Source organism: Melanotaenia boesemani, chromosome 6, assembly GCF_017639745.1.
Source record: "Melanotaenia boesemani isolate fMelBoe1 chromosome 6, fMelBoe1.pri, whole genome shotgun sequence".
NCBI classification, from domain to species: Eukaryota; Metazoa; Chordata; class Actinopteri; order Atheriniformes; family Melanotaeniidae; genus Melanotaenia; species Melanotaenia boesemani.
This window is the reverse complement of record NC_055687.1, coordinates 15764741-16299677: the sequence shown is the minus strand read 5'-3', so window position 1 is coordinate 16299677 and position 534937 is coordinate 15764741. Positions and strand designations below refer to the sequence as shown.

The window sequence follows — 534937 nt, the reverse complement described above, 5'->3', positions numbered from 1 at the left end:
ATGTAGAGAGAAATGAGAAGGAGAAAGAAGGGAGGAGCTGTGAGAGTGTGATTTACAGACAATGCTGAAGGCTCAGGGCTGCGTGCGTTCTCATCGGGTCCAGCCAGAGGAATCTCCTTCAAATGGATGTGGATCAGTGACTACAGCCTTCACATTGCAAGACAGACTTGCTGCTGGCTTGCAGATTTGGCTGAACAAACTTCCCATTATTGTAGCTCTAAAATTTATTGATAACTTCTTGAGGCCTAAAATCTGCACCATTTTTTTAATGCAACAATAATTCTACATATGGCTGTATAGTGCATGTTTTATGAGTTGGAGGTTTTGTGTCATTAAAAGTCACCTTGAATAAGTGTGTCATAATAATGTAAAGAATCTTGTAGCAGGTCAGATCTCATTTTCCCCCCTCCGGTGACATCATATCTGGGGTTTATTCTTAGCTCATCATCAGTCATTATTTTTCCAGTGTGGAAGAAGATGTAGAGAGACGTGTGGATGAAAGACACACATTTGTTTAAAGGGAGGTTAAAATAAGCCTCTTTGCTCATATTTGGGTATTCTGAATAAAAGTAATCACTAGCAGATGCTTTAAAATCTAGGACTAATTTTTTTTAAAGTATGTACTTTTTGAGACAAATCTGAGTGTTTTGCTGTAATATTATTGCACAACATTTTAAAGTCGGTCCCATTTATAAAACAGCTGCCTTTTTAGTTCAATTTACTTATATAGCATCAATTCCCAACAAAAGTAATCTACAGTTCAGTTCAACCCACTGCATTGTAATCTACATTAATCCAAATTAATTTTTAATCCATCATCAATCAATTAGTTTTTGTATTATGACAATTCATAAAATGCCTCTTTAGGGAAACCATGTGATTGCATCTAATCTAGTTTTATTCTTTCACTTGACGTTTTTTAACAACACTTTATGTATTCTGTATTCATGCTTTACTTTGCTGTAGTTCAGTAGATATTTGTTTTTGGGCAGCCTTTGTCATATTTTTGTTTCATCATTTTCCAAGTGTTTTCTGCAGGTTATCATACATCCATGCTATTTTCATCAGGGCAGAATGTGGTTTTACATAATCTTGCTGAAATAAGCAAAACCTTTTCTAAAACAAGACATACTGTAATCTGCATGGCAGCATATACTACTTGTCAGTTTGGACACATTTACCCATTAAATTTAGTGGGTAAGTGTGTTTAAATGTTTAACAGGAAGTGCATGTTGATCAAAAATGTGTTAAATCACTTATTGTATCTACCTATGCACTACTATCAAATATATTTAATTTGATACTGATGAGAACTTTAACTTGCATGTGGTACATTACTTAGGCTGCATGAATAAATTCAAAATCTGAAACATTAAACCACCAAAAGGCAGCAGTGTTTCTTGGTTACAAGTGATTGTTTTGTTTGCTTGCTTTTAATATTGAGTTACAACCTGCATTTATGAATGCAATGGTGAACTTTGTTCAGTGATAGTTATTTTCAGGGGCATTATCAAGCCCACTGAGTTATTTGTTCAACAGAATTAAGTCTATATTGATTTGATGCAGTTGAGGGCCAGAAGATTACATCTACTCAGTACTGTTTTTAAGCTTTGCATACAGAGATTTCTTTGGAATTTGAATTCAAAATTTAAAATGAACTCTTTTATTTTGGCAGTAGGGTTTGTTATTATTTGCATGTCATTATTTTCTGTTTTTAATTGACATTTAAAGCAGACAGCTTTTAAATCTCAGTGATGTAGCACTTTTATTGCATTGCTATAAAAGTAATGCCTCACAAGCAGCATCAGGTTAAGAGAACATCACAGAGAAGAATAGTCTGGCAATACATCTGGTTCAAAATGTGACATTAATTTGTGCAAATTAAAGACGTCAAAATATGAACATCTGTGTTTGTTTATATGATATTTATATGATAAGTAAACTCACACTTTTTCAGCTTATTTGGCTTTTTTGTTGTGTGTGTGTTTCTTTTTTAACCTAACCCCTTGAAATGTGAAAACATGTCCTCTGTTCCCCACCCAAAGAAACGTAAACTACAGCTCTAACTCTCAATCCTGCTTAGTTGATTATTCTAATGTTAAAGGGTCTTCAGTCATCAACTCTAGTGGGATTCAAACCAACAACATTTGGATAATTTCTGTTTACCTAATTTACCTAATATTGCAATGCATGACAAGGTCCCTTGACAGCTTCTAGTGGATAGTGGATGTGCTCAAAGTAGGGCATTGTGTGTGCTCAGACATGTTGTTACACATTAATATAAGTGAAATTAAGATAAATAAACATGCATGTCTTCATTTTAAGTGAATATATGTTTGCAACAACTGCATCCTCTGCGCAAAATTCAAGAAATGCACTTATAAAGACAAGCACAATATCAAAAGCTCTCATCTCCAAAAGCTCCCACAGACTGTAACAGGCTGTGGTGTTATATATTTGTATTTGAATGTACTGTGATGAAAATGGTTTGGTTGCTGCCCCAATGTTTCTTGCAAAGCAAATAACTTCCTTTCAAAGCTTTTTTATTGTCAACCTTATTTTCCCTGGAGAGATTTTTAACACACTTTGCTGCTTCCTAACATTTTTGCACAACTGCCACCCTCCTCTTTAAACTGGAGAAGTCATGCATTATACAGTTTTCCTTTTGGCCACAACTAACATTTGACTACACTTGCCCATAGTCACTTTGTCCATTTGTGTTACGCTAACTGTTTCTCTTATAACCGCTATAGTCCTGTTTGGACTTAATTCTGTCATCTCCCCTTTTATTGTTTCAGCTTTTGCTTCCTTCAGCCAGGGGCAGCATGTTGTTCCCATACTACTTAGAGCCCTGAAGTAAAACACTGTCATGAAATCTAAATGGGGATGAATGTTTACCCTGGTCAGCTTGAGAACCCTCTCCCTCACCCACACACACACACACACACACACACACACACACATCACATTATCTCATTAATCTACTGCAATGCCATCGCAGCCTTCAGCAGTGGCAGACTAATGCAAGGGGTACAATTGCAGCCTGAGAACAAAATCTGAGTCAGTTGCCTTTTTCACCCAGTTGTTCAATCATCTTTGACCTTTTACCCACTCCTGCATGGAAACAATGATTCTAGTAGACCATCTTGAGCCTTGGGGTATCTTTAAAGACTTGTACAACAGGTGGGTGACCAGTCAGAGACCTGGACCATAGCTGTCTGTCAACTTTCACTGCACATCAGTCTGCAAGCCTTCTCACCATCTCAGCCACCAGCAGCGACATGCTGCATGGATTCAAAACACACATTTTAAAACTTCATTGTCAGTTTGATGAAAGATACAGCAGTGTTTTCAAGGAGTTAAAAGCAAAGCAGAAAATGTTTGTAGCTGAGGTCACATGGTTGACTTCATATCAGTTTTCTTCAATACATGTTTCATTCAACACATATGTTGCTTATCTATTTAAAAATGTAATGTTTCTGTTGATTGTTGAGATGTATCAGTGTCTGACCTGTTCAAGAAGTGTTTCTGATACATATAGTCCAGAGGCTACAGATTATCAGGGGGGTTGAATCGAACTCTGCTCACACAGCTTGACCCAGAGACACATAATGTTTATGCACAACTTTATTCTTCAAGTAACAGAAAAACGTTCATGTACAATTTGTTATCTCTTTTTCTTTTACGTGCTTTTTGGTAAATGTCATATGCTTGTGCACAACCTGAGTTGTCAGATACTATATAAAATATATAAAAAAATAAGGCATCATCTGTATAGAAACATGAGTGCCTTTAAAACCTATGCTGTACCTTTCAATGTCAGTGTTGCTTTTCCAGATGTACAAAATGTCAAATTGTACAGCAGTTGCTGTAAACAAGCACTGTAGGGAGACAGAATGACCAAGTCAAGATGGTTTGTAAGACGATCTCCCACCTACATACAGTTATACACTAATTTAATTTCCTAGAGAGATCATCCATGCATATATTAAAATGTAAAGTAAGTATGCCACCTTGACAAAAACCAATTAGATACTAGAAATCGTGCAGATATGCTCCTACCCCATGTAGCTTGCATAGACTGATGTGAATACCAATATTGTAAAATTCTCACCCGATACAAAGGAATGCTTTGCTCTTGTTTGGAAAACATTTTACAATGATTAGCATCCAAAAAGCACAATAATACTGTAATATTATTTATTTTATACTTAGTGGCAATTTCCTTCAGTGCATATATACAAAGACCTGTACTGTGCTTGAATTTTAAACCAAACTGATTAACCATGCTTTTTAGGTCCTATTGAAACTGAACCAAAAGTAGTTGTTCAAATACCAATAGGCCTACAATTTTCCGTGTGTTGTCTTTAACTACTGGTACCAACAGGGCTGTTAACATGGAGTCACGCAAGATGCCATGTTTCAGTAGACCCAAAAAACACATGCAGCACATGGAGTATACGGTTTGCGTACTTCAGATGTTCTGCTGATATTTGGTCAAGACAGCATGTTTTATTCAAAGCCAGTTACTCGGTGGCACAACTCACTTCATCAGCTCTAACAAACACACCATCATTAGCAGCTACATTACTGACGCTAAATACATCACTCTTAACACAATTAAAAAGACTACTATTATGTTTCAGCCACAATTCCGCTACTTTTTCCTCTCCAGCAACCCCATCAATAACAGATGGCCTTAGAATCTTACGTTTTTAATAATCTTAACCTATGCTCAGAATGTATATACTTTATATACATATACTGTGATATGCAATAGTTATTTCACTGAACACATATTTTAATACCCTTTAATAGCAGGGACTGGTGCCAAAGAGGACGGTAGCAAATATAAAGCAGTACAAAATAATGTAATATTCCAAAGGGTGCAAATAGACACATTTTCATTCTCATATCTTCAGGTGTACAGACATATTAAACATATGACATAAGTGTTGTGCCACATGTTCTGAAAGATTCAGACCAGACTGTAAAATGAGAAAAGGGCATGCACATTGTAATGCTTTTTGTAATGATCTAGTCCTTGAACTAGTCTATCTTAAAAAATCTAAGCATTCAATTTCACTGGAAAACAGTGTGATTATTTTAAATACTCGCTTTGCAGACTACATGGTTTTCTGCTTGTACCTGTACATGGGAGCTCCCAACAGATCTCTCTTCAGTAAATGAGTTCAACCTGATATATCCAGTTCAATTTTTACTATGTTAACTGAGGTGTAATAGCTGCATTCTTACCACAGTGAGGTTCAAGAGATTAAGTATGTTTTAGCTATGCTCTGATTAACACGTCAACTTAAAAATACTGCTTTGAGTATTTAGTATTGACTTGTTGATCCTGGCTATAGAATGATTTCCTTACTTTATAAATCAAATGTTGCTACTGGAATCCTTAACGGTTAAAGTTCATGGCAGTAAAAAAAACAAATAAGCTTGGTTTGTTTTGGAAGGATTTCCAGGAGAATGCATCTTTTCTCTAAAAAGAACATGGCAGGATGGTTTTGCTTTGCAAATGAGCATTTAAACCAGGTATCTTTCATCTTGGTCCACGAGGGCCAGTGTCCTGCAGGTTTTAGAAGTTTCTCTGCTGCAGCACATCTGATTCAAACTCAGACTTGTGCAGATCTGGATGTAAAGCTCTGCACAAGTCTGCTAATTACCCATTGATTAGAGGTAGGTGTGTTGTAGCAGGGAAACTTCTAAAACCTGCAGGCCACTGGCTCTTAAGGATCAGGATGAGGGATCCCTGATCTAAACAAACAACAAAACTTCTCTGGACACATTAAACCAATATGGACATGTTCAGTTATAATGTACAATGCAGCACAAAAGCTGAGGCTGAAACTGGGTCATATAACAGGACAATGATCTCAATCAGGGCAGCAAATCTACAACAAAATAGCTAAATAATTGATATTTTGTAATATGTCATGAACTGTTGATCTTCTGAGGTTTTATTTTGCTTAAATTAAGATTGGGGAAGAACCTGATTTTTATTCTTTTTTTTTCAATGTCCCAATGATTAAAACCTTAGATTTGAGAGAGTGTATTTTCTTTTTCAAATGAGGTCATGTGATATTTATCCCATTTATGAAACTGTGTAATCCTGAAAGGGCCTTTGTCTACCTCTGCGTCTCTCTGTTTCTGCTGTGCCCTAGAAGTCAAACTTACTTTGATTTACTATAGTAGAACAATCACAGACATTAACGTTACAGACTTTAAAAGACCAAGAGCTTTGGCTTAAACCAGACAAGAGTCACATCCCTTAATTTAGCTTATATCAAAAAGTTACAAGATCATTATGTCGCATGATCTCTGCTGTGTCCATCCAAGCAACCAGCTGTCATATATTACCAGTACAGATCTATCTGAAGTGTTAATAGTAGCACCGGTAGTTAAGAGAAGACTATTTTTCTATTAAATTTTTATTAAAATCTCCCTTTTGATATCAGATGACACTGACTGTCAAGGTGAATTTTGAGGAAATGCAGCATATTTGAAATTATGCACAATATTTAAAAAAAATGTAGTCATCTTATGAAACACATGGTGTTTTTTTTAAGGTTTCACAACACACGTGTTCAATAAAGAATCAAAACAAGATGATTAAAAAAAGATTCACTTAGGCCAAAAGGACTCACATCCAAGCCAAAGTTAGACTTTGATCATCATGAAATCAAGAAATTTTGTTTGGCCAATAGGTTTCTTCTGACTGAGGAAGCAAGATACAAAATACAGTCAAATAATATGTCCAGACACGTTAATGATATATTTAAACTATTTCTTAAAATTAAAAACTTGTCAAACATACTTTGGTTCTTATTATTCTCAAACAGTTTACATGTCTTCATAGCATTATGTGTTAGATATATGCCTTTGAGGTTAGAACACTTTTATATGACAAAATCATACATTTATTTGTTCATTTATTTCTATTTATTTTTGTCCATATATTTTTAAATATATCTTTAAAAAATTAAAAAACAATAAAATGCCCATTCCTCCTACTTAGGAGTAGTAGTAGGAGCAATGTAATATTTGCATTTGTGTTTGGATATATATATATATATATATATATATATATATGTAGTAATGCAAAAAAAAACTTTGATTGAGAGGACATAGGTGTGAGAGTGCCTCATTAATAAATATTTAATTCATCTCATAATGTTTTCAATTTTATTATGTAATCAATCACGGGGCCCTGAACAGTCGTAAATTTTTAAAGTGACCCCCTCAAGATATACTTTCCTGCTGGAACTTATCAGCAATTATAGAACCTATATGAATACCTGGTGTGATTCTGAATAAAGGCTTTGAAACTGAGAAAGGGTTTAAATAATTTTGGATAAGGAATAGAAACAGAAATTTTTAACACAATGCCATTTTAACAGCATTTCTCAACAAATTTAGATGAAACTTAGATGAAGTAAGGAAATTTGTGTTCGGTCCAATATTAGTCATACTTACAGTGTGCTACTTGTGAGGAATGTGCATTTGTGGAAAGAGTAACACAGCTAAACATATGCGTCGTTCCCCCAAAAACGTTCCAAAATCCCCTGAAACAATCTCCTATTGATATTTACTCTTGTTCTGAGATTCAAGTGCTGCCAGGTGTGTGTCAGTCACAGATGTATAATTAGCAGCTAACTGGCACCTAATATAATAGACAGAAATATTACAGTGGTGCCAGTGGTGATCCCATATCTCCAGAATCTGGGACCTAACTTCATCCTTCAGGATGACAACCCTGTCCCCACAAAGTCAGGATCATCACAGAGTACCTCCAGAATTTGGGAGAGAAAAGGATGAAATGGCATGCCGTGAGTCCAGACTTCAGACTCCAGTTAACACTTGTCGGATCAGTTTGGGTGTGTTGTATGTTCCACAGTGACCAACACAACCACACTGGCTTAGCTTCAACAACTCTCGGTTTAGGAATGGGATGCCATCCCAGAGCAAAAGCTAAAGACCAGCATGAGAAGAAGGTATAGATCTTCCACATGCTACTGAGGTCCCTGGCAGTGTAAAATTAATTGAGTGCAGAAATTGTTGCTTTTTCTTTATTATTGTGGGGGAGTGTGATCAAGTCAAAACAAAAGTGAATACCAACAGAAAAATATTGCAGGAGATATAGACAGATTTTACACCTTGTAAAGATGACCAATCAGGCATTATAACTATGCAGAATACGACACAATTTGGTATAATTAAATGGGAGGAACTGACCAAACATAAAATATGTGGATAATGAACCACCTTTAAGAAACTGAAGCCTAAGCATATTACCATTTGACAAAAAATAAGTCCACACTCTTGGACAGAGAGCATATTAACTCTGCCAAGTGAAATAGATTAATATGAAATTATAAAAGAAATGCTGCTACTGCCCCCTACTGGAATATAGTAGGATTTCTTTTTTTCTATCCTGCAACATAGGAAGAAAAGGATGAACCACAACTGTTTTGAGGATTAATACTTTATTCTGAGAAATTTAGTGCACAACAACTTGTATTTAAAAGCAAATCATTTGCTCGCCATCTTTCTCTGTTGGCCATTATATACTCAAGGCTTAATAAAATCCATGCACATCTAGACAAATATTATGACTACTCATATCTCACTTTACAACACTTACAGTTTTTGTGTGATTTAAAGTATAATCGTAAATGAATGTATAATGACGATATAACTAACTCACTGGACATTGGTGTGAATTTCATCCCCCCTGCACCCTCCTGAATCAGAAACATCCCCCTTCTTGTGCGCACTTCTTAAGTGTCTCCCAAGAGACTCCATCCATTTAAAGGATTTCCCACAATAATTACACACAAAGCGTTTTCCCTCAGTGTGAATGGTCTGATGTCTGTTCAAAGCACTCGTTGTGATAAAAGTCTTGCTACATATTTCACACTTGTATGGCCTCTCGCCTGTGTGAGTCCTGATATGAGCTGCAAGGTGGGAGCAGTTATTGAAGCGCTTCTCACAGACTGAGCAGCTGTAAGGTTTATCTCTGCTCTCATCACCACTACTGTTGCCGAGGGAAGGGTGGAAATGTAGGGCCTGGTCATACGGACTAGTTTTCAGACCAGTGGGGGATGAAATTAAGTCGTTCATGTCCGATTCCACACCCTCAAAATGCTGGCCATCATGATCCATCCAGAACTGTCTGTGGGCCCTCTGCGGCTCTTGCTTGACCTGTGAGCACTCTGGGGGCTCGCTGTCTTTGTCCTCCTCCTCCTCGGAGTGCTCAGGAGCAGACATTGGAGGGGATGACTGATGGTGCTGCTGCTGAACAGAGGGTGAAGGAGAAGGAGGGTGGTACAGATCAGTGGGCTGCAGCTGCTCGGCTTCAAGACATTCATCCGACTCCGACTCTGAAAAATAACAATAATAATAATAAACACGAAGAATATCATCACATTCATGGAATTTCCTTAAAAAAATAACACACATTTGCATTACGTTTGGTCACAAGGAGTGTTTCATTCATACCAACCTGATTTGAAGAGCTTCAGTTGCATTCTGAGACGACTGATTTCTAAATCTTTTGAACGGATAATCTCCTCTCTGTACTCAACTATTGTCCTTTCCACCGCATCAAAAATCTCCTCCGCCGCTGCAGTCAGTCTCTCGTTGAGAAATTCTCTCAGTGAATGCATTTTAGACGTTTACCCAGAAAACTAAGAGCTCAGAGTTTCGCTCGAAGACTAATTTTTGCGGGTCCGTGAACGTCACGCTTCGCTTGTAAATACGGACGTGACACTGCAATACGTTTAAATGTGCTATGTGTGACATTACCGCCCCCTAGTGGATGGGAGTGTAACAGCAAAACTTCACTGCAATAACTGAGGGCAGGTAGATGGATTAAGTTTGCGTTATTATTATTATTATTATTATTATTATTATTATTATTGTTATTGTTATTAAATGAAGAATTTGACATTAAAGATGTCACAAAAATTATTTGGTTTTTCATATCTAGCTACCAAAATTCTAAATCCTGAGATCTTTTGGAGTCACACTCCTAGTTTTGAGGTCACAACCTCAGGGTGCACCACTTACCACTTTTATCACTGTTGCCCTCACTCCTTACATCTTTTCAACTTACATCTTCAGCACTTGGTATTTTTCCAGATTTTCGGGTTCCTTCCTCTTGATATTGCTGTCATTTGGAATCGCTACATCTATCATTACTGCCTTCTCATGCAGATTGTCAACCACTACAATAGATGGTTGGTTAGCCACTGCCAGTTTATCACTTCTAAAGTGATCGTGGCTCTATCATTTATGACCACCTTTGATGGTGTCATACATCTTTACCCTGGAGCTTCCAGTCTGAACACCTTATATTTTTCAGTCACCTCAAAAGTAACTATTATTTCAATACTGCCCAACACATTATTATCTAACAACGTAATTGGGAAATTACTGCCTCATACACCTATTTCTATCAGTGAAGATACATTTTACATCCATATCTCTTTTTATGAGTTCTGGTGTTAAATAATGGTCAGAAATGTGTTTTTGTATAAAGTATTTTCACACTATGAAGCTTACCTATGACTTTTCACCACCAACATTAGAAAAATATTTCCTAAGCAGAAACATCTTGTCCCTTGTGCTGGGTTTCTTCAATGCAGAGACATGGCAATAGCTACTAATCTACTTGTACTGTTTTGACATTCCCCACTAACCTGAGGGGCCTGTTTTGGTGTGTATCTGGAGAATATTTTGGTATTGCAGTCAGTCCTTCTGACATTGTAAATATCACTTTGACCTTTGTCACAACTGAAACAATGTTTATGCAAAAATGAAAACTCTTTAAAACACCCGTTTGATTCATTTGAATTTTTTTGATTTAACAGCCTTTATGTAGCAGCAGTTATGTCATATAAGGAAAAGTCCAATTGTAGGATCCAAAAGAGAATTTATGCGTTTCTTCACCTGGAGAAAATATCAGAATGGGTCAAATCTTACCAATTGTGTGTTGAAAGACACATTAGACCTACATTCTGTTCTAAGTAAATGGTACCCAACCTACTTTCCTTGAAGACCTCCTTTATGCAGCTGCCAAAAAGCCATGAACCCCCTCAATGCTGATAGCTTTTTTTTCTTCTTTTCTTAACTAACAATGTATATTTGTTTTTTTTAGATTTTTGTTGTTCATCAGATTAATGAGCCCCATTTATTCACTTTAAAATCTGGTTTCAAATGTTCATGATTTCAGGCTCCAAAAACACCGGTTCCATCCAGACGAGACATCCAAATGATAAAGTGGATAAACCTCAACTTGTCTGTGTGGACATGACCTTAATTTCAACAATCTCACAGTTTTTGTAAAGTCAGAGCCTTGTGGCCCCCCTGTGCTTTTTTTGGACCCCAAGTTGGGAACCATTGCTCTAAATGTTGCCTCTTCTGCCTCTTTCAAGCTGTTTCAGTTCAGTTCTGTGGTTGGTTGTCAATATAAAACAGACCAAAATATGGGAAAGTCAAATATTTAAACAAAACTTAGTGTAGTGTATTACATATTGCGTCAAACTAAAGAAAGAAATTTTCTCAACCTTAACCAGTAAGCCGGAGACAGAATTTTCCTCGCTATACAGGGTCAACCTCAGGTTTTCCCTTTAATTTTACCTCCAGGTAATCACCTTTTCTGTGTAAACGTTCGATGTTCAAGAGAGAAAAAAAAAAAAAATCAAACAGTACTCACAACAAACTGCTTGAGGCCTGAGACAAACCTGTAGTGAGATTGAAGCCTAATTGGCAAACAAGTCAATCATTACACTCGTACACTCTAGTTTGTGTGAGTAAACCCGCATTTAGGAAAGTTATCATTTCTGTTTGGTTCATAAATCTTTCATTGCTGTCAGTTTTTGTTCACTGGGATAAAAATAGCAGTGAAGTGCTTCTCTCCTTTGCATCATCACTTCTTCCTTACAAGCTTGAGAATGCCACTTGGATTACTACAATCTGCACATGAAATCCCGACTGCTTGGAGGTCACGAACGTACTGGTATATAAACAGGATATTCTGTTAAATAATCTTGCAATTTGCAAAGCTTTAAAGGAAAAGTCAGGGTATACAAGCCATCTTGAAAAAAAAAAAAAAAAAAAAAAAAAAAAAAAAAAAAAAAAAAAAGAAGAGTACACTGAATTAGTCTCTAAACCGTTTATTATGTTTTCTTATAGCCTTTCTTCCCTTTTCCTCATCGGTCATGACATAATATTGTTCACATGTAATGAATATTTTTCTCTCAACAAAACAACCGATGAAAAATTGGATCATGCACATCTACAGGGAGGTAAAAGCCACAGATCATAATTACACAAAGAGACACAAATAAAAAGACAAATAAACAGGATTAACAAGAGCTGTGACACTGTTTACACAAAAAGTTTGTAAACTTTTCAAGTAAAGGCGTGGACTGTCCATCCACTCTAAGGTGTCAGCCTTTACTGCTTGAGCACTTAGTGTAGGTTAGTTTACACACAGCCTGCTCTCAGTAGACTTATCAGTACAGTACAGTGCATGTGCCAACCTGTCCCTTTTCTTCATGACAAAATGTACCAAAAGAAAGGAAAGAAAAACGGAGGGAATGACATCATTACACAAATACTTTGAATTTAAGAGGGAAGAGGACTAAGAGCTGAGACTAAGGCAGATGGAAGGAGACCGTCTGAATGGAGCAGGCCTCTAATCTGGTCATCTGGCAGTCGCCTGGGTTTTTATGCCTTGGCGTTGATGATTTCAATAAACTCTGGCTTGAGAGAGGCTCCGCCCACAAGAAAACCATCAACGTCCTTCTGGGAGGCAAGCTCTTTACAAGTACCACCAGTCACTGAACCTGAGAAGCAGCAGTGATGTATAAAAAGGGTGTCAATACAGGGGGTTAAACATCATCCCCCCCCCTAAACTATTCACCAACCAGCTCACCTCCATAGATGATCCTCACAGAGTTGGCTACAGCCTCAGACACGTTGGTCTTCAGCCATGCCCTCAGTTTCTCATGAACTTCCTGAGCCTGAAATGCCATGAAGTAAACATTGTGTTTGAGACTGCAACCACAGTAATGCTCAACAATGAAACATTTACTCATTTCTAATATTTACCTGCTGTGGTGAGGCAGTCTTGCCAGTGCCGATGGCCCACACAGGCTCATAAGCAAGCACAACCTTGCTCCAGTCCTTTACATTGTCTACGAAACAGAAATTAGATAAGATTTTGTATATTTGCACATTTTCAGATTCCACAGCTCGCTGGTTTGCACAAATTCAGTGTTGCACCATTCAGACCCTATCCTCTTGCTAGAAAACTCTTGTGAGCCACGTACCTGCGATGACTTTGGTCTGAGCAAACACCACCTTCTCTGTGATTCCTCCCTCCCTCTCATCAAGCTTCTCACCAATGCAGGCGATCACACCAAGACCACTCTCCAAAGCATGAGCTGTCTTCTGACCAATCAGCTAAGGACATAGGGGGAAATAAACATTTATTACAATATGAGGGGATTTAATTATTAAACGTGGCCGGCTGAAACTGAGAAAACAAGTTACCTCGTCGCTCTCTCCAAAGACGTGGCGCCTCTCAGAGTGTCCCAGGATCACCCAGTTTACACCACAGTCCTTGATCATCGCAGGGCTGGACGCAGAATAGTCAGAATGAACACAAGGAATCATAATTTGGTGTGTTTATAACCTGTATTAAATCAAAATAAACTGAATAGGTTTCCTCAATTGAAACATGACATACCTGATCTCCCCAGTGAAGGCACCCTTGGGAACTTTGTAGCAGTTCTGAGCTGCCACACCAAACTTGGCATCCAGTTTGGACCGGGCAAAATCCAGGTAGATGGATGGAGCGCCGCAGACCACCTCTAATAACAGGGTAGAAAACGTCAGAAACAGTTATTAGTAAAGTAGTGGAAATCAAGAAGTAGTGTATCTAGACTTTAACACTGTATCCTTAACGCTGACTAGTTAATGCATTTTCTCACTTTATTTTTGTTCAGTTTTCATGAACTTCCTTGAGTGCAAGATCTGCTGCCAAATTTGGGCCTGTCTGTTAAAGGACAGCCTCCATTTCCACTGGATGATACAAGCTGAACTGCTGCCAAATACACAACCACAGATGCACTTTCCCCCCACAGCACTACAACACTGTGGGGATTAAAGAGCTGTGTTGACCCAAATGCTTGCAGACTCGATTTTTTAGAATGATTATCCAACTGTGAACATAAGGGTCAGACATGACTGGGAGCTGCTATTGCTCTCAAACTGATCAAAGGCTCCTAACAATTCAAAAGCAGTAATAGAAAAAAAGAAAGGCAAAAAGAAAGAAAACTTGATTACTATAACAAATATAGTATAACTGTCCTCTAACTCAAAGATTCCCCATGTGTTAGGAGCAGGTCAGAAGAGTACAGTAAAGTCAAGACACTGACATTCACAATGTAACTATATCTTTGGGGTTGTGGAGTCTATATTAGACACCACATGTTATTATTGGTTTGTTAAAGGTCATTTCTCCTGGGCTGGAGTCAACTGAATCAAAGGTCTAAGTTCAGCGTCCAAAAGATCACCCACACAGCTGCATTCTACAGAGGTCATAGACAAGTCCTGCGCCTGAATTCAAAAGGTGAAACCGGTAAAATATCCTGCATGAAGAGAATTATTTGGGTATTTAAATACACAAACTTTTTTCTTTAAAGAACACATTGGGAAAAGCCTGCCAGAATTTTAGTGTGGAACTGTAAGGGGGTGGACCCATCAAAAGGGACAAGGTCCAAGGATAGTCTGAACAGAGCCTGGACAGATGAGGCTTGTTAACACAAAACGCAGGCTTGCAGGAGAGCAGGATGTGTTTAATGTCTCCCTAACTGTGTTAAGAGGATTGTGCACTAGGGGGACAAAAAAGGAGAAGTGCCTTGATGAAACGACAGCTGCTGCTTCTGACTGGGTTTGTCTCCAGTCTGCAGGAATCAGACAGCAACAGCGTAGATCCATGCTGTTGCATTCAAGTCACGTCGGAGAAAAAAAAAAAATCAAAGATACCATATCACGCACGAAAAATAACTAATAAGCGCAACGGTGTTTGTTTGGGGCTTCGATGTTGTTTAAACTTCCGGCGTTTTGTTGTTTATATGTTCGTTAGCTGTACACTGGAGGCTAAAAAGTGGAAAAACACTTAACCACCAGCTTGACGTGAATGCAGCGCGTGGCCAGCGGGACTACGTGCTGCTGCAAACGCACACCCACCCCCGACATTACGGAAAAAGCCATCTGAGCGTCCTTCATCTGTGTTCACATTCGTATCCCTGTCTGTCTGAGGTTACAAGTTAGCTCAATTAAAAGAGTAAACAAAAGTCTAAACTTTATAGTGGCATAAAATAAGGGAGATGGGTGCTTGTGATGCTAAAGATGTGACTGATTTACAGAATCACCGATCTATCTGGATGGACGGAAAACAGGCTGTAAATTAGAATGATAAAATTATATAAAAATATAAAGGCTCAAGTTGGTTAAATAATAATAAAAAAACCCAGAAACGATTATCAAATATGCTTAACGATAAAATATAAGTTGTGTAACACCTGTCAAAAACCCACATACCGACATTGGGGTCCACCTTGGCTCCGTTCATTGTCTGGATGAGCTCCCCGAGGCTTTTCTTGTCGCCGTTCATTTTCCAGTTTCCACCAACGAAGAATTTCCTGCTCATGTTTGCGGGGTTTTTTTTGTCAGGCTTTGCTTAAAATTAAAACGGTACTAAGCCCACCCGGGTCCTTCTAGTCTGGGGCAAGAGAGCGGACGTTACACGGCAGCTCGGAGTATTTATTAACACAGGATTTTTAACCCCTCCTCTCCATCGTCGAAAGCCTCGGCGCCATTGGTTTAAGAGAGCACGCCCGTAAACGCGTCTTCACAGCTGGGGAAGTAGAGGAGCAAAATGTCATGTTGCATTCAAGTGCTCTATGAAAACTTTCGCTTCAGGCTCTATACAGGAGATCCTGTAACAGGTCACGAGAGCTCTAACATATTGCCATTTCCACTGTCATGCCTCTACAAATTTATTGATAAACATCAATACCAGCTTTATTTATAAAGCACTTAAAAACAACAAAAGCAGGTTCTGACCAAGGAGCTGAATACTGAGAATACATTAAACATAAAAACAACAGTATGAACAATAGTAGTACAATTAGGGAATGAAAAACCAGAGCGTAAAAGTAAAAAAAATCTATAAAAACACAATAAAAAACATAAAACAGAATTAGAATAAATCTACTGATCAGTTAAAAATAAGCAGAATTTGGGTATGAACATTTCTGAGCATATTTTTTATACTCTCAGACAGTAAAATGAGAATATATTTCTGAACATGATACAGTTTAAATCTGCATGTACAGTTAAAAGCAAAATAAACAAAAATTCAAGTGGCATTTTTGCTTTAAAAAAAGCTTTTGAGATATTTTAATTCTAAATAATCTTTTTTTCATCTTCATGACACTATGATTACTGCAGGTGAATATGTTAAACTGTACCTATTTGTACTTATCTAAACATAAACATAAATAATGGACTATTAAAGTACGATTGAGGAAGTTATACATTATTTTTTTTAAAAAGCTATTATAATTAATTAAATTTAATTAGCAATAAAAAAATAATAATGATTCTTCTTCTTAAAATATCTTTATTTGTAACAAAGACTGGTGATACATAACAATAGCAAAGTTATAAGAGTTAGGTTTACAACCTGGGCTTGACAGAAATTTAAAACTCTGGGAACATACAAAAGTAAATAATGAGGTAGAATGATTCAGAACATGAAGAAAGACAATAATAACAAAAAAAAAATTCTTTTTCTTCTTTTTCTTTTTCCTCTTCTTCTTATTATTATGTGGAAATGTATTTGTGGTAAATAGACGATCTTCAAACAACTGTAAGCTAATTATATTGCGAGTTCACAAAGAATAAGTCCACAGTCTTGGACAGAGAGCGTATTAACTCTGCCAAGTGATGTAGGTTGATGTGAAATTATGAATGATATGCTGCTCCTGCCACCTACTGGAATACAGAGGTGCTTGTTTTTTCCTCACTATCCTGCAGCACAAAACACAAAAGAATGAAACATGAGTGTTACAGGATAAATGCTTCATTCTGAAATAATAAACATGACTTTTCTTGTACAAAAGTCGTACAGTGTGTACATAAGTCACAAGAAACTGCAGCTTTTGTCTCCCATAGGAATGAATGGGATTTGGTCAACATAAGCCAAAAACCACCTACTATGAACACTCACAGCTCAGGCCTACTTTCACCTACAAACATCAAAGTTTATATGTGTCACGAAAGATAAAACTTTGACTGACTAAAAGCACATTTTGTAATTGATGCCTTTTACAGTTTTAACACAGTTGCAGGTTATGTTTTAAGAAAAATCAGTGTACATACACAAATTATATATCAGACTTACAGATTTTGAACTACGTTGCATCAGTTGCATCACTCCAAGCATCAGAAACTCTACATTTTCCTCCCATTAACAGACTGAAATCTAAATGCAATTCTCATGTGTTTTTAACTTGCCACCATTTAAATTCTGTTCATATAAATGACATCCATGAGTTCCTCCAACACTTCGGACAGGTCGCCAGGGCCATCACAGAGAGACAAACAACCACTGACGATCACTCCTATGGAGGATGTGGAGCAACCAGTCGACCTAATATAGATTTCTTTGGATGGTGGGAGGAAGCTGGGGAGAACATGCAAACGCCACACTAAAAGGCCACTGTCCAAGCCTCCCCCCAGCCAAGGCGCAAACCAGCAACCGTCTTGTTGTGAGGCAGTAGCTGCATTGGCACCCATCAAAATTAATTCAGAAATGTTTAAGTTTGTAACATAGAATTTACCACTGCTTATGTTCCACCGCAAGTTCCAGCCAGCTGCAGTCTTCAAACTTCTGTAAGAGGTGAGTGTAAGGGTTGATGGAACCAAACTGTCTGTACTAAGCACCTGCAGCTAATTGGATTTTTATGCCTTGACATTGATGATTTCAATAAATTCTGGTTTGAGAAAGACTTTCCCCCACAATGAAACCATCAACGTCTTTCCTGGAGGCAAGTCCAGCATCGGCAACAGAACCTGAGAAGAAACAATGATGTGTTAGAAGATGCTGAAGCAGTAGAGTTACAGTCTTTCTATTACACGTTTCCTGTTCAACAGAAAACCCACCTCAATATGATCCTCACAGAGACGGCTACAGCCTTAGACATATTGGTCCTCAGCCATTCTATCAGTTTCTCATGAATGTCCTGAACCCGAGATACAACATAGAACACATTGTATTTGAGACCACAACCACATTAATACTCAACAACTGAAATATTTAGGGATATCTGATATTTACCTGCTGTAGTGTGGTAGGTTTGCCATTACCAGTGGCCCAACAAGTCTCAGCAAGCACAACTTTCCTCCAGTCCTTCACACTGTCTGTGAAAGCGATACCAACAGGAGAATTTGTCAGGCGTGTGAAATTTCCATTCACAGAATTGGACCACGCCCTGGATGAGGGCAATCAAGTGTTGAGCTTTTTCCTGGCATGAGTCACATGAGTGTCAGAAGCGATCCCATACTATTAATAGTAAGAACAATGCTACAGAGACAGGGCATTTTTAGATACAACTGAATGTGTAGCTGCCTTCATCTAGAGTAGGGATCGCTAACTCTGGACCTCTTGGGCCAGCATCCTGGAGGTTTTATAAGTCTCCCTGCTGTGACACCTGGTTCAAATTAAATGGTTCTCCAACAGCATGTTGTCAAGTTCTGCTCCAGCTTTTTGATGACCCATTGATTTGAGTTAGGTGTGTCACAGGAGGGAAACATTTAAAACACTGGACCAAGAGGTCCGGGGTTGGTGAGCCCTGATCTACAGCATGATAATATAATGTTAATTTCTGACAGTAAATTAGGATTTCAATTGTTGGAATACGGACATTTTCGCCTAGCATGTGTGATATAATACATTATGCTTTCAAAAAAAATGTACAGAAGTCAGAAAAAATAACATAGAAAGACAAAATGATAAAGACAAAAGGTTTCTATGTTTAAAAGTTTAGAGGGGTTGACAGTACGCTTATGCATTTCAGCACTAAGCCTTCATCAGAGCATCTTCAGTTCTGACAAGGTCGATCACAGAATAAATACAACACCTCTAAATACTATACAGGCATCAGCTTTAACTAATTAGTCATTGTCCAATCCTCTTTATCACATCATAACCACTCCCTTTTGTTAGAAATGCAACACTGAAATGCTTCTTGCCTGCTAATTGCTGGGAAAGTTCCAGCCACCCTGTGACCCTGTGGTATAGAAAATGAATTAATTTATCTATTACCTTTCCCATCATAAGACTCTTATCAATAAGGTCCTCTGGAGTTGTAAAATTTATATGAATTACTCTGCAGTGCTTTGAAATTCCCACATCATTTCACTTAATATTCCGATAATATAAACCTAGCAGAGCTCTGAGTTTCAAAGTCTCAGATCAACTAGTCCAGGCCAGAGTTCAGACTAAACATGGTGAAGCATTCTTTTATATATTTTTTATGTAAAGCACTTTGAATTGTCTTGAACAAAAATTTGCTATAGAAATAAACTTGCCTTGGCTTCAGTGTACGTTCTACAAGAAATCTTAATTCTCTGTATTTCTACGTCCCTGATACATTCACAAACATTATAAATGGAAATGTGCTTACCTCCACAGTTGTACCACTTTTATAAACTCATTCCTGACACTTTTCAAATACCTATGTTTTCTTTTACATATTAGTATCTATATGTCTGTACTAATGGTATTTAAAACATCTCAGGGGGATAGAAGAAAAGTTCTGATATCAAAGACTTAATTGGCAGCCTTTCTGCATCCAACTTAACCTTTTTTAAGAGAATTGTTTTTTTCCTATTGTTGTTGTCAAACATTTGCAAATCCCACATGCACTGCTCTAAAATACTTATTATTTTTATCATGGTTGTACAATAATAACAATAGTATTCCTAATTGATAAATTGCAATTTATTGAATAAATGTTTGATTGAACAATTGTTTTTTATATACTTAAGTGCAGAATGCTTATAATAATGTAAATACCAAATTTAAATATCAAACGTAGCAGTAAAAGTGGATCCACAGTAGTGTCTGAGGCAATATCACTGCCACTGGTTTGTGGTTTCAATCATAATTAAATAACCCCCCCCCAAAAAAACAGATATTTGTCACCACACATATAGAAATCATCAACAGTTCTTGCAAGACTAATCACAATTAAAGCTGAAAACAATTTTCAAAAATATACCAACAGCAGTGCATATCTGAATAAAAAGAGGCGTTTTTTTCTTTATATGCTAACCCCTTTAAAAGATTTATTAACCCAGCTTACTTTTAATTGGTGTTGAATCTAAAATATCTGGGTTCATTCCACTAAACTTTACTTCAAACAAAGTAGTGGTGAGAATTTCTGTATGAGAGTCAACGGCGCGAAGATACGCCGTTTGATTGGCTGATAGATGTAAATTACCCGCCTTTTTAAGAGCGTCATGACATACAAACGTTCCGTTTGGTCAATATGTAGACTATTTCTTTCTAATTAGCATACCAGCATGCATTGCGGCAACACGCACGTTTACTTTACTCTTAGACTTTGTGTTAAAAAGGGTTTGAGTAGTAATTACTATTAGCTTAAATTATTTTAGCTGATCCTTATGATTCTAATACTTTTGTGGGTAAAGACAAGAAGGCACCAAAACAATAGGGGATGTGCCTGGTTTACTAAAACATGTCGGTGACGTTTTGGAACTAGGAATCATTGCTCTTAAGATATTTCTCTAGCAGGTATTCCATAATGGGATGCCCACCAATTGTCTGACAAAAAAAAATAATGTGAGCTATGAACGTGTTCGTCTTCTTGAAGAAATTAGAATAGCATCTTGTGTTTGTGTTGCATCTTGCACAAAAGTGTATTCAAACTGATGAGATCTCCGAGCTGTCTAGTTTTGTCTGTGTGATTACTCAAGCTGACAGCCTGCACTGTGTAACATACAAAGCAGCCACCAATCAAAACCACTGAAAAAATAAGTTAAAGTCCACGATATGTAATGTAGTAGTATAAGAGAAAACAAAACAGTCAGTATGATATTATTGGGAAGTGGGTAACCTGAATTTCCTTGCTTGACTGTTTTGAATGCTTTTCATGGAGTATTTTGAAATGAAGTACTGTACAGGCCTCAGCTGTGGACCCACCTTCCTTCCTCATGCTATTCCAGCAGCCAATCGCCGTCCAGCTTTGGGTATTTAAATCCCGATGCCTTGAATTCTGGGTCATATTGTATTGATACCCTTTCAAGTTTTTGAGCATAATTAACTTCAGGCTCTTTTGTTTGGTTGTTACCAGCATTGCTTTTCAAGTTTAAAAAATGCGTTAAACCTGACCTCTATGTACAAAATTACGACAAAATGCCAACTAAGCATTTTTGCCAATCTGATTATTGATAATTAATAACGTCGTTCCTGAATGTAGCCGCATGGGGGCGTACTTACATAAATATATTATTTCGACTATTTTTTGTTGTATATATTGGCATACTTTCATTCACCACTGAGCAGGTACACCACATCCGAGTTCTCCACCACTGAGACACTGAGCTTTATAGTAAAAATTTATAAGAAAAAAAAAACTTGAATAAATAACTAGGCGAAACAGTTAGGAAAGGGCAGAGATAGACAAAAGAGGAGGCCATGTAGGAGGAGAATTTCACAGTTGAAGGTTGAGCCCTGCTGTTAATGGGGCAGTGTCTTTAAAGAAGCGGAGGAGCGCGTGTGGACGTCTGTGATCATTGTACCGCCGTGAATACAAGTTTCCGCCCACAAGAAAGATGGCGGCTCCCTTGCTGGAGAAACTATCGGAGTCCCTGGGATCCCCGGAGCCAGCGGTTCGATTGATTTTATCAATTTTAATCGGTGAGTTTCTTTTCATGAATTAGGTGCGCGTTTATGTTGAATCTGGTCGACATGACACCGACCCAGCTGAAAGGTTCAAGTGCTCCCTTTGCTTAGTGTAACTGCTTGTGTCAGCTAACTCAACGCTCAGTGAGGCAATAAACGGGTCCAAGCTGTAAACTAGTCACTACGACTGCATATCCAAGTCGATATCTCTATAAATCAAGCACAGGCTTTCACTAAACAGCAGGCACTTTTTCAGGAAGCACACACTCAAACATTCCAGTGGTTTCCTGCAAAACCTGACCACCAACGGTTAATGTCTGTTAACTGAGTCACATTCATTTGTTAATTGTGACACTATTTGACAGTTAGTAGTTACAAGATGCTACCTGCAAAAATACGCATTCATACTTGCATTTACAGTTTGTTAGCTCCAGGGTTAGGGATGACTTAATGGGACAGGGTTGGTGGTCTGGAAATGTTGAGTAGATGGCATAGGCTGTTAAAATATGTCCTCCACCTGTTCAGGTTCACATAACTGAGAACACATAGCTCTACTTTAGGACAGCAAGTAAGTGTACTTGTATGACTATTTTTGTGGGAACCAGTTTAAATATTACTTCTTGGGAAAATGAGGACATGTTACTCTGACACATGTCATGATTTGAAGGTCTAATTTAAGTTTAAGTTGGTGAATGCTGTTTGTCATTTCCAAGATGGGCAACACGTTTGTATCCTTGGGCTAGGGGAGGGCTTCCTTCACCCTGTACTCTCTGGACTTTGCTCCAACACATTGACATGTCTGTTTTTCACTCACACCACCAATATTATAAGCTGAATGTGGCCATTCATATTAGACTTTGGTTGGATTAACCCCTTGAGCCATTGCATGTGTACTTGTCACCATGTTGCTTAATGCGTGTTTCATCATATTGATGTCTATTGTAACTGCCTCACAATACTGAAATAGATTTGGAAGTTTCCCTTTTCTACATAGCTTGCTCTGAATTTGATGAGGCATACACTTTAGAGGAGCAGCTTTAAACTAAAACACTATCTGGGCATAGACTACCACCATTTTTTTTAAAGACATACAGATGTGTATCAGTTTTCCGTTTAGTGTTGTTTGTGGTTTCTTTTTTCTCAAGAAGGTGAGAAGACTCTGCCTTTAAGTTTTGCTAAATATTAGCTCTAATTCAGTTTTACACTTGAGTTGATTGCAAAAGTTTTGAAAGTCAATGCCCGTGTTATTCTGTTCTCTAAACATTAATAAACCAGATGCAAAAAACAACAACAATGTGCTAATCTGTTTCATGGTGTTCTGACTTCCCCAAACATTTCTGCAGCAATCCAAAGGCATTTGTTTGTACAGTAGACTTTGGATTAACAGGTAAGAAATATGTAGCTTGGTTTTTAAAACAGGCTTAGTTAACTCTTAAAGCAGCGGACCGGAGCAAATAATTAATTTTTAGCTGTGTGAATTTTATAGCACCCTTTCTATCAAGCTTTACCACATCATCTGATATACATACTGTATCAGAGCTACATGTGCAGTGTCTCGGGATTTTGTATCTTATATTGTTAAATATTTATATAATCAGAATATAATAAAAAAAAACTAACTTCAATATGTTTTACCAACATCACATATGAGTGTTTGCACAGAGTAGTTACCTTTCCCTTTGAAAAGCAGCAATCTACACCACGTATTAACACCAGTGATTGTAATGTGCCCCCCTTGTGTTTGCATGACATGTTTTTTACCACAAGGTCAGTGCTCTTAATACCAGGAGGTGTGAACTGTGACTCACTTGGCTGATTTTAAAGCATGTAGTGTAGCTCCATTAACATATTTTCTTTTATATCTGTCTCTCTGCTTCCTGCAGGGTATCCCTTTGCACTGGTGTATCGGCGGTTCTTGTTTTACCAGCCTGCCACAGTTATCCACTGGTTCCACACATTGTCTGGATTGGCTCTAGCAGCATTCAACTTTGGTGAGATGAAGAGGGAGATGTGTTGTGGGTGGGAAGACTCACATTATTCAGCTTAATATATAACTGTGTATTTAATTATGTTTCAATGCTATATTTACATTTTTTAAGCTCCTATACATTGAGTATGTGAAAATATGCCAGGCCTTATTCAGAGCTGCTTATTTCAAAACCTGATGACAGATATGTTTATTATACTTTTATATAAATGTGGATATTATAAACAACTAATAATTATAAAACAAATTACTCATTTAAAGTGTATTTTAAAGGGATATTACATGCATATTTGTAGGAGGACAGGCCCTTTGATAACTAGAAGCACTCAGAGTGCAGACCTCCACCAAGGCATACAGTCAACAGCCCACCCAGTACCCCTTATATTTTGAACCTTCTTGACCTGGGCATTATCTTATGCATTAGAAGCTGTAATGGCAAAATTATCCTCGTCTCCCAATCGGAAAGAGTCCTCAAAAAAAATTCCTTGATCTAGACGGTGATCCGGAGCACCTCCAAAATGCAATCACTTGTTCTTTTATTCTATTTCTGACCTTTCCTGAAAATTTAATTGAAATCAAAATCTGTCTATAACTTTTTAAAATTATGTTTCTAACAGACAGACAAACAGACAAAAAGCAACACAAAAGCTCGATATCAGCTAACATCCAGCGGTCTGTTTCGTTACTATAGCATATATGATCCTTTTTTCTGATTGTTCCTCCTCAAATAATAAGTATTTAACATTTTCTATTTGAAATAAAAGCCAAACATAACTCCCCGTAGTAATTATTTATTCATTGAAGCTTTGCCTACTTCAGAATGATAAAAAAATATTAAAAGAGACCTCTGTAAATGTTACCTCTATCATATTTATGCCGGGTGTTAAAATGACCCCCTCTGGTGGTTCTAGTGCTAAAAGAAATTCTTGGATTCAGGCAGTGATTCGGATCACGTCCAAAATCTAATCAGTTGTTTCTTATTCCATTTTGGGGATTTGCTGAAAATTTACTTAAAGGTCCCATATTATGCAAAATTCACTTTTTAATGGTTTTGGAACAGTCATACTGGTCCCCCCGCATGTGTAGGAGACCCGTAAGTGTGAAACTCTTTCAGGCGCTCTCTCTCCCCCCTGCTCCACCTCTAGGGAAGTAAGCGCTGAAATGAGCTTGTTTGAAAGCGTGTACGTTATGACGTCATAAGGGACAATAACCACTCCCCACAGAGCGATGGACCCGTCTACCGGCTCTCAAAGCCCGCCCTCTAAAAATCACCTAGCGCCCAGTGTTTTTCCCTCTTCGGCAACCCTCGTTAGCGGACATGGCTAAGCGACAGAAGCACTGTTCTGTTTGTGGCTGCATAAATGAACACGAAAACGTTTTTTTACTTCCATCCACTGAACCCACGAGGACTGAGTGGATTAATTTTATTTTTGGAGGAAATGTACCCGGAAAACTTCCAAAGGTTTTGCATGTCTGTGGCCAGCATTTCAAAGAGGACTGTTTCCACAACATGGGTGCATGGAAAGCAGGCTTCGCCAACCGTTTGAAGCTGAAGCCAGGTTCAATACCAACTGTCCTTGACACAGCTGGAGAGGTAAGAGCAGTACTGTTAGTCTTCTTGCTCGAACTTCTTCAGGAATGGGTTCCGGTGTTCCGGCGTTTGTTTATCCTTCACTACGCTGTAATCAGCGTCTAGTAACCGCTAAGGCCTAACCTGTCAATCACCTCATGACGGGCGATGCGATGGGCGGAGCCAACAGCTGAGCTGCTCCACCAGGGTTCCGCCCACCATAAACGGCACATTTCTGAAGCTGCTAAAAAGAGGGAGGTGAAGAGAAGCCGCTGCACTCAAACTGAGGGTCGATTTGTCCATACCATGGCGGAAATATTTCATTTAGATATTAATGAATGGTCTCAGATTGGGAATAAAGTGTATAATATGGGACCTTTAAAATTCGTCAACTCCTTTATGAGTTATGTTGGTAAAAAATGGACAGAAAGACGGACGCCACCTAAAACATAACCTTTGCCTTGGTGGAGGTAAAAAAAAAAAAAAACAACATATATGACCTGTAGGGAAAAAAACAGCATAACCAAGAATGGTGGAGCAAAACTAATAAAAGTTGTGATATGCCTCAAAGCAAGATTTTCTCATTATCTCTGAGGTGTAAGTGTTTGTGCAGCAATGAGCCATACAATATAGAATCATCCTCATCAAGGATTTGTTGGTTAAAAATAAATCTTATTGGCTTTGACATTAAAGGGGTAATGCACCCAAAAAATGTGTTTTTTTTTTAGCTTTAAACAACACAGTATTGCTGAATAGTGATGAAAACTACCAATACTGTTGATAAAATTTGTCATTTTTAAATTTCTTTAAAAAATGGGATACTGTGGGTAAAAAAGGCTCATAACGCCCCCTACAGGGTAAAACCAGGTTTTGTTTTTCGTGATGTAGAGTTGTACTGGTGCTTCTCTACGTCACATGGGAATTTAAACACCCCACAGCCTCCTCCCGCCAGATGCAGATAGGCAGGTCTTCGTCCTGAAGACATTCAAAACCACGCCCACCAATGCATATGAAGGGATGTCAACTTATGTAGATTTGATAGTTTTAGACTTCTATTCTTTCACAGAGTTTCTGATGAAATATTCCTGCAATGGGATGGATTTGTGCTTTTGAAGGGCGTAAAAGTAACAACAGACTTTATTCTTTACCTGCTGATCCTCATCTGGCGACAGCAACTCAAATCGTAGCAGCGGCAACTTACAGCAACCTGCTGCGTATCCGCAGCTTTCCAGAGCTGCTGGAGCTGCTGACAGGTCAGTGTAACAGAGCTAACGGCTTAGACTGATACGGTTCAGGACCACCTTGTTCTTGTGAAGCTGAGAAGATTCAGGAGGGGAAAAGTCTTCCACCTCAAAGACCGCTCTGTGGCGTAGGTGCTTTGTGAATTTCACTTTGCATCTTGCCAGTGAGCTGCTGTCTGTCAGTCATTTCTGCCTGTGCATCTCAACCCGCCCACTTTCCTCCTCCTGGTCATCCCACACCTCCCACCCATAGACTGTATATAAAAGATGGACGGAGCCTCCGTGACGTCACCCGTAGGTTTCTGAAAAGCAAAAGTGAAGCTCATTGGGTGTTCCCACCATCAGCATCTTGGTAGCGTAATGCATGTTGTTAGTCCCGGAAAATCCAAAAATGGGCAAAGAGGTCGAGCTGAGAGGGGGACTGCGAAGGTGGGGTTGGATGATTGACAACCGTCAAACTCCGAGCTGCCTGTAGCTAAGAGCTAACCAAGTTGACCCCGAGCAATGGTAGCTAACCAGCTAACGGAGGTGGGCGGGCTAAAGCTAAGGCACGCTGTTAGCCAGCTAAAAACTGCGTTTGTGCTACACTCTCCCTTCTTTCCGCAGATACTGGATACCTGTCAATCAAAAGGACACGCCCCTAATTATGCCGAATTTCAAGATTAAATAACATCCAAACGGATGAGTAAGGAAAAAAATTCACTCCCCTCACAGTTGTCATGAAGGTAAACTTGACCGATTAATCCTAAATTGGATTTTTGAACCAGGCTTTAAACATGTTTATTTCTGCTCTGAAGTTGGTCTTTTTAACATGGGAGTCTATGGGGATTTGCTCTGTTTTGGAGCCAGCCCCTAGCGGATGAGGGGGGAACTGCAACTTTTTTGCACTTCCACATAGGCTTCACATTTTACAGGCGGAGGTTCCCTCGTGCTCCCACCCCAACCTTTGCAATTTCAGGCATTTTTCAAAATTTGGCAGTGGGTGGAGATATGCAAAAAGTAGGGGGTGTAGTTACACTTTAAATGACCACTTTAGTTGTAATAATCGGTTCATCATTGTTTCCTAACATCTACATCATTAAACAAACAAATAAAAACAAAATCAAAAAAATCTAATTTGCATGTACCACCCTTTTCCTTGTTTGTGGTCCTGCCCAGCCCACTTATCAGAAATCTTCTGGATGCACCTCTGTCCTAATGTGGATGAATCATTGGTTTCTGTTGAAGTATTTCTGAGGAAGTACATGAGATGATCTTTGACTTCCCTAGCAGGTCCAACCACTAGAGATCTATATCTAAATTTTATGCATGTAACCCAGGCTGGTTTACTGTGTGCACAGTACAGTGCATTTCTAGCTGTAAATTCAAGTCATTTTCATCATTTAAACTTTCCTCCTTTTGATCTGTTGCTTCAGAAGAATAATAATAAAAAACATCAGAGCTTAAGGTGATGTTTTTGGACAGGTTTGGTTGATCTAGCCACCTAAAATTAAAATGTATTCAGTTTAGAGCTGCAGAGATCAATCAAGTAGTCGATAAAAACAAAAAAAATTTTTCATGCAAATTTTTTCATTAGATTATTTATCATATCAGCATCTTAAATTAGTATTTCTGATATTTTTTAGTTTTTTAATGGCCATAAATTATATATGATTGAACAACAGACTGTGAACCTAATTACACAAGCAACCTAAGTAGATAGTGTTGTGCTTTTTGTTTTTGTTTTTATTTTTGTTAAATTATTTTTTATATTGAAATAGTTTCTTATCAATTTTTACCAGCCAGCAAGCAATTTAAATCTCTCAATCTTCCAAATGATTCAAGCTAAACCAAAATGATGACAAGTGTAACAGTTTGAGTGGCATGCTACAATAAATACAAACTCCTTACATTTATTTATTTTTTCTCTTGTCTCTATTCTTTTCTGGCTGCACTTGGATTTTACAGCAGGTCTGTTGCTTTATTTTTCTATCTGAAACCTCATTTTAAGTCCTATTTGTTTATTTGTCTTTTTTATGTCTCATCTGATGCTGAGCTTTCACGGAGGATTGCTGTCAATATCCTCCTACAGGTCAAACTCGACTGCACTCACCATCATCCTCATCCTCCCTCTATCCGTTTCTTTCCCAGGCTCTCAGCTCTATCACTCCGCAGTATGCATCTTAGTCCAGTTCTTGATGCTGAGACTCATGGGAAGGACGGTAACAGCTGTCCTGAGCAGTTTTACCTTTCAAATGGTGAGGTTGTTCCCCATCTTTTTTTTTATTTTTTTTATTTTGTGTCTAATCGAAGCTCATTCTTTTAATAATGTTAATATTATTTTCCTGGTCTTGGAAGTTATGAGATTTGTTTTTTTCTGCCAGAAAAAAGAGAAGAGGGGTGTTGGAATGTTTATTTTTTCTTCTGAAATTACTCATTAATCTGGTTTGCTACTTATTACAAGTGTTGCATTGCTCATGAGTAACTTCTATTTATTTATTTATTGTATTTGTTGTGGTCATTTTTACCTGAAATAATGTAAGTACAAATTGGGACTGATCAATTCAATTGGAGGAGCAGCTTGTACACTTTTTTGGTTTCTATGGTGACATCCTTGTACATATGATTAGTTGCTTGAAAATAGAAACCAGCGCCTCTTTAAAAAGATAAGAAACTTTTATGAGATTTCTGGGTGCTCTGTCACTTGTTGAGAGCAACTGGAAGAAGACAGAGATGCTCAGGAAAAACTTTGTGTCTATGGCAGAAATGGACTTCCACATTGATCTTTTTAAATGCTGTGTTTGTCTATCTACTTTTAATTTAATGCCATGTATTAAAAGTGACTTCTTCTGATATGTCACCTGCTTCTTGTACAGATTTCTCTTTACACACGCTTGTTTTTAATGCCATATTCGTATATTTTTTTATTTAAACATCACATCCTGTAAAGTCTTCAGGGCAATTTCTTCCTTAAAGAAGTCAAAGTCTTCTGCTCCACTCAGTTGTTCAGATACTTATATTTGCTCCTTCTATTTTTAAAAGAAATGTACTGTCATCCTGTTGTTGTAGCTGTACCTGCTGGCAGGATATTACTACACAGCGACAGAGGAGTATGACATCAAGTGGACCATGCCTCATTGTGTCCTCACACTTAAACTTATTGGTGAGTCGACCACAGCTCACTTTGCCCTTCTTTGCTTGAGATTATTAGTTTTATAGAGAGGGTTTTCTGTTTTTTTTTTTTTGTTTTGTTTTGTTTTTTTGTTAAGTCATTGTGTTTGGCTTAATAGCTTCCCGTTGGTGTAACTTCGTCCTATTTTCCAAACAATTAACTCCCTCTGCATGCTTTCGTGTTTGTTAAGTGATCATGACCATCAGTAGTAGCTAACACTAGCTGCATTTTCTGATTACAGGTTTGTCATTTGATTACTATGACGGCGGGAAGGAACCAGTGAGTTGGCTGATCTCTTTGTTTTTTTTTTTTGTTTTTTTTTTGCATGCTTGTCTGTGTCACAGGTTTACTCACTGCTTGTCTTTATTAGCATTTTTTTGAATAGATGATTTAAATATTTGGCCTCAACACAACAGCATGAATGAGGAAGATGAAGAAGAAAAATAATATTTGCACAACTACAGGGCTGTGCCTCTGCATTATTATAAACATCATTAAGGAAAGACAGGGCAGTTTATTTGTATAGCACATTTCATGTACAGAACAATTCAAAGTGCTTTACATAAAACAAAAGCATTACAGATATTAAGAAAAGTAAAAGGCTGCAACACATAGCAGGAATCACAATAAAATAATAAATTACATTAAAATGAATAAAATCAAGATAAGTTAAAAAGTTTACGTGCAGATTTAATGCATAGGCGCATGAGAAAAGAAATGTTTTTAACCTGGATTTAAAAATGTCTACATTTGGTGAAAGTTTAATCTCCACTGGCAGTTTGTTCCACTTGTTTGCAGCATAACAGCTAAATGCTGCTTCTCCATGTTTAGTCTGGACTCTGGTCTGGACTAGTTGACCAGAGTCTTTGGATCTAAGAGCTCTGCTAGGTTTATATTCTCTGAACATATCACAGATGTATTCTGGGCCTAAACCATTCTGGGATTTGTAAACAATCAGAAGGGTTTTAAAATCTATTCTCTGACTGACTGGAAGTCAGTGTAAAGATTTCAAAACTGGTGTGATGTGTTCAGATCTCTTAGTCCTGGTTAAAACTCTAGCAGCAGCGTTCTGGATGAGCTGCAGATGTTTTTAGGAAGTCCTGTTGAAAGACCATTACAGTAATCCAGTCTACTTCGCTCTTATCTGTACACTCATGTTTGGGTTTGCCGTCCCAACAGCATGACACAAGTGTGCACCAAGTAATCTGCATCCAGTTAGATTTATTCCATGGGCGATACATGCGTTTGATAACCATGTGTTCAGGCCAAGAAGTCTACTGAAAAGTTCAATTCCTTTACCCCCTGTAGTGATGGGTCCTGAAATGTAAACATGGTGCTCCAAACTGACACAGTCTCTCCAAAAGCAGAGAAAAGTTTTTTCTTCAGGATCTCTGAGCCAGTTTTCCTGCTCAGAATATCAAAAGACCCTGTGTGGACAATAATCTTCATACCATCTGGATGTGAAGACCAAATGGTCGGCAAGATCTCCATCAGTACCCTGACTGATGTATCAAAAAGTGTTAGATTTTCCATCTTTGCCATCCTCACATGCTGTGTTATAGAGTCCCCAATCAGAATTGTCTATTTCTTTTTGTGTGGAGGCGCTGATAGCTTCTCTAGTCCTCCTGTTTGTGGAAATTTGCCCTCTCCTCCTGGTCTGGTTAGCCCTGAGCTGAGTTTTAAGGCTATTTCTGAAGTTTTTATTTATTACATTCATCATCCTTCATTTTAATGAGTCAACACATCATATTTATTATGCAGTGAGACTTTCCTGCTGGATTTACCTCTGCGACGAACAACATCAGACCAGGTTCTGGCCAGGGTTGATGACTTTGGTCTGGCACCAACACAGTTCCAGTAGGACCTTCGGGTTTGGGATTTTCCCCAGTTATTTCAGTGTTGTTTGAACACATCCAAGCAAGTGTATCAGCCAGGTCTGTAGCAGGAGGCTCCACATTCTACCTGCCTTCGCATCTGAAGATTTGACTTAATCCATTAGACAACTCAGTAGCTTGTACAGAAGCTGCAATAGAGTCAATAAATTCTTCATTCACACGAATGTCTTGCAGTGTTTCAATCCTCTTCTCCAGCTGTGTTATCCTCAAAGAAAGTTGCTCACACTAAGCTCAGCTCACTGCAGGGTTAGGAGGCATTATTCCACTAGTTCTTCAAATTTAAACCACCACGATAAAAAGGGCTTTATGTGGAGAGGAGCAGGGCTAACCCTCTACACAGCCCTTCTTTTTCATTCGAAGCAGTCTCTTGGTTACAACTAAATTATTTTCTTTATAATGTCCTGGGTTGTTCACTTGTCTGCTGCTGATTTTTGCGTCTCTGACTTCCCTTTTCTTCTCTAAAGGGTTTGATAACATTAGGCTGGTCTGATCAGTTTGAACTTTTTTTTTTTATACATTTAGTTTAGCAGCTGTTTTTGTCCACGACAGTGAGCTGTAACAGCTACTAATGTCCACTCTGTGTTTTCATATTTGAATCTTAATCCTGATTATTTTTTTTGTGCTTTTTTTCATTTAGTCTTTTTCATTATTGTGTAAATGTTTCTACATTTTCTCTTCTTGTGGTTGTTATTAGTCAGGTGAAAGCCAAGAGTCAGGGTTCAGTACACTGAAACAACCTTGTTTGCAGCTTTCAGTTGGATGTCAGGGACTATTTAGTGCAGCCATGTTTGTCTACATGCATATGCACAAATTTTACTGCTGTGTTTAATGTATTAATGTGTCCTTTTTTCATTTCTTATTATCCTCATTTGTCTTTTCTTTATTTGTGTCCTTTCCGTCTTCTTAAATTCTAGTCTCAGCTGAGTTCAGAGCAAAAGAGTGGTGCCCTGCCATCAGTGCCCTCACTGCTTGAAGTGCTAGGCTTTTCCTACTTTTATGGAGGCTTCCTGGTGGGTCCCCAGTTTACATTGCGAAGCTACCAGAAGCTGGTGGCAGGGGAGCTCACCGACTGCCCTGGAAAGCCTCCCAACAGGTAAAAAAGTGAGAAAATCGGGTGTGATTAATAGCAAAATGAGCTGAAAGGTAATCTTAATAAGATTTTTGTTTTAAAAAGACAAGACCCAGTGACATGGCTCCTTAGTTAACATCCCTTTTCTTTTAACCCTCATTCCTCTTTTAGTGTTATTCCAGCTATGGAGAGGTTTGCTGTGGGTTTTCTTTGCCTGGTGATTTATGCAATATTTAGTCCCTCATACCCTGACAGCTACTACTTAACAGATGAGTATGAGGTGAGAACAACAAAATGATTTACAAATGACCATTACTGATATAGAGACAAGAAAAAGCTTATTTTATTTTAATACTCTAAACTGAGAACTATTTTCTCTCTACAGGCTCAGCCATTCTGGTATCGCTGTGTGTTTATTCTGCTTTGGGGCAAAGTTATTTTGTATAAATATGTCAGCTGTTGGGTTATAGCGGTAAGTAGCCTGTCTTTGCTTTATTACAAACAGCTGCAGTGTTGTCAGAATTATCACTACCCCTGAATTGTAAGCTCTAACATGAATAGAGATTTGTTCTAAAAATGTTTTTTGCATTAAAAAGAATAAAAGCAAAAGCTTTCCATCTAATATAGAAACAAAAAATCTGCAATTATTGGCACTTTTTTAATTTAAATTGCAAAACCATACTTTTTTTTTTTTTTTTAAGCATGTGGGATTAAAGAAAATACATTATGAGATGTTTGTGCAGATTGTAGAGAAAAGAAACACACAAGACATTTATAGAGCTCCAGGATAAACTGGAGGAATCTGGAGAGGTGGTTTCAGCTGAATAAAGTCAGATTCTCTGGGCAAAGGCAAAAACAGACACTACTTTTGTACAAAAGAAGCAAAGGGATAAAATTAAAGTTTTAAAAACTATCGTAGACCACCCCAAAGAGCTTTTGACTTGTGTTTTGTGGACAGAAGAAGCCCTTTTGGAATGCAGTTTTATTGGGCTGCTGCTGCTGGGCTGCTTTGCTGCCTATAAATTTTAGGAAGTGAATTTATCAAAGAAATTAAGACATCAAAAGATGAATAAGAGACTGATGGATGACGTATGTTTCCTAGTTACTGAGAACTTGGTATAAGGTCAAGATCTTGGGTCTTAGACCAGGACAATGACCCAAAGCACAAAAATATATTTAAACAACAAAAGAAATGGACAGTTTGAAACTGACACCAGTGATTCCCGACTTGAAAAGGAACTGAAACTAACTAAAGAGCTTGAACCCAAAACAATAAAAGATTAAGGCAAAACACCAGCAGACAGGTGTGTGAGCTGGATGTGTAGCTTACGGCAAAGGTTCTGCCTTTATGGTGTATTTTCTTTTTTCTTTTTTTTATTCATTTATTTGTCATTATTTATCCTAATCATACGCAATTAGTTAATTTTGCAGCATATAAAAACTGGTCAACATCTTTTGATATTTCCTTGAAATTCGCCTCATTAATAGAAACATTTATTAACACACCGTGCTGGCTGAACTCCAAGAGAGCATTACCAGAAAAACACAACAATTTCCATCATCTATAGACCCAGTTTTAAGTTCTTATTCTTCATTTTGTGAACTTACATAAATAATATGTTTTATGTTACAGGAGGGTGTATGTATATTAACTGGACTCGGTTATAATGGAGTAGTGGATGGTAAGCCCCAATGGGACGCTTGTGCCAACATGAAGGTGTGGCTCTTTGAGACTACCCCACTTTTTGGAGGAACCATTTCTTCTTTCAACATTAACACGAATGCCTGGGCAGCCAGGTCAGTGCTTAAGTCTGAAGTCTCAGGTGTTCTCCTGCTTATATTTGAAGCCTGCTTGTAAAAGTTAAAAATTTACTGAGATAAAAGTGAAGAAGAGGGAGCAACAGTTCAAGAATCACAAAGAGGGAGTGGACATCCTGGGAGGGTTTAAAAGGTGACAACCGTTGACAGTTTTCCAGCATGAGCTTCATGCATGAAATTCTTTAAACGTGTGACATAATTTGATGACCACAGTGAGCAAAGCAATTTATTTATTGAACAGATGGTTTATTACATGGTCCAGTTCAGCTGAATGCAGTAAGAACTTGTGCTTAATTTCACTTTCTACTCTCCAAACTGCTGCAGGTGCAGAAAGTGGTGGTGGCTCGGCATGAAGTGGGGTGGGAGTTAGCTCTGAAATGGAAATGCAAGTTGCAAGAATGTTGAAATGTAACTGATAAAGTTGATAAGTGTTAAACTGATGGCTGAGATTAGTGTGTACCTGGTGGATGGAAAGCTTTCAGGCAACATGACATGGATGATCTAATTGTTTAGCCTACAAAAGAAGGTTTATTTATAGTCACATGTGCACCACTTCTGAGTTTAATCTCTCAGCACAAATCAAGGCTGTTTAATAGGAACTCTGTTTAGCTGCATTGGATTGGCACAATAGATGCCTTTTATTTTTCTAAAGTCTTATTCTTTAGCAAGAAATGTTTTAAATTCACATATGTACAAAATATAATCTAAAGCATTTTGAAATGACAACCAAAATGCCTCCGATCCCTTTGTTAAAATGCTCTGAGTCAGTTTCACTGACTCACCAGTAAATCAGAGAGAGAGGAAAAAAACAAACAGCTAATTTTCATCCACCAACAACCATGAATATTAACAACTGAATTGTCAAGGTAAGCAGGTGTTGGCTCTAATTTCCCAGATGAAAAAGATGTTGCAACAAGATGTCATGATAATGAAAGCTAGTCAAACCTGAAATTAGAAAAGACTTGTTATGCCTTTCATGTTTCCTTCTCGTATTATTTTGAGGAGAGCTACAGGTTTTATAGACCTGGGGCCTTATCTACAGTGATCAGCCTCAAAATTCCAACCTGACGGGTAAAGTGAGTAACGCTGCTTATGTGTTGCATTGCAATGTGTTGAGAAAACCTGAATCCTGGCTTCCACATGGATGTTACTTTGACACTTGCCACATACCTGGCAGCAGCATCCATCCTCCAAACTCCCTGAGGCTGATTAGTGTAGATGTGTCAAATGGCTTATCCATTCATCCTTTCATTATTTATTTATCATTATTTATTTATTCATACAGTCATTCATCTACACTCAAAGTATATATAAAAAACAAAGAATGATGCACAACTTTTACCTTTTCCACCTTTAATGTGAAAATTAGTTTAATTCCCAGTAGTGCACATTTTATATTAAGTATTTTAATAGCACAGTGGCATTCATTGTGTTTCATATGCATGTGTTCATCCAATATTTGGTTTTGACAATTAAAAAAATGACCGAAAGCATTCTCCCAAATCTGTTTTCAAAACTTTGAGAGTGTGTTTGCATTCTGAATCCCGTTGAGCCACAAGCAAGTATCACACAAAACAGAACTTGATGTTCATACGTCAGGTCCTCGTCTTTACAGCTAATACTCATGGTTGGGTGGTGTTGGTCTGGGGATCGAAAACATAACGTGCATTTGTCTACGATATTATAACGCTGTAGGTCAGCCAACAGACTGAATATCCTGGTAGAAGCAGAGAGTTGTTCTAATATAACTCTGTTGCTATGCAACAACAACCTGCAGGTACACGAGTGCATGCCACTGTGACAACTGATGCAATAAGCATTTCTGACTGCTTCATGGCTTCATTTAAGGCGTAAAAGAGCCAATCCATAACTTAAGCTATTTTTTCTTTTTTCTTTGAAGACATGTATTCAAGCGGTTGAAGTTCCTGGGCAATAAGACTTTATCTCATGTGACCACGCTGCTCTTTTTGACAATTTGGCACGGCCTTCATTCCGGATACGTCTTATGCTTCTCCATGGAGTTTTTGATCATCACTGTGGAGAGACAGGTATACTTCAACTGCAGCGCAAAACCAATTGATAACATAGTATCTATGTGCAGGAAGCTCAGACTGTTTATTTCAGTTGGTGGTTAAATATTTTTATTTTTTGTTTTTGTTTACTTTACTTTTTTTTTGTCAGTGCAACCTTTTTGTCAAAAGATATCCTTGTGCTCTGTCTGCATCATAAAGAAAATGTTGAATTATTAACAAGGCATTATCTTTTGTTATTAATTAATACAACCGATCGATTATGCCTCGCTGTGGAATTGGCTTGTAATTCAAGTAATGGTTACATTCATAATGTGCCATCAGTTTATGAAATAATTATTCCTCTGCTGTATTATCAAAGCTGTGTGTGTGTTTGCTTGACAGGCCCTGACAATAGTGCGGGATAGTCCCCTGCTGACAAACTTGGCCAACAGCTGGCTTTACCCCCTCATCTATGTAGTCCAGCAGTTTCTCCACTGGCTTTTCATGGGTTATCCTCTTGTGCCATTCTGCCTCTTCACCTACGACAAGTGGCTCAAGGTACACAAAGCTCCTTAATCATTTGAGAGATCTTTTTTTTTTTCTCACTTGTAGTAATTAATCATCTTTGGCAGCAGTTTAGATGTCAGATTTAAACTACAGAGTGGACTGAGTAATGAGGACACAAAAAGATTAGCTTGTGAGGAGTGTGTTGTTCAGACAGCAGTGATATTATAGTATAACCCAGGATCCAGTTTCACCTATTTATTAAAAATGTACATTAAAACACAATTTAATTATTAAACAATCCCATAAAACAATTTTTATTCACTATAAAAACCTAATAAACAGATGCTGAAAGTTAGATGTTTTTTACTATTTCATTAAATATATTGGCTCATCTTGAATTCAGTTGCAGCAACTAAAATAAAAGTTGGTACAGGGCCATGTTTCCCACAGTGTAGCAACAGTTTTCTTTTAACAACAAGCCGTAAATGTCTGTGAACTGAGGAGAGCAGCTGTTGGACCTTTGGGAAACAAATGTCATCCCATTCATGTCTAATTTAGGCTTGTAGCTACTTGGGTTTCCCGAATTGTCTTTGTCACTTTTTGTATTTCATCATGCATCAAAATGTTTCAGCTACTGCAGGCAAGGACAGCACCCGAGTTCTTTTATTAAAAAGGCAGTCTGTTGTAATATAAGCAAAACTGTTCTAAATTTTAAAGGTATTCATTACAGTTTTGCTCTTCATTCCATTGATCTGACAACATTTGAATATTGTTGAACATTTGATCATATGTAGGTTACTAATGTTTTTGAAGGGAAAATTATATGAATGAAGGACTTTTAATGGCGATAGATGCCCTGACGGAGCTAGGTCTTTTTTCCCTTCATTGCTGGACCATTTAATTCCAAATAGGTAAGCACATATAGCCATTACATCTGACCGTGAAGTAAGTTGTAAGCCAAAAGGTAACATTGCCAAAACACTACTCTGTGATTTCATATTTAAGTATTGCATGTAACCTGCTGCAGTTGTCTACTAACAACTATTTAATTAGCCAACACAGAGACCTTCCTTGATGCGTCACTTTATTTCAAGGTTGTGGTGATGAATGTTGCTCCATGAGAGAGCTCCAAGAAAAAATGCCACGTTGGTAAGAGCTGAAAAACGAGAATGTCGAACAGCTAAAAAGCAGGTGGCGAAAAAGAAAGCTGCAGGTTCACTATGAGATCTATAAAGAGAGACTGAGGATTTATTATCTGAAGCTGAGAAATGCAAGGCAATCTTTCTTTTCTGATATCATTACTAAGAATAGCAATAATGCTCATGTCTTGTTTGTTACTGTTGACAAGGTAACTTCTGTGTCAGTAACCCCAGAACTTCTATCCAACTGGGCCTGGAATGAGTTTGCTTTTTTCTTTACTGACAAAATTCAGAAAATCAGGCAGTTAGTCAGTGCTTCCATGCCAGGGGCAGGACATATGTCCCTATGTCCACTCAGAGACATGAACACCATGACACACTTTTCTCTAATCAGTTCTAAAAACATGGTTAAGATCATTGGCCTCATGAAAACCACCACTTGCTGTCTTGACACCTTGCCAACCAGGTTTTTCAGTAATGTTTCAGGATGCATGGCCTTAGATATCGTACAGATTGTAAATACGTCTCTGCTTTCAGGTGTCTTCCCTCAGAGCCTAAAATCAGCCGTCATCTGTAAAAGAAAAACCTAGACTCATTACTCATGAGCAGCGACAGGCTAATATGAAACCTCCCCTTCTTAGTAAGATTACAGAAAAAGCTGTATTCCAACATCTACACAACTTCCTGGCACTAAATAAGTGTTTTAATGTCTACCAGTCAGGTTTTCAGCCACACCACAGCACTGAGACTGCTCTAGTTAAGGTCCTTAGTGACATCCTCTTCAGCACAGAACAGAAACATTTCAGTCCTGGTACTACTAGATCTCATTGCTGCATTTAAGACGGTCAACCATAACATCATTTTCTAGACCAGCTGAAAAACTGAGTAGGACTTTCAGGCACAGAAATTAATTGGTTTGTGGCTATAGGTAACTATTAATCTGAGTGAACTAAAATAACCTGTGGAGTTCCCCAAGGCTCCATCCTGGAGCTACTGCTGTTAAACATCTTCATGCTGCCACTCACTCAAATTATGAAAAACAACAAAATATGTTACCACAGTTATGCTGATGACACACAAATCTACATAACCATCTCACCAGGAGACTACAGTCTGACCCAAACTCTGATCAAGTGAATCGATCAAAGATTGGATGTGCCAGAACGTCCTTCAGTTAAATGGAGACAACAAATAGTTTTTGGAGCCAAGGAAGAAAGATTTAATTGTCAGTACCCGGCTTCAAACAGGCAAGTTAAAAACTAACAACCAAGCCAGAAATCTGGGAGTAGTCATGGACTCAGACCTGAATTTTAGCAGTTATATTAAGACAGTTGTGAAGTCAGCCTTTTATTACTTAAAGAACATGTCGAGGATTAAAGGACTGATGACTCAGCATTATTTTCGAAAAACTTGTCTATGCTTTTATCTTTAGTAGACTGGACGTAATGCTGTCCTCACAGGTCTCCCTAAAAAGTCCATCAGACAGCTGCAGTTAGTCCAGAACCCTGCTGCTCCAGTCTTCACTAAGACCAAGAAAGTGGATCATATAACTCCAGTCCTCAGATCTTTACACTGGCTTCTTGACTTTAAAATCCTGCTGTTAGTTTACAAAGCACGAAATGGTTTAGGACCAAAATACATTCAGGATCTTCTGGCTAGTTATGAACCAACCAGATCCCTCAGGTCATCAGGGTCAGGTCTGTTTTCTGTTCCCAGGGTCAGAACTAAACATGGAGGCAGCGTTCAGTTTTTCCTCACATGTGGAACAAACTCCCAGAAAACTGCAGGTCTGCTGAAACTTTCAGCAGTTTTAAATCAGGGTTAAAAACTTTTCTATTTGCTGCCTTTTAACAAAACAAAAGTTAAATTCCCCCACTGGAACTTTATTTCTTGCATTTTATCAGTTTTATTTTTAGCTTTTTTTCTTTCTGTTTTTATTTAATTTCTATATATATAATATTTAAGTTTGTTTTTTTAATGCACTTGTTATTGCTTTTTGCACCCCGCTGTAATGCTTTTATTGTTTTATGTAAAGCACTTTGAATTGTCTTGTAGATGAAATGTGCTAAACAGATAAATATGCCTTGCCTTGCCTTCAACAAAAGTTTAAGTGCATCTATGGGGCAGAACACCTTGCCTGTCTTTTGTGTCTGGTGAAAAGAATGGTGGTACTGCACACAAAGCTCCTGTCAGTCTCTTCTGTATAGTCTTAAAAGAGATTTACAAGGAACATTTAGTGACATGGGGGAAATCTTAAAACATATTATAGAAAGCTGATAAGCAAGTTTTCAGGAATTGACAGATAGTAACTGGGTTACACAGAGGATGTGCTCACTGAGAGAAGGATAGAAGCTGGTGTTTATAAAGAACTGAGAGACATGTACAGAAGAATTTGGAATTTATAGATGAGTGTTCTACTTACTTTCTACTACGTTCTTTCTTCCAGGTGTATTACTCGGTCTATTTCTGTGGCCATGTGTTCTTCATCACAGCTTATTTAATTATGCCATACCTTCGTAAGGCACTGGTGCCCAAAAAAGAGCGGCGTGATAAAAAGCAGGAGTAAAAGCTTGTTTAAAGCAGGTGAGAATTCACTTCTTTTTTTTTTTGTTTCGTTGACATTTATCCAGAGTCCAATAAGGGATTTCTTTTTCTTCCAGGTCCATATGAGGCTGAATATCCTCTGAAGGGAACTGTGACTTTCAAGGAGCAGAATGGAAAATATTTTAAGGCCTTTAGTAATGTGATATATATATATATATATATATACATATATATATATAAATAATAGTCTATGTAAAAATAAATTTCCATATATATATATATATATATTTTTGTGTTTCTAAGTGGGAGGGGTGTTTTTATAAACATTTTGGAAAATGTTTACGGGAAATTACCATTGTGCCACATGCGGTAATTGTGAGCCAATCAGCGGCAATTTCCTGTTTCTTTTCTTTTTCTCTCTCTTTTCTTTCTTTCTCTCTCTCTGTCTCTCTTTCTCTCTCTCTCTGTCTCTCTGTATTTTTTTTTATTTAAAGACATTTGGGACTTGTGAAACTTGAGAGACTCTACAGGCTGTGGACATTGAATAGCACTCATGAGTCACAGGTTCAGAGTCTGTTTTTGGCTCCAGTGTGTTTTGTTTCATTGTTCTTGTCCCACGTCTAGCACTCATTTAGCTGCAGCACTAAGCCTGAACAGAAGGTTAAAACACAGCGTTGACATGTATAACTCTTCCTAATGTAAAAATGTAACATGCATACAGCTCTCTGCAGAAAGAGTTAGATCATGAGATATCGAGGCTGCTAGTGGTTATACAAGCACTGTCTATTGCACACTGTACACTAACATCCAACTCAAAATGGCCTTGTATCAGTGAATGTTTTTTTATACCATTCATTTGGTCTAGATTTGATTTGTGATAAAAGAAAAAAAAAAAAAAAAAGACTTGATTTTTTTATAGTTTTAACAACTTTTATGAATAAGAACATTTTGTAGGTTTGGATAAGATTTTGTGAAACGAGTTGCAGTGTTCTCCTGCCTTTTCTGAATTATGTTTTTTGGTTTAATTTACCACATCCTCATCTCTTTTTCCTCTTTTAAGTCTGTGCCACTCCTCTGTGCGTCTGCCTTGATTCAAGCCCAGCCCTCACACTGAAATATACAGATGTGAAAGTGAATCAGTCATTTTGGTACCTCTTATATCACTCTGATGTCCATGAGTAAGGGCAGATGGCTGTTTTGTTTTGTTTTTCTTTTGTTTGTTTGCTTTTTTTGGGGGGGGGGGGGGGTAAATTTGAGGAGTTGTCTCATTCTGAACATAAAGTAAGACAAAAACTGTTTTTTGCTTAAACTATGGCCTGCTCATGTTTCCAACAGCAGGTGATACTAATAGAGTGAAGTACACACATCCCATCCTACTGTAGGAAAGTCTTTTGTTTTGTTTGTTTTTTTTTTTTTGTTGTTTGTTTTTTTTTTTTTTTTATTTTCATCTTCAGTGGGTGGAGGTGGAATAAATAACCCTTACCTGCTGGAGGACTCCTCGGCTCTGCTGCTGCTGCTGCCACCGTCCTTTCACACAGACGGAGAGGACAAACCTCACTGTAGCAACGGCCCAGATTTCAGTAATATTTATACATGGCATGTTGATTATTAATTGATGAATTTCTATTTCAAGAGACTACTTTTTGCCTTACCCTTCGTAAGTAAATAAAGAAAATTGGGATGTGGGTGGTGGGGGATGATTTTTCCTATACAATTTTGTAATGTTCATTAAAAGTGATGCATTTGAAACAAAAACTCTGCAGCTGTGTTTGTGTCCAAATCTTCATGTGTTAAAGGGAACCAAAACGGGGTGATATGACGTCATTTTGCAGTGTAGGTATGTGAGGCTTGAGCAGTGTGAAATATGAAAAAATTAATTAAAAATAAAAAAAACAAGGAGGGTGTGGGTAAGTGTGCTAGTCATCAAGCAGGCTCAGAGCTGACGGCAAACGTGATGGGATGAATTGCTGTGTTGGGGTCTGAGTCACTCTCAATGTGCAGTAGAAAACAGCCAGAGCAGCAGTCTGGTTCTGAGCTGGTGGGGGCCTGGGAGAGAGGGAAGAAGGACGCAGTGTGGGCGGGTTAAGAAACGCCGAGAGGGAGGGGGCGCAGCGTAATATTCCCACCGTTTTTTCTCCTGTTCATCTCCTGAAAAAACAAGGACGTTCGTCGGTCTCTTCTTCCTCCTCCTCACATCTCACCCCCCGATTCTAACACTCGGGTGCGCATCCTCCATTTAAGATTATCAGCCTCTCTCCATCTCCACCTGGAGGTTTGGTTTGCTGTCAGCCTGCCTGCGGGGGATTGCCGAACCGAGCGGCAGGGGCGTGAGAGGCGGATGCTGCGAGTGTAGAGGCAGGGTACCAGCCAGGAGCATCACCGCACTCGCCACGGTAATGTCAAATCTGCTTCTGGAAACCTTCATTCCTGCGATATTTCCTCCCAGGACGCCGCCATAACGTTTGAATATGGCTATTGGCAGGCATGTAGCCCGAGCTGGTAATGTGTGTCAGTACCAGCCTGTGACGAAAATCGGTTGGTAATTGTCGCATAGCATGCTCCTGCTCCTGAATGTGTATGTGTAATCTAAACAACCTGTGCACGGATGGAGTCTCGTGTTGGGTAGCCTATGTCCTCTTTTTGATTTCATATCCAGTTTATTTTGTCGTGTAGCCTATCAAGGACTGTTGCAGCAGAAAAAAAATAAAGGTCTGTTATGTGAGTGGGAGATGAACCCCCCCCAAAAGACTCATTTATCAGCTGTAAGTGCTGCCTCAGGACATCAGCTGTTTTTATGACCTAACGCCACAAGGAAACGATGGTTTAACACGCACTCAGCCACATGCAAAAACGTTTTACAGTCATGACCAGGTGTGTGCATGCTCCACAGGCTCTTCCAGGCTTCCATGCTGCAAGCATGTCATTCTGATTTTGACGAAAGCCAGAAAGCGGCATTATGTTGATATGCTTCTGGATTTTTGGTTCAGACATGCAGCTCTGGATTCAGCTTTGCAGGTCTTCGGAGATTACACACATGACACTTTTCTGTAGATTTTCTTGCAGAAATGCAGCAATGTAAAACCCTCTGTACACCATCTATGCCTGATCTGCTTCTGTCTTTTCTGTCTTGTCAATGTGCTTGTCTCCTCCACTGCTGATTAGTTGTTGATGCATGTACTTTTACCCCCCCTGTCTTTCCTCACCCCACCCTGTTGCCCCCTCTCCCTTTTCTTTCCTTTCCTCCCTCAGATGGACAGAATGAATTTTCTCTCCTTCCTCCTTCTTTGCTTGACTTCGGTTGCCAGTGGCAACAAAGGTCAGTTCCTCATCCTTTTTGACTGGTAATTGTGAAGTATTGAGATGATGGTTTACATTGCCATAGGAACATGCAGACCTGTCTAGGTTTTCAAGCAGGGCCACAGTTGTTTTGTCCCCCTCAAATGATACTGATGACTATTGTTATTCCTGTATCATAGTTTCAATTCCTCACAAACATTTTGTGTTTCCTGCTCATGACCCAGTGTGCATTTATTTGTTTTTATTAGTGGTGTGACTCTGAGAATATGATGGATCCATTTCCCTGTCTATAACAGATTTATCATTGTGGATAATCACAACTCTGATTCAGCATTATTATTTCAATTGTTATCTTGCTGATGGAAGGCAAATGAAACAAACAGCATGGAGCGAGATTGTTTGAAGAAAAGGTAGAAGAGGGCAATGCAAAAAACGGCGAGGAGATTGAAGGAGATTGAGGGGGGAAAGAGATACAGGGAGAGAAAGAGGAGAAGGAGCTTTGACAGGAGAGGACGTGTTGGGGGGAGGCAGGCTGATAAGGAGGGAGAGGGAGGGGAAGGTGATAGAGAGGGACATGGTACGTGAGATCAGGAGCCACAAGGGAGAGAAGAAAAATGTGAGATATTGGGCCTTTTCTGTGCATATATATTTATATGTGCATTGGTGTGAGGGGACCACATGATGAATGGTGGATGGGTGAGTGTTATGGAGCAACAGAGTGACAGAAAGAGGAGGAGTGCCAGGTCGAGCAGAGAGATGGAACGAGATGCTTCTCAATCTGTAATCCCGAATGTAATCCACATGCCTGATGCTCAGATTAATGCTACATAGCAGTGAGGAGGGAGGGAGGGATGGAGGGAGGCGAGGAGTGGGGGTGGGGGGATCAGCAGCGGAGACAGAGGGCACGAGATAAATGACCAAACAGAGACACATGCGAAGAGTGTGAAAACATGGGAGATGGAGGAGGAGGGGGATGTTGTCAGCCAAAGAGGAAGGATATCTGTGATTAGGGCTGGATGTTGAACCTCAACAATTTTTTGTGCCCACTGTAAATCATGTCTGAACCAGAGAGTGTTAATACTGTCTGGCATGAACAGCTTAGTCAGATTAATACTTTCTTTACCTATTAAAATGTCAGATATTTACTAACTTAAATAATGATATTTATTTTAGTTTATGTGCATGTTGGAATCTTGCATTGTTATTTGTGTTCATACATTTATAAAACATTTCAACTCTTTTCATAGCATGGAAAGTAGAAAAATTTTTGCAACCATTTTTTTGCACAAAATAATAGTTTAATTATCAGTTAATCTGCCAAATATTTTCTTAATAATTAGAATCAGAAAGTTGTGTTGAACACCAGGTGCAGATTTTTGCTTGCCTTTTAATTTGGGCCTAGTTTTCCAACATTCAAAGTGAAATGGTTTTTGGTTTAATCTGAGACTAATATTTGGTATATTTGAATGAAAATGTGCTCAAATCAGTTATTAAAATATTGTTAAACCTTTTTAGCTCTTAAAGCAGCAATATTTTGTATGGAAACATTTATATGTTTTGATTTTTATTTTAACTCCGTTATCAAGTAAATGTGTCTCAGTATTAAAAGTTCTTCCTAAGCATTGCTGTACTAATGTAGCTGGTCATGACTGATCTTATTTTGAGATGGTTCATGATAAACGGACTGTGAAGTAGATAAACAAGTAATAAAACAAATGCATCCATTTCATGCATAAATTGAAGGTATAAAGTTGTATGGTATGAAAATGCTTCAGTAGCACCAACCAATGCACTTGTTCTCTGTAAATGGGGCAGGGAAAAATCATTTACATTCAGCAGGCAGGCGTGTGTAAGGCTCTGGTGATCTAAGAAAGAACAAAGAAAAGAAAATCATGCTCCCTGTTTTGAGGGAGAGGAATTTGATCAAATTCAGAACCAGCATAATTTTCATCTGGTGTCTCTCCTCTCAGAGGCATGACTGCAAAAATTTGTTCCAGTCAGATTTTCTAGAACATTCAATGAGGCCTCAACAAAGCAATTGTCAAACAAAAAAGTCTTGTGCTTTTGTCTGATTTCAAACTCTGCAGCTTCAGCGCTAAGAGATTGGCGACAACAGAGGAAGGGCACTCTGCTTTTTGTTTTCACTCATTGCTGGAGTGTAAAATTGTCATCCTTCTGCCTCATTAATTTGGCCTTTGATCACTCAGTGCAGAAAATTCAGTACAAGGATAAATAATTAATTCTCAATTAAAGGTTAAATTCACTCTAAACCTCAGGCATTTGATTCTGACTTTGCCGTTTTTAGAGCATCATTGTGAAGCGCCTGTGGCAGACTGGATTGGCTGCCTAATTTGAGTAATATATTTCTGTGTGTGTGTGCATATGTGTGTGTTTGTGTGATGCAGAGAAACCAGACTGGCTTTAATTATACTGCCAACCAGGAGGGTGGAAATGTAGTCTATATGGAGGAACACAGAAGACTGTGAATGTGATCAGATTGACTCTTTGTGGTCACACATTGTGCACCCCCCTCCCTCTTCATACACTCTCACCGTGTCCTCCCTGATAATTGAGTGTTAAAAATAGATGCATTGGTTTCTTGTAATTGCTCCGTTTAACCCAAAGCCTTTTCGGTGTCCTTTCTGTGCCATCCAGCCAATAAGCACAAGCCATGGATCGAGACAGAGTACCAGGGGATTGTCATGGAGAACGACAACACCGTGCTGCTCAATCCCCCTCTTTTTGCCCTGGACAAAGATGCCCCACTTCACTATGCTGGTAACATGAACTGCAATGAGTAGCATGGAGGACTATAAAGAATGCTCTGGAATATTTGTAATGAAATCTTTTTCAAATGGCTGCTGCAAATGAAATAGGTCAAATTATTAGCTTGCATTTTGTCAAAATCATCAACTGATTTTGCAGAGTTATGCTGCAGCAATGTACATGTTTACAGCTTGTTTGGTAAATACAACAACACTCATTTTTCAGTTTGAGATTTGACAAAGGTGCCAGGCAGATCAGACAGATCATCTTAATATTAAAATCAATGTATTCAGTCACAGAGTCCACTATTTTTAGACCAACATAGTGTAATTCAACCCTTCATTGCTGGAGCAGGCAGCAGTGCTCTGCCTCTGCTGCCCGATAAAATAAGGTGATTGTATCTGCACTCCAAGTCCTGGAAAAGACTATGATTTGTCAAATTATGAAAGATCAACTTAGACTACCAAGGGGCTTTCTCAAATATATTGAGCTCAAGTGAAGAAGGAAAAGGAAATTAGCTGTTTGAGCAGAAACCTTGGACTTGGGTCAGCCGATAAAGATCTGCTGGTTTTTACTTTTATTTCAAGACATGATTGCATTCTGTTTTGATTATGTCCTGATAACGACTACCTGCAGGAGATAAAGTAGCATCTAAAGCTATATCTAATTATCTATGTGCTCAGTACTACAGTAGATTTTTGCAGTTTGTTCAGTAATAGAAACATAAAGTATTTTTATTGATTCAGTGGAGAAAAATGTCCCTCTCGTAGTGCCTCACATCTCATTTGAATGTCATAATTTGTACTTTAGAGTGCACTGGCTTGATCCTCCGGTTATATCTCACTGGTTGTTGTCCAACCCCAATTCCAAAACAGTCTGGATATTGTGAATGTGATTGGCAAATTATGAAAAGTGTATGTTTAATTGAAAATAGTACAAAGACACATCCGGTGCTAAAAGTTTGTCATTTTCATGTTTTTTTGTTTTTTTTAAAACATACTTATTTTTGATATTAGTTTCATAAAAGTCAAAATAACCTAGACAGGTGCAACACAAAACTAGAGAAGTTCAAACTGGACCAGTATCATAATTGGGACTAAAACAAAGATCTCAGAGGAATTTTTTTGTGAATGGTTAGGGCCCTTAACATGCTCTAACTGGGCTGACACCCATTTTGAAATGGACTGAGGTGTAGTCCAAAGCTTTCCTGTGCTCTGGTGAATCACAATTTTAAATTCTTTTAGGAAAATAATGGACACATCATCCTCAGGGCCAAAGAGGAAAGGGACCACCCTGCTTGTTATCGCGGCACAGTTAAAAAGCCAGCGTCTATGATGGTGGTGCATCAGTGTTCATGCTGTGATATCTTGATATGTGATATCACATCTGTGAAAACATCATCAATGCTGAACAGTATATTAAAGGTCTTGGGAGCATCTTTTTTTGCCGTCATTTTCAGCTATTGCTTATTTCAGCAAGATGATGCCCAACATCTTTCTATATGAAATGCAACAGCATGACTCAGTAGGAAACAAATCTGGGTACCAAACTGGCCTGCCGGTAGTCCAGACCTGTTATGCAGTAAAAACATGGCCATAAAAACATGCAATGGCATGTTGCATTTTGATTTTTATCATAAAAACATGATTTTTTTTGATTTTTTTTTATTTAGAGGAGGTTTCTGCAGCAGGAGATTTCCAGGAGACATGTTGTTCAACAATGTACGAATGAATGATGATCCCAACCCATAGAGTTCTTTAAAAGCCTATAAAATTGCACTCATTCATTAGAAACCCTGTGAAAGCAGTTTACATTAATACTTTAGGCTGCAGCAGGTCAAATTCGATGAATAATTATTTTTAAAGTTGTTTTTTAAAACAACAAAAAAAATTAATCAGGATTTATATAAATTCATGTGTTTAAGTTTGTTATGTTCTCTTATGATTTTTCATTTCTCACACCTCTCCCCACCTCCACCCAGGTGAAATCTGTGGCTTCCGGGTACATAATGGGCCCTTGGGTTCAGGTTCAGTCCAGTTTGAAGCAGTGGTCTTGGACCGCTCCACCGGTGAGGGGCTGGTCCGGTCGAAGGAACCTCTGGACTGTGAGAGCCAGCGGGAGCACAGCTTCACCATCCAGGCCTACGACTGTGGAGAGGGACCTGACGGAGTCAACAGCAAAAAATCCCACAAGTTAGACTCCTTCCTCTCAGTTTGAAGAAAGATATTTGCTGTTTTTAAAATTGATTACAGCCACTGTGTGCAACTGCACCGTAAAGACTGTCGAGCCATTACAGCTTCCTGTTGTTGCGTTAATCCATGTCCCTCTGCTTTTGTTTGGCTTCCCACTCTTTCTTCCCTCAGGGCCACTGTGCATGTTCGTGTGAACGACGTCAACGAGTTCTCCCCCGTGTTTGTTGAGCGCCGCTATGAGGCTTCAGTCCCAGAGGGTCGTCTGTTTGACCGAATCGTGCGCGTGGAGGCTTTGGATGCTGACTGCTCCCCACAGTATAGCCAGATTTGCTTCTATGACATCATCACTCCCAATGTGCCCTTTGCTATTGACAACGATGGTGAGAGGATTTTTATATTGCATTTAGTTGTAAATTAGAGACTTTTGTACTCATGGGCACAAGTACATGTCAGCTATATATATATATATATATATATATGTATATATTTACACACACACACACATATATATATATATATATTTATATATATATATACCTCATTTACTATCCCTCTTTGTATGCTTGTTTGTTCTTTAATGCAAACAGAATCAGTAAATTCAGTTCAGTATGTAAATACTAAACTCTGGATGTCCTCAATACATGAAAAACACGCAGCAGACCCTGCTGAGAAGTTGGCATCTCAAAAATTGAAAAGAATTGCAGGGATTTAATACCCTGCTCAGGTAAAAACTAAAAGATGTTAAAATAGACTTTGGGTGGGTGGATCATTGTCCTGCCTCTGCAAAATCTCTACAACAGCTGTTTGTTTTAAAATAGCAGCCATTTGTTTCTGGCTCAACCCATTTAATTCTTGCTTGGAAAAGGATGAATGTAACAAACTGTTATTGTATCCACTGACTTCTTGGCGGAAGATCAATTGTGGCCTTTTTTTGTAATGTGACAGCAGCTGAGGAGGACCCTGTTTTAGTATGACTCTGCAAATTTTTTCCAGAGCTTGAATAGCTCTGCAGAGGATTTCTGTTTTTGGACAGACTGGTACAGCAGCACAAACACCTATTGTGGCAGTCTCGCTCGATTACTCTGTTTTGGTTGGCTATTTTATTGTTTTCACTTGTTTTCCACCACTCCCTCTGTTTCTCCTCTCACCATGTCAAAGCATCTTCTTTCCTACCTACCTTTGTCAGCTGGAATGCTGTCAGCCTTTCAGAAATACTCACTGTTTATTCACCTTTATCTCTAAAAACAGGAAACGCTACATTTTTAGCCTGTTCTGTTCAATTTATCTTCCTCTGTTTTTTGCTCTTTCTCATTCTGCCTCCGAATATAGTGTCCTGAACCTGCCAGTGGCTCTGTTAATGCATATAGAAGCTTTATCAGTGAGCTTTCAGTCAAGCTGGGCTTTCAATCACACAGGCTTGTTGTCGGTGACTAACCTGGTATTTCTATTTCCATTTGTTTCATTATGTCATGTCCGTTCTTTGTCGCTCTCTGTCTCCTAGGTAACATTAAGAACACAGAGCCTTTGGATTCAAAGCGGCAGCATGTTCACACCTTCTGGGTGACGGCCTTTGACTGTGGAAAGAATCGTGCTCAGGCTGACGCCCAGGTTGTTGTTACGGTTAAGCCATCCTGCAAACCCGGCTGGATCGGTAATCATCATTCCAGAAAGCTCTTTTTCTGTCCTGATTTTTAACCTACAATAACTCTCAGGCCTCAGATATGAGACTTAATTGTGTCATCTGTTAATTTTTGGATGAAACTTTGAGTATGAGTGGGCAGCTCTACCAATTACTCACGATTGTATGTTTAAACCAAAAGCTGCATTATATAATATAAAGGTGGTGTTAAAACTTGTGACAATAAATTTTTAGATCATACATACCACCTGCAACAGATTTTATAGCAGCATGAGCACAGTTTCTAAACACACTCATTGATTTGTGAAATATACATTTTTTAATTTCTATGGTGACTATAGTCCAGTTAGTATGTTATTGAAGTATGAATATTGCATTTTTCATTTTTTTGCAAGATTTTTTAAATGAAAAAGGGGAAAGTTAATAAAAAAAAAAAGAAAATAGAAAGTGCTGATTTTCAAACAACATTTTGATTTTGATTAATCATTTTTTAGTTATCCAGCTAACAGACAGTCAAACCAACATAACTGTGGGGAGGATCATTGTCAGTGAATGCAGAAAACTTTCTGATATATTATGCATGTTGCATCCTTAAAGCTTGAAAGGAGAGGGACCAGTCATCTTGTTATGATTTCAAATGCCAGTGTCTCTGATGGAATGAGGGTGCACTATCACACTCCTGGCATACTGGAGTAACTTGCACATCTCTGAAGAGACCATTATTGTTTAATAATATAAAAAGGTTTTAGAATGGCATGTAGCGCCACCCAGACAATGTATTTACTAGCAGTCATGCTTAATTTAGTAAGACCTTGCCAAACTACATCCTGCATATATAATAGAAACCTGACTTAGCAGAATTAGAGCCTTTTTGTAGAGTGAACTGCACACACTCCTGACATGTTACCTAATGACAACATTTGTTTTATATCAAACAATAAATACACCACAATTACAGAGTTTAGTTAATGTAGCACTGTGGTTAATTAGTCCCTGTCCCATTATTTTTTAGGTCTGTTGCTGGTATCAAATCAAATAATACTACTACTTTCAACTACTTTCAACTACATACTGGCTTATTTTTAAAACAAAAATAAAATAAAATAAAATAAAATTGCATTCTGTTTCTATTTATACTGCCTGTATGTTATTGTCTGCATGTCACAAAGCTCCCATCCGTTTTGATCAAAATATTGTATGATAAATGTTAAACCTGAAATGCATTATTTTCAGGATGGACCAAGCGTGTAGAGTACACACCTGGGTCTGGTAGCATCCCCCTGTTCCCCAGCCTGCATTTGGAAACCTGTGAGGAGACTGTATGGAACATCCAGGCCACCGTAGAGCTCCAGACCGGCCACATCGGGAAGGGCTGTGACAGAGACAGCTACTCCGACAGATCTGTTAGGCGACTCTGTGGTATGTTTTGTTTTACATCCAAAATCATGTACTCAATATGGCCTCAAAATCTGTTTTTACTGATTTCTTCTTTATTTTAATATTTTTATCAGGTGCTGTCAGGGGTGAAGTAGATCTCCTCCCACCTCCATCTCCTGCAGCCAACTGGACCGCAGCTTTACCCACTCTCCCTTCTTCTGATTCATCTCTTGTCTTCTCCTTCAACGGGTCCAGTCATGTTGCTGTGGTACCTGATTCGGTTGTGGCTGCCCTATCAGGCGACCATTTCACCCTCCAGCTTTGGATGCGCAGGGGTGGTGCAAACATTCAGCCTGCATCCACACAAACCAGAGGAAACCGCAAGGAAGAGGAATTTATTGTGTGCAGCACTGTCAAGAATGGTAGGCTTTATCTCCCAGTCATAGAAGACAATTTGAAGACATCCATTACAATAGTGGGATGTTTTTGCAGTGAAGTTTAAAAACAGTGATGCTTCTTCATTTGTTTTTCCAACATTTTTCCAACCTTTTATGACTTGTGGGGAAAATTGTGCTTGAATAAAAAGCAAAGCGGCTTTTAGGTTTAACATATACTATCAGGGTGTTCTTAAGAGGCACTTAACCTACTGTATATCTGTTCCACTTCTGCAGCCAATTAGACAGTGTGACTGTAATTGTGGAATCATTGTAATTGTGACTTTATATACTCTGTGCGCAGTTATCTTCAATAGGTTATTCTTAGAACAAAAGATGGGGGATTTTTAAATCCACTAGATACCTTATGTTCCTTTTCTCTTGGGCTTTACAGATGACTCCTACTCCCATTACTCCCTCTCTGTCCATGGGTGCCGCCTGTCTCTTTTCTACTGGCCTGACGTCTCAGCAGCACGACCCGTCAAGTTCTTGTGGAAACTGGAGCAGGTACTGGAGAACAGCAGTTCTCACAATTTTTTATACCGTTGTTTCTACAGTGTTGCTGCTTTTAAATAAGGTTGAAACTAAGTTAATTTAGCGGTTCTGCCCAATATTATCATTCATATTACTGTACTCAATGTGACACACAGCAGTTCAGTTCAATTCAATTTTAATACGTCATTGCAAGACTGCTTAATACAAGAAAATAATACAATTGAGGTAATAAAAAACTCCAAATTTAATTTATTATGATCCATTTTGAACCAAATCAGCCCAATTCATAGTTTTATTTATAATGAAACTAAATCTGAAACAGAATATAGTGCCTGTTCATGAAAAAATCCCACCAGTCAAATCAGATTTTCATTTTGGTTCAACCCCCCATCCTGAGCAGGGAGATTGGTGGGCAACTGTGTAGGGGATAACTCGTTTTTAACAAGAAAGACCACTAACATAACTACACTCAGGAAATCTTCCTGGAGTGGTTTTAGGTTGAGAGATAAGGAAAGTAACACAAACAAAGAAAAACATTCAGTCAAAGAGTTCTGTTATAAAATGCAAATTTTCAGAGAATTTATAGGACAGCTTGATAAAAAGGAAAAGCTGTAATACAAGCATGGTATAGTGTGTCTTTGTCTCTCAAAGTCAGGATGTTCCTAATTTACAAATACTATATAGAGGAAAGACTGAGGTCACAGAAGGTTGTTTTATATGTGAGTTAAATGAGACAAACTGAATCAGCATTATACAACCCAATATTTCCAAGGCTGCCTTGGTGGAATTTGTTAAGTCTCATATATATATATAAAGCAATATAAATGTAATCAGAAAAACATATGAAGCAGCACCTTTTTCAGACTAAAAAAATCTGTACAAAGTCTGTCCAAGTCATGCAGATATCTGATTTGTGTTCTCATGTACAGCCACTGTGGAAAATATCTAAAATTGTGGGGGCTGTTTTGACTGAAGCCACTGGTCTCAGACAGACTGAAGTCACTTGGATTAAAAGCTGCTGAGCTGATACAGAGAAGATTTGTTAAATCCCTCTGTCTGAACCACAATATCTTGTTACCTTTGCCTTTCCTCTTTGGCCCCTATCTTTATAATTCCCTTGTTGTTCCTATGCTGCATGCCTTCAGTTTTTACAGTATCTATAAAGTGAACTAAAATAAGATGGGACAAGAATTTATACTGTTAAAATATTCCTCATTTATGGGAAAGTGTATTTACTGAAATGTTTTATGTCTTATGTTAGATTTTTATTTTGGTTTGTGAGCTCTTGTTTCAGCCTTATTTGTCACATTTATACATTTTCAGCTATATGTTTCCTTATAAATAGATAAAGCAGTTTCCATTACTCGGAAAATTATTATAAAAATAATGGAAATAGAAATATTCACAAGAGGAAAGCAAATTAATTTAATAGGATTTTGTCTCCCTGTTTTGTACCCCATTAATCGCCTCCTAACTGACCAGATTTGTCTTATGACCCTCTGGAGGCAGCTGATCTTTACTGTTGGACTTAACTGCACATAAAGATTTTGCACAACCGGCCACAACAGCAGCACCGACAATCATATAATCTGGAATAATTTATCAGTCCCAGAAGACAATCCTCTGTAGTGCTTGTACTCAGATTATCCCACACATAATTCAGCTGTTTCTTTAGCTTGTGCCGACTCCATGTTTTCCATGTCCAACAGGTGTGTGACAGCGAGTGGCATCATCTCTCACTCAGTGTCCAGTTCCCATCTGTGACTCTGTATGTGGATGGAGTGACCTTCGATCCCGCCCTTATCCATGACAACGGAGCCATTCCCAATCCTTTACCACGCCAAAGGATGTTTATTGGTGCTTGCTGGGGTGAGAAAAAAAACTTGCTTAGTAGTAAACAATTCATTAGAGCTTAATGAAGGACTTTGTGTCAGGGGGGAATAAAAGCTAGATGCAGCCTTTGTGTAATTTGCTTCCTTCTTTCCGTTCCTCCATTACTACAATACAATCTAAATCAAATATAATCAAAAATTGCAAGCTGCAGTTTCTGTGTTATGAGTCTTTGTGAGGTATCACAAGATGAACCGCTGAGATGCTGAGAGTTTGCACCATGCCTTTTCCCTCCCCTCATTTCACTCAGTTAGGCGGCTGTGTTTTGTCTTTAAGGGCTAATAATATAACTTATCAATTATTCAGAGCGTCAGAACAACACAGGGGGCAGACAGCTATCAGCCACTTATATACAAACGGCTGGTTAAAATGGGAAACTGTGGCTGCCAATTACCAGTGAAATCACACACACACACACACACATATTCACAGTCTCTCATCTACAATGGCTGCCGCCTGTGTGACAGCAGCTGCTGCTAGATAATGAGGAGATGCAGCCGTTTTGAAGATCATCTACACTTTTCTTGCTTTTGCATGATTGTTATACACACACACACAAATATATATACACACAAATATATATATATATATATACTTTCTCTCCCTTATATCCCTTCTCTGATTTTCACTGCAGAGCCTGAGGAAAAGCAGAAGGAGATACTAAACAACACAATCCCAGAGAGTAAAGACTCAGGTAACCACCTTGTTTCACACAGGTGTCATCATGAGGGTTTAATGTTTGCTGTTTTGCTGTGTCATTGTCGGGACATAGTTAATGTCCAAATTAACATCGCTATGTGATTATTTCATGTTGTCATGCTTTAGTGAAGTATGTAGGTGGTTACCATGGTCTGTTATCGGGGGTTACGGTGCGCCCTGGCAGCGTGGAACCTCACAGTGTAGTGGAGTGTCTCTACGCCTGCAGGGAGGGACTAGACTTCGGAGACTTGGAGACTCTTGGCTCTGGGATGAAGGTAATACCTCAGGGAGATGCAGGTCACGTCAAGGTTGAAGTTAACTGTGATTATCAAGTAGTTTCCTAGATATTCATGACTTGAACATATTTCTGTAAGATTCCAACTGAAATACAGAAAATGATCATCAGCTCATACAGCACAGGCATGTAATGAACTAACAGAATACAGGTGTGAAGCTAAACTAGACTAAAACCCAGATCAACACAGGAGCACCAGAAAAAAATAAATGTTGTCATTTAGTCATTTTGGCAAACTTTTTGCATGCTGTAATGATTGTGTTAAACCTCGTCTTCCAGGTTCATGTGAACCCAAGTCAGTCTGTGTTGGTGCTAGAGGGAGATGACATTGAGAGCTTTAACCGTGCAGTGCAGCAGGTCACCTACAGAAACTCTCTACGCTTCGCCACCCCTGGAGTGCGTCCACTCAAGCTTACCACCTCACTCAGGTACAACAGCACACAGATGCATAAACGCTTTCTCACACTTTCCCATGTGAATGTTAGTGGAACAGCTAAAAATCAATGTACACAGAAGGAGACTGATTTCACCACCAACAGACCAGAATATGATGAATGTCTCTCTGCAAGACAAATAGCTAGCTGTGTGAATTCTTTGATAGAAGAGGAAACAAGTGTTCGCTGAGTGTTGTTCATCATTTGTGAAAAGCTTGAAACAAACTAAAGCGGTGAGGGGACACAGGCAGACAGAAAGTGATACATCAAATGTAAATGATCATACTAGAAAGCTCCCAACAGCACAAACATTACACTTGCTAACAGTTTAGCAAGTGTCTGAGAATTGGATTTTCTGTAGCAGTATAAAAAAGCATCACTCTGAGTTGTTATACCTTTGACACCGAACACATCGAACGTGGACTTTGCTTCAGCTGTGATAACGACTGGTGTGGCATGAAAGGGATGATTACATGGAGAATATGTCAAAGCAAATGATAACAAGGAATATCTTATCTTTTTGTTTAGCCACCGAGTAACTTTTGTCTTTGACAGGGCAAACTGCAAGGGGATTATTTTTTTATGGTAAACTGAAGCTGTTGCGGGATTTGATTTAAATAAATGATTTGCTGTTTTTTTTTAAATGAGGGAAGGTTATTCATTGGTTTCTAACTGTATACGTGTCATTAAATAATTTACTGTTATTTTAAATATTGCAGGGATTAAAAGCAAGGTGGTTTTTTTTGTTTGTTTGTTTTTTTATATATATATATATATATATATATATATATATATATATATATATATATATATATATATATATTAAGGTTGGTATGCCCAAAAAAGTGCTTTTGAACTTCTTCACAATACCTGCATTGATCCAGTTTTTGCTGCAGTGAATCACCTGGCTGTGAAAATAAAAAGCACACAAACTGTTTCTGGGTCAGTGCTCATCCATGCTTAACAACTGTGAGCTGGCTCTTTGGCTTTAGTAGTCACTTTTAACTGATTAAATTTTAATTCACCTGGGAAGTACAGTCCAGCACATATACTTTGAAGTATATTGTTCAAAACACTTAAAACTAGCAGCCTGCATAAATATTCTCATTACCCTCTTTGGGGACTGTTGTTTTGGTCACATGTTTATAAGATTAAGATGATTACCAATCCATGAGTCTTACTGGAGGGCTTTTTTTTTCCTCTCCACTGACTGTTTTAAGATCCTCAGGACTCAAGGTCATGAGCAGATTTTTCTTTCCCTTGGTTTCTGCTCAAGAGCAGAACTTCAGTATGTTTTATTGCGTGTGTGAAGATTAGACTGATTTGAGCCAGGAGTTACCCAGATGGCTGAACAGCAGGCCCTTCTGGAGAGGCTGATAGAAGCAGCTGCTCACTCTGATAGTAGAAATATAGCACATACACACATGCGCACACACAGCAGCTTAATCAGCTTAATCCCCCTTTCTCATATGATGGTGAATCTTAGTGCAAATGAGTGGATAAATGTTAACAGTTTGCTATCAATCTGATTTGCTCTCACTTTCTAGCTGGAGATTTACTTCTGCTGCAGCAGAGTTGCTGTGGTTCGTCATTTGGCATTTTCAATTTCATAACAGACCAGTGTTGTGGCAGTCATGGTAGAATCAGGCTAATACAGCAGCAGAACATGTTATTTTACACGCTGTAGCATGATTGTGCTTGAATGCCACTCATTCACAAAGCTGCTAATTTGAGAAAACAAGTTATTTAAGTCGTGCTGCTGTGCTGCTTGGAGTTAAATCCTAAAACAAAGATGATGATGTTTTGCTTGAATAGTGTTAAACAGTGCAGATATTACACATCCAAGATTCTTTAAATATGCTGGGGAGTGAGCTGTGCAAAGTTTGATAAACTGTCTCAAGCCTCTAGTCAGGCTTAATTTGATCTAAACCACAGAGACTTTTTTATTCATTTCAATTTTTAATTTTAATAAAAGTACCCCAAATTTTAGTAGCAGCAGCTTGTAAAGCCAAAATAATAATAAAAAAAACATTGTTTCTAATGCTTAAGCAATACTTACAATATCTAATGACAAACTGTTCTAGTTCTCATCAAGAGAATGAGCTTTAACAACCTCAAAATATTTTTCCTTCTGCTCAGTCAAGACAATAAACAAGACAACTGCAACTTCACCAAATCACATGAAAATGAAAGACAGACATCTCTTAATTTAAGAGGGCATAGTATATTTTTTATTTGTGCATTTTTTGCATGTCAAAGGTAGCAAGCTTCATGTAACCCATTTCTTGAACTAGTAAGTGTTACTCAACAAAAGAATATTCCCCTCTTGAAACTTATAAACTCTCCTTGTCTACTTATCTTCATAAAAAATACTTCTTTGAAAACTACACATGAACTTGACATTCATGCTAGCAATTTATTTACCAAATTTTATGGTTATCCATTCAGAACTCATGGAAGGATTCATTAAAGAATCTAGAAAAACAAACAACTTAGTCATCAGCCTGTCATGTGGAGGCTCCAGCCTGTAGAGGGCCATAAATATCATAAATATTTTTACTTCTAACCAGATGTTTCAATGAGGAGAGCTGTCTGTCCCTCAAGCAGCTGGAAGGCTACTTGGTAGTTCTTCAGCCTGATGCCCCTCAAATCTCTTTGTCTGGAGTTGGCCCTCATCTGGCCCGTCCGGCTCCTGAGTTCGAAGGTTCCCGTGGTGTTCCGCTTTTCCCAGAACTTCGCATTGTCTGTTCTCTATCACATGCTGTTAACACAGCTGCACAGGGGATGGAGGGTGGAGGTAAGTCATCCTTCACAGCGGCTAATTTAAGAAATTTGTTAAATCTTTATAAATATTCTGCACATTTATGCAACTTTCCTTTCTGAAAGGCCAGTCTTAAGTTGGGACTTATGTTGTGTGACAATCATTAATGTTTTTTATGCTTCGCTCTTTTGCATTGCCCTTAGCTCTGATGTCTGATGCAGTGGCTCACACCTTGGATGGCTGTGAGGTGCAGCCGCTGGGGGAGGAGCTAAACCCAGAGAGGGAGGAGCTTCTGGTGGACATGGATGTTGTGCGAGAGAGGGGACTAGAAATCATCAATACTACTGCTTACATTGCCATAACAGGTACTGCTGTACACAGAGGTTTTACAAAAACAAGGAAATAAAAATTTAAAGACAAAATTTTACATGGAATCATTCTGAAAATCCGAATTAATATTCCCTCATTATCTTGGTCAGTGAAAACTGACAAATTACACAATATTTTGTGATGGACATAAATATGAGAACACTTGCACTCATTTCTTTTAAAATGAAAACTAAAAAAACTAATAGATTCCCATTTTCTCTACACTTCTTGCCTTTTGTATTACATCCTCATTTTATTGTTTTACATCTCCTCCAGGAGCTGAATCCATCTCTGTGTATGAGGACGTCCTTCGCTCAGTCCGCTACCGTCTGGCTAAAGGCTCCGCTCGCTTCGAGAGGCGGTTCCGCCTGTCCTGTTCTGAGATGAATGGCAGATACACCAGCAATGAGTTGACTCTGGAGGTCAGGAGAAACATCTTTAATAATACTCCAAAAATCCTTCAGATAACCTCTTATTGACTAGAGCCCCCTGTACAGGGGGCAGCATGACATACGTCAAGTATCTTTGCACACTGTACTATCATACTCTGTGCTCTCCTTCATGTGGTAGCGTTGATCTGTCTGTCTGTCAGTCAGTTAGCAAAGTGACCTAAAAAGTTATGGATCGATTTTGATAACGTTTTCAGTAAATTTCACAAATAGAATAAGGAACAGCTGATAAGATTTTGAAAGTGATCCGGATCATTATTCATCCGGATCCAGGATTCTTTACTATGGGTAGATAGAGATAATTTTGCCATTACAGCTTCTAACTCACAAATAACGCCCACAATCATTGGAAAAAAAATAAAAAAATTAAAAACTTACAATGGCTTGGCGGAGGTCTGCTCACTCTAGGTCTGAATTGATTCTTGAAGGTCCTGGTAGCTTCCATGAAGATGAAGGGGGTTTTGTAGTGAAGTACTCACTCTTCCTATTGTATACTATCTTGAGGTTATCTCTGGATCCTCATGATGTTTTTAAGGTGGCTTTGGAGGCTATTCCTTTATTCTCCTGATTGATAGAGTTATCAACACTGCCAATGGGTTGCTGAGATATTTACCTCTATTAAAACGTCCATAAAACTGCTCAGGTTCAATTTTTTAACTTCTGTTTTTCCACAGTTCCTCATCAGCCATTGCTTTTCTCATTCCTAAGACTGCATTACCAATTCCTAGATAAATTGGGCTGCCATCCTCTGGTTTTCACTGAAAGTTAATGTGGCTTTCTCTTAGGGGGGGATTAACTATTAAAATTTCCGCTGCATTGCAGGTGATTCTACTCTGACACGGTAATACAAATCTCAGTTCTGACACTTCAGTAGTAATCTCATATGTCTTGACTTTCTTTTGGAACCAAGATTATACATAGTTAAAAACATATACCCATTTTTGGGGGGTATGTCTTTTCAGACAGGAGGCAATAAAAACAGACCTTGTCAATAAGAGATTAATGGCCTTGACCCTTGGGGACATATTTACATAAAAACCAGGATATTGAGCCTAGATTATCTAGTTATGCTGTGTATTCTCTTAAAACTATTTTGTTTGTTTGTTTGTTTGTTTTTAAGAGTTGTAAGATTTGCAATGGAGGGTATTTTTTTCCTGTTTCTGCAGGTGAACTTCCTCCACTCTTTGGACAGTTTGTACCATCCATCCCACCTTCTTGCTTCCCAGCAACAGTTTCTCCATCCGTCCCACCATACCGGGGAGTTGAGTGGGCACACGCTGCCCAATCCACATCGCAACTCAGGTGACACTTCCCCCTGACTGTTTTTCTACTTCTCTCTACTCCTTCAAAGTTTTCTTCAGGAAGAGAACTACGTATGTTTTATATGAGACAAAAACTCCAAATTTACAGAATGGGATAATCAACAAACTTGGATCCAAATAATTTACTCATGATTAAAAATAATTAGTTTTTCTTATAAAGTTTTAAAGTATAGAAAGTCTCAGAAAATAGATATACAAGAGGTTAGAAGTCTCCACTCTGTGATTTTGGTTCATGCTTCCACAAAACACTCTAAATGTGAAGGTGAGGAGATTAGAGAGGCTGGTCATGGACAGTCAGGTTGTATGGGTGGGAAACCAGACAATGAAACCTGAACTGATTCGTAGTTAAGTCTTGAAGGCTGAGTTTGTCAGAGAGAGTGAGCTAAGCAGGTAAGAAGGCAGGTTGGCAGGCAGGCGCACAGCTTGCTGCTGAAAGGCTGAGCATTAGTAAGTGAGACTATCAGCTGGTTCAGCACATAAACACTGGAGACCATATACATACAAACACAAATACATAAAGGAAAAAAAGAATCACTGAAAGCTGTAAAAAGACAGAAAATTACTGAAAAGATTTGCTGACTGTAGCTTAGCACCAAGAAGGTGAACATGACGAGGATGGGAGCAGTCAGGAATGCTGCAGGCTTCGTCTCTGATGTGCAGGTGGAGAGAAGATCCGTAGAGCCACACACATACATACAAACACACAGAATGCACAGAGTATACAAGAGGAAGGGAAGAAAAAATCAACTTGTCACACAACAAAAAATTACACACACATACCGAGTTTCATTATGTAAACTGTTTTCCACCAACTCAGAATTTTTTGTCTGAAATCAAAGTTTTTAGCAAAGGTTCAATTTTATGATATCCCTTTATTTTATTTCCCAAACTGCACACACTCTGTTCCTACTCTGACTTTGTACCTCCTACTGGAGATGTGAGCAGAAGAGTTGAGGGAACGGGCATTTAGTAAAATGAGACGTTGCTTTGCAGTCATCCTTACCTGTGACACTGCTGCATCATCAAACCGTTGTTTTGTTGGAGTCTGTCACCATATTTATTCTATTAGATGGTCATTAAAGGTCCCATATTATACACTTTATTCCCAATCTGAGACCATTCATTAATATCTAAATGAAATATTTCCGCCATGGTATGGACAAATCGACCCTCAGTTTGAGTGCAGCGGCTTCTCTTCACCTCCCTCTTTTTAGCAGCTTCAGAAATGTGCCGTTTATGGTGGGCGGAACCCTGGTGGAGCAGCTCAGCTGTTGGCTCCGCCCATCGCATCGCCCGTCATGAGGTGATTGACAGGTTAATATATTTTCAAGCTATCAGACTAATAAGGCCGAAACGATAAAATAACTGCCAGCTCTTACCTCTCCAGCTGTGTCACGGACAGTTTGTATTGAACCTGGCTTCAGCTTCAAACAGTTGGCGAAGCCTGCTTTCCATGGCCCCATGTTGTGGAAACAGTCCTCTTTGAAATGCTGGCCACAGACATGCAAAACCTTTGGAAGTTTTCCGGGTACATTTCCTCCAAAAATAAAATTAATCCACTCAGTCCTCGTGGGTTCAGTGGATGGAAGTAAAAAAACGTTTTCGTGTTCATTTATGCAGCCACAAACAGAACAGTGCTTCTGTCGCTTAGCCATGTCCGCTAACGAGGGTTGCCGAAGAGGGAAAAACACTGGGCGCTAGGTGATTTTTAGAGGGCGGGCTTTGAGAGCCGGTAGGCGGGTCCATCGCTCTGTGGGGAGTGGTTATTGTCCCTTATGACGTCATAACGTACACGCTTTCAAACAAGCTCATTTCAGCGCTTACTTCCCTAGAGGTGGAGCAGGGGGGAGAGAGAGCGCCTGAAAGAGTTTCACACTTACGGGTCTCCTACACATGCGGGGGGACCAGTATGACTGTTCCAAAACCATTAAAAAGTGAATTTTGCATAATATGGGACCTTTAAATCTAGTTTTGGCAATATTTATATTTACTTTTAGTTCAGTTTCAGTTCAATTCAAAGACTTTCACAAAGGATAAGCTGATAAATCCCTGTCTAGCTTCTCTGACACTCCTGCTCTTTCCTCTTGTGTCTCTCCTCCTTGTACATTTTAGGGATTGAAATATACTTCATAAAATTTGTCTGTGAATGATTTCTGAGTCATAGGCATTAAAATAGAGGCAAAAATTACACAAATAAGGTTAGTCCAATCAGTGTAAGCAACACAAAGGTTCCTGAAGTTTGATGTTCTTTTGAATGTGTAGCTTCAGCATTGTCATAAGTGTATGAAGCAGGACCACTTACATCTTGAAATACATCTGCAAATATTCAAGATAACTCTGCAACTCTTTTATCAGCTTGTCAAACTCAGTACTCACTCAAACATTTACCATGATATACAGAAAGAGACATGGAACACAAATAATCTCAGAGCTTAAACCTGCAGCTTTTTATCTTTTTATCCACGTCCTGATGTTCAGAAACTTATATGAAACAGCTGGGATGTGTTGAAAACAATGAAATCATATCAAACATGCAGATCTCACATCAGGCTTGAAAAGGATTAGGTCATTTTGTAGGTTCTTTCGAATGAGCAACACAGCTAAACGTGTGGCCAGTGCCACAAGGAATGTACCAAAAGTCTCTGCAATATTTTCCTCTTGGTGTTCAGTCTTGTTTTACATTGCTTGGTGAATTGGAGGATTGCACTCTCCCACAATAATATAGAAAAAAAAACAACACATGTTGGGCATTTTTACACTACTCATTTTACACTGTCAGGGACCTCTTTAGCATGTGAAATATCCATATGCAGCCACAACAGCCTGGCACCTCCTCCACATGCTGGTTATTAGCCTGGTTACATTGTTTTGTTTGTTTGAAAATGCATATAAATAAAGATGTAGAATGTAAATATGCAATAATGTGTGGAAGAGTTGTGTATTGGCATTCCATTTCTCAACCTGGAGTTGTTGAAGGTCAACAAGCATGGTTATGTTGGTCATCCTAACAGCATGGCTAAGCTGATCACACATGTCATTGTTTTCTTTTCATGTAGTTTTGTTGAAAATAAAAACGGAAGAATATCATTAGATTGATCTTTTTATTGAAGATTATCTACATAATTGTTGCTATTTTACTGCAGTGGTGCCAGGAGCAGCCACCGTCATCATCATGGTGTGCGTGGGTTTCCTGGTAGTTATGGTGATCCTCGGCGTCTTCCGAATTCGCTCCATTCATCGCCGAGGTGAAGGTTCTCGAGGAGGGGCCAAGGAGGGTAGCAGCCAATGGGATGACTCTGCCCTCACCATCATCGTCAACCCAATGGAGGTAACAGCAATGTTGTTTATGGTTGATGTGATTAGAATAAGAACTTATTTGGCATAGATTCTTTTTTTATTCATCTTGTACTTTAACAGTCATATGAGTCTCGTATGGGCATCTCTGCTGACACGGAGGGGGAGGGGGAGGAAGATGAGGAAGCAGTAGAGTCACCTGACGACGCAAGCGATGACCAGAGAATCATCATCAAGAAGGAGGGCAGAGACGGCAACGCTCGCCGCTACTGAGCCACATCTTTATCTGTACCAGTTCTCATGGAAACCACAAATCAGCTCACCAGTCTCTCACACACCAACACTTTTAATATCAACGACTGCTGACACCACTAGTATAAGGAATGTATGCTTACAAACACTACGCACAACACAGCCACTGTAATACTCTTAACACTCAACGCCATATGTGACCTATAGCCGACAATGGGCTGTTGTTCTCCACATAAATGTTCAATGGCACAATGTATACAGTTGATGTGATTTAACCACCTGACTAAAACTCACCAAAATTGTATGTGGTGCACCAGTTCTAAATCACAGAATGGTCATGTGTCTGTATAGTGTAATGCTGTCTGGAAAGGGACTGTTTTGTTTTCAAAAAAAATTATAGGATCGTAGTCTGTTTTTTGTTATTAATAACAGAAATCTTTAAGATGTAAGCTGGAACAATTTGCAACACAAAGGCCTTGAGTAGACCAGTAGGCAAAGACACAATCCATGATCCTGACAGATCTTTATTATACTGACTCAAGAAGTCTGTGCACAAGCTCTTTTCTCCCTCTTTGCATCCACCCCAGAACCACCACAGAGTGAAGACAGTGAGGTCAGACATTATATACCCTTGCAGGTGTTTTACTTTTGCCATTGTGAAACAACTTTACCACTTAAGGTCCTGGCTATATAATATCAGAGCATTTACCAACCATAGGCCTCAACCTTTACACAACCTCTACTTCTATAAAACTAAAGATTGTAAAGAATACTAAAGCATCTCAGTGTCAGGTCCATGTACTGTATGACACTGAGGTTTCAGCTTCAAACAGGAGTCTGCGCAAAGCTCCAGTTTGTGCTACAAAATGACAAAACAGCACCATCTAGAATTCATGTGGTGCAACCTGATCCCCCCCCCCCGATCTCACAGTGTCCTTTCTAAATGACTCTCACTGCACTGTTTCACTCGCTGCACACTGCTCTACGGGATGTTTCATGCAAACACACATAAAACACACAGGCACACTCCATAATGCTACCCTGCTGTTTCCAGAATGTCCGCTCAGCTTGGGCAGTTTTGATTGTATTGATTGTAATGAATTTTATGTACATATAATGATGACTATTATGATATTATTATTACTATTATTGCGTCCACTCTTTCTCATTTCTGCACATTTTTGAGAGGGAGCAAGTTATTATTTTATTATTTTATTTTTTTTCATTTGATGAATCACCTTTCCAGCACCAGAAAATAGTATAATAATAGCAGTAGTCATAAGGATGATAATCCCTGGCTTGATGAGTGTCTCTTAATTTGTGTGTAATATTGTTGTAATTTAAGAAATTGTCAATATCTGAATCACAGAAAAGGGAGGGCACATTGTTGTGATATTAGGATACGTCGCACGCATTCCATCTTTCACATTTCAGGGTAAATTTCACATTTGAAAATTAAATTCTTTTTATTATTATTTTTCTATTTCATTTTCACTTCATCTGACATTTATTGTTTTAATGAATGTACAACTGTGTGCTTCTCCTCACCTTTTCCTCCCTCCCGCTTCCCTGCCTTTTTCCTTAACCTCTCCCTCACTCTCCCTCCGTGTCTCTTGCTGTCTGTCTGTGTAGCCTATCAATGTGCAGTGCTAAGGCTGTCAGTAAATAAAGCCTCTTGTTTTTAAGTGTGATGTTAAGAAGGAATAAACATTGCATTGATTAATAACTTATATTACTACTATGTTACTATTCAAACATTACCTGTAATTATTGATACAATGCCAACATGGATTATGCTGACTAATTGTTATTGAGAACTGTCAGAAAACATTACAAAATTCATAATAAAAACCCTATATGACGTCTTCATTTGAGGGCTTTCTTGTTAGTTTTGGTGATTGGGGAACTGTAACACAATGACATTGCATAGGCCATACAATTAGACCTATGCAAACAATTATACTTGAAACAACAGAATTATGGCGCTAAATTAGGGCCAAAATGTTTGTTTATTTGAAAGAAAGTTTTGAAATTAAGAAAATTTAAATTGAAAATGAAAGTCAAGTTGTTATTGTGAACTTTGAAAAAGAAATAATTGTATTCAAAATAAAACAAAGTGTACCAAATGTTTATAATAAATTTAATTACAATTGGATTATGTTTAGCATTTTTTAAACAATTTTTTAAAAATTAATTTTTCATATTGATTTTGTTTTCCATGTTTAAATTTTCTTAATTTCAAAACTTTTTTTCAAATAAACAAACATTTTGGCCCTAATTTAGCTCCATACAGAATACCCATGATTTATTTTGTAATTACATTTAAATATTTTAGTTTTTGCAAATTTATACTTCAAAATTACATCTACCCCAGATTTATGTTGTGTTACTTTCAATTTGCATACAAATGTAACCCATGCTTATACGTTTCATAGAGTAATCCAGTATTTTTTACATTTAGTTCAGTAATACTTCATTGTTACTATATACTATATTGTTGCTGTGTACAAAATAGATAATAGATAATAACGAGGCAAATAGTTTATTTGTATGGCAATTGTTGTTGGCAGGAATTACTCCCTGTAGCAACTGTTGTTGTGATATGTACTGTATGTGAAGAAGCCTCTGGATGAACATACTCATTCAATGACACTTTATTTTAAATTTACACATTATTACTCCCTGAAGTGAAATGTACTTTCTCCTTTTAAACATTTAGTCAAAGGTATTGAAAAAGAAATTTGTTATTAACATCTGTAAGCGTTCTGTGCACTTTTTAATTTCTGATTTTAAGTTTGAGATGCAAAAATATTTAGGTAATATTTTATGTATTTCTTTGCAAGTAAATAACATTTTGATTAAAACTGAGTGAAAAAAATAAACTAAAATATAAATTAGTGTAGCATTTTATTATGCTATACTAAATATTATATACCATATATTACTTTTCTTTTTCCATTCTATGGAATTATACCTTGATTTTGACTCCACCAAAACAAACACACACGCACACAAACTTTAAATGGTGTATATTTTTTTATTATACTATTATTTTTAAAAATCTGTCACTAATTTATTTTGTATTCATTGCTGCCATTACATCATAAATTATATTTACAAGATAAAGTAATAAGTAATAAGATAAATTAGTCAGATTTTCAAAATAAAGTTGTATTCCATAAACAATGTGCGACCTGTTCCATTTACTGCAAATTACATATACTATTCATTGCAATGCAGCTTATATCTTCTTGTCGACACACCACTGCATTACTAAGTAAATTTAATTAATTTTGTAAATAAATACGCAACCACTAATTTAGTACCTGCCTGAGCTAATATGTAAATAGAATCGCCCACATAAACTATACATTTTACACTCCACTTTGTTTTTCGGCTATATCGTTTTTGTTAGACTTTGATCTCCTTCGATATTTTTCTACGTAAACGTACGTTCCATTATTTTTTCAACGGACTCTGACATCCTCGTACGTAAGCCCGTTTGAGAATACGTAACCAATGTAACGTTACGAGACTGCAAGCAGTCGGTGAAGGGTTTTGTGGGTCATGGAGGAGGAAGGTAAATAAAAGAGGGGCGCTAAGAAAAGCACACTGCGGTCCGACAGTTACTGGAAGATTTACTCCTATACGATTGTGGAAGCGGGAGCCGGAGAAGACAGCCTGACCGGAGAGGAAGGATTGTCGCTCGGCTACAGCAGCAGCAGCAGCTGTCGGCGGTGAGATGAACATCATGCTACCCGTCTACTCACGCTCCTTTTGAGTGAACACTACTGGAATGATCTGTGTACTGGCCCTGTGTGGCTAGCTCGTTAGCTAACATCAGCAGGGCTTGATTAAAAAAGCTAGGCTGTCGTTAATTATGAGATTTCATCTGCTTGACTCGTTTAATGAGCCGCACATTAGCTTCATGAAGAAAGAACACAGATTAACAAAGCTAATGTTTGGGTCTGAAACTACAGTTAGCATCGAGCAATTCTGCTGATCCAGTCTTTCCAATTAGGTACCTGAATGCAGCGGATCTTTCAGGTATTCACACCTGAACATACTTTGTTACTTGATTAATGATGGCTGTAAAACTCGTGTATTTGGGACAAATGCACAACCATTGTGCAAATCTACTGTGCCCAGTAGATTTGTTGGGTATAAACAGGTGTCACAGTGGCCTATCTGTGATCATGTGTGTATTAATATCTTTGTATAATCCTCTTACTTTGACCCTAATCATAATGCAGCAGCTGTGTAAATGAGTAGTACAATATCCTTAAATCTATGTTCTCAACAATATGAGCAATGAGCAGCCCACCTGCACAGTGGTGGGTAATATTTTTGTGGGGATTTTAAGTGAGCACAAAAATGCATTAGTGTAGAGAGAAAAGTGAAGTAGGAAGGGTATTATTTCCCCCCACACATTTCATTATGTAAATTATAGCAGTTGTGTGTTCCTCCAGGGAGGTTAGAGATGTTGAGTAGGCCATCACGTGTAACAATTTGTCAGATGTTCATTCCTGGACTTAAATAATATGACAGCGAAGAAGAACGGCAGGGTTTTATTTGGAATTATTTCTATATTTTACAGTTATGGACTGGAATAATGTTGTGACTTTTTTTAAAAAAAATATTTTAAATTAAGCATTAGTTAACAAAATACAATTTAATGATTTTGTGGTGCTTTTGCATGAGGCTTGAATGGATTCCATTTTAAATGTGTAAATATTCTCAGCTGTTTTTGCTATATATTCGTGCTGCATTTTTTCCCCCTCAATGCCATTAAATGCTAAGATTTGCTGAAACTACTAGCAGAGTGCAGTGTGCAGTTACTGTCTCCGTGCCTACTGGGCCGTTATGTCCTCATTATTAATAGTTCACTAAAAGCCAGAAAAAAATACATGAAAGCAGCAGATGGAGTTTGAGTTTGTTAAAGTGACATGGGTCCATTTATGCAGTGTTGAGGCTGTCTGGATTTCACCTTCCCTGACCTGTCAGCTGTTAAAAACTTTTTATTTTTTCCTGATTCTTTTAGGATTGGTGGAAACATTATTAAACAGTATTTGTGATTATTTTCACAAAAGATATGTATTTACCACTCATTGTGCTGTATTATGTCTCTCAAGGCTGAATATATAGAAAACATAGATGTTATTGGATGTCTTGCACCTTATCTTTTGTGGAAAATTTGTGGGGAATTTTCAGCAGGTGTGTCTAAACTGATTTGTTTAATTTTGTCTTTGGTCAGTTTTTGGAGATCACAACATCTCTCATCCTTATTTGACAGCTAAAGCTTACAAAGTGCAGTTTAACATTTTAACCCTTTTAGGTGAATTACAGTTGGTAATCCAAAGCAGCAAAGTCTGCTGCCTATGAAACATCATGCCATTGCATTTCTTGATAACGCTTGGAATTGACGAAATGCTGACATATTGGCTGGCTGCTAAATTTAGCTGAATATTTGCCTTTTTTCTTAAGTTAGTCAATTCATCCTTTGTATTGGCCATATTTATTTGTTCAAACAAATGTAAATCCAGGCACATGTAAATGCAGTCCAGACAGTCTTGTCAGTTTTGCTGATGTTTTTGAATGATAGTGTGTAATTGTTTAGTTGAGCTAATGCAAAATTAAATGATTCAGCATCAGTAGTGTTATTCATGAAAGTTTGGCAATTTGGTGTCTCATTTATCAGTGTTGTTAAATTGTTGTACTTTAGCAGACTGAAATAGAAACAGCCACTGGATATCAGCATTATACCTCTGCCATTAGCCCCCCCCCCCCCCCCCCCCCCCCCCCCCGGTTGAGCAATAGTCCGGTTATGGTGCAATAGCCCTAAACAAACCATCAACAAATAATTTTCATTCTCTTCCTAGTTTTTAGGTGGTCTAGTTTGGGTTTGCCTCATTCTTGTGTTACCATGGCGATGCGGGAGTTGGTGGAGGCAGAATGTGGGGGAGCCAATCCTCTCATGAAGCTCACCAGTCACATGACCAAGGAAGATGGTGCGTGGCGGCACCGCTCAACACCTACTGTGAGTAATTTGATGTGTTCTATAAAAGCGGTTTATTCAGTTTTATGGTGCTGCTGAATGAAAGACACTGTACTTACTGGATCTGTAATTATTACTTTTTTTTTCTCTCAGATACCCCCCACTCCCATTGAAATTGCATCTGAGGAAGAGGTCAGTGCTTAAATGTACCACTTTTTTTTTTTTTTTTTTTTTTTTTTTTTTTTTGTCTTGCTTTAATGCTGTTTGATATTTATTTTATAAATCGCTGTTTTGCACTTATATGCAGTTTCTAAACATTGGCACTTTTAGCTGTAATAGCTTGTTTGTGCCTTTGCTCTAGCTGGTGAATGAGTTTCTTCAAGCACCACCCCGACCCCCTCACACATTTGACATGGGTCAGCTGTTGGAGGAAATGCAGCAGATTGACCAGCAGAGCTACAGACAAGCTCCACAGAGAGGTGCCTCTTATTATTATTACCTCTTTCTGATCTGTTCTTCATGTCAGTCTCAGAGATTTTTATGTAGGGCTGCACAAATTGCTCTAAGAGGCATCACAGATTGTCTTGTTGCAGCTCCAGATGTGGCTGCACTGGCCCTCTCGGGTGACTGGGCGGCTGAGTTCCTCTCAGGTTCTGACTCTGCCACGACGTCGGGGCTCACTGCTCTTGGTGATGCAGCAGATGCTGACTGGACCAGAGAATTTATTGCTGAGGCTGCGGGTAACTTAAAATTGTCGTCGCACATCCTTTGTCTAATGTGCTGTTTAGCTTCCTGTAGTCATTAGTCTATCTTATGCTATTGTTTTTTACTGAAATCAGAGTGAGCATGTCAGAGACAAATTCATCTGTGTTTAACTGCATGCCATTTTTACTTGTGTTCTCTTCATTGTTTTTGGCTTTCTATTCCAGATCCAGGACGCTGGGCAGAGGAGTATCTGGAGCAGTCTGAGGAGAAGTTGTGGCTGGGGGACCTTGGAGACAAGGAGAATGAATGGTGAGAGCAAGGGATGCTTTAAAACAGTGCAGATAATAAATGGCTTACATAACTGACTACTAATTCAGATAAGCTGTGTGTTGCATAGCCAAGACTCTTAGAGAGGAGTTAAAGAGCTAAGGGGCATATCTGAATGCCCAAATTAACCTTGAAAATGTTCTTGATGCCTGGTTTGATTGAATGTGTATTGAATTCTCTCTTTTTTTAATCTTTTAACACTATTCACTTTTATCTGATAACATTGAGCCTGTCCAGAACTTCTTTAGCCAGGCAGTGAAGTATTTGAATGGAGGGGAGAAAACGGATGTATAGAATATTGGCCTTGGCCTGAACTGAAATATGACTACAATGTGCAAAACACAGCTTTCAGCGGAATTAATTTGTTCCAGCCTGCATGAGTAAAAAAAAAAATAGAGCTATTTCTTCAACCTCTGCACAGTAACGTGTTATGTTTTTTTTTTTTTTTTTTATTTGGCAGGACAAAAGAGTATCAGCCTGTAGACGAGCTGAGACAGACAGCCAATGAGCTTGTCTCAAAGGTTGATGACCCCAAGTTACAAAAGACACAGGTGAGCGTTGTATCTCCGTCAGTCATGAATCATTTTTCTGCCACGTGCCATCCCTTTTTACATATCTGTCACTACATTCTTTCTCTTTTTCTTTAATATTTATAAAGAGTATATGTGCACAGATTACTCAAATTTGAAAGTTTTATTGTTTGATTTTTTTTTTGTTCTCCCAAGGCTGTTGTGACAGTTTTGAAAGAAATTAGCTGTATAAAAGCCAAGCCTGACCAGTTGGCAATGGTAAATGTTTTTTTGTTGTCATTTTTTGTTGTGTAGTTTCTGGGATTCATTAGGCAGATTGGCGAGGGCAGTGTGACAGTGGAGAGCAGAACAGACAAACAGCTCACAGATAAAGCTCAGGCCGAGGAGGCTCAGAACTGGGCCTCTAACCTCAACCAGGTATGAATCACTGCTGCTGAGGAGTGGATGGTTAGAAATGGGAGCTCGGTTTATTGGGGAACAGAACTGGTTCACTTCTGCACAGCATAGGCTTTGCGTTGTGACTCATCTCCCCAATATCCAACGTGGTGTAACATTTTCCACAAATGTTACCAAAGGCAGCCACCAGTCTCCCTGTAATATGAATCTCAAGGCTGCACAGCATTGCAGATGGAATTTGTTCTGCAAAGAAAAAAAGACTCTTTTTGACTGTCAGCTTGACTTCTTTTGAATTTAGTTTTGTGTGTGCGCAACCAGAACCATCATAGAGAAGAGAGCTATGACCTCAATTAGACTTCCCCTGGTTAAATACTGGTTATTGTAATAAAAAAATAAAAAACTTTGGGTTTTTAATGATCAAATGGGTTTTGTTTACATACCCCTCCTGCCCACCTATTCCTAATTTTAATACTTGCAGTCGTAGATTCATTTAAAAGATTTTGGAAATCATAACATTGTGAAAGACCATATCTGCCAGGAAAAGAGGAAATTAAAACGGATCAAAAGTTGGATATAATAAGAATACCGTCAACAGTGAAATCAGATAAAAAAAAATCAACACTGCAAGGAAAGGAATTTAGACTGTTACTATAAATTAGTTTTAAATTTTGACATGGTTGTTAAGATAAAGTTGACTTGTTAATGCAGACCTAAAATAATTCATTAAAATTTTTTACTTATTTTTACTCATTTATGATTTTGAAATTTGAAAACTCAAACACAAAATAAAGCTTATTTTTTGGTGTTGTGCTTTCTCTTTGAGTGAAAAATTAATAAATCAAAGCATAGCCTATTAAAATGTCTATAGCCGCAGGTATGGCAGTCACTGTTTTATTAATTCAGTCATACAGAATCCTACTTGTCAACAAAGGAAGCAAAATTCAAAGACGTCTGAAAATAAATCAAACCAGCTGATTTTCAGTTAATGGTCTGCAGTCTTTTAGTGGTCTCAGCATGCCAAGTCATCTTTCATTTTGAACCATTTGAGCTTGTTTGTATATTTATTTTTTCTTTCCTGGTGAAAACGGGCTTCCACATTATGCTGTGTATGTGTAGCTCTCACTTCTTTAGTTGATATATGATTGTATAGAATTTTCCATGGCCCTCTAACTTTTACATATACTTTTCACACTTTTTGATCTACCCTTGAACTCTTGGCTTGCCATTCCCTCAATTAACAACCGCCTTTCATCTATTATCCCCCACACTACTTGAAATCACACCCGCTCTGCCCACCCCTTTAAAAAAAAAAAATAAAAATCCTCACCTACTGCCTCCTACCCCTCAAAACATTGTTCCATTTGCCACTTCCAACCCTGCTCGCCCGCCTCCATCTTAGTTCCTGACCGAGACAGGGGGAGGGAGTCTTCCCTTGGAACCCCCAGAGATGAATCAGAAGATTGAGAAAATTAAAGCTAAACAAGCAGAGCAGTGGGCCAAAGTCGTCAGGCAGGTAGGACCTTGGTGGTCGTGTCAGTAATGGGCATTTATTTCAGCTGCAGTTCTTTTTTTGTTCAGATTTTGCTACTAGTTTTGTACAAGAATTTTTGTCTTATGCTTAGACTCAGTATCTATTTGACATTCAGTCATTCGCTTGCTTTTAACTGTCTTTCTTTTGTTGTTAAAAGAAAAATAACAATAATGGTAATTAGAAAGAAATATAATGACGTGGTCTAAGGAAATTAGCCCTTTGTGCTCTTTCCAGTGTCATCTTTGCTTCCTTTACATTCATTTCCCTCTATGTTCACATCCTCCATTCTCATATCAGGTTTCTTAGTAGGCAGTTGCAGATTCCTGTCAACCGGTGTTCTTGCTCTTCATTGCTATTCAGGTGTCAGTCGACTCCGCTGAAGCCTGGGTAGATGAATTCACCACGACGGGGCCGGATTTTCAACAAGCCAAAGCTGCAATGGAGGTGAAAAAAAAACCAACTTAAACCCAGATCTACCTAATTAAGATGTTCTGTAGAGCTTAAATAACAGTGTAAACTACTGAGCTGACTTTTACAAATGGAAGCTGGATATATGAGGAAACTTGCCTGAACGATTAGCTTGAAGGTGCCCTCAAAGTAACTTAATCTGGTTGGAGGGACAGAAAAAAACTGGCCACTGTCTTTTCTTTTTGTCTCAGTCATGCTATAAAATCCTTTTAATACACTGGTCTTTTCAGCTCCGGAAAGGTCAATCATGTCAACATCTCAGACTGATATATGATGTGAGGGGGCTGGGAAGTAATGATGTGTGTCTGTCATTTTGACAGAGTGATGTTGATTTCTGGGAGAAGCTGCAGCAGGAGTGGGAGGAGATGGCCAAGAGAGATGCTGAGAGCCATCCCTGGCTGTCTGATTTCGATCAGCTACTCAGCTCTTCTTATGACAAGGTAGCTGTCAACCTGTTCAAAGCAGGCATTTGCTGAGGAATGCCATTCTGTGTTTGAAGATTTCAGCATTTTTGCTCACGCGGCTCGGTCATGTGTAACAGTACATTGTGTGTATTACAGCAGCAACATTGCATTATTCTCTGTTATAATTCTACACACTAAAATGTTCTCAGCAGTTTCCTTGTTTTCCTTGTGTTTTTCTCAGGGGTATCAGTTTGAAGAGGACAACCCTTACCTATCCCACCCGGACCCTTTGTCAGAGGGAGTGAAGAGGATGGAGGCGGGGGACATCCCTGGAGCCGTGCGGTTCTTTGAAAGTGCTGTACAAAAGGAACCAGACAACCAACTGGTTAGGCTCTTACACCCTGTGGTTTCAGTTTTGAAGTAATGAAAAACAGTCCAGAAAATCTCCTTGGTTTTTATTTTTAACATCAGAAATCCAGATTAAGTGATATTGGTCTGCGTTTCTTTCTCTTTGAAATTTTCTTTTTATTAGAAACACTGAGGGAGTGAAACATAAAGCAAAAACAACCTTTTTAATTTCAGGCTTGGCAATATCTGGGAACCTGTCAGGCAGAGAATGAGCAAGAATTTGCCGCCATCAGCGCCCTCCGCAGGTCAGAAGTGTGAACTACAAATTACAGACTTCATATTCAGAGCAGATAAACCAGGGACACATTTTAACAGTAGGACACACCATCATATTTTGCATCTGAGTTAAAATAAGGCAACTGTAGTTTCTCTAGAGGACTTTTATGCTGTCACTGGTTATCTTTGTTGGCATGCTACTTTTTTCAGCTTTGTCTCTTTCCATGTAATATTTATCTCTTGTGCTATTAAAAAGTAGCATTTTCTTTATATTTTCATTGTTTCTCCCTCAGGTGTATAGAGCTGAAAAAAGACAACCTGACCGCCCTGATGGCGTTAGCTGTCAGTTTCACTAACGAGTCACTGCACAGGCAGGCCTGTGAGACGCTTCACGATTGGCTGAAGCACAATCCAAAATATCGCTCTGTGTGGGAGCAGCATGAGCAGGAACGCCAAAAGGATGGCCCCAGAGACCGGGAGAAAGAGAAGGACAGGTTTGGCTCCCTGTTACCAGAGTGAGTTTGGAACACTTGGGGAAATTTTAAGCTTTAAAACAAATATGCAAATTCACTTCCAAGTGATATGGAAGTGACTCTTTCTCTTTCCATTTTTCTTTTTGTTTTATCCTGCACAGATCTTTGTTTACTGATGTCCAGTCCCTGTTCCTGCATGCAGCCAACTCTGACCCTGCCCAGGTGGACCCTCAGCTACAGTGTGGTCTGGGAGTCCTCTTCAACCTCAGTGGAGAATATGACAAGGCGGTGGACTGTTTCAGCGCCGCTCTCTCTGTCACTCCACAGGTAAATGGAGAGGGCAGCGTTTAGAGCCTGGACTACACATTGCATACTTTATCTGTTTCTGAGCGCTTTCTTCTTTTTTCCCCCGTCTTATCTGCTACAAAGGACTATCTGTTGTGGAATAAACTGGGAGCTACACTAGCCAATGGAAGCCGGTCAGAGGAGGCAGTGGCAGCCTACAGAAGAGCTCTGGAATTGCAGCCAGGTTTCGTCCGCAGTCGCTATAACTTGGGAATCAGCTGTGTTAACTTAGGCGCGCACAGGTGAGGCAGTACCCCTTTTCTTTTTGAAAAATTAATTTTTAGGGAAAATATCTTATCAAGTAAGTGTGACGATTTATTAAAGGCTGTTAAATACTCATGGATCCCAATCCCGTACATTTATGGTAATGCTTGTGTTAAGTGTTTGAAATTAACTTTATTGTTGTGAGCTCTTCAAATTACGCTAAAGTTAAGACCTTGTCATTTACAGGATTTTTTTTTCTGATTTTAATCCTGTGTTTTATTGCTCGGCTGTGTGTATGTGTCTTGCAAAATTCAGAAATTGAGAATGTTTAGGCGTTTTTATTTTTAGTCTGGACCTTTGTCTTCTTTTATTTAGACCCAGTTTGCACCTTGTTTAATGTGTCTCCAAGTTTTCAGATCACTACTGGAAACACTAAGTACAGGTGTGAATACTCTGAAAATGCACTACTGAGTCCAAACACACAGCACATGTCATTAACAGTAACATCCTCTATTTGTGTTCACATCTTTAATGACTGTGATCAAAATAGTTATAAGTGCCAAAGCTTTCTCCTCCAGGTTCAAGGGGCTGCCCCTCAGTCTTTGTCCTGAATGTCTAGAGATGAAACCCAGCGTATTTTTGTTCTTAAATAACATATAACATATATTTACATAACAGGCATTAAAGTTATTTTTCACACTGAACAGATCTGCTTCAGCATTTGTCTTCACTGTCTCAACATTTCTGTGTAGTGAGGCTGAAGCTAAATTAAAACTGCAGTTTAAAAAGCTGTGTGTTCTGTATCTTCAGAGATAGTCTTGTGGTACTCTCCAATTCTGAAAACCATTCATTTATAGTACAGAATTTTCTTCCCTATGCTTGTCTATCATATTGTAAATATTAGACAACAGCCTAGAAAATGTAACAGTTTGACATGTCTTCAGCAGATCTGAATGTTTTTATAATAGTTATTCAGGTCATTTTAGTTTTCCCAGAACACATGTAGAGCTACTCATCATGCCATCTTTGTTGCCCAAAGCTGGCTCACTGTGTATTTGCATAGTGAGTCAAGGATTTTCAGTAACAAATAGTCACTTAAGACATGTTTAAATATCAGGTCTTCACTGGTAACCGTCTGTGATCAAATCACCTCAGGTGCTTGTTCATGTCAGGTAGAGGCAGAGTCATCCACTAAAAGTCCGAATTGAAACTTAATAAATCCTCAGGGTATGTTTTTTGTGTGTGTGTGTACATTTATGCATTTATCTTTTTATGTTGCAGATGTTATTATGAAAATATTATTTTTGTCTGTAGGGAGGCAGTGGAGCATTTTCTCGAAGCTCTGTCTCTCCAGCGACAAGCTGCAGGAGATGGAGCAAGAGCTGCAAGAGGACCTGGAGGTGCAGCCGCCTCGGTTATGTCTGACAATATCTGGTCCACCCTGCGCATGGCTCTCAGCATGATGGGAGAAAGCTCTCTTTATGCAGCAGCCGACCGGCGAGACTTGGACACATTGCTGGCTCATTTTAGCCAGAGAGAGGTGGATGGTGGGACTGAATGAGGACCAGCCATACGGGGCATTATTGAGTGTGAATGTGTCATGTTGGGAAGAAAATGTTTTGGAGACTGAATAATGTATGGGAATTACCAGAACATGACACAAGTAATGGTTTGAGAGAAATGGCAGAGGAAGACACTGTGATATCAGCAATGCTAGACGTCATCTTCATCATGTGGTTATGTGTGTTTAAATGACTTCTACCAAGTGTTGCAGTATAGTCTCCATATGGAGAGAAGCAGTCAGCAGTAATTCAGTCATGCTACTGTATTTCACATGTTTTACGGTCCTTGCCCTCTTCCTTATTGCTGATCTTTGAACCGTGGTTGAATGAACGTCATTTTCATTTACATGAAGTTTGTTCAGGAAAGTTAAAAAGACAAAGTATGATTCAGTCCTTACTGTATTCAGCAGCCAGAAATGTTTTATCAGTGTTCAGACATGAAGTTCTCTTCCTGGCTTTATTAACTATCAGTACACTGTAGTTATGTAGATTAAAGGTACAATATTGCTCTGATATTAAAGAGTGTTGCTTTTCACCCAGAAGTGCTCTCAAGAGAGGAAGGCCGCACAGGTTTTGAGTAGAAAAACAAGTCAAAGTGCTGCAGTTCTGTTTTTTATACTTAATTTAATTTTTTGTGATTATTATTCTGCTAGGACAATGAACAACTTTTACTGTTATGATGAAAATCATAATTGTCATGCCATTGAAAATTATTTTCTGGCTCCTCTCTTTCTTTTCATATTGCTCTTATAAAAAAATTAGCTTAATTGTAAAATTATGCTGTATGCCATACTGTGTAATGTAACATAATTGATGCACTATAATTGTTTTCAGGCTACTTCTATCCTGACTGCAATGTTTAATATAATACTCAGCAATAAAGCTTTGATTACAAATGTCTGTTGGTGAAATTTGTTTTTATCAGTGAGCAAATTAGTGTGTTATTGGGTATGTATGTGTCTCTTGGTTTGCTGGGATTTGTGTACTTGTAGAAGAAGATCTGAGCTTCTCTACTACTCGTGACCTGAGCCCAGATAAGCAGGATGGGTGGTAATGTAAAAATTTCAAAAGATAAATTAACTAGAATTAGCATTACAGATAATATTTAAATCAAACCTCTATCAGCACGAAAAGGGATTATTTGTGCTCCAATCGCAAAAAAAAGGGGTGTTGTGTGGGTAGGAGCACTAATGTAGCCTACTTTTTCCTCTAACATCGCTAATTTGATCAGTAATGTCTCCGTTGATATGTCTAACTGTGGAAAAATCAGATAAATCGAAGTGTTTTGTTTTTTTTTTTTTTACAGTTAATCTCTTGACTTTTTGAAATGGAAAAACAACACATGCATTTCTTTTAACATTCAGGAGCGCGCCGCGCCCAGTTAAAAAAAATTATGGTCAAAAGCCAATCAGAGCCGAGGAGGCGTAACGGAAACGTGCTCTTATTGGTTCGTTTGAAAAAAGCATGCACGCAACCCCGCCATTTAAATGTTTTAAAACATCGAGTTCCTGTTTATCACTGAGTGAAAGGGACTTGAGGTGCTTGTCGCGTGGATTGTTTCTATTAAGGTAAGTGATGGATTATATATAAGCTTAATAAATGCAAGACATGTATATACTGAGCATAAAACTCGTAAGAGTCAACAGCACCACCAGTTCCCCTGTTTTAATGATGAAGGTTACCATTATAACCTTTGCTAAGCTGCTTTGTTGTTAGCTTACCAGCCAACCCTGTAGCCAATATGAAAACTGTTGTAATGGAAAGTTGAAAACGTGGAAAAAAGAAAAAGATAAAATATCTGATTTTAAAATTTTGAATGATGTTAGCTTCATGTATATGTATAAATAATTATATTATTATTGATGTTAGTAGGTTATTTTAAGTTTAGGGTTTACATTTTGATCAAATGGCTGTGCTGATATCTTGACTTAAGGCCATATCTGTGAAATTACCGTGGTGAAATTAGTAATTGTGTCAATGATAATTTTTATAGTTATTTTTATATCTTGTTACTTTACTGTGTTGCAGACCTAATTGTGTCATGTCACATGTTCTTACTGTTTTTTTTTTTTTGTTGTTTTTTTTTTGTTTTTTTCTATTTCTTTAATGTTCTGGTTATGTTAAAGCATTATTGTATTACATCAACATCATGGGAACAAGTGAGAGCAAGATGGCTGTAACTGCAGGGATGAAACCGGAATCGGCCATCAAAAAAAGTCATTTCAGTCAACTAATGGATCCACGTTCTCCCTCAGCTGTCATTAATCGAACACCCATTCAGGTATATGAGCCAACGTTTGCTGCCAGACGTATTGTAGACTCTGGGAGAGCATTCAGGTTGATCGTTTGGATAATTTGGCCTTTTTAGGTTGGTGGGATTGAGTCCAAAACATCTGCTGAAGTGAAAAGTGAGTGCCACCTGGCCTTCATTGATCCCCGCTCACCTACCATTGGCATTATTCGCACACCTGTCAGAGATGTCATGAGGGGTAAATATTTTGCAAATAACTTTTGGATGGTTTTTCCTCATTTAAAAATGTCTGACTTTCTGCTGTTTGTCCCCTCAGCAACAGTTGGGTCTTTTGCTCGACGTCTGGGCATGTTATTTCACAATGAGGCAGAAGGCAAAGCCCCAGAGGGCCCTCAGAAATGCTTCAGTGATGCTGTGGAGGAGGATCTTGGTGGTGAAGAGCTAGCTTCCACCAAGCCCCTTCTTTCTTCCCAACTGGCCCAAAACTTTGGCTCACTAGCTGAACATGCTAACCTCCTGGCCAGCCCTGTTCTTTCCCCGCTGCAGACTACGAATGACTCAAGCCCCTTTGTGTTTCTTGAGGCACCTCAGGTGGAGGTGGAGATAGAGACTGAGGCAGATATCAGCCTAGAAGAGGCAGAAGAAGCAAGAGAGTCTCCTCTTCACAAGAGGCTGAGCATGAGCCTGATAACATGCCACGAAGGAGTAACCTCATCTCAGATCTATTCTGAAGTGCACAATGAAAGTGTGGAAACACTCACACAAGGTGTAGATCACTCCTATGCCCTGCCTTCTGTCACAGTTGAACCAGAGTCTCCTGAGCCTTCCCTTACCACTGACACAGATAATTCCCCAGTTGAGGAATCCCCTGTGCAGCCTGAGGAAACAGAGAAAGTACCCATTTCTCAGGAAGCTAAAGCGCTCCAGAGAGGGTCATCTTTGCTTCCAGAATCTTGTCTGTCAAAGCCACCCACAGTCTCCAGCCCAGAGCAGCCGCAGGCCTGCACCGGTATCCGCTGTCCCGCCTTTGACATTAAGAGCCCCAGTCAGGTGGAGTTTAAGCCACAGTGGTTGGGAAAAGGCTTTGGTGCCCCTGGGTTAAGAGCCAGAGGAATGCAGGGACTCAGTGGAAAAGGAGGATCATCTCCCCTCGCTGTCCGTGTGGCAGTCAAGAATGTAACTAATGAAAACAAAGGACAGTCTGGAAAGCTTAAGCAGAAAGGTGTGTAATAATTTTCCTAATTACGTACTTTTTCATTTCATAAACTTTTTTGCTCACAATTTCAATTCTACTCTTTTTAGGTACTGAAGGCCGCTCCCCACTACAGATCCTTAAAGAGGCCAACTCACCCCGGGACCAACATTCTCAGGTATACATATAAATTTGCTGATTTGTAGCTGTTTTTACTATAACCCCATCTTTACTCATTGAAGCAGTATCTGGGTACATTTAAATCCACAGCAAGCTGGTAATGGTGTTTGCATGAGCTGCATATTGGATATTCCATTAATATATATTTCCATTTACATTTTGCATAGTAAAATGTCAAAGTGTCAGGGTTCTAGCTCTGAATTCATAGGTGCTGCTTTCTTTTGTTTCAGGCCAGGTGTAGGAGCAGAACCCATAAATGCACCAAGACATTTTTACATTCTGTCTTAATAAGCCAGTGTGCCCTCCATGTATTGCATGTTGCAAAAGGCTTAACAGTGCAATTAAGTCTAAATATCTGCATAATGCAAATGAGAATATAATGTAGCTTCATTTGATTATTTTCTTTATAGCTTAATTGGATAATTGCTCACTGCAATAATGACCTCATTCAGGTTAAGGTGATCATAAAATGCTGTTTCCCTATCGATGTCTTATTCAGAGTGAGGTTGTAATTGGGTTGGTTCTGGAATATCCCTCTGCATACACTGCAGTCTAACACAGCCAGTAAGTTAACTGAAGTGATATTTTTGTCTTTTATTCCCCAGATGAAGTTGAAGGTGTCCACCCAAGACAAACAGAGGTTTGGACAGATGGACCGCAGAGTGCAGGCAGTTTCTCTGGATAAGGAGAACAGATAAGGCGCTGCAGTAACCCATACAGACTCTTCCCATTTTAGATTTCTTAAAAATATATATTTTATGTGTACAATTTTCATAAATTGATTTTTTTGTCCTCTGTGTGAGTGTGTATATATGTTGCTTTCAATTGTTGCATACTGCAGTTTTCTTCTGCGTTTGGTTATTGTCTGAATATAACAGCAATTTGCATAAACATGCCGGTTTTTAAATTTAAGACTAGTTTGTATTTTTTCCTCAATCTTATTGGTTCTTTTGTTTTTCTTTGAGAAATTTTATAGCGTTGTCTCAAATGCATGAACTGTAAACCATACTTGTGTTTATTTTTTTCACCAACTTAATAAACGCTTCTTGTCACTGCAACAAAGGGATTCTTGCCCAACTCATTTTAATTAAGGGGCAGTGTAAGCAAAGAGCAACAGCCCTTGAAATTAGAGATTTCATGTTTGTATACTTTCTTCCAACCATTTAAACTTGTTAAACAACTCTAAATGCAGTTGAAGTATACTGGAGTTGTCACTTAAATTGTACCTAAAAGGTTTTGCTTCAGCAGAAATGTAGTTTTAATAGACATGTTAAACACATCTTGATGTCAACTTGCCAAAAATGAAAACTAAATGAAAATGAGGAGGCATGTGATGCAGAAACCCATCTTTATTAGACATTATTGCTTCATTTTGCACAGCATGTATCAAGTTTTGAAGAAGCAGCCCAATTTTTATGGTAAAAATTTGGATCTGTATATACACAAACTGTGCAAGTTCACTTGTTACCATTCAGAGGAAAATGTAAGCAGATATATACACATTCAGATGTTTGCACACAATTGTCATCATCCATATGACACTCATACAAAGAGTCTTGTCCTGAGACAAATTGGTCATCTTTTTAAGTGCTTAGTGAACCATGAGATACCGTTTTACTATCCCAGCTGTCAGTTCAGCAGTTTCCCAAAAGCACTTTGCAGGTCTAGCTATTGAGGGGTCCGGCCAAAAAACAAGGCCCAAAATCCTGGTCAGCATTGTCCATCAGTCACATACATAACAAACACTAATGCAGACATCTGCAGACTATGACTTGATTTTAAGTAAATTTAGAAAATAAAAAGAAAATAAGTGTAAATATCTAGGGAAGCTACTAAAACTAAGAACAAATAATTCTGAAACATGAATGCAAAACGCTCATCTTTTTCATATGGTGTAACCTATGGTTTGATATAAAACAGCATATTTTAGAGCTTGTGTGACCCTACACAGGCTGCAACTTGACACATTAAATTCAGTTCTGTTTGTCCAGTGTCCTACCATTTCCTTTTGGCATCTGTTCTCAATGGGTGAATGTTGAATTGCTGCGATAAATGTGCATCTTTCATCCACTTGAACCATAGTATAATTAACTATAAAGAGGAATGATATTCTCAGAGCCCCTTAGCTTTTTTGTCCCACCCCAAATTCCCCTGTTATGTGAGAAGAAAAGTGAGAGTGCAATGTGACGGGGAGGGGAGAAAATCTTTGCATTAAAACCCCTCTCCAACATTAGATAGGACTTGGCACAATTAAGTTACCCTCTTCTCACTCTTTGTGGCTCCTCGTCCCTCATCCCTCCCTCAAAATCTTCATTTTCTACCAGGCAGATATTAACTGCATTCTGTCTGCTTGCTGGCAAGGAACAGACTCAGTTCCATATCTTCAGGAAGCTGTCCCAGGATCCTGTGCAACATGCCATGCCATCTGCAGATACACCAATGCAGCTCACTCTGTTGTCATGACCGGCCAGCACACCTGCACAAAATACAAGAAAAAACATGATCTAAACTTTGCAAAGTGACCCTGAAAGACTTCTGCTATCAAAGGTAGCTTCATCGCTTTGGCCTCCACTTATACTCACCCACTCTCTCAGCTTTTAGTGTGTCCCAGATGTTGACATTGAAGTCATCATAGCCAGCCAATAACAGCCGTCCAGAAAGAGAAGGGGCCAAGGAGGTCACCCCGCACATGATGCCAGAGTCCTGGTAGGTGATGAGGTCCTGGTCAGCTCGTAGGTCATACAGCTTACAGGTGGCATCATCAGATCCTGTTATCACTGCATTACCGTTGGGGAAAAACTGGAAGGAAGACAAGTTGTTTTAAATTGGAATTAGTTAGACAAGAAACAGTCACAACTCTGCCTAAAACTGAGATGGAACTCCTCCTCATCCTCACCCCAATGGCATTGATGTCACTCTCATGACCTCCAAAGGTCTGTCTGCATGCTCCCTCCCTGATGTCCCACAGCTTAGCAGTGAAGTCACATGCTCCTGAGATGAAAAACTTAAAGTCTGGGGACACAGCCAGAGACATGCAGTCTCCCTGGTGTCCAGCAAAAACTGTCTTTTGGGTCCCAGTCTCAATGTCCCAGAGTACACTAGAAGGAGATGAACCAAGGACAATATTCATGCCAGTTTTAAATATGGAGAAGGGCAATATAACTTTACATTCCTACTTTCTTACCAAGTACAGTCGCCTGAGCTAGTGATGATCTCACTGTCACTGAGGAATCGACAGCAGGACAGGTAACCTGGGCGACCAAAGAAATGCCACATGAGGCACTTCACGGCACAAGTGAAAAATATGAACAGCAGATTGTGTTTTCTTACCAGTGTGTGCTGCCAGTTCACGCATCACTTTTACATTCCCATCCTTGCCTTTGAGGTTGTAGATGGAGCACATGTTGTCCAGACCTCCACATGCCACAAGGTTTCCTGAAGGTGCGTAGGCACATGTCATCACCCACGATGACTTCAGGGGGATGGCATTCACCTGGGTACACACAGAGGGGAGGTTTGTTTGTTATAAAACCTGAACAGTTCTGAAAATGTACTTTATTGCAGACTTCAACATGGATACTATCACAATAAAAAGTTACTCATTCCCTGCAATCTACATAAACCTGATCAACTCCACTTGCATACAAATACTTCCTAAATATTCTATTTGATATATCTATAATGAGCTCATACAAACATTGAGTCCTTTGTACCTAAAACAATCATCAGTGATCTTACAAAGTGTTGAGGACAGCAGCACAGCACCACCTTTCCTCTTGCTCTCTGTATATGAAGATAGATTTTTAACTTCTGGCCGATCATCTCTATCATGGGCTCAGTCTCAAAAGAGTGTAAGCTGTGAGCTTCCAAAAGTTAAGTTTTCAAAAAGTTTTCCAAATTACATTTATAAGTATTTGGGATAAGCTTTGGTTACATAGGTGGGATGTGCAATAAATAAGTCCAAATAATACATAAATATAATGTTTTTACTTACAGAAACACACATATACTGTTTAAGTCCAAAAATGTATAATCAATAAATTAATTGATGCGATCAAATGGTACATGCAAACTTGGAGAGGTTACTTCTACAAATTTTGCTTGCATGTGTGTTGACTCAGGAGTGTAAATATTGAATAGAACAAGTTGAGCTACAAGGAAATAAATATTTTAAATCTGTTAATGCCCAAGAGCTGTGATGTGTAATGTTAAGGCGTATTACCATTTGGTGCCTGTTGCCTATTACATGCAGATATTTCCTTGTTAACTTGTGAGGGAAAAATGTAAACTGGTACAAACTGGTGCCTAAAGAACACCTAGAATGAATAAAACAAAACACTTGGTGCTCAAAACAAAACCTAATCCCATGTTTACAGCTGTCTGTAACGTTGTTGCTTACTGAGGTGTTCATTTTTAATTAATATTATAGAGGAATGCTTTTTCTAGGAGCTTTAATGTTAATATGTGAATGTGAATGTTAAAAGCAAAATTAATAAGACTCCACTTTTATTAGTTTCCTACCTTGTTGGTTGTGATGCTGTCCCACACGATGAGTTTTCCATCTTGTGAGGCACTGACACACAGCCTGTTGGATTAACATGGAATGAAAATAAAAAGGAAAAGGGAAAGATAAGGATGAAACCTTAAAATCTAATAATTATGAGGCACAAGCTGTGTTTATCCTGATTTATCCTCACAAGACCGTCATGCATATATCAGATCTCCTCATTCTAATTTCACTCATTTAAATATTAAGCGTTTAAGAGTTTGGCTTTTATGTGATACATGTAGGTGTTCTCGCAGTGTTTTGTGCCTTTACTTAGAGTCAGTGGACCAGTGCATTGCATATATCTTGGCAAGGTGACCCCTTAGCGTTTTCCTGGTCTTCATCTGGACACGCCCCACCACAGTGATCCCAGCTGCTGCCTCCTGCAGTGTGGTGTCCTGCACGGCCTTACGAGCTGCCTGTGGAGCACAGACACAAACAGAGATGGTCAGGCACCCAACAGTAAATAATATGTAGTTTTTAAAGGGCACATGTGCCATAGAGAGAAGCAGTTTGCAGAAATCACATGGATGGTCATATTGGTCTTTTGACTCACCACGTATGATATAGAGAAGCCTACTCACAGTGATTTGGTCTTTGAGACTGTCTGCCTCCTTTCGCAATTGCTCCATTTCACCCATGGCGATGGTTGTTAGGCACTGTCACCAACAGAGACAAGGAGAGATGTCAGCAAAGCTGGTAATCCTGAGATGAAGGAAGAAGAGAGGAGGGTAAACAATATTAACAAACTTTAGTTGTGAAGAAATCATAAAAAAGCCATGAGTAATACCCTTTATTTCCCAGCTACAGGACTGCCTGTGCTACCTTATGACTTCATGCTCAAATTTTACTTGTGCCTACCTCAACTTGTTGTCCTTCCTAGTGCCAGACTCTTACTAAGTGCTATTTTGCAAGTCAAACGAACCTTCGTCTACTTTGCAAACTTTCGTGAATGCGCAGGAACTTACAGAGAAACCCGCAGGACACACCCACATGCACACACATACACACACACACAGGTAAATTGTATGATATCCAAGCATGAGTTTCACAGGGAAAATTTGTTGTACAGATAACGTGACACTTGAGAAAACACATCCTCACCCCGAATGTACACACAAACCAGTATGTCCTGTAATAACAGCATAAGTATATCAGTTCTTTGGCGATCGCCTCTTAGTTCACAACAAATTCATAACACTGATAGGGGAGTTTGCGCCACTTAACACTCTGCTGAGCTCTCACCTAATGTTGATGGCTATTAAATTTTGTAATGTTATGATTAAATGGGCAATGTTTAGCAGTAAACCAATCACCTAATGGTCAAACTCATACAGTGTGATAAATGTAATCAAGGCAGTCAGATTCTGAAAAAATAGAGCATAGAGTAATTCAAAGGGGGAAAGCATCATACAACACCACATCTATCCTTCTCAGAAACACACTCCTCTTTCTGTTGTACACATATAACAAATGACTTCTCTTTTATGAGCAGCAATGAATAATCAAAATATTATTTCTTTTTTCTTACCTTAAAAATCAGTAGCAGGGAATACTTGCGTTGATTTTATTGAATGCGTCCCTGCAGCAATCTCTCACTCTCTCTTTCACTATTTGAATGAGTGTCGCTGTCATAACACATGACCAAGAGGATTTGCCTTTAATTTGTTTAAAGTGAAATGGAGGGGAAGGGAGTGAAGGAGGGAATGACCCTAAGAGAAAGAGACCTGATTTAATTGCTTGCCAATGGATTCTATCTGTAATGCTAAAGTGAGTGGATGATAGCTTGAAACATGCTAAAATAAAATTAGATTTGATTCAGAGCATTTATGGTGCTGCAGTGCAACAAAACATCCCAGCTGCTTCCCTAAACGGCTGATGGCTACACTGTCTCTGAAATTGATAACGAGGGATTTTTATGCCTTTGTTCCAGATGGGGAAACCACACCAGTGATGGACACTTCAGTATTTTAGTTATAATGTTGTCCTTTTGTCATTCTGTGCCTGGGACATTGGCCATTGTTCAGTGATTAGATGAGTGCTAGGAGTTGCTGGATAGTGAAGTGCATTAGCACAACCAGAGAGAAGAGGAGACTGAGAGAGGGGAGGCAGGGAGTTAAGGGGGTGGAGGGTAAGAGGCGAGGTAGGAAAGTGAGTTTTAAATCCTACTGGCTGAGATTTTAAGGGAAGCCTTTTGAATCAAATCTGCTCTCATCCGATTATTGACTGCTCTTTACATCTGGATAAGAGATGGAGAAAGGGATGGGGGGGCAGATAGTGGGATGAGAATAAGGGAGAGAGCAGAGAAAGAGCGCTCTGGTGAAAGATGAGGGCTTTTTCATGGGACTGGGCCTCTCAAACTTGAGTCTGAGCAGTGAATTGAGCGCTTTGCTAACAGCTTCTGACCAGCTGAAAATCAAAGTCTTGTATTCTTGCACCAACTTGTAAAAATGATTATTGAAAGCTGTGAATATGGCTGTTAGTGAGTTGTTTAGAAAAGACTTAGTAATATAATATTTAATGATTAATGTTTCTGCATCTATAAGGCAGATGTGGGAAAAATGTGCATTTATAGCCTGGATGGATTTAAGCTAATATTACATTTTTATGTACTTTTCACATCACATGTAAATGTACTTTTCCCTAAGATATTTAATTCATATAAGCAGCCATTCATACTTGAATATTTTATCTATAAGTGTTCCTCAATATCACCACATACAGTGAAAACAGAATTTAACTTATATATTCTATAATAGAAGACTTTTAAAGAATTGTGCAAACAGAGCTTGTGCAATAAAGTCTAAATAGCTACAGTTTGAGACTCACTTTTACACCAAGATTAAGCATCTAAAAGAAAACAACATAATGCAGTTTTTTCATGCTATCTTTCAGTATTAAAAATCACACAACCAAGGGAATTTGCTTTTAACTCAGATTATCATTTCATGCGATAATACCAGCTTTGTATACTGCTCACTTGTAAATCCCTTTGTTGTATGTGCTATAAAAAAGTTAAAACACAAATAAGAGTAATAACTGAGAGTCACTGTAATTTTGGTATCTTCGTAACATAACATAAATATGTCCTAATGAGTGTGCTGCACTTAAAACATCAATAACTATTCGGTCTCAGGATGAATCCGTGTAGCAGTTAAAAACTTCTCATCACATTCAAGAATTTTTGCCATATTAAAAAAGATGCTGTTGAAATGTGATTTCAGGCTTGAGCTCAGTTTTTGACCTTTGAATCTGACTGAACAGCATGACACAAACTGCACACACTCAATACTACACATGACTGCCCACTCACCAATCGCAGATGCCTCTACAGGTGATTTGGCGAGTCTTTAATGACTTTTCCTCCAGCAATCTTCCTCAGGTTGTTGTCATAAGTTCAGCCCGTGTCTTACTACAATTTCCTCCGCTCATTCACTTTTGGTGTCACACACCGTGCAATGTTTCTCTGTCACTCAGTCCACCGCTCCTATGAGGAACAGATGAGGATTGGAGGGATGAAGGGAGATCAGTGATGAGGGGATAAAACCTGGGATGGACAGAAAAGAGGGGTGGGAGGGGGGAGTGGGAAGGGGGTTAGTGGTGGTGAAAGAGGCAGAAAAAGAGAGGAGACTTTGGGAGACAGGGTACATGGCTGAGGGGTCACAAAACCTGAATAGGGGTGAATCAAAAAGTAAGAAATGGAAATCAAGGAGGGGAGGGATTAGGAGGATTAATAGAGGACCTGGAAACATGGCTTTTTATGGTCCTAAAGCAGCCTTTTTAAGATCTGTCACAGGCAGGAGGGTTTGTTTTGTAAATCTGAGATGAAGTTAATGTTGGAAAGTTGGTGGGCTGAGATGGAGACTGGTAGAGCAGAGATCAGACCGGGGAGATAGCAATTTAACAAATGTCTGTAACATTTGGAGAAAAAAAAGTGTTTTTACACGTAATAATTACTGTGCAACAAAACAACCAAGCACAAACTCATATACACATATACACTAACAGTGCAATACATATGTATTACTTTAGGTGGCTACTGAACGATGACCTTTGTCCTTTTAAATTATCAAAGTATATTTTTGTTCTCTTTTCCTTTTAATTTCCAAGCTAATGTCTCGCCTGAGTGGGACCCAAAAGCCACCACAGGGTCCATCTGCTTAGTCAGAATACGCCTGTGTTTTGCTCAAATTCGGCCCTGCTTAGTCATTCAAACAAAACAAACTCCAAAGATTAGAGTTCTGCTTATAATTATCTGTTTGGAAGAGTGCACTCTGCAGGTGTTGCACATTATCTAACAGTCAGTCACCTGTACCCGTTATGAAACAGCACAGCTTGCATCCTGTCTGAGTCCAGGGACTACATGTAACCCAAAACGTCCTGGATAAAATCCTTGAATCAGCTGCTGAAGTGGCTTTGAGTGGGTTATTGAAACCATTTTTCACTGGTATGTTTAATCCAGCTGAAGTGGAATTCCTTCATAGAATCATGGCTGCCGACCTTTACTGATTGTTATTAACAGCTACACTTGTAGCAATAAGCTACAGGGCACATAAGCCATAAACTCCACGTTTACACACTATATGCAATAGATTACAGTAGATTAGACAGCAGATTAGTTGAAGATTATTTCACTTTATGTTTGTTTATTAAGTAAATAGTTGTGTATTGAATTCTGTTAACCCATATTCTTCTATTTACATAAATTTTTACTTGTTTATTAACATTATGAACTTAATATATTTGATAGTTTTCTCATCAACTTAATCTAATTGTATAAAATAAATCAGTTTTGCAATATGTGCCTGCAGCGTATACCAACAGAAGGTGGGACGAGGAAAATTTAGGATGAGGGATTAGGGAAAAAAATTGAAAGTGTTCCAAACAAATGATGTCAGCAGGTTATCATGATTCATCCATGAAAAAGCTCACTTACTGTGAGGATGGGCAGACAACCTCCAATTTCTCAACAAATGTCTAAGAGTGTCTAAGCTAACTCTGAAATACAAAACAAAAATTGAAATCAAACTGTTTGATTTCTTTACAGGAAAGGCATTGAGAATACTTTATTTCTAATGCTTGTTGCTATGCAGTTTAAACCAAATTAAATTAAGTTTGCATGCCCTCCCTTTGCCTGCATGGATTTTTGCTGGATACTTCATCTTCCTTCCACAATCCAAAAAACATACCGTTAGTGGTGATTGTAAATTAACTGTGGATGTGAGTGTGAACATGTGCTGCTGTTGGTTTCAATTTGTCTCTGATATGCCCCTGACTTACTCTGCCAGCTGGAACAAGCTCCTTGTGACTGAACAGGATCATTTGGGTAATGAAAATGGATGGATGGATGGATGGATGGATGGATGGATGGATGGATAGATGAATGGATGGATGGATTCAATGCACAGGTAGTGCTCAGAGAGTAAAAGTGAACACTTTTCTGTTTTTGTGTGTGTTTGTGTTCAAATAAATTTGACCAGAGAAAACTAAAAAACAAACAATAATATGCAAAGTGTCAGTGAGTCTGTCATCTACCATGTTTATTATGCTGTTGGACCTGCTCAAGGGTTTGTGTGTGTGTATCTGTCTTCTGTTTCTTTACAGATATATTAAAAATAGAAAATCAGTGAGGTATTGAGTACTCAATGTAATACACAGTGATCCTGACACCCTTGAGGTATCATTCTACTGGTTTCCATTTACTTTCTGCTTTTTCTACACAGCCCTGATACAGCTGCTTTAAACAGAGTGATACAAATAAACAAAATCACAATAAGATTAGATATTATACATTTTAAATCTTTACTAATTCCAGAAATGTTGCAGAAAAGTTGAGCTTCCAACAGGGATTAAGTTTCATTGTATTTTCTCAAGCAAATCTTTTAGATAAAACATTTAATCAAACACTCAATCACACAAATAATCAAACAGCATCACTGCACCACCAACAAAATATGGACTTTTGTTTGCACATTTGCCCACATATCCATTTCTGGAGCAGAAAGAGCTTGTAGTGTGCTAATGTGTGTGTTGCCTACTTTCTGGATTTATACTATGATGCAGCGAGGATAAATTCAGCTCTGGGGTTTAAAAGTGTTGACCTCTGCTAACTCAACCGCAGTAACGACAGCAGCACTGACCCTGGATTTGGAGAAATGGGAGTTTGGGTGGAGAGAGCTGTGAGATGGAGCGTAAAACAGAAAACCAAAAAGATAAAAAAGGACTTTATAGCAGACACATGTACAGACAAAAGCCAGGATAAAGACACACAGAGAGAGAGTGTTTGGAGAATACTATTAATGGACCAATAATGTTTTAATATATTATAACATTTGTTTTTCATTCTTTTGAAGCTATATTAAAACAAATATATCATTGGCCTTACATTTTCTTCCCTTTTACTATTTAACATCTAAAATAATAAACATACTGAACTGAAAAAAGATAAATAAAGGCACAGATGGTAAATAAAGGGAAAAAGATGAGTATCTCCCTGAGTACGGCAGGACTTGGACACCTATTGTTTTTTTGTATCAACGCAGTCTTTGTACAATTGAGGCCAAAAGAGGAGAGCTTATTTTGTTGGGGATCTCTGACCTCTTGGCCGCATTTTGAATAAATGGGGTACAGAGTGGCAGTGGGTGGGAGGGAATGGATTAAATGACAAATGCATTAGCCACAAGCAACTGTTGTAAAATGAAAACAGAATAAAGACAAGAATATTGAACCTTAATAATACCACTGAAACTCCCCATTTAGTTTCTACACCTCTAAATAATGTAAAGCATCATTCAGGGTGCCAGAAATCACCAGAAGATACCTGAAAAGTGTTGTGAGCTACAAACAGTAGAATGGTTATCATGTAAAAGTCAATCAAAGGATGAGTGATCCTGTCACACTACAAAGAAACCCATCTCCAATGGCAACCGGATGCTCTGATTTCAGTTTCATAACCACAGGCCTTACATAATTTCTGCTAACAATATGAATTACAAAAAGATGACTGTATTCTGTAGTGAATTTGATGCTTTTCAACCAAGAATGCAATTAGAGTACAAGACAGTTGGGGTGCTTTATGTGAGGATATCTAACATGCATCATGGAGACATAACACCTACTTAAGTGAAGATTAATGCAGTTTTTTGGTTACTGCATGGTTTGAATGTGCATGAGATAGGGAAGAGGTTAAAACCAAGGTTCCATTAAAGAGGGCTGTCGACCCAAATCTGCAAGGGGATTATAACACAGGGGGGAGTGAGAGTGTTAATATAGGCCATAAACAGCACTTGACTGAAATGTACAAGATGAGTGCAGAGGAAGGGCTGTAAAGTGGCACTGGTTGTAATGGGGAGGATGAGATGGAAGTGGGTGGGTCGAGTGTCACACCACTGGATGTGTATGATTAAATGTTCTACCCCTGGATTACTATTCCATATTCTAAATGGGAGATTTTTAAGCTTCATAAACAAATGCACTCATTTATGAGGGATTAACAGTAATCTCTCTTTTTCTATCCTTTTTTCCCCTGCGCACCTCTCTCTGTCTGTCTGTTCCCTCCTCTCTCTCTTACTACCTGAAACCATAATTCCTGATACTCACAGTCACAGCCTCTTCAGTAGTGTTGTGTTGCTGCCAAATATTATGTCTCAACATATTCCTCTACTCTAAACAGGACCAAATCAGCAGGCAGTTATGGACTGTGTGAGGTAATCGCTTAATAGACCATACAGCCTTGCTTTACTACCCCTTTTGACCTCACTCATGGTCTAATCCTCTCTCTGCTCGACCACTTTCATACATTTGAACACTGATAATGAATCATTAATACATATTTTATTCTCTGCATTTTTTAAAGTCTGTAATTGATCTGGAAGAAAAGTGATATCACAAAAATGGCAGAACATTACTTTTCTCATTTACCCTCAACATGTACAGTATAAATAAAGTATATACACATCAAGTACAACTTGACATAAGAAGGCAGCAACTTAACAAGTAAAAAATTAAAAATCATGTAAACATGGAGTGGGGCACTCAGATGGGATGGTGGGCTGTATCATTAGAATGAATGAAGGTATTTTTCAGTTTCAGTCTGCCATGTTTGCTCCGGCTCACAACTCATCTTTGCCCCCCGTCACCCTGCCTCTTTCTCTGCTCCTCTCCTTTGGTGCACGACTCCGAGCGTTACGGCCAGCTGTGGAGCTGCCGTCCGGCTCCTCCTCGTCCTTTTTCAGCACACTCTGTCCATCTACTGACCACATAGCCTCTGCCTCCTCTCGTTCCTGCAAGAGATGCCACATGGACCAAAGTATTAAATGTTTTTTGTAGTCATAATCATACAAAAAAAAGCCCCATTTGGAAGCTGGTTGCTTAATCTAATGATATTTAGTCTGTGTGAAGTTGCTTAAACTGATTAGCTAATATCAAAACTGTTTTTTGCTCTACTGATGAAAAGCAACTCTTCAGTGGAGCTCCTCTATTAGATCACAAAGAAAGACACTAAATTTCTTCCATAGTAATTCTTTAAACTGATCATCTAAATTTTGACCAACTACACTGCTTAATTACTATACGTTTTGACCTAGCTTCTATATAATGATTAATTGTTTACCAGGCAGATGCATCATATGAGTCTAAAGGACAATGGCTTGGCGGCAGAACAGGCACTGTAAACGAGCATGAACATGCAAACAACCAACAGATTTGCATTGTGCTCCAGCTGGTGTTATTATCCAACACCGGCGTCACGACATCAACAAACAAAACTGCAGGCCCGAACTGTGGGGGAGGAGGTCTATGCCGTCATAATGCTCACCATGTCCCTGTAGAGCTTCTCCTTTGTAAACCACAGGGCCAGCGCGCATCGCCGGCCACTGGTCACAGCAGTAACACCATGGGGATTTACTGGACCCGAGGAAAAGCCCACCAGTCGACCACATCTGGGCTTTACTCGAGCCTGTAGACATGAGCAAGCGTAGAAAAGGCCAATGTTGAACAGGCCTTGCAAAACTATCTCAAATGAGATTTAAATCTGGCACTTAGCAACAACGTGACTCACTGTGACTGTCTTGGCATCTCTTTTAGTGAAGAACAACTCTCCGCCATCAAATTTATCATTCAGGTAGAGAATGGCACTGTGAGACAGAGATTAGAGGTCTCTTACTGTCAGCCATAAACAGTCAGAACTTGGATATACTCATGATAAAACCACATGTGCAATTGGTCAGACTGCAGGCCTATTTAGTTAGACCTTCCCAAGCATCCTCTAGTTACCTGCCTGTTACCTGAAGAAGAGCGATGTATGAGAAATAAAGGTAAAATCACTAGATTAAATGCAGTTTTGTAATACAATAATATTGTATTAGCTTGAAAACATCTCAAAAGCATGTAAAAGCAACATCTTAAATGAATTACTAATTACTGTGATTATTTGTAACATACCTTAGGTCTCTGTGTATGAACGCTGGTGGTTCCCTCCAGCACTGATTGGTTTCTGGCTCAAGGAGACAGTTGTCAACGTGGACAGGGTGAGACAAGTCCATCCTTCCCTCCTGGTCACCTGAATGGGATGTAAATAAAACCAAATATCTGCTAAGTATAGCAACACATTTGAGGTCATTGTTAAAATGGGGACTTTGCAATATTCTATTTATTCTAGAAAATAATAATAATGAGTTCCCTCAACAAAGAGCAGTAATTGCAATACCTGCAATAGCACTGCGACACACCAGATGTGTAAATGCGATGAAAAGTCCTGAGGGGCTCCTGAAGTAGGAGTGTAGCAGAACTCTTGTTCTTTCACCCAGCTCATGTAAAAGCTTGGCGTCTGACTGGTTCACCAATCCGTCCTGAGCCAACTGTGAAAGGAGTGGAAGTGAAAGTTAAGAGATGTTGATGGGTCAAGAGGGTCAAGATCATTTTGCTTCTTACACGATCTCCTTTTCACTCACCTTTACAGCCCTGAGAACAGTCAGACCTTCGAACGTCTCATGAGGAGTGTGTGGAGACCGTCGTCCCCGGTAACCATCTCCAAGTGATGCTGCAACCTGTGATATAACGCAAAATATAAGGGAATATAAGGGAAGCTGAGTGTTTTAGAAAGAGCGGTTATTTTACCACAGGAACTTACAGTTGCTAACTGCAGTATGTTGTCACACTCTTTCTCAGTCATGACTCCATCAAGGACAACTCGATTGGTCCCGTTCAAAGCTTCATCGTCCTTGGTGATGGTCACACCCACCTGAGGAACTAGGCCCCCTGTCAAGAGAACAATTGGGACAGGATGAAACAGGGAAAACAAAATCTTCTGTAGAAACAAACAATGAAATTATTGTTTCACCTGAGAAGAAGCCACTGTCATCCACTTCTTCATGTTGCTCTCCTTTTTCTATCTTCTCATTTATTGTTTCCTTTTCAGCTCTAATAGGAAAAACAAAAGATATTGCCCTGATTTTCCATTCAATTACACTCACTTCCAAGTCAATTTTTCTCCATTCGCCTCACCTCCATTTCTCCCTCAGTGATTCAGGCACAACATCCTCTGGAGTCCAAAGATCCTGCAAAGAAGGTGATTGATAAAATTAATAAAAAGAAATGTTTTATAGCTATCATTCTTAGCATTTAGCCTCAGCACTTACTGGGTCAATAAAGTTGAAGTCAAGGCTCTCCATACCAAAATACAGCAACTTCTTCTCCTGCAAGGAGTGATTGATGTATCTGACAATCTCCTGCATGACAAGTACACACAAATGAAAAAAAGACTCATTTAAAAACTTTCCCAGAGATGTTTATGGATGTTTAGAGGTTGGTTCATTTTATAATAGACAGAGTGGCACCTGAGCAGGCTGTGTGTCCTGTGACTCTGCAACTCCCTCTAGTGTCTCATAGTAGAGCTGCAGATTTTCTAAGGAGCCCTTGTCAGAAGGGTAAAACAGGAGAAAAGAGCGCAGCGTCTGCAATGCTCCACTAACATCACCAGCTGTTGAAAAGCAAGAATATAACATAAGGAAAATAATTTTATCATACTGAGGGATTGTCTGTTTGCTTTAAAAGTTCTGACCTTTAAACTGTGCAATGTGAAGGTGCTCCAGCTGCGTGGGCAGGAAGTCCTCCTGAGCAGAAATCCTTCCAGGTCGTGTGGCGATCTGAGGCACACAGGACTGCCGGCATGAGAGCAGGGAGAGCGACAGAGCTGGACAGAGAAGAACAACGTTGTACATCCTGGAGTCAGATCATTCAAATCTAGTAGATTCATAAATAAAAATGTGCTACACAAAAACAGGAATTTACACTTTTTTTTCCACCGGATTTATGAAGCTGAACATGAGTTCCACTCCCCATACTGTATCTAGCCATAAACAGATAACATTTCCTTCTTTAACCTTTTGCATATTAAAACACTATTTGAACCACAAGTTATTAGACCATCACAGATTCACAACAGAAATCATTGTTAGAAATTATTTTTGTACAAACACATTAAGATTCTCCACTAGTCTTAAATCATGGCCATTAGCTGCAGCCATTTATAGTGCCCCTAAAAAACACAGAAGTCTATGTATATGTATACAATTAAAGCACACATGAGGTATGCACATCCTCATCATACAGCCTACCTCTCTAAATGCTACTGTAGTTTGTGCGAAGCGAAGGGCACATGCACTGTTTTTGTCTGTCAACATTGTTCACACATCTGGGCTAGGGCTGGGCGATATGAACCAAATCTTATATCTCGATCTTTTTTTACCTGAATCACGATATACGATATATATCTCGATATTTTTTTTTTTGTCAAGTAACCAAAAAGACAGTTCTAATTTACAGCCTTTAGTGCCAAATATACTTTTATTAAGGATCAGCAGCACATTAAAACAGCTGACCTTTATATTAAATTAAATGCTCCTAAAACAAAATAAATTAAAAATACTTTTCAATAACCATAACAAAAATACTGCTGTGCAAAATGGAAAACAGAAGATGCTTTTAACTCAAAACAAGCTATCTCGATATAAACGATTTTGCTTCCTTCTATACTGCGTCTGATACAGTCTCGATATATTTGAAAATCTCGAAAATATTGCCCAGCCCTAATCTGGGCCCTCTCTATTTGTTTTAAACCGACAAAAAAATGTCACATTTTTCTCTCACCTGCAGCCTTTTCAAATGCTCCGTCAACACTATCCTCTCCTCTGTCCTCCGGCAGCCGCTGTGGGGAAACTTCACACTGAACCCTGCACTCCTCTATCTGCCGCAGTGTTTCTTTCACACAAGCCCTCCATTTCTCTGCTGCCTGCACCCAGTCTGAGGAGGCCTCATGCTGGAGTGCAGCATCATACAGGACCTGAGTTTGATGACACATAGGGAAATTAATATGTTTACATTAACGTTAAAGATGCTACAAGAAAATAAAACTACAAATGTTAAAACATAAAAAAGAAAAACTGACTGATCACTTTTTTTATCCAAATATGATCTGAACAACAATATATTCAATACTGGTAATGAATAGGATAGAAGTTTCGGCCATAGTAGCGGATCCATTAAGTAATTTCCCCTCATTATTACTGACGCTGTAATTCTGGATATAAAGGCAGAAATATCACAATCACCTACTGTAGCAATTTAGAGTCGTCACTACACAAAATTGTCACTACAAAAAAAGTGCAGAGTCATCACTGTTCACTCCTCACCCAGTGTTTCTCATTCTCAATCTCCCGGTCCAGGAAATTGTCCTCAGTCACACCTTCCATCCGCCTGTACTTCTCAATGTTGTTCCTCATCTCCAGGTGACTTGGGTTGGCCACAAAGTAGGTATGAGCTGCTGATGCAGCCTTCTGCAACTTTTCCAACTGATGTGGAGGACAAGGAAAATCAGTGCAGTCAAAAATTTTTATTATTTTGATATAAAATACAGCAGATACCTGCATTGTAATTATGGTGAATAAAAGCACAAAGATTAACCAGTTTACATCTAAAATGAATTTGAAATTAAATAATGTAAGAACGTTACAATTAGAGGTGTGAATAGCTTATCAAGCTTCTTAGACCTCAGACCCTTAAGACTCCTTGTAGTGCAGTTTACCTTGTAATATGTGACTTGCAGAAAGTTATAGGGGTTGCGAATGCTGAATTCATACTCTATGTCAGTAGAAACAGGGAGCTGTCCTGTACGAGTGATGGAGCGTCCCATACAAAACCTCAAACACTCTGCTTTCTGCTGAATCCAATCCAAGGCCCACAGATCCCACAGACTGTTGTCCTCAGAGTCTAACAAAGCAGAAAACATGTTTGGGAAATAACATTTAATACACATTTGGCAACCTTTCCATTCTTTTATTGACCATTCCTCAACTTTTTACTTTTATATCTGTTGTTGGTATGACATTAAAATTTTTACCATTTTTGTCATAAGCAACACTAAAACTAATAAGAAATAAAATTAGAGTTTGTGAATTAATGATTACTCTTAATAAGTCTTTGTAATGAGGCTAACAGATTTAAAGGCACAGTAATAAAATAAATCAATCCCACTTTAAGGTGAAGGCCAGCCAGTGGTCCTACCAGATCAAAATTAAAATTCAAAGTATCTCTGTTACACCAATTTTGGATTGAGCAGACAAATTATTTTCACTAGATGTCTATCAAAGATGTCTTTAAATGAAGCATTTTGTTATGGAAAAATCGCTGATTAAAGTTAAACTGCTGTTATCTCAGATGATGCATGCTATGCATATAGAATTGAGCAACTAAATCATGGTGCTCCATAACCTAAAGGTAAATTTTGTCCACTACGTGCTCATTTGGATTAACGTTTTACTGTCTCACATTATAGTCGTAACCTTTTAACTTACCTAGTTTATTGAGAGCGTCTCTCCCAGCTGCCACACAGTCATCGTAACACTGCCTGCGGACTCTTAGCAGTGCCTCCTTAGTTACAATAGATTTCTCCAGCAGCTCTGCAGCCTTTCCCCACTCCTCTCCATAATATGCGCGCACCCCGCTGTAATACAGAAAATCATACGGCTGCAGGAGTGACAATACATTAGAGCTGCCGCTCACCAAAACTCCCACGGTAAAGTTAAAAAATACTAATATAACCACAGGAAATGCCACGTATACAGTAAAACGTTCATAGTGTAGCGCCATGGTCCAAAAAACGAGCCCCGTAGAGGAGACGGAGTAAGAAGAGGAGGGACTTTGGGTATTTAGGCAACGAAGGAGAGTCCAATCCGGAAAGATTCCTCCCACTGAAAGAAAATAATGTGTCCACTGCAGCCAGCTGTTGTCGTCAGCATCTCAAGTGATAAGGCTGTTTGTGCAAGTTTCGCTGGTTTGTTTAGAGTCGTTTAACTCAACAAGTCGACTTCGGAGTGTTCGAAACTGCAATGCCCCTTCTTCGCCGCCAGAGTGAGCCGTTTTGGGATTAACGGAAGTTACCGTAACTGTACAAGTAAAGGAGCTTACGTCGATGTGAATGTTTTGTTTTGTTATGGCGATAAACGAATCTTATCTAACAAATGTTCCAATTCCCCATGCATATGTGATTCAGTAAGTGAATTAACAATGTTATATGTGGTGGGAATGCAAATGTATTGCATTGCAAAAATAACAGCTAGTGTTAATATTTTATGGATTAAGGTAACGAACTAAGCACCATTGCGTTCGGCCTTCCCTCAACACGGGGCAGGGACAGCACTGTGGACGATTCATTCAGGCAAACACAGACGGCGACAGACGGGTTAGACAACGGACGCTCATCCGAGCCGGGGAATCGAGAACCTGGGTGTACAAACTAAGGAGATCAAGGGTCCTACTGACTTTTAGTGACTAGTACAAGTGAGCTCACCATGGCTGACGTTGGTGAGGTTTTGATGTCGGTTTTGTCCACAATTCGCGTTCCAAAGCCCGGGGACCGTGTCCACAAAGACGAATGCGCCCTGTCATTTTCCTCGCCGGTGAGCCTTCTCTTTGTAAATCACATCGTTAGACAATCACTAAAGCAGATTATTTTTATCTTATCTATTTTGTCTATGCGGATTTAGTGTAACATGACATTTTGCCTGCGTTGTCCCACTTTAACGGACTGCTTTATGTTATTTTCTGCTTTAGCTAAGTAGCAAGTTAGCACCAAGCTAAGCTAATAATGCACTGTAATGGAAACTTAGCTGCTCTAGCATTTTTGCTAGCACTGTTGGTCTGTCAAATTGGCAAACAAGCTAATTGAGCCGTTTTATGCTCACAGCTGTGAGTTTATTTGCAATTTTATTCATAGTGTGTCTTTTTTTATATGTTAAAGTTCCCATGGACAAGTGTAATATAAATTAATACGGGTTGCTGATTGGTAAAACTTACCAGATACTCAAAAAGCTACATCAGTCCAGGTTACAGTGAGTGCTGCTTTGTCATGTGCATTCATTGTATCCAGCTGTAGTTTCGTTTGTTTAAAACACGGTGGGGAGAGACAAGACCAAAGTTGTGACAATTGTCATTGCCTACGCTTTCTTTACAGGAGAGTGAAGGAGGCCTGTATGTGTGCATGAACAGTTTCTTGGGTTTTGGTAGTCAGTATGTGGACAGGCACCATGCTCGGGCTGGCCAGAGAGCTTATTTGCACATCATCCGGACTCGTAAGGCAAAGGTAGATTTCAGTACTTATCTTTGAATCTCAAACATTTTCCATCCATGCTCAGTTATTTCATATAAAGACTGACCTGATATTTTATGTTATTGTCTTAGAAGGAAGATGACAACAACTCAGGCTCTGGACACCCACCTAAGAAAAAGCCCACCAGATTGGCTATAGGTAGGTATATACCTATAGGTATTTACAGGGACCTGCCAAAGTTTGCAGACCTGGTCAAAATTCTGTTTAAACTAAAACAAGAAAAATGAATCCATTACTTAATAAGTTTAAAGTGTAAGAATTACTGGAATCATATATCCCATTCTAATGTATAGTGCATTCTAGCGTCTCACTTTCTCAAACACACATTGCAACAACATTAGCCATCATGTCTCAAAAAGCCTCGACAACACTGATGAAAGCATGTCATCCAATAGTTCGTGGAGTTTTCAATCAGGTGAATAGGTTTGTGATTTCATAAATATTGCAAACTGCATCACATCAATCTGTCAGATATTGTTCCCCTGTGTTTAGAAGGAAAATGGTTCTCACAGGAGAAACAGATCTTATAAAGGAAACTGGCCTTGGTGCAGCACCAGCTTTTTGACACAGTAAAAGCCAGCTTATAAAGACTTCCCACCGGCTTTTAGTCCAGCTTTACTGTGACTAAAAGCCGGTATTTACAGTGACTATAAAATTGACTGAAGCTACGTAAACATACACTTATGTAACAACGAGGCTGGTGTTTTTTAGCCGGATCTACTGTAATGCTGCCCATGGTAACGAGCAACACTGCCTAAGAAAACCAAATGGAAAAACATTAGCTTTACACTAATTTAGGCAATACTCTTGACTGACCTGTCAGGGAGAAAGCTGGTAACTTCTGCATTCCTTTTAAAATCTTTTTCCTTCTATCTGGGGAATGCTAGCCCGATGTTGATCCTCCTTTTTTGTATCACCTGGTCACACTGCCTTTTAAGTGTCTTTTTCACTTTCTTGGCAATGGTGAAAACGGCACCCATGCTGCTGTAGTATATACACGATCCTGCATTTTTGTCAATAATAATTTAACAGATTTTACAACTTGACAGGGTAATAAGCCACTCTCATTTATCTTTTTCTCCTGTGTCTCAATCACTGTGTGCTGGCTAGCAGAGATTCTGCATTGGTGTTATTTGTCCCTTACTGGTGGCTGTAGTTTCAACATAGCAGACCGTCATGGTGCTACCCTACCGGCTTATCCGTCATGTGTATAAACAAATCTAAAATTTTTCATTTACAATAGTGTGTCATATCATTAGCGTAGGTCATAATACACCAATGATAACACACATGCAAACATTGATTTTGGCCAGTAAACAACAGAAAATGTTACACAATGTCCCTTTAAGATTATACATTTCTTTTACATCTCAAACATTGTTTGTACTTAAATCTACCAAAGTTTTAAAACAGCAAATGGAAACAAATCTACTTTGAAACACCCCCGTTGGAAAATCTAATTGCTCATCTGTCCTTTAGTAATAAATAGCTTTTTGTTTTTTTTTTAGCAAAAAACTTCTAGTTTTGCAAAAGTACCAAGTATATTTATATGTTCTGTAGTGTTCAGTTTAGATGAACAAGCGGGCTATGGCAAAACCTTCACTTTGCACTTACTGCATAATGGATTTTCTGCGTAATGGATTTTGATTTGTGTTTGAACTCATTCATGCCTTTTCCTGTAAATTACTCCCTGTGCCACTGGCTGCAACACCAACACAAATCATGATCAAGCTCCCTCCAGTCTTAACAGTGGAAGTTGTTATTTTTGTGAGATTGTTCCCCATTTTGCATTTTCATTTGCAAAGCTGTGAAACAGAATATTGTGGTAATGTCTCTGGACAAGTTCTTTTCTTAAAACTTTTCCACAAAGGTGTTGCTGCACTGTGTTGTAGTGGTGTGTGCATCACTCCAGAGTCTGCAAAGACTTTGTGAAGGACTTTAGCTGTCAGATAAGATATGTCCATGGTTTTTATGACTGAAAAATCACATTACTTGTTCACAGTAACAAAGTTTGACCAAGGGTGCCCAAACTCTTGCATACCACCATATACAAACAACGATTATGCAGGTGTCGTCTTTTGTGAGGAACACATCTACCTTATTTGTTTACTTTTCTTCTTTCCAGGGATTGAAGGAGGTTTTGATGTTGACCAGGAGCAGTATGAGGAGGATGTGAAGGTGGTCATTTTACCAGACAGACAGGAGGTGACTTCAGAGGACCTTGCCACAATGCCTGATGTTGTGAGAGAACGGGTGAGGTGTTTTGACAATAAATAGTTGTACAAAATCAGAGCTGGCATCAGCACAACCTTATGGTACCAAACACTGCATCGTTATATTATAAAAGAAAAACTAAACATTTTGAGAGCTTACAAAGGCTGCAAACATAGGTAACATCCAACCATGTTTTACCAATTAGGATTAAAGATGCATTAAATGGGTAAATTCTCTGAGAACAATGCGATATTCAAACAGGGATCTTTGATTTTGAATTATAAACTTTAAGTTAAAATAAATTTAGTTAAGAAGTTTCATCATGAACTCTCTTACTCAAGTCTGATTTTTGCCTCCTGATTCATATGCTGCACTTCTAGGTGTCACTGTCAATGGCAGGTATCATGGCAGCCGACTCAGTGTCTCATACTTTACAAGTTCAGCAGTGGGATGGAGAGGTGAGACAGGAGTCAAGGCATGCTGCTGACCTCAAACAGCTTGACAACGGACTCAAAATCCCTCCCAGGTGAAGTCACATCTGTTTGTTAAATACTGTAAAACATTCCTTGGAGATTTTAAATACAGCCGATCTTATATTCAATTCAAAATTGAAAAAAGAGTAAAGAAACTGTCTGGACATACTGAAGATCCTCTAGCATTTAAAACATCTCATGACTGTATTTTTCTCTTTGAGGAACAGTTGATTCAGTATATTTTTACTACAGATCCTGGTGTCCTGTTTAATCATTAAAACACACACTGTGACTTCAAGGATAGTGTATGAGTGAAATATTTTAAGTGGGTAGGTGTATCTAGACTTTTGACAGGTGCTGGATGTTCTTCTGTTTTTCCTCCATTGTAGTGGCTGGCGGTGTGAAGTGTGTGACCTTGAGGAGAATCTTTGGATGAACCTCACAGATGGGAAGGTGCTGTGTGGTCGTAGGTATTTTGATGGCTCTGGGGGCAACAACCACGCCCTGCTCCACTTCCAGGAGACAGGCTACCCACTTGCCGTCAAACTTGGTACTATCACTCCTGATGGCGCTGGTACGTAGAAAACGTGTTTACAATTTTTCCATGGTAAAAATATTAAAAGAAAAATTAATTCTGTGTTTGATAGTAATTATTGTGTTGCCCTAAGTCACTGCCAGCTCAAAAACAAAAACAGCCCTGATGTTTTGGTTTGGGCTTCCTATATTTGTGACATTTTGTGAGCCACTCGTATTTGTGAGGTAAACTTACTCCACCCTATAGAGTCATCCAGTTTCCTCTCACTGCATCTCTTCCCAAGTGGTTCAACACTTGTGCTGCTTCTCAACAGCTGTGTTTATTTTATAAATTATTTTAACATTTCATTAAGAGATTGGTAAATTGTGTCAGCTTGTAAAAAATGGGTTTAATATGTTTTCTTTCAATGTGGAGAATCTCTGTATTCAGTTCATCTCTCCTAGAGTGGAAATGTATTTACTATGTACAACTGTCTGTATTGTCCTCAACTGCCACCACCATTTTTTCATGTCCAGATGTGTACTCCTATGATGAAGATGACATGGTGCTGGATTCCAAGTTACCAGAGCACCTAACTCACTTTGGCATCGACATGATGACCATGGAGAAAGTAAGTTTTGTGCTGATGTTGATTTGCAATGGAAATAGACTCATTTTGTGTTATTGTTCACTTATTGGCAGTTGCAAACTGCAGTTTTTTTTTTCTTTACTTTCTTATTTCAATTTTCAGTATAAGATCAATTTCTTGTAGACCACCTGGTACAAAAGCAGTGTTACAAATTTTGCCAGAGGTATTGGATTTTATTGATATGTGGTAATACCAAAGTAGTCTGAGATTTAGCTGCAGTGTTAGAAAGCCAATAAGTCTGGGGGAAAAAGCTATAAAACAAATTGAATCTTATTGTATAGATTAATAGCTTTCAGTCACTGGCTTTCTGTTTTACAGTCTATTTTTTAATGGTTTACATTGCATTTAATTCATATCAAATTATATTTTAACTGCTAAACAGTAAAGTGGCAATGCAGCTAATGTAGTACGGACGTATTGCAGAGTTAGTGCTCTAACAGCTCTCAGCACTGCAATTTATCTGTTTCTTGCTCATCTGCTTCCTCTCATTACTTCCACATTCAGGCTAGATTTGCTCATCAGTCTGTACGTCTCAGGACTCTCACAACAAATTTCATTTGCCTGCACTTTACATTCTTCCCTGAATTCTCTGCTCTCAGACTGAGCGGACGATGACAGAGTTGGAGATTGCTGTGAACCAGCGTGTAGGAGAGTGGGAAGTAATTCAGGAGTCTGGTGCCACCCTGCGGCCCCTCTTTGGTCCTGGCCTGACGGGTATGAAGAACCTGGGAAACAGCTGCTACCTCAATTCTGTCATGCAAGTGCTCTTCACCATTCCAGACGTTCAGAGCAAGTCAGTACTCTTATATTTTTAATATTCCCCATCCTGTTTTCCCTACCAGTTATTGCTTTTTGTAGCGTGAAAGGAAATGAAAGCAGAGACTTATTTCATTTCCTTTTTATCACTGCCTTACAGGTATGTGTCAGACATAGACAAGATAATTGATGAAGCACCCAGCGACCCAACCCAGGACTTCAAAACCCAAGTGTAAGTGTCCTCATTATGTATGACAAGCTCTTGTATAATTATGACATGCCTGAAAGCTAGATATAATAGATTACGGAGTGTAAAGTTTTTACTTTTTAAACCTGTAGCGGAGCCATTTTCACACACACACACAACCCATGTTCCAATATTTAATTAAAACTGCAAAACACAGCAAATGGAAAAAAAAGGGGAAAAATCCTTTTAAATACCAGTAAATACACTCATACTCTGCCAGCCACAAGGCTGATTTAAGGTGTCTTTTAAAACAATTGTTGTTTTAAATGTGATTTTTGGCTTTTTGTTGTGGGTTATTTCTATGAATCAAAACATTCTGTTTTATACTAGAGAGGTTTATAGAGACTCCTGGCTAAGCTCTGTACCAGTGTTGTAGAAAATGGTTTGCTTCTTCTGTGTCCTGTTTAAACTCTTTAGGGCTTGATAATATTCATTTTCTGAATTTATCTAATTGTGGTTTAAAAAAATCAGTTCAGTTAGATTTTTTTTTTTATATATTAATTCAGCTGCATATATTTTAGTTGTAATACAGATTTTGCTTGTATGCAAAAATGAGACCATTTGCAATAAAATGCTCCGTTTCCAAAAGAAAACAATTATATTAAGATATTGATTAGTGGTAGCATGTCTCCATATTTCAGCAGACTTTCAGCAGTCGACACAAGATGTGCTTTTACACTATATTGTCATGTTTTTACTTAAATTACTTTGTCAAATTGTACCTGAAGTGATTAGTATGTGGCTTTATTTTAAATAATTTAAGCTTTTGCTGTGTGGTTAAAAAGCTTTTGTATTCAAACCAGAGAAGCTCCTTCACGATTAGACATTCCACCGTACGATTTGAAAGCCAGAAATACATCAAGGCCTATACCCAAATCCTCCTCCTGTGAGATTCTCTGGTATTGTTTTGGATGTGCATTGATGTAAGCTTTGTTTTTCATCACAGAGCTAAGCTGGGTTATGGTCTGTTGTCAGGAGAGTATTCTAAACCAGCACCAGACCCTGGAGATGAAAATGGTGCATCTGAACCCAGGGTAAAAAGAAATGCTCACTCACAGTGAATTTACAAGTCTACGTTTACAGATATCTATCAGTTAATTTATTCTCAGAAACGAATGAGACCGAACCAAATTTTAGCTCTTTGTTTTATTTATTTTTTGCAGGGAGACCAAATTGGAATAGCACCCCAAATGTTTAAGGCACTTGTTGGACGAGGTCACCCAGAGTTCTCCACCAATCGACAACAGGATGCTCAGGAGTTTTTATTGCACTTCATAAACATGGTGGAGGTAAAGCTGTTTTTCTTTTTTTTCCATTACCTCTCAGTCTTCCTCCCTCCTAAATCAATCTGTTTTCTTTCTGTCTCAGAGAAACTGTCGCTCTGGGTCAAACCCATCTGAAGCCTTCAGGTTCCTTGTAGAGGAGCGGATTGTGTGTCAGCAATCTCAAAAAGCTAAGTACACACAGCGGGTGGATTACATTGTACAGCTGCCGGTACCCATGGACCAGGCTACAAACACAGGTGAGGAGCTGATGGACTCTTATGGACTCCAGCTTTATACATGATTAGCGATATAAAGCTGTTCTCACTGCTGAGAGCAAAACCTTAAGGTCTAAGTCATTAACATAATGCAAGTTTAAAAAAAAAAAAAAAAAACTAAATGAGGCTACTAAACCGATGGACTATTTTTTAAAATCACAGAGGAGCTTCAGGAGGCAGAGCGCCGCCGTGAGGAGGGAGACTCATCAGCACCTACAGTGCGTGCACAAATCCCCTTCACAGCTTGTATGGCAGCTCTCAGTGAACCAGAAATCCTCACAGACTTCTGGAGCTCAGCTGTTCAAGCCAAGACTACTGCTACCAAGTATGGGGAGAGACGATCAATCACACTGAAAGTGATAAATAAGACCCAGTTTAAAAATGTGTCTTTATTAATGCCAGATTTTGTTTCATCTGTCAGAACGACCCGCTTTGCCTCTTTCCCCGACCACCTGGTTATCCAGATTAAGAAGTTTACTTTTGGCCTTGACTGGGTGCCCAAGAAACTGGGTGAGGCTATTTAATGTTTGTGGAACAGATCTTTACAAACTGCACATTATCAGTCATTTTTTAATCAAAGCTGTTTTATGATGTACGATTTCTCTGTGCAGACGTGAGCATCGACGTTCCTGATACTCTGGATCTGAGCGCTCTGCGTGCAACCGGCCAGCAGCCAGGGGAGGAGCTTCTACCAGAGGTTGCCCCGCCCCCACTCATGACCCCAGATGTGGAGGTTAAAGGTATCCTGGGTTCCCATGGCAACGAGGAGGACGACTCACTCTACTCCCCACTGCTGTGTCAGTCTGTCATTTCTGCTCTTTTTCCTTCTGTGACACTGGTCCACTCGTTTCTTTTCTGTTCTTTTTTCTGTCTTTCTGTTTTCATGAGTCCCTCCGTTGCCTTACTTCTTCTTTTTGCATCATATGAGTTGATTTGATCGGCATTTCTAAGAAGTCTTCATATAATGTGACTTTTAAGTTTATATATAATTTATACCATCGTGTTAGTTTTTTTTCCTCCCAATGTGCTGTGTTTTTTTTTCTTCTTTTTGTAAACTGTGTAAAAAAAAAAAGTCAATCATATAACCTAAAATTCACATTTCCAGCGTACATCCAAGTAATACAGCCCTCTCACCTTACTCTCAGCTCCAGTCCTCGATGACTCCACTGTGTCCCAGTTATGTGAAATGGGATTCCCACTGGAGGCCTGCAGGAAGGCAGTGTACTACACAGGGAACACTGGAATTGATTCTTCCATGAACTGGATCATGGGCCACATGGATGATCCAGGTGTGTGTGAATCAGGAATTCCTTCGTCAGCTTTTTAACTGATCACCTGTCAGTCTTCATATGTTTGTTTTCTGATTGGCTGCAGATTTTTCAGCCCCCCTGGTATTGCCAGGCAGCAGCTCGGGACCTGGGACCACACCCACAGAAAGCCTGTCTGAGGAGCACCTGGCAACAATCGTTTCCATGGGCTTCAGTCGAGATCAGGCAACCAAAGCTCTCCGAGCAACGGTTAGAATCAAAGTTTCATCAGTTAGACATCTGAAACCGACCATATGTCCTCTTTTAAGTTGGATAATAGTTCAGCAAGTTTTCCTTGTTTTTGTAGATTTTCTCTGTTGTGTGTGGAAACACAATTTCTTGTCAAAGTTACACTCAGCTTATTGTCTCTAAAGCCCTAAAACAGCAATGTTGGACCTCAGTGACAGATTCATCAGCTAATACAATTTTACAGACATATCCAAACAGGTGCAAATAATATTTAGAGGCAGGGTGGAATTTGTCAAAGGAAACTCCCACAGACCAGATTAAATCTGCATTCAAACCCAAAACATTTAATTAACAAAGGATGCAGAGCTTTTGTTGGCTTCGGTAATAGTCTCATGTTGTTGCAGGAACCACTTCTGCACAGTGGTGCCATGTTTCTTCTGATGTGCAATTAGGACACATTTTAGTGTTGATTATGACATTTTTAATATTGTGAAAATAAAGTTTATTGAGTGACTGTTTCTTAAGGTTTTAATAATATGTCATAATCTACGTTCAGATGCTGTAAATGCAGCTAACACATGATTAAGAAATTAATTTTCACTTTCTCTATTTTCTGATGGACTGCTGCAGCCGTTTTTGGGCCTTCAGTGTAATATTTGCAATGAAAAGACACTGAATCAAAATTTTATATTTTACTCAGTCCTTCATTTGTTGCACCTAATCATATGCTTTCATTGTGGGATTTGTTACAGAGTAATGTCCTGGATCGTGCAGTAGACTGGATCTTCTCTCACCTGGATGACCTGGAGTCCATGGATGTGTCTGAGGGAGGTCGCTCTGCTGCAGAGAGCGAGGGTGGCAGGGATCCTCCACCTGGGCCTCGTGTCAGAGACGGGCCAGGAAGTAAGTAACAGGAGAGGACAGACAGAGGATGCAGTCAGAATCATAATTCTGTGATTTTGTGCTCACAGTGATGAGAAGAAAAATGGTCACAAACTTTTGATGTAATCTTTTTATACTGTTTGTGATTTATATGTACAGTGGTCCCTCGCCATATCGCGGTTCATCTTCTGCGGTCTCGCTGTGTCACGTTTTTTTTGTATACAGCACAGCATATTTAAGTTTATGTAAATACTATTTCAACCTTTCTATGTCCAAATTTTAGTATAGGAATCAGTCCACTGCTTTGTTTCTTGATTGGGTCGGTAAACATAAATGCACTGTTAAGATTGAGATTATTAAGAAATTCACGTTGTTAAATATATGTAGGTTTTTTTGAGAGTGTATAAAGTGTGTGAGAATGTTGAAAATGTTCTTTATAGTTTAGGAAAGGTCTATAAACACTCTGAGGAGAGATAATTAGGCCTTAACATGCATTTGAGTTGTGAAAAATTAATAATATTGTGGGGTGTTTTCAGGACATAACCCCCGCAATAAGCGAGGGACCACTGTATATGTATTTTTATAGTTACAAATGAACTGTTTTTGTCTTTCTCAAGAGTACGAGTTGTTTGCTTTCATCAGTCACATGGGGACGAGCACCATGTGTGGCCACTACGTCTGTCACATAAAGAAGGACCAGCAGTAAGTGTTTTGTGTTAATAATTTTTTGCCGTTTTCACGTTGAGACCTTTATTTTCTGCCTCCAGTCCAAAATGACACACCCAAATAAATGAAGTATGTCCTCACAAGGGCTGTATGTGTACTCTTAGTCTCAAAAGAAAGCGACATAACTATAGAAGTGTCAGAAACAAGATATACGTTACTGCTTCAGAGCAAATTCAACTGAAGCACAGGAGAAAATTTAAACGTCATTGCTTTCAGTGAAAGCTCGAGGATAGCAGCCCAGTTCATCTAGGAATGAGTAAAGTAATGTCCGATAAGTAACTGTGCAAAAGTAGAAGCTGAGAAAGTGAATCTGAGGAGTATTCCATGAAGCAGGATTAAGGGAAAGCCTCGCTTACTTCGAGAAGCCTGGCTCATCGAAGTGAAACTTCCATTCCATCAAAGTAGCCTAAATAAGTTCCTGCTGTGTTACCATAGTAACTGTTGCCAGTAAACAAGTCTGCACCACACCAGGACAGCTGTCCAACATATTCAAGTCTCATATGAAAGAATGTCCAGGTCTAAACAGGACTCCCAAAAAGTGTTCCACCAGATAATAACTTACTCCTAGTAAGTGAATATGAGTGAGAGGCTCATTCAAAATCAGCTACCTAAGACAGTATAAATGTGTTTTTCTTTTAGAAAACAAAATGTAGAACAAAGTTTCCAAATGCATTTGCTAAATAAAAACATACAATCTGTAACAGAATTTACATCTCTTGGGTTGGTTTCTTGACCCGCAACTGAAATTTCATAAACACATTAAGAAAATCTAGAAAAACAATACAAAGTAATCTAATTTGTTGTAAACTAATCAGGCACTACATCCCAGACCATCTGCCCTTCTAAACATGCATGCTGTGATATTTTCACATATACTGCATGAGGGCCAGGCTGCTCCCCCCAGCAGTAAAGTGCATTGGGTCATTGTACAATCAAGGAATAAACCTCTGCAGATGATCCAGAATGCAGCAGCACATCCCAAAAGAGCTCATGTCATTCCGCTGCTATTTGCTCTTCACTGGCTTCCAGTTCAGCATGCATCAAATTCAAAGCTCTGCTTCTGGCTTACAAAACAATAACCTAAACGGCTCCTGTCTACCTCCACTCCTTAATCCAGAGCTACACTCCCTCTCGACAGTTAAGCTCTGCCAGCAAAAAACACCTAGTGCTCCCACCACAACGTGGCGCAAAATCAGTAGCTAGACTCTTCTCCTCTGTTGTCCCCCGGTGGTGGAACGATCTACCAAACTCAGTCCAATCCGCAGAGTCCTTATCCACTTTTAAAAGCAAGCTAAAGACTCAGTTGTTTAAGGAGCATTTCCACACTTAGCTTAACTCTTCTACAGAATGAGTTAGAAAGATTTGTCCAGCTCTTTGGCTCAACCAAGTACTGAATAAGCTGTGTGCACTTATACCGAAGTTGATATTTATTGATGAAATTGTGATGTTTGTATTTAAACAAAATGACTTAGAAAAACTAAAAAAAAAACTTAAAAAAAAAGTTATTCACTGCCTCTAGCACTACATGACAGCACCTGGGTCCAACTGGACTCACAGCAGTCTGACTACAACGTAATGATGACGTCCCATCTTGTTTGAATTCTTGCTTGTGTTGTTCATACTCTCAAATGTAAGTCGCTTTAGAAAAAAGGGTCTGCTAAATGACTGTAGAATAGAATAGAATAAAACTTATGGAAAAAAGCAAATCTGCTACCACCACTGCAAAATTCTTGAAGTATAAATTGCTAAGCTTTGCAGGTTTTAGTGACTTGTACTCTCTCATATTAATAATCAAAGTTCATATTTTCTAAAATAAAGACCTTAATATTGTAAAAGTGGTGTGCAGAATTTTTGTCACAGTGATGAGAAAAACGTCTTTAATATCAGTAAAGTCTGTGCTTTCATACGACACCTTGTTTGTGTGGTGTGCTTGAAGTTGAAAAATTAGGAAAAGCTCTAAAGTGGTGTTGACAGTGCTGTTCTCATGTTTTTGCTACGTGATGTCCATTTAGTGGTGTTTGGTTTGAACTGTGTTTCTTTTTGATGCCAATGCTTGGTAGAGTTTTTCCCTGTGTTTCTGGTATGCTTCATGTTAGGATTGCGTGCTTCCTAATGTGTGCAAAGATCTTCTGTACTGAACGTAACTCATGCTGCCCCCTGTGCAGAGAGCTCTCATCAAAAAGATGTTATAATATTGAGAACAGTGTATTAAAGAAAATTAATTAAATTGATATCAGCTCTATGTTTTCTTCCAAAAGGAAACAAAGTACAAAAAGGTTGCCAACAGCAAATATATTAATAGATGAGGTGTCTCTTCTCTGATTGGTAGTAAATTTACTAGATTAATCAGATTTGGGAAAGTGCCTAAACACAGTTTATCCCGTATCTGTCTATGTTCAGTGTAAAATTATTTATTGTATGTGTTTTATGTGAGCATTTACATAAAAATACCCACAAAGATTTAGTTTATATAGTAAAATAAAATGGTCCTGTGTCCTCTGCATGTCTTCTACGTGTTTACAGACTGTGTGTTCTCTGTATTTTAACAGATGGGTCATCTTCAATGATCAAAAGGTGTGTGCTTCAGAGAAACCTCCCAAAGACCTGGGATACCTTTACTTCTATCGCCGAGTGGCTGAATGAAATGAAGGAGGGTTTCATTTCAAGAGAAAACATGTGGATGCTAACAAACACAACAGCAAGCTCTTACAAATGCCCTGGCTGCTTCACAACTGACAAAAGTGTAAATATCTCAGACTGCTTATACACACAGTTCAATATATTGCTGCAGATGTACAGATTAGGTGGTGGGGGGGGGGGGTGTTTCTTTCAAACCACAAATGGGCCTGTTGAAGGTACAATTCTAGTTGTTACCATGGCAACTTTGCTGAGTAAAACTGAAACCAGGGGAGACTTGTTAAAAGCAGGTGGTCCAGATTTTACTCAGATCATTCAGTAAACCTAATTTAGGGAACAAAACCCCCAAAATGATGGAGGCTTTGACGTCTAAGTCCATTTACTCCCCACTAAAAAGTTTACTCAACTGTCACCGTTAATCTGTCCTGACTATTGATCTCCACTGCCGTCAGTAGTCACTGCCCTTCTGCAGTCAAGTATGATGCTTTCAGGCTCCTTCTCCTTCACTGGCTGATTGCAGCTGGATGTTGTGACTCCATCTTGATGCAGCCTCCTCTGAGTGTGGAAGCATAAATGTCTCAACATCCACCATTAGAAAGAAAATGTCGGTAAATTAAAATATTACAGATGTGTCACAAAAAATAATCAAAAAAAAAAAAACGAAAAACACCAAATGACCGTGTTTTTCTTAAAGGTTTGGTAAGAGTGATTCCTGGGTGATTGTTTTGTTTTTATTTGGAAAACAAATGCTTTGTTACTTCTGCTGTGACAAATAAAGAACTGTCTTTCTGTTAAGGAATCGTCTTTTTCTTCAGTACCTCGGGCTTATTTTGCCTCTACTTTGTACTTCTAGTTTTCTTATGACTTCACATCGCTCAAATTAGTGATGACTAAAAAGAAACTCACTGAGAATCTGTCATCATTAATGTATTTGTTTTCTTTGTTTTTTTTCAGCCTTTATACAGAACTTGCTTCAGCTTTGTAAGAGACATTTTAAATGCCAGGTCTAGTTTGCAAGCTTATGCAGTAATATGCAGCAAACCCACACAAAGCTGAGGTTTGCCCTGGCCTACAACTTTCCAAAGTGCTACTTTCTCTTTGGGTTTCTTCCGCCTTCTACAGGTTTGCATCATTGAACACTTGTTTTTCGAAGTGAAGCAGAGAGGATGTGGAAAGATTCTTGTGTTCAATGACGTTGATAGACTTTCTGATTTAAAATTAAGGTAAGATCTCAAACTTATTCTAAGTATATTAAAAATCGAGATTGTGAAACTAAATTTTTATGCAGCACATCTGGTTCTGATTCTGTGCAGTCACAGTAATTAAGTTTAGTAAGAAATGCACAAATTTCATTATGAGTGTGTATACAATGTTCTTCTGTTATAAAATTTATAATCAAAGTCAGTTTGAATGAAGATGGAGAGATAATACATTTTGAACTTAGAATGATGGATGTTCTTTGAGGGCTCTATCACCCCACTAAAATTGTCCAAACTGGTTTAGTGTACACCAGCACAGTTTGGTTTAACCAAGTGTAGTGAGACAGCCAGAGGAGAAAGTCATGTATTTACCAAAGACGGGGAAGTCTGGATACCAGAAAGGGGAGAAAGAAAAAAGAAACCCTAAGAAAATGAAGCGAGGGCAGCTGCTTCTGAGGTGAGCAGCACCTGGACCAACAGTTTGAGCTGGTATCAGCTGCAGTTGTCTGTAGGGAACACGATGGGATTCATTTTGGGACAACACAAATAGATTACTATCAGAAATTCATCTGAGTTGTTACCAACAATCATTTGACTTTTACGGACCTCAGATTGAATAACGGTTCCAATTTGTATTGATTTTTTAGCCCTTTCCCAGTAATCTGTAATATTTGGTATCAATGGATTCCATGTATGTTGAGGATTCTAAAGATGTGGGTAATTTTTTTTTTTTTTTTTTTTTAAATGTTGCTCTTATTAGCAATTGGGGAAATGATGTAAATCTTTTTTTAATGTCAATTTAGTAAATTATAGCAAATTGGTAACATTGTTTTAGTAATGGGTAGGCATTTTATAAGCTACTAGCTTCAGCCTACACCCTTTCGGTCTTTGTTTTTTTTGTTTTTTCCTTTCTGTAATATGTTTTATTTACTTTCACTATGCCGAAATAAATAAATAAATAAATAATAAATAAGAACTGAATGCACCAGACCCAAAAGTCTGTAATGTTGATAAAAAAAATTATCTGCCATCATTTTTTTAAATTAATAACAAAAAACAAAGGCAATTTCCCAACTTTAAGGCCACAGTGAATGATGAATAGTCGGTCTGATACTGTTGGTGCTTTTGAGTCAGATTTTGTAGCCTACCTTATAAAATATCTAACCTGGAAAAAGGTCATATAATTGTTACTGAATTACTTCATTCATGTTTGTTAACTATAAAATAAGGCAGTGACATGAATCAGAAAGCTGCCCAGCCTGCTTGTTCTAACATATGGAGCAGAAGTTCACAGTCAGGAGGTTCAGTACCAAACATGACTCGTGTGTTTGTTGGTGTAGCCTAGCAAATGGCTTATTGATAACAATCACATATATTGAACCTTTTAATACCGCTTTAACATTGCAATTTATCATTATTAGCAAAGTTTAACATCATCAACCACAGGGTCCTTAGTTTCAAACACAGCAGCGGGTCCATCATCGTGTCCAGATGGTAGCACTGAGGATGTGAGACAAGGTAATCTCACGCAGGCAGTGGTTATTCAGTTTACACTCATCTGCAGCTGGTTCAGATTAAAGACTCTTAGTAACACCTACATCTGGTAGCAGGTTAAGATCATTTTGTATCTATCTAGCTTGTGTGGGTTCTGTCCTCCTTGTAGCAAAGAAAGAGATAGAAGATATAAGTGGAGAACAGAGAAGTGAAGGTTGCTGTGCAGATAGTGAGGAGGTTGAGGAGAGGAAACAAGAGGAACAGGAAGACACTTAGATCATATTTATTATCTGTGTCTTGTACTATGGGAAAAGTATGCATCAGAACTACTGATTAAGTCAGCACGGGCCCAACAAGATGGTTTGTACATAGGGCCCAGAACTTTGTCATACGCCCCTGCAAGGGATCGCATGCTTCTTGGTAAATCACTTGTGTCAAACAGAAGCTGTGTGCTGTGTCTATATAATAGATGAAGCGTTCGCTCTCCCACACTAAAATACTGCATTTAAACTCTCTCTTTAATGAATTTACCTTCCCAGAAATGTCCATTTAAGTGTTTTAATGTTTTCCTCTCAGATACAAGGATACAGAATGAAGATGATTGTGTGGTTCGGATTTGGTGAGTGAGTCTATTCCTAAAAAAAAAAAAAAAAAAAAAAAAGTAAATAGTAATGAGTTGGTTTTACTCAGGTGAACTTGATAAAATCTTAACCACTGTGTAAAATAATGTAACGTATCGAACATCAGAAATAACCATCTTTTTATCTCCTTAAGGAGTTTGTAACGTTCTCTTGCAAATATCTAAGGCTAAGCTTAATAGTGTTTAAATGGATGTTATTCTCTCTCTTCAGTGCTTTGTGCACTCTCTGCAGCTGGAAAAGATTTCATCACAGAAGTTGGAGGGAAAGTTAACTTGGAGTGTGGAGTTAACGACGTCAAAAACCAGCTGTTTTGGTATAAAGGAAGTGAAATGGTTAGAAATGTTAAATATATGAGTAATATTCCCACCAAAGGTACGTACAAAAATAAAAATACAAATATTTTGAAATATGTCTCTGTGTCATTCACAGTTTATTATATTGCATTTTTGTATTTAGGCTCAGGAGATGCAAACAGTGAAATTGCCAAGAGGTCAAGAATAAAGCTAGCAAATCTGGAAATCTATGATGTGAAACAAACAGATGCTGGAGAGTTCAGATGTGTAGCAGATGGAAAAACATTTCCACACACACTTGCTGTGGTTTCAGGTGAGTAGCAGACCCAGGCACAAAAGAAATAAAGAAAAAAATATTAATCATATGTAACTCTTGTTCAGTGAACAATTATGTTTGTTTTAAATCAAACAAATCAAACTGTTTATTATTTCTGTTGATTGTTGTTATTATTATTAATTATTTAACCAAAGATCAATGTGTCCTTTCCACATATCTTATCATACACACATGTTCTAGAAGTATCACTACTGCACAGACAAGAAGGTGAAGGATTCATTAAAAAATTTAAAATGATCAAAGTTCAACAACAGTTAAAACATTTGTTCCATTATACTCTATAACTTAAGATGTGGATCTTACCGTTTTTTTAAGTCTGTAATATTTATATGTCTTCACCTGTTGTCATGTTGAAGACTGATTGTCTGGACTGATCCTAAACAGCTGTTTCACGTGCTGAATCAGCATTTTCCTTATGCTCAATTTGTAGAACAGACAAAAATTGTGATTTAATTTCCAGAACACTCTGATGTAATACTGATCAGTAAAAGGTAGGGATGCTTCTATAATAATAATAGTAATAATGCATTTTATTTATAAAGCACTTTACATTTGTTAAACAGTGTAACTTGTTCAGTGAAGTTACATGACTTTTAATAACAGAAAATGCAAACATATACAAACTGTTAAATTTTGCTGATATATATATCTATTATTAACTTTATTTAATGCTGCGATAAATCTCCTGTTTTGCAGTCATGTAGAACTCAAGTACTGTAATAGTGTCACTACTGCACCATCAAGAAGTTGAAAGACATAGTAAACAATTACAAAATGAATCCCTTACACTGTATAACTGAAGATATGTAAAGGAAGTAGATTCTATATTCTTTAAGTCTTTAATATTTATGTCTTTACCTGTTATAGCACCAAAAGTTGAATTTTTAACACATCATCCCTGTTAAAGGTTTACTTTCTCTCTGGAGTGAAAGTTCCATAAACAGCTGTTTCTCAGGCTGAATCAGCATTTATTTATGGTAATGATGAACTGCATTTATAGAGCAGGGAAACCTGTGATTTGGATGTGGTATGGATTCTTCTATTAGTGTATGAGACTTGAAGCTTGTACTAGTTTCACTGCAAATTCTATTTGTATGTTATTTTTCTTTTTTAAGAGTCTGCTCCTTGGACAACTGCACCATCCAGTTCCACCTCTGGGGAAAATTATGAGTCAACTTGTGTACAGTGTGGGTAGAAGATTAATGAACCTTTTACACATTCTCACATGTTACATGAAGAGACTCATCCCTGATTGTGATTCTTTCTCTCTGCCGTGGCGGCTCCCATCTTTGCTTGACCAGATGAGACTGACTGTCACACCTGTGATGATGTGAAGCTGCTGGGCCTTCCCATGCATGTGTGGGCTGCACTGGTAGCTGGCGGCCTGGTTTTGGTCTTCTTCATCATCTTTGTCGTCATTATTTGCACAATGGTCAAAAGAAAGAAGGTAGATGATGACAGTCATTCAAGTGTTGTTGAGATTGCTGTTGAAATAGGAAGATCAAATAAATTATTTAGTTTCTTTTAAAGTCTGTATTTGATGCTTGTTATTGCTTCCTGCACCCCGCTGTAATGCTTTAAATGTTTTATGTGAAGCACTTTGAATTGTCTTGTACATAAAAAGTACTATACAAATAAGTTTTTCACCCTCTAACTTAATATTTGCATTTGAGATACTCAATAAAAAAAGCTAATATTTTACTCAGTCCTTCATTTTTCACACCTAAATTATTTACTTTCATTGATGCACCTATTCCAGAGTAATGTTCTGGACCATTCAGAAGACTGTGTCTTTTGTTACCTGGATGACCTGGAGTACATGGATGTGTTTGAGGGAGGTCGCTCTGCTGCAGAAAGCGAGGGTGGCAGGGATCATCCACCTGGACCTCGTGTCAGAGACGGCCCAGGAAGTAAGAACACAGGAGAGGACAGACAGAGGATGCAGTCAGAATCGTTGCTCTCTAACTTTGTACTAACAGTGATGTGAACAATAGTAGTTACAGACTTTTCATTATAATCTGTTACACTGTGATTTATATGTATGTATTTTTACAGTCACAACTCATGTTTTTGTATTTGTCCAGAGGACGAGTTACTTGCCTTCATCAGTCGTACGGGGATGAATCCCATGTGTGACCACTACATCTGCCACATTAAGTAGGACCAGCAGTAAGTGTTTTGTTGTCTATGTTCATAACTTTAAATGATGTTTTGCAGTTTTAAAGAGTCAACCTGGTGTTTTCAATTGTTAAAATATTGAGAAAAACAAACAAGAAAATTAACTGAATCTATATAAAATATGCATATATTTTTTTTAAAGGAAAAAGAACTGCAAAAAGGTTACCAACAGAAAATATATTAATAGATTTTTTTTTTCTGGTTGGTTGTTAATTCACTGGGTTTATCAGATGTGGGAAAATGCCTTAATGGGCACGTGTAGAAATGTGATAAAGTTGCACAATTTTAAGATGTTTCAGCAGGGGGCACCATGCTACTAGTAAAAAAAAAGTATACACTACTGTTCAAAAGTTTGGGGTCACTTCCCTATTGAATCCCATGGCAAAGTGACCCCAAACTTTTGAACAGTAGTGTATATGTATATATATATATATATATATATATATATATATATATATATATAAAAATCCTCCCACATCCGCTCATGTTCACGGTGTAACATTGGTAATGGTTGGTGTGTTATATGAATTTGTACTTACAAATACATAGACACAATTTAGTTTATACTGTTAAATGGTCTCATCTGTACTCGTGTCCTCTGCATGTCTTCTACGTGTTTACAGACTGTGTGTTTTCTGTGTGTATTTTAACAGATGGGCCATCTTCAATGATCAAAAGGTGTGTGCTTCAGATAAACCTCCCAAAGACCTGGGATACCTTTACTTCTATTACCGAGTGGATGAATGAGATAAAAGAGGGTTTCATTTCAAGAGAAAACATGTGGATGCTAACAAACACAACAGCAAGCTCTTACAAATGCCCTGGCTGCTTCACAACTGACAAAAGTGTAAATATCTCAGACTGCTTATACACACAGTTCAATATATTGGTGTAGATGTACAGATTAGGTGGTGGTGGGGAGATGTTTCTTTCAAACCACAGATGGGCCCGTTGAAGGTACAAATTCTAGTTGTTACCACGGCAACTTTGCTGAGTAAAACTGAAAACCAGGGGAGACCTGTTAAAAGCAGGTGGTCCAGGTTTTACTCAGATCATTCAGTAAACCTAATTTAGGGAACAAAACCCCCAAAATGATGGAGGCTTTGACGTCTAAGTCCATTTACTCCCAACTAAAAAGTTTACTCAACTGTCACCGTTAATCTGTCCTGACTATTGATCTCCACTGCCGTCAGTAGTCACTGCCCTTCTGCAGTCAAGTATGATGCTTTCAGGCTCCTTCTCCTTCACTGGCTGAAAGAAAATGTTGGTAAATTAAAATATTACAGATGTGACACAAAAGAAACAAAAAACAGCAAATAAACTTATTTTTCTCAGACGTTTTGGTAAGGGTGATTCGAGGGTGATTGATGTTTGATTTAGATTTTATTTGGAAAACAAATGCTTTGTTACTTTTGCTGTGACAAATAAAGAATTGCCTTTCTGTTAATGATTCATTTTGTTTTTCTTCTGCACCTCCTGTTCGCTTCTCTATTTCTTACTTCTCTAGTTGTTTTCAATTTTCAATTTTGTGATCCCACCTTATAAAAAAATGTTACAAGTGAGAACAAATTTAGCAAGGATCTGTCATGATCAGCAGTTTTGTCTGTTTATCAGTCAGAATAAAAACTTTATTGTCATTGCACAGAGAAAGTACACAGTTACACAGATCATACAAAACATGCTTAAATTTGATGAGAACTCTGTTCAAACTGCCAGGCCTAGATTGCAAGATTATACAGACATGAGTAGCAAACCCACATGAAGCTGGGGTTTACATTGGCCTACAACTTTCCAAAGTGCAGGTTTCTCTTCCGCCTTCTACAGGTTTTGCATCCTTGCACGCTTGTTTTTTGATGTAAGGTGAAGCAGAGAGAGGATGAGGAAAGATTTTTGCTTTTAATAGCAGATTAAAAGTTACTGCTTTGATTTAACATTGAGGTAAGATCTCAAACTTTTTACATGTTTAAGAATTTAAATTGCATAATTAAGTCAATAAATGTAACGTAACTCTTCCGGATCCGATTTTGTGCCGTTATGGAGATCAAACTCGATGAGAAATGCACAAATTTTCTTTTGAATGTGGATGAAATTTCCTGTTTTTATATAATTACTATCATCCCTTTTTTTTCTTCTATGCCTTTTATGAGGGAGCTAAATGAAATGTTTCTAACAAATGTAGAAAAAATAAATGTGATCTATTGTTTCTTTAAGGATTTGTTTATTCAGATTCTCGTTCAACGTTTCTTTTAACAGCTATTCTGAGTTCACTTAAACTGTAGAAAAAGTTTTATTTAGATTTTAAGTAACTGATATCAACTATCATAAGGGTTAAATATAAGACTTTGTCAACTGAAACTTCTGAACCATTTTTATCCAGTTCTTTAACATTAATCAACCGCTCGGATTATTTTATCCAGAGTAAAAATAAAAACGAAAAATGTTCTTCTGAAATGAACAAAGGTTTAAATAAGCTTTTCATCTTATTAAAATAATTATTTATTCAATTAATGACCTCAAAACATTTGACAAAAATATTTACGATGAGAATTCTCATCTTTTTACATTGTTCATCAGCAATAAAACGTCACGTAAACTTGCTAAAATCATGTTTTTGATGCACCTTCAGATGAAACTGTAACTTCTCCGGAAGTAGCTGAAAACTGCATCATTGATCAAGGAAATTAAACGAGCTGCCGCATATACTGAAATTTTTCTCACTTCCATTATTCTCTGTATTATATTATATGCAGCTAAATTTGTATTTTTTATTACGAGAAATACAGAAAGAAAGGAAGTGTGTGTGTGTGGTGTGGGGAAGTAAGAGCTTGTTAGAGTTAGAGTTCATGTTTCTTGGTAAATCACTCGTGTCAAACAGAAGCTGTGTGGTGTGTTTATAAAATGGATGAAGTTCACTTTCCCACTCTGAAGGATTGAGTTTAAACTCTCTGTTTCATGAACTGACCTTCCCGGAAATGTCCATTTATGTGTTTTAATGTTTTCCTCTCAGATCCAAAGATACAGAATGAAGATGATTGTGTGGTTTGGATTTGGTGAGTCTATTCCTGAAAAAGTAAATAATAATGAGTCGTGTGTTTCCAGGGTTAACAATATCTTTTAATATACTTGAGAAAATATGCATGAATAAAAGGTTGTTTAATAAAACTTTTGTTTTACTCATCCCAGCTTGATGAAATCTTAACCTCTTTGTGAACTAATGTAAAGAAGTGAACATCAGCCATTTTTTTGTCTTAAAAAGTTTGTAACATTCTCTTGCAAATATCTAAGGCTAAGCTTAATAGTGTTTAAATGGATGTTATTCTCTCTCTTCAGTGCTTTGTGCACTCTCTGCAGCTGGAAAAGATTTCATCACAGAAGTTGGGAAGAAAGTTAACTTGGAGTGTGGAGTTAACGTTGTCACAAACTGGCTGTTTTGGTATAAAGGAAGTGAAATGGTTAGACATGTTAAATATATGAGTAATATTCCAGCCAGAGGTACGTACAAAAATAAAAATACAAATATTTTGAAATATGTCTCTGTGTCGTTCACAGTTTATAATATTGCATTTTTGTATTTATGCTCAGGAGAAGGAAACATTGAAATTGCCAAGAGGTCAAGAATAAAGCTAGCAAATCTGGAAATCTCTGATGTGAAAGAAACAGATGCTGGAGAGTTCAGATGTGAAGCAGATGGAAAAACATCTAAACACACACTTGCTGTGGTTTCAGGTGAGTAGCAGACCCAGGCACAAAAGAAATAAAGAAAAAAATAATAATCATATGTAACTCTTGTTCAGTGGACAATTATGTTTGTTTTAAAACAGAAAATGTCAAACAAATCAAACTGTTTATTATTTCTGTGATTGTTGTTAAATAGTAATTATTTATTTAACCAACGATCAATGTGTCTTTTCCAAGTCTCTTATCATACACACATGTTGTACATCTTGCCAGTTTCAGTCGTTCCCTCTGGTGAGCTCGAGGTGGGCGGTGAGGCCACGCTCAAGTGTCTGGTAAAAGCTTTGGACCAGAGCTCTAAAGTGGAGTGGCGCAAGCCAGATGGTTCAGTCATCAGTAAAGAGACAGTTCAACTTAAACCTCTAGTCGTCTCAGATGGAGGTACCTGGCAGTGTCACGTGACCTATAAAGAAGTGGCCTACCAAAAAAGTCTGACCATCACAGTAAAAGGTAGGGATGTTTCTATAATAATAATAATAATGCATTTTATTTATAAAGCACTAAATCAAATCTCACAGTGCTACACAAGAAAAGAAAAATAAAACCTACAAATTATAAACAGTAAGAGCAATCACTGTAGAATTACTGATAAAAAGAATAAAAACACACATATGTCTTTGAAAATAAAAAAAAAGTTTTTAAAAGTTTCTTAAAAGACTCCACAGTCTGTGGGCAATGACAAGATGAGAGTCGGTGGAGCGGAGGTTTCTGGGAGTTTTTGGTGACTGGATGAACTCTTCTACTGGTGTATGAAACTTGTATTTGTTAGTTTGACCTCAAAATCTACTTATATGGACAAATCTAAAATAATAATGTTTTGTTTTTGTTGTTTTTTAGCGTCTGCTCCTGAAACAACTACACCCTCCAAATTCCCAGACCCAAAGAAAAACAATAATGCTCGACCAGATAAGAGTGACCATGCATCCAGTGATACTGGAAAGCTCTTTGGCTTTGAATGGTGGGTCTGGGCTGCACTGGGAGCTGGCTGCCTGGTTTTGATCCTCCTGGTCATATTTATCATTATTATGTGCAAGAGGGTCAAAAGAAAGAAGGTAGATGAAGAAAACCATTCAAAAAGCATTCATTTGCTTCAACGATAATTAAAACGGTGAAATGATGAAATGGTGACAACAGAAAAGTGTAATTAGATCATTTTCTATTCGTTTTATAGAGGAAATTCCTGACCATGAAGCGTGCCCAGCAGTTACAGATTCCCAAGAAGTACTGCGAGTGTGAGCGGTAAATGTTCTTAGCTTTCCTCTATCTAATAAAAAATCCCTCCTTCCAGTAATCTTCTCACTTTCTTTCAGATGCTTTCTAATAGACGCCACTCAATTTATATGACTGACTGTTTGACCTTCGCGTTCACTGTGGCTTTTACCGAGCATTTCATTATTGTGTTCTAATTAGTGTGAAAACTTCTCCTCTTTACTCTCTTTATCACAGCCAAACAGCTGCAGCAAAACCGCAGCAAGGACGCCGCAGAGAGAAGCCATCACCCCTCGCGCATCAACCCCTGCTAACGCAGTGACATGAAGAGAGGAGAAAAGAGAGATGAAATAAAGAATGAAAGAAAGGGAGAAGGAGAAAGATAGATAGAGATGGGGAGAAGGAGAGAGCAAGAGAAAGACAACTTCAGAGAGAATGTGGCATGAATGTAAATGAGCTTTTGAATGTTCTGGATGAAAATACAATCAAATGTAATGCTGCAGGCACTTTGAGTTTTTTCACCAGATATATAACCAATGAACCTGGCACAGCATGTTTGTTAGCTTTTGGTTTTATTCTCTAAACACACACACACACACACACACACACACACACACACACACACACACACACACACACACCTGAAACTCACCTCAACTTCTTGCTTGGTTGTTAGTCTTTTTCTTATATTGTTAATTTAAACTTTGATTCTATCGTTGAAGTCCTAGTGTATTCGCACCTACGTCCACCATCATGATTCCTCGTTTCTTCTTCCTTTTTTTTTCTTTTAAACATTTTTGTAGTATCTTAACATGTTATTTTACATATTTGTGATTTTAATCTTTGAAAAATATATTTTGCTGGTTACCAATAAAAGTATTAATGCTTTAAATCCAAAGTTTGTCTTTATTTTATCAAAGCAAAAAGAAACTTAAGTGCAAAATTCCCAGATGTGTTTAAATCCTCCTATAACACAGCAGGGCAGTCTCTATCAGTGAGATAAAATCACAATATCACACATCAGCACACACAGCACAGGTGGCTGAACGTTTATTGTTTCCTTGTGATTCTCCACTGTGTGATGATAAGGAATTGTGCAGTTTAATGTGCTGGTTTAAAACTATGGATAGGTTTAATGTATTTAAAGAGGAGTACACAGGAAGGTTATAAAACAAGTAGAATTAAAATGTTAGTATTAAAAAGTAACAAAAAAAAGTTAGGGATCAATACTTTTATGTGTTTGTACCACCCTTTATCTTTATTCTTGTGTTTTAAAACTGTGCCTGTGTTGATGCCAAAACTCTGGATTTCCCACAACTGGTGCAGTACAATGCAGGTGTTGACCCCAGTGCAGCAGTACATGCAATGAAACACACAGTTAACACCTGTTTGACTTAATCACACAACAATGACATACACACACTAAATGTTCATGTGAATATAACAGTGAAAAAGGTTAATCCTGAATAACCCTACTCTGTAAATCACCTACTTCAGCCTTTGCATACTATTCTTACTTATTTGAGTTTGTGAGGGTAATTCTAATCTAAACAATCCATTTAGTACATAACAGAGAGGATGGGATCATAGTGGTGTGTGACTTCCTGTCTGTGTTTAAGTGTGTATGAAAGCGCTTGTAGTGAACACGACCTACCAAATGTCACAGCAGAGCTCATCACACAACTGAGGACATCACATGTGAGTATACTCCTAAATGTTCTGTATTTATATGTTATATTCTACAGCATAAAGGCTGATTCTATCGGGTTTTCTTAGGAAGAGAAGACAAATAATTCAAGTTAGTTAGTCAAATAAGTAAATTAGTGTTACCTGCGCGAACGAATGTCCCGGACGAGTCAAGAGATCCACTCTCATTACAACGGAGACAATTAGGGACAAACTGGTGTCTGCTTACATACTTTACATATTTCACTGCACACAAGGGCTGACTTGTCTTGGTCTTGACTGGGCCTTGGGTCGTCACACAAATAACCTAAAATAATATGTAAATAATGATCTACTGTTTAAAGTCAGTGTTCAGTGTATCTGGATTAAATTCAGCAATACTGAATGAGTTACAACTGTTTTATACTTAGACTTTATTTAAATTTCAAATGTATAAGTATTGCTATGTAGTTTTGACCCTCTGTGGGGCTTAAATCAGACTTCATAAGTCATCGTAATCTGTTTACACTGACACTCCTGAGGATGTTCTCTAAATGTCGAATCACAAACGCGTGAAACTGAGTTTTTATTTAGTTTTTGTAATGCATAGAGTTGGAACTTATGGGGTACAGGCTTGTAGTTTGTACAGTACTAAATATAAACCCTGATTAACATAATGTCAAAAGGCATGTTAAATATTCCTTTATGACACTTAGTAAATGGTAAAAAAGGAGCAGAAAGTAGTTATAGCCAGGGTCAAAATTACTGTCAAAATTTTTCTATAATGACTTTTGTTGGTGGAACAATCTAAAAATGGCTTTTGTTTATGTATCTTGAGATATTAATGGTGTCATTTTGTTTAATTTGAGTGTGACATTTGACTGAGATCTGTAGTGTTGCATTATAAAAACTGACTGCAGCTTCAGCTTATTGCACAATATTAAGATAAGCCGTGTATGTCACATGCACAACTATACATAGTAAGATGTACAGCTAAATGTGTTTTTTGTACTTGCAACAGTGAAGAAATAACATGATGTACACATGAAAAGATGATGTGCACTGTGCGGCAAATAAATGTCTGTATGTTCAAATGTTTTATGTTGCAAATGCCACACATACGTTTTCATAAAAATGCTTGAGAACCCACCTTTAAACTGGCGAATTTCATTTCTACGCTTTTCCATTGGCCTTTAGTCGAAACTATAATCTACATAAAATCAGTGTCAGGTTTGTTTGCACGCCAAGAAATTACTCAGTGTTTCTTGTCATATATAAGAAAATCACAAGTCTTACTTTAAGAACATTTCCTTATAAATAAAATGCAATATTAAGTCATTATAATGTCACGATGACCCCACTGGTTTCAGGGTCCAGGAAGCTCGAGCGTGTAAAACAATTCTAGCCGGCAAAATTGTTCTGTTAATTAAAAAGGCCTAAGTGGTTTACTTCACATTTATCAATCACGGCCCGTCTCACTCATTTATCAGATAATCTGAAATGGATCAAATGAAAAATCTGTTACTGCCAATAACATGTAATACTACGAGGGTTAAAGGAAATGTCCAGATAAGTATTAATCCACTCTTCTAGACATTTGGGAACTTTAGTTTAGGTTGGGTTTGGTATCATTGCATATATGAAGTTAACAGCTTGTATTTTCACTGTATTTCACCAACTACTGCACAACCCTGTTTCCAAAGAACTTGGCATGTTGTTTAAAAAGCAAAGTAAAAGCAGAATGCAATCATATTCTGAATAATAAATAGTACAAAATCAATAAATGGAGTTGACAAATTTTTAGATTAGAAGCTTGTTTTTTAATTTGATGCGAGCAAACCTTTTTCTTTTTTTTTTTTTTTTAAGTTGGGACTATAATCACCACTGCGTTCCGCTCAGTCTTTTTTTAATAACGGTATTTGGGAACTGCAGTGACCAGTTTCTGTAGCTATGAAGGTGAATATATTGTTCTTATCCATGCTTACTATGTGGTCTCAGCTATTCAACAGTTATGGGGGTCTTCTGTCAAATTTGTGTTTATAATACGCCAAATCTTCTCAACGGGCCATTTTGACATCATAAGTGAAGGGATTGTTAAAACCTGTCAAGTTAAAAATGACCAGAACACCTGATCTAACACGGATGTGTATATATGATACCTATCATGAAGAAGAACTTGGCAAAACTTGCTAACAAGTGACCGTATCTGACTCTTCACCTCTTTTCTTTCTTAATGCTGCACTGGCCACCAGATCTTTTCTGATCACTGAACAGATTAATTCATGCAATGAGCGGTTCAGTAAGGGATATTTTTCTGTTCTTTGTTTTGTGTGTGCAAATATACACTTTTGAAGTTTGTTTGAAAAGTCTTGCTCAAGTGTTTTGTAGATAAAATTAGATTTGAGTGCACATGGGTTCCACACTGACATTAGACAGCGCTGCACTTCATGTTAGCGTGATATTTCAGCATGTTAAATAAAACAATGCCCATAGTTTATCCTGTGAAACAGGGATAGGACTCACTCTCTTTCACACATTATGAAGTCAACTATGTATTTTTCCAAATGCAGTGAAGGTTTAAAATAAAGAGGCTGTGCTCTGAGTTTTTCATGCCCTCCTGCGGCCTGCATCCCGCTGATATCAGCAGACGCTTCCAACTTGGTGATACTCTGCTAGTTCTGTACAGCAGTCTGTTTTGTTGCTAATTTTGAGGGCTGTTTCCCTTCTGTCTGTTTAGCAGATTAAGATTGGATGACTGGCCTGGCTAGTTGACGATGTTCCCATGTTTGGCCATAAAAGCTGGTGTTGGTCTCGCGTGTGTTTGGGATCATCATGCTGCTGCATCGTCCTGAAATCTGAAAGGGTCTTACAGGAATTATTCCCTCAGCATTCATTCGATAATGCAAATAAACTTGAAATGCAGAAATTTATGGTTTCATGCCAGAAACCAGATTCAAAATAAACTCCCATGATATAAGGTTAAATCCTTTTTTCATTTCTTCTGTTTTGGAGTTTAGTGGCAAACAACAACTCATAATTTCTGCCACATTCACATCTACTGTAGAGGCTTAATGTGTATTTTGTTCTTTTCTGTAGGTGATTACCAAGCTGTGTTTCCCTGTTATGAAAGCATAACTGTCTGCTCACTGGGGGTGTTTTCATATGAGACAATAGGATTCCCTTTTCATGGCTTCATAATAACCTGCATTAGTCAGTTCTCTTTTTCATTGTCTTACACAAATGAACACACTCACATACACACATATACAGCCATTCAAAGTGAAACTGAAATTCATGAAGCATTGTATGTCCCTCCCTCTTCTATTTCCATTTAGGTTGTCCTTCCATTAGGAGCTCTATCACATCAGCAAAAGCAATTTTCTGAGCTTATATTCGGTATTATATTTTTATTGTAAACACTGTCAGTAGTGAAACAAACAAAAATTTTGTAATGTGCGTAACACTTGTATACATTTGTCTCCTATTATGCTGAGTGTGAAACAGCAGTGCTGCAATCAAACTGTTGAAATGTGAGTTTTTAGAGCAGCAGGAGACACCTTACAGCGCTCCAGTCGGCTGAGCTGCACCTGCAGGTGCAAATTGAACCACGTTGTACGTTTTAGACATTTTAAACAACCGTGCCTCCATAATCTCTCAATGTAAAATGATAATCTATGGGGTGATTTCCCCTCTTGTAAACTCCCTTTGTGTGTTGCTTCAATTTCATGCAGGTTTCACTCATCACAGCAGCTTGCCACCACTCCGTGTTCAAGTAACTTGCTAGTGTAAGTGATAGCTGATCAGTGGTTGATAGGGTTGTCTTATTTGTAATAAAATTATATTTTTAGTGATGCTTCTATAGCCCTTCCACCTTAATAACTCTACAAGTAGATGTTTATATATATAAATCATGTAAAGCACTTTGTGTTGCCTTGGGCATGAAAAGCGCTTTATAAGTAAATAAAGTTTGAAGTTAGAGGCAAAGTGAAAAGAGCAGTAAAGCAGGAAATGAGACCTGGTAGTCAAATTGGTCTTGGTCTGTCGTACAAGATGAAACTTGGTGGATGTGTGCACCTGTGTATGTCAGGTGATCAACGTTGAGCAGCTAAGTTAAAGTAAATGAAGTATCTGTGTTTTGTTTTCTTACTGTCTTTATAGCACAAAATACGAATGCAAAAAAAGTTAAAAGGATAAATTCACCTTTTTGAAAACTGAAAAGCATTTTTGTGTACATAACATACTAACATTTACATTTCAGCAAACTGCAGGTCAAATGTTACAGTCTTTTTTTTTAGTACAGCCACTGTTTTATATAGCCAGAGAAAAGAAATTTTACATTGTCGAAGCCAAAATTAGCTTAAAGGTAACTTTTGAATGTGTCTATCTAAGCATGTGTTAAATTCGTCCTTCGTTTGGCTCCACAGTCTCTTAGCTTCAAGCCACGCTATGAAAAATCATGCTCTGTTAACATGGACGAGTTAAGAATTTTAGCAACAATAAAACTGTTCAGTTCTTTATGCATCTTGTTTTAAGACAGATTAATCCAACACAGACATAGAAATTGCAGTTATAGCAAGTTTAAGCAGTTAGGACAAAACCAACCAGAGAGCAGCATCAGAGCAGAGGTTTTCTGACCTATTTTGTCTTCTGTTGTTTCACAAAAGACTTCTTTTCTTTTTTTTTACCAAATGTAAGTGTGTAGTATTTGTAGCTTATGTTCTAATGCTAAGATCAAGTAAAAAAAAAAAAAAAAGAAAGAAAGAAAAAAGATCTCTTGGCTGTATAAAAAGTCTTACTGATGCTGAAAACCGAGTTTTGCTGCTGTAATCTTTTTTGTTTGTTTTGAAGCTGACGATGACTTTCTTTATGACCATGTTTGTTTCTAAAAAACAAGAATAATCTGGTTTTCTTGGCTATTTACAGGAAAATAGTGAAGCAACTTTTAATACATAACCAGTAAATGCTGCAGTCACGTATGTAGGCGCTGTGGAACTGTACAGCAATTTTTCCATGGTAAACTATCGTCATCATAACACTCAACAGTTTAAACCTAATAACCATGATGAGGCAGCAATATGCTCATTAATTTCCTACTGAACACTGCTTTTCTCTATCTCTCTTTTATATTTTTAAACCTTAGAAATACCAGGCTTCCTTATGTATCAGTGGTTACAGGTGTTTTCACTTCTTTTAAACATTGTCTTTAAAGTTTCCAAGGTTCTTGGTTATTCATAAGAGGAAATGAGCCTCTACTATTTACTGTTGTACAGAGGTGTTTCACTCAGATCACTTTAAGACGAGTATTAAGCTTTATGTTCGAACAGGATTTGTCTTGTACTATGACCTTGAATCTTCACCTATATTTCCATTGTGATGAAATGATCATTCAGGAGCCCACAAACTAAAAATAACTTACCCATCAATGTGTATGGCTGATGAAGGAGTGGTGCGTGGGAGACAGCAAACTTTTCTGCCTTTATATACTGTTTCACAGGCTGGTTTCAAAGAAGACTGATTGAAGTTCCACTCATGATGTAACTGACAACACGTTTTCTGTCATTGAGGAGAATGTCACTTCTCTTTCATTATCAGCCTCCTTTCCACTGACATTTTGATATTTGTGATAACATCAGGATAGTTGCAGACGTCATAGACCTTCAGACATTTAGCCGTATTATCTGCCTCAGTCCAAACACACAACATAACTTTATCCTGACGTGGTTATCAAATACGAGAAAAACAAGAAAACAGAGAGCAATGGCTGAGGGAAACCCTCTGTAGGAGAAGATGGAGGATGAGCAGACATGAGATATATGTGAAAAGAGTGAATCACCCTTGTTTCTTACTTGTGGCCCACACTTTGTCTTTCTCTCTTTCAGTAATGACACGGTGTGGTACACACGCCTTCATTAGGTGAGTGACTAATGAGGGAGTCCTCACTTTCAGGTGTTTTCCATCCAAATCACGACACAGAAACTATTTCATCCACTGAGCAAAGCAAAGACTCCTATAATAACCCTTTTCTTTTTAATAGATTTATACCTATATTCTCCACAGTGAAAATCCTTTTACAGAGAAGTAATGTTTCAGAGTATTAGCTTTTACCTGAGGCTTTTGTTTTAAAGAGGAAATAAAAAGGCTTGTTTCATTTCAAGAGCACAGGAAACAGAAACAGGTGTGAACCCTTCATGAAGACAGTACAGAGGCAGGCAGAGAAACCTCAGAGACACACATGAGACGTGTGTGAGATGTTTGTTTTGTCCTTGTTGTGGTTCATCTCTCTAAACCACCTATTCATTTTTACAGAAGTGATCATTAACTGATCCCTGTAGCTGTCATGAGCTATCATAGTATGAAGGGTCTACTGGCAGGTCGTGTGATTATTATGTGAAAAATAGTTTGTTTCTGCTTCAGCAAGGTGCAGAAACATGGCCGTGCAGTTCCGACAACTTTCTCCATACAAATCTGCAGAAATGTGAACTGTGAAGTGTTTTGCTAAATATTTTTCTGTATTTTGTGTAAATAAGCTGCAGTTTAATGTAGAACTTATACAAGTTATGTCTCCTTTTCCACTTTCACTTACATTTCTTTACCTTTTCAAGAGACTGTTAATTCTTGCGATAGATTTACAGTCTAAAGTGTAATAAGATTTGCTCTCTGTTTTTTTTTAGAATATCTAGCCTGTAATTGTACAACACCAGGGCTCTTATACAGCATGCCAGTCCTCTAACTAGTATACAGGTAGTCATGTGTGTTATTTATATGCAGATAACATGAAGCTGTTGGACACAAATATAGGCAGTATATAAAAGCTGTTTTTAGTGCAGACAGGACTCTATATCAGGCGAGATTACTGTGAGCAGATGTTAAGCTTCTCAACAGTGTGAAAATAGTTACTCTGTCCTTCAGATTGTTTTTACATTTGTACGCACACCCCTGATTTTCTTCATGACTTCCAAAACTAGTACTGAACAATTGAATGTTGTTCAGGTTGAACGGCACGGAAGATGTATAAACTTTGCTGGAATGTGTTTTGCTGAAAACTTAATTTTGGTCAAACACTTAGGTGAATCAACTCCTTATTACACCATCCAAAGGTGTTGTTGCAAAGCTCTTCATAAAGAATTTACAAAATGATCATTATCACAAACATAAAACCTAAAAAAAAATTTCTATTTACAGGTTTGTTCAATTTGTAGGCTGCTGAGATCTGTCTGCTTGAGTTTTATCTTTTTTGACTGTTACAGATGACACTAATTTGTCAAATGTATAATGCAAACAACAAATAGATAAAAACTTTAGTGAAACCTCTCCTGAGTAGTTTGACGGGTCAGTCGCTAACGCCAAGAATTAGTTCAAATGTCAAATCTTTGTTTATAATTTAGTACACCTCTTGTCACTATAACTTTAAAAACGTATTTGTTTAATCTTTAATTACAATAAATAAAAGACTAATAATTACTAAAGAGTTTTTTTTAAAATTAAACCAAAAAGATGTGTCTCAGATTTAAACGTTTTACCTGCGGCAACTTCATTGGAGCAGGATGTCAAACAGATAAAGACGACTGATGTCCAACATTAACACTCTGAAGGACTCAAGCAGAATTTTGTTGAGTATTTTTTAGAATTTTTACATGTTAAGTTGGAATATCATGTCTATATTTAGCCGACATATCTGTCCACCAATTACAAATTTCTCCTTTAAACTTTATGTAAGATGTTGTCAACTTCAAGAAAATAAAAACGCAATGTTTGACTGATTTATGTGAGAACGCAGAACCTTTTTGCCTTTTCTTGAGTCGATCTAAACACGTCAAAGATATAAAAATCAATGGAGATCATTTTCATGAACGAATGGTTAGCGGTAGAAGAACCAGAAAGAAAGTCATGATGAAATTCCAGTAAAAAAGTAAAATACAATACATTGTCGTAGGAAGATGAAAGTTTTAAAATCTATTAGAACGTTTACTTATATCTTACATGGTACTTATTAAATTATTAAATGATATATTTTCTTTTTAACAACTGTTCGAAAAAACTAACTAAGCTATTAAAGGATTTTGTGTGTATTTGCTGTGGTTGTTTTATTTCAGCATAAATTGAATATTTAATTGGCATTTTTCTTAATTAGTCCATCAGTTCAGGCGCAAACTGCCAAGCATCATACGTATCTAAACCAGTACATTTTTCACCCGAGGGTGAAATATGATGAACTGGGCCGAAAAGCTGTTTAGAATCTGCTAAGGATAGATAATAAATCCAGGGAGACCCATCACAAGTTTTGTGACTTACTTTATTAGGTGACAACTCAGACATTTTAGTCTCTCGCAGTAATTTATTTGTTATTCTACTTATATTAGAAATGTAGAAAATGAGACTTAAATTTAAATTTACGTGTTAGATGATTGCATCATTACAACTACCAAAAGTGATGGGTTTTCTTTTTTGTTATTTTCACTATTAAAATATGTTTTATACATTTTTATGACACTTTAGATGAAATCGTGTAAGATGGAACAGAAAGTGTTTGTGAACGGATGTTGTCCTCTTCGTCTGTCACAACCAATCCCAGGTCATTATTCTGATTCTGGGTTTGATCGACAACTCTGTTTTTTTCCCCAGACCAATCGCTGCATAGAGAGGAGCAACGCTGCTTAAAAAGAGGGTTCATTAGATAAACACAGAACATTTCCGCTCGACTCCAGATCACTAAGCACATAAGAGCAGTTGGCACTCCATAACGTTTGTAAGTATACTTTCTGTCTTCCTGTTTTTTTTTAAATAAATTTTAAAAAATATAATGAACTCAATTAACTTTCATGTTAAAATGCAGAAACTGTTATAACATTTCTTATAAATCAAGGATACTTTTTTGCAAAAATTTTGAGTGATTAACCTGTAAGACCTCAGCAAGCCCAGCAAGGCCTGAAGTATGTTTTATTCTCGATATTTGCACAAACTCCAAAACAAGATAAAATAGCAACACAATGATTCTCCTCTGTGTTTCATATATGTTTCATAACGGACAGAAAAAATAAACAGCTAAATACTAAAACTAACACTAGGCATAGAAAAGAGAAAAACAAGCACTTATAAATGTATAAAACTGTCTTTATCTGTCATTATTTTAACTGTCTTTATCTTATCTTTTTATTTATTGTTGCTTGACAAAATGTAAATTTATAATCAGGTAAGTACTTTACAGATGACCGGTACAAAAGGGACTGCCGCTATGTGCACAATTAGCAAATTATGAATTGAAAATAAAATAATCATGTATATTATAATTACATGAGAATATGTAAGAGCTACATAATAAAATTTTCCACAAAGTCTTAGATATTATATATATATATATATATATATATATATATATATATATATATATATATATATATATATATATATATATATATATATATAATCTAAGTTGAATATGCCATCAAAGCTGATTTCTGTGCAACAGAATTTCAGTGGTACGTGATCTCATGAGCTCAGTGCAAAACAAGTTATCCCTAATTCTGATTTAGATCAGAGTTTTACTCTGAATGTAACTGTATCCTTGTCTGGGCTGTTCTCTCCTTTTTCTCTCTCCCCTCCCCCTCCATCACAACTGTGTCTGCTGCTTCATCATGGTGCTTATATGAACATCTTAGTTTCTGGGTTGTAGGTCAACAGGTGCAAAGACTTTAAACATCTGTTTATCATCAATATAACTTTGTCTCCAGATTCTACTCCTATTCTGTTCGTACAAAGTGTCATATCACTTCTAAGAAATAATTGAATTTTTATTTGTCCTTGATATTTTATAAATATATCAAAAACCTGCAGAAATAATGTATACATATCAGCAGATTTTAAGGTGTGATGTTGCTTCAGATAACTGATCGGGCTATTAACAGCAACTTTCTTCTCATTATAAGTCAGACAGGCCATTAGCAGAAACTTTGCATTCTGGTAATTAAAGAGGACTTTGTGACTTTATTGAAATTGAATAATTATCCTATTAAGCTTAGCCCACTAACATTATATTGTATGCAATGTACAGAACTTAATTTTACTCTTACTGAAACAGAGATCTACTGACAACATATAATTTAAAGTATTTTTCATGTGTTTATTGGGTAAAACGGGACAACATGCAGCTTGAGGCTCGGCAGATTCAAACCCAAGACAATACGCTCTTGATGTGTGAGTCCATTAGTGCGTTCTGACTTAGACTGTATGGCTTAAAGAATAATTATCAAACATCTGCAAAAAATCTAGGCTATAATTTTTAAATTTGATCAAATGTATTGTTTACTTTGTCTTTATTATTTCTGTTCAAGCACAGGTCAATGCCTTAGAAGAACCAGACATCAGCACTGATTTTTTTTTTCTTTGTTGTTTTAGTTTTTATAAAGTGTAATGCACTTATTCAAGATAAACAGAGAAATAACATCAATTTGTGTCAGTTTTCATGGAAAATAACATAAGTTTTTTTTTTTTTTTTTCACTTCACTCGCTTAAGATTAAATACGTAAGAGTAAATATCTTTTTCTTTAGAAAATTTTGAGGAAATGGTTTATTAATCTTTTATTAAACTTTTATCGATTCCGCTCTTTAGAGTTTAGCTTAAATACAGATCTGGTATAAAATCTGTACAAATATTAAAGATAATGTCATCAAATGACAATAAAGCTCCGCTTGTGTGTGACAATAAAGCGCTTTAGCAAATATTGTCTGTTGAATTAGAAAACAAGAAGAAAGAAAAATGTTTTTCTCTTTAATGAAGTGCTACACTTCATCTTCTTCAATAAAAAAACTGTTTTTGAACACAACCCTTAGATAGTGACGAGGTACAGAAACAGAGATAAGGGAGTGAAACAGGGAGAAAAAGAGAAGCATCTACCTTAAACCACAGTCTAGGTGTGCTGCCGGTGCTGTGGTCTCACTTTTTTCTCCTTTTAAGCGTGGCGAGATCCGTCTTTCGTAGAACAAGAGAGGAAGAGAGGGGGTGTGAGAGGCACTGGGGTAGGAGAAGAGGGGGGGATTGGGATTTGAATCTGCACCTTAACTAAATCAAGTCCCACCACAACCCAGCACACGCTCTTTCTCTTCTCTCCAACATTTCTCTGTCTTGTTTCATTCAAAGCCCACCACAGCCCGCCTACTCTTAACTCTGTGAAAACTTGTCTTCTGTCTTCTCAAATCTCTCCAAATCTGAGACCACCACAAACCACTCATTGCTTCCTGCTAAATTATTTCACTGTGCAGCAAAATTTCATTGCATACAGCCCAAGGTGATAAAAAGTAAGTCGGAAAGTACAAAATGAACCTCAGAAAATGCTTTTTAAATAGCCTATAAACCTTAACTGTTTCATGGTTAATTCAGCTATTTCTGTGCATATACATGGATTTCATTTTCTTACCTTAAACTGCTTTAAAGGTGCTCTTCTGGTTTATTTATTCATATAAGTGATGCATTCAGGAGTTTACATACATGTCAACTATACAGAAGATTATAAAAGAACAGTGGAATTTGATATCTCTGCCGATTTTCTTATATTCCGTTGTGCTGTATTTCCGACTACATTTTTCCATCACAGAAATTTTCTTTCCGAAAAACCTTGAGTCAATTAAATTGAGTTATGCATTCATTCTTCAAGTAGATGATAAACAAGAATTAAAAGTGTTTTTTGAAAATTTGCTATAATTATTTTCCTGCTTTTCCTTTTTTTTTTCCAGTAGTGGGACCAGGATGCAGGGCTCAATCCAATCTATCCTCTTCTTCATCGCTGTGCTGAAGACAGTGATTGGTAATGCACTGACGGCAGATTCATACATTCAGTAATAATTTGGATTTTCACATAAACTGAGCATCTTATTTTTCCTTGTAGGGACTGAGGAGGTGATTTATGCACAGGTTGGCCATGACGTCACCCTTAAGGCACCAGTTGACACATCTCCAAAGGATTACATATATTGGTACTTTTACAAAGAGAAAGAACTCCAGCTTTCCTGGATGAACCACATGGGGGGAAGGGGGATCATTAAAGGTGAGTGGTGTATTCATATCATCTAAGGTGTGATTAGCTTTTATAGTAAACCATTGATAACCATTGGCATGCAGCAAATAAATCTATCTGTGATAAAAGCTAATTATTCCATAAATTTCTTACTTGAAGATGAACCTTGGAACCAACAGTTGTCCTTGAATGGTGATTCACTAGTCATCAAAGGCATCCATGAAAGAAACTTTGGAACATATTTCTATAAACTGGGGAAGGATTCCACCGTAATCACATATAAACTACGCAAACTTACTGGTAAGAATAAGCACAAGGTGGAAAAACTCAGTCATGTGAGACATATCTAGCTAGAATATGTAAATTTCCTGGATGTTTTTCAACAGTACTGTGTTAATCTGCTTTTTTTAAATCGCTAACCTAAAGACTGTAGTTTCACTTGATTAGTTCTTTAACATTTTGCTTCTTTAAACTTTTCGATCAAACTGGTAAATCAGTCCAGCTAAAATATTTTCTCCCTGTGTGGTTGACATGTTTCTCACGGCAGCACTCGTTATTATTGTCTAACTGTGTTTACCTGATGTGAATGTGCCATCCTTTTTCTTCATTCTCTTCTAGTGAATGTGAACCCAGCTTCAATTCTGCTGCCTGGGGATAAAATGTCTCTACAGTGCAATGTGGATCATCAGGGTGAAAAGCAACCCAATATATACTGGCAGCCTCCCCAGGAGAAGACTAAGACTGTTCTTGAAGCAGGTGGCATTATAGTTCAAAGCCAAGACAGTGGAGAGTGGACCTGTGTTGTGAAGAATGGTCAAAAAGAACACAGATTCAAAATCTCTGTTATAGTTGTGGGTGAGTTGCTGTATGTGCTCATGGTTGTTCGTTATATAAAGATCCCATTTCAGCTTGAACTGAACATTTTCATGATTTGTTTTTCTCTAACTTTTAGAGTTTCCCTCTGCTCCTAAAATTCAGTATACATCTACAACCTCCCAACTTAACATGCCCTTTTCCATCCATCCCATCAACTCCTGGGAAAAAATAAAACCACTGATTAAGGAGATTCAGTGGTCCTTCACCCCTAAAACTTCCTCAGATCAGAAACCTCAGACGCTCTGTTCTTTCTCACCGGAGAATTCCACAGAACCGACGATGAACCAAAAGGCACTCAAACACGCTAGCCTCTTAGGAAATTTTTCGTTGTCCAGAGATAAGGGGAGAGAAGATGACCAAGGTGTATACGAATGCACTATTATATTTAAGAAAGGCAAGAATCTGACCAGCACTGTACAAGTGGAAGTGTTGCAAAGTAAGTCCAAACTAATTCCTTTGTGTAACCCTGGTTCTTTATTACAGTAATATTTTCATTTGAATCCGTCTATCACTCATAAAGAGTTGGCTCCTGGTCATTTTTGTGTTTCTGCTCTCTTGTACCATACAGTACAGTAGATGTGTTCCTGGTGTGTCATGTTCTAATTTAACCACTAATACACTTGGCAGGTCAGCTTATTGTAAAATGATGAACTTTGCCAGATGAATAAAATGATGCCGTGAATCTTAATAATGAAACGTGCTGATTAATTACATAACATGTTAAATAATTTTCATATTAGTGTGAGTAGACTTGCAAGTTTTTACATTTTAACGTTTGAGATTAAATAATAACTGAGTTGGTTCTTGTTTAAAATCAGGATTTACTATGATATCCCATTCATGCTGTTCCTCTGTGTCACTGGGTGTTTTTGATGGTGAAGCATTGACATTTTCCTGCATTCATGTTATGAAATTTAAAACAGCTCATTTTATTAAGATTGTCAAGTTTTATCAGCCAAACGATCAGAAGGATTCAGGAGTCAAATGCAAACATTTCAGGTTCACAGATTCTTGTTTTCTGTCTTTGGTCTCCTTCTTGTTGTCTCTAGTCATCCCCTCCCCAGGACTAACGTTAATTTCTGGCCAAAGACTTAAACTGCACTGCACCATCGGTGGGCAGCTGCCCCCTGATGTGGAGCTCAAGTGGTCCCCTAAGAAAACTTCTACATATACAACTGAAAATAACTCCGCCCTTCTCGTAATCAAAGAAGTTCGCATGGAGGACGGGGGGATGTGGAAGTGTGAGCTGCGGAGGAACAATTCCTGCCTGACATCAGCTGTGATAAAGCTGAATATTGGTGAGTACAGGAAGAGAAAGGAGGGCAGGAAGTTTGAGACGTACATGACCTTTTAGCCACAAAGCTTTATGACAGAGTTGGTGTGGCATGAACTTATATTGTTTAATTTTTATATTGTTTCTGTTTCACAGAACCAGTACTAAGTGTGTGGATGCTGGTGACCATATGCAGCGCTGCAGCCATCATAATCCTCCTCGCTGTACTCACTGCCATCCTTTGCAGACGCAAACAAGTACAGTCAAACAATTTCTATTCTTTTCTGTTGGAGCACATAGAAGTATTAGCATGTTACTCATAGTTGTATTTCTGTTTCTTTCTGTCTCGTCTGTCTGGCTTATATTAGCGGAAGAGAAGACACCTAAGACATCAACTCTGCCGGTGCGAGAAGTACGTATGAACCACTTCCTGGACTGTTGAGCTGGCAACCAGTACACATTTACATATTCAGGCTCAGCAGCATTAAAATCTGAGCAAAACTTTCAGCCTTAAGTTTGTATATGTAAATATAAATATTCTGAATGTTGATAACTCATTGTTTCTTTGTGTAACTAAAAGATGTATTTTCTTTTTAAGCCCCAAGCCCAAAGGATTTTACCGGACCTAACATTTCCTAGAGCGACATTTACCACGGGACATGGCAACTAGATGAATTTCCATCCTGCCAAGATGATAAGGATATCATATTGCAAAAAGAAAATTCATCTTACAGCTGTATACATCAGACATTTGGATGAGTCTTACCATTTTTTTATAGCTGAAATACTGTAAAATCTGTGAAGATATTATTCAGGATTCAATGATCTGCAAATTATTTCAACCCTTTACTTAATCTAACATAATGCAAAGACGGCATATGATTTTATCATTACTTCTTGGGTTTTTTTTTATGTGAAATGTCTAATTTAATGCCAGCAGTATCTTTCTGGTTATTCTGTTAGTTACATTTGTGAACACAACAGTTATGGAGATTTTCAGAAATGCTCCTGGTTCCATGTATAATTGTGTTTGTGCTTTGCTGTTGTATATGCTCGGGGATATTTATCTTAAATCGTGTGACCATTTGCTCACACAGTCTGCCACTGAGTGGTGGTGAACCGTTTCTGTCTTCACTTCTGACAGATTCGGATGCTCTTACCCAGTCGTGTGACTGGACTGATCTTAATAAACTTAACTAGTTAAAAAGATTTTCTTCCATGTGCTTTTTCTAATTATGTATTTTTACTCAACACTTCTTTTGCTGCCCACATCCCAGCATTCATGAAACATATTGTTGGCACTAAATCCAGTCAGTTAAACATTTGTCATGCAGTCTTCATACTAATTGGAATAAATACGGGGTTGAATCCATTCACTTGATTGAACAAATGATTTAATTCTGTTGTTTATATTTCACTGACAACTTGTTTTAAACTTTTGGTTGGCTTGTATAATGTGTAACATAATCATATTGAATACAGTTTTATTATATTTGAGATGACTGTGTTTACTGAATTTATGTCATTTGTGTTATTTTTAAGGTTTCCTGTTGTTGAGTAAATATCTTGTAATCACATATATAATTTCCTGGGATGCTCTGTTATATTTGCTCATTTCTTCAAATAATTCCACATCTTTTATTTGTGCAAACATGATGATGCTTTATTTCTTAAAGATAAAAATATAATCTTTTTTTTTCAGACAGGAGGATGTTGATGTCTGGATATAAACAAATTCTGAAGTGTAAAAAAAAGATAAAACAAAGAAAAAACTTTTTAATAAAGCATGGATTCTTTCATTGCTTAATGTTGGTCTTGCAGTGTGATGGATTCTCATGGCAAGGGGTTGGCGGGCTTCTGACAGATTCGTGGGTACAGGAAGTCACAAGGGACGTCATACCAGGTCTGGGTGTAGCTGTCCACCACAGCACAGTCCTCTCCTTCTGGCCCACCGGACTTGTTGTCATCTGGCTCTGACTTGTGTTCGTTCCAAAATCTTTGCAGAAACAATTAAATTAAAAAAAAAAATTAAATTTGAGAAAGCTTATCTGAGGGTCTGCAAGCATCTGAATAAAGTTTTTATTCACTATCCAAAGTGTTTCTTAAATACCAGTAAAATAAATAAATCTAAACAGTTACATCTGCAGGGTTAAAAGCCAATGCAAACACAACCACCTTGTGTTTGTCATTAGAGAGAATCTTTGCACATGATCAGGGGCACATTTGAGGAGTATTGATTTAGTATCAACTGGTCCGCATTGTTATATCCCTAAAGGAACCCACATTTTCCAACAAGCTGACAAGTGATCTAACATCAATTGATCATTTTACTTTTGTTCAGACAGAAATACTCCAGCAACTACATGATGAAGGTTCTCGTCACCACAGGATGACTCCAAAGCACCACCATGAGGTTTGGAGAAGGAAATGCATCAAAATTTAATAATCAGATTGTTCTAAAGGTTTTAATGATCTCCTCATCTTTAGCAGATAAAAATAACTTGACGGTCATCTTATAACTGTCCCGTCATCATCAGCCCTTGTACTCAGTACCAATGTTAGCAATGATGCTTTAAACAAGCTCAACAACAATAACAGGGCACTGAACACATCTTCATATCTTTGTATTTGTTGATCACCATATCTGGCTGGATTGCAAATGTTTACAAAACCTTTATTGTATTTATACCCTTGCAAACAGGAACAACATTAATCTCATGTGGGTGTCATACTATATGCACTGTTCCAGTTATGAGTGATACCTGCACAAAAGATGAAAAACGATCTGTAACACTAAAGCCTCCATTGAAGTCTATCAATCCTCCAATGCTTTTGGCATCAGTAGGTGTTGCATCATTAAGACCCTGAATCAGATTCAAAGCCTTTCTCTAACCTACATATGTGCTTTTTTTGTTCATGTACATGATATATGTGATGTGTACTTTTTTAACACAGGCACTAAAGCTGTTCCTTTGGACTTGACTCCCCAAGATTATATTTATTCATTTGTACAATGTTGCCTAAATTTGTTTATATTTCTGGCAAATTAACAGCTTCATGATAATTCCATAAACCCTGCTGACCTGCTAGCAATGCTCAATATTGTACACAGATTTGACTCAGAATGCTTTAAAACGTTTTCTATTGTTTTGTATTCACGGCTGCCATCTTCTTAAAAGAATCACTGTACATAAAAAGGAAATGTCTTTAAACTATGTCTTTAAATCTCCTACTTTTTCTTTGTTGATTCAAACAAACAATTAAAATTCACACTTTTTGTCCTCTAACTGGATAAAATAAAAAGCTGAATGCACCTGTGAAGAACATTTTGGTTTGTATTACTTACGGTACTTTAAGTTTTGAGTTGTCCACCCACTTCCACTCTCCTTCATTCTCAGCGTCACTCAGTCCAATCCAGTAGTTTGTGAAAAGCCCTGCAATCCTCCTGCCTTCTTTTTCCACAGCGTCCTAAAAATGCATCAAAATGAATCCACATATCTAGATAATCGAATACATAAAACAAAGGCATCAGCAGCACATGGAAACACTTACGTGCTGTTCTTTGGTTGTCAAGATGGCAAGATGGGCGCCCATCTCCTTACATTTATTAGCACTGGTTGGCTGATTGTGCTTGTCGGTGCTGAGAAGGAAGCACTGATCATCCACCTGGAGCCATCCATCAGGACATTCTGTGCATCTGATTGCTATGAAGACAAATCAAATTAATGTAAACAAATTATTGTTTGCTAGTACATAATATATGAACAACCACTATATTATTGTCCAGTAGCTGGTGTTGCCTAGAAGAGGAGCATATGGTACCTGGGGCTGAGCAATTGACAGATAGGGTGTTGTACTGGTTACACAGAAGCTTGTAGTTATCCTTCATTAAGGCTAGCCTCACTTTCAGAAAGGCCACCTCTTCCTCTGGACTTAACAGAGACTGACATGAGCTTTGAGGAACCAACAGGCTGAGCAGAACACAGAGCACAGCGCTCAGGGTACCTGACGACAGAGAGCATTCAACATTAGCGAATGTGCAAGCAGACAACTCAGACATCACCCACTGAGCATCTTACCTTTCCTTTTCATCAGAGTCATTGTGCTTGTCAGTTAGCTGCAGATCACAAATGTCGGTATGCTCTCTCGGTGCTGTTTGGATGTTTTATAGAGTGGTTTGTGTACAAGAACGACAAGTACAGATTGCACAAATGTACCAGAGAGATAGTGTGTGCATGATCACCAAAGCACGTAAACTTAGATGGTGCAATATTGTGAAGCCAAGTCAGTGATGACCTCTCACGCTGAGTTAGATCAGTGGTTATTAAACTTTCTTCCAGAAAGGTCCATGCCCTCCTCAGCTCACCTTTCATTTAGTCATTCTTTAATGATAGCAGAGAAATTAATTAATTAAAAAGGGATCAAATCAGCAACCTTAATTTATTTTTTCTTCACAAATAATATTCATCCAACTCAGTTTACTCTATAGTTTACCCCAGTTATCAACCCCCCTCCCCACCGCAGTGGCTCTACTCCTGCCACCAATGAGCTAGATAAACAAATATTTGATGATAGAGTCATGGCACGTAGATTTGGTATCATTTACCACTCTAAGAGCAAAGTTCCCTCTCTGCCCCTATCCTCCTCTTAAAATTGGCAAAAGACATCTAAAAGTATGACTTATTTGTATTCTCTTCATAGGTAGAACAGCTGCAACAATATCACCTCTACACTACACACCCCAAATGTCTGCTTACAGACTGTCGTCTTTTTTTTTTTCTTCTTTTTTTATCTTGGCAGCTTTTTTGTTTGACATTGCCAGCTCTACTCCTTTATGAGGCTGTGTTATTTAAACTGCATTAATTAAAGCAAAAAAGGTTGCTTAGTGTTTATCTCTGTGTCAGTGGCAAACAACAATTCTTGCACGTCATCAGAAATTATCATTATCTTATCACTTGATCCAAATCCTCTCTCTCTCAAAACACACAGCCCCCAGCTGCTGTCACAATCACAACCTTGCCCCAGTTTGGTTTTTTTTTTGTTGTTGTTGTTTTTTGGGTTTTTTGTCAGTAATTTGAGGGTACTTGCTGTTTCTTTCAACTGTTCTTAAAAACAGTCTGACTCATCTGCCACAAATTTGCCACATCCAGTCAGTTCTTCAGTCCAAACACATGTTGAAAGTGAGGAAATTATTAAGATTAGGCAATACATGACAAATTGACACAGATACATCCCAACATCATGGAGAACTCCAACAAAATGAGTCAACAAAGTATAGAAAGAGCCTCTTATTTTTCAGGAAACACAGAAATCTGAAAGGATCTCATCAGAGGCACAATACACTTTAACTGCACAGCACCTCTTTAAGAACATTTGTTTAACACTGCTGTGTTGTTGCAGGCAGAGCGGCTTGAATCGATAAATGAACCAGCAGGGATAAATCTAATTTCAAGGAGAAAAATTGCTGCTTGGGAGCAGAGATACCAAAGCCTGTAGGGAGCAGCGGTGGTGTGGTATAAGAGAGGGAGAGTTAACAAGGACACAGCAGACATGGAGGACAGAGACAACTACAGCAGGAGTTCACCGAGGAGTTGACTCCCAGAGGGAACAGACTCATCCTCCACAGCAACAATAGTTTGTGCAAGAGACAGAAACACTCTTAATTCAGTGTGTGATGCGTTACCATCAGTCAGGAGATTTTGGAAGATTATCTGCAAATTAAACTAGTGCTAGAGCTTATTTATTCCATCAAGATATTTATTTTGTTTTAAACATCAGTGGGCTTTTGGGTGATTTTATCTTCATTATTTTTGAGAGTTTTTGCATGTTTTCATTATGTGATTACAGGAATGTTATTGCAGTGGCTCTTTGATTCAAGTTTCCCTGCAGAACAATAAAGTACATTTTATCTTCCTATCTTTTCAATTTATGTGCAAACCAAAAGTCAACTTAACACAGTTAGTGTTTTAAGTTATGTTGTCCATTTTATCAGACTTCATATGAAAGAAACTCATATTTCTATTCCGTACTTACAAAAACAGGTATAGAGGGAACAGTGTTTAATGTATTATGTTTAGTGTATATAAGACACTGAGCAGCCACTTTATTATATTGGTTGCTTGTTAATGTAGTGTCTAATTATTAGCATTATGCAGGTAGTATAATCACATGTAGATATAAGAATCATAATGGTATGCTTCTGTGAGTATCACATGGATCCAGCAAACACAACGACCTTCAGAGAAGTCATTATCACATGAACTCAGTGAAGACACTTATCAATTAACCATAAGAAACGCTCCATACATTTAGGTTAGCACAAGCAGCTAATCAACCAATCACAACTCAGCGTAATTAAGCACGTAGACGTGGTCAAGATGACTTGGTCAAGTTCAATCTGAGCATCAGAATGGGGAAGAAAGGGGATTTAAGTGACTTTGAATGTGGCATGGTTGTCAATGCTAGATGGGCTGAGACTTTCATAAACTGCTGATCTGCTGGGATTTTCATGCATGGCCATCTCTAGGGTTTACAGAGAACGATCCAAAGCAGGGAAAATGTCCAGTTAGCAGCAGTTATATGGATGAAAATTCTTTGCTGGTGTCAGAGGCCAGAGGAGAGGAGACAAAAAAACAACAGCAACTCAAATAGTTATGGAAATACCGTCTCTGAACACACAACACATTCAACCTTGAAGCAGATGGGGATACAGCAGCAGACCTTTCCCAGTGTGACTCCTCTTGGCTAAGAACAGGAAACTGAGGCTATAATTTGCACAAGCTTATCAAAATTGAACAATAGAAAATGGGAAAATGCCAGGTCTGATGAGTTATGATTACAGCTGCCACATTCAGATGGTAGGGTCAGAATTTAGCCCAAACAACACAAAAGCTGAAAAATTAACAGCAACTGTGTCACTTCAATATGGACCATAATCTCTGGGGAATGTTTCCAACACCTTGTTGAATCTATGTCACAAAGAATTAAGGCAGTTTCGAAGGCAAAAGAAGCCCAAACCCAGCCTTTGGAAGGTGTACCTAATGAAGTTGCTGATGAGTGTATTTGCATATATTATATATCCCTATGAAACTTATCTCACATTTTCTGAGATCTTATGTGTAAATAAATATACAAATGAGGTACTACCTATCAAATATGCATATATTTGCATTTATTTGTGTAAATTTGCATACATTTTCAGAGGAAAACTCATCTAAATATTGAAGGGATGTTATAATTAAATGCTTTTACAGAGAACATTTACATATCCTTTTTACCATTGCACAAATCTGAAAATGTATGTAACAACCTGAAAGAAAATAAACACATTTTAGCATTGTTTTGTAATAAAATGTTAAACAAATCTGGCCACAAATGAGATTTAGTCAATACAACATCTCAGACAGAAAAAAACATGTTCTGCTGTAAAAAAGAAAAAAAACAAAATGCTATGCCTAAAATTAACCATACAAATTCCTGCAAAATGTTTTTTCAAATAAATATGAAGTATAATTAAATGTTTTTAAATGTGTTTTTGATGTTACTAAATGGAGATTTACATAAATTACTTCTCAGATAACTGTTCTTCAAATTATTCAGTATCCAGGCAAAACAAACTTCCTAATAGACTAAATGTGGTAGGATAATTAGCAGCGGTGAAATAAGAAGCATATTAATAGTGAGACTGGTAGCTGCAACTGTTATAAGTGGTTTAGTTATTATTTTTTAATGATCATTTTATATTCTTGTTACCGTCAATTGAAAAATAGAAAAAAAAATCATAGCTGTTAAGCAGCTATAATAAATATTTCCCTCTGAACCGTGGTAGTAAAAGTACTAGCAGCAGAACTATGGTGTTATATATTACACCAGTACTGACAAAAAATAGAAATACAGCAGAGTTAAAGAACATGGTGGTTGCACAAAGTACATTATGCTGACAGTACTCGTGTACTTTTATAGAAAGCTGTTTTATAGGATGTGTAAAAAAAAGAGGGATGGTCTATATCTTGTGCCAAGTGTTGGAAAGACTCTATTTTTCATTTTTAGAGTTCTATTTCTTATCAAACTCATGAAACTCTTAAATATTTTAGTTGTCCAACATTGAGAATATTGTACTTTGAACTCCACAAAGTTTTTCTGACGGCAATGTAAAGAAAAAAAAAATGTTATCAGCACACAATTTGATCATCTTCAGTGCTACTGCATATCGTTAAAGATTTCATAACACGATAGAAAGAACAGTTAAAGTTGTATCCTTATACAGTCGGGATCTATACAGATTACTCAATTAGTGAGTTTTTAACTTTAGTTTTGAAATGTTACCACCGTTGATATGATGGCTTTGATTTAAAGAAAGTAACTAAGCTTTCATTTAAGTGTAAATGTTCAGCTTTAGGACTGCATGGGGGTGTGGTGGTTAGCACTGTTCCCTCACAGCAAGCTGGTTCAGACCTCGGCTGGGAGCTTGCTGTGTGTACGCTCCCCCTGAGCAAGCATAGCTTTTCTGGACTCTGGCATCCTTCCATATGCCAAATACATGCATGAGTGGTTGTTTTTAGTCTCTGTGATGGACTGATGACCTGTCCAGGGTGTACCTCTCGTGCCTGAAAGCAGCTGGGATAGGCCTTGTGACCTTGTATTAGACTAAGGGTGTATAGACAACGTTCAGCTTAAATTGAAATGGTGTCTTTTATTACATTTATATATTTCAGTAGCATTTTTACTTTCTCTCATTTTCATAGATCAAACAAGTATATTTTCAGGTATAAGTATTTGTTTTCAGGAGAGGTTCTGACATTTTTGACAATGTTGAGGGTTTTCTACTTTAAGAAACTTTTGAGTCACTTCTGTGGTCTGTATTGAGTCATTATCTACCCTGAAGTGCTGACCTGTCAATTTTGGCATTTTCAGCTGAATCAGAGCTGACAGTACAACTCCTTATACTTGCAGAATTTGTTCTGCTGCTACTGTCAGCAGTCACATCACCAAGGTCAGCGTCCTATACTGTGTAGTTTTACAGAGAATGGTCTGTATCCACAGCAGCTTTAATGGGATATTCTTTTGCCAATGCTCTGCCTCTCAGCTTGGTGTTTTTGTGTAATCCAACTAACTGAAGCTCTAGCAGACACCACCAAAAACCGTTTTTGACTAATTATGTGGTGCGCTTTGGATCATTTGTCCTTTATTTCCTCCTCCACTGGTTTTATCCAGTCATTCTGCTGAGGTTAGTCTTTGTTTCATCTGTCCAAAGAATCTTACAAACGAACTAAGCAGGTTTTTAGGCAAGGCAAGGCCATGATGATGTCCTGTGGTCATCCAGGAATCCACACATAAGAATTTTTATAATAAGGACACAAGTCAAATGTCCATTTACATTTAAGCATGTAAAATTAAAGGAATATTTGAGATTCACTGTACTGTAATCCTAAATGGCTCATGCAATATTATTGTTAAACAATATTAATTAAAACTTAAAGTCCACATTACAATTAAATCTCAATACTTTAATGTCAAATCAAATGTCATATGGAGCTGACTTCATGTAGTAGCAGTTCAAATAATTCTGTAATATTTCTATAAATCTGTAATAATTCTGTCATAAAATATCCAGCAGGCACACTGCCTAATCAGTGTTTTATTTTAGAAAAATTTAGATGAGCCACAATTTGAGTCAGGTGAAACATCTAAAACCCTCAGGATAAAAGGTCCAGAATTGATGATCCCTGTTCATTGTCATGGATCTTATTAGCATAAAAAGACAGCCACAAGACACCCCCTTCTCTTGCTGGTCACCAGCCTGGTCACATTTTGCAGTGGGATGGCATCCCACTCCTGAACCAGGAGTTGTTGAAGGTCCATAACACTAGCAGCATGCCCAGGCTGCTCCCATAGTTTTTAAATGGGTTGAGGTCTGGGCACTTGGCAGATCATTCGATCCTCTCCATTCCCAAATTCTGGAGGTACTCTGTGATCAAGAGCATTGTCGTCCTGGAGGATGGAGTTAGGTCCCAGATTCTGGAGTTATGGGATTGCCAATTAGGTGCCAGTCAGATGCCAGTCATACATCTGTAACTGGCCCACGCCTGACACTCATTGAGTCTCAGAACAAGAAGAGATTTTGAAGATAGTTCTTCTTTAGGAACTTCATAGACACTTTAATTCCCTCACTGGAGGGAACAACATTTAACTTTGTGTGTGTGTATGTGTGTGTATGTGTGTGTTTCAGTATTTTTGCATTTACAGTAATGTGGAATGGAATACAAATAAACAGAATATAATATTTACCTGACTTAACTTTCACTGCATGTTATCTTGTGGGAATAGTAAATGTTGTGAAGTTAAACTGTGGTCAAATGGTTCTAAAAGTCAGAGGATTAATAGACAGCAGCCATGATGTCTGCTTTGTTTCTAATCAGGCTCCCAGGGACTGAAGCAGCGCATTGAGTGTTTGAGGAGTCAGACTACCCCCCTGATACTTATTGGCTTTTTGGCCTCTGTCTGTGCCAACATCGTTCTCACTGTGCTCTGTAAGTATAAGCACTATCTCCTGCTGAGTTGTACCTTCAGCTCCGTGGAAAAGCTTCTGCTTCTGAGAGGATAACAAAGATGCTTTTAAGAAATGTTTTCTTTCTTTCTCTTTAGATTTCTAATTCATAAGTTAAATGCCTTAGAGAGAAACAATTTTAGTCATCCAAATATTAGGCATCAGCATGCTCTATCTGTAAACCAGTACTCCAATACCAGTAGACACATATTTCAGTGCAATTTCAATTTTTTTAATTAATCATTTAACCCCAGACTGACTCCCTGATGTGGAGAACGGGTCTCAGTAAGGGCCTAACCATCTGCTGCAGGACTACTTGTTTTTCTTGGTTAGCTATCATGCTATAGTCTGAATTTGGCACAGATCCGACGCTTCCCTGGCGGGTAAAAATCTAAACATCTGACATGCCTGCTTGCTGCTATAAATCTGCCTGCCTGTCTCTCTGCCTGCAAGACTCACACAATTCCAGGCTGATTATTCTCTCTTTATTTCAGCTCAGTGTGCTTTTGGACACCTATAATTGGCAATAAAAAAGATAAAGCGCTTTCTCCAGTCCAGTGAGGGTCATGTAGTAGAAAAAGCACAAAAGTCCATAACTGTGAAATATTTCTCCTGCAGGGCCAACAGACTCTGGCAGCTCAGCCTGATAATGTGCTTGTAAGGACAATTTCTCATTTAAAGCAAACACCACTGGGGCTCTACGTGCTTGATCTATCACCACAACCACCACGCACACACATTTCACACACACATTAAGCTGTGAAGTAAAATTTTCATATTTAATAATGATGTTTTACACCAATAGAAGTAAATAAAAAGACTTTCTATGGTAACTGGGTCTATAACATATTTTTAGACTCATGATGGAGAAAAGTGATCTAACTCTAACAATAAAGTCCTAAAATTTAAAGTTGCCATAGTGATTTCTAGACATTGGGCCAATGGGATGCATCTGCATTTCTGCAGCATGGATATGGAAAAGGATTAGCAGAGAAACTGTTAAAAAAAGAAAGTAAATAAAAAAAGATGGTGACTCATAAAGATGAAAATGGATAATGGAAGATTGGAAACTGATAAAAATCAGTGGAGGCGCAGCTGCAGCAGTGATGAGGATGTACAGAATGAAGGATGAGGATAGGGAGCTGTAAATTACAATCAACTGCAGTTCCTGAGGTGCAAACAGAAAACAGAAAGGAAACTGTCTTCAATGCTCTTAGAACTATGGAAAAGTTCTAGAGAACATCTAGTGCTTAATAACAATTAAACCCCTCAGATGATGCACCAGAAACAAAAGTAGATGGAGATTTTATTTGTTCTCTTTCACTTGGGTTAATGTTAATTAATTGTTTTTATAAATCTTAATATTCTAGTTTGCTTTGCTTCTTGTCACACCTGTACATTCTTTATTATTATTTCACTCAGTACAAATAAATTTTTCTTTTGTTCAGCATCAGGTCATTGTCGTTCCTTTGGTCTCTGCCCCTAGTCCTGCCTTAAACTGCATTTAGAGCATGAAAAGAAAAGTTGATGAATCCAGTTAAAAATGATTTAGCCTTGATCACTGAAAGCATTAAAAAAAAAACTTGAAAACAAAGACAACATACTATAAAATGACATGGTTCAAATGTCTGAGAAATGTAAATGACGCTACAATGGGACCTGTTTTTTTTACTTTTTAATCAATGAAGCAGATAGCTAGTGTCGCATCTTAGTTTTTAACCACAGCTACTTTAACCACAGCTACTTTAACAATCTCTCCTGCACCTGTGTTTGTGACATCATTGTGGTTTGACATCTTACAGAAAATTATAAGAAATCATTAGTTTTATGAAGAGGAACTCGTTCAGTCATTTCTAGTACCGGTACACATGAACTCCGGGGTAATTCACTAACCACAGAACATACCATTGTAAATATTGTTTTAAATTACATTAGAGAAGTGGCTGAACTTTCAGTTCCTCGAAACATAAAACAGTGACGTACACATCCACACCCAAGGAAATCTACCTTTAATGCACACAGGTTTGTTTTACAAATGTTAGAAGACAAGTACTATAAAAAAATGTTTATTTTGAAATTAAAAAACAAGTAAAAAAATAATGAAAGAAATAAAACCAGGCTCAAAAACAGCTAGGCTTGCTGGCTGTGTGGCAGGCCAAAAATTAAACAGGGTATCTCAAAGAAAAAGGGAACAAACAAAGATTACCCCACAGCAGGTTGGGCAGGTCGCATGCACACAGCAAACGGACAGAGACGCCACCACCAGGAGGGCCTGTCCACCACCAGGAGTATAAACTCAGCTGCAATATGAAAGAAAAATATAGTTGATAATAATTAGAAAAAAAAATGTAAAAACATATAAAGAAATAACAGAAAGGCAGCAGCTTCTAAAGACAAGACTGACTATTAAAAACTATATATGTTGTTGGACATCATTTGATACATCCACCAACTAACATTCTTTCCATTCTGATCCATTTTTCAGCTCCTATAAATAAGATTATCCCCATAAAGTGATGCTTCCACCATCATGCTTCACTGTGATGGAATGGTGGCGTGGTGAAGATGAGACGGTGTTGGGTTTGTGCCACACACATCATTTTCTTTGATGGACAAAAAGGTTATTTTAATCAGACCAAAGCACCTTCTTCCTCATGTGTTAAATAACTGTTTAGTTGCCTTTGAATTATAAGCATCCTTACTTATTCTTTTTCTCCAAGCAATGACTTTTTTCTGTTTGTCTATGAAGTACAGCATAGTTTAGTTTATGACTTAAAGCAATCCTTCTTGAACAAGTTTGTTGCGGTTTCCCATTCTTTCCATTTTATTAATAACTGATTACTCTTTGGGATATTGAGAGTTTATTTGCATTTTTCCAAACCCAACCCCTATTTATTCTCCATAAGTTTATCCCTGGCCTGCTTAGAGAGTTTCTTGATTTTCATTGTGCTGCTTTGCTTGGTGGTACACCTTGTTCAGTGACTAAGTTATGCTTTTTGCAGCAGCTGTATATATGTTGAGATTATGCAACTGTCATGAAGTGGTGGGTAGATGAGGAAAAACCAAATGCAAAGAAACAAGCATTACAATAGAACCAGAGTAACTAAAAAGCTATATATGTATAAAACTAAATCTAAAATAAAAAGGAGTTAGTAGAGAACATGACATGAATCTAAACCAAATCACAACAAAACACACAGAACATGAGACATAACAGTGACAATTAAATTGCAGACAGTTGGATTTATTCAGTTGGATGCTGAAGGACTTAATTTAACAATTAAGTTGTCTTGTAAAGGTAAGTGGCAGCAACAGAATGTGGAGTATTAGAGCATAAAAGGGAAGATACACATAAACAGAATCCACATGACTTTTCAGTTCACCTTTGAGAATGTTGCTTTTTTTTTATTTACTTCACCAGTGTTTTGGTCCATTGTATACAAACCTCCATTTTAATTCCAAATTTTCAGGCAATACAGAAAAGTCCAGGAGGGTAGCCATTATTTTTCCAATTCACTGTACTTCAACTTTAACACCCATTCTATCATTTTGTTTGTGTCAGCAACTAATGAAAGCCAAGTAGCTATATCTACTATCTACTATATCTACTATATCTACTATATCTACAAGCCATATCTCTGTGTGTATCACATCAATTAGTCATTTTAGATAGCTTCACAGAGATTTATTTTCTAATAGTTTTAGTAGGAAAATAGAAAGTCACAGCACAAACAGAGGAAACACAAATGTAGAAATGTATCTAGCAATAAAACTATCTTGTAAACGATCATTTCTTGCACCCACAAGGGAACTCATATAAACACAATTATTTCTGCCAGAGCAGCAATAAAACCTCACAGAGATTCACTGACTGCACAGGAGCATCGTGTGTCTGAGGAGAGGTTTAGTGGCAAATAAAAGAAGGGGATGAAACTCTTTATCTTTTCTATCTATCTATCTATCTATCTATCTATCTATCTATCTATCTATCTATCTATCTATCTATCTATCTATCTATCTATCTATCTATCTATCTATCTATCTATCTATCTATCTATCTATCTATCTATCTGTCTCTCTGTCTGTCTGTCTGTCTGTCCGTCCGTTCGTCCTTCCGTCCGTCTGTCCGCCCGTCCAGCCATCCATCCATCCATCCATCCATCCATCCATCCATCCATCCATCCATCCATCTAGTGATTGGCAGCCCAGTGCCAGGTGCCTCCATTCTCCATCTCTGGGTTTGAAATCAGTGCAGAAACGTTACATCTAGCTGTGCGAGGACTACGTTGCTCTGGGACACAGCTGTTCACAGACAGGTGGGCAAACATACAGTACATCAAACAAATGTGAGCTTCATTCCCCGTTTTCTTTCATTAACTCTCCTCTGTGTCTCTCCCATTAACAGTGAAGCAGTGCAGTGAGTGGCCTGAAAGTTGGCATCACATCAGGAATCAGTGTTACTATTTCAGATGTGACAAGCTGGATTAGTCAAAAAGCTGACACAGATGTGAGGAGATAGGCAGCCACCTTACCATACTGCACACCGTGGAACAGCATGTATGCAAGTTCATGTGTGTGACATGTTTTGTCTTTGTGTGCGTGTGTCTATCTTATGACAGCAATAAGAAAATCCCCTCAATAAAACATGACACGTGCAAGCAGTGCCTGCCTGACCACCACAGCGCCAATTGCTTATATCATACCACTGTGGCTTTTAATCTTACTGGGGTAGCAAATTCAGAAATGGTCTGGCATAGATTTGATCTTTTTCATTTATATAGTGAAGTTTGAGTGTAGCAGACCGACTTTATTTTAAAGTAACAGAAAACAGCAATCAAGATACATTCAGAGTAAACAAGTTAACCAGTTTAATTAGTGCAAAACATTTTTACAACTAAAAAGCTTAAAACCATAGCCAATTTGTCCTTGACATGTTACATCAGCGACCCTCAGAGGTTCTACAGCGCCCGGTGGTGCAAGAAACTATGTGCATGCACCATACGACAGAGGCAGTAGCCTACAACAAGAATGATTAAACATATAATTTGGCACATGACCAAGATGAAAATAGCATAAAATTGTGTTTTTGTGATTTTTACAAGTTTTACTTAAATTGTTCATTGATATATTTGCAATTATATTTTTTAAATCAAGAAATCTTGAAACTTTAAATGCACTTGGGTACCCTCTGGCAAATGTTATGTTCAATATTAGAGGAACTGTACATCAGTGTTGTGTGATTGAAGTTAGGGACACTCAACCAAGTGTTCGGATGTGTGTATATGGAGCTGAACTGAACACATTTATCAGAAATGGTTAACCCTGCTGACCAACACAGGTGCTACTTCCTCCCCTTAATTGGATGGTTACTGCTTGCTGTCCACAAGAGAAATAAAACCTGAGTTGTGCTTGTGTGTGTGTGTGCATGTGTGTAACAATATTCTCAACTGGCACACAGACAAGTGTACATCTTTGCAGGGAAAAGTGACTTTGATCTTCTTTTTTTTCTACTGCAAAAACACAACTAAGGTTAAGTGGTACTTTCTCTTTGACAGTGTGTATAATAATATGGCCATGCCATGGCCATGTTAGTGTGATAATCAGAGCAATAATTCAACATTATTTATATCTGGCAAACACACAAGCACACCTCATACCCGTATCTATACAAAAAGCTAGGTTTGTTCTTGTCATGTCTTTAGATGTTCCAGGTGTTTTAAGATCCTGTTCAACTGTAGCACACCCACACAGATGATTCACTTTAAGACAGCTGTCTGCTTTGGGATTTCTTTTTCTTTTTTCTTTTTTTTAACTCTTTTTGCCCAAGTGCTGCTTCTGAACCCTTATCTGTGAAAACTGCCTCACTGATTGTCTTCATGCTTTTGACTCCTGCTTTGCAATATACACTTTGATTTTACCTTGAGCCATTCCTCGTCCTTGAAGCTGAGTTTGTTTTTGGATATGCCATCACATGGGGTTTATATTGACTTAATCACCTCAATGCAAGGGTTTTTTTCTTCATGGATGACAGGTCACAGTAATTTCGTCATGGTATTGTACATGCTGGTTAACTGTCACACACTTGTGTTTTTCTGTAGAATAGAACAGATCTGTTAGATGCCTGTGCTTTTCCTTCTAAAACCACTGTTTCCTCATATTTACCTGCAGTGTACGTAGAGTCTTGCCACAGATTTTAATATTCACTGGAAATACTTTTTTTTTTTTAACAAAAGCTCTGGGTGGGGGGTTGTTAAGCCAATATGACTGACTGGGGTGTGAAATGTGTTTTGCAATGAGGGCAGACAGGAATAAAACACATAAAAATAAACATAAGCACACACCCACCAGGTGGGTAGACATGCCCACTTGATTTAGTGGCAAAACTCAGATGCTTTATGGTCAAATTTGTGAAACAGCTGTCAAACACATGAAGACTAGAAACCTGTGTCCTGTCTCTAAGGTCATTACAATGTTTCTAAACATAAAGAATTATGTTTTTTTGAATATCTTTAAGTAAAACATAAAGGCTGACAGAATCTGATTTTATGCTATCACAGCCATGAATATAAAATAGCAGATCTGCCATCTTCGCAACAAAAGCAAAACACCTCCCCTACTTAGCTTATGTTGACCTCTCCTCATAGCTCCTACCTCCTTCTCATTGTCACATTGCATACTCATTAGCTGTATAACCCAGCCCTGCAAATTGCCAGAACCTGCTCTCGGTGGAACATCCAGGCTGTCAGACCTTACATTTCTCAGAAAATAGGTGGTGCTCTACTGATTCAAAGCAGAACTTTTCATCCATATCATTGGTTGTTGATTTTTCTTGTGATATGTTTAGTAATAAACATAAAATGCATCATTGCAACAAGCTTTCACAAAATACAGCTAATTAAATCCAGACCAACTATAGAAGGGTGCACTGTGTAAAGAAGTGTGAGAAAACCTAGTTTTCCACATTACTGAAGGTTGAACCAATTAACATCACTAGAACATTTAAAAAAATGAATGGTGAACCTGAATTCTTTTAAATCGGCTCTCCACAGGTTCGAACCAGATGTGGACTTTGCTCTTAATACACCTGAAAATCCTTTTGCAGCTGAGATTTTTTTTTTTTTTTTTTTACTTCACTGCAATACCCTAATTCTTCTTATCACTGGGCCATAACTCATCCTCCAGCAACATCTACTGTGATCTCTTTTCAGTTTTGCCATGGAATATCTATAATTATAGATAGAAATATCTATAATAATATTATATTTATATCACTGAAACCAGTTTTACATGATGAAAACAGTTTATTACTTGTAACATGTTCTCTCAGTGTTTATCTGGGTGACTAGAACAAGACTTCAGAGATATAAATTTTGTAATGTCATCAAAATACCCTCGGTTACTGATTGCAATACTAACCCATCTCTCATTTAAATATTATGAAGTTGCAAAAAAGATTTTGTTCTCACCTGGCAACAGCTTGCAATATGTACTGTAAATGTGTATTTAAACTATTTAAAAAACACAAATTTGGAAAGTTAAATTGCTACAGATAAGGGGTTGATTTACTGTACCAGCTGTAACTATAGCAACAAAGACTCCTTCCCAGGACAATAAAAAATAACACGATGTGAGTGTGAGTGTGTGTGTGTGTGTGTGTTTGTGTGTGCATTTTATTTCTGGACTGCTCTGGAAAACAAAGCTCAGAAAATTGGTGGATTTGATTACCATTTCTGTGTCAGTCTGTCTGATATTGAAAATGAAGGGGACTGAAAATGGGTGGACAATACAACACTGCCACATAAGTAACAATCTCATTCATAAAGTCTTTTGTTCATTGTTGTGTTTTTCAAATTTATTTTTACATTTAGAAAATTAAAATGAGTGTATTTCATTGCCATTTCTTATATCATCAACTATTAATGATCAGATTTGATTTAATGATCAATAAGTCATGGAGTTGGGTGAACATGTTTTCTTACATTTGTTAGAGTTGTTCACAGTTATTATAACTTATCATACTGCCCTGTTCACCGCCCCTGTCACAGATACTGGGATCAGTGGAGCTCAGAGCCCGACAACCACCACTCAGGAGAGGAATACAGAGAAGATTGTGCCACCTTGGACAGTCACTCAAAGACATGGTTCGATGTTTCTTGTGATTACACTTATAAACGAATCTGCCAGATGGATGCCATTTAATTCAACTGGATCCTCACACCTGAAAACTTTGGAAGTTGCACTGAGTTCTGAGAAAAAAAAGATAATAGTAATGTTTTATCTCAGAGAGAAAATCCCCAATTGAATTGGAATGACTACAAATACTTTCAAAAACATTTAGGCCTGTTCATTTTTGGGGAAGATTTTGAGTAATTTGCTATTTTAAACTGAGCTTGAAATCACTATAGAAGTAACACAGGCTGTTTATTTTTTAATAAAACTTTTTTTCTGCATTATTTTAAATGTTTAAGACTACATATATGAATAAAATGTTTTTTTTCAAAGCTGTGAACCTCTTTTGTTTTTAAAAGTCTATTCTTTGCAGTTAACATCACCTATGTGACCATAATCTGCAAAACTCAAATGAGTCTTAAATTAAGCAAGAACATTGATCCCCTGTCCCACATGATTTTAAAAAATTGAAATACAGAGTGAGCAGCAGATAAACAATATTAAATGACATTATGAAAAAAATGTACCTTTTTGTTTGTTTGTTTGTTTTTTTCTAAATTAGGCATTTAACAGATGCCATTTAATTTTTGGTTCCTAAAGGGGTATTATGCAGATTTTGTTTCAGTGAGGATGTTAAAATGGAAATCTCGATCTATGACTTGATTTTCCTTAAATATTAACAAATAATCCTGAGCAAACACCCCTTTGGATCAAAAAGCAATTGATTTGTTTTTTTGTTTTTTGTGTTTTTTGTTGGTTTTTTTTTTTTTTTCTTCTTCTTCTTCTTCTTTTTCTTCTTTTGTAATCTGTCCAGGGGATACCGCGGGATGTGTTGAATCGAACGTTGAGAAAGAGTTGCAGTACCCCAGTTCACCGCTAGAAGATGCTGTTCTATCTTAACGCTAAATAACCAATAGCTTTCTTTTCCTGCTTATCTTGCCATACCGTCCAATCAGAGAGTACGTTGCTTTGTTGTCGTACGTGTGCTGACAGCGGAACTGAACAATCCAGAGGGAGGTTATCTGCTAGAATCCAAGTCAACAAGGTACATTTTAAGCACACATAGTGTTTTTTTTTCTACTTTTGTAATTAACTTTACGTTAGCAGCTTTTTTCCCGATCATTCGTGCAATGTTGCGGTATTATTTAATCAGTTAAAAAGGCTTAAAATTAAGTGAGGCCTAACGTCAACTGTTAAACGAAGCCTTGCGGTTATATAGCCGTTAGCAAAAGAGTTAGCACGACACATTGAGCTTGGCAAATAATTAGTGGATACATTAAGATGAAGTCTCCATTTAAAACAGTCAGATATCTTAATCATATAGCGTTATGTACAATTAGCTATTGCTTTGGCGTTTTCATTTGTCCGTAGCTGTTATGTAAGGGCATTAGCCTCACTATCGTTATACCGGTGATTTAGCACTGTAGCTAACGTAAGTGCAGGGGCAGGGAGTTTGCCTGTGTGAGCTTGTCTAAAGTATTTATTATTAGCATACAAGAAACGTAACGTCTTTTAAGCTGACATTTCATAATGTCGTTGATTTTTGTGTGTGGGTGGGGTGGTGGGTTATGTGCTGTTTATTTTTAACAAACGATGCATTCAAACCAACGTGCAAAAAAAAAAAAAAAACCACAATCGATTTTCAAGTCTGCCACAACTGTCTCTTAAAGGTGATTTCAGTCATATCTGAAAGCTATGAAAACGTAAGGGTTCAAGATTTTTTTTTTTTTTTTTTTTTAAAGTGAATATATTCGAGTCAGTGTTTGAAAATTGTTTTTAGTGGCACCAATTTTAGGTATTTTTTATTATTATTTTTTAAACCTTTGCTTTGTATCTAGTGATAGCAAATGAACTGAACATGAACTACATTTGCAATCACTACCGATACAAAGCAACCAAATTGCTTACTCCACCACTGCCATTGAATGGTAAATTAAACAAAAAATGGTTACCTAATTTTTGTACCTGATTGTAAAATTATTATTCTTGCAAAAGTTTAGAAATGATCAACTTTAAAGGTTAATGTCGTTATGCATTATCAGCACTAATTGGCATGATTTGAACTAACAGTTTTACACCATGACCTATGAATGTAAACACCATGTTTTCTTCTTACCCTAAGAAAAATGTTGTACACATGATTACAACTCTAACACTCAATTAACCTTGTTTTTGATTTATTACATTTGAATTTGATTTGAAAATTTTAATGCCAAAGCAAACTAATTTTGTTTTAGTGTAATGAATTACTTTTTATTGAACTAGTTCTTATTGCAACATTAAAACCACTGGCTGAATACCACATACCCACCCCACTATGTGTCACTAAGTGCTTATTACTTGTGGATTCCTTGTATGTGTACGCTTAAAAAAAACTCATCTGTTTGAGGCGTTTTATTGAATTTTAGAATTATTTGTTTACTAACCTACAATTGTGAATTTAAAGGATGCCTCAACATGTTTCACTTTCTGTCTTTTGGCTCAGATTTTTCTAATTTTCTTTTTTTGTTGTTTTTTTAATTTTCTGACCACATTATAAAAGTGATACCTACAGAAAGACACATTTTACTTAGTTTTATTACAGTTGTAATATCTCCCTCAGTGTTTGAACTATTTGTAGACAGGATACTTGATATTTACTGAAGAAGTTTCAGCAAAGAAATGCTAATATTAATTTTGACTTGTTAGTATATGTTTAGTGGGATTCAGATAAATAGATGAGGCAATTAACTTTGATGGCCTTTGCAACTTAATCAAGCTAGAAGAACATTCATCAGAAGTGCTCATGGGAATTGAAGCGAGGACAAGGAAAGAGGGGATAAACACATGTGTACTGTATATGCATATGTTGTACTTTGCCAGTGTTACTGGACCGCTTGCAGATAGAAATGTCAGTGTGGGACCACTTTAACCCTAAAACATATCTTGGTGGAAGGACTGCAGTAGGGACATCTCCTTACAGCTCTCTGCAGCTGGCTCTTAGATTCTTGCTTGTTCCACTTGTGGCCGGTCTTTCTGAAACAGAGCCAGAAACGTCCTTACTGTACCTCTTCTAACATCTCCGTGAGCACCCTTCTTTGTCTTGTAATGGTGACTGGCTGCTTTCAAAAATATTTCCACAGCCTTCCCATGGAAGCCTCTGCATCCAAACTCCACTTGACAAATGGATGCTTTCTGTCCTGCCACACATGCTGCAGAAAGCTCATAATACTTGTCTTAAGTCCTCTTACAAGCTGGTTCAGTGTTTTCCTTCCATAAATCTGTGAGCTCTGCTGTGATCACTGCTCTAGTAGAAGGGGACCATGAAGCTATATCAGACTGTAACAAGGATGAGGTGATCTGCCCCTGAAAACTGAGCTTCTGGTCCAGGTCTACTTGCATGCTTCATTTGCAACCAGCTGCCTCTCTTTCTGGCTGATTTTACGTTTACCCTCTCCTTGCACAATAAAGTGCTTTAAATATATACAGAACTGAAAAACGTTCCCGTGCACGTCTCAGTGTGGTATCAATTTGCCACCAGCTACATTGTAGTGAGGGCATTTCTCCACCTAGTGTAATGAATTCTGACATAATTCAGTCAATAAATTGATTCTTCTCCCATACTTGTACACAAGGATTGTTGTCCTTTTATTTATTTATAAAAAATGTGCAAGTATAGTCCTCACTTTAGTCGGATGTTGCAATAATCTCCACACTCCCCATACACAATTACTTTCTTAACGTTCATCTTCAATACTTTTGGTCTTATGCAGCTTTAAGATAACTGCAATCATTATACAGTAAGCTTTGATGCAGCTGACTAGTTAAAACTCTTTATTAAAGCTATCTGATGTTTGCACTGAATGAAATATTAAAATTTAAGACTTTGAGTTTTATGTCAGCAGAACTCTCATTTGACATACAATTCTGCCAAGAATCTGAACTTGTTAGGTGTTTAAAAAGGCTTTGAAGTGGTTTGCAGTATCTTCAGAGTACATTTTGGATTAAAAGAATCATGAAAAGGGAGATGCAAAACTATTGCTTATTAGGATTGAGCCTATTGAAGAGTTTACTGTTAAGTGACTTTTGTGGCTGACAAATCCAGTTTAGTTTTCCTTTTTGTTGGTTTGTAGTTTTTAGTTCTTAAGTTCTGTTTGAGTCTTTAAAGCTCAGTGTAGAAATAACAGGGAAAAGAGCAAGAAGAAAAAAATCAAACATTTTTAGTTATGGTCTGTTGTATTGCATAGAGGACAAGAGAGGATACTGTCATGGGTAGATGTAACAAATGACTTTTTATACTATTTAGAAGATAACATAATAAGCTAAATAACCGAGAGGACATTATAACAGTGATATAAAGCTGTTGACCACGTTCATCATTAAAAAGTCTATCTATTTGCCGTTTAGAAACCTTATCAGTTTTTATTTATTCATTCAATAAATTTGAACACAAACATCTTACATTATCGATTAAGTAGGTCCACAGATTTCTTGTCTTATCTGTCATTGATGTGGACCCAGTTCTTTTGTTCAATTTCAGGAAAAAATATACAGATGGATCCAATCAAGCTTCAGATTCAGAGCTTGATTTGACTTTGAAAAATACCTTAGATGATGTGAGGCCCCACGTCTGAAATGCACAGTAGGTTAATTTGTTTGGTTGGAACACATGTCTGCTCATCTGTTCAGCTTGTCTGCTAAGATGCTCTTTGGCCCTCTTTGATGGTGGTCCGGTGGGACAGCATGTGGAAGATGTGCATGTGTGAATCTGAATGCATCACATTTATAAAAATACAATATGTCTGTGCCATCAGCACGAGCAGGGAGAGAAGTATGAGCACAGCAATGGATTTCTAGACTCTGTGTCTCTAATTTTAGGAAGTGGCCTTAGATAATAAATCCATCCTGATGCATCCCAGGATGTGTCTACAAGGATTAGACATAGTCAGTCAGTTCAGGCACATCTGAACTGTTTGAAAGTAGGATCAAACTGGCATCCAGTGTTTAATGGTATTTGTTTTTATATAAATTTGAATACTCAGAATGTGTGTATAAAACATTGCAGTTAAATTATTGATTGATTGGTTGGTTGATTGACTGATTGGAGGAAATCGTCTGTTTTGTTGGTTTTCTTGAATGCTCTTTCTAAATTGTGAATGTGTGCTTGGAACAGAGGCAGATTCATTTCACTACTTAGATAATTACTCGGCTTTTGCCTTAAGCACAAATTGTATTTGCATCATGTTTCCTTGCAGGGAATTTGTTGATGAATATAAACATGCTCTGCTTCACATACACTCGACTTGTTGCCCACAGTGGTGCTACCCAGAGCTGTTACTCAGCTAGCACCTGCACAAGTGCTTTGGCAAAGAGTCCTTGGCTGTTGAATGAGAGGGAGTACTGTTGCATGTTTAAAGGATGTCCCTCTTCATCAGGCAAAAAGTGGCTGGACTTTTAACATGACATGACAAACAGTTGCTGTGGAGTCTTTGTTCTTATAAATAGAGCAATAGTACAACAAATATCCTAAAAATACCCTATTAGGGTTTTTTTTTTTAGGAGATTTGTTTTTTATTATGTCTATAAAGTAGTTTAGCTAAAGCAGTAAAAGACAGTATTTCCTTGATTTATGTCAAACTTGCCCTCCTTTTTAGCTGTAGGACTCTTGTCTGACCTGCTATCTGTGTCTTTTGCTACCGGTGTTCTCTTGCATCAGATGGAGGTGGAGCAGCTCCTGTCTCTGTCAGGTTCAGCCCTGGCCCAGGCTGTCAGCTCTCTGCTGGAGACCCCAGGCCTCTACGTTTTCTCTGGCATCCTGGAGCTGCCTAATGTCAGAGAGGTAAACACTTACATGCTTTATTTCCTTTAGACTCTTTGTCTTTTGATGTCTTCTTGGACCTGGATGAAAAATAAAACACCTTGTTTCAACAGTTAATCAGACGCATAAAAGCCTAATCCATCTAAGCATATTCTGACAGATAAGTGATGAAGATGACCACACCGATTGTGTAGCTTCATCACAAGTTTGTTTCTAAACTCCACAGAACTACATGTGTCATTTAGTCTATGTGGATAAAAGGCAGATTTGCTCATTTTTGCCTCAGTGATCAAAACCCTAACTCCCCTCCCTGTCACCATAATCCATTCAGTTCCTGAAACAGTCATTACACACAGATGAATACATTACATGTTGAACTCGCATGAGACAACATAATTAGTTGCAGTTTTTACTTTGTAAATTAATATACTTTGTAACAGGAGAATGAGATTTTTCTGCAGCTTTGTTCCATGACTTGAGGTTTAGTCCTTTAAATAATTGATTAAACACCAGAAACATGGAAATATTTGGCAAGGATTTGGTGCACCTATAGACGCTAAGCAGTCAAGTTGTATTTGATCTCCTTTATTAAACGACCTTAACAAGGGTCCATGCTGGTAAAATGAACAGGCATCATTGCAGAAAACTGCAGCTGATATTGTGTTTGAAAACACTGTTCCAACAGCATAGAGTTAATGAAGTCAAGTAAATAAATTTTCCTCATGTTTTTATTCATATATATTTCTGTATTTGAGTTGAAAATGAATACTTTGTTGGAGTAATAATAGAAACATTTTATTCACATACAGTATCCCTTTTGCAGGAAAAGATTTGTTTGCATTTCCAGGGTAGTCTCTTCTCGGGCCGTGCTTGTTGTTTAGTACATCAAAAATATTTTATTTTCCTTTTCTTGCTGTGCATGTTCAGCACTTGTCAAAATCAGCATGATAATTATTGAAGTCAGACAAACTGCAGCAAGGCCCATTTACACTCTGCGCTCTGGTAAACACTTAGCGCTACAAAAAAATTGCATTAACAAAACATTTGCCACACCTGGTGGGAATCTTACACACCCCAGGTGTGTTTTGTGGCAGGCAAAATAATTTGTAATTAAAATTCCTGTAATAGTGCAGTGTTGGTGTGATATGAGAAGGCATCAAAAATCTATTAATTATATTAAAAGAGACAGATATTGATTTAACATATGAGTTCAATCTTCTTGAGACTAATCAAAATATGTTTGAATATTGTAAAAAGTCAAGTCTTTGTGCGCTCTTCTAACCTTTACTGACTCAGAGTAAGACCTGTCCTCAGAGTTGCTCACAATGCATAGATACAACACAGTTGCCTAGTTTTCATTACTTATTGTATGCTACCAGATCACTTTCTCTTTCATCTTCCCTCCAAACCACAGCTGGAGAACGGCCCCCATGCACCAGTGTACCGGCTCCTGAACCTCTTTGCCTATGGAACCTACTGCGACTATAAAGGTATTGCAGTAGCAGCAATATGTAAATAAGTAATAGTGTTGCCCTGCATCTCTTTTTATTGAGGTGTATTTCTTTGCAGCAAGGCAGGCATTGTATAACTGTCAATGAGATGCTCTCACATGAGATGCTGCAGGCAGTTTATTAACAGATACAATTACTGAACTTTTTTTGTCTGGAGGCAAGTTTTCACCACGTGTAATAACACAACAGTTGCACAAACAGACAGAAAACTGATCATTTGTGACTTAATATTTCCTCTGTGTATTGTATCAGTGAGCTTAAACAAAAAGTAGAATGTTAATTATGTTTAATTTTATGCTGAATATTAACCAGTAGCCTGTAAAAATTGTGTTGTTCATTATATTCCCCTCCCATCTGAGCCATGCTGTCAGAAAGCACGTTTCCTTTGAAAGAGCTGTGTAGTGAAGCTTTTAGAGGAGCTGTCAGAACTGCTGTCTCAGGGGGATCGGAGAGCTGTCACCAGGGGAGCAGAAGACATGGTCACTGGGGGCAGACCTGCTCCTCGTTTCCTTCTAACTTTGTTCTTGGACTGCCTACACTGCACCACCCTGACCTGCAAATCACTAATAGTACACTTCAATATAAAATGTGGCCTCAGCTGTTCCTGATCCCTCACCAAAGTAAAACTTAAATGCTATTCTGGTATATTATTCACAGGGTGTCTCATTTTACATTCTTGTTTGCTGATTTAGAGAGAGCAGCTTCTCTTCCAGAGCTGACCCCAGCACAGAGAAACAAACTCCGTCATCTGTCGATCATCAGTTTGGCTTCCAACCTCAAGGTGTGTGTTCATTATTTCCTATTCCAGTTTTTTACATAAACCTAGACATGAACCACTGTTTTTAAAAATTTTTTTCCTCTCTCAAGAATAGGAGACATATTTTATGCAGCTTCCACATTGCTGCAGATTTCATAAACCAAGCCATGACATTAATGATACATGAATAGTTCTTTTTTTAAATATGACTTTGCTGTTTTTTTCTGGCTAATGATCTCAGTCTTTAAAGTTCATGTGAGATTTGCTGTTAGTGTAAGCTTATGGCTGAATTTATGTAAGCTAAATTAGAAGCAAAGCAGCATTATGAGCTTCCAGATTCACAAGGAATGGTTACTCATTTTATATTTCATGCACACTCTTTCATGTGTATGATTAGGACTATGTTATTAAGTCATTTTTCCTTTGCACTTTCCAACTACACTGCTCTTTTTCCTGTGTTCTTTTCTTTCACTGCATATGATAAATAATTGATTCATTATCCTAACCAGAACTGTCCTTGTCTTTTTTCTTCTTTTTTGCTTTATCTCCCTTTCCATTAACATTGCACCTTTCACTCCTGCCCCCTTCACGTGTCACTTCTGTCCCTGTATGTGGGCTTGAGCTCTCTAATTGCCCAGTGATGGATATAATTCACACTTCTTTCCTCTTACAGTGGCAGTGACATTAAGACAAATGAGCATTTTTATTTTAGCATTTTCAGCCATTTTCCATTGAATCATTTAAGTATAATCAGATTTACTGCTAGTTTTCCTAAACTTTTATAAAAAATAAAAACAAGTAGTATGGTATGTAGGTTTTAGTTGCTTTATTCCTTTATTTATCTACATTCTAGTGCCTGCCATACTCGCTGCTCCTTCAGCAGCTTGAGTTGAAGAACGTGCGAGAACTGGAGGACCTGTTGATCGAGGCTGTTTACTGTGACATCATCCAGGGCAAACTAGACCAGAGGAACCAGCAGGTGGAGGTAGACTGCAGCGTAGGTCGTGACCTCGGCCCCAACGAGCTCCCAAACATAATCAACACACTGCAGGAGTGGTCAGTATCCGCTCTTAAGTGTCTGTGCGCACACTTGAGGTTAATCTCTCAATTTTCCTTGTTCTAACTAGCCGTCTACCTCCATGGCTTTCACATTTACTCTTTTACAGGTGTACAGGCTGTGAGGCAGTGCTGTGTGGTATTGAGGAGCAGGTTTCAAGGGCAAACCAATACAGAGAAAGCCAACTAAAGGTCAAAGTCCAAGTGGAAACAGAAGTGAGTTCTTCATCCTTTCAGTGTACAGTTCTGTCTTTTTCTCCAGAAAATTCAGTAAATGTCTTTTCCTCCTTTGCATCTGTTTCTTGCTCCTGGCTGCTGGTGGTATTTTAGTTTCATCTTGACTACATATTTATTTCTCTTTTTTTTTCTTTCTATTTTTGCCATTTTACATGCTCTTAACTTTCCGTCTGATTACAGACTTTAAAATCCCTCGGTAATGCACTTTTTGCTTTTTCTTTTGTGATATGTAAGGTATCACGCAACTTATTCTATGTTTTATTTATTTTCACTTCTCTTTTTCTGTTGTTTCCTAAGATGTAACTCCAACCCTGCAAGTAGCTGCTGAAGCAGCTGCTACCAAAAATAAACATGTCACATAACTTTATGACTATTATTTCCAAATTTAACAGCAACATCACTGGTGCTGTTTGATTGATTCAGTTATCTTGACTTCGATAAATTTATCAGGGCATCTTCTCAGGTCATAGTCATCTATGAAAGAATTTTGATCAAAAGAGTTGCAGAAACTCAAAGGTGTTGTGTTAAATAAAGGATAACCTTGGGCCATATTAGAGGTCTGAATCTTAAGAGAGATCAAAAACTGATTAGACTGTGATTTATCTGTAAATTCTATGATGCTTGTCAGTGTCTTTCATCCTCAAATTACTTCTTAACGCATATAGCTACATTTTTCATTAGGAAATACGAGCCTTCACATCTGTCATTCTAAAATCTGAAAACTGTATTTAATATAAAAATCTGCATCCTCTTAGTATCATTGTCTGAACAACCTACAATCACTACATATTCTACTTATCAGTCAGCTCAAGGTCTTCAGCAGCATGGTGGATTAAACATACTGTAAACCAGAAAAATCACTAATTGACTATTTTTTGGTATAATCTGGCACTGCTACCTCTAAATTAATAACCAGGGTTAACAACAACAGTTACAGCATGAAAAATCTTTTGCAGCATTTATAAATGGATTAGCACTAACTGCCTAATGTGTAGGTTCTCATTATATGGCCACAACAGCTATGACCCACCTCTTAAGTTGCCCTGTTGTTTGGCATTGGAGCATTGGCTGTGGATCATTTAAATTCCATCACCTGTTTGTTTGTCATGTCTCAAGCTGAGCAGCTTTTATGCTGCAGCTGGGAAGATTAGACTGAAGCATGGTCGCTGTTGAAGTCAAATTAGCATGCACCTGAATGTTGGGACCTCTCATTACCCAGGAGAACACTGCATTGTAATATGATGTGGAATGTTGTTCATCTGTCAGTGGTTTTAATGTTGTCACTAGTTTTTAAGACAGGAAATATATATATATAAATTTAATCTTAAAACTTAAGGTTTTTTATCTCTTTGGTTTTTGCATCAGGTCTCAAATCTACAGAAAACGCTAAAGGCGAGCGCTGCTTCTCCATCATCAGGCCCCGCCCCCGCTGGTGCCGCCTCGAATCAGGATGCAGATCAGCCAGCCGAGCCGCGAGACCCTGCTTCCTCTCAGGAACCACGGCAACCTGGCAAAAAAAGTTCAAAGGTGAAAGGGTGAGTACTGTCACATCTATTATGTATTTTGTGGCTGTGCACTGTGGGCAGCAGAGTTGTTCACAAGTTCTTCTTTGCAAGTCAAGTCTCAAGTCTTTGACCTCAAGTCCAAGTCAAATCTCAAGTCACTTTAGTTGTAATGAGTAATCTGCCATGCTATGCTTGCTGTCTGGTCTACTTAGAAGACTGCATTATAATATCCAAAAAATTTAAAATCCCTTTATCTACCAGCATTTAGTGACAGTACTGATCTTGAGCTTAAACTGACAAATGCTCTGTCCCTCTCCTCTGGCTTTTTGGGAGTTTTTTTTGCATGGAAATTTATTTAGATTAGTAAATATGCTCTTTATATATCTTATCCAAGCATTTTTAACATGTACAAAAATCCATCGGGACCCACATAGAAATTTTCAAATTAATACTGCAGTTCATAGCATTTTTTCCCTGAATGTAGAGAGGAGGGCCAAAATGCTGCTTCTCCAGGTGTGTTTTAAGGTGGATGCGCTGGATTTATTTATCACAGACGTTGCCTTTTTCCTGCTCTTATATTGGTCCTCTTTTATTTAGTTTTTAATACCCAAAACAGCTGTGTTGGGGAAATGAGAGCACACAACACAGACAACAGACAAGAGATCAGACAGAGAGAAAGAAAAATAATTACAATTGTTTACGAGTCTCAAATCACGAATCAGAGTCTCACACTTGAGTCCCCATCTTTTGGAAAATTTTGATTTTACAGCTTTTTTAACAAAAGGATTCATCAGTCGTTTGCATAAAAATAGCATCTCTTGTTTTAACGCTAAATGTTTTACGAACTAAACATGTTCAGCCGTATAATTAGCTGAAATTATGCTTTATTCACTTTACTCAGCTGTGCACTTTCAAATAAAGTTTGCATTTTTTTCTTTAAAGATAAATGTTTTTTATTAGTTTGAACATGGAACAAAACGTTCCATGTATTTTTTTTGTTTGTTTTTTATTACATATCTTGTTGCAGCTTCTTTTTTTACCTTAAAGGACTTTTATCATTTTTGAAAGTTATATTGTAAATATGAATCTGAATGTATAACCACAGCATTATAAAGATAATTTCTAAATTAAAGTAATTAGTCCAATGTTCTTATTGAGAGCAAAAGTTTAATAAACAGTTATGAGCAAGCTGCTGGTTTAAGTGGTTTGCCTTTGAAAGAGTGTGAGTCTGCATTAAGTAGTGTTATAAGATACACATCGCTGTTTATCATTTTCCTGCTCAGTACATCTTTCTGTCCTTCATCTAACTTTCTTCATCTAACTATCCCTATTACCAGTTGGTAATTTCACATCTGTCCAGAACTGTAAAATGTCACTGAATAAATAACTACCCTGCATGCTTGCTTCCTGAAAGAACCATTTCCCTCTCCAGCAATCAGCTGAGATGTTTCACATATCTACTGCTTATGTTGTTCCTGCTGAATAGAAAGCAGTCATTATTTTCTGGCTGCCTGTCATTATTGGAAAAAGCACAGAGCCTTATAATTTTCATCATTCACCACTCTGCTTCATTCAAATGAAGATCCACTCAGTATTTGAAATTCCATATTAATGATAGCTTAACCTCAATCCTCAAATTAAAATGTTTTGACACCATTTCTTTAGAAAAGCTATTTAAAAGATGAGACTTAAACTGCAGCAGTTATAATTAGAAACTATTAATTTGCTGAAATAAAACAAATCCACCTAGATCTGTGCCATTGTATTATTAAATACTTATGATGAATATTTTAACTCACACGTTTGCATCCAAGTTGCATCAGTAATGTTTTTTTTTTTTTCAGTAAAAAAGGAAGAAAGTAAATGCATAATTGTAGTGTTTTAGCATCATCACACATTAATATTAACATTTATAAAGCTAATAACAATAAAGCCAGGGGCACTACCCACCAGATAAGGCAGAACAAATGTTAGATCATTAAATAAATCAATCAGTCTCAAGACGCTTCTTGTAGAGTTCTCATTTGAATTGACCTTAATCATCACACAAGGAAGAATCACAGACGACTAGTTAAAAATAATATGAATATTTATTAACTAGGCTGCAAACTACATAATGTAAGATATGAATGTTAAAAAGATAAGGAAAGGAAAAAACATGAACAGAAAATATGTAAATATGAAGAGGTGTAAAATGGTAAGCAAAATGAAAGAAATTAATTCAACTGTGGTGTTAATAATTAATGTTCAAGAAAATGAAGAAAGGATTTCTGAATCCTAAACAGTTCAGTTTGATAGTCTAAGACGCAGACCTAGTTTAATTCCTGAAAACAAAGATTAATTCATCATTACCAATCTTTTTGACACCATCATCGTTTCATAGCAATTGAGAGGGAATTGGTCATCCTTGTAAGGTTCTGTTTGGACCGAGTTGACCCACGTACGACCGCTTCTGGTGGACACCTCTGAGACACGGAGAGGAGCACTGGTTGGTGGATGAAGTCCTATCAAGCTCCCAGAAGTCAGGAAGGTTTGTCCGTCACTCATTGCAGTCTTTGTGGTTCCTCCTCTCACTTAATATCTCCCCAGAGATGCTGCGTAGGATTGGTGGTGTCATCGGGCAGTGGGGAGATTTAGGAGATTAACATGAACTTAAAAATATAAAACTTTTTTCAGAGTTTTAAAGCACATGTGGAATGTAGTAAAAAAAAAAATAAAAAAAAAGGTTGTAATATGCAGAACTCCAAAGAAGGTGATCTGGTATCCGTCACATCAGAGTTGGGTGATACCTGAGTAAAGGTGCAGTGTTAGTTTGCTTTCATTATCGTTAATTACTCCTATGAAAACTTTGTGTTGCAGGAAGTTTCTTTAGAGCCCTCCTAAGTTGCTTGGGACCCCAGGTTTGAAACCATGGATTAGCAGATAGACAAAGAATGTTTTTGTTTTTTTGTTTTTTTTTAGGAAGAGCTAATCCATTGGTGTCTGTTAAACATCCAAACTTAACATTAAAGTCAATAAAGTTTCCAGAGCATGGTTCCTTAGATGTGAGTCTTTCTATCTGGGCTCTTTTGTCCAGAACTCACTACATAATTATTTAAATAAGCCTCAAACAAAGTACCAAATCTATGATTTTATTGACTGTGTTCCATCCAGGCTTCGTGGCAGTGGGAAGATCTGGTCCAAATCCAACTGAGGACAAGAGCCTGAGATCTGGGGAAAGCGGCACTGATGGACATATGCTAATTAATGGACACATGGGCAAGTTGACGGACAGATGAATACATTAAATAATGTGACTACTTTTCATGGATACCCTTTTCTCACAATTTCGCAGTAAAACCACAAAGCTTCACTGGAGCTTTCCTCACAACCTTTATGGATTCAGAAACACACGCTTGGGTGGTGGATAAAACACGTGTGACATTCACTCTTGTTGTTGTCAAAAGCTTTACAGCCAGCCTGCAATGTAAATAAACAGAGCACTTGTAACACATGAGGACAGAGTAGTCTGCAGCAGGAGTCAGTTGCCTTTAACCAGAAGCAGGTTCTCTGTATTTGATTCAAATGTTTTTGTGTATCTCTGTTCTTTATCTTTAGACTGATTCTGTGTTGCTTTGTATTGTTTCTTTCTGCTGAGTTGAGATTTGTACAAAATCTGAATATAAATTGTTGGGAAATAAAGCAAAGCCCTGTACTTATCTGGACTGCCTTATTAATGTCACTGTCACTTCTTTTATTAAACGTACTTCAAAGTGCATCTCTGGAGGGTGCACTGCTAAATGTTAACTCGCAGAAGGGGGCTACCCGTTAGGAGGTCAAGTCATTAATTAGGGCATGTCCCAAAAGAGATTAATGTATTATAGAGCTGAGGGTTCCCCTGTGCGATACCAGCATGGCTAGACACACATACGTACAAACTCGCACAACAGCAGCATTCATATTTCCTATGCGTATGGCCCAAAGCTTCTAGGTCAGTGTCAGAACTGTCTGCCACTCTTCCTTATACCTCCATCATGGTGTCGAATATGCCCTAATCATGCCCGTCCTGTCTCTCTCTCTCTTTCATTCCTTCTCTAAATCATCTGCCTTCATCTTATGTGACATTAATGGTTACAATTAGATGACTGGCAGCAATGCTGACGAGCAAGTAGACAGGGAAATTATCCTGTTTCATTTAACCCTGCATCTTTCTCAATTTTCCCCTTCCTCCAACACCCTCCTCACCCCTATAAATAGCAGTGTTAATTTCAGTCAGTGTGACTGAGCTTCATTGGCTCACATTTTTTTTTTACAAGATTGAGGCTGTGAAATTTAACAGCTGTACACCTCTTGAGTTGTTTGTGAGTGAAAGGGGGGTAGTTAAAGCTTGGACCATGTGACCAGTGACTCTGCATTTATGAGTTAACACCTAACTTCTAAATGAGCTGTTTGTCCATCGTGGCTATGGACTAACGCAGCATCTCCTGGTATGTATCTTGTACAGCCATTAAAACTTCCAAGTGGAACCCAGCCAATCAATTACACTGATTGATCAGTAAAATGCCCAGAGGAGATGGAAACACTGGCTGCACAGCAGCCTGGTGGAGAATCTCAAAGCACTGGAGTGGCATTTCTCTTCTTGTGCCCGCCCTGATTTTATTGACATTTGTTTGAAAAACTATACTCAGAGGAAATTCTTGCTTAGCATCCTGTTAATCTTTCTAAAGCAAGAGGAATCCATATGAGGTGAGGAGATAAGGAAAAGCTTCAGACACAACCAACCCGCATTATTCTTCACTCCCTTTTCAGCTGCTCTTCAGTGGTAAAAACATGATTGGCACATGCGGGACTTTTTAATGCCAAGTCTGTGGTTCGAAATCAATGCAAGGCAGTGGACTCAATGTTCACTTCAGGGAGAGAAAGATTAGGAAACACGAGTAGCTATTAAAATGCACAGTGTAAGCTTTATCCTTCCCATAAAGCACTGCGGATTGCACCGCTCCCAGGGGAATTCATTCAACATGCACTGAAATAAACAGATAGACACAAAGCTAAAATGCCAGTGTTGAGTCTTTATTGAAGTTTCATGGTACAGAAAGACCACATTTCTACAGGAAAGCTACTAAAAATCACAAGACTGGATATCTGGATTGTACGAGCTACCATGATGCCACCAGCACAATGTTTGTAGAGGAAATGTGTTTAACTGGGAAGGTTCATGTCTCAAAGCTGCTTTGAAAAGCTGCCAAAAAACAAATCTGATATTTGGCTTTGAAAGGTTCTGTAAGACCACTTACTCATAGGTAAAATAAACATTTTATAAATATCTTAATTGAAGTAACTTTTACAGAATTCCTTACTTGAAACATGCAGATTCACTGGGATACAGATATGATGCTTCATGATGTACTGCTTTCATTTGATGCACCCAAGATGGCTAATAATGATAAGAAGGGAAATGATTATGGTGTTACTTTTCAGATTAAGATGCAAAGCTGCCAAAGAAAGAAAAAAAAATGCAGCCATAACACCAGTCCCTTGATCACGTGTGCAGTTCATTGATACTGATTTCTATGACAACACAAATCTGTCTTTTGTTATGTATCATCCAAACCTTTGGGAAAAATGGACTTTTGAATGATTGCTTTGGCCATTTGTGCTATGAATATTTGATCTCCACCAGTGGAAGTACTCAATGTTTAAAACATCTCTACACAGTCCGGAAGGAACAAAGCTTGCTCGCAAAGGTTCGACAAAGAGGTGAACGTCAGCCAGATAATTAAGAGAACAAATCATGAGGAAAAACTGAAACAAAGCAGACTCCTCTACATCTGCAGAGGAAAAGAGCCACACTATTTGCATTTCAGGCGCCCAAAGCGGGGAATAAACAGCAGTTTTTGGAGCGTGACATGTTAAACACATTGCCTGTTGGCTACAGCCGTGCCAAACAGCTTTGTGAAATACCCCGTTCAGTGGTGGGAGATGCTGAGAATGGCTTTTTAACCATTTACAAGCCAGACACAAATCCGCTAAACTGAGCTAAACTTTAGTGTTGTTTCATGAAAAAGAACAGTCTAGTGGATTGGCATCAATACTCTGCAACTGTATTCATTTTCATTGGTTATGGAAGCACAGGTTGGATATCTCAGGGGTAATGGGATGTTGCATGGTTGTTAAACTGCTTGTTTTTGAATTAGTCAGAGGGTTGAAAATCAAAGTTGTTGGGTAACTTGGCAGAGCTTGGGGCCATACAAAGGCTGGAAAACAAGGAACAAGTCACAGTGATGCACATAAAAGAAACACCAAACACAAGGAGGGAGGGAAGGAGGGAGCGAGCAGCCGAGAGATGAGCTTGGATTTTCTTTTTTTTCTTTTTTTTTTTAGACCTCAGGGAAGCCGAGGAGCTTTGTGATGGCTGGATACCTGGGTTCCCTGAACTTGTTTCACAGTTTGAGAGAAAATAAAACAGCGCTGCAGGCACACCCTCTGGTCCTGTTGATGTCTTTCCTCAGGCTCCGTAGAAACGTTAACCATATGGAAAAACAGCCACCTCAAAGGTTCACAACTGGGATCCTGACACAGCAAGAGAGACAGAGAAGATGAGTAAGAGCGGAAGAAAGAAGGAGGGCAGCAGGATTTTTGGAAGCTTGGGAGCCCTGTCGATGGGAGAGGAGGAGAGAAGTGGAGCCCAAAGGCCTGAAGCTGGCATAGTGGTGTACATGGAAACGGAAAGCTTCATCACAAGGGAGAGGGCGGAGGGGAGAAGAAACAGAGGAAAGGCTGATGGTGTGGAGGAAGTAAGAGGAAGCAAAAGAGTGAAGCTCTATAATTATCTTGATTGAGATTAACTTTAAATACCTTAGAATAAAAGCATCATTTTATAGATGCTTGCTAGGTGTCTTTTCATAGGCCCACAATGACTCATCTGGATAGGGAGTTTAAAACACTGATACTTCTTAAGCAGCACCAACTCTTAGAGTCTGAATATTCTACAGAGAATAGTGATACTGCCCAATTATACTCTATGCACATCCTTACAGTGCATGCTAAGAAGTAATAAGGCTGCTCACACATACCCAAAGAAGCTAACTTGAATCCAGCGGTGCAAAGAGACACACACATGCACATCAAACTCATGGACTCAAGACACACAAACACAGACTGTGCAGAGTTGTTGAGGCGACTCATTACCTCTCCCTGTCGGTGAAGGAGGAGGAGGTGCTGTGCAGCGTCTGCCTGCTGTCCTCCGAAGCGAGGGAACGAGGGAGTGCGAGAGAGAGGGGAGGGGCCACGCCACGGGAAAGCGGGGGCGGATGCTGGGAACAGCTGCGATCGTAACTGGGAGAGAAGGATGAGAAGGGAGGATGTGTGAAAAGGAGGAAATGATAAAGATGAAGAGTTGATGAGGAAAACAAGGGGTCGGCAGAGCAGAAGAAGAATGATATAAGGTTAAATGGAAAAAATAAATATTATTAGTAAGAAAGAAAATAAGATGACAAAAAAGTTTGAGTTTAAGTGGAAAAGGAGAGGTTCAAATGAAGGGAGGCATACAGAAAGTGGAATAAGCAGAGGAAGGGAACGTGGGGATGGAAAGACAAAGTCAAAGAGCATCAGGAACAGCCGAGCTATTTAGTATCAGCGAACACATTACCCTGCCACTGTGAAAGAGAATTAGTGCACACATTGAACTCATTAAAACACTGTCAGAGGGGTGAAGGAGGCAGGGTGAGAAATGGAGGAGACAGCACTGTGGGATGACAGGAGGGAGGGGTCAGAGGGGGTTAGGTGGAAAGGATGCAACAAGGGGAAGAAATGAGCAGAGGGCTGACGTACCACTAAGGTGTCATGCCATTACTTCAGCAAGGAGAGTGAGTTATTGTGAAGACACATTGGAGTGTCACATTTTCTGGCTCTTAAGGACACTTTGATGCTCAACAAAGCTGTTCTCACAGCCATAAAGCCACCCTGCACACTCATCTTTCCTCAGTAACACCTGTCCTCTACTGGATGACTCCTTCTCTCAACATATACACACACATAGTGATACACAAACAATGTCACACTTCATAACGCTATCCACACTGACAAATTTAGGGCTGGGAAAATCACTGAGCACATATGCTGCTCTTCTATAATCATAATGAACTGGACGCTGGCCAATTTCCACTATAGGCCATGATTTCAGTCCATCTGCACCCCCTTCCCATTCATTTCACGGCACTTTTCGCCATCTAACACATGGCGTTATTTACACATTTATGACACTGAAGCACATGCCAGTCTATAGAGAGGGCTCTGCCGCCATGTCTTCTGTCTGAATCCCTGCAATTATCTCTGTTGTAACACTACTTTTGATCCACCAGTAGTCTGTTTTTTTTTTCTCCATGGCACAGCAGGGGCTAGTGAAAGTAAGTTTTAGAAACAACAGAGAAGGCCAGACTCAGGAACAGAGAGAAAAGAGAGCTTATTGTGTATCAGCTCACAGCAAGCCTGAGGATTATCTGTGGATCTGCAGCCGGACTGGTGGTGCTGGGAGAGATAGGAGACCAGCGAGGGAGATAAGAGGAGTGCCGGCTGTGCAAAGACAGGCAGTGTTAAAGTAAGAGGAGGGAACACGTGTATCTCAGACAAAGACAAAAATCCATGGGAGGCGGAGGCAAAGGGGACCTGAGGGAAGAGAGGAGTGTGGGAGCAAAACTAAGATTAAGAGAGAGTGTTAAAAAAAAAAAAAAAAGCGATGTGAGGGGGAACAAATTATCAGGCAATGAAATGAAAAATTAGGATACAATAGACAGTGGGGCAAGACAGACAAGAGGACTATTGTGAGGAAGAAGACAGTGAAAGTGTAAATGTGAGAAGAGAGTGTGGGATGAGGGGGGAGAGGTCCCAGTGGTCAAATAAGCAGTCTGTTATTGGTCTGATCAGCAATGTGTGTGTGGTTCACTGCATCCCATAGAAAACACCCCTTTCCAAGCTAATAGCCATGTGTGTGCAAGGACTTCCTTCCCAGCATGAAAACGTAACATATGCAGAGCTCCTACCCTGTGTTTACTGTGGTGTTTTCATGCTCTGAGAGGTTTAATTGCAGGTGGGCTGTTAAAGCACACTCACTCTTGTGAAGCCATGCTAATGCTCAAATTCATAAAACAGTATATCAGAACAGTGTTTTTTGCTTGCATCCCCTATCTTAACGGTTATGGCACATGTTTAATCATTGCAACACTAATGGCTGTAAATGACACATCTGTGCCAACTGTGACTTTCAGGAGCACAAGTGTTGTTAATAAAGTCATTAGTAAGCAATTACTCAGCTTTCACTTGAGGGGGGGCTATGCAGAATCATTACATAAGTATCGATGACAGTTTTAAACATGACAAGAGCAAAATGCAACTACTATCCTCACCAAAAGCCACAATTCTGACTTCTTTATTGATTCCCATACACATAGACCAAACATTTTCATCTTTCAAGAGGTAAATAAAATAAGAAAAATCTTTAATTCCTCTAAAATCTTTTTACGTATACAGGCTGATCCAAGTAAAATCCAAATGTTCTTGAAAACTTAACTATTTTCAACCCCTTTTCACTGATTTAAGACAATTAGCAAATGAGCAAAGCCCGATTAGTCCATTTAAGATAGTTTTAATATTAATGAAGTGCAATTATCCCGTAATTAACCAGATAAAAGCTGGGAAAAAGTAGCCCCATTTTAAGTAGCACAGTTATGTTTTATTCATTGCATAACTCCTCAAGTTTATCTTATAACTCCTTAGTGGGATTCTAATCCTCAATTTGGGAACTAAGCAACTCTATAAGTGACCTCAACACATCCTCTAGACAAATACAAATTGCCATTACTATCAGTAGGTCTACAAAATAGTCCTGTATCACACATCTCGTTTAACCCTCCCAATTTTACAGAAGCTGAGAAATCCACAAGGCTGATATATTAATGGAGGCAGTTGTATGTAGCTCATACTCATCAGTGCTTTCTAACATAAAACTTTTTCCACAGACACCCCTGAGGTGTTTTAATCAGGAGCAGCAAGTTAACACCCTCCTGCTGTGGGACAGGTGTCCAGCTCAAACAGAGAGCTGGTCAATTATGCATTATTGCTCAGCAATGCCTACTTTATGTTAATGTATTCATATACAAAAGGTATTGAAGAAGAAAGTTCAGGTTCCTACCAGAGTTTTGCTGTAATGACGACAGCTGTCAAGATGAGCAGTGAGGAGATGGTCACGGTGACGTAGAACTGAGGGTCCACTGTAACACACACATACACACACACTCATGCAGTTATCTCAACTGTGACCATGTATAATTGTATCCAAAGGAGATTAAAAAAAAAACTGAGGTATATAATGTGCACGACTGAGGTCTCCATCTTTAACAACAGTCTAGTGATGGCTTCTCTGCATTTTGCAGCTTTGACAATGCAGTGTGATGAGTGATGAGAAGTTTATTAGGCATTCCCCACCACAGACACAGCCAGCTGCACACAGCAGGGTGTCAGCCTTCACCCTGGTGACAGCTAATTCCCTGGAGGACTCCTGGCGTGTGTGGGCTCACATGGACATCAACTTAAGGCAATCTTTATTTAGAAATCCTTCATGTGCATCTCCTGAAGCCCACCTTCCTCAGGCTCCGTCTCCTCCGCCTCCGTCCCGCCATCTTCCACTCCTTCCTGGTCCCTGGACTCCAGCGGTGTGTTGGGATGCATGCCTGAATCAGTAAAAAGCCAGTCCTCAGGAGTGGCAGTGCTGGCCTCCTGTTGTTCCTCGTACAGGTGCAAGTGGTCAGTTTCTTGGCTGGAGAGGAAGTGGTAGGTTTCATCCTCCAGTGGCTGCGTAGGACCCCACACCACCGCCCACAGGGGGGTGGGTGTGACCTGGGCCGTGACAGAGAGCTGGACTGACAGGGCGTCCACCTGCTCCTCGCCCTCACTGTCGTCACGGTTACAGGTGGAGGGTTGTGTCACCAGAGCAACCAGGAGGAGGGAGATGATGGCAGTGAGTCGTGCGACAGGAGAGATGGAGCTGGAAAAGGTGGAGGATAAAGAATGAGAGGTGATGGAGTAATAGAGGAGTTATCAGAGAAAACTCATAGCCCATAGGTGCCCTGCACAACCTTAGCAGCTCAGACATTGATTCCCATGCCAGCCATCAATCAGAATGACATTTTATGCATCTGCATTCCATACTCAGAAACTATCCATCTTACCATCTCTCCATCGCTTCGCTCTGTTCACTGAGACTCTTCTCCGATCATCTCTGTAAGATAAAATAGAAGGACAAGGGAGAGATAGAGAGACAAGAAGGGGGGAGGGTCTTGCTTCTTAATCTTTTTTGCCAGATAAAAAGCATGTAAACATAGAAACCAGCACAAGTACTGGCACAAAGCCAACTCTGTCACCCTTTTTCAAGAAAGAAAAAAAAAACATACACAGACTCCCCTGGGTATCTAAATTTAACACTTAATTATGCACCACATGTTTGCACAGAATCCACATCTGCACGCAAAACATCCAGAACTACACACTCATTGTTCTTTTCTCACACATATTTACCATGCACACACCTGAGCACAGCACATTAATCATCATTAGAAGCGTCATGCACAGAGCCAGGACTCAGTAAGGCACTTTGAGCAGAGACGGGTAACTTCTCATCAACAACTGCTGCCCAAATGCCACAGAAATGTCACACAGGGACACGCGAGAACACCGGCAGACGGACACAAACACTCCGACATATATCAGTTATCATGCTTACCTCTGGCAGTGGAGAGAGGGAATGAGAGAGGGAGACTGTGAGAAAGGGGGGAGATACAGAAAGCAAGTGAGAGGAAAAAAAGCATCGGTTGCCGTAGCGACTGAGACATGTAGAGTCTCCTAGAGTAAGAGAGGAGAGAGAGAACGATGTAGGGAAGGGCAAGAGACTGTAAGAAAGATTTAAATGCTAATTATGTTGTTTTAAAGAGTTCAATTAAATGGACATAGAGGAAAAGAAATGAATTTGACACGGCAATAGGAATGATACTGAGAAAGATGGTAATGAGATCATTTTGGAGGCAAGAGGTTAAAAAAAAGTAACAAAAAATAAAAACTCTCAATGATGTTTGCAAAAGCAACAAGGACACCCCAGAGCAAAAGAGACAGCAAAGAGGAGGAGCAGAAGAAAATAATGAGGGAGAAAAAGATTTGCATTCATTTAAACAGGTTGCACAGGGAGAGAGGAGCAATGAACTGGTGTGTCAAGAAGAGGCAGGGTCACGGGAAAGTAATAAAAATATATAAATATATACAGAAAACAAGAGATGCAAATTTGGAGGTGAGAGTCACAGTGTGACAGCTTTTATTGCATGTGGAAATAATTACAAGAAAACGATCTGCCTATCACAGACACACTCATACACACACACTCCATCCATATGCTCCCACTCTAACAGTCTGTCACTTCACTCCCCTGCACCCTGCTTCGCTGTCCCCACCCTCCCACCCTCCATTTCCTCTTCATGGCTGCAGGCCGTGGTGTCCTCTGCACGAGAGCCCGCCGCTCATTGGAGAACACAGCGCAGCCACGAGCTGGACCCTACATCCTCAGTGCCGCCAGGCCGGCTGTTTTCTTCTGCTTCATCCTCGTAATCTAAAATTGACAAGGGTTCCTTAAGGATTTATCAAGACATGCATCATCTAAAATTAACACAAGAGTGTTAATTTCTGCAGTTTTGTGTGCGTCAGTAGACGAACATGTGACAACGTGTGAAACTGTGCCCTGTGTGACTCTACCATCAGTCTCCTCGTCATCCTCGGTGTCCCCCTCTGACTCTAGCAAGCACGAGTCCATTCGACTGTCTCTCTTTACTGTGACGTCACCCCTGTTGTTAACATTTAGACCCACAGTTAATTAAATACAATATCAATAGAAGTGACTAAACCTGTTAAACCTATTTGAACATATAAATCCCAGCGTAGTCTCAGAATTAAATGCGTTTGACCTAAGAGGAATCATGAATATTCAAATAGGGAAGAAAACTTTTTAAAGTCAGAGGTATTGGCAAGTATTGCACCCACCTCTGCTTCCCAGAACTGGGGAGCTGCTCCCAAACAATAAGGTCGCGACCTCCGGTGACCCAGCGGTGGTCTCCGCTCCCGGTGGTCCATGCAGCAAAGCAAAGGATCCTAGGAGCGGTTGGCCAGGTCAGAGAGGCCAGATACCTACACTGAGGAAGAGAGAACACTGGAGAGAAGAGACAGCGATTAAAGGATTGGAAGTCAACAGAGGAAAACAGAGTGTTTTCAATTTAGTTTTAAGTTCTTAGTGTTTTCACGTTCTAAGAACTTCTGGCTGCACATGATTTATTCTGACTCACAATTAAGCATGCTCTCTCCATTTGCCAGGTCATAGCTGGAACCAATTAGCAGCCCTCCTGTCTGGTGAACACAATCTGTTACCCCAGTGATGCTGCAGTGATTGGTCAACCTGGACATCATTCCTGTGATAATTAGACAGATGTTAGGTGGAAGGATTATGGAGATTTATTTGTTATCTGTGTCCATCAAACTCCAGAGCTCACCTGTTCTCCAGTGCAGGATCTTAAGCCACGCTCGACCATAAGCCAGGAACACTCTGTCGCCCCGCGGGCTAAGGGTCAGGCGCCCACCCGGTTCCCCACCTAAGTCCGTCACCTGACTGCTCCAGTGTTGAAGGAGCCTCAAGGGGTCATGATTCGAACACCGGTTCTCCCACACAGACACCCCTCCTTCAGCTGAGCCGCTGAACACCAGCGGACCCTGTGACTGTGGAGGGCATGAGAGATACGGTTGTCATGGTGATTTGAGTCCTTATCCATCGTGTGTGTGTGTGTGTTTACATGTGTGTTAGGGAGAAAGGAAAAAAGCATGTATGTTTGTGCAAATGGAAAAGACGTGTATGAATAGTTTCAAGATGTTTCTGTGCCTCTGTTGGTTATAAATGGATTGTGCGCTTTGCATGATAAACAACAAAGAGGATGACAATGATGTGCTGTGCTTTAATGCTTTAGGCATATTATGATGATTGTAAATTGAAAAAAAATATGCATATGCAGCTCTGGGCTTCAATATTCATAAAACCTTTTTTTTTTTTTGCTTAAAATACATACAGTATGCTCTAAAATTGGATGAGCTCCACGGCTTACATCTCAATGAACATCTTTGATTTCCTTTTGAAAGCAATAAATAAGGAAAGCGTGTGTAAGGATAAAAGTGCAGAAATGTACTCATTTGATTTCTTAGGAAGAGCTTTTTTCACAAATTACCAATCAAGACTTCTAAAACATCTTTAGAAAGCTTCTAAAGCATGTCTTTGTGTCAGCCACCGGATGTCTAAAATAGGCTGAAAAAGACAACGGCTTGAGCAAACTGGAGAGCGTGTCGTGGTCAGCAGGTGAATGACCCACACACCTGGATGGAGGTGACTGCTTCCTGGTGAGCATTGACTGACTGGCAGTTCTGGAAAGTATGCCAGCTCCAGGTTTGAACTTTCCCTCCATCTGCAGAGTGGTAGAATGTGAAGTTAACATGTGACGACGGGGAACTAGCAGTCATTATTGTTGGTCTTGACTGACCCACCTGGGACTGAGTGCTGAACTGGATAGCTACTACACTAGCTTACTGGTGATGCCACAGTAACAAACTCACCATAGATATTGATAAAAACATAAACACAAAACATTGCACATACATGTAGAAAAACAGAAGGTACAAAACTGATGTGAAACAACAACTCCTGGGTCCAATTATTTTGTTCACCTTCTGTCCTCCCCAAAAAAAAACAAAAAAAAAAAAACACACCTGATCCGGTAATGATGTAGCCGTCCTCTTCTGGCACAAAGCAGAGCGCAGTCACAGCATTGAACGTGTAGATAGACTTAACACACTGCCCTGAAGGCAACAGCAAAATACTAATTTAACCAACGGGATGCAGGCCATCAGTCACACAGGCATACAGTCATTATGATGTGCACATATTTCCCAGAAAGAATCGTGAAGCTCAATAAACTTTAATATAGATTCATATACAGTATGTATATCTGTGTGCGGTAAGCATACCAATGCTCAGGGCCCAGATCTTCACATAGCAGTCTGCAGAGCCACTCAAAATAAACCTCTCTTTGTCAGACAAAGACAGCGACCAGGCTGGTGAGAGGACAGATAGACAAAAAGCAGAGACATGAAGGAAAATAGATCAAACCGCAGGTAGATATAAGTAAGTGAGGATGCACAAAAGGATAAAAAGAGAGAAGAGAAAGAGGCAAAGAGAGAATACACATCATAGTAAGGTAAAAAGAAGGTAAATAATTAGTTGATTAACACAAAGTGACTGTGGTGCGACTGAGCTGCATCACTAATGCGCCACACTTTCACACTTGGTGTTTTAAGTCGGGGAAGCAGGTGGGGAGGAAGTGTAGGAGGAGAACTGGAGCGTCAAATGATGGAAGGCTGCCTGCTTCAGACAGACAGCAAACTCTCAAAACTGTCTACTGAGGTTATCTCTCACTGGGTCTGATCTGATGAACTGCTCCTATAATTACCAGGCCGCAGGACACAGGCAATACTCAGCTGCAGTCAGCTCACATGTGTATCTATGTGCATCCTCACCCAGTCTCTTGCAGTACTCAGGGGGAGGCGCAGAAAGACAGGTAACTCCTCCAGTGTGACCACCCAGATTCTTGTGCTCCGTTGCCGTGGGAACGTGCCACACCTTCACTGTTGTATCTCGACTGTGATGGTCATAGCGAGAAAAGGAGGCAGCAGAGTGACAAGGACAGAAGGTGGTGAAAACAAGCCAAGTTAAAAGCCGTTTAACATAAACCACAAGAGATTTAAGTCGAGTGTGCAGGGCGGGGGAAGGAAAGCAAATACATGTCAGACAGCCAGGGAAAGAGCAAGAACCTATTAAGCAATAACTCAGGTGGAAGGTTCACTTTGCACATCCATTATGCAAATTATGTGCTGCTTTACCTTCCAGAAACCACCAGGTTGTCAACAGCAACCACGCTGGTGACTATGTCATTGTGACCCTCCAACAGCCTCAAGCGAAACCTCGCCTTCTCCCAAGACGCTTTGAGGGATGTAAACGCCGCTTCTGTAAAAGAAATGATTTGTGCAATTAGCAGTGTTGACTCATCAGCACTCTGGCTTGTTAATCTACATGATTTTTCAATATGGATTAAACTGCTGCTGCCAAGTGTGGGGCTAAATTAGCTCTAAGGATACAAAACGTGGGCTGTTTTTAGGCAAGCAAAGCAGCCTGGTGGTTTAAATCCTGGTAACCACATGATCTTGTTAGGGTTCCTTGGGGCCTACACGTATAATCTGATTTTAGATGTTCATCGCAAATTAGGGCACTACATTGCTCTTTTAACTGCCTGTGATAAAGCATAATGACCACCCTCTCAATAACTGTTCTTAATTAGCCCACCTTCCTCTTGCAGTTGCTGCTCTGTGTCAAAGTCTGGACGGTTTCCTGACACGTCTCCTCCATGATGCGGTACCTTGGCCGGCTCTGTTGCCTCCTGTAATCTGACTATCTCTGCTGCATTCCCTACTGACTCCCTCTGCCTGGCGGCCGGTGCTGGCGTTGCTTGAGCTTTGGATTCATTTTCTTCCTTAAGGATCTTGGAGGCTGGAGGTGTTTGTGATGGAAGGGCCTCAGGGGCATCCTCTCTGTGCCAGAGTAGAAGGCAGGAGCTGAATGAATAATCAAAATACATAGTGCACACAGCATCCTCTATGACATCGAAACCTGTGAAGGACTTCAAAGCCCCTGACTAGCAAAAACATTACTTCTTAATAAGTTCCTGTCTTTGTGTCAAAGAGTAAATCAGTCTCACAATACTGTTCCAAAGCTTTGAGCTGCCCTCAGTTTTTTATTTTTTCTTTTCAGACTCTTTTGTAATCTTTTAAAGCGCTCTTAAAAATTACTCTCAACTTTTCTGTAGGCCTTCAAATTTTTTCGCTTATTATAAATACAGACCTTACATTGAACGAATGTTGTTTTTCTTTTTTATTAAGAAATTTAAAACCGACTTAAGAATCTTTCAAGCATAGATAAGCACCTAACTCAAGGGATGAACCAGTGTAGTGTTTACCCATAACACACAACTTAGCAAAAAAAAAATGCTTAATTTGTATCTTTTGAATCTTTATTACAAGCAATTAGTGGAGACACACTGACTGGACTAAAATCAGAGGCAACAGTCTTATGGGGTGAGGTATCCCAGGAGCCTCAACCTCAACATCATCAAAGCACAAAGACAGAGAACAGAACAAAACACACCAACATGCAAAGAAGATTTTTTGAAAGTCCTTCATGAAGTCTGGAGAACTGTTCCTGAAGACTACCAAATGAATGTTTGTCTAAAAGGGTTCAGGCTGCACGGAAAAATAAGTTGGTCATACCGAATATTGACCGTGAAGCTCATTAGAATTACACAAACTCCTGGCTTTTCTAACAGCATTCAAAGAGATAAATAAAGGCTCAAAACTTTGGCATAGTATTGTATGTCCACAACTGCTGATTTCTGTTATCTGCACAAAGCCTGTAGGGCTCAACAGTGAAAGATGGTGTAACTGACTAATGTTTACACAACACATTATGAACATTAGAAAGTTCCCTTTTATAAAATCATTACAGTATTTGACCTCCAGTGTCTTTGGACAGACATACAAAAAAAATCAAAGGCTTCAAAGTGAATGCTGTTGCTATTGAAGAGTTATGTTTCTCTCTAAATGCACCCCCCCCTTCAACTGGTACCTCTCCCTCACTTCCTTACACTTGTCTTTTCATCTTCTCCTTTTTTCCGTCTCCTACAATCCCAAGAGTTTGCTGCAGGCCAGAAAGCTGCAGCTGAAGCTCAGCCAATCTGGAGCGCAGCTCCGCCTTCCTGGAGATCTGACAGAGAAAAAGGCATGAGATTGGTTGTAAACCAAGCTGCTAAATCTACAAGTTGTTTATATGCACTACCAACATACTCTGCCTGTCTTGATTTATTAGGCTGCAGCTCGAGACATACGCTGTACTCCTGTCTGATTGGGAGCGTTGAAATATGCATGACTGAGTAAATTGGATGTCAGGTGTATATCAACTGCCTGTTTCCTCTTTTAAAGGAGTGCTGAATCAACTTTGGATGGTTTATTGCACAGTTTGTATGTAAAGTGCTACTCTGCATCTGAAAACAATTGTGTGTCTTTAGAGGTTATGATGGAGTTTTGATGTTCCTGGTTTTTCATCTAAATTATTTTCCGCATGGATTTATTGATTACAGCTTTGTAAAGGTTGCAGTGTTTCACAAGACATGACACATTTACAAGACAAAGAGAAAACACCCAAAGGCATGCCGAGTTGCACTGTGGGAAATGTATTCTTTCGGCAGCAGAATAAGCTTTGATCTAGTTGGGATTTTATTTATTAATTAACCATTTGCCCAATAGACCTACATTTATTTATTTTTTCCAACCCTTATTAGTCTTTAATTTTTTACTGGAAGCATACACTTCAAGCAGTTGTAGCTAAATATTTCATAAGAAGCTAATTAAGAACAAAAAAAAGAGTTTTCTACCCAATAATCTTGTTGGTTCAGAAATTAGCTTCTCCACTAGTTGTCCTTGTTCTGCAGACAAATTATTGTTCTGTTTGGCTTTAATTGTGTGTAGTTTAGTTTTAATTAACTATGTTGTTTGTTTCACTGGATGAATACATGCAATCATTTTTGTATGTATGTGTACATTTGAACTGTTGCTGTTAGGAGCAGCCACCTGGTTTGGCCAGAGCACTCTTGTGAAAGAGATTTGAAATCTCAACTCCTGTTTCAGTAAAGTTTCAAATAAATAAAAGTATAAGTTTACTGGTCTTGCATGAAAAAAAAACTACAAAGTAACTTGCTAAATAGCTTTTTCCTTTAAAAAAGCTATTTCATATTTTTTGGGTGAGAATTGTTTCATTTTCATAACCGTTATATCAAAATTTAATTTATTATATTACTCCATTTAATATGTTGAAAATAGCACACATATATTACTTTTCACTGGCTGTTACATTTCTTTCATTGGTTTTATTTCAAATTTGACATCAGTCTCTCTGAGACACTCTCGTTCACCTTAAATTCAACCCAACATTTCAATAAATTCAGCTTAAAAAAGATATTTTTTTGGTAACAGTGTACCAGACCTAATAAAAGTCCTAATATTTTGCTATCCACATTTTTGTCAGCAACAACAGATGGCTTGAGATCATCCAAACTACTAATAGAGTCTTGTACAGCATCATATTTGATGCACATAGTCTACATATTAAATATCAAACTGAAAGGTTTTTCAGTTTTTCCCTGTAAAAAAAAAATGTGGAGATCTAAATGAACTGTAATTTAGTATAGAGAAACATATAATTCATTCATTACAAGTTTAAACACTTTAGACAATCATTAGGAAAATTTTATGTTTCTTAAAATCTGACTGGTGCCACCCCAAAATAGAAATTTAAATTCTAACAAACATTCATTGAAAACTGACCTTTATTCGGGTAAACCCCAGATTCCCAAGTGCAAGTGAATGCAGCATGTAATGTACTTTTATATGTTGTTCTACAGCAGCACTACCAGGGTCTTGATGCTAATGTTGCCTTCATGTGGCAACATCTCATCAAATCCTTGCATGGGTAACAATATTTTACTTTCCAAATGTGTTTATATTTTATGAAGAGGAATTTAAAACCACAAAATGACCAGATGTGATGACCGTGCAAAGTTAAAATGGCCATTAATGTTGAAGAAACACTGATAAAACTTGTGATTGGCCTCAAAGGACATTTTTCTCTGACTCTGAAATTAATGGGTCATTGTGTAGAACTTGATAGCAGGCTGTTGGATCTATTTTATTTTAATCAGGTGTGTTAGAGCAGGGAAAGGAGTTTAACATCCCTACATTCAATCAGCTAATTATTTCCTAAAATCTAAACCAGTTTTTTAAGGTGTCCTTCAGCCATCCTGTTTCTGCTAAAAAAAATGACTGCTGTGTTTACATTTGATGAGACATAATCCACTGTAAAGAAATACTAATGTTATTAGGGGCATACATGATTGATATATTATAGTTTTGTTTAGTTTGTTGTAATGAGTTGGTTCAAACAGAGTAAACTTGTGGCTCTGAACATCATCCAATGTGCCTTACCAGCTTGCACTACATCGATATTAATCATCTTCTACCCAATTAGAAGCTAGAGGAGCAGTTCAGCAAAGACAAATCACTGCATCACTATTTTTTAAAGCATCCAGGTTGTGCCCTTTAACAAGCAGATGTTTTCCTATTAATTATTTTTCGTAATATGCTCCTTTCAACGTATGATCCTCTGATCTAATAAGACCCGAGGGCAAAAACTGTCAAATTATTCATTGCACTGTTATCATTAATTCATGTTAATCGCTGCCTTTATGATTCAAATGCTTTCTCCAAATATAACAGGCATTCCTTTACACTTTGCAGTATATTTAAAACAAAATCTCGATGATCAACCAAATCTGTTACTGGATTATGTACTGATCAGGCAACTCTTCAGGTCTTGTTTTTTATTTGGGCACTATCAGTCTCTCACGCAGATCATCTGAAAGGGAAAGGAAAATTAAGTGTTTCTGTACCTTGTATCTCTCCTCTGGAGTGAGACTGATTTTTATTTCCAGATTTTCAATCTGTCTCAACTTCTTCTGCAGCTTCCTCACCTCCCCCATCTGAAGCTTTGACGTTTTCTAAACAGCCACCGGTTTTAGAGTTGACGCTCAAATGTTCACAGTGCGCCACATGCACAACATTATTACTCAAAACACAGTCGGGTGTGAATTAAATTGTTAAAACTGTATTTGCCTGGAGAGCGGTATGTGCTCAGGAGACGTGTCGCCGGATGTTGACAATACACTGAAACTGCATAGCTGTCCTTACAGCGACACCATGTGGCCTGTTCAGGATGTTAACGTGAAAACATTTAATAAGTTACGAGTCATGTACCGAGTTTGTGCCACTTCATGCGCAATAAATAATTGAACTGCGGCGGGTTTGATTTGTGATGGTGTTAATTTACAATCGATGACCTAATTAAAAGTCACTTCGATACCTGGAGGACAGACAAAGGGGTGCTATACAAATGCATCTAATATATTTCCGATACCACGCGAAGGCATCATTTGTACCTTTTCATCTTCATAACTTAAAGCTCTCACACGACAGTCAAATTATGTTAATTTCGATCACATGTGATCCAAAGTCAGATTATTGCTGTGGCTAAAACAATAGCCCACTGACCGAGGACAGACAGTTTAGATAGTTTCAAATCAACTGTCCGTAAGATACCGGAAGTGACATCAGCACATACACACTGCTTTTGTCTGACGACCTTATCCGGAGGAAGTGAAGCCCAGACGAGCCAGCTCGCTCACAGGAAAAAAAAAAAAAAAAAAAAAAGAGTAAGCGAGAGAGAGTGAAAGTAACGTCACTGATTTGCGGGAATTTTGACAGAGTTGGACCCTGGGTCCAAAAAGTCCCGGCCCTTTCGAGCTCCGGGGAGGAAGACGGAGTCGTCGGTACCGGTAAAACGCCACTATTCTCCATGCTGTCGCTGGTAATTTTTCGTAGATAGAGACGACTCTGCGGCTGCCTCTCCACCCGCTCCCACAGCCGGAAGTCTGTGTGGATGGTCTGTTGGGTTTTTTTTTTTCTTCTTTTCTTTTTTTTTTTTTTTTTTTTTTTTTTTCGCTATCCTTTTGGTTTTTTTTTTTCTTAGCTTGTGTTTTTTTTCTTTCAGGCAGTAGGGCATCATAGACTCACAGTCTGCTAACTGCATGTTAATCAGCACGTCAGGCCTGATTAACTACAACATAAGGGACCGAAATGGAGTCCTGCTGTTGAGCTATTAGTTATTGAAAACAAAAACATCGATCATATATTTAGCGTTTATACACATGTGTGTTTTGTAGCTCATTCGGTGAGTTTTGACTTATCGTTTCAGCTTATAGCTAATTAGCTGGATTTGTTGTGAACGACACTTAACATCAGACAGGAACTATATTTAGCACATTTAGAGCAGTTGGAAGATAATTACCATATTTAATAACACAAAGGGATCATACATCCTAATAAAAATGTAGGAATTGATTCTTATTAGCGCCAAAAGCATTTATAATGACAGAGACCGACTAGAAAGGTTATTTTTGTTAGATCACGGATCGTGTCATCGCGCAACTTTAAATGTGTGTGTTATAAAATATTAATAATTGTTTTTTCTGTTTTTGATGATTCTAATTTGGTAAGACGTTGCACGGCTGAGCAGGCTGCAGCTTTACTAACATGGTTTAGCAAGCAACTGGCCCCAGAGCCCCAAACCCTCAGGGGCCTTCAGTAACCTGTTTCACCCTCTGACTGGAACTTGACTGGCAGGCTTTTCTTGGAAAAGACATTTTGCTTGTCACTGGAGGAAAAGCACATTCATGAATACTGAGTATAATGCTGAGTTGACTTTCTCTACCTTATTTTCTAGGTCCTAGTATGGTTTGTTGGGACCTTTGCTAAACTGACAGGTTTCTGATATTAATATTATTAGTAAAATATTTTTAACTTCAAGATAAGACAAAATGACAGCTGAGAAAATTCAGTATTTTAATCTAAACTGAAACATTAATTACATTTATACAAAGGATATATTAACCCTTTAATCCCTATCTCCCCTTACAGAGGCTGAAAAAAGTATAGACTTAATAACCTACAATGAAGACATAATAAAACAATAGTGTTTATATTCATCTGTTGCTCAAAGACCCTGGATTGTTAGACCCTAATGTTTACTAAGCACTGAATGTATATTTAAATGCAAGCATTAATCTTTAGAGATTGATTTTATTGTTCATATTTATCATCTTTGTTATTGCAATTTTTTTTTTTTTTTTTAGGTAACGTTCCTTTTATTTTAGGGATTCAGGAGTAGTGGTCATCTAGCCATCCAAAAGGCCCCATAGCCCTGTTTTAGGACTAGACAATCACTCCTCTTTTCTCCCCCCCCAAAAAGAGTAGCCCATTTGCAGAGTGAAAAGATTGGGCCAGATGAGGTCAAGGAAACCCCCAAAGTCTACAATTCTGAGTACATTTACACGAGACACACACACACAGAAAAAAAAGTGAATTATGGTTTTAGTTGTCCCCAAACCAGACTAAACATGGATGTAAACATGGTAGCTCAACCAAAATGATATATAATCGAAGCTCTCAAAACTAGTCTAACACATCCAGATACCCTTCTGGATCAAATCCTTCCTGCATATGTGTTCATCTAGACTCAAAGACAGGGTTGTGACATTTGTAAAAACAGTGGATCATAATTTTACATTTATGTAGCTGGTTTCCCAAAAAAGTTGTTCTCAATTACTTTTTTCAAGTTTTTTTCTCAGATAGTTAAACATGTCAGAAATTGTGACTGAGAAGCATCCCACTAAAACTGGGTGTCAACTCGCTTTTTGCTTTGAACAGTGTTTCCAGACTGTTCTGTCTGAATCAAGAACTTATAAACACAGCCTGATATGACAAAATAACTTAAAAACTGTGTCTGTTTTGGCTATATTTACATGTATTATGATCTCCAATAGAAGTGGCAGAATGTCTTGTATGTTTTCTTACACAGTCCACAGCGTTGCAATGTTGGACATGCTTTGGTCAATAACTCAATTCTCCTCTGTTTCATGTATACTTGGACAAGGATGGTGGTCCAGTTAAATAGCCGGGATGGACACAGACCATAGATTAACTCAGCTGTTCATGCAGCAACGCTGATTATAATCCTCATAGATCAAGGCACACATTAACTCTAAAGCATTTAGTTTTCTTTTTCTTTAGGTTCAATACCGTGTAACCAATAATTAAGAACATTTTGTGGGCATTGGATGAAGTGTACCAGATCTCTTCAAGGTGTAGAGAAGAAACCAGTCTTGTACAGCAAGGCTATGAGGAAACTGATTTCCATCCTCTCAACATTTCCCTTTTTGCTATGAACAGCAACCCAGAATCACGACGGCTGTAAAGGATTAGCTGTCTGCTCTATATGCTGCTGAACAAATTATAAATGTCATGCCAGAGGCTTACACTTATCACAGTTTGCAGAAGGAGAGGAATATGATAGATGGAAAATGCTTTGATCCCATCTAACCCTTTTCACCCATAACCCATGTGGAATCTCCTCAATCAGCTCTTGCTTCTAATCCATGGCTGTTTAATGTGGAGGGAAGAGGGTTGTCAGAAAATTTAGATAATTTCCAGCTGAGCTGCATTGTCTCTTTATCTGATGTAGCACCAGGTCTTTAAAGCTCACACCTCTCCGCTTCTGTGTCTCTGCAGAAATAATGGAAGACTCTCATTTTAACTCTTCATACTTTTGGTCTCCCGTCCCCACCGTGCCAGGACAGGTAAGACTTCATAAGTTAAGCTCCAGCGATTATGGACTTTATTTCAACGCAAATTTGCATCAAGTCCATAAAGTTATTCCAAGCTATTACAACAAAATCTGAAAAACATTTTCACTGTTAATGAAATCAAAGGAAATCTTTCTCTTGACAGATCGAGAATGCCATGTTTCTGAATAAAGTGAAAGAGCAACAGGAAAAGAACGCTTCGTTCTCTTCTTCGTCTGCGTCCCACTACCAGACGACACTTCTCACTATCCCCACTCCTGGGTCCAAGACAGATGGAAGCGGGCAGGCTGGCAGTGCAGCACACATCCACCCTGCGCACAGCACTCAGAACATCACTGTGTTGCCTGTCCCCTCCACGGGCATAATGACAGCAGGTATGCTTGTTTCCGCACTGTGAAGCCTTTAGGGATGCCCTCCTCAGTTTTGGAACTAATACCGTGGACATAACATCTGATGAGTGGAGGAAGATTTCCTAACAGAAAAATGCCTAAGTTTACTCCTGACTAATAAAATAACAGCAGAGCGTTAAATGATTTAACTGATAAGAACAAATGTGGCCAACAGGAAAGCTTCAGGGTAAATTGAATGTCTGTGTGTTTCAGTTTGTGTGTGAGCCACAGGGCTTTCCTCAAAAGGGATTTGGAAGTCTTGTATAGTTTGCATAGTCCTTTTTGTTTTGCTGTTGTAACACTTCCAGGCTCAAACTGTCTGTTTGATGATACATTTATGAAATGAGGTGCAGGGCACTGTTCATGCTAGACTTATCTCTCTCTGTTTCTCTGCAGCTGGTCTGGTTATCACGACTCCTCAGGGAACGCTGGTCTCTCCCACTTCCTCTCAGTCATTTGTCTCTGGTCATACAGCAACAACCATGATTGTTTCAGCACTCCATTCTCCAGGTGAAACATGTATACAATATGATACATCTCATCTAATGCTGTAAAAAACAATTTACTTCCATCAACACATTGTACTGCGTGTGACGTCACATCTTCCGCCATGCAGATCACTTTAGGGCCGTAGACTGTTAATGCTTGAGTCTGACGGAGTTACATTCAAATTATAATGTGGAGAACCACCCAAAAAAAAAAGAAAAAACGGATCTCAGCAGAAAATCTTATTTGAGACCTGGAGTGCCCCTTTAAAACTTTGCAAAAGTGGTGGTCAGTAGTGAGCTATCCAAAAACTCCCGATAACCTCAGCTGAAAATTTGCCGACCCGGTTTTGAGTAGTCTCAAAATTCTTCTCTGGTTCTCCAAACTGGGAGCACTCCGACCACTTCCAACTCCACTTAAAGAAAAAAACACAACAACAAACAAACTATATAAAAGCAGAATATCCTTTTAAGCCGCAGTTGTCAATCTTGTTATAGACAAAAAAGAAGGAGATGGGACATCTCATGTGGTTGTCATGCCCACACCATCCAAGCGAGGGAGAAAGAAGAAGACAATGCTGTCCAGGGTAGCTCCTCTGGGTGGACCAGGAAATGACACATTAATACTGGCACATCTAACAGCTGGTGGCCAGGTGAGGGAATACCTATAGATAGAAAAAGGCACTTGTGATGCAATGAACTGGTAACTAACTAACCTACTAACTTTTTTAATAGGTGTCTTTGCAGCATCATACTGGAGAACCATATGAGCTATCGCATGAAGAGGACGGCCATGGCCCAAAAGATAGCACTAAGACGTACAGGTACAGTGAAATAAAAAGCACCTACTGTGCATCATTCGCTCTGGCTGCATAGATGTTCAGCTTTTATAGATGAGCTAGGCCTTCTGACACACACAGCGACATTCTTCTAAACACTCGTCTTTGCATGTTCTGGCAGGACATCCCAGCTTTGTAGCAGATGGTTGGTTGTTTCCTTATAACAAATACATCTCTGTGTCATAGACCCTCTGTGCTTCTGCACACATTGGACATGAGTCCACCCTCTCCTGTCTTTTTTGTTTTTATTTAGCATGCTCTTCCATTTTCTATATTATCTGTGCACATTTCCACTTAAGTTTTTACTAAATTTCCCTGTACATATTTCTTTGTTATCTGGATACGTCCAACTTTTTGTTTAACCCACGTCTGTCTTCATTTATTTCTCTCCCCTTTTCATTTTCTCTCATCTTTTTTTCCTCACTTCTTATGGTTTTCCTCCTCCTTCTAACCCCCATCCTAATTTTTCTCTTCCCCATCTTCTTTTCTTGTATTCCTTTTTTCTATGTGGGTTTCCCTTCTCTTCGTACTCGTTCTTCCATCCCGCCCTCCCATTTCTGTGTTTCTCCGCCTGTAGGTGCCGGATGTGTGCGGCGACCTTCTTCAGTAAGTCTGACATGCAGATCCACTCCAAGTCGCACACAGAGGCCAAACCTCACAAGTGTCCCCACTGCGCCAAGTCATTCGCCAACTCCAGCTACCTGGCCCAGCACATCCGCATCCACAGCGGGGCCAAGCCTTACACCTGCTCCTACTGCCAGAAATCTTTCAGGCAGCTCAGTCACTTACAGCAGCACACACGGTACTGCAGACCTCCCCTTCCTCCCTCCATTACCAGCCCCATACCATACTCCCTATCCTCTCAACTTGTCCTGCCAAATACCCTTAAAGGCCCAGACTCCTGTCTTCTTCTTCCTCCCGAGGAAGACAGCAGAGTGGTGTGCAGATGCATATTACATGCCGCTGTTCCATCCAGTGACCTTTCAGAAAATTAGAATTTAGATTAGACCTTTATAGCTCTGATAGAAAAACAAAACAACATAAAAAGATTCTTTATAATTTATGCGATAGTAAGTGTTTACATTAAAATGCATGGAGTTGTGTTATTCTTAGTCATAAACAAAGAATATGTAGCTTTTTTATTCTTTCTTCATTTGTGTTTGTGCACAGTTCTTGCTTTTCTGCATCCTCATTCACATGCTTTTCCACGCTTTTCTCTGCATGTTCTGTCATTTTTCCAGCTACTGCTTCATACATAGGCACACACATTCGGAATTTAAAACACACTTTTATAGGTTGACTTAGTCCCATTGTTCTTCCATGTTGAGTATCCCACTGTGTTATTAGGCTTCCTTTTCAATGCTTTTCTCACTTTGTCCATTGAATGTTGAAACGATAGAAACATTTTACCGCCATGCTTTGCTGTTGTGCTGTTATTTATAGTTTGTCTTTTCTGACTATCTTCATGCCATTTTCAGTCATTTCTGGAGAAATGTTGCTCTATCCTTAAATAGTTATTAATTTTTCACAACCCTGTTTCCAAAAGAGAAAAAAACAGAACTGTAAAGTGCAAAAAGAAATTAAATGCTGTGATTTGCACATCATGTAGAAAGATAAGATAATCACACTAATTGTATTTGACTATAATTGCAACTATCTGCAATTCAGTCATTTCACAAAATTGTCCTCATTCACCTGTATGCAGTTGGCTGAAACTGATAGCGATGCAATGGCTTCATGTTTTTATGTCCACTGTTAGAGGTGACACTTTAAATGTTGACTTGTCTTACCTCCATCCGCTGCTGTGGACACCTGCCCATCTACCTTGTGTAATCTTTCATTTAGTCTTTACAAAAGGCAAATAGAAAATGTACTTTATGTACCTTTATTTTAACGTTATTATTAGTCATTGGCTTTTAGTCTTGATGTTTTTTATTAATTAATTTCTATTTCATTCTAAAATATTGTCATAAAAATGTACAAAGTTTAAATCTTTAATCACAGATATTTACCTTACAATGGACAACAAAAATTCTATTTCTATCAGTCCTAGGCTGCATGCTTTATTCCAAAGCTTTATATTGTTCAGATTTTTTAGTGTTTTCATAGATCCTAATTACTAATACTAAGATACTAATTTCTTGTGTACTAAACCACACTATGCTCGTTTGTGTTCTTTCTGTCATCTGACTTCCAGACATGCAACAGACCTAAATTAGCTGTGAGATGTTCACCTTTTTTTTTTTTTTTTTTTCCACATTATGAACTTTGAGATTCTGTAAAATCATTACATTCTGTTAATTAGATTTGATACAGTGTTAAATGTTTTGGAAACAGGGATGTGTATTAAAATTTTTTATGTATTTCTGTACAACTTATAATATTCTAATCTGAAACATCTACTTCAGTTTATTCCGGTCGATAAGATTAACTTTTGATATTATTTATTATGAAATGTGAGATTTAAAATTGCAACCAAATATGGTGTTTCTCTGTGTTTTAGTTAGTGCTGCATGCTTTAATTTCTGTCTGGAATGTTTTTCCTTAAAATTTTGGATAAATCTGAAGGGAATTTATTGCATATCTATAGCGTAATCTACAGTTTAGAGGAATTTTTTTTTTTCTTCGTTTATCCTTATAAATCCTGTTTCCATTTCTTTTACCCTTATGTCTGCCTTCATTAGGAACCACACAGAGTCAAAGCCTCATAAGTGTCCCCATTGTACTAAGTCATTTGCCAACTCTAGCTACCTGGCTCAACATATCCGCATCCACACCGGAGTGAAACCCTACACCTGCTTGTACTGCCAGAAGTCTTTCAGACAGCTCAGTCACCTTCAGCAGCACAGCAGGTAAGTCAAATGCTGGTCTTGGGTTTCTCCACTGCCTGCGTCTTTTTGTAGTCAGGTAAGGTCTCCATGAAAGTGATAGGAATCTACGTATCTACATGTGTGTTTTTTTTGTTTGTTTTTTTTTTTTTGTTTTCCTTTATTATTCAGAATTCACTCCGGAGATAGGCCTTACAAGTGCACCCAACCAGGCTGTGAGAAATCCTTCACTCAACTCTCGAATTTACAGGTGTGAAAGAACTTTGTGCTCTTCTTGTGCATGTAATGTGTTTTCACTTCCTCACACAACACTTCATTGCACTGTGAGTTTTTAAGCTTTATTTCCCCCCTTTTTCCAATGAATGTTTTCTCCCAGTCCCACCGGCGTCAACACAACAAGGACAAGCCCTACAAGTGCAGCAACTGCAATAAAGGATACATAGATGCAGGAAGCCTGGAGGCACACATGACCACACACACTGTCAAACATGCCAGGATCTACTCGTGTGGTCTCTGCAGCCGCACGTACACCTCAGTAAGACAAATGTCCATTCCTGAAGAACATTACTACATGAAACACTATGAATCACCTCACTGGCATCAGACGCCTGGCAGCTACTTTACACCATGTAGTCATGTGTCCAATGTTTCCCCTCTACCTATCCTCCCCTCATCTCAGGAGACGTATCTGGTGAAACATATGGAGAAACACAATCCAGACCATTTGACTGCACCACCAGTGGTGGCAGCACAGCAGAACCAAAGCCAGGCCCTGGGCCAGGCTGGAGCTCAGAGTCGGAGAGAGAGTGCAGATGGAGGATCGAGCCGATCTGGGGGAGCAGGAAGTGGAGCAGCAGGGGGAAGACAGCAGGGGCAGAGCAACTACCCCCAGGCAGAAACCATCCCATGTCCTTTTGACCTGCATCAGTATAAGACTGTGTCTGCCAGTGACATCCAGTACAAACCAGTCAGTGTAGCTGACATTACTTCCCACAAGGACCTCTGTCTCACTGTGTCAGCCCCCACCATTCAAGTGGAGCACCTCAACTCTTAGGAGTGGTCAAAGGCACAAGTGTGGGAGTTATGTGGGGAAGTTAGAATTAACTCAAAATGAATGGAGAATGGAGAGTCGAAGGATTAAAGCAATACTAACAATACAGAAGCTTTGGAACTTGTGACTGTGCCTGAATGATGATTTGAGGCAGACGGGACAAATCATATGCTGACTCAGTATACTGAAGGCTGTAATTCTTTTTTTTTTCTTCTTCTTCAAAGATTATCTGTTTCTCTTGCAATATTTGATTGGTTTTCTTTTGCCTACTTGTCCTGTATAGAAAGTGCATGTAAAGTCTGCAATAAAGTATGTTTCAGTCCATCATAGTGATGGTTTTAAGAAAGGAAGCATCAAAGAGACAATACTTTGTTTTATTGTTAACACCTTCTGCTCTTCCATGCAAATACAAGTTTGACCATAGCAACTTATGATTTCTTTGTGGAGGAAATTTGCAGTTAACTGTAATGGTACATTTTTATACTTTCACATAGACTGAGTTTTTGCATCAGTGTTCTTACCTCTGCTATGATGTAATGTACATGCTTGTGATCTTTTTAACCTTAAAAGGGACATTGAGATTATTTTCTTTTCAAGCAGGAAAATTATAGTTATCAAGTACATAGAGTTGTATGCCACCAATTTATAACGTATGATTGTGCGTTAAAGGATATGGTTACCCACATAATGAATTCAAACTTAACTGCAGGCCTTCACATGACCTCTGGGGAAGTGACGAGCCACTTCGTGTTTAATGTAATCCAGTGTACTGCTTTGTGTGTATGTCCAAAATTAACGTTATCCAAATGTGCTCTTGCTATAATACTTATACAATAACAATGTTTATAATACTTCTTTACAGACATATTAACATTTGAAGTTTGTGCAGTTTTTCTTTCTGCTTATAACACAATAAACCTTTAAAAATTTTTCCATTTTTTTCTGTTTGATTGTATTAGCAAATAAAGTATTCCCCAGAGTGTCAAGACATGGGTATCCAAATCTCTTCCCATTCACTGATAAAATTACTTTCATATTCCGCCTTTGATAACGTGCTGTTTGCAATAATTAGCACACACACACACACATATATATATATACATATGTATATAGTAGGAGGATATTTAATGACGCCAGATTGTCAATCCGTCACCTTTGCTTATGCACATCCTGAATATATTTTATTATGCCACTGTTTGAAAGGGTATGTGCTGTGCTGGAATGTGCAAATTTTAGAGGTGTTTACAAAAGTTGACCGTACCATTGGAGTGTAGGGGGTTTATTGTCAGTTTTGCTATTATGTTACAAGTCTTACGATATTGAAACACTAGGTATTGCTGTTTACCCTTTAAACGTTTAATTTGAACACTCTTACGTAAATTAACGCCAAAAGTATGACATAAAATGCTAAATTGGTTTGCTTTTTGACCCACAAAATTAGTTTCATCCAGCATTCTCCGCAGTCTGCAGTGAATATGGCGTCACTAAAAAAGTGTAGGAGTCGAGAAACTTCATCCATGTAAATAACGCTGAATAGAAAACTACGTGAGGGTTTCTAGTTGACGCTCTACAGATATTTATATACATTTATCAACCATATATATTCCTGAATATGCCACGAAAAAAGCCATTCAGCAACAAACAGAAGAAGAAACAGCTCCAGGTCAAACGCGAGAAAAAAAGAGGTAACTCAATTTTGTCGTTAGCTTTAGCATGCTAGCAGTAACCGTTAGCTTTCCGGATTAATTCAATTTAGAAGTGACGTTTTTGCGTTCCTATAAATTGTAAAACAGCGTTAATAAATATAAGTAACCCATCATAACACCCATTTAACATATAAAGTAAGCATTTATGTTTGTGTTGCCATTATATCAAGTGCTGTGATGCATAGTAACTTGCCGTCGAACTTGATAAGTACAACGGAGCGAATAAGCCAACATGTTTGCTACAAAGTAATGCATATATATATTAACTTACACAATGCGTTATACGCTGTCAAACTAGCAGAGGCTATGGGTCAGGTTGCTGCCGCCAGTAGTTCAATTTGTAAACAGTAATGGCAGTGCCTGAAAAACGTCCATGTGCTTGTCTGATGTTCCAAATACTCCCATATGACCACAGCCATACATTTGATTTTTTACATACATTTTCGTAGATGTTTTAATCTTTCATCTGCCACAATTTTAGAAAAGCCTCGTAAAATGTCATTGAATATGTCTCTTGATTTCAAGAGTCATTGGCACATTTTTGCTAACGTCTTGACATAGTTTTGGCAGTCTTTTTCATTGCTCCCGATATTAGTTCGTAAATATTCAAGAGTCAAGATGGTTATGGTGCGGTCTAGTTGTCCCGAGCAGGTGAGAATGTGTGTCATCATCACCAGGTAGCTGGCGTTCCAGCTTCACCAGCTCGAAAAAAATGGACGCCTTAAAAACAGCCAATTTCTGAGCATCTGCAAATGTCATTAAAAAAAACTAGAAAATAACAAACCCATTGTGAAAATGCGTACCATGAGGACACCAACTAATTTAGGTGATTATATATAATAAACCACACAGACGCGACACAACGTAATTATCGATAACAACAACTCGTCGCTGTTTACACTAGAAACTTAACGGGCACCAAATATATTCTAAAGAATTGTATTATAAAGAAGACGACAATGAACTACTAATGGTACTGGGCGTAGCCATCTTTAAAGCTGGTATCTTTGTTTTTTTCGGGGGTGGGGGGATTCTTACTTGAAAGTGGTTTCCTTTGCACAGCTACAGTAAACGTAATAGACTTAAATCTACAAAAAAAAAAAAAGACACAACTGTACAAAAGTACAGTACAGTCAGGTTGTTGTGCAAAAAGAAAAACCCACTTGGGCAATTAAGAATGTACAATGTTTTGTATTGTGAAAATGTGCAAAGATGCAATTGCACAGGGAGAGTACAATTGTTAAAGTTAAATGGAAAGTCAGCAGTTTAGTAACCTGATTGCCTCTGCATATAAACTGTTTTTTATTTTATTTATTATTATTATTATTTTTTTGTCTGGTTGTCTTCAGGTGTGTGGTCCTTTTTGTAACTGTGATCTCTGACTCCAGGTGACACAGGTTCTGGGCCAAGCAGCCGCAATGCAAGTGTGGAAAGGGGAGGAAGAGAGCATCAGTCAGACACCTCCGATAGTGAAACCACTGACATTAGAAGAATAAATCAACAGCCCTTCAACAGAGAAGGTAGACATGATCCCAACAGGTAAGTTGATATTATTATTTCCCATACTGACTTTAGAAATACACATAAGAGACTATATCATGCACATTTTTTAACGTTTTTCAAGGAAAAAAAAAAACACATGCACATGCCCAACAACTATTGGTTGTTGGGCATGTCTGGTGCGTAAATGAACACCTGTCTCTCTTGTATTTATGGTGTGTGCACCCAATTTTTGTTGTCATACTCCATCAATTTCTTTTTTTTGCCCAATTCAACATGTAGAATTGGCTTCCCATCCATCTGTGGGAGTGCCACTGGTTGTTTTGAGTAGTGAATGAAGGCATGAGCATGAACACAGCAGTGATGCCAGAAAGCCAAATGCTAACTTAACATGTCACATACAGTCACTTACCATTTGTCATCCTCATTTCTTCAAAACAAGCAAATCATTTGTATCAACATCCATAACACTCCATAAAAAAAACTGTCCCTGTCCCCTTCACGGCAGAGCTGATGTCTGTGGAATCGGGGTATACGACCTCTTACACTTTATTAACTTTTCTTCAATTTTAAACTCTTTAATATGCATCTGGGTCTATAGTTGCAATATTTTTTTTTTTATTTTTGACTCATTGTTATTGTTGTTTATCATTGTTGTTCCTGGTTATTTACTGCTACTTCTTTTTGTTTTCAGACACCACATGTACTCTGTATTATCCATTCAGTGTTCACTGTGTATGTGCTTGTGTTTGCATCTGTGTCAGCATCCGTGCCCAAGACAAATTTCCTACCAAGGACAAATGAAGTTTACCTTATCTTTTTACAACAATCGGCTATGTAGACTGAAGGAAAATAAGACCAACTGATAATCATTACTTAAGAGAGAGACAAGTTCTGTATGATGTTCCTGAAAAACACAAAGCCTGTACTGCTGTGTTTTTGTTTTTAAACTAAGTGCTTTTAATTCTCCTTAAATTATAACAGTAGCTACATCTTTTTGCGTAGGCACAGATTGCTCGACCTGGATGACAGCTGGAATTGATGCGTTCAAGCACTGCTTTGTTTGTTAAGACGCTGGTAACTGAAAGAGACCCAGCAGGAGGCCTATAGTTGGCATTGTTTGTTCAAGTAGGTTTGGTTTAGAAGAGCCTTAAAGGCCACATTTCCTAAAGGTCCAGTCTGCTCAACTTGCTCAGCTGGTTGATCAGAATTGGGTGACTGCGAGGCAGTTACCTGTTCTTTGTTTTACTGTGCCACATTATCCACTAGGCAAGTATCCTACAAGTCTGTCATGGTGATGTTTGTAAGTACTGGAAGAAATCTCTAAACTAAAATGAAGGATTTCATACAGTTCAGGAACTGGGTTTTCTTCTTGAGATCTCATTTTCATGTGGACTTTGTAACTTAGCAGACTTGAATAGGCTTGATCTTTTATATTCTGATTTGCTCCAGACAATCACCACCTTGTACATCGATTATGAATGTGTCTATTATAATTTAAGACATGAACTTGTGTTGCATACAGATTTACATGTTCACGAATTTAGACAAAACTTAAACTGGAATTACGACCCTTCTGGTGCTTTTTCAGGTTCCGACTACACTTTGAGAAAGAAAGTAAAGAAGAGGTGGAGAGGAGGAAGAAGATGGCCAGGGAGACAGTGCTGAAACCAGTCTCAGACAAAGAACTTGAGGTTGACATCAATGACATATTCCCATCAGAAAAAGGTCGGGCTGTTTGTAATTCTTTTTCCACAACATTGTTGCAGATGAGCAGAATAGTTAATGTAATATCACCGCTTGACATGCTGAAACTTCATTATTTATCTTCAGGTCTTGGCTTCCCTCGTCGACCGTCTTGGACCTACGAGATGACACGAGAGAGCCTGCTGAGGAAAGAGGAGAAGTCCTACAGAGATTACCTGGAGGATTTGCATTCCAGAAACCCACCTGGCTCTCTTAGCCACTTTGAGCACAATTTGGAGGTAATTTAATTGCCAAGACAATGCTGCTTAAGATTTTTCTTTATAATCAGTCATTGCTGGGCCATGTTACTGTCACAGTCACCCGTACTGTGTAGTTCTTTCATTGAACTTTGCCATACACATAACAATAAATTGTAGATGCATGTTTGCATTTACAGGTCCAGAACCTCGAACAGCAGTACTGAGAAAATAGCAATAGGTTGGGTCAATGACTATAATTTTTTTACTCATTCCACCATGTACAAATTTAGTCACTGGTGGTGGATTTCTTTTCCTGTACTGTCCTTTCCATTCATGGTGCCAAGTTTAAAATTCAAAGAGGGCAGAACTTTGTAACATTGTTTAATTGTTAACATAACACAGGAATTAAAGCATAAAACTCAAATTTATAGCACAGCAAAAAAAAAAAAACAGGTTAAATTTCAGCTGAATCCACATCTCCCATGAGCCTCTGCGGTCCAGATATGTTGAGTTTTGAAAATAGCTCCACCCTCTCTGACAGAGATGTTGAGTTTTTTTGACTAATCATTATTTTTGCACTGCACAATGAAGAAAACTATTAGAAACAACTTATTTGTTTTATTAATGAGACACTGTTTATACAAAACATAAAATGATAATTAGTCACTAAAAAGTTTATTTTCAAACAAAATCTGGGCTAAGAGTGTGAAGTAAAACAAGCGCACCCTGAAGAAAGTGAGGCCTAGTTATCTCGTATTCTATTGGCTGGAGGAAGTTTGACAGACAGGTCTTTCAGCAACCCAAGAGAGAGGAAAAAATATCCAAAAGCAGAAGTTTTGAGAGAGTAGAGACTGTCTGAGTATGAGAGAAAGAGACCAAGGCAGAGCGCAGAGTTTTGAAAGGAAGAACAATATATTTGAAGTGTGAGATCAGAATTTATAGAGAGAGCAAGATTATATTTGAGGGTGCGAACCAGAAATCTTGCTCTCAAAGCAAACAATTACGCTCTTGATTAAAGATAGATAAATACCCCCATAATGAACTGCATACAGTTACACTGAGCAAGAGGCATAGGTGGGAAAGGATGGGTCTTAATTTGGAATTATTTTCTATTTTATCTTTAACTGCATTTTAATTCTTGTTCTTCATTTGTGCTGTTTTAAGCTCTTCCGTTCTCAGTTACATTTACTCTGCAGCACTTTGGTCTGCTGTTGTTTTTAACATGCTTTAGGCCCTTTTCACACAACAATGTTTTCCTTTGCATTTAATAAAAAAATAAGTAAAAAGTAATAATTTAAACAACAGAGGAATGAAATCTATATCGGTGCAGGAGACAATGCAAAGAGGATCAGAAACAATGTAGTACGTATGCCAGGCCTCTATTGGGCAGTGAAGCTTGCAACGACAAACCCAGGTGTGCGCCACATCCTCATTAAACTGGAAAACACAACACATAAACAGAAGCGTTACATGCCAACCGCTGGGATAAGAGAAGAGGGAGAACAACAACAACAGAAGACAGCAACCATGCATTCTATTTTTGTGTGCACTAACAGACAAATAATAAATAAAGAAAAAAAATTCAGCACAACAAACATGACACAGAGGTCTGCCATTATCGTTGTGATTGCCGTGAGTTAAGCTGGGTCTGAGTGCGGGATGACGTGAAAGACGTCATGGTTGCCAAAAGATTCCACTTCCAGTTTAAACTGACAGGACATGAATAGCGTTTTGCGAATATTTCGCTCTGGAGGCCATTGTCAATTTTTGCGGTTTTATCTTCACAAAACTCTTTTGCTGTGTAAACAAGAGGTGTTTTACTGTCTCAGTACTGTAGTGTAAACAGGGCCTTAGAAATGGTATATGGTTATCTTTTCAGAGTAATTATGACATTAAATAAAGGCCATTTCTTTCCTTTTCTGTAATTTTCCCTATTAATCAAGTAGCACCAAACATTTTTAATCTGTGTGCTATGAAAGTAGTTGCTTATTTTTTCTAAAAGTGTATAACTGCAGATGATTTGATTTCAATGCATCGAGTGAGCTCATGGGCTCATCACAGCAGCTGGTGGTAATATAAGTGACTCAATAATTTAGAGATGAAAGCTTTTTAAGTTGAACAGAAGATAGCTCTGATGGAAAAATAGCACAGATATGATTAAGCTGATGGACTGAATGAGTTGTTTTACCTAAATAACTGAATACTGTTTTAATTGTATTAATTTAGTCAATTTGATTAACACAGTATTGAATATTAACCTATGACTACAGCGTTTCAGACTTCCAACCATTTCTTGAGAGATGTAGGGTTATCAATGAAACTTGTAAATATGCCCCCCATTTTTTATATTTTTATTTTATTCTTTTTTTGTATATATTGATTTCCATCATCATTACACATCATATATAACATGGCAGGAAGCAATAACTGGTGTAATGAGATACAGTAATAATTATTCTTTGCAGGCCAACATTTACTGATATCAAGGCTGCCCTGTTGTTATTCTCATTTTTCTTTAAACTAAAGATGCAGTTGTTGTTTGTTTTTGTTTTGTTGTTGTTTTTTGTTTGTCAGTCTCAAATAATATATGATGTGAATTAGACAGGAAAGTAGATCAACAGGAAATGGCCAAAGCAGTTCATGTAGCTGTATTATCTTAGGAAAGGGGAGCCATCTTATGTGTCCTGCTTTATCATTCTTAGAGAAAACTATTAAAATGATCTGACTGCAAACATGAAATATGAAACACAACAGCTCCTTGCACATATTAGTTCCACCATATTGCCTATGAGCCCCTTCCCAAGCTGCGTTTTCCCATTCATAAATGAACCATAAAAGCTAGCCTAATCTTGTTCTGATGTGTCCTTTAAGAGCATTGTGAAATCCGAGGAGGCGGGCCATTAAGTTGGCTGCGTTGGCGTGCAGTGTGACATACAAATTATGCATCTTGTATGTTCCTTTTACCATCTCCCTAAGTAGCACACAGTGCTATGCACTTGAAGATACAAATTTTACACTTGTCACCATGTATATATGATTGAGGGCTGATTGTTCCAAGCAGAGCTTCAAATGTCTTCAATTATGAGCAGGTGTATCATGACACTACATTGTTTTTACAGTTTTGTTTTTGTCAGGTTGTTATTTTAACTCTTTGGTAGTAATGTCTTGAAATAGTTCCATTTTTTCCTCAAAGTTGACAGAGAACAGATTGTAAAGTCATAGCCATTCTCTATAACTTTTCCATTGCTTACTCTAAATCCCAGTGTTTTTTCTCTATTGTAGACGTGGAGACAACTATGGAGAGTCTTGGAGATGTCGGATGTCATCTTGCTTATCGTTGACATTAGGCACCCGGTAGGTGAGCTTGTAAAGAAAAAGCCCGTAGAACAAATCATGCCACTAGGTGGGGACAATGTCAAAAACCACAAAGTACCCAGTTCGGTGTTCAGTTTGTTTTTATTGACCCAGATTATTGACCCATTATTGTGCCTGATTTCATACCGCATGGAAAAATACAAAGTATTTGTCTGTAAAGTGTCTAAACAGAAGCCAAAAGAAAGATGAAAAGATTTCTCACAGCTTTTACCAGTCGTAGATGTATGCTTAAAACTACAAGTCCAGGAAATTTACAAATAAATATTTATTGCTTCTACCTTAAAGACATAGAGGACATAGACATAGACGTAGAGGTCAAATAGAGTGTAATGAGCAGTTGACTACAGTAAGTCAAAGATCTATGTTTTGTTTTCCAAGACATTAAATGAGTGTACATTTTGTGATTGAAAAAAAATCCAATCTTCCTTTAAGTTTAACAATAAAACAATAAAATTTTACTTTTGTTTTCTGTCATTAGTGTCTGTTTTGATCGTGTGTCTGTCGTGCTATTGCTGCTGCTGATGATACTGATAATGATGGTGGGGTTTTTAACTTACTGCTGTGTTCAGTGTGTGTTGCTTATATTATATTGACTTGCGAGAGGTAAAAATGGCACTCATCTTGTTCCTATTAATAATGACATGATTTAGTGTTTTGGTTGTTTTAGTTTAGATGAAAAGGCCTCAAATATTTTTTTAAGAAAGTGTTTCTTCTCACAAATCATCCAGGTGCTGCAGTTCCCTCCAACTCTTTACCATTACATCACAGGAGATTTACAGAAGCAGGTAATCCTGGTGCTGAACAAAGCTGACCTGTGTCCTCCGCCACTTGTGATTGCCTGGAAGCACTACATGACCTCCCAGTTTCCTCACCTGGAAATAGTGTGTTTCACCTCCCACCCTGGACAACCGTACAGCACAGGTCAGGAGAGGTTGGGAGTTAATGAGAAACTAGTGGAGGACTTAAGATTTCAGTGCAGTTTTACAAAGATAACCTGCTGTGTAACTGTCTACATCCCCCATTGTGATAACTATTAATTGTTTTCTTCCCTCTAGTGCTGCAGAAGAGGAGGATGAGGAGAAAGGCTGACTGGAGTCATGCAGGAGGTCTTATTGATATTTTTAAAGCCTGTCAGGAGATCACATCAGGGAAAGGTGGGAGAAAGTTTTTATTTTTCATTAAAATAATTTAGACATTAAGTAATTATCCATGATCAGTTCCATGTTTGTGCTGATCATCAAAATGTTACATGTCTTTTAGTGGTGTGAAGATTAACTGGTAAATATTGATACAAACTTCTTTTAACATTGATGATGTCTGTATGTGGACCTTTTGATAAAATGCAATATGTCTTAAACCAGTCATTAGCCCGACTCTTCCATTAAAATCCAGTTTGATAAGGTTTTACTTCAGATCATGACATTACTTGTAGGCCAGTATCAGAGTACAGTGTAAGAATTTGTGTGAAGAATTACAACGCCAGCATATGAGCAGAGTCGGCAAATGAAACTCATCTTGCCTTCCCTCCAGATACTCTGCTCAGATCTGGTTGTAAAACAAGGATATTGTTGCTTCTGAGGTAAATACAAAACATGTCAGATGACCAGTACTGACTGATTTATGGTACACCACGAGATTTAACATCTGGAATTTTTTGGGATGTTACAAGAAAAGGGGACATTAGACATAAAAAGAGCATTTTGTCCAATATGTTGAACATTAAAGGTCCCATATTATGCAAAATTCCCTTTAACAGCCATGTGTCCTCATAACCTGTGTATGAGGCCCAAAAATGATAAAATTCTGTCTCCTCTCTCACTTGCTTGCTCCACTTTTTATCAAATGTGCACTCAAACGGGTGAGTCAGAGATCCTTCCTTTATTGACCTCACAAAGAGAAAAAACCACTGCCCCCTGTAGTGGATACTGTCATTGACACCCCCTCTTGGCTAGCTGAGCCTGCCCTTTAAAATCACAGAGCAGACACCAGTGAAAGCCGGATCCTCTCCCAGAGAGGGGTGTGGACAGGCACCACTCATGAACATTCAAAGGTTCAGACACAGAAACAGTCCAGTCTCATTAGAGCTCACTAGAGACACATTTTGAATGGCTGAAATTAAGGACCAAGGCTTAATTTGGGGTATTACACTTTGTCGGACCTCTGATACCCATAAGAAATTGTTGAAAAAATGTATAATATGGGACCTTTAAAGTCCCACATCAGCTGTTTCTGATTCCCTAACAACCCATTTGTTTGAATGAAAATGATAACTTTTTAGTATTTTACCATGAAAAAATCTCCCTTATATTGCATGGGGTATGAATTTACAACCGCTTTCACTTTCAGTGACTGGAGATCTATGAATATGCTAGTGAGCTTCACCCAGAACTCAGCTTCTTAACTCTCCTAAAAGTATCCTCTGATTCAGCAAAACACACTATGGCAGGCTGTGTTGTCAAGAACAATTGGCAATAAAATAATGAGCAAGACTGCTAATGCTCACTCACTGAGTTTCAGAGCTGTATTGACTTACTGTAAAGGTGTCAGCAACTTCCTTCCCAGGAAAGCTAAACAATCCATCAGGCAGCCAAGAACTTAAAAGTTATTCCTAGGTGAATTTTCTGTCTCTCACCTCTATGAGAAGTCTGACTTGGGTGTGCAGTCTCCTCTGGGGGAAAAAAAGGCTGCTTCTTCATATTTTTTTAGTTGTGTGCCACAGACACTGTTTTCCCAGGGATTATAATTCCTGGAAAGACTGCTACAGGCTACTGACAGTACTGCTTGAGGCATTTTACCCAGCGGCATGAGATGTGAATTAGAGGGACAGAGAGGAAATTCATCCTTTCATTCTTGCCCTGTTTTCCACACAAATTGTTGAAATAGTGTCAATCTTCATTATAAATTTAGTGGTAAACCCAGCTGTTTTTAGGTCATATTCAAGACTGGAGGGAAGAGAGAGCCATTTCTCCTAGAGGAAAAACACTGCTTTGCATTGCTGTGCCCTGGTCAGCCAGACATGAGAGCTCTGGCATTGTGCCACTTAAAAAAATAGAGTACAACTGGTTGTTGCCCATTATGTGGAACAGCTGTGATTCTGGCACTCAGTGGGTGAAAGTAGCAGCTCTTATTGTTTTATTTCTCTCTGGTCATTACATTTATGAACTTGGCAGTCAGTTTGCTAGATCACCCTCTTGTGGTTCAGCCATATAATGTCCATGGAGTCAGTGACTACAGCAGTGAACCATAGCAAATAGAGGACTAAGTGCCCTGTTGTCTTGAGAGTAAGCACATAAAAAGAAGTGCACTTGTCAGACATGCTCATACTCTAGGTATCTTAAATAAATGGCTGGAACAGTGTCACACTTTATAATTAGAATAGTGGCTAAATTCTTACATTTTTTTAAACATATTTAAAAAGGTGGAAAAGTTTATTTTTAGCAGAGGGAGACTTTAAGTACACTTGTTGGACGACAGATCTGAACTCACATCAGGTAAGTTGTTATGGTTGATGCTAATGCAATTTGCACAAGTCACAAAAACAAAAATCACAAAAGATGAAGACATGATAGGGTTTTTTTTTTTTTTTTACCAAAACCTAGACACAACTCTGTGCGGTTAAAAAGAAATTGCGTCATATTTGTGTGGTTGACAGTGATTGCTTTGTTGATACGATACTGTACATTAGAGCTGTGGTAAAAGTTCAAGGGCAATTATTTTTGTCATCTCAAACATTGCTGTACATGAAAGAAACAAAATTCCAATACGCAAGAAGAACAGCAACATACCAGCTACAAAGTATTTTATTGACAAATGTGTGTCAGACTTGTATATCAAGGCAAAGTCTGAAATACACTGAGAATTTTTACTTGCCTATGAAGCAAAAAATAATCAAAAAAAGAGAAATCCATTATTGCTTTGTCTCTTATTAAATATCTATTTATTTAATTATTATATGCCAGACAAATAGAAAATTACATTTACAAAGGAGAATTAATATCTGTCTTAAAGAAATTTTAGCAGCTGTATCAGACTACATCTTATCTAATCGAAATAAAGCAAGACATGCTGTTTAAAAATGAATCACCCCTGAATTCTGTTTCACCCCTTGTATCTAGATATACATTTTAAATTGTGTTTGAAGACAGAAATGCTCCCCCCTGCTATTTTTGTTACCTTTTAACTTTTTTCTTCAGTTGACCTGTCCAGCTGGGAGCAGAAGATTCAGAGAGATGCTGTTGCCGAGCGACTTGACGGAGAACGGACAGATGAAGGAGTGGAGTCTGTGCTTGTGGAGCATCAAAGCGATAGTGCTATGGAGATGAGCAACCCATCACAGGAGCTTTATAAAGATGGGATACTCACGTTGGGCTGCATAGGTGAGTTTTAATCTCAGGAAAAAAAAAAAGTATTTTATTCTTTTCATATCATTATTCCCTTGGTGATATTTGATCATGCTTTTTTTCCAGGTTTTCCAAATGTTGGCAAGTCATCTGTTATAAACAGCCTAGTTGGGAGGAAAGTTGTGAGTGTGTCTCGCACCCCAGGCCACACCAAATACTTCCAGACCTACTACCTCACCCCGACAGTCAAACTCTGCGACTGCCCAGGGCTGGTCTTCCCTTCCCGTGTAAATAAGCAGCTGCAGGTACAAACCCAGTCTTGTGTGCTCGAGTGCAAATGTGACTTTGAGTTTACTTTGCTTATCAAACTCAGTAGAAACATGTTTGTGTTGAGTAGTACACTCACACATTGGAAGATGGATTATTGATTTTCTGTTTTATTGATTTTCCACTTAACATATTTCAAAGGAAATGGAAGCTGTCTGGGGTTTCTAACTATGTTGCCTTTTCAACTTGCTTTTTTTTCTTTTACTTGAGGTTACTTTTTTAAATGTTTCATTTGTTTGTTTTTTACATCAGTGTTATTGTTTATATTTTGTAGATTCTGGCAGGCATTTACCCAGTGTCCCAGCTGCAAGACCCTTACACCTCAATTGGCTATTTGTGTGAGAGGACCCCTTTCCTTTCTGTGCTGAAGCTCAAACATCCCAGTCTGCAGGAGAGCGAACCGCAGCAAGAACAACAGGGCTCTGAAGAACCCAGCTGGACTGCCTGGGATGTCTGTGAGGGTATGAAACTATTTAAGCCCCTTTCCATCATTATTAACCTTAAATAGCTAGACACTGTAGCTCTTTCTTATCCTCACTTAGATGGAAGTGTGAAGTATTTGCAAGGGGAAACTTTCAGCTGTGGTTTTAGTAATCTAGTGAATATAAACAGTAGCTGGATGGTGTCTAAGGGATTAAGAATAAAATACAATAGCTCTGTGTTTCAGAGGAATGGGCTATATTACACAGGCTACAGAGACATTGCTCATTAGTTGGAACAATGTACTGTTGTAAATAATGTTGTTATGGAAATGACTGGACAGTTGGCAATAAACAGAAGTCTCATCCTTTAATTATGGTGCTACAATATATTGTACTGCCTCTGACAGCTGTCATCAAAATGCTCTTTTTTTAATCTCTTTGTTTTCTTCAGCCTGGGCTGAAAGGAGAGGCTATAAAACAGCAAAAGCAGCTCGCAACGATGTCTATCGTGCAGCAAATAGTCTCCTAAGGCTGGCAATTGACGGTAGATTGTGTCTCTGCCTCAGACCACCTGGCTACAGTTGTCTGAGAGGTAAGAAAGTCTCCATATCTCCTCAGTTGAGCTTTATTGTATTTAAAGTGTTAAATGGGTTGGTGGCCACAGTTGATTCCTTTTGGGGATTATTTATGATTTACAGAGCAGTGGGAAAATCACCCCGACTTGCCAGAGATTTTGGCTCTCCAAGGAAGGGCAACAGAGGAGGAAGGAGCAGAGGAAAGGGATGATGAAGAGGATGGAGAGTCCAGCACAGAGCCAGAGGAGGAAAGAGACCGGGATGCAGATGATGATGAGGATGGAGATGATGAAGATGAGGGTTTGGGGCATCAGAGACAGAAGGACGGGAAGTCATCTGGCTTCACTGTCAACATGTACAATGTGCTCCGGGAAAATGAATGTGAGTGAGATGAGGAGGAAAGACGAGCAGGAAATATTAACTGGGCCGAATTTTCTGACTTTGGCCTGTGTACATTTTTCATTCCTTGTATTTCCCAAACCTGCATTCCCTCTCATGATATGTTTTTGCCTTTTCCATCTGCACTCCTTAAGTCATTCATCTCTGTAGATTAACCAGATCTGTTCTTATTCGCTTAGTTTGCTTCGACTTGTAACATACAGAGCATATTTATGTATGTCATCCTGTGCCTCTGCTCTGCTTGTTCATCCTCAAAGCTTGTTCTTCACTGTTGCTTTCAGGAATGAGTTTGGTTTGATCTTTTGTTTTTTTTTTAGCTTGCATGTAGTTCTTAGAAACAATTGAACAAAGTAATTTTTCTGAGCCTGGAATAATAAACTAACTGATTTTCAGTTTTTTCACTAGTAAGTGACCTCACAGCTTAGATGCCAAAGTTCAGGAAATGATGATGAAACAAATCAGATGCACTGTTTAATAAGATGTCATTCACTGGAGCAGCCTCTTGGCTCTCAGAGCTGCTGGAGATTTAGGAAATCAAAATCTTCTTTCTAGACCGTAACATTTGATAAGTTGGTGTGTAAAGAGATTATTGGAGAGAACTGATTTCACACAGTTTTGAAAGTAAAAATATTGTAGATCTGTCAAATGATGTTTATATGAACTTGGTTTTGATAGTATAATATGCAAGAATGATATAGTATTTGGTTAAAATTAATAAATATTTTTGGGGTTGGAGGAGGCAAATGGTGTTGAATCCTGTTTTGCTGGACTAGGTTTTTCAGGAATTAAACCTAATGTTTTAATTACTACAGGTGTCCTTAGATGCTGAGAGGGATTTTCAGTATTTAGTGCAGGGTGTCACTTTACTCATTCAGCCTATTTATATGCTAATGCCAGCAAATTGGCTCTGATACAATCGAGTCTCCTTTCAAAATCTGTTAAAGGGAAACTTTGACAATTTTTGAAAATATTTTTGGCCTGGTTATGTCAAATGCCTAAAAAATAAATGATGAATGATGATTATTTCTGTACAAAAAAAGGTAGTAAAAGCAATTACATTCTTTAATTTATTTACTTGTAGTAGATTATCCTGTTGTCATCCTGAGGTTGTGAGACTGCCAGCAGAGACAAAAAAATCCCAATTAACTCACAACCTACTGATCTTTTGAATACTTTATAAAGCTGAAGCAAGATTTAAAGATGCCAGTTGTCTTTTTGACAATGCAAGGCTGCCTGGTTCCCTTTGCTTGTGATCTCCGCACTGTGCTGACAAGTTGTGAGCTGCAGATGTGTCTGCTAAATATACATACTTCTATCAAGAAGCAAATTTACCAAAAATGCAGGCTTAGTTCTTTAACTACACAGAAAAAAAGAATCTGGCCACATCTTTTTAAATAACATTTCCTCCATTAGGTGTCTTCAAATAAGAAGACATCTCTGTTGTTTGATCGGCCTTTCACAATTTCTCTGTGATGTACAATGGTCCCACACATCTGCAGTCCTGACTGCTGCATTGTGCACTTGGTTGTACCTCATTTGTCTGTCCATAGAGGGACTCTGCAGCACAGTGCTGTGTTACTGTGTAATACACCACACTGCAGCTGCACACAGTCCTTTCTGCAATCGGTACAGTGAAAGCCGTGAGTAAACACTACCGTTCTGTTAAACAGCAGAATTTTTGTTGTTTGTGGATTCTTGTTTTCTTTTTTTCTGGAAATATTTAAAATGTATGGAGAATATAGTATGAGTGTAAAGGCTTGAGGTGTGTTCAGGCAGTTTGCTGCTTTCTTCATTTCATTCCTAGAAAGCCAAATAATGGCTGGAACTGCTTTCTGCAATTAAAAAAGAAAAATCCTCAAAACCCCTCTGATGTCTGTCTTCTTTCTTTTTTATTTCAAATATCTTTTAAAATGGTTGTTTTTACCCAGATCTTTCAAGAATGTATGTCCTATAGCTTCACACACATCCTATCTTGTTCATGTCAAAAGCACATAATTAAGCTATTCCTTTAAATGTTTTGGCAACCCCTCAGAGGATGTTTGCGATCAAAGAGGGCAGCTCAGATGCGCAAGGATGAGCTTTGGCAGACTAATTGCAGCTGGTATGTTTAGTTAAAAGTATATCTAAAGACAGAGAGGTAGCATTAATTACATGTCAGCTGTATCATAAGTGCTGCAGATGAATAATTCTTAATATTAAAATAACTGATGCAAAGAATCAGCTGCACTTCACCCAGATCTAATTAAATTACTTCAAAGGTAAATTTCCCGATGGATAATACTGAAATCGGTAATCTTAAAATGAGGTAAAGTCTACTGAACCACTAAATGATCAAGGCATCATGTGAGGTGTAGAAAGATTTGAGCTTTCACTAAATATATTATTGGTATTTTACATAATGAGTTAGAAAGTATTCCAAGGAAATTTTCCCATGTAAAAGTGAGTCACTGTAAACTTTAATGTAGTAAAAAAATATTCAAGTATTTGAATGAATACATGAAGTATTGACAGTAAAACCGGAAAGGATGGTCGCCTGCATGCGAGACGTCTGACCCCTCATGTTGCAAGTCTGTTTTTATCGTCATGACGCTTGCCTCCCAAAGCACTTCCAATTTTCAGGACATTCTTTAGAGGAAAAGTTGCTCCAACAATAGAACATAGCTCCATGCAGACTTTGCTGAACCACAGCATTTACAAACTGTGAAGCATATGGAATAAATTGTCACCTTTCCCAAACATCCAATAAAATGATTCCAAAGCAATCTGATAAAAAAAGTCAAAACCCCTTCTTGAGATTTATGCTTTAATGTCACCGCTGACAGTTTTTGTCAAATTATTTAGTCATGGTGCTTCTTTAGGCCTCTCATCAGAGTAATTCTCACATTGCAGTATTCTCATTACCTCATTATGTTTATCGTAACCATTGGGCATCATTTATGAGCAAGTTGAGACAGTTTGACGGTAATAACCACTGAGGACTGCCATAATCATTATTTACAGATGGAAGAGGGTGGAAACCCCCTCGTTTTGTATCATTTTGATTCGGTGCCAAGTTGTACATTATTGAAATACGCAATTTGCTGACAAGATGCATAAACTCTGAAGGGGAAGTGAGAAATCATCTGGAATTGTTTCAGATTTACAGGCGGAGCCGTGAGCTGCTTAATTTCCCCAGTCAGTGTGTTGTGGCCCTCAAACCTGTGTGGTAGTAATTACAGCCAGACAAAGATCCCAGATTTACAGGGGGCATGACACCATAAATTTTAAAACTGTTAATTAAATTCTTCTGTGTTGAATGACTTCGTTGCCAGCATCGGCCACACCATGAATACCCATGTGGCTCAAATTTAAGTTTTTTTTTCTTTCCTTCTTGCAGCGCTTTCATATGACGCAATCAAGGTTGATGTGGGGACTCTTGTTCTCTTTCACCATTTCCCAACTCCTTCACTTATTTCCCCCACTCCTGCTCTGTGTGACCTCAGGTAACATGTGAGTGAGACTAGAGAGAAATTACTTTATTTCATGGGAGCCGAAACATGCACAGAGCAGAAAAGAAAATCATTAGTCTGGTTTTATTGAGCACTGTAGAAAAGCACACATATAGGTGTGCAAAGAAAGTTGTGAAAAGCTTTAAGGGTGAAGGAGGGCAAAAAATACACATTCCTTTTAAAAACAAAATAAAGTAAACCTCAAATCAATTGTCCCAGTTGGCTCTGTTGGAACAGCCGAGCTGCAATGAGCCTCATTACAGAAAATTATGATTCAATATCTCTGCTGGCAGGTACACCTCTGTGGTCACTAGGGGGCTATCAAAGCCAGCTGTAGTGCCTGTGTGAGCTCTTGCTGCAGTTAACAGTCAGGTGCACAGACCTGCAGGCTTCTCATTTGTAGTGTTAATAGTGTGTATGTGTAACAGGATCTTACAACCATGTCCAGCTTTATCACCTTCTGAAAGGTTGTTTGCAAACTATTATGCATGAAGTCATTTATAAACAGCTGTCCTGTGTGTGTTTGTTATCAGAGTGTGAAGAAGTCACAGCTACCTATAAGTGGAGTTCAGACCTTCTTGGGCAATTTTCTTTTCACCATGTAGAACACCCCTATATATATATATATATATATATATATATACATATATATATATATATATTAAGACACACTGATTTACAGCTTGTGGCTTGTGCAGTTGCCCCCCCCCCCCCCCCACCGTGCTGCAGTAGAGCTGTGGGAGGTAGAGAGGATGACGTTTTACATTGTTTGCTCTGTAATTTGTTTCCATTACCATAACCAACAATAATGAGTGTAATGAAGATATTTACTCATGTACAAAGCATGAGAACAATATTAATATATTAATTCAACATTAGATATTTACTTTAAATGTTTTAAGTTGTTTTTTGTTTTTGTTTATTTCACTACAGAAACCTATTCTAGTAATAAAACATTTGAGCCCAGAATTTATATGAGAGATTTAAGCTCTGATGGATTTATCCCCTCATATTATTATTATTCTTCACATTAATCTTTGCATTCTATTGTTGAAAGCAAAAATAGACATCTACCTGCAGTTGCATAGTTTTCATAAGAGCTCACACAAGTGCCACACCCATGTTTGTAAAGATGGCAAGACTGCAATCAATGAAAAAAGACGGACCGTGCGTGTCTCTTGCCATCAGGTGATCAGCGTTTAGCAAACATTCCTAGTGAGTATGTCAGTGTGGAGCAACCTTAAAAGCCATTTTTGTTGCACTGAACTTTCAATACGATGTGTACAAAGCAGCATTCCCGTATTCCTCCTGTACAGGGTCACAATAAGGCAGCTGGGTTTGTTTGTTCAGAGGACTCGTGCTTGAGTGTGGAAAAGGTCTGCTCTGTGTTTGACACAGAGCTCTCAGAAAACACAAAGCCCTGCCAGTTCACACTCAGAGGGATTCAGTGTTTGGTAGTTTAGTAATTCAGTAAGTGGTGGCTGTGTTATGTATTTAATTATTAAGCTGCAGAATGTGTGAGTTTGCAGTTATATGTGTATCTATGACTGTTTCTGTTCTCCTGTGTGTGTGTATGTGTGTCTGCCTGGTGATGCATGAATGAGACCTCTTTGGTTACTGGATTGTGTTTGTCTGTGACCCTGCTTGTGAGTTGGAGCCCATGTGTCAGTAGGTATTTTTAGCACCACCTCTCACTGCATTGCAATGGCACTCATTTGCACCCCTCCAAGTCCTCCCCACACCTCCTCTGTCCTCACCCTCTTCTCCCACCCAACATCCCATCCTGTCTCTAGGGCCTTCCAGTCCGACACAACATTCACTCTCACTGAACGAGCCAGCAACAGTCGGGCCTGAAGGTTTAAAAACAGGGCGGGAGATTTTCATATCCAAGGAAATCTCAAAGATCAGACTTGGATTACTGTGGCGATAGAAACTCAGGCCAGGGTTTTGTTTCTTCCTTTGACAATCGGCCAATATAAATATCAGTTAAAATAATTAAAGGATTGCTCTAATTATATGTCTTCACACAAAGATCTTGGGAAACATGGCATGGATGTTTGAGGCAAGTTTAACTGATTGAACTTCAAACCAAGGGTGTAGATAACCTTGACATGCTACTGGTAAAGATAGTGGGAGGGAAGGCCAGACAAAGACATAAACATTACCAAATTGTAGTTGCAGAGGAAAAGGAATGCTACTCATTCAGACAGATGAGGAGAGGGAGAAAAGGGAGGTAAAATCCTACCAAAGTTGACAGTTTGAACAAAGAACAGTCAGAGAAAAGCCTCCCAAATGCCATCACAGAGGTTGTACTCCACACCGTCAGATGTGTGTGTGTGTGTTTGTGTGTGTCTGCAGATGCATAGCAGGGGATTTTTGAGGGGGAGTAGTAACATGACACCCAAAAAAAAAGTCTGCCCTCCATTCCTCTTCCACCTCCACTTCCAAACATGAGGAAGAGGAGGCACAAGTGCAATGCTACAGCTGAGAGAGTCTCCAGAGGCTCCTGACAGTGTGAGGGATCGTATGGAACGCCCCCACCCCTGTGCTCCACATTCCCGCCTCCCCTCGTCCCCTACAACCCCCTGACAACAACACTGAGCTCATCGCACCTCACTCACATGATCCACAGGATCACAAGGACACTCCAGGCAAGATGGCATTCATCCAGCAGATACTTGGATGACTTTGATCGACGCTGTTGCCAGACAGAGAGTTATTTGTTAAAAGTATTTTTTTATGTCTACGCATTGTTTTGCTTCCAGAGGCAGAATGTAAAGGCTTGAAAGAAGTCATTCTTCTTGTAAGGTTATTAAATAAAATAAATTCACACTTTAGAAGAAGGACTGCAAGCAATGGGTGTCTTTTTTTTTTTTTGGTTTTTTTTGCCTGAATAATAACAGTATTTTTAATCAATTCAAGTAGCATGATTCTAGGGATGGCACTTTGATCCAGGCAATAACAACTGGATGGATTCCCAGGACATTTATGCTACCTTAGTAATTTGAAACTACCCCCTATGACCCCCCATGTTTCCTTTACTGCCAATACAAGGTACATGAAGTGACATTTGTGATGTAATCACTCTCTCTTTCATATATACATATATATATATATATATATATATATATATGTACATGTGTTGACCACTAAATGTTCTGGTTCAATGGCTGCTTGTAATTAAAGAGTCCTCTTCATCATACTGTTTACATTTTGACATCATCAGTCCAAGACGACACCTGACACATGACAAGTTATTGAGACATTTGTATGTTGTGGTATACCCACCACTATTGTTAGGTTTTGTTTCAATAAATAGTTTAAGATGAAGGAATTATCTTTGCATGATTCTATGTAAATGTCCTACACAGTACAAGGCAACAGTGGTGCCCACTGTCATCTGAAATGTCCCCCAGTGCTCAGAGGAGCGGCTCCAACAAATACCTGGAGAAACATCACACATCTTTGTCCAGATGAGCACATTCATAGGAACAGCTCAGATTCGCACAGGACCCTCAAGCTTCCAGGCCTCACCCATGCCATCATGATAAGGGGTGGGTGGGTGAAAAGCTTTTTATTTTCTTATAATCTACTACACATAGTACCCTTATTTATTGTTACTTTAAAATATGTCTGGGTTTTCTGTCACAAGCTCTGTGAACATTTTTACCACATTGTTATTGCCTCTCTGGGTTGTTTATTCTTATCTTATCTTATCTTATCTTATCTTATCTTATCTTATCTTATCTTATCTTATCTTACTTATGCGAGCAACAAATTTGTAATAATTGGTACATATGCAAAAAGGAAACAAAAAACTTGCATAATGCCAGAAAACAATGGCTAATAGAGCATTTCACAGCTACTTAGGATAATTGGCAAAAGGTCAGTAACATGATTGAGTGTAAAAGTATTATTCTGCATAGTTCAGAAACAAAGCTTTACAGACATTCCCCACCCTGAAAACTTTCTTGGTCTTATCACAATGCACACATTTTCATATATTCAATACTGTTTCTCTGTTTTGTGTTTTTTAAATACTTAATTGTTTACTGTACTTTAACAGTAAACAGTAGGTCATTTAGTCATCTATGGTATATTTTATCTTTAAAAGATTAAAGAAACCCAGAGAAATCCCTATACACGTGGGAAAAGACTAAAAAAATCTGTACTGAATATTAGATACATTTGTAAGGCACTGCTGCACCGACACAGGAAAATCTCTAATAATCTCTAATAATCACTGTCCATGGATAGAGTTCGTCATGAATGTAAGATAAAACTACACTGTGCAAAAAAATACATTTATAAAAATGACCCAGAGATGGTGTCATTCTCTGGGTCTGAACTCATGGACTGAGGTGAAGTGGTGAACCATCTGGTAGAATGAAAAATCATGTGAATATTCTTTAAATTAGAGTGGAAGGAACGTTGTTTTCAGCTGACATTTCAACAATAAGCTGTCTTCTCATGAAAGTTCACTACCAGTTGAGATTCTAAATTATAGAAAGATGACAGAAATCAGAGCTCTGTGGAAAATAAGCTGTCACAAACATTTTCCTCACCAAAGATCTAAAAAGAACACTCATGGGTTTGCAACACCCACCTTCCCCTCGACCCACACTCCCCACATGCAGGAACCTCCCCCTGGTGCAGACACTGACCTGGTGACCCCCCTGACACCTCCAAGCTCCCAGATCCTCTCCAGGGGCCAATCAACCACAACCTGCCCCGGGACTGTGACACTGATAGTCACAGTAAACAGACATTTGGGGGGTAACATAGGGGTGTATGTGGAGCTGTATACACACACTCACACACACACAATTGCATGTTCACTCTCACACATGGATACATGAATGTTCAACCCAAACCAAGACCTAAGGTCACACATCCATGGGAAAAAATATATGTTTTGCTGTAAAATGAACTTGAGACACTCGTGGAATTTCACTAACCGTCACAAATTAAAGACTTTTATTGATTTTCAGTTTTTCCTGTGAAGGAAACCCTGGCAGGGATGTTTCAGAGAACAGAATGCCTGGTATGTGGTTTTACCCTGGTTCCCAACATACTGCAAGCCTCACATTCTGCAACTGATCTGTGTTGTCTGAATCATGCAGTCCTGCACAGCTGTCAGACCACAACAGGAGGCCAACAGGCTGTTTCGGTGGAGAGAGAATGTGTTGTCCCTTGACATGCCTTTTTAGTGAATGCTTCCATTTCTGATTCAGATGTTTTTGTCTTTGATGTCAGAGAAGAGATCAATACAAACTGCATTTGCACAAAGACAGGCAATAGATCATCCTGAAGAGAAACTTGATAAAATGGGAATTTTCTACTCAATGCAGTAACTGTTTCAAGATGCAAAAACTTTATCATCTAAGTAACTTTTAGCACAATTTTCTTTAACTTGAAATCCACCCTTTGTTCTTCTTGACAGACTGTTGATTGTTTAGGTAACTCGTTCCCTTCCCTTTCCTTTTACTTTTCTTACCTAAGTGGCTTCTCATCATTGCTGCCTCATAAGTGTAATACAACTTTTTCCTCTTTTATTCCCTCTTCCTTCATCTCCCTCTCTGTGTGAATTCCTCACAGGATCAGACCTGCTTTTTATGCTCCACTGGTTTTCACTCAAAGCAAGTAGAGAGGGAGGAGGAAGGGAGCAAAGGGGTTTAGTAACAAACCAAAACTAAACAGAGAAACTGAGTGTTATATATATGTGTGTGTATTTATAAAAGTATAAACAAAAATATGAAAAAGGGTTAGGGCAACGTGAAAGTGAGACACAAAAGGAATGGGAGAGAGGAGGAACAGGGTTTGAAATAATGCTGAAAAAGGTCATAATTTCTGCCAGGGGATTTGCAGTTGCCTGGACAACGAACAAAGCACAGCTAGTTGGACGATGTGCCCGACAGAAAGAGCTGCAAAGGGAAGGGAAAGGCTTTGAGGAGAATAATAACAAGTGAAGTGAAGAATTACTGCGCTCATCAACAGGATCGTTTCGGGGAATGAGTCAACAGTTTGTTGATGATGTCATGGATGATAACTTTTTGCACTGTCCCTTTAATTTGCAAACTAACTACATCCCCCTTGTGTTTGCTTAGGAGTACAGGAAAACAAAGTTTATACAGAAACAGACCACAGGGAAGCAGAAACACTTACATGTCATGACAGCAATGCAGCAAAATGAAGAGAAAACTCCCCTCACAAGGTTATGTTGTAGCAAGAAAGGAAGGAAAGCTTCAGTAGAGTGAAAGGAGAGCTTCTGGTTTGGTGTAGCTCTGGATTGAAAAGTGATGAAAGAATGTTAATGATATGCAGGGAGAATGGGGCCAGGCCAGATGAAAGTCCAACTCAAGTCTTTTTAAAGACAAAGAAAGTTGGAGAGAGTGGTGCAGGGAGAGAGGGAGGGTGAAAGGGTGAGGATGGGAGAGTGGAAAGTGGGCTGATGAAAAGGTGGCATGAGAGAAAGAGAGGAAAAGGCAGAGATTCAGAGGAGTTATAAAAAAAATCTTGCAAGAATTCTCTGACAAATTGAAAGTTTTTCAACATGTGTGCAAGTTGTTTATATTTCAAAATGGGATATTAATATTGTAATATCAAAAGTATGGCAGTTTATTAAAGCCTCATTTTACTATTTGTGAGACAAATAACCAGTAACTTCAGCTGTTAAGTAAATGTAATTAAATGTCCAATATTTGGGGCAGAGCTGTCTGATTTCAAAATAGTTTGGGACAAAATATTTAAGCTTAAAGCCTAACACAAACAGCTAAAACAAACAAAAAGGAGCAGACTTTATGAGCTGATTCCCTTCCCAGTTTACTGAAGGTGGAGCTCAGAGTGTGTAAATGACCTTTATTGTCCCTTGTTGCTGATTGAGCTCCAGCTAAAGTTTCCCTCCTCTCAGTCAGAAGGCAAGTACCAGCAAGTACTGTACCTGCTTAACAGCCTTTTCCCCACTCAGAGACAGACTTGTTCATTTTTTGTATGATTTGCAGCATAAAAACTCACACATGTGGCTGTTTTTAAACATGAAATCCTGTCCCAGTTTTTGCCTCTGGGTCCCATATCAGCAACTGTAGTTCCAGCTCTCCGTTGGTGCGTTTTACTGCACACCTTCAGTCTCAGTCATTATAGCCCGGAGGTGGTAATAGTATACAGTTACACCACCAATACTCTGTAATAAAGTTTCTTTCAGGGTTAAATACCATGGCTGAGTGCTGTGGGTTCACAATAATTGAGCCATGCCAGATGCTGGGAGGTTAAACTGATTATCGGAGGAGTTTGACGTTTATATAAGTAAAAACAATGCTTTTAAACTACACAGAAACCATTTCTTACATATAAAAAAGACTTACTGTTTCTATTTCAAATGTAATGTGCCCAAATTTTGTGTCTGACGAAGAGACTCCCATCACCTCACACTGTGTTGCAGTTCAGGTCATAACTCCCTCCCACCGGAGACTCTGATTGGACGAGCCGCGTGCTGGAATATTCAATCAGACACCTTGCTCCCAGCTGTGATTGGACACAGCCGGTGCAGTTATGTAAATGAGCACCTGGCGGCGCCTGCTGGCCCGGCTGCGGAGTCCGGAGAGCAGGCGGTGTGGCTGGGGTGAGCATTCAGAGAGGGGCCGCGGAGCAGAAACGGTTGGATGTTCAAACTCTACTATGTAGTCGTTCCTCCTCTTTGTTGACTAGTTTTGAAGCTATGTATCTCTAGAGGGTCAAGTCTAATACTAATATAAGCCGGAGTGTTTAACGAGTACTTTCTTATTTTTAGAGTTTTGGCTGAGGTCGTTCAGTGAACTGCTGCCTCGGGCTCTGTTGGGATTATTCAGTTATTTTGTGGACTCGTATTGTTCTGGGCACTGCTTTCTAAATACAGTTTATCCCAAAGTTTGGACTGCTGTCAAAGCGCACTTCTCCCCGCTTTCTTTCGGTAAGTACATAGAAACTCATGTAAACGCCCCACGTCTGTCTTCTCCCAGCGCGTTACTCCGTAATAAGCTACTGGAATAATATTGCAGCGGATATTTACAGCAGTCTGTTTATATATGTGTGTGTGTATGTCTGCCTCACACCCTGTAGCAAGGCGTCTTTAAGTCTCGGTGTGATCCGGGCACTGCTTCTCTGGGCACCGGGCACGGGCTCGCTAGGGAGCGCAGATGAGGTCTCGTTGCGCCTTGAGCCGTTTTCTGCACGTTTGTGCGGCGGACTCACTGTGGCATCTACTGCCTGCATATCCAAAATAATTTGATAGGGTACATCATGGTCTACATTTCCCACATCATGCCACAGAAACCAAGACAAGAATGTTGCTTTCACACATCTATTTTCACATCAGATTTCTTAACTCAGACCTCACCTCATCAACTAAAAACGTCCCACAGAATTATTGCTTTCATACGCCCCCTCCTTAATACTCATATAAGATAAATAATTATTACTAGTCATGTCAGTCTTTATAAAAAAATGCATCACTTCTGATGAATTCCTTTTAACGTTTATGGTGACCTCCATGCATCTAACTGGTGGTCATCAAACCCTCCGCTAACCTTGTGACCTGACAGTACCACAGGTGACCTCCAGTGAGACCATCAGCTCTGGTTTCACTCACCTCTGGCCTTAAAAGTTCCAACCCTGAAACCATCACAGCCTTACCCTGGAGAGGAGGCTATTGTTGATACAGAAAACAGTTCACACTCTGGGGGGGAGATGAACAGCTAGTAGGTTTTGGACTTTGAACAGGATTCCTATTTTTTGTTTGAGTTTGACTGAGAAGAAAAGGGCGGTGGTAGTGAATCCGTCATGTGGTTCAATAAAGATTCTCATATTCTAACTGGGTTGTGCAGATTGTATAAAAAAAACCTGCTCATGTCAGCGGAGAGAGGTGAAAATGTAGGCGTGTGATTGCATGCCCGTCTGTTGCCAGCTTGTTTCTAAGTGGCTGTGGTTGTAGGAAGGTGGAGGTAGCCTGATGGAGGGATTTAACAATGGGCTTTAGTGGGTGTGCAGTTCATTGGGCAGTCACCCTTCCCACATATAAATGGTAGATTTGTTTGCTGGCCAGGCCACTGAGCAGCCAATCTAGGGGAGGTGTAGTATTGTTAAGTTGTTGGGAGAAGGAGGAGGAGGAGAAGGAGGAGGAAGAGATGGGGGTGTCTTTGCTATTCACCAATAGATAGAGGCAATAAAGTGCCATTTTCTCTCCCTGTATTCCCTCTTTGCCTCTGTAGCGACAACAGGGGCACGAAGTGAGGGAGAGCTCTGAGTGTTGATGCTCAGTCCCTCCCAGAAAGCACATGTCTGTCGGATCACTGTCTGATGGGCATCTGGCTAGTGATTCTCCCACAGCGTCCCACGAGAGCTCTGCAAAGCTGTTTTTTTTATCAGCTGTGCAGTCCAGCAGAGGAGACGCAGAATATCTCAAATAGTTGGATAGACCAGTCGTGTAAGTATAAGTGTGCATGCACACACTTTGGGAACTTTCTATTGATTTGTTTTGGCAGGCTTAGGACAAAATGTCATTACTTGCATAATAAGATTTGTGGAGAAGCACACAGACATGAAAGTAATTTGTCCAGCAGTGTCTGAGAATGGGCCGTTTGTTGTTTGTCATTCACTTGAGATGGGAACAAAGTCACAGCATTTTTGTGCATTACAAGAAAAAGGTGAAGCCATTGTTGCATTACTGAAAGCAGATTGATGCATGGACCCTTTTAAGCAAACAGAAAGGGGGCGGGGGGGCACTACAACGCGAGTGCTGGTTTAGTCTGGTTGATCATTGACCTCAGTTTGTTGTTTTCCATCTAGGCCATTGTTTGGTGGCCACATATCCTTCGTGACTTGTTTCTGGTTGTTGACCTTCTAAGAAGACTTTGAGCAGGTGGATGTGAATGCAGAGGAGGTCTGACTTTGAATTTGTGTCACTTCAGTCATTGTGCAAATTATGCACGATGACTGAACTAAATGTTTTGTACAGTTACCTGATCTTTATAGCAACGACACTAATGTGCCTAGTTAACCACATGAAAGAGCGCAGTGACGATGATGATGTTTTCATTCCAGAAGAACAGTCTTTTTGTGTGTGTGTGTGTGTGTTTGTGTGTGTGGTTTTTTTTTTTTTTTTTTTGCAGCGATAGTGTATTAGGCAGAAAGTCTGTGTTTGCTCATAATTGGCTCCCAACAGACCAAACAGAAAGGGCAGCGGAAGAATTCATTCAAGTCCAAAAACACGACATGGTTACTTGCCTCCTCTCTCTACAGTCTTCCTTTAATGGGAAATGAAATCAATTGAAGGCAGTACTCTTCTGACCACTCTGCTTTCCTAAACCAATTTCCTCTCAAGTCTAGACTTTTCAATTGCATTTTGCCGAATGTGTGGTCACATGCATAGCAAGCTCAACACTGTCAGGCTAACAAATTAATCGTGTAATGGGTGGTAAAACCTCCAAGGAGGAGCTAGGGGTTTCTTCGGTGTTACTCGTCAGTGAGTTTCCAAATCTGTTTGATATCATCTTCATGAATCTCCATCTCCAAACTTGTACCTGCTCTCAGATCATTTCTTCATCTCCCCTGTCCCTCCTTCCTCCACTGACATCCAACATACTTTTGATCCCCTAATAGATCATTCTGGCAATCTGTCTCTTTCTCTACATCTAACAGATTCTCTTCTTCATCTTCTGTCTCTACATTCCCTTTGAAGCAGCACTAGATGTTTCATTTATCCCCCTCCTTTCCTCATCCGTCTTATCCTCAGCCTCCCTCTTTCTATCCTCCCTGTGTGTCTGATTATTTATCTGTTTGCTCTTTCCTTCGAGGATGCCCCGGATAGATAGCAGTGTTTAGATGTGGGTTAAACGTTCCTCAAACAACTTGTCAACTTGGCTCTGTGCATCTTTTTTATCTCATCAACCTATAGAAATACCTCTATATCAGGGGTGCCCAAAGTCGGTCCTCGAGGGCTGCTGTCCTGCAGATTTTCCAATGTTTCCTGCTTCGACACACCTAACTCAAATGGGATAGATCCAACAGCCTATTAAGTTTTGCACAATGACTCATCAATTTGAGTCAGGTGGTTTTGGAGCAGGGACACATAAAAAACCTGCAGGATTGTTGCCCTTGAGGACCGGAGCTAGGCACCCCTGCTCTATATGTTGTTAAATGAAAGGTGGTGTACTGTATTTACAGACTCTTTGTAGGCTCGTTCAGGTTTCCACTTTTTTTTGTAATTTCTGACTAATCTTAGATAAGAACATGCAGTTTTCGCAATAACAAAGGAAATAGTGATAATTTATTTAGAAATAATGGGGATAAAAAGCTAAAATCTGTATCAGTCAGGATCTAGACACATCCAGGGTAATCAACTCTATAAGAATTGCTCAATATTTTTTTTTTTTTACTCTGGTTATGTGTGTTTCATGTGAAAAGAGAGGTGTATCAGATGAACCATCATATAGATCTGATACTGCATGTTTCTAAGAAATAGAACAAACTCTAATCCTGAATTAATGTGAGAATTTAAATATTTGCTGCAGGCTAAAAGCATTACAACCAGTAAATGCCACAAGAGTGTGTGAATTAATAAGTTGATTAATGTAACAGCTCAATTATTAAAGAATAATTAGATCAGATAATTTATGATTTGTATTTTAATAATACATATAAATCAGCTGTAGGTGTACCCTTGAGGCATGTCAGACAGGTTCAGTCACACTCTGCACCATGTAAAGAAATTTAAGTTCAAATCAGTCAGTGGGCTTGTGTGAATGTCTAAATTCATTTTTTATCATCCAGGCTATAAAATGAATTAAATTTAGTCATGAAGTGACTTTTCTTAAATGAAATTTTAAACATGTTATATAATAGATGTGGATATGAATAAGAACATACAGGGATCATTCGGTGCAGTTTGACAAGTTTGATACGCTGCACTGTCAAACGCTGTATAAGGAAAATGGCAAAAATCTTTCATAGTTCAGTGGGGATTGTAATATAGAAAAAAAATAATTGATGCTAGTTCCAAACCTTTGAAAGTCAGCAGGAATATGTTTAAAGTAATAAGTCTCTCTTTTGGGCAACATAAGCATTCCCTCCTGCTAAGTTATCTCTCGTGAAGATGCTTCTCAGTTAAAGTCAAACATTTTAAACTGTTTCTGACTGAGAGAGCTTTTACTTTTTAATTTTTCAGAGAAAATTGATTGGTGGTGTAGACACAGCGCTTTTTATGAGTTGATCTCTTAGCTTGAAACCTAATCTACTCAAGAATAGATGGAAGTTTCTAGCATACACCCAGATAAGAAGTGAACCAACTTTCTGACATAGAAACCTGAAGTCAAATGTGAAGTTACCTCGCAAAGCCACTAATCCAGCTTCATGGGACGCCTTAGATCTTTCATAAATGCTTTCTGAAGCCACAGTAGCCAAATATTGTCCTGTTAGCAGTTTCAGGTTGTTGTTTTATAAAAATTAAAACTTTTGCTCCAACCTAAGATCCAGAGGCTCTGAAATAGTTTTGGTTAGGATTGTGCAAATTTTTTATTGAGTGTCTTGTCTCCTGCAGAGACTCCTTTGGAAGTTGTTGCCAAATAGTCCAGTTTGGATAGTAGCCTGACTGAACTTGCACATCATTCTAGTCTATTATGGAAAAATAAGTATTGTTTTTTTAATGAAATCAGTCATAATTCTCTTTTTGCATAGCCCAAAACTAAACATTGTCAGTAATTATAATGCTAGGTCAGAAACAGCTGATTCCTGGAGTCAAGACCACTTTATAAATGGGAACTGGATGGAAGTAGAAACAAATATTTCTTTTTAAAAAATGAGAAGCCAAACAGCAGAACTTTGAGCTCTTGGTTACTTGACTGACCAAAGCACTGTGTTATAGTCTAGGTGGCCAGTGGCCAGATCTAGAAAGTTTGCTTGTTGTTCCAAATGTTTTGCATTTTAGGATCATAGCTGGAGATTGCTATGCTTTTATACACTTTGACTGATGCAAAAATACCTTGATTTACTTTCCCAGAATACCATAGTAATATAGCTATTCTCATCTATATCATATCAACTATATGACCTTTAGACACACATTAAAATGCATCAGAATTTAGCTGCGTCTAAACAAAAGGTGTGAATATTCATGTAAATTAGGAATTTCACTTTTTTCTAATTATTTTAGTAGATTGAACACTTTCAAAAGCTGTTCTTGCTTTGTCATCGAGGACTTGTGTAAAGAGTGAGGGGGAAAAATACATGCATGTTAATATGAGTGGTAGCAAAACATGGGAAAGTTTAAAGAGCCTGATGGGTGAATGGGTGAATACCAGCATGCAGTAAAGCACAATAAGCTAGGAGCTGACAGGTAACAGCCGCCTCATGTATAATTTCACAGCTTTAATACATATTTTATGACTATAAAATAATAAAATACTCATTAAAAGTGAAGCGATGATCAACTACGGCACTGTTGGACTTTGATGAACACTTATTGTCTTTTTTTTTTATTCTGTTCTTTTCTTCCATGTCAAAACCGAGCAGCTACATTATACACTATACAACCAAACTGTTGACAGCTCAGCGGGGGATTTGGATGTGTTATGCCAGCAGTGGTCAAAGAAGAGATGCGTAGCAGTCTCGGTGTGCCCGTTTAGCTCACTTCTTTTTATCTCCTCACCTCAGCATTTTGATTCACGGGGCATAATTTCAGGTAATTTGCCAGAGTGGGTTTCAGTAATGATCTTCAGTTTTTGTCAGAGAGAAAGCTTTAGTGAGCCAAAATTGATTTTGAACCATGCTCCTTGACACATTTCACCAGCTACTTGAAGTGAAGATTGTAGCTTTTGGGAAAAAAAAAGATGAACCTCATAAAAGATGGAAGCTCAGTCAAAAGCCTGCATGGACTCTGTTTTCTTCCTTGCCTCCCATTTTAACTCCTCACACCATGGTTGTGCTTTTACCTGAGCTGCCAGCACACACTGCACCTCATGTGGTTCAGTACACTACTAATTATTGCTAATGGCTCCTGGCAAAGTTGGCTCTTGAAACCTTAACATGGAAGACAACCTTATGAAACATCAAAGGTTAGCCTCTTTTTAGGTGTGTATTTTTCTGTATGATGAATTTGAGCTGCAGCAGGGGCCACACTGAGTAGGCTGGTTGTGTCAGTTTGAAGGGGAGCATTACTATTAGGAAACTGTTGTGTGATGTGTAATTTAGCTCTTTTTAGGAGGCATTTTCTGCTGAGAGGGAGGAGGACTGCCAGCGTGATGGAGGTATCAGCCTGTGCCTGAGGGTTTTAACAGAGATGTGTTTGTGTGGGTTGAGTTTTAGAGAAGCATAGACTTTATATTAACCATGCCACCTCATTTTGGATTACTTATTTGCTTTTGTGTGGGTGTTTTTTTTTTTTTTTTTTCTTTAGCTGATGCTGTAACTATGCTGTAACAGCCCTAAAATGTCAGAAACACTTTGATTTCTCCTGAGCTGTAATTCATAAGAGAGTAGAATAAGACATCTGTTTGAGGGTTGGGTCAGGCCCGACTGTTTTTCTCACTTTGACTCAAAATGCTGAGTCTCACTGATTTCATTCCTGTTCAACCTGATCTTTTTTTCTGCTGTGCTCTTCATTGCTCTCTTCTTACTTCCATCTCTCCCTCCATGCCTCCTCTTGTTCCCTGACTCTCTGTTTTAATAGGTGCTCACTGGATGAATAATTGCCAACCTCCTGCGGGCAGAGAGTTGCTTTTGTCCCACACTCGCTCTGCTGTTCCTAGTTTCTCTGTACGATTACCACCAGGAATTTTCCTCCACCACCATCTTCTGCTTGTCTTTCTGTCTGTTTTCTCTTTGCTCATTGTGAGAGTAGCACAGTTTTGTCACATGCCTCTTCTTTCACCCCATCCTCATCTCTGCCTCTCACTTGTTCTCTGGCAGGTGGTGGTGGGACTGTGCAAATTGAATTCAGGGAATTGGGCTTCAGCTCACCATTACACTCCAGCCCTAAGTAGCTTGAGTGTCAAAGTACAGCCAGAAACACACTCTGCTGCAAAAACGCTATATTAACATGCTGATGCTACCACATTCCTGCTGGATTTTCATAATGAATGTTACACCCATGCTCCAGTTGAGGTCAAACACAGAGCTAATCTTTCCTCAGAGTAGCAGCGAAGGTTCGTTTTCAGGTAGCAGAAAACTTCACTTAAGTACAGATGAGATGAGGCTGTCAATAATGTACTTCAACAGAAACTGAACTTCTCTCATGCCAGATGGATTAACGAGAGAGGAAAGAGCTGAGCTCAGTGTAAATACATGCACTGACATGTGTGACATTTGCTGCCGTGAGAAATAAAACTGTGTTTCAGTTACTGTCAATCCATCAGTTCCCCAAAAGAAACTACTGCACACTTTTCCTTTTAATTTTTATTTGGATGCATGGAAAGAGCACTTAAATGTTGTCATGCTATGCAGCTAATAAACAGCTGACACAGGCCCTTGTTTCTTTCAGATTTCCCCTATTTTCTGTCATATTTCAGTTTCACACTGCATCTTTTTTTTATTTTAGTGCTCCCTAAAGCATATTATACAGTTAACCAAAGTTCCATTGGTATGCGTTGTTACTGTTGTGGATTCAGTCTGGTATATATATATTTTTTATTGACTTCTCAGATGCAACAGTGCTGGATCACAGTGACCCGGTCCAGACTAAATACTGTTTTACTGCAGGATTCTCCCTGCATAGACACATTTTTAAATGTAACCTGGTTAGGCTTTGCTCTTATGTTTCTGTGATGACTGATAATAGACAAAGCTGCAGAATTCAACACCTCAGAAGCTCATAATAAAACAAAGGAAGGGCAAATCAGTGATCATACTTTAAAATGATAAAGCATTGTATCAGAAAGTCAAATTAGTTCAGTCACTTGCAGCATAAAAACCTGTTGAAGACTAACATTGAGGATATGAAAGCCAAACAAAACTGGACCATTTCGAAGACTCCTGTATCCATATTTGAGTTTGAATAATCTCATAAACATTCATGTGCTGATCAACTGACTGCACTGTTTTAAAGTTCTACTTTCTATTCAAGTACATCATAGGACTATTCATTCCCACATCCCAAAAACAAAGGTTGCCTGTGTGTGATACACTACAGCAAAAGTCTAGCCTCTACTAGACTCACCAGACTGTATACAAACATATACTGTATAGGGAGAGATAAGCACACACTGATAGTCACCCATAGAAATGAGGATATTTGGTTTTCAGCAAACATTTTTTTAAATTCCTTTTTAAAGCTTGTTTAGATGTTCATATTTTGGCTACAGGGTTTAATGTCTCACCTTGAGAATACATCTCTCTATTCATCTCCACTCCTCTGTCTCAACAGTCATAACAAAAAGTGGCAGTAAACTTTGTGCAATGCTTTGTTAACTGTGTTGACAAATATGTTGGTGCTGTTGCTTTTAATAAAGGCATTACCACTTTCCAGTCCAAGATGAAGCAATTTGTAAGCAATTGCCTCTGTCTGCCATTCAGTTAAGCTGAGCATTGCTGCAGTTGGTGTGAACTGAGGAGACAAGAAGAACCAATGCTACTAGAGAAATGGGGAAAAGTGGATGTTTCTGTCTGTAGCTATGATGGATTTCAAGCTTGTGTAGCAGCAAGCAAATTTATTTACTGTGGCTTTATTGTGTTTTTTTTTTACCTGGGTATATGCTTCCCTTGAGCCTCTTCTCTGGGGTTTCTATGCTGAAGTCTCTGTGCTGTGGCTTGGATTTTTTGCTGCTCTGCTTTATGATGCTGCCCCACTGCGTCTCCACCATCAGGAAGGCGTTTTGAACTGCCTTTTTTTTCTTTTTTTGGTAGAGGCTGAGCTGTCTCGATGAGTCATTTGATGTTGAGCACTACTAAACTGTTCCTGGAAGTATGCTTTAGTTTTACTCTTCCTTCATTATGATTCACCACCTTATTCTGCCATCACTCAGTCACATAATATACTTTTTCCTTTTTCTGTCGGTGATGCTGAATTTGTTTTTCTGACTCACCTGCTGTTTTTGTATTTGTCCTGAATTTTCATCTCTCAGTTTAACTGATTCATCCGTTCTCCAATTCTGCTTCCTCGAGTGAAACAGTAAAAATCAGATTCTACAGTCATGAGTCGGACTTTCTTTAATTGACCATAATGACACACATATGTACTATCTGATGACCAACAGGATGATAAAGAAAGGATATGATGTAAAACATCTTGCTTAACATTCAATAATAGATTATCACTTTAAATTTCTCTCAGTTTTATAACTAATTTAGTTTCCACTCTCACTTGGGGTGAAAACTTGTGTTGTTTATTCACTTGAGAAATTATTATTTGGAGAAGTGCTTTAATATTTAACCAAAGTTAGCTGAAGGAAATGTTTTCAGGATGGAAAAAAGATTCCCCACGAACAAACAGCTATAAGCAAACCGCTCATACCCACTCCTGGAATGGGTCTTCAGTAAAAACATAAAAACCGTGGCCCCACGGGGATCACCACTTCACTCATGCCTGAGTCTCACACAAGCAAGCCTATTTTCAAGAAAGCCATCAGATGACCTTGATTCTGTGGCTGGCACAGTCTCACCCTTCAAAGTGTTGTGAAGATTAAAGATTGATTTCATGTTTCTTTCTCTCCAGGACTCAAAGCGTAATAGTGTGCACAACCAGCTTCCTCACATGCTGACGGAAATCCAAAACAAAGAGCTCACTACTCTGAGTCTCCCCAGTGGCTATTAGTCATGTCTAACTGGCAGCGTGTTACTTTATCTGGCAATGAGTGGGGACTTCACATGTTGTGCTCTGTGTATGGCACAAGAAGAGATCAATGGCGAGAAGTGAAGCTTGACACTTCCTGATGTTGCAGATCACATAAATTATTACATATTTTTTAAACAAAAGAAACTGCAGGTTTTTTTTTTAGGAGATCTAATAATATAAAATCAAACATGAAATCAAAGGCTACCTTCATCTATGCTGGTGTGTAAACTCTGAAACAGACTACTTCTGTCTAAATTGTCTATAGTTAGTTTTCTATTAGATTTTAAACAGACATTTATGGTATCAAAAGGACAATTCTTTAACCAGGAAGGTGACATTTCTGAATGTAGGGGGAATATCTCAAAACCTGCACTGATTTCTGACATCATCCAATCATTTGTGTACACGAAGGAGAAAATGTTTAAACCTAAATCTACATACTTTCCTCTGAATTGGTTGAGACATTCTTAGCAACATAACTGCTAAACATTCACTTCAGCCTCTTTTTGTTTGGCAGATATTAGGTGTGGTAAAGTTTATAGCTGGTAACTATCAGCATTGACACGTAGACACAGTCCTGAAGCAACATTCCAGATTACAGTTTGAGCCTTTCTGCTTGCAGAACTTTGAAAGTTAATCAAGTAATGGGTGAACAGGGCCAGAGTGTAATTCATAAGTGGAACTTTTGCTAATGTTGCTGTTAAGCAGCATCTCAAGTCATGGATGATGACGTAACTTTTCTGTCAGAAAAAAAAACGACTAAGCTTTGATTGTGATTGATTGCCTCTCAAGTTTCAAGCCTGTATAAGTTGATTTTTATACTGCGCTGACATAAACTGAAACTAATGGCTGTCTGCACTGTAGAAAATCACAGAAAAAAGTCTTTTAAGTAATGATATGCTTCAGAAAACGGTCGGCAATGATTTAAAACATGCCGTTTGCAGAAAACATGCAAAATGACCTGAAAGTCTCCAGGTCTTCACTGAGGTTGTGACTGACTTTATTAAACAACTGGAAAAAAATAACATATGCTAACATGTTAGTCCTACGTGAGGGACCCTTTAGAAGACGCTAAGCAGAGCCAAGGCTGTCTTGCCAGCTGAGGCAATCTAATTATAGCAACTGGCAAGCTATCTCAAATGATGCAATGGCTCCTAACTGAAAAAGTTGTGTGTCTTTCTACTCTAGACTCTGTCCCTCTTGTCAGTTGTGTTTTGTTGTGTGGGACAGAAACAGCAGCTGCTCATGAGTATTCATTAGTCCTGCTCTTGGATTAGCAGAGACAAAATGTGAGTGTAGACTGGGCTGCACACTCGCTGTGCTGCCTCCTCCAGAACACAGCAGGCCCTTCTCCTTCCCTCTGAGCACTAACCACAGCTGTTCAACACCACTTGACTTTTCCAACAACAATGTTCTCAGATGGCTGCAGCCACTTTTGTTCCTGTTCGCTGAAACATATGGTTAGTCTTTTTTGCTCTTGTTTATGATGTCTTTGTGTTTCTGAAGTGTGCTGGCTAACAGTTTTGCTCCCTTATTTTCTGCCTTATTGACAAAACTCTGATGAGATGTTGTCAAGGGGATTGTTTGTTGATATCACACTGGTTGTTATGGTGATTGCCTCAGATTCAAGGCCCCACTCATCAGATTCTCAGCTCTGATTTTGCACACTGAGCTCAGTCCAGTAAACTCCATATTTCAGCATTTTGTCATCCAGCATATGTGCTCACATATTTTTTTCTTTCCCCTTCAATAGAAAGAAAAGATGTCAGCTTCTCTTTCTCTCCGTTTCTCTCTCTCTCTGCTCGAAACACATGCACCATGTATCAGTTGCGTTGTGTCTCCCATTCAGGACAGCTGCACTGGCTGGCTATCCCTGAGATCTCCTCTATGCCCACATACGCACCCCATGCACCCATGCTTACACACTCCGAGGCCATAAGTCATCCTCTTTACACCACCTTGCTCCGCCCATATACTTACACACATGTACTCTTGTCATCGCCGCTCTTGGTCTCCTGTCTCCGCCCTGGTGCGCCTGAGCTACTATTCACTCTGTTTCCATACATTCCCTCTCCTCCCTAAGCGACGACCCCCCTCCAATCTTCTGTCACTACAGCTGTGTGTCAGCTGTCAGCCTGTCCCAGTCTAGCCAGAGATGAAGCCGAAACACAGAGGGTCTGCAGGGCGGGCAGCCAGGCCTCTCTGTCTTTCCCAGCTGTCACTCCTTTACCAGATTTCCACTTATCGTGAGGTTTGCTTCCTTCTTCTTGTTTACCACTGGAAGTCTTTCTCAAAGACTTCCAGAAGTTGAATAAACAGAAGGGATGGAGGTATGTTTTGTGAAAGAAAACATTGAGTACACAGAGGACCTTCAGCACAACCTTCCTTTTATGAAAGTCCATACTTTCATAAAGGACAGTTGCTCAAATGTTGAAACTAGTACCTCAAACTTCCACGGATCAAAAAGTTAAGTCAACACCTCTTAATCAGTTTCAACAGCGTAGCCTTCATAAGGGGAGGATGTGTTTATCTCTCTTTTATTTCCTGTCAGTTTATTAAATATGCCTGACAGAAACTAAACCCTGTGTTAGTTGGTTCTGAATTTCAAGATGTTTAGATTCTTGCTCAAAAACAAATGCTAAATAATAATAATAATTTTTACATTATTAAACCTAATTGGGAAATTAGACTCTACATTTTATGAGTTTTACACAGGGCTCTACAATCATCTCTGTTGGCACAATGTGGACGTGAACACAGGTCTTCTGGATCGAAGCCCACCTTTACTACCTAAGCTACCACTCCCATCAAATACCTGATGTAATGAACAAGGACTTGGTTGGATTTCATTCCATGTTTGTTTCTGAATTAAATGGCCTGTGATGCCACCATTCATAATTGTATTTTAGAATGTACTAGAATAAATGTGATGGATTTAAACGTTAAAAAAAAAAAACATGTTCTTCTACTGTACACTACTGCAGCACTTCCTGCTCCCCTTTGCATACAATGTTCAGTTTTAGCTCCTGTGTCTTTAACAGGTCCTCCCAGCTGCTCATTAATCATATTACCATTAACACATTTTATCTGGAGTCTGAACTTCATTGGGTGGAGGTGGATGGAAATGGAAAACAAACACAAAAAAAAACTACCAACTGTAATTAACACAACTTAATTATCAGCTTTTTCTGCTTTTACATAATTAACTTAGCTGGTATGGTCCATGTTCTATTCTATTCTATTCTATTCTATTCTATTCTATTCTATTCTATTCTATTCTATTCTATTCTATTCTACAGTCATTTAGCAGACACTTTTATCCAAAGCGACTTACATCTGAGAGTAAGAACAACACAAGCAAGAATGACCAAAGTGACTGGTTTTCTTTGTGTCTTCTTTAAAGTTTAGTTTTTTTACAACCATTTTTGTTGTTTGTTTTTTGCAGCCATATAGTATTTAGTCTGTAGGGAACAGAAGTTAAAATGAACAAGTGAGGCGTTTCATACAATTCAAGAGCCACATCTTCTCTGGAGGGAATAATTTGCTCTGTTGTTTATTTTGGGCTTTTGACTTTGATGCCCTTTGCGTATATATAAAACACTGAAGAAGAAGGAAAGCTTACAGAAATGATGTATTCTCTTTGACTGAAAACACTGACATCTGTTTTTGTGCTCTGTCACTTATTGGGCTTTTTCTTCTTCAATCTTTGTTTCCTCATCTGTTTGGTATTCACTCCGAATGAGTCTTTCTAACTAGGTTCTCCAAATATGCCCCATACTATTAAGAGAAAGTAGATTTGAAATAGTTTGGAGGAATGATTGGCATTTCAAATACAGAAAGAATAAAGTTCTCCAGGAATAAATTGGGACAGCTAATTATACCCTCCTCAATTACCACGCTGTTTGTACCCTTTCTAAAGGCAGCAAACTATTATTGCATCACAGCATTGTGGTGGCAGAGAGAAAAACAAATTAGAGAAAGTGGTCTTTGTTATTTGGCTCTGTGCTTGCTCCTGAGGGGTTTGGGCCTTTGCTCAGCTTGGCATAGAAAATGTTCCGAAACCGGCGATTGAGACATGCAACGTGCTTTGGAATAAGACGTTATGATGGATAGAGTTGAGTTATTGATGGTGATGGAGAGAGTTGAGTTATTGATGGTGATAGTGAACCTATGAGCTCAGCCGCCTCAGGCCACAGCTGCATGTGGGTATGTGGATGTGAAAGTAGCTGACTGGAGCAGTTTCAACAGTTGGATCCAGCTATTAATATCCCTTTCTCTGTGACAGGTATGCCTGTGGCCATCGGTGTGTCTCCGGACAGGTAACCAGGTGCGTCGCTGTCATGGCCTCAACAACCACGTGGCTCTTTCCTGTCACTGTGGTCACAGTTCTGGCAGTGCTGGTGTTGTCAGAGGAACATGAGTGGCACTTCAGCCCAGGTAAGATTGCACAAAGATGAGCAAGAAAGAAATGATGGAAGTTTTTCTCTCTATAAACATTTGACACAGCCATGCAGTTAGCACATCTCAGACATGATTGCATTTTTAACCCTTTTACCCTCCTCCTCTTCCCCGTGCTTCTTTTCGTAGTTGCAACAACCGTCTGTCCCACTGCTCTGACATTCTCCTCACTTTCTCAAATCTGTAAGGCTCATTCTCCATCCACTATCAACAGGCTATCCTGTGTCCTCTCCCTGTCTGCCAGCCAGTCGAGTGTAATAGGAGAATGAGATAGGCAGCTCCCCCCCTGGCTCGTCAAGACCGCTAATGCACAGGCACTTCATGAAAGTGTCAGTCAAAATGTCGAGGAAGGGAGTGCATGAGGAGCTGGTGAATGTGAGCCAACCAGGTGTAATCACAGGAAAATCTTTTCAGTGCAGTCAACTTTCTGACAGCAACACAGAGACTGTAAAGCTGCAACGACGGATTATTATTTTAATCAGACGGTGTTTAAATATTCATTTTATAACATAGTCTAGAAATTCATGTCCATCAAACAATAATTACAATGTTTTCTGTTGAGGATGATGAAAGAAAAGCAACAACTACTCATGGAGACCACAGTATTTCAGAAAATAATACAGATCTACAGCAAAATTCGCCATGTTCTTCTTTTGCTTGTAATCCACCAAGTTTCATAAAATTTGGACCTGTACTTTTTAAAACGAGATGAGATGTATTTCATTAATTCCCATAGGGAAACTTGGTTGGTATTAGTAGTAATCTACTGTAGCAGTACCATGACACTGTAGCTAAACCATGGCAAGCCCTGCTGCGATCCTGAGTTGTCTGTGTGCTTGATTCTTTGTTCGCACAATTGAGCTTAGCCCAGAAAAGTCCATCATCAGAATTATATCACAGAATAGTGATACATGATATATATATATGTATATATCTTTATCCTCTATAAATAAATATTATGTTTAAAATATCACTATGTAATGAACATTTGCATTCCGCCTAATAAAAGTGTCATCAGTAATCTGTTTGATTTTCTATAACTAGTCTTCTTCTCATGACGTATTGTAGTAAAATTAAGCTGTGGGTAAAGCTGTTTCTTTTTCCTTTTCTAATATCAGACATAGAGTGAGTCAGAAATGGTGACTGAAATGCCAACCACACATTAACCAGCAGTCACTGATTTACAAATGTTATGTCATTAAATAGTCATGGTTAACATTCGACTTGCTTTTTAATCAGGCACCGTTCTTGTCCCAGTAAACCTTCATTGGAGGGGGAACTGAATTATTTACCAGAGCATGCCTGATGCCACAACAACGTAGAATGTTTAATAAAAGCGTTCAAGACAGTCTGCAGCTTTTCCATGGGACATCATCATACACATAAAAATAACCAAATTCACTCCACAGATATTGCTTTTAGTAACCTGAATAATGATTTTGTCAGGTGACCCTGTAGTTATTAGAGCAGAGCAACAGTCTGGAAATGCTGTCCGTGACCTTAAGCTGAAACATAGTTTTTAATGTTCAGTGACATGTTTTCATGTTTACATACTTTTTAAAGTTCTGTTTTGGTCTGAATAATGCAAACATAGTTGTTTTTTTGGGTCATGTAAACAGACTCCTTCTCGATGTCTTTGCTTTTATTTTGTCATACACCTTTTTTGACATTTATTTCAATGTTTTAAGCTGCTTGGCAATTTTACACATTGCACCTTTTTAAATGACTAGTTGACCGACTGGCTAACAGAATTTGTACAACTGGATCAAGAATCTGTTGCAAGGCTGGTAGAGAAACACACCAAATAAAACATAACATTTTGTATCACTGATAAAAGCGTAGTTGAGACGTGAGCAGAAAGATTTAGTGCAGGGGCTAAAATCTTATGAAAGAAGAAAGAGGGTACAGTTCGGGGTAGAGGCAGCAAGAGATGAGCTGACTGCAGATGGTGGGTTGTTGACTGCCAGCATGGTGTAACAATGATGATGTAATGAAATGGGCACCTGTCCTCAGGGTGTGGATGAACTGTGTGAGTTTGTGTGTGTGTTTGTGGTTCAGCCAATGGGGTTTGTAGGGTTTGTCATGCAGCCCAGCATTCCTCTTCAATGACTCAATGACAGAAAGTGAGTTAGATGCTGACCCCACCCCCGCCTCTTTCTGTCCCCATCAGCCAGCCCTCTATCACTGTGGGTACCCGTTTCTACTTTATCACTGACCAAACACCCCCCCACTTCTTCCCCATGACTGAATTTGCAGATAGCTAGGTGTCTGGGTAATCCCTGCCTGGGACCATGCTATCTGTATCCTTTGATAATGTTGCTGCTAGAGTGGAGTCAGAGCAGATATCTGAGACCTGTCTGTGTTCTTTCCTTTGCCTTAGTTTCTTTCTTTTCTTTTTTGTTCTATTTCCTGCAAATCTCAAAGCGGTGGTAACTAAAGCTGTGCAGGATGGCTGGAGCCCAGAGGCTGTGGCTTTGTGTGGAATAAAGAGATAGTTGGAAAGACAAAAGGAAAGGGACAGGAAAGATGTCATCTGAGACATTCAGGTGTCTCAAATGAGGCATAACGTGTGTTTCTTTTACATAAATTAGCTTAGGCACAGATTTCATATCAGCAAACTGTCTAAGACCTCTAAGCAGAGGACAGTTTTTTATTTTAACAACCGATGTGGCATTTGAGTCACAGTGGTACAATTTTATTTGGTGAGAAGTTTTCATGCACTAGACTTTAACACACTAGAAATTCCTGGAAACCTAAAAAAATCCCCAGAAATTCCTGGAAACGCAATAACTTTAGAAGAATCCGATTAGAAATTAAATCAGGTGCTCTTCCCAACATGGAACCTTCAAGATGAATCAAGATTGATTGATTGACTGATTGATTGATTGATGTGCTTTATTTCGAGTAGACAAAACCAAAGTACATTCTTCTATCAGAGTAGACATATATATTATTTTTTAGAAAATAAAATAAAATAAAAAAACAATAAAAAAAAAACCATATATATGAAATAAATTAAATTTAAGAAAAAAAATTAATATTATCTAGCTCAAAAAGGATGAAGTAACTGCTTATATATCCCCGCCCCCCCTTACTAATCGCAATATACTATAAACACTATGTCAAATCACATTAGTCTTCAAGCAGTCAGAATATGTACAAGAAAATAGAGAAAATATGTCCTTCCGCATTGCATACTTCCATGTTTATAACAGTTTAGAGGAAATGTATGGTCTTTATATGGCTCTGCTTTATCCTTGACAGTGATTTCCAAAAATTTGGAGGTAAAATGTTCATCAGTACAAAGAGCAAGGATCATGCAGCTGTCATACCACTCTGCAGGGACATTCAGACTTCTTTAAGCAAACATCCTTTATTTTGGCAAGTAGTGCCTTCAGAGGTCCAAGAATTTGGGCTTAAAAATGTACTAACTGAAACCTAACTGTATACTCTGTATATAAAAGGTGGGACACGAACCGCTGTGGAACCAAAAAATGCTGGATGTAAGTCTGGCTGGATCACATCTGCATCGATTTCATGGCTGAATGATATTAACATGTTAAAAATGATTTTACAAGCTGTCAAAACAAAACATTGTGACCTACCTAATTTAATGCTAGTAGCTCTCTCCCATGTGTCTTTCATACATTTAATAAATCCTCATTGGCAATAAAGTCTGTTATTCCACTCCTGCTCATTGAAACATTATAACAAATTCACTTCTTATTTCAGTGTTCGACTGCTGTCACAGTCAAAATAACGAACTCTGAGAATCAACTGGGTTTTTTTTTTTGTCCTTTTTCCAAATAAGGATAACTGTGAATTTTTGCATTGTGAATTTTAACAGTTTTTTCATTGCAAATTAGCAGGTCTTGGGTGGGTTCTTGTGCCCTTGTGAGAAATGCACACAAGGAACTCGTCTACAAAAAAAAAAAAAGTCCCGAATAAACACAGAATAAAACCAGTCTACATACAACCAGTCTAGTAAGGAAATGTGTGTTTGGTCGATTATTTCTCCCCTTCAGTAATACCAATTGGTGTTGTGTTATACATTGTTGTAAAGCCTGATTAGTCTCCTTTACAATGAGTTATAGCTTGTAAGGACCGTTCATTTGTAGAATGAGCAACACAGCTGAATGTGAGGGTAATGCCTCCCAAAAAATGCATTAAAATCCCCTGCAATTTTCTCCTGTTGGTGTTCACTCTTGTTTTGCTTGGTTGATCACTCTTGATTGCATTTTCCCACATTAACAAATTTAAAAAAGCACTTTGGACATTTTTGGGATTTCATTAGTTTTAGGGAACCTAGTAGCATGTGGAAAATCCATATGCAGCCACAGCAGCTTGGCACCTCCTCTTCATGCTAGTTCACCAGCCTGGTCACATTTTGCTGTGAGTTAGCATCTTATTCCTCAATCAGGAATTGTTGAAGGTCAACCAGCATGGTTGTGTTGGTCACTCTGGCACATGCAGCATGCATAAGCTGATCCCACAAGTCTGGACTCACAACAGGCCATTTCATCCTCTATACTCCCAAATTCTGGAGGTATTCTGCGATGATCCCGGCTCTGTGGGGAGAGGGTTGTTATCCTGGCAGCACTTAAATCTAAGAGCACGAGTTAATACAAACAGGATATTATTGCAGGGGATTTTGGCACATTTTGGGGGGAATTTTTTTGGGTTCCTTAAAAGTTGGAATGTTCCTGAAAATTTGAAAGGGGAACTGAAAAGGTGTGTACGCAACAAGAATAAGAGACTCAGTTTAAAAGCTCTGTCATCAGAACCAAAATCAGGCTGACTTTTTTCAATTATCTTTGAAAAGCTGATGGTAATTCTGCCACTTGGTGAGAAACCATTGTGATTCAAAAATTCCGATCTTTAGTGTTGCTGCAGAATACGACAAGGTATGTAAAGCACCTTGCTGAAAAAGATAATTCTATCCATAATTAAATATCTCAAAATAGGAATAAAACTGAATTTAAATGTATTTGGTTTATATTTTCTGGCTTTTTTCTGTTTTACAAATGACAACAAAAGTAGCACTTTTATACATTTCTCTTTTTTCTCACTGTCTGTGTGGGTAAGGAAGCGTGAAGGCCCGGAAGTTTTCCCAGAGATGACATAACAACATTATGCTCCGTGACCAATGATGGCTTCTGACACTCTAATGGACATATTAAGTTTCCCCTGGACATGTGCTCCATGCAGATGTGAATTTTGCTCACATCTTTATCCGGTCTCTGTCTTCTCTGCTTCCCTCGATCCTCCCCTTACAGCTCAGTGTCGTTACGCCCTGGGGATGGAGGACGGCGCCATCCCAGACTCTGACATCACTGCCTCCAGCGCCTGGTCCGACTCCACTGAGGCCAAACATGGAAGGTGAGGAATGTCTGTGTGTGAGTGTGTGCAGGATGGCAATTAACAGATTAGATAGCTGTAATTAACTAAGTAAATTTGTCTAAGTTAACCCCAGGCTGAAGAAGTACACGTCTACCTGCAGAGATTTTCAGTTAAAAAGTTAAAAAATTGCAGAACCAACAAATTTGTTATAATTAAGGTGAACCTGATGGGTCAACCACATTGTGGTTTTCATTTTTGCAGAGTTATTTAGGATATCTGTTATACAACGATAAACTTGAGAAGTTATTTTTCTTGCAGTCTCTGGTTTGATATTGCAAAATAATGCTTTGCAGACATCATAAATTACCATGCAATGTCAGTGTAACATTGACACGAAACAACACAGACTTGTTTTGCACTGTAATGGACAACATGACTCAAAAAACATTTGAGTGTGATTTATTTGATTTTCATACTAACTTGAAATTAAATGAATCTTTTAGCTGTGTGAAAGAGCAAAAACATTTTTTTAAATTTGTAGTATGGAGCAAAAATATTGTTTGAGACCAGAATTATAGAGTTAATGTAAAGTCTGTATCATTAGCTGCAAATAGATTCATACATGCAAAACCACAGGTAATGCACTTTTAAATTTAGTTTCCTTTTTTATTTTAGGGTCAGCCTTTTTAAAAGCGCTCCTTATAAAGAATACATAATCACCACATTGAATAGCAGCACAGACTGAGACTTGATATGGTGGATTTAATACCCTGGTGCCAGTCCTCTGAATCTGGAGTGCTGCCCATGTCGGATTTGTCCAGCAAATTTTATTCAGTAGTGTGTGTTAAGTGTAACCAAATGTTATCCGGGTCTGATTATCAGGCTGCATCATTATTGTTTTTGTCAAAACCATAAGAGTTTGGATGAAATGTTGACCACTTTGCAAGTTTTATAAAACATCTGCTGTTGTAGTTGAACTTATTATTCTTAGAGCAGACTTTATACGTAATTATTTGCTGAGTGAATATTCTGACCTTAGCATTCTTTTTGTGCATTTTTAAGTTTAATCCAAATTAGTAACGTACAAAGTCTTGAGCCATCCTTTGTGTTTTTATATGTTTCAGGGATGTAGGGTTTTTATTTAAACATGTGCAAACATAAATGGAAAAACAGTACAAAAGCAAAAACAGTTCATACAAACTCATATTTGTTATGACAGCCTTTAGTAGTCTTCAGTATTAGTTCTCCGGTCTTTGTTCCTTTCTTTGGATGTAGGCTGCCTTTTGTTCGGTTCTGTGTCAAGATGATCTCACACTGCTTCAATAGTAAGGCCAGAGCTTCTTGAATTCATCACTGGATAAGACCTGTTACTCCATGGAGACCATTTCTAATGAGGTTTCAGTAAAAAGTAGATGGATCAACAAAAGGTTCAGATGCATCTGCTAGGTCCTCTATCAGGTCATTGTTGGATCTTTTTTTCCCCCTATTTTTAATGACTTCAATTTAATCATTTTCAGATTTTCTGTATGTAGATTTGCAGCCTCCTTTGGCAGGTAGTAACAAAGCGTCTAAAGATACAATTTAAAACTTGTTATTTGGTGGTTTGTTTATGAAAACAACACTGGTTCATCACTTTCTTATGCTTGAATGATTCATCCCTTAACATGAAGTGACTTAATAAACAAACAAACAAACAAAACATTCTTCTGTAAATGGTCAGATACAAGAACTGGGCTGAAAATGAGTGAAAAGAAAACCAACGTCATAAGGCAAAACTTCAAAAGACCTTCAGAAAGCTGGAGAACTATTGCTCAGGGTGATTTTTGCTGGATTTCAAGAAAGTCTGGCTCCTCGAATGGAAAACATAAATAAATGTGGTATGGCGCAAACCTTTTAGAGTACTGTTTATTGAATCATTGTTGGTATTTGTCTAAAGTAATGAAAACCTTGACACTGAGTTGCACGGAGCTAAATTAAATAGGCCAAAAAACAGAGATTGAAATCACACTAAAAAGTAAAAAAATTTAAATGGTCTTCTTAACAAATAGAGGAATCCTCCATAATCCCCCCAAAAAATAAATAAAGAAATAACATTAAAACTAATACAATTACATGTAAGAGAAATGTAAACACAAATAAATAAATACCAATATATGATGATTATATATAGGTTAATCAGATGTTTTGTTATGAATAGTTGATGGGCACAAAGACACCTTGAAAAGCAAAGTCAGTCAGAATCAGTGAGGGCAGCCTGGTGGCATTAGGTTAACATTTAGTTAACCTAAAGTTCTTTGTCTGTAGTAAGAGGGTCTGAAATCGTTCTTTAAGTTGGAAGCTTCCTCTGCCAGTTGGGTGGGCCTGTGTTGGTTACCGATGGACACAGGGCACCCCTCTGAATCAAGCATCAATAAGCTGTTAGTTGACTGAAAGTCAACACAAAAACCTGCTGCAAGTGACTGGAAGGTATTTTTCTTATAAGTTCTACATGAAAGACTCCACAATATTCATGGAGGCAAGAATCTTCTTTTAGAGTATCACAAGCATGGTGCATGATTGCATGTGATGGGGTAAGATGGTCGAAAGGTGACCTGCTTCTCTTCCTCACTTGAGTAAAACCCTTTTAAGAACTTGTGTTCCCTTTATAAATATAAGATTTACAGGAAGGGAAGACAATATACCTCTTTGATGAAGCTTTCTGGAGCTTAGAGGTTATTGCTTCAGTTAAAGTTTATGTAAATAGATCAAGATATAATTAGTACATAGATGAAAGGCTCACAGCAGAAGAAGGGTTAGTGAATATTTTAAAAGACCAAAAACATTAATAATCTAAGAAAAAATAAAGTTTTTTTGTGTAAAAAAAATCTTTGTGTGAGTCTAAACTCACCTGTGTTAAATATTTATGATTGATGTTTGGTGACATGTGGAAATGAGAGCTTTGTACTTGTTTAACATGAAAATCAATCCCAATGAACACAATTTGCCTCATAATTATGCAGGCAGTGCTGTCCTCTGCTTCCACCTAAGTAATATGTAAATCAAGTAACAGCACTTGTGCAGGCTAATGTGTTTGTCTGCAAGCCTTATTTTCAGTCTGTTGGCACCATGCTAAAGTAATTTTGGAGGTCTATTAGATTATGGTAGAAGATGATTGTGTTTCTTCATAAAACCCAATTTGTAATTATGTTACCACCTTGTCTGTCTGCCAGTGAGCTCAGATTCATGAGAGCTAAGTTAGACCTGCAACACGCCACAGCCACATGTAAGAGTATTCACAGGATTGAGTGCATGTGTTTGTGTTCATTTGTCCCTGTCGGTTTGTTGGGTTGGGTCTCCTGGCTGTGTGTGCAACCATGTGGAAGTGATTATTAGCCCAGGATCGTTTTAAGATACATTAGGGAGACCCTGAGGGAGGAAGAGAGAAAACAAAGAGAACTGCAGACATAAAGTAAAAAATATAAGAAAAGAAAATGAGTGAAAGGTGGATTGCTGCAACAGGGTGCTGAAAGCTGGGGAGAAATGGGTTTGATGGAGGGTGTTATTTGAGGGGAAAGATGCAGAACTAGCAAATCTTTCTTTTATGACTGTTCTTACTCTTGGCCTAAAAAATATCATCATATTGGAGAAGTAGAGGGAATGAGTGAAGTGAGAAAAATGAAGGAATAAAGAGTTTGCTGGCATTTACAGAAGGTACGTAGCAAAAGACTTGGGGTAAAGCAAAGTGGTTGGGATAACATGCATTCTGCAGGCTGATGCATGTCATCCCAAACCTAGCCTGGACATCCCTCCTCCTTCCATCACAAGACACTTGGTGGAGGACTAATGTATTACCATCTTGTGGCTCACAGCTGTATGATCTTACCCTCTGAGGGTAAAGCAGGGTTGATTAAAATCCAAGCGCCAGTGTCTGTATGACCAAGTTGATATAGTGATTTGTTTTGGTGGTTGGAACAGCAGTTTTCATTTTGAGAGAGGCCCCACAGTGGTAAGAGTGTGGTTGTGGCCTTGCCTTTGCTCCAAAGCTCTTTGTGCGAGACAATCTAACGCCACAGACACACAGCCAAGTCTGTGGTCTTCATGCGGCTAATATGTGGTCCTAGTAGGAGCTCTTCTTCTCCAGCTGGATTAAGGAAGGTCACACTGAGTGAAAATCTGATTTGTGTGTGGTCGGGCGAGGGACTCTTAGTAAAAAAGCAATCCCTACAGTCTACACCAGATCTTGTCAGGAGGGCTGAAAAATGTGATGGATGCAGTCATTTTTACTCTGCTCCTTTCATTATGTGTATTTGCTATCTCTGTGAGTCTTATGCTTCCTCTGTATTTTCCATCAGTCTTCAGGCATTGCCAGGTGTGTCTTTCTGCTTCTCTGTCAGCCAGTAGCACTACAAATATGTGAATCTTTGCCTGCTCTGGAATTCAATATTCTCTATGGAGGTAGAGGAGCATCTTTGTATTAAAATCTCACTTGTACCTCAGCATGCTGCTGGCACTGAGGGTTTTGATACAGTCTTGTATGTATTTTTAAATTTGTGTATGAATGTTTGGATGTGAGACTGGGATTAAACTAACTTTTAACTCGTGTAATTTATTTTAAAACTTGCGGTTCTTTATAATACTTCTTTCTGTGTCTCAGGTTGAGCACTGGAGAGGGGGATGGAGCGTGGTGTCCAGCAGGACCCGTCTTTCCCAGCGGATCAGAATACCTTCAGGTCAGTTACCTGGTTTAATGTGATCTTGACTTACCATTAGAACTGCTGTATAATCAGTAGAAAGAATAACAATTATTGTGTTAATAATGATCAAGCTTTTTTTAAACCCACATTTCACTTTAGGCTTTGCCTGGGTAACTTTTGGAGTAGCTATGAAGCTTCATTAAAGTACAACTAAGTGCAACTGTATGGCTTCAGCATTTGGGGGAAAAATATTTGTTTTCTGACACTCAAAGATGAATCCAACTGAAAAGAAGTCATATCTTGATTCTTTAAGCTGTGCAAAAGAACAAATCAAACCATTAGAAGTTGTACCAAGGGGTTTTGTTGGCTACTGCTGCACAGAGCCAGGCTTTGCACAATATCACACAGTTTCCATTAGCCAGTGATGTGTAGTATTCCTCATGTGTTTGAAATCCAGGTTTAATCAGCATACTGCTGCATTGGACACAAGCTGGAGCTGCAGCAGTTTTCCTGTCTGTTGCTTCAAAAGTATAACTTTTTTTCTAACCCCTGACAAGGAGTTGTTGCTGTTTTTCATCTGCACAGTAGTAAGGACTGCTGTAATGTTTTTCCTTTTTGGAATGCTGGAAATGATTTTGAATCAGTGAGACATCCTGGTGCTTTTGGCATACACCAGATTTTTTTCCAAACAAATCTCTAGTGGCTAGTTTATCTTCACAACAGCTTGAGTGTAACATTAATCCTGCCAGTGGTGATAGTCAACTAATCATTAACCCTCACTGTTCACTAAACAGAAACATTTCACTGCAGTTGGTGCTTCATCTGTATTGTGCCAGTTCATGACAGAAGTCATCTCAGGACACTTTAAAAGATGAAGTCCAAATTTATCCTGTCATAATCCAAAAATAATTCCTATTAGTCCAATTTATTACAAGTGTCTTCATGTAATGTCAACCCATAAAAGGTTGCCTCGCTAAGGAAACCAGCAGATCACATCAAACACTACCAACATGATCTATAATGACTGGCAGGCTTATATCTCTCACCTCCTCTCTTTTCATTTTATCTCTGTTTCCCATCATACGTGGATGGAAAGAGCTCACATCATATCCAAGTTCACAAGTGACATTTTAGGTTTTCATGCAACTACTGGTGTTCTTACATCAAAACAACTAATCCCAACCACTTAGTAAGATTACCAAACACTGCAGAAAAGACCACTGTGTTGAAACAAGAAACTACTCATTAATCTTTTTTTTTATTTAGATATGAATCCTAACAAATCCATGTAAGCTACCTCAAATGTTTTTCGATATTGTGCTAAGCCTCCAGCCTTTTTACTGTAAATTTTCAGATCCTTATCTGTATCTCACTTAAAATAAATGTATTTTAATGTAGGTTGATCTGCGCAAACTCCACTTCCTGGCTCTGGTCGGTACCCAAGGCCGTCATGCCGATGGGCACGGCCAGGAGTTTGCCCGCAGCTATCGCCTTCGTTACTCCAGAGATGGAGTGAAATGGATCACCTGGAAGGACCGCTGGGGACAAGAGGTCAGCAGGACTTTATTTATCTCCTTTTTTAAAAAAAACCCAGAACCATCTCATTGTTTGACATCTGTACACAAATATAGGAACGTGAATGTCATGAAATGAGCTTTGAGGTAAACTCTTCATTGGGCTGTTGAGTATAAATGTAAAGTTAATCAGTTGCAACAATTTGTCTTTGTTTAATTAACGTATTTGGAAAGTAAACATTTTGGGTTTGTGTTAGCTACATTTTTTTCTAATGATGTTTCGGTTTGGACAGGAACCTTGACTGGCTGCCGAACAATGCAATGAAAGCATTACCCTGTGCAGATAAAGGCATTTCTTATTGCATTTGGTACATGTCCAATATTCTGTTTTGTGATAAATCCTGCTCTGTGTTTTTCACCGCTTATTACAAACTGGTGCGAGAATTTAGACCTCCAACACATAAAATATCCTAAATTTGCAAGCCAATTTAAATCTTTGGGTGAAGGCTTCTCCTGAAAAAAAACTGCCTGAGGCTCACACTTTAAAATCAGCTTTATTTTACACGTCCATGTGTTGAAAAAAGTTCAGTTACTTCATTTGATCTGTTCTTAGTTTAATAGAAACTGAAGACACACCGAATGAAAAGTCGGTGCCTTAAGGCGAGATTTATTAAACCCTACAGTTAACAGCAGATACATTCCAAGAGAAAGAGAGGACAGGGTGGTGCACTGTTTAATTGAGTATTTGTTCTTCTCCCTCCCCTCTAGGTGGTGTCGGGTAATGAGAACACCTATGATGTTGTTCTGAAAGACCTGGGCCCCCCTATTGTGGCCCGCATGGTCCGCTTCTATCCCCTGGCTGACCGTGTGATGAGTGTTTGCCTTCGGGTGGAGCTCTATGGTTGTGTATGGAATGGTAAGTGACCACAAAGATACACACTGTCCATGCTTTGCTTATCTTTTGGTCTGTATATTATGAGTCATGCTTCTAGATCTTGACAAAATTGATTACCGTTTCATATGTTGAAGGTGTCTGCGTTGGCTCTCTTCCTAGATTTCATTTCATATCAGATGGTAATGATTACAAGTGCGTGTTTTTGTAGCCTCTGAGGGGTTTGCCCAGATAAAAAAAAGTCATAGATTGATAAATGGTGTTGGTCTCAGTGCTTCCTGAAACACAACGCTATTTATGACTGGTTCATCTCTCTTGCTCCTCCGCCTCCTTCAGACAGCACGAGGGTGCCTGTAAATCAGAGCTGTCAGTGTCTCCAAAACACACAGTTCCCGTTCTGTCTTCAGGGAGAGCATCTCCCTGAAATATGCTTGACTGTGGTCTCTGAGGTGCAGCAGCTGAGTTCATCTTCAGGCCAGAGATTATCCAGAATTTAACCAATGTCAAGTTTTGAACACATTTAGTCTCTCATCAAATCTTAAATCTGGTTGTATAGAGACACATTGTCTTCCTGTGTTTGTTTAACATTCATTGTGGACCTGCTTGACCCTCATTCCTTGCACGTAATCAGTTACGAGCAAACAAAGCATGCGGCACCAAGAATTCTTACTGAAGCTTTGTTGATTATGGGTAGCAGAGCCGTGGGCTGAAGACTGTGTTGCTGATGTCTCCTCTGCTCTCAGAGAGCAGTCTGATTAGGTGTATATTAGAGCACAAGGACTTCAGTTTTGTGGGTTAAAGGTGGATGGGTACAAACAGGCCTGAGAGGCGGACTTATTTGTTTATTTTCCTGCTTAAAAACAGCTGTAGCAGCCATCAACCACTGGCCCAGGAGATTTTAACCAAGAGAAATAAACTCATATTTGTATTTAAAAAGTCTAGCTGATGTTGTTTTTATTATGAATGTATTATCTTGTGGTTTATTAAGATCTTTTATTTATTTCAAGCCAAATATTTGCTGGCTTTTGTCTAAAAAAGCCACTTTGTGTATATTTAAGTAATTTTTACATTAATCTAGTTGTACATTATTCAAACATTTATATAAATCCTTTTATTTGTTTTATTCTAGGTTTAATATGCAACAGTGGTAGTCAAAAAAGGCTGACATATAAGAGATTTTATCAAGTAGAAATCCACTTTGCAGTGGCCGCAAAACTAGATTTTTTTATGTCATCTAAATTTGACAGGGCATCTTTGCAGCGTACAGTAAAAATTAAAAGATAAAAAATAATGATGATAAATGTTTTGCATCAGTGTAGTGCATGTTGTTTCTTTCAGCAAACTCATGAATAATAATGATTTGTTTTTCCCCCAGATGGGTTGAAAGCCTACACAGCTCCGGTGGGTCATGTCATGCACTTGCCTGGCATGTCTGTGTTTCTAAATGACTCCACCTATGATGGGAGCACAGAGCAAGGGTAAGATATTCAGCAACATCTTTTCCCATTTTCATTTCTCATGTGTGAGTAGGCATCTTATTTCCATTGATTCACCTTTACTTTATTTTTATGGAAATGTACAGATGTGGCCTTGCTGTGAGTAGAATTGCTGTGGCTTATTTGAGCATGATAAAAACTGACAAAAATGTCACAGCCAGAGATGTGGGGAGAAATTTGGAAAAACGTCTCATCATATCTGCTTGAAATGAAGCGGGGACTCAGCCAAATCTTTTCTTCTGGATTTTTTTTTTTTTTTTTTGTCTTGCTAATCAAAAGGGAATGACATTATTTTTCTTGGTTGTTCAGGGATTTGAGGCATATTTCCTGACCATAATGTTTGGCAGGGAGCAAAGGAGGGGTAAACCAGGAATTTGGAGTGAGCTGGGGGTAGGGCAAGAGGGGTACACTTGCACAGGCTGTGCAGTTAATGGAGCTGAAATGTTTTGGTAACAGGCAAGCGAGCACTTCTGATGTAATCCAGACGTGTTACTAGCAGATGTATGTGTGAGGGCTCGTACATCTGGGACTAGGGGAACCTATTTAATGACCCTATTGTGTTTCTTTGTGTTTGCTGAGGTGATCTAGTGTGTGTGTGCAGCTGATGTGTGTGCAAATGCAAGCTTGGTTGCATTCACATCTAAATGTATAGTTATTCATTCACCTTAGCGTGCTGGTACATGAGTGTGTTTGTAGATAGAAAGTGATAAGTGCAACATCCAGCTTTATTCCTCTGCAGAGCTGCATGTTAACTCAAACAACGCTGTGCCTGTTTGCAGGATGCAGTTTGGAGGCTTGGGCCAGCTTTGTGATGGTGTCCTGGGAGGAGATGACTTTATAGAAACAAAGGAGCTCAGGGTGTGGCCAGGATATGATTACCTTGGTTGGAGTCGGGAAGCCCTTGGGCAAGGCAGTGTGGATATTGAATTCCACTTTGAAAAATCTCGACTCTTCAACACCATGCAGGTAAGTAGAGAGTTGTTTTGGTGTGTTTAGGTGTAAATAAACATTAGAAAACTTTTGCACAAAGATTCAGACTGCAGATTAGCCACTAAGGAGAAAAAAAAGATTCCAGTCTCATCTGTCTTTTCAGAGGGATTATCCTTCTCCCTAAATCACTTCTCTCACATCCAGAAGTGATGCAGATAATTATGTAATTGTAATAAACAATACAAAGCAAAAGCCTTGTGCCATTCTTTATTTCTTTGTATTTTGGTTGTAAGAGTCAAAATTTCTTATAATGTTTTAAAGTTGTTTTGAGCAATAGTTCTCTATTTCTTTAGATGTTGGCTACTTTTTCTATTTATTTTAGTTTAGTCTTTTAATCTAACCATATTTAGAGGAATATGGTTTTCTTGTTTATTGAGCTACTAAAGACCTAACTCAAGGGACGAACCAGTGTCAACTCAGCTGGCTAGAAGCCTGTTGGAAAGCCACAACATATTTTAACAGCTTGAAGGTCAAGCTGGCCAAGCTATTTGTTAATTAATAAATTCTTTTGGGTCTCTCATTAGCCCTAAACGAGTGTCATTGGTACTATGGCGTCATATCAGTCTGATTCCTCTTTCCTCTCATGAAACTTCTTTAGTCATTCCTATCTTCCAGCAGTATTGTTATGTGTGTCAGCTTTTGTCTGCCGTCACGGGTACCAACATTTTGACTGGAACAGTTCTGTGGCCATTTAATTAGCTTGGATGCACCATAGTTTACAATGGGACAGTACATCTGTGTTCATCTCTCTGGCAGCCACCAAATTGCATCAGTCTGTTTGTGCATCTCTGTGGCTTTTGGGGTTAGTTTGTGCAGCAATGAAGGGGGATCATAAGATGAAGCAATCCAGTTTGAATGACTGTGTTTGGTTGGATGTGAGAAGGAATGTTGGTTTGGGTGAAACACAGTCTTTACATGTTCGTATCTAACAGCCTGAATCTGTAGTCTATCTTACAAAGAGAACTAATGTTACAGGTATATCTGGAGGTTGTGTTTTCTTCTTCGTGTGTTCATTATCATTCTAGTTTATCTCAGTAACCATTTGAAAGCTCTCCCAGTGGTGTTCCTGTTGTTTTTCCAAGACTTATCCTGCTTTTACTGCCTTTTCCCTAGTGGTTTTCCCACACTAACCTCAGCTGACGTACACTGTTATGCTTCCCTGACTGAGCGGATATGTCAGACACACAGGTCAAATAAATAAAGAGTGGGAACCTGAACCTAATTCTGGTTTGACTTGTCTCAGCAGGACAGAGTTCCCTAACCTGCGCCTAATCACCATCCCGAAGGGAAATCTGCTCTTTAACCTTCTGGCAGTCGTGACCTGCCCTTCTCACTCTTCTGACAGAGAGGGGGGCACACTCTGATCTGCTTTTTGTCAAGCTTCAGCTCTGTCCTTTGAGATTTTTTTTGTGGAACATTTTTGTCCATGTGCATGAAACTAAACCAAAAGATCACAGAGAATTTAAAATGAATGTTGGATTTGTGATGAAACAAGGAAAATGTAATGAATGCACTGTTATTCTCTGAAATTAAGCTTCTTGTGGGTCGCTGGAGCTGTATTCCCTTAAGGAGTAGTGAATTTCTTTTTTTGCGTTGACTTATTACAGCCATACCACCATCATAGTACACACTTTACAGTACACACCCAAACACCCAATTTTATCCAGGTCCAGACAGAAATGCTTACACGTCAACTAAGCAGCTGGTGCAGCTGTTTGTCCAGCATCCCTCATGTGTGTAGATTAACATGTGGATTAGGTTAGAGGTAATGGTCCTGCCTTGTGTGAGGTTAATAACCTAACTGTCAGAACAGCCTCTGCACCAGCTCTTCTTTCTCAAAGGGAAATGAAAATTTACTACTTCCTCCGTAATTTTTTATCTCTCTGATCTTTAGATTTGACCTCTCACTTGCACATTTACCACCTTCCATCTACATTCCCATCCCTCTCTTATCTCCTCAAGCCTCTTTTTTTTCCTCCCACCCACATGATGCCTCAGATTTAATTAATTATTTTCTTGTTAAAACAGAAAATATGTATTATATCCTGTACTCTCTTCTATCAGCCTCCTAGCAGGCACGTTTTCTCTCTTACTGCCACTCTTCCTTGTGCACTGAGTCTCTTCAATTGCAGTCCTGCTAAGTTGTGCCAAAGCAATTATAGCTTAACGGGAAGAAAATGTGCCATTAATTTTGCATGTTAATTTAATCCTTTCCTGCCATTCCACGAAAAGCAAATAATAGAGAGCCCTGAGTTTTCTAGGTATTCGAGGGTATTTGAGTGAATTCATGTGGATCGGTATTGGATTTTCTAACTGATCCAATCTCTGTTCCTTGTTCTTTTCTCTGCATTCACACTTGTCTCCTCACAGGTGCACAGTAACAACCGCCACACACAGGGTGTGCGCGTCTTCAGCAAAGTGGAGTGTCTTTTTAAACCTGGCCTCCTCCAGCCCTGGTCTCCTGTGCTTGGCCTACCGGTGCCTCTTGAGGATATTAAGGACCCTTCCTCGCGACCCATTTCTCTCCCACTCGGTGGCCGGCTCGCTCAGATCCTCCGCTGCAAATTCTACTTTGCAGACCACTGGCTGCTCATCAGCGAAATATCCTTCCTCTCTGGTAGGAAACAGAATTGAAGTGGTCAGTTCTTTCATCTTAGAAATTGTGTGTCTTAGTCAGGCTGTTATATTTTCATTTGGACTTTGCACTTACACTACATACACCTCAGAAACTATCTTAAGATTCCATAAAGCTCTATTTATAACTTGGATTTGATAATAATTTAGACCAGGGTTGCAAATGCCATGTATGTAAAAGATTGAACTTAAATTCACAGCACAGCCATCAGCATGCTTCACATTTTAAAAGGGAAAATGACGTAAAACAGACCTGTTGGGTTAAATTTGTTTTCAGATGTGACAAAGTCACGTTCATTATAAGTTATTTTTGTCCTGACTGTGGTCTTTCAATTGATCTGATAAATACACAAGTAGAAAAAGTATGTTTACCCAGAAAAGCTGCAATTAAAGATGCCAGCTTACAAATAAATAACCATGAAATGAACAATTAATTTTAAAGTTCATCACAATCTGTCCCCCTATCTTTTTGTTCCTGGACTGAACCAGACTTGAGTAGCAAAAACATCTGAAGATGTGATTTAAAGCTATCTGATTGGCAGTTAGATGGAGGCAGCTCTGCTCTTCAGTTGAGATAACTGAATAATTAAACTGTCCTCTGTCTCAGTTCTGGTGTGATAAGAATCAGAGAGGCGCTGTGTAATCACACCAATCCCAGGTACCTGAAATGACTTGACCCAGCAGTGATCCGACTCGTCTGGTTGGTGGACTCGTCGTTAGTCAGATAATGAACGACACACAAGAACTGTTGCACCAGCACACTTATTTGGTGTCTGTTGCTTGTACAAAGTTATTACAGTGGCTACAAACTGGAGATCATGCTACAAAAACACTATCAAATCTGTACATACATCAGTGAATTAACAACAAACCTGAAAACTATACTGTTTTCAGATTATAAGAATTTATTTTGTTGTGGAGAGAACCTGCAGCAGCTACTGGATACTGTCAAAAGGGAAGTGACAATGTTGAAGAGATGGTTTGATGATAATAAACTAACATTCAATTTAAATAAAACTAAATTAATGGATTTTGTCAATTGTCAAATTGATACAGACAAAAAACTCACGATAAATAAAATTGAAATCGAAAGAGTAACTGAAATAAAAACTCTTGGAGAATAATAGACAACAAACTAAACTGGAAATCACATGTAAATTATATCAAGTTAAAAGTTTCTAAATCAATGAGCCAAAAACCTCATCAACCAAGTTTCTCTATTCACCTTGCACTGCCCCTTCATCCTCCCATCCATGGCCTACTGGGGGAACACATAGAAAACAAGCACAAATCTAATATCATCAAAAAAATAGCAATAAGAATTTTATGTAATGCAGAGTTCAGACAACCAACCAACTCCTCATTAAACTGAAAGCACTTAAATTTAAAGATCTAGTGGACTTTAAAAATAGCACAATTCATGCACAGTGTTATTAATCAAAAGGTACCAGACAACATCCAGGGCTTGTTTCAGGTGAGAGAAAGAGTAAATACACTCTACAAGTATTGTTTATATTTAAAAAACAACCAGTAAGAACAAATACACAACTTCATACCCTTACAATCCATGGGGCTGATTTATGGAATAACTTAAGCAATAAATGCAATGATTTTTAGGTTTTATCTTGTTTAGTATTAGATTAGTATTAGTATTGTTAATAATAATAGTAACTAAACTACCAAAATCATCCAGCTGGATGTTTGCCTGGCCATGAAAAAGAAAGTTGCCATTTATTTAACCAACCAAATAGGTATGAGTCTCCTATTGGATAATTGCTGCATGGGTGGTTATTTTTCAGCTGGTAACAAGTTATTTATTCCCAACTGATGCAATGAGTAGCTTCTCATTCCTTAAACAACCATGTAGAAAGACGCGTCTCATGTTTGTGGCATAGATGATAGTCTGACCATGTATCAAAAAGAGAAAACATCTAAGGAGGTTGCAGAAACTACTAAAATTGGCTTAAGAACTTTCCAATACATTATTAAAAACTAGAAGGATGGTGGGGAACCATCGTCTTCCAGGAAGAAATGTTGTCTAAAAAAATCCTGATTAGTCTTATTGGTGATTGGGGATCACTTAAATGTTTGGTGAAATCAAATTGAAGAAAAACAACAGTAGAACTCAGGGCTGTGTTTAACAGTGAAAGTAAGAACATTTCCACAAGCACAACACAAACGTAACTCAAGGGACTGGGACTGAATAGCTGTGCAGCCACAAGAAAACCACAAATCAGAAAAAGACTTCAATTTGCTGTGGCGCAAATTGGCAGATTGGAAAGATTGGACAATAGAGTAATGGAAGAAGGTCATAAGGTCTGATGAGTCCTAATTTACCCTGTTTCAGAGTGATGGGAGCTACAGGGTAAAAAGAGAGGCAGATTAAGTGATGCAGCCATCATGCCTAGTACCTACTGTACAAGGAAGCTTATGATCTGGGGTTGCTGCAGTTGGTCAGGCCTAGGTTCAGCAACATTATGTCCCCAAAGAATGAGGAGGAATAGTCACTACCTGAATATACTGAATGAGCAGGTTATTCCATCAATGGATTTTTTTCTTCCCTGATGGCACAGACATATTCAAAGATAACAATGCCAGGATTCATCAGGCCCAAATTGTGAAAGAGTGGTTCAGGAAGCATGAGACATCATTTTCACACATCATCGATACAAGATCTTGATGAAAGGTTAATGCAGCGCTGGATGGAATGAATCTTGTAACACTGCAGTAACTTATTGAAACAATGCCTCAAGAAATGTGTGCAGTAATTAAAGTTAAAGGAGATCAAATAAAGTATTAGAGCGTGTGACTTTTTAAGGGGGGGCTACATTTCTTTTTTGGGGCTGTTGCATAAACATGGCTGCCTGTCCAGTGGCCTAAAATCATCAGGATAGGCACAGAGGTAATTTTAGCTTCAGATGCTCCTCTCATCTTCCATTCCTGTTCAGATCTCTCATAGCAGGAATCAGTAGACCTCACTGTACAAAGGTGCAGGTTCACCCCTCATTTCTTTATATTTTGCTGTCAAGGAGTTAAAATTTGTTATGTTGTTACATCTTTAACAGTTTTGCAGGAATTATGAAGGTCTTTCAAAGTTTTTATTTGCACATTTACTTCTTTTAAACTCATTTAAAGTTTTGTCCTTGTACCTGACTTTTTTCAAAGGAATGTGTTTTTTGTTTGTTAAGCTACATAAGACTGATTTAGAAATGATTCATACATAAAAAGGGCAGCAATCTCAAGGGATAAAGTAGCGTTGTGTCGCCATGTTACCAACAACTTGAATTAAACAATTTTTCTGATTTTGTAATGTTTTGGTGTTTTATCCCTTTTTGTTGTCTAATACTTTAATGGAAAGCACTTTATAAATTAAAAATGATTCTAATAATTATTATTATTAGCAAAGAACTACTTTTACTTGTATATTTAGGCATTTTGTTAGTAGCAGCCTGTCACAATGACTCATGATTTGTTTCAATTTTTGATTTGGATCTTTAAAAAATGCCAAAGCTAACATAGTTTGACAGACACAAAATAGTCAATTTAAACCAACAGGTAATTCATAAAGACTTGTTAGCTGCATATTTTGCCCCAGTGTGCAGTTTGTCCTTAGAGCATTTGAGGAAACTGGACAAGTGGAGGACATTGGTTTTTGACACTTCTTGTCTACAGCAGACAAGAATTGTACAAATATAAGAATTTGTAAAGATACAGCAATGACCTGACACAGGACCTGAGAGATGCATCTGAACTTTCAGCTGATCTATTTACTGCTCACTGAAAAGGTCTCCTTGGAAGGTTGGCTGTCAAGAGGCCCTTCTGAGGGAAGGGAGAAAATGTTAAATTATGTCAAATGACACAAGAACTAGACTGAAAATCAGTGGCAACAGATCTCATAGCGTGATGAATCCAGGGCAGCTTTGAAGCAGAGTAGGAGAATGAAATAAAAGGCAGCAATATCCAAAAAAAGAAAAGCTTCTAGAAACCTGGAGAAATATTCCTGTAAAGACATAGCAAGAAAACCTGTCTGAAAGGGTTAAGACTGTGATGAATAACAAAGGTGGTCACAGGAAACATTGAGCTAATCAGAATTATACAACGTCTGTTTTTACCTAATCTATAGTCTTTCCAATTATCGTTGCACATTTCATTCAGTTGCTGCACTTGTTTCTCATTGTCATGCTAGTAAGCATTCAAGAGGTGGCTTAAAACGTTTGGACAGTCCTTTTAATGTTTGGTGCTTATTAAAACTACATTAAACATCTATGTGAGCTTCATGCTCAGTGATGCTGTCTGCTTTCTGCTCATCAGTCCAGCCTCCTTCATTAACATATATCCACATATAAGCTACTAGAGGTGTCAGAACAGCAAAATTAGCTGTTTAACTTAAGTTTGTGTGTTAACACTGTACACCTGTTTTAGCAAGGAATGCAACATTTCTTGAAAAAAACAATACAATTTGACTTTTGCCTGCAAGCACAACTATTTACCACCACAATGACTGTTTTCCATCTCCTATAAACATGTTGTATAAAAATCCCCTAAAGTTTAAAAAAAGGCTTTCATTAAATTTTCTTCCTTTTCTCTCTTTTTTCTTGTCCAGAACCGTTTGAAGAGGATGACACAAATGCTGATTCATTTCCTCATAAGCCTCCCAAGTTTCCTGACACCAGTTCCTTTCCTCCTGTTGAAGTCAACACCTCTGGTTCCACATTGAGTCATGGCTCCTCAAACACCACCACCAGGTCATCTGGTGAGTCCCACTCATCCCTTTCCTCTTTATCCTCCTGCTTATCACTCTACAATATATTCTCTTTGATGGCATCTCTCTAGCTGCCATTTCCTTACTGTTAGGGCTCTCATTACATGTCTCCATCGTCAGCCTTTGTCTCTGTGCCCATCTCTTTATCTCCAGTTGTCTGTGCCGTCTATCTGAAGCGGTACCAGCACTGACAATGTTGAACATTTAATTAGGTTCTATCTTTGCCTGAACTTTAGTCAGTGCTGCAGATTTCACTGCATTTAAAGAAATCTTGCTAAGAAGTAAAAGGTCAATTTCTCAAGGATTTTTTTTTTTTTTTTTTTAATCACAGTCCAGCTTTTTAAAACTCAGCATGAGCGTTTAGAGATTTTTGCTTAGAGCTATGAAAATCTTGCTGAGCCAGAATTGTTCTTTCCATGATTTTCTCTCCTCATCACTCTCCTGAGTCTTCATCACCTCTCTTCTTACACATTCCTCCTGTGTCCATCCCTCATTCCTCCAGAACCCCCCTCTACCACCACCTACATGACGGATACATCTGATAACTGGACACTGTCAGGTGAGAGAAAAAAAAACAAGAAGACTGAGAGGGTGAACTGAGGAAGGGGAGCTAGGCTCATCCTCTCTGGCCTCTCTCCAGTATCTTAAAACTGTCCTCATGCTCAGCAGAGAGTGTGAAGTATAACAAAGCAGGGATGGCAGGGGCCAGCTTTGGCACTGAGCTCTGTCCCCGGAGTTTGATGATAAACAGCTCGAGGGAAAAAAAACACTAACAAAGCTGTAGTAAATTATATTTATGTTGAATAACAACTTGGCTTCCTGTGGTCTCACAAACTGCATGTTTTGTTGGGGAGCTGGCCTACACAACTAAACAATAACAGGCTTTAAAAAAAAAAAAAAGCTGGAAATGGTTTTCTGTGGCATGTCTACTGCTTTGTACTTGTGACTGGATGTGGTTGGATGGCTTTGTGTTTATTTATTACCCGCATGGTGTTAAAGTGACACAGAGGGGGAAATCAAGGGTTTGTGTTCTGTTCTGACAATATAATGTATAAAACAGCCACTGGTACATGTAAACATATGTATGGATGTCGGTGCGGGTGTGTATGTTGACATGGGTTTATGTGGACATGCACGTTGTTATAACATGTTTAGGATGCATGCTCTTTTAGTTACGCTTTTTTATATTCTCCAAATTGTCATTTATTCTGTAAAAATGGCTTCAAGAGTTTTGTTTATAAGCAGAGTTTACACTAAGCTGTACTAAGGAAAGCCTTTCATCCCTCATGCAAATAACATGCCACATTTGACTTTCAAAGGAGGAAAAAAAGCTGGATGATTTTGATTAATACTTAACTACAAAGCTGCTGAGAAGCAAAACCACATTGACATATTGTTCCCAAAGCAGCAGGCTCTGGGGGTATGTTGCATACAAAATGCAAACTCAAACAAAAAAAAAAAAAAAACTGTCAGATGAGTGACGCCATGAAGCTGTGTAGTGCGTGACTGCTCAGAAAGAGCTAATGGCCGAACAGTGCATTAACCTACACCAACATATGGTTACACACCCACACAGGTCCTAGCATTACAGAGTTGTCTACAGTTTGTGAACCCTCTTTGAAAAAGAAGGAAAATAAATCACACAAAAAAGCCTACAAACTTTACAGTTTAACTTGATTTAACTGGATGTGTTTTAATCTTTGACTTGGTCCCTGTTCTACAGAAGCAAACCACACTAACATAACTTGCCAACAGCTGTGCCTCTTAAGCTTTTGTTGAGCACATTAAGTAACTATTTACAGTGAAGGTTGGAAAAATATATTTAACCTCTGTGCAATCAATTTCTACAGAAGCTTCTTTAAGGGAATTGTTCCAGTCAAAGTCAAACTAATCAATCACTGTTAGCTCATTTTTTTGCAACTTGGTCCTTCCTTCCTGTCTCCATTTTCTTTGTGGCAAGTTAATGGTGCAGTTAGTGCTGTGCAGTGCAGTTACTTGCTGATGTCAACACACTCTCTTGCCCAAACTCTGTAGCCCAGAAATGTCCCACACACCATAAAATACAATTCTATGCCTGCATAGAATTTCACTGCAACACACCTCTAATGGGTTATAAGACATAATAGGAAATTTTAGTGTGGGTAGTGTATGTTTATTAACAAGATTAGTTGATGTTGAACAACCTTCAGAGGGACTAAGAAAAAGCTTTATTAGAATGCACAAAGCTGGAGGTAAGTCAGTACTTCTACTATTCTTCCCCAGCAAGGAATGTCGTGCAAAATTTACAATTAAAAACCCAACAGGACAAATTTAAAAGGTTTCTACAATGGTAGAAAATGAATATGAGCAGTATTAATGGAAGGCACCATAAAGCCACTTACTGCTTTCAACATACTCAGCATGCCTCATGTGTACTTCACATTGCAAAGTTTTTATTTTTATTCAATATCATAATGTTGAAGGGGGAAGAAGGTATGTATGCCAATACCAAAGCCTCATAGTGAAAGGAGCATTGTGTTTTTGCTGATCTCCATGACGTGCTGCATCTAGACAATCTGAGAAAACAAACAAGTAAATGAAAAAGCAAACATTTGAAGATAAAAGTATCATTTTATCTTTAAACTTTGAAGTCAGAATAATTACTTTAGCCCATTTTACATGATGCTCCTAAAGAGGAAATATTGATGAAGTGAAACCTGTCTTTAAAGAAGAATTGTCTAAATTTCCTTCTCATACAAGCAGCTGTAGAAAAGGTCTGATGGAGGCTTTTGCTGTTGAATGAGCTAAATTTAAGAGTTCTCCAGCCTGCACAGCAAATGATTGATCAATGAGTTCAGTGAAGACATGAAAAGTACAAAAATTTAATTTTGTTTGATTTACATCTTAATCAAATGGTACTTTCATTAAGATTAGATCATGTTTTATGAGTAACCAAGTTGTGGACCTTTATATTTCTGAAAGGGTCACTTTTTCTTGCAACTGTATGCACACAAATATCTGGTTCCAGGCACTCATGCATATATGCTCACACTTAACCTTTCATCCTCTGTTTGCCCTCTTTAGAGCGAGAATTTTCTGCAGTTACTCCGAGGGCAGGGCTTCCCGTAGCCAAAGATGACAGCAGTGACACAGCTATTCTGATTGGCTGCCTGGTGGGCATCATCCTACTCCTGCTGGCGGTGATTGCTGTCATTCTTTGGAGGCAATACTGGAAGAAGATCCTAGGCAAGGTTGGTCCAGATTGACAAAGTTTTTCTAGTTTTTTTATCCCCCTCCCAGAGAAGTGTACAATGCTGAATCCCCATCTGGATGTGAATTATTTTACATTTGCTGCTAATCATTCAAAAATCAGAGTCTCTTCAGTTTGATTACACATCTGCTCAAGACATCCATATGGTCTTTTTGTATTACCTGTAAGTGAGAAAGCCTCTATCCCATCCCCAACCCCAGGCCCAGGGCAGTCTGTCCAGCGATGAACTCCGAGTTCACCTGTCTGTGCCCTCAGACAATGTGGTCATCAACAACACACACAGCTACTCCAGCCGCTACCAACGCATACACACTTTTCCCGATGACCGGGACAACGACAGAGATGGAGAAGGAGAGTATCAAGAGCCCAGCGCTCTGCTCAGGCCAAGAGATCACAGAGACAGCACAGGTAAATCATAAACACTCATAGAAACCCAGAAATGCTCTGCACCTCAGCTGATTCAGTGTTTCTGCTGTGGCTGAGTGGTTAAACTTCACATTTAGCCTTGCAGCTTGATTCAGATCACAAATAGCCTGACAAACAACATGTTGATTAAATGTAAAACATGCTAAATGTGTGGTGACATGGACTGATGAGAAGTCAGCTGCACACATTTGACAGGGAAATAAATTATTCGGACATTTGACACAATTCCAGTTTCCATACATATGAAATTTGAATCCCTACACTCATGTAAGAGGTTTGTGCAGATTATTTTGTTTGTGCTTTTGCAAACTTGTTTATAGATGAGAACTACAAAGAAATCATTTTGTGGTGTGTGTATCAGGAAAACAATGTGTTTCACCACGACAAACAAAAGTAAATCAAATCAAACACAGTAAAGAAGAAAGCCTACATGAAGATACAGTGTCGGAGGGCACAAATGATCTATTGTTCTGAGAAAAGGGAACAAAAAAGAAAGAGGGAGATGAAAGAGAGAAGTAAAGAAGGAATGACATTCTCTTTGCTTGCTTTATACCACAGGAGGTCGGCATGCCGTCTTTACTCGACGCACGTTTAAAATAACACGAGTTAACAAGCATTTGATCCAGTGCATTTTATGTTTTGGTTGTGGTCTGAATTTGTTAACTTGCCTGTTCTTGTGATGCTGTTCTGTCTTGTGCTCTCTGTTCCATCACAACCCTCCTTCATCTTTTGTATCAAATGAATATGCTAACAGTGTCATGCTAATGATTGTTATACGGTTTTGTGTTATGATTTTGAATGATCCATATTGTGGTGTCTGTGTGTGTGTGCCCCCTCATTTTATGCGCCCTTTGTGCGTGCTTGTGTGTATGTGTCCTCCCAGTCCTGCTGTTAAACAACCCAGTCAATCACCTGCATCTACCAGATCACAGAAAAAGCTCCAGAGTCCTAGTCGTCCCCAGCTCCACCCAGACTCAGGAAAAGAGTCTCAATGTGCCGCAGGGTAAGAGACCTCAAATTGGGCCAACAAAGTCAGAAGGATCTCTTGCCTCTCTGCTCACCTGCCTATCTGTCACCAATGCTGGAGCAGTAGAAGGGCATTCACTGTTGTATAACACAAAATAAATCTTCTTACGACTAATCTGTTGCATGTGTCTGACCTTCATCATCCCACCTTTTATTGACATAAGCTACGTTTACATGGAGAAATATTTTATCTATCTAATCAGATCAGAGATTCCAGCTGACATGTTTACAAGGACGCTAGATAGTGATCTTATCAGTTGTATTTACATGATGTACAGATTTAATACGTTAGCAACACTTTTGACATGTGCAGTGCCTACTAGTTTGGAGGAAGTTTTCGTTTTTTTTTATTTTGAACTTTTTGACTGTGATAATGCTCAATAATCCTTAACTATTTCAGTCTCTAACAAAAAATGTACGTTACGTCATGTAACTCCAACGTGGCTCAAGCATGCGCAAAAAGGAGATACACCACAGAAATATTCTTTTCTTCTTATCCTCCCTCGGTCAAATTTAAAAGTCTTTCCAAGCTAGGATGTTCGGATCAGCTGACATGTTTCGTGACACATTTTTATTCTGACTGGATGTTCAATCTAATGAAAAGTGCTCCATGTAAACGCAGCTACTGTTAGTCTTTCTTATTCACTCACAACAGTTAATTTGTGGCTGTAAAGGAATAGTTTGGCTCCAGGGGAATTAAAGATTTTTAAACTAGGATTAGCTTGTTTTTCTAAGTATAATAATAAGCTGTCCATACCAGATAAGCAGCAAAAAAGTTAAAATTTTAATGTATCAGGTGAAATGTGGATGGCCTGGCATTAAATTTGCTTTGGTGTTGAAATTTAAATTTAAAAGAAATCTGAGTCTCACTGGTAACTAATGCTGTGGGAGGAATTTTATTCATATGATTTGGGTCTACCATATTTAATCTCAGGGATTTTCGAAGACTTAGACAGTAAGACACGCACTCCACCTTTTTTGCTTAGTTTAGCTAAATTCCTAAATGCCTGTAGGATCATGATTATTTTGCCTAATCCTAAACATACTGAGCAAGTCAGCCAATATAACCACAAATTGCTGATGGACGTGTCCAGACTGCAGTAAATACATAACTGCTTTCATTACATTAATTAGTTTCTAATTATAAGGGAAAAAAGCAGTCAAATTATCCCAGAACTAATACAGCTGAACCTATAAACCACATCAAAAATATAGAAGTTATTCTTTTGATAAATAGTATTTCCTCATCTCCATTCACCTAGCTTCTCCTGAAACCGTATGCTCTCCCTGGGGTTTCATCATAGGATAAAAGTTATATTTTTGAGGTTTTCAAAGAAAATTACCTTTATCCTGTGAAGTAACATTTTTGTCCTTGTGGGTTTGCTCTGTCCTCTAATTCAAAGGGTGCAGTGGGTCAGTGAATAATTTAATTAGCATGATGTTAATCATTCACTGTGGCCATTGCTGTCATCATTTTGCAACAATAAGAGATTTTGGACCCATGTCGACAGTGCTCTCCTCCTCCGCCATCAAAACACCAAATGAGGGAATATCTTTTGAAGAGTTGTGCTATTTCTCCTGCTGAGTTCCTGTTACCTGCAGAGTCAATGTTGAGGCCCATTTATGGACCAGCCATTGTTTTGATTTTCCTTTCATTTGTCACTCATCTGTGCATGGTTAAGGCAGTTGTGTGACCAGTCCAACTTCGCAAAGCTGCCACATGATTGTCCCTTTTTAATTTATCCAACCATCCATTTATTGGCTAGAGTCCCAGTGGGGCAGAAGCCAATCCCAGCTGCCCTCAGGCCAGAGGCAGGGTACACCCTGGAAAGGTTGCAAGTCCATCACAGAGCCCCTTTTTAATTTAATAGTATGACTGTTCATTTTTTAGGATTATCATAATGATTAGAAGAACTTGACTAAAGTTGACCGCAAAGTTAACTGTTTAATACACAGTTTTATTATTCATTGGCAGTACTTGGATTAATATTGGATGAATAATTTCTTATCGTGTCCATTATTTTTTCAATGGTAAAACAACTTATTCAAATCCCACAATCCCGACAAGCCCTTGACTCATTTGCTGTCAGAACCTCGTGGGAGGATCTTGTGTTCAATGTAAAAATGTAGTTATCTTTTAGAGGTGTTTCCACTTATCAGCAAATTCTGCAGTAGAGTCTAATTCATTTTGAAAATAGCTACACCCCCCCCCCCCCCCTTTTTAAATTAATGAAAAAACCTTTATTCTTTGTCTCATCCTGCAGTAAGACATATCAAGCAAACCTTTAGCTGATGTCAGTGTATTTCATATGCATTTGGCATGTGCATAGACATTCAAGCATATAAAAAAAAAAGTCCTTATTTATTTCCTCAAAGGAAAATGGTATTTATGGGACATTTAGGTATTTACAGTCAGTCATCTGATTTTAGCATTTCCCACCATCACATATCACACTGAGACTAAGGGATACTTGTTAAACCATAGAAGGACATAGGAAAGACATAAACAAATGTGTAATCATGCAGGAAAATGTAAATTAAAGGGATCCAGACAAACTGTGGTATGTTTCAATATTTCTGTTGGATGACAGTTTCTCTGCATATTATCTCAGCTCCTCAATAGATGAATGTGCTGGCTGCAATGCACAGGTACATCATCTGCTTTTCTACAATAGGAGGCAGCCTTGAAGTGGCTTAGAAGAGCTGAATCTATGGGAAAAAAATCCTTTTAATTATTTATTATTTTGTATTGGATTTACAGTAATCTTCTATGTGAAGCTTCCAGTTTATGTTCACAAACTTTAAAAAAAGTAAAAAAAATTCCACCAAATTCTAAACTATCCCTTTACAATGAGTTGTCTGACTTTATATCATGTGATTGTTTCCTTTCATTCTGATTTACAGCAATAGAAAGCTGTTTTCTATTATTCAGTTCTCCTCCGTTGTCTCCTCATTTCACCTGCTCTTGTCTGCCTCTTCCTCCTTTCTCCAGCTTGTGGTTTCGACTTGGACATGGAGAAAGGTTTCCCCCCATCACAGGAGGAGCCTCCTCCCTATCCCGGCTCCCCTCCTTACCCTTCTCTGTCTCCACCCGTGTCTCCCCCTCTTCCTCCCAGCGTCCCCCACTATGCTGAGGCAGACATTGTAAGTCTACAAGGCGTTAGTGGTAACAATACCTACGCAGTTCCTGCCTTGGCATCCTCAAGCCCTGGGGCCGACGCCACCCCGCTGCCGGAGCTGCCACGCCAGTCCCTCATCTTTAAAGAGAAGTTGGGAGAGGGACAGTTTGGGGAGGTGAGAACTGACATGATGGATAACCTGTTTGGATGAAAGGGTGGTTGTTCTTTAACAATAACTGCGTGTTTTCAATAAAAGGTGCACCTGTGTGAAATAGAGAACCCTCAGGACCTTCCCAGTTTGGAGTTCCCATTTAATGTGAGGAAAGGTCGCCCTCTGCTGGTAGCTGTGAAGATACTGCGCCCAGACGCCTCCAAGAATGCCAGGTTTGTAACACCATACGCAGCTCAGCCTGGACTCTGGCTTCAGTGTGGTTCACAGTTTTCCTTTCTGTTTTTACAGCTTAATCTCCTCTTTTACACTTTTTCACATGCTCACGCAACGGCAGCCTTCCTGCTGAAGGTGCTGTTTCTGAAGTATCACAGGATTTAGTAGAGCTGAATTGATTATTTGTTATTTGCAAGGGAAAACTGTTGAAAGATAAAATACCACACATTTTCAGATTCCAGCTTCTTAAATGTCACTCTTGTATGTTTTTTTTTTGTTCTGTACAGTGCAATAGTCTTATTGTTAAACATTAAATAAACTAATAGAAATGTTATTTTAGCATCACAGTTCTTTGGCTTTTAGACTTTTGGTCAAACAGAAAAGGAATGTGTGAATATAACTTTTAGCTCCTTTTTTCCAATGAGTTATTTGACTAATTAAAGCAGTGTTTGCCCTACACCCCAACAAGACCCACTACCTCCACTAGAAGGTCATGTTAATTTATTTTGATCTCGTTTTCTATACACTGCCAAGTCTCAGCAGAAGTGATTTTAGGTTCCCTTTCCTATAAAACAGGGTTATACTGTGTCCTTTTATTAAAAACTGAACAGTCTGATGTTATTTATTTATTTGATTTACATGACGAAATGTCGTAGCTACTCTCTGCGTCCACAGTGGAGTTCTGCCCTGATGCAACATGTATAAACACGAACGCACACACCAGCTGAAAATCAGACAAAATTCTGAGTTTTTAAAAAATCTCCCAGTGCAGGTGAAGATGGAAACACTATCTCTCCAGTGTTGAGCGGGCCAAAAGACGGTTATTGACTCAGCTCTGCTGATTTTGTCAGATTTTTCAGAGCCTCTGGGTCAGTACTGCAATAGATTAGTCCCTTTCATTTTCACACAGAAGAGTTCTGCCTCAAAGTACATAATGTCTACAGCACAAAGAGGTCAGAGAGGCCATGCCGAAGGTCCTTATAGGCAATTAATAAAATCTATTCAAAAGAATACTGGGAGCCAGTGTGAAGAGATTAAAACAGGAGAGATGTGAGATTGCTTTGCTCTGGATGAAGATGATCAATAGATCTTTATTAAATGATGAAGCAGACCGTGGATTTCAAATACACTCAAATTTTTTATCTGTTTTTACTCCTCAGCTGTGCAGAAAAGAGAGTTATCTAGTTTTTTAAGATGTTTTTCTTTATTCCAGCTGCTTGTTTACTTTGGCTTTCTTGTACTTTGCTCAGGGCAGGGGAAGTCGGCATTCGTGAGCTTACAGTCTGTAAAAGACTGTTTATGTGCTTAGTGAGAACGAGTCAGGTAAACATATTAACCATCAAAACAAATCAATGAAGTTAAAAGTGCAGTAAACCAAAGCTTTGATGCTTAATTGAATTAATCAACCTCATTTTGGATGTTGGATTTACACACTAAATGCAAGATGGCTGCATTCTGTGTTTGTTTGCTCTGTGATCCAGAGTCTACATCCTCTTCAGGGTCTTGGAGGGGGCATGGGTTTGCCCAACCAGTCTACATGTGCTTTGTGGACTTGGAGAAGGCATTCAACCATGTCCCCCGAGGACTCCTGTGGGGGGTGCTCTGGAAGTATGGAGTACCTGACCCCCTTGTACAAGCTGTCTGGTCCCTGTACAACCAGTGCTAGAGCTTGGTCCTCGTTGCCGGCATTAGGTTAAATTCATTTTCAGTGAGGGTTGGACTCCTCCAAGGCTGCCCTTTGTCACCAATTCTGTTAATAATTTTTATGAACAGAATTTCTTGGTGCAGCTGAGGTGTTGAGGGGATCTGGTTTGGTGGCCTCGGAACTGGTTCTCTGCTTTCTGCAGATGACGTGGTTCTGTTGGCTTCATCAGGCCGTGATCTCCAGCACATGCTGGAACAATGTGCAGCTAAGTGTGAAGCAGTTGGGATGAAAATCAGCACCGGAGGCTGTGGTCCTCAGCCGGAAAAGGGGGGTGTCCTCTCAAGATCGGAAATGAGGTCCTGCTCCAAGTGGATGAGTTGAAGTATCTTGGGAAGTTGTTCACGAATGAGGGAAAGATGAAGCTGAGCCAGAAGGCAAAACTCTTCATTTTCTAGTTGATCTACGTTCCTACCCTCACCTATCGTCACAAGCTGTGGTACTTCCGGGAAGAATGAGGTGACCAAAATGGCGACCAAAATGAGTTTTCTCCACAGGATGGCCGAGCCATCCCTTAGAGATAAGGTGAGAAGCTCGGTCCTCCGGGAGGGGCTCTTCCACACAGAGAGGAGCCAGATGAGGTGACTCGGGCATCTGGTTAGGATGCCCCCTGGACGCCTCCCTGGTGAATTATTCTGGGCACGTCCCATTAGGAGGCGACCCCTGGGAAGACACAGGACACGCTGGAGAGACCACATCTCTCAACTGGCAAATGTGGCTGGGGAGAGGGAAGTCAACTGCCAACCTTAATGGTCCCAAGCAGTTCTGGAAAGAAATAAAAGCTTCATATGTGACTGAAACTACAAATGAAATGCCAGCCTGCATCATGAAAGATTCCTGTACTCTTACTGACAAATCAGATATTTTAAACTGTTTTAATGAACACTTTATTTCATCAACTTCTCAACTTCTGGATCTTTACGTGTAAACTCAAAACAGCATAATGAACAGTGGGTTCAACCCAAATCAACTCTACTGTCTTCTCATTTAGTTTTACTCCTTTGGATACCTTTGGATATGATGAATTTTCATAGAGCTTTAAAGCTATTAAATCTTAACAAATCAGCTCTTAACAACCATAACCATAAAACACCTTATAGCAGGACGACTAACACATTTTTAATCTTACACCTTCTCATAATGTCATTCCTACTGCTCGAAAATCTGAATTTGTTTTACCTTTTTTGAAAGGTTGGAACCCCTCAGTTTAGTAACTATAGGCTTATTTCTAAATAGTGTATTTTAGCAAAAGTTCTTGAAAAGCTTGTCATTGAGAATTTTTAGACACTAGCAGTATTCTGTGTCGACATCAATCTGGTTTTAGAAAACAGCACAACAACTGCTGCTATTAAGGTTTTGAATGCCATTACTGAAGCACTGGGCTGCAGGAAATATTGTGCAGCTCTTTTCATTGATTAATCTAAAGTATTTGACACAGTGGGCCATATCATCTCGACAGAAAGACTCCATGACACTGGTTTATCTGAACATGCTGTGGGTTGGTTTTCTAGCTACTTGTCTGCTAGAACTCAAAGGCTCCATTTTTGGATTTCTGGACCACTGTTGTTTTTTCATATATATAAATAATCTCTGTCTGAATTCATCCAGAACTGGTATCAAGCGCGTCATTTATTGTTCCTCCTCTTCAATATTGAAAATTATTGAATACCTCTAGTCTGCCTGTGATGGGCAGCTGTAGCTCAGGAAGGCATTAGTCTTCCAACTGGAAGGTTGTGGATCAATTCCAGGCTTCCCTGACTACATGCCTAAGTGTCCTTGGGCAAAACACTGAAACCTGCATTGCCTCTTGATGCGTCTATTGGGGTGTGTGTGGGTGAATGTGACATACAGTATAAAGCGCTTTTAGTGGTCAACTAAGTTTTTATAGGGTTAAATAAAGGAGAAATAAAAAATATTTATGTGTAACCAAAAATCATGAGATGGAAGCCAGATTGTTTATCTTCATATTTTCTTCTTTACCTCTCTTACACCCAGAAGTGTTAATCTTTGGTCATCACCTTCTCATGTTTTTATGACTTTCTTGTAGGAACGACTTCCTGAAAGAGGTGAAGATCTTGTCTCGCTTGAAGGACCCGAACATCATTCGGCTGTTGGGAGTGTGTGTGAGCAGTGATCCTCTCTGCATGGTCACTGAATACATGGAGTGTGGAGACTTGAATCAGTATCTGTCCCACCGAGTCTTGCTGGACAAAACTGGACCTTCACACAATACTCCAACCATTAGGTAACACATGCATACAGCTGCACATGCAGAGATGCAAAAAATACACTCTCATAGTCACATTTTTATTGAATTTTTTTGCTTGTCATCTTATCTCTCAGTTACCCAGCTCTCATCTCCATGGCCAGCCAGATTGCCTCAGGAATGAAGTTCCTCTCCTCTCTCAACTTTGTGCATCGGGATCTGGCCACTCGTAACTGTCTGGTTGGAGGTGAGAAGGATGAAAGTGGAGAGGATCGAGGTGGTGAGCGTCACATCAAGATAGCTGACTTTGGCATGAGCAGAAACCTGTATGCTGGAGATTACTACCGGATCCAGGGCAGAGCCGTGCTGCCAATACGCTGGATGGCCTGGGAGTGTATACTCATGGTAAGGAGATAAAGATACGGATGTGATGGTTGCAAATTTTTTAGTTTTGCAATTTTAACAAAACAAGTCTGTGCTCTCCAGGACACAAATGGTACAATTGTGCAAATACAAACATTAAAAACACCATTATCGACACACTCAAATGTGATAGAAGCCCATCAAATGTGTCATTTCTCATCTGCACTCTGCTTTCTCTCTTAATCACGATGCAGATCATTTTGATTCTAATGGAAACTTTGATGAGAAACAACAGTGTAAGTGTTTGTTGGTGTTTATTCTCAGGGTAAGTTCACCACAGCCAGCGATGTGTGGGCATTTGGGGTCACTCTGTGGGAGATGCTGAGTGTTTGTCAGGAGCAGCCGTATTCGAACCTCACAGATGAACAAGTCATCGACAACGCTGGGGAGTTCTTTAGAGACCAGGGCAGACAGGTAAGAGGTGTTTTTGTGTACAAGCGCTTCTGCAGATGTGTGAATTGTGAATATTTTTCTGTTCATTTCATTTTAAATCTCAACCATGCCAAAAATGTTCAATAAGTAACAAAAGAAAGGCATTTAGAGTTTAATTTTGCATATGATGCAAATTATTCTTTTCTATGATTTATTGAGTTGTCAGTTTATTCAGTTAATAATACACTCTCACTTTTCTAGATAATCATTCACTTGTTCTTTTGTTTGATTTCACAGCATAATGGTTTCTACTAAAGCAAAGTGTCTTCCACAGTACAATGTCATTAAACCAGAAGCCCTCTAGTTGCCTTTTTTTAAAGTGGGAATTATTTGCTGAAATGATTTATAATATATGTAATGCAGACAGAATGGGGGGAGGAAGGGAGAGTAAAAACAATACCCAGCAGCTTCTCAGTTTGCCTAACACCTGCCTGCCCACCCATCTGACCTCCATTCCTAAATTCAAATGAGTAATTTCTTCTTGCCACAGAGACAAGACAGAAAAACTACACTACAAGTAAACACATTATAAAGTTAGTTTTTGTTTTTATCCCTCCACAAATACCAGAAAAAGTTGAAAATATCAGAGCTATTTGTACAGAGATTTATGATTAAGCTTTTTGCATAATTTTCTCCAAAACAGTATCTCACATTTGTTCTTTTAAGTCTTCTTCCAAATTTAAATTGGTTTAAGGTTTTTAAACTTGTAGCAGATTTGATTTGAAAAGGAGGAAAGACAGACCAGTGGTGCAAGTTCCTCACATTTATTTATATATTTAGAGTAGCAATCAGGATTACTGCTTTCAAGGTGATTAATGTTTAAAAAATTAGAGTTTGTTTTTTTAATAAATAGCAACCCTGTAATCAGCTGCCTACAGTTCAAAACCTTAACTAACAGAAATTAAGGTCTTTTAAGGTCATCCCAGTTTAGTTTTCTTTCCAGTCACCCCTGCACCGAGGAGACAGGACTAAGGGTTATTCAGCAACTTTTAATTTCAATGTTTGTTTTGTGCAAACAGCTGTATTTCAGTCAGTGTTGATGTGTATGTCGGGTTTGAAACTCCAACTCAAGAATGAAAGACAGTTAAAATCAGAATTCTTAGAAACTCTGTGATTACAAACTAATCTCCACCTCCAGACACCTTTCTGTCTGTTTTTTGTCAGGTGTATCTCAGCAGGCCAGCTGTGTGTCCTCAGGGTCTCTACGAGCTCATGCTGAGCTGCTGGAATAGAGACTGCAAGCTCCGCCCATCGTTCGCCTACATCCACTCCTTTCTTACTGAGGATGCCATGAACATGGTGTAAAGAGACAGAGGCAAAGAACAAGGGGAGAGATAGCTTGTGTGCTCATACGTTCTGCTGCAGTGGGAAGGTGTGGTGGAGTGTACACTCACAGGGAGAGTGGGTTGCTTGCCTTTTGTATTTTGTACTTTTTGGGGGAGGATGGGGCTGAGACACCGCTGGTTCGGTTTTATTTCCACTTCAGACCCCACAGACAAAACCTTCACCCCAGCTTTTGGTAGGTATCGGTGAGCTATTTCAATGAGGTTGGTGGAGGGTGCAGTCTGCATAGGAACTTTCTCACTTCTGACACTTTACAATCAAGGAGAGATTGTGTGACAGGTGATTCAGTGCTGTAGAGTTATTGATACACAAAGCTTAATCACAGAAAATACTCTTGTTTACTATGACCATGATCAGTTAGGAAATAACAGGTTTGAAATTTTATGATCTTTATTCAGCTAATTAAATGCTGAATGCAGGCAAACATGTGAATGAACATTCACTGTGAACTTTGAACAGAACTGTTGTCCAGAGATGAAATGGCACACAGGGATTGTCTTAGTAGTTATGGCCTACAAACTGCAGTTCTATAAGATTACCCCCACCTACAACAACACTTCATACCATATTTGTTCATTTTATCTCAGCCCCATATTCTTACATAGTGACAGACATCCACAGTTTTCGTGGACAACTGTGAATTGATGCGGACCAGACAACAGCCCATTTTCTACAATGTGATTAGATCAAGATTACGATCAGCCACCTACCTCCCATCTTAACTATAAAGTCTAAGAAGCATCTTAACTCCATCTTTGAGATAACAGCTGCGAACCATGTACCAAAATGAACTTGTCAAACTTGAGAAAAGGAGCACAGAAGAGGAGAGTCCACAGTGTCTGAGATGTGACCCACAACTTGAAAGAGTTTTCCCAGCAAAGACACAGTACTGGCAGTCAGGACAGTGGATGGGACATCTTTACCGGGGCCTGTTTGGGTGTTTTGGTAATTCTCTCCTTTTTATTTTCTCCCCTTATCTAGCTGTGACTCAGTCACAATGGATAGATGTAAAATTCCACCACCATCTGCACTTTAAACCCTACATGCATATCCCCGGCCGTGATCAAACTTCCCTATGATGGACCTGAATGATGATTCCAGTTGAGGTGGATTCTGATACTTTTCACTTGCAACCATTTTCAGATATTTGTTTAGGAGTATTACAGTGTATCACAGATGCAGGACACAATCTAAGAACCCTCTTCAACACGGCTTTGCCAAACCATCAGATGTAAAATATTGTTTTAATAAAATGGAATGGCATTCTGAAATCATTTATGTGTAACAGCATTCAGACTTTTAAGTGTGTTGAGATGACACTTAACTACTAACCGATCACCCAAATGCATCACTGTATTTTTAAAGCATTCAAGGATTGCTGAAACAGGGAATTCTGAGATTCCTGACTTCCATGTGAAAGTCAACATGAATCTCTGTATTTACCCGTGTTTGTATATCAAGCTGACTGCGGTAGAATTAATGTTTCTACCTTACTGACTGTATAGTACTGTAAATCACTCCTAAGATCACGATCATAAAGTAATACATTTTAATGATTGTGTATGGTTGTGCCATTTGACTCATTTTTGATACACTGTAGTTCAATTAAACCCATTTTTATATAAAAACTGTGTATTTAGACTCTCCTTGATGTCTGATTTTGTCTCTTTGTGTCTGAATCTGAACATTACAGTTTGTACATATTTTATGGACAGAATTACAGTTTCCTTTTCTAATATATAGAAAACTCCTGTTACATTTTGGGTCTTTTGTGTCTGTAGAGTGCTTGCTACCTTGACGTTGTTGTTGCTTATTGTGTTGTCTATTTTTGTAGATGTTTTAATAAAGTTAACCTTTTCAAATAATGAGAGCATGCATCACACTTATTTTCGACTGACGTAAACAAAACTAACTTGACAGATGAAAAAAAGGTCAGCAGGTCAGTTTCGGTGAGTAAAACATTTTATTGTTTATTTATTAGATAATCTTGAATATTTGACTTTTCACACTACAGAGCCTTCATATCAACTAAGAGTAATCATGCAAAAAATGTATCTGTCACAATAACATTAAAAAAGAGTCCAGACTAATTTGGCTTTTCTCTAAAGTCATCAACAGCAATAGCTGAATATGTGAAAATATTCCCTGCCAGAAGTCTTAAAAACTGCAGAAGTCTGCTTGCTTGAGAAGTTTGACCAGGCACTTGGCGATAATAAAACAAAATATGCACAAATCTTTGCAGACTGTAATCAGATACAGTACAACCTTCAGTATGGATAAATGGTTATTTACTGATGATCTTTCTTTACCAATACCATATAAAGATTATGAAAGTGTAAAAGACCCTGCAGCAAGAAATGTCAACATTCTTTTTCCACCACAAACCTTTCAAACAGGAAAACCCCATAATTTGTTCCCACCAACCACTTCCTCCTACTGTCATTACAAAGCAAAGAAAATCATTCCACTTGAAGCACATACAGATGAGTTTGGTGGCATTATTGCCAACGTCTACAGAACTGCCCTTGGTCAAATATAATGGATATGAAAGAGAAGTGAAAATGAGGATAATGGTAACAATTTCTCCACAAACAAAACGCCATGATTGTGTGATTAGAACAATGAAAAGCTCAGTGATAAATCAGTCAACTCAGACTAAATTTGGACAATGGACAGCATCAATGTTTAGTGTCTGAGGAAAAATTTAGTCTAAGACTCTTCAGACTGAAAGCTTCAGGTTTATACTTTAGACACCATCTCCATTATTAAAAGGAACAGTGTTTAGGATTTAGCAAAACTTTTGGAAAAATAACTGAAACCAGTTTCCCACCAGTTTTCATACGATTCTACGCTTTTAAAAACACAATTATGTCTAAACTGCTTTTCAAATGAATATCCTCTAAATCTTTTCCATTGACACTTTAAAAGGGTATGTCAGATATGTTGTTGTAGTGATAGGAGTATGTTACGGGTGTAGCAGCAGACTCAAGTTGGACTACCTGACTTTTCTTGAGCATTTTGCAGCATTCAATTAATTAAAAAGGCACAGAAAAACCTGAAACTACATTCGAAACTTTTCATTTTTAAAGAGTTAAAAAAGAATGACAGTTTGTTGACATAGTCCATTTGCACATTTTGTTATGATAAGTAAACATTTGCATACAGATAATCAGGTACAAAACAACAAAGAGAGGAGGTTATACTTCATCTTAAAATATATTCTGTCTAAAATCAGTTGTCTTTTGTGTCATGAAGACAAAAAAAATATTGTTTCCTTGTAGCCGTTTTGCAGCGACTAACAGCAAAGAGCACAACAGCACAGAAACCACATAAAGGAGGAAAGAAAACTGAACCTGTATAGATGAAGGAGGAACCTAAGTGAAAGGCATGCATGCACACACAGTGAGACGTGACTATGGCAGTGCTGAGTCAACACGGTGGTTACAGGCACAAGACGGACGGGTGGAACTCTCCATCTAAACATGTTAGACTCTTTCGATGATTACTTCATCCCTCCAGCTCTCCTTAATGAACTCTGACAGCCTTTCCAGCAGCCTGTGTGAAATATGAGATTATCAGCATCAGTCGTTTTTTCAGTCTGATACTTTATCTACATCTAACTCCTTTTCTCCTGTGTACCTGTGAGATGCTGACTCCAGTAAGTTTCTCCACAGCGCTAGGCACCCGGGTCATGATGTCAAGCACCTCTCCTGCAAGTTTGGCTGCTCCCACCTCTGAGCCACCGCTGGACACCATGGTGACCTTCTGGGCCTCAGAGAGCGGCTTGCTGATCTCTTCTGCCATCTACGGGACAATAAAACAATTAATACAATGTAGGAAAAATTTTGAAGGTTTGAAACTAAAAAAAAAAAAAAGGTAAGCAAGGTAAAAGGAAATTGAGTGGATTAATAATCTAAAATAATAATCTTATGTAAATTATAGCATTTATTATTTCATCCACAAGAATCAAACTGACCAGTGGCAGTTTCTCCAGCAGCATATCCACCATGGCTCCTTCCTTGTACTGCTTAAAGGCTTCAGCCTTTTTTGCCATCTGCTCAGCCTCAGCGCGGCCCTTGGCTTCCAAAGCAAAAGCCTCTGCTTCGCCCTTAATCTACAAGAACAATCAAACATAGAAGTTAAGATTGTAATAAAAGTGTAAAAACCAGGAGTCATGTAATGAAAAATATTAAAAGTAGAGAAAAGTGACAATTCTCACTCTGATGGACTCTGCCTCAGCCTCAGCCTCCATGATGAGCTGCAGGCTGGAGAAGAAGAAGAGAAATCAAGTATCTCTACAAAAAAAATGGATCACTTATCAGAAGTATACTTGAAGCAAAACTGAGCTCTGGTTCTCACCGCTGAGCCTCGGCCAACTTCTCTAGCCGGTATTTCTCAGCATCTGCAGGCTTCTTAACTTTGGCCTCCAGCTCCCTCTCTTTGCGGATGATCTCCTGGTCCTGCAGAGCGATCTGCTGTGTACGCTCCACCACCTGAACCTGCATCTTCTCTTCCTCAATACGCTGCTTGGTCTTGGCCACCTGAAGTGAGAAATTTAAACACAACATAATATTCAATTAGTGAAGGTGAATCAGACATAGTTTACTAACCTTCCAGGTAAATAAAACCTATGGGCTACAAGTCTGCTAGCAAACTGAAAAGGCTTTACTCATTGTACCTGAAGCTGGTAAGCCATTTCTGACTCGGCCTTCTTGCTGTTGACCTCAGTGTCATATGCAGCTTTCTTCAACTCATAGTCTCTCTGGGATTTTGCCATTTCAATCTCATTCTTGTACTGAGCAGACACCTTCTCTTGCATTGCATGGGCCTCCTGTAAATAAACAGCAACAAGGCACAAAGAAAAGAAATTGGTAATTCTTTTAAAAATATATATATTCTTTTTGTTTTTAAATACATATTTTTCCTCAGTTTAATATTTGCAATTATTTACCCTGATAACAGCATCACGTTTGTATTGAGCCTCACCAATCCTGGCATCTCTCTGCACCTGGGCAGTTCGAGCTTTGCCCAGCGAGTGAAGGTAGTCCTGTAGAAGACACAGAAAAAAACAATGTGACAATGACTTCACCAGATGTGGCAAAATAAGCTCCAGCAGCAGTTGCCAAGCAGAAAGCCAAACACGGGAATAGCGCAGAGAATCAAATTAATTTGAATCTTAGTATTAATAAACCCAGTTTAAGCAGTAAAAAGGAAGGTAGTACATTATAAAAATAAAAGCAAGAGATGGTTTGGTACCACAGAAGCACTTAGGTCTAATTTATCCCTATGGAAGAGAGGCTGGGGTTGGCTAATACAAAGAAAGTCAATATAAATCACTTAAGAACATTATGGTAATAAAGGAAACCATCCCCCCACTAAAAGCTTTAGTTGAAGAAAAAACAGATGGCAGATTTGTTCCTCTCTAGTGTTTTAGCCCCAGTGTCTTGGTATTGGTAGAACATGAATCAAACAGACATAGCACACCTGATCATCATGAACATCTTTAAGCGTGTAGCTGACAACGCCGATCCCCATGTTCACCAAGTCAGAGGAGGCCACTTTAAAGACCTGTTCAGAGAACTTCTGACGATCCTGGTAGATCTCCTGCACACAAAGCACAAAACACTCAGATTATTGGGCCTTATTTTAAACTACCTTCTTAAATTTGTACTTTAGAGTTTGCCTTTTTTTTATATATGGAAACCCCCCTGCCAGATTCAATGTGTTTTAGACCACAAAATTATTCAGATCTTTCCCTTTTTAGATTAGTACATGACAACCTCTACTAAGTTTAAAGTAAGGACCAGTTGGCTCTACCTTGCACAGGTAAACGCCCAAAAATGCCAATAAAAGGTCAAAACTTACGGGCCATGTGAAAACAGACACAGACAGTCATGTGACAGATGAGGAAAAATAAACAGAATGCCAAAAGACTGGATGAAAACAAAAAACTTATAATCATGATATGCACTGAAACCTGGTTGTCCTCACTTTTAAAATGATAACTTGGTCATAAATAACCAGAGTGAGATTCAAAATTATATAAAAGCAGATGTATGTACAAATGGATAATTAATTATTCCTGAACTTGGAAAGCCGCCTGTAGTTTGGTCCCATGAGTGTGTCAGGACATACATCCTCATGGTGTTGTAGCTAAAAGGGTAAAACATGAATCCACTGAACAGACTTGGTCCAGAAAGATCAAGCAAATACATTTGTGGATGTTAGAACACCCACCTCCACAGTCAAATGGGCAATAATGGCTCTCTGATGTCCCTCCAGTGTCTCCAGTGCAATCTGAGCAATCTCAGCCTCAGACTTGCCCATGAACATCTGACAGGCAGTGGCCAACATCTCCTTGTTCTGGCCCTGGATCTTCACCTGAGGAATAAGAAGGCAAAATTTAGCCTGGTTTTATCATTAAACTGTATATACAGCTATATCAGAAGCAATGAGTAAATCAAAACAGTGACCATCCATAACTCATTCAACCCAAGATCTTTTTTTAAGTGTCACCTTCCCTTTTCCTTCTTTACTTACAGTAATATGCTTTGTCACATGTTTCATGCCAGTTTGTTTCTGTAGTTTGGATTAACAATCACACTCTTAATACATGATCAGATTTCTACACCCCCATTAATGTCAAACAAATGGAACATCAGCCTTTAAATGCAACAGCTAACTTAATTATGAACATTGGTTTTGTAAAAGGAAGCTGACTACTTTTCACACCATCTGGTATCCAAGCGAAATATTTTCAATTAACTCTAATTTAATATTTTTTGAAAATGCGTACTGATTTCTTTATAAAAACTGTAAAAACCTAAAGGTACTTAAGACACACAGACCTGAGCAATGCCAGTCACAGAGATAGGAACACCATGGCGGGTGTAGACTTTGTCACTCTTCACATTTAGAGTCATGGTGTTCAGTGTGATTCTGGGAATAAAAGCAGAGGAGGCATGGATGAGAAAGCAAAAATGACACTGTGAAACCAGAGACAGTCCCACTGCTAATGATCTGCAGTGGTTGTTAACAACACACATTTACTTATTAGTCCCTATAATGACAGATGCCAACTTTTTCCATAGACACTTAACTTCATTATTTGGTACTAAAAACTTAGAACAAGACTTTTTAAAAAAAAAAAAACACAATATAAAACAGAAATGAAGATAGAAAGTGAAATTACCGTTGAAGCTGCTGAATACATGGCAAGACAAACACTCTTCCTCCAGCAATCATTAGAGGTGGAGACCGGCCACAGCCTAAATGGAGAGCGGGGTAGTAAGTCCATAAACATCACACTCAGTTAGAAACACTCTAGTTTCTCATAAAGTAAATAGGTTGTGAACATGGTTGAACTAGATACACTACAACGTGAGCAACGTAGTTCATTTATGATGACATACTACTGCAATACTGAAAATTCTTTACTTACTCCAAACAAACAGTTGCTCAATCATCTAATCACATGACATCATCAGATCAATCATATGACACATTATTGCCTGACCACTGAACATAAAATTTTGCCAGTAAGGTTACTGCCATGACACTTGTGCTACAAGTGTCTAACAATATAAAAGCATCATGGAGGCTGGTGGGTTTCATTACTCATGATTGCGTTTTGTTGGCCCTGTGATGGACTGGTGACCTGTCCATGGCGTAACCTGCCGCCTGCTGGTTGCTGGGATAGGCTCTACTTTACCAGCGACTCTGAAATGGACTAAGCAGTATAGAAAATGAATGAACTGCATCACTGTCATAAATAATTATGTATCTATTACCAGACACCACCATGGCTTCATTGGGTCCACATGTGTAAAACATCTTGATTCCTGATGAGAAATAAAAGGGAAATACTTAAAAGAAAAAACATTTTAAAAATTAGCTAAATCTTATAGTGCATCTAAATTTAATAGTGAAAAAGTATTTATATTAATTAAAACACACCTAAACACTCGTTTTCTACATATGATGAAAGTTTGATTTTATTCTTTTGTTATCTGAAATGTTAGCCCATTTGCAATTTTTTAAAACGTTAAAATGTGACGTTAAAAAAAGTAAAATACCCGTTTGAAAATCATAAAGAACAATATTCCCCACCTGAATTTTAGTGCAGCATCAAAACAAAGCAGCATTTACCTTTCTCTTCTGTTTATAGCCACTAATAAACGTTCTTTGTTATTTTCATCCATATAATTACATTATGAAACACTATTTTTTAGTTTTCTAGTTGTAAACAATCTCAGAAGCTACATAAACGCGGTGAACTGCAACTGTCAGACGACAACATCTATCACCGGAGCCAGGTTTACATTAGACCTTCGCGGCTCCTCCCACTCCCTTCAAAATCTTGTACCAAAAGAAAAAAAACATTTGAGGCAACAAAAACATCTATACTTGGGTAATAACGTTATCTAAAAATGTCAAACGGACATTTAACAACTTTATGTAAAGAAAGCTAGCTTAACAAATATAAGCTAATAAGCAAAAGCATCGAAGTACTTCACTACGCCTGTGCGAGAGGAAAATGCAGTCAAGAATATACATTACTACATTTAGCGACGTAACACGTTGAACCGGGTTTTTTTTTTTTTTTTTTTTCTGTTTCATTTCTCAATACCCAGTCAATATAAAGTTACCAACCTTTTAAAATAAACTGAGATCGGCTTTTTGTTGACAATCAATCAGATAGTTTGAGTCGTTTATCCGTCAGTTGGATCAGTTGGAATTGCAAAAATGTCCGTTCAGAGGGGGAAGTGCTTGCTGACCACGCCCATTCTGACAACCATTGTGCTCCTCTATCTGTTGCCATCTAGTGGCAGATAAAGAAACTGCAACCCTTCTTTTGTCTTGTCATCTGTGTGCTTCAACCCCTGCAGCAGGAAGAGGAGACTATGCTTCGATCTTTAAATATAACTGGTTAAAAAAAAAAAAAAAAAAAAGAATAAAACGAAAACTATCACATGGACTGTAACAAATTTGCCCATTTCAAGAGAGGCCACTAACTGTATTTACTGAAGGAATCTTATGCCTGCTGTCTGATGTGATTTAAAAAATGTTGACTTATTCTGACAATGGTCTCTCATGTGGCCCAAGGCATCAGTTGTCTGATAGCTGACTGAGCAAAGTGTACCACCCACCCCATGCATGACCCATATACTTACATAATATTTTCTCCTCTTTATTTGTGTATTGAATGCATGATTTTGAAACAAGGACAAAGACAGATGAAGGGCACAACTTGAAACAAATAAAAGGCATGTATGGAATAGTGACTTTTAGGTTTACTTTTGGATTACTCATCTTGGATGACACCACCAATGTGCATGTCACCTTTGTAACTTACCAAAACACAAAGACAACAACAAATGGAAGATTGACCTTTTATACGATTTAAAATATATAGTGACACTTGTCCATTGTCCATTGTGCATATAGCTTTTTCTGTGTTGGTCCTGCAATGGACTGGTGACCTGTCCAAGGTGTACCCTGCCTTTCACCTGTTAAATGCTGGGATAGGCTCTACCTTACCCGTGACCCGTAATGGAGTAAGTGGTACAGAGAATGAATGAATGAATGAATGAATGAATGGTTACCCATGTAAACCCATATGTTACATATTAAAGTAAAATTAAATCTGTGTACACATATATAATATAACATAGGGCTACATCACATAAAAATTAAGACTTTTATTTAGAACCAGATCGACGTAAATTCACAAAAATCCTCCAGTTGCAGACTATAATTTATATGCTGTGATCCACACCAGAATTTTACAGTGTTTTAGACAGGACTTCATCCTATTTACCACACTATTGACAATTGACAGCAGAAATTTGGCTCTTCACTTTCACATCAGAATTTTACCTATTATCCATCCATCCATCCGACCGTCCGTCCGTTCATCCATCCATCATCTTTACCTGCTTATTACAACACAAGGTCACATTGAGGTTGGAGTCCATCCCAACTGCTTCCACTTATTATAGTTTGCCATTATTTATTCTATGTGTATCTGTGTGTATATGTCCACTATATATCAGAAGCAAATGGCTAGAATGGGAACCCCAGTAATAGGCTGGTCTGCTTGCAGATGAATATATAATTTAAAATGGTTTACGAAACCAAATAATTAATGATGGACTTTCTCATAAAATTATTTTTCTCTTACCATACCGTTCGATAAAATGTGAAGAGAACTCGGGGTGAGTGGTTTTGAGGCTTACTGGCCCCATTTTGCTCCAGCTTTAAAGTTTCAGCCATCTGTTTCCTCTACAGAAGAAGAAATTGTAATGATTAGTCATAGCTGAAGCCAAAACAGCTGTAATTCATCCTACTGGGTATTTCTGGACACCAGCTGATAAAATTCTGGTCAGTCTCTCTTCTTAATTTCCACTCCGCAGCTGCGTTGCCCCGCCCCTGTCTGCCCGCTTAGCCAATCACAGCCTGCAGCAGCTGTGTCTGGGTGAAGCCACGCCCACCCACCCGACTCCAACCGGTTGGAAAGGCTCCAACGTTATAAATCCATTGTCCAGCACTCTTTCGCAAGGCTCTCGTCGGCTCCTCCTGCTTGTATAGCTGCTTCTTTTCACTCTTCGTTGTTCAATTTCAGCATCTAAAATGAGGGAAATTGTGCACATCCAGGCTGGTCAGTGCGGCAACCAGATTGGTGCCAAGGTAAGGTTTTAAGATACTTAGAATTTATCTTACAATTCCTTCAGAAAAATTTACACCCCCCTTCTCTGTCATGTTCAAGTTTTCGTAAAGCTTATTTGAGTTTTTAAAGTATTTATGTAGATGGAAAGTTTATAACTTAATGTATATATTTTTTACATTTTAAATTAATACCTTTTCATAATACAAACTACAAATCATGAGTAGTCATATACCGGTCTTTGTGCTTTTCTGAGTGAATCTTGTGCACTGCGGTAACTGGTGGGTGGGTGTGGAGCAGCGGACTGTGCATTGAAATAACGGTATAACGGGGTCCTTGTGTCTCGAAGGGTTTTGTTCACATAACACCAGGATATCTGCGTCCCAATACTATGGATGCAGCTGACCTTAAGGCATCGTATGGGTGGGGGAAGACTGGGAGAAAAGGGTGCAGGGGGAAAAAATCAGGCTATTCTCTACTAGTCAGAGCCCCTGGTCTTTCTTTGTCTTGCACTGGCAGATATGTCTGGTTTTGCAGACAATGAGTGGGAGCTGGGGTGACAGGCCTAGTTTTTCCTTTTTTCTCTCTCCCTCAGTTGTCTAAATGATCAATAACCCATATCGATTAGATCTTAATTTTGCCGGATGTAGAGGCAGACTGCAGTCTAAGCTGTTGAAAGCAGAGGAGCTGTGGAAGGGTGTGGCGTGAATAATTGGTAAAGGAAAAAGTAATTTCTCCTTTTTAACAAAGAATGATTCCAGATCTCCTGCTTTTACTTTAAGAATGAACTTATTTAATATTAATATTTTTATTTCTACATAATCATTTTGACACTATTACTATGAAAGGAGGAAGCTGGGTGTGCATAGTCTCAACAGGGCCTCCTATAAATCAATACACCACCCACCCAGTCTTACACCAACACTGCAGTCTGAAACAATACGTCTTTGTGGTCTTGTTATTTTTGTCTTCTCGTCTCTGTTTTATTTTACAAGTGATCATTCGCTACACACAGCACAGTGGGACTTCTGAACCACATTCCCAGGTAGTAAGAACTGGAAACCACACAAACAATAGTACAGATTTTAGAGAATGCATCATTATTGTCTTGATGCTCTACTAGCGGAGATGCTTATGTCCTGGAAAGCCGGGCCTTTCTTTGTAATCAGTGTCTTTCTACACCACTCCTTACCAAATTAGAAATAGGGTGGGGGAGGAAACAGCTGATGCACAGTGGGTGAAGTCACTGGATTCTCAATTGACTTAATTTGCAATTGTTTGTAATGTCTTGGTAAAGTAATTGTATTAAATGTGCACAACAGATACCTATTTGAATTTTACTAATTGTTGCAGTAAATGGGCATGTAAATTTGTAGTTGTTACTGTAGATTTTTATCTTATTTTATATTTATTGTATTTAATGTTAAAATTATGAACGAAGAAGATTCCCATTCGCTTCCATTCCCTCAGGACTCATTACCTCAGATGTCCAGTGGATATGATTGACAGAAATGCTGAACAGCTGCACTGTAGTGAATGGGGTCAGGGTGTGGCATTGCTTTCCTTATTGTCCCCATTCTTTCACAGTGATTTTTCAGTCTTTACTGATGGCCATCTATTCCATTCTTCCCGATTGCCTCGTTGTGCATGTTTTGTGCTGCTGAGCTGTGTTCTCCCCCATATTAAGGTCACTAGGTCATTTTTATTTTACATGCTCTGATTTAAACATCATGATACTTAGTCCCCAGTTCACTCCCAAGCTCTTAAGTATTTGACTGCAAAAAGCCAGCTTATCCAGATTATTGTAAATCCCCTCCACTGCTGCTGCTTGCAAAAAAAGAAATAAATAAAAAAAATCACAGGCTGTATAACAAAGAAAAGTCTAAGTTTGAAAATACAAGAAAAATATTGAGGTGCAATTATGCAAACAACCACTTACACTGTGGTACCGGGTTTAATGCATCCACTCCCTAAAAGATCTATAAGGTCTTTAAAAGTAAAACAGGACTTGAATACAGATTAGGAGATGCTCAGTGTCTTCAGTGTTGTGCGACTGCCTGCAAATGAAGTTTATTTTCAGTTTGCCCGAGGGACTGATCTGAAGCTCTTTTGTGCTCCTTCGTGCATTTTACATATGAAAGAACTGCTTTCTGCAAAGTCATCAGTTAGCGACCATGGAAATATTCACATCTATGTTGCAGGAAACGAGTTAAGATATGGCTTGCTGAAAAGTGGAAAAATTCCTGGATTATCCATCAGGATAAAAAAAAGCACACCCGCTGCTGTTTTCTCATTTTGAGTCCCCCAGCCGCAGTGCATGGCTTACGGGTGGATGTGATTTTTTTCACTGCAAGAAACTGCCATGTGATATCTTCCATTTTGTGCCTGCAGTTCTGGGAAGTGATCAGCGATGAGCACGGTATCGATCCAACAGGGACCTACCATGGAGACAGTGACCTGCAGCTGGACAGAATCAGTGTCTACTATAACGAGGCCACAGGTTAGCGGTCTAAAAACTAGTTTCAAGATAAGAGATTTTGTTGTATGCACACATTTTTCAGCTGTGCAGTTTCATTCTGATGTGCAACGCTAGACAGGAGACCTTGTTTCTGGTTATGCATTTTATACAGTTTTTCTGTGCATTACTGAGCTAGTATTCCTTTTTCCTTTTTTTTTTTTCTCCTCTCTCCTTTCTCTCTTTCTTGTTCTCTTCCTCCTGGAGGAGGTAAATATGTGCCCCGGGCCATTCTCGTGGATTTGGAGCCTGGTACTATGGACTCTGTGAGGTCTGGACCCTTTGGGCAAATCTTCAGACCTGATAACTTTGTGTTTGGTGGGTACAATACAGACTCATCTGTTTCTTCATTGTATGAATAAAAGCTTTTATAAACAGCAGGGAAAATGGCTCACCTCAGTTTCCTATCATTCCCTCAGGTCAGAGTGGTGCAGGAAACAACTGGGCCAAAGGCCACTACACAGAGGGGGCTGAGTTGGTAGACTCAGTCCTGGATGTGGTCCGTAAGGAGTCAGAGAGCTGCGACTGCCTACAGGGCTTCCAGCTCACTCACTCTCTTGGTGGTGGAACTGGATCTGGTATGGGAACCCTGCTCATCAGCAAGATCCGTGAGGAGTACCCAGACCGTATCATGAACACCTTCAGCGTGGTGCCTTCCCCCAAGGTAATTTATTCTTGTGAGAGCACATGGCTGTTTTTCAATTTTAATTTTAGCTTTTGTGTTTTACCTTAAGTTCTTCCTTTAAGAGCATGAGATTGAATTATAGTTGTGTGTGTTCACAGGTGTCAGATACAGTGGTGGAGCCGTACAATGCCACCCTGTCAGTCCACCAGCTTGTCGAGAACACAGATGAAACTTACTGCATTGACAACGAAGCTCTGTACGACATTTGCTTCCGCACTCTGAAACTGACCACACCTACTTATGGGGACCTCAACCATCTTGTCTCCGCCACCATGAGCGGTGTCACCACCTGCCTGCGATTCCCTGGTCAGCTCAATGCTGATCTTCGCAAACTAGCTGTCAACATGGTGCCTTTCCCACGTTTGCACTTCTTCATGCCTGGCTTCGCTCCCCTGACAAGCAGGGGCAGCCAGCAGTACCGTGCCCTCACAGTCCCTGAGCTCACCCAGCAGGTGTTCGATGCCAAGAACATGATGGCCGCCTGCGATCCCCGTCACGGCCGCTATCTGACGGTCGCCGCTGTGTTCCGTGGCCGCATGTCCATGAAGGAGGTTGACGAGCAGATGCTGAACGTGCAGAACAAGAACAGCAGCTACTTTGTTGAATGGATCCCCAACAATGTCAAGACCGCCGTCTGTGACATTCCACCCCGCGGCCTCAAGATGGCTGTCACATTCATCGGCAACAGCACAGCCATCCAGGAGCTGTTTAAGCGCATCTCTGAGCAGTTTACAGCCATGTTCCGGCGTAAGGCCTTCTTGCATTGGTACACAGGTGAAGGTATGGATGAGATGGAGTTCACTGAGGCAGAGAGCAACATGAATGACCTGGTGTCTGAGTACCAGCAGTACCAGGATGCCACAGCTGAGGAAGAGGGAGAATTTGAGGAAGAGGCTGAAGAGGATGCTTAAGATCACATTAAGGTCAAGAAATCAATGCCAAAACACAACTGTCAAAGGAACAAACCACAAGTAACCAATCAACGTAGCATCAGGAGCTTTGCTAGAATCATACTTTAGCTTACAATAGTTGTCCCCTGTCATTCAATACCAATAAAGTTGTCAAATAAAACTTGTTTGATCCCAATTTTTGTGTTGAAACTTTGCAGCTATTTATATTAGCAACATTTAAAAGATTTTATAGGAAAAAAGGGCTGATTTTTAAAGGGTCATTTCCAAAGAAGGTTAAATGTTAAACTACAGCTATCTCTCTATTCATAACTACCTTCAGACAAGGAAACATGTCTGGATAAGAAGATGGTGACAGTTTCTTACATTTTAAGTTATAAAATTGTTAAAACTTAGTAATATCATGGCAGCTAGGCAAATTGTTGGATGTGGTTACTAGATAAGATTGCCACCTTTACTTAAGAACAAGCATAACAGCTAAGGATGCACAAGCAGTTGGGATTTAATAGTGTGACCTCATTTTTCTTGACAATATGCCATGTTTGTACAACTACGATGATGGGAAAGAATTAAGCATGAAATCCTGATCTTTGCATGATGATTTTCACATCATGTAGGCATGTGTTGGCTGAGAGAAATACCAGTTTATAATATAAACCAACCAACAAGAAGGCTTTAACTTTTTGGAGAACTAAAGTAATAATTATTACATGCTTGTGGATGTGTCTTAAAAAATTTTTTCACACTATTCCCAAGTAGCTTTTTCCACCAGTCACTCTTTAGTGTAACTTAAGCCATCTTAAACTCTCATGTTGTATACAGATAATTTTACCACTCTGAAGCAGGATAGCACTATTTTATGTGCAGAAGTGTGACTTCAGGGCATCAGTATGAACTGCGCATGTTGCTGTTGTCAAAGATACCCTGCCCTCTTACAGTTTGGTCTAAGGCAAAAAACTGAGCAACAGGGCTAATAGCTTACAAATAAATGGTCTGGTGTTTCTTTTGTGATTATATGAAACTCATACTTTTAGCATATGAAATCCATGAGCACAAGACTGAAATAACTGAACCACCCTTTGGTGCAAACCAGAAAAGGCCTCAGTAAGCAGCAGCCGTCTTAAGGTTCCAGTCTTTTATGGTAACCTTTGTTTCTGCATATTCCCATCAAATAAGTTTTTATTTTTATTGTTTTCCGTCTAAACTGGAAATTTGACTTGTGTCAAGATAATTTTTTTCTGGAACAGCAAGAAAATAAAATAAAACTGCAAATATTTTGTCATAGGCCTAATCATTCTTTAATACCCATTACATTATTAATGTTTCTACATAATTAACAACCCCGAATTTAGTTTGAATGAATAGTCATGATATCGCAGCGTGTAGGGCGCGAAAATAAATGTATGGACAAAACTGTGCGAGGGGATTTTTGGTCCAATCGGAGGCGGTTTCAAGGAGAGAAGGACTTTGTTATCCAATGGTAACAGACTTTAGTATGAGTGAAAGTTCTGTTGTCCAATGGAATGCGGTTTTAACACCTCCAACGGGCGTGGTCAATTCTTACCAGGATGCGTCTTTACCATTTTGTTTACGTCCACTGAGAAAAGCGATGCGTGCTAGATATTAGTGTACGATCTTTTTTATTAAGGTATTTGATTGACAACGCCGTGTACCTATGTACGAAATCAACTTATGAGAATACTATGAGATCAATCAATTGATCAGTCAATCTACTTCTGTTCCTCGGGCATACTTCCTTTTTAGTTTTCAAGGTAATTGCAATGAGACTTTATTTTCTAGAACATAGTTGCAAATAATAGTTTAAATATAGGTCTCATGTCTTGTTGTTATTAATGGCCAATTGTACGCTGAGTAGTGGGGTTTTTTGTTGTATAAAACGGATGCTAAGACTGGAACTGTGTAACAGTTAAGGCAGTTTATGTTGACCGGAAGTGTGATTGCTGTGATTTTTGACAGAAGTGTTCATACACGTTTAATAAAAGTTGTATCAGCATTACTTTAACTTGTTTGATCACTGATTTCAACTCAGTGTAAACAAGAATATAACTGAAAACATTCGACTTAATCGATGCTCACGATAAACCATGAGTTAACTGTAAGCTAAAGATAAATAAGTAGCCACGTATGCTAACGTTAGCTGTTTGCAGTTGCCCAGTATCAGGCATGTCAGGCTATGTTTATGAAGCTATCCCTGGTTGGAATTAGATGTTAATATTGCCGTCTAAGTAACTACTTAATTGACTTTACGTTTAATAGTCATTCAGTCTTACTGCTTGGTAGGAATGGATGCTACACAGGTGATCAGTGACTCCATCTTAGAGTCAGATGAGGAGGAAAATGAAGAGGATAATCAAACTAAGAGAAGGCCACCACTGGCTAAGCTGTGTGTCCTAAAAAATCCACACATACCAGAGACAGGTAAGTGGTTTACTGCTACTGCCACTAGAGCTATAATATGGCAATTTATGCATAGTCTATATGACTACATGAATGTACTGATGCATGCTCTCTGTCACCCAGAGTTGCCCCTCTTCTTGGGAGATAATGTCCTTGGTCGAGACCCGAGCACCTGCACCCTGCCCTTTCCTGCACCTTCAGTGTCCAAGCAGCATGCAACTATCTGCATCTCTGTTTACAGTAGAAGAGGTTGCCACGGTGATGTGGACATGGAGGCTTTAGTTTGGGATTTAGGGAGTATGAATGGGACCCGTAAGGGCCGCTTAAAGCTGACTCCTAATGTACGTTATGCCCTCAGTGAAGGTGACAGTTTGGTCGTGGCAGACATCCCATGCCAGTATGTCAGCTGTTCTACAAACTCAGTGTCTTCTCAAGATGGCACGAGGACTCCAGGGAGCAGAAATTCAGGGGCAAAGGCCAGGTTGCCAGATGCTTTGGGAGAAAAATGGGGTGACATGAGCACAGGCAGCAAGAAATGTGTCAACAGCGTTTTGAAGACAGGGGTGTCTTTAAAGAAGTCTCCTGTCAGAGGAAGTTGTCTGGCCTTTGAACAAACTCCAACCCAGCCACAGGGGACCTTGGTGCCAGAATCTGACTCTGATTCAGACAGCGAAAGATGTGGAGGAGGAGACAAAAAGCAGAAGACCCTTGGTATGTGTAAATGATTTAAACATAGATAGAAATTGTGTTTTTGTATCCATTATTCACAAGTTTATTCTTATGTTTCCAGTGTCTGATTCTGACTCCCATAAATCCAGTCCCAATTCTTCTGTCTTCTTTAGTCCTACAAATAAAATTGTCCCTGAAAGGTATATATGTGCTTTTTTCCTTTTTGAAATTTCTATATTTATACTACAGGAAAAACAGTATTTGTCAGTTCATTTCCAGTTTCACTCCCTGCCTGTCATCTTTTTGTTTTTGACCTGTTTTCCACTGTTTTACAGTGACAGTGAAAGTCCTATCATGCCACACTCTTCCAATAGAAATGGGTCACACAGGCACATCAGTTTCAACACAGAGGAGCCAGATGTAGATGTGGGGGGACAGCAGCTGGAGAAAAAAAAGTCACCTGTAATTGAGAGAAACGGTGAAGAGGAGGACAAAAGTGAGCAAAATGTGAAACTTAAAAGCAGCATCAGTCTCACACGAGAAGGTGAATCACTTGTGTCTACACCAGATGTGTCCAGAAAAGACATCCCTGCATTTAACATGGACAGTGACACTGATGTGGAGGGAGAGGAGGAAAAGGTGGCGTCTGCTGGGCCTCCAGACACAGTCCTGTTTCAGATGGACAGTGATACAGATGTTGATGAAGACAAAGACATCTCAGAAGAAGTTCCCAAAAGTATTTCTTCCTTTAATGACACCAAGCCATGTCACATTGCTTCTGTTATTCAGCCTGAAGACATCACCATGGACAATGACACTGATGCAGACAAGGATAATACTGCTTTGTCAGATGCTGCCACCAAAGCCAAAGTCCCATCATTTCATAGTGCACATGCCGCTGATTCTCCTTCATCAGTCCTGCCAAAGGATATTCATCTAGACAGTGATACAGATGTTGATGAGGAAACAGAGGGGCATTGTGGAGCAGTAAACAAAGACTCTAAACCAGATGAAGCCCCCACCAAATTTTCTATAAAGCTTGTTGTGCCTGAACATGCCTCCACTGCTCCTCACAGCCTGCATCTAGACAGTGATACAGATGATGAAGTTGTCCCTGTCCCTCCCATCTGTGAGCCCTCAGCAGCCGCTGCTGTCACAAAATCACGTGCCACTGCAAATGCAAATGCTGACTTGGATATTCTGTCGGACAGTGACACAGATGTGGATGATTATTCTCCTCTGGCTATACCTGTTGCTGTCACAAACCTGCCAGTGCTTCCTGGTACGTCAAAAGCTCTTAAGTCAGATTCTGATGCTGATACAGATGTGGATGAATCCAGCGTGCCCTCTGCTGGAAAAAGGGCCAATCCAGCCGACTTTAGAGTGGACAGTGACACTGATGTTGAGGGTGAGGATTCAGATATTGGAAAAGCAGCTGAAGACCAGATGCCTGACTTGCATAGAGAAAATACTCCGGGGTTGCTGGTTCCCCTTCTGCAGAACTGTTCTACTCCTGTACAGGTGTCAGGTAAGAAGTCAATCGATCTTCACATAAACATAATGGAATGAGTTTATGCTGCAGCCAGGTAATGTATTATCATAAAATACAGCAAACACAGGGTTTTATTGGATATAACTCACAGTATCAAATATAAAAAATGAACTAAGTTATTGTAAAATTAGAACAATATTTGGAAATCTACAACATGTATCCAACAGTGAAAGGATGCTACACATGTCAGTGCAAGGAATCCAGGTTTTTTCAAAATTTCATACTGATTGTAAAGTGATTATTGTAAAGTGTGTTTCAGTTTCTCTGTTTAAAAATATTTCATGATTTTTTAGGTCCAGCCTATGAATCATTGAATATTTAGAATTTAAAATAAAGCCATGTTTAATTGTCTTTTACTTTTCACCTTGGGATGTTACAGAAGGAGGAGTGGAAGAAATGGAGACCCAGGCTTTCACAAGCCCCTCTTTATGTGCATTTAGATGTGAGTAAAGTACTTTTAATACAGTTTATTTCTACCGTTTCTTAAAAAAACAGCAAGATGCTTTTTGTGAAAGAGATTTAAATGTTTAAAGATCATGGGAGCTGAAGCAACGAGAGCCTGGAGAAGTTCAGTGTGGCTAAACTATTAGGGAGAAAAGGCATTAAAACATCAAGTTGGTTTCCTCAGTTCCAAATCTTCACATTGTTGTTAAAAGAAGTGTGAAAATATCCCTATTCCAACTAAAAAAAAAAAGAAAGTGTTTCTGGCATGAAATTCGAAACACGTTAATTTATCTTCTTTATCCTTGCAGGTACTGTAGCATCTGCTGTTAGACCTGCAGTATTGTCTTCCTGCTCAGACACTGAGGAGGAAGAAGACTTCATTGTAGCTGAGACACAGTCTTTTGTTCTTCCGTCTCGACATTGCCAGACGAGCGTGGACCCAACCAAAGTAGCTGCACTTGAGTCCTCTGGTGATAGATCAAATGAGCAGTCCTGCCAAGAAGACTCTTTCCAGCTTGGATTGTCTAACAGCAGCCACCTGCAGCACAACAGTGGAACTCTGGCCTTGGAGAGCACCCAGGCTTTTGTCTCTATGGAAGGGGGAGTAAATCTGGAAGACACCCAGGCGTATGCAGCCATCTCAAGTGCAAACAGAACACCTGCAGAGAATGACTCAAACCTGGAGGCCACGCTGGCATATGGAGAGGATGAGGAGCCTGCCGGATATTCAGAAATGTCTAAAAAAGACAGTTGTGTAAATTTGGCTTTGGAAGCAACACAAGCTTATATTTTAGAGACCTACAATAATTTAGAGGATGATTTAGACAAAAATAAAAAACAAAATGCAGCTATGACTGAGACTCAGTCCTTAGATCCTCTCACTTCATCTACACTTGCTATGGCCGAAACCCAACCAGCGCTTTCTTATGTGGGACAGGAGAGTTTGGAAACAAACAGTCCTGTTTGTTCTGCACAGCAGGTTAAGCCAAGAACACAACATGAAACAGAAAAGAAGGATGAACAAGGGAAGGTAGCTCACCTTCAGGAGAGGCACCTCACTGAAACTCAGCCTATGTGCATAAGTAACACAGAGGAAAGTGATGATGAAGACTCGTTTCCCGGTCCACGAAAGAAAAGAACAGCAAAGCCGCTGCAGCTTGATGAGGAACAGACACAGCCTCTAACTTGTTCCCAGGCTGAAACTGAGCCCCTCCACATCACTGTTGAGCCAACTCAGCCCATGGTCTTAGGTGGAGATGGTGAAAGTGATGAGGAGGAGTCGATGCTGGTCCCAAGAAAAAGAAAAGCAAAACAGCATCATTTTGAAGAAGAGCAAACCCAACAGCTCAAAAACCCAGAAGTCTCTAGTGCTGAAACCCAACCATTGGATTCATGTGCGGATGATGATTCTGAGTTGATGCCAGGCCCACGAAAACGAAAAGCAAAACCACTACAATTTGAAGACGAGTCACAGTCACTCACTAATTCAGTCTCTGCTGATGAAGGTCAGCCCTTGGGTACATGTGAAAGCGGGCAAAGCGATGAAGATGACTTGACTCCATGTCTGAAAAAACGGAAAGCAAAGCCACTGCAATTCGAAGAGGAGCAGACTCAGGCACTCGTTAGTTCTGAAGTCTCAGAAGTTCAAACTCAGCCAGCAGTGATAGGTGAAGATGAGGCAAGTGATGACGACTCGGTTCCCGGTCCACGAAAAAGAAAAGCAAAGCAACTTCATCTTGAAGAGGAGGAGATGCAATCAGACACGAATTCAGAAGCCTGTTTTGAATCTCCCTTGAAAAGAGAAACTGCTGGAACCAGTGAAACCAGTGTTACAAATTTAAGCGAGATGAGGGGACGAGTAAAAGAAGAGGAAGAGGCATCAGAATGTTCTGTAGCTTCAAAGAGACCGACAAGAAGGGAGGGTAAAATGTTGTCAAGCACAAGAGGAAGGAGAGGAGAAGCCAAGTCTGATGATGCTAGCACTGAGGAAAAGATACAGCAGACAAAAAGGAGAAGAAATATTAGGCAGCAGGAAAATGAGGATGAAAGGAAGAAACTGAAACGGGAGAAAAATGTTGTAGAGCTCGGACAAGAGCAAGAAAAAACTGAGAAGGAATGTAGAGAGACTGAAGACCGAGAAAGACTGCAGGCTGAAGATGCGGAAAAAAAACAACTTGAGCTAAAGAGAATAGAGATGGAAAAACAGGAGAAGCAAGAAATACTGAGATTGAAGAAAGAAAAAGAAGAGAAAGAAAAGTTGGAAAGAGAGGAGAAAGAGAAATTAGAAAGGGAAAGAAGGGAACAGAAGGAAAGAGAAAGCTTGGAAAGAGCAAAGAGAGAACAAGAAGAAAGACTTGAAAAGGAGGCGAAAGAACACCAAGAAAGACTGGAGAGAGAAGAAAGAGAGAAACTGGAGAAAAGAAAAGAATCCAAAGGAGAAGAGAAGCCAACAATTCCTGCAAGAGGCCGGAGAGCAGCTAGAAGAACCATTGCTGCAGAGGGCATAAAAGAGCTGGAGCAAGACTTGACCTCAACCAATGACTTCCCATCGAGGAGAACCAGATCTCGCTCCAATTCATCCAACTCCGTCAGCTCAGAGAGGTCTGCTTTAGGTGTCAACACCCAGGAGAGTAAGGGAAAAGGCCTAGGGAGAGGAGCAAAGAGGAGCACTGAGACTCCCCAAAAAACTGTCGTCAGAAGCAGCCGTCGAAGGACGACAATGGCTGCAGGGCAGACGGAGCGCAGCACTACTGATAACTCAGCTCAGGAACTCCTCTTCAGTTCCAACTGCTCCAACTCGGTCAGCTCTGACATGTCAAGCTGCAGTGCAAACACTCAAAACAGAGGAAGAGGAGGAAGGCAGCGAGGAAGAGGAAGGAAAACAGAACCATATCCAGAAACCAATGCTCCTACTATTAATGACCATGATCAAACATCTGCAATGAGGGGCAGAAATCGCAGGAAGGCAGAAGAGTCCTCCAGCGAGGCTCTCCATGAGGATGATAAAGAAAAGGCACTCTCTCAGCAAGCTGGGACCAGTAGGGGGCAGCAGCAGGCCAATACAGCAGATTTAGAGTATGAAGTTTCAAACGATAAGGGCCAGTCAAATCAAGGAGGAGGAGTAGCTAATGAGAAATCACCACTGCCCAAGAGGAATGTCAGGGGTAGAGGTCAAAAAGCAGGAAAAACTGAAACTGCAGAGGATCCAGTAGTTCCCAAAGTCAGTGATGCTGATGAAGCTAGAAACAAAAGAAAAGGACGGAAGAGTGAATTGGAGGCAAATAAAGAAACAAACAGCACAAAGGTTTCCAAAGGGAAAGAGAGAGCTAGAACAACAGAAGCAGCAGAGGAAGGAAGGAAAGATGAAACAAAGGAAAAAACTCCAGATGCTATCCAAGTGAGGAAAACCAGTAGAGCATCCAATATTCAAACAAAGAAAAATGCAAAAGAATCTCTTCCTGAGAAGTCGGTGAGAGATGGTGAGAAAATGGAGGTGGAGATGTCTGAGAAAAGAGCCAGGGGTCGGACATCAGTGGTCCAGAAAAATAAGAAAGAAGCTGTGGAAGAAAGTGGAACATCTACAACTTCTATAAACCAGAATTCAAATGTGGAGGCATCAGAGGTGACTTAATTACTTTACCTATAAATTATACGTAGGGAGATGTATGGTTTTAAAATTTGTTGTTAGAAGTGAAACACATTGAAGCTGACAGTAAAAGATGAGTTGCGAATAATCAGTGTCTTGGAATTGTTCTTTTAAAAGAGGGCTTTTACCTTGGACCGAGGCTGTTGTGCATTACATTCTGACTCAGCCTTTCCAATCATTATAATGCACTACCACCCACATCATGGACCGTCTGTGTTTCCTCTACTCTCTCATTAAGAGTGCTCTAAACTGCCATACATCATCTTAATACACTAATGAATTAAGTGGTTTAGCGGTCACCCCACTTCCTTCTCTTACATTTTATTACCTTTATACCATGTATCTCTCTTTTTAGTATTTTCTAATAACTGTTTTTGTGCCTACACCATATTGTTTCTTATCTCCTCAATCTCTTTTTTTTCTCTCATGTTTATCAGCCACAGACTCCGACCAGCAGTGTTTCCCGAAAGCGACAAGCACCTCCAGATTCCTCTCCTGTGGCAAAGACTCCTCGCTCCTGCTCTGCTTCCCCCTCAGCAAATGTCCGACTACGAGCTGGAAACCAGGCCTACAAGGTCTGTGTGTCTGAGAACTAGAGACGAAAGCTTGATTAGTGTAGATATTAAAAGAAAGGAGAAAAAGTGTGTCTTTCTTAAAGTTTTTGTCTGTGCAACATAATTTTGGTGATGAGTATTGTTTTTTTCCAGCTTAAAATAACTGCTAAAACTGAAGTAATATACTGTAATTTTACGCATGTATATCATCATGTATATCCTTCCATTACCTCAAATTAATGCATAACACTGCATCAAGACTCATACAAAATGAGCACATCACCGCCTTGCTTGCTTCCCTTTACTGGCTTCCTGTCAGATTTCATATTGATTTCAAAGTCTTACTGCTCACCTTCAAGCCTTAAATGGCCTTGCCTCAACATTGATCTGAGATTTACTGACTTGGCATGTGCCCTCCTGACCACTGAGATCCACAGATAATGCCATTTTAGCTATCCCCAGATCATAGCTTGTGACAGAGGCAGATCAGGCTTTTTCCCATTATAGCCTCCACCTTGTGGAACACGTTGCCCACTACACTCAGACACACAAAACACCTTTAAATCCTGCTTTAAAAATGTCCTTTTTCAAGGTGCCTTTGGTGTTGTCTGAGGAATATATTATATATTCAGTTGTTTCTAATCTGGCTGCCTTGTCCCTCTTTTCTGGGTTTATATCTCAATATTGTTGAAACTGTTTTTCTGCTACAGTGTAGGAGAATAAAAAACGCTCCCTTGCTCTGTACATTATGGTTACCTTTATCAGATAGCCTTTTAACTCTCCCATATTTACTACTGTATTTACTAATGTTTGATGTCTCAAGTATTTCACAGTTTTTTTTATTTTCTGTCACGTTAAGTCAAAGTTAAACCAACCTGTTTTATTACCTTTTTCTGTCTCATTGTTTTGTTTCTATTTCTTTGGTTTCCAAACTTTTTTTCTTTAATTTTTTTTATGTTTTTCTAAACACAATTTCTAAAATGTTTTGTTTTCTTTTTTTCTTTTTTCTGAAATACTGTCGTGTTTTATTTGTATTCTCTGAAGCATTTTTTCCTTACAGTGGTACTTCCTTTCCTATTCATTTAGAAAAAGTTTTTTTTTCAATTTTTAAAATAATTTTATCAAAATTTTTGACAGAAACCTCTTTTCAAAGTGTCACGTCTACATTTGAAGTCAGAGCAGTTTTATTCAATATTTGCAGACTCTTTGGTCATTTTCCAGCAACAAAGCATTTATTCTCAAGCCAACCAAATGACAAGTACACCAAGAAATGCATGTAGCCTCAAAGGTTATAAACATAAAGATTTGAACATGCTTGTTTTCCACAGTGTGTGACCAATAACGTTGCCAGAAATATTCTAGAAAAGTTGTGACCTGGAGCTGTTTTCTTTCTCAGGTGCTGTTCACAGGGCTGGTGGATGAGGCAGGGGAGCGAGTGTTGGCTCGTTTAGGAGGCAGCATGGCCAAAGGTGTGTCAGACATGAACTGTCTTGTAACCGATAAAGTGCGAAGGACAGTCAAATTCCTGTGTGCAGTGGCCAAAGGTATCCCAGTTGTCACCACAGACTGGTTGGAAAAGGTTAGTTTCCATAGCAGCATTTAGAAAACTTGGTCCCGACTTGTCCTCTCTGATAGGGGGACACAAACACATCCAGTTATGCTCCAACATACTAAAACACTCCTCCTCTGTGTGTTTCAGAGTGGTAAAGCTGGGAGCTTTCTTTCTCCTTATTCTTTCATTGTGAAGGATCCGGAGCAGGAGAAGAAGTTCAGTTTCTGCCTGCAGGAGTCTCTGAGGACTGCCAGCAGTCAGCCTCTCTTACAGGTACCCCAATTTATTTCCACCCTTATGTTTTTCTCTAAGTGAGAAGTTGATGGTGTGTCAGTTTTAAATGTATCGTGCCATTTCATTTTGCTGGCAGCACTGGGGTGGGGGGAAAAGCAAGTCATGCTGGGAATTCAGAAATGTTTGAATCACTTTTAGCCTTTGTCAGATCATACATTTGCCTCCAAGCAAGACTTTTTTAGTTCAGCTGGAGTGTTGATAGCTTGCCTTCCCACCATAACTTATCGGAAGTAGTTTGACATTTAGTGTTTATGTAGTCGTTATGTTTTACGTATTATGTTTCCAGGGCTGTACTGTTTCATCAGAGCTGTAAAAGAATAGCTTCACACAACAAACAGTGCTGATGCTAAGCTAAAATTAGGGCACACACCTGACCAAATTCCAGTCCCAAGAGTCCTTTATTGATTTTCTTGTTCTGGCTTGCTGAGCCTGAAGAAGCATAAAGACTAATCACATTTGCATCAGTGTTGTACACTATATCATATTACGTCTGTCTTTCTACCAGGGATATGAGATCCATGTCACAAAGTCAGTAAAGCCGGAGCCAGTTCACATGAAAGACATCATTTCCTCCAGTGGAGCAACTTTTCTGCCAAAGATGCCCTCATCTCATAAGGTGCCAGTCAATCTTAAAGCTGTTCATATGTCTCAAATGAGGAACTGCAGTGGTTTGTCTTTCAGTCCTAACAATCCACCCTCAATTTTTTCTTTTCCGTCACTTGACCCTCTCTTAGGCTCAGACGGTAGTGATTTCCTGCGAAGAGGACTGGCGGCTGTGTGGCCCCGCTGTGTCTGCATCTCTCCTCGTCGTCACTGCTGAGTTCATCCTCACAGGAATCCTGCAGCAGAAACTTGATTTTAAGAGTCATGCGCTCCCCCCTACTGCAGCTGACCCGCAGCCTGCAGGAGGCAGGGGAAAAGGCAGGAGGAAGATTTAGTACTCCCAAAAACATGTCACTGTGTGTGGATGAAATCTGCAACAATGAGTTGTAGATTAAACTTATAGCCTGGTAGGAGCACTAGTGAGTCAGCTATTTGTCTGATTATATGACTTGAGAATGTACCTAAATGGAGCTTTGTGTGATTTTTTTTTTTTTTACTTAAATGCAAACACAATTTCTATGTAGACTGTTTAGCTGTGAAATATCTGAAAATCCCTTTTTACGTGTATGATTTTACAAGAAACTGATGGAGAGTTTACCAAACAGAAGAGTTTTGGACATACAGTGCTGTTCTTGGGAGTTGGGAAATTAACAATGAAGCAGTTAGAGTTGTTCAGATCATGTTTGAGTAGTAGAATAGTAGAGCTGATGGAATCCGTTTTAAAATCAATCTTCTATAGAGGTCAGTGAATGCAACAAGCTTGTTTCCTGTCCAGATAGAAAGTGCATAGTGCCTTTTATACCTGATGTGATCATGAAACCACTGGTGTGTCTTCCTCTCTCCATTAAGCAGCACCACTCCATTAAGACTTCATTCAATCATATCACCATTGGGGGGGGCTGGACACAGCGTAAGCATTCGACTACTGCTTCAACATCGAGATCTTATCCTGTTTGTTTACTCCATTTATCTATATACTGTCTTTTCTTCTATGCAAGTCCTAGAAAACCAGTATTAAGTAGTTACATGAGGTCTCTTTCCTGTTAAATGTCTCTGTGTCATGGTGTTTTAATGATGGAGTCATTGTATGATTTTTTTGGTCATAGTCAACTGTTCACTGGCAAATGACTCAACACCAAGTTTGTATCAATTTATGAAAACATTAAATATCTTCTGTCAGCATGACGTATGAGTCTTTTATGTACATATTCATCCATAACTCAACAGTAACTGTTTGCCTTTTAATGCTGTATACCCTATTTGTAAATATATCAAAGTCTGTGGTGGTCCATAGAAATGAGGACATTTTATATTAGAAATCAAAAGAATAACATACTGTAAATGTTTGTGATGTGATTGAAGGGCTCAGAAACATTACTCCTCTGTTTATTACTTGTGACCAAGATTTGTGAGTTAATGAGAAAAAGTTTAGATGTTTCAAACAGAATGAAAGGTGATTATGATCTGACAGCCTAATAGTTTTCCATTAGCTTTAAACTATGCTGTTTTACACAATAAGTGATGGAGGTCATAACTGCTGCTTCAACAAGAAGTTATCTATTGTATATTTAAGGAATCTTCAGTTTAGCTGAACTTTTTTATTAAAAGGCATTTAAAATCCAACATTTTAATTATAGTCCCCGAAAAAAAAACACAAAGGACTTAAATTTTTTCTGACATTCTGTTTGCAAAGTAATAAATAGGCTACATTAGCCTGTATCATATATAAATGGCTTATATTGTCTTTTAACATTATGCAGGAGTGAGAGTAATTGCAAGAATGAAGGTATCTATGTAGTATAAATGAATAATTTATTGCCTAAAAACAGTGGCCCATTATTATTTGAAAGCTATGTTAAAAGCAAACACATAATTGACAAAAAAAAAGAGAGGCCTGTGCTTGAAAGAATTAAGCAAATAACATAATTATGATATTTTTAATAACATCACAAGCAAAACAAGTTAGAAAGCATTAACTCTAACACTACTAACCTACACCCCTTATTCTCACATCATCCCTTTAACAGATAATCTTGGGGTCTAGTTTGTTTGTGGATGCTGCATGATGACCCTCTGTGTGTTTTGGTGGCGAACAGTGGCCGGTGTTTCCCGACACGAGTCGAGTGGCTCCGAGAGCGACCAGAGCCCGACATATTCTGATCCGCTTCCAAATGTTGAGCCCGAGTCGTGAAGTGCTGCTCTTGAGGGGGGCGAGGTTGAAAGGGAGAGAGACGGCGAGGGAGAAAACAGGCAACATTCTCGTAGATTTTCACTTTTGAAAAGCATCCCGGCATCTTCCCACAGCGGCGCATCTCCGGCCGGTCGGGTGAAGGTAGGTGAGCTGCGGAGCGGCTGCTTGTCCTCTGCTGAACATACATGTGCAGGAATGTGGGTCCTAAATTTGTCTGGTGCGCGACGGGTTAAATTCTGCAGTTTTTTGGTTGATGCGCTTGTCGGCTATCCCGGCTCGAATGTGACCGATCCACACTTTGAGCTGTAAGATTTAACACCAGCTAAGAAAGGTGTGAAATTAGGTTCAGCTAGTTAGTTCTGGTACGGAAACCAGTTTAATAAGGACCGCGCTGATATTTTAGGTTTTTAAAGGGTTCTCATGATTATTTAATTTTTGAATTCCTCAACCTCTCAGATGCGATCTAAATTCTCTAAAATGGAATGATGACTTGGATGCAAAAGATTGTCTTTTTGAAAACAGCTAATCTAATGTGGATATTTAAATAAAATAGGTATTTCCAATTTATTCAGAACTGTGAAATGTTATAGTCTGTTTTATACTCCACTGAGTTGACATCCTTCATAGGCAAGTTATTTAAATATATGCATGCATTATCAGAGAAGATGCTCTAGCCTGGAGGCTCTGGCTGTTTCATCCGCCCGCAGTGTGCAGCTCACACTGTGGCCACAGCTGCAAGCAGGCCCTAAAAAAACACACTATAACTGTCCTTATATTATTAACTAATACAATCTTCCTGTTTTCATCAGTATTTAATCTTTACAAAAACAAATTATTCTCTTTTATCAGCTCTCCAGTGTATGTTAATACTACACACAGCTCGACCCACTCCTCCCAGCTCCACCCTCATGTCCATTGATTTTAATGGATCTGACAGGTGCAAGCAGTATGGTGGAAACATGTCTTATCCTTCACTTCACTGCATCTGGCTATGTATGAAAATAGGTTTTCAGCAACAGCCTTCTTCTGAAAGATAAGCTTGAAAAATGATAAATTTATCCGGATCAGATATCCTGGTTAATTTATGGGTTTTTTTTGTGCTACGTTGACCTGAAATAGTAGAGGAGGTGTTTAGGTGTTTCAGAATTTTGAATGAACTTTATTTGTTTGAAATATGCTGCATTTGATGAAAAAATTTACCCACTTTCACATGTGTGTCTACTCTTGTGATGCAACAATGCATTTATTTGTTTTTTTGGTGCCTTATAATTTATAAATGAGAACAATGTGCTTCTGTGTAGAAGTGTGCCTGAAATCACTCTTAGCATCCCTCCTCATCATCAGGGAGACTTGACCCCATGTCCCCCTGTATTACTTGTGCAAAAAAAGGAGTAGAGTGAAAATGAAAGAGAAACGATGAAGAGACAGAGTTTGCTTTGTAGGTTCCTCACATCTGCAGTCATTGAAGGCATTTCCGCCTCCTTAAAGGCCAGGGGACAAAGACCTAGCTGTCCCTCCAGTGAGCTGGGAGTTAGGATTTTGAAGGAACACAGGCCCAGGCTTTGATTTCAGAGTAGGATGCTCTGGCTTGAATTATATAAGATAAGGAGGAGGAGAGGATGAGAGAGACGTGATGAAGAGAGAGCCACAGAGTAACGAGGGAAAGTGGGAAAAAAGATACAGATGCCCCAAGACAGGAAGCATTGCAATCCAGTTAAATGAGTTATATAAAGTTATAAGAGGAGAAAATGTAGTGAAAAATAAGCAAGAGATTTAAAAAAAAAAAAACTATCAGAAATTCTAGTGGAAGAATAGGACAGGGAGAATGAATAGAGTAATTCACAGTGAGACTGTGCAAGACAAGTAGGAAGGACAAATAAGGACTGAAGTGTAGAAAAGAGAAACAATCAGGAAAGGATAGTAGATGGCATGCAAGTCTGTGACAGTATTATTAAGCTCCATAATGTAGCGTATTGCCCGTATCTTCACATGTTTGTGCTTTTGCTCAGTGGGACTGACTTCTGCATTTTGTTTGAAATGCTTCCAGAAACAAAGGAAAAGACGTGGGATTTTTTGCTTCAAAGATCTAGCTTCGAAACACCAGATTGTCTGAGGCCAACTGCTGTGACAAACAGATGGTCATGACTTTATTCCCTTTGTCTTCACAGCCAACCCATCCTACACCTCAAATTACTGTATTAATTAAATGTTGATTTCTACAAGGGTCAACGGTTTGTTTTCAGTCAAATGCTCCAATCAGGGAATAAAGCAGCAGCTTCAAAGGAGGCTTCGAAATCTCAGTAAAAAGATACAAAATGGGTTTTCTCTAATGACATATAAGAGACACCAAGGGATTGACTGCCAAAAGACGATGTTCTGTGTGATGCATTACTTAATATTTTGTTTGAGTTACAATAAAATCAGTGGGTTTTAGGCTCTGTGCCAAGAGCAACAAACCAAATGCAGAGGCTTGTATGTGGTCTAGAGTGTAAAAGCAATTCTGTTTGTCAGATTATGATACTGTGAAATGCTAATTTTTCTCATTAAGTAACAAGAAACAAGACAAGTTCTTTGTTGCTCCTTATAAACATGTTCAAATTACATGAATGCAAAGACAAACAGATGGCAGACAGACATTAAAACATGCACACACAGGCTTATACACAGTGTGAAAAAAGATGTGGAAAAGATGGCTAATGCTTCATCATTTCCAGCAGGAATCGGTTGTTTTAAGACATCTCCTCTGTTGCAAAGAGACACTTTAATCTTCACTGCATGTCCATTAGCTGCTGCAAAGGGTGACTGCAAACACTGCAGGTGTTCCCTCCCAGTCCCCTCCTGGGCTTTGTAAGTGAAAACTGCAGTAAAATCTCTTGTACAAACTCTCTTAATGTTTTGCCTCAGATGACTCTGCTGCATCATCATAATCCGCCTTTAGTGTGTCAAGTTAATTTTTTCCTAAAGCAGAGAAACTATTAAGGGTTCCTACAGTTCTTTGTTGTTCAAGCCATCTCCTAATGGAAACGCATTATACTGATTTCCTAACTATCCTGAATGTCACTTGGTGTTAAATTTCAGCCATATAATCAATAAAAAGTCAGATGTGCCATTGTAACTTGGACATGCTACTGGAAGTCCTTTCTCCAAGAGACGCCTGCTGGTGAAGCCTTTAAACAGCATTTTTTTTAGCAAATACTTGTGACCCTGATCTTTAACTGGACCCCAAAAAGCTAAGAAGTTGTGGTTGTTTTAAAACTACCAATAAGTCAACTGGAGGCCTAACAAGCAACAATACACTTAACAGTGAAAATTAAAATGGAAACTTCTCAGGCTCAGATGAGGAACCAAGCTTGAGAGAAAACAGGTGTTAGAAAAGTCTGTGCAGAACATATTTTGTACAAAATCAAAACTAGAATTAGAGGAATATGTTTTGTACAAAACAAGTTATCTGATTGGGTGAACCTAAAAGTTGGTACAAAGATAAGTGATTGAACCAGTTGCCTTGGCAGCTGAACAGGATACAGTGCCTTCATTTGTGCATGTTTGCAGCATAAATGTTAGTCTGAACGTCAGCATGTAAAGAAAGTCTAAAGGAGGAACTAAATAGTTGATTGTAAACTTTTAGTACAGGAAGGGAAAGATTAGGTCACAGACCCAATTCAGACATCTATAAAAGAACGTAACCCAATTTATTGAAAGTCTAAGCTTGATGTTACTTCTGCAGAGGATAAATGTTGATGTAATGGCATGCCAGTTCTTGGAATAAAAAAAAACTCAGAAGCTAAATTGTAAAATTGCTGGGCTCCATTTTCTCTTCTTCAGAAGATCTGCCTCTTCTTTTACTCGAACAAAATATTTTTTAACTACTACAATGTCCATATGGCTTTCTTAACAAAAACAGCATCAAAGAATGATTTTGTTTCTGTTGATCAAGCATTGCAAGAGAAAAAAAAGCACATTGAATTATTCTACCCTATGTAAAATAGAAAAGAAAGAAAGAAAGAAAGAACGAACGAACGAACGAACGAACGAACGAACGAACGAACGAACGAACGAACGAACGAACGAACGAACGAACGAACGAACGAACGAACGAACGAACGAAAGAAACAAAGAAAGAGAAAGAAATCCTTGCTTCAAAAGTATGCAAGTTCAAAACACACTTTTTAAAACATAAATAATAAAACATATTCATACAATTTTTATGAGGCTGATGTCTATATTTTCTCTTTGTCAGGACACTGATAGACCTCACTGTCTGCTGTTTCGGTGGTCAGCTGTCCATCTTTGATCACTGCAGGTTTCCATTCCATCTTTTGAGCATTTACAATGAAAACCACACAACAGTTTCTTTTGCTCCAGCTCCTTGATGTGTAGCCTTTATAAGCTAAGAAGAGAGCCCATGACATCATCAGGCTTCCCTATCTACACTGCAAATAATTGCGATTCTTCCCAGACAAGTGTCTTAAAGAAATAATGTCTGTCCTGATTTCTTCTGTTCCCTGTGCTGTTCCTACTTAAAGCACATATATAAATATTTCTGTAGTAACAGTTTGCCTCACTGTTGAAGATCCATTACACGCCATCATGGGAAAGGTTGCTGATAAGATTCTGCACCGATTGTAGCAAAAGAGGTTTAACATTAAGGAGGTTCATCCCATATTTATACATTTATAATAAATATTTAAGTTTCTCAGATATTAGTACTGAGTGTGTTTACATTGGTCAACCAGAGATATACAATTAAAACCAGAAAAAAACAGTTGTTAGTCAACTTGTTAGTACAATTCTTTTAAACAGTAGAATAATTTTTATGTTTCCTCTGGGTGTTTACATTTACCTTTTTTTCCCGCTCAGACACAAAAGAATCGAACATGACGATGAGAGTCCATGTGATTGTACTTGGCTTTCTCATCTCTGCAGGTATGTCAACAAGAATAAATGATTCTGTTGCATCCAGTAGGGCAACGGAAATATGAAACTAGAATATGTTTCTATTAGTATGCAGTATTTTCATTGTTTGCAGACACAGCAGCTCATTCTTCACTGTGTTGTTTATTCAGGGAACACACTTAAATTCAGATTAATTCTGTTGTAATGTTGTTATTTCTGTTATTTAGACAGTATGGATTTAATAAGATAACATATAAAATTATTTAAATTTGTATCAGAAACTTTAAGGATTAGTTGAAAACTATTTTAATGAATATTTTCCTTTTCCCCTGCAGCCATTTCTGCCCCAGTGAAAGGTAAAATTATTATATATCATGTGTATGATTCACCAATAATGAGTTCTGAGCTTTTCTTACCCTCTTATATGTTACGTTTTCCCTTTATCCATCATCTGATCCAGTTGATGAGGAAACCGAGACACGTTTCCATGGGGAGGATTTCTACATCCAATTGTCCTCGAATGTGGTGGAGGTCACATTTAGGAACAGGTCCGACCCTCGGACACCTCTGACCTTGATGAGGGATGGCAAAGTGGTCAGCAGTCGGGCCAAACTGAACCAACACTTGGACTACCTCATTATAGATTCTGTTGGTGAGGGAGATGAAGGGGTGTACGCTCTGAAGACTCCAGGTGGTCTCAAGTCGATATCGCTGATAGTCCGAGGTACTAGATGATGTGACACATTGGAAATGGTCATTTTTAATGAAACATGGCCTCAAACTGTGTGAAATATACAATTTCTGGACATGTTTCTCTTATTGCTTTGTCTCTTGTTTTGCGTTAGTTCAAAACCAATATGTATTTATTTTTTAATCAAAATCATAGCTTGAACAATAACGAAATGAATTTTTTAGGTATTGATTAAGATATTTTCAGTTTTTAAACAGAAACAATAAATGGTGACAGAATGAAACCAGAACATTGCTGTACAGTTGAAGGTGTACCTAAGCAAATATTTCACTTTTGAAATTTAGTGGCTGGGACATCTGTGCTTTTATTTGAAAAGTAATACTTTAAGGTTTATTTACAGGTTGTGGTATTCTTATGTTTAAGTAAAGATGTGAATCATAGATACAACAATGAGACAAAGGACAATGGGATAAGCATGTGACACCTTAAGAGTTCTTAAATTTTTACCTTTTCATTACTCATAAATTTTTTCTAAAAAATTTCATCTAACCTCAAAATATCATCACTTCTACACTATGTCATCCAACTCATGATAACTGACTTTTTAGGTTGATCCAGATCCAAATAATTTGTAATTCTGCCAGATATTTCTTCTCAGACTGCTCATATACTTGTAGTTGGTGTTTGGTTAGTTCAGATATGCTTTATATCTCCTTCATGAAAGCCAAGTAGAAGAAGGCTTTCAGAAAATATTTAACAAATTAAGCACTTATAGTTTATACATCTCTCTTAAACTTAAATTTACAGCATCTTGATCATAATAAGGTTTTACAAATATCTACATCCACCAAAATATATTGTGAGTTCATGAGTTTATGAATAAGCCAGGCTCAATCACGCAGTCAGCTTCTGGATCTACTCCAAGTTTGCACAACAATTTTTCCCAAAACTGTTAAGATTATACACACAAATACACATACACAAATGTGAGAGAAGTAGTGACTGATTCAAACAGATAGAGGGAGAAACTGGATCGAACCCAGCAGGATGAAGGCAACTGTAGAGTAGCAATATGTGGATGATGTGCCATATGGAGGGAGTAATGTGTTGTGAGGTAATGAAGAGGCGTGTGTGAGAGAGCTTGCTGGAGTTGCCAGGCAATAATTATGCAGGTCTTTAACCACCAACCCGTGCCTCTTTCCTTTCCTCCTCGCAGTGTTCCTGTCTTTATCTTGTCTCTAGTGTCTTCCCATCTGTTTGGTTTTTAGGTCTACCCTCTCATTCCCATTACACTGATATTTTAGGGTAATTGCTCCGTTGTTTCTCTGTAATTTGTCTTTTTTTTCTCCACATCTGTCAAGCTATTCCGTTTCTTTTCCTTACTCCTTCACCCCTAGTTGTTCTTACCCTCCTCCATTTTTGTTGTTTCTTGTTTCAGACCTTCACTTCCTTCTATTTAACTGTTGCTTCATTTTATCTGATTTTACCTCCTAGACTGCACAATTGAGCAGCACATCAAATATGGAGACAACTTCCATATTTCACTGCAGGGGGTGAATCTTCCCATCACCTTTGAGTACAGGCCCATTGCAGTGGAGGCCAACCAGACATCAAGGTAGAGTCAGCAAAACTCCATGATCTCTGCTGACATGTCTTAAAGCTTGGTGTGCATGTGCAGAGACATGTCTGTAAGTTATCAGAAAGAGGTTGTAAAAAGGTAATCCATTTCGACTTTCCTTTCTTTACCTGCAGACCAGCTTTTGTGCTGCTCACCGCTGCAGGGTCTTCCACGGAGCCCTACCAGGGTCGTATCAGCGTCAGTAAGCATTCTGTTATCCTCAGTGCTGTGACAGGGGTTGATGAGGGGAGCTATACTGTCAGGGATAACAAAGGAGTTATCCAAAAGAAAGAGTGTCTAAACGTCAAAGGTGAGAGCCACAGTGATGACAGATTATTTTCTTCTCCCATGCTTGACTTGTACCAAATGACTAGAGTTTTAACAGGGTTGTTTCTGCTCTTGCTTTTATGCTCCTCTTGATTTCTCATAATGGCCTTTTAAAGCTGTTAATGCAGTGGTTCTCAAACTTTTAAACCAAGGGCAAGATATCTGCCATCTTTCATTCTAGTTATCTGTTTCTCCATATCTCACTTTTTTTTCTCCCTTCGATGTGTAAAACCTGAACTTTTTTCTGCACTGCTGCGTCTTCTTCTTCTTCTTTATATTTTGTGGTGGTTGGCAAAAACTAATTGGTGCATTACTGCCACCAAGTGGTCTGGAGTGTAGACCAGAATGGTTCCAAGAGCCCAAGTTGTCAAAATATCAGTTTGCTACAATTTCCCAACCAAAGTGGTTTGAGAACCACTGTGTTAATGGAATACATTAATGGAATACATTTCCAGTCCATAAACAGATTTATTTATCAGATTTCCTCCCTTCTGTTTTGTCTGTTTGTGTCTCTTAGAGCATCAAAACTTTTTGTCCATACCATATGGGAAAAGACTGAAGATCAACCTGATGCTCAACAGCTCTTCGGTGCAGCTTTACTACACCCCTGACTCTGAATTAACATCCCATCTACTGCTGGATAAGGGAGAATTTACAAGTGTAACTGAAATGTTTTTTATTATTCTGAGCTTGCAATGCTATTTTGATTGATTTTACATTTACTTGAAATTGGCAGTTGATTATCAAGTGTAATTGAAGTTTTGTGTTTTCATTCATTTGTATGACAGGCAAGAGTGAGTGAGCTCTAAGTTGAAAAAAAAAAATCCAGGGCCCTATCAAAAGTTTATTGTTGCATAATCATTGGAGATGTCCGTGGATCCATGAATTGTTGATGCCCATCATATTGGAAAACATTGAGAAAACATTACCAAATTGTTTAGACTCCAACGATCCACAGTCAGGCTGATTCAAGAGCTCTGTTGGTTTTTTGGGACGTTGTCAACCAACAAAGTTCATTCCAAGACCAAAGTCTGTAATAGTCAAGGACACAAAGAAAGCCAGGTTAACTTCCAAATGGCTAAATATTACATAATTTTCATGTTCATGAGTCCACATCAGGAGAACTCTGAACAGCAATGATGTACACGGTAGAGCAACAAGGAGAAAGCTGCTACTCACACACACACACACACACACACACACACACATAAAAAACCTATACGCTGTTTTAAAAATCATGAAGAAAGTGTGGTTATGGTAAAATTAGAATAAAATAGCTCATTTGTGATGCACAGAGGTAGTATAACTGTATCAGATTTAGAACAATAGATGCATTTTTTTATTATTATTATTTATATAAAAGAAATTTTTGAAACATCTAGAAAATGAACTTGCGAGCAGAAGTTGTTCACTTATTGTTTAGGAAGATAAAAGTTTTTGAATGGCCAAGTCTAAGCTCTGACCTTAATCCACAAAACCCACCAACAATATTGAAGCTGTTTTTATGGTACATTTAATGTGTGTCCTGCTTGGCTATGATCCAGCTACATACCATCTGTTTCATATGACCAGTTATTCTACTCTTATGTGGTGCTTGTGTTACTAAAGCTGTTTATCTGTCAATGAGTAGTTTTTTTGCTCCCTTCTCACCAGTCTTTGGTATCTTACTCTACAGTGATTTAGTATTTTGATGCATACAGAGTGAAAATGTTTGCTCTAATTTTAGGCCCAAACGGAGCTGGGTTTGGAGGATCGTCTTTCTTTGGAGGGTTCGTTGGTTTTTCTTGACCACGTCAAGGGTTCAGATGCTGGCCTGTTTAGAATTACAGACACTCATGGATTTACTGTGTCCACCATCCACCTGAAAGTCCAACGTAAGCCATTTAACAGAAAGCCACTATTCTTGTTCTCTCCATTCTTAATGTATTATTTAAATTCAGTTCAAATATTTACTTTCCTTCTTTTAAATTCTGTGTAGCCTACAAATTGGAGTCACTCTATGTAGCCATCATTGCCCTGTTGGGCCTGCTGGCTTTCCTTCTGCTGGTCTGCCTGCTATCCTGCCTGATCAAAGTGAAGAAGAGGGCCAAGAGGGCTGCTGCCCTGGAGAAGTTGGCTCAGAACGCTGGCAAAGAGGATGAGGGAGAGGCCTTTAGACAGGTAGAAAGGACAAATACACAATATCTACTGATGAGAAGTGTTCTGATATAATTAATCTTATTGGTGTGTCTATGTGTATCTTCAAAGGTGGTAAAGAACATCACCAAACTCAGTGAGGAATCCAAGCACTCCCAAGCTGACAACACAGAGAAATCTCAGAGCACTGAGGTGGATATTAAAGTAAGGATATGTGATATTTCTTTCTTAAAGCAGAGTTGTTGAGAGTTGTTTAATAATGACTCAATTTTTATGCTGTGTTCTGCGTTTAGACAGTTGCAGCTTATTCAGAACGCTACTGCTAGAGTCCTCACTAAGATCAAGAAAGTGGATCACATCAGTCCAGGTCTCAGATCTTTGAAGCAGCTTCCTTTGTCACAAAGAATGGATTTTAGATATCATTTTATGAAGCGTTGAATGTTTTAGGGGCTACGATATGTTTCTGATCTGCTGCCGCTTTATGAATCATTTTGACCTCTCAGGTTTTCTGGGATAGGTCTGCTTACATTCCCATGTAGTGAGAATTCTGCAAAAATTTGAAATCTGGGTCATCAAACACATTTTTTTTTGTGTGAATTGTATTCTTTACGAAGAGATCTATCGATCATACAGAGGCAAATGAACAAGCTGTCTGCAGGAGGGAAAAGACTAAAAATCTTATTTAAAAAAACTATACTTACAGACCTGGCAGAGGCAGAAGGAAGACAAAGAGAGAAAGAAGGAAACAATCTGATCTAACTTTGAGGAAAACAACTTAGTCAAAAAGCAACAGTTTGACCAAGGACACGGTGCAGTAAAAGCAATGGGAATCAAGCTATGCAGATGCTCATAAACAAACAAAAACTGTTATTTTTATTATGTAAATCACTTTGTGCTGCTGTTATGCATGCATAAAGTTTGATTTTATTTGTTTTGATTTAAAGGAAATCACACATTTTCACAACAAACTCCCAGAAAACCTGAGGTCTCTCCCAACTCTGAGTTGTTTTAAATCAAGGCTGGAACGATTTGTTTGCCACCACTTTTTATTCAGTTAAATATGTTTCAACCTTGCACTGCACTGGAGCTGCACTGTGACTTACAGTCTTCTGTTATATGCAGTTTTAGCTTATTATTATTATTATTATCTTCCAATTTATGTTACTATTCAGAAAAGCTATTTATATGTTGTTGGTTTTTTTCTACTCTCCTGCGCGTCTATCACATATTGACTTTATTCCACTTTGGATTACCCTGCTGTTTGAAGATACTAGTTTTGCAGCAAATAAACTAGCCTTTGCATGTTGTCTTTCTGAACCCAGGGTCTGGAAGTTTCCTCTAAAGAAGTTGGGGTTGGTAACCTAGAGACCAGTGACTCAGGTGTTGGCTTTAACACTGCTCTGCCACTGGACACTGACACTGATGCCCCTGATCAAATCCTTGATTCTGAAGCTGTCAGCATCTCTGTCGCTCCTGAAATTAAACCAAGTCCTCCATCTGCTGCTGAGTCCAAGCCGAGTGCTCCACCAGCTTTGGATATTAAGCCCAGTACAGTATCTGAAACTAAAGTCAGCCCACTCCCAGAGACCAAGAAAACTCCAGAACAGCCAAAGGAAGTAAAGTTGGATTTGCCTAAACCAGCAGATACTAAACTTAGCCCAGTCCCAAGCCCAGATCCCAAGGCTGTTCTGAGTCCAGCTGATCTAAAACCTGCATCCAGTCCAAGCCCAGAGACCAGGCCTGGTTTGAGTCCAGCTGATCTAAAACCTGCACCCAGTCCAAGTCCAGAGCCCAGGGCTGGTCTGAGTCCAGCTGATCTAAAACCTGCACCCAGCCCAAGCCCAGAACCCAAGGCTGGTTTGAGTCCAGCTGATCTTAAACCTGCACTCAGCCCAAGCCCAGAACCCAAGGCTGGTTTGAGTCCAGCTGGTCTAAAGCCTGCACTCAGTCCAAGCCCAGAACCTAAGCCAGTTGTCCCCACAACCACCACTCCAACACCTGAGAGCAAGAGTCTCCTAACCCCCACACCTGAGCCCCCTAAACCAACCACACCAGAACCTATTACCAACGGCACTCCTGAACCAGGGCCAGATTCCAAACAAAGCCCAGATGATGCAGATATTATCGGAAGTTCCGCTCCAAAAGCAATCCCCCCTAAAACCCCTGAGGTGGAGCTAAAATCTAGCAGTATTGTACCAGAGGCCAGCAAAGATGACCCTGCGGCCAAAGATTCCACCACCACCTGAGGGCTGCCCCTGCAAAAGCACGAAGGAAGCCCCACAGATCTTCTCCATCACCACCACTGCAGACAATCGAACACTCCCTAGCAAATAATGAAGAAAAACCACAACAGCTGGGACAGAGATGTCAGTTTAACTTGTCTAAAGCTTGAACCCACGTGATAATGGTATCTCTACACACTAAAACGTCGGAGACTTTCTAATTTAGAAACACTTAAAATAAAAAACATGGCTTTTGATTGTTAACCATTTTAGTTGTATGCAACTTGCAGCCTTGTTCTTTGCAAATCTCACAGTAAAACTGCCAAACTGCAAATGAAATCTTTTGCAGAGTTTACAACTAAAATGTTAACTCCACTTAAAGATGTTTTTTTTAACAATGTCCAGAAAGGTTTACGACATTTCATGTAATTACCATAACAGAATTCAAAATTAGACTTGAACTAACTACTGTTTCCCATTCAAAACCTCCTTGAGCATGTGAAAAACCTCACAGAAGAAATTGACTTTTCAACTGGTGTAATTTTAACCCTGGTGAAATTTGTGTAATGGCAAAAAATGAAGGATTTCCAAATCACATTCAGTATTGCTATTGCTACTTTGTGCACAGCTGAAATTTAGATTTATTTTAAATGAGCTTTCTGTTTTTCATTAAAGAGTTTTGCATAATTTTAACCTAGCAAAAAATAGTATTAGTAATAACCCCACTATTAATAGAATCTGATTAAAATTGAGTTTCAGACTCTCAAAGGATATTTCAGTTGATTAAAATGTGTTTTGCAGACAGCTTCAGATCCCTCAAGTCTGGATCAACAACTTCACAGCCTTTTGAACTGCGTTTCCTTGTGGCTCCATTAAAATCCCAGCACTATTACAGTTTAATAGGAAGCTCCTGCCTGGAGGGACTTCAGACCTATGCTTCAGACACTTAATAAGACCTCCCTGTTCTTGATATATGTTGGGATCTCCAAGTATCAAATACTTAAACTGTTTTACAAGTTTAAATGGATAGATTTTTTTTGCTAGCTTATGTCTTTGTTTTAATATACTTTCCTCTTCTTTTTCTACTATTTCACCCATGATGTTCCTTATTTTAACTTCAGTTTTTCTTATCCTTTCTGGTTTCTTTTCATCTAAAGAATTTTGTTTTGTCAATACTGACAAAGACTTTTTTCTTATGTAACATTGGGCATCAGTGTCTAAACTTAGCATTTTCACTGGCTTTGTTGTAACTCTACAGTATGAGACCATTATCAATGCCATCACACAGTCTCTCCATAGCTGGTTTAAATGGAGTTAATGTATAAATGTGCAGCTGTTTAATCTTTATCCTTGCATGGTTCAGAGGAGGGGTGCAGATACATATCTATGTTACAGAAAAAGATGCATGTCTCTACCTCATGTTTCATGCACTAAAAAAAAAACAAAAAGAATAAAACACTTTGGATTTTTGAGAGAAGCACAAAACGACAGCCATGAAAATTCAATCAAATGATCCGAAAATTGTTGAAAGTCATAAGTAGATCCTCCAAAACGTGGCTTGATATTTCTTATTAATAAATGACAGTGAGATGTTGTGTCAGAATCTTAAAAAGCCATAAAACATGATAGGGTATGTGAAGATGTCAGATTTGATACTTTGACACTACAATTACAAAAAAACAAATAAAAAGCAGATAAATATCAAGGTGCTTCAGTGTTAAATGGACTAACAACATTTTGGTGTAAAATGTGTAAAACATTGTATAGGTCTCATTTAATGCCTGGATCTGTGAGGGAGTCACTAACCAATTTGTTCAGTACTGACAAAACTCCATACATATGCATATACATACATACATATATATATATATATATATATATATATATATTACAAGAAAACCACAAACACACCTCAAAACTGTAAATATTGCATGTGTATGCCAGTTTAACCCCTTAATGGCTGAATGTTTTTAGTGTATAAAACAATTCTTGTATCATACTAAATAAAAAAAAAAACTAATTCAAATTTCTCACCAACTTTAAATTGAACGTCAATGATAAATAAATACAACACAACACGATACAAATACTATAGCTTATATATACTAATGCTCACTAATGTCTTGAACTAATTTAGCATCAAATATTGTAAAAAAAAAAAAAAGAAAGAAAAAAAAACCTGACAATATTAGCTCATTTTTATTCAGTTACCTGCTGATGATACTCAAAACATAACATATCACTCACAATATTCACACATTGTATTGAAATATTTAGCTGACGTCACTTAAGCATAAACTGCAGCATGCCCAAGACATCTGGACAACAGGCTTTCATCGTCGAGAAGTCGTATCCATGTGTGTGACCAGAGGAGTGATGTGTTAAGGTTGCTGTCACTGGGTGTCGAGGATTTGTCTGTGAAGTCTGTGTGCCTACAGTGTGATGTATGTATCCATGAGTGTGAGTGATATATGGCTGAGTGTGTGCCGAATCAATGCGCAGGCAATTTGTACAGAATGAAGCGTCTACTATGTGTGTCCATGTGTTGTAAGTTGTCCATGTGCCTGCTTAAATTGTCTCGCAACGTGGAGAAATAAGCAAAGTGTTTTAGTCATGAGTGTGAATGTGTTGAAAACCACAAAACAATGTAAGACATTGATATTTAAGCAAGTCTAGTCTTTGTTTTAGTGCCTAAAATGTATATTGGATAGTTGGCCTGTATACTGTCAATAGCCACCTCCTAATGGCACCTTTGTTTTATGAAATAATATTTTCACAGGCATATAACGCAGTTTGCACACCTGAACATACACAAAAATACCACCAACTGACCTAAGATGTGCTTATGTGAAGGAGTGTGTACAGAAGTGATGAAAAAAAGGGATATTACTTGATTATAAGAAGCATGCTAACTGTTGAATGAGTCTTATTTGTAAGAGAGAGTGTTTTCATTAATCATATCTATAGCACATTCATTTACAGGAGTATGTGAGTGATTTCATGATAGCAGCAGATGAATTTTAAAGCTTTGTGTGGGTAACCGTCTGGGTTATGCTGTTGTAAGCAATTGACGAGAGGCGGCTAAAACACCATCTCCATGTACCACCACACTGTCAGGGATTGTAATAACAAAACATCCAGAGAGAATTAAGACTAAAGAAGCAGAGACTGAGTGGTGGGCATGACAAGCCTTTTTCTTACACATTACCAGCATCACAAGGAAGGCTCAGTGTAACTAGATTGGATTTATTATATCTTACAGAGGGATTCTAGTTCTGTACCCACTTCTGATCACCCACTAATAGAAACCGCTACTGTTAACACCAGTGAAACTCCTTGCACTTTATAAGTTGTCTGTGCCCTCTCTGATTACTGCTGCTGTTGTGGCCCTGGCTGTGGTGTGACATCCCACATGGTTTCTATGTACTCCCTTTTTTGCACAACACTTCACACAGATGTTTTGTAATGACAAATTTTTTCTCTCTCTTTATTTCATGTCTAAATGAATACTAAGAATAAAAAATTAAAAAAAAAAGACATTTCCTGCCTCCTTGTCTTAGTTTTTTTTTTCTTTCTAAACAACTAATATGCAGAAGAACGTTTAGATGTCCCTTTTCTCAGTCCATCATCTCATTTAATGTCAGTGATGATTGTCGTTCATGCACTATTTTCTCACCCCGGGTAATCTCTCTGCCTTGTTCCGAGCTGCCATGACCTCGCCAGGACTCATAGCAGAGAGCATACAGCAGAGATATTTATACACAGGCCAAAGGTAACATCGTAAAGCTGTTTACACTGGCTGTGGACAACCTTTCAACCTTCCAGATCCTTCCATCTCTTACAGCCTCAATATCAACCAGTCCAGTTCACACATTCACGAAAGCTCAGTTTTCAAAAGAGTTTTAATAATGACAATTACATCAGAAGTTTATTGAAAGCAGGAAATAATTTATGATAAAGCAGCAACTTGTATTGTCTTTCAAAAAAGTGATGAACTTTACAACCCCTTTTCAGCAGGCTGGGAGCACATACAGTATAAAGGGTTGCAACTAACATAAGTCTGCTGCTTATTTTCTAAAGTGATTTGTTTGTGAAATGCCAACAAAAGGTTACTAACATCTACAGTGATATATTTTAATATCCTGCTTTTTTCAGATCAGCAGTCAGAATCCCAAAATGTTTGGCATTGTGATTGAAAAATACAATTTTCATAAGAAATTTGTTCTTTATTTGTACCACTTGTGTTCAAGCTGGTCTGAACTGCTTTTTATAGTGAAGGTATAAATATCTTAAGTGGTGCAGTGTTCTTTCCTTCATCTGCGTCACATGGGTTATAAAAGGGGAACAGGGGAACCATGATAGTTCCCATGGAGAACGTGTAAATAGGTGCCATGGTAACAGCATTATAGAAAGCCACCTCCTCCTTCTCACAGTCTAAGAACACACCGATGCGGAAAAGGCGGAGGGACACAGTGACTTTAGTAGGCCTTGGGTCAGTGCAGGCAAAGATAGATCCGCCCTTCAGAGCCAGTGTCCAGAGGCCGCTGGATGTGCCTGTAGCATCCATCTCACCTCTGGAAACATCTTCTCTGGCTACACCCAGCCTCCATGCTGTCTTGTTGCCCACCTCCACTTCCCAGTAGTGTCGGCCGGTGGTAAAGCACCGGTGGCCCAGTACACAGTAATAATAGTGGAACCGACGTGGGTTGGCCTGGATGTCGGAAGTGTCTTTGTCCTCATCAAACCAAACTGCATTGCAGGACTGGGACAAGGACAGGTTAGGGTGGGCCGTTTCAGGGTCAAAGGTGACTGATGTGATATCTGCAGGCAGAAACACAATGAGCACATTAAATTATCCTGCTGATTTGCATGTGTTGATGTCATATAAGATACATGCCCATACTTGGGTAGAGGCAGCTTTTCATGTGCTTCCATATCCTGTATTGAATGGGACCCACAAACTGTCCAGAACGAACTTCTGTGTCCACCTCTGCTGGAAGAACAACGCTGACCTGAGACCTGATTGAAAAGTAAGAAGAAAGAAGGACTTAAGGATGGGTGGTAGGACGTAACATAGAGAGGACTATGGAGGTTGACTGATGCCAAATATGCATGTATAGACACTCAAGGTCAATAAATTGGAGTGGGAGGACAGACAAATTATTTAACAATATAAAGTTAAAAAGCCACACTTTGGTAAAACTTGCCTTTTTATGAGCTCTTGAATCTCCTGCAATAAGATAAACAGATTAGAATTTCATCATTACATCTTATTTGCTGACTGGTGCATGAACTACCTTTTGTCCTTTCACTTTTAAATGTGAAATAGATTTTCTCTTGCAAACTTAGGCAACTGTGTAGTTGATCAATGTCTATAATTGAACAAGTGCCACTAAAGTGTTGCATAACATTTGACAAAATTACTGCAGTTCCAAAGGCATCTTCAGATAAAACCCTGGAGTCAAAAGATTTCTAGCAGCTCTAAATTAGAAAGTGTTGCTCTCACATGTCATACATAAGGTATTTTTACCAGAGGCGCAGGGTAGATGGTTAGCGGTCCCTTGCTCACGCAATTGGTCATCTTAAAACCATATCGTCATTACCAAATCACCTCTTAGCGCATTTACATCACTCTTAACAAGCCAAACTTCATTAACCACCAGATGTGACCTCTGCATATTCATGTCTTCCTCACTTTGAGCAGCTTGGGGCTGTCCTCTTCAGTTAGTTTGCTGTTGAGCACAGTGATCGCATTCTCGAGGTCTCTTGCTTGAGCTGCTATCTTCTTTTCCCTCTCCTTCAGCAACTTCATTTGTTTCTGTTTTTCCCTCCTCAGTCGCTCCAGGTCCTTACACTCCTCCTCATCCAGGAAGCGGTGGAGGTTCTGAAACTCGGCTCTGATTTCTCGTTCCAGCTCATCAAAACTGTTCTGAAGGCGTAGCAGGTGTACATTTTAGATGTACATTTTAAATCCTTTAATCACAGTTAAGTCTGGAAATATTTGAACACTGGCACAATCATTTTGATATTAGTTTTAAATTAAAACATTGTTGAGTTAAACTCGTGGTATGCATATGAGTTTGAAGGTAGCTTTCACATTAATATTGAATGAGGGGTTTAATCAAATTTAGCTCTCTGATATGCAAAATCCTGTTTATATGCAGTTATTGAAATGACTTGTTTCAGGAACAGCATTCAGTGGACAGATTAAATGAACCTGCAACAGAATGAGTGGAGATAAAAAAAAATAATTGAGAAGAGTAGGAGTGGCTCTTGATAAAAAATGTGAAACATGTAAAAACAGTGTAATGAGGATAGGCGTCCAATGAAACTGGGTCAGTAGTATTTAGTGATGATGTAACAGAAGAAAGAAAGTGGTTAAAGATTTAATGTCTGCTCAAGATGAAGGTAAAGTGCTTCACCCCAGAGATGAACAATCTTATCAAGCAGAATTTTAAATAGCTGAAGTCAAAACTGAAGAAAGAAACAAAACCCAGAAAGAATAAAACCTATTCTTTAGGGATGTGACATTCCCAACAAAGTCTAAAAGTTTAACATCATATATTTGTTTATTTGGGCATTTGCAAGATTTGCAAGATAAAAGTGGTTTTATATAAGAAATTCCTGTAATTCATTCTTCAAATGTTGATGTGAATACCCTCAAAGTAAAGCATTTAGTCAACAACAGTAAAAATAAGAAAATTGTTCCAGTGTCCGAACATTTTTAGACATTACAGCATGAAAGTCAAAATTATTACTGCTGAAAGTAGTTTAAAAAGATTGCTATTCATTTTACTTCTGCCAAACTGAATTGTAAGAAAAACATTTTTAACAAAGAATAAGAATTAATAATGAAACAAGTTTACCTCTACTTCCACCGAGTCTATGTACGTATCTCTTTCTGCTTCTTTGCATTCATCTACCTCATGCTTGATTCTTTTAATAGCTTGGATAAGCTTTTCCTGTAACACACATGCACAGACACACGCAACAGAACATTGGAGAACAGAGGGGTCAGAAATGTTACTGATTTAAAGTCTGCTAACTGAATTTAATTATACAAAACAAATGCATCTCCTGTCAGTTGTTCTACATAAAGCAGATGAAAACAATAAAACAAGAAGCTTACCTTGTGATCACAGAGAAGTCTTTTGTTACAGTTGTTATTGGTGTCTTTGGTGTGGTTCTGGTACATTCCAGATTTCTGCATATACAGCAAAACATAAACAAAACTATCTCTGAGAAACCCAAATATAAGTTATGAAGGGGAGAAAGTAGGAGAGACAAAGTGAAGGACATTAAAACACATCAATGACAGGAAACAGTGAGACGGAGAAAAACACACATGCCATCAGACAAGGACATACATCCAAACAAACAGAAAATTAATAAGCAGACAAGCACTGGTGATCAGAAACAACAGCCTGACTTGAGAATATATGGATCCATTAAAAGTGGGGAAAGGAGGGGTGGGAAAGACACAGATGACTGGAACTGCTAGAAGGGCTTGCTGGCTGGCTGAGTGGTTGGCAGCAGCGATTTATGGCAGCAGACGCAGATGAATCTATTTCTGTCAGCCAGTGTCTTTGGAAACAACAAGAGAGTCAGCCAGTCAGTCAGATATTGTTTCATATCAGCAGTTGGTTTTGCCTGGAAAGGAAACAATCCATGCTTATTTTTACTAGGTGGCTGTCTAATGTGTGGGAGATGAAAGCAGCCTTTTTTTTTTTTTTTTTTTACAGTACTTACTTTAGAAGCTGCATGAAATGACATTTCACTTGCTGTGTTTCATACTGTTTGAGAAGAGGGCACTGTAATCTGTATGACAAGGTGCCTTCATTTTTCAGTCTGACGGTGGCCTGTCCACTCACCTTAAATTTGTATATCTTTTCCCCACCCCCCATCAACACCACACACAGTGGATCTGGCAATGGGCTATGGGTATGTGCACTGAAGCAGCGTCTCTGCAAATGTTCTTCATCTATAATTCATGGTACTGGGCCTTGGGAAGAGACTGTGCTGAGCTAAGGTTAAGCAGCAAACCCAGTGCAGTACTGTATGCGGTAGGTGGAGAGGACACCCACAAGGTGATTCAGTAAAATGTCAAATCAGGTTGCACGAAGTCAAGAAAATATTTCTTGACTTAGAATTTTTAAAAAGCTGCCATTTTTTTGCTTCAATTTCAATTTCATGGAGTTTCAGTTTATTCCATGTTTGTCAACTACTTAATGAACTTATTTATATGCACACCTCCTGTTATTTGTTTTATTACAATAAAGCACTTGCTGCTACTGCATTTGAGTTATTCTATGATCATATTGGCTGAAATCTACATTAAAAAAAACAGAGCAAAGATTTTGATTTTGAAGAGTGATTGTTACATAGCTGCTGCTCTTCTCTGCCGCTCAATCCCGCAGGTAATTAGCCAACAGACCGACCCTGAGACTGTGCAAAGAAGAATGTTGCACAAGCTGCTTAATACAATGAACAACAGGTCACATCCTCAATATCACACAGATATTAAAGAAATGAGTGTCTACAGCTCTGATGCGTCAAGGATAGGAGGTCATTCCTGCCGGCAGGAACAATGTTATATAATAACTCTATAATATCTATTTTGTCATAATCTTATTTATTTGTTCATTTATTTATTTTGCATCTTTTATTTAATTAATCAAGCATTCATTGGATGGCAAAAATGTCATTTTCTTGCAGCAATAATTAATGATTATATTTTATTGTGCTCACTTTTATTTAATGACTCCTCTGTGGTTTGATCAGCAACAGCATTATGGAGACATATCAGAAAGATTTTATCTTGTGGTCTTTTAATGGCCACACATTTGAAGGAGTAGTGAGACTGTTTGTTGACTTAGACTCAGCCCTGCTCAAATTCGGTTCAAATAACAACTGAAATAAAAAGTTCATTACAAAATCATCATTGCTCTTTAAATAAATCACTTAATATAGACAAACAATTATAGAAAAAAAGTCAAGTTAGAGTCCAGGAGCCAGTAATTTAATTGTACAAGCGAGGTCCTGGTGTTGCAGAAAGGAATGGGTTTGACCTCTCAACTGCACTTAACAGAGGCTCTGAACTGAATAAGTACTTCAGGATGTCTGATTTGTTACCATGGTAATAGCCAATAATAATAACTGCAGCAGAAAACGTGGAATAAACATGGAGAGGGAAAATGCAATTTCTCAATACAACAGAGAATAAAGTCAAAGATGCACTATCTGGGCACTCAAAGAGGACACTGTCATGATGAGAATACTATGGATTTGTGTGATATGGATTTACAGACCAACAGAGGAAAGCATATGAGTGGAGATAAATTTGAAACCTGCAGGAAAATAATAAAATGCTACTCATGGTGTTCAGCCTTCATCGTCTGCACTGGGTCCTTGCCACACAGAGAAAGTAGTCAGAATACATTCAAACAAAAGTAAAATAGATGTGCCTCGAAGTGCAACTTCCTAGCCTGCAAGAGGCAGTAAAGTGCTGTAAGATACTAGCCTGCCAGAATTACACAAGTAGAAGAAGTGCCGGGGGGAGGGGGGCAGTAGCAGCGTAGTAGTAGAAGAAGACGCATGAAAATAACGTCACGACAGTAAACAAGAGCATGTCGCACAGACAGTCCAAGTCAAGAGGTAACCAAGATTTTATCGGTGTTATTATTAAAATTGATTAGTCATGGTGCATATTTTAAAAGTCTTTTCTAGCGTGTTTGCCATGGACTGTTAGACCCGCATCACTTTATTTTCCGCAGGCTAGTTTTGAAATCTGGCATTGCCAACTAGCATAGCTAGCTAAGCGCCTTTTCCAACTGATAACAAAAACCACATCATTTCACAAACATGACATTGCTAATACTTGCAGTACATCAGACAGCTAGCAGAGGGAAGACTTAACGGGCTTTTCCTTTCTGTATTTCAGAAATGAATGGACAAGCGGACGTCGAAGTGGATTACAAGCGGAAATACAAAAATCTCAAGCGAAAATTAAAGTTTCTCGTTTATGTAAGAGTTTCCACAATGAAAATGTTTGTTTTGGTATTTTACTAATACATTTACATTTTTCAGACGAGTTTTTTTCTTTTGGTTTATTTTCCAGGAGCAGGAATGTTTTCAGGAGGAGTTGAGGAGAGCACAGAGGAAACTGCTGAAGGTTTCAAGGGACAAAAGGTGAGCTTACATTACATTACTACTAAAAAAAAGTCAGGATCTTTAAGTTTTAAAGTGCAAAAGTAATTCAGCTTGAGATTTTTTTTCTTCCAGCTTTCTCTTGGACCGGTTGCTACAGTATGAGAGGGTAGATGAGGACTCCTCAGGTAGATATGAAATATCATGCAGTATGTTGACATGTGAACTTTTGTTGTTTCCACTCAGCTGCTAGATCAAGATTGTGTGTGTGTCTCCTCTTCTCCAGACTCAGATGCAACTGTTTCTTCAGAAAACAGTGAAGTGGAGGGGCTCAGGGAGAGGGAAAAAGAACGAGATGGGGCCAAGAAGTAAGTAAGCTATTTAAATAGTTAAAATGGAAAATGAATTAAAACTTCAAGGTCATCTGCAGCTTCTCTGAAGATGTTGAAAAAATGTAAGCTAAATGTAAGGTTTAGCTCTCATTAACTTTACTTTACCGACTTATTTTACAACCCAATGTTATCTGTAAGCTCTTGTATTTATAAATGAGGACATTGTCTTTTAGAGCTCATCCAGATTCATGCCATTATATTATGTAAAAGAAAATCAGTTTTCTTTCTTTATCTTTCATTCAATTATAAAAAATATTTTAGTGAACTGTGCTTAATCTAAAAACTATTGCCAAGATTGGAAAATAAAAAGAATATTTACGAATTAGCCACAGCATTAAAACCATCTACCTGATTTTGTAAATATATCCCTCTTTTACTGTAATGACAGCTCTGGCCTGTAAGGTCATTAACACAAACCTTTTAGTGTGTAGCTGAGTCACTTGAATGTTGACAGTGGACTATTTGAAGGGGACTTGGATGGATGTTATCTTGGATGTTTCTATTGGGCACATTGCATGTTGATGGGATCAGCTTTAGGGTGCTGAAAGGTTTGGTCAGTTCTTTGGGCTCTTTGTAGTGCTCCTAAAACTGCTACTGGGGTTTGGTCTGAAACCACGGCTATTGCATGTCAAAGTATTAGCTGCCTCTATGTCTAGACCCAAAGTTTCTAAGCAGAGCTTTAACTTCTCCACTCAGCAGATCCAATTCTGTGGGTGATTTCTCAGGGTTTAGTTTTTCATTAGACTAATGTTTCTTATATATCTACTCTGTAGTTCAGTTTTGGGGAGAACAAGATAATGAAGAAAAAAATCCAAAGGGGAAAAATAGAAATTCATTCAGAAGTTTGAGTGATTAGATGAAGCATCTCTCTGTGACAGTCTGTACCAACAAATCAGATCAATAAAGTGCCACGAACAGCTGCTCAGTGAACGGATGCTAGTTTGGAGTTTCCCTTGTGATTTTGATTTTGTGCATCCTATAAGAATTCAGTTGCCCTTCAAAATAAGTTTACATTGAGCATGTTGAGAAATTCTCCAAATTTCTCCGGAACTCTTTTTAGGAGAAAAAGTAGTCCCGGGGTGTGCCTTTCTTCATCTTCATCACCTCATCTCTCGCTGTTAACCCGTCCTGGAGTAAATCCTCTGCAGGCATCTGGTGCTGGACCCTACCTCAACACTGTGAGTTTCCATCGCTCCCTCTTGTATCTTAGCAACTGTAACATTGCTGCCATTGTCATCTTTTCATTGCCAAACATAATCCTTGTTTTATTTAACATTGTTTTAATGATTTATCATTTTATTCATGTCTTTTATTTATTTCTTTTTTAGATTTGTTATATAATGGCATCACTGTCTTTGTATTGTCCATTCCTCTGTACATGTTTGTTTTTGTTTTTGTGTGTCTTGTCTGTCTTTTAAACTGCTTGTGACTATATGCATGTGTGCTCGTGGGGTCATTTTGGAATTTGGCGCCTGCGTGTGATGGGCAGATGCCCTTCCCACCAGAGTATTTGGCACCGCGTGCTGAGCGGATGAAGAAAGAGAGAAAAACAAAGGCGCCTAAAAACAAGAAAGAGACCATGGGGAAGGTGAGAGGGGGACATGACATGCTCAGATACTGTATGGTAATGATGGTGAAAGAGATACTATGTTTATTCCTCAAAGCCTGAACATAGAAAAAAATCCATTTGATTAATAGGTGGGAGAACAAGCATAAGTATGAAAAATTAAAACCTAAAAATCTTTACAGTATGATTATTTTTTTCTGAAACATCATCTAAAATGATGTTTCAGGACTCTTCTGTTGTCATAGATTCAGGCCCTTACTTTATTTGAAGCTTGGCTTTTCACTGAGTCCATAAATGTAGTTCACGTTTTGTCATCCTTCACTTTACACATGTGATGTAGCCATTCATCTGCACTCCTTACTCTTTTATAATGTCTCCCGCCCTAACCATGTTATTTCTGACATGTTTTGCTTTAAACCAATCTCCTCAGGTTGTTGCTCCAATGACGGCTAACTACCCATCAGCCCCTGCGACAACCCCAGCAGCCAGCGGCCCCTTCAGCTGGGTTCCCAGACAGATGCTGTGTGGAGATGCAGCTGAAGAGGAGGGTGAGAGCGATGTAGACAGCGACAGGGGAGATGAGGACAGAGGGGAGGGAGACGAGGCGGAACTCGTTATTGACATCCCTAATGAGTGAACCTGAGTGTTTAGATGTATTTAATGGTAGGGAATGGAAAGGTTTATGTATTTGTGTGTGTGAACGGTGAAAGATCGTACTTGAATCAATGTATTTCTTCACCAAGAGGTGTATTCCATTATCTTAAAAGGAGAGGTAAGCTCCCTCTTGTGGATTTAAGTTACTCTGCAGTCTGTCTACTCCACTAATCTTAGGAAAATATTGTTGCTCTAATATTATGCTGAGAAATAAAGCTGTGACAAGGGTAAAAGTTACAACTTTTAAGAAAAATCCAGGGTTTGTTAGATACATTGAACTAGAATTTTCAGTTTTTCTGTTGCAAGAGCAGATTTTATCAATCTACAACCAAGTTTTTCTTTCAGAGATATCTCTTTTGTACTTTCTGACACCTCTTACTTGATAATCTAGACGTCCTAGCAGTTTTTAATTCAGATTTTTTTGTTTTACTACCCACAAACAGTTCTGATATCTTTAATTTGTAATTAAAAAAAAATTGATGTACCAGATTTAATAAATGACTTCTTTTGTTTTATGAATATGTATTTTTTTTATACCCATAAGTAATAATAAATAATTTATCTCACTTTAATTTAGATTAAAATGTTGTCTCGTCTTTTTGTTCACATCTGCCACAAAAGCCTTTTAGTAAATAAATGAATAAATAAAAACAAGAAAAAAAATTGTGTTTGACTGAAGTAACTTCGCAGCATTGTAAATGTGGAGTGAGCTAAAAAGCTTTAAAGCTGTTGCACATATTTTGTAGTATAGTTTGATGCCCCACCCAAAGCATCACACCCAAAAAACTCATTCCATTGCAAAGTATCACCACAAAAACCTCATGCAAACTTTGAGTGCATGTTGGTTATTGCAAAGGATTTTCTTTGCTTGCTTGACCTTTCTGCAGAGGAATCTGACACTACTCGTCAGGAGCCCAGGTCTTTGGCTCGTGTTGGGGGTGAGCAACATGAAGGCTGTCTGGCAGAGCGTTACCTCTTCTTGATGTCAAGGAAGTGCTGTTTACTCTTAAACATTCTAATTACTAGAAATGAGATTGCATCCACATTGCTGGTTTTGTAAAGCTCAGTCAGTGCCAACCTCATGTCTCAACAGGAATATTTTTTACATTAGAGGCTGCAGTCTATGAGCCACGAAAGTGTGTGTGTGTTATGTCTGAGAAGTTAGATTTCAGGAATCACTGACCTTTAGAGAACACAATGACCCCGTGAATCTAGGTCTGTCAGGATTAAGGTTTAATGAAGATTTCATGAACAGATCTCATACACTCCCATGTTTTTGGAGTTTTACGTGAGAAGTTCTGCTTGTTTTGAAAGCACTTCAAAGGAACTGACTTGAGTCAGCGCTCAAATGAATGTGTAATACAAAGAATAACAAACTTCACGGGTTTGTCAATCAAGTAAACTTGTTCAAATACAAATGCTGGGAATGCAGACTTACAGGTAGGTAATAGGTGTGGGCATAACAGCAATGAGAGTTAAAGGTGTAACCAAAGAGTATGAGAGGGAGGGGTGAAGTGGAGGTGCAGCCAGAGGACGAGTCAGAGGGTGGAACTGAGAGAGGGGGGCGAGACTGTCAGGGAAAGGCAAATGAAGGAGTAAGCAAGATTGTGCCTGCAAACATAGATTCATCCTGTCAGAGTAGAGCTGACAATAAAAGAAGGAAGGCATGGTTGCAGAAAAACTGGAAGAGGAAGCAAGGAGAGAGTGAGGAAAAGCAAACCATCAGCAGCCAATCTTGGCCACCTTATCTTTTCCATCTATACACGGAAACCACTGGATAATTTATAAGCCTCTCCCTCTCACTCTGTCTGAGTGTGTATTTGTGAGAGAGAGGGGGGATTTGCTGAGCTCACCACCACCATGCTGTATCCTGCTGCTGTTAGTGCAGCTGCTGCGGCTGTGTGGCTGCTGGCAGTGCTGGGCCTGGGCCTGTCTCTTCCAGCTGAGCACAGCTCAGAGTCAGACTTCACCCTCTGCAGCGACTGCTTCTACAGACAGACGCCTCCTCAGGGAGCCTCTGCAGGGCCGCTGCTGCACCCACTCTGCCACAGACTGCCCGGGGGACAGGCGTTTGCCACTCTGTCCAGACCGACCTGTGACACAGCTGTCTACTCTGCCTTCCATCTCAGCCATGGAGGGACACAGAGGGAAGAAGAGGAAGGGGAAGACCTTCTGGTAAGGACACATTTATCACACTATTTAAAGTGGAGCTAATTTTAAAAAAGAAATCCTTTTATTAAAAGTAAACAAATTTGCTTAAGTACTTGTTCTTGAATGGTTTGATTAAACATGACATTACTTCTTTTCCAGTACATTTCAGAGGAAAATAATCTTTTAAACCAACTGTATTTTTGACATCTGTAGTTAACATGGAGCTATCATAATTAGCAATAAAAAAAACATTATAAATCCCATTAAATCCCATGGGATTTAGTAATAAAGTTTCCCAAAACGTATGACCAGTAGTGTACAGTATTGTTAAATGTACTGTATGGGTGGTGAGGCCTTGCAAAAAGATTGGTGTCCAATTGGGACGTACCATGATCTAGCATCATGGTAGCATTGCAGCATTTTAAAAGTTTTCATATAGTTACAAATAAATAACTGTTCAAGTCTCAACAATATATATAGATATATAAATATATAATTTATTGGTGCGGCTTTTCTTCAGAATACATACTGTTATATAAATTCTTCATATTTTCATCAATGTTCAATTTTAGTTTAAGTACTACGTTATTTATACTTCAGTAATAAAGCAAGTGCTGTGATTAAGTACTGTTTCCACGGTTACATAACACCATCTCTACATTGGCTTCCTGTTTCTTACAGGATCCAATTCAATATCCTTTTTTTTGTTTTTAAAGCACTAAACGGTCGAGCTCCTTCTTACCTGTCTGAGCTACTATTATTAAGGCTTCAGGAAGATCCATGAGATCCAGCTCCCAGCTGATGTTATCCATTCCAAGGACCAAGTTTAAGTCTCGAGGTGACACAGCCTTTTCTGTGGCAGACCCCAGACTCTGGAACAACCTCCCTTTAAATGATCTGCACAATCAGTGGAACATTTTAAATCTCTCTTAAAGACACATTTTTATCGACTGGCTTTTATGACAAGTTGAACTAAACATTTGTTCTTTTTTAACCATCCTAGTTGTTGTTGTCTTAGTTTTTTTTAATTGTTTTAATTGCTTTACTTTATTGCTCTATTATTTCTTTATTTTATTTTAGATGTGTTGTAGTTCGTAAAGCACTTTGGTCAGCATCAACCTGTTGGAAATGTACTATATAAATAAACCTGACCTGACTTAAAATGAGCAGGTAACTCTGTGAATACACAAAAAGTATAAGCATATAAAAACTCATCTAAGTGACCAACAAACCACCCAATAACTGGACTACAGAGTACATGATTTTCAGCTGCATCTGATTGTAATATTGTGCATGCTGCACCATGTAGTTGTATTGAAAAGAGGGGTATTGAAGTCAGAGTACATTTGTGCTACATGACTGCTGGGTGGCAGAGGGTTGTAAGATTTTTTGCCAGTCTCAACTCCCAACTGGTCTGGCTGGACTTTATCAAGCAGCCTTGTTAAGAATATGTAGGCAAGTTTTATTAGCTCCTGGTGCTCAAATAAAATGGATCAGTTTCTCATCCTGCCATCTCTATCTATGATATTGCAACCTGCAAAAATGAAAGTTAAATGGATGTTTTCATCTAAGCTCAAACAAGCTCTGCATAATTTCCTGAATCCAAGCAGACCATACTTTCTTTGTCATGGTCTCTGCAGTATTTGATGTATGCTTGTTTGTAGTTTTCCTTCTATGAGTTTCTCCCTCCTGCATCCTCTCACCAGATCATTGGCTGTAGCTCTACCCGTCACATCACTCATCAACTCCTCCCCCACAACTTCTCTAAAATGTCTAGCATGCTGGATATTTGATCTGCAACCTCAGAAATTTGTCTCCAGCATTAAAATCGGGCTTAAAAGATTGTTGTGTGAAACTGACTCAGGTTCCATGCCTCAAATTCCCAGTCTGCTTTGACTAATGAGCTAAAAAGTACAGAGTGCAAGTCACCTACTTATTCTTTGTTATAAGATGCCAGATGAGATAATAGGCAGCTGTTTTGCAAATCTTTTAAATGGTGATCAAGACAAGTTAAAATAAAAAGCCTGGACTGCTGATTGAATATTTCAGGTATCTCAGGAGCATTATCTTCTGTAGTGGAGAATAACTCCATAACCTGTAAAAAAATATTGACATATAAGTGAAAATCTGAACTGAACCAACAAATGCATGTTAGTTTCTTTTGCTCATAATTCAACAATTTATTTGACTCTTTCCTACCAGACAGAGAAAGAAGAGGACCACATCAAAGTAGGAGTCCCAGCTCTTCTCAAAGGAGACAGGGATTCATCTCATCTAGTCTCACCCACAGAGTCCCCTCTTCAACAATGGGACTCAACAGTCACAGGACTGGTAACATCAAGCATCAGCCCCAAGTGCAGCACATTAGGGGGTGATATTTACATCCTGTTGGGGGCAGGAAGACTTGGGGCAACTGAGGATGGAAATGAGTGTCACACGACACCACTGTGGTCTGCACTGTGCTGCGCTTATCCAGAGGGGAAAGGAGGCTTCAGTGTGGGGTTAATCAAAGAGACAGGAGAGGAGGAGAGACAAGTGAGCATAAAGGAGGTGGAGGAGATGCTAGGAGTTACACAGCTGTTCTTTGAAGGCTGTGGAGGAGGAGAAGGGGAGACGATTGCAATCAGAGAGAGCCTTCACAGTAAGGGGCTTTCTAGAAATACAGAAAAAATAGAGGAACATGCTACAAATGTGGATTCCGGAAATGCTGAGTTGGAGACAAATAAAGACGTAACAGAAAGAAGCGAATCCTGCGAACAGTCGGCTGATGTTGATGTTTGCTCAGATAAAGCTGACGTTTCCAGGCTTCCACAAGGAACCACAACAGATGCTTCCCTGAGCAGCAGTGATTTATCCCATGATGACCAAGAAACTGGTAAAGAAGAGGACACAGACTCAGATTCCACCAGCGCTCTGAACTTCATCCTGTCCACCACCTTGTCCATCCTCAAAGTTCCTCTGCGACCTGTCTTCTCCACCATCACACAGTTACCCGAACAGGTGATACCACTGACTAAAACATTTAATCCTGAAACATTTAAACCCCACAAAGGGGTTTTAAAGAAGTTTGGAATCACACTTTTAGAAAATTGACTGCTGCAAAAGATCAGATGCTTTGATTTTTATCGGCAAAGCTCTAGTTTATCCAGCCATCCCTTCTTGGAGGAAGGAAGGAAGGAAGGAAGGAAGGAAGGAAGGAAGGAAGGAAATTGTATCTTTATAGCACCTTTTACAGATAAAAACCACAAAGTACTTTACAATAAAATAAAACAAAAATACATACAAAATACATAAAAGACAATAAAAACTCATGAACACATGAATACACAGTCATAAAAATCCTTGTCTAACTAAAAGCCTGTTTGATTGGAGGATGTAGGTTTCAGTGTTAAGGGGTCCACACTTTATTCTGCCATGTCTGCTCATGATGCATGAAAATGAACTTCTTTTGTATTACTGGTAGAGTGTCCCTCTAATTTGACAAGGCACAGGTAGTTCTTTCTCAGAAATTTATTGTGTCATAATAACAATTGAATGCTGAGGTTAATGACTAATTATAGAACGAATAACAGCATCCTCAAGTTTTATGTTTTAGGAAGTTTTCAAAATAAGCACAAGAAAAAAGTAAAATGCCAAAACAAGAGCCAGTTCTCTTGTGCCATCATTCATTGCATCAGCTTTCTATGGTTAAAAAATGGGCAGAAAAAGAAAAGAAATACCCTTTCAGTACATGTCCTCATACTTGTCTGCTCCTTCCTACAGACGTGGATGAGGTGTGGTCATATGCTCCTTTAGCTCCAGGTTTATGGCCATATTTTTCTCTGTTTTAACTTTTTGAAATGAACAATAAAACTGACACCACTTGTCTTGATTCAGGTGACCTACGTTCTTCAGGAGGAACTTGGAGTTCTTGCTGCCCTGCCTGGAAATACCTTCGATCTGGTTCACCTTTTCACCTCTGACATCTTGTCTTACATGGGATCAGCAGCAGAAATGTTGCTAGGAATCAGCGAGACATGCTTCTCTAGTGTTTACTACTGCTCCTCCTCAATGCTGGGGGCCTTGCTGAACAGCTGCCATACTGGCTGCACAGGCGTGGGTACACTGGCTGGAGACACAGTAGGAATATTTGGGGACGCACTGGAAAACACCTGGTCAGTGACCAAGTTCTTTGGGGGGCGGCTGTATGAGCAATGTGAGGGCTATGTGGGAACAGTGATATCAGAGATGGGCGGACAAGCAGAAGCTGTGGGTCAGGGTTTTGGGGGGTTAGTGTGGAGAAGTGGGAATGGAGTGGGCAATGTTTTCAGGCTTGGAGGGGGGTTAATTATGATGATGGTGGATGTAGTCACTGGCGATGTAAGAGAAGCTTTTGGACTGGAGTCAGAATGAAGGATGAAAAGAGCCATGGAGTAACTCTCTTTGTTTTATGTTCCATAAATTTCTTTGGCACATGAAAAAAATAACAGATATTTGAAGCTGATGTCATTTGATATGCCTAAATTGTTAAAGAAGGATTTACAGATTTTTTTTTTCAACCAGATGTAGTTACTTTCAAATGTCATACACTGTAGTTCTTACCTGCCACTGTGGAAAGCTGTCTTCTCAAATAATCTGCTGTAGCTGAAATTTGTGATTGAAATGATAAATTAAAACCAAACACTGTGCACAAAATGCTTTTGGATGGAATTGCTCAAGACAACTTGTGTGATAACTGCTGCGTCTTTACATTTAAATAAAAATGCTGCTTTTTACCATGTATATACTTTGCTTATCTTTTTGTAGGATTTATTCTTGTCAGTTATATGTACAGTAATGGTGGAAGGTAACATGAATTCTCAGCTTTAGTTGCATTTGTATTTAAGTTTAGAGATTCCACTTTGTTGCTTCATAGGCTATGATGTAATCCACAACTTTCTTATTGTTACCATTAACTTCGTGATAAACATGTCACACCAACAGTGTATAAAATGTGAATTTTCTGATGAAACTCTTTACAAAACAGAACAATACTACACAAAAACATGTAACAGTCATAGGTTGTTTATCAGGGATTTTTTTTTTTGGCTTGAACATATTTTGCTGAAAACACTTGGGTAACAATTTAATTTCAGAAAAATGATATATAGATCTATTAATTTATTTGACTTTCTCAGGTGAGACATTCTTAGTCTGGATTGAAAAAAATGTCAATTGACATATTTAATTGTGTTACATCTTATCAATAATAATAATAATAATAAGAATTATTTTACCATAATGAATTTTGATTATTTAACAAATTTTAAGGTTTTAGAAAAAAAAAATTAATACATTTTTCAAAAACCAATTGAAAAACAATTTGTATCCCAGGATAGTCAAATCCTTCTTGACACTGAAAGACCACAGCAAGAATTTACACTTGATGAGAATCACATTCTTAAAATTTCCACTCCTTCTGAAATATAATGAAACACATTTCAAATGCATTAATGGAATTTACACCTCTAACGAGTTCATACACAAAATAGTGGAGATAGAAGTTGATAACTGCTATCTTTGTGATACTGACATTGAAACCACAGAACACTTGTTTTTCAGTTGCTAAAATGTTAATTCTATCTGGCAGTCATAGACTGATTATCTGAAATCTAAATGAATAAAAATAGATACATTATCATGCAAATATGTACAGGTATAATTACAAAAGATAAAAAATAATAATTTTATTGAACAACTTACTTATAATTAGAAAATATTTTTGTAATAATGCCATTAGTGGATGCCTTATGAAATGGCCATATAAAAAAAAAAAAAAAAACAAGAAAAAACTAACCAAAAAACAACCCCCCCCCCCCCCCCCCCCCCCAAAAAAAAAAAAAAAAATAAACAAACAAACAAACAAACAGAAAACTTTTAAAACAATGACAAATTATTCTCATGCAGGGAAACTGAAGGAACTAATAGACAGAAATAACTTTTTTAATCCCCGGTTATTTTTTTAATGTTATTTTATTTTAATTTTTTGCTATTTTATTTTCTTTTATTTCTTTTACTTCTTTTCCTTGTTTTGGTATCTTAAAATTTAATTTGTTTTATTCCTTTTTAAAAATACAGTTCTGAAAATGTAAGTTACTGAGAACTGTCACTGTGTAACCACATCTGTTCAGTTACATTTACAAACAACAAACAAACAAACAACATTTTAGAAAATCATGCTTCCGTTTTCAAGCGGAAGCGGCTTCTGATATCCGGAAAAGGTTCCTTCATTGCATCAGACGGCGCAGGCGCAGAGTTAGTGAAGAAGACTCAGTCGGTTCTGTGCATGCTAAGAAACCTAACGTTTCATTCAAAGGTATGTTTAACTTCCTGTGATAAAATACATTTTGTGAAAGTCACGGGCTTTATGAAGAGTAACTAAAGAACTAATTTCAACCTGCGTCAGCACATTTCCAACGTTCCGTGTAAGTGAAACAAAAACAAAACTGCAGCTTAAGTTTGACTCAAAAGCTAAAGCTAATTAGCCTGCCTGACAGGACTTTTCCCTAGTTGACAGATGGTAGAGATCAATTCTGCTAAAACTGAGACAGAGGGTTAACCAGCTATCTAACCACTGAGCCTTCAGATGATGATGTTGGCCAGTATAATGTTTGAAATAGATGTTTAAATAAATTTTAACATACGTTTTATTGCAAATCTACCGACTTAATGTCAGATGTTGGAACTGCAATTCTCTCATTTTAACGGCAAATTAATTTGTGTCACTGTTATTTACCTAGAATAAACGTCTTTAATTACATGTTGTATCAAAGCCCTCAATTGTAGACACAAATAAAATACTTGTAACCCATCTCACAGTGTACAATTCTATACAGTGTAATTTTTGTGTTTCCTCCAGAGATGGCCACACTCTATGTGTCCCCTCATACTGATGACTTCAGGAGTCTCCTGGCTCTCATAGCAGCAGAGTATTCTCCATCCACCTGCCCTCAGATCGTCACAGAGGAACCACCTGCTTCTCTGAATGCACGATCTAGACCAACCCTGGTGCTAGGTGCTGGGGAGGGTGACTGTGTCCTGAGTGGTGCTAGTGCTGTAGCTTGGTACTTGACCTTTCAGGGTAAAAGGGCAGGTTTAGACACAAAGCAGCAGAGCCAGGTGTGGCAGTGGCTCAGCTTTGCTGACAATGAACTTATTCCGGTGTCCTGCGCTGTTGTTTTTCCTTTGATGGGAATGACTGGAGTAGATAAAAAGGTATCCCAATTATTTTCATGAACTTGACCATATGTTTATTTTTATTACAGTGAAGTATATCTCACTTGAAATTTGTTTTTAGCTTCAGCAAACTTCCAGAACCGAGTTGTTGCGTGTTCTAAAGGTCCTTGATCAGGCCTTGGCACCAAGAACTTTCTTGGTGGGAGAGAGCATCACTTTGGCTGACATAGCTGTAGCTACAGCTGTTCTTCTACCCTTCAAATATGTATGTTTCCTGTGCAAAATTAGTTGGTTTTTCACTTAGGAGCTGCTCTTATTTTGGTGTTTTTATTTTTATTTTTAGGCGTTAGAACCATCAGACAGGAAGGAACTGATCAGTGTTACCAGATGGTTCACAACCTGCATTAATCAGCCACAGTTCCTGAAGGTGCTGGGGGAGATCGCTCTGTGTGAGAAGATGGTGCCAGTAACACCAAAGACAAATGCTATTGTAAATGCTAAAGCTGCAGATGCCAGTCCATCTGACTCTGCCAGTGCCATAGCTAACGGTAAGCAAGTCCTATGTGAGCATTTATAAAGGAAAATTTTACTGTCATGTATAATACTTTATTTAATTTTTCCTTTTGTTTTCTTTTTAAGGTCCACCAAAGACAGAAGCACAGCTGAAAAAAGAAGCAAAGAAGAGAGAAAAGCTGGAAAAGTTCCAGCAAAAGAAGGAAATGGAGGCAAAGAAAAAGACGCAACCATTAACAGAGGTAAAGATACATATTCCTTTTAAACAAATCCTTCTTATAGATCATGCTATTTTAAAATCATCCTTATAGTGCAGGTGTCTCAAAGTCAAATTGCCCAAGGGCCACTGATGATATCATCTCATAGGAGGGCCAAGTTAATATTTAAGTACAAAAAAAACTGCAGTATTTCCTAACATTTGTTTTGTTCAAATTAGTAACAGTTCCCATATATTTAACAAAATCAAACGCAATTATTATTATTATTATTATTATTATTATGTATAGTTGTACTGAACATTTAGTGGAGGTGATTTCCCTATGCTTTGATACTAAATAAAATGGATAAGTTGGCAAAAATCTTGCACTAGGAAAAAAAAAAGTATAATTTTACTTTTGTCCAGACACCTGACAACATTTCTCCTCACAACGTTTAGCTACATTTGGCTTGATGGAGGTTACAGTTGAAACCCTGAGTGCAGCTTCAAAATGGTAATCACTCAACCTGGTTATCACTCAAAAGTTCATAGTGGAGAAAAGCTCCTCACATATGTGCTTCCAAAAAGGCATATTACACAACCAAACACTTTTGACAATTCTGGGAAGGATGGAGACAATTCCCTCAGAAATTGTGCAGTCAAGTCTGCTTAGTCTTGACTTTAGTCTTTAGCAGACTGTTGCATTGCAAGTAGGAATGTTGTATGTAATCCTACTCCATTTGCAACACTCTTGGGACGCTGTCCATATCGGCTGAGAAGGGGTCGGCAAATAGTTTGATAATGTCATGGTGTGCCCTAAAGGCAGGAAATTGCTGATCAAACTTCTGCAGCAGGTTATCAATAGCAGACACGTAGTCCTCCCCACAGAATGCTGTGCCCTTCTCCACAAGAGATCTGTATGTTATGAAATGGCTGAGGTTTTTTGCATAAAGTTGCCTTTTCCAAAACTTCAGTTTTGAGTTGAACACGTTCACGCTGTTATAGGCTACTGTGAGCTGACCAGGCCTCTGCAGCTGCAGGTTAAGGATGTTCAGCTCCTGTGCTATATCCACTAAAAATGCAAGGTCCATTGCCCACTTGGGATCATCAAATTCAGGAACATGCATTCTGCATTTTTTCATGAATTCTTTCACCTCTGTGCTTAACTCAGAAAATCTCTTCAAAACAAGCTCTTGGGTCTGATGTAATTTATACATTTCAGGACCACAGACATGACATGTTCAGACATTTGCTGCACAGTATAAAACAACCGCTGGATCTGCGTTTTGCTCCTCCAACTTGCTTTCAATGCTACCAGCTTGTGTTTTTTACCGGTCATGCATGGGGCTCCATCAGTGGTGATGCCGACCAGTCTGTTCCACAGCAAACTCGCTCGCTTCAGCACGTCACACAGCTGCAGAAATATATCCATGGCTGTGGTGCGCCCATGCATTGGACACATACTCAGTAACTTCTCTATTACTTCCAAACACTCATTGATTTAGCTTATAAAAGTGGCTAGCTGAGCACTGTCTGTTATGTCCGTGCTCTCATCAAGCGCCACAGAGTATGCAGTAAAAGTTTGTGCTTTGTCACGTAACTGTTCATAAATGTCCCTTGATAAATTGCTAATGCGCTCCGCCACTGTGTTTGCTGAACAACTTTCTCTTCTCAGGACACAAGATATCAGCAACTTGCAGCATGCAATTTTTTAGAAACTGTCCGTCAGTGAATGGCTTTCCTGCTTTGGCAGTTAACTCACCAACCACGTAACTTGCTTCAGCAGCATCAGCATCAGCATGCTTATTGGCCTTATGGAAAAGATTTTGCTGAGAAGTTAATCCTCAAAGTAGCCGTGTCACTCTTTAATTCCTCTCATCTCCAACGTATTTCTCATTCTTCTCCCCATCTTAGTCACGTAATGGCATTTGAGATTGTCTTCCTTTAAAACCACAACTTTTTACTTGTATATCAGGACTTCCATTGAACTCCACAAAAAATACTGTGAGGTCCATTCTTGAAATGTTCAGTTTTCAATGGCCAAATTTTTTTCTGCTTGGGAGAAGACCTGCGCACCTTTTAGAAAACAGAGGGGCACAGCAGTATATGTGTTGGGCAAGTCAGATGGAGTGGGAGAGCGGGCCCGATGTGGCCGGGGAACCAGGAGTTTGAGCCCCCTGTTATAGTGAGATATCACATATGAGATTAATCATTTCCAGATGATCAGTTGTGTTTTGTTTGTCCCTCAGAAAAAAGCCAAACCTGAGAAGAAAGAGCTGGGTGTGATTACATACAACATTCCTACCCCTGCTGGAGAAAAAAAAGGTAATTATTTGCTACTGTTTTTCAACCAAACAGGTCTGAACTTTCTAATTTTACCTTCCAACTGAAGTGCTACCCTAACACCAACCTGAGAGCTTTTTGTTTGCAGTTAAGTAATAACCAAAGAGTAGTCGGTCATACATGTTAAACTCTTCGTATTTTTCTTCCACATTTACTCAAGATTACTCACTTTAGATTATTTCCCCATCATTTCAAAAGTCTAACTTAAAGACTTTGGGACAAAATTGTTTTATAGCCTTACAGATGGAGAGAGGAATCTATAGGAATCTGGGGAACTTTCAACAACTTGCTTTCAAGGGATTTTTTTCTGGTTGCATTTGCGAAACAGAAGTGTTGACTTGATGTAATACTCAGCCAGCTGTCGGTAGAAGAGACAATTTAATAACTTGATGTGTGCGCTAATGTTGTCACGTTGAGTTCATCTACCAGTGGTATGAGAGGAATGCTGCATTGCTCTCAAACGCTTTACAAACCAATCAGAAGTTTAGCAGGGCCTTGGAAAAGGTGTGGTTGAGATCCACGTGCAGTTTATAGCTACGTTATCGGCTCTGAATGTGATAGAGAAGAGATGCTGGTGAATATTGTCACGGAGCAGTGCCGCCGCTCTGTCTGACTGCGATCAGCTCATGCACACATGAGCACCTGCACATCTGTGTGCACACATACACTAGTGCCGGCACACACGTCATTTATTCTCTCTCCCCCTGTTGTTGCTAGTTATTGAAGTTTGTCACCATCTTTTTGTATTTTCCACACCCTCCTCTGTATGAGAAGCACAGCTAAGTGCACATTTGGTAGTTCTCACTTGCTTTTGGCATGCATTTCTCTCAGACACTCGCCAGTTGTTACAGTGCATGGTATGCCAGCAGCATCCCGCGTTGTTTGGCAAAACCGAGCAGAATGATATTGCTATCTTTAAATTGGAAATTCTTTCTCGTTTTCCTGGATCATGTGACTTGGGTTTAAAGATGTTTTGAGTCTGTAATAATTACTGTGAAATGAAGTGTTGGTGTATATGCATATTTCTTCAAAATAATAATTGAAAAATGTAAAAGTTACCTTTAGAATTATACCTTTTGCAAAGAGATGTGGTCTTTTTGGTTTCTCTGTGTTTTATATCTTTTTCTTTTTGGACAATGAATCTAGTAGGAGGGGCTTATGGTATAAAAAGAGCGATCCTCACTATGATGAAGTCAGTTCTGGGGATGACACAGACGAGTTAGCAACCAGTCCATGTCTGTTAAAAATGGAATATGACCTAACTGAACTGTTGTACCTGGTTATTTTGCACGGAAGGTGAGAAAATAAATGTCACAAACATTTTACTTCTTTGGCTTGCCTGAGGTTTCTTTTGGATCTCTGAGAAGGATTTGGAAGGGACCCCATTACAAATACTGTAGCTGTAAATGTCGGTACCTCAGTTTTGTTGGTAGAGTGGAGGGTAAGCTTGTCAAGCCTGGTTATTACCTGATATTTGTGCAGCATATTTTTGGACTTATGCTCTTGGTCTGTCCACTGGTGGGAGTGTGCACACCTGTCTGTACATCTGGGCAGAGGAAAATTGTGAGCGTGCAACCATGTACATTATGAAATGACATGCTGTCATTGAAATGAGGTCAATAACATCAGGCCGTTTAGTTTTTAAACTCTGTTTATGAGCAAGGATGGAAGAAACATAGACAGAGCCTGAGGTCGATGAAGTTAACTCCTGATCTGTAATATACAAAGATGGCGAATCCAGTGCTTTTTGGGGACCCAGTCCACATTAGACCAGGTCCTACTTTGAACATTGGATGTTCAAATCTGGACTGAATTATTCTACAGACCAAAAAGATTCATTAACACAAAGTGTTGTGACAGATATGATCATACGCAGACAATCTATTTTCCTTATTTTTTTTATGCAGTGCCTCTTCAAACTGATAATCCCAGTATTTCTTTCTCTGTTTGTTGTTAGATGTTGTCAGCCCGCTTCCTGACTCATACAGTCCTCAGTATGTGGAGGCTGCTTGGTATTCATGGTGGGAGAAGCAGGGATTCTTCAAGCCTGAGTATGGTGTAAGTGTTCTTCTCTTTTAATTAACACAGCAGAAAGCATTCTCTCTTTAATAATCTGAGTTGCAAGAGTCTGAGTCTGCAATAACTCGTTTCTCGTTAATTTTTTCAGAGGAGGAGTATTAGTGAGCAGAACCCTCGTGGCATCTTCATGATGTGCATTCCCCCTCCAAATGTGACTGGATCTCTTCACCTGGGTCATGCGCTCACCAACGCCATCCAGGACTGTCTGACTAGATGGTAAACTACATCAAAGCTGTGTCTGAAATTCAAAGACATATTTTCAATGATATTTGTTTGTCCATTTAAATTCAGTTGGTGGGTTGTAAGCCAACTATTCGAGGTAATGTAGTGTCTTTGGCATGCTGCCTGTGTAGGCACAGGATGCGAGGGGAGACCACCTTGTGGAACCCGGGCTGCGACCATGCTGGTATTGCCACCCAGGTGGTGGTAGAGAAAAAACTGATGAGAGAAAGAGGTTTGAGCCGTCATGATCTGGGCAGGGAGAACTTCATTCAGGAAGTCTGGAAATGGAAGAATGAGTGAGTAGAGGAAATAACAGAAAGGAGAAGATTTAAAAAAACTTGAACAGAAGACATCCTTGAATCAATTTTATCTTTGTAGGAAGGGAGACCGTATCTACCACCAGCTAAAGAAACTGGGATCCTCATTGGACTGGGACAGAGCATGCTTCACGATGGATGCGGTGAGTTTTCCAAAATCCCTGTCATCTGTTTGGAGAATTAAAAGTATTAATTTTCATGGTTTTATGCTTGTCTCTTTCAGAAACTGTCCTATGCAGTCCAAGAGGCCTTTATCCGCATGCATGATGAAGGAGTAATTTACAGGAGTAAGAGGCTGGTCAACTGGTCCTGCACACTGAACTCTGCCATCTCTGACATTGAGGCAAGTTACTCTGCATTTTAAAGACGCCTGAAAACTAGGACACAAGTAGGTAGATTATCCTATTTGATATATATTTTTGACCCCATTATTCGATTATGGGTAGGAGTAAGTCGGCCTAGGTAATGCTCTAATTAGCCTTTGGACATTGTATCTTTGGACATGATATTTTCATAATGTTAAGACCCTGTTCTGTGAAGTGAATCTAGTTGGAATACATAGAAGAAGCTTTCAGTAATCGGTGAGGCATCACCAATCAAGCTTTGAACTTTAAGCCAGCAGTGCAACACTGATATTTAATGCCATGCTGATGACAGTAGATGACCAAACAATGTATAAGAAATGGTGACATTCAAAATGCTCACAGGTTTTTCACTATTTCAGAAAAAAAACAAACAATTTCTGTAGTTTAAAGGAGAAATATTCACTTAAACATTGTCTGACTTTTCATTAGAATTAGACTTTTCACTTATGACTTCACTTATGACTTCATCATAACTTCATAATTTGTTTGGTGGTGGGGAAAACAAGCAGAGCCAAGTCTTCACATGGAGCTAATCCTGGCTTTTTTTCTTCATGTTGATTTGGCTATAAAATCAGTTTTGATCATGAGTTGTTGTGACATCTGAAGTTCCTGAAGTCTGATCCTGCATCTTGCCTGAATCTTCTGGTGTGTCTGCTAAAAATATTAGAAAAAAGGTTAAATGGGTCAAGCCTGTGGTCAGAGATATTTTGAAAATACAGAAAATACACTAACATGCTGGTATAACAGGAGTGAGAATCTCTTGGTTACAATTTAGAGGGCTGCAATGAGATTTTGAAGCAATTAGTCAATTAATAATCAATTAATGCATTTTAATGCATGTTTTTATTTTGTACAGGATCTGTACCGATTTTTTAAATTTTTATTTATGTATTTTTTGTCACCATGTGATCATTCAGTACTTTTAAAGTATTTGCAACAATCAAATTTCCAATAATCCAAGTATTTCCAATACACTTGACTTGACCAGCTTTCTGAAACGTTACAATTGTCAACCTATTTTCTGCCACTGACAAAGATCTAAAGGGAAAAATAAAGTGTGGTTATTGTGCCATACTTACTGTAGATTAATGTAGATGTCAGCATTCACAAAAATTAGCAGAATTTTTACCAACATTATCCTGTTATGTTCGGGGAGTATTGTGATCACATATTCACTGCTTCCCTTTGGAGCATATGTGGATCTTTCTGCCAGTCATCTTTGATAAAGTGTGTAGTTAAAGTGTTAAGATTTCGTTGAGCTACCCTACCTGCTGTCTTAAATGATTACATGACCTCAGTTTTAGTTTTGTTGTAGAGTTTAGGAATCATTACATCAGTGAAATACCTTCAGTATGTGTGGAACATTGTGCAAAAGCTCTGGTTCTAAGACTGAATATGGACACAAATTCCTGTCAATCAAGTTGCAGTATTGTATTTTTCTTTGCTTTTATACTTCATACTTGGTTGGAAGCATGTCATGCGGTCCCTCATGTTTGTTGTGTTTCTAACATATTTTAGTTCAACTTCATAGAAGCCAAAATGCTTCCACATGTTCGCTTTTAACGCACTGGGTATCAGTGGGGTGTCCTGTTTGTTCAGCCATCTTCTCTATAGATTGCCCAGTAACACCAATTCTGCTTCTTTCTACCTTTAGTCAACATTACCTGAACATCAAACATATAGAAAATAGATTTTTGTCATTTCTGAATCAACTCGGATTCAACCACGTCTACATTTAATTGTATCTGGTTTGATAATGTTTCCCGCCCATATTAGACAGTTTTCTTATTCATTTCTCGGACTGCAGGAAAACACGATAATATATCAATCTGCTTGTCTACTGATCTAATTTAAAAGTTTTACTCTTGGTGCATTAGGAACAGTTTTGACCAATAGTATATAAGGTGGTATTTTCTAAAGCTGCGTCTGGTTTAATTAGTTGCATAGAGAAGGTTTTAGTATTTGCATATGCGAACTAGAGGTGCTAAAGTAGCTCTATTTATAGTTCAGACATTGGGTAGAAATGGTAGCAGATCCTTTTTATCAGTCAGTCGGGGTGTGCTCTTTTGATTTAATCTTTTATTTATCTTTCAGGTGGATAAAAAGGAGCTCACTAGCAGAACTCTGCTTCCTGTGCCTGGTTACAAGGAGAAAGTAGAATTTGGGGTGTTGGTGTCTTTTGCCTACAAGGTGGATGGATCAGGTATATAAACACGAGCAGAATAAAACATTTTAGCTAGGAGACTGTGTGCCTCTTCAGTAAGTGTTCTTTAAGCTTCTTACTCTCTCCCTGTTCTTTAGATGAAGAGGTGATTGTGGCCACAACTCGTATTGAGACTATGCTGGGAGACACAGCTGTAGCTGTCCACCCCACTGACCCCAGATATCAACATCTAAGGGGGAAAATGGTGCTGCACCCCTTCTGTGACCGGAAGATGCCAATAGTCTTTGATGATTTTGTGGACATGAGCTTTGGAACAGGTAGGCTTGGTCACAGAGAAAGATGACATGCATGTGGTGTAATGAGAATAACTAATCAAATCAAGTTGGCAAACTAGGCCATTTTCATCATTACAGCTGTCTCTCTACATCTCCTGTACCTTTGCATCATGTTCTTTTCAGGCGCTGTCAAAATAACCCCGGCCCATGATCATAATGACTACGAGGTTGGAGAAAGACACAATCTGGCCTTCATTAACATCTTGGATGAGAATGGCCTCCTCATTAACGTGCCTCCTCCCTTCTTGGTAAAGTGTCTCATTATCGTCCTGCCTCCTGGCCTGTGTTCATTTCTGCTGTGAAACAAAAAGAGCTAGGCGTCTTCAAAGTTAGCTCAGTGTGGCCCCCTCCAGCCCTCCCATAAATTTTTCTCTTCTTTTTCTGTCCCTCCAGGGCATGAAACGTTTCGAGGCCAGAAAAGCGGTGCTTCAGGCACTCAAGGACAGAGGCCAGTTTAAAGAGATCAAAGACAACCCAATGGTTGTCCCAGTTTGTAGGTAAAATTGGGTTTGAATTGTGCTGGTGGAACACAGGTTATTTGTTTTTGAGATTTATTTATCAGATTTAGGATTACTTTTTAAGCCCCAGTGTTTATCTGCTCTATTAGCCGTTCCAAGGACATCGTGGAGCCCCTGCTGAAGCCTCAGTGGTATGTGAACTGCAGTGATATGGGTAAGCAGGCTGCAGATGCTGTCAGAGAGGGCAGGCTTAAAATCATCCCTGATCACCACCTCAAGACATGGTTCAACTGGATGGACAACATAAAGTAATTACCTTGTTTCACTATCAAGACAGTCTGATTCATCAGTTAACGAACTGTTTCAGATCAGAAAAGTTGAACATTAAAAATAACTAGGTGTGCACAGAGTCCTGTCTCACAATGGATTCATTCGTCTTCCTTTTAGAGACTGGTGTATCTCCCGGCAGCTGTGGTGGGGTCACCGTATTCCTGCTTACTTCATCACTGTCAACGATCCCTCTGTGAAACCAGGAGAGGTAAGCTGACTTCTGTCACTGCTCTCAAGGTCTGAAGGTTTTTGAAAACTGAAAGCCATTTTCATCTGCATTACTCATGTCTCTGCATAGTCCTTTGATTTATTTCCTGCTTTCTTTTTGTTTCCATTTTTCCTCCAGGACATGGATGGCCATTACTGGGTGAGTGGAAGATCAGAGGAGGAGGCCAAAGAAAAGGCAGCAAAACGCTTCAGTGTGTCTGTGGACAAAATTACCCTCAGACAGGGTAAGATTTACTTACTGTAAGCTGCCTCAGTGCCGCAGTTACTGAATCTGTAAGGCACATACTGACTTCCAGTTATGCCGAGATATTTGCCTGATTAAATTAATTGTGCTCCATATTCATAAAGATTTCATAACTTTTGTTCCCGTGTTTCAGACGAGGATGTTCTGGACACTTGGTTCTCATCGGGCATCTTCCCCTTTTCCATCTTCGGATGGCCTAATGAGGTAAAACACGGGGGTCAACTGATTTTCTACTGAGATAAATGGAGTAGGAGGTAGAATCTCTTCTGAAGTAGAAACAGAGCTATAAAGAAAGGCTTATAAACTGGGATACTGTCACCTCAATTCTGACTTCACTTTTATTGATATATTAAACTGGTTTATGTCAATTTCAATGAACCTTTGAAAGGGATCCCCATAAAATTCGACTTTGAAATGTTGTTTTCTCAATGTCTTCTTACGTTTCTTAAGTGTTGTATGTTGTCATCCTCTAGACGGAGGATCTGAACGTTTTCTACCCTGGTACCCTGCTGGAGACGGGCCATGACATCCTGTTCTTCTGGGTTGCCCGTATGGTCATGATGGGCCTTAAACTGACTGGCAAGCTGCCTTTCAAAGAGGTGAGAAAAGTCAAAACTGCCAACATCACATTGTGACACAACAGGACATCACATAGTGTGACATGACTGTAATGATTGCTTCTTATTTTACAGGTTTATCTGCATGCAGTGGTGCGAGATGCTCATGGAAGAAAGATGAGCAAGTCTCTGGGCAATGTTATTGACCCACTAGATGTCATTACAGGGATTTCTCTAGAGGTGAAGTAAAAATAACACCTTGATGCATGCTCAGATAGACGCAACACACTCGTACATATTCTTTTCTATCTAAAATTTGGGTTGCCTTTTACATGGTCGCTGCTTGTTCATCCATCCCGTGGGGCCCATATTCTTATATAAGTTTTATTGAGCACCTACTTCTGCTTCCAACAAGGTTTTATTGAGTCCATCAATCTCTGCTGCAGCTGTGGGGAAATAGTTCAGTCAGATGAAGCAGCTCCATCCTCTAGAGGGCACTGAATGACTTGTAGAAAGCTGCACTTCGCCCTGACTGTTTTCATTTTAAAGGTCCTTTGCTCCCATGCCAGTTAAAACATTAAACGGCAGAAAAATGATTCTTATTCTTAAGTAGAAAGAGAATATTGCCAAACACATCCTCACCCTCCTTATTCCCCTCTCCATTCTCTAGGGTCTTCATGCCCAGCTGATGGACAGCAATTTGGATCCTGTTGAGGTGGAGAAGGCAAAGCAAGGCCAGAAGTCAGACTACCCAAATGGCATCCCAGAGTGTGGGACAGATGCTCTCCGGTTTGCCCTGTGTGCCTACACCAGCCAAGGTGAACCTATTTGTCTTTGTTTCCTTGCTTTTCCTGTTGTTGGCCAGTGGCCTGCATATTAACTCTGACTTTATAAAATAAACACAGAAAAACATAATACCACCAAAGAGTAGCACAGCAGTCCTATCAGAAGAAGGTTATAAAATAAAGTCTGTTGTAATATTTACTACAACCATAATGGATGGCTCTTTTGCATTTCTTAGGAAGAGATATCAACCTGGATGTCAACCGCATCCTTGGTTACCGTCACTTCTGCAATAAACTGTGGAATGCTGTGAAGTTCGCCATGAAGACGCTGGGTGAAAACTTTGAGCCATCAGAAAAAGCTCAGGTGAGACCAGGAGACAAAACGAAGAACAGAGAAAGAAGATTGTCCCAAGTTTCTTTTCCTTTTTTATTCTCTTCAAATTAATCATTATCTAAAGTTGATAATTACCACTCCATGAATTTGTCTTGTTTAGTTTGCCCGTGTGTTGGCCTGATGGATTTACGCACGCTGACATTTGGAAATCTGTTATAAAAGTTGAACATTTTATCATTACTTTCCTTCCTCCATCTCAGCTGTCAGGCGAGGAGAGCGTATCAGACAGGTGGATTCTGTCCAGGCTGAGTGCTGCTGTTGCCCTCTGTGATGCTGGCTTCAAGGCCTACGACTTCCCCGCCATCACCACCGCCATCTATAACTTCTGGCTCTACGAGCTTTGTGATGTGTACCTGGTAAGAAATACTGGGACTGCTGAGCAGCCTGAGCCACTTCATTTTCTATAAAAAAAAAAGTTTTATTTATTTATATATTTCCCAAGGGCAGCTTTATGGGCCATAACAATCTCTTGTTATCCAGGAAAGTGTGAAACCAGTATTCAGTAAAGCCGAGGAAGACGATGCTAGTCAGAGACAAGCCTTGTGCAGGCAAACTCTTTACACCTGTCTAGAGGTCGGTCTGCGCCTACTGTCTCCCATGATGCCCTTCGTCACGGAGGAATTGTATCAGAGATTACCACGACGACAACCTCAGAACAATACCCCGAGTATCAGTGTCACATCTTACCCCGACACAGAAGAGGTGAGATAAAGAAACTGTCAAAAACCATTTAAAGTAACGGTTCTTGAGTTAGATCACTTTGTGTTTTGTTGACTTTTTGAGAAAAAGTTAATCTGTGAGTTCTTTTTAGTTCTGCTGGCACAGTGAAGAGATCGATCGGGACATGGAGTTCATAATGACTGTGGTCAAGACCATCCGATCACTCAGGGCCGATTACAACCTGACGAAGACAAGAGCTGACTGTAAGATGGCGCAAATCAAATTCTTAACATCACCATGATTTACATTTAACTGCAAGACTTACTGACCACTTCCTGTGTGATTAGATATGGTGGATAGTATTTTAACGCATTTATATGACATTGGGAGAAACAAAACAACCTTAAGTTTTGTTATTTTGGCCAAACCCAGACTTTTATAATGCATGTAAACATGTGAGTTTTACCAAAATCGCCAGTCCATCACAGGGCCAACAGAGAGACAGCCACCCACTCATGCTCATATTCACTCCCAGGGTCAAATTATAATTACCATTTTAAAAAACGTTTGTTGTTGGACTGTGGGTGGACAGGTACCTTATCTCCTTGCATAGAGAACAACTTCACACAGAAAGGCTCCACCACAGCACCATGCAGCCCACCTGCAAAGATAGTGATCCTGTGCATGCAGTTGTGATGATTTTATCTAAACACTGCATGCAAGTATAGTTAAATTATAATTATGTTCATTTTATGCCCTTTTATTGACTAAACCACATTTATTAAACTTACATACGTGTGAATGTGTATTTTGCAAATGGAGTTACCTACAACACACCAGCATTTAGAGTAATTAAACTAAAACATGTTAAGTAGAAAAGCATGTTAAGGCTTCTCATTGTATCTTGTGAAACATTCCCAACATCTTCAGTTTGTATTTTTTTTTTCTCTTTCAGGCTACCTCCAGTGCATAGATTCTGCAACTGTCTCACTGGTGCAGAAGTACATCCTGCAGATTCAGACCTTGTCGTATTGTCAGGCCATCATCCCTCTGACAGGCAAACAGCCAGTCCCAGAAGGCTGTGCTGTGGCCATCGCTTCTGACAGATGTACTGTCAACCTTATGCTCAAGGTGAGAGCCAGTTGTGTGGTTCCCTTAAAGCCCCAATTACATGTGTATTTTAGACTCATTGTGCTGCAGATGGAGGTGTTTTCAGTATGTTTTCAGTTGTTAATTAGCTCAACACTCCACTTCACTTTTGACAAGTGACAGCCCTGAAAACATAATCGATACGATAATCTGGCCAGATATGTCAAGAACACTGTTTACATTTTAGTTTAGCCTTTTATTAATTTTCCCCTTTACAGACCTGAAATGACAAGATTGCAATTTAAAACTCTTCTTTTCACCTTTTACTCCCCCAGGGTCTAATTGATGTGGAGAAGGAAGTGACTAAGCTGATGACAAAGGAAGGAGACTTGGAGAAACAAATGGAGAAACTGAGAGAGAAGATAGCAAAGAATGACTACAAGGAGAAGGTGCCATTGAAGGTGCAGGAGCAGGATGCGGAAAAGGTGAGAAAAAGAAATTGACTTGCAGGGCTTCTCAAGCTGTAAGACATATGAATTCCTGGTAAATAATGGATTCTTTTTATTTATTTTTATCTTCCACAGCTTCGACAGAGCCACACTGAACTTGAGAAAGTGAAAGAAGCCATAGATAATTTCAGGAAAATGATGTAATTTCCCTCTTTGTGTTATGTAAATCAGGATTTAGTCATTTTTTTCTCTCATGTCTGTTCATTTTCAGATCAACCGTAGAATGGAAAGAATTCAATAAAGCTCTTGTAGCATACAACGGCATTCATGGATGTGCTGTTCTGGGTCAGTCTGTTATAATCAAAGTCCCTTTATATCTCAGATTTGGTGAATGCTTGTATGATGTGATTAACTAGAGAATGAATTCCTGAAATTTGTAATCAGCATATTTAATGGAACACTTAAGAGCATCATTTTAGGATACAGTTTTGTTCAGAAAGACCGTGGCCACAAAAGAAAAACCTGAAACGTTTCGACACTTTGGCTGCATTTTTAAAGATGAAATATCTCTAAACTGACATTATATATTATTTTTTTTATTCAATAGTATAATGTATATCTGCTTACATTAGCTTTGCAAATACAGCCAAAGATGGAACAATGGAAGGAGTGAGAGATGGCTTGTGCACTCATTTTAAAATGCATCCTTTTTAAATGAGTTATACTAAACAAAATTACTAAACAGTAACAATTAAAGGAAAAAAAAAAGTACTATAGTTGACAAGTTTTTGACTCTGTGGAGGAAAACTGAAAAGAAGAAAACCACAATAGCACATTCACAACATGCCAGAAAACACACTCTGACCACAGGCCATCAACTCCCCAGTTGTTTGTCTCCCCTCAACCATCCATCCATCCTTTTTCTTCATAGTCTCCAGGGGGAATGGAACTCAGTGGCGGGTAGAGGAGTGCAGTGTGTCGATTCAAAGTTTCGCATGTACTTCCGTGCCTTAGAGAGAGAGGGGGGAAAGATGGAGGAGGAATAAAGAATTAGATGTGTGGGAGGGTGATGAACAAAAAGTGCAGAGCTTGATTATATTAGGTTCAGTCTATCTGGCTCAGTGCCTTACAAATCTCTGCCATCTCTTAAGGGTTTACACAGAAGGTGAATAAAGCCTAATTTAGAAGGCATTACCAAGGGAGGAAAAGCAAAGCATTAGCTGTAATTGATGGCACTCCTCTTGTTTGATGTTAAATGACTTCAATAAGCTGAGCGTGGTGAAATATATTACACCAGTCAACCTGAGAGCACAGGTGAGGATGTTACTATGGCAACCAGAACACTGTTCCTTAGTTGTAATGTCTGAAGAGCTGTGATTTTCTTTTGTTTTTTTTTTTGGAGGAGTGGATTGCAATAGAAGGGGGAAGGTAAGCCAACCTGAGAAAAGAAAATTGGTCTGTTGGAGAAAAATAAATTAGAAACTGTATGTGAGTGAGCTGGAGTAACAGGTTGTGCAAAAATCCAGCTTGCAGAGATGAGATAAAGACAAAAGTGCCGGTCCTATTAACCAGACAGGAGTACAACTCAGATTGAGAGTTTAGATAACATTAGATTACATCCTTACCAGGAAAAGAGCCAGCTGCCGCCTTCCCTCTAGAGTCATGTCCTCACCTGGTGACATTGTGTATTAGACCATGTAAGCACACTATGAGGCAAAACATGTTTGGATAGTGCTGTGTGCAGGTAATTTGCCTGTAGAAATTGTGGAAGGCGATGGAGCTTACCGACACTCCATGGATACGAAACATCTCTGTCTGCCTGGTAAGATTGCAGCACTGACACACACCAGTCATCATCCACTTCATAGCTGCTGTACAGAGCAGCTGCAGACAAAAAGTGGCAAAGAGCTGGCATTACACAGCATATAAGAGGCTTGTTTCCTAAATACAAGACAAAATACTGAGGGCTAAATCAAATATTTGTAAGGACAGGCACATGTGGATTAACTTGCCTTCTTCTAACTGACTGGAGGCTCCCATCCACTGTCTGACAACTCTGATCCCTTCATCTGTCATTATTTTTGGATACCTGATAAGGAACATGCCATCACCAGTTAGAGGAGTCACTCATCCAGTCCAAATACACAAAATGGCTAAAGCAGTGAAAATAGATTTGTGAGAATTAAGACTGACCTGAACTGAAGCAGCCTGAGCAACAGGTCATTTCCTCTGTTTGACATGATGTCCTCTGGAACGCTGTAATACACATGAAGTTAAAGTGGTGCCACATATTTAAGATTATGTCTTCAAATATGGTGCACACAGAAGTGGGGAAGAAAATACTTCAACAGGAAAGTGCAAAAATATATATTTCACAATAAAACTTAATATTAAAGATTCATGGAGACAAAGAACTGCTTATGAAATTTCATTCACCTTCACTGCACTGTTGCAGAGACTTGGCAACATAAATTACAATCACAAGATTGTAGAAGGACATGGCAAAAAAAACATCCATGTTTCAGATAACTCGTGTAGACAGTTTTGCATACCCTCAAACCAAAGTATAAACAGTAAGTACTGCTTTGCAAGGAAATCTGTTCGGTAAGTGGGGCGAATTTTAGCCATTTTCTTCTTGAGATATGGAGAGTTGCAGTTTTGCCAAATGCACTTACATTAATATTAGACTGTTTCGCAAGTGTGAAATTACATTACTTACAGTGCATTTGGACAGTTTTCAGACCCCCTTCAATTTTTCACCATTTGCTATGTTATTATACTAAAAAAAAAAAACAACTCAGTACCCTATAATGACAGGGCAACACAGTTATTTAGTATGCCCTGTCTATAAACATCCAGCTATTATAAAACACCTACAAAGTTCAGAGTTGAACAAAAAAGTAACAGAAAAAATGGGATCAAATTAAAGACCTTTTGAATCACTCAATCTGGTGATTACAGATGCACAATGATACTGACGTGCAAATTTCTCTTGGCTGTAGCTATTTGTCTCTGCAAGAACATCAACAAGCCTGTTTTATAATAGTAAGATCATGTTTATAGTTTTGCTTAAAAGTGTGGTATAATATAAATCATATATCTGGTAAACTGAACTTGTGTGTTTATGGTGTTTTTCTCATGTCTGTTATGTCTACATTTGTCAGTGGGCCATAACGATAAAGGTAGATATAGGTTTATTTTACAAATAAGAATATCCTCATGTTCTCTGCAAAAAGTTTGAAAAAATATGTGCATATTTCATTATCAGCATTTAGACAAAAGAAGGTGGAAGAAATCCCTATACTTGATTTGGAAAAAATGTCCAACTTTCCCAATAACAAGAATATTTTTTTCAAATTTACTGCACTAGAGCAGTAGTTCCCAACCTGGGTTCCCCGAAGCTTTGACATTCAGAGCAATTGTGATCAATGTCCACACATTGTCCCTATTTTAAGAAAAGACAGTAAGGATATATGTTAATTTAACTTTGGCTTTATCGAAGGACAGGATTCTGCCACAATACATTATTTATGATGAGAATCTGACTTTAGAAAGCATAAAATCAAGCATGGCTTGAGCACGTGGCGGGGCAGGGGGTCCATGGCTTTCTAGTATTCCTCAAGGAAAATAGGACTTCAAAGAAAATGATATATACTGTATATATATTTATATATATATATATATATATATATATATATATATATATATATATATATATATATATACACACACACTCGCAAATGTAAGTTGCTTTGGATAAAAGCGTCTATTATAAATGACTGTAGAACAGAATAAATAGGTTGGGAACCCCTGCACTAGAGGAATGTTATTAATGAAACTGCCTTCACAAAAGAGATTAAGTCAAAAAGATTACAGATACCTCATTCTTTAACACTGAATATTAAAAACTTCTATTCTATGTACCAGAAATGTTAAACTAGAGTTAATCTGGTGTTTATTTTTTTTTTTTTTTAAAAAGTTCACTCTTAGTGGTTGGAATTTTAATATTGGTCCAATGAAAAACAAGATATGGCTCTGAGACATTTTAGGATGAGCAGTGGGCGCTTCTTGTGACTTACGTTGTGGTGATGATTTCATCTCTGGTCCTCCTGATCAGAAGGACTGGTCCCTGGTATCTGAAAGAAGGGAAACACGCTGATCAACTACATGATAAGCAAAAGCAATGGCAAAAGAAGAAAAAGAATTCTAGTTTTTCTTTCACACTCTAATGTCTCATAACTTTTAATGATTCTTATCTTGACTTTTCAACAGTTAGATGTAATCATAATTTCAGTTTCACTCACTTCAGAAGCTGCTCTGCATTGTTGAGGTTCATGTATTGCCTCACTGTGTGTTGTACCAAAGGTCCTGGAAGACAATAAAAAAATACTAAAATTACTCAAACAAAACAATCTGCTGAAGGAATTTCTGAACGTGGGCACTTAGCACATACTCCAACTGTCGGGCATGACTTTGAGAGCCAGAGGCAGGAGGTCATCAAAAGAGGCGTCCAACACTATTGCTTGGATCTCTGGGTAAGACATCACTGCCCAACTGGCTAAGGAAGGAAATCATAAAAAAAAAAAGATAAGAGTGGTGAAAAGAAACCCGAAAGACAATAAAAATGCAACTGTCTTTAGATACCTGTGAATCCTCCAATGGACCAGGCATATATGACAATGTCACTCAGCTGGAAACCAAGCTTGTGTATTGCAAACTGAATAACCACGTCCATGGCATTGGCCTCATTCTGGGGAAATGGTACTCCCTGATAAAAAGATGGAAAAGTTATATTACACTGTAATTAAATTGTACAAATAACTCCTCAACCTACAAAACTCTGAACGGTGAAGGACTTAAAAGATGTACAATCTCCCCATTGATTTTTATTAATCATGGGAGTGAACAAGTATCTTGAGCAACAACTAAAACCAGAATTTCCACATTCCATCATTTTTCACTGCAGTCCTTGTTTGGGCGACATGAAGCACAACATACATGATTTAGGCTCACTGTGCTGTAACTGTAGTACAAACTATAACACTGCTTACCGTGCTGCCTCCAAAGCCAGGGTGGTTCCAGCCCAGTACAGAGTACCCACCTACAATGCACCATCAACACAAAATTTAATCATAGCTAAAATCCAACAATTAAAAGAATTGTTAGTGATCTCAAATGCATCTGTAAAATATGTGAACTGTTGTGAAGTCGAGCGTTCCTTACCCTCCAGTGGAGTGCACATGCAGCCCACCTCGTAAAAGCCAGCATTACCCTCACAGCAGATGACCTGTGGCAGAATTTGAAAACCATCTGTAACGTGACAGGAGTTTTGTTGGACCCCGGAACAAGCCCGGGGCATAAAAACAACAAATCACTGCAGACATTTACCAGAGTCTTGCCATTCTGCCCGCCACCTCTCCTTTGATCTACAAACATTGTGTCGATCTCATTACCGTCGCAGGCAACCAGCTTGTTTCTTTGGCCATCAAACTGTGACAGAGTTGGGAAAGTAAATAGAAACATGATGAGTGTTTTATATTTTAAATATAAATTTGAGCAAGGGTGTTTGTTCTATTACCTCTTCTATTAACTTAGCCTGGCCTTGCTGCAACATGGGTCTCATGGCTTTCTGCAGTAAACCCACAGAGCCAGGGTACAGCATCCTCCTCCCAAATGAGTGAGCAATAAGATAACTGCAGAGGGACAAAAAAAAAGACACTGGTGCAACTGCAGATTTTTCCCAAGGAAAGAAATAATTGGAAATCTACTTCTGAAGGAGACTTCATATATCCCATTACCGTGACACCATTAATAAAGTGTCATCCTGCACTCATGCATTTTCGCACTTACCCAATAATGTGGCATGGTAAAGTGCGCACAGAGTTGAGGACACCGTCTGCTGCTCCTCTCAGTCTGGGCTCTGGCTTCAGCAGAGAAACACCCGCCTTGGACAGCTTCCTTTTACACACAGAACGAGCAACAAGGAATTTAGCATTCACTCAATGCATTTTATTTAGTTCAAACTGCTTGAAGGCATGTAAATGTAACGCACTGACCCTTATGGGAGTAGAATATCAGTGAATAAGTCACAAGTTTAAATGAAACTGAGGAATAAGAAGGAAAAAAAAAAAAACATACGGACTGTTGACTTCTGACCAGCTGAAATCCACAGGCCAGTAAGAAAAGTCAAAGTCATAACTTCTGAGTTTTTTCTAGAAGGGAAACACAAAAATAATGGCATGTTCTGTTATGGATAATCATCATAAAATAATCCTTTCTGAAATTTCTTAAGCATTAGAGTGTGTCTACAAATGCTGAACGCATGTCTTAAGTTGGTATGATCTCACCTTGTTTGCCGGTGTGTGATTCTTCTTAGTTTCCTCAAGAATTGAGACAAACTGAACATACTCATTGTTCTTCCATCTCCCCCACCCTTAGGAGAAATAGGTGGGAGCCAGGTCAGAGGAAAGCAAAGAGAGAGGGAATTAAGTAGATTCTATATTAGACCAAAAAAAGCAGCATAGCCTCAAGGGTGTGTTTAGTATGCTTTGTGTGTAAAGATCTTTCACTGGTTATGAAATCTTTTTGGGTGTGTAACACGTTGAGTATGTGTGGTGTTCTGATCATCTAAAGATGAATAAACTGAATTATTTTTTTTCTTGTTCTAAGTTGAAATAAGCAGTCTCACCTCTTAGACAGGCCACTCCCAGAAGACATAAAAGCACGGTTCCCACATACTGACTCACTGGAACCAACTTACTGCTGCAAATGTAGCCTGAAAATGAACAAAGTGATACACACAAACAAGGCTAAATAATAGGCACCAATGAAAAGACACAGTCCGACAACCAGCCTGCAACCATAAGCAGAAATCAATTTCAGCAGCTCAATCATAAATTAAGGCACACTGCACAACCTTGTGCAATTTATTTCTTCTGAATGTACATATTTTTCTTCTGATCTTAATAATTTCTTTAATTAGATGAATCAGTTGATTTATACTAATTTCATTTGTAACAAGGACAGCGATTTCCAAGGACAACTGTGTTAGGAAAAAAAGGTCATCTACCAAAAAAATAGACATTTTTACATTTTACTTTTCAAGCCTTCAGAGAAAAACACCTATTAAAACATATCAAGCTCATAATTTATAATTTTATAATCTAAAAACACTGCATCAGGAGGAGAAAAAAAAACATCCTTAGTGTTGGTGGTATTTGCTGTTTTATGAATGTAGAGACAAATAACAAGCATGTAGAGTGGGATAATGAAACTGATATAACTTGGTTATTCTGAAATAACAAAAGCATTGACACACACACAAAATCACATATAATAATCAAGCAGATGCTCAAACACATTTACAGTGTCACACAAAACCACTTAATCACACCTCTATCAAAAAATGGTGTTGATCTTTGTGGAGAGAACAAAAACATACAAATATCTTTTTACTGATATTTATACAGTTACACTAGCTTATTTATCATCAAGCCCACGTTGACTTATGAAAACTACATCTGTCCCTTTTTGGAACAATAACACAAATGATTGTTTGAGAATAAAACATTCAATTTTCATTTTAAAGTCTTGCATTAACCAGGGACAGCCCACTGGTTTATGTTGGAGACTGATTAAAAGGACACTAGATACTTTATTTCTTTATAAGCCTCCTGATGATTTAGTGGTAGTTTTGTATGAATGCATTGATAATGAAGTTTCTGCCCGTGGATCGGAGGTGATTCTTCCTTTGTTTACCGCCAACTATAACTCATAAAACTTACCTTTCCTGTAAAGATAGCAGAGAAGAAGAGGAGAGCTGTAATACGACAGGGACCAAAGTGTTGACGCCTGGAGGAAGAAAATACACACTTTGATCAGGTAAATCCCTAACCCTTTCTAAGTGATTACGCAAAATAAAATACTAACCCAACCAAGAATGCTGTCAGTGTGTTTTTCCAGACTCCTGGGTTGGTAGTTCCATCCCTGGCAGCAGAGAGAGAAATATTAAGTGTTCTGCTGCTAACGTCTGCCACTGAACACAATTAGCTAACGTTAGCTTAGCTCGTAGCACTAAAAGCGTAAAGATTGTGTCGTTTGTAGTATATTCTCACTTCATACAGAATTTACAGTAACTTGGGTTAAGTCGAGTGCGTTTAACCCAATCGTTTGTTTTCTTTTTAGTGTTCTCTTTTTCTTCTACAGAATTTAATCTTAACAGCTTCTCTATTAGCATATACACAGAACCATTTCGCTCAAAATGAAACAAGCCATATCACTAAGTCATAATCAGACAGTTTACTACTGTGGCAGTGACAGAAAAATTACAAAAAATCTAAAATAAATAAATAGAGTTTCGTCGTATGCTTGTTATTTCATTCATTCACAAACTATCATTTCGGGCTATGCGGTGAAGTGACAGTAGTGGGGTTTCAATAACAAACATCTACCGGGGCGATGACATAAAATCTTGCTGAGAGCTCGCATTCAGCGGGTCGAAAACACCTTCAAATTGATCTGTACATCCCTACCCTCCTGCTCGACCTGCCCTCGGGTCGAGACTGGTCCGGTGAACGGTGAATTCGTTGCAGATGAGGCCCTACAATACAACGGAGCCACATCCAGTTGGCCATTCTTCCTCTACGGTAACTACGGCAGCCCACAACGACCATACACCTCGAACACGGAAACGCTTCGAAAATTGATTCGGGGGTGAAAAAATGAGTAGTAACACTAGGGCAAAATGTGTTTATTTACATATGTTTATGCTCATAAAGTCGTGCATTAAAGAAAATTCTGGTAGTAAAAAATGAAATGCTTGATAGGAATAAATCAAACTATCAGCTAAACATATGAGAAGCCTAACAAAATAACTGGCACATATTTAAAACAAATGTAAAGCCTGTTTCACTTACAAAAAGCAATAGCTTAAAAAGAAAAACAACCAAACAGCATTCTCCTCAAACACTAAAGTTCTTCTTCAAGTCCCAACTCTGACATTTTGTTTTTACTTCTGTTTATAAAGGCCTTTTGCTGCAGCTTGGAACTGAGAGGATGTGACAGCTGGATGGGGATGAGATGTGGGTAGGTGATCAGTTCTGACACTGCTCGTATCTGAAAACAGAGCACAAAGACAAACTCGCTTAAAAATCTCCCGTGCCCCAGTCTCTTTTATTTTCCTTTAAACACAAACACAAGCAGCCCACGCAACAACAACTCACAGGCGAAGGAGCGCTGCTTGTCAGCGCATGGCGTGATTTTATGCCACAGTGTCACAGTGATGTTCAGGACAGTGTGATTGGTAAATGTGTGAAAAATGTGAGAGGCAAATGAGTGACAGTGTTCAAGCACACACACACACACACACATACACTCACACAGACACACAGATACAGCCAAACATACAAAAGCACAAACAGGTGATGCAAGATCCATTCCTTACCGCTCCAGTTCCTTATAGACATCATCCTCTCCTCTTGGCTTCAAATCCTGGCATCAACAAGAAAAAAGAAAGGGGGGTAGAGATGGTGTGGGACAGTGAGGAGAAGAGGAAAAGGATAAAGTGAATTATGGAGTCCAGATTTATGCCCCTCTAGTGTGTAATGAGATTGATCTGTTAATACCACTAATGTAAGGGTTACTGCTGATAGGCATTGGGTTTATCCGTGAGAGAGTTCATAGATTAGAGAAGAGGACTGCAAGTATGAAGGAAGACATATCTGCTGACAGCTAGTGAGAGGGCAAGAAAGAGAATGAGACTGTCTATGCACTACTGGATGTGTGTGATACAATTCCTCGCACAGACACATATGCAAAATGCCTGTGTGTGTGCAGGGGATGACACAATAACTCACCATGTAGACTGAACCCTGGGGAGGAGCCTGTTGGGAAGGAATGAGAGTGGAGCAAACAAGTTTAATGAACAACAAGTGATAGAGAGAAGGACAGTTGAAAGAGGTAAAAACAGAAATAAAGACAGGAAGCAAAACATAAAAAAACACTACAGAAAAAAGGCTGGCAAAAGGAAAAAGGCGCTAAATACCAGAGGGAACAAGTGGGAAAGGACAAAAAGGGGAGGGAAATACATCAAAGGACATTTAGCAGTTGAAAATGTCTGAATTCATCACCTGTCTTACATCCTCAGGATTCTCATAGATGTTCTCTGTGTCACCCGAATGAACAGAGAGAGACTGTTCAATACCTGAGTACAGAAAGATAGAGTCTCATGGACAAATGCACACACACTTATCTGCAGAAGGAGGTGGGGGCAGATTCATTACAACAACCCCAGAGGATGTCATGGCCCACATCGCTCAGTGGCTGCCGACTGGGGCCAAAGATGGACGGAACATGGAAAGATGTCAAAAAAGAAATCGCCAGAAGACTCACCGCGATCAGAAATGTGTTTCTGTCTCCATAGCAACACACCGACGGCTGCAGCAACCAGGGGCACAAGGAGTAATAAAGCAGAGAGAGAATGAAGCAGGGAGGGGGTGGTGACATTGACACTCTCTACAAAAGGAAAAAAAAGTGGGAGAGGACAAATGCATGAATGTTTCTAAGAAGAGTCATCATATAAAACCTGTAAAGAGTGTGTAGATGAATGACATGAAGGCTTTCCAGAAACTTGGCTTTTCAGTATGTTCTTCAGTTCAGGTCAAGAGGGACAACTTTTTCTTCACGTGGACCCTTCAAACTGTTTTTAAAGACATGTTGCTGTTACAATGTTCTCAATATATTACACGCATTTGCATCATACTGCCTTCAGTCACAGACAATGGGTGCAATGAAAGATGCTGAGGAAATCCAGGCTTACTCAGGAAGAGCGAATAGCCTGTGGAAACATTTAGTAGGCATTGATCTGGCACATCGTCAGTCTGGACTGTAAAACCTGTCCATCTGAAACTTGGAAGAGAGAAAGAATTCCACAGGCATCACAGAGACCAGATGCCATAATTACAAAAAATCTCAACAAATATCATACATGGGCTGTTTTTTTCTTTTCCAAAACCTAATCATTCCAAAACTTATTTTCACATCATGTATGGTGAAGCCCTGAGACACTCTCTTTTACATTCCCTCAACATCCAATTCCAATAACAAACTGCCTCTCAGCAAACTCAATATGTAAATATCAGTCTCTTAAGCATACCCAGTTAATGCAGCATTGAAAAACAGGTGTGTCAGAAAGCGTAGGAATGATTATCTCAAACATTTTCTAAGCACTCCAGTTGCTCTCTGGTGTACCATTTACATTTTGTGGGAAGAGCACACATGTGTGATCAAACTTGTTGGCATGAAGGATGACATCAGTCTTGCAAAACACAGCCACAAGGCAACATGCGAAGCAGAAGGGGGGGGGGGGGGGGGGGGTTCTGAAACAAGTGTTCTGTTACTGTCTGCTCACTGTTCATGGAGCACAAAGCAAGTTCTGTCAGACATCTTAGGTTTACGCAGGAGACGTACTATATCTTAAACAGGAAATCACCACTGAACAACAAAAACAGACATATTAAATAAAAATCGTGATTACTTAAGAATCTAGTCATTTTTTTTCTGCAAATTTTAAGGTTATTCAATATACAGACACGTGAGAAAAGTCCACTCTCGGATAAACTTTTCACAAATTTAGTTTGAAAAGGGATTGACCCTCAGGTCTCATCTTAACCCTTGTGTCACAGCTTTTAGCAAACTTCAAAGTAATCAATCTTTATGCGCTGCTTTAGGTGTAATTGATTGTTGAGTGTGTGTACAGGCTGCTAATGAAATATTGTGGCGAAAGCTGACCCCAGGATTGCCCTGTACTGTTTTCCAGGCCAGCTTTAATGCATGGATTATGTTAATTGAGTGCAGCGAAGTGAGGCATAAAAATCCACAGTTTCTGAGCACATATCTCCTTTTTGTTTCTTTCTGTTTCTTACCATGATTAGTTCTTCCTCCCCACCTCATTCGTTTAATTTTAAATGAGGTAGTGAGTGATTTAGATCACTGTAGATGTATACATATGTTACTCTAGAGTAGGGTGGCATATAGGAGACAGACCAAAGAACTGCCTGAATGTTTTGCAAAGGATGGGCAAACTCGGGATAGCACATGATTGCAGAAAATTCCTGATATTTGAAGTGTTTTCTGTGCTGCTGAGTACAATGATAGCTTCAATTTTGCATTCTTTGTACTGTGCATCAGTGAAAGAAATTCTCTTATGCAGTGTTGTTTTAACTTCTACGACTCGGGCTCTACTTTGAGATTTACTTGCAGTGGATTAGATATCCCAGAATGATAAATATGATTTATGGTATCAGTTATTTTGCTTCATAAAAACATATTTCTATTTTCTTATAGCAATAACCACAAAGAAAAAAAAACATTATCTCTGGAGACCTAGAAAAAAAATAACAGCAACAACAACAAAACCCTATTTTTTAAACCTTTAACTGTCACTGGTTATTGTTTTATTATTCATTACTAGCCATACATTTTTGTACTTTGTTTTGCACATTTGCAGTATTTGTGCAGTCTGACACTTTGCAACAATATTATGTAGGTCATCCAGCACTCACATTATTTGAACATCCTACTCTGTTCAGTCTAAATTTCTTATGACATACTGGAAATATGCAATACTTGTGATTTGCTACATATACATTTTACCTAATTCAACTTCTCAAATCAGACAATGATCTTTTTTTCCCTTCTCTTATTATTATTTTTGCCATGTTCCTTCCTTCCTGTCCATTATTCTGATAGCTCTACTATCTGAGGGCATCACGATAGCTCATGAGCCACAGTGATGTGTTGAGGTATAGGGAGTGAACTCATCTCTGCAAAGGGATCCATTCAACTGTCACATCCTTCTGCTCTCCCCCGTAGCCACCAATACAATAAGCCTAAATAATTTAGTTTTTGTGAGGAGAGATGTCCTAAGGTTCTGTCCTCTTATATTCACATATTAGCTGGGTGAGGGTGATAAAAGAAAACTATAGACTTAATGTTTTTATATTTTATAAAAGACAAAGCTGCATGTATCAGAAATGTGTGGGATTATTATTAAAAACTGGCATATAAATAGAATGAGCAAAACTGCTAGATATATCAGAAGTTGTGGCCTGTGATCTCTTGAGTGATCTTAAGAAAGTATAACATATGGTATCTGTCAGGGGCTTTCTCCTTTGTACACCACAGGATTTCTGGCAGATGAACTGACCTGAGGTTGGTTTTAATACACCACAGAATGCTTCATAGAGCACATATCCGTGAATTATCTGCGCTCACGGTTCATTATTCCCATCAAAGTGACAGGAAGTCTGCTTGTGCTACTAATGCAATACTCTTGATTTTAAATAGATAAAAGAGGCACAGACAAATCTTTGCAAATCATGCAGCTGCTCCCACCTTTAGAGGGCAGTCTAATAACTTGTTCTGCCCGAATGAGCTGGCCGTTTCCCAGCTCTAGGATGCAGGTATAGTTCCCAGTTACATCCAAAGTAATGGGTAACTGTACGATGGTGCTGATGCTGCCAGGGCCGTTGCTCGTCATCTTCAGTTTGCGGCTCTTATTGCTGTGCTTCCACTCGGCATTTTGAACCTGGGACTGCTCTGAATACAGGCACAGCAACTCCAGCTTTGAGGGATAGCGTTTGGTTTTAACTGTAGACATGAGAGGAGGAAATTTTAGAGGGCGATGCGACAAATGAAGGAAACCAAGAAGAAGGATGAGTTAGTGAAAAAGACAGTCTGAAAGAATGAGAAAGTCAGTTAAAGGGTAGTGTGTGAATATAGAAAAGGGCAAGGACAGATAGAGAGTAATGAGGTAAAAGGAAAGTGATATGAAAAACAAAGAACAATTCAGAGAGGGGTCAAAATAATATATATTCATTAAAGTGATTTGCTGCTAATGCATTGGTTGACTGTGACTGATGCTTAGTGTCTCATCACACTGTAATGAGAATCCATCTGGGTGTAATCAAGCTCCACAGATCCCCACCACACACACATGCAAAAAAGAAAGAAAGAAAAAAAAAAAACTCCACACATTTCAGCCTTGATTAGTGTGATCAGCGTGGGCCACCAACAGCCTTGGTGGGAGGGCAGCAGGTATAATCAAATATAATGATACTTATAATGAGGTGGGGTAAAAATATATGCTTCATATGACTGGTGAATGGGTGGATGTGTGTGTGAGTGTGCCTAATAGATGCAGATGTGTGAAGTGGGGTGACAGTGACAGTGACAGATCGACCGGTCATGTCTGGGCAGCTGTGATAGATGCCAGTGGGACTGTGATTAGTAAAGCCGTCCAGGGCCACCATGACAGGCCTTGGAGTGTGTATGTGTATTGGCCTGTGTGTGTGTGTGTGTGTGTGTGTATGTGTGTGTAAATGTGTGCTTCTTCAAGGGGTGAAAACGCCCAAGGCACACTCATAAAAAATCAACAGGTGTTCAGCTCATTTTTTTTTCTATTTAAATTTATGAATCAAGTAAATGTTCTCTTTCAGGAGAAATATAGTAAATTTATTCATTTAATAATGTGACGTTTTACCGATGCCTGTAGGAAATTTCTTCTTAATTTATTCAGTGCTGTCAGAGTGGTTGGACAATGCATTCAAGCTGGTAAGATTTTAATGTCTTGCTCAAGTACAGTTTAGCAGGGAAAATAATTGCAAAAATACAGCACTTAAAGAGACACGGATGTGCTGATTTAGGACAAAGCTGTGTAAATGAGGCCTCTACACTTACTCCAACACTGCAGTACATGTACTTTAGTTCAACAAAATGGCTTTGCATTTTTGGAAACATGTGGTTTCTACTTTACTCCTGAAAGTTAAATAAGATTATCATGATGTGCAATATGTGCTGAGGAGGCAGTTGGCTTAGCGTATCATATAAATCTCAAATGAACAAAACAGACAGCTTTGCTATAAGCATAAATGTTGAAAGTGTAATTTTAAGCTAAATGTCATGGTTTCGTTATGTTATAGAGGATATCAGCATGGTGCATTGATTTGAATCAGTCACAGTAAGGTTGCCAGGTAACCACCAAAGATCTAGTACAGAGTGAAGTTGGTTTCATCATTTAAAGTGTTAGACTTGTCTGAACATAGCTCTTGTGGCCTGTTTAGTTTTATCAAATTAAGATAGTTTCACAAATAATAAAAACTTATTTGATACAAACTGAGACAACATGTCCCGGAACCCGCAGGCTATTGCCATTCACACTGACAAAAATCCGATCAGAATTTGGAGCATGTTAACATATTTTTGAGGAAGCAAACAAATGGGATGTAATTTGTTGAAAACTGAGCACTACTTTTTCCCCCATAATTACATTTTCTGCTGAGGTTAAGTTAGATAGGGGAATCATTACTCCTGTGAGTTCTATTCTACAGTCATTTAGTAAACATTTTTCTCCAAAGTGACTTACAGTAGTTAGGCAGTAGTGTTTGGGTCTTACCTAAGGACCCAACTGGAAGGTGTTAATATTTGTCCCCAGTGGGATTCAAATGCAGGTCTCCCACACGGGAGACAGATGATCTGCCAACTGAGCTATCCAAAGTAATTACTCCTTGTTCATTTTCGCCATTACTCCTTGTTTTGACCTGGAGCCAGGAGGCAGTTAGCTTAGCTTATCATGAAAACATAAAGCAAAAGAAATGTTTGGTGTGAAAATGTTATATTTGATTTGTTAAACAAATACCAAGTTATAAATCTTAAAAACTGTCATTTTAAGGACAATTTTAATGCTTTAGCAACGAGTTAGAGATCACTGTATGATGCATCGAGGTACTACATCACAATGAAAAACCAGAGAATGTTTTTCTTTCTGTAAAAAAAGCCATGCGATTGAGGTTTGTTGAACTCTGGTAGATGAATACTTTTGGGTAAACCTGTTGAAAAAGTTTAAACTTTAATAAAGTAGGTGAGGAGCTGATTGACTTTTTAAAAATTGCTGAATGTCTTGCAACATTAGTACTTTCAGAATTTGAAACGTAACCTAGTGCTTCATCAAGTTTAAAATGTTTATCCAATTAAATCACTTGAAAAAGCTTTTATGTGTGATATTACAACATATACTGTACCTCAGGTTTAGGCATTATTGTCACGTCTACAGTGTGTTCATATAGTGTAGTATATACTTTCATTATTTGAGCATAAACATTCAATATAATTGTAGTTATGGTCATCATCATTATTGTTACTAATATCTTTATTATTATTCTTGTTTATCATCATCATTACTATATCACTTTTGTTACCTTTTTTTTTTAGTATAATCATCATCATACTCCTTAGAAATGTTAACATAGGTTACATGGGTAACAACATTTGTAGTGCCCTGTTGCAGACACAACAACTGGAAGTAGTGAATGGGTTTAAACTGGGGGGCTGCATGAGGAGGACCAGCAGGTGGTGAGGGAGGTTAGCTTGTAAGAAAAGCAATAAAAAAAGAAAACAAACCTCCAGCTGAATGACTGTGAGACTACAGATAAACAGGGTCTCTCCCTCTGGGTCTTTTAGTGGGGTCAGTGTACAGTGGGCTGGCTCTCTCCTGTCCAGGTCTGACAGTGGCCCAGTATTAGCACTATGATTCGCAAGAAAACATTGCTAAACACATTGGTGTGCCAATTGCGTTTATATTAGAACTTCTTTAAAAATTATCCATTGCTTTGTTGCAAAAATCCTGGTCCTAGTTTTTGTTGAGTTCAGTAAGACTGTTAAATTATACTCCTGTGATTCAGAGGCTTTTAGCTTCTTCAAGATTTAAGTCTGATTTAATTAAAATAACTGTGAATTCCTTACACTGTAGCTTTAATTTCTTATTTAATTTCTTTTGAAAGTTTGTTTTAATGTACTTTTCATTGCTTCCTGCACCCTGTTTTAATGCTTTTAATGTTTAATGTGAAGCACTTTATTTGTCTTGTACATGAAATTAGCTATACAAACAAACTTGCCTTGCCGTTATCGCAGAGGAATCCACATTGTCTGAGTGAGGAAGCATTTTCCTCTGTCTCAGGGGAAAAATGATTCCTGTTCCATAAAAAGAGCAGATGCTAAAAAAGTGTTTTCTAAATAAAATGTTATTTGCAATAAATGTTTTTAATGAATTTATCCCTTTATTTTAATCTTTCTTACTCCCTGTTAGCCTTAGATATACCCACTTGGTTAGGTTTAATAAAGATCATGGCCTGGGTGTTCTTGGCTGACAAATGTTTCTATCATACAGCTTTATATTATATTATATTATATTATATTATATTATATTATATTATATTATATTATATTATATTATACTATATTATATTATATTATATTATATGTTTATAATATACATTCTCCCTTTTAGATAGCTGATCCACTCTAGCACTGAACATTCTGTTTCATAGAGTCCCATTGTAAACTCATAGATTCATCGAATCAGACATCAAATGGGGGTAAATGTTATCTGGATTGTTCAATTTTATCATTGAAGATAAATAAAATCTAAGTGTTAGTTTAGGCCAGTACCTTGTGAATAGTTTCAAGTTTAAATGATGACTAACAGAATAAATGTCAAACTTGTGTGAAGACAGTTCATTGCAAAAACGATTTTTATATATATATATATATATATATTTACCGTCCACATTTCCCCCCTGAGGTTAATAGAGTATTTTTTCATTTCATTGATTTAGTTGTTTTAATCCACATAAAAAAGAGTTTACAATAAACACCTGTCTTATGAATGAGCTGGATAATTTGGGGTTAAGATATTTTTAATAGCTGAAAATTAGTGGAAGCAGTTTGGCATATTTTTGGATTGTTAATCAAGTTATTAAGGAAGCACTGAGAGAGAAACTTGTTAGGAACACAGTATGTTGTATGTAATCTCTATTTTTGTATCATGAAACTCCGCTGAATTTAACAATTATCTAGGTTTTTATTTGATTGTTTTTGCTGTGGTCATGCAGTGTTACTCATCAGGTGCTCTGGTGCCTTCATTTGTCCCTTAATTTGAATCTTCTTTCTTACTCTCTGTTTGGTTGGGCTAAGATATATCCACTTGGTTAGGTTTAATAAAGATCATGGTCTTGGTGCTCTTAGCTGACAAATTATATATACTATATAATTATATTATACAACTTTATGTATGAATTTGAAGACTGTGTGAGAATGAAGACTGAATTCACCACAACTTAATAGTACATTAGTGCAACTAAGATTTGTCAAGTGGTAAACAGCTTGAAAATGGAAATGCATGAGTATGTAATAAGTCATGGCCTTTACAGGGTCTCAGAGCAACTGAACACCAGCAGCATAATTTATGCTAAAAAGGCCAAATTCAGGATATCTTTCAGAAGAATGTCACCTACTTCCTTCAGCAGAACTAAAAGAGTACAACTGATTTGTCAAGGACAGAAAAGGTATATATATATTTTCTATAGTCATTTTAAATCTATTGGTTTAATGTTTTTACAGGATTCTTATATCATGGTATCCTCTAATATACAATGTAAGACTAATATGTAAGTTTATAATAAAAAAGCAGCACAACTTGTATTATTAAATTTATCATTCTTCTTTAACTCCTTTTAATCTACCTACTTCTGCATCCCGATCTTAATCTCTACCTTTCAGAACGCTGAGTGTTGTCCTCTGGCTGAAGATGTTGTCATTGAGAGACACTTCACAGATGTAAAGGCCACCATCTTTCAACTCAGGGGTGAGCAGAAAGGAGAAGCTCCCAGCTTCTGCATTGTAGGGTTCACCAGCCAGCTGGAGTCTCTTGCTTTGTTCAGTCTGTAAGGTGGAACCCCTCCAGTGGTCGTACTGGTACACTAACTTCATATTACTATGCCTCTTGGCATCTGGGTGAAGCCAGTATAGTAGGACATAGTCCCCTTGGATACTGGGACAGGTCAGGTGGAAGGATGTCTGAGCCTCAATGGCAGTTGAGATTGTTTGGCCTGCAGGAAAGATTGAAAGAAAACATATATGAAGACATTTCACACTGACAGGAAATTTAATGCAAAAAGAAGGGCAACGAAGAGTGAAGTTAAGTAGTAGAAAGTAAACAGAATAGCAGGAAAGTAATGAAATGGAGAGTGGAGAAAATTTCCTGCAACAATGGGGATTAAGTTTTTATACGCTGAGAGTCACTTTTTACCTCCTGCTCTGCCTGATTATCAAGCTGCTGACATAGGACTTTCAGACCGCTTATGTTAGAGTTACTTACCATGTGTAATATTGGTGAATGAGGCCACTTTGTCAGCTGTTGAGAGAAGGGAAGCAAGAAAAGAATGGGGAGGGCGAAAAGCAAAAAAATGAATAATACATAAATGTAGCAACTATAATGTTCACAGGAGGGCAAGCTGAATTTTAGTGCAGATCTACAACATGCCTTTGAATCTGAAAACTGGTTTATAAAAGTCAATACTTTGAAGAACTGCAGTTATAGGACTCCTGAATAAATCATGGTGCTGCTGAGGTTTCTGGCTTTGATGCCCATTCACATCATCAATGAAAGCAACAAAAATCTGTTATTTTTCTTTAGTATTTCTGCATACAGCATCTCATCCTCCAGTCAGTCTCACCGTCAACAGTCACTTCCACGTTAGCAGTCAACACACTGGAGCTGTTGCCCCAGGGGTAAACTGTACAGACATAAGTCCCGGAGTCACTGTTCTGGACCTGCGGCAGCTTAGCAACTGTACCCGTGTTTGGCATTTTTTTGCTCTTCATAGGAATGCCACCAGGTGCTGTCCAGGTGATTTTGGTGATGGCAATGCCAGGAGTGACTTTAGCAATGAGCCTCAGGGTGCTGTGCTGAGGGATAGGTGAAGCAGGGTAGGAAGTGACTGGAAATAAGAAAGGACATCATAAGTATAGAAGCAGAACATCCGTCTTAAAGCCAAAACCCTGTATGCAAATTTTTAATTAAGTAAAAGTACTCATTCATCATCAAAAAATAGTTAAAGATTGTCAGATAAAATAAAGCATTTCATTGTTGCATTTTTTTCTTTAGCTGCACTTAGAGAATTGTGTGTAAAATATTAATCTGCCAAGGACATGCAGTAGATATAAGAAAAAGTAGATCTAATATTTTTCCACTGATATGTTTTGAGTAAAATTATGAATGAAGATGGCATATAGCACAAATGAAAAAGGTTTTAGGCTCACCGAAAACAAAAATAATAATAAAAAAAAAAAAAATCAGCATGACTATAAATATCCCTTTAGAGTGATGCAGCTGTAGCTCTAAATATCTATCAAGTCATAGTAAAATATGTAAATATTATTCTGGAAAGGCCAACTCTGATATAGTAAAGCAAAATAAAATTAGAGAGGTTTTAGTAAAGACAGCTCAGACCGTGCCACCAAAGGGACTTCATTGTTCTCAATTTCCCCAATTGGGGATCTCAGGTTTTAAAAGGTAAATTAATATTAAAATTGAAAGTACTAAAGCAAAACTAAAACAGATTTTAGTGCGAAAAGTGTGGCAGGCAAAAGCATTAGCATACTGTCACAGCGAAGCTCATTTAAACTGGATGCATGAATGAGATATATTTATCTTTCAAGCCCCTGATTCAAGAACATAAGCACCCAAAAAGGAAATATTTCCATAAATGTGGAGTACAGGCACCTGAAAACTGCACTCATATTTAAGATTCAAAACATCAGGAAAAATAAATTAAGCTTGTTTGAGGCAAAGACCATTTCATAAATAGATTGTCATTAGCAAGCAACCATCTATCTGTATAGTGTACAAACACATCACTTTAATAATAAATCTGCTGCTCTTAAATTCTGTGTTGCTTCACCTGGTTGTTGGCATTTGATTGTACAAAATGACACATTTACAAACACTACAAGATTCTCCCAGTGGGAGATTTCTTTGATCTCACTGAAAAATGTGATTTTAAGTGTGTGTAACTCCACAGTTATGTGCAGTAAATACATGTCAGATTCAGATCATCTTTCAAAGATGAATATTTTTAGATATCTTCAAAGGTAACTGCATGGCAGCTTTAACTAGATAAATATTCTTATAGATTTACTTGGATGCTTCATATGTCAGATAATCTCTGCTGTATAAAGTAAAGTTACTAGTACTTGTGGTTGGCTTAAGAATCTCATAGTAATATAAGTTGTTTTTTGCCTCCACCAAGTCGGAGCTCATGTATTCGGCGGTTTGACTGTCTGTCTGTTACGAACATAACTCAAAAAGTTATGGAAGAATTTTGATTAAATTTTAAAGAAATTTCAGAAATAGAAAAAGGAACAAGCAATTAGATTTTGGATGTGATCCAGATCACCGTCTGGATCCAGGAATTTTTTAAGGATTCTTTATTATAGGGATTTAGGGAGAATTTTGCCACTAGGGCTTCAAACTCAGAAATACTCAGTCATTGGCAAAACAAAAAAATTGCAATGACTTGCGCTCTCTGAATGCTTCTAGTTGTTTTTCTGTTCCTTTTACCTGTAAGGATCGCCAAGAGAACAATCCTCTCCTTTAGTTTCTTCTCTTGATGCTTTATTAAACACGAGTAGTGACCACTGTCCTCCATTTTGGGTATAAAGTATAGTGAGAAAACCCCAGTATCTTGAAAGTTACTGTCAGTCAGTCGCATGGATGCCTTTGAAGCACCGCCTGAGAACTTGTTCTTTTCACTGGCGGAGAGAACCAGTTTCCAGTCATCCGCACCAAATGACTTCACCATCCAGTTAATGGATATGTCACCTCTCACTGTTGTATCAGTACAGCCCAGGATGGTGGGGGTGTTCTCTCTAACCACCACAACATCATCCCAGTCTGTGGAAGAGAGGAGGAAATTTTTGTCAATACGAAAGCTGATTTCTTGATGTCATCCCTGAATAAAGTCTGAAATTTTAGTCTCTGATTTTCATCCTGTCCATGGAGGACTAGTTCACATTCTTAAAATTTCTCTTAGAATAATCCTCAGATGCTCTTTAGTGGGTTATGAAGCTTCTACATTAAATGCAATCATAACTAATGGCTAACTTACAAAATTGCCGTCATTTTGTGTATACAATTCCTCCTTTTTCCTTCCTCAGATAAAAGCCCTTGCAGGACTGCCTTCCATACTGCATATACTAACATTAAAAGCTGTTTCACTTAAAAGACAGCAACTTTTGGCAATAACCCCCTGACTTATTTAAGACAGTCATCTTTAAACCATCATATTCCATTCAAATAAAACTGAATTTTATCCACAAGTAAAAAACACTGTGGAGTTTGTTGTTCTCTGTACTTTTAATAACTCATTTATTTTGGGAATGAAAGTGCTGTTTCAAGATTGACTGTCAAAATCTGAAGGAATAAATTGAATAAATTGTACATTATAACACAAGAATGTGCCCTTTAGCTTCTCTTTAACTTGACGTTAAAGAGAAGATAAATATTATTAAATTAATTCACTTGAATACAGAATTCTCCTTATACAAGACTCATCATAATTATTATTATTTTTTTTTTTTTTACTATAAGCAAAAGTTGTAAGCCTTGGAAAAAATGTTTGAGGAGAAACATACCTGTGGTGCCAGTGTAAGAGGAACATACCACCGATAAAGAAACAAAAAGAAAAGTGAGAAGAGATGACTCCATCACACATTTAAAGGAACGAAAAAACAAAACAAAACCTCACAGCTGCAGCTGTTTCTCCAAAAACTGGGACCTTTCTAAGTGTCCGACAGAACACCAAGATCCTAATGTATCACTGGAGTTCCTGACTGACATGTTAACAAGCCTGAAGCACAACTTTTTTTACACAACAGGATGTGGAGCAGCTAACATTGGTATAATCAACAGGAAAACACTTGTCACTATACAGATATGTGTGTGTGTGTGTATACGACTGATAAACTGTAATTCAAGTCAGAAGTTTACATACGTAAATTATGGACACGGGAATGGAAAGACAGCATTACATCTTTAATGTACAAAGAATAAAAATGAAGAATTTAGTGCACAATGTTTAATTTAGTTAATTGGCATGCTTAACTTCTGATGTCTTTTTTACAAGTTTCACCCTCAACCAGATTTTTGATAATGTTGGACATTTGACCACTTTTCTTAGCTGAAAGGGGTTGAGGTGAGGTTAAGGAAGGCCATTCAAAAAGCTTCTTCTACTTTATTTGTTCCTCATTTTGCTTTAAAGTGAGTCTAAGGTCGGTGCCCTGTTAAAACACTAAAATGTGCCTAAGTTTCCCATGACACAAAACAGCAGCAGTGCCTTAACACTACATGCGTCACAGTTTACAGTGTTCTTGTGAGTGAACACCTCACCTTCATGTCTCTAAAAATATCGCTAGTCACTGTGGCCAAGCAACTTAGTGTTTCTCTAAAAAAAATCCTTTATAATTTCTTTTTTTTTTCCATGTGATCATTCGCAAGCTTTCATTAAATTTAGAATTTGAGTTTCTTTTTTGAACTGTCTGCTCACAGTAAAATATAACTCAACTGACTAATGCTTTAGCAGCTTCCAATTCACTACAGGCATGCATGCTAGTACTTAAATGGTTGCTGACTATCCAAATGTTTTTTTTCCTAGTTGAGGGCAGTTTTCTCCTAAAAGTTATTTTGCTTATAGCTGTTTTGACAAATCAGGTCCTTAAAGAAATACAGTAATGAGATACAAATAAAAGCCTAACTTAAAAGATTATATCTATAGATAATAGTGTAATGTAGATGGCAGTGCAGTGGGAAACTTTATACAGATGATTGTGAACTACTGGCAGTAACAAGTTTACAATATTTTATTACTGTGATCCAGAGACTTTTCCCTTGTATTGTGTGTTGGCCAATCCAACAAATGCTGTCCAACAAACCCTTTTGTTTGTGCACAGAGAAGCTACAAGCTGCCTTCAGTCATGGTCTCTAAAGTAAAGTGCATTTGGCAAGCTGGAAAACATTTTGCAACTTTCAGTTCCACTGAATCATTAATCTAAGTGGTTGTATGCAAAAGTTTACCCTGTATGTGAAATGTGACCAAGTGCTGATTTCAGAACAAAATAGATGAAAACATGTGCAACAAATTCTCGTTCCCTTTTTATATTAAGACATATTTTGCCCTATTGTTTTTGCCTCAGAACAGTAATTCAGGGACATCACTGAGAGCCATGACATTCACATTTATAGTGAGTGTAAACTTCCACATGTAGCCGTGAAAAGAACGATATTAGCATGTTTTCCTACACTTTTGAGCTGAACTTTAAAGCTGAGTAATTCATGACCTAAAAGAACTTCTGACCCTAACATCCAGTTTGACAAAAGCAATGATCCATGTTCTCATGTGTGTATCGCAACGTGTGAAATAGAGAAAATGATACGTGTAACAGAAAGTAAGGGATCAAGACTTGAAAAAGAAGAGAAATAAAGAGTTTTCCTTGGTGTGGGTGCACGGCAACCCCAAGGCTACATGTCTTTACATCCCATAAATGTCTTTAATTAAGCTAAAGGTATTATCAGCTCCTCTGAGCACCATTACAGATTTTTCCATAATTAGCATTGGGTGATTGGGGGTGGTAAGGAGAGATAGAGAGGGAGAGAATGTAGATAGGTATTGTGGGTGTCTAATGACAGGGAAAGAGGAAAAAAAGAAGGCAGGAAAATGGGAAAATGTGGAAGGAGAGGTGCTTAGGCAGAATGAGAAAACCGGGGAGAAGAGAAGTGTGAGAGGTTGTTGCAAGAGAAGAGACACAGTGTGACTTCAAAGAAGCCTGTGGCTGCTGACACAGAGTGCGGTGCTGATCTTCTGGCCCCTCCCCTATGGGTAAATAATCACCATAAGCCTTGGCTCCGTCTAATGAATCCACTGCCAATGAGCTAATATCTGTTAACTATGCGCTTCATTATCACTGCAACAGACCCCCGGAGAGCATGAGGATGGATAACCAGCAGGAAGGAGTGAAGGACGAGTGGATGAGGGAAATTGAAAGACACAGAAGGAGGGAAAGAAAGAGGAAGAAGAGGAAGTGTAAATGAATTGAAGGTGTAAAGGGATGCAAGATAAGGCTGAGAATAAGTAAATTGGATAGTAGCAAGAAAGTAGAAAGTATTAAGGTCGATTTGGTATAAAAAATGGATGAGAATGGGAAGAAAAAGGATTCAAGCCTTTCATTTGGTGGCCACTTTCTTTAAAATGCCTTATCCTACTGTGAATACATATGATGGAGTGGTAGCACTGGTAAAACTGGGTGGTCCCTGCACACTTTCTGTGAATATGTTAGACCTTGGGCATTCAGTTCAAGTGTCAGGATGCTGCAGCAATTTATTCTCATAGAAGATGTATTTTGCCAATTAAAACACAGAGCTGTTTGATTTGAATGAATCTCTGGGTTTGCAGCAGTTAAAGAGTGGACAATACACAAAACTTTATGCCTCTCTGTCAAGGAAAAAAGTCCAGAATAATGATATTAATAATATTTTCCAACTGTTGATGTGCTTTTTTTTGTGTGTACTGAACATTTGCTGACCTCTGATTATTATCAGAATATTCAGAATGGGCACCTCAGAGATAGATTTAGGAAATAAGAGGCAAATACTAGATTAGTAGATCGGAAGTGAGAAAAGGAACAGAACACAAGGAATCAGACTGCCTGGTTTAGACTGGGGGACTTATGGAGATGTAATTACATTGGGCGTAAAACACTTGGGTATAGGGGATTAGACCTAAACCAGATAATGCCTTTGCTATGCTAGTATGCATCCTACTTTAGAAGAAAATAGGGCAAAATGAATAGAAAGTTATTCTGCAGAAAAAAAATCTCATTAGCATTAGTTTGCTAGAGTCTACAAATAGATGGATGAGAGAGAAGCTTTTTCTTTATATCTGATTTTGCTGACTGCCTCTGGATCTGTATTTTGAGATTCGTTAATTAATATTTATTGATTTTGGCATCTACTATATTGGAAATTACGGTAACAAACCTCGCGCCTGTGTGAAGAAACAAACAGCAGGGGGCGCAAGAATCATCTGAGTCCACGTACATCCACATCAGAGGCAGATGTATTTGCACAGAATCCAATTTATTCCTTTTTTCAAATGGCGAATGACTGACTTTTTCTGGTTATATTTACTAAACTGCCTTTTGTATATGTTGTATTGACTGAACATCAATTAAGATGGCCATGAAGCAATCTGATATGAATGACTTCAGTGTTGAAATTGTCTGCAGGTGCACAATGAAAAATAGGCTACATCTATGGCTTTGTATAATTTGGGTTTCCCATGAATGATAGCTAATAAATAAAGTGAGTTTATTGCTCTGCACGAACAGTCTAAGAGAAGGGGATTCTCTTCTGTTGAGTTCTTTGTCGAGTTCATTCTAATATCTTATTGTAAAGCCCCACGAGGCCCATTTAAATCATATTTGGTTGCATAAATAAATGCATTTTGGCTTGACTTAAGACCTGCTGCGCAGTTTACGTGTAATCCAGGTGCGAGTCATCATCCAAGTATTAAAAAAAATAATAATAAAAGATGACGCTTGTAGCGATTTCAACAAGTTGTACTGCGAGCGCGCCACCTTCTCTCTATACTGTTCCCTCCGTCGTTGGTCCTAATTGGTTTTTGGGACGCAGGACTGTGACGCTCATATGACATCACTCAGCAGACACACTGCCGGACAGCCGCTCGCGCTCACGTTCGCAGAAACTAGTTGGAGCAGAGAGTCGGCGGCAGCACTTCATTACATCCTTATCACCAGCTGGGAGAATACTCACCTGTGCGCTGCCAGGACGAATTCACTCGGATTTTTTGTTTTTTTAAAATTCGTTTAACTACTGTCCGCCTAAAAAGACGCATTGAGATACTCTTTTAACAATTTCAGTTGGACCCCCCGTCGTCTGTCCAGTAGCCAAACAAGTTTTTCTTTTTCTTTTTTTCTGTTGCCTTGAATAAGTGACACTTTACAACGACACCGCATCTTATCCGAAGGTGTTGCTTATTCTATTTCACATTTAATTTGGAGAGACTGCGTGCCTGGCTTCAGAGAGGATCATAATGGCGAGACATGACGCCCGAAATTGGCCTGACTGCACTAAAATGATCGGACTGCTCTACTTTGTTTCGTCGATACTTATCCAACACGGTAAGAATTTCTCACTTATATAAACTAAAACATGTCTTGCTCTTTTCCAGCACAAAACTGTCTAGAATTTAGATTTCATCTTGTATAATGAACTAGGATACTAATTTAAATCTGACTATCACCTGTCAGGGAGGTTTCAGGCGAAAAAAACAGGTGATTCCCAAGCTCACTGTACCGGTGCTGCTTTTCGGCTTTAATTCTTAAAAAAGAAAAAGCCCATTAAAAGTTTTCATTACACATTCGTAAGGTAAGGTAAGGTAATTTAAGGTAAGGTGAGTAGGTAAAACTACATCATTTTCCTTATTCTTACTGAGTTTTCGGTCATCGCTCTTTGACCCGAGTTTCGGTGGTGACTCAACGCCATCTTTAGTTTCCCTAAGGTGTGGCTCTGTGGAGCAGGTTTGTTGGTGAGATGCCCTTGATAGTTGTTAGGTGAGTCTCTCTGTAGCACCTGCTCTCTTCCCTGAAGCCCCTCTTCTCCTTCTCCTTTTCTTCCCTCTTTCAGCGCATCACCATTTATTAGTTACAGCCAAGTTATGGAAAAAAAGGACTGGAGACAGCTGAATGTACACACAGGGGATAACAACTGAAACTTTTAAATAGTCTCTATACCCACAGCAAGTCGTTTAATTCCGTTTAATGATTGTTTCTGGCTTTATTTAGCCAGCTGTGCGCAATATGAGGGCCCCCACAGTATACAGTGGGGGCCGTTATGAATAAGTGACTATTACTTTAAAGTGACAGGCCACTTCTGTTTCTTGGCTGCGACATAAATTATTCAGGCGTTTTCTATCCAACTTCAGCTCAGGTAGCAGATACTGTGGCCACAGCCCCCACCCAAAAGAGAAAGAAAAAGTATTTCTGGCATTAACTCATTAACATATTTGTGTGTGGCATGAAACCAGTTCATCAATTCTCTGCTTTGCCTCCCCAGGCCAGCTATTTGTTTTGTGCTGTAATTGGGGCGAGAATGTAGGACTAGATCTAAGGCCTGGCTCATCGACTGTTCAGTGTTTTTTTTTCCCCCCCTCTTCGGTATTGTGGCTGATTATGGTGTTGTTTTTAATCTGGACTTCAATACGCAATCACAGTTTTGAGTTTTTCATGCTGCGGCCCTGTTTCGTCCAATTTCATTTAACAGTACATGAAGTGCTCTTAGTGGCAGGAGGGAAGTAAAGGGGTGGGGGACACAAAACAAAAGGCTTTACATATTTATAAGAGAGTGCAAGGCTCAGCCAGGACAAGCCCACACAATGGTTTCATGTTCCTCTTTAAAACTAATTTATTTTTAGAAGTGAATTAGAAGTTCTGTTTTTGGGTAAATAATAAAACTACGAAGCTTGCATTGCAACAGTTGTAATAAAGTTTCCAAATGTCTGCCCTGCATTTCTTCCCTCTCCTCAGCCTTTTACAGTAACCACTTGCCTCTAACTTCCATCCTGAGAGGAAGAGAAATGATTGTCAATTCTCAGCACAGTGTTTGGTTTAATATGGCTTTTAATGAAAAATCCAATATTGAGTTTGATGGTTTTTAATTAACAATGGCTTCTGTTTTGATATTTATATGAAGTTTATGTATCCCTTAATCAAAGGCAGCTAGTTTAAGCTCTGTAATTACACTATAATACCACCCCAGCCCCTACTCCCAAGGGTTTGAAGAGACCATGGATGTGGGTCAGAAAGGCTTGGTCCATCACCATGGAGATGTTTTTATTGGAAGAAGGGTGGGCTTGCATGAAGGGGAGTTCTGAGAGGTGGTGGGGCTATGACGCTATGAAAGCATTGTCTTAATGGCTGAGTAAGCTACATGTGTGCAGGGGGTGGCTGGCTGGCTGCCTGAGAAACTGGTAGACATGCAGGGTCATGGCAAGAGGAAAGAGTCTGCTTCCTTCTCTGCTCAAATATGAACCAGCTTTTTTTTCTTTCTTTTGTTAAACCTAAAAGCCAGAAGCAAAGCTCCTTCATATGCAGAGCGGCTGATGACTGTAATCAGTTTTGATGAAACAGGTGGCATTTTCGGCAGCCTGCTGTTTTGCGCAGGGCTGTGTGGCTGAGTTTCTGGATTGGCTGGAAAACTCAACAGGCAGAAACTGATTAAGACAGGCGACACCCCACCTCCCCTCTTTCCCACCCGCCAGTTGAGTTGAAACCTCCCTGTCTCCCGCCAACCCTTGCTCCCTCCCCCACCTTTGCTGTTGAGTACATACAGAGGCCTTGTTCTCATCTTTTTTTTCCCCCCCATCTTTCTTTCTCTGCTGTCCAGTGCTTTTGTCTGAGTGACGGTAGTCGTAGGGTTATTTGAATCACTTCCCTCCCCCTTCTCTTTGGACCCGAGGCTGTCCTTTTTATGACAGGAGCAACATGCAATGCAGGAAAAATAAACAACATGTGACCTCACTCTGGTCTGGCATCACAGCTGTAGGATTTATTGTCATTGCTTAAATTGTTTTACCAGCTAATATTGTAAATTAAAATGTTCGGATATATCCGGGATTTTCAGTCATTTTAACATAGCCTGCCTTCCCACACACATAATGGTGTAATACTCAGCGACTCTAATATAGTGATGTTTCTTTTGGCAATCCTTTGTGTGTAGTAGCTCAGACTATTAGGTATAACTATTTCCCTCCAAATGGTGTGAACAGTGTAGTTCTGCCAAGCCGGGGATCATCTGTCACTGCAGCAGAGAGAGCACCGTACTTTGTCCATTAAGAGGAATGTAATTGATGGATCATGAGAGGAGTTTATTTTTCTTGTCTATAATAGAAAAAGGAAAAAGAAAGTCCTTAGTACCTCATTATTCCCAGTGGAGCAAGAGGTCTTGGTTTGGATTTTTTTTTTGTTAACGGTCGTCTTGGTTTGGTCCTGTCATTATGTAAATGAGCGGTTCTCGCCCCTTTACGCTCACCCTGTAAATGTCAGAAGGATTTTTGAAAAGGTCGGGAGTGTGTGTCTATACGTGTGTAAGAAAGTCTTGTTTCAGTTGAGATACAGACACTAAAGGGGATTTCTTGTAAAAAAAAAAAATGATCCATCAATAACATCTTTCATCCTTTTAATAATCACCATTAAGAGTGTTGATTCAGACATAAAACTGTGCTTGAATTTACGACATAATGGAGGCATGTAAGTAATACAATTGTGTGTGTGTGTTTCTTTATATGTGTACACTGGGTTTTAAATTTACTCATTAATTTTGATAAAAAAAATTGACACATGATTGAATAAAACATTTGGCATTTCACCAAATGAGTGTTGATTTGTGCAGCTTTCCACTATTCAGCAGGTATGGTTTTATAATAAGGGATTTCATTGTGGTGGAAATACTTAGAAGTACCTCATTTAACTACAAGCCAGTGATGGATGGGAAGTTTTTTTCTAAACCTCGGGTGTGGAAAATATATTGGCTCTTTATTTTAAAAGCCTTTTGATATGGAAGCTCTTTTGATTCATTTGATGTTCATCCACAGCCTCCTATGGGATTTCAGATGTATAGATATTTTGATATGTTTTTAGCAAAGTTCCTTTGCTCTGTAGACTTTTCATTACCGTGACCAGAAACACAAAAGATCCATCAAGTTTATTGTTGACTTGGCAGATATCATTAGACTGGATGGATGGATCTGAAGAGATGGGGGTCGATGAGCACGAGTCACTGCATCTTATTTTATTTTAGGCCACATATTGGACTGTAAGTGCACACACACACTCAGCTGCATATAAAGCTAGTGATGAATAAGGACAGTAACTTGAGGAACTGCTTTGAGTCAGCTGATAGGGAAAAGGTGTCGCATTGCAGGATAACAGTGCATGTTTAAGATATCGTTATTTATGACATGGCACTTTTTTTTTCTTAAGTTATTCCTTCAAGTCGCATCTTCTGCAATTTTTAAACAATGAAAGTAGCTTTCCTGCCACAATAAATACAATGTCAGTGGCTCTGTGATGGATCTGTTTCCATATCAGAATGCTCCTCCCTCTTGCCCTCTGACTCCATGTAGATGTGACTTGTGGATTGCGACCTGTGTTGAGGTCACACTGAGAGCCCCATCCTGTGGGATGTTTGTGTTTGGGTCTTAGTGTTGCCAGATATTTGGCGTCATTCCCATCTGATATAGAAGAAAACGTGCAGAAATCCTCCTCTTAGAAGGAATGCCAAATGTTAATAATATGAATGGGGCAGCTGAAGGATTTCCAAACATGCAAGTGTTCAGCTCGTTGCTTTCCTTGGCAGAAGTGTTGGGTTAAACAGCAATCTACATCAAATCTTTGCACTCTCATGCTGATAAAGGTTGAATGCAAGAAACCATTTCGTAATGGCAGAATGTACTCTCACCACCCACGTTTGTAGGTAGTAGAGTTTTAAGACTGCACTATTTGATGGAGCGGCATTCCAGAGCTTATCTTAAAATGCTATTATACATGTGACTTGCTTTATTTTACAGTCACACAGAAATTTCCACACCATTACTCCAGAAACCCGCTGCCAAGTCTACATTTTCCTATCTACATGTTTCTAACTAACCCCAGATGGAATTTAGGGAGATGCAAGTCAAACCCATTCCTTCTCAGCCAATGTGGAGAATGAGTGGTAATTCTAATTGAAGATCCATTGGAAGTCAGCCAAAATATTTAAAATGAAATCCTCATAATTAACTAGACTTGGGAAGATGGGTGTCTCTGACCCAGCTGTGGTAAAAATGGCTGGTGAAGGTAGGGCTGTGAGTGGGGGTTGAGGATGTCGACATCTACAAATTCTTCACTACGGCATTTGGCAGAGGGGCTGAAGGAGGATTTCAAGGAAACTGCAATAGGGAGTAACCCAAGGAGGCCAAGTATTATCAGCTCATTTGTAATTTAGTCGCACATCCCTCCCCTTGTTTTTTCTCTCTCTCTTTCTTTTGAAGCCTTGCACACATTTCCAATTGCCAAAGAACATTCATTGTAGACAATAAGTAACTGCATGGACCAACCTTTCTCTTTTTATTATTGTTACCCGGCCTTTACCCCCTTTCTGTCATCTTTCTTTTCTTTCTTCTGTCTTTGTCGCATTCTTTCATTTCTGAAATCCTCCCTTCGGTACACTCAGCAGATTTCTGTGCGGCTATGCAACAAGGCCCTTGACTGTGTCCTCTTCAGCATGTCCCTGCACACATACACACTTACACAGTGCTGCTCATTAGCAGTCACCTTAATGTATCTAAATGTAGTTTGTGAGGTGGAAGGTGGTTTGCGTTATCGATCTGGTATTGAATGGTGAATGATGCAGTGCCCTTAGGTGATATTGAAATCATTTAGGATTCGCTCTGTTGACATGCTAGTCGAGAGCTCCGCAAAACATTTCTTTCCTTCCTCCTCTGCCAGTGCACCCCCCCCCCCCCCCCCCCCATCCTCTTTGCCCTGCAGTTTGTGAAATGTCGAGCTGGCTTTGCAGCCCCCGAGGCTCTTTTCACACTTTTTGCTCCTTTGCGATACCTGTCGGCACACCTTTGCACACCACAGCAAATACACACAAAGGCAGGCAAGCTGCATCTTCATCACATCTGACTTTGACAAGGTCATGTCCAATTCTGGCTTATCTTAGGTAGTGGGCAGGTAGGCTACAGGAGGAAATTGAATTTGGGGTGACAGGACTTGTCAGGGCTTTGGAGGCCGGATAGAGAGTCGGTGGGTCTCAGAAACCTTATGCACTCCGACTGTTTTCAATTCAGCCAGCTTTTCCTTGTGATCCCAGAACTGTTGATCTTCAGCAGGGTAGAAATACACACTCTAATGTGAATATGTTGTTTTCGTACTCTGCTACAATCTCATAAATTTGAGATAAAGAAACAGATTGCATAGTTGCTGAAATGATGCATAACAGGTTTTATATATTCTGAATCATGCAGGGAGTGTTCCTGTGTTTCACAAGACGAGCTGTGTTGTAACGACCCTACACCTCCATCTTTCCCCTGATATCCTGTCATTTTGTGGGTTTACAATTTAGTTGCAATGCTGATAAACAAGCAGCAGACTCATCATTAGTCCCCAGAGTCTTGAAATGACAGGAGCATTTAAAACCTCCAAAGCATATTAAGGTCAAATGGAGGCAGCAGGTTGATTCAGTTATCAGGGCCTTGTTTTGTCAACATGGTGTGCCAGAGTTTGTTTGGTGTGGCTTCTTAGGGAGAGCAGGTCCTCTGTTGAAGTGATTTGTCTCATCTGCTCAACTGATTGCCTGCTCACTAATGGGCCACTTGTTCCCCTCCACCACTCTCCCCTCTGTCACATTTGTGTCTTTACTTCCACTCCTCCATCTTGATTCTTTCTTTCCCTGTCTTCTTCATCTTTCTCTGTTTATGTGCTATCCTAATGCACAGATTTCCTCCTCTGTAATTTGGGCAGCATAATTGATCCATCTGCTCAGTAAACTGCTGTGTCTCACTGTATTTCTTCTCCTCCCCTCGTCGTGTTTTTGTTCTCCTCCTTTGCTTTGCTTCTTAGTCGTCAATCCCTCGTTTCTCCCTCTGTAATTGGAATGTCTGTTACTTTCCTCAAGCCTTTTACACTCTCCTCCGTCCTTGTGCAGCTTTCCTTCTCCTTGCTGTACCATTGTCCAATTCCCAAGTTGTCTCCTCCACCTATTTCAGCCCCAGAGTTTCTCTTTAAACTCATCCAAACTGCCGTTGCTGCTTTCTCTCTCCTGCTCTCATTTGTTCCCCTTGTGTCTTGGCTGTTAATACCTCCTCAACAGCCCCATCCTCCCTGCAGACATTTGGATTGCAGGCATCTGTACCTTCTTAACAAGGTCTTCTGTTTCTTTTTCTTCCCCACATCAATCAGTCTTTCTTTTTCTCTTGTGCACTCATCTTTTCCTTCTTTCCAAACGGCCAAACACACCTCCTCCCACTCTACCCTGGTGGGCATTTTTTTTTAAGGTTACGTTACTGTGGCACTTCTACAGCATCTCACCCCTCTGCTTAATATCCCATCATCCACTCGTGTCCCCCTTGTCATTCTGCTCAGGCTGCAGAGCGACATCCATCAGCAAAACCACTTGCTTTACACGCACCCACAACCACTGCACATGCTTGCACGTGGTACTGAGGGATGTTGGGCTGATTTGAGGGTTGAATCACTTGATTACTGCACAGATGACTGGAATGGGAAAGTGATGCAACAAAACCAAGTGTCTGAGCGAACTGAGAAAGTAAGATGGAGAAATACAAACAGATGCAGGATTTATTTTATTTCAGTAGAACAAACTTGGCGTGCAGTGGATCAGTTTGACCGTGTCCACTCCCCTGCTGTTAGATGATGTCACCCACCCCCCTCCACCTGCAGTCAGTAGCTGGGCTGATAATACAGCTCAACTCATCTAACAAGATTCTTACTCTGAAGGTGAAATAGGATTGCATGTGAAGAGTTAATTCCCCATGTGAAGAGTAATACAAACACGTTTTGCTACAGTAAACAGCTTTGCGGATTCTTCTTCTTTTTTTTTTTTTTTTTTTTTTCACAAAAATATAAAATTTAAAGGAAGTTAAAGTATCTTCACTAAAAGTCTTATAAAACTGGTTGCTGCTTTCAGCAGCTTGTGTTAGTGGGAAAGGAACCAAATTAAACAATATGAGTGAAACAGCATCTGAGAGCTATACCCTGCTCAGCAGAGCTGCAAATTGATTAAAATAGGTTTTTATAACAATATTAACATGAACAATATATAATGTTGCAACAATATTTTCACTCAAAAGTGTAGGTGTGTTATTGAGGGCAGCATTTTAATCAGAGGAAGTTCTACAACTAACCAGGATGCCAGATGATTTTTTTTTTTTTTTGTATTTTTTTTCTTGTAATGGCTTTCCTTTTTTGCAGATGCCAGTGAAAGACGGCAGAAGCTGCTGGCTGTGTGCTCTACTAGCTTTAATTTTAGCTGCATTCCTTTTTTTCCCCCTTTTTTTTTTTTAGCTTTGCCAAATTGGCATTCTGGGTGAAGCTGTTTTTTAACAGTGAGATTAAGTTTGTTGTTATAGTGATTGTTCCTCTGTGGCTTATTTTTGCATTCTTGTGGCTTTGGTTGTTTACTTGACCATTTCAAAAAACAAAATCAGATTTCTCTTAGCCTGATGTGCTGGTCACCAGTGATAGTCAACCTGGAAATCAGGCAATATGGTCCCTACTCAAGCAATCTGTGCATGTCTGTCTGAAGCCATGACTGTAGAAAAGTGTATGAAACAGAGTTGTATTCAGTAAACGGCTAAAAGGCAGGAGAAATGAGATTGCATTGTCAATCGTTAGTGTCAATGGATACAAATTTTGTCTACATATTGTTTAATAATAGTATGATTAATACAGATATAAGGAAAAATGTACAACAACAACAAACGACATTAAAGGAAAATACTGTCATTTATTTTTTTTTGTTTCAACCACCCTTCCTTGAACTTGCACACTTTGCAACTGATTTCAACACACCTAACAAATAGGACACATAAAAGCTGTGACTACTCCCTCAAAGTGATTTTGAAAGGGAAATTGGAATAGTTTAAAACTGCTTGACTCAATTAAATGGTTGTTTACTTATAAGCCTCTTCTATCAACCCAGGATAGCATCAGTGTGACCCACCATGTTGCTATAACTTTGCTTTGGTTAGCATTTAGATATAGTTTTGTACTGATGGTAAATATTGAGCTATGTGCTCATGATTCAAATGATCAAATTATTTGTTTTATCTCGTGTTTGCAGCACCACTGACAGCTTGTCCTGACTCGTGTTGTCATGCACATGCAAAGACATTATCAACAGGCTATTTAGAAAACAGAAAACAAAGCAACTGAAGATAAGATTGTGTTTATACATGCTGGAAGTGCTGGAATATCTTGTTAAGCTAAAGTAGAATGAAGTCTTGACACATTCTTACTCTTAGTCCTTTGATTAAACCCCTCTTTTATGTTTCAGTCAAGCCACAAACATCAATGAGCTGCTCCCCTGATAAGTAATTGGTTCCTTGGAGGTATCACTTTCCTAAATGTTGGCTCCTGCTCTTTTGCCTTCTCTGAATGAGAAATGAAGATATGTTTTCTTTTTAGCGTAATCTTTAAAAATGCCTTTAGAAGTTGTGCTTATTGGAGAAAATCAGTTATGTAATTACAGTAGGTTTTTTTTAGTTGACACATATTATTCTAGGTTAGGCATCTTCTTTGGCCCAATGACAATGAATTTTAAACTGTATATTAAACATGCACGTGCATAAAAAGGGTTCATTGTCCAACAGCAGCAATCTTGAGGGTGTTGTTTTTAGTTCAGGCAGTCAGCTGGCTGCTGCTGGACAGAATGATGCACTTGGTGTTTCTGAAAACAGAGACACCATTGTTCTCAGTCAGGCTTGAAGACCCTCCTCCTTCCTCCTCCCTTCAGACTCTTTCCCCTCCATGCCTCTAATCCAGGTGATCCAAGGGAGGCTATTGAAAAGGCCATTTATTGTCCTCTGTCCTTTTCCCATACTCCCCCTGTGCCACACCTGTATCAATGGACAGACCTGTCTTTGAGCAGTGACCCTAGAGGGAAAGTGGTTCTATAACAAAAGATGATTGGATAGTTTCTCCTGAAATTGTAGCTGATGGAGGGGCTTCATTGCTGAGTAGATGGATTGAAGTTTTCTTTCTGTGCTCCTCAGAAAACATTTTTTATAGAGAAGGTAGTGGATCTGCTAGTTGATATATGCATGCACATGTTTATGCTGCACAATAACCATACACTTGCTTGTTACTTGGATGCTTAGTGTTTCAGCTTAATGCCTTGGCCTCTTTAGGAAGAGCCAGAAGGGAGTTATTGCAAGGAGAGGAAAAATCTTCTCTTCTGTGCAGTTCTTGTCACTAAAACCCTCTGGGTATGTGTTTGCACCTTCATGTTGCTGACAGCAACGTCTTTAATGTTCTTTTTTCTTTCTTTCTTTCTTTTTTTTTCCTTTTTAAAAAAAGCTTTTTTAACCTAATCTTACTTCTATCCTTCACCTCTCTTTCCACGTTGTTTCTTCTTTAAGCACCTTGTGGCTGATTTTTGCACCAGTGATTCATGAATTTTTCTCAAACATGGCACAGTCAAGTGGGGTGCATGCATGAGTGTGTTGTGCCCATGTCGACTGTGGAGTTGCAGAAGAAGACTTATTGCTGGAGGGGAGGTAGGAGGGCAGAAGCAGAGGGTGAATGTGCTGTGATGCCAGCCGTGATTAGAGCAGTAGCACTCGCCGTTTAAACACACATTTAAATAGATACAGCCTTAGGAAGATGAAGCTGTTGGGGAGGGGTGAGGTGAGGAAAAGATGTGGTTCCTCTTTTTGTGTAAATGAACACAAATGTTCTCAATTCTCTGGGTTTTAAATAGAAGTCCTTCAGGCTCCACCTACCAACTTCCTCTTCTTCATTTATCTCTTTGTCTCTTTTTTCCCTCCACAGCCTCTGTTTTTATTACATTCTTTAGTTGTGACACAGAATTGCTTTATCTGGCATGGATTATTGATGCCCTCCACCAACTTTTTCCCCCCTGTGCCCTCCTTTTCTATCCTTCCCTGAATTCTTTTACATGACTCCCTCCTGTCTGTCCACTCATTTGGCTGTCGTCCCTGTGCCAGTCAGTTCCCCTCTCTTCCATTTTATCTCTTCCCCCTCATTCCTTGCAGATGACTCTTTATCCCGTCTCTCCCTTCATAACCTCAGCCCTCTGTGAGTTTGCCTCCTGTCTCTATGTCTTCCTCCTCTTCTCTCCTTGAATCCAAATTGTCCTGTATGTCTCAGGTTTGAATGTCCTATTTTGATTTCCTTTCTCCTTGCTCTTTGCTCTTCCCCTCCTATTTCTGTTGTTTATTTACACAGAAAGGGGATGAAGAAAGGGAATGGCTGTCAGGATGGATTGATGGATGGCAGTAGGCCATGGGTGAGGGGATCTGGGCGTTTGATTGACGCTCTTGTCACTCAGGATAATACTTACAGAATTGGCTGGTTCGTTACTGTGAAAAGGTCCTTCCAATGGCAAACTTAGCAGCTTTATTAAGATGGCTGTGTTCGCTCTAGTGTCCTTTTAGATCTCTTTCCTACATAAAGGTCTCAACCAGCTAAAAGTAAAGCTTTCTCTAGACGCATATTGACATTTTCAAACATCTCCATCGACCAAGTTAGTCTACTACACTACATGTCTGCCCTTTAAAAAGCTTGTCCCTTGAAGATGACATAATTATGCAGTGTCAACTGTGACAAGCTGAGCATAGCTGCATTAGAAGAATTAATATGCACAGTGTAGGAGGGAGTTCATCCATGATCTTCTAATGCTTATGGCCACTCAGTCCCTTCCACACATCTTGTGATGCCATCAAGGCTAATGCAGACTGTCCTTTTTTTCCCCAGCAGTTGATTTTAAGACTTGTGTAATCTTGGTATTGCACTATTTGTCAAGTATAATGAGTATGGGAATAATAAATGCTGACACTGAGGTTAATTGGCCTTAGAAATAAGACAATATTGGCTATCATATCATAGTTAAGCCAGATTGATTGCGTTCAGTATTAGGCTAGATTTCTCGGAAGTTCTAAACCTAATTTGATTACCTTGTGACACTTTTATTGGACCCTATTGAAATACACATGTTTTTATTAGTTATTACAGTGATCTCATGTATTATCCATTAGATTATTTTTCATCAAGAACTGCTAATTAAGAATGACTGCCTTTCTTGGGAGCAGTTTGATCTAATTGACTGTATAACATCTGCACACAGATCTTACTCAAATGGACCACAAAAACTTTGCTTTTTATTTTCTGGATTTTACAACTACTGTTTATGATGTAATGGTTACAGTAAACGGGCTGGAGCTGAAGTCCTGCAGTGCAGCTGTTTTATGTGTCATTTTTCATATCACCAAATACAGGTCAACACAGTAACACTTGCAGCCTGAGATGCCACATAACATACAGCTAGAAATGTTCTGGCTGAGGCGGTAAACTGGTGAGAAATGACCTTTTTAGTTTGGTAAATGTTTGGATACTACTTCACAAATCATATTGACATTTTAAAATACATTGCCTCTTTTGAAATGCAATAAATAGAAATCATTTCCTTAAAACTGAAAGACCTAATCCCATTAAGACATTAACCGATTTAAAAATCTGCCATCAGGAACTGTGAGCGGATAAAAGTAGAGCTTGATAATTCTGATAGCTTTTTTGGTTACAGTGATCAACTACTGCCTACAAAAGAGAGGCAAACTAAAAAAAAAAAGATATCTAAACAGTTCTGGCTTTCTCCAGTATTAAACATTATTTTAAAAATCCATTTTAGAAAACCAAGAAAACTGTGAGTCAGGCAGAGTCGGTAATTTCCATGGGGGCTACGAATAAGCTGTGAGAAGATTTAGCTGATCCAGCAGTAGAGGTCAACGTTGCATTGTGCAGCACCAACAGTGTCTTCATGAAGGTTGAAACCTTACCTGTGACCTCGTCTCCAAAGTCAGCATCTGAAGTATGATGTGCGGACATCTGGACAAGCTACAGTCGTTTTGGTAGCAGCTGCTGCGGTAGTGAAAGTTAAGTTCACTTGCCACAAAATCATGTTTAGTGAAAACACAAGCTTATGAAATTGACAGGATAGCAGTTGTTTTGATTTTTTTATGTTCAATAAAGACAACATTTTGTTGGCAGCAAGTGTTTTATTTACTTTCCGTCACCTTAACTTTGTTGCTGGTTTCTGCATGATAATTGAATTAAATTCAAAAAGGTGATGGCTAGTTTAATCTTCACAAAGTTTTGACATAGTTTATTTTTATTTATTTTGTTTTGCTATAGCTGCTTTAGTAAATTAAAATGTGGACGATTTCAGTGAGGATTCCTGAAACTACTAGTGATTAAATGAGTAGTTCACTTTTTTTTTTCTTTTTAAAAAAAAAAAGGCAAATATTTTATACTTCCAGCTAATGAGTGATGCAGATTTTCTACTTTTTCTTATTTTTTCCCCACTTCAGCAATTATACATGACATAACATTCAGGTGCCAGAATTTTTATCACCCTAAATACCCCCCACCCAATCTTACCTATGTACAATTTTACTCTTTTTGACATTTAGTCGTTTACCAGGTATCCATACATACCTTAATTTACACATAGAAATAGAAACAGCAATAAAATTAAACAATTGGGGGAAAAAAGGCCAGACAGAAAAAAATAGATAAAATAAATGTTATCTTTGTAAACCATTTTGTTCTACTAAATAAATAGATATGTATGTATATCAAATAAGAATAAAATACATCAAATTTTCATGATGTTCCATACCATTTTTTTTCTTAATTGTATTTAAATATCCTTTTCTATAATTTATTCCTATATAAATTCCCTGGCATCTGCTTGTTATAGAAATGAGCTGAAGGGTTTCCAGATTTGGTCATACAGTATCGGCTTTTTCCTTTTTCCATCGTACTAAACCTGACATCTTCTGACTTTATGTAGAGTTGAGTAGATTAAATGGTGGATAAAAGGCTATAAAAATGAAATGATATTAGAATCACAGGAAATCTAAATACCACTGGCCAAAGGTGGAAAATGGAGGTGCTTTGCAGATAAAAGGCTTGCTTTGAAGACTTCCTGATAAATTGAGGTCATGGGTCAGTGTAGCACAAAATCATTAGATCACCTCCCAGTTGACAAACCTCATTTGTGCAGAATCTGTCATGGCAGAAGTGACCGGTGAAAGTGGGCTCCAGAGATCATGTGAAGACATGCAGAGGAAAGAGATAAGTGCAGGCCATGCTGTTGGAGGTAAATGTATGTTGGCAGTAGCTAAAGGCGGCAAAAGCATGAGAGCACAATGGAGAGGGAAGAGAGGAGCCTGTTACTGAACCATCAGTGGTGGTAATGAGACACAGGTGCAGCCCAAGGAATCACATCCCCTATCAGAGAGGAGGGTGGGAAGCCTGAGGCCAAGTCAGAGATGCTATAGTGCTGCAAGATAGAAGATTCAATGCAACATTTCACTTTGATGGAGCATTATTGCTTATTAACATGCACACCCCCAAAGGAGTTCTTGAACAATCACCGAAAACAGTAGGCACCCTGGGGATGTGTCATTACTCTGGGTGCACAGGCTCTTTATTACTCTTAATTCATTTGCATCTATTTTAAGCACCTAGTTAAAAAATCACAAGCGTGACACATTAAAAACAAGCATGTCATCCACACTCACATCACAGAAGTGATTCAGGGTCTTTGTTTGTATTTCATCATCCCTGATCGTTTCATTTAGACTTGCTTTTCAAACATATGCTAATGATTGAGGAGTCAGAAAAAGCCAGAGCATTGGAACACTACAACTGACTTCAGCACTTCGATTCTAAATGAACTCATATTTGGGTTTGCTCTCTAAAATCAGCGGTGTTGGATTAGTTGGTAAAGCTGCTATGAAACTTGGTTAGCAGAAACGATTCAATGAGGAGCAAAGATTAAGGAGGTGTGAGAGGAGGGGGGTGTAAGGTGACTGAGACATGGAAAGGAAAAGCAACAGAAACATAAAGAGGGGCTCATGCTGCACAAGAAAAGGTGTTAAGATGGTATCAAAGGTATGAAGAGGCTACAGCTGAAGCATGCTTCCTGCTGCTGGTAAGCTGGAGTGACTGTTGCTTCTGCCCTTATTTTTCCTCACCACCTTCAAGATCGGCCTGTACAAACCAGATGAAGGATTCAGGAAGTGAGGAATCCCTGGAGTCAACAAGTATGTATGGTGCAAAGGAAGGAAGACGTGACCCAGAGCAGTTGCAGTCAATAAGAATGTGTATGCATGGTTTATTTGAATGTTGGACATCAGACAGGGTAAGAGAATAGCTTTTGTATTCAGCTAATACTGTGTAAGTAAATATTTTGGAAGGGTATGCTTTTCAATAGATTGTTCTTTCAGTTGGCAGGGGGGTGGGAGAGAGGAAAAGAAATGGTGAGCTAAAGGAAACTGAGGCAGCAGCTATGTTTATTTCACCATGCAGATTCTTGAACACAAACTGCACTTTGTCCCGTGCACAGGCTAACTCAATGTTAGAGCTAGCTGCAAGAGCTCAGAGAGATGCAGAAACTGCTTTTCTTTTTCCCCTTCATTTGTTGCCAAATGACACCGCTTACTCTGCTACGGGGTTCCTCTCTGCCCGTGGCAGCTATCGTGAATGAACAATCTGTACTTCTCAGGGTCTCTACCTCTCCTCAGGGTGCTTGTTTACAAGCCAAAAGTGTATTGTATATTGCAGGACATGTAGATGATTATTAAAGATAAATTTTCTTGCTGTTGCAGCTTTGTTAAAGCGATATTTAATGTGTGTCATCCTCTGATGTGGGGGCATGTTAGGAGCATTTTGGAATATAAATAAAGACAATAACCACAAATGCAAAGCAAATATGCAAACTGACCCCATACCCCTGTATGGTTATATGTGTTTTTTCCTTTTTATCTTTTTTTAAGTTATTGTGGCGGGGCAGGGCATCATGAACTTGAGGTTTAGGGATAAGAGGGGTCATTCATTCACCTCACACACAAACACACTTACCCCTCCCTTACTGGCCTTTCATCTTTACTCTCACAGTCGTCTCTTGTTCTGTCAGTTTCACTGAAGAGAAAGAAGATGGGAGGGAGGGAGGGAATTGGAGGAAGGATGTCAGGGAAGGGGTGAAAAGGGCGGGTAAAGACGAAGAAGGTAAAAGACAGCGAGTGATGCGAGTTTCCTGTTGCATGTAAAATAATCCACCCTACTCCCTCGCTCGAGTCCTTCACCTCCATTTGGGGAGCAAAAGCAACAGGTTGCAAAAGCTGGTTCTGCTTCTCTGTGCTGCCATTTCCAATTCATCCTCCTCCACCCTCCTTTTCTTTAATTGTATCCTTCTCATCTCATCCCTTCGTCTCTTTGCCCTACCAACATTCCCTTCCACTCTTCCTCCTCTGTCCATCCCTAGCTCTCCCTGGAGCTTGCCTCACTGGATCGGTTCCAGTCTGTCTGTTTGCTGATGACTCCACTTGGAGCAGATGTGATGCTCAGCAGCTGTTGCTCTGTTCTGCAGCGCTCTCTTCCTCTGTCTCTTACGCTCTCATTTATCTACACATATTTTTGTCCCCCACTACGACATTATTCAACCATAAATTGGTGAGTTTAATTTTATTTCAGATGTATTTTGTCTTCTCTGGCCAGCCTCATCAATTTGTTCTGCTTTTCTGCCACCTCGATTCAATTCTTAATGTTCAAAGGATATTGTTTTTCTTTTATTTTCTTTTGTCCTAACAATAAGTCTGGAATCCCTGCATTTGTCTGCTACATGAATACCAAACATGTCACGATGTTATTGTGGGAAGCAAATGTCAACCAGTGGTAGTTTTCAGAGGACATTGTTCCTCTGTACAAAACTTGTTAAGATGAAAGAAATATGAATGGGTGTTTTGTGGTTGGGTGTTCTACCTTATGCTGCTCAGTGACAGTTCAAGAATAAAAATCTCTATATCTATCGTGACATTAGGATATATAGATAAATAAAAATGGGACTTGTACACTGGAAAGGGCGATGAAATTAGTTTTTTCTCTTTTTTTTCCCCCCAGCAGTCTCTTCATTGGCCTGCTTCTTCACCTGGACTCATTGGAAACTTTATTAACTGTCTGTGTCAGTGAAGTGTGCATCCTTTGACAGGTGCCTCCTCATTTGATATTAGAAGACAGAGGCTGCCGGAAGATTAGAAGAAGGGGATGCTCATGCCACTGTGACGACTTTCGTCTGGAGAAATGTGTTTCTGGACATGCTTGTGATTGTATCTGTGTGGCAGGGAGCATGCAAGCCACATCTGTAATTGGTTGCCTCTGATCTTGTGAAAATCTGGGATCAGTGTGGCAGATCCGGCTATTAATCAGCACTCGGAGCTTACGCACAGGAACGTCAACCTGTGCTCCGCTCTGGAGGCTGGAATATCACCACGCTTGGGATTTAATCGCTCCAGAAAACCCTTAATGGGAAACGTTACATGCAGTCTAATTTAAGGATGCTGAGATAAAACATTGTTGTGAATGTGTGTGTGAGGATGTGAATGTGTAGTTGTCTCTGTGTGTGTTTTTTTTTTTTTGCACATGACTGAAATGCTGATAAGGGATATTGAGCGCCACTTTGCCCCTGTTCTTTCAGATGATAAGATTAAAAACAAGGCCAGAGGTGTCTCTCTTTGCACTTTAGCCTCTCTGGTTTCTGTTCTCATGGGGGCATACGACACAGCATCATTGGGAAATTTATAAGAGGGAATCGTCACTCATTCCGGTTCCCCTTTGAGGACTGCGCTAATTAGCCGGCGTCTGTGATTAGTTGGCTTGTGTTTGATCTGCTTTGCTCGTCTCCCCCTCTGTCGAAAAGGCTGGCAGCCTGTGCCATGATTTGGCTGTGAGGTGCAGCGAGCACACACAAAACTCAAAAACAGACACAAAGATGTACGTGGCAGCAGATTTTTTTTTAATTTTATTTTTTCCAGCCTTTTTGAAGACACAGCAGGTGGCCTTAGAAACTGTATCATACACTAGAAGACGGCACATAAGCACAGCCACTTCAGTAGAAAGAGTTTATCTGTTAATGTTTTACCACTGCATTTCACAAGCTATGTTTACTTTTACTTTGAGAATTCCGGCTTGTCTGTGAAATTCCCCTGAAAAGCCAGAAGGTACGAGGCAACACAGGGTGTGGGTGGCTGGTTGAGAAGTGGATTTGCTTAACCCCAAGTGATTACAGCTAAAGATGGGCGAATTATGAATGTAATTAAATCTGTACAAATCCCCTTTTGCTCCCTTCTTGCATTAGGTCTCGATAGCAAATCGCAGCAGGGTATACTCATGCTGCGTTTTACATACAACAAATAGGCGCAATTCTTTGGTGCATGACGGAGCGCTGTCTAATTACACAAACGCTGTGATATTCGAGGGCCCATCTGTCCTTGAAGCTCAAGCACTGGAGCAAAGCGGGGCCGTCTCTGCCCGTACCTCACTTCCCAATCCTCTATCTGTCACTCAGCCTCAAGAGGCAGGTAATAAACAAAGGCAGCTTCAACCCGGTGTAATAATGGCCTGACAGGAGACTGCTCCAGCAGCATACGTGTTGGGGTGCATGATTGCTGTTGTGCTCCCCCATACGATCTCTGAAAAGTGACTTTAGTCAACTGAGAGTCAGATCACTAGTAGCGTCGTTGTGACAGCTGAGCCATCATGGGTTAAAACCGGCTTTATATTTCTGAGGGTACTCCTCAATGTTTTCATCTTCAAGACATGCAGAAGTGTTCAGTACTGACATCTGAAGAGGCCACAGTCCTTAATGTAATTTCTTATTTTCTACAGCCCTGTATATGCGTCTAAAAATCCATAGAAAAAGTAATGTTCTTTATTCTAACAGATAGCATCAATGGTCTGTATTGCATGATATTGATTTTTGACTGGTCTGGTTTCCTGTAAGTGACATTTGTCTGGTTAAAGTTCTTACATTTTCACTCTGTAAACTGTACAGTTAATATTTTAGCTTAAGACACAGCCCTGTGGTTGTTCTACTTAGGATGGTGATCTGTAGAGAGCTGCTCTTGCCACTAGGGCAGCCTTTCTAAATCCAGGTCTTCAGGACACACTACCCTGCATGTCTTAGATGTGTTCCTACTCCAACACACTTGATTCAAATGAACTTCCTCATCAAGTTCTTTGCAGCCTGTTAATGAGCCATTCATATAATACAGGTGTGTTAAAGTAGAGTTACTTCTAAAACATGCAGGGCAGGGGGTCCTGAGGATTGAGAAACACTGCATTAGGGGGTTCTGACAAGCATTTTTAATCTAAAATATTTTTGCAGACCAAAGCAACATCCATGTCACACACAGCCAAAGTGCAGGTTTTCCCAAAACAAAATGAGCAGTGTTACGCCAGTGTTACTGTTTTGCCAGTTTGAATGTGACTCATCAGTATATTGCCAAAAGAAGAAAAAAACATTTTTTTTTTGTTTTGCATTTATTGATGAAAAGGGTTGAAGAAAATATATGCAAATGTATTTGCAGGCAAGAAAAATAAACAATGTGTTGGGTTTCCAACCTGCAAGACTGGCTGGACCACATTTTGAAACCAGAGCTCTTAATAGAGAACAGAGTTAGTCACATGACATGAACGTGAGTCCAGATGGTTTCTGCGCTGACTCATTATGGCTATAGTTTATCATTTCTGATTTTGCAATTGCAGATACAGTGAGAAGGAATGAATGTCCATGCCATTCATATAATGTTAGACAAATAGCTGGAATGGTAACTTGCACATTTGTAGTCCACATAGTTTCTGACAAGTAGAGTTTACTGCAGTAACAACATTAAATTTGACTAAATAATTTGAATTAAACAGTCGACGAGGGAGAAATGGAAGCACTTTAATGGTTAATCACTGGCAGTTGTGGAGTTATTCTTTGTCATTCTGTTAGAAATAATTTCTGGAGTTGTTTTTGACCTTGTCCTTTTATCTGCAGGTTTTATAGCTTATCGCTCCATGCCAGAAATGGTCTGTACTGTTCACAGTTTTATTGGTTTATGAGATTCCTTGGTGGCTGACCAATTGTATGGACAATGCTAAAAGTTCTGAGTCATTTAATTAACAATTTTATGTCATCAGGGTTGTTACATTTACCTATACTGTATCAACTTTAACTACTATTATTATATGTATTCTGTATGAATAGTTTTTTTATTTTAATAAACAAGCCTAGTAATTCACTGCATGTATTATTTTAGCTTAAGCTTTTCCAGCCAGTCAGCCAGCCACATCCTTTTAGTGTGTTTTATTTAATTTAATTTAACAGACTGACTTTAGGGGAAATATCAGGTTATGCGCCCTTTCCCATTTTTAACTGTCTTCTTGAGTCGTGTGTCTGTCTATCAGGCGTTCGTTCACCCGTTTTTCTGCATCAAAACAATACACAATGTTCCCGAGGCAAGTTGTCATAGTGACTGTTCTGCAGAGAATAATCATAGTTGGTCTAAACATTGAGTACAAAGTAAGGTAAGGTGAGGGCCAGAGAGCCACCCTGAGCATAATCACATCAGTTTAATCTCTTTACCACTCCTCTGCTACATAACACCTTTAATAGAGCCCAAACTTTTTTTTTTCTATCTTTTTGTCTGTTTCAGTTTCGTTCACTCACTTGTCAATAACACCTTCCCCTCCCTCTTTTTATGGAATGAACTGATAGGAAGAATGTGTTGATGTGTAGTTTCGTCTTACCTTCTTTCTATTGAGCCTGGAAACAATGGGCTGTTCACAACCACCCTCACAACTCTCCGCAGACCTGCAGGAAGATAACTTTGACACATACAATGCAGTTGTTCTAATTACAAAGAATGGTTTCTTTTTACTTTTAATTGCCTTGGTTATCTTTTGTCATTCATCCATTTCCCTTTGTTCTGTTCTTCCCACATTCTACACACCTGATGTTTACTAATTGTTGCCATCTTTATGCTTTGTTGTAGCTCCCATTTGTTTGAGGAAAAAAATATTATTAAAAAAGGAATCATATTTTGTAATTATGTTTTCAAAATGCAGATGAACTGATCAGATATTCATACCTTTAACATTTAATCTCTGAGAAATTCACTGCAGTTTTCTGATGAAAACGAGTCCCAGCCAGAATAAATGATAACTTTTATACTCATGTTCACAAAATGTGGGTGTTACATTTTGGAACAAAACTCATCTGTCCTCACAAATCTCTCCCAGCAGTCTTCTCTATGCTCCTACACAAACTTGTCATTAGTAATGCAATCCAGCCAGTTGTTACTGTGTGTTATGATGGACACAGTCATTGGTTTATTGTAATAATGCCGCACTCCTCCTCGTTTGTTTTGCTTGTGATGCTTGGCCTTCTGTCCTCCATATGGCTAGCATTGATTTGGTAACATGCTGTGTGATCCTCCTGACAGATTGACTGTGCTAATAGCAGTCTCCCTCATCACAGGACTGCATTTTAATCCTTTAATGTGAGGCATAAATTAGGTTGGTGTCTCACCCTCTCAGCTATGAATGAGCTGCATGTTGACAGCATTGTTGACCAATGGGCTCTTCAGTTGCAGGCTGAGTGGCAGTTCTGGCACTTTGGGAATAGCAGCACAGAAATGACCCCCCCCCCTTTCCCCAAGGTGAAGGAAAGGTGAACATTGGTGGCAAATAACCTGGAAACACAGCTGTGTTTGGGTCTGAGGATCAGGCTGTCATGGAATTCCTCTCACTTCAACAGGCGGCTCCATTTTTATTTTGAGGAAAGAATCACACCCTGCCTGAAATATCCTCCCTGACACCTTGGTAGACTCTCACCTCCAAGTGTTGTTAGAGAGGTGAAAATAGGCATAATCACATTATGTTAGCAGCTGACATACCGAGGGACGGATGTATACACACGCAGAAATAATGGATGAGGAGATAGCTGCATGCATGCACAGCTGAGTTTGGACATTTGTGGAAGTACCTCATTTTGTTCTCCAGCTATGCACTACAGCTGTTGCCTGATCCTTTAATTCATGGCTATTTCCAAAGCTGCCAAACTCTGAATGTGTAAACACACACACACAGACATCCAAAGTCATTCAAAAAGTGACGTCTGAAGGACTTTTTTGTCCAAGCTTATTGCTTGACTTGATAAAGAGGTGCAAGGTTTTGGAATGCATAATGGGAAATAGAACAAGATCTTTCCTGGTACTAACCCTAGACCTGCCTGAAACATGTTTTCTGAAGCATCAGATGTGCATTTTATTCTTGCACAGACTACTGATTTGTCACTATAGTCACCCACCTCTGAAACCAAATATTACACGCAGGGCTAAAATCACATGCCCACTACAATTACCATGAGAAGTGATGGCACATAGAGTTTGAATGAAGAGATCAGACAGAAAAGAACTAGCAGAGTTAAAAAAAAAAAAAGCAGTAGTCAAGGAAGAACAGAGTGAGCCACAGGGATGAAAAGGATTTATTCCAAAATGAAATGATAGGACAGGGCTGTAGTTCTAAGGGAGAAAAAAATGATGGAGAGAGACTGCGAGAGCAGTGGAGGTAGAATGATGCAGGGCCTGAACAGACAAGCAGAACCAGGAGTCGTGGGGGAGATGAGTGTCTGTCAGCCATCCAGCCAGTAAGTTATTCTATGGGTTGATGCGAAGGCACTGGTAAGGCAGTAGAGAAGACGGTTATTTGTTTGGCACAGGAGGGCTGTGTCCTTTCTGTAATAAACTGCCTGTTACAAGCAAGATTTTACTGACCCCAAGCGAACCCAGCGCGAGATGAAAACTTGCAGTGCCATAAAAGCTTACGGTCTCTATTTTCCTTTTTCTATTTTATGTTTAATACTGTTCTGTTTTACACAGTCACTGTAATTCATGTTACTGTGTCTTTCTTTAAAATTCTCATCTTTTTGATCACCTCTTCTTCAATCATTTGGTTTATTTCCTCACTCCTTCTCTTCCAGGTCAGGTACAGTGTAGATGTTGGTATTTATCAATAATGAAGGGATGACAGGAGGAGGTGGTGGTGGAGGAGCAGGAAGAGAGCATACTGCTTTCGTTCTTACCCAGGAATGAATTATTTACCTAGTGGAGAGGAGTACCGCTCAACCATGTGTGTCTTTCTGTGACTGTCTGTCTTAATGTGGTTTTGCTTTACCCAGTAGTTCTATGTGTGGAAATGTGTTTTGTCTCACTATGACCACACACCCATTTTGAGTGTGCAAGCCACTTTAATCCCCTATGCTTGGTTTTCCCATATAGGTTAGCACATAGTAAATGATTCAACGGCTTGCGAATGTTGTTGTTTGTAGGGTTCATCCTCCTGTTGCAAGGTTCAATAAGCTGTAGTAATACAATGTTGGATGTATTTTTCCAGTTTTTCTGATTTCATTTCAGCTACATGGTCAAACAGCTCTGAAATTGGAATCAATAGCTAGCCTCACCTGAAATATTTTGTATTGGACAGAAAATTGAAGCTGTTGAATGAGAGATGAAGGTTCACATTGAGGTGTATGCATGAGCTATTGTGTGTGTAATTTCATGTCAGGACCCATACAGTTAAATGGTTCGGAGGTCCCATTATGAATTCTCCTATTTTCCCAGTTTTCTTTTATTCTTGAATTCATGCATAGTCGATGGACTTAGTTCCAAGGCGAAGGTCGTGGTCTGGAAGTGGATGCAGGCGCTTTTAGTTTAGAGCTGAAGTGAATGCAGCTTTTCAAAAATATGAAATTACACCCTTATTCAGAGTTTTTAAACTTCCCTGCTGGGTCTTTTTTCATTACATTGACACACTTAATTGAACTGGCAAATGCTTATTTTTTTTGCAAATGATATCCGCTTGAGTCCTAGGGCATGTTTGTTATAAACAGATGACTGAATAGGAATATGCATCACTATACAGATGTGTGTGTATTTGCACACTCACTAAATACACACACACCTCCTGGCGCAGATCTCTCCTCCAGCTGTTCATTTCTCCTTGGCACTTTGAAGCCTGTTCATGTCTCTCAGTGTCCCTCCCTCTGAACCTCTCTTTCTCCTTCACTCCCCTTCTGTTACATTTCATGCGTTTCTGCTTTCCTATCTAATTTCTGCTCAAGACTTCCTCTCTCTCTACTCAGTCTGTTATCATATGTTTCATCATGTCAGTGTGAACAAAGTGAAATGTAGCACTCTTTTCTTGCTGTACCTTTTCCCCCCCTTGCTCCTGTTGCATCACAGATGTGGGTTTTACCTCCTGTCTCCTGCATGCAACTCTAATGTAACACCAAACTTATCAGTTTTTTTTCTTTGTTTTTTTCTTTCTAAGTTGATGGGTCATCTGTGGTGATTTGAGCATCTATCTCATGTGGTAGCTGTGAAGTCTTCGAAGTGTGCCTCTTTTATCAAACAAACAGGCTTTCGACTCCATTTCTCCCTGAAAAAGCATAAAACATGTATATGTTATGATAATGTCATCTGAGAAGTCCATAATGCACAGTGGTCACATCTTAAAGTAGCTTTCCTGTGTGTTATTGATTGGCTCCTTATAGAAAGCCCTGTGGAAAGGTCAACGAGAAGACGAGACGCATCTCAAGTCTTCATTTCCTAGTTTTATTCTTGGCCTGTCAATTCTTTTCGCCTGTCACAGTGAAGCTGCATTCAAATTCTACTTCCTGCATGTCAAACTATCCATCTGAATGTCTGCGTGCATGCACTGCGTGTGCACATTCATTGTCCGTTTGTGTGTGTGATTGGAGTTGCTGACAGCAGGTTCAGGTTGGTGTTTTTCTAGACTTCAGCCAATAACGTCTATTAGAATAGAGCAGCAGCACAGACCCAGCAGTGTCTGTTTTAGAAATAACAATGGAAACATCAAACAAAAATCAATCACAAGAGTAGCCACTATGGGAGGTCATGTTCACAAAACTGTTTGGTTGCACACATATCACCCATAATGCCTTTTTATACAGTTTATCTTTGAATTTCCAAAGCACAGTTGAACTTGAAAGTAGATGAATAGCCAGGATTACAGTCAAAAAAATTGAAAAATTACTCAATGTCACGAGGAACTTTTTTTTTTTGAGGCTTAAAGCTGCAGCTCAGTATTAGGGACAAAAGTGAAAGCCTTTTTGAGACATCTGACTCTAAAGACCCATTTATGCTCAACACAGAAGACTGATATAAAGACGGACGGACATTTTCGTCCGTCTCCGTCGTCTGTAACATCCATAATTTGGTCCATTTTCAGGGAGCTTAGCTACAGTAGTAGCGGTTTAAAAGTTCCCCTGTTTCCATGATGGGTCCTTGACTGGTTCTTGACTGGTCCTTGACTGGTCCTTGACTGATCCTTGGCCGATCCTTCACAGGTCTGTGGGGGTAATGTAATCCCCCGCAATGACGTCGTCAGCGAGGCTCTGCCCCTAAGCAGCCCAAGTAAAAAAACAGCTGCAATCCCTCTTTTGTCCACGGGGAGGAGCAGTGATTTGATCTTGCTGCTCTCTAAACAGTTTATAATGAGCTGTGTCGCTCATTTGTTGCATTTTTGCCAACATTTAAAAAATGATTTGATTTGAAAATGGCGTCAAATAAATGTATCAAAAAAGCCGACATGTGTAGCTAATGGTGTTATGAGGCAAAGCACAACCTCCTCAAGTCGGCTAAGTGGTGAATGTCACTAGCAGCGAGCTTTCTAAACATCCCGAGGAGCGCCGCCAGCGGTCATTTGACTGCAACATAAGTTATTCACAGTGGGGGTTGATACAGCTGCTGCATAACTGAATATTGACAAAATCATAACGTAATATCGGCAGGTAAAAATAACATAATACTGATAATGTGTAAAGCAGGGATCACAAAAGTCCGGACCCAGCCCAACCTATATTCTGAATTAGGCCTCAAAGTGCTATTATCCTAAGTAGATAAGTAAATAAATGGTTTATACTGTGAAATGAAGTGTCCCTGGATTTTATTCATAGCGATCTAGTGATAAAACGTGATAAAACGTCATACAACTGTGTCTCAGCGGTGGGACAGCTGCCTGCCCGCTGTCTGAAGCAGGCACATGCGCAAAGGCTGGTAGGAATGACAGGAACCAGCAGCCTATCAGCACACAGGGTTTGTGATCTTACAGCCAATCAGAAGCAGAGTAGGGCGGCCATTTATTACAACTCCATAGCCGTGATATACGACAGTTTGGCTGAGAAAGAGTCTCCCTGAGCGGCTCTGTGGAAGTTTAGACGTGCTAAACTGCTCGTAAATATTGATGTGTTTACTTTTCCAAACAAGTAAGCAGGTAAAACTATAGACAACAACTATATAATAAAAGTCCTAAAATACCAGGTTCAGCCGTTTAGTTTTTAATACACTATAAGCACGGTAGCGTGACTGGCGGTCATCAAAAGACCGCTGGCGACGCTTCCAGTGTTTAACACTAGAAAACCCAGAGATTTCTTATCCCTCTACCATGCCCAGAGTACAACCAAAAGGCTGCCCGGTTTGAAATTAACAATTCAATGGCCAACAATTAGCACCTTTACATTTGTAAACACAGCCATTACCTGCCGTTAGCTGTTCAAGCATACTCCTTGGGGGGAGGAGTGTGCTTGAAAAGAGCCTTGTGGACTGTGCTGTATAGTTTCACTCACCACAAACGGTATTTGTGCTTTTGACCATTTCTCACATTTTCATGTACCCTTTATTGAGCATTGGTCATGTGAGTTTTCATCGTCATCACACTATTGTACGCCCAGCTTGCTTTCAAGTGAGAGATTATCACGTTTCTGTTTCCACAAAGGCAAGAAGGAAAGCATAATCAAGTATTTCAAATGAGAGATAATTACATTCCTTTTGACCTGGGAACAGAAAAGCAAAATCAATTTAATGTTCCTCACTTCCTAATATGGTGCAACAAGGTTCACAGTCCTCAATGTTTTTAGTAAAAAAAAAAAATTAAAAAACACCTTACTAACAGGGTGGAATGGAACATAACAGAGTGGAACAGAATATAACAGGGTGGAAAATATTTGTTCCCAATTCCAAATAAAAACGCTTCAATGGCCAGATGATCAGCAATGAATAAAGATATTTCTACAGTGATCCAGATTTTTTGTTTGTTGTTTTTTTTGTTTTACATTTTAGATTTTGTAAGAGATGGGTGTGTTTTAACAACAGCAGTTTTATCCGTGACTTTAATCGATAATTATTATCATTATCCAGTGTATAAAAATGTTGGTGTAAAAACGCCAAAGATAGATAAGCATGATGCTGAACTTCGTGGTCTTAGCTCCTGGTTTGGTGTGTCTTGTTCTGTTTATTATCATTCTGAAAGGTATACCAAGTTGTGGGCTGCATATATGCAGCCCACAACTTGAACAAAGGCTAAATTCCTCAACATTCGCACTTGCTCCATAAAATTACCATCTCCAAGGCTCCTCCACCACCACTTTGACTATGGATTGATAAGTAAATGAGCCGCAGTTTTGTAATTGTTGCATTGTCAAAACAGTTCTGTTAGTGTTGTCACACAAAATTCAGTAGACTAGTTGGTTCCTATGCAGTGAATTTACATGTTATTACAAAAATACACAATAATAAAATAGGCAAGTGGCAAGATTAGAATAATGTTATAAGTTCTGCGCAAAGACTCCTTTTTCATTTTCCAAAACAAAACTGACATAAACAATCTTGAAAAAAATGTGCACGTAGGCTATGAGGAAAGAATGAATGCAATGAAGTAGGGACTGGTTGAATAAACACGGTTTAACTGGACGCCTAAGCGAGCGCGTTGCAGGATGGCTCCAGATTTTATTGTCAAATGGTTCCAGGTCAACCAAGTCTGAACTGCTTAGAGCAGAGTCCTGCACGGTTCCGTTTTGCTACGCATACCTGCTCTAACCCGTTAGAATGACTCCCGAACCCGACTCGTCACCAATGTATTTATTCCATTTAAATCCGAACCAGACTGATGTTTAACCCGCGACCCGAGCCATTAACGCATCATTGCCATGCTGCACCGCTTCTTTTCCATTATTATAGCCTATTGTTGTTTTATCATTGTGTTAATCTAAAACACATAGATAGCCTATGAATGTTTATTTTAAGCTTGCTCAACATTTTTAAAACAGCTTTATATTCCTCTGACTGAACCATTTCAGAGTGAAGACTAAACCAGACCAGTGTGTTTTATTTTGCCACTGAGAGGGTATTTATAATAGGCTACTCGGAGATTGCTGTGCTTTAACAAAATGTAATCCACCTTTCCTGGCAGCAGCTGTGTTCTCCGTTCCTGGACTACAAATCCGGCGGCAGAAAACTCTGCTGCGCAAATACCAGCGTAAAATAAACTTTCATATATTTTCTCTGTGTTGTTGTAGTATATTCAGATGATAAAACAACAATATAATAAAAAAGAAGACTTGGAAGGAGGAACAGCGGTGCAGTAGGCTATGGCACACGTTAACGTTAAAAAGCACACTGCTTGTTGTAAATACTTGGTTTATGCTTTAAGAGGTAAATATTTTGGTTAACATGTTGAAGAAATATCGTTTCTTTTTTCATCTCTTGCTATGCTATTGAATTTGGCAACATTAACATGGAAATTCACTGCATTAGGACCAACTAGCCTACTGAATTTCTGGTAGCATGACAACACAAACTGGACTCGTTTGACCACTCTTACCCAATGTGCAACAATCACAAAACTGGGTCACTTGTTCAGCTGCCTCATTGCGGCTCATTTACATATCAATCCACAGTCAAAGTGGTGGTGGAGGAGCCTAAGAGATGGTAATTTTCTGGAGCAAGTGCGAATGTTGAAGAAGGCGCATGTTCAAGTTGGGGGCTGCATACAGTACCTTTTGGAATGGTAATCAGAGCGTGTCGGGGAATAGCCCACCTGGAGGGGTGACGTAATCGGGATTCCCGGCGAGCAGGAAGTCGCAGCACAGCGAGTGTTGGATGTCCCCCCGCGATTAGACACATTGAAGTGGAAGAAATTATCTCCGATCCTGCGTGGGGCTTTTATCTGTCGCCCTGTCTTCTTATGGAGGTGAAATAAATAATATGAGAATAAAATAACCCTTCCTAGCTACCTCAAACAGATTCTGTGTTGCTTGATCCAAATCTGATTTGTCTATGTTAATAATGCTAATATTAAAAGATTAATCAGTATGATAAATACATCCTATTGAGAATAGAGCTAGGGGCTGTGATCCAGTATTTGAAAGGTTTTATTAACCTACTAGCATTCATTTCTGAATAAAACAATTGGCAGCGCACAAGCATGTTACAATTTCACATTCCACGTCAAACGATGATTATGTATTAAGTTTTATGCATTTTTATGAATTGTGACTGGCCATCAGAGGTGCTTTGAGTGGCGCCTCTGCCGGTCAGTGTAAATTCAGATAAAATCTGACAGACTACGGGCGATGAGAAGTCTGTGAGAGAAGCGCCATCTTCTGGGTCTACCCTATATTACAAGGAATGGGTGGAGTTTGATTAAAACATCGACACTCCCAGGAGAAGGAGGGGGCCTCTCTGGCGGCTGGAAGTTGGAAGGCAGCTGGCTGGAACTGGAATGGAACTGGGCTGGAAGCCGGCAGGTATTCGGCTGGCTTTCAGCTTGGATGGGAACTTTTAAACCGCTACTACTGTATCTGGGGCGGCATGGCTCAGCAAGGTAGAGCGGTCGTCTTGTAACCCATGGGTTGCCAGTTTGATCCTTGGCCAAGTCGAGTTCATGTCGAGGTGTCCTTGGGCAAGACACCGAACCCCTAAATGCTCCTGATGGGTCGTGGTTGAGCGCCTTGCATGGCAGCTTCCGCCGTGTGAATGGGTGAATGTGATGTATGATGTAAAGCGCTTTGGGTATCATCCCAGGTACAGTAAAGCGCTATATAAATACGGACCATTTACCATCTGTCGCTTGACGCAGAAAATGGAGCGATGGGCGCAGTGCTGAGCAGAGTACCTGACATGCGACCAGCGAAAGAAACAAACCAGAGAAGAAAAAGAGAACCAGGAAGGAAAAAAAAGAAAAAAAAAGAATGAAGACGAGCACAACAAATGTAGAAATTGTGCAAGCTTTTAAAGAAAGACCATATGTTAATGTTTAGGGCGTGTTGGGCGGTTGTAAGCAACTTTATAGCGATGAATTTTTGGTGGCAAATGGTATCTGAAACTGATGTCGGCTCACAGGAGTGAACTCTGAACTTAGCACTGCTTGCTAGTGGAGGAATTGACTTAACAACCATGTCAACTCAAAACATGCATGGAAATATGAGGACGGCAGTGTATGACGTTTGACACAGACGTTGCTATTTATGTATGTAAGGGAACATAAATGGGCCTTAAGTCTCTGTTTTGGTGCATGGGGTAACATAAATAAAAAGCCAAATATTGGAATAGAGCTATGCAAATCAATTGAAATTCAAAACAAATAGGTAGATGTGTCCAAACGGCTACTGTTTATAAACAAATACGTCAATGCATAGTGGTCTCTCAGGTGTATTAATAAAGGCTATGTTCCACATCTACACTTGTGTATGCTAGTTAGTTATAGAACATGCAGAAAGGAAAAGTGGAATGCTGCCCTCATTAACAGACTAATGCTTTTCCTGTTATGTTAAAACATATTTACAACCCTGTAATTTTCTTTGCAACGTTGCAGTAATGATGCATTTTCTCGATGTTGTGCAACCCTGTAGTATGGGGCATTAAAAAGCACCTAGTTGATCAAAGAGAATGCTCTTGATTGGTTTGATGAATGGAAGTGAATCCTATTTAAATACTTAAATACAATAAAATCTTAAAATTCATCCTTAAACTCAAGTGCTGTTTCCCAACTACATACATTATGATCTAAGCAAGAGAGCAAGATGGCTTTAACTTAGGCTGGAAACAATAGAGTTTGAGACTATAACAGAGAAGTTTTGCAAAAGAAGAACAGCTATAGGAGAGGAAAGGGCAGAGACTACCATCAGGGTTATCACAAAATCTTCCAAAATTATCTCAGTCATATTTTCATTCAGACTGAAAAAAAAAATGAAATGGTCTTGGATTGATTTAAGTCTTTGAAGCAGTCCAGCTTTATCTCAGCTGCACTATTCAGTATAAAGAATCCAAACAACTTGAAAATGTGCAACTGTCTCAGAACAATTTAAGCTGCACAGCACAAAAATACAAGTTCAATAATAATCTTGGAGTTGAATCTGGGTTTTTTTTATGCCAGTGTCTCAACAAACACAAAATTGCACATTGGGACCTTCTAAAAGCTCCCTATTTGGCAGTGCTTACATTCAGAAACTACTTGTATTCAAGGCCAGTGCAGTGGCACACATGCTGTTGTGCAGAGAATATAACCCAGACTATAACGCTGAAATAGCAAAATGATCATTCTTCATGATTTTTTTTTTTTTCTTTAATTGCTTGGGTCACTGTATGCTGGAAGTTCAAGTATGCCTTGAGCCTACTGAGTGTGCATGTTAATGTTAAACTTTAATATTTAGCCTTGATGTAGATTTGTGGTATTTTTTTTATCTTAATACTTGTTGTAAAACTTGGCAAGCCCTGAATTTTTTGAGGTTTGCTTGAAATCATAGCTTCCTGTAACAGAGTATGATTATCTCTTTTCTGCACTCCATACTTCTTGCATCAAAGACATATTTTTCAGGAGAAAAGAGGGTGAGCGTAACAACATAAAAAAATAATGGAAATGGACAAATTTGCACAGACCTAAGAAAACAGTGAAAGCCCAGAATGTTTACTGAGACAGTTGTGCTTACAGGTCAGAGGAAAAAAAACACCCACATTCTTTCTCTTGCACTGTTTTGCACACAGTCTCACACACAATGGGTGTTCAGGAAGCAATCTTCAAGATCATGGAGAGTCAGGAAGCTTCATTGTAGCCCACCTGACAGTGTATAACCACTGGTTTTATGAAATGGCAGAGTCACTGAGCTCTGAAGGCCATAAGATATTTTAGTTGATGGCCTGAGCTCCCGGTCCCCTTGATGTTGTGCTTTTCTCTGACATAGAGGGGATCAGGCAGAGGACATGAATGCTATTAGGCGTCGGAGTCAGCCAGGCAAGCAGCGAGGCAGGCGGACACAGACTGATAAGCGTGTTGGTTTTATAAGCCATGGCTGGCTCAAATGGGTTGCAGAAAAAATTAGGATTTGACTTTTTTTTTTTTTTTTTTTTTTTTAACTTATTTCCCCTGGCTCATTCGAACAGTTTTTGTGTTTTTTTTTTTTTTTTCTATTTTTCTCTCTCTATTCACACGTACTGTGATTTTCACAAGGTCAGGTATGGAGTCTACCCTGCCCCTCACTGCTGCTCTTCTCCCCTCATCTGCTTCTCCTCGCTCTGTTTCTTTCCACCTGTACCACCCCCACCACCAACTCTCCATTTTTAGTTGCCCCCTTGCATCTCTTTCCACTCATCTTTTTCTTTCTCTCCTACTTGCATCTTTTGTCCCTTGACTGTCTCCTATTAACCTTGGCTTATGCCCTCCTCCTCCTCCTTTCAACACATTCTCTTTTCGCTCTCCCTTTCATTCTCTATTCCTGGCACAGCGCTCTTTTCACACCCTTTCATCCCTACTTTCCTTGCACTTTATCCCTTTCCTAGGCTCTTGTCCTCCATCACTTTGGCATTCCCGGGCTGTCTCATGTCTCATCATTTCATCCCTCCATCTTTCCAGCACACTTCCCTTCCGATTCATTTTCTTCTTCACAGATGAATGGTGGGAAATATGGAAATGTCACCGTGACCAGGCAGGAGATCAGAGAGGACTATGTTAATATGGCAAAGCTGTCACAGCACCACCAGCATAATGTTTGTGTGTGTGTGTATGCATGTACATCATGTGGGTGTTAAAGACATAATGATAGGTGACAGTACTTAGGTTGCTGACATCTTGGCACTTGAGGATGTTGAGTGTTAGTTTCTGTGTGTGTGTGTGTGTGTGTATGCATTTGTTCGATCGTGTCGGTTTTTATGTTTTTGTACATCACCTACAGGCTGCAGAGTTACTGTAAAGTAGAGCAGCAGTGACACAAGGCTTCTGTTCTCACTCTCTGCCCCTCCATCTCTCTCATTCTCCCTACCGTCTCTCCCTTTGCTTTCCCTCTCACTCTTACCCTTGAATTACCTTTTATTCTCCAATTCCCTTAGTTTCTGTCTGCTTGTGCCTTCTGTTTAATGTGACCAGTGCTCTAAATATTTATACGGACATTAACTTTTTCAATTTCAGCCTCAATATTTCCAAAAAAAGTCTGTGTTTATATTCGTGCACGCACTCTCATGCACACACCTGGTGTCTGCTGTTTTAACAATACTTTCCCTGAATCTTCAGGGTTGGGATTTTGGGAGTGTCGAAAAGGATGATGCTGTGTTTGTTCTGTGTATAATATTCATTTCCCTGGAGGCTGGATAGAGTCGCATAAGGCCACCTTGCCTCTCATCTGAGCTCCAACAGGAGCTGACCTGTGTTGGCTCTCTTATTATTGCCTTCAAATGACAGACAACAGATCTGCCTCAGCTCTGCCCTCACAATGTTATGTGGATACAGGGCATGCTTGTGTATGTGCGCCCTGATTTGCATTTGTGTATATAAGAGGAACATGATGTAGTATAATGACCTCTGACATGTCGAGCAAACTACGTTCATGTGCCATAATCAAGCCTTGTAATCAAGGGGTTTCAATAACTTTTCATTCCATTTTCCCCTCTCCAGTTACATCATTAGGAACCAGAGCACAGCTCCCATTCCCAAAGCTAATCTGCAGTTAGTCAGACCAGTTCAGGTAGATTGACAGCAGGTCGCAGCTTGATCCTTGCTAAATGCTCCAGACAGTTGAAAGATTACAAGCCTCTACACTAAACCCCCTCATGACATGCATGTATGTTCTAAAGTGTCCAAAAAGAGGGGGAAAAAAAAAGGAAAAAGTTGTGCTTTCCAGCCCAAATCGGCTCAATGCTGCTCTCACGGGCTGCTTAGTGGTTGTCCAGAGGTTCTTCTGTGGCTACAAGGGGGTTGTTTTGTGGTTGTAAATTGGGCTGGCCCAGAGAGAGCTGATGTTATTCTAGGAAAGTCTTGTTTTCTTCCATTTTCCCACTAAGTCTTTCACCCATTCTTCCCTCTTTCTTTCCCTGTATTGATATCTCAGATCTCCCCAGAGATGAGAAGGTGTGGAGTTTATTACTCGTCAAGAGGAAAGACAGCTCTGCCCTTTATCTCCTAGCCTATGGGTTTCGTGTGTTTGGGTCGGCCTCTGTGTGTGTGTGTGTGTGTTTGTGTGTGTTCCTCAGCCCTCCAGTTCATATTAACACACACTGGTAGAACTAGTTTTGTAAGTACCTTTTCTTTAGGGGAAATTGTGTTTCACTGGGGCGGTTGTTAGTGTAGCTTTTTGCATTCATTCCCCAGACTTTTTGAAGTTCTGAACCTGTAGGTAATCCATTCTTACTTAAAACAGGTGCCATCCTGCTGACATACACTAATGTGTGCTTATTCATACAAGTAATTACATTTTCACAGACGTGGATTACACACACACACACACACACACACACACACACACACACACACACACACACACACACACACACACAGGAACAGATTGTCGTCGTAAAGCTCCTTCAGTCTTTCACACACCCACTGACACGACACACCAAATAAGGCATATTTATTTTAACTCTGTTGTTACACAGGAATGTGTCGGCAAAGCAAATGGCAAACTACTGCAAAGCAAAACCCATCCTGATGATTTATGACCTATGTGCAAAAGAGAACTGGTTTTCATCCTTTTTTTTCTTTTTTTCTTTTTTTTCTCCCAAAATCCCCCCATCTTTTTTTTTTTTATTTTTTTATTTCAGCCACTCTATCCACACGGGCACAGTCGTGGAGAGACACCAGACTCTTGGCCTACTTGCCTGGGTTCACTAATACTGTCCTCTGTTGTACCAGACACTTGCTCATTTATCATCAAGAGGCTTTCCACCAAAATGTGCTCCCTTTCTCTGCTTCCTCCACCAGTGTAGGAAATGACTGCAGCTAATGTTTTCTTTATCCTCCTTGTTTCCTGCAGGAACATCGGGTCAGAGGGTGAAGGTAGAGCCAGAGGTGTTGTCGTATCCTGGCCAGACAGTCAACCTGCGCTGTGCCTTCTCGGATGCCACAGGGGTGCAGCTCACAATGGTCAGATACACAAAAGGCCAAGATGCAATTGTCTTTCTTTTTCCTCTGTCAGAATTTCATTCTCTTTTCACTAACACACTTGGATCAACTCTAAACTGAGTTTGTGGGATGAAATTCTCATAAAAATGTCTTTTTTATTCTGAAATTGCAGCTCACTCTGCTGACACAATACAATTTGTGGAAATTGCTCAGGATTATAGTTTACTTCACAGTTAAAGCGAGCAGGTGTCGCCATTATTGTAATGCACAGTTTTGATGCTTTTCTGAGAATTAAAGTATTTATTTACCTTGACTTGATTCTGAAGGTTTGCAAATTTAGTTATCCAGGTGGTGAATAGCAATTCACAGCAACTATAAGAACTGTGATTCAGTTCCATATGCCTTGTTTATTTGGCAAATTAAACCGTAATCTAACAGCTCGAAGCCCACACAAATAATCCTAAGGCTGGCAATAGGTTTTTACCACATTTAGGCTTAATGTTTATAACTCCAAACAAACAATACTGAGCATCATTTTGCTTCAGGGGATTGAAAATGGTAATGGGTGCACTTTTAGTTGCATTTCAATGAAGTGGAAGTGCACAGTTCTGTTGTTTCCTCTATGAACAGTGTAGAGAGTACCGCTCCTGGATATACTTGCATCCATATTCATACCTGCTCCACTTCCTTGATTGTGATGCTGTGTGCATGGCCCCGGGGAGTTTACATTAAAACGTGGATATTTTAAAATGCTCCTCTGTGTTGCTTATCAATGCCATGATAAATGAGGCCTGTTGTTTTTCTTTGTCATCGTACCCCTCCTGACCGCTGACCCTGTGCGTGCTCCATTACAGATCACGTGGATCTATGAGCCAAAGGATGGAGAAAGGATCAACATAGCCGTTTTTCACCCCAACTTTGACCCCAACTACCCAGAGTCACCGGTGAAGGGAAGGGTCACATTTGCACCCAGTCCACCAACCCTGTCCAACCCTTCTATCCAGATAAGTGGCGTTACAATGACTGATGAGGGGAAGTACGTCTGTGAATATGCAACCTACCCCGATGGCAACGAGCAGGGAATTACTCAGCTGGTCATGTTGGGTAGGTCACTAACTTAATCTACTGCATTATAAACATCGGTTATTAAATTGTAATAAAGCTGTAGCTTCCTTAAAGCACGCAGAAATGTTTGGAGCATAAAAATTATGTTGACTGATTTTTGGCTAAGTCATCCCTTTTGAATCAAGGCTTTTTCAGCGTTTAATCTTGAGTCAGTCTTTGTGATTCAACAGCTATAGAGCTGCTTCTCAGCCAGAAAGACTGGCCACTAAACTCTCCCAGTCTATAACTGAGAATTGCTTATGTCAGAGGCTGGGGACAGGACTTTAAGAACAGACTAGATCAAGTAAAGCTAGACTATTTGTTAAAAATAAAAAATTGGATAAAGTCTGTTTAATCCATTAAGAACAAATAGGATTAAGCATCACTTTATACTGGAAATAAAAACAGCAGTACAAAGCCAATTAGGTAATTGTTTGTGTTATTCTGCTTTTAATGGCTACAATCACATGGACAGCAATATTATAAAATTAACTAAACTGGCTCTGTTAACAACGTTTTCTAATTATCTTAACCACAATAAGGTCATATTTAGACTAAGTAACAATCTAAATGAGCTATGTGGCTATTGTAGTTTTCAGGGGTACAAACCAGAGTAGACTAAAGCTTCATGTTTTAGGGGATATTGAGCATAATTAAGTTTATGGGTGAGTGCAAACATTATTAAGTAAAATGATGTAATGTGGGTCATTACTTTAACTATGTATGATGTAAACTTTGGATAGAATGGGAACTTTGAGTAGAATATCTTATCTGCAACTCATGTAAACTTGTTGTCTTATGTCGATGTCAGTAGTTGGACATTGATGTCCATGTACACATAGCCGTTGTTCTTATATCCCCATTGGTATAAATGCAGCAGCAGACGGAAAGAACTTCAAACAAAATTGTTGTTAGAACAGACATATACAATGACATAATGAAATTGTATCCTAGACTGAGAAAAAGAAAAACAGTACTTCTAGAAGTCTAGTAAAACAAAAAGACTCAGAACTGAAATGACTGCCAACCAGTCTGAAATGGTGCCTAGTTCAAGTTCGTCAAAAACAGGTAATGGTTACTTCACTGCCAGCCAGCAGGTGAGCAATTTTGTAAGATTTGGAACTGGATTTCAGACAGAAAATAGATTCACTGATAACACATGCTGTTCAAGATCAAGTTTGTACAAGTAAAATACAGTAGAATAGTTCCAGTTTGACTTTTACTTTAAAGTTGTTTTAACAGGTAGCAGGTAGAACTGTCAGACTTCAGAGTGAAACCAAAAGTTTAGCCTGTTCTTTTATGACAGTACCTTAATCACATAGATGTTATAGACAACACTGTGCCATGACAAACAATGGATGACGTCATGGTTTTAGTAGGGAAATTCCAGTTTACCTGATGTCTTGAAGATAATGAAAAAATGTTACAACTGCAAGGATTTAATGGTAAAGTCAGAGACCTATTTTTGTTGTTTTGAACAAGTCATCCAAGTCAAGCTAAATCAAACAAAAGATGCAGAAAATGACAAAGTAAGCTTTAGGCTACATAACAGCTGTTTTACCCATCAGAGTGAGTGGCTTTACAACTGTTGTTACATGTATTTACTAACAAGCACCAATTGCATGCACATTGATTAGGTCATATTAAATGAGTCAACAGTGTACAATTAAGTCATAGGGGCGGCGTGGCTCAGCAAGGTAGAGCGGTCGTCTCGTAACCCGAGGGTTGCCGGTCCGATCCTCGGCCAAGTCGGGTTCATGTCGAGGTGTCCTTGGGCAAGACACCGAACCCCTAATTGCTCCTGATGGGTCGTGGTCGAGCATGGCAGCTTCCGCCATCAGTGTGTGAATGTGTGTGTGAATGGGTGAATGTGATGTATAATGTAAAGCGCTTTGGGTATCATTCCAGGTACAGTAAAGCGCTATATAAATACGGACCATTTACCATTTACCATTGGAAGCTATTAAATTATTTTCATGGTAGAAATTTTTGTGAAAATATATATTTGCACAACATAGATTAGGTTTTGGGGGTTTAATTATTTATTCATTCATTCATTTTCTATACAACTTAATCCAATTCCGGGTCGTGGGGAAGCTGGAGCCTATCCCAGCAATTGGCAAGCAAGAGGCAGGGTACACTCTGGACAGGTCACCAGTCCATCGCAGGGCCAATACAGAGAGACAAACAAGCACTTACACTTATACCCACTGCTAGGGAGAATTGAGAGTGACCAATTAACCTAACATGCATGTCTTTGGATGGTGGGTGGAAGCCGGAGTACCCGGAGAGAACCCACGCATACATGGGGGAAACATGCAACTCCACACAGAAAGGCCACTGTTCCAAGCCCACCCTAGCCAAGGCTTGACCCAGTGACTGGCTTTCTGTGAGGTGGTGGTAACAACCACAGAGTGTTAATCTGTGTCAACATAATGAGCTTGAAATGTTAATTGTCAAATTTTTTGAAAAAAAAAAAAAAAAAGAAAATACTGCTGTAATTTCTTTTAGAATTTTTTTTAATCAGGTGCAGGGGACTCAAGTTTAGGACAACTCTAACTTATTAAAGATCTGTAGTTTGAGATTTTCAGTATTTCATATGCCATCAATGGGTTTTATGAGAAGAAAGTCTCAGAGAAATTGGCCAGCTGTGTTTATAAGTTTAAATTACCTTTTCTAGACAAAAGTCTTGTTCTGTGTTCAGTAATTATCTCTCCTTCCAAGTTTCCACAGACTCACTGAATCTGTGCCAAGGCACAAGCTGTTCTATGGGGGTTTTTCCTTTATCACTCATCTAGTTGTATGAAAATGCATAGTTACCTTGCAGACTTTATGTATTAATGTTACCTCCCTGTTGGGTTACCCTCTAGTGCGCTCTTTTGTCAGAGGTAACATTCAGGTTAAAAGCATTTTATAGCTCGATCTAATTGCGATTATAAATGGTATCATCAGACCAATTGTATTCTTGTTAATGTAAGGGAACCAAGGGTCTAACCTTGGCCCTGCAACAGTGCCTCTGCTCCTCTCATCTCTCTCCATCTTATCATTACCCCCTGCCTTCCCTCAGGCAGGGTATTGATCTGGCTGCTTGTCATGCCTGCTGTCAGCTCCTGTCTTGCCTGCTCTCCTCTGATCCTACAGTAGTATCAGGGAGGGCAAATGAGTAGTGAGAAGAGTAGGGGGGTTTGACTGACTAAGTTTATGTAGTGATTTAGAAATTGTGTATGGAAATTCACTGGACCAGTCAGGGAAATAGTTGATCAATGGTGGGTGATGGGTATAGATTAAAGAAGAGGGGTGAAATGAAGGAAGATTTAGGTTTTGAGTGTTTTGCACCAGAGCTTCTAATTGTTAGTCAATGAAGGCTTTGAAAAGGGAAGAGATTGAGTGGACAGAGAGGGGTGGGGGTGGTACAGAATGTTTACTTTCTATGCTGGCGACTTAGTTGTCTTTTCATTTTATCTATCTCTACATCCTTTAATTACTTTCTCTCTGTCTGCATCCTCCACTCCTTCATCATTTCAACGATGTATCCATCAGCCAAGCCTCAGAACTCCGCCTCCATCGTAACAGTGAACACTGGCACTCAGCCTGTTGTGGTGGCTCGCTGTGAGTCTGTAGATGGTCGCCCTGCTGCAAAGATCTCCTGGGTGACCACAGCCAAGGGCAACGCAACAACATCCACTACAGCTGGGGCTAGCAACACTGTGACGGTGAGCAGCGAGTACAACCTGGTTCCCTCACCAGAGGACAACGGGAAAGACATCAGCTGCGTGGTGGAGCACAGGACCCAAGTCAAACCAGAAAGCATACCATTAAAACTAGCCATTCAGTGTAAGACAACACACACATACACACCCCACCCTATCCTCTCATAACTTCTTTTAATGTTCACACTGTAATGTGATAGGCTTTGTCAATTCCAAATCTTGGAGTTATTAATTGAACTTTTTTCTGTGTCGCCCCCAAAACGCCACCCCAACCCTCACTCCTGCCATTCACGTGTCCTCCCCCAGATGCCCCTGTGGTGGAAATAAAGGGGTATGACCATAACTGGTATTTGGGTCGTACAAATGTGATTCTCATCTGTGAGGCTAAAGCCAACCCCATTCCCACCACCATCAACTGGAAAACGTGAGTATCAGGACTTTATAGAAACCTTGTTGTCTTGTCTTTTGCAGCACCATGCTTTGATTTCTCACATTTTCCTTCCTCTCCATCCACTCGCAAGTCCACAATCCTCACAGAGCTGTAATCAGCGCTTTTATTATTGCTGCTGCAGAGCTGTGTGCTCTTGATTATGGAGATAGCTGTATAATTTCTCATAATGGACTCTGTGACAAGATTTAACCCTTTTATAATGAGAAACACAGTATGACTGCCTCTCTCCCTTTTTCTGTATTATGAACACAACTGACACACTAAAAAGGGAAAGATGAGATTTTAGGTATGGATTTAGCAGTTGCAATTTTCCCTTTGTCCCTGTTGCATTTTTCAGCACTGTGTAACAATTGCTTGCTTTTTAAGGGAGGGTGGGAAACCAACTGGTTTTGCACTGGCGATCAAGATTAGTGAAATCTGATGACACTGCACGATGCAGCACAATTCTATAAATGCTCATCTCATTGTGCAGAAAGTTGTCATTTTTTTCATTCTGGGTCCTCTCACTTCTCTTTTCTCACATTCATGTCCCTGCAGCATGTCAGGAGAGATGCCAGACAATGTGCAGATCAACGGCAATGAGCTGAAGGTGCTGAAGGTAGATGAGACCATTAACACCACTTTTGTCTGTGAGGTCAATAATCGCATCGGGACGGGAAAGAGTCAGGTCACAGCAATGATACGAGGTGAGCTGGATGACACAAGTGCACACCCTTTAGTTTATAAATACTCAAGTGTATATGTCCCTTGAAATGCAGGTGAGAAAAGATTTTAAATCTAGATTTGACATACAAGTACAACATGCATTCAGTTTATCACTTAGTTGATGAAAAGGCCATATTTATGCACTTCCCTATAATACAAGAAGTTGGTGTCACATGTCCACTCATTTGGTTCTCGAAATAGATTTAGCCAGTACATACTGTGATTTCTTCATTTCCATATGAGCTGATAAATTACAGATTGTAAATACATCAATAAAGCATGAAATTCACATTTAAAATTAGCTGATCATCTTAACTTTCCATATGAAAACATTATATCCTGGGAACTGGTTAACTGGAACCAACTGCTCTTTTATCACACAAGTCACACATTTCTTGTTGTTGATTTTATGGCTTCCTCAGGGATACACCTTGCCTTTACGTGCATTCACACACAAACACACAGATACATATGCATTCTCCATGCCGACAACTGTCTTGAGTGTGCAGTATAGGGCTAGAGGGTCCAGCTGCTCTGTCCTTGGTGTGTGTGAATTTCTGAGTTGGGGTGTTTGTGCTGTCAAGTACTTTTGAATTTTCTACTTCTGCTGTACATGTCTCTTTCTGTGTTTGCTGTTGAGAGTGCATGCCACTTATTCACATTTCATTGCATGCTATTTATAAACTGTTTTATCGAATGATTCTACAATCTTGTGCATCTTTTCAAAGATATTTTTGTGTGTCTTCCATTTTTGGTTTATTTTTAAGAGAAAGTAGTTTTCTCACCTGAAGACTTGATCATAGATCGGATTGAGCAGCTCCTCAGCAGCACGTTTGACCATGAGTAATGACAGGAGGGACTTGGCAAGTCAAATGACCAGTGTTTTTAAAGAGTGAGACTTTTGAATGTTAGGCTGTAGCCCTAAATGAGATACATTCTTGACTTTGAAATAAAGGGGATTTGAATGTTTTGGGTGAGGCTGAAATGAGACTTTCACTCATATACATTGTATTTGTGTAATGCATGTATCTTTTTCAGGTGTGTGCATATGTGTGGTGGATAGTTATGGAAAATAAGGCTTTGGGTTAGAGTCATACAGAATAGGGCCAGTTTGACTGAAAAACAGGCCATGCTGCACAACCTCCCTATATTCCTCAAGAGTTTAGCTGTACCTTTCAGCAGGGTTCAAGCCAGCATTTCACTTCATACAAAATGCATCTCCTTCCACTCTTCTGTCACATGCTTGCACTTAACCTGAAGATATTTTCTGCTGACATGGGGGTAAACCTTGTCCTTAATTGGGGGGGGGGGGGGGTCTATTTCTCCATTACCTACATCATGTTACCCCACCTTTTCATGCCCTCATTTTTTTTCTCTGTCCTTTTGCTCATTCTCTCCCTATAGTTTTTTTTTGTTTCATTTCTCTTTCATCCCTCCCATCTTTCTTCAAGTCTCTTGGCTCCTTATGGTGCCACAGCATGCGTCATGACTCCTCTGGGGCCACTCTGTACTGCTGCATACAGTTGTAGTATAACTGGCCTTTCTAGCACAAAGGGTATCACAGTCTCCTACTGTGTTTTACAAGCAACAAGATCGGAAGATGCAAAGATCCAGGGAGCAAGATGGAACTGCTGCTTTTAGAATACAAAGCCAGGGAGTGTGCACCAGGATAAATCGGTGCCAGCATGCAATCTTTAGTCGGTGAAGGAGAGAGTAAAGGCATGAGGGATGGAGGGAGAGAGTGATGCTGACAGCATTTAAAACTCCCATGGGAATCTTGTGCCACTGAATCCTATCTCCACAGCCATTGGCCTCCACTATCTCTCAGCATAGCGTGTGTTTCTGTCACTCTCCAAGCCTCTCAGAGCGGATCAGTCACCCTTTGCTGCTTCAGCTCCCCACTGCTTCTCTTCTCACTCCACCATCCATTCCTCTCCTGCTCTGTCTTTTATCCTACATTTCCACTCCTCCCTCATTTTTCATTCCACTTTCTCCTTTTTTTTTTTCTCCGTCACAATAATTTTCTTTTGGGTCTCTTTTGTTTCCTCTCGTGTTGAACTTCCCACAGTTTCCTCCCCCATCTTGTCTTGTTCTCTCACTGCCAGCCACCTCCTCCTTCCATCCTACTCCAATCTTACTCATTTGCAGAAGAAGGAAGAGGATAAGATACAAGCTAAATATGCCAACAGTTAAGAGGTGACTAAGGCAACTAGCAAATGTCAGAGTGAGGGAGTTTTGTGAAAATCTGAGTAATGATGGGAGGAAGGTGCAAAAACAGTAAGCATTGTTGCAAAGGATGGAAAGGATTATGCTCAAAATAAAAAGTAAGAAAGCTGTGCAAAGACTCCAGATTGGGCGTGATTCAGACCAGCAGAGGCAAATGTGAATCTGTGTAGACAAACTGGGCTAAGGGGACCAGACAAGCGTGAAATGGTCAACACCTGCTGCACGGCAGGTCCCCCACTCTTTCATACCCCATAGCTGCATGACACACATACACAAACATAAATCCACTCACAAGTGTGTGTTTGCTAACTCATGTCGTCTGCCCTCAGTCGTGCCCTGCACACATGGGGGCAGAGAGAGGGATGGATGTCCTCTCTTCTCCTTCCTGTGCCTCTTTTTCATCTTCGACCCTACTGCTTAGTCACACATAAACATGCCCTGTTCTCCTTTTTTTCGGTATATCTTTCGCTCACTATTTATTTGGCTGTAGTTTGCTCTTTTCATTGCATCTTTCATCTTCTCAGTTAGCATATGCTCTCTCCTCATCCTACTTATCTTTCTCAGGTTGTCTTTCAGCCTCCGCAAGTCTATGCTGAGCTCCCTGCTCAGAGAAGAGACTCCTGCCCCCAGCATTCTCTCTCTCTCTCTTATACCCATGATATCTCCCTCCCTTTATGAGCTTAACTCTTACATAGCAGCAGCTCTTCCTTAATCACAGCTTAGTAGTCTCCATCCCTCCATCCATCCCTCCATTTTGGGCTCTTCTCAGGGGGGTTCTTGTGTGGCTAACCCAGATTCCCTCCATCTTCGGTCTTAGTTTATTTTTCCTCTCATTGGTCCTAAAAGAGGTAGCTCAGCTGAACTTTAAAAAAAAAAAAAAAAAAAAAAAGGAAAAAAGTTAAATGCCCCGGATTGTATCCCCCCATGTGGTCTGAGCTGCTCTTCAGTTCAACAGAGAGGAGATTTCCTTTCAATTTGGTGCAATCTCTCCCATTTTCAGACTCATCTAAGGAGACAGTTCAAGGGCAAGGGCCTTGGCTGTTTTCCTGCTGGGTTAGGGTGTGTGTGCATGCGCAGGACTGCCTGCATCTGCCTGTGTCTGTCAGTGTGTGTCTCTAGCCATGCGAAAACAGCCAGAGAACAGGTCTGATGGAGCCAAGTCTCCCTCCAGCCTGTGACTGGCCCCCTTCCCACCCCTCATTAGAGCATACATACAGATTTGTGTAAAAAACACACATACACAGAGCTATGTTCAATAACTTAACATGATGACAGCGAGTACTACTGAGCTATGCTCTAGGTGCAGCCCACCCCACAATGGGATCACTGATGACCATAATGGTGTGGGGGTGTGTATGTGATTGTGACCATGCATGTTTTTGGGAAGCTGCAGTTAATGTTATTTCTGCTCCATCTCTCTCATTACTTTTGGTCATTTGAAGCATATAGTCATTTTGGATGAGACTGCATAAGAAGCATGCGGTTCTTTTGGCATCCACAATACATTGTCTATGTATGGGGAGTTGCTTACTGTAGTTATGTATGTTTGGTTTGTTTTTGTTTTTTTTTCTCCTCCAGTTATCCATACAGCATGCATCTTGCAGTCTTTCTGCTGGCTCATCCAGCATCATGTGTTTATGTCCCTCTTCATCCACTTAAATAAATTCCACTGGTGCTTTGTTAGTGGGTCTGTGCTGGCAGCCTGGGCTGGCTCCTTTACATCTATTTTAAATTTTTCAAGTGTTGTCTCCAGAAGGTTGGAATAAAACATGACTTATCATCCTACAAAAGGAATTGCCACCACAGACTTTGAAAGAGGCACTTAAGAAGTGACTTAAGAGCGACCCATTAAAAATAATTGGATGAGAAGTACTTATGAAGAATTTGCATATAGAACAGGGGTGCCCAAGTCCAGTCCTCAAGAGCTACTATCCTGCAACTTTTAGATGTAACCCTTCTCCAATACGCCAGGATCAAATGACAGAATTCCCTCATCCACATGTAATTCAGCTCAGCAGAGGCCTGGTAATGAGCCATTCATTTGATTCAGGTGTGGAGAAGGGCTGCATCTAAAAGTTGCAGAATTGTAGCTCTCGGGGACTTGACTTGGGCACCCCGATTTAGAATTTGAGTGTAATTCCATTAAATGTGATTGAAATATGTGGCCACATCTGGCCAAAGGTTTTCACAGACATTGAAATGTTGTATGTGGTGGAGTGCTGCAGAGCCAGAGGTGATAATGCATTTCTTGTGTTCCTGTTACAAGTGGACACTGAGACACTGGCTCTCACTTTCGTGTGCGTGAACAGGACTGTTTAGCACAGCATACAAAGAGAGAGAGAGAGAGCCAGTGTGCTTTGGGAGAATGGTGGGAGAAAACCAACGAAAGGAGAAAATATATCCATCATTATTAATTCTTTCCCTAGGCGTATGTTGCATGCGAAGCGCAGAGAGAAGTAGCATAAGACAGAAGTACAAATGTAAATTGGAGCGATGGCAGGGCAAATAGATTGCAGGAGACAGAGTGTGTGCAGGAGACAGCTGGTGAAGTGGAGGCAGAGATGGAGGAAAGGGAAGTGGAGAACAGAAGAGGCAGACATATAGAAGAAGAAAAGAGCAGAGCACAGGTGCAGAAAGCAGAAGACTTCCATTTTCTTACTTGACAAGAATCAGCGTTACAAGAGTAATTCTGTCAGCTCTCTGTACACTTAACAAGAAGGGCTGGCTTTTGTAGGATTTCAAATGAGAATGACAATAAGAATCTAGTTGATTTGATGCTTTCAAATTTAGGCAGGGATTTCAACAGCAGCGTCTTGTGGTTAATCCTCTGCAGCTGCTGAAGGTGCAGACATCAAAGAGGAGAGCCAGAGCTGCAGAGAAGATGTTCGGCATATCTGAGGCTTCCTGATCACTGTCAGTGAGGGACTAGACTTAAAATATTTATTTGTTCATCACGACTTTGCTTGATTCAAACCTGATGGGAGCTGGAACACTTCAGAATGGCAGACGATAACCAGCCATTACTACGTGACATGATGATTCTACATCGCACTTTATTCAAGTAGAGTTAAAAGAAAAAAAAAAAAAACATTTAAAATGCATAATGCAAATACTTTGGATCCTTTAAAAGTGGAAATAATATACACAGAAAAAAAAATCAATTTCCTCTCTAAAAGTAAGCTTACTCTTTAAATCTCCATAGATGACATGTTGCCGTAGAAACGGCTTATGGAATAACATCTAAGCTGTCTTTATAATGTATTCATCTTTTCTATTTAAGTAAACTCACTTGATATGTTGCCCAAGTATGCAACATAATCGAGTCATTTGGAGGGCATTTTTCTTCAAAAGTGCTTCACAGTACAGTGATGGCAAATATTAATTCTGGCAGCCTTACAGCCAAACTACTAACCCACTGAGTTAGAGATGATGACTACTTTTATTTTTGGGGGGGGGGGGGGTCAGTAACAGGCTCTGTTTATGGGGACCTGTCCCCAAAAGCTCTTAGAGCCCATCTTGTCATGAGCTTAAAAAAAGAAACTGTTTTTTAGGCAAATTTCCTTATGCAATAACAGTTGCATTCATCTTCTTTTTTTTCTTTAGGAAAAAAATGTATTAGTCAGAATCAAAGTGTTTCTAGTGCTTAATCTCAGACATTTTACTGCCACCATAATTCTCAGCCTGAGTCCTAACCAGCAGTTTTCTTGACTGCAGAAAGATCTGTATCTATTGTAATTTAAATACCTGCTCTAAAATACAGCTTTAATGTGACTGGAAGTGACTTTCAAAGGAGCAGAAGGAGCCATACTGTTGACAAATCATGTGGGAATTCCTCACTACTTTATCCCAGGAGTTTTTAAGGATACATGTGCAGAAGTAGTAATACCGTGTATTGAATGGCAGAGCCCTAATTGTGCTCATATCCCCCTTGATCAGCTTGGACTTCATCAGCCTTTGAAATAGACTTTTTTTGTGTGTGTTTATGTGGAGCAAGGCTGATGTGGCTTACTTCGTGATGCTGCAGTAAAAATTGCTCTGCATCTTGAACTGAGTGCACTCGAGCAGGGTCTGTTTAACAGAAGTGGACAGGGGTGCAAGTCTGTCCCCCTGCTCTTCAGTCATGGCTTCCAGGAAGAGTTGTCATTCTGCTATATCACTTTGTCATTCACTGCATCTACTAAGTCCTCCACCACCACCACCACCTCCTCCTCATCATCTGTTTCCACCCTGCCTTCCTCCATCCGTCATTGCCGTCTGCATGGCTTCCTCTTGTTCTGCTCAGCACACGCCCTCCCTGCCTTTTCAGACAATTTGTGGTTTGCTTTTTACTTCTTCCCCTGTTCTTAGCTTGTGTTGTGGTTTGTTTCGAGTCTTGGATGGACCCTGACTGTCAAAGGGCAACACAGGGAAACAGTGATGTGAGAATAGGGACAGGAGCAGCTCTGAGGGAGGGAAGAAAATGTCAGTGTAATGGGAAGCTCAACACACACAGATACACACTTGCCTGTACTGATACCTCAGCACTCTTACACACTTGACTGAATACAGTTCAGACCAGCATCACTGACATCTCCCTACCCCTACTTTTTTCTCTTTTCCCTGTCTTTTCTCCCTGCTCCCTTTTTATGCTGTCTCTGTTTCCCCTCTGGTGTCGTTATTTTTCTCTTTCACAACCATTTCCTTTTTCTTCCATTTTCTTCCTTCTTACCTCTTTTCCCTCCCACAGAGCCCAGATCGAGCCCATCCAATGCTGGTGTGGTGGCAGGAGCTATTATTGGTTCCCTGCTGGCCCTCCTTTTGGTAGCTGCCCTTATTGCCGTGCTTGTCACCCGTAGCCGCAGGCAGCAGCAAGGTTACCGAGCCAACGGCGGCAGCGACATGAAGACGCGCATATTCGGTGGTGGCAAGAAAGCGAGCAAGAATGGCACAGGTGTCGGGGGCAGCAGTGTCGGAGGTGGTAACAACAACGGCCCCATCTATGTTTACAATGAGAGCTCGTCCCATCAGGGCCTTGGAGAGAAAAACAACCACCACCAGCCACTCACAATCGGGGGGCGGCCTGAAGTTGTTGCCACTACGCCCACTGCCCAAGACATCCTGCTGAGCAACGAATTAGACGAAGCAGAGAGGAGGAAGTTTGATGAGATGGAAGAGGAGGAGAGGTATGACCACTTTTCTGGAGGGGCCCCAATCCTTCAGCTACGCCCACCTCATGACCAGGATGATATGATTGGAGATTACCTGGATGATGACATGGAGTCCCAGCGGGATGGCTCTGTCATCTCACGGACTGCAGTTTACGTATAGAGGAGGAGGAGAGCAACAGAGGAGAAGGGAGAAAAAAAAAGAGGCTTGAGAATTACTCTTGAGGATTTCGTGGCTTTGGGGTCTTGTTCCTGTCTGGTAGAGAAAAGAATACCATTTTTATTTTTGCTAATTGATTTTAAATGTATCCTAATATTAATCACAATGCAGCCCCAGACTGGACTGAATAAGAGGGTGTGTGGGATATTTTAAAAGGAGGGTTGTCAGGTCTCTATGAATTGAAAAGCAGAAGAGAAAAGAACAACTCATCTCCCACTACTTCTGCTCATTCTCTCTTCACCATTGGGACCTTGACTCTTGACTGACAGACTAAAGAGAAACTATACAGTGTGGGAGTAAGGTAATGGATTACAGGATGCATCTGACTTGCATATTCTCTTACCTTCACTTGGGGGGGTGGGGTTTGCACAGTTTGTTGCCCTCAATTGTCAGTCCTGTTTTGGTAATGTTTTATGCTGTAACATCTGGTGTGTTTGTGTACAGAAGATACCTATGAGGTGTATTGGGGAAGTGAACTGTTAATTTTCTCATGCCTAATAATGAGTTCTCTTATCTGCCTTCCTCTAAAACTTTGAAAAAGGATCTCTGAAGATTATCAGCAACAATAGAGCTTCTAGAATTGGGCTGAACCAAATTTGATAACCTTGTTGTCCTTTTTGGGCTTCACCATAACAAAAAGCAGACAATTTTAACAAAGTAAGTTTGTGGAGAGTTTGAAACAATGTCTTAACAAGGTATTCACATGCAAACTTTTGTACTGTGCCTGGAGGTAAGAGACGGTAAACAAGCGATGAGGGAATGAGGTGCAGCCAATCTGACAGGGTCAAGGGATGAAGAGGGATGTAGGAGAACGAGAAATGAGCATGTCTCTTCTTTTCTCTTCCTCCTCATTTTCATCTCCTCAGAGCTCTCCTGACAGGAGGAGCTTGATTGGTAATGAGCCGTGAAGTCTCTCGCTTAGCTGGGACCAGCAGATTGCCACCACTTATCGTTTATGACGTGGTATTTCCTCTTCTTCATACCACTGCGATTGTGTTCTCATCCTTACAGCTCTCCCTCTTTCTTCATCCCTCTCTCCGGTGTTTATGAAGAGTTTATGATTTATCCAGGGCAAAGCAGAGGTCAGGGCTACCGAGAGCAGAGGAGTATTTTACTGCTCCCGATGTGTCAAATGCCCCACTTACTCGAGTCCAGCCCTGCCTGCCCTGACATATCAGGACTGACTAATCCACCTGGAGTGGCCACACTTACTCCACCCCAGAGACATCCTGCTTCCTTTCACGCTTTAGTAAATGGCCGGATGTAAGACAACCTCACATCTAAAGAGTCTGCATTAGCAAAGACTGATTTTCAATGATAATGATATAATATTTCTACCCATTAGCAGATTCGAAAGGTAGTGAATTGATTGAGAAAGATAAAAAGTTGGGTATTGACTAAGGGGTAACATTTAGTAAAATGGCCTTTTATGATCCAGGTTCAAGGCCATTTATTTCCCGTCTGTTAATTCATCTTTTTTAACAAACCACCGGAGGTCCGTCCATTTAAGTCTGCGGTGTCAAAAGTTCTCGAGGGCTGTGTCTGCTGGTATCGGATCTGTCCTGCTGCAGCACATCTGAATCAAATTAATGAGTAAACATCACTGGGCAGCATAGACAACAAGGTGTTGAGGAGAGCCATTTAATTTGAATCAGGTGTTTTGGCAAAGGGAAACATAAAGCTTGCAAGATTGTGGCCCTCGAGGACCGAAGTTGGACACCCTTGGCTTAAGTAAATATTCCTCCATGACTACTGTACTACCACCATGTTTGAGACTTGGTGTGTACATTGGCATGCATCAGAGCTCTTCCATTCACACTTTTCCCGGCCCTTTAATCAGCTCACCTTTGACACCCATAGGAGGAATCCAGCGAGTGTGGTCTCGATGTCTGGACCGACTTCTGTTAGGCCAGCAAAGATTGAGGCTGGCTTTTGCTTCAGTTAGTAAGGTCAAAGATGGTGGACCCTTGCCAAGGGCAAAGATGACTGTGCTCGCCTGCATCTCTTATCATGGTTGTTTAACCTTGACCTACTGAAGTCACACTTGAATGCAGACCTTGTATCTGTGTAGTTGGAGTCGGCCCTTATTTGCCATTGTGATGGCTGGTAACCTTCAGACAGGCGGAAAGGGAACAGGAAAGAGACACAGGAGAAGACAAAAATAGAGACAGCATTTAGTGTTGATCACCATGTGGCATATTGTAAGCCTGCGTGTTCGATAGGATTATCTTTTAATGGCCTTAGCTTATACATAAATGCAGGTCCTGTCAACCGGAGGTACAGTAAATGTACTGAACACAGCTGATTTGTCACAACCACTCTATATGAAAATGTATTACTTATTTTTGCACTTGTGTTTGTCACGTCTACAAAGAGAAATGAGTGTGAAACTTGGTTTAAAGGTTTTAAAAAAAAAACGGACAAAAATTATGTACATTTTGATGTAAGGTGTCTGTGTATCATATGTCTCTTTATTTTTCTTGTGAAAATGTGCATATTTATGAAAAATGTAAATATCAGATTGATGGAGCCAGTTATGCCTGGAATGAAAAGGAAGACATTCAGGCTTAGCCTAAAGTTCAAATGTCTAGGAGGGATGTCAGAATGTAATTTTTAATATGATTACCTCAGTAGTTTGGGTGTTAACAACACACTCAACTAGCTGAGTCTAGTTGACCCAAAACCTAGGAATCAATTTTGTTTTGGGGAGAAAATTAGATATACTTGTAATTTAATTTTCCAATTTCCATATAATAAGCACAGAATTTCTTTGTGGACAAGTAGCTTTTTTTCCCCTCGTTTTGACTGCCACTCTGCGTAGGGCAAAAATACACACAATTTATTAGGCAGAGTGTAACCACACAAGCAGTGTTACATCTGAGTCAGCTTTCTGTTTGTGTATAGTTGTGTGTTTGTGTATTCCGGTGTCACTTGCAGGCTTTGGGACATCTCTTTGCCATTGGGGTTGTAACCTGAGTTGCTGCTCTCTGTCACTGTAAAAAAAAAAAAACTGGTAAACTGAAGTTTTTATTGTGCATTTTAAAGACACACAAGCTGTACATATACATATGGAGAATGCAGAGAAACATTCGCCCACACACAAACACCCCTCAGTCGCTCTAATTATGCTCACTCCCACAGCCAAACTGTGCTGCAGACACCTCATACCTGACAACTCTGCCGTCTTCTGACATAAGCCCACACAAATATGCTCCCATAGCACACACACAGAGGAAAAAAAACACTAATATGAAAAAATTCTTTCTTTTCTTCTTGCTCAATGGTTGTGTTAGGATGCATGCTGCATCCTGTTAGTTTGGAAAAAGAAAATGCATTGGAATCTGTCACCATGTAGATTCAGGAGAATGCACACCCTTCACTGTCAGAGAAGCTTTCTTCTTATGAAACCATTTATCCTTCATGTTTTGTTCTGGACAGGAAGTATAGCTTTCATTAAAATACCACTGTGCTGACCTCATCCCCATACCGAATCCCTTGCAATGCTTTCAGGAGAGTTGCTCATCCTGCTTCATGTCCAAAATGTTATTTGCGACTTCTTATACTTTAGTCACCTCTGCTGCCACATTCAGGTGAGGCTTGTCAGACAAAATGCATTTAGTGAACCCTGCAATTCTTGCTTGGGTCTAGCACAAGGTTATGTAGTCAAAATATCCAACATTTTTCTTCTTCAGAAAGCCACATATTCTTGCTGTTTGTTTGGCTCCAGACATGTGATGAGTAATCAAAGCCTTAACATCTTCCATCTTGCTCACATAACAACAACAACAACACAACTTTCCTGTGTACATAGTATAAATATATAAATATGTAGCAGAGAACAGAATTACTAATTTATGGTGTCACGTATGTGTATTACTCAGTGACAACAAGCATGAAGGTTTTATTTTCTCCTATTGCCGTTTCTTCCTCTTCTATTATTTTGCAGTGCTTTATAATTTATGTTTTCTGAGTGCTTTATTCTTGACTGCTGCGCTGTGATTGCTGCCAAAGCTGGCAAATATGCTTCTTCTATAAAAGTGAACTGTATACCAACACAAAAAAATGGTCTTACCCCGAAATGTGCTTTTTATTATTGAATGCTCTGTGTAAAAGTTATCTTCTTTTTTCATTTTAAATTTATTTTGGTCTTAAAAAAATAAAATAAAAAAAAAGCAGAGCTGGAATTGTCACAATTTTGTCATGTCTTTCTATTTTTTTTCATATTTGGTTGATATTAAAGAGCTATTGATTTTTAAAATGTTCCAGTGTTGCTGCGTGTGGTGTGTTTTCTCCTTCTCTTCCCTTTTTTTTTTTTTTAACACTTGATACTATGATGGCTGAGGAGCCAGATTGAATGGAAGCGCCAGTCATTGATCTTTACTGATTAGATTTATAGATTAATCGATGAGGATATGAAGTGGCCTCACGCGCTGTCACCCAGTCCCAGACCTTTCTTTCTTTTTTTTAAACTCTCATTTCCTGGTCTGACTGTTTGTCTCAGTTTAGTTTTGATAAATCTGTCTGTGTGTCAACAGAGGCGTGATAACAGGCTCATGTGAAAACCAAGTGCAGGAGTATGAGAAGCCATTTTGTGGAATAGTATTGTCCCGTACTCGAGCTCTACCTCCTCTCAAGGTCTCTGCTTTGCACACCTGTCCTTGTTGAGTGAAGTAAACTTGTCACTTTGGTAATGGGCATGATGGAGATGCTGCAGCTGTTTTAAAGGCCACACTTTTATTAGGTTTCTCACGTAAACATGTCAGTGATAAGTGATAACGAAAGACATACCCCCACACACACACTCGTTTTTGAACATGAATAATTGTTGCTCAACCACTTTCATGCCCAAACTTCAGACAAAAAAAACAGGATCGAGAAGAGGAATGTGTTAATGTACTTTCAGGCCAAACTGAACCCAATGAAAGGGGCGCCTCTCAAAGGCTGCATTGTTTGAACTCTGACTAAACCAAACTGGTTTGGTCAAATTTTAACAGAAAGGCAAGTAGAGGGATGCGAGTCTGTTTATGTACAAATGTGTTGGCCTGTGAGTGCATGTGTTCATGCAAGCATGTGCACCTGCCCTGTTTGGTTTGCATAAAAAAAATGGTTATAATTAAAACCAAAAATCTTCTTTGTCCCCAACAAACAGCACAATCAAGTTCTGTACTTAACAAGCCCGTGATGGTGACAGTTGGTTTGTAGCGGTTACGAGAGCGTGTCCTCGATGTTTGCCCGTTGCTTTGATGCCATCATGTATCTGTGTGTCATCCTGGCACCTTGTCACAGTTCATTTTTGTTGCAGGCTTCTTCTGTCAATGCAGCTATTTACTGTGGGTCCAGCCCACCATCTGGCCGCTCTAATTGCTTTGGATTTGAGGCTGGCGAGATAGAGAGCACTTACACACACAGACGCACTCTGACTCTTTTAGTTTTCTAGTTTAATGTAAAAGACTCAAGTGCAGCAGCAAAGCTTTTAAGCTGTAGCTTGTAATAAAAGCCTGTGCAACACTTGTTTTTGACTCTTTTCTCACAGTAAAAGGTATGTACATCATGTGAAAGCTGTAAAAGCAGTCTTTCCTCTTGCCTCCCTGTGATGCCATACCTGCTCCATTTGAGCTTGGGGCTAATAAGCTGAATCTGAATCCAAAGTGACAGCATCTACACCGCTATCTGTGTTAGCTTACAATGATGAGACATAGTGGTTGTCCTCAGGCTATCTGACTAGCTGGTAGTGGCCTTGTTTTCACCAAATGGTGTGGGAATAGATGGGTATTAGTAAAGGTGCACTTTTGACTGTGGTCCTTGGTCAAATAGCATGTTTAAGAGAGTCTGTCGATATGGTTTGGCACCCTTTGAGTGCAGCACCGCGGATCCAGACTGGATGTTTTTGTGAAAGTGTTTATGGACTTATCAGGTTGTTTGATGTGTGACTACAAGTGTGTCACTGTTGGATACATGCATGTTTGTACATGGATTTATCCTTAACTTCCAGCTCTAGCAGCCTTACCCACAGTGTTGATTAAGCATCTGATCATCTGTGCATGTGGATTAACACACAGACCAACTTTGGACCTTCCCTTCTGATAACTATCAACACAATTCTTCTTATTTAACCTCCCACTCCAGACTTGACTAATAAATCCCACAGTGAGTGATGGATGGCCAAGCCTGTTGCACGGATATCTAAGTGATGGATGTGGTGATCTGAGTCCTCACTGTGATTAAAGCCTGTCTACCTCTGACCTCAATTATTAAAGAAGGCTTCTGCATATTTTTTTTTAAATGCTTTAAAGCAACAGCGTTTTCTCTTTTCTTGCCTATAGTGAATCATCAAATCTCCAGCTGTGTGAATTTTAAGGTTAGTGGCATCATGTTTGTCTGTAGTCAGACACAGCGTCTGCTGCAAGCACAATATTGCACAAACTGCAGACGCTAGCTTATTTTTCCACTGAGGGTGATATTTCTCAATATCAGGGCACTGCAACACTAGATTTGGCTCAGCTGTTAGTCCTCATTTTCTGTTTTAGGACAATTAAACTAAAGATAGGGGTATTTAACAAGTATTTATGTTAAAGCAATCTAATTTTTAGAACTAGCAAAGTCAGTCATTTGACCTCAGTCCAAGCATGTGCTGCTGTGGATTAGAGTGAAGGAGAAAGACGTAAAAACGGCAGCAGCACAGGCCCGACAGTCCATAAAAAAGACTGGATCTGAAGTGTTTGATGTCTGTGGGTTGTTTCTTTCCCTACATATGATAGTAAGACTACATTAGCAGTCTAAACCGTACTTGCACATCTGTGAGGCTGCACTGAAGTTTCTTTTAGCTCTAATTGTTGCTTTAATAAATTGATTAAATGATTTAGACTTTATGCTTCAGAATGCAATTTTTATGGCGATTTTCTTTATCTTTCATTTTTTTTAATATATCAATATTAGAAAATCAGTGGATGTCTCATTTGGGGGCAGAATACCAAAAACAAAAACCTAAACAAGCTCAAGAAACTTGCAGATTTCTTTATTTTGAGACAACCAAGGCAATGTGCACTCTCATTCTTATCTTTGTGGGAGGCTATTAACTTATTAACCAAACTGTATGGCAAGAACTTCCATACAAAAATGCGTGCTCAGCTGGACCACTCGAATTATACAAAGTGACATCCTACTGTAGCCACAACACAAATCCCCGATATATATTTACATGGCAAATTATCATTTAGTGCAACAATAATGTTCAAAATATCCTAAATAAAATTTAGATAAGTAGACATAATTTCTGGTTATTGCAGTGATTATGATGATTGATCAGTTCATCTTCTGTGATCTGAGAAAATAATCAGATTGATAAAGGATACACATCATAATTTAGCCAATATTATTTAGTTTAACATAATATTTTCCAGTCAGACCAAAAAAATAGTCTTTCCTGAAGAGGATGCCAATTTCAGAACTAAGATAAAAATTAGATGTAAACTTGATGCTGGCCCTCAAAGAAATGTCGGAAGGAATAATTTACCTGAGATCATAATTATCTTTTATTTCATGGCATAGCATTCAATTTATGTAGTCTGATTTAAAAAAAAATGTAATAGCTATTTGTGCTCAGGGTGAGGGATTCTGTCTAGCCTGGTTTCTTTAGCTGGACAAATTTTAATAAATGTGCATTTTATTAATTCAGTTGCACTGTATTGGACTGATTGAAATGGATTATAACTGAATTTAGTTTAAATTGAACAGAATATGACTTTATCTGTTTGGACTTGACTTGAGCTTGTTTGCTTCCTCTGTAAAGTGCCCTGAGACATGTTTTATCTTGGACTGATGCTCAAGGCTGCAAATAAATTGAACATGAATTAATATTCAGGGAGCGTTAAAATCTATTTATTTCTTTTAAATTGTTCTCCAGCCCAATCTCAAATCAAAATATAAAAGTCAGTCAGTTAAATACATGTTACATTTCAGAGCTATGAAAGCTGTGAAGTAGTGAAATGGCTAAATTGTTTGGTTTAGATCTCAACAATGAAAAATTGAGCTTTCTAACATATGTGTAAGGATTCTGTGTGAATACAAACCGATCATAATAATGTCAGACTGGGTTACAGCATTTAAAGGTCTCAGCAAGACCATTGTTCCAGTCTGGGTCACATATATTCTTTTAATACTTGACTGCATGGTGTTTCACACATCCACATATTGTTTTCATTGTTGATTGTGGCTGCTTTCACAGTCTCTTCTTTAATTTAATTAAAATTTTTATTTTTAAAATCAATCTCTCAAGTGGAGTTTTTAATTTCACACTGTTTGAGTCAGTTTGTGACAAATTTGGGGTTGTTTTGTAATTTGAGTCAGTATGGGTGAGGGTAATTTGTTTTCCTGACCACAAGTGATTGTAAATGATAAATTAGCTTTAGGTCCTGTGGCACAAACTCTAGAGCCTTTTGGTGTTAGCGTTTGTTTTGTGGAAAAGGTTTGGATTATTTTGTCTGTTCTAATCTTCTGTTTTATCATCATCCTACTGCATCAGTGATGCTTTTTGTTTTTGTTCTTTTTTTTTTTAAACTACTCATCCTGTTTATATCCCAGAAACGGGCATTAACTTAATACCCAAGATGTTAATGAAGCCCAGTTGAAAGAATTGTGATAACACTGTTTTTGGAGAGGAAAAACAAATCTCAAGCTGTTTTCTTTCTGATAAAGTTGGGAGTTTTGTTGTTGTTGTTATTGAGGATTCTTTAAAAGTACCTGGTCAGGAAATGTTTCTTCTCCAACAGAGTTCTGTGATTGTTATAGGAAAGGTGAAATCAGCGTACACAGGAAGTTAACGGTTGTAAATAATCACTGGAAATTGGAAATGGTATCATTCCTCTTCCTCTAGCGGTAAATGAACCTCTGACTTCTGGTCAGGGAGTTTTGTTCACATGCGTGTCTGCTGCACACACACACACACACACACACAAATGAAAACCGAGGCAGACAGACGGGGGGGGGGGAGTAAATGCTCCCTTTTCCCCTGGAGGGCCTTGAGTGTTTTCTCTTCTTGTCCCGTGCTGACAGGAGTGAAGGTAGCAGGGTGGTTGTGCTGCATTGTTGGGCGGATGCCTCTCCCTCGGGGTAGTGCGTGCATGGCCAAGAGCTGAGAGGGCAGAGAAGGGCAGGAAGAGGTGAGTAGAAAGTCACAGGCAGTATGGAGGGAGGGCAAAAACAAGGCTTGACGGTGTGGAGAGAAGAGATCTGATTGCTTGGTGAAGTTACAGGACTAGCCGGTATATAAATTTGACAATGATTAATGCAAGATTGAGTAAAAAGGGTGGAAAAGGGGAGAAATGGGGAGTGGAGGAACGGAGGGGTTAAAAGGCCAAAAGCAAAGCAGACTTAGGGAGAAGAAGGCTGATTAAAGATGGAGTGGAGATGGCTGAATGAAGGAAGGAGAGCGATGAGGGCTGAGTTGTTGCAGCTGTGTTGATTTAGCTTCTCCCAGACCAGATTGTGTGTGTGTGTGTGTTTGTGCACGTGCACATTTGCCTGCCTATATGAGTAAGACTAGAGAGAAGAAGCTTCGCCATCCTCTGAGAGCCACTGACCTCCACACACCTGCACAAACACCCACCACCTCTAGTTAAAAGATGCACCGTGTGTGCTCGTGTTTTTGTCAGGTAAATAAGCCCCAAAAGGTCTTCATGCTGTGACTTACCTGGAACAAATCCTGTTCTAGAAAATAAAATAATAATAATAAAAAAAACCAAAACAAAACAACGAACATCATGTGAATGCGGTATGACCACCAGGGAGTGTAGCTTTGAGCAAGGTGTGCACATGTCTGCCTGTGTATGTGTGTGTACATGCATGTCTGTGTGGGTATGAATAAAAGAGATTATATCAGGGAAAGAATGGGTTTGCTGCTGCTCCTAAGAATAGCTTCTGTGACGGAAATGATTTTGATGCTGTATGCAAGCCTGTGTGTGTGTTCACATGTGTGTTTGTGTCTCATTTTTTTTGTGTGTGTGTACTGTATTTGCCCCGGAGTGTTTTGCAGATCAAATGCTCTTGCTGTTTAATTCACCGTCTCAACAGGCAGCTCTTACGAAGTGCATGCACACGCTGGCATTCGCACGTCTGCATGCACTCAGATATAAACCTACAGAACGAGAGATGAATCTGGAGATAAAAACAAAATAAGTCTGCAAATATTTGATCTTGGGGACATGAGATATTCTTCTGGGGGCTGCCAAGTTTGTAGTAAATGGGGGGGATGATTGTGTTCATGTTCATTTGTGCATGTAACTGCTGTGCACGGGTTTGTCTCACTGACAGCATGAAATGTGAATACAAATGTATTTTTTTCTGTTAGTTTATCACAAATGTTATCTCAGTTGTGATGAACAAAGAATTTTCATGCTGCTGTGGATTTTTATCCACAGAAATCAAGAATTTAGGATTAATGAAAAATACCTTTTTTTTTTCCCAGATTAACAAACATGTCAATCCTTCTACACAATGTAAATATTCAGGACTAAAACAGAGAAATCAACATCACACTAACAAATCCATCAGTCACTGTATTTATGTACATTTTACTTAATTTTTTCCCCTCTCAATTCTTGTTCATCCCCTGTTAGTGGGTGAACAATCCAAAACTTGGGAATTCTGCTTCACAATGACAGGAAGAACTGACATTGAATGATCAAAAAATGAAGTTGTATGTTTTGTGCTATATTTCATGGATTCTCTCAGCATGTACGACTTGGTTCTGCTCAACTCTGTCAAAACAAACTTACTACAGTGAGGCAGTTTTCCATCTGGGTATTTTCCTATGGTTTCGTTTCACATCAGCTCTGCTCTTCTGGCTCCCTTCGTGTGTTTTGTCTTCAGAAGAAGTGAAAACAAAAACAAAAACATTTTGACATGTTTTGAAACTCCAGTTAGAAATTTAGATGGGTTAATTGGAAGTTTGGGATGGTAGTTCAAAAAATATTTGGCTGTAATTTCATGAAATCAGTCAGTATTTTGGTATCAAAATCCAGCTGTATGTTTAAGAAAAGATCCATTATAAATTCACATCTTGTACCAAACAACTTGATAAAATGCTTAAAATTCAAAGAGCTATGAATTCTATGTTTTACCTCCACGGACAGATAAGTATAAATGATTTCACTGATCTCTGGTAAATGTGGGGTAATGAAGTGAATGCAATTATATTCTGTTGAGTGATGGAAGTAAAGAAACCTTTTTGTCTTTTTCTTTGGTCAACAGTGCAGCTTAATTACTTTAGATATCAATCAAAAACTCAGGCTACATTCATATGAAGCCAAAACCAATTACGTTTACAAAAAATAAGACTATTCAAGAAATGTGTGTCCACACAAAACCACTGAAAATTCTGCATAGGTTTCCACCCTTAGACCTGTAACCCTGCCACAGCAATGCACTGAAAACAGAATAAGACATGGAGCATGTGCGTAAACCCGTGAGATGTAAACAAATATATGAAGAAAGAGAATCTGAAGCTAAAACGGAGACATTAGTGTGGATTCACTGTATTTTTCTCCAGTAATGCTGTACATATCAGCCTCTGTCACTTCTGCAGGACAAATGCAACAGTGATCCGCTACAGAGAGTTCACACGTCACGTCACTGCAGCTTTGTCCGACATTTTAGGGGACCCCATTTCCAACCTTGTTTCCATCAACACTTTCAGGTTTCTCCCAAGTAAACTTTGCTAATAACATACTTAAAACTTGTTGAAAAAAACGTCCTTACCGCCATAAGCTCATTAGAGAGGCGAAGAGTCGTTATGATTCAGAAACACTAATTAATAACTTGGATCCTTACAATCTTCTGAACAACAAATAAGGTTTGGGTTCAGGTTTAGATGTGTTGCCACCTGTTTCAGTCTCAAACATTGGTATTAGTTCATACACCTGTCATGAGTTCAAAAACTACCTATTAGGAAATGTACATGCAGCCATTTTATAACCAGATGGCAGAAGACCTGTGAGTCTACACACATTCGGCTGCAGCTACACCATCATACTGATCGTTTTTATATTAAACATTTATTGTTCTGATGTTATGACTCTGACATGAAATGTATTATCTGTTCATCTGCGTGGATTCAGTTATGATAAATAAATATATTCTGGGCATTATAAAAGGAAAAGGTGTCTAAATAACACGATTAAATAATTTAATAAAACTTGTTTAAACAAAATGAGTAAAAATATGAAAGCAAGCAAAAATATGAGGAACAATATTAATTTATTACAAGAACAATAAAATATACAAAAAAAAAAACTTTATTGGAACTGATGTCAGAAACCAGTTATCAGTCCTAAATGCTGTGACTAAATGTCTGACAGAACAACCCTGGGACTCAAATTAATCAGAGAACGACAAATGATCACAATCTAGTTGAGGAAAGTGATGTTCTCGTCTGTACATGGGAATTTCATCCTGATTGGTACTATTTTACTTAAAATATTGCATCTGCAGCCAATAATCCTTTCACATGAATTCTCAGGTGCACCACTTCACCTGTCCTCTCATTGTCCTGTACAACTAGCTAAAACTTTATAAATGAGCTCATATTCACTTCTCCGCACATAAAGCCCAAACTGTCCTTTAAATTCAAACCGCAGTCAGTCAGAACATCACCTGGAAAAGTTTCTGCAGAAGTCCACAGGTCTGTGTTTTATCACTGCACTGAAGACTGAAACAGAGGATTAAAATCTGCTAGTTAATTTCCTTTGTGTGGTGATTGTGAAGCCGCTGCAACAGCAGAGTACACATACTTGTTAATTTGAAGATGAGATGAGATGAAATATTTTTTAGAAATTATGAAAAAAACAGGCATTAAAAAGACGAGAGCCGCTGCTGAACCAATGTAAACTGAACGCAGGTTCCCCTCAAATGCAAAATAAAGCCCACAGTTCTGTGTGTAATGACGTCAGTGTGCATTCTCTATAGTTGTAGCTGTAGGGTGGGGCTTTTGCATGTGGGTTAAAGCATCATCAATTGAGGAAAGACGCATATGGGAAAGAGTTGTGTTTTCAGATTTATTTACCTCAGGACCTGGTTGAAAAATTTAGCATTTTTTGACTCCCTAAATCTATTACTTCCCATGTTTTCAATAAAGTAGTTTACAGTTCATAAAAATTACAGCCAAAAAAACAACAGCTAGATTTTCTTCCCACTCTTCTCTACATCGGTACAGCTTCTGTTGGGCTGCTGTAGACATTGATAGAAAGGAGAGGTATTGATTATCTAATGGCCTTAAAATGAGAGATGGCTGGTTTTATTTCTGTCTTCAGTCTTTTCCGGGGTCCTTTCAGTTTTCTATTTCCTAAGGACTTCTTTGGTTGCCTTACTCTCATTAATAGTTACAACTAAGAGTTGAATGTTCATGATTAGATTAAAATGTTTAAAAACACATGACTGGGGTTAATAAAAACAAAACTATACATTGTTGTTCACCTACTATGTAATAGGCCTACTCTTTGGGTGTGGTTCCTGTCACATTACCTGACAAAAACAAAAGCGAAACATCCACAAGTTAGACTGGTGAAATGTTTTTATGTCACAATATCTGGTGAAACTAGGCTGCAACAACTGAGTCATCAGCCATTTCTTTATTTATCTACTGTGTGGGTTTGCTGTGTACATCTGCTGGTACAGTAAATGGAGTGATGGAGTGGACTGGACTGTGAGCCTTCACCAGCAGTGATTGTTATCTGAGCCAACCACTTCCCTTCCTGTAGTGTCTCCTCTGCTTTCTTTGACATCAACCATACTGAGAACAGGAATGCCAGGGCATCTCAGAGTTGTGCGTGCATGTCTGTTTGTGTCTTTGAAGACTCCCTCCATAGTTCATCTGTCATCTTATCTAGACGGTGCGTGTCCTGTAATCAACTCTTCAGCCACATCTTTTTTTCTGCCATTTTAATCTCTTTGTCTGCTGTTGACTAAACGTTAAAGAGCCACGGATCTGTTAAAGAGCACTGCATCTGTTTTTGTTTTACAATGTCTCATAGTAGAGCAGCTTGTGTAATTCCAAGAGGAAAATATATAATTGATTTTTAACACTTTGAACATTGCTCTGGGAAGCAGAAATCTGCATGCACAACATCAAACAGCTGTCAGACATAGTCCTTTTCAGTCATGTCTCTGTATCTTTACATGTCTGTGAGTGTGTGCCAAACGTAGAGCTGCTGTGCTGATCCATGACCACAATGTAACTCCTGCTGGGAGTCTTCCTTATGTTTTTGTCCCCTTATTAACCCCTCTTCTCCTCTGGGGTCTGCAGTGATTTCAACATTGCCTGTCGCTCGATGCCACTGCCGAGGCATCATGGGTAACTCCTCAGAGCCACCATTGAAGTACACTTCAGAGTTTAATGTGAGGGAGATGGAGCTATTTAGAGAATAGCTCAACATTGCCATGCAAAGCACAGCCATACTGCACCATCCCTAGTCCTTTTAACTGTCCGCTTTGGGCAGTGATAGAAGAAATAGTTTTGAATGGACAAAAGGTCTTATCTTACTGAAGGAAATTAAATGTTATTCAGAATTGCATCATAGGGCCCCCATGTGAAATGTTTATAAACACATTACCATCATACTCACAGGATTTTCATCACCTTGATGGCAAGAAATGGCTCAGACCTCTGATCCTGACCAGCCTGCAACAGGAGCAGCAAATGAAAGCATATACAGAGAATTGTACTCTGTTCGCAGTGTGTAAAGGCTGGAACTTCTTAGCTGTGAGATAATAATGTGGTATAAATGGCAAAAATAGACCATACAGAGCACTGTTGGGGTGCATGAGCACAAGACTCGCATTTTGAATTAATTTGTGTTCCAGTACATTTCAGTTTTCCTAAGTCATTACCCTCCCAAATGACTGTTACTCTCTGAGGATTCAGACAAACAAAACTGATAAACAAGAGTGTGTTCTGTCCAATCTTCACGCTTCCGGTCTGTTTATCGCCTTGTGTTGTTGTACATGCTCTTACCAGGAGTCTGCTTGTCATCATATCGCCTCTAGCTCCCAGTTATTTATCTGTGTATTACACACACTGTCTAGGTACTGCTTGCAGGTCGTTTATCCTGCATAGGTCTCCACCATCCTGATATATGAAGCTGCTGTATTTCTATATCACAGCCCTCCTGTCTGCAGTCTGCTGTCGAGCACCTGTTATTGCCATGGTGTGTGTCTGGCTGAGTTAAAGGGCAAAGGTGTGTGTTGACTTTAGTTTTTCCTAGTCATTTATCCTATTTTAAGACCCTTTACTCTGTTGTCCTCCTCTTAATACTACTTGTACTCCTGTGCCTCAGAGTTTTCTGTCTTCTAATTGCTATTTATTAGTGTGAATAGGTAGGGGAGGAAGAAAAAGGCGCAGGCAGTGTGTGCGTGTTTGTGTGTGTGTGTGTGACAGCGTGTTTAAATTGGCTTAGGTGCATTATTTGCTACAGTAATGAAATGTAGGGGTTCAGCTGTACAATTTTATATTGCCAACTAATCTGCAGAATATTTCTTGATGATCTGCGAAGCATAGAAAGCCATAATTTCTGAAAACCCAAGGCAATGGGTTCAGACTGCTGACTTCACTTAGTAGCAGTCCAAAACTAACAAAGCAAAACATTTGGAAATAATTTTAAGTTTATCTGTAGATCATTTAATCAACTGGCTTTTCGTCTTTAATACGAGGATGTTTTTCTTTGTGGAGAAAAGCGCTTATTATTTCTGTCTTTTCATGCAGTCTGAACGACTTTGATCTCAAGACTGACATCTTGACTATGATAGTTTAGTACATAAATGGTAAATATTGCTACAGGATGGATTTGATGTTTAGTGGTATGAGTTGGCGTACATGAAAATGGATATGCAAATTTTTATGCATTTTATGAGCTTATTCATTGTGTGTTGGTGGTAGTCATCTGTGTGTCAGTGTGTGTGTGTGTGTGTGTGTGTGTGAGAGGGTATTACTTGTCTTGGTGCAATGAGCCAGGCCTTGTATTAGGCAGGTTGAGCTGCAGGGGAAATTTTGTAACACTTGACCTGTTTCACTGAGTCATTTGTGTGGATGAAGAAAGAGAGGGAACAAAGAGGAAAGAGAAAACAGGCGAGGGAGAGCCACACAAGTGGTTGGGGGCAATTGGATAGATGAGTGACACTGATAAGTGATCAAGAAAGGGAGAGAGAGAACAGCAGCTGGGGGAACTGGAGGGAGGAAAATGCGATGACAGTGCTTTCATATTTCTTCTTTTTTTAAACTTTCTGTCTCTCACTCATCCCTCCATCTCTGTCCATCATTCAGCAGCCTCACAGGCAGGCCTTGCTGAGTTGCCCTGATTCTCATTACTCACCCCCTTCAACCTTAAAGGTCACAAGCACAAACATAGCACTTTAAAAACCAAGAATATCAAATTTCTTTATATGAGTGGTGCTGCTTGGTAGTGGTGTTTGTGTGTATGCACATGCACTGTCCACCCTTCTATCTTTGAAAATACTAGAAGTCCACTCACCACATACATATTAATAGTGTAGTTTTTCATTTTAGGAGCTCAGCTGGTGGTCTCCTGCCTCGGAGGAAGAGTTTAAGCTGTACGTCTGCATCACTGGCTACTTATTTGCCCTGTCCTCCTGTGTGTGCATGGTTGTGTTTTTGTGGTTTTATTTTCCTCTGCCCTTTGGATGTAATGAGAATAAAGTGGGTGAGGACAATGAATGATATATATTTTAAAAATTGTTAAAGGTCAGCTTTTCTCACTTCTCCTGTTATCCAGATTGGTCTGCAGAAGGTGTTATGATTTCTGGGTTGTCTGTCACATTCTCATGAATAAGGTCTCTTAGGAAAGACATGAAGGGGAATCTCTTCAAATTTAGCAGAGATGCTCATTTGAACTTAAGAATGTGCTAATTAGATTTAACTGGACAAAATGTCAAAGTCGTTTTGACCACAAGACACATTTTCACTGTAATTTAAGAATTCATAAAAACACTAAAAAATGTTGGAGAAAAAATAGAATGTTCATTTTCTATCCAAAACATCAGAGCTGACCTTCATTGTTATGTAATACTCAGAGAGAGAGACCTACCATCACCCTGACCTGATTGAGTTGAAGATGATGTGAAGATTCCCCGTTTTAGAATTGAATCTTTATTATTACAAGGCCAAGGCAGAGGTTATGTTTTCAGTGTTGTACGTATTTCTGTCTGTCTGTCTGCTTGTCTGTTAGCAAAATAATTCAAAAAGTTATGGACAGATTTTTTTTAAAATATTTTTAAGGAAATTTCTGAAATGAAAATAGAAACAACTGATTAAATTTTAGAGAAGATCCAGATTACCACTTAGATCCAGGAATGTTTTTTTAGCACTAGAACCGCCAGAGGGAGTCATTTTGTCACCCTGCCAATGCAGTACAAAAATGATAAAGGTGGCGTTTACAGAGGCCAATGTTTTCGTTTTTTTTTTTTTTTTTTTTTGCCCTTTGAATGTTTTCTCATTATTCAGAAGTATACACGGCTTCAATAAATAATTAATTAATTGATTACCACGTAGCAACATTATGAAACACAACACCAGGCCATCTTCTAGTTGCAGCTCGAGATCAATACTGCCTCTGCTTCTTGTCAAGTATGTCATATCTGATCATTTCTCACCTATCTGAGTCTTCCTCATTCATTTGTTGGAACATAGCCAGCTTATTTAGCATTCATACTTCTGCTTCTGTTAATTTTGTTTTATTATGTTTTCAGCTGCGTTAGTTTGTCTGTCTGTTAGCAACATAACTAAAAGGGTTATGGATGGATTTTGATTAAATTTTCAGGAAATGTTAGAAATGGAAAAAAAAACAAGTTCTTATATTATGGGGGTGATCTGATCACTGTCTTAATCCAGGATTTTTTTAAAGGATTCTTTACTGTTGGGAGATGGGGATAATTTTGCCATTACAGCTTGTAACTCAACAGATAATGCCAAGAATCACTGGAATCATGGTCCCGGATCAGGTTGATATTCTGGATCTGGTGATCCAGACGGTTCAAATCATTGGGGATACTGGGTGGGCTGTTCACACATGAGTGACCTTATGGCTTGGTGGAGGTCTGCGCTCTCCAAGTGCTTCTAGTTAAATATAACATGAAGATAGAAAATCTGTCGAAAGGAACATGATTTTTTAATGATTCCAGTTGTAATGATCACAAGAGGGAGAATCTGAAAAGCAGTTACAAAAACCATCAACTTTATGCTGACTGTTTTCCTATGAATAGCTTCTTTAAACCATGTCATTGTTTAAACAATGAAGAGCTCACTGAACAGGAATATCTTGTCTTGGCTTTAAACATCCTCACTGCAGCCTCAGGTTAAGTCACCAAACTACTCGGGTCTCCAGATTGTAGAATTTGCAGCAACATCAGATAATTAAGCAACAACTTTGTGTTCTGTCACAACCATCTATTTATTTCTTTTTTTTTTTTTCTTTTTTTTTTGTGATTTTAAAAAAAAAATGTTATTAATTCCTTAGGATTTTATTTCCACTAAATTGTATCTAGTAGCAAAAAAGATGCAACCCTTATGCAGAAATTGTAGTTAATATTTGCATCGTACAAGATTTTTTCTTTCACAAACTGTCTCATAGATAAAGTTAAGTGACTTCTATAGATGGTTCAGAGTAACAAGAACATAAAACCCTGTAAAAATACTGTATGTTTCTACAGAGCTTTTAAATGTAATTTTCACACCCTATTTACGCCTTGCATTAACAATCTATTTATACAATTCCCATATTTGGAACATATGTCAGTATGAGATGTAAATTTATGCAAAACACATTGTGATCCAGAAGCAATAGAATCAACTAGAGTCCATCTGGAGATTCTGACTGGATGTCAGCCACATGTAGCCACAATCCACCTAGCAAGTGGAAACAACCACTAGCCTTCGTTTGCAGTTGCAGCTGTAAACCCCTCTTCTCACCTTTGTGTTTAATAAGGACATAATGATGCTGCTTTTCACCTGCTGTTCTACCAACACCAAACTTACTATCATGCCGAGATGAGATTGTAACTCAAGTGAAAGCTGTCCAGATTTTAAAACCATGTTAATATCTGGTGCAATTGGATGTGTTTGGTCTTCCCCCTGTTAATTATTGTACTATTTTTTGTTAGATATCTCTAAAGTAACAGGAAATAAGACATTTTGAAGAGCCAGGCTTATTCTTAACTATAATTTTTGTCACTTGTGGATCATCATTATAAAGTCACATTATGCTGCCAAACTTTGCTTAAACTCAAGAAGTTTTTTTTTTTAAATGGAGAAAACTCAACGATCTTGTGGCTTTGGGTCATATACGTTAATTTAAAATCTGAAGGGTGTTATAACATGTCAGGCAAAGCATAGTGCAAAATGTTTTTAAAGCCTTCAGCTTACACAAGTGTTCATTAAGGCACTAAATCATGTGTTAGGGTGTGATGTTCTTTTGCTTCCTTTGGAAAGCTGTCATTATTTAAATTCAATGTATGAAAAAAAAAAAAAAAAAAAAACAGAAAAAAATCCTGTGCTATTTCTCTCCTCTTCAAATCTGCTTTCATTTCCCTCCTTGTCCTACCCGATTTCACTTGTCGCCTACTCTGCCACTGCTGCCACAACTGTGCACAGTGCTGTTGTAGCCTTTCAGTTCTGGTGTGACGGCTGGTGTGGCGACTGCCGCCTGGCAGCACATCCTCTGGTGATACGACTTTCGTTGACAATCGAAATAGCGTCTGGTGTTTGGTGACATTTAGCATTTTACTGCAAAAGTTACGCATCTGTGTTGACATTCAGTATGCATAAATTTCATGATGTATGTGGCACTTCCTGTAGGCGCTACGGCAGAGAGAGATGCAAGGAGTATGTCACAGCTGAGGCACGGACAGCAACACATACGCATACGTTGCTCTATTGACTAATAATAATAATAATTCACACACACACAGTGTTGGAAATCTAGGTCATCAAGTTTTATGAGGGGCTTTGAAAGTCATGTGTTTCATGTTTCTTCTCTTTTTCTGTCTGCTCTGTGTGGATTCAAGAGGAACCCCCACTACTCATCTGCACATACACACACCTCTCCCTGAGATACTTCACTTTTATTCATTCTTTGCAGATTAATTCTGGGACGACACTTTTTATGATTCCCAATTTATGTCACTAGACACTAGGCCTCCTCTGCCTCTCACCTTATCTCCTCTGCCTCATGTCTCTGTCTCCCTCTACATGTACGCTCAATGAAACAATGGTACTTTCCAGTAATGAGCAATGAGTTTGTCAGGTTTTTAAAGAAGAGGAAGACAAATGGAGGGTGGGAGCAAGAGGATGTGAAAATAATGGGTTTCTGTGGTGATTAACATTTCAGAGTGGTGTGTCAAAGAAAGTGTGACTGTGCTATTGTGTCTTCACTGACAGCCAGATGAGTGGAGGTCTCGGCACTGTGGCTCCGAAGGTAATAAACATACCATGTCTAATCTACATCTTGGCTGTCTCGAGTGTCTGAGCATCTCTGTGTGTCTCACTGTGTAAACTTAGAGTGACACAATCGCCCTTTTACTCTTTTGTGAAAAGACCCACATCTACAAAAGGCAGCCAGCATGACGAGAGAGTGAGAGCTTATTCTCTTGGTTCATGAGTCAGCCAGCTTACCTGACTGACCGGTCATTCATTCTGTCAGGTGGAATCACCGGGTTTCCTGTCCCTCTGCTGTGACACACCTGTCACCTGGAGCTAGAGGGACCCAGCCTTGTACGAGTGTGTTTTTTGTATTTTATTGAGGCAGGAAATGGTGTGAGGCAAGCCACTGATCTACCTCACAAAGATTCCTGTGAGTGAGTGCTGTTGACTCGTGAGTTCCAGTGAAGTGTTTTAAGAGCCGCAGGTTGAAAATGTTGTTTCCATTATTACAGTAAAAACGTGCTGCAAAGTTAGTTTGTGATATAAAGTGTAACTCCACCCACCTTTCACATGGTTAATCTGTTCAGTTTAAGCATGTGGTCTGCATTAGAGAGAATAAAAATGATTTAATTAAGCAATTCCTTGATCAGACAGAAAAAAGAATGCTTTATCTTAAAGTAATGCAATGTGAAACAGGTTTGACACGCCTGAGCTCCAGGCTCAACAGTTTTATCTCTACAGTTTAAGCAGCAGCTTTACATTATCATTTAAAAAATTAAACAGTCACTAGGAGGAACACTTTGTAGTTCATATTCATTCATATAAAATATTCAACAAAGGAAATAATGGCCTTGTTTCGGTCTACGGAACAGATAATCCAGCATATATTAATTGGTTGCAAAGATTTGTCTTTACTGTTAACAGAACTAACACAAATATTTAAGGATCTATTAGTGCACCTACAAAGGAGGCTGAAATAAGAGTCAAAACTTTCAACTTTGGCATTGATTTGTGTCATTTTGAGCAACATACAGCTTTGCCCCAAGCTTTGTCATTAATATTCCCTTCACCTCTGATGTTGGATGTAGGCCACAAACACCCTAGCTAATCAGGTAGTCTGTCTGGGAGTTTCATGTGGATTCAGAGCTAAGATCAGTTGATTCTCTCCAGTTCCCGACTTTGATCCTAATATCTCATCCAGCCTGAGTTCAAAATGTACAACCGACTTCCCTGCTGTTCCGCTGGCTCTGCACACAGCCACACACACTCAGGTGTGCTTTGAAAGCTGAGCAGAGTAGACAGGTTTTTGAGCTAAGTTAAGCCAGGGATTAAGGAGAAATTTACTGCTCATCTAGGTGTGTGTAATAGTATTTATTTTTGACTCGGAGAGAAATGCCTGGTTTTCCTCCGAAGGGCTTCAAAACCCTTCTGCATCATCCCCTCCTTTCACTTGCTCTTTTGCACAGGTGCTTTTGCTACGTGCACACACTCAAACACTTTTCTCTGAGCGCTTGTGTATGTGTTATCTGTAAATGTGACTTTGCTGGGTGCTTGCTCCCTCTCTTCTTGCGTGCCTAACTGGCTCTGACACATTTGTGGCTTTTCCGGGCGAATCGGTGCTGCTGCCAAACTGCCAGTTAAATCAATGCAACTGACTCCGCTCACCTCCCTTTTTCCTCAAACTCCTTCCTCTTACTTCTCCGTCTGCCGTGCTCTTTCTTCCTTCCCGCTTCTCTTTTTTTTCCTCTCTCTGTCTTCCTCAGAGTCCTTATTAAAAATGGAGCGAGTGTGTGCTGCATATTTAAAATGGTCATGGATGGATTTAAACGGCTGATGGTATTTAGTGTCTCCTCAGGGAGTTGCTATGAGCCCTTAAGCTGACTCCTCTGACTGGAGCCTGACTGACTGGTGAGCACACACTAAACCTCTAATAATGACTTGTGTACACACAGTCAGCCTGGCACATGCATGCACACACATACACACATGCATATAAAGGCACTCCCGTAACAGCACACTGTCTACTTGTGACAAGGACGCCAGTCACGTTCATTACGTGTGGAATAGATGCATTTCAATGTGCAATGGTGTGTGTGTAGACTCATCGGTCAATAACTCATTAGTTTGCCTGCTTTGATGCAGCAGTGTGTAAATGTTTTTAAATGTATTTGAAGACCCCATTAGGAGTTCACAGGCATATCTGAGGGTGTAAAGGAGTGTGTGCATGTCTTCATGTGCTTTCTCTGTAGTTGGGGTAGGTGTGACAATGAGCTCCTTCAGGTCGTGCAGCAAGTGTTTCTGTCATGTTGTCTTTTCATGCTGGCTTGGATTTGGCTCCAATCTGCTCCTAAGTGTCCTTCACTGAAACATTATTGATTACCTCACACAAATACTCCCAAACAATAGTGCTGATGTGAAACACATCCACACAGACACTGATAAACAGACGCCTCCCATAGAGGAGGAAGAGCAGGAGCATCAGAACAGGCAACAATGAGAGCAGGAGATTGAGGAGTTTGGTTATGTCTTTAAATTAAGATGAATAGTGCATAAGAGAGCATTTCCATTAACTAATGTGAGCCTGCAACCACTTTTAGTTTGTAACAATGAAATCAGCAGCATTGCCTTCAGTGGTTTTAATACAGTGCAGAGAATGATAATGTATATTTATTCATTATTGATGCTGCAAGGGTTTTTAATGGCAACTGCTTGGTATAATGTCATTTGACGTATGTGGAGCAATATGGTATCTTTCATTCCTGACGTGTGAGGGTGAGTGTCCATGAATATTTGCATCTGTGCTTGTGCATCAGTTTGTATGTTGATGACTTTGTGCACTTGTGCTTCTCTACTTGTGCAAGGCCTTGACACGCATGCCTACTGGCATTCACATTCACGTTTATATATTTTTATTTGCATGCTAAAGACGCAGGGCTGTGAGTTACATCAGCACTATAATGTGATGTATTGTTGACTGAGCTGTGTGGCAGACACACTGATGGCCACTGAGAATATTAATGCCAGTACAGCATACACAGAAATGAAAGCAGGTACACACTCCTTTTTTTCCACACACCAAACCACAGATGAGTTGAGAAATGTGTTTGTGTATGTGCAAGTTTCCTGCCAGAATATGAGTTGCATCCTTTCTTTTTTCTTTTTCTTTTTTTTTTTTTTTACCAATCCATACATCACCAGTGCTCCATGACAACAAACCAATCAAACACATTTAAGCAATAATGAAGCCATTTTTTTCTTTCTGTACAGATAGATTGAACCATAAATTCATTCTTCTGCACCTTCCCATCTCCTCTGAATTCTATTGTTTCTTTGTCCACTGTCTCCCAGTTGCAATGCATAACTGGCAATAGAGGAAATGTTTTCCTTAATGAGCATTTGAATTCAGGTTCGGGGAGAGCGCAGTTTTGGGGTGTCTTGACAGCTTGCATTGTTGTTGGTTTCTCTCCGGGGACGTTGGATGAAGAGGAAAGTGAATGAATGTGGAGAGTGCACAGGACCATTATGGCTCTGTGTGTCATTAATCAGTGGCTGATGAGAGGCCATTTGGGGGAGAGATGGGACCTATTACTGCTATGGCACTCTCAGGACTCTGTGTGAGGCTGTCTTACTCTGCCTAGTTTGAGGTCAACAATAAAGCAGGTACACACAGGGTAAACAACACTTGAAAGGAAATCATTATTTAACAAAAAAATCTGCAGATTTATTATTAGCTGTGTCATCAAGCAGAAGGAGTTGGACATTTGCAGTTTCTTTTGTGCCACGCAGACTTTTCTTTTCCTCCTACACATATTCATCATATTCTTCTCCACCCTCCAGACTGAATCTTCTATTCTCTCAGTTCTCTGTTCTTTCCTATATGTTCGACACTCTCTTCCCTCCTTTTCCATCTCTGTCTCTTCTTTTGTGCCTTGTTTCTTTTCTGGCACTCTGTGTGAGCGTGTTGGTGGGAGGGTGACATGATGAGCACTCTCATGAGTCGGTGAGAGTTGAAAGAAGCGAGTGAAATGACTCTCCATGCTTGGAGGAAGAGGGAGGAAGGAAGCGGTAGCCAAGTCCTCAAAATTATTTTTTTCCCCTCTCTTATTACATGTTATATTTTTGCTCAGCAGGCTGCTGAATAAATTGCAGCATGCGGCAGCTAATACGATGCAGCATTCTGACTGTAGGGGAGAAATCTAAGAGGATATCAGAGTTTTAAATTGTACGTGAAGCTGAGTGGTGGGTAATGAGGTGAGAGTTTCCTTCCAGCCAGAGGTTAGCAGTGGTTGGGAGAGCAGGTAAACATACCAGTTGCTTCTTACTGCTTGGCCTAAAGGCCGCAGTGACACTCATAGAAGAGAGGAAGGAGGAGGAAGAGAGTGGCGTAGGGGGCTGGGGGTGAGGAGAGCAGTAAAAGCATGCTGAGAAGATGGATGGAAACCTGAAGGCAAAGGGTTGGATGAAACAGGTTGCCAGATATTCTTAGATTGCAACATTTACAGTAAGTTAAAGTATTTTTTGCACATTTGGAAAATAAGGTAACACATTCTTTCTCTTTACTAATGTCTACTTGTCTAAGAAGCAACACCATGACCACTTTTAAATTTATTTACTTACAGTTCATTGAATAAAAATAGGACAGAGTTGTTTTTATTAACATACATACAGCTGCAGTCCCCAATGTGCATCGGTGGGTGGATACAGTGTAGTTAAAATGTATTGTAAATAAAGTTACGTTCACACAGATTAAGTAAATGCTGTCAAGATGTCAATTATAATATGTTCTACTAATCCAGAAATGATAAGATGTTTCCCATTGCTTATAATGAGGTTCAGATAAGATGGTGTTTACATATTACATGTAACTAGTCTGAATCCTGTTGGTCTTTTCACAAGATGATCAAAACACAGTCTGAGAAAAATAAGATTTTAATCACCTAACGAATCTTTCTGAAATGATGAATGTTTGCAATAGTACGTGCCATCCCGTGGAAGTAAAGTTTCCTGGAAGCACTTTAAAAATCTATTGTTTTAAGGTGGTTCTTAAAGATAATGATGCTTACTACTGCTGTTGTTAATAATGGAAAAAAAAAGATTTAAGTCAAATCGAAGCACTTTAGAAAATGTTTCATCACTTTTGCTGACATAAGATATGATAGAATACATTTCCTGTGGGTTACAAATAAGAGTAAATTGCTTCCAGTAGGTGATGATTTAAAGTTCCCATTTCTGTCCAAGAAGGGCCAGGGCTTCCCAGGGTTTGACTGTGTATATCAACCCTATCCCTTCATTAGACCCTCTACAGACTCCACTGTGACTCCACACAGAGTTACTTTCCTTCATAGAGGGAGGGTGTGCTGAGCAGATTAGAGTTGGGCTTTACTCTCGGCAAGAAAACAGATACGCCTAAGCTGATGATTTCTACCTATTTCCAGACTTAATTTTAAAGGTGTATTTTGTAACTGTAGTCTTTAAAAATTGCTACAAAGGAGCTGAATTGTACATGACAAGGTAAACGTTGCCAACAGTTCATTCATTTTTGTTTGTTTGTTTGTTTGTTCGTTCAGCTTTTTTCATCATGGCATCAACCAAGAAAAGTTTTAGCTACAATACAATCTGCATCCACGCAAATAATACCTTTTTAATCACCAGTATGTTTCTTTCTTTTAGTATTTTTGTTGCTGAATGTGCTTTCTTTATGGAAGATGATGACCAGGATCTTCTGTTGTAATTAATGTGCCTTTCATTAACTTCTACTTAATCTCAATTTTCTGTTAACTGACCATTGGTTTGCTATGTCCATTACCAATATGTTAAAAAATTGCACCAGGGTTTACACTTTTTTCTGTATAATAAATATAAATATAAACCTCCTAATCTCAGCTGCAAAGGTCTTTTTTACTTTTCATTTACAAGATGGGTGAAAATGAGTTTGAGCTAAAAAAAAAAAAAAAAAAAAGGCTTCATGGCATTCTACCAGAGGAAAAGTGAACTCTTTGATTATTCTGGCTTTCAGGTTAAAACAGAAAAACAATGTTAATTTCTCACATTTTTAATATATTATGAAACAGCCGACTATGTTAATAAAAGAAAAAACATTTTGTTTATACATTTTTAAAGAGCCCCTTTCAGCTCTCATGTTAATCTAACAAGGATACAGGCATTTTACAGAGGTGTACAAATGTTGTGTGGCTAAAACCTTAAAACTCTCAACTTTGAATAAATTAAGATTGCAGGTGGTACTATTTAAATGTGTATGCATCAGTAATTATCACTGTCAGTGAAGTCTTTAATGTCACATCACTGTTCATCTTGTTAAAATGCAATTATTTGATTAGAAACATTGCTTTCTAACACTCATTTGGTATAAATTTGATACTAACCATATACCTAAAGATTTTTGCAGACTGCATACAGTACAACCCTTCATGTCAACACTCTGACAGAAACAACCACCTCTGGAAGGACACGGCCTAAGTTTTTTAACTAACCACACAGCTCCCCAGAACTCAAGTATTTGCAAGACGCATGTTATTGTGCTGGTTGTGCATGTTTTTATCCTTTTTTCTAACAGACTCACACAGAAATACATGTTCAGAGGCAATTTATCTATCAGGTCATAAAGAATTATGTAAAGTAATTATATTACAATGGAAGGACATGATTTCCAATTAAAGTATGATGCTTAAATAAAAAGCTTGTTAACTATTCCACATGTAGCATTTCAGTGGTTCTAACTTCATGTTCAGACATTTGTGTAATGTACTATAATTACTTTAATGTGTTGGATATGTAAGAGTACAAAAATCACTCTAAAAAATAATGTGCTCCAATAGATGTAATGACAGTCTGACCTGTGCTTTTAGAGCACTTGGTACTCTTCTGTTAAGTATGTGCTTGTTGTATCCAGCTCTGCCTGTTACCTGGCACCCTTCTGTGTCTGTGTGTGTGTGTGTGGGAAGCAGGGTGTTTGTAATACAACAGATCATTCATGTACTGAGTGGACATCTACATTTGGCTAATGCACCCCTGCCTTCTCTGCTGGCTGCAGCTGACCACCTCTGTGCCAGTGTAAAGTGGACTGTAAATATTGACAGGGAGACAGCAAGAGGAGAATGGCGACCTTGTCAGAAAGGGAAGAAATGAGAGAGAGAGAGAGAGAGAGAGAGAGAGAGAGGTAGGTAGGTAGGTGATGGAACCATGGAGAGAAAAAGAGGGGGAAGATATGGAGAAAAAGAAGAGAGCTCCTGCCTTCTCCCAAGGCAACTGAATGTGCTTTGATGCACTGTGGCAGGGAACACACTGTCTCCCCAGAGAGGGAGAGGAAGCGCAGCATCATACACACTATACAGAGTTTACACAATATCAAAAAGTGGCTCTTAAAAATGCCAAAATGCGCATGCACACACATGCATGCACTCATACTATGTACACTAAAAGGAAGTCAATGACATGAATTTAATCCTCAGGCAGATGAAATGCACTTGAATCACAGAAGATTACGAATGACCAGCAATGCTGATTTCCCCAGACTAAAGATCCTAGCAGTGCCTCTCTCTGTCTTTCTCTCTTGCACACACAAAACTCAGTCAGTGTTTCCCTCAGTCAGATCGACTGAGTGTGTCCTCTCGGAGCCATTCAGTTGGTTATATTGTCTGAACAAGCAAAATCAATTTGAGCTTATTTGTTTAGAGCTGAAATGAATTGTAATGGCACCATGAGTGCAGTGAATAGTAAATGACAGTGATGGTGATAGTGGATGTGGGTGAAGCAGGTCTTCAACTGTCTTAAATTGACAGACGTAGCTGCAGCACTTGCATTGATTGTAAATAATTTAGGAGTGTGTGCACTGTAGGTCTCTAGTACATACATAACTGTTCAGGCCTGCAGTTCATGTCCTGTCTGTGCAGCCAGAATGTTTTTATTTTACTTTATTAGGGTTTTTTTTCCCACTTCTGCTATTGGTTCTCCCTTTTTTTTATCCATTCTGCAGTTGATTATTGGATATTATCAAGTGTATACACATTGAACTCGAATAAATGCAGCAACAGATGGAAAGGATGCATATGTAACCAAGTTAACCTCACAATGTAAAGGCTAGGATTTCTCTTTTCTCTTAGTGACCAATGAGATTACATGTACTGTTCTTTATCTTAATCTCTTTCAGAGGCCATCAATTCATTCAGTCCTAATCTCATCTCCAGGCACTCTGCTGTGACTGTGATAGCCTTGTGTTTTTCTATGCCTGGTGTTTTTGCAGGAAATGTTTAAAAAAGCTCAAATTTCCACTGAAGCTGGTTTGTGTCACAATGCTGGAACTTCACATTTAGCTTAAACCTTTACTGAATGTAAAATTTCAGTCGACGTCTAAAAAAAAAAAAAACACAGAAAAGAGAATTTTACATCAAATGTTTTCTCCTTCAAAGATATTAATGATTGCATGATGGTCAAAAGCAGAGGAATTATATAATTAATTAGACATATCTCACTTATAAAATATTGTGGGGTTGTAACTACTTTCAGGGTTCCAGGGACTACAAGAGAAGACGTTTACACAATGTAAAAAACACACACACACACACACACACACACACACACACACACACACACACACACACACACAAAAACAGGACAATCTCATAATGTCACTGCCACATGGCCAAGACTACATCATATTTTGGTCAACTGTCGCTACTTAAAAATTCAGGCCAACCCATTAGGAATGAATTTGATCATCGGCTGTGTTGGGATTGTTTTTCAATGACCAGTGGCATGCTAATCTTTTAAGCTAAAATCAACTATTGGTATATCTAAACCTATTCTTCTGTGGATATATTGGACTAAGTTGGTTAGAAGGCTTTCATTGTAGTAAAAACCTGTATAGATGTGTGTGTGTGTGTGTGTTGTGCAGATTTGCTGAACAGGTCAGTGAGGGTAATAAAAACAGGCTTATCTCGTTAGGCACGGGAGATAAGAGATGCAGAGGGAGACGCTGCAGATTCGTGCTGTCGTATTACAGAGCCAAACAAGTGAATCCCAAATTGAACTGTGATGGTGTGGGATGACAGGAAAGAGGGATGATGGAAGTGAAAGCCCAGCCTGTTTGTGGAAGTTGAGGATAGGCCAGCATGTTAACCTTAATCCCTTCAGGGAGAGGCGTAAACATACAGGAAGAGAGAACAAGGGACTGAGTAGAAAAGAGGGATGTGAGATCTTTGTCTTCTGCTCTTTCCTTCATCCCCCTCAGTGTGTGATCAGCCAGTTGCAGGCAGCAGCCGGGAAATCCCTTAGTACTTATCTGAAGCCAGCCTCTTAATCACAGCCTTCATCTCTCTTGGCTCTTCCTGCTGCCTCTTTCACTCTTTTGATTCCTATCCTGTCACCTCCTCCCTCCTAGATGTCACTCTCCACACTCCCTAGTTTGGACTGATCTCTCTTTGACTCATCTCTCAGTAAATACTCGTAGTACTCTCTCCTTATTTTAGTTCCCCATAGTGACTCACATACACCAAGTTATTAAGTAGTGCTGATCTGTCTTCTGTATTTTTTTTCTCCATTTTATTCAAAAGTAGTTTGAAACTGAAATAAAGCGAACAGAGGAAAAACTTGAGAACTCTAGAGCTCTGGTCAGGATTCATCCATGCATCCCAAAGCTCAAGAGATTCCGATGGTATTTTCATGTAGCTGAAGTAGGTCTGCAGTAATTTCGGAGAGCTTCAGCCAACCGTCCAGCCTCATCTCCTCTTCCGACACTCCCACTCCACCCTCCTCATCCTCCTCCCTCCCGTGCCCAGTGGGGGGTGGTGGTCTATGGTTGACTGGCTGGTCAGGCAGGCAAGACTGAGCCGTGGAGGGCTTTTGTATAAAAAGTAAAAGATGTCTTTTTGACCAGATGGTCCCCTCATTGATCTGTTCACAGGAATGGAACTGACCTAATAACCTATAACTATAAGTTTGAACTCTGGACCATCTTCTTATTGTAAAAATAAAAAAATGGTTGGGTTGAAAGCGTTGCTTTGTGCCTCGGGGCTTGCGCTTTGTGTGCACTTGTTTTTAATTTTATGTATGTAGATGTGTCTTTGTTATGCATGTGATGTTTGTTTGGAAGGGAAAGACTGCAGGGCAAGAGGCATGCTGCAAACTAGTGTTCTTGTGTAAATATGTCACACTGTGTGACAAGGATGCAGCTCAGGATACAAGCTTTTCTTAATGCAGAGCTGAGTGTTCATACATTGTTTATACTCTGTTTGGATGGGTGTGTGGTCTTAACACCACTATGTGGAGAAGTGCCTGCCTGGTTTCATGTTAAAAAGGCCCACAGTACACACATATATGCACACGCTCTCTCTGAGATATTTCACTAGTCCTGGCTAGTGCCCACGGCCATCACAAAGGGCACACTCTCCAGACAAGTCTTTCACACACACCTCAGTCCTTAAACCAGGCTTTTCCTGCAGCTTTTTTCTGTTTCATCAGAGGTTATCAGATAGGAAGGAACAAGTTTTTAACTGAAAACTGTGGAGTAAAATTGACATTGGCTGGATAATGACGCCAGTGAGATATCGTGAAGCAAAAAGGGGATGTCTTCTGTAATGTTTCGGAAAAATCCCGAGAGCTAAAAATGAGAAGGCTGGCGTGATGATAAACAGACATGGCACTGGAATGTGGAAGCAGAAACACAGGATTTACAGAAGACAAGGCAGGTAAGAGTTTAGAATTAAAATGTTGCAGTGATAAAGAGACACAGCACCACCATGAGGTATTTGGCATTCACTGCATTAGTGTATGATTTCAAAGCAATGTGTATCATGCACAAATTCAGTTGCAATAGGACTGTAAACTAACTTCCTTATATTTTCTATGTACTTCTGTTGTAGGCACACCAGCATTGGTCAGTTTGCAGCCTTTTATGGAGGATTATAAAAGGCTTATGATCATATAAGAGGAGAATATATCTGTCAAATACTGAAAAAAGTCAAGACTATCCCTTTACAGACAAATTAAGTTCTTTAGAAAGCTTTTTTCTTTCTTTCTTTTTGATGCCAAATGAGCTATTGTTCTGTTGTTTCTGCCACAGCAATACAACTGTGACCTTGAACACTATAATTCCCCTAAAAAACTATTTTGATTAAGTAAAAGAATGATTATTGGCAGGGCAAATTTAATACTTTTTAAGGATGGATTATTTTTATTCTTCCACTGTTGTTTTACACACACACACATATATAAATATGTATATATATATATATATATATATGTATATATATATATATATATATATATATATATATATAGTGTGTGTGTGTATGTATGTATGTATGTATATAGATAGATATATATTTAAACATTATGCAAATAAACTCCTCAGCGGCTTCAGTGCAAAGATGGTAGTACTCTGTGTCCTTGAAGAATCAGAAAATACTTTAGATGCAGTGAGGGCTCCACATGTTGATTTTGGTCCAATATGAGCAGAGTGAGCTTTGCAGTAAAGGGAAATTAACAGTGAAAAACATATTCATACCCAATTAACTCACTTCACTCCATCAAAAGAAGATTTCTGTTTGTTGTGTCGAGGGAGCACATTTGTTTAATCTGTGAAGAGCTTTTTTATTATTGTCGTGACTGTTGTGACATTATTTATCCTCTTTTATTTCTTTTCTTCAGTGTCTTCTTAATAATAAGAGTATAATAATGTAATGCTTACAGGAAACATTGTGTTGGTGGTTCACACAAATACAGCTTTTTATAAAAGGCATAAAAGAAACAGGAAACCAAAGCTTTGTACTGTGTACGGGAGAGCATGCAAGGTCACTGTTGGAGGTGCTGTGCTGGATTGTAATGAGGAGCAGGAAAAGATACGATCATTAGGACACTCCTGTACATGTGAAAGAATGGAAATTATTTTAGGGGATATTCAAAGTTGTCTATTGTTAGAAAAGAAATGTAATTAGAGGGCTAACAACATTCAATCATGACCCTTCCAATTACTAAGACCAGGGTTTGTTTTCATCTGATGAGCTTCAGATCCTTTCTGCCCTTTACCTCCCCCTCATTAGCATAATCCCCTGGGAATACAGAGGATAATGAGCCAAGTTGCACCTACAGTAAACACACTGGGTCTATGTGTGTGTACAAGTATGGTGGTATATGCTCAGCATGGTCATGGTTCATTAGCAGAACCACTGCAGGATTCCTCTGGTTCTTCTTAATCACCCTTGTGAGTCAATGCTCTAATCAAGATCCCCTCTGTTCTTCACCAGCAGTGTTTCACGTGGTCTCACACACACACACAAACACACACACACACACACACACACTTAGTTCTGAACTCGACTTCATTGCTGAGTCTTTTTTTTTTCTCCATATTATTAAGACGCTTGTAGTGATGTGGAATAACATCAATTATCTTTCTTACAGTTTTATGCAACATGACGTTTAATTAATGTTAACGACTGTTAAGTCAGTGCCTCCCAACCTGAGGGGGCAGGATAACAAATCTAAGGAGTTGTGTGACGATTAATGAAATAGAAAAAAAAACAGTGACACATTTCTGTTTATTTCTGCCTTGTTTAGTTTGAACACAAGGTTCATTCTCTGCCTCAGGAATGCCAGTATCATTAAAACTATATATATATATATATATATATATATATATATATATATATATATATATTATATGCATGCCACGGTGAATGCCTGCCGTGTGTGTGGATGAGTGAATATGAGAATGATTATGATCAGGAGATTGTTTTTAAAATTAGTTGTGTGTTTTTATGTAGAGCACTTTGTGCTTATATGTGTCAAAGCTCTACAGAAGATCTCTGGTTATGACTAGAACATAAACATATGTTTATTTTTCTAAGAATTTTGGTATTTTCATCATATTCAGTAGAGAATAAAGCTATCTCAGATGCTATAAACTGAGAATTGCCTGTGCGGTTTGGGTTTTTGTTACCTTCAGATGTTCTAGCACTTCTGTCAGGCTGCTGGTTGGTTTGCTGTTGCTTTATATATGCGCTACTCTATAATGGGTTCTGTCCTGTTCAAAAGTCAGGAAGAAACTTCTTACTGGCTTATTTAGATTCACTATAAACTTCCCTTTTGTTTGTTTCCCTTTCAAACTGCCGGATTTGTAAGGAAAGTGCATTTGTGGGGTGAGCAGCGGAGTTAATTATGTGGGTTTGGCCCATGAAAAACTTGCCAAATGTTTTCTGGTGAGTTTTTGCCAGTCTTTGAGAATGCTAGGTGGTTCTACAGTTATGTTATACTTAATGATTATTTAAACTGAAATTACTGCTCACAGTTAATATACATATTCTTACCAGCTTTACTTTTAGGTTTATAGGACGCAACTTTACTGTTTTATCAAGCTCTTTAAAGAAAATTTAAACAGCTTGTATTGTAGGGATGGAAGAGTGAGTTCACCTCCACTTTAGGTCTTATTTTCTTTCTTATTCTTCTTTTCTTAGATGTTCCTCTCCCAGGGAAGGGTGCTACCACAAGCAGCATCATAGGAGCCATCATCGGAGCTGTTATACTCATTGCCATGATTGGAATAGGCATAACATTGTATCGCAGACTCAAAAACGACAAACTCTGTGGAGAGTGAGTACATGTGTGACTGACTGTGGATGTCTTTCTTTCACTTCACTGTTGTGTTTTTTTTATTTTTTTTTATATGTGTGTTTGCTGTTTGTCATCTTTGTAATTTGCTCTCTTAGATGTAATGTCATGCAGCCTGATGCATATTTAGGTAAAACGCTCAAAATGACAGCCATGTATATTTGTGTTGTAGTCGTCCACCCAAGCACAAGCCCCCTCCTCCTCAGAAAAACAACTCTGCTCCCAAGGTGAGTGACAAAGTGTAAAGACAACAAGATCATCATGCAGACAGTTGAGTTGGGTTGTCAAATATCTTGAGGTTAACAGAGTTGATTTGATCTCTTGAAAAAGATTGATTGATTGTGTGTGTGTCTGTGTATCCTCAGCAAGCGAACTTTGCTCATGCTCCGGTGACGGACGAGAGGCAAAGGCAAAACGAGTACATTCCTGCCCCAACAGCAGAACAAGTCTCGGTGAGGAAACTTTCTAGAAGCAAATATTATCCTGACATACTGTTGATCACTGTAACTCAGTTGTACAGTCTTCATTAAGTTTCTTCTAACTCGGAGAACACACACCAAGCTTTTATGATCGAGTGATTCTATCAAAATCCCATCATGTCACACCAATCGTCTCCAGCGCAGCGTGCTTTATTTATCATATGTTTTGGCTGTTCTGCTTTTAGCAGGATGATGGGTTTTTCTGTCTCACACAAATTGTTTTGAGGGATAGGAGCCATAGTGTTGGTTGCCCAAGAGATTTGAGCTCTCACATAAATCTTACCAAGGCCTCAGACTTTAATCAGCTTGTTATGACTGTAGTTTATTCACAATAATTATCAGGAAAGGCCATGTGATGCAAATTTTTATTTAAATTTTAGAAATAATTAGCACTTATGAGCTCCTTTAACCGATTGCCTGGCACTTTGAATACTTTGTTAAAATGAACTGATGCTCACAAAGAAGCAATAAGCTGCTAGATATTAAGTTTTTTTTCAAGTCATTGTAACATGTTAAAGAAATGACACAGGAATATCACAAGAACAGTGAACACCAAGTTGAGTCCTGCATTGCTTTGTCACAGAACTTTGCATTGCAGAATATCAGTAATCACCACACTCATCATCACTAGTAACCTTGCATTTCATACTGGTATATTAGCATCTGGACTCTGAGTAGAGCTGCATTCCCATAACATGCACACATCACTCTGTTATTTGTATTCACCTTGTTTGTCCATGCGCTTAATTGTTTTTTCTTTTTTTCTCAATTTGTTCAATGTCTTTACATGAAATTAAAAAAAAATTCAGAGAACAACTTGTAGAGGTAAATCAAAAGCCCAGTTTGACTGCAAACGATTTAGAAGACCGTGGAGAGGTGGTCCACTACAGCCACAGCTACACAAATAAGACCTTGATGAAAGAAGCATCAGAAGAAACCTTTCCTACATCTTTACCACTAAATTCACTAAAGCTAAAAGAAAGCTTCATTCATTTTGTGGGCAGATGAAGTTGACTCAGGACTTTTTTGCAGCAAGAGCAAAAATTGTGCAGAATTTCATGGAAAGTTAACCTCCTCAGCTGTTAAGTGTGAAGATGATTGATCCTGCGTTACGCTTTTGTTGCAGTCAATGACACAGGGGGATGTTTCACTGGTAGGTGAAAGAAGTGATTCAGTTTAATGCTGGAAGCAAACTGTCAACAGTCTGTAAAACAGCTGAGCAGCAAAAAGGATCGCCTTTAAAACAGGAAAGTCATCCTAAACACATCATGATAATAATGATTTTAGAATCTCATCCCAATAACTGAAATTGTCCAGATTTTCAAGGCCATGTTTGATGTTGAGTAAATTTACACAGTGCATCGGATTAGCCTGATATTTAGGCATAATATGCTTTTAGTTGCTGCTTTGTCAGCAGTAAATTTGAGATTAGAAAAAAAAAAATAGTAAAATTATTAAACAAAATTTTATAAATGAAAATTTTGTTAAATTATTAAAATGAGTAAATTAGTAAAATCAAACATCACTGACAGACTTTGCATTAATGTGAAAATAAACTGGCCTAAAGGGAAATGTGAATGTTCAGAATTTACATTTACTTGTTGTTGGCAGGACCTTGATGGCTACCATGAGGACGAAGGTGATGATTATGATAAGGAGGCACTCAAGGCTGGGTACTACTACTCTGATTCACCCCCTGACCAGCATGATCCCAGCAACAGTGAGCACCTGCATCATAATATGACCAGTGACTACGGGGGCTATTACCAGGGCCCCTCCATCAACCGCGAGGACAGCTTTGTGTCATCCGCCATGATTGTGTGAGAAATGTCAGACACATTAATGTATGTGTATGTGCATATGATTGGGTGAATTTAGCTCTCTCTCTCTGTTTTTTTTTTTTTTTTTTTTTTTTTTTTTTTAGAATAAGAGCTTAGTAAGGTAAAGATTTTATTCCTGAATGTGAGTTTTCCAATTGCCAGTAACCTTGACTATGAAATAATCAGGTCCAGTTGTGTCTTGCTTTGATTTGTTTGAGCCAGCAAGATGGAAAATGTTGCTAATATACTGTATATGCACCAGCACACAGCCTGTGTTATATACTAATGAAATAATTGTTTTAAATGGTTGAAATATGGATGTTTTAAATGTGAAATGCTCAATCAACACTATCTGAATGTAAAATCAGAAAATAGATGTTGACACTGAGTTGTTTTTATGTTATTGTTACACATAAGGCTTATTGACATGGTTTTGGTTAGGTGAAAAGCAATACATGGGTAATATGTTATCTTAGTCTAGTTACATCTTCTTCATATTGTTGGTTCCCAAACCCAGCTGGCATGAAGTCAGTGTGAAACAGGTGCCCTGTGGAGAAGCTATTAGCTGCAGTTAATCAGGCGGCACCAAGACGAGAGCCCAGACCGTGACAACATGAGGTTTTTAAACTGCAGTGAAGAGGGTTTAACAGTCAGAGCAACACTCCTTTTGGTATAATGAGTGTTTCAATTCAATAGCTTTCACTTTCAATCGTTTGGAAAAAAGGAGAAAATGATTGAACTTTAAACTGACCTAAGGCTTGTTTTTTTTTTTTTGTTTGTTTTTTTTTTGTTTTTGTATGTTATCTTCTTTTTTTTTCTTACATATTTATATTCATCATTAAAGCCATTGTTGAATAAAAGCCACGGTTCTGGGTTTTGAAGGATATCTGTTACTTTTAAACTTAACTTTTGTACCTATCTTTTGTATTATTTGCTTTGTCTGCTTGTGTGCTCAGATGGATTAAATTAAATCTGGATTATAACCATGAAATCTGTTGGAATTCATCTCTAGTGGAGGATTAAATTGTTCTTTATAGAGTTCAAAGAGGGGTTGACACAGAACCTGCTAGTATAATGATATGTCTGTCTATCATGGGTTTAACATGTTGATAGTACTTAGAATTATCCTCTATAATGACCTTAAAAATGACTTTTTAGTGTATTGGTGCCAACCAGAAGTTTATTTTATTTAACTAGTCTCTCAGAAATATTTTCTAAAGCGTTTTTTAATTATATTTTTCATTCTGACTTTTTTAAAGGGATTATTGTTGATTCAATAAACATGTAAATTGTGATCTGAATAAAATCGTTTAACGTCTTGCATTTGTGAGTTTTTTTTCCCCTCTCATTGCAGCAACTGATATTTTCTCCTCAGTTGTTGTTCCACTATTTCACCACATGGTGGCAGTGTGGCTTGAGTGAGCCAACACATCTGAACGAGTCATGCTTTCACCTTTTAAACATCTAATATAGAAAACGCCAATTAAAAGGCGGTGTGCTTCAGCTAGGTAATATTGTCACTTTGTGCCATGTATCAGTTATTGATCGGGGAGCGTAGGGTGCGTTGAAGCTGAATTACCAACAGATTCCCATGTGAGGACTGCAGCAGCTCACCTGATACCGCGGCAGGCACTTGTTCTAAGCTTTCCCTCCTCTGTTCTGACTCATCTCTTTTTATCTTAAGCTGCATTTCGCCCAGTCCTGTACAGGAGCACAAGAAGAGAAGCATTTTTAGTTCTGCCTGATTCATTTCAGGCACTGAAACTGCACCAAAGGATCCCAATGTGCTTTCTTATAGATAGAGAATTTAAGGATTAAACACATCTCCTGCACCACTGACTCACATGTATGAACCATTCGTGCCTTGCAGCTTATCTGTACAGTATTAACTGGCACAGTGTGTAGCTGTGTCCTGAATGAGCCAGGACTGTTGCAGATTAGCCTGTTCTGCTGCAGATGAAGGTGAGTTCTGACTAGCTGCACTCCATGACTCTGCAATCTGTCCCCTGCCTGTATTATGGTCACACAGGTACAACAAGATCCTAAGAACTACTGAATGTCTAATGGGTTTATTGCTGACATATGGTATTTTACACTTGAAGGCCACTGAAAACAAAACCAAGGTCAACTCAATGAAGAAGGAAAAAAAGAACAAAATAGACACTGATTTTGTTTTTCACTCTAGTTAAATTTTATTTCTATGGCTGCAACTCTAACTATTCTAAATTTAGCTTAGCTGTAATGCTCTACCATCTCCACAAAGATCTGGATCAATAAATATGATCTTGGAATTTAAATGGAGTTGTAACTCTTTCTAATGTCTCTGTGTTTATTGATTAAGCAACTTACTGTAGTGGGAAAACTCAGTCTATCAACGAGGTTCTTGATGTGGAAATATATTCAGGGAATTGCCTCCAAGTATTTCTGTGGTTCAAATAGAGTTGAATAGAACCATAATTAACACATTTTTGAAGAGAAATGGCTTCCAGACTTCACTGCATTATTACTATGAAAACTGCAAGCGTTCTTAGTAATTGCTCCATTATAGGATTACCAGACTTTGTGAATCGACAGCCAGGTAACAAGTGAGGAAGAAGGCAGAGAATAAACCTCTCATGCCTTCAGTGGTGCTAAGCTGGTTAAAAATAGAGACAGAAGAGAGGGATTGAGAGAATTGCGGTAGGCAGAAAAGATGGGGGAAGGAAGAAACGACTGAATTGACTTGCAGTAAAGTGGCTAAGGAGGGATTTATCGAGTGACCTTGTCTGCCAATTAAACAAATGTATGGCAACTTTAAACTATAGTGAGCATTGAGCCTTCATTTTAAGTCATCACCAACTTGACTTGATGGACAAACTCTGCCCAGACTCATCATGTGTATGACAATGATGAGCATGTTTGGCTGTATGCTGATTGCTTGGGTGGTGAGTAAAGACACGCATATTTATAAATACAGGCTTCATGTGGATTAGAACACACTGAATATGTATTTTAAGAAATGGAAATAAGTGCAGATTAAAGCTGTCAGTTATGTTTTTAAACTGTAATTTGGCAAAATGGGATTAGATTCTCTGAAAAGAAAATAAACACATTAGTTTGAGTGTTGCAGAGGTTCTTGCAAGTTGGTCTGAACCTAAAACCGTCTATAAGAGGATAAACACTGGACTGAACCCCCTTGGAGTCAGTGTGGGTCTTTCCAGGTTGCTATTAACAAAAATAATAACAATGAATAAATGCTATGAAAACTTGTTCAAGAGGATTATATTTTCTAAAATCATGAAAAGCTTGTCACTTCCTCTCATTTCTATTCATTTTATTCTGTTTCTTTTGCGTTCATTTCCCATCGGGACTGATTCTGTAACACGAGGCCAGAAGGACGCACTGTGTGAAAGGCGAGCAAGAGGACGAGGGAGGCACGAACAGCAGCACCATGGTGAGTGACGCTGTCGAGACGCCTGCACAGTTGGGAGGTCATGTGAGTCTGGAGGGCAATGGAAAAAGGGACTCACTGATAGTGTGGAGTGGATGAGGGGCATGGGCTGTGAAAGAGGAAGTGGCGACAGCTTTGGGGGGGATTATAAAGGAGTTGAAGGTGGAGGGCAGGCAAGGCCAGTGGACAGCTGGGGGAGGCCTGGATCAGATCAGATTTGTTCAAATTTGAGTTACTTGTTACCCAGTGTTCTCACTTTGAAAATGTAAGCTCTGAATTTCTGAACTAGACAGTTAAATATCAAACTGAAAACATAAAACATGCTTCAATGTGTTTTTATTAATCTCAGGGGGAATGATCATTTTCATGTTGTAAAATGTGGTGTAATATAAACAATCTGTGGCAAGTTTGTGTTATGAAGAAAGTTTTTTTTTAACTTAATATCAACAGTGGATATTAACACATTTAAATTCAGAGTCAAGTGGGTTTATTAATATCTGTCTCATATCTGAGTACGGTAGGTGCAGCAATGTTAAGAGACCAAACTATCCAGCTGGCACAAGTTTCTGTTCTGCACTGCATCAGAGAGGAAAAAAAGTCCACTAAATGTGACAACTATGGCTTCTATTGTATTAAATTAAAATTCTGTGACAGCTACATTTTTATCAAAGCTATTTCGGTCAAAACATCCATCCATCCATCCATCCATCAATCCATCCATCCATCCATCCACCCATCCATCCATCCAAACAGGGTCTCGGGGGGGGGGGGCTGGAGCCCATCTGCTATCAGGAGAGAGGCAGGGTACACCCTGGACAGGTTGCTAATCCATCACAGTGCCAAAGCAGAGAAACAATCATTCACTCCAAGGGGAGAATTTAGAAACATCAATTAATCTAACATGCATGTTTTTAGACTGGGGGAGGAAGATGGAGTACCCAGAGAGAACCAAAGTGAGAACCTCCAAACTTCACACAGAAAGGAGGTTGAAACTAAGAAGTTTTTTTGCTGTGTAGCCATAGTGCTAACTTCCATCAGAAAAACGTAATTAACACACTGTGGCATCAACAGATAAACTAAACTGTTTAAATACTTCTAAATGATGGAACTTCATTCTATGTTGATAAAATTACGTGATTTGCTATTAAACCAGCTGGACGGTGGGGTGATATTAGCTCTGTCACCTCACAGCAAGAATGTTCCTGGTTTGAACTTTGGCTGTGTGGAGTTTCATGTTCTCCCCATGCATGTGAAGGTTCTCTCCGGATGTGCCAGCTTCCTCCCACATGTTATCTGGTGTGAAAGTGACCCTATGAGTGAGCATGAGCATGGCAGTTTTGTTTGTTTCTGTCTTGATCTTCCCCAGTGACAGCAGTGATAGGACCCTGTGACCCTAAATTAGATAAAGTGGACATAAAAAATGTATCAGACTAAATTAGCAAAGCTTGTGTATTATACCTCTGCTTGTGGGATAACAGTGTTGAATGTTAAGTTTAGCACAGACACCAATGCAATATTGTTAACACAATATTAACATAATATCAACAGATAATTTATTTGTCTCTCAAATGCAAAGAAAAAAAAGATAAACATTTTCAGCATATTGTACCTGAAGAAAATTCTTTGGGGGGGAGGAAAAAAGGGTTTGGCAGACCTGTAACTGGAGAAAAGATATCAGACTCGAAGACAGCATAAAACAGGCACAATTCTGTTATAGAAATAATAATAGTTTTTATCCACAAATGAAGATTCAGCTCAAACATACAAAAAACAAAACAAAAACAAAAAACCTGATTAACTGCTCAGTGAAATTGATTGAGGCAGGCTGAAGACTGTCTCTTTTGGTCTGACAAAGCTAAATTATGAATTCCTACAGGAAATGGACACCTTATCCTCTGGTCTAAAAGGGATAGGGAATACCTGACTTGTGACTCGCTTTCAGATTAAAAGTCAGTATCTATTACGTTTTATGGGTGCATGAGTACATGTGGCATTGTCCCCCACCAAAGAAATGCAATCCATTATCAATGTGGACTTCTATCTAGTTAATTGTAGGGTTATTGATTATTGCTTCTGCTCTTATCTTTATCTGACACAACATTTCCGGTTTTTTGGGCTTGTGGTTTTGTGGTGTTATTATTAAAATTAGAATGCTGAGAAATTTACATGTACTAGGTGTAGAAAGTGAAATCCAAGTTAAGGACAGAATTGTTCAAGCATTCACCTTATGTAGGTGAATAGCAGTTGTGTTTGTATGTGTGTTGCTTTGAGTGCATGTTTGTGTGTGATATTTAATTCCCTGGGAAGTCGTGAGGTCAGTTGGTTTAAAATTATGTTTAATATTTAATGCTGTCAGCTCAGGTTGCATCATTCCTCTATACTAGCTGAATGACTCCCTGCAAGTGTCTTGACATTTTTGCATTAAAGAGGATGTAATGTCCAACATGTCCTCTAAATGTCTTCCGGAGTGATCTTGGTTCCTTTGGCTTCTCCATAAATTGTGCCATTCTTAATCATGAACACTTAATGGGTTAAAATCAGCACTGAGCAGTTGACGTGGACAGAATAACATCCTCCTGTGTTGAAGTATTACCTGTGCGTGGGGATAGCAGTGAAGTAGACTCAGATAAGTAGCTGTTACATAACACATAACTCACTGATCTGCAGTGTCCTGTACCTCTCATTCTCACCTTCCTCTTTCATTTTCTGTATTTTCTATGCTTGTGTTAACAGAACTAGTGGTAATTTTATACAAGCCCAGCAACATGAGAGTTATCTTACTCCAGTCAGATTATGCTGAGTCTCAGCTTTGGTCCAATCAAAAAAGGGTTTTGTGTCCTTTCTCCACCAATCACTGCCTTTTGGCCTCCACTGCTGATGCAGGCAGTAGGACGTCAGGCACAGATGTGCATGTTCCCTTTGCCTTGTAAGCAGGTGCTTCACCTGAACAAGAAAAGGCAGAAAGACAGAATGGTTTTGTTACTTTTAGTCATCATAGAGTTTGGATGTTACAGCAGAGCAGAAATGTGCTTCATTCAGCAGGATAATTGAATTGTAGCCATTTTTACACATGCAGAGTTAATTTTGTATAATGATGGTAATCAACCATGTGCAAAAACCTCCCACACACTACTTGATGCCATAAATGCAGCTCAGGTTATACTGATTTAGCATCAGTCAAAAGAGGTAGTGATTAAAGCATTAGCCACAGTGAGTGGTAGCATAGATACAAGAAAAAATAGAAATACCACATTACCATCAGACAATCTTTCTAAAAAATTCTTAAGACTGATGGCTTTATTAAACGTTAATAAATTATTCACTGCTCTTTGAGTATTAAGGCTGAGTTATGACACTGGTGACACATTCAGATGTTTTATTGACTAGCTTTGTTTTAAAAGAACTTTCAAACTATTTATCACACGCCCCAAATATTGCTGTCATTTTGTAATTATTTTACAGATATACATTATTATTTTTATTTTATTAGGCCCCTTATAATGCAGCAGATCATATGTGAAACATATTTTTTCTATATTAACAGTTTTTCATTTATTTTTTTAATAGAAAAAATAAACTTACCACAAAAAATAAGAAATTATTTGTGTTTGGTAGATTATTACTGTTTTTGTAACAATGCTGCTTGTCAATAAATCTTAAACTACTAGAAAGCCTGTATGTTTGCCTTTTAACATGGGCCACATCTTGAAGTAAAATACAATGGCAATGAAAGACACATTAGCAGTTTACATCTAATTAATTATTTTAATACAGGTCTTAGTAGCATGTGGAACAACTATACACAGCCATAACAACTGGCCCAAGCTGATTCCATAAATATACAGTGGGGTTGAAATCAGGACTGCAGGCAGGCCATTTCATCATTTCATGTTGCAAATTCTTGAGATTGTGAGACCAAATATTGTCTTCATAGAGTATAGAGTTCAGTCCCAGGCTGTGGCGATATGGGATCACCTCTAGATTGCAGAATCTTATTTTATATCTCTATGCACTGACATTGCCTCCAATGATGATAAGTCTAGATTTACCAGTGAAGGAAACGGCATCCCACACCATCACACTTCCTCCAGTGCACATGTGGCCAACACCAGTGCAAACAGGCCTGACGATTAGAGGGCAGTCATGGCCGCCAATAGCAGAAGAAGATTGGTTTAAACAGAAAAGATTTGGCAAGTTTTTCATGGACACAGCCCACACTCAACTCTTCTGCTCATCCCACAAATGCATTTTCCTTACAAATGTAGCCCCATTTAAAAGGTACAGACGCTTTCCAGTGGTACAAACTTTACTGCCAAGAAGCATTGTTACAACAAATAAGTAATCCACCAAACAAATAAATGTATTACTTTTTGTGCTAAGTTCATATGTGCAGTATAATCAGAAAATGTTGAGAAAAAAACACTTGATCCAGATACGAAACAGCTTCCAAACTTATTATATTTCATAGATCCACAATCGCTGTTCATTTAAATAAAATGGCATCAATAGATTGGCAGGACTTCTTTCAGTGGCAATAACCCAACAAAGAAGCAGACATCCTCTTTAACCTGGGTTGATTTGCTCTGTTGGATCTGTTTAAGTGAGGAAATGAGTAAAATGAACCAGTCAAAGTCAACACACCACTGCAAGATGTTTTATTCCTCCAGTGCTGACAAAACATTTGAGCTTCTGAGTGCCTCTAGGGTACTCATCCAAACTCCCTCCCTGTTATCATCTCTAATTTTATTCAGTCGACAATCACATTTCTGGGCATGCATACAAACTTGCCGTCTCATGCAGAAGCACACACACAGACTGAAAGAGAACAGTTGGAGGACTGCATGCTTTCACACAGTGATGAATGAATCAAACCAGCATTCAGTCAAAAGAAACAGGTCTTGATTTACTTGCGTGATGTGTTAACATGTGGTAGCTTACACGTGGCGTAATCTAATGAATCATAACTCACTCTAGAGCTACTCAGGTTAATGAGGTGTGTGTGTGTGTGTGTGTGTGTGTGTGTGTGTGTGTGTGTGTGTGTGCATCCGGTTGTTAGCATACCAGGATGTGTCCAGATGTTTGTTTCAATTTGATCAAGCTTGCAGTCCATGCTTATAGTCTTCCATAATCCTCATGTACACAGCTTGCCAGCGTTTGAATTTATCACTGAAATCCACAAGCACAATTTGCGAGTGTAAGAATGACAGCCATTATATTTAAACATTCAGCTAATCTAACCAATGAAAGTATCTGGATATTTAATGTTCGAAGTTCACCCACAATGCTCTCTGCCCATCTTCTAACCTTGCTCTTTTGAGAATGAGAATGACTTGTGATTTAATGTAATAACATAGCAGTTTAAATGGAAATGTGACAATCCTTCAGGCTTTGTCAGGGAAGACACTCCTCCTTATTTGTTGGTGCATTGTGTGCTTTTTTTTTTTTTTTTTGCAGGCATGTATGTGCATGCATAACCTTGGGAGTTATCCTTTCTCAAAGCATCATGGGATAGCTCAGAAGACAGGGAATTAACAAACCAGCCATTAGGGTCAACCCAGCTGAATGACCCTGGAGACTTGATGGTTTCTTCCTTCCATTTCTATCTCCATTTTCCTCATCACATTATCTGTTCACATACATGCACACTTTTCTACTCAAGTTGCTCTATATGAAAATGCAATTATAAGACACAGATATCTAGGAAGATAAAGGAACCAGTGTGTTATAGCTATATTTAAACTTCATATTAGGTGATTTAAGGAGAAAGATGGAATAGGCGAAAGGGGAGAAGTTGTGCAAGAAATGAGATGGAGAGAAACAAAAACTGTGGAGGACGCAAGATAGGGTGACATAGCCTAACAGTACAAGGAAGAAAAAGTGCAAACCCAAGCAATTTTCCAGACTGAGCACCTGTGTTTTTTGTTACATTTTTACATGGCTGTCGTTGCCTCATCCTGTTACAAGTGACTGAATAATTCTGTGTGAACTTTGCACCTCAGGGCTAAATGAAGATACAGTGTAGTTTCAGATCTGACACATGATTTAATCAGTTAATTAAGGTGGTGCTCAAAAAGTAATCTTAAAAAAGGCTGCATTACATAAACAGATAGCTTGATCTAGACATGGTTTCACTGCCAACTGCTGTAAGATACAGTACTGTACACTGAACTGCAAACTCCGCCCCTGGCAGCATATACCAAGCCTAGTTTGCTAGGGAAATTGGTGGTTGAGGTGTTTTCATCAGTAACCAAGCAGCAAGCAGCAAACACCTGGAAAGTATCTAAACCGATAGTTCACCATAGTAGTCCAGCCATGAGGTGATGAATGAACCATTGTTCAATGTTCTTTAGAGGAGGATCTAAAAGGAGTCTTTAATGTAGTTTGTATGAATCATCCCATTCTTCTCTCTAGCCAGAGAGTGCTATGTAGCACTATGGTTGCTCTAATTTAGTCTTAGATACACAGAGTCATGAAAAAAGTGCATCTTCTTTTAATTATTAGGTTTTGCTTATCAGGAAGTAAAAATCAACCATTTGCTCTTCATTGTGTGTGAATTTTGTCCTCTTTACTTGTTACTTCAGTTCATTGAGGTTTGGAGTAATTTATCTATCCACAAGTCCCTCAATAGCATTTCAAATAGGTTCTGGTACCAAGGTCCAGTGGCTGCAGAACAAGTCCAAATTGCCACCCCTTTACCATAGTGATTAACAACTAATATGATTTGTTTGAGTTGATATACTCTGATTTTCACCAGACTTGGTGCTACAGGTATATATCATAGCATAACATTTCCACTTTGTTCTTAATCAGTTTAAAATGCATTGTTCCAGAGGTCTTGTGTCTTTTTCAGATTCAACTTTGAAAACTTAAGTCATGCTGATGTGTGTGTGTTTTCCTCCTAGGAAGATCTCTGAATGTTTTCCACTATTAAATAATCTTTCTTACTGTTCAACTTCAGCTTATTTGTAAATGGCCTTGCTCCTATGAGATCATTGCTGATGTATTTCCTCCCAGGCATTGTGTTAACACACCCCTGAAGCTCCAGATCAGTAAAGAGCTAAAGATTAATATAGAGGAGTATTATTGTATTATAGAGGAGCTCAAACTTGATTGTTATCAATTAATCAAGTACAGTGAATTAGCAGCACCTGACTGCTAATTACCTTCTTAATTTGTGTGGAAGCAGTAGCTGTGTACTTAGTTTTGTCACATACTGCTTGTGTTTTACCAAATTGATAATCACAGTGTGTAATATGTCATGTGCCATTTACCTGAAGTTGTTTTTACCCTTAAGACTTTTAGGACATATTTTTTATCCTCTGATCTGAAAAACCTCCCACTTAAAAAAGTGTTCTTTCTTTTGTTCTTTCTTTTCATATATTCTTCCCTAAGAAATATCTATAGTATATTATTATTTACTTAAAAACTGCACAACTGTTAATATGTGTAGCAAATGTGACGAATGAGTGAAGTGATTTGGACTGAAACAAATCTCACCTTTCCGGCCAGTTCATCAATGTGACCCTGACAGCCATCATTCACATAACCAATCAACTCATTGCTCGTTCTATCTGTCAAATAATGAGTGCCTCCGTCCCTAACATTCACTGTCATACAGATAACATGACTCTACAGCCTGTAACTGTACTTGTGAATCCACTCAAAGGGAACAAACCCTTAGCCAGTAAAGAACCAATTACCAAGTCACATACACACTTCCACCAGGGGACTCTCACAGGGAACAGTGTCTGTGAGAGTCAGTAATGAGCACACAGCAGCCTCTTTCTGCCAGAACAGTGTTCAAGATAAGGGCACAAACGCATATCCAGTGGACGGGCCTAGGGGGCAGAAGATATAGAGACACACACATACACACAATCTGCACTTAACACACGCCCAAAAGACAAATGAACTACTAAAATTAGCATGCAGACTACAGCCCTTTTATTCTCCGATCTTTAACTTTTAGTTGCACGTATGTATGCACAAGTGGTCCACAAGATAGGGGACCATGGGGCAGGGTGGAGCGTATATCTGAGGTGAGTGGGTGCAGAGATAATGAAAACATTGCTGAGGTTGCCTAACTAGCATAGTGTTGTGCTAGCACTCCATCATAGTGACTCATTGGGCACAGCTGTAGCAGACCCCCACTGACACACACAAACTGGGTCACGTGGTTCTGGCATAAATATGCTGACATGCACATGCACCAACATATTAAGATACACTGTAGTCTTATTCCTCCTCCTCTGCTTTTGCCATAAATCTCATTGCAATTTTTTTCTTAGTTGGAGAGTTTTAGCAAAAACCATTGAGCCAAATTTTACAGCATGTGGTGGAGATTGCAGTTGTGGGACTAAAATATTCATATTATTAAAAAAATGCAAATTACTACACTGACGTTGAAAGAAGATGTATCCCCTTACTCTTAATTCCTTTATATAATTTTCCTTTTGGAAAGGTTTGCACACGCTCAATCTATCATGTAGAACAAAACAGGGCCAGTCACAAGCAAGCACTTCTGATGGGTCCACAGTGCTGGTGTCCCTGCTGCTGACACCACATATGGAGGAAGCTTGAATACCTTGAGAGCAGCTGACTGAATGAATACACCATTAGAATATCCACTCCTCTACCACTATTAGTAAATCCTACCAACCTATGGGGATAGTGTTTCTTGGAATTATTAGTAGAGTATTTTGGTCCAGGCTAAGAAATCATACATTAAAACATCAAAATGTGTCCTCTTTTATGTTTATGAAAGGATTAAACTAATGAAAAAGTGAGCTTCCAAAGTGCTATTATGGTTTTTTGAGGTGCTCTGTTTCTACCCATTTCTAGTATTTAAGCTATATTAAGCCAACCATTTCCTGACTGTAACCTCGTGCAAACCTCTCTTATCCAGCTCCAACCACATTTTTGCACATATTAATGCCACCTCTAATTTTGAGCCTTATTCTTCTTCCTGTCTTTCATCCCTTTCAGAGAACTTCTTATGCAATGCAGGAGTGTGACATGCTGTGAATTTAATCTGGATAGGGTGATGTCTGCATGTGTGTCACAGAGGAGGAGAGAAAGAGACAGAGAGGTGGAGTTTGGCAGAACTACACAGCTGAACTTTTAATCCTCTTACTGTCCTTAACTATCTATCTCTCATTCATCTGTCTGCTGTCTGAATTTTCTTACTTTTGCATCTGTTTGTTTCATATTGGAGTAAATTGCTTTTGTGGTAGAGAAGAATTCTCTTTTGCTTGCTGCTTCAGACTTCTTCCTTGTACTTTCTGTACCAGCTCCTTGTCTTCTTTCCTTTGCTCTTCCCTCAGTGCTCTCTCCATCCCTCAGCCCCCCTGCAAGGTCGTTCCCAAGGACGGCGTGCTCCCAGCATCCCCTGTCTGATTGGCCAATAGGCATTAAAGGGCCGGTTCCCCTATGGAACACATGTCTCGACTCAATTTCTGTTACAACGCTATCATGGTTCCCATCACCCCTGAGGCTGCTTACTGTACTTGCATCCCATACATACTCACACTTATGGGCTCACATGAATAACTGAATGCAATGAAAAGGGAATGCAAGATGCTGAGAATATATCTTACATGCTCGCATCCACAGACTATTGTGTTTTTTAAATCAGGTTGGGGCTGCTTTCTCTGCTCCACATGACAGCTCACTAATCAGTGTGACCAAAGATGCTTACTAGCAAAATAAGCCAGTGCACACAGGCAGAAAAAGACAAAAACATCTGACCCGTACTGACAGATAGCTTGCTTGTTCTGAAAGAAGCTAACCTTTTCTTTACAGTCAGTGAGTGTGACACACTACAAGCTCAGTGGACCTAAAAAAAAAAAAAAAACACTAACAGCTTTAAAGCAGTTGGACAGTCAGCAAAATGGCCACCATGGAGGACAAATTTAGTTAAATGTACCTTCTGGAGTAGAAAGGGGATTTATGGCTGGATGATAAAACATAATGAATGACCATTTATGAAAAGATCCAAAAAAAATGAGTGCACCACTTAATAGGTTTTACAGAGCTCTCATCTTAGGTGAAAAGCTTCTCTAATAATCTGCTGAATAGTCATAGTGCTCAAAAGCCATTTTCCCTTCATCCATAGTTGACTCATTTACAAAGGAATATGACATCGGGTCATTTGCTATGAATAACTGGGCTTTGTTAAGTGGTTCAGGAATCTTATCTCTTCATGAACATTTTCTATAAAAACAATCTTGGCTAACCTTTAATATGAAGGTACCTCAGAATTGCAGACATTTCATTAGTAATTTGTTTGCGTTATTGTGTCACTGAAAACCTTCTGTATGAAAAGTGGGAAGAGAGAAAGAGCAAGCCAGGTAGACAACAAAGGCTGAATACCAGCACTTCTGATTCTGACTTACTGATATATTTTATATTGTTTATTTAATCTGTACACACTGAACACTGTGACTTGACAGTCTGGTCGGCAACAACCATAATAATTTTCTGGAGGCAGCAGGCAGTGTAAATTAATGTTCCAGTATGATGATTTTTGGATGTTTTATGAGGACCATGATGAAGGCTACGAGATGGTATGTGTTTTTCTGTCAAAAAGAAGTCCATAAAAGTGTTATTTAAGTTGTATTTTCTTCTATTTAACATGTCTCCATGGACATAAAAGTGACATTTCAATACTCTACATTTTTCTCACATAATTCATCAAATAACCCTGAATTTCTCATATTCAGATTCTTTTGATGAAAAACTAGTGAAAACATTAGAGCGGGGACTAAGGTTGACTAACAACAAAGGGTCTGAGGTTGGAATTAAACCCAGACCACGGCAGTAAGCATTTTGAACTTGAGGTAGTCCTCAACTTCACATTTCTCCTTGCAGGATGGCAAATGCATGACCAGCTTTGCCTCCACAGGAAATTTCAGTGATACTCTTACCATGACATCCTTACATGATTCTCACCAATCTCCCTCCTCATTTCTTCATGAGCCGGTAAGGTGGTAATTTTCCTCATAAGAACTAAAGGGATTTTTTTTTTCAAGTTTTTGTGAAATACTTATGTCATTGTCAGTTTCTTATCTGCAGTAGGAAAGTCAGAATGTTCTCAATTTGGAGAATTAGGGAGGAATCTTGGTGAGAGCTAAGAGCTACTCATAACAAGGCCACTTAATGCCAATTTCACCTTCTAAACATCCTCAAACCTTTTTCATAGTTACAGGTATTTTATACTTTTATGGTTTAAGTTTAGATGAGAGGAACTGTGAGCCACAGCTGCAGAACATGTAAAACAGTTACCATGTATTATTTTACAGTCATATAACTATTTCCTCACCTTTGAGAAAATAGTTACAAAGGAAACAACTGCCTGACCCAAAAGGGACAGTTGAGAAAACAAAAACAACATAAAGAAGTATATTCATGTCTATTGTGGTGAACATGGCAGCACAGTGCTCACAGTGCAAACATGTCAGGTTAACAACTTCTTACTCTCTTTACCAACCTTAAAGAAAATTAGCCCACTATGATTTTTGCTCAATTCTGCTCCAAGACTGACAGACAAGAATATAACCTTCTAAAAAAATGTCAGAATGCTTTAAGTTTTACATAGTAAAATAATAAAGCTTAGTAGGGAACATTTTGTTGTTCATTTCTATTTGAAATGGCACAGAGGCTTAAATCATCCTGTCAATTTATGTGTATAAATTGAGGTGTATACATACTAGATTTAAATGAGATATCCAAAATTCTGCAACTATATGTAATGATGAAACAGCTTGAAATCATGCAAAGAGCAAGAATAAAAAAAAAACCCCAAAACAATTTAAGTCAAATGCTGGATGACAGCCTGACAAATTTTTAGGAATGTTTAAGGTCTTAATAGAAACACAAATGTGTTTTAAAAGCTAATACAAATAAAGCAGCAAAAAATTACACAACAGGGGAAAACAAAAGGAATAAAAAATTTTCCCAATGGTGTTGCCAGCTGAGAGACCACATTAAATGCTTTTAAGTTCCACTCACTGTTATTTAAGTTACTGATATGTTTGCAGAAACAGGTTACACTGAAGCCACCGACACACTTGGGTAAAAGAAGCAGCTTCCAGGGAAATGCATTAACCAAAATTTAAAAGAAACCAATGATTTTTTTAACAATCAATCCATCTCAGTTAGAAAATACATTTATAAGCTGACAGAGTTGTGAAGACAGACTTTGCTGCAATGGCTGTGGTGCTGACAGGACAATGACCAGGGGAGAATGAGGAGGAGCAGGAGGAGAAGGAGGGGGGGACAATAGGAAATGCTGTTGAGCCACAAATATAGCTATATAATATACTAACTGGACATGTTTTGAATAGTATGAAGCTGAAGATAAAATTTTTATTTGGGTTCATTATCATGTGATTAAAAATATATAGATTTTCTTCTTTCCTCTTTCATGGAAAACATTACATGACATGGCATGAATCAACAGGAAATGATTAATGGCTGCATCATGTGTCTCCCAGGCATTTGCACTGTTTGTGCAAATATATATTTTGCAAAACTTTAATAGCCTACAGCCATATTTAACAGTTACAGCTGTGGTTCTACTGTGCCAAAGGCCCATTCAGATGAAAGAGAATAAATACTTTAAAATACTGCACTCAGAAGTCTCCTAATGTACCCTTACAAATACAAGACCAATATTTTTAAAAATCAAAATAAAAATTTTATTACACTTTTCATTCATTTGGTATAGTTGCAACATACAAGACTGGTTTGTTAAAAACTATAAAAGAAAATTGTGGGGTTATTTTTCTGTTATTCTTTGATGTGTTTTTTTTTCAGTTTTTACTGATTTACTATTTTTAACAACATTTTATGGTATTTTAAATAAACAATGGGAAGGCAATGATATGATGACGGCACTGTTATGTTACAGCAGCCTGTTTTTGGTGATAGGGAACAGCTTACAGATGTATAGTGGTATAGTGTATATTTTGCTAAAAAATAATTCAAATAAAAGTAAAATTAGAACAAAACAAAATTATACTGAAGGAATATTATTAAAGCATTCCCCATGGAATGTTTTTATTTATTTATTTTCCATTTTGTTGTTGTATGTAGATCAGGGTTCAGAGCCATTAGTTACAGACCACAAGTAATCTGATCAAAACAAACAAAAAACACTTGACAGAAGCTATGAAAAATGGTAATTGTAGGCAATGAATGCAGTGTTGTTTGGCTAGTGTCGCTGCTGTGCCATCTCCTTTTGTCCCTTGATGGTATTCTGACTGATTAAGTTGCTGTTTTTATTTTGTTTGTTTGCTTGTTTTTCTATTGTTGTTGTCTTTTATATAATAATTCAACTTACATAAGTGATAATTGCATGTATATTATCAATTACTTATAAAAAAAATTGCTTTAACTGTTAAGAAAAAGCTGCAACAGGCTAATGCATCTTAATCAACATGCTAATTTGCCATGTGCTAGTTTCCCTACCATGATCTGTTCTTCCATAGCTTAGGTTTAGATTAACACTCATTTATAAGTTTATTGAACTAATAATGACATAAGGAGTTGTGATCAACTGATCAAATCACTGCCGATCAAATTAAACACTGGCTAACAACACTGGTGCCAAATGGACTGGAGCCTCCTTACTTGTACTTCCTGATGGGATAGAGAGTTAATATGGTTCCACCCTACCTCCATCCCTAAATAAAACCAAGAAGCAACACATTTCACAGATATCATTTTTAACATTTGTAAGTCATGTCCCCTCCAGTCAGGTCCAGCAAGATTACACAGATTCCATGATTCAAAGTAAATAAATAAATGAATGACTATCAAGAAGAGCCTTATACCCATAAGCCTCCCCTTGGCAAAGCAAACTTGTTCGGCACAACACAGCATCCAGACTATCATTCTGCTTGCTATGATGCTGGACAGGACAGGTTAAAAAAAAAGAAGAAGAAGAAAAAAAGACATTTGTAAGTCGTGGATATTTAGATTTAACCACCTAATTGTATTACTCTCTGTGCTGCACACTACTGGAAACATTTGGCTGTGATTATTATCATCAGCTCCGACATTTTCTGTCCACACAACAAATTCCACTGTGGAAACTGCAACTTACTGTAGATAACAAAAACAACCAGCACATGTAATTCCAAAGTCTGATAAGGATCTGTCACATCTAATGTTTACACCTTCTGCTCTCCCGCTGCAGTAAAGCTTCTTTGAACAAATGACCTATACGCCAGTACCTGGACCTACAATGACAAAGGAGTAGTTTGTAGTTGTTAGTGGTATTTAGAATTTTTCATTTCCTGGAAAACTGATTAGATAGAAAAATAGATAGATAGATAGATAGATAGATAGATAGATAGATAGATAGATAGATAGATAGATAGATAGATAGATAGATAGATAGATAGATAGATAGATAGATAGATAGATAGATAGATAGATAGATAGAAAGAAAGAAATGGAATAGAAGGAACAGCAACAGACAAGTGTGTCTATTTGATATTGTTCAGCATAGTTATGGCAGGGGGAATGAAAAATCTTTTGGAGATATTTTCCGGGCGAGGGGGGGCGTAACAACTAGAAGGAGATGGGTATGAGGGGTCCTTGGTGATCAGGGTGGCTTTCCTGGTCACAGAGCTGGTCAATGTTCTTGACTTGTTCTGCACTAATGTGGCTAATATTAAGTTTTTATTTAAACAACTAAATGCATTGAATTTCTGCAGAATTTATACAGAACAGTGGGCGATGTCTGATCATGCCACTGGACCTCATGAATCATGGCAGAGTGGGGGAGTCTAACTTCTGTTTCTAAAGAATTTTGTTACTCTGCAACCTCTTCCACTGTAATATATATACCTATAACTATAACTATAACTATAACTATAACTAAACTAAACTAGTGGTCCTCTCAAAATTGTTCCTTGATTGATATCAGGAAACTTTATGTAAAGGTAAACCACACTGAAATTTAACCTGAGTGATGTACCAGCTTTCAAGGGCCCATTGTGTTCCTTACTGCAATTCTGAACTTATATATGTAACCTGAAATAAGCATGCCAACTTTACATCTGTCTAGATAAACAACACACCAAACTAAGATTATCTTACATAACTTCCAGGATAGGTCCGTTAGGTTTGATATTTATTATTTGTGTCCTTGTTTTTTCTTGCCTTATAACAAAACCAGTATTAACCTAAAATGTTGGTATCACTAAAGCATTTAAAATACTAACCAGGTTTATTTTAACTGTATAAAAATTATTTTCTCAGATTTATCAAACCCCATCAATATATTTTTAAAGCAACAAATGAATTTTATAGTATGTAACGTCTTCCTTGTACAATTAGTTGAGTGTTAACATACACCACTCTTGTATTTCTTTCTGTCTTCCTGAATTTCCACTCCCTCCGCACATATTTTACACTTTAAAAGACCTACATGTGATTGTAAACACAGATTCCTGTGTTTTTCCTACTTTTCTTGTTTTTCTTGCTAAATTTCTGAATACAGTCTCTGCCCCACCCTCCATTGCCCCTCCACGAAAACCAAAGGATCTCCAGCAGTCCCTTGTCACTCTTACCACACTAAATCCCAGCGGAATTTTCCACCACCCACCACGCTCTGGCCCCCTTCATCTATGTCTTACTTCTTGCTCGGTTCATCCCCTTCCCACCCACCCTCACTTCTCTTGCTTCGTTTCTGTCATCCTCCTTAAGCCTATCTGCCTTTCAATCATCTACCCCTTGCCTTGTCATCCCTTATATCATTTTGTTCATCTATTTCCCCTTTTCTCTATGTCTCTGTCTCTTTTCCTCCCTTCTTCCTGCTCTGGACTCTGTGAGTGGAACACAGATTATGTCAGACATTTATAAAACCGGATTAGCTAGGATCACCTTCACACATACTCACGCATATACACGCAAATACAAACGACTCTATACGTCCCTATACAGTCCGTATTTGAGGTTGTCTGTAGATACAATGTGACTATTTATAATGGTTTGGGCTAATAGCCTAGGTGCTATTCTACATTATATATATATATATAGTTTTTTTTTCTTAAAGTTCCAAAGAGAAGCACATCTGTGCCAATGTCATGTGGAAAATCTTCAGTTTTTTGCACAGATCCCTAATCTTCACACAATCTGACATTTTTGAGAAAAGCTGGAACACTCCTTTCCTGAAAGCCAATTCTTTTTTTCCCAGCATCACCTGATTGCTATGGCCAAAATCTTGTGGAAAACCTTCCAAGAAAAAGTAGATTGTGTTACAAAACTGAAGCATATAAATTACTTTTACTTTCTTTTTAATTGTATGCACAGAAATCACATTCTGAAACAGACCAATATTTAAACTTCCAAATAATTTTTGCCATGCGGATACACCTTGACACATACTGCAAACACTTTTAGACATATTTTCCGAAACCCAACACACACATGGCTTATGACACTAAAACCTCATGACATACTACTCATCTGCAGCCCTGACTCATAGAGAACACTGTGACGCCATACTTTCCAATATCACTGACAATGCCCACTATTGCACATGCACGTTGGGGCTTTGCTGCTCTTGGGGATGAGTCTAAGAGTTCACTGCTCTTTAACCCTTTCATGTCTTGCTCAACCACCGGGTAGAGCAAACATTAATTGCTATGTTTATAGGTGAGTATATTTTATGCAATTACTTTGTCACATTTCTAAAATTAAAAATAAGTGCCACCTAGACAATTTGTCTAAAAAAATCTTATCATGGCCACAAGGAATTAAAAAAATGCTAATTTCCTTTGCTTGTTTTCTCAGTGTGGACTTTCAAGGGTTAAACCACACAAAAAAGCATCATGTAAATTAGTATGACACTGCAACGTGAGAGCAGCATCCACAGAGACAGAATCAGACAGAATAATAAGTACCAGCCTTTTCTCTGTATCATCTCTCTGCCCCTCTTCTTCCTTCCTCCTCATTTTCTCTCCCTGCATCCCCTTTACCCATCCCTCAATTTCTGACTCAGCAGAACAAGTCAGAGGCAAGGTCGTCTGACTGCTGTTGCAGTGGAGTTCAAGAATTGGGGAATTTTTCTCTCCTCTGCTTTCTTGTACTATGAAGAGAGCAAGTGTTGTGAGGTCGGGGGAAAGAAAGAAGAAAGGAGGGAAAAGAATTAAGGCAGGACAGAGGTTAGGACATGTTGGCAGCCATTTTGGCTGGAATGAGATTAAAAAGAACTTTATTAACAGCACCATGATGACAAAATCATCCTCATAAGCAGCACTAAATGCTTCAGGATCAGATTTTTAATCCTTTGCTTGCGTGATGCATATATGTCAGAACTTGTATGGTGCAAAGACTAATGCTAAAAAAATCATTAAAGAAATGGGCTCAACGTGTCAGGGTCATGGAGTTTAACTGTAGACACAGTTGCTGAAGAAACATTTTGCAAATTCAGAAGCATGCAAAAAGGTTTTGTTAATGATGCAGGCTTTAGATATACATCACATAAAGTCAAGTGCTCTTTCAGTCTTGCAAACCCTGAAAATTATGGCTGAAATGCTGCTTGACTGCACTTCATGACTTGTATATAAATGATCATTAATTTAAAAGATTTTTATAATTTGGCATAGCCATGCTGCTTGGAGTTATGTTGTATATTTTAAGTAATTATCATAGCTGTATGGACTAAAGCACATGGTCAAAATTGCCAAAGTGACAGAAACAGTCTTCTCTAATGATATATTTTGTAGGTTAAATAATAAATCTAACTATATTCTGACAACATGTTAGAAGAGTGCTGCAGCTGACTGTCCTCTAACCCTGAGCAAAGCCCCCTCTGATGCTCTGGGGTTTCATGATTCTGCATGGTCAACATCTCAGCACACAGCAAGAAATGCAGTGAGGCATGACGACAATATGCTGCAGGGAAAGCATGAGTGACTCTGACAGTGTTCTCTTGCAAATCAGGCACTGCTGTGCATGCATGTGTGTGCAACTCAGTGACTCTTCGCATGTGCTCTCACTGCAACATCATCCCTTCAGAAAGGGACAGGAGACCAAAGGCCTACAATGGCTGTTAAATGTCCTCTGTCTGTCTTTCATGCATCATGTATTTGAGTTCTTTGGCAATGTTATGGAAACCAACACAATCTGTCCATCAATCTGTCTTTTCCTTTCTGTTATATCTTATTCTCTCTTTCCATGACTGTCCTCACCCTCAGGTCATCCTTTGTCCTAGTGTTTAAAGATTACAAATTGATTAGTTAGACAAGCTCACTGCTCTGTGTTGCACCCATCAATTCCACATGTCATCAGTAAAATATGTTTTCACTAATATCCTCATAAATGCCAAGTTAAAAGAAAAACAAATCTTTTAGCTTGAGAAAATAATTATAGGTATTAAACAAACTAGTTCTTAATCCGTATTTTACCTGCTCTAAGATACACCCATTCACCTCCACACCAGAAGAAGTGCTGACTCTGCAGATATGGTTAAAACTGTACACATGCTGATAAAGCAGTCAGGTTGCAAGCACCTGTCTGCAGCCCACATTTATGTGCAGTGATAGACTGGTGACAGAGCTGCGCCTCCATCCTTAATCTTTCTATCTGCATTCCTTTCTCACGCATCGAGGATGTACTGTTCTCTCCCTTTGTCTGCTGCACCCAGGCCCGCTACTAAAGTGACATATGGAGGTGCACAACATGCTCATGATAAAACCAACGCGACTGATGAGACATCCAGGGGTGCTTATCACATGCAATAACCTAAAGCACACAACTTCACTGCTTTGATGTTACATAAATACATTACATAAAAACAAACACAACCACCACGACTAGTATCTAACCTTGTTCGTCCATTTATAAAAAAAATTCGGCCTAGAGACTCGAGATGCTGCTGGCTGCAAGCCTCGGAATTCTGCAGTAAAGCAGGAGGGGCAGTATTGGTTTCCTATTGGTTCGCTTACAAACTCAGTTAACACCAACTGGTCAGCGATACCAACACCGATGAGACGCTCGGAGCTTTGATTGGTCAGCTGCGACGGCAGTAGGCGGGTGTTATAGATCCCTCAATGTTCTCATTCGCTTCTTCCCTTGGCGGAGTGGTGCAACTAGAGGCGCGGAGTACTGCGGCAGCCGGCAGGTCCGCGGAGGAGGATCAAGTGCTGGGAAGGTAGCAGTGTGGCTCGTTAGTTTCGCCGGTCTTTCACAGCAAGTATCAGAGAGCAAAGGACGGAAGCGGGTCCCCGCGTGATGCTCCGCTTGAGACCGCAACATTTCATTTGAAAGTCGTCTCGCAAGGGGAGAGCGTAGCCTGAGCTTTTTGAAGGTTCGAGAGCTTGTTCATTTAAAGAAAGAAGAATATTTTGCCAACCTAGATAACTTCTGATTCGTCCTGTTTTTCATTAAAACTTCCCAAAACAACTGAGCATTATCTTGTGTTTTTCAAGGCGAGGCATTTTGATATAGGCTAATTCCACGTGAGGGACTGACACCTCTCAAGCCGTGCATCACCTGAGAGGAGAAGACTGACTGCGCCAACATGGGGGTAAGACCGACCATTTCCAACTTTTTAATACTGCGTTGTAGCCTGTTTGAAGTGGTCTGAGAAGTGAGAGGTAACCCGAGACCTTGTTCCTGGTGAGCAAATGTGTCTTTTTTCCCCAGTATAGAAATCAGGCGTGTCAGAGTGACATTGACTCTAATGCGGAACTTTGTTATACCCTGTTCTACTAGACTGCGACAAACGCATGTAGCAGGAGCTTCCGTCAGAGATGGGAAGATCCGGGTTTTCAGGGCTCAGTTTGATCTTAATTGAACCTGTTTTGAGTCACACTGAATATAATAACACGCATTTTCGTGTATTTTGCTCTGGTTTATTCAGATGCCCCCCAGTATATTAACTTAAAAACTAATACCAAAGTGTGAGGAGTAGAGAGGGTCTGTGTGTTTTAGAGGTTACCAGCGTGTCATGTATTTTAAGTCTCTGATAGGCCTTGCTTTGACTATAACCTTGCCAGCCGCAGGCCTAATCGGTTTATTCCTCCACAGTTCTCTTTTGCGGTGTGAGAGGGAGGGCTGTGCGTTATCGTTACCCATTATCAACATATGTTTAAAAAAACACCATCGTTTGCCACAACTGAGTGACATAGTTGTGCTGTGGGACTTTTCTCATTGTGGTAGATGAGGTAATTTTTTGTGACCCACCCCCACTCCCTTCGGCATTTTACAGTGCAGGCGATACCCCCCTTTCCTCTCCTTTCCCGATAGTAACCCGGCTGGCTGGCAGTTCCTTGTCTTCGCTCCTTTGGTGCCGCACGAGAGACGCATCTGGCGCATCGCAGAGAAAGACGCTGAGCCCAACTCATCCTTATGTGGTCGCTATCAGCTGAGCTGCGTCGGTACCCTCAATGACCCGTGCGTCATAATGCGGTTACCGAGAATAAGCGCCTCACCAGCTTATTTCCCCTTTAATTTGTGACATAACAGGGACTCAATAATCACCAGCAATAAACACATTTACGCACACTACAGATTAAAAAAGGAACGGCGAATCCTGTAATACACCAGTAACACAACGATACGGTATGTTCTTGAAGTTTGCCACAATGACTTTGGTGACTTCTCCTCTGACTGGGCGCATCCATTAAACCATTAGATGCATTTAAGCTGTTTCCGGTTATCTGGTTAAACTTATTAGCTATGTAAATGAATCAATGGAGTCACAGTGGAAAAATACTAGCTGTGGAGCCAAGGAGCGATTGCCGGTCTGCGCTATTACGCAATTTCTACCCCATCACTATCTTGCGTTACCGGTAGTAATTTTTAATCTCTGGCATCGGCGTACCCGATGAATGATGCGTTGACGTGACGTTGCAGACTGAGTTCTCTGCTGAGAAATATCCACATATGTAGAAGTACTGCAAGCCGGTGTCGTCGCAGAGACACCAGCTGATATTTTCCGAGTGTAGCATCAGACAGACCTTCAACGATGCAGAATTCAAGAGGGGAGAGAGCTTCCCGTCCGTGACAGGGTCTTCATTTAAATGTGGAAGCTCCCGGTAGTATTAGTGGGCACTGCGTCAAACGAGATACGAGTACAAAAAGTGCTTACGCACGTACTGTGGCTGTGTTTAAGTTTAGTCAGGCTGAGCAGTGTGAAAGAGAAACGTTGAGTAGAAATAATGTGTTATTTGGAAATTACAATGTTCCTTCAGACTGGTACTGCAGAAAAAAAGTAATTTGAGAATGGGAAACTCTGGTGAACTATGAAGGGTGTTTCTTTGCCTTGAGGCGCTGAGGTGACCCTCAACTTGAGAAAGGATGGATAGATATGGAGAAAGGGAATTTTGTATTAAAGTTTACAAGGAGTATCGTTTTTTTCCTCTGGTGGAGTACACTTCCATATCAATCTGTTTGTCTTTCTGTCAAGCATTTCGCTCTGGCGCACTGTGCGCACTGTGCTATCACTGCCAGCTGTCCTTCCCCAAGGCCGCAGGGGGCATCGCCTGCGACGTGCCCTCTGCGTCAAACCGGGGGCGGGGCTTACGGAGTGGAAATTCCCTGTAAAGAACTGTGATAGGCTGGTACGAAGAGCCACGCAGAAAGGACCGGGTTAAAAGACAGCAGTGATGCTTCAGAGAAAAGCTAGAACGTGTGTCAAGATCACAAGAGAGAACTAATCAGACAAAGACATAGATGCTCTAAATATAGGATAGCTTCCCTAAACGACGAGTGTTCAGACTCACCTTCTCTTCTTACACCCTGCCCCTTTTTTGTTGCATTGATGCAGCTACATCCTAGTGACAGAAACTGATGAGTGTATAGGAGGAATGTAAAGTGAGATGTGGATCAAGGGCTACGCAGCTGCATCGACTGCTGATTTTCACCTTCAGACACGTGACACATGTTGGGGGGCACTGTTGCGAGAACAAGAGGGACAGAGAGGGGAAGGACAGATGGGTAGTGACTAGTCTGTATAGTGAAAGAAAGAAAGATGGATTGAAAGTGAGGGAGGCTGCATATGCAGGGAGAGGGCTGCTTGACTGTATATCCTGTTACAGGATAATGACCTGAGGCTCACATTACTGTAGCTCATGTTTCCTTTTGCTGCACCTTGTGGGATTGGTTATCAAGGGGAGAAGAGACATATGGGGCAGAAAGAGGAGATATGGGTTTGGGTGGATGATTTTTAAAGTACATTTCGACTGTGTGATGGCAAAGAAGTTAAACGAGCCATTGTCAGTGAAAAAATAGGGTGATGTAGTTCCATTAAGGGTTTTTTAAAAGGTCATAATGGCAGATAATGTAGGGTGTGGCTGTGCCGCTCTGAGAGCAGCTCTTGATCAAGTTTTCTGTAAGACTTTTATTGGACACGCTAATTATCTCATAATGTAATGTTTTTAGAGCACCGTAAGCTGTTACATTTGTGATAGTGAAGTTTACGCACTGATAGAAAAGACATTTCAAAGTGTTACTGAGGGTAATCCAGGAATTATGTGGCCGCTGCAGAGGCCCAACCCTTACTTTGGTGCAGAGTGCTGCACATCCCTCCCCGTTGCACCTGCTGCTTGATGCTGATAGGCTACAGGGTGCTGTGACTGATCTGGCTTGTACGTAGCAGGAACTAGAAGAAAGGCATGTTCATTTAGGAGTTCCTCACCTACCTGCTTTCGCTCACCAGTCTTTTAAGTTGTGGGGCCTAGGAATCAATTATGGTCAATATTGTGACCTTTTAAAGTGTCCTTTCATTATTTCCTTCAAGCCACATGACAAATGAAAATCAGTGGATTGGCAATGAGTACAATTTATTTAATTGGAATACTGTCCAGATTGCTCTCATGCCTCAACAAACCTGCAGTTAGCCTTCTTATAAGCATTAAACTAAACAAGACCAGACTTGAGCTGTGAGTTCAGTAGCAGCTGGTGCAAAGCTAAGAAGATAAAGGTCATTGCTGTCTCCTTTTTACATTACATTTCAGCAAACTCAGTGATTGATATGGCCAAAAGTTTCCAAATTAACATGCTGATAGGCTCCCATAAAGAGAGCGGTTCAGGAGGCTTAGGTTGCCTGACTACAGGAACATGAGTAATGCAGGATGTTGTCCCGGAGATATGTGTCTGTGTGAGAAAAATCAAAACTCAATATGTACCATTTGGCAGCCACAGTGTATATAATATTTGTTGCTTTACTTGCTTTTTATTTAGTCAGATTTAGGGTTTTAATTATATAATGGCATCCTTTGGTTAGTTTTGTTATTAACAGTATCTAATTGATTTCATGTTAGATTTGACTTTATACCAGTCCAATCTTAGAACCCCAAAAAAAAAGCATACTGTTAACCGGAAATTATTTTGTGTATTTCATTATGCATGTGTGTGGTTGAACATCTGCATATCTCTGCGTGACCACCTGCCTGCCACACAGCCTCAAGTTGCCCTCTCACACTATGGCAAGATGCCCTGTTCTCTACAAACGCCAAGAAAACTCAGATTTACAATGCTAATCAAGAGCTGGCCACACACTCACTTGACAAACACACATACCAAGGCACATTATCTACAGTAGAAGTCCTTCATAGTTCCATTACTGAGCAGTGTTTGTTTAAAGTCACACAGACAGACATTTGTCTCTGCTAGATGATTAAATAAAGATGATGATGGGATGGTTTGATGAGCAGAAGGACAGAGCAGGGCAAGAACGGTTGTCACATAGTTTGGACTGTTTCTTGTTTATATTCATCTCTTGACTAAGCACAAGGCAGATGATTTAGAAGCTTAAGAGAATTAATCTCTTTGTGTTTACGTGGTTTGGAGATTAAGATTTTCTTTCAGTTCTTTTAATCTGGCAGCCTTTTTTGTCACATATTCATCTGTTATGTATACAATTCCATCAACTCAATCTGGTGCAGTGATTAATTTTGACTGCCTCTCAGTTCCAAGAGAATGTCCTCAGTGACTGTGCGAGGGGATTTTAAGCTATCGTTTCCTTTTCTTCTTCGTGTCTGACACAGTACCTGGAATATTCTGTTTTTGACATCTTTTATTTTTGTTAAAATGTGATAAGTAGTCTTAGCTTTACTTTCAATGCTGATACTACAGATTTCAAAGGAACTGCTTCTATGCTTTTGTTTTTTCTGTGAGGGCACTGCAGTGGCTGAAGAGAAGTAGAAGCATACAGTAGTGGGCTAATCCAGTGTAGTAATCAGACTAGCTAATCCCACCAGCCGTGTCTCTTGGTCCCCAGCCTGAGCCCCCTACTTTGGCCCAGAGCCCTTCATCCTGCTGCAAGAAACAGCAGATGGCCCAATGACCTTGCAAGGTTAGGCTCATACATGCAGTAATGCCTGCAGTAGCACATATACTTTCAACAGTTACAGTACTTTACTTTTTATATCATAGTATTGTTTTGTTCCACATCTTTCATTTAGATTTTACTTGTAGCTCTGATTTTTTTGTTTATTTCATGGAGGAGTTTTAAAAGGTGCTTTGATAGAAAACACTATGCATACATAATTCACAACCTTCCCACCTCATCTCCTAGTTTCTATATGCTTGATCCGGAATTGTGCTCCGTATTTAAGGAGAAAATGTTGCACAAATTAGAGTTTCAATCTAATCCTGTTTATCTGGTTCTTTTTTTACAACTTTTATTACCTGTAAAGAACATGGTCAGCCTTTACATGTTTTTGGGTTGATTTGTACTGTCTTTCTGAGGCAAGCAGTGACCCAGGCTGGATTTTGACAGAAGCCAACATTCGCTCTGAATTTTAAAAAAGGAGAAATCATCTAGGCTATATACAGTTAACCACATCTGGGTTTAAGTTTCTGCCAGTACAGAGGAACGGACATGATTATTGCGGTATTGCTGCTCCTTACAAAAAGGAAGCACAAACTCATATGTAATAATGATACATAAATGAATTTTTGTGGAAGAATGAAATAAGAACAAAAGAACTTTTTTTTTTCACAGTGGTATTTATCCATCTTCAAACCACTTCCTTGTGTGAGTTCCGCATTATGAGAGTGGCACAACAATGCCATTCTTGTTTTTGTATGCACTGCTATTTCAGTTCCACTGTACAGTTCCGTGTGTGTCATAAAAGAGGAAGATAAAAAAGAAACTCCCACATTTACTTTGACAGATTGGATGGCTGCATGCCTTGGCCTGACCATCTTAACTTCCTTGATATGATTGTTCTCTTAGGTGCCCCTTATACACTAAGTGTTTCACTTGATTTTACTGGTATATGTATCTCATACCATGTCTAGGGTGTACCCTGTCTCTTGCCTGCTAATTGCTAGGAAAGGCGCCAGCTTCCCCGCAGCCCTGAATTAGAATAAGCGGTATAGAAAATGGATGGATGTATCACATGTGCTTTAGTCAAAGTTCAAATCAAGAAGTTTATTTGTTTGACATTGGAAACTGACACTTCAGGAAGATTTTAGTGAGCTCTCTGAATGCACTTTTTGTTTTTTCTTTGTTTTGGTCTTTCCCCATATCATTGTACAAGGTCTTCATTCATCTTCCTCTCTCTTATTCTCTCTGCCGCAATGCGTGTAGACTGTGCTTATACAGGCTGTAGCCAATACAGTGACTCACCTCTGCTCACACAGACATACACAGACATAAGCATACTGGAGCCCAAACCAATTCCTTGAATCAATTGCCTGTCTGTGCCAAACAACAGAGAAAACAGCGTCCAGTTACAGATGCATCAATTATTCCTCATCCTGGATCACATCAGGGGATCCTCACAGTACTAGGCCACTGCTGAGCTTGGTCACCATGCCAATGGCAGTGCTGGTTACCATGGTAACTATCCTACTAACACTCACTCATCAGTGGCGTTCACATGTGGGCAAATTGCAATGTTTAGTTTGGTTAGCCAGAGCAGGCCTGCAGGAGAATTTATTTTTGTATTAAAGCCATGAAATGTTGGTTTAACTCCGCTGTTGAGATTTAAAGCACATTTTAATGAGGCAAAATTTCCTGGATTTGAGTGATTACACTATGTAATCTATAAAGGAGCATAAGATTTTTGTTTTCCATTTCCTGATGATCAGAGATAAGTCTGTCCATCACTCTGTTATTTTTTCTTTTTTTCTGTGTTCCTGTGGGGGAGTGAGTGTCTGTAATTCCAGCCACAAGTTTCTGTTTCCTTTTTCAGGACAGAGGGGGCTCATTGAATTACCCAAAGATGTGTGAGACAGTTGGATACCCACATGGACACACAAGTAGAATGTAATGGATTGTGTGTGCATACAAAATATGGCAATGAAAAGAAACATTTCTGGACAGACTTGAAAACAGATGAGAGTTTTTCTGAGAAAAAGTGTTGCTATTAGGTGCGAGGAAGATATCTTATTGGGTGTTGGCAGCCTGCTTTCTCTGTTATTAATGCCAAGTGCATTATTACACATAAACCATATGCATTTAACATACTCAACCTGCTGTAAAGTGACTAGGCTAAATGACAACATCTCGTTTCTCTGTGAGTCATGCTGATAATATTCGCTCATTCATGTCTGCAAATGAAAACATGCTCAAACGTACATACAGACACGTGGAGTGAAAATATGATCTGTTAGTGCAGAACCTAAGTGAGGTTGTTGGAGGAGTTTCACTTTGGGTCAAATGACTGCTGGTCAATATCTAATTAGACCCCAGAGAGAAAGGTGACAACAGCTCTTACTCCCTCTCGATCCTTTCTCCAGCTGCCTTTCTCTCAGTTTGTCTGTCCCCGTGTCTCACCTCCCACTGATGTCTCCCTTTCCATGTGCTCAATCCTTTTTGTCATCCACCCCCATCACATCCATCTCTCTGGGTCTTTACTTTTCAACACATTTCTCTTTATTTTCCGTTTGTCTCCACCTCCCTACCAGCCACTTCTATTGTCTGGCCTTATGTGTTTGTGTGTGCTTGTGTGAAAAAGGAGAAAGATTGCTGTGTAGCCATATTTACCATACATCATCACTTTTATCATGTACAATCCTGCAGGAGCAGGAGCATTCATAAGAATACAATGCTTCTGAAATTAGTGTTTGCAGTGTTCAATAAATGTATGAAAAACTAGCAGCAACAACAACCGAATGCTGCAAATGTATGCACAAACACAAACATCTGCCAGTCCGTCATCATAGAAACTGAGCTACAAAGTTACCCCTTTGTCTTGCTCAACATCTTTGATCTCAAACAGAGACACGGAAACAATATTAACTCATTATTTATAACATACATGTACTTATGTGTACCAGTACTCCTCTACACACCCTTTTTGAATTCTCAAACACATGCATGCACATGTGTCTCAAAGGGGATCAGCAGTAGTACTTTTCCACTGCATCAGTCTCTCCTCCATGCACCATCTACCTCACCAGGCCTGCCTGATCTTGCTGCAGCAAGAGATTTGCTCACCTGCTCTTTCGTTGCTGAACTCTGTGTTTGCATATGAGTGTGTGTATTTGCAGTTAGGTCATGCTACTCTCTTCCCAACAAGCTCAAAGAAATGGTTTTATTGTTTAATTTAAGCTCAGAAGTGGTCTGTAAAGCAACCCGTCCTCCACTGTAAAGTAAGAGTTGTCATGCATATGATCAGTAAACCAGAAAGACAGGTTATTTGAGATGATAAAATGCACAAGCTGGGGCACGATTTCACACGTTTTGCGTAAAAGTACAGCTCAAATAGGAACTGCAGTGGCAGATTTTGCAGGAATGTATAGTTTAGTGTGGGTTAGATGGTGGAGTCCATTTTACATGGGATTCTTACTCCCTTGCAGGTGCTTTTGGTAACGTATGCAATGGATTTGGACATAGAGTCCACTCATTAAGAATAAATGTTCTTTTAAGATCTGTATTAAAACTCATATCTGTTTTTATTGTTTCAGTTCATACCTACATTATCAGATCTCCTTGAATTTGCCAGACAGAAGTTTATCTGCAGTTTGTCAGTGGATGTTACCACCTAACTGTAGACCACTAGAGAGAGATTAAATTAATTTAGAGTAGCTTCTCTAATATAAGTCGACATTGATATTTTAACCAGTAGTTTTATCCTCTGATCTCTTAAACGCATAATCTTAGATCAAAGTAGCTGCATTCAGTAATCATGAGTTGATTGTCTTTTTTGTCTAAGTACGATCAAATCACATGTTATTTATAACCACTGGACTCTCCTACACTTCCTCATCAATGCAATTGGAGTCAGCTATATATTGATCTGCCATTGCTTTATGACCAGATTATTGAGGTCTTGACTGCAGAGGCTCTGTAACACCTTAGGGTGGCATTAGTGTCTTTCCTTGTCACCTCTGACCTTTCCGAGGCATATTTGTATTGATGTGGCCCAACCATGATGCTGCTCTCCTGCTGGTCAGCAGGTTAGAGTTACAGTTATAGACCTAGAAAGACTAGAATGTGCAGTACTGGAGGAAATCTGGGTTATTTATAGGCCATTCATGCTAGCTTTAACAAGATAAGCCAATTTCTAAGGGAACATTTACAGTAAGGATGATACCTGGAACAACAAGCTCTGAAGTAAAGCAGGCAGAAGGTTTCTAGGACATTTGATATGTCTGTGTAAAGGAGTGACTTGATTTTTAGTAATCTTGACATCAAAGTGTCCACAATGTAACTGCTCTAACTCACTTTAATGAGTGTATAAACTCAATTTTCCTGCTCTTTCTCTCTTTCTCTGCTTGATAATTGAATGATAAGAAGCAGGACGGGATTTGTTAAAAGCCTACCAGTCAAACCATTTGCACTTGATTATGTTATGATGTGTCTATCAGGCTGTTGGAGTGAGGTTTTTGATCAGTGGTGATCAGATAAGTCTGGCAGAGCAGACTACAGGTGCAAGCTTTGATGTGTTATGTCAGAGGACTAATTGTGCCATAGCATTTTGTTTGAGGATGACAGGGTAATCCCTTTTCCTTTCATATCTTCAAGAATTTATTTAATAACAGGTTTTTGTATTAATGCTTTCCATTTTTTACAACCTGAGAATAACTGGCATTACTAACTAAAACGCTACCTACCTCTCAAGGCCACTTCACAAGGTTACAACATGATTAATTGTGTAGTAAAATAGAGAAAACGGACAATTCAGTTAATTTCATTGACTTTATCTCTGGTGCAGTCTGTGACTGATAAAAACAGGCAAGTCAGCTTTCTGAACAGTCTGGAAATGTAAAGTGTAGTTTTTAGTTAATATAATGTGCATTTACAAACTCAGACAAAAGCTACAGTCATGCACAAAGGCGCACAGGCTGCTATTTCCTTAATCTAGTCCGAGGGCATGTATAAAACATGTGTGTGTGTCTGTAGTATGGGCGGTCAGACAGTTACCGCGTTGCCACCACACAGGACAAAGATGACCGATCCCCCAAGAAGAAGAAGGGGGGAACCAAGGACATGGATGACCTGAAGAAGGAAGTGCCCATTGTAAGTACAACCTTCTCTGATCCCAGATCACACATGGGAAATTAAGGTTTTTAGTGGGTTTGAGGTGCACTCACGCTGAATCCTTTCATTCAAAGACACATTAATTTTACATATACAGTTTCTTTCTTTCTTTCTTTCTTTCTTTCTTTCTTTCTTTCTTTCTTTCTTTCTTTCTTTCTTTCTTTCTTTCTTTCTTTCTTTCTTTCTTCTGTCTACACATTTTAGATCAATTTAACATTCTCCTACAGAACAGTTTTTTTTTTGGTGAGAAGGAATGTCTTTCTCATACAAGCCAAAATAATGCATTTTTACCTGTAGAAGGGGTTGATTTGTCATCAGGAGGTTGTGAATTTTATCCCACATTTCAGCGCAAGAAACAGACACCAGGGTCGCCATACCTGGCTGCCCTAATACTCTAATATCTCAGGTGAACTGCATGCGTGGAGTAGATTAATAATTACTTTCTTTTCTAAGTTGAATACCTAAAAAATATATGTATTCTTCATTATTATTTCTTTAAATAATATTATTGCATTAAAAAAATGGCAACAAAAATTCTGATAGCAAATTATTAGTTTGTTTTGTTTTTTCTGTTTTTTTTTTTTGTTTTTTTTCATTTGTTTGTTTTCTATCATTTTGTTTGTTTTGTTTACAGACAGAACATAAGATGTCCGTTGAGGAAGTGTGCAGGAAATACCAGACTGACATTGTCCAGGTGAGTCTATGGTTTGAGATTTTTTTTTTTTCCCCCATTTTGCCACTAGGTGGCATCAGTGCACTTCTGCAGTTTTACTAGCTCAACAGTCCACTAGACCACAAATTCATACTTAGGAAATATGAAAATATTGACAGGTTTAGAGAAAAGTTTTCAGCTTTGCATCTTTTCACACTTTTGATTGTCACTCTTTTTTTTCCAGGGACTGACCAATGCCAAGGCAGCAGAATTTCTGATTAGGGATGGTCCCAATGCTCTCACCCCACCACCCACCACTCCAGAGTGGGTCAAGTTCTGTCGCCAGCTGTTTGGTGGATTCTCTATCCTGCTGTGGACTGGCGCCATTCTTTGCTTTTTAGCTTATGCCATCCAGGCGGCCACTGAGGATGAACCTGCAGGCGACAATGTGAGCAGCTCACACACATACACACTATTCGTTACACAGATTTTCCATCAGCATATTCACATCTGGCCCATCTACACCTCATTAACACATCCGTCACACTTAGAATTGTATAAATAACACCTTGGCTAATTGATTTCAGCATCATGCCTTCCTATTCCCAACACACACACATATGTTTAACTCCTCCCCTGTCTGTCCTCTCCCTCAGCTATACCTCGGTATTGTGCTCACAGCTGTTGTCGTCATCACTGGCTGCTTCTCATACTTCCAAGAGGCCAAGAGCTCCAAAATCATGGAGTCTTTTAAGAACATGGTGCCTCAGGTAAACATGATGTTTGACCAACAAAAACAGACTTACTGTATGTAAATAAACTGTTTTTTATTAGCTTAGTCGAGATGCTGGTTAGTTAGTGATAGCCACTCTCATTCTGCAAATAATTATGCATACTCACTCTTTTTATTAAAAAGGCTTTGAATATGATTACTTCATTTAAGTTCATATGTACTCAACAATGCCTGCAGAAAGACCTCCTCTCATGATATTCTAAACAAAGTATTACCTGCTACTTGCACTGCTTTCTAGGTAGTCTGTGTGTCTATTTTCTAACCATTGGCTGATATGTCCCTGCAGCAAGCACTGGTAATCCGTGAGGGTGAGAAGGTGCAGATTAACGCTGAAGAAGTAGTGGGTGGAGATCTGATTGAAGTAAAGGGAGGAGATAGGATCCCTGCTGACATCAGGGTGATTTCAGCTCATGGCTGCAAGGTACTCACAGGCACAAACTAATGCCACATTATTCAATCTACAGTCAATCTTGGTTTTAGTTCTGAAAATGAGTATATGAGATTTATTTGTTCAATAGTAACAGAGAAAGAAATATTTTTGCAATGATTGTACAAGTTCCTTTTTGGGTAAATGACAAGGAAAAAAAATATAGAAGTCAGAGTTAAGAATCAACATTCATGCTATTTGCTAGGAAAACCCAGTTGCAATGGAATACAGCATCAGACACATAAGTTCATTAAAATTATTCTTGTATTAATCATAACATTTTAATTTTTGTGTTGTTCAACAGGTGGATAACTCCTCCTTGACAGGAGAATCAGAACCTCAAAATAGGTCACCTGACTGTACCCATGACAATCCTCTGGAGACCCGAAACATTGCTTTCTTCTCCACCAACTGTGTGGAAGGTATAGTGATCATGGCAATTGTAAAATTTGCTATTGTTAACTTGTGTGCCAATATTTGGCATCGGTTTTGCCAAATTTAATGAAGTGATATAGATGACATTAAATGTAGCTAAAAATTTTTTTATACATTATATTTGCTTATCCAAACAAGGTACGGCACGTGGTATTGTCATCTACACCGGAGACCGCACCGTGATGGGTCGCATTGCTACTTTGGCCTCTGGCCTGGATACTGGCAAAACACCCATTGCCAAAGAGATTGAGCACTTCATTCACATCATCACAGGTGTGGCTGTCTTCCTGGGAGTCACATTTTTCATCCTGGCTATCATCCTCGGTTATACCTGGCTGGAAGCTGTAATCTTCCTTATTGGCATTATTGTGGCTAATGTCCCAGAGGGGCTGCTGGCCACCGTCACTGTAAGTGGATCAGTTGTTCTGACTTGGCATACATATATTCTTAGCATGAAAATCCGTTTTTCCACTGGTGCATGTAAATGCAGTAAATATTTACATGACTTGATATCATACATGTAAATTTCTGCAGGTATGTCTGACTCTTACTGCCAAGCGTATGGCTAAGAAGAACTGCCTGGTAAAGAACTTGGAGGCTGTGGAAACCCTGGGCTCCACCTCCACCATCTGCTCTGACAAGACAGGCACCCTGACCCAGAACAGGATGACTGTGGCCCACATGTGGTTTGACAACCAGATCCATGAGGCTGACACCACTGAGGACCAGTCAGGTTAGTGTGGAAAGGGCATACTGAACAGGCACTGCTGATGCCTGAAACATCTTAGAGCTTTAAGAGGATGTGATAATGTCAAGAAAGCATCCCAGTGTATTATGCCTACTGTTCTCATCTTCTTCCAGGTGCGTCTTTTGACAAGAGCTCAGTGACTTGGCAGGGTCTTGCTCGTGTTGCTGCTCTGTGCAACCGCGCTCAGTTCAAAGCAGGACAAGAGTCAGTGGCTATCCTGAAGCGAGACGTTGCTGGTGATGCCTCTGAGTCAGCCCTGCTCAAATGTATTGAGCTGTCTTGTGGCTCAGTCAGGGCAATGAGGGACAGGAACAAGAAAGTAGCTGAGATCCCTTTTAACTCCACCAACAAATACCAAGTAAGAAATAGCTGAATAGAAGTATGCGCAGACATCTGTTACCACCAACTAAATTAACATCTATACATGTAATTCCTGTTTTCCTCCTCTAGTTATCAGTACACGAGACAGAGGATCCCAATGACAACCGCTACCTGCTGGTCATGAAAGGGGCCCCAGAGAGGATCCTGGACCGTTGTACAACCATTATGCTGCAGGGCAAAGAGCAGCCTATGGATGAGGAGATGAAGGAGGCTTTCAATAATGCTTACATGGAGCTGGGAGGACTGGGAGAGAGAGTACTGGGTAAGGATGGATAGAGAAAAAGGAATGAGGGAGAGGGAAAGGTATGGCATGGTGAATAAAACTGGGTTCTCTGCTATGTAACAAAATGCTTGTACTATTAATAAAGAGGTTTTTAAATAGCAAATGTAAAAGATTCTTGTCAACCTAAAGAAAAATTACAGTTAAAATTGTAATCAAATAAAACTTCAGTTTACATCTTAGTTTTCTTTGAAACAATGTCATATTGAAATATAATTTCATAAAGAATATTGTTAGTTATTTCAGAGGCAAAAATGGGAATAGAGCATGTCATTAAAATGTTTTCAGGTTAACTAAGTCACATGTTGCCTCTCCCTACAGGTTTCTGCCACTTGCTCCTGCCAGAAGACCAGTACCCCAAAGGTTTTGCCTTTGACACAGATGATGTTAATTTCCAGACTGACAACCTTTGCTTTGTTGGCCTCATGTCCATGATTGACCCTCCCCGTGCTGCTGTGCCTGATGCTGTTGGGAAATGCCGATCTGCTGGTATCAAGGTGAGCTTTTTCTGCTTGACAAAAAAAGTGGTCATATAATTTTTAGTGGAGGATAAAAGCAAAATTTGTTGCTTTTATAGGTCATTATGGTGACTGGTGATCACCCAATCACAGCCAAGGCCATCGCCAAGGGAGTGGGTATCATCTCAGAGGGCAATGAGACAGTAGAGGACATTGCAGCTCGTCTCAACATACCTGTCAGCCAGGTCAACCCCAGGTAAGGAATAATTACAGAAAAAAAAACATGCCAAACAAGCACATAACATTCACCTCAAGTCATAAGATGCTCATTTCAGTTTTTTTATTGTCTGTATACAGGGATGCTAAAGCCTGTGTGATTCATGGTTCAGACCTGAAGGATCTGTCTCAAGATCAGATAGATGACATCCTGAGGAATCACACAGAAATTGTGTTTGCCAGAACCTCCCCACAGCAGAAACTCATCATTGTAGAGGGGTGCCAGCGACAGGTTGGAACATTTTTAAATGGTTTTAACAAACAGTGCTGAAACAACGATGGTGCTTCTTCTGAAAAATCAGTTGGTTCTCTCAGATATGCTGTGTTATACTTTGACAACAGCAGATGGCGCTGGTTATCCACTGAACCTGAGACTGCCAGATGCAGTAAAACCTCACTGAAGTAGTTCAATTGCATCTGAAACACCAAATGTCTTTGTTTTAATTTAATGTTTATTTAAATGGTAAAATATAAATGTGAATTCAGAAAAAGTAAAAGCTAGTTTCCTTCTAAGATGTAAAAAAATTTGCTTTTGAAATGTTTATTGATTAATACTTGAATAAACAGAATTTTTGTGGATTAATAATATGCATAAAGGCTCTGAAATAGATTGTCTCAATTTTAAGGCCTCTTTTTAAATCATAATGACCTTGTTAAATGTAGGATAAATACATTTAACAAATACAACTTTTTTTACGTGACAATTTTGGTCTTTCCTCGCCCTTCCTCCATCTCTCCCAGGGTGCCATTGTAGCTGTGACAGGTGATGGTGTGAATGACTCTCCTGCACTGAAAAAGGCTGACATTGGTGTTGCCATGGGAATCTCAGGCTCCGATGTGTCCAAACAGGCTGCAGACATGATCTTATTGGATGACAACTTTGCTTCTATTGTCACTGGAGTGGAAGAAGGTGAGGAGGCCCAACAGACAGAACTGAGAGACTGAGAACACGTAAATCAATGAAGAGTTTATAATGAGAACCTTGGATTTTATGTAGGAAGAGGATAAAAAATTTATGCACAAAGTGCAGGGTTTGTTGTTTTTTCCCCCTTGAGAATAAAATAAAACAGTTATTCCAAGAAAAAAAACACAGGATCATCTATTTTGTATTTGGTGTCAGAGGTCCAGCATTCATTTAATACGGAACCTGTTTTCCCCCTTTAGGTCGCTTGATCTTTGATAACCTTAAGAAATCCATTGCCTACACCTTGACCAGCAACATCCCAGAGATCACCCCCTTCCTGCTCTTCATCATAGTTAACATCCCTCTGCCTCTGGGAACCATCACCATCCTCTGTATTGACTTGGGAACTGACATGGTGAGAGCTGATCAAACTTGACAGTGATGTCACAGATGATGGTTTATGCAGCTGTAAAATTATTTAAAATTGAAATTTTCTCTGTTTCCCTTAGGTTCCAGCCATCTCTTTGGCTTATGAAGCAGCTGAGAGCGACATCATGAAGCGTCAGCCCAGGAACCCAGCCAGGGACAAGCTTGTGAATGAGAGACTTATCAGCATTGCTTATGGACAAATTGGTAGGTGAATTGAAGTTTGGGACCATTGATCCAGGCTGTGAAATGTTTTTGATCTGGATTTAAATTTCATCTGGGTTACCTGAAAGCAGCTTTTTTTTTTATTAAAATCAATTTTATCTGTCTTCAGTGTTTACAAACAACAACAATAGCTACATTACCTTCAGATCTTTATACAACATTTTGGGGAAATACGATTTAAGACATCTTAAAACCTAGAAATCTTTAGCTTAATCTCTGTATGTCTTTAGGTATGATCCAGGCTCTGGGAGGCTTCTTCTCCTATTTTGTCATCTTGGCTGAAAATGGTTTCTTGCCCAGTCGACTGGTGGGCATTAGGCTCAACTGGGATGACCGTTCTCTCAATGACCTGGAAGACAGCTATGGACAGCAGTGGGTAAGTCTGTGGTATTATATGCTCTGTTTAAGTGAACTTTTGTGTTTTCCTTCAGGATTTTCTCACCTGGTCTTACTTTTCCTTCCTCTCCAGACATATGAACAGAGGAAGATTGTGGAGTTTACATGTCACACAGCCTTCTTTGTCAGTATTGTTGTTGTGCAGTGGGCCGATGTCATCATCTGCAAGACCAGACGTAACTCTGTGTTCCAGCAGGGCATGAAGTGAGTGCTACAGTTATAGATCTGTATATCTGCACTCGTCTTATTTCAATCTTTCAGAGCCTAACATGCCCTATAAATTATCTTATTGTAATAATAATAAATAAAAATAAAATGGTCTGGATTTTTCTGGCTAATATCTCAATTTCTGAAGTATCAATTTTCTTCTTCAACATTTCTTGTGTTTCTCAACTCAGGAACAAGATCTTGATCTTTGGCCTGTTTGAAGAGACAGCCCTGGCTGCTTTCCTTTCCTACTGCCCAGGCATGGATGTGGCACTCAGGATGTATCCTCTAAAGTGGGTGTCATTGACATAGGTCATGTGGTTATACATATTAGGAAAAGTGTTCTGTTTACTTGACTTTAGTTTTTTGTGTTGTCCACAGGCCTACATGGTGGTTTTGTGCATTCCCCTATAGTTTTCTCATCTTTGTTTATGATGAAGTACGAAAACTTCTTCTCCGCCGGAACCCTGGGGGTGAGTGGTTATTTTTTTGTGTGTCTTGTTTTTTTCTATACACTTAAACATAGAAAATCTTCATTTTCCACCTATGTGGTAATTTAATTAAATTAAATAAACGTAGATTTTAAATTTCCCTTTCCACACACACACACACACACACACACACACACACTGTGTGTTTTACTAACTTTTTGCAGGAAGGCAAATAAGCATTTTTCTCAAAATACTGAAATACTGAAAACACTATTTACTATACTAACTACAAACTCTTCTCTTTTTCTACTTTCTTGTTTGTGCTCCAGGTTGGGTGGAAAAGGAGACCTACTATTGATCAACGGAGCACCTTTGCTCAAGCCCCTTACATCGTTCACTCATTTCAACTCCCCTATCGCTCCATCTTTGGCAAAACACATCTCCATGTGCCCCTCCCCTTTAAAGACAAAAACCGCTTTGAAGCAATTTTCATCACAACTGCCCCAAAGAATAAAAACAGCAAAAGCACCTTTACAACTTTGTACACTGAACTGCCCCTCTCTTCCCATCTCCTATGATACTCTTTGCATGTGTTCTCTCACTGCTGTGTACTTAAACCAATATATCTACCAAACGGCAGCTGCATATTGTGTATGTAGATTTGAATGGGCTAAAGATACAAAGGGAGTGTCCATGCTCTGCAAAAAAAAGGGCCATCCAGCTCCTTCTCCTCCCTATTCTTCCCCTGCTGTCCCCATTGTCTTTTGGTGTACCTTTATTTCCCTCTCCTTTCCCTCCTCGCCAACCCTTTGCTTGTCCTCCAATCACACACAGATGTAAAGATCACGCAGTGTGATCCCACCGCCGACACCACTTCGACTGCCACCTCTCGCCTCTGTCTCCTGCTTATGGAGGACCAGCAGGGTGGTCATCCCCCTGATGTTCTCACTGCAACCATTTTCCTTCTCTTCTGTTCTCAACGGCCACAGTGTTGTTGTTTTTAATATGTGGGGTTCGGGAGGGGATTTTTGATGATTTTTTTTTTTTGTCCTTTTTTTTATTTCTGATCTGGGAGAGAAGGTGTGTGAGAGCTGCTTTTCCTCATTTAGGCTTAACAAAGCATACCTCATGGTGTCCTGTCCCCCGTCTCTCCCCCTCTGTCTCTCACACCCCTCCTCTCCCTTCCCTCCTGCCCCATTTGTCTCTGTTTGTGTGCACAGTGTGAACCATTGTTCTTGTTAATAACTATTACAGTACATCCCCTCTTCCCCAAGTTGGTAAAGACAACTCAATTTCTCTGTGTGCTCTAGGAAATCTATATAATTCTATACTAAATTTAAATGAAACAGTAAAAACCATGCTGAAAAAGAAGGCAAGAGAGACATTCATCAAGATCATCATTGTTGGTGAGAGAAAAACGTGAGGATACCCGTCTCTCTTTTTGTATTTTATTTGGTTTTTGTTTTGTTTTTTTGTTTTTTTTGCTGGTTTCTCAGGAGGCTATTCTAAAGTGTAACAGCAACGCAGGGTTTCAGGTTGTGTTTATACTAAAAGGCTTCAGGTTCCTGTCACTGCAAGTGTGCAGGTATGATGTGGTGAAGTGTGCTGTGATGTGGTGAGTGGTGACAATGAGTTTGTGTGCCTGGGGCCTATTACCCGATCAGATCCAGGTCCGGTCCTGATATTGACCGGTTTTGCCCCTGTGTGCTTGTATGTGTTGGGAGACCAGTGAAGGGCCAGCGGTCTCACCTGGGTTCATCTCCAGTGGCTGAAAGGGTTGAGATTGAAGTTAAAAAAAATAAAAAATACACAACTAGTAGAAAACATGTGTGTCAAATAAATGAAACCAACACCAATAAAACATCTAGAACATTTAATACAACCTAAATCTGTCTGTGTGTCTTTGTCTCTCTTTTGGGATTTTTCCATTAGGTTTAGCTTATTTAATGTCTTCTTCATGCTTTCTTCCTTGTACTTTCTTGAATGTGGTTGAAAACAGGTGTAATATTTACTAGTTAGTGATGGATGTGCAATAAGCAGTCTGTTTCTGCAGCACCTCATATATACATAAATATATATATATATATATATATATATATTACAGTGCTGTAGCTTTATAGCCATTCATATAAAACACAAGAAATGACAGAAGAAATCTAAGATTGAGATGCCACCTAGTGTTATATGTGCACTTCGGCCTGCAAACTGCATGAACTCCCATACGGGACATAGTTGGCAGCAGCCCAGGGTAATGCACCAAAACCACCTTGTATGGTGTATGTGTCAGCCTTGTCTGACGTGGACAGAAATGATCTCCAATGCAAGAATGGCAGACAGCTGGACAGACTTACAAAAGAAGCAGCACTCTGCTGACCTAAAAGTCATTAAGCTTAGAAGAATGATAAAGAATGGTGGTAACTTTCAACTTGGTGATTTAAAAACAAACAAAAGACAAATTACATAACTGCAAACTTAATAAAACTGTTTATCTCTTACCTATAGAAAACTAACTGTAATTGTACCACCTCTCATGGATCATCTATTTTAAATTACTTTCTTATTGCCCACCTACCACTTGAATGACATTAATTATACATAGTGCAATTCTCTACAATATGAGAGATAAAGATCTGGTGGTATAGAAGGTCACTTTAACACATTCTGCAAGAATTTAGGACATGACCCTTTGAGAAACACAAAAACTTTCTTGGACTGGTCCACCACTGTCCAATGACAAACACACTGTCTCCAGCTCATACATACACACCCACTTTCTGTCACTCTCCCTGACAAACACCCTCTCACTCTCACCCTTGTTCTAATTTCCCCCGTGTCTCTGCAGTAAGCTCACTGCAGTGCGACTCTCCCCCCTCACCACCCTACGTATAATAGAATATCGATCGCTTGCCTTTGCCGCAGTATGTAAGCGAGCGCTCCTGTGGACGAGTGTGTGCCTGACTGGGGGCCTCCAAGGTCATTGCCATGGCAACCTGAGCATGGGGTCCTCTTGCTGTGCTGTCACAGAGCACAGGTCACAGGGGTCACATGGAGAAGGGAACAACAGGGGGGGACAAAAAGGGGGTTGGTGGGCGCTGCAGATTGCTGTGCTAGATAGAGAAGAGGAACGAGGAGGGAACTGTCTTATTCCAGTGCGTATTCAGACAGTACCAGAATAATAAGAAAATGTACAGACCAAGTGCTGAGAGGCACTGAGTTCATTGCAACCATGACCATCAATATTCAAACAAAAATCTGCTGCAGCATCAGCCAACCAGAATTTTATAATAAAGAACTTGATCTCTTATCAGTAACAAGCTTTTCATTGTGGGTTTATTGCACTTTAAAAATGTAAATACAAAACATACAACTTACATCAAAAATGTAAACAGATTTTACATTTTCAGAAACACATTTAATGTTTTTATGACCTGAATGTTGCAAAACAGAGCTGATAAATATGCACACAATCAGCAAAGTACCATCCTTAATTCATACACCATGAATAAGTACTGACCTCCACTGTAGTCTTCTCAGTTTATCTAGAAGCATCTGAATGATCACATTTTTTATTATTTTTTTCAGCATTAATTTCAATAATAACAATTATTTGTGCAGGATTATCAGGCATAATTTTAAAGCTTAAAATGGCACTTCACCTTTATAAAAATAATTAGTTTACAAATGTGAAAATTACATGTATACATGCCTGTCAGGTGGAAACCTTTTCCCTAAGATATCTAGAGCAGAGTGCAGCACAGATACATCATTAACATGTTGAGGAGAATATCTTCATATAAAGGGCCCAACAGTAACTGAGAGGCTTTATGATACAAACCAGAGGCATTGCAGGTTTAGAATATGTAGATAAAGGCATACAATCTGATAAATAATGTGTTTTGAAATACATTAAGAAGTTAATTATTTGTGCATATGCCAAGTTACGTGCATGAAGTTTTTCTGTAACAGGTTATTTGTGAGGCAAGACAGGTGTACTGTTGACAAAATATCATAATTAAACACAGGATACATACTTTATATAGCTTGGGAACGAGTATCAGCCCAGTTTTTCCCCAGCCCAAGTGGGCAAACACAATTACAGGATTAAATAATTAACTGATAGTTGAACACCTCCTGCAAAGAGTTCCTGCTCTTTACACAGGTTCCATGAGGAGCTCCTCCAAGTCAGATCCCTCCAGCTCACGGAACGCAGCGTGAGAGCCAATCACAAACAGCGTTGCTCCTAAGATATAACAACACAGAATGGGGAAGAAAAAGATAAAAAAAGGGAAAAATTTACAAATATTTATAATAAAATTAACATAATTTCAGTTCTTATAAAGACTGAAAAAAATAGGAAAAAAGTTCAATCTACATTGATTAAATTGTGTAAAAAAAAAAAAACAAACAAAAAAAAAACAAGAAGAGTAACTGAGCTTTGACAAGCATTTAAAAAGAATCCTGCATGCACAGAAAATAACAAATAGCAAGACCAACTAATGTGTTTAGCTTACCAAGAACCCAAAACACAGCTGCTCCAGCTCCAGCCAACCAGAACACAGGCAGAGAGACGGCTCCAGCCAGACTCATCTGATGTGGCACAGTTAGCTCTCTCCCTGGTAACCAAGAAAATGGAACAAAAAAGGAACGGAAAACGTTGAATAACGGCGATGATAAAAGTGGTAAGGTGCCATCTTATGTAGGTCAGAAGATCATTGTATCATATTCAGAAAAACAAGTGTATATTTTAATATCTCACACTAGATCATGAAACGCATTCAATTAATTATTTATTACATGTCCTTTTTTCAAGATTAATTACCTGGGAATTTTATTCATTTTCAAAGCAAAACCTGTTATGACACATATTAACTCAAGGGTTAAAATTAATTACTCAATCAGGTATATGAAGACATGTTCATACATTTTACTCACCAAGAACAACCAGTTTAGACTCCAGAGATTTGAGATGGATTATGTAAAAGGCACCAGCAAACACAGCCAAGGCAATCAGTAGCATGGGCGAGCTGATTCTAGAGAGCAGAAACATCAACAACAAGCCAATTAGTATAGTGTTATTCATTACATCACCTGTAGATTTTGTTTAAAGCCTTAAGATGATTGGATCTTTTAAATAAAATTAATCATGTCGTTCATCTACATAACCAAGTGAGTTATTACATATGTTAATAGCTATTCATTTTTTTTTCTTCATAAAATTCCAATATAGATATGGAGTGCAGACTAAATGAGCAGAAACTTGACAGCAGAAGGTGAAAACATTTCTAATAACAAAGCATCTTGCTGGCCTTACATGCAGTAGAGGATCAGACCCAAAAAGATGAAGGTGTAGTTGCTGTTGTAAATTTCCACATTTTTCACCACCCTCTTACACAACTCTCCAAAGTTGCAAGGTTTTGAAAACTTGCGTTGGTCTACAAAGCTGGCCCACGGTCGAATGGATGCTCGACGCCTGTCGATCCACTCTTTAGCCATGCCAGCTGAAAAGCCTTTTGGCAGCCAGAGCCTATTAAATAAACACACACACACACACACACACACATAAGTATAAAGGTATTTGGACAAATAACAGCAGATTTGAGCAACACTGTCACCAGCCGTTTTTTATGACAACATTCAGGATACTGTAGTGTGATGAATTTTGTGTGCATAGTGCTAAAAGTTAAAATTAAGCGGGTTATACTTTGAGAGCACGCCTGCTCCTCCAGTGCCAGTTGGATGAGCATCATCAGCACTGAAAAGATCTCCAGCCTTGCTGTCCATGTCTACTTGACAGTTCTCCCCCTTTGGTGCTCCGGATGGCATCTACAGACTTTCTGCTAAAAAACAAAAACATTTTCTCTCACCCACTCACTTTCAGTCTATAGTTATATTAAATGGTTGTATAGCCATATAGCTGGTTACCTGTAAGGGAGCAAATAATTACAGATTTTTAAAGATTGTTGGGTATCAGCAAACACTTTCAATTAGCAAAAAATAGAAGTTAGGAAGGAAGGGAGGGAGAAAGAAAGAAAGAAAGAAAGAAAGAAAGAAAGAAAGAAAGAAAGAAAGAAAGAAAGAAAGCATAGAGTAAGTTTTTCTTTCTAAGTAAAGTGGAATATTATACCAGACTATGTCAAAAATATGTATGTGAGACTACGGAAAAATAAGAACAGAGTAATATCTGAGCAGTGGACATTTTTAATTCACAAGGGCTTGGTTACTGCCACATCATTAAACAAACAGGATACGCGAGAAACTGTTTCCAGCAAACATTTGCCTCTTAAATTATAAGGCTGTTCCGATAAGTATATTCTATATAGATTATTCTATATAGATGTACCGTTCTATGAATCTAATGTCAGGCACAGACGACATTATACTTAATACAAAGACAACAGTTAGCTTCCATGCTAACATTTACGTTAGCTCTGATCTGAGTTGATCTGTGGTGACAACTAACTTGTCAAAACTGTACAATGTAATCATTCAACTAAATATGGATACTTACTGCGGCAGTTTTATATGGTAGCTTCAATTAATTTAGTGCTTTTCTGGCTCACGGATGTGATGTGGCTGTGAAAGCAAAATATAAACTTCATACTGCGTTGGACCCAAACATCGCCACCTACTGACGGCATCAAGGACCTCCCCTTCGTGGCTTTACTGTAGCATCAAAAGCTAACTCCCAGTTTGCTCTGACATACAATGCATCTCTTCATATTTATGGCCGTAATGTGCAACCTTTTCTAACTTGTGACGCTCACCCCTGAAAATACTTCTGCGTTATTTATTACTTTGGGTCACAAGGACACAGGAGAAACGACAGAGGTAACAACCCGTCCTGTGATCGGCTGTCTATTTTCTATTATACCTACTCAAAACTAAGCTAGCCTAATAACAAAGAAAGCTAACAGACTGCAGATCAGTGGTAGAAAAACGTGACGTTACGTCATCTAGCAAATTGAGGGGCAGTAATTGGTCCATTTTCCAACGTTGTCGTCCTACTGTCATAACTCACGCGGCACTGTGGAAGTTGCTAGATCGTCGAGCAAGGAAAACTGATTTAGGAAGGTGAGTCGCAATTAGTTAACGTGTTAACTAATACTTTTGTTATTTTTATTGTATCCTAAGCCACACGTATCGTAAACACACGGCAATGTCATTATGCCGTAAGTGACACTAATAAAAGAAACAATACTTGCGCTATGGTGAACGGTGGGTCTGTTATGTAAGGCACAATACGTCAGATTTGGTTCTGCTTGCAAATTTGAGGTTCGTTGAGCTTGGCGGCTGTCTTGTTACGTTTATTATTATTATTATTATTATTATTATTATTATTATTATTATTATTATTATTATTATTATGTTGATATCAGAGAGAAGCGTGACTGTTTACGTAAACTGCGCAAGAGACAAATTTGTTCTACTGGGGTCGCTGCTGCTGGGCGTTGGAAGAACAACATACTTATCTTTGGCTTCCGGCAGGTCTAGTACACAGTGTTTGGCACGACGACAAAACAAGCACATTCACAGCTGACACTTTGTGTTGTTCGGTGAAGATAACGTCGACTCGAAGACGATAATAGGTAGGATTGCTGAGCTTGCCAAAACAGACCTTGAAACACTGTGGTCTGGAGGCCGGTCAAGCAAATGCTAAATTGGCTAATGTTAATTTTCGGTGGATGCTAGCTTACGGTAAATGTGTTTGATGTTAGTTTTTGGTATTTGACGAAACGCTGATTCCAGGGCTTCTCAAGCCCTTTAGGCCAATATCCATGATAGAACTTATGGTTTGTTTAGTTTTTTACTGAATAACACAAGCAACTCAGGAAAGTACATCATAAAAGAAAGTAGAGGTAGAACTAATATGCTAGCTATGCTAGATAAAGTCTCTAATATAATAGAAATACATTATGCAGTGCATATATTGCTTTCCCATACATTCCATTTTGTTTACATTTTATTTTGAGTAATTTGAATCTTTCTGAAACTAAGCTAGTGGGTACTGTAACTAAACTTACTTATTTTTTGCACTGTGCGGGCGAATAGTTAGGCATTTAATTGTCTAAAGTAATGGTTTTGCCCATGTTTTTTTCCATTGGATTTTAAAATAGATTCAGCAGAAGAGGAAACGTGAAAGAAGGCTTCAGTCAAACCCAGATCATGGCTGTCATGTACCCCCCAGGGAAAAAAATGAGGAATTCGTTCTACTGGGATGAAACAGAGTGCCTAAACTACTATGGGATGTTGTCTCTGCATGAGGTGTTTGAAGTAGTTGGATCTCAGTTAACAGAGACTGATGTTGAAGTGCTGTCTTTTCTTTTGAACGAAACCTATTCTGCACCACACCCTCTTGACCCATCTGGCTGGACAGTTGAACCTGCTGAGGACAGCCCAGAGGATTCAGGTGTGACACCAAGTCCTCAGCTGTTAAAAGCATGGAGACAGCTAAAGCCTAAGAGATTCCAGCAACCCTTAGTGGACTCAAAGCCTAAGAATGGCCTTGAGCTGTTACTAGAACTTGAGAAGAGAGGATACCTTAGTGATGGAAACCTTGAACCACTGCTGCAGCTACTACGAGTCCTCACCCGTCATGACCTGCTGCCTTTTGTGTCCCACAAGAAAAGGAGGACAGGTGAGATTTTCAGTTCACAGATGGGAGCTGTTGTAATTGACCTGCCAGAATCAGTGATTCATCACTTAATTATATTCCTATATGTGTGGTTACATATATATACACACACACATATATATATATATATATATATATATATATATATATATATATATATATATACTTGTATGTGTGTATATATATATATATATATATACTTGTATGTGTGTATATATATATATATATATATATATATATATACTTGTATATGTATATATATATATATGTATATGTGTGGTTACATATACACACACACACACACACATATATATATATATATATGTGTGTATATGTGTGTGTGTTTCTTCAGTGTCTCCAGAGAGAGTTGGACAGAGGAACGAGATTGACAGCACAGACTTGATGTATGGATTACAGCATACCTGCAGACAAACAGAAATGCCACTTCCATCTTTCACACAACAATTGAGAACTGGTATGTGTACTGTGTTGTGGCAGGGAAGTCTCAAACCATATTTTCATAGTAATGATTTTAATTGGTGGCGTTTTGTTTTATCCTTGTTTTGTATTTAGAAATTTGTACAAATACATTATTTAATGATAATGTTTTGGTACACACTCACGTACCCTGTCCTTGTGGTACACATTGATATGTAAAAAAAAAAAAAGGACTGTTGATAAAATATAACTCGAAATTATATAAATTTAAGCAATCGGTAAAAGATATGACAAAGAACAAATATAACAAAGTAAATGTTACAGTTTTCTTGCGTCTTATAGATCAAATTTCATAATATGCTACATATGTGTTCAGATATTTATCCAACTGAGGCTGGGCTTTCTAGTACGAGAAGGAGGAAGAGGAGAGGAAATGGCTGGAGCCGTAGGCCCAAGAAAACAGCCAGAAAGATCCAGCCACTTGTTCCAGCACCACAGAAAGTGTCATGTGGTAAGTTTAACACATGTTTATTTAACCTCTTTTTGGTTTTCACCTTTTACCTTCAGTAGTGTCTGTATCCAATTTCTTTTCCTTTCCTGTTAGTCACTTTTACAAATAAGTATTTGTCCGCCTTTTAACATCTTCACCACGTTTCCTGTTTTGTCCTATTAATATTGATTTTCATGTGTATTTGAAACTTGAAGCTTGGACACCAAATCTGAGATCTGACTTTCTATCAGTCATTCCAAAGAACGCACAAAATCATCTAGTCACTTTTTGTAATTTTTTAAAAGATTGATGCAATAGAGCAATGGGTTTACTTTTGGCGGAGAAAGAAAAGTTTAAAAATATTAATACACTTAAAGAGGTAGACTAATGTATGATGTATGGTCCATTAGCTGTTCCTGTCATAGCAGTTATCCATAGAAAGTGATGGATAAAATGTTAAAACCAGTCAAATAAAAGATGTAGGAAATTTGCCTGAATGTCAGTCTACTTTTATGGCATTTACAGGTGTACGATTTGAGCAAAAACTGTTCACGATCATTAGCTCAATGCTTGAACAGAAATGATGTAATAATCATGATTGTGTGCACTCCCCTTTGGGTTGACTAATATACTTATCATTCATTGTGCTTCACTAATGTTTTCATTGTTACTGTAGAGCATTGTGAAGCAATGCATTATATCATTAATGGTCTGTATTAAACATAAAACATGAGACATTTAGTTATTTTATCCATTTCTCCACCTGACCCTTCTTTAAATTCTTGGCCGTTCATTTAATCTTTTCACTAACCCAGCTTTGTTCAGTTGTTCACATTAAGAGTGCAGATCATTGGCTGTTTCCTGTCCTTTTGTCTGTACTTTTGATACAAGTGTTTAGTCAAGTCACCATTGGATGAATGCCTTTGTTCTGCTTTATTGGCAGTCTTGACACAAAGTCATCACAAGTTGGTTCTGACAAGTTTCAAACCTTACATGTCATAAGGAATGTCTTTTGAGCTGTTCTTTACAATATTATTAGCTCAAGTATTGACTAAATATCCCAGTGTCAATGTCCTATTACATATCTAGACTATTGCTTCACTTTTATAAGGGATGGGTATCAACAACTGATAATAAATGGGTACAAGTTCCTGACAGGTCAGTACACAAATATTGATAAATTGTTAGAAAAGGATCTACAGTCATATCATTATGGTTTCACTGCTAACCAATAAAGACTTTGGAGTGCCATACTGGCATCAACCCAGAATAAACATCAGTAAGCAGATACTGTAAAATGTTGCCCTGTAGCAGAATTTTGTCACGGAGAGCTTAATGTGACCATCTCAAACATTGTGTAATTTTATTTATTTATTTTTTAAGTAGCATTAAAATCAAGTCGTTCTTACTGTATTTTTGCCATGATATGACGCATAAAGAATTGAGTTAGATAAACTATAAAATAGTAACATGTTTGCTTTGGCAAAAAAATATAATGCCTCCCAAATTTTGTTTTAAATGTTTCTGCTAACTTTATACATGTAATGTCCATCCATTCTAACAGAGCTGACGTTTTGAAATTTCCAACCATTCCCGAATGGCATGGAAGCTGCTGGCATCATTCAGGGTTATTTTGTGCTCTCCTGTCATGGCTAAAAAGGTAAAATGATCAGCTCACTTCAGCTAATTAAAATACAGCAAAATTGTAAATATGGAAGATGTAGTTGTAAATCTAAAGCAGCATATCTGGCCTCTATAATAAAGCGACTCCTGCACACTTCAGTATGGCCACTTGGCTCTGAAACTTGCATGACTAGCTCATTTTAAAATGTGTGCCTTGATATCATGACATCAAGGTAACACTTATTATAATGAAAATGAGTCTACAGTTAGTACTTTGTGGAATAATTTCAGCCTGTTTCAATGGGCTTTCATTCATGTTAAACAACCCCAGAGATATTGCAGGTCAATTTAGCCAAGTCAGTCTGGATCTTGATTAGGGCTGCACAACATATCAAAAATTTACCTTCATAACGATATTAATCTTTGCAATATAAATATTGCAACAGCTGCCCAAACCTCGATAAATAGTAGTCCCTATTTGCGTATTTTAAGGAGGTGATATGACGGTTCCAAACGTTACTGAGCATTCATGCTCTGTGTGCATCAATGGGGAATAAAATGGACTGTTAACTGTCTCGGGTGCCTGTTCCATGTAGATCCTAATGGCTGTGGCACTAGAACAAAGGCATAGGCATTTTGATGGTGGAAGGTAACAAGAAGAGCGAAGTAAATGTGGTTGCAGAAGAACTTGGCTAAACAGAACAGCACATCCGCTATTTTGAACTACGTTGGTTAGAAGAGCGATGACAACAAATACAGGTACTCTGCAAGAGATGTTGAATACTTGTGCCAAACACCAGGTGACACATGTTTACTATGTGGAAATCTGGACTGATGATGTTAGACAGTGGTCCACAGCTACTGATGAGGGCATTTTAGCTGGCATTATCAAAGTTTGGTCCATTAATGTCTAAAACTCTGCTTCGTCTGACAGAAACTACTTTTGACAATCCACTCTGGAATCCCCTTAATAATTGATCAAAACTTCTTCAAACTTTCTTCAAACTCTTGCGAAGGCTGTCAATTTTCTATTTGATCTCTAGTCTTTAGGCTGCTGACCAAATAATTTTTATTAAATAGAAGATTTACTAAAATATAGCTTTAGCTATATTTTAATTATAACAGTTCAGCAGACGTCTGTGCATGAGAATTTTGCCAGTGGAGCTCCATATGAGAAAACATAATCGCTGCAGTGTTATTTATTTTATCGCAGGTCATATCACCATTGCAACTTTCAAAAATGTTCTCACATATTGCATGTTTTCCTGATATCGTGCAGCCCTAATCTGGACGTGTTATTCAAAATTGCATAAATCTTTACACAATTATAATCAGTTAATCTTTACATGTTTTATTTTTGCTCAGAATCTAGAGGAATACAAAAAGTACCATAAAAATTGATATTAACAAAATGTTAACGATACCCATCCCTGCTTTCAGTCTTTCAGTGCTTAGTCATTCAAACTCAAATGTCTTACGTTCAATGTTGCCTGTAAGTCAGAAATACTTACCACACCAAAACCCTGATGATTCAGACCCATTTTGAAAAAAGAATCTAATAATGAAGACAGCTTTTTCAAGCTATTCAGGTTGAGTGATGTACCTGTGACCTGACCATAAACATGTTGCTGTCTTGACTCCACATTTGATTCCACCAGGTTGACTCCGATTGTGACACAGATCGAGTAACCTAAGACACAATGGATCATGAAGACAGAGATGGAGACTGAGGAACAAAACAAAAAAGTCTGTCACTCCACTCTGTCCATACATACTGCAGTGTGCGTGATCAACTCAGTCATGTGCTCTCACAAGTCTGGGCCGATGCCTAAGGTAAAAAGAGGCTCTCCCCCTTGTTACAACGGGGTTGGTGCTTCTGCTTTGTACTGTATACGATGCTTGTGTATCATAATGTAGCTGCTCCTTACCTGGTCCCCCTCATCAAGCCTGCTTTGCTCTATAAAAAAAAAAAACAAAAAAAAATCATCCTGTGATGTTCTTCAATGTTATGCACTGTGTAAGACCAAACAATCTTTCTCAGATTATGGATCCTTACTCGTTCTGATAAGAGTTGTTCATGTCAGTGTTTCACAGAATTCGGTGAAGATAAAGAAACCCAGAATCATGTCAATGTTTCACAGTCCTCAGCAGTAAACCATAAAAATGCTACTAAGAAATCTGAAGCTGACGTTAAATACAAACATGTCAAACAACAAGAATCTCTGAAAATATCTGCTTGATCTAAAATAATACCAAGTTTAAATTTTGTAGTGAAAAATGCTTTAAATGAAACAAAAATTGGTAGATTTTCACAAATATGGCCAACAGTTTTTTTTTCAGTGGTTGCAGTTCAGAAAAATGTGCAGCATAGTATCACGTCTTTTTAATTGTGGGGCTAAAATAATATTCATGAAAGGCAAATTATTGTCACTGTATCTTTTTAAATGGAGTTGTGTGTTATATGTAGAGTGTAATTGCCTCCATCAGTGGTCAAAGAGCACAGAGAATCTGAGCTAAAGTTAAAACAGGACAGAACACAGAGCTGCGGAGTAGACAATGCAGAGCAACACAGAGTTCAGAAAATAGTGACAGAGAAAATAGCAATCTGATGTGAAAGTGAAATTGTGTGACACTATTAAGACCTGATTAAGTACACTGAGAAGATAAAACTTGTAACAGAAAAGTCCATTTGGCTACATACAAAGACAATAGAAATATGTTGGACATGTTTGTGAAAAAAACTTTTTTTTATTGCATTTGGAAAATCATTTGGACACATCCTTTGCCATCATTATCACACTGTATGGTTTTATAACGTAGCCCTAAAAGTAAGGAAATATGTGTTAAGTGGATTATTTGTCCTCCTTGCTGGGACCTCTGTAGCGTGTGGAAGATCCCTATGAAGCCACAACAGCTTGTCACCTCCTCCTCATTGTGGTCATCAGACTGGCTACATTTTGCTATGGGATGGCATCCCATTCCTCAACTAGGAGTTGCTGAACATTACCCAGCATGGTTGTGTCGGCCATTTTGGCACATACAACATGCCCATGCTGTGATCGCATAAAGTATTCAGTTGGCTTGAGGTCAGGACTTAGAGCAGGTCACCCAGCCTCTTCTCTACCAACATCTGGACGTACTCTGTGATGATCCTGGCTCTGTGGACATACATTCATACATTCTTATACAACTATCAGTTAGATGCTAATCAGGTCACAGTCATACATCTGAGACTGGTACACACCTGGCAGCACTTAAATCCCAAAAGAAGAGTGAATACCAACAGGAAAATATTGCAGGGACATTTTCCCTATTTTTAAGGGGGTACTACCCACACACTTAGCTGTGTTGCTCATTTCACAAATGCATGATATATCTCATTTTAAAGGTGACTAATCAGGCATTCACACAATGTAGAATACAACATCATATAGTATTATAATTCACTAAACTCAAATTTCCTTACTTTTTGTGCAAACTTTGTATCTGCCTTGAAATTCTGATACTGCAAATTAAAGTGAATAGTGCCAATTGGGTATGTTTATCCGTCCATCTGTGTGGACAGGCCTTGTATTTCATTTCAGAGAATCTTTAATAGCTGCCACAGCCTCTAAAGAAATGCCTGTGTGACTTTTTCATTTCTGAGGACTGTACTTAACATTGCTCTGCTGAAGGAAGCTCAGCTGTACCTTATCTCTGTACCCCGTGTGGGCCCTTGTGTGTATTTTTCAAGATGTAGCAGAGATAGATAGGGCGGTTCAGTCCAACGCCGTCCATTTGGATTTCAGTAGACCTCAAATACCCTTTTCTTATTATATGTCATCTCTGAATTAATTTTTAAGTGTTTCAATTAAATTGCAACTGCTTTGATAAACTTCTCTTAGCACAGTAGCATTTTCGTGCTTCTTAAATGGGATGCTTGGAAATGCCCACACTTTAATGGACACTATTAATGTTACAGTTAAGGGCTTAATTTGTTGGTCAAGATAAGGGCCGAGGTATCCCAAGCATCCCTCTGTTTTTATAGAGCTACAGCAAAATCATTTCTGGCCCGACTCAGTTGTCAGTGCCAGCTATTATCCTGACTCAAACCTCTTTACAACTGAGAAGTGCCTTGATGTTGATTTTTATATTTATATATAAAAAAAACTCAGTCAACGGACATCCAACCCACTTGTGCTTGTCTCTTTTTCTCTTTCTCTCCTTTCTCTGTATTCACAGTTCTAAACAGACCAACCTGTGTGTCAGGAAAACGATATCCTCACACACAATGAGAGAGAGAACGAACATTAAAAGTTCAAACTGCGCAAAATGGTAAAGAGTGATTTGTCTATGGGGTTAAGAGAGATTTCTGTCTACCTGTCTCTCAATACTCCTGTAGCTTTTCACTCTCATGGTCAGTTGTTCAGCTGAAAAATGGATCGATAAGAGTTGAAGCTCTCCGTGCCAAGTGACTCCTCATAAATGGATACTTAAACTTTTTTTAAGACTTTTTTTTTTTTTGTGGGGGGTGGTGGGATGAGTTGAGGAAGCCAAACGGGCTCGGTGTTTAAAGTGAGAAAATGAAAGCTGTGCCTCCTAATGTCCTGTCTAAGTGGATGTCTCTCTGTCTGATGAAGCGTGAAGTGCTCTGTAACCCTAACAAAATGACTATCACTGTGTTCCCGTGATTCTAAATGGCCTTCTTCTCGGTGTAACTATCTCTACCCCCATCCTGCTCAGTATGAAATGGGAAAGTGAAATGGAGGCCGTCCATAAATGGAGTAATTGTGTGAAGGGCAGGTGTTTATCGCAGCCTCAGCCCTCACACCGTGTACTGACCAAAACAGTCAATTAACGAGGCTAAGATTTATATTCCTCACTGTGAACATACCAAATATTGACAAAGTTAGGCCATCAGCAGTTATATATTCCCTTTTTAAGATGAAGTCTTGACAGTTTCCTAAGAGAAACTGTGAAACTGTCACATCCTGTCACTGCTGATTAAAACTTACACTTAAAAACCAGATATGTGCAGTTACTGGAACTGTTTAACCTTCACTAGCTTGAATAAATGTTATTTTACACCATTAAATTGGGGTGCATTTCTTAATACTGCTTAAAGAACAGGGACTGCATTTAAGTAAAAAAAAAAGTTTAAAAAAAATGTTGGTTATTTGCTGAAAAATGAGTCATTCTGTAACAGGTTACATGTACGTTATATTAGGCTGAAAGCTATTGTTACTTTGAACTTTTTTGTACCTTTTTTTCCCTGACTGATACTTGAGTGAACAATCAAATTGTAGTAATCTTAATGCTGGTTCCCATGAAACAGTCTTTACCAGGTGTCAGTAGTCCACTGTTAATGCTGCTAAATAACATAGCATGAAATTAGGGAGGTAGATAATTCATTTAGGTGTTTAGTGTCTCATGATAGTCATGTGGTGTAGGAAGGAATTTCACATCAATGTGTCAAAATTGTACCCTTTTTTTTAACTGAATGGATTGAACTGAAGACCAATATTTATTAGTTATTGAGACATTGTAATAGAGAAATGGTTAATAAATTTTTAGTCTAAATCAAACGTCTTCTTGTAAAATGTCCATGTTTCATATTATTGTGCTATAAAACTTTCCTGAAGATGGGGTTAAAAAAGGAGAAAAGAACCTGTTGCCTTTGTTTTTTTCATGTAAGATACTAAATGGCAAATTAATGTTCTGCAAGTGGGTTTTTAGCTTGAACCTATTACCAAACCTGCATATTTAAACATTTCCAAAGCCTTATTGATTAAGTACCCTGCTTGGATCTGGTCTTCTGTTTTTATATTAATCTAATTACAGACTTGTGAAGCTTGCATGCACACAAGGCCAGTGTTTGGTTACCCCTCTTCTACAAATGTTAAGAGATGCAAAATCAATGCTTTAATTCAACATTTGCATTTCTAATGTTGGCATTTTCCAAACTTTATCCCTCTTGAGTCTTGCTCCATTCCCCATAGCCTCAAACAAAATATGGTTGCAGAGTGAAGATGTGTCTTGAAAAGAAGAATTAACCATTTGTTAGTTGGAGCTTTGCCACTTCAGCTTTTATCTTGCTATCATTCACAAGTATGAGCTGCACATACAACTGTATTTCACATGAGACTTCTTTTTTTTTTTAGTTGATTGTAACAATTAAAGATGATTCCACTATTTGCTGATAAGAGTATTTCAGTCTCGGCACTGTCATGTTTGCTCATGTGTTTTTTTTTTATAGGTAAGGAGGGCAGAGATTTACATTTGGTTATAGAACTGAGTGGAAAATGCTTGGAAAAGACCATTTTGACATATAGGACGTTTTCAAGAAAAACTGATGTCACTGGTGGCAAATGCTACTAAGGTTTCCTAAAAGGGTATCATTGGGAGAAATGGATTTTTGTTACAGCAAAAGTCATCAGCAGCTGGTTTCCACTTGGAGCTCTGGAATAATGACATGAGGGATGATCTCAGCGTTGCTCTTGCTCAGCACAGTATGTATCCTCTAATCTTTCTCGCTGTGCTGTTGCATGACCACCAATCCAGTTAACACCAGGACTCCAGAAGCTATTTATATTCAGCACTAAACATTTTGATCAGAATGAGTCTTGATGGACTTTTAAAACTCCAGGTTGAGACAAAAGGCCTCCCCAGGTTCTCAGCACAGCCATGTTGCTCTCTTTACCTTGATATTTGCTCACAGTCTCAAGTTCATTTAAACATATTTAACTACATGAATGCAACAGCCATGATTTAAGCAAACCTTTAAAGCTGTCTTACTGAAACTTCTCATGCACCAGTTTCTTTTGATTCAGTTATTTTGTTAACAGCAAGCAATGATGCTCAAAATGATAGAATTGCCCAACCAAGAAATGGAACTACACTACTGGATCAGATGAGTATTTCTTTCATTGTTCCGACTTGTCAAATTCATTTCCACCAAAACAAGCTACAGGACTGTATTTAGTTGAAACGTGCATACAGACGAGTTGGTCTAGTTTCTGTGTCGTACATAATTCAGCCTGCTCTGCCTCGATGCACTGTTTGCTTTTTGTCAAGATCTAGTCAAAAAAAATATCCTGAAGTATAATTTCATTTCCATTTAAAAACACAGCCTATTGGGTCACAATTTGCTTTTGCGAACTGTGCCCTCCCTTTTTTTTTTTGTTAAAATTCCCAACCTAATATAAATCATCTATTTAAGCAGAATGAGCCATGTTTTAACTGGTTGTCATGTTTTTTCTCTTCCCCTTGTTTTGACTTCATGACCCCTTGTGATCTTTCCTCAACTTTCATCTTTTCCTCCTCCTCCACGCTTTCTATTTCCTTTCCCTCGAACCCTCTTAATTCACTTTTTCTACTCATGGAAACTTTCACCCCTACTTTCTCTCACAACTTTACTTCTATCCACCTCTGTTTCCTCCCATCTTCTACCATTATCAGATATTCGCCTACGTGTCCGTGCAGAGTACCTGGAGCATGAGTCGGCGCTACGTGATGGTGTCTCCTCAGACAAGCGTCAGCCACTGGAGCGGCAGTTTGAGTTGTTCAGTAGAGCCAACACGCTGCTTCGTGCCAGAGACCTGGGGTCCATCGTCTGCGACATTAAGTTCACAGAGCTGGACAACCTTGAGGCTTTCTGGGGTGACTACCTGAGCGGAGCCCTGTTAGAGGCCCTAAAGGGAGTTTTCATCACAGACTCTCTGAGGATGGCAGCAGGCTCCGAGGGTGTCCGTCTTCTGATCAGTGTTGACCAAGATGACTATGAAGAAGGCCGAAGATTGCTAAGGGCCAGGAAAATTACGTCATTAAGTAATGGTGAATACATGGAAACTTGTTAGACTTTAAACCCTAAGATCCTTTCTGTTGTATTATATTAACCTGGAAGAAAAAGAATAGTATAGTAAGTAAAGGTTAGGGGTTCAGGCAGAATTGAGAAGCACTTTCAAGGGGTCCTATTGTAGTTGCAATCCATGTAACCACCACTAGATGGCAGAACTTACCATAGGCTGTATTGATAGAACCTTTCATTTTTAAAAAATAGTCTTAAGTTTGAATATAACTATTGTTTTTGGACAAATTATGTACAATTATGAATCGGGGTAATCTCCATTCTGATTCAAGCACAGGTGCTTCTTTGTAAGATGGCAGGATGAAATGGGATAGATCAGGATGCCACTTCTGTCTCTGAAAACAGGAACAAGCAAACCAGTATCACCTTTTCAAATGGTAAGCCACTCGTGATATTATCTGTTATTTAGTAGATAAAATGATGGCAACCACTGACTGCCACAAAGATGGAAATGCTGTGTGTGGTGTCACAGTGGCAGACATAAGTTATTAATGTATCATAGACATGCCAAACTCCTGAATTTATGTATAGATGGTGGGTATTCACGTGTAAAGATGGTGCTTTATAGTTTCAAGTGCAGCTGCAAGGGAAAAAAAGTGCCACTGTTGGGTCCTCTTTTGGTTTTGATTGAATATTTAGAAGAATTGTGTAAATAAGAACTTATTATTAAAACCAAGAAGTTAAAAGTTTTTCTCTTTTCTAAAAGAAAAATCAACAATTAAGGACAAGTGGCTGCTTTCACCACAGTTTGACTTTTGTGTGTAACTTTGGAAAGCCTTGTCCACACAAACGCACCTAGATAACTAACACTAGAATTCTTGGCCCTGTGTACCACGATAACCCAACTTATGATTGCTGTGGTCAGTGGATACAGCGGTTTCCAGTAGATGACAGCAGTGATTAGGGATAGGTCTCAACAGACCATGGAAGATTCATCATCACAAGCTTGTCAAGAGCTGCCCTGATAATGCAGTGGCGACTTGTGTCCGGGCTTCCAACTAGGCCTCGGCAAGTGCTTCTCTTAGTAAGTAAAGCACAGGACAGTGCGTCGGTCAATAGAAGTGATGTTGGGGAGATCAAAATCAAAAGTGCACATCCCAGCTCCACTCAGCCCTGCTATGTAGGCCCAGTAGAGTAGCTCACGGACAGCTGTCTACTCACCCTGCTGGAACTAATGCCTGGGCTTCACTCATAGAAGACGATCAATAAGGTGCCTCACTCTTAAGTCCCTTCATACTGGCATGACTTAAGCAGGCAGACACTGTCTGAAGTATAGGTCTCTGCAGGGCAGCGTAAGAGAGACCATGGACAGATTTCCATGTTTACTTTTGTGCATAAAATAATTATTGTATGTTTGTATTGTTCACTGATTCAGGGGAACGTTTTTCTTTAAAAAGGAAATCTTTAATTTTGCAAGGGTAGTTTTTTGTTTATGTGGAAATCTTTATATTAAAAACTATTTCTGATGAGTAATAAAGGTTTTGATGGCTTCAACCTGCATCTGCACGTTATTGACAGTGTAATATTGTAGAGTATTTATTAAGGGCTGAAGCTCTTATCTAAGGGCTTGTCCAAATCTAAATTTGGTTAATCTCGGAGTGTTCTGAAATCCACACCTCTTTAATGTCTTCCCCAAATCATCTGAAAAGTTAATTGAAAACAAATCATTTAAAGCTTTTTGCTTTGTGTGGCCTACCCTGGTGCCATGATATAACATATTTCAGTCTAGTTTATTATACATGAAGAAACAATTACATGTTTAATTTTAATTGTCATCTTAACTTATTGTTCTGGTCAAATGAAGTTTTAAAGTGTTTATTTTTTCCCAAAGCCTTTGTGGCTTTGTTCTGAATTACAACAATAGCATCCTAACAAACTTTCTGTAAAAGATAAATTGCATTTTTTTAAACTCTATGGTGAAAAATAGAAAATGCAATCATTTGTGTGATAAACAGCAGTATTGAATTTATTTTCTATACTGCTTAGTCCAATTCAAGGTCAGACAGCAGTGTTCAATCCTAATTAAAATTGCAAAGTATATATCTGCATCCCATTTTCTTTATTATAAATTGGAGATTCTAGCTATATTTTTGTGATGACAGAGATGAGCTTGAGAGACTAAATGTAGTCTGAGCCATTTTAAGATGAATACATCTCTGAGCTATTTCAGACTACATACAGGCTTCTGATGTAGACAAACATCCTTGAAAAGATGGATAAATAATGTAAATGTTGGTTAAAGGGCAAGCACTGACATTTTCTAATTAGCCCACGTCCTTTCTAAACCAGAACCTAATGATGACAAAGTAGAAAAATGGGGTGAAATCACTCATTTTCTGATAATTTTTTTTAAATTTTCCTATTAGATGCAGTCTGTTTAGTCTCTTGTCCATGCAGAAACCTGAAGTTGATAATTGATAGTTCAGCTAGAAGCATATCTCTCATTTTGAAAATATTAGGTGCACATTTTTCATGCCACAATGTCAGACTGCCTTTAAGATGCCACCACTTTTGGGTTCCCTAAGAGCTCTCTCTCCTGGCACACTGTGTCTGAAAAGCTGCCATATCATTGACCTGCCATCATAGAGAGCAGTAAGAAAAAGCCTGATGAGGCCTTTTCTACCATGTTAAGAGTATGCTTTGCTGGATGGCCACCTAAACTGTCCAAGGCCTGCTTCTGGGAAAACTGAGATTTTTTTCTTTGTTTGTTTTGAAAGCCCAGTCTCCACCACACCCAGCTTTAAAGCAAAAACAGCAATGTGAATAGATCCAGGCACTTTGAGATGTCTGCAAGGCTGTAGAGGTCCAATTCAAATTATGCTTGGATCCTGGGAACACAGTTCATTTCCAAGGCTGCCTTCATTTAGGTGTTTCTATGGAAGTCTTTTTCCATACGTTTCTATAAAACTTAACGAATCTAGGCAGATGCCACTGTCACAATGGATGGATGTAACTGAATCTCCAACCTCTCAGAGATTGTTGTGTGAGCTCTGTACAGTAAGCCAGCATGTCTACAATTTAATCTCCCAAACAGTCCATATGCTTTGACATGGATCAAGGCTTATTTACCTTCTTGCAAATGACTGAAGACTGATGCCACCGTGACATCTCTGTGGACCCCTTGCTTCACTGAGCAGCACCACTAAAATCCACAAATTAAAACAAGTGACACCAAAAGTTTTTTTTTTTTTAAAGATGATCTTGTGTTTGACTATATCCTTGAAAAGCTCAGTAACTCTTATTTAGTGAGTTTTAGAAGAGATAAATGTGAATTTATTATCTTCAAACTGCTCAGTTGTAGCCGAATCTCTCTTAGTGGAACTGAGCCCATTACAGTCTGCACTCCATCACCACTACAATCACTCCTGCTTCAGCCAAGAATTTCCCTTTGTGCTTAACTGATCTACATCCAGGTTAAGTATTCCACAGACGGGGTTAAACATCATGTTGCTATGGTGACAGAGCTGGACTGGACAGTAGCAGTCTTGCGATGTATATTGCTGGGAACCCGTAAGATGATTAGAAGACACTGCAAGAGGGCAACAGCGATGGAGCCAGCACTGCAAATAATAAAACTATATTGTTTTTTTAATGAATCGATCAGTTTCAACATGTGTTTTCACTTTCCATTACCTGTAGTGGGGAATAACTTCAAATAAACTATATGAAACTGCCCTTTTTTTTCCACACCATATCACAGTGAACATTCGGCGAAGTGAATGTTCAGTTTATTGCCTAAACCACTTCATAGAGACATCAGAGTTAGCATTGTGTTCTGTGGTGCAAATTGTATTGGGTGCAAAAGCTAATGTATTGGCTGGTTTGTGTGGCAGGAGACTGGTCATCATCCTCCTGTAGACTTTATTCCACTGTCCGCAGGTGTTCCTCCTACTACCTTGATTGGATGGAGACTCGAGTCATCTTGTGGTAGCTCAGGCCTAAATCAGTCTCCTAGCGAAACGTGTCATCTAAAGCTGATAGACACTATAGCCTTCAGTCGGCTCACTGGGGCTGCTGATATTGTATGTATACCCTGCAGCATATCGTACAACCTTCTGACGGGAGAGATTCTCTGCTTTTACTGAGGGAAGAAAATTAAATGAGGAGATCTTCTCTAAAGCTTTCTTCCTTGTACCTCTGTACCAAGGAAGAAGGTGGTTCAGACACAGTGCAGATTCTTTAAAATATCACATTTTTTTCAAAAACATATAAAATGGGATTTGTTGGGTCATTTCCTTAATTTGCATCAACTAAATATATCTTAAATAATTTCCAGCAGCCTAGCAAATTTACAGTTAAATAGCCTACACATTAAAGCAAATTTATTGAGTCACCATGTCAGCAAGTGTGTGAGCAGAGGACAGCTCTGCCTACCTCTGTGCTGAGCAGACGGAACCTTTTTTTGTGGCCTGCAGGTGGCAGCATATTTTAATGCATAGACAATTTGAGGAGGCCTCATATTCAAAGCAGTAGAGCTCAGAAAATCTCCTCAGCTAGATTCCTGTCAAGAAGTTTGAGAAGTTGCTGTAAAACCTCCCATAACACAGACTGCCTGTAAGATTAAACTGAAATAACTTAGTTCTTTGGTTTATACGCGTTAATCAGATCTTTATGTAAGCACTCAGGCTTTGGATCACACTGGAACCTTTGAAACATATTGCATCTGGAAAATAAAACAAGCTTCATCATTTCAAACTGGTGTTTTTAGTGACGATAACTCGACATTTGGACGTTGATCATTTAATCCACGAAATGCTATTGATAATTACCTCACATGTGGTCTGATCCCCCTTCCTTGCACTCTCAAATGACCGTCTCTCTGGGCTCCCTCTGTTTTCCACTGTCATGCACGCGCCTCTTTCTCCTCGGCAGCACCACAGCCACCGGGTCGCCATAGAAACCGCTGAGAGACACACGTCAAGGGTGAGAGATGGAGAGAGAAAGGGGGACAACGAGTAACACAGAGAGAGAGAGAGGGAGACATGAAAGGTTAGGGTGTTACCATATTCCCTCCCCAAAGCCACCACCACCACAGCCCCCTGGTTTAATTCTGAGCCCCCAGCCCAGACCAAACCGACCCCCCTTTCACTTATCTCTGCCTCCCCCGTATAACCTCTCCCCCATCTTTTTTTTTTTTTGCTCTCCATCCCTCTCTTGTTCAGACAGGCTGCTCGCATGGCGGGGATGGAGACGTTCACCGATGGAAGCACTGGTAAATTTTCACACCCACAAAAAAATCCAAAAAACAAACAAACAAAAAAATCAGGAGCGTTATTGTTGGGGTGGGAGTACAGGGGCTTCTTTTCCACACGTGTCTTTTTACCTTTCCTTTGCTCTACAACACACTCCCCCTTTTACCCTTTCCATTCACAATCCTTCCGTTATGTGTAAAAGGGGAAAGATTTGAGTCCACTTGCAGAGGAGCCCGACTTTTCTTCCTGCAGCGTCATATGCAGGATCCAAGAGAGGAGTGGAGAAATATCGGTCCTAATGATTTTTTTTGTGCTGGGCTGGGCTTTTTCTTTTTTATTGATTAGAAAGAAATTAATTCAAGGGGCAACCCTCGTGTTCTAACACCCTGTGTACTCTCCCTCACTCCCTCTCTCCTATCCTCCCTTGCTCCTTTGCTCTGTGGACGAATAGCGTTGTGTCTTCTTGCCTGCTCTGCATGTTGTAATATCGCGGGAATATTCGATTCAGGGCATGCTCTGTGTTATGCAAAGCCATATACAGTGAATGCAGCCTTCACCTCTACACCTAATGCTATCATTATAGGCGAATATCGTGCATTGTCTCGTATAAAGGACTTGACCGAATGTGTGGTCGCTGTAATTGCAACTGGATGCGATGGTCTTGTAATTAGCGCTCATATTTAAATGTACGCACTTCTGTCAGCATGGAGGTTTGGTGTTAAGGAGGAAATGATCAAAGACGTGTTCGGGCAATTTCCACCATTTAGACTCTGTTGTCGCGCCGATTCGTCTTTGTTACGTGAATCCTAATTATGAAAGGCCGTGATTATAGCGCTGTTTCCGCACATGCAGGTGCGTTCAGGCCGGGATGTTTTGGGAGGCAACCGGTGCTTGTATTTGTGCATACTAACACGGCACTTTACAGCCAGATTCACCTGCACTGTGGGGATCTTAATCAATGTGGTCGATATTTGCACGTCGGCATCCCCATGTCCGCAGATAGGACAATACTACTCCAGTATGGAAGGTTTACACGCCGCCGAAGGGAAATCGATGGACAGACTGAGTTAATTATGAGAAAATCAATTAAAAGGAGGGGAACCACGGGCTTTATAAGGCCGAGAAGCAGGCTCGCATCGGCAGAGGAGAGGATGAGAGCAGGCAGTGAAGGAGAACCATCCGGGCGCTGCTTCCCTCTCTGCTTGGCCGCTCCGCAGCCGCTCTCCGCTTGCTGCGCGCTCTTCCCGAGCGTCGTTAAAGCTCCGTTGCAACTATGTGCCCTGACTCATCACACCAACATGTCCCTAATAAGAAAAAGAAGAAGAAGATGATGAAAAACCCCCCCCAAAAAACAATTAATATTAGCAATTAGTGTGACTACTTTATTTGAGCACTGCTTGTAGATACTGATACACACTTTTTTCGCTGCTGATGTGAGGTTCGTGTGTGTCTTTCACTTTTCTGTCCACCTGACCTTTGCTCTTTATTAGAAACACAGCCTACGCGGCTGCAAGTTTATTTCTAAGACCTAAATGTACAAATATTCACCCTAAAGAGCAACAGACATGTGGGTTCAGCTTTTCCAGAAGACTCGCGGTTGCTTTTGGGGCTGGATTCATAATTTAAGATATTTCTCCAGATTATTGAGATTGCTTCAAGGCAAGAGTCTATCACGTGAGCAAGTCCATGTTGGTCATGAAGCTACGTGTAGTACCATCAGTATTATATAATGTCATGTAAATGTGTTTACCAATGCCCGCATATAGAGAAACACAAAGCCTAATGACCCCCCGCTTGTAAAGTTACAATATTAAAAAATAATAAACATTAAAAAACATAATGGAGGAGAACGAACCACGGAACTGAATGAGAAAGGGACACACCTTTTTAATGAACGTAACCATAACTCTAAAGGAAGAGCTACTTTTTATATAATCATATAATCTTGGCCGATTTCTTTCTTAATATTTCGCAAAATAGCGTCTCAGTAAACGTGAAAGGATTTGTTGCATATTCTGCTGCTCTGCTGATGCTGATTCTTACATCTTTATCCAAAGGATCGGTCTTTATTGTTTCTTATCTTTTATTGTGTGATAGCCTATACGAAAACTTAATAATAGGAATTATAATGCATGAATATTGGTTACTGAAATTTGCTTTTAGTTTTATTTTTGTTTTCTAAGTGGGCACCACGAAAATGTTTGATTTAATTTCTTCTCAATGCGGCAAATACAGTAGAAAAATAAATAATCTGGTTAAGTCTGATCAATAAATGACATTTGGAGTTGCAACCTTGTTATTCACCCAATATTTTAATTCATTTTCATCTTGTGTGTGTGTGTGTTCATGTGTGTGGGAGAAAGAGAGGAATAAGTTATTCCAAATTATTTATAGCGGATCACCAACTCCGGTCCTCGGATGCTTGTTTTCTGTTTATATTTACTTGTCATTTGAAAATTGTTTAAAATATTAGGCAATCAGAGTTTACGTTAAAATTAATAAATAAATTTAATTTGCTACAGTTTTGACCGAAACTTTGAACACCTTTAGTTTGGGGGAAGGAGAATAAATAAACAAAATACTCAAAAGAGTTTTATTAGTTGCTTGACAGAAACATTCACATGTTGTCTCTCAGTTTTCCTCATATCGAATATTTTAAACCTATTCTTCTATTTCATTTGACGTTTACAGCAGATTTAGATTTTTAATATGTAAATGTGAATTCAGATTGTTTTGCATATGTATACTTTAACATTTAGTTTCCGAGTTTTTTTTTTTTGTCTTTTTTTTCGTTCTTTTAAATATTTGCTGCTCTCTTAGCGTCATAGTTTGACGAACTTACATGCATATTATTCAAATAAAACATCTTTCAGTGTTCGTTTCCATGTCAGCTGACGTAGGAAAACAAGGAGTGTATCTACAACCGAAGTTTGGAAGAGTCAAAACGTTTTTATTTCTGGTTTTTCTGAATCAGTTTGTCTATTTGGAAACTATAATTTCCATATTTAAACGCAAGGCCCGTGTTTACTCTGTTTATAGGCTTCTGTGTGTGAGACACTTTTTGTTATGTGATCATCTCTCTAGCGTTTGATTACAGGGGTTCAATATTGTCAGCTCAAGGAACACACACACACACACACACACACACACACACACACACACACACACACACACACACACACACACACACACACAGACAAGCGTGGTGTGTTTATGTAACATCTGATCATTTTTAAATTGTCAGCTATTTGAAAAGATCTGGTTGTATTTAGCTTTTTTTTATATATAGAAGAAAAATGTTAGAAGTTGGTAGAATTTTTTTTTTACCGTATTAACAAATCCTATTAAAAAAAATCTTCATCTTCTTTAAGTTTTTTTAAATGTTGACAGAATCAGGTAAAATACTCAAGATATTTTTAGTATATTAATCCAGTAACACAATCTTAAATTCCATAATTAATCATTTTATGATTCCCTCTATTTTTTTTCTATAATATTTTCCTGGGAGATGCTCCTCTTATATCGGACATATGAAAGAGGATTTTTTGTGAATTTTATAATCAGATTCACTAAGTTGGGGCTGATCTTGGGGAGTGGCATCTTAACACCCTGCCCTGCACCTTATCAACATCAAACACACCAGCACAAACGATGCGTCCAATTTTATGGTTTATGTAAACGTCTTTCACCAAAATCTCGTCCCATAAACGGGTTATTGGCTCAGTTCTGTTCAAAGCTTTGATGTCAGGTTTTCTATTCATTTTTGTCACTTACCAGTTTTGTCGGAATCAAACACCACGGGCCGTACGGAATTAATCCATTTTCTGCACCACTCTCCTACCAAATGGTGTAGCTCCGTGTCCCCGTGCACAATGAGCTAATGACCTGCAGGTCAAAGGTCGCTTGGCCAGTTCCTCAATTAAGGTGGAGAGATTGCAGTTGCACGATGCATCGTTTTTGTGACAAGAAGGGGGGCCAACAGTAATGGTAGAATGTAATCATGATTTGCTTGAGTTGGTCAAATTTCATCCCAGATGCTCTCAAAAGTATGTTTCCAATCATGTCTGATAGTCTTTTTATTTTACCATCTTAAAGTGAAAAAATTATATTTAATTTTCTTTTGTAATATTCTAAAATGAGCTAAATTTGTTTATTTTAATGTAAAGTAGTAAAGATATACACACATTTTAAAACCACACTGCCACAGATAATATAGATATGAAACAAAAAGATTAAGCACATAGACCTTTAGGATCTTTTTTATTCCTACAAAAAGTCAGAGGAGAACGTTTTAAAAAAATCTTTGAATGTTAAAATTAACATTGTGTGTTTTTAGGCTTATGTGCGTCTTGTCACTTTTCCCCCTAATAGTAATTCACCAATTGTGGTTACTGGATGCAAGCAATGGCCAGTCAACAATCGTTGCTGCATCGATCAGCTGATAAATGCTGTTAGGATTAATCATTCGATAAGAAAAAAAAATCCTGCTGTGAGTGCCATTGCCTTTCTTAACCTGACTGCTTGGCCAGTACAGCAGCTGCACAGACCAGGGCTTCAGCGCCACAGACAGGACTTCAATAAGTGACAAAAGAGAGGTGATAAATTGATCAAAAATGACCACAATGAAACAGGCCTCTTGTGAGGCCATACATGTCCATTATGTGAGTGTGTCTACCAGTTTGTGGTTGGAATACATCAAGGGCTCAGGGCCAAAGTTCAGCTTCATCCCAGACTGATGACCCTGCAGACTG

The 534937-nt window shown here is 39.0% G+C and overlaps 33 protein-coding genes, 1 long non-coding RNA gene and 1 other non-coding gene across 68 annotated transcripts; 23 read left to right on the top strand and 12 right to left on the bottom strand.

Annotated features, from left to right (window-relative positions):
- Nucleotides 1-8465: 8465 nt before the first annotated feature.
- LOC121641883 (zinc finger protein 3 homolog) lies at nucleotides 8466-9805 on the bottom strand. Its single transcript, XM_041988235.1, has 2 exons — nucleotides 9518-9805; nucleotides 8466-9395 (listed from the first exon to the last, which is right to left on the bottom strand). The coding sequence occupies exons 1-2, from the start codon at nucleotides 9678-9680 to the stop codon at nucleotides 8716-8718; spliced, it is 843 nt and encodes a 280-aa protein (XP_041844169.1). The 5' UTR covers nucleotides 9681-9805; the 3' UTR covers nucleotides 8466-8715.
- Nucleotides 9806-12175: 2370 nt separating this feature from the next.
- tpi1b (triosephosphate isomerase 1b) lies at nucleotides 12176-15831 on the bottom strand. The gene is made up of 7 exons (XM_041988426.1): nucleotides 15631-15831; nucleotides 13772-13895; nucleotides 13576-13660; nucleotides 13353-13485; nucleotides 13132-13217; nucleotides 12956-13043; nucleotides 12176-12866 (listed from the first exon to the last, which is right to left on the bottom strand). Exons 1-7 carry the CDS (start codon nucleotides 15737-15739, stop codon nucleotides 12748-12750), a joined length of 744 nt encoding a protein of 247 aa, XP_041844360.1. The 5' UTR covers nucleotides 15740-15831; the 3' UTR covers nucleotides 12176-12747.
- Nucleotides 15832-20880: 5049 nt separating this feature from the next.
- LOC121642515 lies at nucleotides 20881-20937 on the top strand. Its single transcript, XR_006010909.1, has one exon. It is a non-coding gene; the product is annotated as a U7 small nuclear RNA (small nuclear RNA).
- Nucleotides 20938-21838: 901 nt separating this feature from the next.
- Nucleotides 21839-42714, top strand: lpcat3 (lysophosphatidylcholine acyltransferase 3). Of its 2 annotated transcripts, none has more exons than XM_041987325.1 (13): nucleotides 21839-22039; nucleotides 23908-24015; nucleotides 28950-29059; nucleotides 29871-29964; nucleotides 30215-30252; nucleotides 32783-32961; nucleotides 33109-33217; nucleotides 33323-33409; nucleotides 34571-34734; nucleotides 36656-36803; nucleotides 37170-37325; nucleotides 40860-40996; nucleotides 41074-42714. In XM_041987325.1, exons 1-12 carry the CDS (start codon nucleotides 21955-21957, stop codon nucleotides 40977-40979), a joined length of 1398 nt encoding a protein of 465 aa, XP_041843259.1. In that variant the 5' UTR covers nucleotides 21839-21954; the 3' UTR covers nucleotides 40980-40996; nucleotides 41074-42714. The 2 variants fall into 2 exon arrangements, with proteins under 2 accessions (XP_041843259.1, XP_041843260.1); XM_041987326.1 differs by having other exon boundaries at nucleotides 21849-22039; nucleotides 28953-29059.
- A 317-nt stretch (nucleotides 42715-43031) lies between these two features.
- On the top strand, nucleotides 43032-66788 carry clstn3 (calsyntenin 3). Its single transcript, XM_041987323.1, has 19 exons — nucleotides 43032-43350; nucleotides 44207-44273; nucleotides 46910-47032; nucleotides 49002-49212; nucleotides 49384-49592; nucleotides 50714-50863; nucleotides 52085-52270; nucleotides 52363-52650; nucleotides 53057-53169; nucleotides 54867-55026; nucleotides 55682-55741; nucleotides 55873-56021; nucleotides 56321-56469; nucleotides 59046-59272; nucleotides 59440-59601; nucleotides 59882-60027; nucleotides 61221-61356; nucleotides 64520-64704; nucleotides 64794-66788. Exons 2-19 carry the CDS (start codon nucleotides 44207-44209, stop codon nucleotides 64941-64943), a joined length of 2871 nt encoding a protein of 956 aa, XP_041843257.1. The 5' UTR covers nucleotides 43032-43350; the 3' UTR covers nucleotides 64944-66788.
- Nucleotides 66789-68140: 1352 nt separating this feature from the next.
- On the top strand, nucleotides 68141-79384 carry pex5 (peroxisomal biogenesis factor 5). 4 transcript variants are annotated; one of them, XM_041988041.1, is made up of 16 exons: nucleotides 68141-68659; nucleotides 70809-70959; nucleotides 71071-71109; nucleotides 71279-71396; nucleotides 71511-71657; nucleotides 71847-71931; nucleotides 72410-72500; nucleotides 72774-72896; nucleotides 74767-74850; nucleotides 75195-75314; nucleotides 75520-75663; nucleotides 75861-75931; nucleotides 76196-76417; nucleotides 76537-76702; nucleotides 76805-76962; nucleotides 78239-79384. In XM_041988041.1, the coding sequence occupies exons 2-16, from the start codon at nucleotides 70846-70848 to the stop codon at nucleotides 78483-78485; spliced, it is 1929 nt and encodes a 642-aa protein (XP_041843975.1). In that variant the 5' UTR covers nucleotides 68141-68659; nucleotides 70809-70845; the 3' UTR covers nucleotides 78486-79384. The 4 variants fall into 4 exon arrangements, with proteins under 4 accessions (XP_041843975.1, XP_041843972.1, XP_041843976.1 ...); XM_041988038.1 differs by having other exon boundaries at nucleotides 68143-68659; nucleotides 70802-70959; XM_041988040.1 differs by lacking the exon at nucleotides 68141-68659 and adding an exon at nucleotides 68699-68969 and having other exon boundaries at nucleotides 70802-70959.
- A 591-nt stretch (nucleotides 79385-79975) lies between these two features.
- Nucleotides 79976-83161, top strand: cdca3 (cell division cycle associated 3). The gene is made up of 6 exons (XM_041986914.1): nucleotides 79976-80054; nucleotides 80613-80767; nucleotides 80855-80975; nucleotides 81054-81959; nucleotides 82040-82107; nucleotides 82715-83161. Exons 2-6 carry the CDS (start codon nucleotides 80636-80638, stop codon nucleotides 82805-82807), a joined length of 1320 nt encoding a protein of 439 aa, XP_041842848.1. The 5' UTR covers nucleotides 79976-80054; nucleotides 80613-80635; the 3' UTR covers nucleotides 82808-83161.
- A 279-nt stretch (nucleotides 83162-83440) lies between these two features.
- On the bottom strand, nucleotides 83441-90217 carry gnb3a (guanine nucleotide binding protein (G protein), beta polypeptide 3a). Of its 8 annotated transcripts, none has more exons than XM_041989286.1 (10): nucleotides 89969-90217; nucleotides 88187-88367; nucleotides 87240-87360; nucleotides 86929-87074; nucleotides 86631-86694; nucleotides 85440-85602; nucleotides 85294-85360; nucleotides 85006-85207; nucleotides 84692-84908; nucleotides 83441-84585 (listed from the first exon to the last, which is right to left on the bottom strand). In XM_041989286.1, the coding sequence occupies exons 3-10, from the start codon at nucleotides 87294-87296 to the stop codon at nucleotides 84479-84481; spliced, it is 1023 nt and encodes a 340-aa protein (XP_041845220.1). In that variant the 5' UTR covers nucleotides 87297-87360; nucleotides 88187-88367; nucleotides 89969-90217; the 3' UTR covers nucleotides 83441-84478. The 8 variants fall into 8 exon arrangements, with proteins under 8 accessions (XP_041845220.1, XP_041845224.1, XP_041845226.1 ...); XM_041989290.1 differs by having other exon boundaries at nucleotides 87240-87314; XM_041989292.1 differs by lacking the exon at nucleotides 88187-88367 and having other exon boundaries at nucleotides 87240-87314.
- Nucleotides 90218-92443: 2226 nt separating this feature from the next.
- Nucleotides 92444-101054, bottom strand: p3h3 (prolyl 3-hydroxylase 3). The gene is made up of 16 exons (XM_041987235.1): nucleotides 100506-101054; nucleotides 99737-99921; nucleotides 99345-99503; nucleotides 98803-98995; nucleotides 97715-97846; nucleotides 97491-97633; nucleotides 97293-97382; nucleotides 97159-97211; nucleotides 96995-97074; nucleotides 96785-96912; nucleotides 96606-96701; nucleotides 96362-96512; nucleotides 96097-96214; nucleotides 95714-95789; nucleotides 95471-95611; nucleotides 92444-94937 (listed from the first exon to the last, which is right to left on the bottom strand). Exons 1-16 carry the CDS (start codon nucleotides 100798-100800, stop codon nucleotides 94767-94769), a joined length of 2211 nt encoding a protein of 736 aa, XP_041843169.1. The 5' UTR covers nucleotides 100801-101054; the 3' UTR covers nucleotides 92444-94766.
- Nucleotides 101055-101147: 93 nt separating this feature from the next.
- On the top strand, nucleotides 101148-115248 carry LOC121641220 (ubiquitin carboxyl-terminal hydrolase 5-like). 2 transcript variants are annotated; one of them, XM_041987233.1, is made up of 20 exons: nucleotides 101148-101609; nucleotides 102164-102292; nucleotides 102391-102457; nucleotides 104445-104572; nucleotides 104914-105059; nucleotides 105396-105580; nucleotides 106057-106151; nucleotides 106769-106962; nucleotides 107086-107157; nucleotides 108119-108206; nucleotides 108336-108461; nucleotides 108541-108694; nucleotides 108875-109037; nucleotides 109134-109222; nucleotides 109324-109509; nucleotides 109858-110001; nucleotides 110087-110229; nucleotides 110961-111111; nucleotides 111708-111792; nucleotides 114366-115248. In XM_041987233.1, exons 1-20 carry the CDS (start codon nucleotides 101502-101504, stop codon nucleotides 114457-114459), a joined length of 2547 nt encoding a protein of 848 aa, XP_041843167.1. In that variant the 5' UTR covers nucleotides 101148-101501; the 3' UTR covers nucleotides 114460-115248. The 2 variants fall into 2 exon arrangements, with proteins under 2 accessions (XP_041843167.1, XP_041843168.1); XM_041987234.1 differs by having other exon boundaries at nucleotides 101152-101609; nucleotides 109324-109452.
- A 122-nt stretch (nucleotides 115249-115370) lies between these two features.
- LOC121641222 (T-cell surface glycoprotein CD4-like) lies at nucleotides 115371-126429 on the top strand. 5 transcript variants are annotated; one of them, XM_041987240.1, is made up of 9 exons: nucleotides 115371-115676; nucleotides 117723-117765; nucleotides 117998-118159; nucleotides 118244-118393; nucleotides 119533-119604; nucleotides 119719-119864; nucleotides 120177-120327; nucleotides 120502-120586; nucleotides 121249-122032. In XM_041987240.1, the coding sequence occupies exons 2-8, from the start codon at nucleotides 117738-117740 to the stop codon at nucleotides 120576-120578; spliced, it is 786 nt and encodes a 261-aa protein (XP_041843174.1). In that variant the 5' UTR covers nucleotides 115371-115676; nucleotides 117723-117737; the 3' UTR covers nucleotides 120579-120586; nucleotides 121249-122032. The 5 variants fall into 5 exon arrangements, with proteins under 5 accessions (XP_041843174.1, XP_041843172.1, XP_041843173.1 ...); XM_041987238.1 differs by lacking the exons at nucleotides 118244-118393; nucleotides 119533-119604; nucleotides 119719-119864; ... (1 more) ...; nucleotides 120502-120586; nucleotides 121249-122032 and adding exons at nucleotides 124178-124321; nucleotides 124547-124780; nucleotides 125168-125382; nucleotides 125502-125569; nucleotides 125777-126429; XM_041987239.1 differs by lacking the exons at nucleotides 119533-119604; nucleotides 119719-119864; nucleotides 120177-120327; nucleotides 120502-120586; nucleotides 121249-122032 and adding exons at nucleotides 124547-124780; nucleotides 125168-125382; nucleotides 125502-125569; nucleotides 125777-126429 and having other exon boundaries at nucleotides 118250-118393.
- A 774-nt stretch (nucleotides 126430-127203) lies between these two features.
- cd4-1 (CD4-1 molecule) lies at nucleotides 127204-144653 on the top strand. Its single transcript, XM_041987643.1, has 11 exons — nucleotides 127204-127237; nucleotides 135827-135950; nucleotides 138932-139002; nucleotides 139084-139242; nucleotides 139372-139512; nucleotides 139831-140067; nucleotides 140165-140524; nucleotides 141138-141386; nucleotides 141518-141618; nucleotides 141730-141773; nucleotides 141960-144653. The coding sequence occupies exons 3-11, from the start codon at nucleotides 138945-138947 to the stop codon at nucleotides 141988-141990; spliced, it is 1380 nt and encodes a 459-aa protein (XP_041843577.1). The 5' UTR covers nucleotides 127204-127237; nucleotides 135827-135950; nucleotides 138932-138944; the 3' UTR covers nucleotides 141991-144653.
- Nucleotides 143128-145550, bottom strand: LOC121641490 (C-type lectin domain family 4 member D-like). Its single transcript, XM_041987644.1, has 5 exons — nucleotides 145441-145550; nucleotides 145184-145366; nucleotides 144914-145065; nucleotides 144708-144829; nucleotides 143128-143357 (listed from the first exon to the last, which is right to left on the bottom strand). The coding sequence occupies exons 1-5, from the start codon at nucleotides 145460-145462 to the stop codon at nucleotides 143195-143197; spliced, it is 642 nt and encodes a 213-aa protein (XP_041843578.1). The 5' UTR covers nucleotides 145463-145550; the 3' UTR covers nucleotides 143128-143194.
- A 1107-nt stretch (nucleotides 145551-146657) lies between these two features.
- si:ch73-86n18.1 (uncharacterized protein LOC564061 homolog) lies at nucleotides 146658-160106 on the top strand. Its single transcript, XM_041988414.1, is given in 8 exon segments — nucleotides 146658-146930; nucleotides 146933-146995; nucleotides 151780-151890; nucleotides 156102-156128; nucleotides 156131-156223; nucleotides 156313-156466; nucleotides 159590-159709; nucleotides 159953-160106. Coding segments are annotated over 8 exon segments (741 nt in total). The 5' UTR covers nucleotides 146658-146911.
- A 906-nt stretch (nucleotides 160107-161012) lies between these two features.
- On the top strand, nucleotides 161013-174637 carry cops7a (COP9 constitutive photomorphogenic homolog subunit 7A). The gene is made up of 8 exons (XM_041988413.1): nucleotides 161013-161121; nucleotides 165772-165894; nucleotides 167288-167363; nucleotides 168077-168165; nucleotides 168995-169197; nucleotides 169308-169413; nucleotides 170800-170969; nucleotides 174093-174637. Exons 2-8 carry the CDS (start codon nucleotides 165772-165774, stop codon nucleotides 174130-174132), a joined length of 807 nt encoding a protein of 268 aa, XP_041844347.1. The 5' UTR covers nucleotides 161013-161121; the 3' UTR covers nucleotides 174133-174637.
- A 1333-nt stretch (nucleotides 174638-175970) lies between these two features.
- Nucleotides 175971-183396, bottom strand: LOC121641170 (PILR alpha associated neural protein). Its single transcript, XM_041987143.1, has 6 exons — nucleotides 182695-183396; nucleotides 182144-182193; nucleotides 181556-181959; nucleotides 181108-181186; nucleotides 178110-178256; nucleotides 175971-177491 (listed from the first exon to the last, which is right to left on the bottom strand). The coding sequence occupies exons 2-6, from the start codon at nucleotides 182152-182154 to the stop codon at nucleotides 177470-177472; spliced, it is 663 nt and encodes a 220-aa protein (XP_041843077.1). The 5' UTR covers nucleotides 182155-182193; nucleotides 182695-183396; the 3' UTR covers nucleotides 175971-177469.
- A 24-nt stretch (nucleotides 183397-183420) lies between these two features.
- On the bottom strand, nucleotides 183421-192313 carry si:ch211-154o6.3 (uncharacterized protein LOC563854 homolog). 2 transcript variants are annotated; one of them, XM_041987136.1, is made up of 13 exons: nucleotides 191597-192313; nucleotides 188741-188859; nucleotides 187387-187631; nucleotides 186927-187050; nucleotides 186564-186685; nucleotides 186015-186101; nucleotides 185757-185846; nucleotides 185367-185455; nucleotides 184499-184721; nucleotides 184295-184417; nucleotides 183996-184161; nucleotides 183711-183799; nucleotides 183421-183567 (listed from the first exon to the last, which is right to left on the bottom strand). In XM_041987136.1, exons 1-13 carry the CDS (start codon nucleotides 191684-191686, stop codon nucleotides 183479-183481), a joined length of 1656 nt encoding a protein of 551 aa, XP_041843070.1. In that variant the 5' UTR covers nucleotides 191687-192313; the 3' UTR covers nucleotides 183421-183478. The 2 variants fall into 2 exon arrangements, with proteins under 2 accessions (XP_041843070.1, XP_041843072.1); XM_041987138.1 differs by having other exon boundaries at nucleotides 192143-192313.
- Nucleotides 192314-192333: 20 nt separating this feature from the next.
- On the top strand, nucleotides 192334-201925 carry znf384b (zinc finger protein 384 b). 4 transcript variants are annotated; one of them, XM_041987139.1, is made up of 11 exons: nucleotides 192334-192538; nucleotides 195330-195397; nucleotides 195549-195777; nucleotides 196189-196302; nucleotides 196776-196930; nucleotides 197013-197101; nucleotides 197694-197918; nucleotides 199801-199968; nucleotides 200116-200194; nucleotides 200321-200479; nucleotides 200624-201925. In XM_041987139.1, the coding sequence occupies exons 2-11, from the start codon at nucleotides 195335-195337 to the stop codon at nucleotides 200996-200998; spliced, it is 1656 nt and encodes a 551-aa protein (XP_041843073.1). In that variant the 5' UTR covers nucleotides 192334-192538; nucleotides 195330-195334; the 3' UTR covers nucleotides 200999-201925. The 4 variants fall into 4 exon arrangements, with proteins under 4 accessions (XP_041843073.1, XP_041843075.1, XP_041843074.1 ...); XM_041987141.1 differs by having other exon boundaries at nucleotides 192334-192570; XM_041987140.1 differs by having other exon boundaries at nucleotides 192334-192645.
- A 529-nt stretch (nucleotides 201926-202454) lies between these two features.
- Nucleotides 202455-217444, top strand: gnl1 (guanine nucleotide binding protein-like 1). 2 transcript variants are annotated; one of them, XM_041987304.1, is made up of 12 exons: nucleotides 202455-202680; nucleotides 204090-204240; nucleotides 205793-205929; nucleotides 206035-206186; nucleotides 209430-209501; nucleotides 210251-210443; nucleotides 210578-210676; nucleotides 213716-213898; nucleotides 213989-214167; nucleotides 214464-214650; nucleotides 215063-215203; nucleotides 215310-217444. In XM_041987304.1, the coding sequence occupies exons 1-12, from the start codon at nucleotides 202608-202610 to the stop codon at nucleotides 215573-215575; spliced, it is 1833 nt and encodes a 610-aa protein (XP_041843238.1). In that variant the 5' UTR covers nucleotides 202455-202607; the 3' UTR covers nucleotides 215576-217444. The 2 variants fall into 2 exon arrangements, with proteins under 2 accessions (XP_041843238.1, XP_041843239.1); XM_041987305.1 differs by lacking the exon at nucleotides 202455-202680 and adding an exon at nucleotides 203491-203527.
- Nucleotides 217445-226691: 9247 nt separating this feature from the next.
- On the top strand, nucleotides 226692-279797 carry ddr1 (discoidin domain receptor tyrosine kinase 1). Of its 4 annotated transcripts, none has more exons than XM_041987300.1 (20): nucleotides 226692-227018; nucleotides 241153-241304; nucleotides 246602-246704; nucleotides 251299-251374; nucleotides 252737-252889; nucleotides 253621-253768; nucleotides 255120-255222; nucleotides 256020-256206; nucleotides 258601-258847; nucleotides 263468-263617; nucleotides 264129-264185; nucleotides 266690-266856; nucleotides 267077-267284; nucleotides 268186-268305; nucleotides 271321-271622; nucleotides 271704-271831; nucleotides 275582-275779; nucleotides 275878-276145; nucleotides 276428-276577; nucleotides 277760-279797. In XM_041987300.1, the coding sequence occupies exons 2-20, from the start codon at nucleotides 241208-241210 to the stop codon at nucleotides 277898-277900; spliced, it is 3003 nt and encodes a 1000-aa protein (XP_041843234.1). In that variant the 5' UTR covers nucleotides 226692-227018; nucleotides 241153-241207; the 3' UTR covers nucleotides 277901-279797. The 4 variants fall into 4 exon arrangements, with proteins under 4 accessions (XP_041843234.1, XP_041843236.1, XP_041843237.1 ...); XM_041987301.1 differs by lacking the exon at nucleotides 226692-227018 and adding an exon at nucleotides 228321-228530; XM_041987302.1 differs by lacking the exon at nucleotides 264129-264185.
- An 89-nt stretch (nucleotides 279798-279886) lies between these two features.
- On the bottom strand, nucleotides 279887-286735 carry flot1b (flotillin 1b). The gene is made up of 13 exons (XM_041986879.1): nucleotides 286592-286735; nucleotides 285730-285780; nucleotides 285132-285207; nucleotides 284788-284878; nucleotides 284177-284320; nucleotides 283424-283543; nucleotides 282891-282986; nucleotides 282618-282770; nucleotides 282299-282480; nucleotides 282159-282204; nucleotides 281916-282053; nucleotides 281579-281743; nucleotides 279887-281494 (listed from the first exon to the last, which is right to left on the bottom strand). The coding sequence occupies exons 2-13, from the start codon at nucleotides 285770-285772 to the stop codon at nucleotides 281465-281467; spliced, it is 1284 nt and encodes a 427-aa protein (XP_041842813.1). The 5' UTR covers nucleotides 285773-285780; nucleotides 286592-286735; the 3' UTR covers nucleotides 279887-281464.
- Nucleotides 286736-288470: 1735 nt separating this feature from the next.
- tubb5 (tubulin, beta 5) lies at nucleotides 288471-292876 on the top strand. The gene is made up of 5 exons (XM_041986878.1): nucleotides 288471-288628; nucleotides 290997-291105; nucleotides 291328-291438; nucleotides 291540-291784; nucleotides 291904-292876. The coding sequence occupies exons 1-5, from the start codon at nucleotides 288572-288574 to the stop codon at nucleotides 292714-292716; spliced, it is 1335 nt and encodes a 444-aa protein (XP_041842812.1). The 5' UTR covers nucleotides 288471-288571; the 3' UTR covers nucleotides 292717-292876.
- Nucleotides 292877-294291: 1415 nt separating this feature from the next.
- On the top strand, nucleotides 294292-305630 carry mdc1 (mediator of DNA damage checkpoint 1). Of its 4 annotated transcripts, XM_041986877.1 has the most exons (13): nucleotides 294292-294485; nucleotides 295015-295152; nucleotides 295255-295842; nucleotides 295922-296000; nucleotides 296136-296160; nucleotides 296191-297328; nucleotides 297732-297794; nucleotides 298105-301418; nucleotides 301880-302017; nucleotides 303393-303575; nucleotides 303696-303821; nucleotides 304348-304458; nucleotides 304577-305630. In XM_041986877.1, exons 2-13 carry the CDS (start codon nucleotides 295017-295019, stop codon nucleotides 304778-304780), a joined length of 6105 nt encoding a protein of 2034 aa, XP_041842811.1. In that variant the 5' UTR covers nucleotides 294292-294485; nucleotides 295015-295016; the 3' UTR covers nucleotides 304781-305630. The 4 variants fall into 4 exon arrangements, with proteins under 4 accessions (XP_041842811.1, XP_041842808.1, XP_041842810.1 ...); XM_041986874.1 differs by having other exon boundaries at nucleotides 296136-297328; XM_041986876.1 differs by having other exon boundaries at nucleotides 294991-295152; nucleotides 296136-297328.
- Nucleotides 305631-306538: 908 nt separating this feature from the next.
- On the top strand, nucleotides 306539-322036 carry si:dkeyp-77h1.4 (putative uncharacterized protein DDB_G0290521). Its single transcript, XM_041989076.1, has 11 exons — nucleotides 306539-306777; nucleotides 311496-311559; nucleotides 311865-311885; nucleotides 311990-312253; nucleotides 313715-313835; nucleotides 313973-314148; nucleotides 314683-314825; nucleotides 315892-316039; nucleotides 316144-316325; nucleotides 316413-316505; nucleotides 317624-322036. The coding sequence occupies exons 2-11, from the start codon at nucleotides 311511-311513 to the stop codon at nucleotides 318545-318547; spliced, it is 2121 nt and encodes a 706-aa protein (XP_041845010.1). The 5' UTR covers nucleotides 306539-306777; nucleotides 311496-311510; the 3' UTR covers nucleotides 318548-322036.
- Nucleotides 322037-322449: 413 nt separating this feature from the next.
- si:ch73-54f23.4 (zinc-binding protein A33) lies at nucleotides 322450-326015 on the bottom strand. The gene is made up of 6 exons (XM_041988407.1): nucleotides 325653-326015; nucleotides 325390-325485; nucleotides 324219-324452; nucleotides 323731-323753; nucleotides 323427-323542; nucleotides 322450-323344 (listed from the first exon to the last, which is right to left on the bottom strand). Exons 1-6 carry the CDS (start codon nucleotides 325731-325733, stop codon nucleotides 322791-322793), a joined length of 1104 nt encoding a protein of 367 aa, XP_041844341.1. The 5' UTR covers nucleotides 325734-326015; the 3' UTR covers nucleotides 322450-322790.
- A 2068-nt stretch (nucleotides 326016-328083) lies between these two features.
- ino80e (INO80 complex subunit E) lies at nucleotides 328084-331797 on the top strand. Of its 2 annotated transcripts, XM_041989141.1 has the most exons (8): nucleotides 328084-328177; nucleotides 328464-328546; nucleotides 328641-328711; nucleotides 328805-328857; nucleotides 328956-329037; nucleotides 330122-330239; nucleotides 330551-330649; nucleotides 331059-331797. In XM_041989141.1, exons 1-8 carry the CDS (start codon nucleotides 328150-328152, stop codon nucleotides 331263-331265), a joined length of 741 nt encoding a protein of 246 aa, XP_041845075.1. In that variant the 5' UTR covers nucleotides 328084-328149; the 3' UTR covers nucleotides 331266-331797. The 2 variants fall into 2 exon arrangements, with proteins under 2 accessions (XP_041845075.1, XP_041845076.1); XM_041989142.1 differs by lacking the exon at nucleotides 330551-330649.
- Nucleotides 331798-332843: 1046 nt separating this feature from the next.
- Nucleotides 332844-338192, top strand: LOC121641048. Its single transcript, XM_041986911.1, has 3 exons — nucleotides 332844-333457; nucleotides 335636-336433; nucleotides 337310-338192. Exons 1-3 carry the CDS (start codon nucleotides 333143-333145, stop codon nucleotides 337823-337825), a joined length of 1629 nt encoding a protein of 542 aa, XP_041842845.1. The 5' UTR covers nucleotides 332844-333142; the 3' UTR covers nucleotides 337826-338192.
- Nucleotides 338193-339687: 1495 nt separating this feature from the next.
- On the top strand, nucleotides 339688-355106 carry vars1 (valyl-tRNA synthetase 1). Its single transcript, XM_041987450.1, has 29 exons — nucleotides 339688-339767; nucleotides 340311-340666; nucleotides 340749-340892; nucleotides 340971-341175; nucleotides 341267-341382; nucleotides 343586-343661; nucleotides 345637-345737; nucleotides 345847-345974; nucleotides 346112-346276; nucleotides 346359-346440; nucleotides 346521-346640; nucleotides 348757-348865; nucleotides 348964-349143; nucleotides 349285-349409; nucleotides 349555-349658; nucleotides 349769-349927; nucleotides 350067-350157; nucleotides 350296-350401; nucleotides 350555-350625; nucleotides 350895-351020; nucleotides 351114-351218; nucleotides 351649-351796; nucleotides 352000-352127; nucleotides 352358-352513; nucleotides 352638-352859; nucleotides 352969-353080; nucleotides 353773-353948; nucleotides 354242-354391; nucleotides 354491-355106. Exons 2-29 carry the CDS (start codon nucleotides 340313-340315, stop codon nucleotides 354557-354559), a joined length of 3828 nt encoding a protein of 1275 aa, XP_041843384.1. The 5' UTR covers nucleotides 339688-339767; nucleotides 340311-340312; the 3' UTR covers nucleotides 354560-355106.
- Nucleotides 354789-363023, bottom strand: abhd16a (abhydrolase domain containing 16A, phospholipase). Its single transcript, XM_041987451.1, has 20 exons — nucleotides 362887-363023; nucleotides 362285-362341; nucleotides 362140-362206; nucleotides 361044-361130; nucleotides 360703-360788; nucleotides 360494-360567; nucleotides 360206-360313; nucleotides 359934-360048; nucleotides 359744-359845; nucleotides 359579-359642; nucleotides 359407-359456; nucleotides 359000-359123; nucleotides 358809-358913; nucleotides 358660-358723; nucleotides 358435-358491; nucleotides 356549-356611; nucleotides 356368-356444; nucleotides 356141-356239; nucleotides 355981-356027; nucleotides 354789-355364 (listed from the first exon to the last, which is right to left on the bottom strand). The coding sequence occupies exons 1-20, from the start codon at nucleotides 362986-362988 to the stop codon at nucleotides 355281-355283; spliced, it is 1632 nt and encodes a 543-aa protein (XP_041843385.1). The 5' UTR covers nucleotides 362989-363023; the 3' UTR covers nucleotides 354789-355280.
- Nucleotides 363024-364486: 1463 nt separating this feature from the next.
- Nucleotides 364487-377024, bottom strand: g6fl (g6f-like). Its single transcript, XM_041987452.1, has 7 exons — nucleotides 376883-377024; nucleotides 375810-376142; nucleotides 373924-374187; nucleotides 373566-373601; nucleotides 372961-373296; nucleotides 367748-368002; nucleotides 364487-364867 (listed from the first exon to the last, which is right to left on the bottom strand). The coding sequence occupies exons 1-7, from the start codon at nucleotides 376953-376955 to the stop codon at nucleotides 364653-364655; spliced, it is 1512 nt and encodes a 503-aa protein (XP_041843386.1). The 5' UTR covers nucleotides 376956-377024; the 3' UTR covers nucleotides 364487-364652.
- A 3966-nt stretch (nucleotides 377025-380990) lies between these two features.
- On the top strand, nucleotides 380991-467361 carry si:ch73-22o12.1 (poliovirus receptor). 2 transcript variants are annotated; one of them, XM_041986800.1, is made up of 10 exons: nucleotides 380992-381442; nucleotides 416049-416158; nucleotides 416992-417241; nucleotides 420782-421075; nucleotides 421258-421375; nucleotides 421940-422088; nucleotides 463586-463721; nucleotides 463912-463966; nucleotides 464105-464191; nucleotides 465830-467361. In XM_041986800.1, the coding sequence occupies exons 1-10, from the start codon at nucleotides 381355-381357 to the stop codon at nucleotides 466040-466042; spliced, it is 1500 nt and encodes a 499-aa protein (XP_041842734.1). In that variant the 5' UTR covers nucleotides 380992-381354; the 3' UTR covers nucleotides 466043-467361. The 2 variants fall into 2 exon arrangements, with proteins under 2 accessions (XP_041842733.1, XP_041842734.1); XM_041986799.1 differs by lacking the exons at nucleotides 463586-463721; nucleotides 463912-463966; nucleotides 464105-464191; nucleotides 465830-467361 and adding an exon at nucleotides 429060-432741 and having other exon boundaries at nucleotides 380991-381442.
- A 21239-nt stretch (nucleotides 467362-488600) lies between these two features.
- atp1a3b (ATPase Na+/K+ transporting subunit alpha 3b) lies at nucleotides 488601-507847 on the top strand. 2 transcript variants are annotated; one of them, XM_041987620.1, is made up of 23 exons: nucleotides 488601-488792; nucleotides 488914-489011; nucleotides 498789-498905; nucleotides 499561-499620; nucleotides 499823-500026; nucleotides 500235-500348; nucleotides 500658-500792; nucleotides 501103-501220; nucleotides 501372-501640; nucleotides 501768-501966; nucleotides 502095-502339; nucleotides 502432-502624; nucleotides 502964-503139; nucleotides 503220-503356; nucleotides 503458-503608; nucleotides 504118-504286; nucleotides 504541-504695; nucleotides 504790-504913; nucleotides 505162-505307; nucleotides 505401-505531; nucleotides 505726-505827; nucleotides 505916-506007; nucleotides 506295-507847. In XM_041987620.1, the coding sequence occupies exons 2-23, from the start codon at nucleotides 489006-489008 to the stop codon at nucleotides 506321-506323; spliced, it is 3072 nt and encodes a 1023-aa protein (XP_041843554.1). In that variant the 5' UTR covers nucleotides 488601-488792; nucleotides 488914-489005; the 3' UTR covers nucleotides 506324-507847. The 2 variants fall into 2 exon arrangements, with proteins under 2 accessions (XP_041843554.1, XP_041843555.1); XM_041987621.1 differs by having other exon boundaries at nucleotides 488602-488792; nucleotides 498828-498905.
- Nucleotides 507848-509275: 1428 nt separating this feature from the next.
- On the bottom strand, nucleotides 509276-512650 carry rabac1 (Rab acceptor 1 (prenylated)). Of its 2 annotated transcripts, none has more exons than XM_041986865.1 (6): nucleotides 512474-512650; nucleotides 511667-511802; nucleotides 511277-511489; nucleotides 510898-510995; nucleotides 510477-510578; nucleotides 509276-510205 (listed from the first exon to the last, which is right to left on the bottom strand). In XM_041986865.1, the coding sequence occupies exons 2-6, from the start codon at nucleotides 511786-511788 to the stop codon at nucleotides 510117-510119; spliced, it is 624 nt and encodes a 207-aa protein (XP_041842799.1). In that variant the 5' UTR covers nucleotides 511789-511802; nucleotides 512474-512650; the 3' UTR covers nucleotides 509276-510116. The 2 variants fall into 2 exon arrangements, with proteins under 2 accessions (XP_041842799.1, XP_041842800.1); XM_041986866.1 differs by having other exon boundaries at nucleotides 511667-511799.
- Nucleotides 512651-512906: 256 nt separating this feature from the next.
- dedd1 (death effector domain-containing 1) lies at nucleotides 512907-526488 on the top strand. Of its 2 annotated transcripts, none has more exons than XM_041986862.1 (5): nucleotides 512907-513036; nucleotides 514080-514600; nucleotides 514950-515072; nucleotides 515412-515546; nucleotides 524586-526488. In XM_041986862.1, the coding sequence occupies exons 2-5, from the start codon at nucleotides 514129-514131 to the stop codon at nucleotides 524981-524983; spliced, it is 1128 nt and encodes a 375-aa protein (XP_041842796.1). In that variant the 5' UTR covers nucleotides 512907-513036; nucleotides 514080-514128; the 3' UTR covers nucleotides 524984-526488. The 2 variants fall into 2 exon arrangements, with proteins under 2 accessions (XP_041842796.1, XP_041842797.1); XM_041986863.1 differs by lacking the exon at nucleotides 512907-513036 and adding an exon at nucleotides 513359-513551.
- Nucleotides 517104-522706, top strand: LOC121641018. 2 transcript variants are annotated; one of them, XR_006010632.1, is made up of 3 exons: nucleotides 517104-517185; nucleotides 518807-518981; nucleotides 521370-522706. It is a non-coding gene; the product is annotated as an uncharacterized LOC121641018 (long non-coding RNA). The 2 variants fall into 2 exon arrangements; XR_006010633.1 differs by having other exon boundaries at nucleotides 518807-522706.
- Nucleotides 526489-534937: the final 8449 nt, after the last annotated feature.

Bases quoted from the DNA above. Each gene is read 5' to 3' on its own strand.
- LOC121641883 (XM_041988235.1), bottom strand. From the start codon at position 9,680: ATGCATTCACTGAGAGAATTTCTCAACGAGAGACTGACTGCAGCGGCG. The intron at 9,396-9,517 runs GTTGGTATGAAT...GTTATTTTTCAG, and splicing joins ACTGAAGCTCTTCAAATCAG to AGTCGGAGTCGGATGAATGT.
- flot1b (XM_041986879.1), bottom strand. From the start codon at position 285,772: ATGTTTTACACATGTGGACCCAATGAAGCCATGGTGGTGTCTG. The intron at 283,544-284,176 runs GTGGGTGTTCTA...CTTTGTGTGCAG, and splicing joins TTGCCCATTTGACTGTGGAG to GAGATCTACCAGGATCGTCA. The intron at 282,205-282,298 runs GTGAGAACCAGA...CTTCTTCTCCAG, and splicing joins AAGTTGGCCGAGGCTCAGCG to CCTGCAGCTCATCATGGAGG.
- cops7a (XM_041988413.1), top strand. From the start codon at position 165,772: ATGGAGGTGGAGCAGCTCCTGTCTCTGTCAGGTTCAGCCCTGGCCCAG. The intron at 165,895-167,287 runs GTAAACACTTAC...TCCAAACCACAG, and splicing joins AGCTGCCTAATGTCAGAGAG to CTGGAGAACGGCCCCCATGC. The intron at 168,166-168,994 runs GTGTGTGTTCAT...TCTACATTCTAG, and splicing joins GTTTGGCTTCCAACCTCAAG to TGCCTGCCATACTCGCTGCT.
- LOC121641170 (XM_041987143.1), bottom strand. The intron at 181,187-181,555 runs GTGGGCTTCAGG...TGTGTGTTACAG, and splicing joins GGAGACGGAGCCTGAGGAAG to TGGACCCTCAGTTCTACGTC. The intron at 177,492-178,109 runs GTAATGAGTCGC...TTGCTGTGTCAG, and splicing joins TCCTTCACCGACAGGGAGAG to GATCCCAGTTGTGAACCTTT.
- atp1a3b (XM_041987620.1), top strand. The intron at 504,696-504,789 runs GTGAGAGCTGAT...TGTTTCCCTTAG, and splicing joins TTGACTTGGGAACTGACATG to GTTCCAGCCATCTCTTTGGC. The intron at 504,914-505,161 runs GTAGGTGAATTG...GTATGTCTTTAG, and splicing joins CATTGCTTATGGACAAATTG to GTATGATCCAGGCTCTGGGA.
- ddr1 (XM_041987300.1), top strand. From the start codon at position 241,208: ATGGCCTCAACAACCACGTGGCTCTTTCCTGTCACTGTGGTCACAGTT. The intron at 264,186-266,689 runs GTGAGAGAAAAA...TGCCCTCTTTAG, and splicing joins TGATAACTGGACACTGTCAG to AGCGAGAATTTTCTGCAGTT. The intron at 266,857-267,076 runs GTTGGTCCAGAT...CCCCAACCCCAG, and splicing joins GGAAGAAGATCCTAGGCAAG to GCCCAGGGCAGTCTGTCCAG.
- tubb5 (XM_041986878.1), top strand. From the start codon at position 288,572: ATGAGGGAAATTGTGCACATCCAGGCTGGTCAGTGCGGCAACCAGATT. The intron at 288,629-290,996 runs GTAAGGTTTTAA...TTGTGCCTGCAG, and splicing joins GCAACCAGATTGGTGCCAAG to TTCTGGGAAGTGATCAGCGA. The intron at 291,785-291,903 runs GTAATTTATTCT...GTGTGTTCACAG, and splicing joins GCGTGGTGCCTTCCCCCAAG to GTGTCAGATACAGTGGTGGA.
- si:dkeyp-77h1.4 (XM_041989076.1), top strand. From the start codon at position 311,511: ATGACGATGAGAGTCCATGTGATTGTACTTGGCTTTCTCATCTCTGCA. The intron at 311,560-311,864 runs GTATGTCAACAA...TTTCCCCTGCAG, and splicing joins TGGCTTTCTCATCTCTGCAG to CCATTTCTGCCCCAGTGAAA. The intron at 316,506-317,623 runs GTAAGGATATGT...TTCTGAACCCAG, and splicing joins GCACTGAGGTGGATATTAAA to GGTCTGGAAGTTTCCTCTAA.
- cd4-1 (XM_041987643.1), top strand. From the start codon at position 138,945: ATGCAGGGCTCAATCCAATCTATCCTCTTCTTCATCGCTGTGCTGAAG. The intron at 139,243-139,371 runs GTGAGTGGTGTA...TCTTACTTGAAG, and splicing joins GGGAAGGGGGATCATTAAAG to ATGAACCTTGGAACCAACAG. The intron at 141,774-141,959 runs GTACGTATGAAC...TTTCTTTTTAAG, and splicing joins CAACTCTGCCGGTGCGAGAA to CCCCAAGCCCAAAGGATTTT.
- LOC121641048 (XM_041986911.1), top strand. From the start codon at position 333,143: ATGCTGTATCCTGCTGCTGTTAGTGCAGCTGCTGCGGCTGTGTGGCTG. The intron at 333,458-335,635 runs GTAAGGACACAT...CTTTCCTACCAG, and splicing joins AGGAAGGGGAAGACCTTCTG to ACAGAGAAAGAAGAGGACCA. The intron at 336,434-337,309 runs GTGATACCACTG...GTCTTGATTCAG, and splicing joins TCACACAGTTACCCGAACAG to GTGACCTACGTTCTTCAGGA.
- si:ch73-54f23.4 (XM_041988407.1), bottom strand. From the start codon at position 325,733: ATGCAGAAATCTGGAATGTACCAGAACCACACCAAAGACACCAATAAC. The intron at 324,453-325,389 runs GTAAACTTGTTT...CTACGCCTTCAG, and splicing joins TAGACTCGGTGGAAGTAGAG to AACAGTTTTGATGAGCTGGA. The intron at 323,754-324,218 runs GTGAGGAAGACA...ATCTTATTGCAG, and splicing joins ACAGCCCCAAGCTGCTCAAA to GAGATTCAAGAGCTCATAAA.
- ino80e (XM_041989141.1), top strand. From the start codon at position 328,150: ATGTCGCACAGACAGTCCAAGTCAAGAG. The intron at 328,858-328,955 runs GTAGATATGAAA...CCTCTTCTCCAG, and splicing joins GGTAGATGAGGACTCCTCAG to ACTCAGATGCAACTGTTTCT. The intron at 330,240-330,550 runs GTGAGTTTCCAT...TGTGATGGGCAG, and splicing joins CTGGACCCTACCTCAACACT to ATGCCCTTCCCACCAGAGTA.
- vars1 (XM_041987450.1), top strand. From the start codon at position 340,313: ATGGCCACACTCTATGTGTCCCCTCATACTGATGACTTCAGGAGTCTC. The intron at 340,893-340,970 runs GTATGTTTCCTG...TTTTATTTTTAG, and splicing joins TTCTTCTACCCTTCAAATAT to GCGTTAGAACCATCAGACAG. The intron at 341,383-343,585 runs GTAAAGATACAT...TTTGTCCCTCAG, and splicing joins AGACGCAACCATTAACAGAG to AAAAAAGCCAAACCTGAGAA.
- gnb3a (XM_041989286.1), bottom strand. From the start codon at position 87,296: ATGGGTGAAATGGAGCAATTGCGAAAGGAGGCAGACAGTCTCAAAGAC. The intron at 85,361-85,439 runs GTAAGAAAACAC...TTGGTCGCCCAG, and splicing joins TGAACTGGCAGCACACACTG to GTTACCTGTCCTGCTGTCGA. The intron at 84,909-85,005 runs GTGAGGATGAGG...TCTTCCTTCCAG, and splicing joins GTGACATCAATGCCATTGGG to TTTTTCCCCAACGGTAATGC.
- rabac1 (XM_041986865.1), bottom strand. From the start codon at position 511,788: ATGCCATCCGGAGCACCAAAGGGGGAGAACTGTCAAGTAGACATGGAC. The intron at 510,996-511,276 runs GTAAGGCCAGCA...TCTGCTCTCTAG, and splicing joins GGTCTGATCCTCTACTGCAT to AATCAGCTCGCCCATGCTAC. The intron at 510,579-510,897 runs GTGAGTAAAATG...CTTGGTTACCAG, and splicing joins GTCTAAACTGGTTGTTCTTG to GGAGAGAGCTAACTGTGCCA.
- LOC121641222 (XM_041987236.1), top strand. From the start codon at position 117,738: ATGAAGATGATTGTGTGGTTCGGATTTG. The intron at 118,160-118,243 runs GTACGTACAAAA...TTTTGTATTTAG, and splicing joins GAGTAATATTCCCACCAAAG to GCTCAGGAGATGCAAACAGT. The intron at 125,570-125,776 runs GTAAATGTTCTT...TCTTTATCACAG, and splicing joins AAGTACTGCGAGTGTGAGCG to CCAAACAGCTGCAGCAAAAC.
- LOC121641220 (XM_041987233.1), top strand. From the start codon at position 101,502: ATGGCTGACGTTGGTGAGGTTTTGATGTCGGTTTTGTCCACAATTCGC. The intron at 107,158-108,118 runs GTAAGTGTCCTC...TTTTCATCACAG, and splicing joins CAGGACTTCAAAACCCAAGT to AGCTAAGCTGGGTTATGGTC. The intron at 111,112-111,707 runs GTAAGTAACAGG...GTCTTTCTCAAG, and splicing joins TGTCAGAGACGGGCCAGGAA to AGTACGAGTTGTTTGCTTTC.
- znf384b (XM_041987139.1), top strand. From the start codon at position 195,335: ATGGAAGACTCTCATTTTAACTCTTCATACTTTTGGTCTCCCGTCCCC. The intron at 195,778-196,188 runs GTATGCTTGTTT...GTTTCTCTGCAG, and splicing joins CACGGGCATAATGACAGCAG to CTGGTCTGGTTATCACGACT. The intron at 196,303-196,775 runs GTGAAACATGTA...ATCTTGTTATAG, and splicing joins TTCAGCACTCCATTCTCCAG to ACAAAAAAGAAGGAGATGGG.
- si:ch73-22o12.1 (XM_041986799.1), top strand. From the start codon at position 381,355: ATGGCGAGACATGACGCCCGAAATTGGCCTGACTGCACTAAAATGATC. The intron at 421,076-421,257 runs GTAAGACAACAC...GTCCTCCCCCAG, and splicing joins ATTAAAACTAGCCATTCAGT to ATGCCCCTGTGGTGGAAATA. The intron at 421,376-421,939 runs GTGAGTATCAGG...ATGTCCCTGCAG, and splicing joins ACCACCATCAACTGGAAAAC to CATGTCAGGAGAGATGCCAG.
- clstn3 (XM_041987323.1), top strand. From the start codon at position 44,207: ATGGACAGAATGAATTTTCTCTCCTTCCTCCTTCTTTGCTTGACTTCG. The intron at 52,271-52,362 runs GTATGTTTTGTT...TATTTTTATCAG, and splicing joins ATCTGTTAGGCGACTCTGTG to GTGCTGTCAGGGGTGAAGTA. The intron at 56,470-59,045 runs GTACAACAGCAC...ACTTCTAACCAG, and splicing joins AAGCTTACCACCTCACTCAG to ATGTTTCAATGAGGAGAGCT.
- LOC121641490 (XM_041987644.1), bottom strand. From the start codon at position 145,462: ATGACTCTGATGAAAAGGAAAG. The intron at 145,367-145,440 runs GTAAGATGCTCA...CTCTGTCGTCAG, and splicing joins GACTCTGATGAAAAGGAAAG to GTACCCTGAGCGCTGTGCTC. The intron at 143,358-144,707 runs GTAAGTAATACA...GTTTCTGCAAAG, and splicing joins AACTCAAAACTTAAAGTACC to ATTTTGGAACGAACACAAGT.
- abhd16a (XM_041987451.1), bottom strand. From the start codon at position 362,988: ATGGCCAACTGGATGTGGCTCCGTTGTATTGTAGGGCCTCATCTGCAA. The intron at 360,049-360,205 runs GTAAGTGCGAAA...GTCCCTCTGCAG, and splicing joins TTACCATGCCACATTATTGG to TTATCTTATTGCTCACTCAT. The intron at 358,492-358,659 runs GTGAGTGAAACT...CCCTTCTTTCAG, and splicing joins AATGCAGAGCAGCTTCTGAA to ATACCAGGGACCAGTCCTTC.
- cdca3 (XM_041986914.1), top strand. From the start codon at position 80,636: ATGGGAACAAGTGAGAGCAAGATGGCTGTAACTGCAGGGATGAAACCG. The intron at 81,960-82,039 runs GTGTGTAATAAT...TACTCTTTTTAG, and splicing joins TGGAAAGCTTAAGCAGAAAG to GTACTGAAGGCCGCTCCCCA. The intron at 82,108-82,714 runs GTATACATATAA...TTTATTCCCCAG, and splicing joins CCCGGGACCAACATTCTCAG to ATGAAGTTGAAGGTGTCCAC.
- gnl1 (XM_041987304.1), top strand. From the start codon at position 202,608: ATGCCACGAAAAAAGCCATTCAGCAACAAACAGAAGAAGAAACAGCTC. The intron at 205,930-206,034 runs GTCGGGCTGTTT...ATTTATCTTCAG, and splicing joins CATATTCCCATCAGAAAAAG to GTCTTGGCTTCCCTCGTCGA. The intron at 214,651-215,062 runs GTATGAAACTAT...TGTTTTCTTCAG, and splicing joins TGCCTGGGATGTCTGTGAGG to CCTGGGCTGAAAGGAGAGGC.
- p3h3 (XM_041987235.1), bottom strand. From the start codon at position 100,800: ATGGCGCTACACTATGAACGTTTTACTGTATACGTGGCATTTCCTGTG. The intron at 98,996-99,344 runs GTGAGGAGTGAA...CATCAAACTCAG, and splicing joins TTGAGAATGAGAAACACTGG to GTCCTGTATGATGCTGCACT. The intron at 97,075-97,158 runs GTGAGGCGAATG...TTTTCCTATTAG, and splicing joins TCACTGAGGGAGAAATGGAG to AGCTGAAAAGGAAACAATAA.
- lpcat3 (XM_041987325.1), top strand. From the start codon at position 21,955: ATGGCGGCTCCCTTGCTGGAGAAACTATCGGAGTCCCTGGGATCCCCG. The intron at 24,016-28,949 runs GTGAGATGAAGA...CCGTTTCTTTCC, and splicing joins TCTAGCAGCATTCAACTTTG to CAGGCTCTCAGCTCTATCAC. The intron at 29,060-29,870 runs GTGAGGTTGTTC...CTGTTGTTGTAG, and splicing joins GCAGTTTTACCTTTCAAATG to CTGTACCTGCTGGCAGGATA.
- dedd1 (XM_041986862.1), top strand. From the start codon at position 514,129: ATGGCTGTCATGTACCCCCCAGGGAAAAAAATGAGGAATTCGTTCTAC. The intron at 515,073-515,411 runs GTATGTGTACTG...ATATGTGTTCAG, and splicing joins CACACAACAATTGAGAACTG to ATATTTATCCAACTGAGGCT. The intron at 515,547-524,585 runs GTAAGTTTAACA...TACCATTATCAG, and splicing joins ACCACAGAAAGTGTCATGTG to ATATTCGCCTACGTGTCCGT.
- pex5 (XM_041988041.1), top strand. From the start codon at position 70,846: ATGGCGATGCGGGAGTTGGTGGAGGCAGAATGTGGGGGAGCCAATCCT. The intron at 72,501-72,773 runs GTGAGCGTTGTA...TTTGTTGTGTAG, and splicing joins CCAAGTTACAAAAGACACAG to TTTCTGGGATTCATTAGGCA. The intron at 76,963-78,238 runs GTGAGGCAGTAC...TTTTGTCTGTAG, and splicing joins GTTAACTTAGGCGCGCACAG to GGAGGCAGTGGAGCATTTTC.
- tpi1b (XM_041988426.1), bottom strand. From the start codon at position 15,739: ATGAGCAGGAAATTCTTCGTTGGTGGAAACTGGAAAATGAACGGCGAC. The intron at 13,486-13,575 runs GTAACTTGTTTT...CTATGTCCTTAG, and splicing joins TCTTTGGAGAGAGCGACGAG to CTGATTGGTCAGAAGACAGC. The intron at 13,044-13,131 runs GTAAATATTAGA...ATGGCATTTCAG, and splicing joins AGACTGCCTCACCACAGCAG to GCTCAGGAAGTTCATGAGAA.
- mdc1 (XM_041986874.1), top strand. From the start codon at position 295,017: ATGGATGCTACACAGGTGATCAGTGACTCCATCTTAGAGTCAGATGAG. The intron at 297,329-297,731 runs GTAAGAAGTCAA...GGGATGTTACAG, and splicing joins TACTCCTGTACAGGTGTCAG to AAGGAGGAGTGGAAGAAATG. The intron at 302,018-303,392 runs GTCTGTGTGTCT...TTTCTTTCTCAG, and splicing joins CTGGAAACCAGGCCTACAAG to GTGCTGTTCACAGGGCTGGT.
- g6fl (XM_041987452.1), bottom strand. From the start codon at position 376,955: ATGGAGTCATCTCTTCTCACTTTTCTTTTTGTTTCTTTATCGGTGGTA. The intron at 374,188-375,809 runs GTAAAAGGAACA...TCTTATTTCCAG, and splicing joins TCTCTTGGCGATCCTTACAG to TCACTTCCTACCCTGCTTCA. The intron at 373,602-373,923 runs GTGAGACTGACT...TTCTCTCAACAG, and splicing joins CGTGGAAGTGACTGTTGACG to CTGACAAAGTGGCCTCATTC.
- si:ch211-154o6.3 (XM_041987136.1), bottom strand. From the start codon at position 191,686: ATGGGGGAGGTGAGGAAGCTGCAGAAGAAGTTGAGACAGATTGAAAAT. The intron at 186,102-186,563 runs GTGAGGATGCAC...TCCTCTCACCAG, and splicing joins TGAGTACTGCAAGAGACTGG to CCTGGTCGCTGTCTTTGTCT. The intron at 184,722-185,366 runs GTGTGTGGGTCA...TGCCCTCCACAG, and splicing joins AAGCAGTCACCTCCATCCAG to TCACAGGGTCCGCTGGTGTT.